Consider the following 432895-nt stretch of genomic DNA (forward strand, 5'->3'; position numbering starts at 1 on the left):
GAAGGACAATTCAGAATGAATCCAGTTTGCCAACCTCGTCCGCCCCAACATATCTCGCACGTCAAGGACCTGGGAGCAAAACTCCATTCGATTTAACCTTCTGTCAAGTTTGTCTAATACAATGTAGCTCCATATATCAGACACACAGCTGTGAATGTTGTGGATTAGCAGGACACGGAGCACTGAAAGCAAATGCGACATCAACAGCTGTAAATGTAATAATTGAACCGGCCTGTCATTTAGCTGGCAGGCAGTTATCAGACAAGCAAAATCACCGTTTGATGGCAGAATTGTGACACCACATTCTCCATTGATTTCCACTGACGTGCTGCGCAGGGCTGCGGTGCTAGGGAGAAAAAGCTGTCTGTCATGCGATTAAATCTATAGCAGCTCATCGATTCTCTCTCTACCAGCAGAGGGGCTGCCCAGGAATAACTGACTGTGCTTTCTTTTCTTTTTTCATGTAAAGCAGAATAACAAAAAACCTCAGCAGTACATTCAATATGCCAGACTCCTAATGTGAGCTGCTAGTGGTGCGTTCCTTCAGGCGCCTTGTAAGGGAAGGTTTGTTTGTGCGTTGACATGAGGTCGCACCTGCGTGTGTCCTTGTCTGCTTAAGGCTGCGACTGCGCACCTGTAACTCTGTTGAAGGATTCTGGACACATGTCGAGTCTTTTCATGTTTTATGAGGGTGCCGGCCGAGGGCTTGTTCACAGTGTGAGCTAAAGGCATAACAAGGGCACCTGTCACTCGATAACACACCTATTGTGCTCTCCTTTCTCCCAGCCATGTTTCAAAGAGAAGCCCTTAAGAGATGGAGGAGAAGGGAAGTGGGAGAGGAGGAGGAGGAGGAGGAGGAGGAGAAGCCAGGAGGATGGGGTGAGGGAAGAGAAGAGGCAAGGAGATAAAGGCTCTTCTTTTATCTCTTCCCTCCGCTCGCTACTACTTCCATAATGGCCGGAGCTAATAATTGACAGTTAAAGCTCAACAAAGTAAATGGTGGAATAATTCAGATCCACAGTGTCTCAGGCAAGCTGGGAAGAGATTTGATGTTCAATGTTAAGATCTCCTGATGAAAAACCTCCTGCTATATCATTGTTAAAGTGGATAAAGACACTTCATATTTTGACTGCTCAATTTGTTACAGTGAGCTATTATTTTAAATCAGAGAGTGTAAAATTGGATTTGAGAACCACAATCTGTGTGCACCGAGGAAAGCTTTCTTTCAGTAATATTTGCCTAATTCCTGCTGTTGATGCATAGCTGCATTTATATGTCTGGGTGTCTGGAGTAAAGGCTTCAACAGAGAATGTTGAATGATCCATGTTTATTTACTTTCCCAACGTGAGGATGTGTGAATCTCCCCTTTAATTTGACAGTGATAATTAGAAAAGCACATTCATATTTTCAGTTCATTAAGTGGGTGAGAATCATGCAGTTTTGATTGAGTGCCTTATTATCTTCACTCAGATGAAATGGCAGGTTACCAAACTTCAGCTGGTGAACTTGTGAAAGCTGCTGTTCTGATGCAAGTGAGCACTGTAGACGCTCAGTGATTTTGGGGAAACAAAATCAGTGTAGGATTGTTCAAGTTGAACACTGAGCTTTGCTAATGTACCTCAAGTCGGATCCTGTAACCTTGAGTTAATGGTGATGGACAATGGTAAAGGTGGAAACGTGTCATAATGCCAACAAACTGGAACAGTAATATAATATCAAGAGCAATATTTAGCTAATGTTTGTTAAAATGACTGAACATTTAGAGCCATAAGCCACTGATCATACATAAACAAATAATAAATAATGATGTAAGGAAACCCCCCAGTCTGTTCATGACACTGAAAGATGCATTGCACAGAGGGAAGACACAACACAATTTAAAACTAATTAAATCAGACATTAAAAGCAGGTATCATAGGGTCTATTAAGCAGGTATGATATCAACCATGTTCACCATCATAGTTTTTTGTGTTAGTATGTTGACATTTAGTAATTTGCACTAAACTAGCAGCTGGGGCTGATGAGCATTAGTTTGTAGGTATTCAGTCTTAAACCAAAGTATTTGACACATGAAAACTTTGACCTGATGATGGAGCTGGATGAAATTATATTGTATAGCCTAGTTGTTGAAACCCAGAAATGTGAACCGCTAGAGGAAACATCAGAGGATCATCAAAGCCAGTAGTTGTCAAAACATATTATTAAAGCCAAACATGTGAACCTGCTGTTTAATTTTTTGGGGGAATAAAAATCCATCCAATAGTTATTGAAAAAGATGTAATTCTGGGCCAAAGAGATGGACTGACTGGCATTACCATGACACTGGCATGGCTAAAGCTCTCTGTGACAGAGCCTGCCTGTGTCATGCAGTCCATCCTCACCAGCCTAATGAGGATGTGTCTTAGAGAAGCTCAGAAAGCCCTAAAATCACTATCAGACTAGTTAAAGTGTAATAAGTAAATGACATCTCATTCTGATATTGAAACAAAAAGACACGAGACAAGCGGGGGCTAGGAAAACCCTCTGAGTCTGACCTGAGGGCAGGGGTACAACATGCTGTACTCCTGTTTCGGCACATGCTTCCAGAGCCTGTGACAATGAACTGATCAACTCACTCTCCTCCAATTCTGTGGGAGAGTGAGAGCTCCTCAGGCAAAGACTGAACGCTCATTAGGAAATGAAGAAGATGACATTGATGGGACTTTTTTAAGAAGCACTCCAGGGAACCTTTAAAATCCCTTGACATGTGTTCTTGTTAGTGCATTAAAACACTAGCAGCTCTGTGTTATCTAGTTAGCCAGAGAGCAACTGTGATGGTGCGAGCTCATTTGCACGCTTTTCCAACCTAACAGCACATTACAGGCGCTGAAATATAATATGCAGGCGATCCAGCCGGCTCTTGTTTCTGCTGTGAATGCAGCTCTCTCCCGATTGTAATTTAATCCCGAGTGCTTTAAAGTCGTTATTGCAAATCATCCACTTTGCTATTAGGCCGGCCTGTAACTGTGGCGTTTATGGTTCATAAACAGTGTTTTGCTTTCATACATTAATGATCATTATACACTGTTAAAACAAAGTGTCAGAGCATGTCTTGGCACTGAATAAGTGCAACAATAAACAGTTTTTCAGGCTCCTTAGAGCAAAGTCGAATGACTGTTTTAGGACTAAACAAGATGATGCACAAGAGCCACTTTGTGTGTTATGTCTCCACATTATGATCTTCGATTGGTTTGTTGTTGTTCGTATGCTTGAGAGGTTTGTGCTGCTTCACATCCAAGCGTATCTTTTAATTCAGTTGCTCAAAAGCAAGGAATTTTCTGCCGATGAATAGACTGAACGGATTGAATAGATAGAAGGTATTTCACTTCGGTTGTTTTTCAAATATATTATTTCTTTCACATGAAAAAGAAGCATCCACAGACGTGCTTTAAATGATAAGCAGCTTTTTTTCCCCTCTAATCCTTTGTGATATAACAGCAGCACTTGAGTTTGCTCAGTTGTTGCGGTGTTGAAATGTGTTTTTCATCTTATAGTTACATAGACAATAGTTGTCTTTATGTGGAGTTTAAGACATCTGTTAAACACTTCACTCTCACAGACACCATCACTCACCTACTTCAAACTGTGGAGCTTAAATCATCCTAAACCCAGCTGTCTGTCAGTCTGACAGGCACAATGTACTTCTGTATTAGATGCATGACAGCTGTGACACTGACACATGGCTTAATGCCCAACACAATGGGTGAAATACGGCAGAAAGCATTGTTGGATGCTCTGCACGTCCCTGACACATGAGCACATGACGTCAAAACGCAACTTAGAGAAGGCAAATGGGCTCTTTGCCTCCTCTTTCAACCTGTGAAGACGAATTACCTACAGTGACAGCAGCATGTTTGTTTCCCTCTCTTTCTGTCTCGCTCTCTCATTTTCTCTCAGCTGTTCGTCAGCTCAGTGCTGCATTGTGGGGAAAGCCTGGCGGCTCTGTGAGGCTACACAGGCATCGACGGGGAGCTCTGAGTGATCTCCTGGAAGAAGATTTAAACTCTGAGCTCTTTAATGTGTTTCTGGGGAGGCAGGCAGGCAGGTGGGTACACAGGCCCTATCATCTCCCCTCGGAGATGGTGTGGATGGTGCCTGAAATGTGAATAAATTAGGAGGAGAGGCGCTGTGTTGATGCTCCAGGAGATAACCTGGGAAAGTGGTGAGAGATTCTTTTGCAAATAGTTCCCCAAGGTGGAAGCCATGCGAGGAAAGGCAAACTATTCATCTTTGCACATTTAAGCGAGGCATGCTTGTGGTCTCAGCCTAGGGGGGTGCGGTGGTGATTTATTTTCATCTTCTTTGCTTTGAGTTATTTCTCACTCACCCTTTTACTCTTTTTCTTCCAGGTAAATTACATCTGTCTTATTGGCGCCCCGACCATGTTCCGTGTCAATTACGGAGACTATGAAATTAACGAAATTAAATCAAAGTTCCCAGATGCTGAAAGAAAAGATTGACACATCATCCATCCACCAGGATAAAAGACCAAATGTCTCATTAAACAACAAGGGGGGATGCAAATGACCAGGAGGCATGAGACCATATCAATAATTCATGAGGTATTCCCATAAGCAACAACAAATCAATACTCTTCCCCAGCCACAGTTTGATCTCAGGGAGCTGTATGTTTTCTACAGGATGGTTAAACAAACACAACTTAATTTTAAAGTTACAATAAGTGCATGTGCACAAATAGACAATGAATCTTCCTCTTCTAATGAGAAAAGAAAAGGTGCCTAAAATAAAAAGTACAGAATACAGAATATGTTGTGTTTTTAAATGGTTTAGTTTAAAAATTCAAAACACCATCAGCATGAGCATCCAGGCATATCCCTCATAACCTTTCTGCACTGTAATTGTACTGTTCTTTCCAGTGTCATCATCACCCCCAGCGTCCTCTCCTCAAAGTCAGAAGTGTTTTGATTGGGATCAGCTCGCCCAGCAGTAACACTGCCGCCCTACATTAACAGGGCGATGCTGTCAGAACCATATGCTTCAGATGCCTCAACTCCAGCCGCGCAGATGTTTAGTATGCATGGGCTCGCGGTGGAAGAGTGATAGCCGTCTGCCTCAGGCCTTTTAGCTTTTACTGCCTCTTCCTCTTCAGTGTGTCCCTATCATCCCTAATGATTCACTCAGGACCTGATCTGAAAATCAAATCCCAATGCAAGGTTTGGAATATGTCGTTAAACAAGCAACAACACATTAGGCCCAGGGTCAGTCAAAGCCATTAGCAGAATTGGATCAGTTTTTGGGTTCATTACCTCTGTGTGGATCGGATGGCCTCACTGGAACATCGTGCTCTCCAGACTGCTCCTGTGTAGACCAGGCAGCACAGGTGCTTTAACCTAATAAATATATATATTACACTGCACAAATTATTTACTCCTAGCCAGATAATTAATTGTTGTAATGATGTTTGGCTTTACTTTTCCATGGCGTGAGAAGCCCTTCCATAATGAGAAGCCTTCTCACAACCACTGTACTAAAAATGTTATTGGGTATGGACATTAAGTCTAAAAAGCTGAAAAGCAAAACAATAAATTGCAATTATTTTTAATGACTAAGACCCTAACAAGGGATCTTCATCCCAGCTAGGCTGAGCTGTCTAGATTTTAGTAGATATCTATATATGTTCTTGTATTTTAATAATTACAATTAGTAAAATTACAGTAGGCAGACATGTTGAACAGACACATCTTTCAGAGACATAGTGTATCAGAAATTGGTGATGCAATTTGCTCAGGATTAAAATAAAAGTATTAAAAAAATCAATCGACATATTATTGTTTTTCTTCCATTTTCTTCTACCTCATCAAATCCTGTCGTTTACATAATCCAGTGCAACGAAGCATTACCCAATGCAACTCGACTGCCAACAGTTTGACTGGGTGGTTCGATTGTGTTCTGCTATTAGCAGTGTAGCTTTGGGCCGGTAGCCTCAAGCAGAGATGAGGTTTGGGCTTCAGATGTCTGGTAAACTGTCACTAGTGCTGTAAATGAAGTCACATTGGAAACATCCGTTCTGAGGAAAAGCTGCAGTGCAGGCAGAGGTCAAGCTTTTGTAATGGACGAGACTATAAAAACGTAGCTGTCGTTTCCATCAGTTATTGTGACCGCAGCAGAAGTTGCCCAAGTTTATTAAGCTGGCTTTGTAATGTTTCTTTATAAAAGCAAAGCAAATCATTACTGATACCAACAAAAATGTTATCATTAGTTAGGTAGAAAACCAAGGTTATGGAATGTGAGTGGACGCTGTGAATCCATGAATACAGCACACCTTAAATGTCAATACGACAAACCTGACCAATTCATGTGTTTTTATTTCTCTATAGCATGACATAATCATGACTGATGATTCTTTTTCTTAAAGTTAAAATGTGAATATGGATTTCAGTTCGAGTGCAGCACTACACCTACTCTTCAACCATTTCCCCTTCCGCCACAGAAGCCATTACAATATTCTCTGTGATTCTCTCACCAATAAAAGGTTATAACTATCAAGTCGATGAAGGCAATTTCACATTCTTCACAGTGGTTCATAAAGCAGCTGTCAAGAGTGTAACTCACACTGACAAAAACTGAAAATGGTATTGCCTGAAGAGAAGTACTAATGTTATGAGTGCGCGAGTCTGGAGGATTTAATATCCATCTTTTCCTGACAGCTTCTCGTGTTAACCTCGATCACAGTAGAGCTGGATTGTCGCTGTCCTGGGTTTTCCTGTTGTCCAAATCTATCGACATCTTCCTTGTCTATATCCACTGAAATTTATACAGCCCCATAAACAAAATGCATCATGCTGAGAATACCTGCTTAAGTCAGCATTCGTCAATGTCTCACCAAGTATTTTGCAAAACACATTTAATGATGATAAGATGTAATAGTTATATGCTCCAACAAAGCAATATCTCAAAAAATAATCATGTAACTGCAGGAAATATAAAAAAAACACTGAGAGTGCAAACCTTTCAGGGCCATATTCACACACATTGTTGCACCATTAGGTTTCTCAGTCTGCTTGTTTCTGGCACATTGCATCATATATGCTATATATCACCCAGATAGTGTTGTTTCCTTTGTGCGCACTGTGCCGTAGATCTGTGCAGCTAGAGGAAACTAGTGAGAAAGCTGTAAAGGCAGCCAAGAGTAAAACATCACACCGCTGAAGAAGAACGATTGGTTCCCAACTTTCAAACAAGATTAAGATGCTACTCTGCAGCAGTTTGCACTCAACAAACACCCTGATAAGATCCACTTAAATTGTATCTTGAGGAAGGTTTCGTTGTATTTTTGGAAATCCCAAAGGTCTTTCTGTCTTTTTTTGAATATTGAGAGTAGGAGTGGAGACTGGGCCCAGCGACACTGTATTACTGTTTCATCACAGCAAATATATGCAAAGCTATTCATGCACTGCAGCTCCACTGATCCACACAGATGCACAGGCACTTACAGACGCACCAGTCTGGAAATACCAAATCGACATGCGTGCATTGCATGAGATGTGCATCGATTGCACTTGAGGGGGGGGGGGGGGGGGGGGGGGGGGGGGGGGGGGGGGGGGGGGGGGGGGGGGGGGGGGGGGGGGGGGGGGGGGGGGGGGGGGGGGGGGGGGGGGGGGGGGGGGGCGGATGATTACTTTCCAAAGTGATAATTTTGTTAGATGTGCCATCGAGGGGGGAAACCAATGCATTCTGGGTTTATTTGGCGGTCTGAGAATGTTCACAGATTTGTCTGAACTCAAGTGGAAAAAATATTGATTTCGATGTTTGGAAAATGACATAAAAGAAGGTCTAGTGGATTGTGATCACAGCAGGAAATGTTCCAGACAGATTAGCAACGTGTGTACGGTTATGGTGTAGCTCGACATGGATAACAACTGATTCTGAGTCAATGTGACGAGATGTCTTTTGTAATTCTCCACACGGGAAGAATTCAATTTATCTTACTCAGAAAAAAAGATTACATTAGGCTTTGATTTTTTAATGAATCAATTTTAAGCATAGCAAACATGAGTTTCCTGGTGGGATTATCTTTATTGTTCCATCTGTTCTTTCAGCAGTGTGGTCGTCGGTTCTCTGACAGATTTTGCTGCGATGTTGCCCACTGTCCTTGTACCTCTTTTGTTGGACATATGTGGAAATGGAAGTATTCACAGGGTATTAATTACTTATGAATATGGTTGATGTTTTCACTTTTAGCAGTGTGGCTCCAGGGATGCAGCAGTTGGCATTGGGTGTACTAGCATGGAATTCAGTTCAGACATTCATGGTCCCCAGATGATGTATCCTAATGACTTGTGACTTTTGCTCTACCGCCCCCCCCCTATTGTTGACTTTTTGGGTTTCAAGTGTAATGTGTCAATATAAATTCTTAAAACTATGGTGTCCTCATAACTTTTCCGAGATTATTTCTCTCACAAATATATGTCAACCTGTTAGCATTGTCATTGTTGGTATGTTAGCATATTAGTTTCGATAGCCTTTGTGTAGATAGTGTGTTATCCATACATTCACTGTCCACTCTTTTGTCATGATTGGGTATGTTGAAGTGGTATCGGACACCAGGAGGTCTCATGGCCTGCATTTGACTGTGGCCACTGTAACGACAGAGGCACCCCCCCCCCCCCCCCCCCAGCACTTTATTAAAACTCAAATGTGATTAATGCCGGGAAATGCGCTGTGTCAACACATTTTCTTTACACTTCATTAAAGCAGTAATCGCTTTGAATGACATTACCAAAATGAATTGCCCACATTCATGCTAAATAAATAGCTGCATGAACACTGACACTTTGTCTGTATGAAGTAAATAAATATTAAGTGTCAAGACTGTTGAAATGTCCAGCAAATCAAAGCCATATTAAAATATAGTTGATTTGGTTGTTTTTACTCCACTTCTCTGTTCCCATCTCCTGTAACCAGTCTGTTGAACAGTGTGGTTACACTCTGACATTCTCCTGTGGTTTGCTGCTCTGCAGGAGGCCTGAAAGAATGCTTCCATAACACGATGTAATGAGTTATTGTGGGTGGGTGTGAGTGTTGCTCGGCTCCTATCATTTATTTAGCTTTCAGCTTATTAGATCTCTGACATTTTCATTTTTTTTTTCTTTAGTTCTCACAGCTTCATTCCCTTTCTTCACTGACTTCCTCAGGATTCTGCGACGATGGGCAAAAAGGTGTTGTCAGTTTCACCCTATCCATGAGAGGTCTCTACGCAGAATGGACGAGGGCAGCAGCTACATGGACATCTTCATTCAGCTCCCAGCAGGCTGGAGACGTGAATCAGAACATGAGCTCAGCATGACTGGACACATCGATAATTCAGCAGGAATGTACACAGTGGTGATTCTTTTCTTTTACTGCTCCAAAATGATGTCAGTGTTTTTCAATGAAACTTATTCCAGGCGTCGCTGCTTGAGGACCCAAACAAGGGGTTATATAAACACCTTTCCCTATCAAGTGTGTTTAAGTAATGGTAAAAGCTTGCTTGTGTGTTGTGTTGAAATCCTCTTATTGTCCTTTGCCGAGCTGATTTCTTAAGTAAAAGCCTTAACCTTAACAAAGCTCTGGTTTTGACAGCTGTAAAGATACTGTTACTCTTCTCCTGTTCCAACGTGATGCAACATCTATCAACAACAGGCACGAGCTTTGTTGTGCTGACAGACCTGGCCTCCTTCCTGCTGCTTTGTTTCCACCTCTGTCACTCCTCCCACCATTTTCTCTCTGCCGCTATCTTTCCCTGACAAAGCTCATTACATTAGCAGGGCTGGGTTGTTAACATGCACACACACACACGCGCACACACCTGACTCGTTGGACTATAGCTGGGGCGCCGTCACGCACAACAGGCGGGTGGGTGGGTGAGGTGAGGTGAGGTGGGCAAAGGTTTGACAGGAGACAGCGGGCTGGAGCTTAACAGACAAGCAGTAAAATGCACGGCAGTGTAATTGCAATGGAGGAATAATTTGACAGCCGCTTGGTTATGAAAGCTTGCGATTCTCTCATTCTCCCTGACACACACACACGAACACGCACATATTGAAGAGAAGAGGCAGAAGCCAAACCTGTAACAGCATTCCCCATGCTCTTACAGACTTACTTTCTGGTAAAGGCCAGTCATCTTTCTATGTTCGCCCTGTTTATTTTATGATCCTTCGTGTTTAGATGTACCGTACACAATCAGCATCATGACATTTCAATACACTTATTTCCACTGTGCTATATTGTTTTTCAGAGAAGTTTCAGTTTCAGTTCCCATTCCGTCGCCGCCGACAACGCAATTCATCACTCGTAGGTCTGCGTGAATGCCTTCTTTAAACAATGCCAGTGCATCATTGCTCAAAGACTAAAGGAATGAGCACTGCATACCAACCAAAACTATCTCCATTTCATCTTGTCCTTCTCTTTCTCTCTCGCTCTCGCTCAAGCAAAATGAAGCTGTCTCGCTTGTGTTTCTGTCTGCCCATGCCCCTGCTCTGCTCAAGGACATGAATGAAACTGAATAAAACATGACTGGCATCTTGTCATCTCAGAGAGGACGGGCTGAGAATGGGAAGGGAAATATAAAATCGCACCTCTGTTTATTTGTCTGTATAGATATAAAGGGGGGGGGGGATGTGTATCCACACATGGAAGATGTCTGAACCTCTTCTTTAGGCTATGTGAAAGGATTTGGAAGCGCTTGATGTAACATCCGGTAAAAAGAGTTCATTACACATGTTTGCCAGCGACCGCCCTTCTTTTATCGCACCGATCAGTGGTTACTTAAGCTTTTACATCAAATCTGGGGATCCTTTGATTGCTCAGCCAATTGCTCTGCCTTGTCAGGGCTCTGTTAATAGTAATGCTTGATGTCTTGGTAATCACACGCTAATCTTCTGATCTTAATTCAACACTGATCTTTTCCCTCGTTGATCATTCTCTCCCTTCTATCCCCAACTCCTCCATCACTAATTTCTGCAGGCTCTTTGCTCTAACTCTTCACTCACTGTTTTTTTTCTTTCTTCCAGATACATCAGACAGAAAAGTGCTCATACACTCCATCCCTGCAACCACCCTCTGAGCTGTGGGGCATGATCTATGGTTTTACACCAGGTCTTGTGGCCCCATTCCCATCACTGCAGTCACTATAGTCAGGACGATGCTGGCAAGCTGCACACACATGTGCTGGGGTGAGTGGATACACACACACACACACACATGTACATGCATGTGAAACTTATTTGGACTGAAATGATTCACCCTTTGTGAATAGTTTAATTAGACCATCTGTGTTTCAAAGGACATTTTCAAAAAGCTTTTGCCTGTTAAATCACATTTGCCTGTAAAATCGAGTTATATGTCGCTCCTGCTTTCATGATGATAATCAGCAATCATCAAGCAGCAACTGATTTTGAATTTGAAATTCACATACACAGAAAGAACAATTTCCTACAGCCATTATCAAGCGCTGTCTAATTCAATTGGATAATGATACATTTAATAATCATTCTACATGTATTTATCATTGCCTTGATCCATGTAGACTGCATTTAACATAATTACACAGTGAAAGCAACTCCTGCTTAATCATTTCAGGAAACTTGTTATCATTGGATCTAGTCTAATATCCCCAATCTCCAGTCTCCGTCAGTTTTGATGGAACATTTGCATGTGAGGAGGTGATCAGTGTTATAAAATGTCCAAAAGCTGGAAGAGAGAATGCCCCACATGCTGAGCCCTGAGTCCTGCAGCGGCAACAAGGTCACAAGCCTGTTTCCGACCCGTTCCTTTGCTGCATGTCCTTCATCACTCTCTCTCTCTCTCTCTCTCTCTCTCTCTCTCTCTCTCTCTCTCTCTCTCTCTCTCTCTCCCTCTATTTCAAGCTTACACTGTCCTATCAATACAGGCTAAATGCCCCCAAATATCTTAAAATCAGCTAATAGAAAATTACAGAAAAACAGAAAAACATCATAAGGTGTCACAAAGGTTAAAGGGATAGTTTACCGAAAAATGTAAAGTCACTCATTATCTACTCACCACTGTGCCGATGGAGGGGTGGGTGAGTTTGAGTCCACAAAACCCTTCTGGAGTCTCAGGGGTAAACAGCGTTGCAGCCAAATCCAATACAACTGAAGTCAATCGTGACCGCCTCGTCAGACGTAATAAAACCACAGAAAACTCATAACATGCCTTCATCCTGCTCGTGTGTCATTTACACCATGCTTTCAGCCTGAACTATCCCTTTAAGAACAACAGTGGAACAGATCAGTATATTGTTCAAGTCAACGTCAGACTAATTAGATGTGGCAAATATACGTTGATTAATGTTTTTATATGCTTTAATCAACGTAATCAACGTACACAATTTATATCTCTTTAGCAACCAATGGCTGCGTTTCCCACGTTGTTCAACAAGTATATGAACACCAACAAATATCTTCACAGCAAAGAAAAGGCACTTATTGCTTCAATCAGTCCAAACAAGATGAAAGGGAAACAAATCATTCCTCCGCTCGTTCAATTCTTGTCTGATTTAAAGAAATTTCCACACAACGTTCCAGCCATGAGTCAATGTTGCTTTTCCCTTGAAGCAGGACAATGATAGTTCCATTACGTTAACTTGAGTGTTTATCATTGTAACCGTGACGATGGAGGTCCCCTAACTTTGTAGTTCTTTTGACTCAATCCACATGTTCCCTTTAACCTAATCAAAGTTCACCACGGCTCTGTTACTCCATGAATCACTTTCCAGCAGTGTAGTGGATTTGGAAGACACAGATAGATCAGGTGATGGGGCAACAGATCAGAAAACCAGTTTGTGTCATTCTAAAGTTGCGTTTTTGACATTTAATATCGAGGACGTGGTGTGTATATCATGCATTTATTATGAGTGGAGAATAGACAATTCATTTTGGTCAGAACTTCACCTTCAGTGTGCATCATGGCTTAAAGCAAAACAAACTTGTGATCATGTGTAATCATTCCTCTTAATCTTATGTGATATTTGTGGCTTTATATTGTATCGGAGTGTTGCATTTTGTTGTTTGACTTTTATAATGTATTTTAATCATTGTTTATTTACTTGTGTTTATAGTGTAGTGTTTAATCATGGGTTTGTTGTAGGTCATTCTATTTCAAGTTGCCTTGTAAAAATTGGCTCTGGACAATGGATGAAAATTAGTTAAAAAAGCTTACTGTGGCTCATTTAAAGTATTTTGTCTGTTGATTAATGAGCACTGCCCCTATCAAATGAATAAACAAATAAAACTAAAAACACAGGTAGCTTCTTAGCATAAACCACCCTCGTCAATATTGTTCTTTTCACTTCCGGATGTAGTGGCTGCCGTGTAAAAATGTTCCTGTTTCTGCACATGCTCAGTGGAGCCTCAGTGCTAATGCTGCTCTAAGAATAAACAAAATTTCCCGCTCATATTTCTATCTTCCCGATTCCCGACACTTGGTGTGTTGTTATTAAATTACATACATCTTGAAGTAAATTACAAAATCCTCCGCTCCCCTGACTGCTTGCCTCTGAAATGGGATTTGCTCAAGTCACTTAAACTCTCTGCAGCAGCTGTGCCGCTGATCTTACAAGTGAGTTGGAGGGGTGTCTTCGACCAGAGCAATTAAAAGGACAGCGGGATATAGATTTCCGTTGGCTCCGATAAATGTGGTCGGGAGAATTATAATCTGTGTGACTAATGGTATGCTCACGGTATTTAAGCATTGGCTCTCATTAATATGCTAAGCAACTTGCGCCGGCTTTGTCTTCAACCCTCCTCCTGAGATCCACTGTTCAATGGTGAGCTCAAATGATTTGCCCTCCCTTTTGTACATATGGGTGGACATACCCTTTGAGACTTTGCACAGTTCAAATGACTTTTACATGGTGTTACAGGATATCAAATGGATCCAGAACAGCCTCTTGGGCTGCAGGGTTTTATACATTTTGCTGGCTGATACTCACTCCAGTCACAGAGGCGAGACAGCTACATGTGGAACTGTAGGCTGAAAGAGATGGAATACAATTATCCCAAACATCATTCCTCAAAATATATAAAGAGCTATAGATAGATGACTCATTGCTAATGTTACACAGGGTCATTCGTTCTCATCAGGGCAGAGCTCTGCGCTGCTTAAAGACCTAAACTGCACCTTGAGTCTGGCAGCCAAAAGACAACCTGCAGTATATCTGGTCTATTTGCCAGATTGGACCACTTTGTTATCCATCTGTCACAAGCAGTCTATCAGTTTGTTTTGTGGGCTGCCATTCAGAGCGCTGTGCCGTTTCCAGCACTCCCGTCAAATAGATCGTGTATAGTGGGCCCGCAATCAATGCTCCCGTCCTCCTCAATGTATTCATTACGCCATACGAGCCCACGGAAGCCCTGTGATCTGTACCATTACCTCTGGGCCTGAGATGCCTGCATGTCTTTACAGGCTGTGTGTGATCACATCCTGCAACCTCAGAGATAAAGAGCACTGAATGTTTTACATAACATCGGAGGCTGATCGCCATGGCAATCCTCAATATGTGTTTAAGGAGGCAAAGCTACCTAATAGAGCTTCATTTGCTTCGGCAACATAATATCCTAATTTTACCCTGTGCCGTTTTGGAGAGCCAGAGCTTCTGCTGAATGGTAATAAAATGAATTAGAATCACTAATAAAATGATTTCAGCGCAGGTTTTCATGTGGAACTCACTTCTTCTTCAATGATGCTTCATAGGCACAAATATTTTCTACCATAATACACCGCGGAAATGATTTTCTTCCATAACTGATTTTAATCGAGAGATGTCAAACACTTCATATCACAACAATTTAATTAATCACGTCAAGATAACATTAGCTTTGTTTTTATCACAGCTTTATTGTACCTGTGACTGGCAATTCTCAAATTAAATCCTTTAATTACAACTCACTGTTTGTACACTTCTCTCACAGTGTCTTGAGGCAAGGTCCTACATGTTACAGGGCTTCTGCATTACAATGAGTATTTTCAAAATCATCTTAATCATTTCATCTCACCTGTTAGGGCACAAGACCAGCTTTATCAGAACTAATAATGATGATGATTTAATCAGGTCCACAAATATTGGATTGTCTGATAAAGAGGCACAAAAACCTGCATCGATGTCACAATAAAGTACATCACAGGTAATGGACAAATTTATTTTAAAAATAAATAAATGGGTGGGTGTTTCCATTTTAATTCTATATATTGTGTATCTACATCCACTCAAACACTGCCTCCCAAACACATGTTCCAGGTTGTAAAAGAGCTCTGTTCATTCTGCAGCCAAAGAATAAATGAACCAGAACAACAAACAGTGCAAGTTGACTCACGGTTTACTCACTGCAACGAAGCATCAGTAAGTTTTACGCATTTAGCAGCAGATGCCTGAAGGACCTGTCTTTTTGTCCGGCAGTTTCTCAGCACCCCTCTTGTATTTGTCTTGTCCATTTGGCACGGTTCTTTTGTGCTGTTTAGTGAAGGTACTGAGCCCAAAGGATTTCAAGATGTGATTGGGTCAGTTCTGTGTCAAATAGCAAAACAGGACTACTGGCCATCACATTAAATTACATGTCATGTCATTTAGCTGACACTTTTATCCAAAGCGACTTCCAATTAGTGCATTCAACATCTATGAGGGGCCATTCAGGGTTCAGCATCTTGCCCAAGGACACTTTGGCATGGGCTGGGGTTTGACTTCTGGTTGGATGACGACCGCTCTACCACTCAGCCACAGCTGCCCAAAACCTAGTAAATGCCTGGACTGGGTATGGCTAATGGGAGATATTGAGGATGTAGTTGAAACCTGTCATGGAACCATTGTAAGCAGTCACTTACAGTGAAAAGTTGATTTATCATTGAGTCATGTTTGCAGTTACACTAGTGTCAGCTGGTTTCAGCCCTTTAATCTATTTTCCTCTTTCCTGCTTCATGTGCTTACATATAGAGTATTTAAATACAGACACCCCCCATAAAGCTGTTCTCATTTAAGTGTTTTTCCTAGTCTGAAATAGTACCTGAATTGTGGCCCATTAACACAACATGTTAACCGTCACTTCCAAGCCGTTTACAAGCTGCTGCTCCGTACATATATATTTACATGTAAAATGATCACTCAGAAAGAAAGAGAGAGAGAGAGAAAAGAGGCAGCTGCTGCTCCTCTCTGCCACTCAGGGAACGGAGAGAGTAGCTGAGATTTGTCTGAAAGTTCTAATTATGTCTCTATGTGCCGGGGACTGGAAAAGTTGATAAACCTACTGACAAGTGTATAAAGAACATTGCCTGTGAATGCCCCCTGATGATGTTGTGGAAAACAGTCAATCAGGGACATTTGCATTTATAGGGTTTGCCCCTCTGTTGCAATAGCATAAGTCCGATCTACTTGTTTTATGGGCCAGTTACTGTAATAAAAGAAAATGCTCAGATTGCCAGTGTGCCCTGGCTGTTGTGTTCATGCAGACATGAACACTCTTAATTTCTTAGGGTTTCGTCTTCTGATTGCACGGGAGGAGGGAGGGAGGGCGGGAGGGATCCACCCAAAACTGCTTTCTAAATAATTTATGTCATCCACCCATTCATTCATTAGCTATACCGCTTATCTTTTGCAAGCAGGTTGGCCGTGTGTGACAAGCTGGCATATAGAGACAAACAACCATTCATGCTCACAATCCCTCCTGTGGGCAATTTGTAGTCACCAGTTAAGCTAACATGCGAGTGACAATGCTAATCGCTGCACCACCGCGCAGCATAATTCATGTCATGTGCCATGTTATTTGGATCTTTTGCCAGCGACAGTCTGCATGTCACCAGGAGTTGTCAGATCATGATGTCTTTAATTGTTCATAATGTACTATTAACATAAAAATGTGTAAAAATAGAACTTCTTCATATAACATTCAGAGTGGTGTCAGAAACAGGTCGTCTCTATTCCTGGTCGTGTGCAGAATTGCTTTGCTCAAATGTCCTGTCCTTCAGTTTGAGACCTTCTCCTCCTGCTCTCTCTCTGGGACTTTTGTGAAATGGTTTAATTTGTGGAGTCATATATTACATTACATTTCATTTAGCTGACGCTTTTATCCAAAGCGACTTACAATAAGTTCAGGCATCTGCTGCTAAATTAGTACATGTGGCATGGGAGCCCATGTACTGTATGTACCGCTACTTATTGCTGGTGTTCCACTTGACGACCAGGCTGCACAGTTCTCAAAGGACATTTATTCTCAAACTCCATCTCCTCTGCCAGCGAATCTATCAGGATTAATTCACGAGTGTTCATGAAGTGAGCTGAACACATATTACATGTTCTGCCATTAGGGTATAGTACATAGTCTCCATGCACAGATCATGTATTCTTGTTTTGGTTGTGTGGTTTGTCACTGACTTGCTTTGTTTTGTCAGGCTAAAGCCATTCTTAATAGTGACCACTTATTGTAAAAACTGTGTACGGTGAAGATATACATATATACACATATATAAATAAATAAATAAATCCTGAGCCTGCAGCTGCCTTGTCTGCTGTTCTACCTGGTGTTGTGCATTTGAGCAGATGGCGTTATAAGAGTAATTTTTCATCTGATTTGAGAATTCCACGCTTGGCTCGGTGCAGTGAGGCTTGTGAAGCATGGCAATGTCCAGCTAGCCAGCAGAAACAGAACCTGCGAACCGTGCACTACATCACTCAGACAGTCAGCAAGGTCAAAGACACTTGACTCTCCTACAGTGAAACTCAGGGGTGCCACACTTTCAGAATAAACAACTCCTTTCTGCCGTGATGGATACAAAAACAGGTGTTCTTTTCCAACTCTTTTCAGTCCGTTCACATAGTTGATTTTGATTTAACATGAATGTTACAATTCAATGACAGCTCATTTAACATTTGAAAAAGTGACTGAATTCATCTGATTATATAGTCGAACTCCAGCGATTTATCCCTAGCAGTTCATATTTGTCACTTCTTGATTTTGATCTAATCATGATCACTTCTTGTTTTTCCCACACAGCATGCTGTGGATGTCACCTACTCACCATGGATGTTATAGGATTTACAACAACAGCCAATGTCCAGGAAGCTCAGGAGTGGGAGAGTAGATTTTTGCGTGTGTGCTATGTTTCTTACATGTTCTGTATGCCTGTGCCATTTAATCTATGCACAACAATACAATCGTTGTGTTGTCCTCTTTCTTTATTATTTCTTTTTCATATGATCATCATTATTCTGTATCTTAATTATATGATGAGCTTAGAGTATGTCTTGAAAACAACAGCCTTCCTCTCAACACTCTCCTCTTGAAATGGTGGATGGAACCTTTTCACTCTCATGTGACCTCCATCCTACGCAACCCAAATGTAATTTGAGTTGAAAACACGTCACGTCAGATATTTTAATGACATTAAAAAAACGTAATTCAAATTAATTTGCCCTGCAGACAACCACAAATTAAACCGTGTCTCCTGGCTGACAGCCGCTGGCATCCTGCAGCATCAGGAGGGAGCTGAAGTTGTAAATACATCACAGAGTTGTCATTTATCTCAATAAAAAAAAGAACATGTGCCTTGAGAGCAGCTCATCTAAACTGCAACACAGCAAACTGGCTCTGTGGAGACGGAGATATTTTCAGCAGCTGGCATATGGGCGAGATCAGGCTGAGACAGGCTGAGCCAGGATACATGGAGCTTCTTGTTGTTCACCGACAGTATGTGCAATCTGCACAGCCCCATGGGAATCTGAGGGGAGATGGATGGCGTGGTGTGTAATAAAAGTTTCAGTGGAACCGAAGAACAAACCAGACACCCTCTGTAATCCGCTTTTAATTGTGGAAGCTGTAGTTACAGTGCTCGGTTGTTAAATTGATTTTTATTTTTTTTTCATTCATTTTGATGAGTCATTAGAGGCAAGGAGTGATGTCATTTTGTTGTCAAATTGTCAGAATGCCACTATGGAGAGAGAGAGAGAGAGACAAAGAAGGAATACTGTGTCCACTTTAATGCGCTCTAGGGCTGCAGGGGGATGGTTGGCACTGTCGCCTTAAAGCAAGAAGGTTTGCATGTTCTCCCTGTGTCTGGGTTTTCTCTGCTAGGTTACTCTATAATAACCGTAGTCTGTATGTCGGCCCTGTGATGCGCTGGTGACCTGTCCAGGGTGTACCCCACCTCTCGCCCAATGTCAGGTGGGACTAGCTCCAGCATCCCCTGCGAACATCAAAGGATAAGTGGCTCAAGTTATCCTCCTGTGACCTGACACAACATGGCCGTGTGTTAACAGATAAGCTCATTGAACAGTGTCCACTCATACTGTACTGCAGTGGTTCCATCTCTTGTTGTCTCACGTACCTTCGCAGTTACATACATTCAATTAAAGTTTCCAACTTCATCATTCTAACAATGTTAACCATTTAACATTTACCTTTTGGCTCAGGTTGACGGACTTCTGTAAATTTACTCCAGAGATTAACCCAATTTGTAATCCACTTAGGCTGTTTATTTTCCTTCTTAAGAGAGAGGCAGGACATTGTTATGTGGCATCTGCCCCGACTTCCCCTGTGACACACATATTAAGATTTATTTATTCAAATCAGTTTCTGTTTTCTGGTTGAATTTGTTGAGATGAAGGTAATTGGTTGAGTTTATCTACTACAATTTACATTGTGCAGAAAATGAATTCACTCGATATTCTCTATTTAAAGTTATGTATGTTATGTAAGCATCATCTCTCAGGTCTGAAATATGTGTCTTGGGAAATGCATACATACCCTCAACTTTGGTACTTTTTATAAAGGGAATGAAAGATTGTTCTTAGCAAATATGTTGTACAAGATACAATATAAAAGATTCAGTGAACATGTGCTGATGGATGCTGATCAGATTGCACTGTCCCCAATAGCACGCTGTTTTATCACTGTTTCATATTTTTTCTGTTGAGTTCACAATATGAAAATGTGTGTATTAATTTGTTTTTATGATTGTTTTTCTGTGTTTCTGTGATTTCTTTTCGTTCTTGTTTCTTCTTTTTGACACTTGGTGTCCTCTTTGACAACATACTTTATTATTCTGGCACCAAATAAAATCCTCTGAAGGAGAGTATACTGAAAACAGATCATCCTTCAGATCCTCATAATCTGTCCATTTCCAAATCCTCAGGAAGAATGCTTCTCCATAATGGAAAATATAAAACACAAGCATTACAAGTTTTATCTTCAGCAGCTCACTGCTACTCCACATTATTCATGGAACCAGTTGTTGCATACACCACTTTTATATTAGTGTTTATTTATTTTATTACTGCTAACAGTTTCCATATTTATACAACATTGTGTGTTTATTGCCACCTCATCAAACACATGTTGTAAAAGCACAGTCGCCCCTGAGGTTTCATTGTGATGACGCCGGCTCCCTTCATAATGGACTTCCTCAGTAGGTGGGCCTGTAAATTAATGACTGTAAAACGACTCATCTCCAATAATGCAAGCAAGCAACCCATTGCAGTGGGAGAGAGATGAGAACCAAATGGAGACATGGTATATCCGCCTCCCTCCCACTCCTTCCTTCGCTGTCACTTCACCACCTTTGCTCATCAATTGCTCCCCACGGGAACCCCCACCTCAAAATAATAAAAAAAAAAGTCTCTCATGTCATTTTGTCTTTTACAATCCACTTCATTTGGAGGCTTACAAATTCTATTAGGATGAACCTGTGTGCATTGCACGGCTGCTGCAGGGGAGCTAGAGGAGGAGGCTGCCTTGGTGGGGGGGGGGGGGGGGGGGGGGGGGACAAGCCCCTAATACTAATAAAGCAGCTCGACTTTGCCTCCCGCCCCGGAAAGATGGGAGGGAGAGGGGGCAGAGTAATTGGAAAATATCTCCCCCTCCTCCCACACACACACACACACACACACACACACACACACACACACACACACCTCATTCCCTTCTCCACTGCAGCCCAGCCACTCTTGCTCCTTCACCATGAAATACACTGCTCCCATTTTTGTTAAAAAATGAGAAAACAACACAATTTGTCTAATTTCCCAAATCCGCCTCTGACTGCAGAGGAGGGGGGGAGGCGACTCCAAGGTTGACAAAAGGACAGGACATACAATATGAGGCTCTCTCATGCAATCTGCAAAGTGGGATTGGGGAAGAAGCTTAAAAGCCCAGGAGTACTTTAATGAAATATCAGTGAGAGCCCAACACAAATCGAATATTAGGTGGAAATGAAGGAACAAGGGAGTTATCACCTTCCTGCTATTGATGATGTAAATTGAAATAAATGAGCGTGTAGTTCATATTTTAGACATGAGCCATGTCCGAGGAATAAGTTATGCACCAGACTCCAGCTTTAAGTTGAAGCCTTCATTATTCATGAATTTGACTTTGTAATAGCAGAAACCCTACAACACTGCCCCTGACCTCAGAGTCCCCCTGAAGAGCCTCCATGACTTTATTATGTCCAAGTTGAAACCACATGTGTCTGTCAGGCCTTGGTCGTATAAGCAGGCTGGAATCATTCTCTTTTAGCTCTAGTGTCTGAACTTGATGTTGAACGTGTCGTCGTCTCATGAATTAGTTACAGTGGCTTCCTCTGCGATTTCAGTCTTGGTCAGGATGGTGACGCCCGCAGTCCCTGGATATAACAGCAAATGTGGTTTCACACAACAGGTCAACTGAGATTTCTGGAATTAGTTGATGAATCAGTAGATACTTGGTACATTTTTGAGACACTTTAAAGGAAAAAGGATTCTGGAATTGAGCTTTTCTCTTCAAATGAAAATTAGATTTGTTTGCGGTGTGAACATATCTGACAAATTGATAGTTTAAGATACACTTTTCCTTGCTGTCATTCAAGGAACCTATCAGCAGCATTTTATTTCGGTTCCACCGTGCACAGGTAAACATAGCAGCAAGTCAGCCTCGTGTGTGTTTCTGTTTCCCATCTTCTGTTTGTATCTTTTCCATGATGTTCTATTTGGAAGTGATTCTGGTTTAGATGACAGATATGTAAAATTGCAGTACTTGTCTGAGCCGAAGGGACAAAAAGAAAAAAATAACTCAACACAAAAAAAAACAGCTGAAGTGCTTCAAGTCATCTACTGAAGTAAAAATACATCAGCAAATGATCTGCACTCAGGGCTGAAACATGCAGGGAAAGGTCATCCCTGGCATTTCAAATGAGGGGGAGATAATAGAGAGACCTTCAGAACGGCTGACATCAAACCCTGGCTTGTGTTTAAAACTGAACAATTCAGACAATTCAGCTGTTGAACCGAGTACATTAAACATCTTGTTCATTCCGAAACTCAGGAGACCTCGTGAGAGCTGACTGGGAGATGTGTGTTTGTTTACTTCTCCAACAGACCTTTTTTTTACAGCAGATATTCAGCAGATATTTCCTATGTGTGACTAATTTGAAAGTGTCCCAGTAAGCTGTGACACTGAGCCAGCATGAACAAAACCAGGACCCTCATGCCCAGGCAGCTAAATAATAACTGATTTGATTATTTACTCCTGTGCTTTTTCTAGAGGTATTAATGCAACCAAACGTACTTACAAGAAAATGACTTGTTCTGCAGAAAACTAGCTGGTTGTAGTTCATTTAAAAGACTTTATATGCAGTAAGGGATTCAGTTAATTAGTTTAACAACATGGGGCCAGACCCCCCTCTAGTGGGTCCGAAGATGCATCTGAGGTTTCATGGGTTGATTAATGTGATCAGAGCTTAGAAAAAACCTATTAACTACACCACGACAGCCACAAACACACAACCATCTACATTTACTCATGCACACAGGAATCCAAATTAAACAAGAGCTTACTCTAACTTACACAAAGATCTCTTCAAAGCGAACCAAACTTAATTAAACATAAACATCAAATATGATCTGTAAATGTGTTGAGGTCAATGTCCTTCCCTCGTTTCTCTGATGGCGAGAGTTGATCTTATCTAGTGCACAAAAACTCAACAGTGATTGATCGTGTGTGCCGCCTGAACAACCATGAGCAAGACAATTTTGACAGGCCCCATATATTAAGGCCAGAGAGGGTTTTTTTCAGTCCATGCTGTCATTATTACAGGTTCAAGCCTCAGCCATATTGATCCTGTATAATCAATCACTCTAATTCTCATTTCTGCTTTACGGGCAGTTTCATCATTCTCCTGAAATCTATCCCCACATTATTCTGTTGTTGCTGTCTTTGCCGCTTCCTTCTTAATATTGACAGCGGCCATACGTTGGCACCGTTCATAATTTAGGTCAGCTTTTGAACACAGGGTCATGTGCCTCAATTCAGCGGTAGCTATGCCACGCACTTGTCACGTATTAACATACAAGTCCTTAATGATGAATATGAAACCTCCCACACGTGTTTGCTAGAGCCACTGGAGAACCCAGTATATCCTTTGATGAATAGCGTCAACAAATTTGCAGAGAGAATATAAGAGGAGAGAACAAAGTGGGACGGCTAGATAGCACCGTATCTAACTCTGTACAGATACAGAGGGGAATATCCAAGTAAGGAGTATTGTTCTGCGCTCACAGTGCAAGTAATAAGGGCTATTAAAGGGCTTGCAGTCAGACTTGTGGGGGGAGGAAAACGAGCTCATTGTTGTATTGGGATTCTCTTTGTTGCTTTGAGTACGCAGCAATTCAGCTTGCATTACGCTCATAGTATCATTACATTCCACTCGAGTGTCCTCCCTGACAAGCGGAGATAATAACGATGAAGATGAACACAAATGAGATAAATGTAAAAGAAAGTAAGAGGCAGGTGTGAGATAATATGGGCATGTCTACAATTCTATTTTGTGAATCGGATTCTCTAATTACCACCATCTGCGGCCTGAGTGAAACGCTGAAGAGGCGATTAAAGACAAATAAGTATTGTAACAGGACACGCACGTTGTATTTCTTTCCAGTGACTGTAGCTGTTTGGAAAGGTTACATTTGGAAGGGACCGACCAGTTTGTTTTGTTCAGAGCTTTGGGAGCTGGAAACCATGACCAATGGCCCTGTTACTCTGTCCACTTATGGACATAATGACCTGCTTAATGCAGCCAAAAACATGTTTGAAATCATATATTTCTCCTGGCGCCGACAAATACCGTTTGTTCCCCTTTTCCCAGAAATCCCCAGATGCAGAGGGCTGTGTGACAATGACTGAAGGTGTGGAGGCAGAGAAAGTTAGGGCGAAGGTGTAATTAAAGCTGATTATGGCAAGGCAGAGGGGAGGGGAGCGCAGCACATTTGTCTTCCCGGCGTAATGAGCGGAGGCCGGGAGAGCAGAATTAGCTGCCTCGCTGTCGTCTCTCCCCCACCATGCCACTTTGTCACAAGGACACTCCTCCTGGAAGACGAGACAGGGTCAAGTGCGTGTGTGTCCCCTGGCATTATTCTTAAAGGCCGCTGGGGTCCCTGGTCCACCGGGCACTGGGAATTGAGGCACTTTAGCTCAGAGCCGCACCACTCAGCCTCTGCATCATTAAACCAGTCTAAAAATACACAGTCCGCCCATGGTCCCCTGTTCTCAGCGGACCAGCTGGTTGCCACCCTGGAACAATCACTGAGTCCTGTTCATGAGAGGTGTGACACCATCATTTTTCACTTTCTCTTTAGGTGTGATCCGTGTTGTGAGGTTACGGCTATACAGTAACACTGTGCCCCTTAGCTTTATTAAGTGCTCTTATCCCTTATCTACTTATTATATGATCGTTATTAAAACCACGACCACCATTCGATTTAACACTGTTGTGTGTCACACTGCTATTAATGCTCATCCCATGAACATAGAAATCAATACATGTTGGTGCAAGACGGAGTGATATCTGCTTCAAGGCATCCACTCGCTCACAATGTATACACTGTGACATGCTGTTTTTAGTATTGTTATCTTATATCAATTAGTCTTGTTTATTTTTCATAAATTGTGTTCTTTATAAAATATCAGGACACAATCGGATTCAAAAGAATCTGAATTGGCTTTATTTGCCAAGTATGTGTACACTGACAAGGGGTTTTACATTGTCAGTGTACTTACATATAAAAAGACACACAGCCAAATAAGTAAAAGATATGGCTTAAAAATACTTGAATTATAGTGGTGGATTGTCCAGATTGTACAGTGCAATAGCAACAGCAATGTCCAGAAGCCAGAGCGGACACCCTCAAACACACACAACCTAAAACCCGATTAATCAAACATGAAAAGTGTTGGTAATTTTCTTTTGATTAAGTAATTAATGTTGTAACGGCTCATCAAAGAAAGTGAGTCACTCAATCAAAGTTAGTACTCGAAGTCCTTTTCATGAACACACACTCAACACACTCTCTGCAGTCACTATTTACTCAAGCTTGTTTTGATTCTCACTCTGCTGTCGGACTGATTTCCCTTTAGCTCCACAGCAAGGTGTGAATGTTTTCCTGGCACATGATGCATGTTATGGATTTTTGATAACTGCACTCTTACGTAAATGTGTCTCCTCTCAAGGGCAGTGCGATATCAATACGATAAAGCGTGCAGCAGACAGTGGTGGAGTACCGCATTAACCTTTCTACTTGGGTAAAAGTAAGGACTTGCTTTTAAATATAGTGAAAGAATAAAAAGTAAAAGTACTTGCTAAGTGTAGCATGTTTCCTAATACAGTCGACTACATCATTAACTGTGTCTACTGTATATTTTGTGACATCATGCTGCTGCAGGAGGCGGGTCTAATGTTACCTCAAATTCATTATTTAAAAATAATTTATTGATTATAACTAGAAATACAGATATTTATGATATGACGTGGAGTAAAAGTGAAAGGTACCTGAATAAATTTCTTAAGTTAAGTAAAGAAACATTCAAGTGTACCTCCGTACATCCGACCACTGGCAGCAGAACTATTACTTTATGGTTTAATTAATTTAATTCTATTTTATTTGTATAGCGCCAAACATACATTATCTCAAGGCACTTTACATATTGAACCCAACAGTTCCCACAATGATCAAGCACTTTGGTGACTGTGGAATGAAAAACTCCCTCATTAGCAGGAACAAACCTCTGGGCAGAACCAGACTGAATCTGGGCAGACATCTGTTTCGACCGGTTGAGCTGAGCGGAGAAAAGATGGGGAAGAGAGAGACCAGGACCACTGTCACATTTAAGCTCTGTCACACTGATTGCTATAATGAAAATGATAAAAAATTATATTTAGAGATGTAATGATGTTATTAATGATAGCAGCACACAATCTATACTAGCATAATAACTTTATGATAATGGGTGAGAGAGAGAGAGAGAGAGAGAGAGAGAGAGAGAGAGAGAGAGAGAGAGAGAGAGAGAGAGAGAGAGAGACTATGGTAGGGAGAAAAAACTAAGTTAGTGACATGTAGTAAAATAAATTGAGGACAGAGAGATGATGGGTGTTCTCCCAGCAGTCACTGAGCAGCTCCTATGTTAAACACTGTTAAATAAATCTCTGTAAGCTGCAGGAACATCTTGTATTCTTATGATTTCTCTACAGTTCCTTAATAAAAGGTGCAGTGTAAGAGTGACAGGTGGGACTGTGGCTCCACAGGTGATCCTCTGACATCAGGGACTGAGAGTGAATGACTCTGTGCAGACAAGCAGACGTTCAGGGTAAATAAAGCTCTGTCTTCTAATGTAGTATAGATATATATATACGCTGTGAGTAACACTGTTTAATTTAGTGTTTTATTAATCAGTCACTGTAAAGCTAAGGCGTCTGTGTTTGTTGAATGGAGAGATGACTTATTTGGCCCCGGGTGTCCCTGAGGACACTAGCTTATCGCTGCTGTCATTAGTCAGTGATTTAGTGACACCTGATTTAGCTCCTATATATACACACACAATATATATATATATAACCTGTGCAGCAGTCATATAAGCTAATAAACGATTTTAGATAATATCAGGCTATCGTGATGACCTGAGGCAACGAGGCTCGTCCTCTTTAGTTAAAATGAATATGAGAGCAGGAGGTAAATCTTCGTTATTAGAATTAACTTTATCCCTTCATATTCACTGTGAGCTTGAGGGAGGCTATGTGAGACCACCAACTACCTGCACGTGTTTTTATACACACAACCATCACTTCATATACTTGTATTTAGAGTTTTGCCATACATTGAATATGAGAGCAGGAGGTTAAGCTTGGTTATTTGCATTAAATGTATAAATTCACTGTTTGCAGTAAAGCTGAATGACCACCAACTACCTCCAAGTACTTTTATACACAATTATTTATTTTTTATACACACAACTGTCACTTCATATACTTGTATTCAGAGTTGTTTTTCTGCCATAAGATGAATGAGAGCAGGAGGTAAAGCTTGGTTATTAGCATTAACTTGATCAATTCACTGGTAGTGTCAGTGGTGAAGATGAATGTATTCTCACGTTGTGACCTCCAACTACCTCCGAGTACTTTCATGATCACATTAACCCTTTTTATATACTGATCACTTCATGTACTTGTATTCAGAGTGTTTTCAGCCATAAACACATCACAAAGAGAATAGGAGCGGGGAGGTTTATCCGGAGGAGAATATGTGTAATATGTGCTATGTGTATAAGGCTATAGAGTCTGAATGAACTGTCTCCGAATACCGAGACGCAGCACTATTTGCGCCGAGGAGGAAGCGTGCAGCGCGTAAAGCGGCACTGCGGCATCGCTCGTATCCCTGCGCCCCGGTCCCCCCCCCCCCCCCCCCCCCCCCCCCCCCCCCCCACACACACACACACACACACCAACCCCCCCCTCCCCCCTCCCCCCTCCCACCCCCCTGTTCTCCGGGATCCTGAAGCTCGGATCTGGGCAGAGGAGGAGCAGGAGGAGAAAAACCCTCTGCTGTGTGTGTTTTTTTTTTACCTTTGCGGGATTTTTATTTCGTCAGCTCCAGACCTGCTTGAGCTTGATCTGTTTTCTGAATAGTGACCGAAGGCCTGCAACTTGTCCGGACGGTCCTCTCCCCACTCGCAAGGGTTTGCATTTCTTGGTTTTGCATGACGTGTCTTGGAGCACAAAAAAAAAAAAAAAAAAAAAAAAAAAAAAGAGAGAGAGAAAGAGGAAACAGGCTTGCTTTGCTTTTGTTGCGTGTGTTGTGGTGGGGAGTGAAGCTTGGGAAGCAGGAGGCAGTGTCAGTCCGCTGCTGCCGCCGCCGCCGCCGCTGCTGGAGCTGCTGTGGGCTGGACTGGATTACAGAGCTGAGATCTCCACTGACAGCACAGGCAGACAGAAAGAGACTGTGAGCGAAGACAAGGGAAAGAGTCTTTCCACACAGCTTCACAGGAGCCAGGGCGAGTACAACTCAGTTTCTCTCTCCAGATGAGCGGCGTTGTGGAAGCGATCCGTGCAGTGCGTGTGTGCCATTAGAGGAGTGCTGGCACGGGGCATCAGGTTCAAGGCATAGGTACTGGAGGGTGGGGGGAGGAAACAACCTTTAGGACGTTTACAGTAGAGCTGGCTTTTCCTCTTTTTTTGGGGGGAACATCTGCATGGAAGGAGTATTTGTCAATGGTTGCTGCATACTTGGATGTGCCTTTGTTATGTGTCCATTTGATTTACCAGCACATGGTTCTGATTGGACACGTTTAAGACATGTGTCACTTCGCATGGTGTGGCAGAGCGTGTGGGGACTGCGTGTCTGCCTCAGAATCCAGATGAGCTCCATTGCACGACAACCTGTGTCCAAGCAGACAATGTAAAGTTGAAGATGGTGGTGTACTGTGTTTTTTTTTTTTTTTTGAGTTTGTGTGGTTGATGCAGACAAGGTGTGATTTATGTTGTGTTGAGGAATGTCCACTTACAGAGAGGCTTTATGAAAGGGCTGCAGTTTGTTCATTCAGTTTTTCCTCCACCCAGAAAGCCCCCCTTTTTTTTTACTGTGATGTAATGGATGACAATTGATATTCTGGACACACGGAGAAGCTATATATGTTTTTAGACTACACTGCCGGAGCGACTTTCCGTGGCTTTAGGCCTACACTGTAAGCCATGCCTGGAGAATGATCCAGAAAAAGACTGCAAGCTGTTGAATGTTGCATCCTAATATAAAGCAGACACATGCCTTCACTGTCAGACGGTAAAAGGCATGGCCCCCTGAGCACCACAGTTAAGGGCAGGACAGCGGTATCACAGGCTCTTGGCATTTGTCATTTTCTTTCTATTCAATGAGAACCGCTTTTAATCTAGAGAGAGAAATAATCTCATTTCAGGTGCATGGTGATATTTGTTGGACGGGAAATTACCTGTTAATTGAAAGGGACTGTCGCGGTTTGTATTAAGTCATTTGGACTGGAATGAATGTTTATCAATGGACGGCTCTAAGTCAGAATAGTTTTATTTCTATAATAGCTTTAAAATCACTTATTATCATCAACTACTGTATGTAGACAAATTGATAGTGGAGGCTGTACCCAATGTATAATCATTTAAACTTAGGTCATTATGGATTTCGAATGTGTGTGTCACTGAATTCAATAGAAGGTTATGCAAATTACTGTAATTACCCATCACATAAGAGCAGCAGCAGAAGTGGGAGAGTAGATTGTGTGACAGCTTACTATTAATACAGCATTTGATTTAAGGAAGGCTTTATTTTGGACTCAAGACCAGTCAGTGTGGTAATGGTCGTGGGCCAAGTGTACTGAATGTTACTGACACTGTCACACTATCACAGGTCAGACACATTCCCTGTACCTATGTTACCTAAAATCAGCTGCGGCCTTGACCAAAATAACAGCAGTGATCATATTGACGTGCTCAAGACAGCAAGTAGCAAAGTGAAAAAAAAATGTCTGCTACGTAATTAATTGAAGGAATGTAATCATTAGAAACACAGTTTAGGTTACAAGCTTGGCAAAAGCTTTAGATGCCAGTAAAAGAGCACTTACAACACATAATCATCCCATCTTGGGGCTTAATGGCCTGGCGGTGTAAGGAAACACAGTATACTCGGCAGATGAGACCTAATAAAACACTCATCTTGCTTTGTGTGGAATGGCAGGAGCCTTCTGTGTAGTTTGCAGTCCCCTTTTGGAAAATGGCCCATTGACTAAATGCACAGTTGAACTTGCTGAGTGAACATGTTGCAAATGCGTGCTCTCTCTCTCCCTCTCCCTCTCCGTCTTTGTCTTGCAGGAGGCCGAGTTTGCTGACCTTGGGTAAGAGGAGCAGGTTCCCGGAGAAGAAAGATGTGGCGTCACCTGCCTCACTCTCCATGGAGGGACGTGTTCATCGAGCAGACATTTGCTTTAACTTGAAAAGCTTTTCCTCTGCCGGAATCGACCACTTGGTGATATCGTGTTTAATAGATCATTTTACACCTCCGTCGTAGGATTTGATGGACTGCCTTTGGGGATCTGTGCTCGGAACCTAGCTTGGTTCAGTGACTCGCTGCAGTTTTGCATTACCTGTAAAAGGCTTTATCTGGTGGATATTACATGGTTACCCTGGATCTAACACACTGATAACATTCGCTTGGATATTGCGGAGCTAGTCTTGTAGGGGTTTTTCACACGAGTGGAGGTCAAGCAGTGCCATCGTTTGGCCCTCGACGAGTTTGATTCTCTGCAAGAGGAGCGTTTGTTTGGAGGTTTCCTATGAAGGACATGGATGGCCCTCGATCTAGTGGCCTACGCAAGAAGAGGAAGTCAAGGTCAGAGCGGGGTCTGGGGAGGAGACCAAATGGGATAAGGAGCAACCATGTTAAGGGTTCGGTCTTTCCCTTCTCCTCCGACTCGGAGCGGGAGGGCGAGCGGAAGCCCAACTCATCCCGCCCTCGACCCCCGCGGAGAAAGCGCAAGGAGTCTACTTCGGATGAAGAGGACATCATCGATGGCTTCTGCATTACCGGGTTCGTGACCCTGGAGGCGCTGGAGGTAAGTGCTGAACCAGAGGGGGTGGCCTTTTCTGTGTATGAGTGTTGCCTTTCGCATGAGGATTCCAGTTGGAAATGACCGAACGCTGTGAAAGATGTATTTATTGTGTGCAGCTTCGTGCCTCTCTGGCTGGGCCGGCCAAGTGTTTTGGCTCCCGCCTGCATACTTGGCTGTTCTGTGAGCTGGAGTTCAACAGATGTAGCTTTAAATGTGGTACTGCGGCCAGAGATTACTATCTGTGTCAGTGAGAGACTGTTGTTGTTGTTGTGTGCACTGCTCTGGATTTGTTTCCACAAGAGTTTTTCAGCAAAGCTTTAGACCAGATGAGAGATGTTCAGCTGCGGCTGCAGTGGCTGTTGTGTCTTTTGTACGCTCAGGAGTAGGAGTGAAAAAGCAATTTGATCCATGTTACACCAGTTTATTCAGAGTGGGAGTAATTTATTGCACACTGGCTATCCATTTTCCTTGGAATGCAAAGCGGGCACAGGCTGCTTTCCAACTATATGGTTCTGAATTATGACTTACATGAGCATAAGCATTTTTTCACACACAGACCAACTGCTTCATTTCTCGATGATAATAATTTACAGGGGGCGACAGAGGAAAATCTAAGTAAAACAGCTTCAGGCCATTTTTTCTTGATTTGTTGTTTTAATGATGTGATGGTGCAGATAACACCTCCCTCCAAAATCTCCTCTAGGATTAGATAAGATAAGATTCATATTATTTCAGTGACCCCTGCACCTTGTATGGAAGCGTCTATTATGTTTCCCCACTCATTAGTCTAAATGTTTCTTTTCATTTTATAGCTCTCTCTGTCAGCTTTAGCAATTCATACATTTTACAGGAAACATTACTTGTTCATCGCTGTTTGTTTTGCATGACATATTCCAGCATAAATTTTACAGCTTGTTTATTTTAGCATAGACTTTGCTCTAATCGTGTTTGAGGGTTATGTGAAAATGGTTTCACAAGGTCAGAGTGGGAGATGTCCTGGGATAAAAGAGTGTGACTTGCACTTTCTGATTTATGCGGCGTGATACCAATCTCTTGTTTCACTGCTGTGACCCATCTCAAGGATACGCACAGTAGCACTTGTTCTCACTGTATCCCTTTGTTTGTCAGATCAATGCTTTTCACAGCTCAAGAGTGTCTTACCCTCGTGTTCTTTTTTATTTCTATTCAGAATGACTCTATTCGGTGATGGACTCTTCTTGTGGCTGCATATCATTTCATTTCCCTCCTTGTTTTCTTTGACCTTATCTCCGTTCTTACCAGTGTTGTTATCAGCCTGTTAAAGCAGTACTATACTGTCTATTGCTGCTAGATGCCCGTTTTTCAAGTTAAATTCTGATACCGATCGGTCAATATTTATATATTTTTACACCAACACACTCACGTGTGTATATATATGTATTAGATAATTGTATTGCAAAGGGAAAATTATGGGGTCACTGTTTATTAGTTTTCCTGCAAGTTTTAAAAATTGTTCATATTGGACATAACAAACCCTTTTTCATACCTGGCGTTAACGTGTGTCTTGGTGATCTGAGTACGTGTGTAACGGACACATTGAGATCTGATCCTTCAGACTACATTCGCAGGTGGTCTGGGCCACGTTCAGCCACATTTCTTTAGCTGTGAGAAGTTAGTCCTGAGCCACATTGACCATCAACTCAAATGATATCCTCTGCATTAAAGTATGTGCTCATTTTTACTCAGTTAAAGGGGACATAGCATGCCCATTTTACCACAAGTTGATATGGTTCCTTGGGGTCTTAATGAAATGTCTGTAACATACTTTGGTCAAAATACCACAAGGATCATATAAAACAGCTCCTTTTTACCCTGTATAAAACAGCCCTCCACAGAGTGACCTGTTTTGAGTGCCTGTTCCTTTAAATGCTAATGAGCCAGCTCCCCCCTCCCCCCTCTCCCCCCATGATTTTAAACGATATAAATTACATATTTTATATGATATAAATTATCAAATATGCATCCCATATTTTGTATTCCCCTTCTGTTGTCCTGGAGTTTTAATTTTCCCAATCACATAATTAAATGTCCCCCTCTGCCCATCCACTACAAGCACACAAGCAGACAGACAGAGAGAGAAAGAGAGGGGTGGGGGGGGGGGGGCTATGAAGACCATCATTTACCCCCGAACCCCGACATTCAACGGGTACAACAAGCGGAGAAAGGAGAATCGCGGGCTGACCTTATATATACAGTCTATGGGGCTGACCAGCGGAGAAATGCTCGTCCCGTGTGAACAGCCAGGCGGCTGCGCGCTTGAGAACGGCGCTGCGCTGCCTCGCAGGACATTTCAAAAGGCCTCAGTGATATCTCATCAGTACTTCAAACAAGTTGGTTGTTGTAGTTTGTGGAGGACAGACAGTACCAGTCTGTTTAGATTTTTTTCCCAACAATTTCTGGTAGACTAAGCACAGGAAGTGCATTACAGCCTCCTGATGGTAGAAAAACATCAGCAATGTAATTGGTCTTTACAGACATTAATGATGTATGCGTTTGTAGCAGGGAAGTAAGATCTGATCACAAGTGGTCTCTCGAGACGTATGTGGAGATGCATTCTAATGTCTTGTGTCAACTGAAGTACTTTGAGGTATCCACTTGGGATCATATCACCCACTCAGATGATTGGCAGCTATGAATATATGTATGTAATGGCAGGTATAAACGTAGGCCATATACACTTATGCTGATATCTGTAATATACTACTACTGGTCGATAAAATTGCACTACTGATAACTCCGATTCCCAGAAAATGTGTCAGTACTAGAATTAGGATGGCCCATAATCAAAAGACTGGGCAATGAAACAATTTCAGTAATTATCCCTAATAATAATTTCATAACAATATATCTGTGGGTCACCCCTCATCTGCACAATCACCCTAATAGACTGCAGCAACAGGCTCATGTAGCTGACATGTCTCAGGCCAAATCCTGAACCTAAACGTGAGTGACAATGTGGAGAGTCAAACATCTGCACATAACAAAAACTATAGCTAAGGGAGGTCACACAAAATTTGAGATTTTGAAAGGCTTTGTATTTTCAAAACTGGAATAAAAGCATAACATTGTCCATTGCAAGATATGCAGGATATCTGTGCTGACAAAGAGGGAAACACAGCAAACGTTTTCCTCCATTTGAAAATGTACCATCCCACTGAGTATACAGAAATCCAAAGTCTATGTTCGTAAGCTGCAGCACTAGAACTTGTAAACACCCCCCCCCCCCCCCCCACCCCCCCCCCCCCCCCCCCCACCCCTTGGTAGTTACACAGTCAAACCTCAGCAGCAGTTACTTGTGTCTTTTTTAGTCATTACTTCATATAAGAGCTCTTATTTTTATAGTGAAAGACATGATACCAGTTAAAATTGAGTAGAAAAATGTGTTTCAACAGGCAAATGAAAGTGATTCACTCCAGGTATAAAATCCCCAGACAATAACAGTGCTGCTGCAGATATAGGCATAATTAAATGTAGAAGGAGCAGCTTTACACACTTTCCACCCCTCCTGTCATATCTCTGCAGAGCCTTCCATGAGCCCAGTAAGTGTAAACATCCCAGCGTGTTGGTGGTGGAGAGTATCAAGCTGTTAAGAACCATAAGTAACCTTATGATTCACTTAGGATTCATTCTCAAACTGAATTATTACCCCTTGAAGGCGCCCCGTGGAGTTAATTTATAAACAAACAAGTCATGTTCACATTCAATGTTACTCTGCAAAATGGTGCGCATCCTTGTGGTTTAACAAACACAAGGAACAGTCTGGTAAACTGTGTAAATTGGGATAATGGGCATATCCTGGCCAGTCATGTTAAATCACATTACAAATGCTGCTTTAGAAGGCGTGGTTGTACCAGATATGCATTTCAGTGTATATTAGTACACATTATCTTGACATTTTATTACATTTTACTGCATTCAAGTAAAGTGAAAAACAGACCAATAAATCAAATTACATTGCAGAATCAAATTAGATTAATATCAAATCACCAGTGATTTAGAAAGTAAAGCTTTATGGTGACTATTGTCTATGGAGTAATGAAAACAGAGTTCAAGTAAAGGCAGGAGGAAAAACAAATTAGACTTGAGTTTGTGTGTCAGTGTAAGTATGCACACCGACCTGACATTTGTTTTTGTGAGAATGTGAATGGCCTATTAATACATCATATTAACACATCATCATCACCGGGAGATGAAAGGTGTTGGCAATATTGATTTACAGTAGCTTACATCTTTCAGTTCTTTGGGAGCTTTAAATTAAAGTTTGTTGCACAGATGTGATGACACTGTTAAAAACACGAGGTGTGTAATTATCAATATTTCTGTTTACACAGTCTCCAAATATAAGATCTGGCCTATTGCCCGGATTGTTGTTTAGTCCAGTGCCCTGCATTTCAATACATATTTTAACATTTTGTTCAATCTGATTGGCTTATTGATTCTTAATTCTTTCATATCCCTTATCAAATCTTAGTAGTAATTTGTGTGCTTTGGAGTGAAGACATATGTTAGTTAAACAATGTATTGTATTTCCATCTTTGCTTCTTTTTTGGGTATTTTTGTTACATAAAATAAAGAATCTAGGTTCTTCTAATAACATAATAAACCAATTGTGCTTTATAAAGCACATTAGCAGACAGTCATCACCCTTAACACTAACTTAACCTTTCTAAACCCGATAACCTGAGATTCTACAGTTCCGAAGGCTTTCACCACGTCCAGTGTTCATCATTGGTCTGTGACACTCAGTCACAGAATCTAAAGTATAAACAAGACAGTGAAAATAATAAATGAATAAAATAATATTCATTATAATATGAATACACAATGCACTTACAGAATACAGTGCAACAAAGTTATCAGAAATAAACTTGCCTCAGTGCAGGGAAATGACACCAGTGAATGCTAAATGTTAAATCAGGTTTAAGTGGATCAAACATCAGGATCAGTCTTTTAAACTTACTCCTGCAATGAGAATGAGACCATAACTACCTCTGCAGTCACTTTTATTATAGCTGTTCAAAGGCCAGTGATGGAACACATGTTTTATTTGAATGTGATAACATTGTGACTGAGGTTGAATTGGGGAGTTTCTTTAACAGATACAAATCTGTAAAGTTGAAATGAACTCAAAGATTGTCTTGTTCTTTGCTTCCCTCTAATGACTCAGGATATTGAATTGCATTTTTAAACAGATAAGTAATGTATCAGAAAGACTTCAAAATTACATCAGTCAGATTTCTAATTATTTTAAGGGAGATACTTTTCTTCTTTTTAATCGTCAATTATGAACAGACTTGTTTTTCTTCCATTACACTGCATCCGTAGCTTAAATCATTTGATCTGTGTTTATTCAGCATTGACAATATCACTTCAGTTTCCTCACTCTTGTGTGCGCTGTTGTAATTTTCTCTTGCTTCATTCATTCTAATAAGTTTGTGTCCAATGCTTCAACATTTCTTTGCAATTATGTGATATTCATTTATTAGTTTCAACCACACCATGTTTGAAGATATGTAGATGTAACTGTGCACAAGCGTACCACTGCACCATTGGCTGAGTCTTTTTCTGTCTGGGTATAAAGTTAAATTCTGATGAGGTCAGAACCCTGGAGGTATAGTGCTAGTGCTCTCCATCTGTCACCACAGTGCGGGAGCAACACTGCTCCCAGGCATGCTTTTCATGTGCATCCTGATATCTTAGCATTTCTCTTCTGCAGGCGCGGGGCTGAAGCCTCCGTGATGAGGCTCTTGAGATAGTTGCTTTCGGTAGATATTGCACAACTGGGCTTTGTGATGTGGATCATTTCATATTATGCTATTGTGTATTTCATTGTTCAAACCACACTCTTACTCTTACTCCTGCTGTTGGTGTAAAAATTCTCCAAATGAATGGTTTCGTTCAGAGCTTGGCTATTGAGCCAGGGTTCGTTTATTGGGGGAGGGGATCCACAATCTTCTGTTATTATCCATCTAGCTTAGTAAACTAAACTTCAACCTCAGGAGAGATCACGCAGGTGTAATGTGTAAAATATACAGCTAATACTTCCTAACTTTGAATAGAATAATTATTTTAAATATATATTTATATAAAAGTGTGATATATAAAATACATAAAATTATCAGAAACCAGAAATGAAAGCACAATTGGCTACATCTGCAGAGATTGCAGCAGAGTATCATCCTCCATCTTCCTGTATCACGATATGAGAATTTTGGATCACTGTACAGATTTCCGTTTCAGAATCGTTACTTGCCTGCTAGCTGCTGCAATATTTTCCATCATGTGGACGACGCTTTGCATTCCTCCTCATGGCGTGAACAATCAAACCTGGAGGAGAGTGAGCATGACACAGAAGGTGGTACTTCCAACCAACCAACCAAGACAGGACAAGGGGCTCCTGTTGTTCAGGAGTAGCAGATTTAATGTGTTGAAACAGAGCAGATGGTTATTATTTACGAGCTTATTTAGTGTAATAACCACTGACCCTTAGTTCACTGTTGTTTCTCTTTAATGTCAGACATATTGAGTATTCAGTCACTGCACAGAGATTAAAGTACACGGCAGCAGTTTTGTTGTCTTTTTGCAGGAGGTGGTTTGGAGTCAGATTTGTCTTTTTATTGAGAGGTCTGAGAAGCAACTGTTACAGCACCTGATGAAATCACTAAATTATTGAGAAGATTCTCCTCTAAAACCTTGTGCTGTGTTTTACCCATTTTACTCACTTTACTCCGAGGGCTGTATCTTTGCACCACTCACACACACACAGACAACATGTGAGCCGGATCAAGCTTCTGTCTAATCACACACTGTGCTTTTCCAGCCTTCCTTTTACCGAGGTTTAACGACAAGTCATGTTTTTTCAACTGCGATAACAACATCTCATCTTCTTGCTCAGCGGGTTAACAGCAGTCTATTACATGATTGACTGCCCGTGTTAATACGATGAACAGCACAAAAGCGCTACTGTGTAAATTAGTACATTTGCAGTGTCTATTTGACTCTGATTTCACATTTTAAAGGTCTTGGAAAGACTTCTTAATTTACAATGCCCCACAGAGTTCCTGCAGGTTTTGTTGTTCCCTCTAAATAATTCCCCCACCCTAACTGCGTTTGTTACACACCATAAAAAACAGAAGACAATACATTCACCTCACAGTGTACAGAATGGAATTGGGAACATAGCTGCATAACACCGCATATGGGTAACACTGGGAGAGTAGCCTAGTGTTTGGATGGACAAGCAGAGCGGACTCCAGCAGCTTGCAGCCTGCAGTGTAAAGTGATGCTTTTTCATCACTTAGTAAACAATTGAAACCAACGAACTTTTAATATTTAAATCTTATTTTAGATGTTTTTGATTCTTGCAAATGCTCAGTGATGTGTTTGGGTGTCTGTAGTTTGGATTTACTCCCTAATATATTTTTCATTATTACCATGATGTGATTGGCTGTAGTTCAGTTCGCTGTGTAAGTTATGTTTTGCCATTTTGTCATTTGGTGACTCTGTTGTTCAACTGCTTGTTTACTCGGTTGGTCTTTGCTTGGTGTCTCGGGATGTTCGTTGATTTCACATATACTATAAGTGATGATATACATTTGGCTATATAGCTTTTACCTTTGGAAGCTGTCCATTTGTCTGTATTTTGATTAAATTATTGCCTAGATTTTACACGTTTGTGATGCAATGTTTTTATTTAAGCGAGAGATGTAGTTACTAAGATGAGCAGTTTCTCCTTGAGCAGTGTCCAGTGAAATTCCTTTTTTTTTTTTTTGCAGTGTACAGCGTCTTGAGGGTAAAAAAGAACAAGCATGTGCTAAACCAGTTTTGGGCTCTTGTAATGCTTATTACATCAGGTTGTGCAGCAGCAGTGGATTTGTCACATCATGGCTAACTGCACCAAACAGCAGACCTCCCACTGCTGGCCAGCACAGAGCAGGCGGATAGTCAATCGATTACAATCAGCTTTAAAACCTTTCACTTCGGGCTTCACATCACACTGGCAAAAAGTCCATGAGAGGGATATGTATAAACCATGTGTCCGCTGGAGGAGAAATGTTTTCATAAGAGCTGTAAAAATCCAGCCTGTGCTTCTCCTGCCCTTTACATTTACTTTCAGCACCACTGACGCACCACCAGGACCTTGTTGGTTCCAATTAAGTGCCAGTTTCTATTTATGATTTCTGCTGCTCCCATCGGTTATTTAATTTAAGGCACCAGCTTCACACCCATCTGTCACACCCACACTGGCTGCAGAGATGTGACATAATGAAACTGGGCCACGGTGGAGCATCGTGGCTCATGGATTTAGTTGAGTCAGAGCACGTGGGTGGAAGGTGGAGGTGGTACAGAGTAAGTAGTTCAAAAGAACTATTATAGGTTCATTGCTGAGTTGCCAGACCTTCGAATAACAAATAGTGGCTAACTAATTAATGGCTATTGACATTTAAAGTGGAGCTAGAGTTACAGGACAGGTCTCAGCCTTAGCTGACAGGATCAACTGTGCTAATTAAGTCAACAAAGGATGTTCCTCTCATACGGCCAAATGAGGACAATGGATTGCAGTTCAACACATGGCATTTTTCTCTCGCATGCTGCTCGTGGGAGGATGCTGTCGCCTTTCCAGCATTTAAAAAAAACAATTGATTTTCTTCGGCACAGCCCTCAGAGGTCTGCCTGAAAGAGGAATTCTAAGTGCAGGCAGAGAAGAACACATTGATTGGTGCTTGATTGTAGGAAAGAGGCTAATGTGAAATCAAACATATTGACAGCTTGTTTCCAAAAGAATGTAATAAAGTGGCATTTCAAACAGATAAGACTCATAAGGATCAAGCCAGGTTTTCTGAAAGCTTTGTTCCTGAGAGAGCGCAGGTTGATGAACAAGGATGTCTTCCCCTTGTGCCAAGTTTCCTTGATGGATATTCTTGTTTACCAGTTTTTTAAGCCTTATCAACGAATTTTCCACCCTCCACACATGTATCTATTCCAGTCTGGCAGATATTAATTTGGCTGCATTTTGGAAGTGTCAGAGTGATGCATTGTGTGTTTTTATATGACAGCCCAGTGACTGACACATTAATGAAGTAAGCTGTCTCTGGGTGTTTTGGGGGGTAAAGGTTTTCTGGATAGTGGATTCTAACAACATCCTCTGTGTGCGAGCGGCTATTTGAGCTGTGGAGCTCTTTATTGGGATTTGAACTAAGCCAGGAATCTGTTTAAAACCTCATTGAACTTCCACCAGTGTTCATTCAGTATCTTAGTCTCATTGACAACTCAAGCACCTATTTAACAAGCACTGACACTGAGCAATTATGCCAGAGATGCAGAATAATTTGTTAAACTTTGTCTGCTGTTATCTCTCGCTGCAGATTTATGACTTTCATGCCTCAATACTTTAAAAACCTTTCCATCTGTCCTGGGTGACTCCACTGTAACTCCCAGAAAATCCAGGTGTAAATCCACCTTTAACATCGGACAACAGTCCACAGGTTAATTTAGGAGTTTAACACAGGAATTAATATTCACGTTGAATGTTTCATCTGAAGAAGACAAATTAAGTAAGATAGTTTATTTGGGAAATAAGAAGTCAAATGTCAACATGATATCGTAAACAGAGTTTATTTTTCCAAATGTCACCCATATCACATTGTATCTGGATCCAACTTGCATGTGAAATGCGCAGCACAAGCGCTCTGATTGATGTCCTGATGTGAGGTTGATAAGTGCTCGACTCACTTGCTGGAGCGGAAACTGAAACTGACACTGACACATTTGTATGAACTCAGGCAAAACAAATGGCACGGCAGCAGAGAACATGTTCTACAAGCAGCATCAGTGTTTGGAGCTGGCGCACAGGTGGAAGGAATGGGACTCTGGGATGTTGGAGCAGGGCGGATCAGTTTGTACAAACTCATCCAAACTCTACACGGACGCTTATCGTACAACGCTCTCTGTTGCTGTATCCAAGCTTGTGAGGCTGCAGAGATCTGTGTTGCATTGTGGGATGTGTTGAGAGTCTAGAATATGTTTTTATAATATTGAATTAAAAAAAAGCCTGACCCTAAGGTTGTGCATATATTTTTGTTGAATTTTTAAAATCTCAAGAATGCTACATAATAATGCTGTTCCCATCTTAACACACAGTTTCTATTTAGTGTTTGTATTTCCAACGGGATGCTTCAGTGAACATTTCCCCCCCGACATGATCACCAGTGTTACCGATTGCACCGGACATTTTACAAGTAAAGTGTCGGCTCAGTATCTGCAGAGCGTTTACTTTGATCTTTATCAGCCTCACTCTTGTGTAGCGGCCTTGAAGCTGTGTGTAAATGAAAAGTGTCACGTCCAGATGCTGCCACCGTCATCAAACAAAGTGGGATTGCTCCATTAATGTTATCAGGTTCCCTTTTGGCATCAGAAGTACTACCACATGCCCAGCCCCACTCCAGTATTTTACAAATTGGAGTTTTATTATTTGATGAATGTTGCCACTGATTTTGAAAAATAAATCAAATGTTTTTTTATGTATGTAAGAACAATGAAATAAAGGGCGGGGCCGGTGGGCAAGTTCTGTAATCGTGTTTGATTGATCCCCGTATAAAACCAGCAACACTGACGACTGATATGAACATGAACGAGCAGTTAAATGGACAATGTTTGGTTTGTTCTTCAACAGACAAAGTGGCCGGGGTCAGAAAGGAGGAATGCATTTGTTTACATTGCAAAGACTGAGTGCTGTTGTGGCTGAGATTTATGAATGTCAACCGATTTACACACACACGTCTTCCATCAGCTTTTGACTTCATTAACGGCTGATCTGTGGCTAATGGTACACAGAGAGTGGCTGAAGAACATTGGATTAACGGTTCCACCTCCTTAAGATCTAACATCCTCCCCGACACTTGTTAACGCAGCATTCAGCTCTGAAACCACATCACTGTGTAGCTTTATCCAACTTTTAGCGCAGAGGCAAATCACATCCCCAACCTTAATATAATTGACTTAGCTCAGTTGAGAAAAATAAATGTCCCTGTTCTGCGTGCAGCTTCCTTGCTGAGCCCAGGCCATTTTCTTTTCCATTTCAAGCTCGTCTTTATTCTGTCAGGTTCCAGTGACAGATGTGAAGGGAGAAAAGATAAATGTTTGTAGTGGCTGATTGTAAAATGTCATCTCTGAAGTAGAGCCGTGGCCGTAGTCCCTCTCTCTCTTGTGTGTAATGGCCCCCATGATGATGCATTTTTTTCGACTTGAGAGGAAGCCCTTTTCATGCTTAACAGCACAGTGCATACTAATGGAATGCAGTTCGGAAAGCGTTAATGTGTGTGAGTGTGTGTCTTTGCAGCACAGGGCCTGTGGACTTGCAGACAGAGCCCTGTTGAGATCTCTACCTGCAGCTTTGAACCTTTGATCCCCCCCCCCTCTCTCTGATCCTTCTTTCAAACCGAGCCAGCCCGCCACTGCTTCCATTTCCATCTGCTTCCATTCCTGCACTCTCAGATAAGCTCTGCTCAGAAAATACACGGCTTCCCTTCTTTTTTTAAATAATTGTTTACACTAACCTGGATTCAAAACTATAATCCATAACCACATGCTTTTTTCCCCCAATATTTAGAAAATTGGTATAAATCACAGCAGCTAACACAGACTGTTTTTTTTTCTTGCTCACAGCACTTATCCCCATGCGTGGCTCTGTAGCACAGGATGCCGTCACATTTTTCCAGGTCAAATGATATTGAAATACTGATTAATGGCCTCATGGCTGTGTCTCAGTATGAAGTCACCCCCCCCCCTGCCCTCGCCTGTGGAACTAACTGCTTTAGATGCTCAGTGGGTGGGTTTATATGGACTGAAATGGCTTAAGCTGAGAGTTGGATCCATTTGATCCAAAGATTCAGATAGCCGTGTCATGTCCACTTTCAGCATCCACTGTGAAAATCGTTGTAGGCTAATTATTTAGTTTGATCCCTATTGAAGCAGACAGAAACGTTGTTGTTTGGAGGTGGCATTAGATAGTTTGCCCAGTGGAAGTCTAGGAAAACAACTTACATACAGCAACTACAACCTGTTTAATATGGTGTTAGCTGTTTCCTCTGCGGTTCCCAACCTGTTTGGTCTCTCGTGCCCTCACATCCCTGTCATATGTACTCAGCACCCCTTCGACACCTCCTATCATGTGACAACTGTCTTCACTACCCTGTGCGCCATATGTCTGGTACAGCTAGCTACATTTGAACTATTTCACTTTTCATTATTTTGGTTGCTTATTTTGATATTCCAGTCACACTGTGGTCTGTAACGTTTTTATCTTCCACACAGACAGTCAGACCTCATAGTTTCAGCTGGAGTTGGAGCATGCAATGCAGTTTTCTCTCTCTCTCTCTCTCTCTTGCCAGAACTTATCTTTCCCTCTTTAGTCTGTGTACCTGTCACTCAGAATCTGCCCCCCCCCGCCCCCCTTCCCGCTTGCTACTTTATTTTTCACTCACTCTCAGTTACAAAATGTAGTGTATGAAATTGAATATGTGTTGTGTAATGTCTAAATTCCCCTTGTCAGGAATCATTGTTTTCCGCAAAGTTGGTTCTTTCATAAAACAATTGACACTTGAAAGGATTCCATAGTAAATACTTGGATATATTTTGAAAATATCAATTTGAAAAAAAATATGTAGATGTCCATTACAAGTCTATAAGATCCATATTCCTGTAAGGATATTAGGTATTAGGTAGGAAAGAGGTGATTTGATCTAAAGGGATATTCAATGCACTGATGTAGAAATACATGTTCAGTCCTACAACAGCTTCAGTTACTGCTGGTAATAACTAGTTTTAATGTTTACATGGCTGGAATATTAAGCATGAAAGTCCGGGCTCAGGAGGAAGACGTGAGGATGACAGTAATACTGTATTTGAAAGATGAATCCTGTGACAAATACCTCTTACTGGAAATTACGGACTGGGTTTGGTGGGATAGTGCAGGGCTGTCTGGAGCTGTGTGTTCATGCTGTGTATGTGAGTGGGGAAATTCTTTTAGCTAATGGTTCAGGCCTGCCATCCATCACCTTGTTACTCGGCATATGTGATTGTTGCTATTTATGTCATCACTAAGGACGAATCCATAAATGCTGCCAGAGTGAATAATACATTAACATTTCGTTTTTATTACCCTGACTATTCTTTTAATTGATGCCTGGAGACAAAGCAAAGTGTGTGTTTGTGTGTGTGTGTGTGTTGTAAACATTTTCAAGAATTAGATTCAACCTCTGCCAGTATTCTAGCAAGATATATTTTTCACATTTGCCAAACGTGTACAGTTTTTAACAGAAAGAGGCTCTCAGTCTCATTTTGTAAGTAAAGCGTTTGGACAATGAAGTGTGCCAAGTGTGTACAGCAAACTTTGTTAACTTATATATTCTGTTAAGTATAGGCACTGATTATCTCCATCATCCAAATCAACTTTAAACTGTTGGATGTTAGTAATTAATCAATTATAATTATTTTTAATTGAATTGATACAAATAATTAAAGAAGAACATGAGGATATTATTTGGTAGTGTTGCATATGTCTGTAAAATGTAATAGATTTACAGGTGCGTGTGTGTGCGTGTGTGCGTGTGTGCGTGCACTGATCATTAGGATTTGCGGCTGTAGTTGGTGTTACTGGTGTAAGATAGTGTTCAGGATGATGCCACAGTCAGACCACAGTAATTAATTGGAAACACTGTACCCTTTTTCAAGTGTACGTCAAGAGTCTTGGCAGTAAGTAAACACTCGAATCCTCTGTTGTTCAAACAGGGATCGTGTGTTGCTGCGGAGCCGCTTCTGCCAGCCCTGTAGCCCTATGCTTTTATTCTCCTGCTAGTGTAGTAGTGTCAGCCTCCGCAGATCCAGCTAACCTCTGATCAAACAGGCTGAGGAGCTGTGTTTTAGCTGTGGAGAGCACTGCTTGTCCTGAACATTATCATAGCAGCATTATCATAGCAGCAGTGCTAAAAAAAGATAGATATGTGAACTTTCTAAGCCACAGTCCTTGGTCTTTGGGCATAGATCTAGATCTACCAGTGGAAGTGAAATATTTAAATATATCCTTTGCTGGTATACATAAAGGGAGTCGATTGTTCTCTCCACAGTGACCAAGTGCTTGCTCCTGGTGGGAACTGTTGGGTTTCTCTGTAATATTGTGAGGTCTCGACCTCACTATGTAAAGTACCTTGAGATAGTGTATGCTGTGATTTGGCGCTATACAAATAAAATTGAATAGTTGGCTCATCTGTATTCAAGAAACATCTGTCTCACCTGAACAGCTGTTTACAGCAGCTGGGCGACTCAATGTTACACTGAACAAACAGAGCAAACATTTTTACAATTTACAAAAATCATGTAGCTAAGATATGATTATTGTCTTAAATGAAATCAGTAAGGGTAAAGTCTGGGATTTGCTTTGGACCTATTTGCTTTGTTGATACAGTCAAGCCTGGAAGTTGTCACATTGTTACATTTATGTGTAGAATTTTTCTGGCCATGTTTAGAAATGGTGACAACTGCAATTTTAGATAAAGACATTATTGCGTTAGGAATAATTTAAATTGTTTGTAAGACTGACTTTGTTGGGGTTTCGACAATTCTGACACTTCCAATAATACATTAAGATATTTCTTTGAAATTGACGTCCATAATATGCCTGGTTAGTTTAGTATGGTTATGTTTGAGAATATGTTAACGAGGGGATGTCATAAAATGAGAATGAGAGAGGAACCTATAGTTTTGTGTTTGTGTTTAAGTGTGTCCTACAGAGACGACTATTCTTCAGAAAGCCACTAGGATCCTGAGCTCTCGACCCCAAATGAATACATGGGCTTGTGTTGTTTTCAGTCAAGTGCTATTCAGCTCATGTGCCTTCTGCTGTAGGGAGAAGAGAACAGAGAACCACATCCCATCGCAGCCACACACAGCAGATCTTTATGGAGAAAGCCACAACGTGTACACAGCCATGAGAAAGACTTTCCTCATGATATACACAGACTAGTGATGTGGTCTCCCACCTTTGTTGTTAACTCAACTAACTTTGATTCTTCTCTATGCTTGATGTACTTTGTGATTGTGTGAATAGTGTGTGGTATTATCTTACTTATTTGAATCATATTTTAGTGCTGTGCTGTTTATTCCAACCTTGTCTACATTAAATTTTTATTCGTATTTTATATTAACAAAAACTTTATTCTCTATTATTTGATCATAATAGTTATTTTGTAGGGTCATCAAAGTTAGCTCATTGTGCTGACATCATTATTTGCTGATTACTTTAATATTTTTTAATTGCAACATACTTACTCATTAATTTGTGATGCTTTGTTTCTTTCCCCCAGTGATCACAAAACGGTTTTAATTCAAAAAATATGTTCTGATGATCATAGAATGATTACACTGTGCCCAAAGAAATTAAGCAAAATCTGTTCAGTCTTCTATTTGAGTAAGAACGTTTGAATTCTAACTAAATCCTGTCATCCAGTTAATCAGCACTACATTTATTCAAAAACTGAGCCAGAGTGGACTCATGAACACATTTTTGCATTTCTGTGAATTATCATCGTTATGTACAGCGTGCTACTGGCAAAAAGGAAATGTATATCCTCAAATAAATAATCCAGGGCTAATTAGTAAACATGAAAAAGCAGTCTGCCAATTCACTGATATTTCCCTGATTGTGTGGGTCTTTGATTAAATTAACATTTTAGCAGATTGTCTGGTGAAACTTGTGTGTGAGTGTGCGTGCGTTTGTGTAGCAGGGAGTTCCCTCTGGTCTTTCTGCTGCACTGCTTTGGAAACACCACTGAGCCTTGCCTGTGCCTCCTGACATTTCTCATTACAGCCGAGGCAGGTCAGGGTAGCCGGGCTATTGATGGACTGTCTGTGTGACCCCTCAGGGCTCTGCTGTATCGCTCACCTGAACCAACACACACTTCCTCCCTGATGGCTCCGGTCCCCTTCATACTGTGTTTTCATTCAATTTGTGCTGGAGTTTTGTTCAAAGAGGAGGTTTACACTGAAACAAAAACGTGCTCTTATGTAAAAGCCAGTATGGTCATTGTCAATTTAGCACAACCCCATGTGAAACACGCTGGCACACATTACCAAACACACATGCAGTCTCTTTTTGCAAGGCAGGATTTTAGGTTGGGTTTAGTTTTGCCAGTTAATAGCAGGGCATCAGCTGTACAGTGCACACAGTGAGTGGAAGCAACCTGAAGGCTATCCACACAGGCCTTATCACTCAGCAAGCAGACCCCATGATAAGGTATTGTGTTTTTTAACAATGGTCTGCTCTGCTGTGTTTTCTCCTGTTTGTGTGTCGTTTCCCCCGCAGTGCATTCTGTAATAACCAAAGGCTGCCAATTACACAGACTGAGTGTGTTAGTGCTGCTTAAGCCTCTTCTGTCATATCCACTGGGTTTGAAATGCCGGGGATGATTCAGGCGCCTGAGTGACAGTGAGTGACTTCCAGAAGCCGGGATGTCTGAGGCCTCTGCTGTTCCATTTACAAGATTTCCACCCTCTGTGATTTTTAGGAGCAGTTATCCTGCACCGTCATTTATCTGCAGGATCATTCCACGTTCAGCTCTTTGATCCGCTCTGTGTATTTGAAGGTAGATGTCTTCTCAGTCATATCGATTTATTTCATTCAGAGGTGTGGCTTCACCAGTATCTCGAGAAAATGTATATCGTAATTCTTTTATCTCGCTTCTGTATTTACTGGCACTACTGGAGTCCTTCTTAAGAGTGTTTCTACTGTATTAGATCATGTGTATAGTCACTGAACAAAATAAATAGTCCTGACTAAGTAAAATTGAAGATTAATGGCCAGTGTTACACAAACACAGGTACGGAACACATCTAAAAACCTCAATTTACAGTTTTGCTGTATACTGTGGCAAAATTCCCCCTCATGATATAACATATTCACTCTGTTTCATCTCTACCAGTGTCATAAAGTAAACCCTTGCGCTTCAGAGCAGTGTTTTTCCTGCTTAGCTTCCATCTCAGCATTGAGATGAAACAGCCTTCTGGATGGCAGCTACCACCGTTAACGATTAGCTTCCAGAAATATGTTGTCAGTTTTGTTGCGGGAGGCAGCAAATCAATCAAAAATAAACACAGATCAGTCCGTGTGTTTCGTGTCATTTACATACTGTAGCTTATTTGAGCGATAAAATATATTCATGTTTTTTTTTTTTTTTTTTTTACAAAAACATTATTTACAGCATTTGTAGCCTTTGATTTAGGGGGGAAATAACAAAGTAGAGAAAACCTTTGATCTGATTGTAAGTAAACTGATGAAGTGAGGTAAATTACTTCTTCTCTGGCAAGTAACCTGATTGTAATGTGACTCAGCCTAATGTCAGTGTCTTCACAAAGAAAGGAACATGTTGTTCATCAAGCTCTTTACAATCTCCTGTCAAGTGGAAACTAGAAATGTCTGCTTTGCTGCCATTTCCAAACTTTGACTCATGTCTGTACATAATTCACATCGTATGTCAGTATTTATTATTCAACCATGAATATTTCAACCATAAGCTTCCTTTCAGTTTCACGGCAGACTTGCGTTATGTTAAATATTTGACATCTTTAACAAAAATGTAATCTGTGTCCATGTTAGATTATGTTCCCCACCAAGTGGAGAGGGTTTGGTTCCGTGCCCTCGAGGCACTTGACATTAGATAAGGCAGCTGGCACAGCTCCACATGCAGTGAAAGTAATTTACTGCTGGCTCTGCAGCCTGTTTAAAAAGAATCACTGTTGTGCACATATAGAGTACAGTGTCTGCATAAATGCACTGTCGCTCATCACATCTCCCGCGGTCAGTACATTGGACTACAGTGTATATCGGGGGTTGTCTCTGTGGTGGCGCTGTTGTTAGAGCTGCTCAAACGGCCGTCCAACCGCAGCACTGGGAACAGGGCTATGGTGGAGAAGGGCGTCGGTGGTGGGAGCTCCCGGTTGCCAACAGCCCGTCTGTGTTTGCGGAGCTGTCGTCATTCCGATTCTCCCACAGGGCTCAGGCTTCACTTCGACACTGGAGACTCGTGCTGTCTCTCTTCGCGGCTGTCGATCTCGCTGCCACTCAACCATCTCTCTTCCTCCTCCTCTGAGGCACCTCTCTCCCAGAAGGACTCCTGTGAAATGAAGCATTGATTGCCCCTGTGCAGACGGAGGATAAAACCTAATGCTATTGCTCTGCACAAACCCCCACACTCTTTCAAAGGTTAGACAAACCAAATTAGGTTATTTGGCCAATATTAGGCTCTTAGATTACTTTTGAAAATAACATTTGGATTCCTTGATTATATACAATCTGAGGTCTGTTCTCAAACTTTTCCCCAGCTGGCTACCTGGCAACCTGCCCGATCATGAGCCAGTCGAAGCAAAACAATAGCTGTGGATCAGGACTGCTTGTGATTGGCTGGCTGCAACTGCGGTGCCCCCTTTCCACTGGCCCCAGTAAAGTGTTGCATGCTTTGTTTGCACATGTGGTGTGTTGAACTATGGTGGTACTGTGGTACTAACAGCAGGGGATAATCATACTGACCCAGAATATTATGCATTGGAAAATATACAAACTGTGTGGCGATGCACTGGCTCTTGGCAGATTAACCAAAATACACTTTTCTGACAGTGGGTAGTGAGGATCTGGAGGAAGAAAGGAATCCCAACACATTTAGTCGTGTTGGACTGTCTCCATTCGGCTCTGCTCTAATAGTTCCGTCACTGATTAGAAAACTCCTGCCACTGCTAATAAATTATTGAACGTCTCTGTGTCCTGGTGTAGTTTTAACCCCAGGCAAGCACTGACAGATATTAAACCTGTGTGAGGTTTGTGAAGGGGAAACTGAGCATCATTATTACTGGAACTAGTGTAATTTTCCTAGGTTTTTCATTAGTTATTTTTTTATTTATTTAGTTTCCTGTTTCATACTCTCATTTTAGGCAATTACAAATTTCCTGGGCTTAATTTCTTCCACATATTTGGTAGATAGCTCAGTCTGATATAAAAAGCATCAAAGGGGAGAAATTATGGAATGCATTGATTAAAAATTAATTTTAAAAACGTTGTGGGACCAGAAGTATTCTATACCGGGATTAATTGGTGGTTAAATTTTTTATAACAGTTGCTTTTTTTAGCCTGTAATGAACTGTGAACAGTTGTGTCATTTGTGTTGTTGTAATTAATCAGATTAAGACTGGGGGATAGTACCATCCAACAAGATAATGAACCTAATTATTGTATTTGCATCAAATTGTTATTATGGTTCCATTTACTTTTCTGTTCATTAGAGGTGATAGACAGCATGCTGCTGAACACCAGCCAGCACTTTGGCTGCATAGCCCCATCTAGAGTGGTCCAGTGAGAGAGGATATAGCTCCCCAGGGATGTCTGGGAAATTTGTTAATGATATGCAGAGTGGAAAGTAACACACATACACCAACACGTACTCACACAGTGTTCATTGCACTGCAAGCTAACAGTCTAGATATGAAAATTTAATTATAACAATACAAATGTGTTTCTTTTCAGACCCACTGAGCATAGCACAACAAGATAAGAAATTGAAGTACAACATTATTCGACAGCACCAATTAAAGGAACTAGTGATTAATGTTGTTCTCATTCCGTCCTGGTTTGGGAGAACACGAGCTTCCTTTTACATCTCGGCTGCATTGATTAAACTCAGGTCAATATGTTGTATATGCATACTGTACATGATTATATGTGCATACACTCTGTTTCAAATTATTTGGAAAGCCATGGCCAAATCCAGTTGTGCACTGATGTAATCTGGATTTGAGATCCAAAGATGAATATGGGACAAGAGTTCAGAATTTCATCTTTTATTTCCTGGTATTTTAGTTGTGTCCAAACAAAATACTGACACATGCCTGACAAGTGTTAATTGTTGCCCTGGTGTCGTCTTTTAGTCGAAAAGATAGTACATAAGAGCCAAACACTGTGCATAGCCAATACCAATTTAAAATGTCAGGTATGTATGTGATGTTTGGTTGTTTTAGTGGGGAGAGATACAATGTCCTGCCTTGGAAACCATCTCCCATACTGTCATGCACATGGTAGCCAACAGAACAGAGACTCTAAACAGCTCCACTGATTATATTTTGCCTTTAGTTGTTAATCCGTACTGAATTTTTCCCTCAGTGATCATTTTGTGTTTTGTCTTTTTAGCAGGACGCCCATTTTTTAGGTAGAGAACAACATTGTCTCCATTTCTGGACAGTTTGTGAAGTGATGAAATCCCATTGTAACCACTTACAGCTTCCTGTAAATCAACAGTTCTTGATCATAAGTCCATTGAGATTTCTTTTGCGAGGCATGTTTCACATCAGCAGATGCTTCTCGTGAACAGCAACCTCAGGCTGAGTGTTCTTTGACTCCAGCTTTGCCAACGCCTTATTTTAATTAGCTTTTGTTGATGTCATTCCTTTTAGCGTTTTAGCGACACATATTGTCCAGGAACACTTCAAAGGTATAGTGTGTTTGTCCATTATTGTAACTGTAGATAAAGATCCGACTATGTTTGGAGACACATTTACACAGAACGGCAGTAATCTCAAAGGTTTCACTTACCTTTACTCACCACTGTGAGTCTGTGTGATGGTGGGAAGAGCAGGTTTAGAGCTTTGGCTACAGTGGTGGAGGGATAACGGCAATGAAAGTCAACCGTGCTTGTCCAGGGGCTGTGTAGCAGGAGCGTGCTGATTTGGAGCATTATATCAAAGTTTAATAACTCTCAGCCAAAGAAGTCGCAGCCTGACTTGAGTAGCTGTTGAGCAAGGAGTTCTTTTCCTTTTGAGCTTTTTGCTGTGACCACATTATACTTCTGGTTTGTGAGTGTATGAAAGTGCTGGCAGAATGGTAAAGAGAAGTAGGCCTACTATGAAAACATAGTCTAACATGGGTAACAGCCATAACCACTGTGGCATTACTCTCTTTCCTTGCCATCTGTAAAGCAAATCCAGTGATAATAATAATAATCTTTTTTGGGGCGGTTAGTAACAAACATCAATCAAGGAAAGCACTCAGCAGGGTTCTCTTCGCTATTTGTAAACTCCAGAATAGAAAGATAACAAAAGGTGCAGATATTTTTCCTCCCTGGTATTTTGAAGTGTTAGAACCCCTCAAAAACAGTATGGAAATACATGGAATGCATGTATTACTGTTGGGACATAGACCACTGGGTTCAAACCAATGTGGCTTTTGGAGCATCTTAGTGTGTTGGCAGGATTAGATTCACTGTGAGCTGCCATAATACTCTTGCCAAGGTAATGTCATCTGCTCTCCCGTCATCTCTCTTTCCATTACGTGATGTCTGGTAAAGCACAATTGCCTTTAAAGCACAATTTAACAAAAGCACTTTTTGACACCAACCCTCCTCTGTGAGTTTATCACAGAAAAAACCTGCTGAGAGAAACTTTAGGACTTCCTGTCTGCTTGGCAAGCTCCTTAACTATCACACTACACGAACCACCAAGCATTAGCTCACCCTCGCCTTTGTCTGAAACTTAAGCCTGTAGTCCTGCTGTCTGCTGAGACCATGGTTTTTACATTTGCATTCTGATTAGAACTGGAAGCGACTGAGACTGACGGTGGTGCACGTGTCTGTGTGTGTGTGTGTGTGTGTGTGTGTGTGTGTGTGTGTGTGTGTGTGTGTGTGTGTGTGTGTGTGTGTGTGTGTGTGTGTGTGTGTGTGTGTGTGTGTGTGTGTGTGTGTGTGTGTGTGTGTGTGTGTGTGTAGGGGCATTGTAACTGGGTTGCAAGTGTTGGCCAGATTGAAAGCCCCACTGAGCAATTAGTTCAGCAGTGAGTGGTACTGGTAGACAGTTTGTATTAGCAGTCAGTGGAGGAGTGCTATCAAAGTGTTTTTTCTATGTGACTGACAGTCAGTTATGAACTACAGAGCACACAGTTTATTTGAAGTTGAAAAAAATATACCGGTGAAATTCAAAGAACAGGAAATTCAAGTGTCAAAATGTGTTGATCCAATACAAGAGATGAGATCTCATGAAGTCAACAGAGCGTTTGGATGCACAGTGACACAGAAACCAACAACCACCTCCAAATAAAAAACTGAAAGGGCAAACTGCCACCCACATGCTCACCCTAAATTTTTAACAAACGACAAATGGACGCAAATAAAGCACATTTCATCTTTCAATGCAGCAACAGTCAGAGGCTTACTCACCATAGATATCTATGACTTTCATTGATGGTGAATGGTCACTGCAAGTCTCCTGCATAGCTGGTTTCTACTAGGGATGTCACAATACAAAAACATGTAATAGTCGATACCGATACTATGACATTTCCATGATTCTCCGTAACCAATTGGATACCACGGCAAAAAACTACGAATATATTTACTTCAACACACACTCCTTTATTAAAAAATGTTTTAACTATACAATCTAAAATCTACAGTGGCTAGGAAGCCTTCAAGTAATATATAAAAAGAAAAGACTATTTTAACATTATAAAACAGAACTCAATGACAAAGAAAACAGCAGAGGCTGCACACGCAATGTACTCAAACACACACACACACACACACACACACACACACACACACACACACACACACACACACACACACCTACATACTCAAGTGCAAGCTACAGTTTACAATAATTAAGGCATTAACTGCAAATACTGTATATATTTAAATACTCATAAATCACTTAACAGGAATTTGTGTGACGACATCTTAAAGTCGTTGTAGGAAGAAAAAGTTAAAGGAAGTGTAGTTTCCGAGACATTAAAGTTGTAAATGTTAGTTGTAAAAACATGCCATAGTCGCCCCTGGTCTCCATCTTCACTCAATCCACTGCCTTGTCAGTCTGCTCCCCGGCTCTTTCTCATTGCGGTAAAGCCTTCCTCCAAAGTCGAGCTATTCCTTGCTGGCTTCAGTGCGTTTCCCAAAGTGGAGGCTGGCTTTACCTCAGTCCATTCTGCTGCCTGCTGGCCATCCACCCGCGCTCAACACTCATCATTCCTTTTCCAGCTCCATCCTGCAAACTGCCACTTTTCCCTGAGCCTTCGCCTGCTAGAACCTCCCCCCCAATTAATTTTTCACTTGTAGCTTTGTTCTGCAATTTAGATTCACCCAGTCAAGCAGAATTGATTCTGGGCTAAAACCACAAATCTTTTTTTATTGCTAAATTCCATTGCAAAGTACAGTAATTTGATTTGGTCGTCCACTGCAGGTGGTCATATGACAAAAAGTGATTATGACAATTAAAAATGTCGTTTTCTACATAGTACAGATTAAATTACAGATTCAGTTTTTTGTGCCCATGTCTTTACTTTAACATTAATGTAATTCAAGTATATTTGAGCATTGTCATTTCTATAGGATATTCCTATTTTTGTATTCACCAAAATCAAGATCATACTTGTGGCAGGTGAAGGGAGAAAATTGCCTGTGTGACTATCTGAAATGTTGCTACAAATAACTGTCTCCCGAATCTCACACTTTATAGCTGCCCGTCAGTTTACACTGACATCAACAACAGTGCAGCAGCTCTCACTGTAGCTTAAAGCCGAGAGCAAAGTGGTGCTGAGTGACATGAGCAGAGTGTTTCATATTTGAAGAGTCCTACTGAGTGATAAGTCTTGAATGATTATGCTCAGCACAGCTTTGCGTGAGAGGGGGAACTGTACACACTTGACACTCCACAGGCAAGCTGAGAGGATCAATGCATTGCAAAGCTTCCCCCCCCCCCCCCCAAACCTATATATTCATTTACGGGACACATTGTGAACCATTGTGAGACATTTATTTATAAAGACATATCTTTTTGTAAGTTGTGTGTGTCAGTGTCTCTCCTGCTGCTTGCAAATTGGTCTGCATAGTGAAGAGCTCTATATGTATGTACACACTTTTAGTTGACGCTGTGCGAATGTCAAATCCAGCAAAGCTGCAGCCTGAAAGCGCGTGTTGTCGAGTGTGTCTCTTGTCATTGCCTTGTCTTTCATCTCTGGGTGGCAGGAAAAAGCTGCTTTTCAGGGGAAGTTGGGTTTTGGCAGACGGATCTGTAAAATATAATCAGAGCAGCCAGAGTTGGAACTAGTTAGCTTGCCTACATTCTGCCAGCTCACATTCAGCATGCTGTCACCATCATAAATATTTTGTACACCTCGCACAATAGTAAAGAAAGCAGTGGAAATATGCTGTTGTCATTTGCAGTGGCGAGTGTAATGTCACAGTAAAGGACAAATAATGGCACATGGTTTACCCAATATTACTTTGTAATAATATAAATAATATTAATGAAAATTGTGCTGAGGTTTATTGAAGTGCAATGATGTATGTATGTATATATATATATATATATATATATATATATACACTCACAGACTGAAAAACAACATTTTAGGTCTTATTATATCTGGTGCTACAAGAGGCTCAGATCTAGTTTCTTGGATTCACTCTATCTTTAAACAATCTGCTGCAGAGAGCTTTGCTGCTGCTTTAGCCTCTATTACTGCTTCTTAGGAAGGCTAATGCTAGTTCATCACGGTTAATGCCTTCATTCATCAAACCTCCAGAGACCCTACCACTGTTATGATGTAGAGGACTGTGGAGCCTGAGCCTAAATTAGTCTGATGGTCTGCGGTATAGTGAAAAATGCTTCTATGCATGCCCTAGATAAGTTCACCCATTACAAAGGGAATGTACTACAACCATCTCAGCTGTCATATTGCCAGCCTCTTATTGTGGCACTATCTGTTTCAATGTTAGTTGTTTGTAAACATAAGGCGATTCCATAATTTGAGCTGATCACTCTGAGGAACGTCCGGCCTTCATCCCCGATACAAGGGAACTGAACAAGGGTTGGTGTGGGCCACATATGTAAAGTAATGATATCTCAGCAATGACTCAAAAGCCAAAGACCAAACCTTCTGGAGGTCTCGATGACATAATAAGCTAAGTTTGGCAAAAAGAATCTGAAATCTGAATTCAACTTAAACTGTCACAATCACTCGTAATGCTGTTATTCATATTGCGGATGGAATAGTGTCCAGATAAGTATGGGGCCCAAAAACTGAAATCTTTGTTAATTGTGACACAATCAGTCTGTGCAGCCCGACAGTGAGATGATTTGGCACTGACTAACCTCCGGTTCAGAGACAATGTGCCGTGTTGCAGATTTAATGCAAATACTATGCAGTCTGAAATTTGCCCTAAAGGCACTACTTTCTGTTATTCTTGCCCTCATGTGTTGGAACATTTTTAGAAAATGTTTGAGTATTTCCTTTTAATACTACTCTGTTTTGTCTTTAGTTTTTTAGTGAGCTCATGAGACTTTTCTTCCTCTAAAAATGTAGTAATCCTGTCCTCATCAAATTAACTTCAAGTGTTTTTTAGTTTCAGTGGAACATTCGTTTATTATCGGCTCTGAGTAAAAATAGAGACACTGTGTGGTTTACATGTCTCTGAAACCTTGTTGTCTTTTATTAAGTCTTTAATATTTCTTAATAGGATAGATATGTGTTTGTTACTATTATTCCTCCTTTATACTGCAATACCAATTAGTTTTAGCTGTTTGCACTTACTGAACCTGACATTTTCTTACTTGTGGCTCTCTCTGAGGTTTCTATGTTTTTTTCCCGGTAGTGTTTCCTCACTCTTGCTGAGGGTTAAGGGCCAGAGGATGTTGCACCTTTTTACCTTGTTAAGCCCTATGAGACAAATTGTGATATGCAAATACAATTTGATTGACTGCTTTTAGCTAACGCACTATTGGAATTCTTCATTGAATTCACATCCCAGCCACTTTGTCTGAGCTTTTTTAAATTTGAGTCTCTTTCTATTTTCCGTCTAAATCCTGAAATGAATTTTCACTTAGGTGTATATCCGTTCTTTCATCAGTCATATAAGACCGGACAGCATATTTTCACCAGCCATCATCCCATTTTGACTGGAGGCAACCATTCATGACTGTTGTTGTGTAATTAGATTGCTTAGAGACCACGGTTGTAAGCTGTCTGGCAGATCTTTTCTTCCCTTCCCTAAATACATCTTTTAGCAACAGTAATTGATATTGATGCCTGCTGCAGGAAGTGCTTGTAAATCACAGCCAGACTTGGGGGACGGCTGTGGGTTTAGCAGTTCCAAATAGTGTGAGTTATGTGTGAATAAGAACCCGCCGTCTTTAATGATGTGTTGTTGCCTCATGCTCCTACTGGGGAGCTCTGACTGGCCTGATGGATGAAGTGGTCTTGATGTGCCGTTCTGCAATCAGCTCTGTGTGGTTTCAATCTATAGTTCATTAGAAATTCTGATCACTCTCCAGCAGTGGAGGAATTTCATTTATTTATTTGAGACAGTTTTGTATAGCTAAAAGCGCGTGTTTGTTAAGCAGTGAATACACAATCGGTCAGTCTAACAATTATTTAAACACGTTTTCTGTTTAATCACCTTAAACGTTGGCTCAGTTGGCATTGGTTCTTTGTCCAAGAAAGTATTGGTGTTATAAATCTCCTGTGTCCCTGAGCATTTAATGTACGCTGCTGTCAGTGCTTATGCTAAGAGGGTTCTCTACATTACCGTATCGCTCACAGTGAAGCATAGTGTTATGATTTAGCTATTTTGTAAACATGGATTTGAAAGTACAGTTTGTGTTAATCAGTCTGCTCAGCGCCTGTACTCAACAACACCTCCCCTTTCAATTTGCCCTCCATTTGAGTGAAAAGGCTAATTAATCCTTGCTCTCTGTAGCTTACCGTATTGACTTGTTTCCAGTTCAGCCCGCTGATCATTGGAGTTGGTTGGGTGGGGGGGGGTTAGGAACCAGGGCTCAGGCTTCCCCGCCAGATCCATCGTGTCTGGAAAGGTGATCAACAGGAGGATGAGTGAAGAACGTTCACTGTAGTTTTGAGGGTAAAGAGTTCACATATCTGTTTGCAGTTCAGAAAAGGTTATTTAAGGCAAATCGCCTTTCCATGTTATGTTGTTTAACCAATGGGAACCAACAAGGAATCCGTTTATACAGTGGTCTGTGGTTGGAGTATCCATTTTATCCCTAACTTGCCAGAAATATTTTGTTATCCCAACTGTCCTGCTGTAATATACATCTAACAGTAGCCAGGAAAGAGCAAATACGATTGTGGCTGCATTTTGAATAAGTGCAAGGGGTATGGAAAAATGTGCGTGCGTGTGTGTGTGCGTGCGTGCGTGCACAGCCTCAACTGTTTTCTTACAGTCATTAGGCTATACCTGATAACTGAAGTCTTCCCAATTTCCTACATGTTTTATAATGTGAATAGTCCTTTCTTTTTATTTATTAGTTGAAGGCTACATAGCCACTGTTGTTTTATGTATGTTCAAATATTTGTATCCTTTTTTATAAAGGAGGTTGTGTGTTGAAGATTTATCGTTTAGTTTTTTGCCGTCGTATCGATTTGGGCATCGAGAATCGTGGAAATTTCAACAGTCTTCTTTAAGACTTGTTGTCTCACTTTTAACAGCTTGTCTCCGCTGTATCATTAGAGGCGTTTGTCTCTGCCATTTTTCAAACGTTTACTCATGAGAGGAGACGGCGTCGTCACGTGAGCTACCCAAGGCACAGGATTGGCTGGTTTACTGCCCCCACCTCAGGAGACGCTGCCACAGTGTGTGTGTTATAACAGACCAGAATAATCCCTGACTTAATTAGTTGCCAACTATTTTTATCTATTATAATTGATTAATTCGATTAATTGTTGCAGCCCTAAAGTACAGCCCCTTAAAGCTTCTAGCATGGCTGTAATCACCTAGTCCTGCTTCTTGTCTGTTTCTGCACAGCCTAACAGAACTTCACCTACTGAGTAAATAGGTCAGTCCGTCGCCTGTTTTATTGAAAAAAATAAACTTAGACCCATATAGTGTTTTGGATAATAATAATTCCTCTTGTTAGTGCTGCAGCACAGAGGGTGTTCTCCATCGTTGGAGACGTTAATAACATTAGTAACAGCATGGTGGGGCACTTACATTTTTTTCTTACTGGAGAAGATGGAGAGTTTGGAGACCAACTTCTATTTCTACCAGGTGGTCAGGAAATTACACGTTCATTCCATTCTTTATCGGGATAGGATCCTGTAAATGGTGCACTAATTTCTATTCATTGACTCGAGAATGGAAATTGAGCTTAATTGTGAATATCAGGCAAGAATCAGGATCAAATTGTGATTGAGTGTGAGCACCGCTTTTAACTCCAGCTTGAATCGCAAGCTACTGAATATGGGTTGTTTTGTACATGTGGCAAAAGTGTGCAACATGTTCCTATGGTATTTTATAGTGTTCAATCGAGGGTATATAGGGTTAGTATATTATATAGAGACATTATTATGCATTCTTTTATATGTAAAATGAAATACATCCTATGTGATGAAATTGCAATAATTAAGGTTGAAAAATATTTCCAGATCCACTTTGTACCTGCGTTTACAGTAACAGCATCATCAATCATTTGAGATGTAAGTTTATTGTGGCTAGCAGTTGCTCAGAAACCAAAGCAGTGTTCTCACACTAATAGGCTGAGGTTAATTAAATCACCTCTTTGTCTGCCCGCAGCTGCTAATCTGCTCTTAACTCGACGGATTGTGGTAAATCAGGGGAAACGTGCCCCTTGAGCTCTGAATTACACAATCCTTCCTAATTGTGATTGGGCTTAACAGAGTCATTGAACTCCCCGTAGCCTGCCCAGCAACAGTGCACAGAGAAAAAAAAACGCTTGATGAGATATGAAGATAAAATACAGTGTATGAAATGCTCCGGTTCCTCTTTAGGTCTACGGTTTGCTAGTTGTCATGCTGACTTAAAGTGTGTTGTGGTTAGAGCAGATTGTGGGGCGGTGTTTGACATGATACAGGGGGAGGAGAGGAAGGAAGGGATGGAGGAGGAGGGGTGTTGCTGCAGTAGCTCATGACATTATTTGCTTTGTGGAAGGAGGCTCCCAGGGACACTCAGAGAGAGGAGGAAAAAACAATGTTTGTTTTCCTAAGAGGCTCCACTCCGTGTGTGGCAGAGAAGGCCCAGTCAGCAGGGAGGAGGAGATGGCAGAGTGGGTGGCCGACAGACACACACACACACACACACACACACACACACACACACACACACACACACACACACACACACACATACACACACACACACACACACACTCACATATACAGACTGACTGACTGACTGACTGACTGAAGCACTGGTGAATGGACAAGAGGAGATAGCAGGAGATTGCAGCGGTTGATTGACAAGCAGACATACAGAGAGAGAAAGGCAGACAAACTAACCGACACTCCTGACAGTGAGTGGAGCTGCGGGTGCATCTCAGCGTGCTCAGCCTCTGTTGGTGAAGACGGACAGATCCTTCCGATCCACACTGTGACAAACCACCAACATATCTGGGTCGAGAGAAACCCGGTCGCTTATTTGCAGACAAATCAAGGAAGCATGTAGGCACACAACAAAATATCCTTTCACAGTTACACGATACATTTTCTTCTGGCTGAGATGCAACTAACACTTGCTGCTTAGTTTAGCTGCCAAACATTAGCGTCGCTGTCAGTTTAGATATCTGCCATTTCTCTTATAGTAACATTACAAGTGTTTGATTGGGGCGAAGTGTCATGTGCCATGGTAATTCCTGATTTAAATTAGAAACCCCAGTTACACTCAGCTAGAAATTCAGTCATTAACATAAGTTATCCTTTACACACAACCTTACACCCCAGCCCGCCCATTCCGCCCAGTCGGCTTGATTCTTGCTGTTCTGGGTTCGTACCCTCATGGTTGAATGCACTTTTTGTAAGTCGCTTTGGATAAAATCGTCAGCTAGATGAAATGTAATCTAAAGTGAAATGAAGAGGATTTAAACTACAGGAATTCTAACTTTTATTCTCATTATTCCTCATAGAATTTGTAACTACTAGTCCACAAACTTCTTACTGTTATTGAACCAGATACCAAGAGCTGTAATTGAGCATATATGATATACAGCAAGCATATATCTATACTGAGCTAAATTTATGAAATTGTGCTTAATTTCAGTTAGGATAAAAGCAATCTAACATCAATCGCATAAATGTATGATATCTAAAGAGGCAATACGTTTTTTATCACGCCTCTGCAGCAGCAGCAGTCAATACAGTGCTTTGGTTTTTCATTGGAGTTTTTCTATTTTCTATTCAAGGAGTTTAAAAGTAATGTAATGTGTTTTCTTTCTGAGTTTCTGAGTTTCTTTTTTCTTTTGAACATATACGCTGTTTGACTGTTTTCAAAATGTATGAATCATTTATCAGACTGGCTGAATAACAAATTTCTAAAACCGCCTACACTTGCTTAATTGAGGATTTTTTTAAAACATCAAATTACAACATGTTTGGAAAGACCCAGTCCCCATTGTGGAGGCATACATGTATGATTATGCACACACACACACACACACACACACACACACACACAGAGTACATGCATTGCTTTTATAGGTAGAGAGGAAACAGTCCTCTGCAGTGGAGTCTCCCATGCCTTTCTGGGTAATTGCAGTATCCGTTTCAAGTGAGGGGTAGGGATTTCCGAGAGATGTGAATTATGTGTGTGTGTGTGTGTGTGGGTGTGGGTGTGTGTGTGTGTGTGTGTGTGTGTGGGTGTGTGTGTGTGGGTCCGTGCGTAGGCCCAAGTGCAGTTTATCTCGTAAGGTTGACAGGAACCAAGCAGCACGGCGAGTGTTACTGTCTCTGTCCCACCGAGCATAGTGATTAGCATTTCAGATGTGTGATTCGTTGCGTTCATCACCCGGTGTCCTACCATCCATCGGAGAGGCGTCCCTTCTCTCCCACCTCCTGCCCCCCCCCCATGAGACAATCTCCATCATATGGCTCCTGTCATCACTGGGGGAGGAGAGGAGGAGAGGGAGGAGGAGAGCAGAGGGACAACTTTGGCGTACAAGTTGTTGTTGGTGATAAACCTGTATAATAAACTGCACATTTTGTTGTGATTACACAGGAATTAGGCCACATATGGTTTTACTGTAATGATGTCTCATACAGTAACAGATGGTTTATAACATTCTTAATGCCAGCATATGTGTGTAGTCAGGCCCTCCCATTTTAAATGGGTGTTTTTTTTCTGTCCTAGACCTCCATAGGGAATAGGACAGAAATTAGCTCGACATATTTCCCTGTTTGATTCCTTTTATGAAAATAGGTCAGAAAAGTTTTAAAGTCATTAGATAAGCCAGGTTTCATTCATACTAAGTATCTTCCTGTTTCTTCTATCAGGAGAGAATCCTTCAAGGAAAAGAGCTGAAGCTCATTCATGTGTGAACATAATAGCACTGCTTTGCTTTGCTGACCTCCCGTCTTTATATCATTAAATTAATCATTGCCTATTCTAAACATGAACATTTGAAATGGGCTGTTTTCTTGGCCTGTGTTAATGTTGGTTTCAGTTTTCTTTCTGAAATTATTAAAAATGCCCTGCAGTAATTGAGCTGCAGCAAGTAGAGACTGCCTGCAGGACTCAGTCCACAGAGCCCTGAAGCCTCTGCTGCCTTTTATTCAAGGTTCAGAGAAACCGGACTCAGGACGCACGACCATGAACTACAGAATCCTCTGCCGTTGCCATTTGTCACGACAACGTCACTTACATTGATGAGCCGCCACTGCTGCAGAGCGCTGGTCACAGGTTTATATACGCTGAGACAAGGGATATCAAGAGTGGTTGTTGCAGTGTTTCCTCATAGTGGAGGTTGCATGTCAGTTGGGACACTTATGACTTCGTGGAGCCCCACTGAGCTTCAGCAACATCTATCTCACTCGAACACACATCCACTATCTCATTTGTTTTGTCCTGTTTTTTTCACTAAATGGAAATTTTCCCTCATTTGTTAGATAATAAATGGTGCCCCGACAAAACTAATAAGTCTACCAATTTAGAGCGAGTTGGCAGCAATGGCTTTACATGATTTACATAATCTGTGGTTTTCCTGGAAAAAAGCCACTGCACAACAAACAACACAGCACTGTCAGTGGCACATGAACACAAGTGGCTGGAAGTGAGGCGGCCTAACTGCTCCTGACATGGTCTGTCTTTGTCTCCGTCTAACCTTCATCCTCAATGATGGAAAAATAAAATGTTAAACAAAGTAGGACTGGTCTGAGTTTAACTGCCATGGTTTTCTTTACTTGAGGTTCTGTGGGGTGCTGCTGGGACTGTCAACTTCTTAGAGGAAAAGAAATGAACATATTCTATTCCGCTTGTCTTCATATTACCCCATGGAACCACAGGGAAGAATGAGCAATACAGCAGGGGACACATCCCATCTGATGCTTTTCTGTCAAGAACTTGAATATTTTGCTCCAGTTGTATAATCTCATGACATTCTCTTCCATGCCGTCAGCCCTACAGTTGGGGCTAGTTTGTGTGAAGGATATTGGGCTTTAATATCGGACACTGTAGCAGGTATCTATGTGTCTTGGTCATCTTTTAGTTCTGACCCCATGACACCTTTTCAGATTTAATAGCTTTATCTAAAGCTTAAGTAAAAGATACTTTCTTGTCAGTATTGTGAAATACTTCGAGATTTCTTTGCTTTCCTATATGTTATAATGGAATCTATGATTCCCTTCTTATCAAATTATTCTTATTGTTGTATCTGTCATCTGTGATTTTTCATGGTCAGACAAGTAGCTCAGATCAAACCCAATGTAATTTAAGTCTAGACATTCAAAGCATATTGAGGAGAGAAGCTTGTGAGCTCTTTCAAAGATACAAAACAATATTGAACTGCAGAGAATAGTTTTCTGTTGCACAGATTTATGGTATCAGCAATATGTCGAATATTCCGTGGCCAAACTACAGTGGCAAAACACTCTTCATGAAGCCAAGCTCACCAAGGATAACCTTATGAATGGGTTTTCGCTTAACTCCACAAAAATGATGTCCTTAAAAGTTACATCAATGGGAAAAGAGTTCACTCTAGTTTGTTTGCATTTTGTAAATATTTGCAACATTCTGTGACCTAAACGTGCACAACTGGGTCTGACCTTCAATGAGTGGTCAGTGTAAGTCATTGATGGTATTAAATTATTTGCAGATCTGTCTTATAATACTTGAATCTTGGGCCGAGCTATGCTTCTTGTAAGCCTTATAGTGGAGAACACAGTACAGGCATTTTGACTGATCTCGGACTGGAACCACATTCATGGCCTCCTTCAGTGTCAATCATGTTCTCCACCTCAGAGATCCCTCCAGGGGGACACACACCACATCACTTGTGATGTGAATTACACAGTTGGACACAGAGCAATAGCCATATAAGCAGACAGTGATTTTTATTCCAAACACTGTGAGAATGCAACATTCCCCTGTCACAGTAAGCTCACCCATGAGTTAAACACAGACAGAGACTCTGCAGACCCAATACGCACTAGCTACTCTGGGTAAATTAAGCTTTGATCTTTAATGTAATGTTGCAACCATGTATTGCTGTAGTTGAGTCAACATCTACTGTCACTTATCAATGTGCTGTTTTATCCGTCTCCCAATAATCATTTTTACAGATTGTCTCACACAGTGATTCCCACAAGCTCCTGTATAAGAACATAATGCATGACTTTGTTTTAGGTGAGAGAGGTCTGGATAGCCTAATAAATACAAAGAGCAACTCAGACATACACGACAGCTATTCTTTTTCTGCTATAAAAGAAAATAACAAAATGTAGTTGAATAACAACAGAGACGTCCCTTCTGGCTGTTTGACTGTCAGGTCACGGCCAGGGTGAAGGAAACACACATGTAGCTGTTATGTGTCATCTGTAACAAACATCGTTGCGACAAGAGGACATGAAAAGAGAAGTAGATGTGAAATCTCCCGCTCTCCAGGAAAGATGGACAAAAGATGCAGACAATTCATGGTGACTAGTTTGTGGGGGGACACGCTCACAGTGAAGAAAAAGGACAACCTCAAGTGTCACTACTGCTGGAAGCATACAGCTTATCTGGATGAGTTATGAGGACAAATGGTCTCAGACAAAGTTATTGCTCATCAGAGGTGGAGTTTGGTGACAAACATGCAGCTTTCACAAGACCCCATTCCTCCAGAAAGAATGTCACACAAGTTTTGTGGTGAGTGAGGTGATAGGAAACTGAAGGGGAATAAGCGAAGGAGCCTTGTTGCCGCTGTGGAGCTGCTAGAAACAGACATGGTAATATTTTCCAAGCTGTCAGTTTATCATATAGAACTGTCGCCGAGCTGATTCCTGATATGATCCGATATTGAACACAAGAAATCTCCAGTTTTTGCCTTCGACTTGAAATGAAACAACAAACGGGATAGATACCTTGCAACAAGCCTTTTTTTGTGTGGAATTATTGCAGACTTTGATATGAGGGAGGGATTGCAGCATGCACATGTTACTATCAAAGGTATTGATTAGTTTGAGCATGTTGTTATGACCTGCTGTGTATCATCATCTTCATTAGACACCAGATAGCAGTTCCAGGTTAGAGCGATATGGGTTTAATAATTTAGTATGGCTCTCCAAGGTTGTTATAAAAATTCGAATGGCTCTTGATGAGCAGAGGGTTCCCTACTCCTGGTGTATATAAGAAAAAAAACACACACGTGGCAAATACTGGCTAAAGATATATTGTAAATATCCACATTTCCCAAGATACGTCAGAGTCTGCTGCTTCAATGGTGTCATTCTTAGTGAGTTATAGGATAAAGACTGAAGCAGGGTTCAAGAAAATCATCTTCTTGTGAGATTCAGTGTGTTTACCTCTAAAATCAAGTAAATATGACAGTTGAAAATGTTATTGCAGCAGTAGTTCAAGTAGAGGAAGAATAAATTCTCCATTTAGAAGTTGCAGGGGCTAAAAAGGTCAGTTTCCTAAAAACATTTCCATCCTCTGTGGCATGAGGCTAAATATTCTGTGCGCACCAGTGTTTATCAGACAAATTGGCTTTTGTTACTGTTGTTTCTTACTCATATTCCTTTCAGAATATGAGATAAACCATTTGTGTATTTTAACTTTCAGGATCATAGTAGTTATTATATGGTAATCTTTGTGAAGCAGGGGCGGGTCCAGGGAGGCACTGGCCCAGCTGCAATCTGATTGGCCCCTGAAGTGCCAGGTAAATGACAATTTGTCAAGAGTTTTCACTTTTCAAGCTTTTTTTAAACTACACTATGTGCTTGAACGAGGAACTTTTTTCAATGATGTTTGGCTTTGCTCAAATCTATGGAGCTAACAATTAACAAGCAATGACTTACATATGACATATAGTTGGCCCCTCTGTATAAGCTGTGGTGCCTTTATGGCCCCTGATTTAGAAACATCCTCCACCGTCGTGAAAGGATTAGCCACCCTGTCTTATATCCTGAATTCCTTGTGGGCCAAGGATATTTTTGCCATCTTTTGGTACATTGCTATATTTATGTTGGATCAAGATGAGTGAACTCATCAAAGTTGACATGTAGCAGCAGTGCCAGTGTCTAACGTTACTCTGCTTCTCTGCACTAATTATCTCTCCCTCTCTCTCTCTCTCTCTCTCTCTCTCTCTCTCTCTCTCTCTCTCTCTCTCTCTCTCTCCAAGCTGTGTCCCCATCAGAAATGGTACACTGCGACTCCACTCAGTGTTGTCAACACGAAACGGTCTTGTGACCTGAAGCGTTGACGCATCTGTAATTGCAGATGAATAATAATTAATAGCTGGATTAAGAGTCCATTCACTTTGACAGTGGTAATTGTTATATTTACATCTTATATTTAATCAATTGTCAGACCAACACGCTCGAATATTTCATCACCCTGTCCCTAAAGTTGGAATTTCTTTTTTAACAGATTTGCTTTAGTAGGGAAACATGTGTCTGTTAATGTAACTTAAAACCTAATTGCACCTATGCCAACACAGACACACTCAGAAACTCTCTCCAGTCATTTTCGAATCTCTCGGCTGTTGCAGGTCCATTCGGATGAAGAAAGGCTTTGACTTCACTGTTTGTGGCTGCTGTGCTCGGCCAGAGGGCGACTGTTAGTGCCAGCCAGTCAGCAGCTCACCACACTGTCCTTACTCTGCATTCAGTTCACATGCTCTCAAGGACAGTGCTGCCTTGCCACCAGTACTAAGCTACCACTCTTTCTCTTTCTACTCTTTTCGGACTTATCTCCCTCTCTCTGCCTCTCACTGTGCCCCCTCTCTCTTCCTGTTTCAGGCAGGTATCACTCTGCCAGCATCGGTATTGTTCTGGCAGTGCAAACGGGCCACTAAGATTATATTGCATTAATTGGCGGAACTGTGATCATTAAAAGCTCATAATCTTTGAGTAGGTATTGCTTTTTATGATTAGCATTCGGTCGGCTTCATTACATTGCTGCTGTGTTTTCTCGCCATTCTGCACTGATGTTAAGGTTTGTGTGTGTTTCTGTGTGTGTGTGTGTGTGTGTGTGTGTGTGTGTGTGTGTGTGTGTGTGTGTGTGAGTGTGTGAGTGTGTGTGTGTCTGTCTGTGGTCGCCAAGTGGTGATTCTCAGTGTTTAATGACTACGCCTGCAAAGAGCAGAGCACTTGATGGGGCCATCTTAACTCGCCTCTAATGTTGAAAAGATGACTGCATTCATACTGCAGCAGCATACATTTTGCATTCACTGTTATTTAGAAGAGCTAAGAAGCTGTAACTGTGTTGAAGTGGTTCCCAAACTGCTGTGACCACAGTCGGAAGTTAGTGACAGAACTGCAGATGCTGAGGAATCTTTCCAAATACACACAGAGCACAATCCCATTGTCCACTTGCTCTTCTTCTCTTCCCCCCAATGAAGAAGACATTTTCCTCTCTCTAAGTTGGATTATATTCAGTGTTTGAGTCTAATTAAGTACATTTACTCACTGATTATGTGTTGTACTCTGTATCAGAGGGAATGTACTGTACCTTTTACAGCACTTCAGATTTTGCTGTATAAGACAAATGGCAAGATTATAAATGAATTGCAGTGTTAAAGATCAAACCAGTGAATTCACCTTTCATCTAAACCTCTCACACATTTTCACAAGTTTAAATTATTCAATATTTCATGAAAAACAGTAAAGGTCAGAGAAAAGTCCAATAAATGACAGAGCAGAACACTTTTTCTTTCCTCTCACATTAATCATCTCACGGCCCTCTCACTATATGTTAGTCACAGGAGCGAATGCAGAGGCAGAGACTGCATCTGTAAACAACACCAGTGACTATACAGAACACACTGCATCTTACATTTATATGGATACGATCAGAAATACTTTATTGATCCACGGGGGGATTTGTGTAAAGATGCATGTGATGGTGTTTCTGAGATGAACCTATCAGGTTGTGGAGAACAAATTTAATACTATCATCCCATAAACTGGCCAACAGAAATAAAATGAACAGGCACAAGCCTAAAAAGACTGATGGTATATGAACGCCTCCACATTTATTTAGGTTTTACCTGATAATAAAAATTGTATTCACACAAGAATGATCCCAATGGGTTCTGTGTTTAGGCAAATAAATGTAAGTCTTGCCTTCTTAGAGAGCACTAACATTAACCACATTCATTTAAAGAAATGCATTTAATTGGAGTTAAAAATGTAGTTCTACCGAGGCCTATCATGATAAACGTTAGGGACAGTATTTAATAAAGCTTGATCTTGTAGTTCTCAGCATGTAGTGGAAAACCAAATTCTGTTCCCACACTGACTCAGCCCGTGTATTCTGTTTTAATGACTATGTTTTTGGATAAGGGCCTTCCAGCTGAAGTAGCCATCAAGCTGCTGTACCTTTCTTTTTCCTTCATGTGCTGGATGTATTCCTCATGGCAGCTGTGTTCCCTCTTATCTGTGACAAAGGGTCATCCTGTTATGATGAAAACAGCTCAGCGGCGTGAGTCTCCTGTTTCTGTCTCACCCCGGGCTCTGTAACTCTTCTAAAGACACAAACAGCTCTTTTGCCTCATGGGGACATTTTAATGGCTGCAAACCCCACATCCATCTCCTCCTACATGTCACCTTCAAATAGGCTCGGAGATGGCAGGGGATGGGGGAGATATGAAGGGGGGAGCTCTCATGCTGCCGTGCACATGCGTGTGAGTGTGTGTGTGTGTGTGTGTGTGTGTGTGTGGAGTGTGTGCATGTGCGTGTGCTTATGAGGGAAAACGGGGGCAGCCGGGGTGGATTTTTCATTCCTGAGCCCTTCACCCCTGGCAGTCACAACAGAGCGTTTCATCTTCCTCTTCATTCATCTTGGATACATAGAGCCACAAAGAGCAGGAAAGCATAAATAATGCACTTTATACCACTGGGCCCCCAGCCACTAACAATGCACATGGGCTATACAACACATTCAGTTGATGATGCATTGCTGTGGGTTATGTCTGACCAGTAACACGTTGCTATATCATATAAGGATCCAAGATAAAGCCCACAGAGTGCAGTGATGGCTGTTTTCAGAAGTGGGCTACTGTGTAGAAGCAGCGATGTGATGTGCAATGTTCGGCTTTGTAGGACAAGCAAAGAGCTCTTTATTGGAACATGAGGCTGTACTGACCTGGGTTCAAATTTCCTCACAATCGGTTAAATTGCATTCAAGCTAATGTGCCTGTGTTTCTTTTTTACTTTTTTTACTTAGAGTCCACACTGTTAACATGAAATGAAAACCTCTCTGTGTCAAATATGAGAGTCTGGATGTAAGCACAGCTGGAGTGAATCCAGAGATGAGAGAGGGATCAGTCGATGACGGCTTTTGCTGAGTGGGAATCAATCAAGGTCCTCGTTGCTCATCTGACGGCTTTATTTAGCAAAGTTGAGATCTGGTCAGATTACGGTGATAGAGACAGACAAAGACAAGTCAGAACATATGGCATGATAATGAGTGAGGGGGTGAAGGAGACCCCATATTTGTGCTCATTCATGTATATATTTCATGATTTCTTTAATCCATTACAATTTCAGGCGCCGAATAAAAATGGCCCCCCTATAACCTGAGCTGACAGAATAACCAATGTTCACAAAAAGTTAAATTTTTCAGCCTGAAGCAGATAGACATTAAATAAATACAAACATTTAATAGGCTTAACATTTGTATTTCACTATAAATCATTGCTGTTCTCTTGAACTTTGTGAACATTGTTAAAAATTCCAACAAATCTGGCAAACCGGGCCCCCTTTTTTTCCTCCTCCTCCTCCTCCTCCTCGTCCTCGTCCTCCTCCTCCTGCCCTCCTCCTCCTCCTTCTCCTCCTCCTCCTCCTCCTCCTCCTCCTCCTGCCCTTCTCCTCCTCCTCCTCAAACATGTCTCTGAATGACAGAGCCTTGCCCAGCAGGTCAGCAAAAACATCATCTGCTTCTGAATCTTCTTCATTGTTGTTTTTATGGTTATTCCCATCATTTAAACTCTGCGAAAATCTACTTCAATTTCCCTTCCCTTGCTTGGATTGTCAGCCATTGTCTGAAATGCTACTCTAAAAAGGTTTTGCAGGCCAAGAGCGCTAACAAACACACTACATTTCCCATAATGCATTTAGCCTTTCTTGCAAGTATTTCAGCAAATTATGATGCATTTCATCCGTCACATGTCTTGTGATGATGGCATCGTTTTCGTCTCATTTGGCTCTAAAGGGAGAAGCACTCTTAATGGGTTAAATAATAATCTTGTGCTCAAGTTAAGAACATTAGTCAACAAAGTATAGGACATACATAGTTTACATTTAATCTACATTCAGTTTCACCTCTGAGCTGTTTGGCCAAAAAAGAGTTTGAAATGTTGATCAATATCTAGTATTTTTCTTAAAAAATTCTGACCAAATCATTTGACACTAAATGATCATTAGAGTTGATCTATCGGCCTTCAATGGTACGACACAGAAGTTGCTGTACCATCTGTATTCATCCATCACATTATTTTGTCAAAACTGGGAACTAAATCTTTATCTGAATTTCATTTCAACATGTTCCCAAGCCAGTTTGAAAGTGTTAAGTGTTAAGTGTTAAGTGCGTCATGTCAACCTGACCATGTGTTCATACTGTTGGCTGTGATCAACTCATAAGCAGGAATGTGTTACTTTTCTTAACAGCGTGTCGGTGGAGAAAAAATTACCAAAGCTCGACAGAGTCTGATTCTGCCGCTTTATTTCTCCTGTATGTCTGGTTTCTTTGATAGTAACTCTGCCTGTCAGGCAACATTTAATGAGTTTAGAACAACATGTTTCTTTACAGCTATTGCTTAGACGAACACAGCCTGAGATGTATATGTATGATGATGATGTAGAACGTACGATGTACATAATCACAGCACTGACACCGTTTTCACTTACAGCTGCGTTGCTCTAAACAGGCTGTCTGTGAACAATGCCTGGTGTAAAATCGACATCGTCGCTCAGGCTTTGTTACAGTTTCTTGGGTTTGTGTGTTGTGTCAAAGGTAGCGAGCTAGCTCCGACCTGCTGGATGGCGGACATTGTTCTGTGATGGCAAGTGTTTGTGTTTACCTTGGCAGACATCTCTCCGCTGCAGGCTGATGGGACCTGACTTCCTGGATTTGGAGGGGGGGGGGGGGGCTCCATTTGTCTTCATCAGGGGCTGAGCTCAGATAATGAGAAGGGATTGCTGCTGCAGAAGTGATTAGTTGAATTAAAAGGGCAATATTGTTTAATTAGAGAATTCACATCTGGCTAATGGACAGTCCAATATTTGTTTGAACACAACAAGTAACCATATAAAGCTAGAAAATCCAAATCCAGTTATTAAATGTTTTATACAAAGATAAGTTTACATAATTAGTATTGACAGTAATAAGCCACGCCCACTGATTCCCATGGAGAAGTGTTTTCATCCCATTTTCTTCCTTCATTAATTCATGTCACCATTTAATCTATTTTCATCACCTCTGGATTCATAACTGTATAATTTCCTCTCCGCACCTGTGGAAATGCAAACCTGCCATTGTGGGATTATGTTAAAATGAAATGACTGTTCAAACCTGGAGCATTATCACGTTGATTAGCAGATTGGGTGTTGTCTTTTTTATGTCCCTTGCGAGGGAGTCATATTCTATCCATTCTAATCAAATCTCTGTGGAGTGGTTCATTAGTGTGGCATCTCAGAACACAGATCCCACTCTCATTAGTGCTCAGAGCTTTGGTAAACAGCTGGTGAAACAAGAGAGTCCGGGGGAACGGAATGAGGACATTTCAAAATCTAATTCTGTGGCAACTTTCTTAAGAAAAGAAAGACAACAGCAAGAAAAGAAAACAATAGGACAGCAGACGGAACAACACGCTGAATGTTAAGCTTATTGCTACCTCAAACACTATGAAGGGGATTTCTTACCTCTATATTCAGGATGGTTGTTTGTTTTTAAACCAAGGCATCCAACCAAGATAAGAGTTTCTTATCATAAATGTCTTCACAGGCAGTTTGACTTTGAATCAGTCTGAAGAAAAAAATTAATTCACCTTAAAGATGGCAAATCCTGCTGCAGTGTCTAAATTAGGAGTATATCTGGACTAGAGCTACAACTAGCCAGCCCCGACATTCAAGCCTAAAAGTCCACTACTGGAAGTAGTTATGCTAGCAGACATAGTGAGCGAACTTGCTCCCTGCACGTGCCCTTGGGCGGTTGGGGCGGTGAGTCATCTCTCTCTTTGTACATGTTTTTGCAGTAGTGTGGTGTTTCCTTGTGGGAGCATTAGCACAAATGCTTGCGAGCCCATCAGCATACCCAATGCCATCGTCCTGACGCTAAGGTCAAGACCCGCAGACAACATGGAGACTCAAAAGAAAATCCCAGGCTGCTGAAAGTGTGCATTTGCTCTCCTGCTTTATCCGTCTGAGCGCTGCTGCCGATGTTACTCCTCGCCAGTTAAAATGTCCTCCATTGTGTTTGTTTCTGCCGGCTCTGGCTGGTGAACACTCCCCTGTTCAGGTTCAAGTGATTTTACAGGCCTGGCTGGATGTAAATTGCGCTCCGTTCCAAGACAAACACAAGTAATGAGATAGATCCCGCTGAAAGTAGAGACACGGTCTGCGTCGCCGTTCCCACCCACTGCTCCATGTGAGAGCTTTCTGTGGCTGCCATAGTGTTTGAATGGGCTCAGCTGATGGGAGATTCTCCAGTTAATCCACCCTTAAGCCATCAATGAGTCCATCACACAAATTATTACAGATGAAAATGGCTGGTGGCTACATCTCTCCCCATTCTCTCTTCTTCATCATTCCCTGTTTCCTCTGGAAAGTTTTTTTTTTTCCAGTAGAATCAGTGATGCATTGTTGAGCCAGCACATTCACTGATTGATTTCTCCCTCTGTCTTCAATCAGTCTGTCTGTCAGCCAGGCTTAGCGTTGGCTGCTCCCCAATCCATAAACTTGTTAAATTCCCAGTCTTTGCCAGCTTATATGGCCATTTCCTTTTTGTGCAGGAAATACGCTTGTGGCAATGGAGCAATATTCAAATGCTTCAAAACTTTGTATCAACATTAGCTCTACGAAAAGAACAAGAGACTTTGAAAGACTGAACAGTTTGGTTTGTGGCAACCTGTTCACGGTCTCACTTGAAGCTTATTATTTTTGCATTTTATGTAAAGTAAAATGTTGAGTAGAAAACTGTTGAAAATCGAATGTTGAAAGAAATCAATAATGCAAAAACATCATGGTTTAACGTTTAAATTTACAGCTGTCATATTATAATAAACAATGTTTTTTCCTTATAAATAAAGGGCTATTAGGAGACAGTTAGGCAAAAAATATTTAATGTATTTGAAGTACACCAGGTTTAAAACCATATATAAGGTGCTCCTCTGCAAATATAAAACCTCAGTACTTTGTGAAAATAACTGAACAATAAACACCTCTGTCAGTCTCACCTGTTAGTTCTGCCCTCGCTGGCTTTTTTCTCCTCCTCCACATCTCCCACATCTCTCTCCTCATTAGCGACAGATAGTTCTTCCCGACTCCCTCTTGCTGCCGCAGAAAATATTTCAAACAAATTAATTGGATAATGCAATCACTCAATGTTTAGACTGTTCAGTGTTTTGTTAAGTTTTGTACCGACTCTGTTTTACTTCTGGTCCAGACTGTCCTTGTGTCTCCTCAGGACGAGCACTTTTCAGCCGTTGTAAATATTTTTCAATATTCATGTGGATTGAGTGAGAGAACATCCAGAGTGAACATCAATGTTATCCACTTGCAAAAGCAGTCGATGTTGACTAGCAGCTACGCCAGCTGTCTTCTCTGCAGGGGAAAATTAACTACAATCTTTCATCCCGCACATGATCGTGTTCTGATTTAGTGATTTAGGAGTGTGCACAGAGAGGGACGGCTGTTCAGACAGTCTGTTGTTAATGTTTTCGTGAGAGAAAGAGAGGATGACAGAGAGGGGCTGAGTGGATCAATGCGCTGTGTGCCATGAAATAATTCTACCTATTAAAAATTTGTCAAATAAAAAATAAAATCAATATGTGGCTGTCAATGTTGATATTGTGGCGCCACAAATAAATAAATTTACCGGAAACACAAGAGGGGCCGTTATCCTTTGACAAGCTGTTCATGTTATTTGTCAGATAATATTCGTTTGCCACAGACAGCGTGTCATCATTGTGTTTGCCAAACTTTTTGTTGAAAATCAAATAACAGAGGCTGCTTGGGCTGAATTCTCTACTTCTCTGTCTCCTATTTGTTCTCCTAAATACATTTTACAGTTAGCACACATCTATTTTTAGCCACAGACGCCAGTGAAATGCTTTCTGCTGTCAAGGCCCTTCAGAAAATAAAAGTACCACTTGAACTGCAAAGCTTTTGTAGTTTCAGTATTGATTGTTGTTGTTTTAATCACTTCAAGTGGTGTTCTGCTCTGCAGCAGTTCTTTATAGTTTTCTCTGACAAGTATATTTTGAGCTGTCCTCTCCTCGCCACAGAAGAACCCTGTGTTCTGTCAGCGGCTGTGAACTGTATCTTCTAGCCTCCTTTGTGGAGTCTGCCTGTTCTCCCTGCTTCTGTAGGTTTCCTCTGGATGCGGTGGTTTCTTAATAATCCCAACACAGGGTTAGGATAGGATCAGGACAATCTGGATTTGCCATAAGTTTAATGTGTTAGTACATAAAAGGTTGAGTTTTTCATCGAAAACTCAATAAATTGAAGTGTTTTTGTTGATACGCATATATTCACATAACCATATAATCAGTTATTTCTGATAAATTTCTCATCATCATATTCTGCTTTTGAATTTGCTTTTTTTCAATAACTGATCTAAAAAGGTGTGCAGCCTCAGTTCAAAGTATCACTAAATGTTTATAAGTGGTATTATTATTTGCATTCATTTAATTGTGCGTGGAACACAAGATCTTGTAATAGAATGAGGTGTACAGTATTAAACTCCACAAGTGTTGTCAGCAGCAATAGTTTAGCAGGGATCAGTGGGGAGGGCGTCATGTTTAAATGGAGCGCCTTGATGTGAGAGTGGCTGAATGATTATCAGTTGATTACAGCCGGGGCATGTTGCTTTTGTACAAACACAAACCTTCATAAATGTCAAAAAATATATATTTGCCTGTAAATATCCTTGTAAAAGAAAGGTCAATGGAAAATACTAACCACCCAGAAGTTTGAATGTTTTTGAAATGTGTTTAGGTTGAAGCTCAAGTCAAAAACCAACCACACATCATCTTCCACCAGAACAACAAACTGCACTCGAGAATCTATAAGATCTCCTCTCTGTTCATTGACACAAATTTCCACATTTTATATTACTTGAGTCAAGACTGGTGGGGAAGGGTTATTGTTGGGGTCTTGTCTTATATCCACTTACTGAGACATAGGTGACTCTGAAGTCTTTAAGGGCAGTCAAGGACACATTTGTACTCTGACTATGCTGCAGTGTAAGTGTTCCTCTGTCCTGGACCACTGATCAATGTGATTTGACCAAGTGAATTGGATGGTTTTGTGTCTGTCTCGCATTTGTATTTCCTTCCTGAGGCCTCTGTGGTGTGTGGACAGATTAGGTTTGTTTTTTTATCCTGGTGGAGACTTTAACACACAGAAGAGAGCTTAATATACAGGGTCAGAGAAAGAGGGTGGATCTGAAACTTAAAACTGATGCCAACACACACAGCTGGAGGGGGACAGAGAAAGGTAGAGTCTGCAAGGAGGTGCTGTAATTGTGCAGATGACAAAACACATGAAACTATCGGGACAAAAAAGTGTGTCCCAGCGGGTAGACGTTACTTTTGAGGGTTAAGGGTTAGAATTAGGTTTAGATAAATGTTGATGGTTAAGGTTAGGGTTAGAGGCTAGGGAATGGATTATGCCTATGAGTGTCTCCCATTGGGATAGCGTGCGTTTGTGTGTGTGTGTGTGTGTTTTGTCAGACCCATTGTTCCACTTTATCTTACTGTGCAATACAGATGTGTGCACAAAAACACACACAAGAAGGGAACTCAATGTGCCAGGCGCTGTGAAACTGCAGAGCCTTAGTTGGGACAGAGATGACAGAGTATATGTGTTTTTCCACCTACTAGTGTGCATCCTGCTAAGTCTGACATATAGGGACAATGTTTCTTTTTTTTTTTTTTCCTTCATGAAACACCGAGCGACTCGGCTTTTAAGTTTTTCCGTGTTCCAGGAACGAGCTTCATCCTGTTTGTCTCCTTTCCAGTGTTCTCTGCCTTCATAGTCCCTTCACTGGCTTTGATCTTCACATGACAGCGTTGTGCTGCGTGGGTGTGCTGCTTGAAAGGCTCCATCATTCATCTGTCGACGAAAACTATGGCAGCAAACATCTGGCTATGTTCAAAACAGTCACTGTAAATCCCCTGGCCTGCTTACTTACAAATGAATTTCGTGTTCTGCCATCGAAGTGATGGTGTTGAGAAATGCTGGCTGACTACTTACTCATTTGAATTACTACCCTGGTGATGTTCGGTGTTGTTTCCTCAATCCTCACCGTGGGTGGAGAATTGTATTTGCAGTTGTGACTCGTGCGGCCATTTTAATGTCTGTGCTGCAGGAGGTGATTCATACATCTCATAACAGTGTCGCTGTGTCCTTGACAGAGGCTATAATTCATCCTGTTGGAAGTTATTTACCAAACTTTGTGGCCTCGCACTCCAATAGTTGTCAAGATATTTCACTCACGGTGGCGCCCATGAAAAAATCATGGAATCAATAATGCATGTTTTTAGTATTTAGTTCTACTTAATGCAGTTGATGATGAGATTTTTATTAGCACTGATTAATTGGGCACCATGGATAGCTGCACCACATTTTATAGCAATTCCTCAGTAGTTGTTGAGGTAATGAAAACGCAATAATGTCAGCCTATTTGCAGCACTAGAAAAAAGTCAGGTGATCACCATAGTTAGTAGGTGTAATCCTCAGGGGATCATGAATCTTGAAATTCTTGTAATTCTTTCTTACAGTTGTTCTGCTTTTGAGCTGGCAACAGCTGTAACTGTACGCATTTTAATTCCAGGTTGTGCATCTGTCCCACTCTCGTGAACACCTTCAGGGAAACGTTTGCTTGGACTTAAGGATGAACTTAAGGTTACTCTGAATTCACTTAACAGGTTTTCGGTCATAACTCATGTGTACATGCCAAAAGTTATTTTGCTAGTTTAACAGCATTAAATTAGGCTACTGCACCAGTTGAATGATTCTAGAGGGTTGCACTTAGTCTGTTAATTAATCATGGGTTTGTTTTGGGCATCATGCAAAAACAAACAAAACAGCTACCGTCTCCCATCCCTTTAAGAACCAGGTGCACTTGCACCTCGGCACATTGCATTATAATGATGCACTTGCCAACGGTTCTGTGCCGAGGTAAGGGATCTGCACAGCGTGAGAGCACGCTAACATACCATCTGTGAGTAACAAGCAGGGTGCAGATGTTCTGTGCACTAAACTGCAGTTTGCATTGCTCTCCTGATAATGGGCCCCTAAAATAATAGAGAAATACTGTTCCATTGACTTCAGACTTGGTTTTTGCATTTTGCCTTCCACTGCCTCAGGATAAAGTAATGTGCCAAAACTGCACCTGATCACACTTTATTTTAAGTCAAACACCCATGGGCACTCAGATGGGTGCAAGGGGTTTTGCTATTTAATCACATGGAGCAGGATGAGGAAATGACATCTGTGTCCGTCTGAAACCGGTAAAGATACTTGCTCTTGACCCTTTTGTGCTGCTTTGATATTTGCATATTTTTTGACAGAAAATACGCACTTGCCAAGCAGTTGATGTGATCCAGACACGCTTTGCACTTTCATCTGTTGCTTATCTCATTCCTTTGTCCATGAAATGTCAAGTGTCTGTAGAAGCACTGTTTACTTCTCAGACATATATTCTGTTCACCCTACATCCTTACTCTTTCTCTTACATAATTTATTTCCCTCATCTATTATATTTCTTAGTCTGTTTTTTGCTACAAACAATGTTCATTGTCTTTAGAGCTGTGTTCTTGTAGTCTAAAAAAACAAACAGTTGGCCAACATTATTTCCTTACTTCCTTCATGCTGTCTTAATCTATCGCTATTAAAGTGCTGCTTCGTGAAACAAGAGGAAGCAGCATGTGCTTGGTTCCACACCGAAGACCTTCGTTGAACTGCAATAGTGCAGTGATTATCACTTGCCTCCACGGCTCCGCTTCTCCGTCTTCCTCTCACACAGCCTCCTAGGCCTGTCTTCTAGCTCTTACTTATCTCTCACCTTTCCTTGACAGTTTCCTCCTCTCCCTGCATCCTCTCCTCTCACACTTACTCAACACACAAACTATCCGTGACTTCTCTGTGCAATGGGCGTCTGACAGGTGACAGGTGGCACGGATTTCACCATGACACGGTGTCAGTGCTGGAAAGGGCTGTGTCTTCTGGCTGACGTATGGGGGGAAATCAGCGCCCTGACAAGCCATTAGTTATGCTCAGATACGAAACCCTGACATCATCAGCTGCATGCAATTGCTTTGATAATTTGATAACCTAACTGTAGTGGAGGCGAGTTTATCCCAAGGCTGACACATTGTGGCTCACTGATGGTGAAAGCTGTCATCTCTGTTTAGCAGTCACCCCGGGGAAGCTTGACAGATAGGTGGAGGGGCAGAGAGGGCTGTCATCGAGGTCACAGAGCCCTTTGGCTGCACTGCCGATCCTCCCACAGGACATCCCACCACAGAGAGAGGCTGCAGGACAGTCTCCGATGAGCAAACGGCACGGAGTGACAGCTCCTTAAAATGTCCCTGATTCCACTTCCCTGCAGACGCAGAGGAAAATCCCACAGGATATTGCTTGTAAAAAAAAATTGCAAAACCCATATTTTCTGCCAGTGTCCCTTCTCTCAGGCCTGTCGTGCATTTCCCAGCAGTTTCTTGCAAGCTGTAAATGCTGTCATTTCATTGGCCCCCTGCTCAGCTCGCTTTATCCTGTGAGCTCACTCTCATGAACATTAGTGCTCTGAGCTAAATCAAGCACGCAGACATGCATGGTGGAGCCAGAGGGAGCACGCAGCACTTTGAGTGGTTTGTGAGTACTGGTCTCCCCCCACAATAATTCTCAGTGGTCTACTCGAGATAAAGATAAAGCCAATCTGAGACCACTGAAGATAAAAGCATGTGTGTTGCTTTTTTCTTTTAATTTCTGCTGTTTGCTCCAGACAGTCACTAAGCGGATGTTTCATGTTCCCTTTGAGACTTTTGTGTGGTCCGCTCCGCGATGTACTGAAACATTTGAAATGACAGTACGGTTAAGGAATGTGATTTCTTCCACAGTACGACCATGAGGGTATGAGAAGTCGCCACTAAGGCAATTACCAATCCAATAAACGCTCACACTGTGTGTATAGGTCTGTGGGAGATAAGCTGAAGTGCATTTTTAATCCTCACTGATCCTTATTGTCACTTTATTTCAAAATGAATTTGAAAACTGGAGTTTTTTATTTAGTTGTGATACTATATGCTATGTTAAGCTTCAAATCGCCTTGAGAGAAAAAAAAGGATATTATTCCTCTTAGTCTAACGTAGCCGGGCTGTCTCACTCTTTGTTCTTTTTGTCATCTTTTCATCTCTCTCCCACAAACACTCTCTCTCACTGTATTTCTAGATATTTTCAGACTGTCAGTGGAGATATAAATACACCACACATTCCTGACTCTGCAAACCTTGTCAAAATAACTGATTAAGCTCATTAATGGTAGAGGAAAGTGGGGGGGGGGGGGGTTACGTACCTCCGTTTTAAGGTCACAGTTTGGTACGTTTTCGGTACAGTAGAAACAAGGAACGGAAAACATTAAACTGAGTTGTGATTTCTTTTTATTCAACCCTGGTTAACTATGGCTGTGTCTTTCTTACCTAAGTAAATTTGACAAAAGTAAAATAACAAAATAAACATTCTCTTAAATAAATAAAAATAGTAAAAAAAAATGTCCAGTAAGCTGCAACATGTACATAATTAACTGTATTTAAACTGCACTGTTATGTAATTTATAATTATTATTATTATAAAAAATATGCATTTTCCTTTTTGTTATCACAAAAAAAAAGTACTTTGATGCCCTGTAAGTCTCCGCTGTGGAGAACTCTCTCACTCTAGGGACAGAGGTTTATAAAGGGCTGGTGTGACTCGCTGGCTGAAATGCGGACGCAAGGGAACTTCGTAACGGGGGTCGATTACTTTCAGTGTGTGTTTGAACCCTGTGTTCTCAACAACAGAGAACTGCTGCACCTATGATGCTCGTTATTGCTTTGGCATGGTCTGAATTATTTGCAAGGGACAGCCTTAATGCCGCGGGGAGCTGGGTTTGCACTGAACTCGTTTTTTCCTTGTCCCACTTATTGTTACTGGGACATCAATCTGGTGATGCAGCTCCAAACAAGTCGGCATGTTGGATGTGCTACCAGCTCCGATTGTAGTTGCGCAATGTCTGCTTTTGTACAATCCACTTGTCCTTGTCCCTCGTCATTACAGTTGACTGTTCCCACACAGCAGACCTAAATGACGAGGGAGGGTCTTCACACTCCTGTTTGTCTGCGGTCGCTATGACCACGAGCCGACGACACATCCCGTCCTTCGCTAAAGTTGTCCCTCGGAATTTGAGACCCACGTGCACACAAATAAGTTCCGCACGTGGACTCGCTTCATTCGTCCGGTACACGTGCTTACCGAACCAAAAGGCCTGTACCGAAAATGTTCGGTTCAGAGTCATGTACCATTACACCACTAGTCATGACAATATTTTTCTCATGCTAATTAAAAGAAACTTTGGTAACTGTTGTCTGTGAATATTAACACACATGCACTTCAGCAGTTGCTCAGTTTTTCTCCTTTTATTAAATCAGTGCTGAGTGTTTTGATTTCCGTTTAATGAATGCTAATATGGAATTGATTAAGCAGTAATTTGCCGCATATGTCTATTTTTACTAAGAAAGACACATGACATGTCAATCCATTAGTAGATTTTCAGCAGATGCATCTTGTGCTTTGGTGGTTGCACTCTGTTGGATTGTCATGCTGCCGGAAAAAAAGGCTCAGCCTGAACGCAGTCCCCAGGGCCTAGGGCACAATGGCTGCGGAGATAACATAATTATACAGACTATTGACTAATGTTCACATCTGCTAACCTTAGGAGGGCTTAAGTCAGCGTGAGGGGGCAAACCGAGCTGTAAGGAAGACTTGACAGCAGCTTTATGTGAGCTTTAAAGGCACAATGGGTTTTTAAATATTACCTCAAGGACTGAAAAACTGATTTTATGCTTCATTTCATGTTGTGTAAAACCATATACATCACATTCGGGATGTCTTACCAGCAGGATTTATTTGCATTTGACTGAATATACATGCTTTATGGTTGGCCCATATCTCTCAAAACACTTCATGACGATTCTCATGCTTGGCATCATATGGAGAATAAGCTTATCTTGCTTTTAGGGTTAGAATGTTGTCACACGTAGGCCTTTCCTAAATGAGTCAGGAAGTGGAAAGTGAGCAAACAGACTGTCCAGCTGTGCAGCTTTTCTCCAAAAGAGGAAATCCATGTCCCGTCCAGGCTCCCTTCAGGGATACAGTCCCTTTATGGGTACTATTCATTTAGCCACATTCACGTCATAATGTTAAAAGGTAGGGCTGGTAATTTGTTTCTCAAACACTTTTGTATCTTATTTGTTGAAATTCTCTGTGAAAAAACACCACCAATCATTGGCTCGCTTACCTGTCCGTCCAAACACTGTGCATGACCAGAGTCTTCAGCCGGGGAGACACACACCACTGAAGCAGAGGCGATAGTCAGTCAGGTGTTGGGGAGCGAGTCACTGAAGTTTCAGCATTTAGAAGCTGTCAGGCAGTGAATGTTCTTGTGTTTTGGGGACGTTGCTTTGATGAGAGGGCCGATGGGAGGGGGTGGGATGTATCAGTTGCATTTCTCTTGCTAGATTTTCCAGAATTACCAACCCTGGCCTTAAACAGTGGTAAGGTGTTCATATCAGCCAGTTGTAACTTCAAATTGATAAAGATATCAGGAATTTCTGACAGCGACGACATCTCCCAACTACAAACAGGCCAACAAACTGTTGTCAGAATGGCGGAAGACATCTGCTGGCAGCTGCTTTCAGAGCCACTGAAGACAACGTTGAACAGTTTACACAGGTTGAGTTGTAATTCTCATCACAAGTAAGCAGATTGCTTTATGTAAAACCAGAAGTTCCTCTTTAACAAACAATGCTGAAGTGATTACAGTGCACAGCTGCTGCTGTCAGGTCAGTTCAAAGTGAGTGAGTTAGAAATGTGTTTGCAGATGTGGACGGATGCTGAACACCCCTGGATGAATCTTTTGTCAGTTGCACACTAAGGTTGGGACAATCTTATTGTGACCTGCCTTTTGATATGCAACTTTAATTTCCGCCTATTCTCACAAAAAAAGTATCTTAAACCTCCAAGAGAAGGGAATTAGGCGGACAGACCTTTATGTTCTTAACTCTAATCATATGTTCTGATGACAGTGGGATGAATCAAGAGCAGTATTAAACTCAACGGATGAATGTGCATTTAGAGTTTACTGATTAAATACTCAAACGATGTTGCCTTACATGAACAACCTCAATTTGTTTCTGATGTCCTCTTTATAATCGCTTTCGTTACCTTGGGAAGTAAAATTTATTTGTATTAATTTTGGAGGGAGTAGGGCTGCATGAGAAAGTGTAGGTGGTGAATACCAAGCAGTTAGGCTTGATCACCATTGTAATTTGCAAGCATAGTGTGAATGCATTTTATATTCATATCCCTCTTGTAAGCCTTGGTGAACAGCTGCTGTGCAGTGATCCTGCTGAACTATTTTCAAACACCTTATGGTCATCGATTAAACTTTATTTAAACAATAAAATGCTGGTAATTGTGTAATTGAATGTTGTGGGCCAGTGGGTTTTTCTTTTCACTTTGCTTTTTGTAGGGAAACTGCAGCTGTGTTCCAGATTTCCGGATTCAGATGGCTTTCACACACCTCTGGTTTTTGCTTAATGCTCTCATGCAAATGAAAAACAAACAAACAACCTAAATCACAGGGGCACAGTGGACTCGAAACGGCTGCGACGCTGTTCTGCTGAGTGCCGTACGGTGTGTACGCGGTTCAGCAGCGTAGCGTCTACTGCCAGCTCTGCTGCTCTGCTGCTCTGCCGTGTTTTTTTATAGGGTTTGCCTTGAAAATGGCCATAGATAACAGAAATATTACTATGATGTCACTATATATCAACATTTAGTTTCTATCCTTGAAGAGTGGTCCGACATGGGAAGGTGTTTTTTACCTGTTGCGCATCATTCATGTGTGTGTGTGTGTGTGTGTGTGTGTGTGTGTGTGTGTGTGTGTGTGTGTGTGTGTGTGTGTGTGTGTGTGTGTGTGTGTGTGTGTGTGTGTGTGAGAGAGAGACAGAGAGAGCCTACTGCCCATCAACTGAAGTTCTTTACATTAACATTAACATTAACATTAACTACAGCCCTTGTGAGGTTTCTGGTATAATCACTGTATTTTTAATAAAACTTATTTTTAAATAAACTTCTTTAATTTTAATGTGGGTTTTTTGTGTGACCTAAAAGTGTATAGTCTATTACTATCATGAGGGGAAAAAAGTTAACTTGACTTTTGGCCTTTTGGGTTTTCAATGATAATACAGAGCTGAATTGACCTTGAGCCAAGAGACTGGTAGAAGAGATGGAGATGCTATTTTGTGCCAGTGTGGCTTTGGTCTAATTGTGAAGTGTCCTGTCACAGTTTCTTCATGCACCATCTACGCTTCTCATGATAACATAACAGATCTCTAACATTGTGTTTTGCATGTTGTTTCACTGTAGAGCTGTCACCAGGCCACTCAGCCCCTCCTTACTCTGCTGTCGCCCAGTCTTTCTCACTCACACATATTGATAACGGGGCCGTTCTCAGCCATCAGGAGCACCAGGAGAAATCATGCTGGGTTTCCCAGCAGACTATGCTCAGCAGGCAGGCAGAACTTGGCATAACTCCCGCATTTTCCAATTAAACTCTGGGAATGCTACTCCATTAAAAAGAACTTGGATAGGCTATACTAAAAACTGTCACGCTGTTTTAGCATAGTAAATAATTTGAACTGTGTCAGAAACAATCTCCATCTTTTCTAACTAACTAAAACGAAGTCACATGCCCTCTCACACATACACACTTTGTATCTTGCATCACGAACACCAACTAGTCATCCCAGTATCATCTTCTTCTCTTTGGTTATATTGGCGCTTGGCAAACAGTCTTTGGGAGCATAGCTACAACCCACTGATCTTCTGGACATCATACTCTACTACTCATACACATAGTTAGATTCATGATGTGTTGCAGGATTATATTTCATATAGTTGATTAAGTAAAGATGGAGGAAACCTTAAGGAATTCAGCAGGATGATCATGTAAAAGACTTTAAAGCAGCCAGTCTAGTATAGAGTTTATTTAAAGTAACTGAAAGGTTAATCGAGGGAATAGAAAAGTACTTCTGGCAAATGTCACTGAGTTCAAGTGCACTTAATGTGTACCCTCCGTTGTTTTATTGCCAGACATGAGCTATAGTCTGGTGTCTGTGGATCCCAAAACCAGACATAAACAATTGTCAAGCAGTTTTATTTTGAAAAATAGTCCCTAAGCCTTGGATGAGCACCCTGTTGTCCCTTTGGCTGGAGAGCTCTGTAGAATCAGCTGACCTCCTGCATGCAGCACACATGCTGATGTGTCATTATAATCTCATTCACCCACTGAAGACAGACCTGATAATCTCCCAATTCTCATTGCCCCAAACAAATTCTCCTCATTCAGGATAGAAATCGTTATATCCTTTGTTCAGCTCATCCATTGTGTGCTCCTCTATCTATATTGAAGGCATGTTGTGTGATGGAATAAACCGTGATTGTGTGTTTTCTGTCATGAAATTGGGGATTGATTGGGGAGAGAGGGATCACAGACCAGATTATCTAAAATCACACTTTGAATTTTAAACAAGGCTGAAATGATATATAAATCTTTTTAAACCCAGCATCTTGATCTTAACACCCTATTTGGCCTCAGCTCACCCCGTTTACAAATTTATAAAATGCATCTGAAATCCCAGCCCTATAGTTATCTCACGGCCACTGACACCATAGCTCTGTCAGATTGCCAACACATAGCAACCATTTTGATTTTAATGCTAATTTATACATCCTCAAGCCTATACTGTCATTTGAACTGCTAGCTTTGAGGTTGCCTAGTAGTTAAGGGGCTTGTTGGTCAAGTCAGGACTAATTTGTAAGAAAATGTCAGAGTTTTCCTAGATTTAGGAGGTCAAGTGGACAGATTTGCTGAATTTCTTTTTCTAGAAAAGAAAGATGAATTATTTTGTAATTTAGATGGGGCCTAAATGTGTCTGTACACATCATTTACCAAATGAAAAATGGGAATTTGTTGCTCCTGAAAAAGAAGTCCTGAGCCCTTACAGGCTCCAGCATCACCTCTGCTGACAAGTCTTTCACCCGACCTGTGTCCAAATAGTAGCTGTTATCAGCAATGTACTTTGTCAACTCCATCTATATGGTCTTAATTTGTTTTCCTTTTGTTTTGTAAGCTATCATAGTAAAGCGTATTGCTATTATTGCCTTTTCTTGATGCATGGCTTACAGTACCTGGTAGACCGTTGAGAACTGGAATGAATTTCTGCATGGAGACAGAGAACAGGACACAAGCTTCGCATGGCAACAGTTCTAGAGCCAAAAAGTGCCTTGGATTTCACTTGAATCATAAGAGATGCGTGATGTGAAACTCTAGCTGAGGAGTCCTGGAAGGGTTTTCTGGCTCATTCTCTCTCTCGCACTGTCTTTGTCTAGCTGTGGAGCTGGTGAGCGTTTCACTGGGCTTCTCATTACCAGTGGAGGGTCAGGTCTGTGGTCTCTTGTTACACTGTTAACTTCAATGTCCGTGTGCTATAAATAGTCCAGGTGTGGACTCTCTGGTGAGTAGCAGTCTGGACTCAGTCTGTATACAGGTGGAATTGTAGCTCAGTTGCACAAACACATCATGCTCCATTGATTTGACTTGATGTCAACTGGGATGAGGTTAACTGTTTTCCATCGTAACCTTTATACATACACTACCGTTCAAAAGTTTGGGGTCACTTAGAAATTTCCTTCTTTTTCAAAGAAAAGCACTGTTTTTTTCAATGAAGATAACATTAAATTAATCAGAAATACACTCTATACATTGTTAATGTGGTATATGACTATTCTAGGTGGAAACGTCTGGTTTTTAATGAAATATCTACATAGGTGTATAGAGGCCCATTTCCAGCTACTATCACTCCAGTGTTCTAATGGTACATTGTGTTTGCTAATCGCCTTAGAAGACTAATGGATGATTAGAAAACCCTTGAAAACCCTTGTGCAATTATGTTAGCACAGCTGAAAACTGTTTTGCTGGTGAGAGAAGCTATAAAACTGGCCTTCCTTTGAGCTACTTGAGTATCTGGAGCATCACATTTGTGGGTTCGATTATACTCTCAAAATGGCCAGAAAAAGAGAACTTTCATGTGAAACTCGCCAGTCTATTCTTGTTCTTAGAAATGAAGGCTATTCCATGCGAGAAATTGCGAAGAAACTGAAAATTTCCTACAACGGTGTGTACTACTCCCTTCAGAGAACAGCACAAACGGGCTCTAACCAGAGTAGAAAGAGAAGTGGGAGACCCCGGTGCACAACTCAGCAAGAAGACAAGTATATTAGAGTCTCTAGTTTGAGAAATAGACGCCTCACAGGTCCTCAACTGGCAGCTTCTTTAAATGGTACCCGCAAAACGCCAGTGTCAACGTCTACAGTGAAGAGGCGACTCCGGGATGCTGGCCTTCTAGGCAGAGTGGCAAAGAAAAAGCCATATCTGAGACTGGCCAATAAAAAGAAAAGATTGATATGGGCAAAAGAGCACAGACATTGGACAGAGGAAGATTGGAAAAAAGTGTTATGGACAGACAAATCAAAGTTTGAGGTGTTTGGATCACACAGAAGAACATTTGTGAGACGCAGAACAGGTGAAAAGATGCTGGAAGAGTGCCTGACGCCATCTGTCAAGCATGGTGGAGGTAATGTGATGGTCTGGGGCTGCTTTGGTGCTGGTAAAGTGGGAGATTTGTACAAGGTAAAAGGGATTTTAAATAAGGAAGGCTATCACTCCATTTTGCAACGCCATGCCATACCCTGTGGACAGCGCTTGATTGGAGCCAATTTCCTCCTACAACAGGACAATGACCCAAAGCACACCTCCAAATTATGCAAGAACTATTTAGGGAAGAAGCAGGCAGCTGGTATGCTGTCTGTAATGGAGTGGCCAGCGCAGTCACCAGATCTCAACCCCATTGAGCTGTTGTGGGAGCAGCTTGACCGTATGGTACGCAAGAAGTGCCCATCAAGCCAATCCAACTTGTGGGAGGGGCTTCAGGAAGCGTGGGGTGACATTTCTACAGATTACCTCAACAAATTAACAGCCAGAATGCCAAAGGTCTGCAATGCTGTAATTGCTGCAAATGGAGCATTCTTTGACGAAAGCAAAGTTTGAAGAACAAAATTAATATTTCCAATAAAAATCATTATTTCTAACCTTGTCAATGTCTTGACTATATTTTCTATTCATTTTGCAACTCATTTGATAAATAAAAGTGTGAGTTTTCATGGAAAACACGAAATTGTCTGGGTGACCCCAAACTTTTGAACGGTAGTGTATATCTCCATTTTCACCTCAGATGGCCTCAACTGTAAACGTGGCATGTGCTCTACAGTTAATTGCAGGAAGTAAAATAAAATGTTTGAACTGCTGTGAAATGAAAGATTCATCAAATTTGTTACATTAGTTTGAGTTCTGAATAACAGGCACTATTTGGTTTGGTGTTTTGCTTCCCCTCTCATTGCCTCAAATCCTTGACATTTTATTTATTATTGTTGCTGCAACAAGGTACCATCACTACGTTCTGCGCTGCACTTTTGAGACACCCGAGTTCATCTGAGGAAAGATTTGTATTCACTGCAGGTTGGAGCAACAAGTTCTCCGATACATAACGCAGGACTGAGTGAACATCAGAGAAATTTAATGATCTTCTTTCTGTACCCAGTTGCTAAGCAACCTGCACCGTTCTGTCTGAAGCCCCGGTGTCCCAAAAGGAACATCACGTCATTGGTCTGGAGAGCAGAGGAATGATCGCACGGAATGCGGAGCCATAGGATTTAACCATAGTCGTTTTTCAGCATGTTGACTCTCTCGGGGTTCCCACATGCTCAGTTTTCAATGGCAGCTCTCTATGGATTACAGCAAATGTTTGAATGTAACCTAAGGTGTGATCATGTGTAGAGTTAATCGTCTGAGCATGAAGACCCGAGTGTTACGGTAGTTAAGACCGGTGCCTATTGTGTAAGCCTGCTGGACTAATCTAACAACCCTTTCCTGGATGGAGAGCACATGAAGGGGGGCTCTTTGTTCAGAGGTTATTAACTGAGCACCAGTGTAGTGCAGGGATAAAAAAAAGTATAAAATTAAACCAACTGCTATAAGTTTCTATTTCTAAGAAGCATTGCTTGAGTGCCCGACAGCGCTCTGGTTTTGGCAGCGAGCAGGAGAGAAGCTCATTGAGGACAGGAAGACTTGAGCATCGCCTGCTATTCACTCCCTCCCTCAGTCAATTTTCTGCTATGAATCATAGAGGTGGAGGGGAGAAGAGAGAAATAAGAGGGAGTGAGAGCTGCTGCTGCAAGGCCACAGCCTGAGCGAAATCAAGCATTTCTGTTTCCCTTCTCCCCAAGTCCCAGGAGAGGCCTGTTTTTCAGACTGCTGTGGTTATTCTGACTCCAGTGCTCACAAAAACAGAAAAAAAACAGTTGTTTTTTTAAAGAGCAATGGACAGCAAACAGTCTGGGTAAACACCAGAGAGGATAGAAATGAAAATCACCCTTTTTACCCACCTTTATGAGACTGTTTTCTACTCTGTATATGACATTAGTCTTTATATGTTAGCAGGTAAAGTGGTTGTTTCTGAAACCATTTAGTTTTTCTTATTATTATTATTATTACTAGGTGTACACTTAATTAATATTAGGTACATCCAACTAAAAGAGTCTTAGCAGTCTTATCTAAAGGTCCTGTAATAGATTGTTAATTCATCATGGTTACACTGTGTTATGTCGTCTTTAGAGAGATGTCAGCACAACTTTAGGTTCATCTTGCAGGTACAATTTGTGGTGTTTTGAATTGGATCATTTATAACCCACTTGTTTCTTTTATTTTGTCTTTTTTTTTTAGAGATGCTAAAACGAAAAAAGTTTGGAAATGCTGTTGGCCCGGTTTAGTTTGACAACTCCGGGGTTGCGTTTTAGAGACTGACATTTTTGGGTCTCTTCGGTAATGACGTAAGAACAACTGACATCAGCCTCGACTACCAGTGTAGAACCTAATATAGATAATGAATTACAAGCATTGCTGACCCTGTTGTCTTTGTTAACAGCTGTTGGGATGTTAAATTCAAAATTTTACAATTACACAACTGATGACATGTTTAGGACACCAGATGTTATTCGTCGGTAGCCTCGCTCTTTCTTCGACTGTGGTCACATCATATGCATTTTCAGGTGTGTTAGTATGGACAGGGATGGAAACTGATTCAGAGCCAGAATGCTCGTGTGCACATTGGTCGTTTTAGTTTTCAAACTAAATGTCGGAGTATGGATGCAGCCTCAGACTGCATTGTTTTAAGTCAGGTGTACCTAGTGCAATGCTTACTGAAAGGTCTGCTCTGTCCAGTGTTGATTAAATGACACCATACTGTTCTTTTCAACAGGCAGAATAATTCAACATTGTTTATTTGCTGCAATAAATCTTCATGGTGCATTCTTTGTTTACTATCATACCACTGCTGCTGTCTGCTTTTTATTTCAGCCTGAGCCGTCACAGTGAGCCCTGTCGTGGTTGTGCTCCGTCTGCCAGTGTAAACGCTTTCCTTTGAGCCAGCTACACAAACACCGATGACCACCTCTAGTCCAACCCCGGTCATTGCCCCCTTCTGGCAATAAAACCTTTGCAGTATGCTTCAACAAGGCTGTCACCTGGGTCTGAGTCCATGGCAATGAAGAACGCTTTGTGCCCCACCTGGATTTTTGTTATGATTCCCCAGCACTCAAGAAAATAAATCTTTCTTACATTTTTTTATAGATTGATCAAATGGCTCTAGTGGCTCAGACATTAAAATGGAATAGTTCGGTGGAGAAACTCAGCCGCTGTGTAATTTGTCATTATCTTGACAAAAAGTTTGTCTTGTGTTTCAGAAAATTGTGAGTAATGTCTGTATGTAAGTGGACCTTTAGTTAAGAGTTTCTTTTCAGTTCAATGTTATCAAGCTTTTTGAAAGTCCCATGTAGATTTAATCATTCAAAAGTGCAGTTCATAGTATGAATTCTACTTTTACTGACGAGCATGATGACTCTGACCCGACATCTCGACCCTTGTTTAAAGCATAATCAATCCAGGTAACAGAAGTACCATTTCTCTGAGTATACTACTACTATAGCTTTCATTACATGCCCCCCTCACTGGGTCATGAATGCTTGATTCATACTTGTTTCCTGCTATCAGCTCTTTGTTATCTTCCTTCCCGCTCTTAAGACCTTTGGCTTCCCCCTTTAAAGCCTTTGCCGGAGTTTTCAAGAGAATCACTCTCCACTGCTTCACTTCTCACCGACTGTCACTGTGTGGAGAGCTTGTCGATTGGTAGTGAGCTGAAAACAAGCAGTGTAGTGAGTTGTATTTCCTCTCTGCTGTGTGCATTTGGCATACATGTGAGGGAGCCAGTGCTCCTGGCTGTCTTCTAAATCTGGTTGCAAACCTGGCACGGCAGGCTTATTTCTTGAACATGGTTAGTTGGACACAGCACATTGTAGGAAGAAAATTGGCCGTTTGGGATTTGTTGTACTCTTTTATATATTTTCATTGGTGATGCATCAGACATGGCGCTCTCACTGAGAGATGTGTGTTTATAATGGTGCCAGCCACGGCTGAGTGCATTAGTAAGACATATAAACCACTACAGGTGGCTGATAAAGTTTCATTTGAAGTTAGTTATGTAAAAATTGATGTGTTGCCATCACCAAAACTAAAATTGGCAATGATTCCTAAGATGTCGTTATCAAACCTTTATGACAGATTCATTTAATTGATATTTCACAGTTTAATCATAAATTTATTATAAATGGGGAAAAAAAGAACACAAATAGAACCAAATATATAGAACCGGAATTAAGAAATACATTTTAATTCTTTACATAAAACTTAAAAGATGCACATATTTTCTGCATTGTTTATTCTGTAAAATAAAAATTGTCATACCAGCATATCTACCGGCAAACATGAACACAGATATTGATATGTCTGTGAAAGGCTCATATCAGCTGATTTATTTTTAATCAGCCGGCCGAAATGGTTGGTAATAATTGAAATGTTTATATATTGAGGTGCATTGTTTTGCTTATCATTATTAACTCAATATGCCCAGTCATAAAATATTTTTTTTATGATGATTGATTTGTTGGTTAGACCACTAAATCAATAGGCTCATTCTGCAGAGAGTGCATTTTCTTCAAAAATACTGAATTCAATTCAATAACAGCTCTGACCCGTCACTGTAAACAATCCCTCTGCCTGGTAAAGCTAATGGTTAATTTGCCTTTACATCTGTCAGCAATTAAGTGTAATTTATTTAAGGCAGCTTCAAAGGTTGAAATCCATCCCACAATGCCGCTTTGGTTGGGATCATTTTCAGCCCATTGTTTTCTTCCGTGTTGTTTTCATCATTTGATCGGGACCGTCTGCACTTTATCTAGTTTCACAGTATGATTTGCTTATTCAGGTTGTCACCACATGGCCAGTGTGCATGCTATCAGGCTTTTGTGTGCTTTCCACTGAAACCCTTTTATTCCTATTCTTCTCAACACAACAGATGACCTGCCAGCTGTTGCCTGTGTATGAAGTTTCACATAAATACGGTGCTCTAATTTAGCAACAGAGCAACTCAAACTCTGTTGGTTTACTTCTTTCTGCAGCCATAAAGGGCCACTCCGCCTGCTCTGCTTACTCTGTGATTACCATGAAAAAAGCCAGGCTGACAGGCTGTATCTCTGTTCCTCATGTTTATTTGATCAGGGTAAATGTTTTGGTTTCTTGTGGCTCATGCTGAATATGTTTGCTTTTCATTAAATCTTGTATTCTGCTGGCGTCTCTGCAGAACGCCTGATTCCCCTCCTGTTAGGATGCATACTAGAGACACATGTGTGCACACAAACATGTGCATGTGTGCAGTGTCACAAATACAAACACATGATAAATGAAAGTTTGGTGCTTAGTAAGATGTTATTAGATATTTTCAGCAACAGTTTTTTTAGGAGTAATTCCGCCCTTCCTCACTATGATGTCACTCTGGACATGTTTCATTTTCCAAGCCTGATTTTTGTGGCCACAATGCAGCCATTTGATTGGTGTCTTTTATACAATATGTGTGGGCCACACTGCTTTGTTTTATTTGGGCAAATCAGTTGCTATGTCTCTCCCAGGATGCCTGATAAGAATAAAAGATACAAAGGGAACCCAGGCGCTGAGATCTCCCATTACCCACGCTCTCTTCGGGCCCATCTGCTATTCCCAGGAAGAAAATCGGTGTTTGTTGAATAGCCAGACACAACCAGGACATCGGATCGTCATACACAGGATGTCCCCTTGTCTGTTTTCATGCACCTGACTGACTCGAATGGGGGAGAAAACTCTGCCCTCATGAGATTATTGTCTAGTGGTCTTTGTCTGTCTTTATGTGAGGTGTCTGTGTGTGTGTGTCTGTGTGTGTGTGCGTGCTTACGTTTTTAAGTGGAAAATACTTTGTCAGGCCCCACTACGGTTGGAAAAGACACTAAAACACATCTTGTAGTTGGTTATATCTGTCAGGGGAATAATTTACTACCTCCCTGAAAAGCTTTATTACCCCCATCTCTCCACTGTGAAATTGACGAAACTCAAATCCACACCTGAAAATGCTCAGCAGGTGTTTTTATGTGTTTGTATTTTTGTGTGAACTCTGGCATCTATTCTGAAACACAGCAGGAGGTCGACTGAATGTTGGAGTACAGTTGTAGGAAGGAAGAACTGATCTGAAAATAGTTTCCTGCTTCATGTTTACAGTCTGTCTCGTCATGTATAGTTTAGAATTGTTTTTAGACATTATGAGATCAATCTGTCTTCTCCACATGACGCTGCAGTCCTCTCACTTTCTCACCCTCCATTAGTTTAATGGTTTTATGGTTGAGGGGATTTTGGGAATTCTCTGCAAGCCATTCCTAGTGGCTTGGCCAAAGCGAGACACTATTATCTCTGAGTAAAGCCCCTTATTTAGAGACCGTGTTGTAAAGTACATCCTTTGTTATGCCGGCTTAGCTTGTATAAAAACAATTGGGCATAATGCCGCCCTGTGTAACACAGCAGTATCTGGGTGATGGTGGAGTATGGCTGTGGTGCCAACGTTCCGCTGATACAATCACTCGACCAATCACGAGTGTGTTTCAGTCTTCAATCATGACGTATATACCTAACTTGTCAGAAACATGAACATCAGTGTGATGATTACTTGATATGACAGGAACCATAAGTTGAAACAATTTGATTTGATTTGAGCTTTAACATTTTTTGTTTGGTCCATGTATGGTTCATGATGACCCATCGGCAGCCAGCCACCAAGAGGTGAACTGCTCGTTTTGGCTTCACTTTTGGGAGCTGTCATGTCAACCATCTTTATACAGTCTGTGGCTCACAATGACAATATAATGATTTATAACCTTCTTACTTGAAGTTTTTTTACACTAGCGTTGCTAATAGTACAGCTGAAAGAATAATTATTTTATTTTGTCATAAAAAGCCCCAAAAGTATTTATTTTATACTCAGCCCATGAACACTGCCATTTCTCATGCCAGCAGAGAACAGCTGTTGTCGGGTTGATGTTGTATTTTTAAATCACTGTTCTTTACATGATTATAAAATAATGGGGGTTTTTGTAGGGTATGTGAACTTCATAAGGACTCGGGTAAAGTGATGATGGTTTTTGTGTGACACACATTATTTGTGGCTGTTATTGCTTCAGCTATATTGTGTTTGTGCAGCACAAGCAAAGACACTTCCTAAGAGTTAACCTCCCTAAACTCACAATTTAACATTTATACATTTACAATAGCTGCAAACAAGCTGGAATTAACTTCAATCAATTCAAATTTACCAGCATGAAGTCATTTCCTCAAACGCTCGTTCACCGACTTAGAAAATCTGGTTGGAAATGCAGCTGGAGTGATTTGTTAGTTCTCAGCTGGTTTCGATTTGTGTGGTAACCTTTAATTCTTCATGAACTGTACCGTTTAAAATTTACCATTAATATATTATCCCAATTTTATTTTTTACCAACTCAAAGTAATACAACAGTTCTGTTTTGTGAGATTCTAACTTCTGCCTTTTTAAAATTTCTGTTCCTTTGTGTCTATATTCAAGAGCTGGTGTTTCTGTCTTTTGCTCTTGCTTGCTTGAGGAGGAAACACTTAACTTGAGTTCTATAAACAAAAGACCAGTGCTGAAGTGCACATGTATATTCATGTGTTTGAGGGACTGTTAAATTCCTGACATGGACTGAATTCAAGAGTGTTTTTGTGTTTTTTCAACATTGTTTTCCACAGTCACATCAGGCAGCTTGTTTTCCAGGTTGGTTTGTTGTATTGTGGAGGCCAACACTAATGCTTCGAAGCTTGAGCCACTTCAACACAGCTCTGTAGGCAGATCAAAGTTGCTCTTGCTGTTGCATCGTCTGTTCTACAAAGAAAAAGAGAAAGAAAGTTGTGTGTCAGAATTGCTCGGTTTTGCTACAAGTTGAAGTTGGATTTATATTGGATTTTAGTTGTTAAATCCATAAAGTGGTGCTACAGTTCAGTAATTCTTCACAAGTCTCTGCTACGGTTGGTCAAACAGTACTTTTCCATATCTGACCTCAGTGCTGAGTTTTTATTCCAGCCTAATCTTGAAAAAGTATTAGTAGAAAGCCATCTGGAACATAAGCTGACAGTGATTTGTTTATCATAACACACAAATGTAATTCATCTTTGTAATATATTTGTAATAATGGGGTTAGCCTATTATATCAAATCCCATACAGAGACTTTACACTGTCTGCAATAGTGTCCAGCATGGGAATTATGTCCATAAAGAATGATAGTAGGACTGTTATAACATTGGTGTGTCCCTCAATACCATCTAACTTGGGTAAAGGTGACTAGAGCAGCAACCACAATATGAACAAAATATGAGTTTCAGACTAAATGGATTTTTTAAATCCTCTGTGCCGCTGACAGCCAGTGGCCGGAGGCATTATGTTTTTGGGTTGTCCGTCCATCCGTCCATTTTCGTGAACGCGATATCCCAACAATGCCTTGAAAGGATTTCCTCAAATTTGGTACAAATATTTACTTGGACTCAAGGGTTATTTGATGATCAAGGTTACAGTGAACTCACAAAGCACAATTTTTGCCTTGTGAAGGTCATATCTTTAGAACACCGTCGAGGAATGCTTTCACATTTTGGAGGCCTAGGTCGAAGGTCAAGGTCACAGATGCATCACAAAGTATGTGTATGCTTTTCATGAACGTGATATCTTAAGATCAAGAATTTCTTCAAATTTGGTCCAAACATGAATTTAGACTCAAAAATGAACTGATTTGATTTTGGTGGTTGAAAGTCAAGGTCACAGTCACCTCACTTTCCTGTGAATGTGATATATTAGGACTGCCCATTTTTCATTAAATCTGGTACAGTTCACTGATTAACTGATTAGATTTCTGTGGTCAAAGGTCAAGGTCGCAGTGGCCTCAAAAAACATGCTTTTGTCCTCTTGACTGTGATATCTCAAGACTGCTTTAGGGAATTTCTGTGGTCAGAATATATGTACACGGAAACTGCACTGGTCGGTTGACGCATTAAACCGAAATGCGCCAATTGTAGTTTTCTTATTAAGAGATTTTAAATGCTCACTTTATTTGTTTCCACTGTCATCAACATCCCTAAGTGTTCTCTTCCCTGAGTTACATGCACAATATTTTGTCCATGTAATTTACAGTCCTCTACAGTCACCATTTCTAATTAAAATAAAGACTCAGTGTTTTCCCCAAAGGCACATTTGCTTGTACAAACAAAAGAGCTCTGAGGATAATCACAATAATAGATGTTTCTGGTGTTGTCTATTAAAAGAAGAATGATGAAGAAATTGGTGTTCAGACATTTACAGGGAACATACAGTATGAAATACCACATACAAATTTACAGAAGGTTCAGAAGTTTTAATTCGATTTTTGTTAAATGCAAAGTGTATAGCTCTAATTGTAATACTAAAATGTTAATATAAAGTAATGTACATAAACGGTATCTTATGATCACCCTAATAATATCCCCTACATGGTCCTAAGGTTTGCAGAAAGGAACCGGCTGAGTGACTGTCAGGTGTTTGTATTAGTCTCACCTTGGTTTGAAATTTCAACTGTAATTGGTTACATCACCACAAACAGCAGCAGTGGAATTACCTGCAATTTGTCACAGCAGACACTTAATGCTTTTTCACACCTACCGAAAAAGTGATAATCAGGTCGAGGACTCTCTAAAGAATGACAATTCACTGTTCAACCTAACTAAGTGGATGAAGCTAATATAGGCTGTTGTCCTAGAGTACCCCGCAAGGAGAGATTGTACCGTCTTTATTAGCATCCATTAGATCTCCAATTATTGTTCAGTCTGTCTGAACACTGTAGAGATTTGTGTGTGTGTGTGTGTGTGTGTGTGTGTGTGTTGTGTGTGTGTGTGTGTGTGTGTGTGTGTGTGTGTGTGTGTGTGTGTGTGTGTGTGTGTGTGTGTGTGTGAGAGAGAGAGAGAGAGAGTGCAGCTGTACTTTGAGCCTGGTGCTGAATGCAGTAATATCACGTAGAACCATATTCATGAAACCCCTGGTATGATGGAGTGTTCCTCCCTCTTCTTTTAGGTCTGTCATCATTGCTCTTTTCCTGTTTTCTGCTCTCATCCATCCTTCTCTCTTTTTTCTTCTTCTGAAAGTTCAGTTTTTGTCAATTCAACTTTTTCAGTAAGACAGCCTTTCTCTGGCTCACCTGTTTGGTGCAGAGAAGGTTCTGCTTGGTAAATCTACTGCAGTAGACGCAGGAATATTGTTCTGTTATTCTCTGTTCTGATTAAAGTTATGAACACAAATTGGGTGGCATTGCTGTTCCAGGATTAAGCTGCCAGCGTATATGTACTCACAGAGCCGGATCAACATCTGTTTATATAGGGGAGCTGTCATGGCGGAGTAGGCACCACTGATGTCGTGTTACATCACGCCTCTGATTCTTGAACATCGGCATTCTATCTGAAATCCCACACAGGGGTGGCTTTATGATATCTTTTGTTTGGTTGAGTGTAGACAATCACAGCGAGCATAACAAGGTCCCCTTAACAGCGCTAGAGCAGGATCTCTGTTAAAGACTGAGGCTTATAAGTGCAGAGTGCAGGAACAGGAACAGGAACTGGGGGGTAAGGGAGATTTTCCAGGGTGGTATTCAAACACAAGACAAAGCAGAATGATTAGAAAATGAGCTACCAACAGAGCCATGCAGGATAAAATGTGTCAGATAAAATTAACTCTCTATAAAGAATGAAAACAAGGTGATTGTTGTCTAAAGGACTCAGCCAAAAGCAACATCAAATATATCCCAAGAAAGAACTAAATTAAGTTATTGTGCAATCGTTCTGATTAATTCACTCAAAGTTATTTTACCACTCGAAGAGCATAAAAACACAGAAGACAGATGTTGGATAAGATGTATCCCATTACCTCAACTGGTGCAGTGGTTATCTAACCCCTCCTGGAATCATCCATTGGCTCTGTCTCTTCAAGTCACCATCTTTATGTTTTGACTTATTTTATATTATATTTTTTGATGAGCATTTATGTTTTTGGCAAGCAGAGTTTCCCATTGTTTCATTCAGTCTCTCCCTCATTGGGAAAGTAGCAGCACAGACTTTGTGTTTTACATTTACTGCCAACAAAGCTCGGTGGATGGTGGATTTCTACGAGGAGCTGCTGCAAATTTCTCCTGTAAATGAATTGTTAATAAACAGAATATTTTGGAATATTCAACAGGAAGTTGCTACATAAAAGTATATATTTTTATTAATATAGTGTCAGCATTAAATAGTTTACAACTTGCAGATCCAGTTCACAAGCACATCTGCATGTTTATTGTCTGACTAACAGTGAAACCATCAAGACGTGTTTCAAGACATACCCTGATCAAACACAACATCAAAACAAAACAATCATTTGTCTCATGTGGAGTGCAAGATCCTTAAAGCAAGATCAACTTCTCCCTCATTAGAAAATCCAGATTCTGTGAGTATGCAAATCATTTTCATGATATATTCATGATATAGTTTTAAGGTGAGTACAGAGAAACTTGACACCCTCCACAGATGAAAATGAAAAGAACCTTGTAGTGTGAAACTCTTGCACAAACACCATGCTGCACAGTGAAGATCAAACATCCAAGTGAAGTAACAATAACCTAAACATGTTTTGGTGAAGTGGGACTTTAAGTTAAGACCACACTTTACACTTAAATGTGTTTTTGAGCTGGAAACTAAATAATGATTATTCTTTGAGGAAATACATTAAAGCTGGTTTTAATATCACATTTATTAACAAATATAAAAAAAATGTACCTGGGTGAATATTTCAGGACCAGTGCTTATGTAGAGTCACCTTTTAGGACTTTATTACATCATGACATTTATTTATATTTTTTAAAAAGCGATCACCCTCTACTCAAAGGTGGGCAGCCCCCGCAACCAGTGACCCCTCATGAGTGGGAATCTGGAAAGATGTGCTAATTTTCTAAACTATGTTGAAACTAAACCCCTAAACCAGCACATCATCATAGCCCTGCCTCCCAACACTGCGTTCTGAAGGAGAGCTACTTCAGCCCAAGCTAATGTGTGAAGTTACACTTAAGTCAGTAAATCAGTTTTGTCTGAAACATAACATTTATGATGATTTCAAACTAGCTGAATGTTTGAAAGTATCATGGTTTTACCTCACATTGGATGTGACACATTGTACAATCTTTGTGAAAATGAAACGAGTTAAAAAACAAGTATGCCAGATAATACCTGTCATAGGGACCACAGACAGGCATTTCTACTAAATGCCAAGGTAATGAAAGCCAGCAGAGAGAGTGAGCCATATTGATAAATGTCTCCTGCCTTTCAGTATCGTAAGGGGCTAAAATGAGGAATTTTTCCTGCTATTGTTCAGTGAGCAGACAAAATATATTGTGCATGATTTATTCCGGGCAATCAGTTGGTTTGGAGGCTTAGAAGCACGTGGGAAGGCAGACACAATGGAACCTCTCTCAGCCCCATCACAACTTTGTCACTTATTCTGTGCACTGACAATGCACGTCATGTTGCATTATTTGCCTTGGATGAGTGTGTGCGGAAAAGGCAAATGAGATTAGTTGATGCATGCACTTGTTTTTTCCCTGTGTGAATGGGGACCTTTAGAAATGGTTTGGTGAGTCAGTGTCAGTTGCACACTCATTAAACTCATCCTCCTGACAGCAGCGCATATCTGTAACACTGGTAAAGTCATTCTCGACAGGCACACTAAGGTTGCTTCAAGGTGGTCCATCAACGACGAACCTTCTGGTGCTTGAGATATGGTGGATTTTCTTCTCTGTTATTATTATTGCTACTATTATTATGGAAAACTGTGTAGACTTTATTCCTATCATGTACTGCACACCAACTCTGAGGCACACAGTAGTTTCTGTGGGCTCTGGGCTGTGGGATGAATTTGACTGAGACACAATTTGTGCTTAGTCTAACTCAACTACTGCGGAACACTCGGGCTGTAACAGTTCTCCATATCCACGGTTCGGTTCGTACCTCGTTTTTATTTTTTTTATTTTTTTTGTTTTGGAAGTTTGGAAGTGTGTATCGCGTCTGGATGGCGATTGCTGTTTTGGTTCGAGGATCGTTACAGCCCTACTGAACACATATACACCACTCCTGAAGGTTTTCCCTCACACTGAAGTGAAAGAGTAGATGTGTACTTTCTTGATTCTTGTTGCTCTGGGTTTGTACCCTCATGGTTGAATGCACTTATTGTAAGTCGCTTTGGATAAAAGCGTCAGCTAAATGTAATGTAATGTAATGTAATGTAGATAGAAATGTCGAAAATGTGGCTGGATGCAGAAGGCGTGATCAGGTATTTTACTTAGGTAAAAGTATCAATACCATGAGGTAAATTTGCTCCACTACAAGTAAAAGTCCTGCATTCAGCCCTGGACAACAGTTTGTGTGAGGAAGCTCTGAGCAAATCACAAATTGGAGAGTCAGGTTAAAGAGGATGCAATATACTGATTTCCTGTTCCCAGGGCTAAGGACATAACCTGTAGAATTAATTATACAAGATCACTGGGACTTGGAGGAGATCATTCTTTATGTGGGGACCAATGATATCCCTATGGCTTTATTATTCAGTTTAAAGTCCAGTAGGAAGAGTATATCTTTACTGTTGCTGGCGGTTTGGGTCACTTCAGCTATCTGCTGAGTTAACACACCTCAGAGCCCTGGTGACCCCAATTTTCCATATTACATTCAACTACCCTGAACCCAGTCTTGTAGGTCTCTCTGCCATTTCTTCACATTTCTCCAATTCTTGCTTGAATTCTTTACTGATCAATTCTGACACTGGAGACTTTGTCATCAGGTGTCATTTATACCAGCACATTATACAGTTAGGCTGCCTGAAACAAAGGCTGGTAAACCTTGAGGATCACCAAGGTTCTTTCCATGCTTACTGATGTCAGTGATTACTCTAGTGTGAGTGTCAGAGCTTGATCAATCTCAAATAAGTTAATTATTGTCAATAATCTGTAAATTTCTTTATGAATGTATGTCTCCAATGGGTGTTATTTGTAATGTTCCATGTCGGGTACTATCTTTTTTTAAATCAATTTGATCAACCTCCCCGACAGCTGAGAATGTCTCTTACCTGTATCAGACTTCTTAGTCACTTGACCCTCTCGACCCCCAAATCCATTACATGAACTTGCCTTGGGATTTATGCAGCAGTGCGCTGCAACACTTGACACTAAAGCTTCTCTCCAAATTGCCCGGGGGTTGCTTGGATAAAACTTTGCCCCTGATTACTGACCAAATACATACATTTCGAAAAGAGTGGAGGTGTATAGGCCGTAAAGGATGAATTACTAAATTGAGAGTTCATTCTGAGCATTTGAAAGATGTATTATAAACTGCTTAATAGCACTGTAAAAGACAAGACTGAATACTTGACTCTGCTCATCCTCAGGAACCCTTTTAGAACCATAAGATCTGTTCTCATTCAGCAGCCTCCTCATTCAGGTGAGGACTGTTATCCAGACAAGATATGAGATTTATAAGAGATTTTTCCAAAGTTCCATTTTGGTCGTTTCTGTTTATTTTATTGTGCAGTAAAGGACATCAGGTTATTTATTCAGTGAATACAATTTTCTCTCAATGACCTTTTGTAGACAGCTGATCAAATTAAATCTTCTGCTTTTCATTTCCAAAAGATATTTCAAATTTTTTAGTATCTACCAGCGTTCATTCAATAATTCCAACTGGTTTGTGGCATTCTGATGCCCTACTGATCAAAGACTGGTTAATTGCATCCTCACTGTTTTGAAATCCTGTTGTGGTCTCATTTCACTCTCATTTTTGACGAAGAATATCTTGTGATACCAGTCTGTATCTTGCTAGTCTATTTGCAATTCTTTTTCTAACCCCTGAGCTTGTTCATGGTCAGCCTTTCTCAGGTATTGACACTTATTGAAACAATTATTTGATTATCGATTGTATGGTTGCAGAGTCCTCGAATGTCTCCAAGTGTTTGTTTTGGTTCTAATCAAAGCTTTCTCATGTGCTTTTCCCTCTTTAGAAAAACATGACACTGAAGCCCCAGGAGTGTAGTGACAACCAGGCAGGGCCCCTGCGTAAGAAAAAGCCTGCCAGGGTCCCCAACGGCCTGAGCCTGCAGACCTGCAAGAACAATCGCCATCACCACCAGCTTTCAGACCAGGAGAACAACCCCCGCCTGGCACACACACAAGGCAAGAAGAAGAAGAAACACCCGAACAAGAAGCAGTCAGTGGTGAGTTCGAGATATCTTATCCTTTCTATTGCATATTGAGAAATGAAGCGAACCCCGCGAGCTGGTTCAGGCAGCCAACTCGATCTGCGCTGCTCCAATCATGTGACGTACATCATGTGACATACCTCACTCTCCACAACCATCTATAATACACACCCACCTGATTAGGGGGTATGGTTAAGCAGAGAGAAATTTCCCATCATCCTCTTTGCTCGCACTGCTCGCTGCAGTATTGCTACCATTTGCTTCAGCCCCTCCACCCCAGCATCCACCTGTAGGCTCCTATGGGGGGGTCACAAGTATTTGCTCATCACTCCCATCATTCCTGTGTAATCATATGGGGGAGTGATTAAGTTGGAGCCTAGACGCCAAACACTAAACAGTTTACAGGCACTGGATGTGAGCTGCCTGCAGATGTTTGGTAATAAAAATGTAGCAGCTAGTTCTTAGTCCCTCTGTAAAATAGGCATCTCGGAATTTAAATATTTGGAGCCTTTTCATTGCTCCATATGCTGCTGTTTCTTTCCCATTTACTTGAATGAGAAATTGTCTCAGAGTTTCATTACATTTACATACGCGTTATATGATGTGTTAAGTTTGCATTTTGTCTCTGTTCTGGCATTTGCAGTAAGTAACATGATAACTAACATAATGGTTGATAGCTTTTATGTTGGTGGGATGACAGCTATTGGTCCCACTTTGGGCATTTGGGAGTGAGTCACTCTAACATTTTCAAGTATTCTCTAAAGTTTTGGTACATGGTCACACTTGATGTAGACGCTGTATTATTGTAATAACAAACAGGCATAAAGGGAAAGCATAGTACAGAAACAGAAAACAGAGAAATATTCATCTGGATGGCATTTCTGTATTTCATTAAGTAGGAATTTAAGCATCTGAGAAGATGACATCATGATTTGTGATCTTCGCTTAAGAGATAATGTCATGGAATTTTTCTACAGATGGTTTATGTCAAAACATAGTTGGAATCAAAGTTCTATCAACTAAAAATAACCAGATCACATCTTTCCACATCCTGCTCTCTGGTTGTTAAAGCACCAGTTTGAGGGCATTGAAATGACCTCACAAATTAAAAAAAAAAAGTTTTGGGGCGTTACAAACTGAAACAAACAGTGTGGCTACAGTCAAGTTCAAATGCTCTTGTCAGTGTGAAATACAGCTTCAAGGGTATGTGAGTGTATATCAGCGTATGTCTGCATATATTTTTGTCTGTCGCAAGGTGACAAGGCCACTAATGAATATTTATGGTACACTGATGCAGTGGTGTATCTCCACCAGCAAGGACTATTTGTGACAGCAGCACCTAGAGTTTTTACAACCACGCACACAGCTCTGAGGTTCTGCGTAGCCTTTCCTCTGATAGAGGGCCGGTCTTCTTGAGCTGCATACTGAAGGACATATTTGTGTGGGTCACGGCACGGGCAGTAGGGAAACACAAAGGCACAGGCACACCATTCGCTTAAATATTCACTGTTGAATCCACAGGGGTTTTATCTGAGCAGTATGTGTGGTGGTATTTCTTGATTTTAGTTTGGCCTTTGTGATGTTAGTCAAAGATGTGTAGGTTGTAGCACAACAACTACCCAATTAGATTACTTTGTTACTTTCTTTTTCTAAATTTGGCTTAATATATGATTGTTGTTTAGAGATCTATGGATCATACTCAAATAAATTATTTCAAAAAGTTTTAAAACCTGTACATTATATGTAGGGAAGGCAATATTTATCAAGTCATGCATTTTAGCAGTTGTGTCTTTGTTCTTGTTGTGGCTGTTCACGGCTGCTGAATAGAAGATCCCTCAGCCCGTGGTCATTAGTTATGTGGACTGATGTCCCAACTGCTTTGAAAGATTCCTATTTTTAATAAGTCACTTGACAGAGAATGTACAGTGGTCGTGTGAATGCAGCGAACAGTAGCCTGAAGCCTTTGCAGCAGACCTCTGTCGAGAGGGTCATCCACTACTGCCTGCATGTTATGTCTGTCCCTGCACTGACTAATGGACAGATGGTGCTACCTGCCAGTTTCAAGGTTATCTCCTACTGGTGCGATGGCTACAATTACAGGCCAGCTTGCAAAGAGGCATGTACTTCATACTTGAGATTAATAATGCATCAATAATAACAAAAGCATCCGCACCTTTTATTCATATGTATGTGTGTGTGTGTGTGTGTGTGTGTGTGTGTGTGTGTGTGTGTGTGTGTGTGTGTGTGTGTGTGTGTGTGTGTGTGTGTGTGTGTGCTGGATACTTTGGCAGGTAGTTGTGGTTGGCTGTGGTTGCATGTTGGTCAGGAACAGGGTTTAGGTTGTTGGCAAAGGGAGTACAACCCTGATCCCCTGAGTGGGGGTGAGCACGCAAACATCACCAACACATTCTCACTTACCCTCTTTGTCACCTCCCTCACCTACTCACCCACATCAGGTGGTGACACACAAACAATATCTCATCATAAACCTCCACACACATCAGGTGGTGTTGACATGATAGCAACAACACCCATGGCTTTAGCTTAGTCACTAGTGAGAGCTTAACTACCATGACTACCTTTACTCCCTGTCCTCACTAATGTGGATATTTTGCAAATCAAACTTTTCCTCTGCTTTGGGCCTGAAACAGAGATTTTTGGCATATGTCTTGCAAAGTGCAGACTTTCAAAAACTCTGTACATATAAAATGGAGTGTTTGAGAAACAATGACATCACAACTTACTAAGCAGATGCCCACTGTTGTTTTGTGTAATGACAATGTGCCAGAAACAACAACCACAATGGCGGCTATACACCGGTTTCTCTCAGTTCGGTTTCTCTACATTTGCTGCTAAATTTAGCATCACTGCACCATATTAGCAGAAATCATCAGCCTCTGCCGGATGCTTGTTTGAGCATTTGCAGTTGTTTTTGTGTTCTTGTTTGAAGATATTTTATTAAACGAAGGTCACATGGGCAGAGGTTTTTTTTAAAGGGAGGGGAAAATATCGGTTAAAAAATAAATAAACGTAGTAGTGCAGACATGGCCTTACTCTTGGTAATTATGAAACATTTTTAAAGCGTATATTACTGATGATCATGATAATCTATTATTGTTGTCTTGTAGTGCAACTGATGCTCAGACTGTTATGGTTACCTAAGTAAAAATATTTGTCTGTTCCCTACAAGATGCCGATAGACCTTGGTGCTCTATAATGCCCCAATCTGTCATGCTTCATGACATATGCATAATTGAAAAGATAATCATCTGTGCCCTACACCGCCCCTTTTTGTCCTCTCTGACGAGAAACAAGTGGCAGAGTTATGTAAGACAACTATTATCTTTTCTTTGGCTTTACTATAAATTAACGTGACGCACTGTCCTCCCACAAGGTTACGGTTAAAATGTCAGAGGTCTCGTCTTAAGGTTTAATTCTCCATTCAGAAATGCTGCAGTCTGGAGCGAGTATTCTGTTATCAGCACTTTTTTTTTAGCTTAGTCTTTATCTGAATGAGGGAGGAAGAGGGAAAGAGCATTTGGTCGTAAAAAAAAGCAAGAGGTTATTTTTCTTCCCCCCCGTCTTTTTCCTCCTCCTCCAGCCAAGCTAGCAAATGTTTTCGATCCCTGGCACTGACCCAATGTACTGAACTATGAGATATTGTAAGCTTAAGGGGGAAAATAGAGAAATGTTTATGACATATCGCCTAACAGTGAAAAAAGGGCTTAGATAGAGAGAGCGTCAATGGAGATGGATGAGAGTATAGTAGCAAGCCTTAAGTTATATGACTCTATGACTCCCATCATTTTCAAGTTTTTTTACATTGGTGTGTTTTAAATTACTGAACCCGATTGATTTATTCCATCTGTTGTTTATTTCCCCATAGTGGGACTAACAAAGGACTGTCTACAGTTACCTGTCTTATCTTATTTATTGGCATACAGTAGGTGTGAAGGAAAATCATTTAGTGTTATATTTTGTGTATTCGATTTCTTGTGTGCATGGTTGTAAAAGTCAACAGGGACTAAAAACAGATGGCATTTAATACAGGATTGTTGTGTGTTTATTTGAACCTATGTCAAACAGACATAGAATAGAATATCAGATAATATATTGCATTTCCTTGCAAAAGACACAAAGCGTTACTTTAGGTCTCTTATATAGCAGAGCGTATGACTACTCACACAATCATTGCTTAAAGTTGTTTTCAGAAGCTTAAAAGGAATGTAAAAACTACACACTCCACCAAGTAAAGTAAACATCAACTAAACCTGATGGAAAAGCATTTGATGTCTTTCGCCTATTCATGAGTTTCAAGTGAGATATCTGTGAACAGATTTGAAACATAGGGAAATCATCAGATCATTTAGATATTAATACGGTGTTATTGACCTGGATTCAATATGACACTTACAGTGTGGAGGTTCACATGTCTGCTGTCTGGCAGTACTGCAGATAACATGGAGGTTTCCAGCACCGGTGTGTGTTTTGTGGTAAGGCTCTGGTCTGCTCACTGATGTTGGAGGGGTGGCCTGTGGTGTGTGTGTGGCTTTGTACGATGGCTCTGGTGAACAGAGGGGCGTGCTGCGAGGCCCATCTGCTCTCTGGCACTGGGGGAGTTGGGAGACGAGGAGCGTGTGGGGACAAGCGAGGAGGGCTCAGGTCGGCCCCACCCTTGAATCCAAGTCCAACCACCTGGCTTTCTGTCTGTTGGTCCGTCTGGCTGCTGGCTGGCTGTCAGTCAGACCCTGTCTGTTTCTCAGATATGTGGGTGCAGTGGTGTTTTTGGTCTGGAGTCACTTTATAAGGTATTGTAGTTTGTCTGTGTGGAAAAACTGCCACTGAGAGAAAGAGCTTAATCTAAAGCGAAAAGGCCATTATTACTTTTGTAATTGTTAGAGCTGCACATTCAAATTTAGTACGATTTCAACCTCAACTCATGAGTCAATACAATCTTCCTTTTTTGACTATGTTTGCATCAGTGGGGGGGGGTCGGTCCTCTTGGAAAGATCACCAGCGAAGATACCAAATTGTCTGTGGGTCAAAGACTTGAGGAAGGAAAGAGTGCAGCTGTGGAAAGGATTGTTCACAGAATCATAAATAAGATTTTGTTTGATTTCATTTTATCTGTCCATTTATTTTTGAACCCCTTAAACTCTGGTCACTATGTGTTAAAATGTCTATATTTATCACATGTAGTTAAAGCTGAGACTTGGCACTCAAGAATCGAATGTGTTAAAGTCCAGGGCCTGAAGAACAAAACTCCATACAGAGAAGTACAGTTCATATTTATATGGAGCGAATGAAGACTGTAAACATCTCATAGGAAATAAGAGCTTTCATAGGAAAAGGTTTACAAGTGAAGAGGAAAATATTAGACATGCACAGCGCAGATTTTTTTTTTTTTGCTGGTAAGAATTAGGAATTGTAATTCTTAGCCTTTGTACTCTCTGTGTCTCTGTCGGTAACATTGACTTTTAAATGGTCTCACAAATGTTACCAATAAAAGAATGTGTATTTAGTCTATTGTAAGTACTTTGCATGGTGATATCTTTGTTTAAACCTCTCCAGTTTATTAAATGAACATTTCACCAAGTGGGATCTTGGCATCACAACACAGCCCATGTGAATGCGCACAGTTTGGTTTCAGTCTTGTTGAATATCTGCTGCACTGACATGACAGTATTCTTTACAGATCATCCATGTGAAAACAAGTAAAAGCCTGCCACCAGCTCACGGCTGTCCCCCTTCATCAGTCACACATAAAACATGGGAGGGAAAAGCAGTGGTGTTTGGTCTTAGTCCTGGTGCTGAGGAGTAATTGCTGTGGAGACTACTGAGTGGTGTCTAGCCCCCGGGTTTAAAGACACTTCCTTGAAAAGCTCTAACCAGGCCAGCCTGTCAACCGCAGGGCTCTGGCCTGTGGCTCTCTGAATCCTCTCACCGGGTAGATCCTCACTCCACCTGCCCCGGTGGAAAATCCTGCCTCAGGCCGTCCAGAGGCTCTATTATCATTCAGCATCAGTCGCCTACCTAAACTGAACTCTTTATGTCAACCTGCGGACGGCCACATGTAATGAGATTAACCTAAAAGCACTAACACCAGATCTCCATGGCTGGTTATGTTGTGTGTGTGTGTAAATATTTGGTATGAAGCCCTGTTTTGTCAGAGTGGAGGCAAACTTACATGCTTTTCAATCTGCAGTGAAAACGTAATATAATGTTCAGCTCTTTCAGCTCTGCGGGTCACCCTTAATAGGCTTATCCACTAAGCCAATAAGAGATTCGAAGAAAAGCAATGTCCTGATTGTCAGATAAGATGCTAAACCCATTCTGGTGGGGGCCTCAGCTGTGGGGACGATAATTGTCGCTGTCACAGTGGTGGGTTTATAGCTCTGGATCAAATCCAATCCAATCGTGATGGCTTGTTCTGTGGTCTTTGTGTTGGTTAACATTGTTTATGTATGTGGGGGCATGACAAGGCTGTGTGTAATTAGCGTGTATATGTGTTTTAAAAGCACTGTTCAGTATATTCATGTTAACAGTAAAACTGATTTCTACAGCAACACACAGGGGTCAGCTGCGTTGCAGTCTCCTACATCTCTGCATAGCTTCACTAGGCTATTTATACTTCTGTGTCCGTGCGCGCCGTGTGTGTGTGTGTGTGTGTGTGTGTGTGTGTGTGTGTGTGTGTGTGTGTGTGTGTGTGTGTGTGTGTGTGTGTGTGTGTGTGTGTGTGAGAGAGAGAGAGAGAGAGAGAGAGAGAGAGAGAGAGAGAGAGAGAGAGAGAGAAAAGGACAGGGCCGTCTTGACAACATGTCAAATCAAATCTCAAATTGTATTTATAAAGCCCATGTTTTCAAATGACCTGTTGAAGTTCCCTCTGACAACTCTCTCACCCCTGCAATTCCAACCACACGCATCCACCCGCCCCTGTCTTCATCTACTTCTCACGACTTGTGTGTTTACCATGTTCCCTCCTACGACTGCTCGTCTTAAGCACACGTCCCTGATGCTGTATAACAAGCCTAGGCCAACGTGTCTTTGAAAACACACTCTCTGCTTCCTCTGCTCCCCTACACTGAGAAACCCTTTCTTTTGAGGTGTCATTTTTCTCCAAGGGAGGACAGGAGGAGGGCAGGGGGTTGGACGACCCGCCTGCATGGCAGTTAAACTCATTCCTCTGCAGTCTCTGCTTGAGGGAGGCCGAGCGGGGCAAATGACAGACAGACAGCATCCTCTCTGTCGAACCTGATGCTGGCTCTCACTCTTGACAACACTCACAGTCAATTTGTGAAAAAATTAAGCGGCTGCACTTAAAACCCCAGCGTCGTCACTTAAAGCCGGGGCCCACCTCAGCTGTCAGTCAGGGCTGGGCAGGGGGCCGAAGGTGTTTGAAGAAGCTTTTTATCGTAGCTGTACAGCCCCTGTCACAGGCAGACCACTCCAGTCAGACTAGTCTAATCCAATCTGCCACAGTTTACAACACACAGACCCACAGATGAACGCGTGATAGTTCAAGTCCATCTGGATTTAGAAATTGTTTTTTCTATCCCTCTCACCCGAAATACCATAGCACAGTGTGGCTGTGTGTAATTCCTGGAGTGTTGTCTCCTCCACCTCCCCTTCTTCAGTCTTTCCTTTTTTTACAGTTTCCACAGGATGAATGAAACCTGGTTTTCTTCAGTTTTGATGCATGTGTGTGGTGTGGGGGTGTGAAAGAGTCAAAAATCACAATTTATGGGTACTGTGGTACATGCACAATCAACTTCAAAACTAATCGTGATGTAAATCGAGTGAAGGGTGATTAACTGAGAAAAGCCATATGCCGAATAGTGTGACTTCACTCTAACCTTCTCAGGTCCAGTGCTGAACGGTAGTGAAGGCTTGAATCAGATCTTTACTTCTGCTGCCATTCAGCGTTTTCCAAAAAGACAGAAGTCAGTCCAAACTGACTCAGACTCATTATTTAGTACAGTTCTGATTTGTATACTTGCATTAATATTCTAGATTTCAAGCAAGTGTGGTTGTTGTTGTTTTTTTTACCACAGATATTTTACCTGGAATGTGTGGAAGATAAATTATTGACTCCTAAATGCCTTTAACTTTAACATTCTCTGTAGTTCTAAAATATGAGAGGCACTGAACACTCTCTTGGTCACCTGAGGATAAATCTACTTTGATTTAAAGAGCAATATGTGACCTTTTCCCTGACGCCTTCATCTACTGTGACATTTACAGTTTTGTACTTCCAGTTGTTAAAATGTTAGAATTGCAAAGCTTGCTGTGATTTCTTTTTCTAGCACAGACACTAACAGTTGTTTTCACTATTTATAAATCATTTAGACCCTAGGATGTCGAAGTGAAACGGTGAAACAAGCCCCCGCTCAGTTTCCCAGACCCCAGAGTGATGTTTTCACATGTCTTATTTTGACCAACCAGCAGTTCAAACCCCAGAGACATTTGTTTACTATCCTCACATTTTAGCGGCTGGAAGCAGCAAATGTTTTGCATTTGGGCAAAAAAAAACTAAAACAAATAATGGTTGCAGATTTTAAAACTAAATCTTGCAGCTATAGAGTTATGCTATAAAAAGCATTTTCTGCTGTTTGTTGAGATTTTTTCTGATTGCCTTTGATCTCATCGGCTGAAGTCGATGTGTAAATTCATGACGTATTGGACCACCAGGGAAAAAATATACAAATACATAAACTAACTTATTTAGACGTACTCTCCCATCCTCTACATTACAGCACACTAATGGGATTTAATGTCATGTATAATTGTCCTAACATGCTTCTCCTGCTGCTCCTGATGCAACTTGCACACTGTAAATATTAATAAGACACATCCTGGATTTCATGTAGGCCTACATGTAGTTTATCACACATTTGTCTGTACTTTGTGGGGGCCAGGAAGAGGCTCTGCAGATATGCATGCTGGAGTCCTCCCTATCGTGCCTTTGTTATACTGTGTTACTCCCTGTAAAGGAGGAGGTCAGGGAGCAGGTGCTGGCTGTGAAAGTGGAGTACTTACGGGAGCACCAAAGGTTCATGGAGTGAAATATTCCCATGTGGGGGTAACCTTGACCGCTAAAGTACATCCAGCTTAAGAAAAGGACATAGTGAGGGCTGGTATTTACCTCGCATGTTGCCCACACAACCACAATGTTCCAGCACAGCTTCCTCCTTCCTCGCCTGTCGACCCTCACCCCCCCCCACTATCTTTGCCTGAGTGTTGACAGATGTGTGACTCAGGCTAACACAGCGAGCTTTTTTCTAGCCTTTTTGAGTGTTTCAATAAATCCAGAGGGAGTTCTTCAGTCATTTTTTTTCATCTAAACACACTCTCAGGTGGGATTTTGTCGAGTTGGGGTGATATTTTGTAGGTGGGGGTAGTCTCCTCCACTGCTTGACCCCACCGGCATCGCAGTCAGTAAACACGTGTTTTTGATTAGTAGCTTGTGTTCTACCAGTTTCCCAAAAAAGTACTCATGTTTTCTTGACTTCTGTCAAGTAAGGGTGTCAAGAAAAATAAACAGTAGAAGTAAAAGAAAACTTGTGTTCCTGCTGCTTTCGACTCCAAATCACTCAACACTGAACAGAGTAAGAGCGACAAGCAGTTTAATCATCCTAAAATAGTTAATGTTAAGAGTAATTAAAACCAGCAGACGGTTCAAAATTAATATTATGCCACTTGGATCATACCCAGATATTATTAGTGGCAATTTAATGAGCACTTTTTGGGGTAAGATACAGTCTAAAGCATACGAACAATCTAGTCTGCTATTATTTTCCCATTATTTTCTGGGAACCTATTATATGTATTCTGTCCCAGTTTTGCTCACTGCGGATGCTTGTGCCTTTTAAATGAACTCATAGTGGGCTGAGTCTTGCTTTTGTTGTTCTCTGCAGATACAAACCACAGTTATCAATTACTAATTGCCCTATCTACCTGAAGGAGACCATAATGCGCCTCGTGGTAGTAATATAATACCTACTTAGTTTTTTTTCTGGTTGGAGATAAGGTTTTAAAATGCACTATTTTTGGAACGTTACGTAGTGCACATTTGGAAGCCCTGTTGGTTCTGAAGGAGTTGTGGGAAACCTTTATGATGTCAGAGGTATGACAGTGTGACAGGTCGATATCTGTTTTTTAGAAAACACCAGCAGATCTGCTTAGTTTTCAGCAAACTGATTACTAATCCTCATCTTCACATCATCATTACACGTATACCTCAAGGCCAGGACAAGGACAGTTGTTTGGCTGATATAGGATGACAAGACGATCAATGATTCATCATCGTGTCATGATTGAGGAAGCATTGATCTAATGCCTGAGTAAAAAAACATTTTTTGACATGTCCCTGCATTGAATCAGCATGGCCTCTGTGATAAACTGAATGAAACAAACTTGAAGTTACTGCAGTACATACATCCGTACATACAGTGGAGATATGAACTCTGGTTTATATTTTGGTCTTTAATTAGTGAAGACTTGTTGCTATCTTTCACACAACTGCAGGACGTGGTGCTCTCTGCTCTCCGCATTTCATTTCAAGGAAAAGAAAGCATTGCAGCTGTGCTAACAGCTCTGACTAGATGTAATTAAGTCATAAAATCATCAGTAATTAACTTTGTCTAACCTGTCCCCTTTTGTTCAAGAAGTAATTTATTTTCATTTTCATCATAGAATAACAGAATGATAACATATTTTAAAATATATTGTTCTTCTCCTGCTGCTGCTGCTCTACCAATTACTACTATAAAAACACAAATCTGTCAATTTTCTTTATTAAATGTGTGACAAGTGCTATTTGTGTCTCCCGTACTTGTACATGTAGACCCTAGGTGTCAGAAATAGTTTTCTTTATATCGCTGGAAATGAGAGGAAGGCTTAACTGATAATGGCAGCAGGGGGGAGAAAACCTGAAAGCTCAAATTTGCATGTGTTTAGTCATTGCTGGAGAGTCCTTATCTCTTCCTGCTTTTCATCAGATCATCATTCCCTGATGGGGCGAAAAAGAAAATCAATTTTGCTCCTTTCCCTTCCGCCTCATTTCCCTGCTTTTGATAACACGGTCATCCTTATTCTCTCAGTAATTTGTCCGTACTGGAGTTCCGCTCTTTCCACTGAATTGTCTCAGTTCAGCGCTGATGTAACTCAACGTAGTTCCATGAAATTGAGTGTAATAATGCAGGATAACGTTTGTAGGATATCTTCCGTGCTGCGCCAGATAAGGGCGCGATGATTATTGTATAATTGCTACATGCCATCTCCCAGCTAATTGTCTGTAATGTCATCCTTTGTTACCCTATCATCTGACAAGAGTTCATGTAGCAACGCAAAACCATATGGCAGAGAGCAACAATGAGACATTTTGCACTCAGAGAATTGCACAGACTACAATCACATCAGTCTTTTTTGGTTTTTCATAGGTGAGGGGTTTATCTTTTAGCCTCACAACAAATGCTTAAGATCTGCAGAGACCTGGGTGATTCAGCTGCTTTCATCTAGGTACCAGTATTTATCATCGCACATTGTGCCTAAAATTAGGGTATTTCTGATTTGACAAGTCTAATCAGATTTCAGGCTATTGTTTATCATATAACCTCAGTTAATATAACTCTCAGACACATACATACGTTAACCCTGCACAATATGAGGAAAATCTGTCTCTGACTGTCGATAAATACGTTTTGAATTCTCCGTGTTCAGTTCACATTGTGCGAGCTAACCTCACAGTGACCACCTAATGGACATCAGTTAATCGAAGGGGAGCTGATGGTTGGCTGTGGCTTCATCTGATTGGACGAAGGGTTTTGATGCATCTAATCGGTCAAATGCCAAGATGTATGTATGAGTGCTGGGCTTTCCCAAGTTTCTGGAGGATTTATGTTGAGGAAGGTGTGAAGAGGCAGTGGAGGTTCTTTAATCAGCGTATAGTCATGTAATGTGTATCTTATCTTATCAATACAATGCAGTTTATCCATTCTTTATTGATACTCTAATGGACTCTTATCCTATTTTTAGAGAATACAGTTTAGAACAGGAGTAAATTGGTTGAGCAACAACAACAATATGTACATCAGCAAACATTTTACAGTGTATAAACTCAATATATCTCAAAATAAATGTTTGGATGTCAATATACTTAAATTATATTTCTTACATGGAGACATTGAGTGAAGCTCAATGATGAAAATAGACATCCGTGACTATATTGGTCATCTTCTCTGCCCTCCTCCCTCTGCTGCTGATGTGGATCCATTGCCTGCAGGTTAGAGCTGATAGAGAGATGCTAAAAAATACTAACATCTTGAGAAATATGTGGCAAATGAAGCCAGAAGTCAACCATCAGAAAGCTTTCATTTTAGCTTGTTCCTAAAATTGTACTATCATCTTAGCAAGTGTGTTTGTGTAAAGCAAGTTGTTTTCGGATGGGAACAGTTTAAAATATCCCTTTTTATCCCTCCAGTTTCTCATTGACATAACTAGATCTCATAAGGGAAACGCACACTCACACATGTGTGCACAAACACAGCCCTTATAAATAGATAAATAGGGGTGAAGAGAAAGCAAACATCCGTGCAAGAGAGATGTCTGGTTCACTCTGCAGCCGATGCTTCAAATTTAGATATCAACTCTGGAACAGCAGCTGCAAATAGCAAACAGCGAGAGAATTGTTATGCATAAAGTTTGTATGAGAAAACAGAAGTGCGAGTGATACACATCTTGTACTCAGGCTCAGAAAAAGTAAAATACCAGACATTACACCTGATAAAATAAATAATACAATGCGATAAGGAGTCACAGGCTATGCAAGAAGCAGCAGCAGTTCTCGGAAAGATCTGCTTGAGCAACAATCACTGTTGTATGCAACATAGAGGCCTAATTTAGTCCAGACGGCAGCAAAGCTAAGATGAGAACATTGTAGAACCAACAGTTTTCCTCCGGTTGAAAATGTGGTATTTTCATTAGGAAACTTAGAGTTGGTAATTTCGGTAAATCTTATTTGTTGAAATCCTCTTTACCTCCCAATAGCCATCAATAAATAATGTCGTCAGGAAAAAAAGGACTGTAATAAACACAATCAATCATTTCACTCAGAGCGAATGTGGGAGGCTTCAGCTTAACCTGTCTATACACTGCCAAACCAACGTGTTATCTTCACAACAGTTCTGTATAACCAAGCTTGTTGTAGTGGTAGATACTCAGTGTTGCTTCATGAGGACTGGTCTGGAATAAGATCATATGTCCTCCTCATGTAAGATTGGATTGATATCTCTATGAATGTGATAGTTTTGGATTCAGGACAGCCTGAGTTTATTTTAAACTTGGTGTGTAAATCTACTTGTAATCGGAGAACTGGTGGATTTGAGAATAATCTGTAGTTGTAGCTATGGAAGATGTGGAGATGAAGCTAATTCCAGCCTGAGACTCACAGTAAACCACTCTGCTCGTTCCTCCCCTTCCTCTCTCTGCTCCGTTCGGCCCCACTCAGCCCTTCACTAACGTCCCTGATGTGAACACTGACTCAGTAATGCAGGAATCAGGATTTAGCTTGCCTGTGAGTCAGCCATAATAACTTCTGCCAGCAGGTAATCTAGCCTGAAGCCTCTGTGTGGGAGGAGTTTGATCATGGATTGACAGACAGACAGACGTGAGCTCCCACTCCTGAATTTGACTTCTCGGATTGACAGCACCTCTTTGCATTTTGAACTAAAAGCATCAGAAACGTGCTCTTGTTACTAACATTTTTAGAGCATGAAGATGAGTTTGTGAAATGAGGGGAGTTTACATATCTGCAGGGGAACATAAATGTACCCAGACACATTGACTGACTGTCCTGTATTCCCTTCCTGAGCGAACACCATGACACCATGGCAACAGCAGCTGGAAAAAGAGAAGATGGACAAAGAACCGGATCCGGTTGTTTTCTCTGTCTGCTGCTCAGTTTTCTTGGAGGGGTGGAACAAACCGTTAGTATGCAGAGAGTTATGAGAGCCCGACATCTGCCAGATGAAGTCACAGGGCATTCTTTTCATTTCGGTGCATTACATCTAGCCCAAATGCAAACTCCCTGCAGCAAGTTACAACCTTGTTTTTCCCCCCACCTCATCACATGTACACCAGCATCTCTGTGAATTCAGCACAACACCTTCCACTTGAACTCAGACAGATCTGAAGTGGGAATGTGATAAAGAGTTACTGTCCCCTGACCTTGAGCTCAGCCTCGCCTGCCTCTGCTGCTCTTTCATCAGACGGAGCCTTTGTCTTAACCAGATCTGTTTGGAAACTCCTCTTAACCTGGAACATGGGCAGGGATCCAGGGCATAAAAGGTGTATTGATCCTCTAATCGTACAGGCCACTGGATACGAAGCAGGAGAACTGCAGAAGAAGGTTATGATGTACTGTCAGAAAAACTAGATGTACTTTAGAAAAGGGGGAAAAAAACACCTCTGGGTCTCACACTGCCAAACACAATCAATTTCGGATGTTCAGCGAATTGGATGAGTTGGCGGTAAAGTGTTGTACAAACACTGAATGCAAATGCGAAGATATCCTGTTTTCCAAAAAAAAAACACAGGCCATATCCCTGATGCATACTCACATTCACATATAGTGGAGCACAAAAGGAAATTGGGAAATCTGTTTACTGTCAGATTTGCCCCAGATGAGCAGATGGAGATGGTCTCTCTGAGGAACCCGCAGGGAAGGCCAGACTTCATCCTCTTCTTTCCTCTCCCTGTCGTCTTGACAGTGCCAGGTCTTTGCCTCCGTGGGCTGAGAAGGTGGCAGTCTCTGCCTGGTTTTCCTGTCGCCCCAGGGCACGAAGAGAGAAATGGCCATCTGTGATTTTACCCAGACTTCACAATTCATCTGCCACTGGCAGAGGGAGGGAACATAAATGTTAAATGTTCCTGAAGAAATCAATACATCCACACAAGTGCATTCCACATGTCTGCAAAAACAAAACTTTCACAAATGCATCTATTTGATCCTCTAATACTCAGATGTATGAAGGACAAAGCCAGTCCGACTTTCTTTTTTTTTCAGCTGAACATAAAGTTCCAACTAAACTAGAAACCCCTGCTAGCAGAATTAAAATATTAAGTCACTATGTGAAATGTCATTATAGGGTTTCCTGGAATAAACACAACATGTCTAGACCATGCTGTCTCCCAGCCACGGCCGTCAGTGGTTGCCAGGAAAGCTGGAATAATTGAAACCTGAGCAGAAATGGAAAATGCACAGTGACAGCACACCAACAATGGTCCAGTCTCTGTCTGTCTTTCTTTGTCTGGTATTTTCAGAGGAGTAAACTTGACTTGGAGTTGTGTAGAATATGTCTCATGCTGGAGCATTTCTGTGATGTGCTGGCACCCTCTGCTGCTTGCATAAGAGAATGTCTGAAACTCAGTTTCTTCAGGAATCTTGCTTAGGGTGCGCTGGTTTTAACCACTAGAGCTCTCCTCTTACCAGCACTGTTCACAGTGGCATTGTTAAATCTTGTGTAATTTTCTTTTCCTGCTCCTTGGCTGCAGTGCAGCCTTGCAAGGATGATGTTTTGCCATTTTCTAGTTCTGCAGGGCAAAGGCAGCGAGGGCAGTGTGACTGATTAGTTGGTGAGTAGCTATTATATAGAAAGGGAAAATTGCCATGCACAGTAATTTACCACTAGTACCTACAACCCTCCACTTTTAAAGGCCATGCTCAGAACAGAGCCACATTTTCATTAAAACACACACCTCTGGGTTTTACCCCACAAGCTAATGTTAGTTTTCTTTGTGCTTCACTTAATATAGGCACAGTGGCACAAACAAGCTGATGCACACACCTACACACATTCTGTGTCTCGTGCTCTTTTATTACTGTGTGTCTGAGAGCCAATTTGCTGTGATGCAGGTGAACTGGTCGACCATAATGAAGTTAGAATAAGTAGAGCTTATTATTCAGTGGAACATTGGAACTATGCAGGGATCTCTACACAAACCTATAACAAGGCATTATTCCAACGAAAATATGCCACTCTGCAGAGATCGACTTGTGGGGACACAGCCTTGTTAGTGCGGAAGGCGTGTGTGTTGCCGAGGCTGTCTCAAGCATATATCTCATGTCTGTGAATGTCACACTTCAGAACTAACTGTGTATAATGAGCAAAAAAAAAGTTTTGGGGTTGTCAGTTGCTGAGGTCTTGGAGTTGACACAGTGTAGTGCAGTGTGCAGTCTGAATAGATGCTTTACATCAAATGAAATATGCAGATTCTTCATTGCTGAGCCCTCACCTGCATTCGGCACGTTATATCTGAGCAGTAGCTCTTCATTTGTGAAGAGAACCTTATCTTTTGATTTCCAATAACAATTAGTGTTCAGTGACGGAAATGCCTCTGGATGCAATTGGATAGACCTAATCACCAATTAGAGCAACAAAATGTGTGCTTAAGGTGGGCAGGCACGTCTATGAGTGGATATAAACATGAGCCCACTGATTTCCTGTCTGATGGCCATAATGATGTACATGTCAGTGTTTGTTTTCTGTACTTCCTGCAGGAGGTAATGACAAGATAAATACTCCGATGCAAACAAACAATTGCTACAGGTTTTGTTGACGACTATAAACTCTGTCTGTATAAAGCGGTACTGTACCAAACTGCTTTACTACACCTTCAGATGCATTACTAGGAAAAAGTTGCACAGTGTCCTGATTTAAACTCCTGCTAAAGTGTTGGGATGAATAATTTCCACTGTAGAAAGAACAAGAAAGGTGTGTCCAGCTGCTAAATGAGTCAAAACTTTAGATTTAATTTAGTTTCATTAAAATGTCATGATAAATAATAATAATTTATCTGTTCAAGAACAAAATATTTTAAGTTATTAAGTTATTTGTCAAATTGTTTAGACAAATGTTATTTTAAGTAATTGAATAAAGATACTCCTTGTTCAATGGCAGAAACACTTATTTATACTATGTTGTATGTTGACATTTTCTGAAACTTTCCCCCTAAGTTCAGTTGGTTGCACAGCAGTGGAACTTGAAAGACAAAAGATTAAATCACAAAGCACATTAACACATCATGTTAAGACCAAATGGGGAAAGAATAGTGGAGTGAAACTTTTTGACCTGTTGAAAAAGTACAATTATGAGTAAATATATAAAATCTTAAAACATTTAGAATAAGGGTCCTAAATGGTTAATATACAGCTATTTGGTCAGTGTCAATGTGATTTAATTAATTACATAACATAAAGTGAATGTTTTTTTCTTTGCAACAGCAAGTAGCATCTGATGATGAACTGAACTTGAAAACATAGTGCGTCATTATATTTTGTTAAGAAAATAGATTTTACAAAACCACCTCCATTATAATGCTGCAGCTTGCAGTCTTACCTCTGATATTTGAGCCAGAGAACCACTTCATGCAGTCCATGTTTGAACACAGTGTTCGACTTCCAGCAGGTCTCCAGCTCCACTTTGTGCCTGAACCATGATACAATGTGATGCAATAAAATTGCACACTGTTCTCATATTCTGAAGGGTTAAGAGCAACCATCATTATTTTTGAAATACAGATTCGCCTTTGCACAAAGGCTAAGGTTCACACCGATCAATATGGCAGTTCTAATAGGATCTACCTTTATTCCTTTTAACTGTGCTTTAGATCACTTTGATAGCCCTCCCCTCCAAGCTGCCGTTGACCTTGATTGAAGTGTCTTTGGCTCTCTGCTCTCTCTTTGACTTGACCCGCTAAGAGCTGGGGTGGAGATGGCTGCTTTGATGCCTTTATACTGTATCGGCTGCTTCACCGACTTGCCTGCAGCTATACAATACACTTACACACAACACTCAGAAGAAATGGTGGAGAGAAACAAGCCAAGCAGCAGGGAGGGTTTAATGTGTGTCAGGGAGCGTGCAGAGTGCACATAGATGCGTTAGTGTGTGCATGTTGTGATGTTTTGTGGAAGTAAGTGATGCAACAACGATCTGAGTCAGAGGCCACATATGACTTATCTCTCTCTTGCTCTCCCTGTACACCCTCATCCCCTGATGTATTTCCCCTGTCAACTCTACACATGTAGTTCATAGGTTAATCAATACTTTTTACTCTCCACCCATCTCAAAGAGATGTGGCCCAACATCCACCAGTCCACAGTAATGGCTGCTGCAACGGAGCATGGATAATGGGATGCAGTCTATTTTTCAGGCATGTTTCGAAGGTTTTTGATGGGGCCGCTCCCACCCAAGAGTCCCTGTGAGGATTGTGGTTGGTGGAATGAGCAGGTGTCTTCTCCATACTCTGGAATCATGAGTGTAACAGCTTAAAGGTCGTTATCCCATGCTGTCTTATCCTGTGCCAGGAAAAAAAGACAAAGAGGTCCACAAAATCGACTTTATTGCCTGTACTTACAAAAGCAAGAGAGCGAGATGACATGCTCAAGCAATTACTACCCTGTGCACCGACATAGACGCATACGTGTGTGTGTGTGTGTGTGTGTGTGTGTGTGTGTGTGTGTGTGTGTGTGTGTGTGTGTGTGTGTGTGTGTGTGTGTGTGTGTGTGTGTGTGTGTGTGTGTGTGTGTGTGTGTGTGTGTGTGTGTGTGTGTGTGTGTGTGTGTGTGTGTGTGTGTGTGCGCGCGCGCATACAAATAACCTGAAAATGATTCACTGTGACATCATGAAGAAATTTAAATGAAATCACAAAATAACGTCATTCATAGTTCAAAAAAAATTATCTGAAACCTATGGGACTATAGACACAACCTAATGCTTATACATTAAAAAATATTTATGGTCATATGGTAGGAATGACCTCCTCATGACATCGGACTCGGACAAAAAGACGTCATAGTGTAGTAATGCTCTAACTTTGCAACCTTAACAATTCTGGATCAACAGTTTTTTACCTGTTTCATATGCCAGTGTACAAATATTTAATTCTTTAGGCTAAAAAAATCATTACAGTAGATGTAAAACCTGTATGGAGCGACGCCGGCGAGCTAGTTCAGGCAGCCAACTCGAGCTGCGCTGCTCCAATCATGTGACATACATCATGTGACATACCTCACTCTACACAACCATCTATAATACACATCCACCTTTTGAGGCAGTCAAGTTAAGCAGAGAGACATTTCCCATCATCCCCTTTGCTCGCACTGCTGCTGCAGTATTGCTACCAGTTGCTTCAGCCCCTCCACCACCCCAGCATCCACCTGTAGGCTCCTACGGGGGGGGGCAAGTATTTGCTCACCACTCCCATCATATCTGTGTAATCATATCGGGGGGAGTGACTAAGTCGGAGCCTGGACGCCAAACACTAACATGTTCTACTGTTGCAATAAACATTTGAACGGGAGTTGTCTGGCTGAACTTTAAGTGAAGGCAATGAACATGCCTTTCTTTCAGAGAAAATTATTTGTCACTGTGTTTTTTTTTTATACATGAAATTCAAGATGCTTGTTGCACAGCATAATTCAGTATTGAATTCTATTAGATGCACATTTTTAACTTAGGTCTGTTTGCTGAGGATGGGGACTGAAATTGCAAAAACAGTTCCATATAATCAGTGTGTAAGCAGTAGTTAAAATTGACAACAATTATCAAGTTGACAGACAAATGAAAAATAATCATTTGTTATGTTTTGACAGACTTGAGCGGTCATGATGGTTGTTGACTATAGTGGAGCAGCCAGCTCATGTTATGAGTCTAAACATGATAACGTGAGGCTTTGTTAAATACAAAGTACATTTTTAGTCGTCTGATAAAAGTCCAGTGGATTCTTGATCCTCACTGATGTTAACGGGTGTTTCATGTGGACATGTGTAGTGGTTGAGCTGCAGCTCACCCAGGTCCACACTCTCCATGTCCTGTCTCCACTCAGCTTGTCACAACTGGCTAAACACACCAGACAACACACATGTGGCTTAGTTTATGTTGTCCTCCCACCAGAGATCATTGTGGAGGATTTTAGCTGGAAAAGGTATCTGTCCGTGTGTGTGTGTGTGTATAGACCTGAACTGTATTTGTGTTCTCTGGAATGCACATTGCTGAAGGAATACCTCATGGGCCCTTGAAAGTTTGCTCCACATGATCCAAGACCAGTAAAATCAGTAATGTCATGGCGGAGCGTGTTGTTGCTAGGCCTGTTACAGTTTTTACATAATTGCCTGATTACCATTATTTGAGTGGACTGCAATACTTTTGCATCTCTATAACAAACTGAGGGAATGTAACCAAATTGTTCCATCACAATTTCCATGTTGTTTCCCTTCTTCTGCTGTGGTCTATGGCAAACGAGTGGATCATTAGCATCACCAACTGTTAATAAGATAAGATCTCTTACATTCATGTATTTAACTAACCTCATTTCAATTATGAATCTGTTTATATCAAAATCACAGATTTAGCTGCAAAGCCAAACAGAAAATACACATTTAAAAATGCATTCATTTGTAGCACAATTTCACTTGTTGTGTTTACCTCTAATATCACCACTTAAATAATTGTTGAGAACACAGAAGCACACTGTCAAAATTAATAGTTAGCTGTAAACAATTCATGCATTATCAATACAGTTGTCAAACAGGACCTCATCCAGTTGCAGCATTTGCCTTGAATAGTGCCATTCTGACACAGGGAAACCTTTAAACCCTAAGGTCAGTTTAAGAAGGCCCATGTCACTGCCTACCAACAGATCAACTTCTGGGTCTGCACCCATCCACTTGAACTCAGTCACACAGGTGTGTGCTCCTTCTTGGCCTGTCTATTCCTCTCAGGAACATCATCTGGTGTTGTCATCCCTGCACACAAGGCGGTCACAGTCCAAACTGTTCTCATTGCTGGTTCTCTGACGGTAGAACAAGCTGCCAAACACTTTCAGAGCAGGGGCAGCACTTTATTTTTTATTAGATCTGGAGGACTACAATGGAAATAGGGCTTTAAGCTTTTTTTGCGTGAAGTATGCTTCATTTTCTGTTAATGAGATAGACAAACTGTCATGTATGTAATAATTCCTCCCATAAATTGGTTTAGTATCTGTACTGTGGCATTCAGTATTCTGTATCCGTCCTGATTAGAGCTCTTTTGCTATCTTGTGAGGGTTCTGAAGTCTACAGAGGAAGGAGAATATTAACTTGAAATCCATGTTGTGATTAAACAACTTTGTGTGCTGTTTCTCTGGCTGCCAGAAGGTTCTATACTCTCTTTCTCGTAACTCTTGATTTTCATCTGTTCCTCATCCTTTTAATCTCCTCGTTAAATCATCGGGGGTTTTTTTCTGGTAATGATTTGGAAGTGTTGTCGTCCAGTTGTCTGTGCACATGCAAAAGATTTCTGGGCCCTGGCTCGGATCAGTCGACCCAGCAGCAGACAAGCTCCAAGTGTACTCCCAGCCATCCTGTTTCTGAACCTTTGCTTAACAAGTAACAGCCCCCCACCACAACCACCACCACTCACCCATCCAAAGTCTCTGTGAGCAATTAGTCTCTGTTTATCTCTGTTTCCTGCTTTCATCTCATCTGTCTACCAACCAATGCTGGGACAGCTGGGTCTGTGGCCTGCATGCCTCGTAGAAGGGAGGAGAGGGCGAATGCGTGCGAAGGCATTCAGACAGGAGGAGGTGAACTCAGACATCATGGAGTTGGCATTGGTTCATGCATCTGAAAGTCATTGGAACATGGAATCATTTCCCCTCCTGTTTCTCTTGCCTGTTCCCTCTGGAGCTTATTTGTCTCCTGCTCAACCCGATCCCTGTCCAAACCGCCTGCTGACTTATGTAGAGGGGGGCAACCCACCTTTTACAATTCCACAAAGAGGTGGGCTTGAATTGACTCCTGCAAGAAAAAAAATATATAGTGGCATGCATGGTTTTTAGTTCTTTCTTGGCACACTGTAATAAAACTACAAAAGACCAACATGTAACCGATAACTACAAACACCCCAGTCAGAAGTTAGTGCATTCAACTTGGATTGGCTGTGGGAAAGACTATGGATACCTACTGTCTCTGCCTGTAGTTTGCAGGATAAGTTGTATATTGATGGGTGTTCGCGACTTGGCTACTTCCCGTTATCTTGAATAATGGGTATATAATTATTCCCGAAAATGTCTTCATATCGATCATATTTTACATAGTTCTCAAATCAAATTTGTTATATTCCTATAAAGTCTTGAATTTAACTTGTTGCGACCTGCAGGAACCCTGTGTTATTCCTCCTAAGCCGTTTTCAGACATGACCTACGGATGAACTTTGGAGAATTTGGTCTGGACATTTCCTTTCACACATTTACAATTCTCCACTAAGACGCGTTCACAACTGCAACAAATCCTCCCGGAGGACTCAGGTGGAGGGTGGTGCAGCAGGCAGAGGCAGGAAGTAACGTGTTTTTGTTTACATCACACCGACACGGGCCTCAGCTCTTATTGCCATAAATCTCTCTTGACATCTTCGTTGTCCTCTATGTGTATGGCTCCGCTTTTGTTTTCTCTTTGTTTTATTCAATTTTTACATCCGTTGTGTGTTAGAAGCGTCATCGACCCCCCACTCACTCGTGATAAAACCTGTGGAGGATCTCCTGCTGGGTTCTCACATTGGCCCCCTGGAGTTTCTGTGGACTGTATATTGGGGGGGGGGGGGGGGGGGCCGATGGAGAAATAAATAAATCGGAACCACATATTGTCTACCTATTTTTTATAATTTCACTTGCGCTTAACTAGGCGCATGATGCTGACCTCTTAGGTTTGAGATCATAATGCCTCATTTACTCAATTACATTTAGACATTTAGCTATAAATAAGTTGAAGTAAATTCCTATGTATTGACAAGTTGTAGTGTTTTTATACATAAATGCTTCCACATGTAATTATCTGCTGGCTAGTGTAGTGTCATGGTTACATGTAAACACACTTAGTTTATGCAAAACAGCTTTCTCAAGTTGCAAAGAGAGAACAAAATATATTCTGTCATCTCTTATGTTATTGAGTTCAGTGACATTACAAGAAAGTGAAGAATTAAATTCTCAAAATGTTGTTGATTACGTAACCTCAAACCTATTTTATAACCATTTACTGAGGCAATTTCAGACATGTGTTGCAAATTATGTAACTTCACCAAAATTCCACCTAATCATTTTCACACAGTTCTGCTCAACGACTTTACATGGGTATTAAAATATTTTCCTCTCTCCAGCTGAGTGCTTTTTAACACTTGCAGTGAGTCATATAGACGTATATACATGTAGACATTGAGGGCCTGATCTACTAAGATCCCAAATAAAGAGTGCTAAATTGCATGAGCATTATAACACATTGCACGTTTGGTTGGTGGGCGTTTAGCAGGTGATCTACTAAAAATATTTTTTTGCGTGCGTTACTGGTTTCCGCCATGGAGCATTACTGAGAGCAGAGTGACCTAAAGCGCAACGGGAAATGTAATGCCATGGAATCGAAGGTGTTAGTGGAAGAGGCAAACAAACGTGTTGCTGAGCTACAGCAAACAAATATAAGTATAACTCAAAGAAACGCGATCTGGGAGAGTATCTGCGAGAAAGCAAATGCTGTGGGTAAAACAAAAAGAACAACCGATGGAATTAAGAGAAGATGGCAGGACATAAGAAGAAGAACAAAAGAAAAAATAGCTCATAATGAAACCAAATAAAACAGGTGGGGGGGGGGGCCAGTGGAAGAGATGCCTCTGACCAATATTGAGCAGCAGGTGCAGTTCACTTTCTGAAAAGACCCGTTCCGTCCGTCTTCTTCCTGCCGTCTCCTCCTCACCACAACAACTGCAGCCATCTGCGCGTAACGCTGTGGCGATTAGCACCAACCTTTCAAACGTACTAAATATAGACGCAGTCACAACCACCACAATTATTTTTTAAGGCTTTGTTAATCACATTGCGTGTGCTAAATTAAAGTGTTTGCATCTACTCCTCACAATATTTTATGCACTCGGGTAGAAACACCCGATAATGCATATTCATTAAGGCAAACGTACTAAATGGAGAGCGCTTGTTATTCTGCACGCAATCCTCAGTGCGCACCTTTAGTAAATCAGCTTGCACGTTTTTTTGCGGGTGGAATCAATTTTGCACACGTTTTTTTACACGAGCAAACCATTAGCAGAGCAGGCCCATAGACTGCTCCCACATGCACCCTTACATTCATACTGACTACAGACACACAGACATACTGCTGCTACATTTAGTAGATTGTATTACATTAGTCAGATTGTGTGTATTTTCCCTACTTGTGGTATCATCTTAAGATGGTGTTTTCAGAAAGAGCGCCAGATATTCACTTGTCGATAATGATGACAAACATGGGAAACATTGCAGTGTTCTCTCGCAACTTTGATATTTCCTTTGGTCGGTTGCAGAGAGCATATAATGTGATGCTTGTTTCTGCTGCATTTGTTACAGAATAGCAGGCTTTTTTTAGCTGTGCTAGCGCTATGACTCTAGGGATAATACTGTCAGCTGGTCGACCACTTTGGTCCAGACTGACATTTTTCTACAGCTATCAGTTTGACACGAGACTTTGTACAGACAAGCATATAGTTCCCAAACTGACACAACTGACTCAGGTGATCCTCTGACTTTCCCTGCAGCGCCACTTAAAAGCTGGCATCTGTCAGTCACAGTGAAATATCTCATTAGCTATTCTGGAAGAATAACTTTGATATTATAAGCTTGTATATTTTTTTTAAATTGTTAAAAGCAACCGATACAATTATCGATTTTTCCATGTAAGCAACTGTGGAAGAAGTGGATTATTTCATTAAGCTGTTATTAAATCACACTACATATGTTTTTGTTTAAAATATTAAATGTCTTTTACATTTCCTCTGCTGCCAGTCGGTGCACAGCCCTCCCAAAAGAAGGAGTTGAGGTTATTGCTGCACCTCATGGACCTTAATACCAGTTCCCTCACTGCGTTACAGCTGAAGTCATTTGGGCCAAAACAGTCTTGTGCCATAATCCCCGGTATTAGCAGGAGGAGGGAGCAGACTAACGTGGTTTCCTGGCTGTGGCCTATATGGGACTTGGGCCTGTATTATCTTCCCATCAGAGAGACTAGGCTTCAACTCTAATATCTGTGTGTAGGGAACAGGAAATGGTCTTTGTGTTGCTGGCCAATACAGCCTGCGGAGAGGAAGAGAGGAAACATGCACTCTGTCATGCCATGCCGGGCCACTGCCTCTCAGAGGAGGAGAAGGAGTTTCTAAGACCATCTGCCAGGTGGTTGTCGTAACTCCTTCCCTTACTCACTCGTCCTAGAGGACACCTAGGTGAGATAAACTCAGAAATGATACTCTCGACTCTTTCCTCTTGTCTTTCCTTTTGTTTCTTCTCATACATTTGATTATATAAGGAGTCTGTATTGCACATAACAGTACAGAGCTGTGTTAACCCCCAAGAGCTTAATAGATTAAAGTAACTTCCAAGAGCGTTTAAGGAAGTAGAGAGGTAGTTTTTTGCAGGAGGGTTTTGTGTTTTTCTCTCGCTCCTTATTTCGTGCCAGTGGGTTTCATGGAAAATTGGTGCAGGGCTGAGGTGTTGTAGCTCCGAGGGATTGAACATCTGGGCAGCTGTAGCTGGAAGAGAGAGGGGTGGGGTGGGGAGAGGAGTCTGCTGCTTGCGAGCTCCCAGACAAACAAATACAAACAGAAATTTACTAGGTTTCACATTCCCTCGTGTCATGCACAAGGATACACCTGGATGAGCATGTGCAGCCACAGATGTCAAGTGCGCAGACACAGACATGTCCGTACTGCACACACTCTCTCACACACTCATACTCATGTCTGTGTAAACCCCCAGGAGAAACAGTGCCTCCGGCAGGAGGATGAGTGTGCGGGCAGGCAGCTCCAGGGCCTCTGTAGGCTTTCCAAGCTGCTTCTCTATTTGGCCCCTGTGGGAAGGAGGCATACACCGGGGGAGAAATCAAAAGGAAACATATAATCAAACCACATGCACCTATAAGACATATCATTGCATTCGATAGTTGCCCAGGAACTGGAGCATGAAAAACAATTTCTTCCTCCTCTGAACCCACTGCCTGCTGATAAAGCCATGTGGAAACAATGCTCCTTAACCTTGCATTATTCCACTCTGCTGCCCCTGAAGTTAATTGTTTTGATATAATCTCACGCTATGTTTAATTGTCTAACTAGACATTCAAAAGGATTTCATGCTAACCTTATAATCTCCAGCAAGTTGTGAAATGAGACCCTGAGCTACTAGTTTCTGTTTTGTTGGATCTCGGCCCCCCGAGCTCCTGCAGCTCTGTTATCCAGGCGCTGCGATGGCCATGGGGGACATGGCCAAGCGTAGGCATGTGTGTGGGAGGTGAGCAGGCAGGCAGGCTGTCACTTAGCATTATAGCACTGCAGGCTCCCTGTGGGTGACATGAGGAGAGTGGAAAGTGAGAAGACGAGAGAAAGAGAAGAGTTAGGAGGAGAAAGAGTGGAGCAAACAACATACAGCAGCCCACACACCAAAACACAAGCAGCCTGAAGCTACCCCCAACAAGGAAACCTGCTGTTTGTTTTTCTTTTGATTAGACTAACTGCTGAAGATAAGCCCTCCTGACAAAACTTCACTGTTGGCCTCTGAGAAGAGAATCCAAAGTGAAGGATGCTAAAAGGTAGAGGGAAGAGTTTAAGACTCATGGGGGGAGAAGACAAAAATAATCAGTACATGACTTTTATCTGGTGGGTTGTAGATCTGAAAATGAGGAATTTTATTGAAGCAGAAGTTGCATCTTTTATGTTTATAAGATACTAACAAGGTGTCTCTTTCTTCATAAATGATCTTGGTGATCACTTTGTGTCAATCTCTTAAGTAGTTGGCAGGAAACTGACAGGCAGTTGGTGGACAGAGATGTTTAAATCTCCCACACTTTAAAACACATTACATCATCGCTTTAGCCTCATCCCCTTTAAAACTCTGAATTGAGGCCTTCAGTATTCAGAGATGCCAGGAACTGTTGGATGTGAAGCTAAAGTTTGCCCCTGTCACTACACAGGAGAGCTGCTTCAATGACATCATAGTCAGACGTGACTCATCTGCAATTTGTAGCTATTATAACTAATTCTGTAGTGGTTAGAAATACAACACAAGTTTTGATTACTTTGAGTTAGTCATCAATGATATTTATGCCACGGATTAAATATTTTAATAAATGAAAGCTAAATTGGTCAATTCTTCTGAACATTATAGGCAAGCTTACTTTGTGATTTTTCTGTAACTGCTCCAAAACTGCAGCTACCTTAACAGAAATCAACTTCCATTATTTTATCGAGATCTCTCTATCCAATGCTGACAGCCGATAAGCTTGTGATATCACAAAGACAAAAAGCAAAAAATATCAGATAAAACTGTTTTACTTAAAAGCCAAGGTGTTTACACCAGAGATCACTTCATACAGATCCTAAACAATTGCATGGATCATTAAAAAAGATGCAGTCAACCAAGAACACACATCTTTCATGTTCTGAAAGCATCGAAGGTGCTTGACATTGTCTGGCTTTTTCTTTTCTTCTATTGGAACATAACTATGTCCCAGAGTAAAGGCCTGGCTATGTTTCCATGGATGCTAATACAGTTATTGGCACTAGTGAGTCTGATTGCTTTGTTTATAATCCTCTGCTGTCCTATGATAGAGAGGTTCCCTTAGTTATATTCAGGAGCTGCCAAATTAGGCTAAATCCTGTGGGATACAGGAGCCCATTCTAGCTGGCAGACATCTCAAGCCATAGTCAAAGGTGACAGGATTATATACACAGCAGTGTTGTGTGTATGGGATCTGGGCCCTGTGCACCGAGGGGAGGGGCAGAATGTAAACATTGGCTGGGTGGCCCAGTCTCTGCTCTGGCTGATGTGGCCTTTTTAGTCCTTAAGCCTCCACAGTAGGTGACTGGCTTTTTAAGGTTCCAGTTCATAAGAACATTATTTGATAAGATAAGATTTGATCAGAACAAGTTTGCTGCACCCGACTGGGACCCTGTGTTCGTACTGATAGATTTTGTTTATATTTTTGATTTAATTGATGAACATGTTGTACTAACCTCACATTTTCTATTCTATTAAACTACCCTGTATGTTAATGCCAGAGGCAGAGCTAAAGTTATATTTTAAATGCACAATAAAGGTGATTTTTGGGGATATATTTCAAGTGACAAGTCACAGTTGCATCATATAATATCACAAGATTCACAAATGAAACACAACCACCATGTCCTGAGTAAGATACCAGGGAATGTTCTTAGGTGATGTTCAAATGCTGAACTAATGGCTTTGACAGCTCTGACTGTTAAACTCTGCATCTTTAATAATGCTCTGAGTGTGATAATGCTTTGTATGTTTTTTTAAATATAGCTTTATTACGCAAGCTTTGTCAATCAAAAATAGATTTTCACCATCTATAGCACTGGAGAACCATCATCAAGAAGCTCCTATCAGCCATGCAGCAATCACCTGTTTTCAACATCTACTCTTTACAATGAGGGACATGAATACAGTTTTAAGGCCAAACTCGACAAAGGTTTTTCACCAGAGATTACTTTGTTTTTGTCTGTGGTCATGTCCCTGGTTTGTATCCGTTAAGGCTTTGCTGAAAATACTTGATTTCCCTGCTCCTGTGCACTTGAATCAAAATCCGATGACATCTGTCAGTTGTGTATTGTTACCAGACCACAGTGAGTCATTTGTATGATACCACCACCTAGGACTGGGTCATATAACAATATGAACAATTACCGCAATGCAATGCCCTCAACTCATTTCACCTCACTTTGTATCGTTGCTTATTTAGTCATAAATATTCAAGGTTCTCAGGAAAGCAATTTTGGGTAAAGCTGCTCTGATTCATACTTTAATTGTAACAATGTAACTCATGTGTGTAGTGCCAAATCCACAGAGAATTGTTACCCAACTCTTGCATCATACACAACCAACTCAGCACCAAACGGAAAGATAAATTTGGCAACTAGTTGGTAAACACAGTGGAGCAGTTGGCAACTGAGGAGCCATGTCAGAGGCTGGTGGAGACCCAGACAGAGCTGAAAGAGAGTGAACACTGGACTTCAGAGACTATTAACACCTGCAAATGAATGCCTGTATTTCCCTATGACTGCTCAGTTTGTAGAAAAGTCACGGTTTGCCAACATTTTCACCACATCAACTTAGTCTTATAATAATGTTCCAGCTTGTTGCGCTGCCTACCATAGACAGGTGCAGGTACATGGGCGGTTGCAGGAAAATGTGTAAAAGTCCTTATAAAACAAAACTAACTTCGATCAAATTCATCTTTATTGGTAAACGGGCACCTTTTGTTTAAAAACACAAATAACGGACTTTGATAATAAGTTATAATTTTGGTTATTTTATAAGCACCAAGAATGCATCAAACAGATTCAAATTCATAATAATGCCAGTGGTTGGCATTTTTGAATATATAAAACTCATACACAAATATGTAGTATTTATAGTCCAGCCTTGAGTTCTATTCAATCTGAACTAGGTATGACTGCACTTGAGCATTTTGGAGGCACATTTGTCCAGCTGTCAGCGTTTATTTGGCTCATGAGAACGCTGTGCCTTCGGGGTCAGGCTCAGATCAGGGGCTGTTGTCTGTAGAAATAATAACACAGGCAATGTTACTTTACAGAGGGCACTGAGAGGCAAGATTGAAATAGATACAGAAGGAGGTTAAACAAGGTCTGACTCAAAGAGCTTAACGGAGCACAAAAAGAGCAATGGGCAGCACTGGGGGGAGACATCGAGTGAATAAAGGGCTAGAAAAGGGGGAAATGAAAGGAACAAGAGAAGGGAGCAAGGAGGACAGACAGGGGAAAGAAAGAGGTGGAGAGGGAGAGGGCAGTGAGGGAGGCTGGTACTTCAGGTTTTAGACTTTACCCACTCAGAAGGGAAACATTCTCTCTGCTGGCATCTGCCACCACCGCTGAACACAGCTGAAGCCCATCTGAGGAGCTCTTCTGTCAGCCTTCCAAACCGGCCAAGCCTCTCTCACACACACACACACACACACACACACACGCTGCACACATTCACACACACACACACGCTGCACACTGCAGACCACACTACACCACGAAGACGAGGGAGTGAAAGAAACGGTAGCGGGCTTAGAGGCTTGAAGTCACAGGCAGAAGGGGAAAGAACAGCCACAAAGAGCAGCAGGATAAAGTAGCAGAAGCATTCTAGTGTCACGGCGCTGCACAGTCAACAGCACTCTGCGGAGGAAACGTAGACGTTCTCTCAGCAAGCTGAATCAGTCAGGGAGAGAGGAGGGAAGGATGATCAAGTCCAGTTGGTTCTATGTCAAGTTCAAGTACAATGAGAAGGTAAGTCCATATGTAGATCTTTTTTTTTTCCCTCCATGGCATGACTCGTGTACTCAGTATCTTGCATTGCAAATATCTAACATATGATATTGATGGACCCTGAAAACATTTAATTGTTTAGCTGTGCATGGAAACTCTTTCCAGACGTTCTTTATCTGTCTTTCAGTGGTTGTTTCAAATTCATAGTGGGACTTGTGTCTGTAGGCCTGTGGTAAAGTAGAGTTTAAATTCGAATGTTCTCTGTGCAATTTAGCCCAGGGGAATATTGACTCCTGGCTGCTGACAGAGATTTTCTTGTAAACACAGAATATCATTGAAAGGCAGACTAGTACACATGCACACAGCCTATATCTCATGGTGTTTGACAGTTCTGTGTAAACGCTTACACTTCGCTTAAGTGTTTGCCTGTTACAGTGAGAACATGCTTGCGAATGTATCTTAAGCCATTAATCTACAAAACATGTAGACTCTGTAGTCTCCAAAACATTGTAGATATATATTTTTCTTATACACATTAATAAGACACTTTCTACCTGTAGAATACCAGTAAGACTTAAGCCCATGTCCAAATGCACTGGTTGGTTTTTGAGCTGTGCTTCGGTTCATATGGATTGGCTTGGACTTGCTTAGACACTGTTGACTGGACTCATCTTGAGTCAATTAAATAATGTCATGCAACACAGGAAGTTGAAAGCAAAGTAAAACGCCTAATGCCCTAACTTTTATAGAATGTCAAACAATTTAATGTAATTTAATTCAACAGAATTAAATAGTTTTGTGATTGACATGTGTTACAGTGTTGTTTTGAAATTAAAGTATTGTTTTGTTACATCAATAAAGTAATCAGATCAACAGGCTACACAGTATTGTGACACAAGAAGCTGGATGATTGTAATCTGCCTGGTTTGTATGTGAAGTCCTCAATTTAAATACAAATCTAGTGTAAAGATAATGTGAAAGAAGATACATTATATACATTATTTTGGCTTTGATTGGATAATATTTGGTACATTTACTAAAAGCTTGTCTTTTAATGTATGATGAGGGCAGGACCCTGTGCTGTGATGTAGCATGGTACTGAGGCTTTAATGCAGTTGGTGATGTCACTGTCTGTTAATGCGATTGAATCTGATAGGACATGCGTCCTCAGTGTCACTCCTCTGTGTGGATGGCACTCTACTGTGGAATCCAAGCTTTACGCCAGCCTGTGGCACCTTCCCAAAATGTCCACTACTGCGCTAACATCAACAGCTACAGTTGCAATTACCTTCAGTCAGTTAACCAGTCATTCAGCCAGTGAGACCAGTCAATAAGCCAGACGTCAGCCACCAGCGACCAGCTAGTCATTCAGCCGGCCGGCCGTTAAACAGGGCCGTTGTTCATGCCTCGTCTCTCTTTGTGTCGTGACTAACGGTTTGCTGGTGACCCCGCACACTGATCAAGTTCTTCTGTAAGCATCAGGTGTCGGCCCTGTAGGATCGATAAAGCTATCTCATTACATAAAACACAGCGAAGCAGAGCTCTGTTTACTGTTCATGCTTTACTTCACACTTTAGTCCAAACATTTGGCTCTACAAAAATATGGATTAACAGTGTGCATGTGTTTGATTGGCTTTGCCTTAATCAGGCTTTTAATGGTGGGTATGTGAGTGTGCGCCAAGTGGCCTCTTGGGAGCATCTGTTGGTGCCTGAGGTGCTCCGTTTCCATCTGGTCTTCCATTTTGTACTTGAGCCATCTTGAGGTTGAAAAGTGGGAAGATGGCTGCTCTCTTTGTCCTTTAGAATCATCTAGATTTTCTCTTAACAGATCAACAAATATTATTTCACAACCCATTTGTCTTCAGGTTGGCTGCATTAAGAGCTGACATAAAACGATAGACACAAATATACTACTGTTAACATTTGTATCATCTTTTAAAATAGCATGTGTCCATAAGAAGGACATGTATGTATGAAAAGCTCTAATTTGTTTGCATTGTTGGTGATAACTGGAACCAGGTAATGTTAGTCACCAGATGAGCCTTCAAAGGTTAAACTTAGACACAGCAGTTGAGACAAGTTAAAGCAACCATGACAACAGCACGGGTGTTCGCTAGCAGTGTCTGGTGTCAAAGTAGAAGAAGGAGTTCCATACCATGCTCCTTTCTCCTCGATTCACTTCTGGTCCCATTACGTTTGCTTAGAGTTAAGTGAGAACATTTCCTCTTCACATTACATCAAAAAACACGCAGGAGGATAAAAGTAGGAAGTCAAATGGAAAAAGACAGAAGATGTCTGGCTGATTTCATCTCAGTGATCTCTAAGAGAGGGGAGTGAAGAAATAAAGCCATATAGGTCAAGCTGAGTCGTTACAAGCCCCATTGAATCAGAAAATATCTCTGATTTCCACTACTTGGAACAGTTGCGGAGGCAGAGAGTATGTCTAGTTCAAAAATATGAAAGGTTCAACAGTGAGATCAGCTGGTGCTTCAAGTCTAGCTACACTGATCCTCACTCCAAGGTGGCTTGGGTTTTCTATTTTTTATTTTCCTCGTTGCCTGTCTGGTCAGTTCACAGACAGTGTACACACGAGCAGGATGTGTGTGTCAGTGCTCAAAGGGGTCCGGGGTGAAAGCTGAGTTTGTTTTGGAGGAGAAGAAGGGCTTATGCAGCCGTCTGCTTTTCCTGCTCCCAGCTGTCTCGCCTCAGGAGCAGCCAGCCTCTGTGTGATTACATGTGATTGACAGCCACGCTCTCAGCAGCATGCGGATAGAGAGTGACCTTAAACAAGCGCTGCCATCTTTGAGTGAGTGGCTGTCTTTCCTTTCTCCCCCCAACCTGCGACGATCTCTGAAGAGAGAGGGTGAGCAGGACATGAAACATGGTGGCTTCTGGGTCAACAACCCGGGGTCATTCCAGTCTGGAGAAATGGTAATTGCTACCCCTGTGTGTGGGCTCATGTCCTCAAGTGAGAGGGTATGAGAGGGAGGGAGGTCGAGACTAGAGGGGGAGGTTGGAGGTGGGTTACATTCCTCCGTGTGGAAAGAGAACACAACCCTGAAGTCCCGCTCAGTGTCTGCTCGCAGCTTTTTGTTCTCTAAGCCAGTGCCAGGACCCCCCAGTGGGCCAACTCTAGGGCACCGGACTAACAGAGGGCGAACGGCGACCTGACTCACACTGGACTAATTCAGCCCAACACGGACTAAGTGCCCTGTGATTGGTCCGGTGACTCTGGACTCGCTCTCTGTACTCAGAGAGATACAGTTACATTTTAGGCCATTTGACCTTTGCTTTTTATGAGGATACAATGAGGAAGCATTTCTGCAAAGTAACTAATTATTATTGCACAAATGTAAGATTGGGGTTACATTCTGTATTATTCTTAGTCTAATGTCCAATGTGCTCCATGCACTATACAATCAATTGACAGTTAAAATATTACCTGAATCCTTTACATGAGTAGCTTCCTGTTTGACAATGTAGAAATGCTCCCCTAAAAAAGTACTAAGTGACAAACAAAAATACAGAAACCATCAAAGATACAAGTATTAATTTTGCAGGAATACGCGTCTCAAAGTTCAAAGTATCTTTAGTGTCTCTTTCAGGGAAACTCTAAAAACACACACACACACACACACACACACACACACACACACACACACACACACACACACACACACACACACACACACACACACACTGGACATACAAATCAGGATATGTAGTTGACAGAGAGGTTCAGAGACTGTATAACATACAGTCAAAGCCCCAATAAAATGAATATCTCAACAATCTGTTCAAATGAGCACAGATAAGTCACTGATAAGTAATCATATGCAAGTGGCATTCTAATGTTGTAGCTGGTCGAGGTGGAGCTTATTTTAATTCTTTGTTTTTTCACGTTTCAAAAAAATAATGAGGCATGGTGAGATAACATAGGCAAAATATTTATATAACACAAATATGTATTTATATTTGTTTGGTTGGGTTGTATTACCTCTTTGGGCCTCAAACAGGTATAGAAATAAAATCCTCTGAGCGGTTTGGAGGAGAAATCAGTAACCCTTGGCCGTACTGATGCTGGTTGACATCTGTTTATTTATTGTGTTGGGTATGTGTACAGTAAATTGATGAAAGGCCTTCTATGGTGTAGACACAGTGTGTCCATGTGGTTGGTAGTTTTTGGTGATTTCTACACTTTCCTACACAAAGCACTATATTTATCTGTAAGTTGTTTAGTTTGGATCAAATTTCATAATTCAGACTGTGTTTTCTACAAAATGACACACTCGAGGCTTTCAAGACAATTCAATCCATCAAACAGATATTGGCTTTCCTTGTACAAATTTGTGCAATGACAATAATGCTTTGTAATTCTAATACAATATTGACATTCTAAATAGATATGTCTGTAATAATTTAGATTTTCATTGCAATTATAATGTATCATTTTCATATAATTGGCTAAATCCCAGATGTTACACTGTTGAGATTTGTTCAAACTAAGATTTAGCCCCTTTCTCCAACCCCCCACTTAGAGGGAAGGCTGTAGATGGACCCTGTATTTACTGTTCCTGTGAGCCAGCCTTGGTTTGTTGAATAGTAGGAGGTAATGACTATAATCACTGTAAAGACCAGAGAGTGGGGTTTGGGTTATCATTAAGGGATGCTCATTGAAGTCCCTGATGATACCACAGTATGTTACATGAGAGACACATGGTGTGGAAACCTCTCTTGGGTGGCATCGCTCGTTTCAAACATAAACTCCAGGAGACTCCAACGCTATACAATCTTGTGGACTGATCTGCTCTGGGAATTTCTTGAAGAATATAATGCTCTATTAGAAGTCTGTCGGCACACTGTTGCTGGCTGGTTTGCTTTTAGGTTTGTTGCTTGCGTCTAATTGTGTTCCCTGCTTCAGAAGATCCCTCTAGTGGAACCATCCCAATGGTAAAAGCGGTTCCCTTCTTGTCAAATAATGAACGAGTTGATCTGCATGAAACTTTTTTCCCTTTGCCCTCCCGTCCTCGCTTGGAGGACTTTAATGAGAGTTTATTGGAGCCATTTTAGCCAAGCCGGTTAAATTTATTTATGCTTTCAAGCTGGAGCGGTAAGAGGCTTACGGTACTTTTGACCCTGGCGATGCTTGTTGCAAAGCAGGTCCTGTCAGTTTTTTTTTTTTTTTCTCCTTTTCCAGAAAAGCTTGCTTACTTTACAGACACATTGAAATTCTAAGCGAGTGCTCCACAGCTTGCCGAGGGGATTACTGGTAAATCCCTGCAAACTCCAGATGTTTTCCCAGGCAGCACGCAGTGAGGAAACATCGCCCATCCCCTGTAAACATCTGTCAGACAAAAGCCTCCGTCACAGAGGAGACAACAGAAGCTTAGACGGAGTAAAGTAGCTTGACTAGTCAGATTTTCACTCTGTTGGATATGTTTGTTCATGAAGAGCTAAGTGGTTTTGCGGGGCGTCTTGTGCGCCTGCTTATGTTAAGCTTCAAAGTGGACGAGTGTACAATGTGACAAAAAATCTGGCAGCCAAAAAGAGGAAGCGGCCGTCAGAGCAGGATGATAATTTCCCCCATTTTATGTCCCAAGTATCTTTAAACCCAGAGCTTTCATCGAAGGGCCACCAACAGGGACATCCTCCTCCCACTGTTTTTAATGACTTCATTTAGTTTTTTTACTGTAGCATCTTTAAAGGACACATTCAAATGAATAGCTCCATGTAAATTATTGTAGCCATCCAGTATAATAAGTGTGGTGACAGGCTCCACTGCACTTATCTGAGAAGTAGAGCCATGATATTGCCGGTGAGGCACACGAGCTGTGTGTGTGTGTGTGTGTGTGTGTGTGTGTGTGTGTGTGTGTGTGTGTGTGTGTGTGTGTGTGTGTGTGTGTGTGTGTGTGTGTGTGTGTGTGTGTGTGTGTGTGTGTGTGTGTGTGTGTGTGTGTGTGTGTGTGTGTGTGTGTGTGTGTGATGTAAGTGACAGTTGCTGTTGGGTTCAGGCCCCAGGCAGGATCTCATATCCCCCTGCCATGTTTGTGTTAATTTGTTTGATGTAAACACGGTAAGTGAGCTGTAACAAGGCAGTGCCTGCCTCTGTGTCTCCGGTCTCCAGCCTCCTCCGTGGAAGACAGAACGGAGAGAGGGAGCGGCTGACCAGTGTCTGGATCACTGAGCAATTGCAGTCTATAGCGAGAGAGAGAGTGGGAGAGAGAGAGCAAGCCCTCAGTGTAGCCACTAGGGACAGGCCTGACAGATGGATGGAGCGAGTGACTGGATGCCCAGCCAACTGGAAAGACAACTTTCACCCACACAGGCTGTATGCTTTTGTCTGTCTCCCTTTATCTCCGTCTCTTATACAAAATCTTAAGGAAACAATGATCTGTGTATATCCATAACATCCATATACTGTTTCTGGAATGGTGGATGCTTTTATTTCAGTTTCTACATCATGGTTCTCAAACTGGAGGTTAATTGTGTCACTTGAGTAAAATCACAGTTTTCACTCACATAATACTTTTTTACATCACAATCAGTTTGGTTTTAAATCAGGAATTCTAAAAGATCAGATTACAGCTATTCAAGTTTTTCATTGTATCATTTCCATTTCCCCCCCCCTTTTTCTGTGTAATTGTTATGTTCAGAATGTTGTTTCTCATAGGCCATTTATTTTATTTGTATACTGTAATAGTCTCTATTTAATAGTGTGCAAGGCATTTTGTTGCTTCCAGCAGAGAACCCACTCAAAGCTTGTTCACTGCCTCTGTAGTCAATTCATGACACAGTTCTATTAAAGCATTTGCTGCTACCAAAATAAAAGGTGTCACCCACTCAGACAGCATTAAAATCAATAATTTGGACAATCACTTGAAAGAATAGTTTGACGATCTGGTAAATCCATGTATTTGCTTATGGTGGAGAGTAAGATGAGATAATTAATACCACTCCATCTTGATTTAAGTGCCAAATAGTCAGCAATATAAAAGCCCAATAAAATAGCAGAACTTGTGGTTAACGTATTGGTTTATCGATTAAACAGACCAGAAATAACATGTTAATCATGCAGCTATAGAAATGCTTCTGGCAGATTTTGTTACTGTTGGGTAGAGCCAGGCACCGGTGAGTGTTAGACACTCAACAAGTTTATCTCCCAAATCGACTAAACTTTTCTTGTAATGTTGCCAAAATCATATCCTTGTGCTCGGAGCTTAATGTGAATATATTCTGGGTAGTTCAGGCCTTGAAATATTTGAAAACTGTTGCTGTGAACTTGATAGCACTGATGTGTATGCGGAGCTGCACAGCAAATGTGTGCTTGATGTTCTCCTCAGAGGAGTCCTCCCAGAGTTCATTAGACTCAGTTAAATTCCCACTGGAATGCCGGGTCCTGCCTGCCGTCTGCTGCCCGCTCCGGAGCAGCTCTGGTTTCAGCCTGCTGGATGACTGGGCACAGGGATGGTTCCCATAGTTGAGCTACCTAAGCTGCATGGGCAGACCCTGGTACCCCGGCTCAAAGAGCCCTCTGTTGTCCCATGTGTGCGCTCACATGCAAGGAAGGGTCGCTTCACACAAATGCTCGCATACACAGAGAGACAGCCTGGCAGAGTGGGCTATGGGAATGTCACAGATTTATGGAAGGATGGATCACATGTTCGCAGATGGCTAGAGAGCAAAGCCCAACAATTGCTTCTTGTCTGAATATAAACTTGTGTAACTGTCTGGCAGTAGCGGTCCACACTGTTGTGGGCCAAAGAAACAATCCTATGCTTTTTTCAGCAGCCTCCCCCAGAGCGAGGCCTGGCTTAAAATCTGCCTAACTTGGCCAGCACTGTGAAACAGATCTACATACACACGTGGACCCGCTCCCACATTCAAATGCATAATGTCAGAAGATCAGAATTTGCCATCAGGACGTAGGGGAACACATTATACACAAATGGCCAACGGTTTCTCAGCGTGACTAATTGGCTTTCTCTCCATTTAGGAAATGTCACTGTGTTCCATACTCCAGGTTTGCTTTCCCCTAAAACTTTTACCCAGTGTGGGGGTGTGAGTGAGAGCAGGCCAGAGGAGAGTACATATCAAAGAGAAGCAGCCATCTGTCAGCACAGGCAGCAAACAGCTGGTGGAGGAGATGCAAGATGTCTGAACAAAGACTGACAAGATGGAAGATGACAGGAAACAGATTTCCCTCCTTTTTTTTACCCCTCCTGCAAGAGAAGAGGTTGACCATCGGTGCTGTGATGTCTCGCAGTCTCCAGATGCTCGCTCTCCTCTCCTCCTCACTTCTCTCATCTCCTCTCCTCTCATCTTCTCGCCTGCTTTCCCTTTCACTCTCTCCTCTTCTCTTCTCTCAGCAGAGTGATGGTTCGTCACCTCTCTGTTGGACTTGCGAAGGCTTTCATTTTTCACGACTCGTTACTGGACAGATTCTTCAGTCCGCTCCCTCACTGCTTACTTTGTTCGTTGGCGTAACACACAATGTCTCTCTGCCTCTCACGAGAAGGCAAATGCAGAATTAAACCGTTTCTACTGGAATTATCATGTAATAATTAATACATGATGTGCTTTAATTATACTAATTATGATAGCATTTACTTAGTGCTGGAGTTGTGTTTTAAAATAGGATTTTGTGGGACCTAAATATTACGTTCCGTGAATTATTTAGCTTTGGTAATTGACCTGCTGCAGCTTAAGTAGATGCACATCTCTCTGCTCGTTTGCTTAGATAAATGAAGCAGTGTGAGTTGTGTTAAGTACATTTTTAGGAAATGAGCACAGGGCCTTGTGTTAATTAGTTTTGCAGCATAAGCCTTGTTACATCAGGTCTTCTCCTCTCTCTACTTAGCATGGTCTATTCCCCTTTGTGCCTTTTCCCCCCCGCACTGTTAATTTGAACAGAAAATGCAGTCTATTTCTAAATAGGGCAGTGGTGCACACTAGCCGCAATCATTAAGCCCATTTTCTGCCAGCTTAGAGCTGTTGAAATGCCTGTAATTGAGGAAAAGCGAGAGAGTTTTTTTGTCTACTCTCACAGTGTAATGTGTGACGTGTGACATTGGGCAGTGTAATACTGTAATGGCTCTAATTGTCTAATCACTCTAATATGTGGCCGCTGCTCTTGGACTTGACAAGGGCAAAGTGAGCTAATAAACAGTGATTACTGTCACTTGAAATCAGCACATGGAAGAGGGGGAAATGTTAGCTGCAGGGGGAAGAGTGTTGCTTTTTTCTCTCCTTTTCTCTGCTCGTGCGTGTTTTGGGCTTGACAGACAGGGGAAGGGTGGCGGTGGTGAAAGGTCAGCTTATGGTTACACACAAGTGATGGAATGACAGAGAGAGGGACGGAGAGAGATGAGGAGAAAGAGCTGTCATCTCTAGATCTTGTCCCTTCGGTCGGTTGGATTGACAAGCTGTCAGCCCGGCCAGCTCGTACTCAGTGGAACAAAGAGGAGACGAGGCAGAGCTTTCACTTTCCCCAGCCATCTGGCTCTCTCCTCCTCTCTCTCTCTGCCTCTGTCTGGCTCTCTTCAGTACACTCAGATACAATTCAACATATAAGCAGAGAGGCCGTTGAAAACTGTTACAGTGGGTGCAAATGCAGGCAGTGTATACTCACTGCTACTGGAGTTTCATCTGTCAGCACCATGAGGGTGGAGGTCAGTCACGACACAATGTGAGATTCTTTTCAGACCAAAGACGTTTGAGGTGTTGCTGCTTTAGTTTACAAGAGAGAGAAGATGATTTGGATACAGCACTGGCATCTTTTCTACCGTCTAACAAAACAAAACAAAAATTCATAAGGTTAACAAATGAAATGTCGCTGTTTTCTAGTAACAGAATATTATTTTGAATGTGTTGTTATTCACCACATGTCCACCATGTTCAACGAGAATCATTAGTCCCAAAACTACAGCTTCTTCTTTTTCGTATTTAGGTGTTTTCTGTACTTAATAGATTATTTTGCCTTAAGAATGTGATAGTTTCTGAATTTCTGTTCATGGGCTTTTTGATTATATTTGTGCCCCCACTAATCTGCGTCAGAGGTTCTTTAGAAAAAGAGTGTGCATGAATTAAGAAGATTATCTGTGATTAGATCTTTATGTACAGAAAACTATAGTTACCACATTGCTGCATGTTAATGGGGCATTGTGAATGAACCTGTAGCTGCACCGAGTAGAAACAACACTAGGTTTGGTGGGTTCTTGTGTATTAATTCAACAAGTTGCCTCGAATATGTTCATCTCTTAAAAGTCAAAATTATTCCATTCGTGAAAGATGGAAAAAACTAAAACCCTGAATCCCCATAAAAACTAAGACTCGATATTACATATTGAGATGGTGAAAGTGCAAAATTGGGATTGGTTGGGTAAAGACTTTCACATCAGAGTTCTTGTTTTAGTGGAGGAGAAGCTAGTTAAAATGTTCAATTCCACCAGCTTTGGACATGAGGTCTAAGGCAGGAGTGAGCCAGCAACATTCACAAAAAAATCTCTGTGCACTGTTTGTGCATCGTGATGTGAACGTGTTTGTGTCTGCGTGTGAGGAGCTGATATTTTATGCACTGTCTCCAGGCTATGAAACACTAATTTCACAGCTCCCCAGAGACCAGTTAACCCCTCATTTCCTCCCCAGAGCATCCAGTGGACCACAGCCGTAGTTTGTGTGTGTGTGTGTGTGTGTGTGTGTGTGTGTGTGTGTGTGTGTGTGTGTGTGTGTGTGTGTGTGTGTGTGTGTGTGTGTGTGTGTGTGTGTGTGTGTGTGTGTGTGTGTGTGTGTGTGTGTGTGTGTGTGTGCATACAAATTATCTATCCTTGCTGGACTAGACTTTCTCTACAGTAGTTGGGTGCTCTGATAGCCTCCATTCATTATTCAGTTCTACTCCAGCTGCACTACACCCCCAAGCAGCACAGAAATGAAACAAGGTTAAGAATTGGCATGAAATGTGCCTCAGCGGATCAAGTGGTGGGGGAGGGTGGGGTGGAGGTTTCGGAGACGGGGGAGGTACGGGCCTTTATCTGCGCGCCATATTTTATTAATTGCCCCGGTGCTTGGATTGCGAGTTTCTCCATAATCATTAATGCATGCACGGAATAACGTATTTACATGTTCTCATGCATTATGCATGGGCAGGGAGGAGGCTACAGTGTTGTGAAGGACCCTCTGCCCACAGGTCCTGTATGTTCTTTGTGTGTGTGTGTGTGTGTGTGTGTGTGTGTGTGTGTGTGTGTGTGTGTGTGTGTGTGTGTGTGTGTGTGTGTGTGTGTGTGTGTGTGTGTGTGTGTGTGTGTGTGTGTGTGTGTGTGTGTGTGTGTGTGTGAGCTGATTTTGCATTCAGCCAGGCTGTAAAATCCACTCGCTACCAGAACCCTGTGAGCTTACAGAAAGGCAATGGAGTATCAGACAACAAACAACGTTTCCAGTGCTTTCACACAGGCCGCTGAGGGTTTTGACTGTCTGACACAGCCTGACAGAGCCTGACAGGTCTGGGTGTCGCCAAGAAGCTGTAACCAGAATGGTTAGCTGAAGGAGCGTGGGCTGTAAGTGTAGTGACGCGTTTAGTTGCCCTCCTTACTAATTTCCTCATCCGTATTGCTGCCCTAGTCACATGAGCTCCGTGGATGTCTGTCCTGTGCTGATGGACAGTCACTGGAAAGTCAAAATCCAATTGGTGGTCTGCAAAAAGAAGAAGTCTGAGTAAAGCTTCTGTGTTTGTGTTGCTTAATACGTGGGCATGATCCCCTCTCCTGCAGGTTGCTGATTGATCAAGTCGAAGCACACAGGTCCGCACTGGCCTACTCACCTCCATGATCGATCGATTACTGGCTCAGTCACACCCGCAGTTCTTGTATTTCCAGAGCACTTTTTTATGTATTTCCTTGTTCTTCCCCTCTTACCTCTATTATCATAAGCACAAACTCAGCAGAAGGCCCTGATATCGATCAGCGGCTGGCCCCGGTGCTCTATTCCAGTGGCTGTAACTGAGCACCGGGTGTGTCATTTTTTTGTGCTGATTGCTGTGAGTTGTAATTGTATGAGATAAATGCTGGTGTGGTTATAGTCACTGTGCTGCCCACTGCCGTACATCAGAACCGAGCCTGCTGGATAATTAGAATTGATTAAGTTACAAATTAATTAATCACACTCTTGAATCTCTGCTTCTTACTGCAGACTTACACTGTTAGCTGTCTCTGTGCTTAAGAGAGAGAGTGTGTGTGTGTGTGTGTGTGTGTGTGTGTGTGTGTGTGTGTGTGTGTGTGTGTGTGTGTGTGTGTGTGTGTGTGTGTGTGTGTGTGTGTGTGTGTGTGTGTGTGTGTGTGTGTGTGTGTGTGTGGGTATGCGTGTGCGTGTGCGCGCGTGTCTTCAGGGTTTTTAGAGGGCAGAAAAAAGGAAACATTTAGTGAAATGAACAGAGCTGCATCAAACAACCAACATCTATCTAATCAATTTCTAAATGAACTCTTATCAACACAAATTTGTTCCACTGAACAAATGAAAATAGCAGAACAGAAACCTGATATGAGAAACAATATCTAATTGTTCAGAACAATTAAGTCTGATTTCCTTTAGATAAAGAAACTGATTTTTCTCGAGGGATTCTCACAACAGAATGATCAGAAGCATGCGTTGTAACTGGAACAAATGGAGTTAGCATTTGCAAGGTTTTACAGATACTATGTTTCCTGTTGAACTAAATTAATTCGAAATGGAAATGATCAGAGTGATGGATCCTTGTTTTGTGTTAAGCTTTAAAGGTCCCTTAGGTAAGAATGTGTCTGTTCCATGTTGAAAGTGCTACATGTACATACAGTTCAATTTGTAGAACCAGTACTTCCACTGTCAGGACACTGTGACTCTGAGCTTTGCAATAGTTGACATTTGTCTCAAATAGCACAATACAAATACAAAAATATTCAAAATGATGTTACCAGTGTCGACAGCAGAGGAATTTCAAATTCAGCTTTTTGCGCTTAATGACGCCTCTTGACATGTTTGCCTTTAATGTAAATAAAACATGGTGTATTTGTGTATGTGTGAGTTGTAGCAGTTGTTGCTGTGTTGTGACTGTGCGGGTGCCTCCTTGAATAGCCACTCAGCCGTGTGTGCACTGCTGCGGGAAGCTCAGACAAGGAGAAAACCGCCGCTGTTGTTGTTCTCTTCAGGTTTATTTATCCTGAAGAGCGTTGTGCTGTGTTGTTGCACGTGCGTTCTCCTCTCCTCCTTCACAGCGCTGGAGAAAACAAAGGCATCATCGCTCTTGCAAGCCATGATTGCAGTCATTAGGATGCACGGGCGCTCCCGGTGTGACGGGGCCTCTCCTCGAGGGGATTCAGCTTGCAAAGTGCCGCCGCTTGCCTGTTTTTAATAACAATCATCTAAAATCGCAGCAATTAGCCTGCAGCTACAAGGAGATGGAGAGCAGGAAGATGTGGAGAGGGAGGGGGGGGGGGGCTACAAGCTCAGATTCAGTGAACCTTTCGAATGTCAGCTCCTCTTTCACATGGAAAATTCAAGAGGGCCTTTGTGCTCATCAATTATTAGCCATGAAAGTTAAAAAGATCCATTGTGTATTTTTAATCAGAGTTATATGGGGAATCTTTGAACTGATTCCCAGTCTTGCCCGGGGCTACGAGCAGAGGTAGTCTCGGCCCCCCCACACATCCCCTCAGCACAGTGTGTGCAGCTCAGTGCTGTGTTGCTGCTGCGGAGGCCAGACAAACAATTCCAACCAGAGGAGCTGCTGCAGTTACAGATGAGTGGTTGGGCGAGAGCTGACTCCTCTCTTAAATGTAGGTGTGAACAAAAAGAGGGTTCTATAGTTTCTGCAATCACAGGATATGAGTTGAGTCGTCAAACAAGATGTGGAGTAATAAACCGTTTAATTTAGAGTGTGTTGTTTGGAGTGATGTCCTTGATGCACTATGACTTTGCCAGAAGCTAAACTGCATGCACCATGTGGCAGAGCTTAATTTACTGCCAACCAAATTCAACTCTAAAAATGCATCATTTAGTATTTCTCCTTAATTCTTATTTTTATAGTTTCATATCCAGATAAAATATATATATATAAATTGATTCTTTATAATAATTATTTTAAAGTTATTATTAATATAAATTATTATAATAATTCTGCTACTGTATGTGTTTCTTTCCAGTCCTCGCTGCTGTCCTTAGCCCACTCCTCCTCCTGATGTGTTGTCATGTAGCACCACCCACAGGTCAACAGGAGGTTGACATGCTGGTGTGCTGCAGGTTTCAGTGAAGAAAGTCTGACTGAGCAGCGGCAGCTCTGGTCGTGGTTTGAGAATAAACTCTGAAAGCTCCAAACAAAGCAGAGGAATTCTCAGTCATGAACAGAGAGAGAAGTGCCCGACTCATTGTTCCCTCTTGTGGGACGGGGAAAGAAAGTGCAGCATACGCGGGAGAACCAAGCGCTCTCTCTCTCTCAGATTCAGTCTTTGTTCAGGCGGTGCTAAATTATTTACCCGTGTGTTTAAAAGACAGCTCGGGGGAATTTCGACATTAGCTGCTTGGAGCTTGCACACAAAGTCTCCTCTTCCTTTCATGAAGTGTAGTGCACACTACTTTTTTACAATCATAAATGAAAAGTTATCAGGACAAAAAACGAAGAAAAAAAGGCTCGATAAAAAGCATTGTTGAAGCAGTGCTTCAGTGGCTGCTTGTTTTAGTATTGTTCTTTGGCTCACGTTGTGCTCTCCTGTGAGCCTGCAGGCAAGTAAAAGCACTTCTCACCCAAGCCTTCTCTGCTTCTCTTCTCTGTCTTCAAAATAAGCCTGGTATAATTCTCATTTGCATCCGCCGAGCTTCTCCATCATTTACAATACAAGCACCTGTACACTGTTTGAAACGGTGATGCTCCCAGAGGTTAGAGACAAACCTAGCTGCTTATTTTCTCAACGCAATTAATTCTATTGAAACTGAACTTTTTGTACTCAACGCTGTTTCAGGAATGAGATGTTTGGAGGTGCACAAATCCATCAGGAATAATTTATTATGGCTAAATAGTTCACAGCCTTGCCCGAGTGTTATTTTGTGCTCCGCAGAAAATACCATTCGGATTATGTGGAGAACTCACTGATGTGCCGACTCTGAGAGAATTTTCAGGGTTTTGTTTTGGGTAATTGTTTCATTGTTTGGTCTTTCTCAGAGTCTGACAGACGTTTATGTGAGAAAACGGTGGATTACCTTACAATGTTACGTCACTGGTATCACGGAGGCAGGTCAGCAGCTAGGTCGCCCTGACCAAAATATTAGTTGACCCCAACTAAATTCCAAACTCTTATCAGTGGAACGCTGCAGCACTCCTGCTCACATCCCTATCCAAACAGCACGTAACTTTGCTCTGAATTCATACTGAATTTGATCAGCTGCCATGATAGACAAGGACTTGTGATGCAGGTTATCCCCCTTTTTATTGCTCATGAACCACAATTATGCGAGAGCCGCCGCTTTGGCCTGTTCTTTTGGCAGGATAATTGATTGTGGCTGAGGAATATGTGTGCAGCAGCCAGCAACAGCAAATCTCCACTGATGAGTCTATGATCCCTTGTTCTCCTGTTTTGTTTATGCAGTTCTCATGCCTCTGTAGTTCAAAGCCATTTGACACAAAAGCTGTCACAGTGGAAAGCCACAGAAATGCAAAGTATTACTCGCGCATTAGTTCCTTCGGTATTTCTTTGATTAGACCTCACTGTATTCCTCTGCTGTTTATATAAGGTCATTATCTCTTACTGGCCTGTTTGAAATGATTACGGCAGTTTTGTTCCAGAAAATGCCTGAAGTTTAAAGTAATAAACCTCAGGCTGAGAACCCAATTTCCCCCCAAAACCTCAGAAATCCACAGGCACACTCCCACTCCTGCAGAGCCTGCCTTTTAAATTGTGTTTTATTCACTTTTTTTGTGTCCTTTCCACTCAAATTGATACACTTGAGGGTTACAGAAATAATTTTCGGTGTTTCCTCAGGGGGTGAGGGGAAAGCTGCACTCTCTATGTTTTTTATGCTGCAGCATGACCGGGGTGAACACAAAAGGGAGACAAACGGCTCAGTATCAGCCGTGATTTCCTGAATAGCCCAGTGGGAGCGCGGGAAGTCGGGGTGCGTGCAGCAGATCGGCATTGCCCTGAAACAGCAGCCATGCTGTGAGGGAGATGGCTTTTCTCTGCGACAGTCAGACTGTAAGCCACGGGTCTGCAAATGAAACAGGCAGAGGAGGGACGCCGCCTTTACAGATTGAGGGCCCCTGTTTCCTTACTGGGCATGTCTGCTGCTGTGGCCAGGCGGAGGGGGAAAAGGCAGAAATGGATAAACAGACAAAGAGCTGCAGATAATTCTGTTGAAAATACAAGGGGGAGTATTTCCCGCTGTTTGTGAATTCATCAAGCCTCATGCTGTGGCACTAGTGATTTCTAAATATATGCAGCTCATCTGATGTAGATGTATAAACTGTGTGTAGGGTTATGGATGGCTGTGCAGACAGATTGTTTGCTCTGGGTTCTCTCTGGTCCTGGTGGGTGGGATCTGCCAGCTCCATCTTACGTTGTTTTCCACATGTCCTTTATTGAGTTCCCAATTACAATGCTGGGCCTCCTCTCCTGGTCTCACTGCTGCTGCTGAATTGACCTTGCGTTTTTGCAAGAGAGCGCTGTTGTGTATTCAGGCCAGCAGGCCTGTTAGGCAGGGAGACAGTGAGGCAGCCTTCTCTCAGGCCCTGCTCCTGCAAGACCCTGCTTAACAGGCATCAGACTTTCACACTTAATGCTTAGGAGGGGAGAGGGGGCTTAGCTCTTAGCTCTCATTGCAGCTGACATTGTATCAGGCAGCCAGACAAGGCCAGACTGCTGCAGCCTTATTAGCCGCGTCTGGATCGGCCTTCCCTCAGTCTGACACTAATGTTCAATGAGAGAGGTTACTTTGGAATTTAATGGAATGATTAGAAATGAGCTGCACAGTGTATGTGGACAGCAGTCTCCTGCTGCTATTTTCCCAGAGCTGTCTGTCTGAGCGGCGGAGGAAGGGGCACAGAGGAAGCACTTGCAGTAGGTGGAGCTCTTGTGTTGGATTCTGATGTTGGAGCTTGATTCACATGCTCATGAAGGACGTGGCAGCTGCCTGTGTGTGTGTGTGTGTGTGTGCGTGTTCGTGCATGAATGTGTGTGTGTGTGTGTGTGTGCGCATCTCTCTGTATGTGCCCACATCCCTTTCACATGGCATTTATGCAAAAACCAAAGATAGCGCATAACTAGAGATTTACAAGTCCTGTGAATACACACGTAGGCCCTGTCACATAAACACGTAAAGCGGATTTTCACTGTAGAGCTAATTGACACCTTTTGATGGGTGGTTCAACGCTGCCAACTGTTTGTGTTTACATTACATCTGATTAGAAATTGTAATGGGGCTTAGTTTTCCACTGGTAATAGTTTATGTGAACGCACTATGTTTTCTGTCCGCTACCGCACGCTACCTTTCTCCCGCCGCTCTCTATCACCTGCGTGCACTGGAACAAATGTGAACGTCTCCTCACAACTCCCCCCTGCTCTATCTGTTTTCCCTCCCTCTCTCCCCCCCCCCTCCCACTCTCCCTATCTCTCTCTCTTTCTTTCTCTCCCTTGCGCCACCTCCTCCCCGCAATCTACCGCAGGCCCTCCATCTCTCCGGCCTGTCAGCGTGCTTTTTCATTTGGCTTGTTGCTACAGGGGGCTCGATGCTGGCAGATTACAACTCGGCAGCCAGTCATTTTCGATTTATCAGAGCCCCCCTCCCTCTGTGCCCCCACCCCCGACTGCCACACTCACTACCCTCGCCAGTATCAATCCAGAGACATAGCAATTCCTCATCGCCTCACCACCCAACACACCTCCCCTGTTCCCTCCCGCCTTCCATATCTTCCTCTTTCCATCAGCGCAGAAAATTTAGCTCACAAGCCCCGAGACAAAAAAAAAAGAAATATTGTTGCAATGGAAGCATTTCAGTTAGAGAGGCAGCTAGAGCTGTATTATTACTTAGGCCTCTGTCACTGGTGATGACCCAGGAGAGTGGAGAATATCGATCGCGTGTCACTCAAGGCATTCAGCGGATTGCATTGACAAAGCTTGTCGGGGCCTTTAATAGCAAGGTTAGCAGCCTTGGCTGGGACCCAGGAGAAAACTCTAACTGTGCCCTATTTCATGGTGGCTTTTAACCATTCCCTGGGTCCAGAGAGTGGATTGATAACAGTAAGGAAGTCATTTTACTCTCATAATTGCCTTCCTGTGGTTGACATTTGTCGCCCTACGCGCCTGTAAAAGTGCCTCTCCAAGAACTGGAGAAAGAGGGCCGGCATTGTCTGGCTGCTTTTTGTCACAGAAAATGGGTTTACTCCAACAAAGATGTGATAAACTAAACAAACATGGTGCAGGAAAAATGAGGGGGGAAAAGGAAGGGAAAAAATCAGAAGGAGTGTGCAAGTGTGATTTATTGGTTAAAGGAAGTCCATTACTCAGTAGAGGAAACCCAGACCAAAACACAAACAGAGTGAGGGCATGGTTCGCAAAGAGGGTCATGGAGTAATTCTTTTGCCCTGCCAAGATTGCTGATAGCTGCTGAAAACTCTACTTGTCAAAGGAGGAAAACACTGACAGGATTTCGATCTCACTGTAATTCTCAACATGAATAAGAGCACGAAACCACCTAAACAGTCTCTCTTTAAGCCAAGTGAAGTGGAACTAGGCTGAAATATAACAGGTCCCCTGTGTGTTGTAATTTGCCTTACGCGCGTGGGGAAACTGTTTCTACAAGAAACGCAGTGATCGCTGTGCGCTGTGAGGTCTTGTGTGGCAGTTAGCTACTCTCAGTGCTGCGTAGGCCTCAATCATAAAGCTAGAACATTTGACTTCTTTAGTTTCCACAGTCAAATATGTGTTTATTTTCCATGGCCCTACATTATGACATGTTTATCACTGAGCTCAGGCTTGTGTTAAACCACTGGGCTACCAGTACATGCCACTTTTGTACAGACACTTTTCAAAGAACAACCTAAATTTCCAAAGTTGTTCCAACTTTTTAACTGGCACTGCCTGGTTGAGGCAAATAGATAGTTGTTATCTAATTGTGAAATGTCGAGTAAGTAAGTGTGGCAAGTACTTTGCTATATATTACTCTATGCACCTCGAGGCACACATCAGCATATGAATGTTAAAGTAGTTTAGTAAAGGTTATATTTAATACTGTATTCCCTCCAAATTCAAAATAAAATGTTCTCCTTTCTCTTCCCCAAAGAGTGACACTGATCAATCAGAGGGGGAATTGTAAATGTTGTTGTTGTTGCTTGCTTCCTTTTTAGAAAACCTATAATGAATGTTGAGACATTAAAATTGTTTTTCATTGAATTGCCAGCGCTGATGGCACCATTTAAGTGCATGTGTCACCTTTACAGATGTGACTTCTGGCCAGCTTTGTTGTTTTAATGGGGAGGAAATCCATTACAGCACCTGTGCTACTCAAGAATCCATCTCAGTGCTGTACAATAATGACAAAGTACATGGAAAGAACAAACAGTATGGTAACAGTATGGGCCCACCAGCCCATTATGGGCACATTCACGCTGCCTTTTTACGACCAGTCAGATGAAAAGGAATCAGGTATACAGCAGTGCAGTTCCACTATAATGTTAATGGCCAATGTTCTGTTATCATCATGGCTTGATGCACCATCTTGCATCAGAAAGGTACAGTGTGTTGTGCATTACACTTGAGTTATTTCCTGTTTCTGTAGTTGTGATTATTTCAATTACAATCATGTTGTTTGGCTGCATTTCTGTTGCCATTGGCCTTTTGTTGTGTCCCATTACCAGTCTGTTAAAGCAGCCACAGCAGATTTGCTGACCTGCCTGTCACGGTGCGGGCAAACTCAGGCTGCCATTAATACAGTGGGACCATAGCACTGCCTTGTTTTATGACTTGATAACGACAGATATGAATTTCAAAAGGGTGGCTAAATGAGGACATTTACTGCAGGGATTAGTGATAACAGCGCTACCCCGCAGGCAGGCACCCTGGGTCAGCCAAATAGGAAATGTATATCCTGCCATCAGATTTTATAGCCCCCTCTAATCCCCCCAACAGCAGTGCAGATGGAGCCAAATGCAGGTAAGGTGAGACGCTATCATTCTTGTTGGTTTATACCGGCATGTAAGCCCCAGAATGGAGCTTGATAGGCAGGGCTGCTTACTCAGTGAGCGGCAATATCCACCTGCTGACCAGACATCAGCTCATGACCCCGTGACCTTCATTTTAACAGCTGCTGGGTTATTGGATACTTTAATTGGATGAGAACTTGCTGCAGATGTGCAAACAGTTGATCACAGAGGGCCTGAATTCATGAGCATTGACATTAACTGGTAAGGTCATTTATATATGAGTGAATGATTTGTTTTTCAAAATAAAATGAAAGGATTTTAGCTCATCTCACATTTATATGTTAAAGGGGACATAGCATGCAAATTCCACTTTGTTAGTGCTTCTACAGGTTAATGTGGGTATCTGGCATGTCTACCAACCCAAAAACTCTGGGGAAAAAACACTCGCGCGTTTTGTTATAGTTCCTCTAAGTCAGAAACGTCATGCTTGAGCGACTCGATTGCGCTTCCTGGGTATTGTGTCGTAACAAGGAACTGGAAGTCTCCCTACATGGTCTTGGCCCACCCCCCCCTCCCGTCCCCCCACACTCGTTACTTCCGGGTTTACACCGGAGGCAGCGAGGCTGCGAGGCAGCGCAGCGCCGTTCCCAAGCACGCAGCCGGGCTGTTCACACGGGACGAGCATTTCTCCGCTGGTCAGCCCGCGATTCACTCACATGTGGCATTTGTCTGGATCGTTGGGACTGGGAGGCTGCAGCAGCTGCTCGGGAGCGACCGCTCGCTCTCCCGTGCGTGAGCTGGAATTTGTGTCAGCGCCACACAGCCAGCAGTGTGGAAGACTTCCGCAGTGTTCAGCGCTACTGTAACCCCCGAACCCCGACATTCAACGGGTACAACAACAAGCGGAGAAAGCAGAATCGCGGGCTGACCTTATATATACAGTCTATGGGGCTGACCAGCGCGGAGAAATGCTCGTCCCGTGTGAACAGCCAGGCGGCTGCGCGCTTGAGAACGGCGCTGCGCTGCCTCGCAGCGGTCTTCCACACTGCCAGCTGTGTGGAAGACTTCCGCAGTGTTCAGCTCTACTGTACGCCGGGTTACAGTAGTTACGCCGGGTTACAGTAGTTACGCCGGGGTACAGTAGTTACGCCGGGGTACACCGGACGCGGAAGCGCAGCTGCGAGGCAGCGCAGCGCCGTTCTCCAGCACGCAGCCGCCTGGCTGTTCACACGGGACGTGCATTTCTCCGCGCTGGTCAGCCCCATAGACTGTATATATAAGGTCAGCCCGCGATTCTGCTTTCTCCGCTTGTTGTTGTACCCGTTGAATGTCGGGGTTCGGGGGTAAATGATGGTCTTCATAGCCCCCCCCACCTCTCTTTCTCTCTCTGTCTGTCTGCTTGTGTGCTTGTAGTGGATGGGCAGAGGGGGACATTTAATTATGTGATTGGGAAAATTAAAACTCCAGGACAACAAGGGGAATACAAAGTATGGGATGCATATTTGATAATTTATATCATATAAAATATGTAATTTATATCGTTTAAAATCATGGGGGGAGAGGGGGAGGGGGGAGCTGGCTCATTAGCATTTAAAGGAACAGGCACTCAAAACAGGTCACTCTGTGGAGGGCTGTTTTATACAGGGTAAAAAGGGTGCTGTTTTATATGATCCTTGTGGTATTTTGACCAAAGTATGTTACAGACATTTCATTAAGACCCCAAGGAACCATATCAACTTGTGGTAAAATGGGCATGCTATGTCCCCTTTAATGTTTGTAGGCTTTGTGATTCAGTAAGTGCAGCCTGTGTCCTTTGCACTAATGCATGTAAACTCACAGTCATAAGTGTTGTTAGTGTAGGTGTAAATTAATTAAATTCACATGTTTATTGAGTGGCCATGTGTCAAGGATTTGAATGGAATATCTTGTAATTAATGTCAATTAGCTGAGATATTTTCTCCCCGTTTATTCCACACATTCCAGTCAGGAGTTCTTCCACACTTCAAGGTTCGGCTTAATGACACAGTTTTGACCTACTTAGGTTGTGTCTCTTGTGTCTTGGCCACAGCGCTCTACCATTTTAAGTGTTTGTATCTTCTCCATCCTTCCAAAAGGCTCTGGTTGTGCCAGGGCTGGACTGGCCACTTTCCAGGTGGGCCAACGTGCCTTTTGTGCCGATGCATTTTTTGCTGCCTGAGCGGCCCATAAAACAGGTAAATGGGCCCATTGTTTTTTTTTCTTAATTGACCCTGGGCTGATCTAATCACATCTTTAAACACCTCCCCCTTGGGCCCTGTGCCGGCGTCATTCACGGCACAGAGGGGAGGAGAGGGAGCGAGATGAGGGAGGGCATGTAGAGCAGTAAGAAGAAGTTAGGGACTGGCTGCCTGGCTCAACAATATGTCATGAGAGATCATGGTGAGTTTACAGTTTATACAGTGCTACTATTATCTGGAAGACACTGATCACCTGATCAATACTTTATCATATAGATTCTCTCACACACATAGGATGCCCTCACTAGGTTTTTGAGGATTCATTCATTCAAGACAGGGGATTTCGCTGGATGGACAGGAGGGGGGGGTCATAGTGAAATAATAGGCATTGAAAGCACTAATTATAGATGCAAAATAAAGTGTTTTTGAGTTTTGAAAGACCGAACCCCCCCTGTCATTTGCCTCACAGTGGTTTGGTAATGGTTGTTATTCTCTCTCTCTCTCTCTCTCTCTCTCTCTCTCTCTCTCTCTCTCTCGCTCTCTCACTCTCTCTCTCTCTCTCTCTCAGAGCAATGCAAGCTCAGTGGTGTCTGACCTTCGCAGCTTTACGACAGTTAACTCAGAGGATGTGTCAGACATGTTGCATTAATTCTATCACTCAATAGAATAAAACAAATTCACATTCAATCCGACCGCATCCTGTTTGTTTCACCTCACAGTTGAATCCTGAATCTAACCCGGTCCACCTCGGTATGTGCAGCTGCGTCTTCTACAGCTCATGTAAGGCAGGACGTGTAATCACACTAATGTTCATAACTCACTGAATTCCCAACTGATTCCCAATCCTTTTGGTTTGTTGCAAATGTCAGATGCTTACATAATAAATGCAGCTTTTCGTACCAAAATACTTGATCATTTGTAGATGATAATGTAGTTACATTTCTATAATATTGGATTAATTTAACAAAAGTAAGTAGGTTCTAAGTGCTTTATTTTTTCTGACTATACTTGTAAAATGGTGATAAGACTTAACTCATAAAAAAAAATCATATTATTAGCTTTATTTCGCTTTATGGGTGTTGCTTCCCCACTATTGGGAATATATAGGCTACTAGACTTACAAGGAACACTTTCATTGTCATTACTTAAATAATATATTCAAACATGCTGGTAACCATCATGCAACCCATCATTTATTGGCACCATTGGTTTGTGGCGGGGCTGTTTGGATAGATGGGGTCTGGGCCAAAATGCCAGGGCCGATTTGTTGTCCCAGTCCAGCCCTGGGTTGTACATATTGCAGCAACGTGTGTCACAGCCGGCACTGCGCTACTATTCCTGTAACATAAAAAAAAGCCCTCTTTCCCTAAACTCTAAGCGTTTGTCTATCATATTACCACCACACGTGAGCCGCACACAAGGCTTGACCCAGTGTTAAGTGTCTGCGCTAAATTTCATTGCCTCCATCTACTGGAAGGCCTGCCAATATACTGGCAGTGAATTCCTGGAGGAAAATAAATGGCAATAAAAAAGAGAAATGATAGCCTCTGCAAGCCGATAGGAGAGGGCTTTTTCTCTGCTGTCTTTTTTCCATTCCACTCTTTATTGAAGTTGTCTAGCTCGGGGAGCTGTGATTTGGCACACAGGTGGTAGCTTTAGTTGGATGGGTCTCAGAAAGCCAATACTAAAGTAACGACTCAGTAGCACAGATTGAAGGGATTGGGAAATCATATAATTAATTGCACACCGATGTGTTTGATGAGAAGGTATGAGGTGATGAGTGCTCAACTGGGCAGTTAGAAGTCGTACCCCCCCACCACCACCACCACCACAGTATCCTCTTGGTCGGAGCTCAGCCTGCTGTACAAGGAGAGTCCTGGAGATCAGGGAATTGTTCGTAAAGTGGGTAGGAAGGTTATTTTACTGCCACACAGGGCTACTACTACAAGATGTTCTGATATGATCTGAGAGGGTAGAGGTCTCCCACTGCTCTTATGAGGTAGATAGCTCATTGCACCCCCCACCCCCAACCCACCCACACACACACACACACTTTTTCTCCACTTGCTCAGTTCATTATTAAATCTGGGAATTGTCCCCATAACTCAATCCTCCAGACTAAAGCATTATATGACCATTTGTGAGCAGGGAGAAGGGTGATTGCGACGTAGGGCAGTGGATGGATGTTAAAAGCATATTGATTCGTCTGTAATGTCGTCATAGATCTGAGATTTATGGCAATATATAAATGCAGTCACAAGCGCTAGTAGCCTCCAGCCTGTGGTAGAGGAAATGGAGTCTTTAGTATGACTGATGAGATCAAGACAGTGCTCTCAACCACGTTTACCCCCACCCACCCACCCACCTCGAGCCTCCATTTCCCACTCCTCCTCCTCCTCCTCCTCTAAGGATACTCTCAGCCTGTGGCTGCTATGACTACTCCTCAGTGGCTCCATATCTTTGCTTTGGCTGCACATTCCAGCACAGAGGCTAGAAAAGCCTTCCTCTGTGGCCTGAGACTGCCCAAAGTGGCCAAATCTGGCCTCACTGATCTCTCCCCTGCAAGAAAAATGATGTCTGACAAGTTCGCCAGAGATCACTGCCACACAGTGATGCTGGCAAATTGAAAGGAAATGGAACTTCACCATGGTTACATACCTATGTAATAATAAAAAACGCCTCACTGGCTGACACTGACATCTTAACCAGAGGCAAACACTAGGCTTTGGGATAAACATGCCAAGAATTTTCATTATGTCATTTAGTCACAGTGATGAAAGAACAGACGACATCCAGGCTACAGAGATACAAAGAGGTATTAAGGTTTATTTTCAGAATACACGCCTGTGACCTCTTTGCCCCAACAGTAAACAAATTTGGGGCAATGGAAGCCTAGCGCTGATGTTCAGTGACAGGCTGTGAGCGAGGGTGGCAGAGGGGGTTATGGGTGACGAGAAGGCCAGGCGGGCTGCTGTCTGTGGCAGTTAAAGCAGCTGGGCCTCAGAGCCAAGCACAGGGTCAGAGCCAGGCCACACTGGTGGGCTCTCCCACATAGCCACTGTCAGATAGATGACGTAGGGTCTGTCCAAAGCCCTCTCGCTCAGGCCCTGAGGAACCCCCAGACCTTCTTTTTTTTACTTGACAGTCTCTTCAGATAAAGCTGGCTGCACGCTAAACAGGCCCAGCAGTTTCCAACTGCTGTTGTCGACCAGCCCAGGGTGGTTTCACTTGATAGGCTCACTGTGAGGCTTTTGGGATGTATAAATTGGCAGTGACATAATTAGCGATGCTTAATGTGGTCTAATGTTTGGTAATGGAGTCACCGAAGGCTATTCAAGAGTGTCTGTATTAAGTTGACAGAAATTCTTCAAGTTGTTCATTTTAACTGCTGAGTCTTGAAACTCTCCAGCACTTTAATAGCCCTGGTATATATAGACCTCTGAAGGTAGAATAAAGAACATATTCAAAGTGTAGTCAGTGGAAACCAAGGGCATTTGACAGTGCCGCAGGAAATAGACAATTTATTATCAGTAACACAGCCTAGGTAGTGGATTATCTATAAAACTTTCATGGTTCTCCCTCAGTGGCAAGCAGCCATAAAACTTCCCAAATGAGGGACTTGTTAATTTACTTGTTAAAGCAAATTAAAAATTTATAAGCGCTTTTAGGTAAATGAGATCCTCTTTCATTGCTGCCCTGGTGGGATTCTCTCTGCCAGATCCTGAGAGGACAGGTTAGCTGTTCTGAAAGCCACAGACGAACAATAAAAGCTGTTAAATTGTTCCAGGTTTTATTACCGCCGCGCTCCGCAGCTGCTGTTGTGCGTAACTAAGGGAAACCGGGAGCTGATGGCTACAGAATCCTACTGAGGCTAGTACAGAGAACTGAGGCCAGTTCTCTCTCCATCTTTTTTCTCTTTTTTTGTAGGATGAGGAATGGGTGTTGGGAGTGGAGTTGCTGGGCCAGGCTGCTTGTGTATGGCTCTGTTTAAAAAGGCCTCTGTGGTTAGAAATGTTAGCAGGCCTACTTTTGTGCTTGATTGCATTGAGTCTGTCGAGCAGCCCTTGAGAATAGGTCAGTGCACTTGTAAAATTCCACTATGGCGTTGGTGAGCATTTTTCAGTAAGTGAGAAAATAATTGACTTCGCATGTAGAAGACAGTGTTGTAATAGCTGTTTTAATGGAGGGGAACAGTGTTAGATTAGATGCATTATCATTTAGACTCCGATCGAGGAATGTAGTCACAATTTTGTCAAATGCTATTACTTCCACTAACGCTGAAAGGACAACATTCTATATTGATTTTTTTCCCTTGTTTAATTAAATCTTCTCTATTGTAAAAACAAGCATCTTGTGCCTCAGTAGAAACCTGAAGACAAGAATTTATGAAGCATGCGAGACATTCGACAGCATTTCTTGTGTTGTAACTCCAATAATGCTGCTGTGAGCCTGTAAAGATGCATATTTGACCTTGGACAGAGATGTTGAAAGGCAAGGTTCAAGAGCTATTCCTCGCGTACTGTATGTTACAATTAAACGAATCAGAGTGTGGACAGTGTATACAGTGAATAGGTTCACACAAACAGATCATTTGCTTGGATATTATCAGTTAAGAGAGAGTTAGCCATCTTCTCTGTTTATCAATAAATTAATTTGTATACCATCTGTCATATTCTTCGCAGATTACTGATGTAAGCCAGTAATAAGACTGAACAAGAGTACACTGTTGTAGAGTAAAAAAAGTAGATTCAAATAACTAAATTGGGAAGACCAAAAACGACTTTTGTACAGATTTGCAGATGTCTTTGATTAGCCACTGCCCTTATACTGGTCTGTTTGTGAACCCTTAGCTTGGGCTATCTGCTCATACATTTGTAAACTAAAAATAATGTGATTTATGACTGATTATTTCGAAATTTAGTGCTTATTAGACCAAAGCGTATGTCTGAATTTTGAAAAAGACGTGAAGCCGATCAGTGATAGTACGAGTGCAATCATAATTGAACTACTGAGTATTGCAGAGATAGCATTACGATCAAGTGAAAACAGATTAAAGCTGCTCTCAGACCTCCGGCCAGCCCACTAGTAATTACTCAGGATAATGTAAGAATTAGCTCATGTGAGAACACAGCAGGAGATTCACCTCAGGGTTTAACGCAATCCTCGGTGAAACACGACAAACGCAAAATGGCAAAAAAACAAAAAAGCATAGAGGACATCGACAAACATGTTAATAGAGTTTTTGGTTATAAAGGCCGACGCTAGTGTCAATGTTCTGTAAATAAAAACACATGATCTCAACAGTGGAGGTAATACGTTACGTCCTGCCTCTGCCTGCAGCCCCACCCCTCAACTGAATGCTCCAAAGATTCCTGTGTGTTTCCAACAGTAATCTGATCAGTTGTCGCGACGGAACTGTCCAAATAAACAGTTACAGTTTGAACCGTTGCTGGTAACTTAAGCACCAGTGTCTTTTTTGTTTTTTAAAAGAATGATTTATAGCAAATGTTGAATGTTTTCTCATTCTCACAGGCTGAACCGTTTCAGCTGCCCTCTTCCACAGCATCCCTCTGACTGCAGATTGAAAACAGGTTGTTGGTTCAGTAAATTCAGACTTGTAAGAGAGACGAGGAAGAAGAGAAAAAAAATCCCCTAACACAGAACAGATTGCAGGAAAACAAGACCTCACTGTGTGGAAATGAATGTCAGATGCACTTACTGCTAGTTTAAATGTTTCATTAGATGCTAATGTCTCGCTGTGTCTTTAAATGTTGTGAAATTAGCCTCTGGAATATTAAAAGCATGTGGTTGTTATCTTCCTACAGGGCCAGTTCTTACCCAGACTGTGCAGATACAGTGAGGTCATTAAGTGAATGCATCTGTATGCCTCAACCTGCATCTTAATTAATGTCTGTATGTTATTGCATCAGTACAAAACACTGCGCACACGTGTCATTTGCCCTCTCAGATTCCAATGCACTGGTGTTCATTACAGCAAATAAAACTGAAGCTTTTTTGTTTAAAAGGCTATAAAAACGCAGAGAATGACTCACGACCGGAACAAATGGGAGTGATCAGATCAGCACCATTATAGAGGAGGTCACAGCGGCACCCACAAACATGGGCTTCCCATTTGGATTTATCTTCAGACGGCAGGACATTCAATTTCAACCTCACTTTTTGGTGGCTCTGACTACCGGCATTCCCTCCATTTGCTTAAGAAATACATTAATCACATCATAAAAAGAAATGAATCCGTCATCTGAGCCTCAGAAAGGGAGAGCGGATGAAGAAAAAAAAAAAAGGCAATTCTCTGAAGTAATTTAAAGGAGCTCAGGGGGAAATTAAAGGGAACAAGCTGAGGGATACATTTTCAAATAGCTGTGTAATCAGGTCCCAAGCTATGTAATAGCCCTGAAAGATGAACCGCTCTTTATTGCAATGTCTTTATTAGACATGTTCTTCAGACATTACACCCAGTTAAATGTGAGCAAGAATTCGGATTTCATGGAGTATGTTATCCACTGATAAGCCAGAATACAGACGGTGTGATTATGTGGTTTCACCGCAGCAGAATCAGTTTGATATCACGTAGATTAATAACAGACAAATCTCTATATCTGTCCCACACTTGCATGGTGATAATCTTTGTAAGCTCACCATATATTAGTTTGGTTCTGGGCGGTGAAGATTTGGTGCAGTGAAGTCTGCGTGCACATTCATACATGCATGAGTGTGCTGGCGTGCACTGACCGGTGTTGTCAGCAGGGGCACTGGCTGGTTGATAAATATTATAGGTCAACATGTTTTGATGCAGGCGCCACAGAGCAGGGCGTAAATAGCATCCCTTGCCCTTTCTTCAAGGATCAGTTCACAGGCCACTGTGGATGAGATACTATTCCCCCTTTTCTCTCTAAAGATATGTAAACTCCCTTCAGACAAACTGGCATTTACAAGAGAAAGAGAGAAAATACGCTCTGGTTTTTGTGGGAATAAAATGTGTTGGAGGTAATTAGTGCTATCACAGTGCAGGGCATTGGTGTGCATGTGTTGGTGCATGTGCCACATTTGTCTGGTGTGTCTTCTCCCCCTACCTGGTCTCAGCGCCGCGTGACTACATAGACATACAGTCACGCACATACACACGCACACACACAAATACAGGCACGTGCATGGACTCAGTCAAAAGGGCCCATCAGGCATTCCCAGAGCTCATACTCTCTTATCACGTTCAGCACTCTGGCGACTCCGTCCGCCTTCCACCCATCATGCAATTCTCCCAAGGAATAGGATTCCTTTCACACCGCTAATGGCTACAGAAGAGGAACATTTTAATTTTAATTATCTGCTCAACTCAAGGGTTCATCTGGTATTCCCCCACCTTGTGCCCTTTCATCGCTCTAAATGATGGCCGATACCTGAAAGGAGAATACTGAAGGGGAGGTTTAAAAAAAAAAAAAAAAAAACACTTTAGTTTTGTGCCCTCCCTTTAGAATAGGAGAGCGGGGGAAAGGAAAGGGCCATCATCTTAGTCCAAGTTCTTTGTATGTGCAGCACCACGCTCGGCTTTTCCTATTAGGTGGCAGAGCCGCCGTTTACTGCACTGTCCCATAAAGGCAGCTTTTTATGTGCTTTGAAATGAAACCTGCAGCGTTCGTCTGGTCTGGAAGGAGCACCATGGGAGCTTCCGAGGACATCAATTACACACGCGGACGGGGAGGATAGACCCCATCTCCTTCCACTCAGCGCTGCACTCTTTTTATTGTTCTCCAGATTTTGACGGGACTGAGATGCTCACGGATTGGCACGTCCCACTCTTTATACGTGTCTTTTAGCTGCATCTCGAACAAAGAGTCTAGGGGATGACATTTGCTGAGCTCCTGCTGCCTCAGCATGTGGTGTCTGCTTGGAGAGGATAGTGGCTCCATTTGAAGGTTCTGGTGGGGTCTTTGTCCCTGTTCTCTGTTTCATGGGCTGTGAGGAGTTTCATACTGCGAGATCAGATGGCGTCTGTCATTGGCAAGCAGAGTCATTGGCGCTGAGTAGACTCAGAAACATGACAGATTTACAGAGACAGCGCTGAAGCTCCTGCCAATTCTCACGTATTCGTGAACTGATATCTCTGGGATGCCTTTCCAAGGCAGCTCTATCCGAGCGGAGCTCCAAACTGCTGTGTTAACAGTTTTATCTACACGTTATTGACTGTTTGTCTCCTTGTGTGTTGTTTTCTGCAGCTGAAGCCGGGGCCGAACAACTGTAAAGGCAGCGACAGTGAGAGTGTGAGCGGAGAATCCAAGCCTTCGTTCAGGAGCAGCTCCAGAGACAGGCTGACGGATGTGAGTACATTTACAAACAGGCTCCCAGCTTCAGGGGTACCTCACTCAACACCTGATCATAGTCTGTCATCCCCTACAAATAATTTCTAATAATCAGGACTTGAGGTCATCAGATTATGAGTCATAGATTCCTCTTTCAGCATTTCATAGATAGACCCCAAAAAAACAACCTCCCATGCTGATTTTTTGTTATGAGGTGAATCCTATACAAAGTTGAATTCACAACCAAGTAACTTACAAACATTTGTGATGTGTCAAGACTCAGAGAGGAGGTATTAATATTAATGATAAAAGTTCTATAGTCTGCAGGAAATATAATAAATTCATAAGATAATGAATCTGCTTAAATAATTCGTTGGATCGCTTCTGAGCACAAATGTTTTAATTCTGCTGTTGTTCCTTAATTCGGGAGTCATTTTGTGTGAAGGGCCTTGCACCTACATTATGACGCATCGACAAAAGGTAAGTTTTTAATGTGAGCAAATGAATTTGGTCAAGACCTCCTTCGGTCTTAAACATATAAAAATCATCCTAAGCAGAGCACTTAGTGGTAAATCTTTAACATCCTAAGTGGCTCTTGGAGTTCTTCACGTGAAGAGCGCTATTTGCATCCTACGCACACTCTCTCTCTCTCTGTCTCTGTCTCTCTCCATGTCTCTCAATGTTTTTTTTCTTTTTTAATGAATGATACAAAAAGGGCTCGACTTGCCCCGCTCCTCATTCCTTGTGGAGCTGAAGGCGAGCATTAACTGACAGAAGAAAGAGCGGCTGTGTGTCCCTGCGCCCTTTGACAATATTTCAAGATGTAAAGCGATCAGGCTCTAGGGACCCCGCTGCCAGACACCCACCCCTGCTCTTTGATTTGTGTGGAGAATCCACGGCGAAGCGATCAGATATCTGGCCATAATTAAAGCTGTCAGCTGGGAGGCGAGCTAGTCTTTGAGAAAGACATGGCCGAACAACTGAAGCAAAACTGATTCTGCGTGTAGCTTTACGATGCTTGACCGGGCATGAAATGAAATAAGTAATTTGATGTTGACAACAGAAACCGAAATGATACTCGCTGATTTCTGTCAGACTGCACTCTGGTGACTGTGCAGCGGCTCACCAGGGCAAATTTGGCTCAGAAAATGGGAAACCTATGGATGACTTATAAGCTTAACTGTGATTCATTGTGATTCACAATAAAGGCATTTAATATTTAATAAATAGTCCTACTACAACACAATAAGCAACAACCTATAATTAAAAAATGATTCATGCTTGATGACAGATTTATAGTTTTGAAGTATACATTTTTCCCTCTGTTATTCAGTTTGTTTTTTTCCATATGCATCCATATCAAACTTATTCTTAATAACTGCATTGATTGCCATGAGGTGATTGGCACAGCGAACTTTGACTGTGATTTCAATAAAGCAAATGCATGTGGGTGCTACATTTAACCAATCGTCATTATTAAAGGGACCAGCAAGAATCCATTTCAAATACTGTGTGTTACTATTGTAATGTGTTGGAGGAGCCGGTGCCTTATATCATTCAGATAATCAGCGTTTGAAATTTTATTGGCAACAATATAATCTGACTTGGCCTCGTTGGACAACCACTTACCTCCATTTAGACCACATGGGTGTGCTGATGTGTACTTTGACTCATAACACACTAATGAAATATGTCTCAACAGTTACATCATCTTCGTCTGCCCTCATTACTGAGTCACTTCCATGTTCCTAACACGGACACTCTCACCATAGCTTCACCTTCAGCTTATTTAATGTGAATACTGTGGGAAGTCATGCTATAAAATAATTCAGCAACTGTCTGTGTTGACTTCATTTCATTTCATCTTATATCTATAATTGCTTTTGAAAATGTCAGTATTTGCAAGCAGAATCCACTCCCCCCCCCCCCCCCCCTCCTGACTTCTTCTCAGGAAGCATCTATGTCCCTGCCTGTAATAACTTCCACCTGAGCTGTCATTTCAGCCACTCAGTACACTCTGGAGAAGAGGGAGCCACAGCCCCGGTTACCCCTGCTATGTCTGGTCAAGACACCCCACAGGAGACTCAGCGTGTCTTCTGGAAGATGGGCAGCACGAAGACAGACTTTTAGACCCCCATGTCAGTTAAGATGGTCAAACTGTGTGAGGCTTCATCTTCAGTCCCCACAGGCTTCTGAACAAGTCCCCTCCAGTCATGCTGTAAAAACCCGCTTCACAAGCTGCAAGAGGTACAAGCCAAAGCTCTTGTAGCACGCTCTGCTCCCCAGACTGAAAGACAGAGGAAAAGGAAAATGACGGGGAACATATTCTATTTTACATAGTTTAGTTTGCCGAAGAGATTCTTTGGGTTTTGTTTATTTTTTTCTGGTTATACAGGAAATCACAGCATACTGTATATTCAGTAAAATAGTATTTTTTATAGTTGAAGGCAGATGGCAGAGTATGTCCAGGTGCCTGTGGTGTATTCTATATCCACGGCAGTCCATGTTCTTGTTTTACTGAAATGTTAAAACTATGTTGGTTGCAACACTGCACAATGCAACTCGACTCCTAATGGGGTTCAGCTACACAGAGACGCTCCCTCGCAGTGCGAAAACAAAGAGGAGGCATCTAAGTCACTCGTTAGTTCCAGGGAGCAGTGTGAGACAGGAGCTAGCTTTGACCCGAGCTGTTCATTAGACCAACAGTTGGCTAATGGTATTTGCTGTAGCACTACCTTCCCCTCATAGAGCGACTACGGCCCAATGAAGCAGATGAACTGTGTTTGCCGACCTGGCACTGGCTGGCAGCGAGATGGAGGCCAGAGGAGGTCAGGCCTGGCAGCCTTCTTTTCTCCCGCTCTCCTTCCCTCCTCACTCCATCCTGCCAGCTCATTAAGGCCTACAAATGGCACATCAGCTCGCCTGTGTCTGCCTCAACCCCAAACCCTCGCTAAATTGGCAGGCTTAGCTGTATTTGCTCTGAAGCACCGGGTTCCCTTTTGGGTTTGTTTGAAGCTGACATGGCAGCCACCCCCCCCCCCCCCCCACACATCCCCCCACCACACCCCACCCCTTCAGTCTGGGTGGCAGGCAGTCGTGAGTCTGCTGGATCAGGGAGGGCAGGGAGCTTGGGATGATTCACTCCCGTTTAGTCTCTGCGGCAAGGGGTGAAATGCCATCATTACCCGGCTGCCTATCAAATAAATTGGCAATTACGGGCCTGGGATTGCGAGTAAACAGCATGTTCCTCCTTTTTTCCATCCAAGGCTCTTGATGAGAAGCGGGTGCAATAGAGAGAAGCTCCGAAGTAGTGGGTCAGAGCCGGCCAGTTGGTGTAAGCCAGCCTGATGAGAGGCACAAGAGGAAGACGTAATGAATGCACCCCTATATTTCAGTTGCCATTTTTTGGGGGGTCAGCAAAAGGTTCCTGTTGTGTCCTGCTTCTAACTGTAACACTGACAAAATTCTGCCTGTAAAATCAAAACACATATAATGCTAGATCATGTTTTTGATATCAACTTTATATAGTACGTGGTGTGGAATCCCTGCTGTAACATGGACTAATGATTTGTGTCTTGGCCAGGGCTGGGCTGTAACACTATTATTTATACTAGCGCGTTATTGGTGTTACTCCAGACAATTTTTCATGCTGGTTTTTCCGACTGAAATAAAAATGTGAAAAATTGCGGGTTCCTGAAATCCATACTCGTGTGTCCTGGCTCCTCGCACGAGAAGGTTTTCTTGCGGTGAAAGTCTTTGAAAGTTGTTTTGTAATGAAACATCTGGAAGTGATACTGTTTAAAGTCAAGCACATCGTCTACCCGTGCTTTTGAAGCGGTTTCAGCCCAAACACAGCTAAAGTCTCTCTAATGGCTAGTAAGACTGAACTCAGTTATTACTGGCTTTCCGATGAAAACATGACAGCCCGGCTCAGAATCCTGTGTGCATGCGGTGAAACCATTTCAAATACTCAAATTACTGCTTTTGGAAACTGATTAATGTCATGAGGAATATTTGTTGTGGTACAGATCTCTATTATGATTAGATCTGCTGGAGCATACCAAGACTGCACATAATGTTTTGTCCTTGACCTTGGAGTACAATCTTTTCCGTAAGCTTCTTGTCTGAACTGAATCACGCTGTCCAAGCAAACTGCTTATGTAATGTGACCAGAGCTGGTCTGCATTACACTATGCCCATCCCACCTCCTCAGTACATTCTCCAATTATTTCCTGACACTCTGATGTAAATGAGGTCGCAGTCCCCCTACATGTCCAGATATGCTGGCCAATTTGCTTCGACACAGAACTTGTAATTGCTTGCATCAATTATCTGTCTCTTTCTCTCTCTGCTTCTCAATAATTTGAAATGTTTCCTATTAGAGACAAGCATTTAGATATGGAAGTAGGAATGTTGTACCTATAATTAGCTCATTATCACGGGATCGTACTCTTTGCTGAGGCCCCAGTGTGTGCATAGTGACAGTGGGAAATAAGCAGCCGATGCAGTGCAGGGATTACCTGACAGTCTTTTAGGCCGTGTTCTGGCTTCTCAGCAGTGATGTAAATAAGTCACTGGTCAGGGCAGATTACAGACATATATACAATATAAATAATATACAGACGTACTGTTTTGTATTCTGTCCTATTATTCAGACAGATGAGATAAGTCTCGAGAGATAAAAGTCGTTTTCATACATGAACTCCGGAAAATGTCCGCTCAACTGGATCAGGACATTTGCCTTTTCCTTTTACATATAAAGATCGCAACAAGAGATTCTCCGATCAGACAAGTACGTGAAACATCGTCATTTACACCAAGGTTTGAGCCTAAAAGTCCACTAGCGAAAGTGGCGATGCTAGCGGACGTAGCCGCATGAACAGACGCACCCCGCGCATGCCCTTGGGCGAGGGTTTGTGCGATGTTCCGTGTGCCCGAGGGTACGTGAACGTGTCTCTGAGGAGGCTATCAGAGGACATTTAGGCTCAAAACATGGTGTAAATGACGCCGTTTGAGTCGAATATGAATGTCGTGGCTTACGTACACTTGGAAGACACCACACGAGCAGTATGGAGGCATGTTATGTTTTTGTTGTTGTTTTATTACGTCTGAAGAAGAGGATTCGGCTGCAACGCTGTTTACCCCTGAGACTACTAAAGTGTTTTGTGGACTCAGACACTTCACCCACCCCTCCATCTGCATAGTGTTGAGTAGATAATGAGTGAATATTCATTTTTAGGTGAACTATCCCTTTAATATCTCAGGATCGTCCAATGCTGTGATAAAATATGAAATTACTTAATGCACAGGGTTTTGACAGACTGACTCATTTTTTGATTGATGCCATCTGGGGTTTCTGTTTATTCATATTGAACACCTGCAACAGATTGTGGAAAATTTTTGCCCCACTGTATTTCTTTCTTTCTAAAAACCTGTGTGCTGGTGAATGGATCTAGTCCACAATCAGACCTTTCCACCTTATTTTCCTCATTCTTTATGCCAGCTCTTGTCGCTGACTCCACAGCCTACTTGCCAGACGATCAAGACACAAGATCACTTGAACTGCCTTACACCTTTGACTCTAAATCAACCTGATGAATAGGCTGTGTCCCAGGAAGTATCCAGACATTCTTATTACCACCCCTGGCACTCAAAATCAAGCCTCCTTTTCTCTCCTCTCCCTCTCTTTTATTTCTCTTCCCTATTTTCTCTCTCATCGCCTGCAGTCAAATTGTCAGAAACAGACTGTGACACTTTGTGACATGGCAGTCGGGCAAAATTATGCAGCGCCTCCATCACCCTGCCAGTGCCCCAACAGCCGAATGTCCGTCAGGGGCCTGCGAGAGGTCCCGCTGCATGGCGTGTCTCTGCAAGTGCTAGGGGCACGCCTGCATCCCTACCTACGTTCACAAGTGTTTAACTCAGACTTGGCTGCATCTACTGTGCATGTCTATATAATTAGAATTAGAGGAGCACAGTGTGATCGTGTGTGGTAACCTTAGTACAACCCTCACGTTGATAAAACATTGCTCTAATTTATTGCTGCTAATTATTTACCGCAGCTTGAGGCCTTCAACACAAAAAAAACACGCAGAATCAGAAGAACGTGACCTTTACTGTTGTTACCAGATACCCAACAAAATAAGGCTCTTTAATTGCTGAAATTGATACAGAGTGAGGGTGGTGTGATAAATATTGTTCAGGCTGATGCTGACTGAGCGCTGTGGATGATAAATCTATTCTCATGGAAGATTAATGGACTGGAGGAGTGGTGTTGAATGTCATTGTTGAAGGTTGAAAGTATTGAGTGCCTGAATCCTATCCATATGTTTTCAGGAATGACATAAATAGGCTCAGCCGGAATCCATTTTGACTTATCAAGCTTAAACCAGTGCCAGAGCCGCGTTGCACTTGCCAAGTATTCAGGCTCTGAGGCTTCCACTGAAATTGGCCATGGCCATGCGCTACCACCCTATTTTTGCGTTTGCCATGCGTCCCACAGCTCTTGGCTACATATTACTTCCGCATTCCCTGTAACCCGACCCTGTTGCCCCAATATTTGATGTCATACCAGGCCCTGGCGAGGGAGTCTCTCCTCTCTTTGTTCCAGCCTTTTCAGTGTGGAAGCTGTTCCGGTGGGGTAAGTTGAATAAGTGGAGCCCGGAGGAATCTCTACAAAGGTCTCACTCTGATTGGATGCATGCAGAGCCCAAGGAGAGAATGCCGGTTGCCATAGCAATGAGAGCAATGTGGGAACTGGCTGCATGAAGTAGAAAGGGGAAGTGGTGCTTTCTTTTGCGATGGGAGGTCTTCATCGACTGACATCCCTCTTTTATGAGTACACACTGGCCAACATACACGTAAACACGAGTACTTAAAGGCACACAAACAGTATTACATGCACCTTTTTACCCCCCAAGGAGAAGCCGAGCTAGAGTGCATACTTCAATCACAATGGCCTGGTAGGGGTGTACTCTGCCCAAGCTGGAAGCCAGAGAAAACACAATCAGACACACTAGGAGTCCAGAACCATCTCCCCCTCATAAACATGATTACTGGCCATTCAGTGCTACATATTGCTTACATCTCCTGAGCCAACAAATCATCCTCACCCCCTCTCCTGGCTCAACACAGCCACTATAAATGAAGAAATGATAAAAACATCTCTCCACCATCCTCTACATTGCTTTTTTTGTTGCTTGCATCCCCCATCTGACTCAGAGTAGATTTTTTTTAATTCCTTAACCCATAATATTCAGGTTACATGAATATCCAAGGAGTGATGCAGAGCTCCCTATGGAGCATATGTTTGTGTTCACGTGTATGTTTTATATATGTGAATCCCTGGTGTTTGTATGTTTGTGTCAGAGACTTTAGCTGCGGGGTATAGGAGTTGTGTGGGAGGATTAAGTTTTATGTGTGTGTTGTTGTTTGTTTGAGGGGCACAAGGGGCCGAGAATCCTGTATGGGGATTACAATGGAAGGCCTGCTGGGTCATGAACCCACAATCTTCACTCATGCATGTGATCCTGCTGCACTTGAGGGCTGAATTGAAATCAAAAGGAATCATAAGGTACCTCGAGCATCCCACAAACCCGCTGCTCCTACAATATCCGCTCTTGTAAATCCTAACATGTGTGTCATAAAGCAACATGACATGCAACATGAGTCATCTACAGACAATTTCCAAAAATATTATCCTCCATTTTGCAAATTGCATTAATAAACAATCAATGTGATATTATACAGATATTTGAAATGACCAATAATACAACAAAGAGAGGTGTACATAATTGGGAAATTTGCTATATATATATATATCTATCTGTATATGGACGTTACCAGTTTAAACCTTTGCCATGTGCTCACTACAATGTGATTTTCATCTGGTTTAAATGCTAAAATACTTACATCACTGGTTTTACTTTTGTGTTCAGCTTTGTGCACAATAAAAAAATGTGGAAGAAATAAAGTACACTGCACGTGATGGTAATCATAGTGTTCAATCTTACCGCTGTTACACTTGCTAATGTATGTTTTGCATGTACTTTGACTTGAGCCCATGTTTTTCTTTTTGACCAGCACACTGTACAGTCGTGCTTAATAAAACACATTTTACTTTAGTTGGAGAAGGGCATGCTTGTGCATGAGGCAGGATTGCTGGGAGGTACTGGGTGTCACATCACTTCTATTTCAGAAGCCAGTGCAATTTCCCTTAAACCACAAAGCCACGGTGCCAACAATAAATAAATAAATAGATAGATACTGTAGATAAAAAGACAGACAGACATATAGATATACCAAAAAAGAAAGAGATAGTGCCCCTGGAATTACAGTTGCAGAAGATTATTCCAGAGACATTATTTCCCTCAAGTCATGGGCTTAAGTCAAATTTGGAAGAGAAATGAAATGGCCAGCAGTGAAAACCCAGACTAGGTAGGAGTTCATGAGTAGAGAAATAAGATTTTCATTTGTTTCTGCCCCAGCGGGAGACCAGCAGCCTTTCAGTAAATAGAGACAGCTATGAGAAATGATTTTTTTCTGGTCGGCGGGATATTGTTTTAACGTGCACTTATCCATCTGCAATCTAGATGTCAGGCCCCAGGAATCCACAGGATGGCCATTCTACGTTTGTCTTTATGACACACAAGTGTTGGCCTCATCTCGCCTCCAATTGTCTCTGTTAGTCTCCCATTTCCACCAGATTTTCAGTCTTATGTGGCCTTTTTTTCAAATTCCCTTTGTTAAGAGCAACCAGCTGATGCTCCTCTTTGGAATTCAGGCTTTTTATATTCAGCTTCGCTGTGAACTGAAATGAAAAATTCAATCCTGGCTTCTGAGATTGTCCTCTCCCCATGCGCAACCTGGAGACTGTGAGTAGAGGCAAACCATACAGTATTATTTGTTCCACTGCAATAATAATAAATCAAGTATGGTGCATTTTAGCAGAGATTGGCAGCAGGTATCAGCTTTAGTGGATGATATTTTGCCAGTGTTGTTTTTGTGTTTCTTTGTTTGTGTCTTGTGTCTCTGGTTTGTTGCCCAGTTTTCCCAAGGTAACAATGTGTCATAATCCACTCTTGGTTTGTTTGTGCATGTGAATGCATGTGACAAGTTTTTCCTAAATTGCCACATGCATTGCACAGCTTGTCTTAATCGTGACAATGATTTTAAATGTTGCACTGCACCGTTCATCTCCAACAACATTGAACTCGCCTTAGATGAAGGCCATTCTGTATCGTCTAAGTTAAATGTTCTGGTGTCAAAGAGATATTCAAGGGATTATTTTGGGTTAACTTCCTCTTCCAGAAAACCGCAGCTGTTGACTTCTGTGAGAAATCTTTTCAATGAACGTGTTGACTCTGTATTGAAGTTATTTATATGGCGCATTAGAATTCATGATTAATCTTCAGGAGCAAAGCTTTAAGTTAGGAGCTGTCAGTGGTGATGTACTCCCAGGTGATTACTTCTCCTTCCTGTCATCCGCTATCAGACAACAGACAAAACACTTGTCACGTGGCCCATTCTGATTGTGTTTGATATTGACACCAGAATTGAATAAATGTACACAATAAGAAGATTAGTGTTTCCCAAGAGGCCTGCATCCCCCTGCTGCATTCAGCCCCGATGACGCACGCTGAGCCTTTTGACAGACATTCATACACTCAAATCCCGTCTTAGACTTCCACATGTGCTAGTAGAAAAGACAGATGAAATTGAATCAGCTGACCATCTTAAATGGAATTGGTGTGAGGTCACAGTGAAACTGGGATACAATTGCAACTGGGCATTTGTTGGAAAATGTTGTATATGCTTTATAACCCCAATTCAGTCCGCTTTGCATTGCATATGTATATAAATAGACCCAGGCATGGCAGTAAAGAGCAGGATTTCTGCTGGAATAAAGTGACATGCCTTCCACATCATCTGCCATTGGTAGTTGAAATGCAGGAAATAGTGAGTAGAGATGGAACTTTATGAAGTATGAGTATGAGTAATTTTACAGTGCTGCAATAGTTCATTGTTCAATATAATTTTTTTCAGTTTTGCTTGTACTACTTTCCGTCATTCCTCCTTCGTCTTCATAATCACACCTGTATATTTGACAGTAGAATCTGTTTTAGTGCGTGTAAAATGTCCGTTAAACTAATTAGACGATTGATCCTGACCTGTTCTAAGGGAATCGCATCAGCTGTGTTTGGGGAGCTGTGAGAGGTCAGAGGTCGGGGCCACATAGAACAGGGGATCGGATGAGATTAACCTTGGCCTGCTCCTTTGGCCCCGAGCCTAGACGGCCCAGGAAGTGCAGGCAGAGCCATCTGATTCCAAGCGCTCATCCAATTACTGCCTTATCTCCTGGCAAAATGAGATCAATGCATGGAGGGCAGGGGAACCTGGCAGGCTGGCCAAGGTGCGATAATCAGCAGTAGGGAGCACGGCACTTAACTCCCCCGTGTCCCCTGATAGAGCCAGAGCATGTGTTAGGAGCACCACTCACTGCCATTAGCTCTCGGTGCCTGCTGGAGCCTGACCCGCACTTTGCATGAGGACTAGCTGGCATAGTGCATTTAGGCATCTTAGTGTGTTGTGTTCAAGTGCTGCACTTAGGAAGGTGAATAATGTGCATAATTACAGTTTTACCTCTTATCCTCTACCCAGCAGAGAACAGGTAGAAAGGGAGGAAAAAAAAACTTTGTAATTGCTTTTTATATGTATTGCATATGAAAAGCACTTTTGAGCATTTTACAGTGGTTAAGAACAACCCTGCAGAGCTAATATAGTCCACTGTTAATTCTCCTGTCAATTAGGGGGAAAAACAAATGTTTGACGTTTGGAGCTGTAATTATGAAAATAATTAACCTCTGAGTGAGCCATTAAAGCAGACAATTTTGCTCTCTACCTGCACTTCTTGAAATGGAGTCGCATTTGCCTTAATTAGATTCTGATGTTAAAAGGACCTCGGTTAAATGGAATATTTTTTCTTAATGTACAATTATGTTTTATCCTGTTCTTATTCGTCCTCCCTCATTTAACAGACGTTATTAACTAAAACTACAGTGCAATAAGAAGCGGTTAAACCTGGAAGGAGGGGATTCATTTTTGCATCATCAAAATGGAAGTTTTGAGAGAAAAGTCTTAACTGGCTGAGGCTTTATATGATATAAAGTTGTTCATATTTATTCCTGATACTTCTGCCATGCCAGTGATTGTATTGCACCACTGGTGTGTCCCTTAGCCATCTGGAGGACCGTTCTGTGCCCACAATATGGCTGGAGAGGGACCCATTCTGGAGAATTTATGTTTGGCTATTTCTTCTCATGCTTGTGTTCTGGGCACAAGTATCCATTGGAGAGCAATAGGTAGCCTTGAAAGAGTGGCTGTCCTCAGCTGTGGCCTTGCGATTGTACATCCACTACTACCCCACAGTCCTCCTCCTTCCACCTGTCCCTGGCTGCTGCTCTTCTCCACAGCCCATTTAGATTAAAGTCCTCTTAAATTCACCACAGCAGGCCGGCCGCACAGGGAGAGCTGGCATCACAGGGGCCCTCTGACAATCAGCACCGGGCTAGAAAGCACTAATGAGCGCTGGGAGGGGAGGAGAGGGTGTTGGCGGCTTGCACACAGACAGCAGCAGTGGTGGATAGGATTGGAGGGGGTTGTTAGGAAGGCAGTACAGCCAGACCGACATATTAGTCAGCCAGATTCATTGGCCAAATTACAAGTATTGGCATATATGCTTTCTAATATGCACTGATGAGCCTTTTTCTTTTATAGAACAGAATGCAGAAAAAAGATGCAAGGGGTAATGTACAAATAAATTAATCTCAAACAAAGAGAACAGATGCTTTGTACCAAACTTAGCTCCAAGCTGTTTTCCATTTATCCCCTGCACAGGTGAAACTACAGAGCTATAAAACACTGAGCAAAAACTATCATCTCTATTACAAATGACCACCAAACTCTGCACCCACAATACACATACAAAGAATATGAATAATACCAACCAATGTGTAAATATCTGCTTTTTATATCTATAATATATTAATATATATCTCATATAATCCAAGATCGTTATCGGCATCCGCTTCAGAGATCCAGTCTCAGAAGGGAAGCAGTGGGCTGGCATGTTGCTGGGCTGGGTCCAGTGCAGCACTGACTAGATTAGCTTCCAGGGGCAGGGCTGCAGTCAGTTTGGGAAAATATCACAGCCCATTAGTTAGGAGCAATGAAATGGAGTCAACTTCTGGGACTCCATTAGGCACGCTGCGCTTAGGCAGACAGCGTCCCTCGGTGTGATGTTGCTATTCTGGAAGGATTGAGCACAGAGATATAATTGGACTGGGGAAATCAAGCAAGTTCCAGTGGTCCTGGTGGGGCTCTCAGACAGAAAATGAGAACAGAGGCCTTTGTATTTTCTCTCCCTCTCCCTGTTAGCTTTACAGCTTTTTGAAAAACAGCAGTGAAAAAGCAGCCAGTGTGCTCGGGTTTTTCTTTTCATTTTTATTCCTCCACTCTCTCTCTCACTCTGTAGCTCTGTCTCTCGGTCTGCCCCCCTCCCTCTGTTTTTCTTATTGGATTTTGCCATCTGCTTTAAATTCTTTTTTTTTTTCATTTGCGGCTCCAGCTCTGGCTAACCCTAAGCAAAACAATATGCATTTATTCATCCGTGCCTTTCTCTAAGCATTGATGAGACTGAGGATTGTGCTTGATAATAAACATGGCTTAGTATAACACAGGCTGCTTGCTAAGCCTCGCAAAGCTCTTTACTGCCTTACTGTTAGTGCCAGCTAACTCCCCTAGTTTGAAATATACAACCATCCATGACGGCAACGCCCAAGTCAAGTATAAAGTAGAGTATCATTGTCTGTATACGTATAAGTATTTGTATTCATGGATGAATATGTTACTATTCTTTATATTCTACATTATTTTAGTTGTCACTGGGTGTCTATTCAATCAATTATCAATCAGATTTTATTGGTATAGCCCATATTCACAAATCACAATTTGGCTCATTGGGCTTAACAAGGTGCGACTTCCTCTTTCCTTAACCCTCAACAAGAAGAAGGAAAAACTACCCCAAAAACGAACATTAATATAATATTATTATTTTTAATAATATAAATAATTGTAAGGATATGAAAGTATGTAAATGTTTGGTAGCATACTGATTTATGAATCAAATAAAAACAAAAGTAAGGTATACTATATAGTTCATCTTCGCCTGAAATGCCCTTTCTCCAACCACGATGTCTGGATAGCCAGCTGACGTTTATGTCCTTATAGGCGGAACTGTAGATGTAGATAGAGCGGACAGGCCTCAGTGCTTCAGGTAATTGATGTGCAGTTTTTAGCACCATCATGGGACGTCTCTATCCCTCCAATTTCCAGCCGGCATGCCTCACTTGGTTTGCCTAAAACGCTTCATGGGCTCCGTCCTAAATAAAGGACATTTTGCCAGTTCTCTGAGTTAATATACTTCACAGCAGCAGTCCATCATGTTCTTATCGTGCCTTCAGTTTAATGGCTGGTGAGTAATTAGATTGAGTCTCGGATTGTTTATTGCCAGTGGTGTCTTCACCGCTGCCTTACCAAGCAAGGAGTCGCTGACATCCCACCATATTATAGCTGTAGTGGTTGAGAAATCTGTTGTGGCACAAATATAGAATATCACTGGCCGTTAAGCCATTTATCAGGTATTTACTTACCATCGCTTTTTCAAGGGATTGGTAAGAGATCAGTCAGGATCTACCCATTTAGAGTAATTGGCTTTGTTGGGGATTGATGAGAATAAGTAGATTAGAAGGTCAAAGAGGTTATTCATTGAGACGAGGAGACCGACAGTCAGCTCACTCCAAATACCTGTGTTTTTCTGCTCAATAGGTTGAAGAGAAATCATGGTTGAAGTGTCAGGGACCTGAAAGCCGCTAAAATATGATTCACTGTTTAACAAAAGGAGAGTACTGCATCTCTCTTGCTTGAGCTCTTTGTCCTTTTCTATTAATAGAATGATATGCTCATAGCAAAAGAGTGTTGACATTTGTGCACCTCCTGGGAACACGTCCACATGAATGCTATCAGCACCTTAAAGACAGCCCCGGTAGGTGTTCTCAGCCCCTGACTCAAAGGGCACGCTGCACCCTCAACCTTCCACCCCTGACCTGTCTGCCAGCCTAAGAAAGAGCCCCTGACAGCTGCTTTGATGGCAGGACGAGGGGGTGGCTTGTGAAGAAATTGGTGAAATGGAGGGTAAAAAGGGGGCCAGCCATTTGAAATGCCTGCACCGAGATCTAATCAGGGTGCAGTGGCTCTGTGCCCCTTTTTAAAGTAGCACCACGGCATAACAGCCATCAGCCTCTCCCGGGTCCGGGCCTCACAGGGCGTTTCATGTCAGTCCCCCACTCCCTCCTTCCCCGAGTAACCCTCTGAAACACATCATCCACCTCAGTCCCCAGCTCTGGATTTATTCCCCCCCTAAAGCCGCCTTGACAGGTTTGTTATCTATTCACCCGGTCAGCGAGCCCTGGAGAGTCGCAGCACTGGCAGTTAGGAAGGGGAATGCTACAGGAGAAGCGGGGCAAGTAAATGTCAAGTGAACCGCCAAGGATGGATATTATAGCTTCTGGGGACCACAGACAGAGGGGTGGGGGGGGGAGGTCGGTCTCTCCAGTCTGTTTTACAGCCCACAACTCAAGATGGCAGTCTTTGCTGAATTCTATCAAATACATCTCCAGAGCATCAAGGCTTCTTTTATGTGCAGGTTACAATTATATGGTTTTTCAAAACGGACTGTCACAGCCTCTAGGTAACTGCCAGTAACAAGTAATGATTATCACAAAAAAGTTAGAGACGAAGGCTTTTTTATAATCCATTGTCTGCCATTTATAGTTGTATCTAGTAAACAAAAAAAAGCTAAATAATGTTCAACTATCTTTGTTGTTTTACTCATGCATCTCCATGGATGTTCGTATGACTAATATCTTCTTCAAATACCTCAAAAAGAGTTCATAATAAAAAACAGAACCCATTATCTTATGTGGATCTTCTGGAAAATAGTCTCACTGTGCCAGACTACATTTATACTTTGCTTCGCTCCAAGCATGTGATGAACAGACAGCCGACTTATTTCATGAGCTGCTTTTAATGTGAACTCCAGCCAGGCCTTTCTGTTTCTCAGGTTTCACAGGGCTTTGCATCTGGTTCTGTATCCTCATGAAGTCTTTACTTGACCGTTGATGAAGAAACATGTCCAGCTACATGTAGGGCTGTGTATTTTTTCAAAAGCAAAGTTTGAATGAATCTGGCCCATCATTAGTAGCTAAGTTCTATGTTGTGTTTATCCCATTAGCACGACTTTGCTCACTAATGTCCTCCTCCATTTTTACTAATAAGCTTACTGTGCTGACCGGTCAATAGGACATGCAACAGGTCAAGCTTATAGTGAACTTAAAGAGTGGACTCTGCTGGGCCATGAGGCAAAAGACTTGGGACACTGATGCATTTTTAGATTGCTGTCCACACTACTCCGGAGTTTTAGAGCCACTAAAACGGAGAAGTTTGGAAACGCTGCTGTCACCGTTTTAGTTCGAAACATTGTTGAGATCTTAAATAAACCAATGCTATTTCTTGCAGTTACTAAAGTGACAAACCTAATATATCCTAATAACACCCATGCTAATGCAAGTGAATCAATGACATTTGCCATTCATCTAATGGAAATTGCAAAGCTTGGATGCTCGGCATTATTTCACGTATATCACACTGCTTCAGGCTGCTAGCAGTGGTCTGTAGACAACCCTGTCAGGATGCACTGTTATCAGAGGAGCAGTTAGGTTCAGTAACATCGCTGCTATATGATGGTTTAATCAAGTAAATCATGTATATTCAAAGAGGCGGGGATGCGACATGATTATCATGAAAAAATGGAAGCATGCTAACTCAAGGATCTTTTTTAAGGTTGTTGTGGAAAAAATTACCATAATACATTGAAACAGTGATATTAAACTAAGATATTTCAATCATTATCCTCATTGTTAAATCCTTGTTAATGGAGAAAATACTACTTTTGTGGGTCTCTCTCCCATCTTGCCAGTGATTCGCAAGGCATTCTGGGAAATTATCAGGATCAGGACACACTACACGCGAATGCGCAAAACGGAGGAGAAGGGGTAAAATGGGATTGGGTCTTGGTCTACGGTGTCTCACATGACCCCCCTCCACAAGAAAAAAAAAGTCATTAGCCCTGGTTACCAGTGTAGAACGCAACATTGATCATCAATTACAAGCATTGCTGACCAAATGCTTTCTGTGTACCCCGTGCATGCCCAGTGTACTTGAGCGATCACTTGAAATGCGATTTCAGGTCTGCTACTATGGTATTAAAACTGATGCAGAGCCAACACTGTTTTCAAATGAAAACATGTTTGTATGCACGTAGCCTCAGTCCACTCTGAGTCCCATGTTAGCTCTTTTGTGCTGAACTAATGTTGAAACAACACAAATCTGTCCTTTTAACATTTAGTGTCCTAGCGTTAAATTACATCAGAACTCCGAAACTTTTTGCCCTATGCGATAAAAGGACTATACCCACCATACAGTTCTTTCAGTGTTGATGTAAACCTGCTCGAATTAAAGCTGATACTTGACAAATAGCTGTAACAGGGAGCCTGAAGAAAAGATATGTGCGACTGTCCAAATATAGTCTGGACTTCATTTGTAAAAATGATTGGGACAAACCACATGAATTATTTTACAGTTGTGTTATCTAGTGTATCATTGCCGTGGCATACCCTCTTTCTTTTACTCTCAATGTTTTCCCCAAGATTCATCATGTTTGAGTATGCTCAGTAGTTCATCTACAGTATAGCACTCGGCTGTAATTTTATTCTTCCCAAATGCTGTGCCATTCAGTAAGCTGAAGTGAGTATTGCCATTTAGTGAAGTTTTAAGTCACGCCATATAACAGCGCTCACAGCAGTGTTATTTAACCTGTCTGTCTCATTCCTTCACATCCTCATTCTGACCATGTAATCTTGTAGAGAGGAATTCTCAGTTGTATTTTGGGAATTAGTTTTCTGTGCAACAGGGAATGTGTGTGTGCTTTTTTTCTATTGATGAACTGTCTCACAAATCAGGTTTGTCACAACAGTTATCACCCTCTGGCCTTTTGTTCCCTTATTGCAGCAGCATATTACCTCAGCCAATTTAAAGCCTTAACCTTGTATATTTGCTACTTGCATGTATATGATAAGTTTGTTTGTTTTCACATATTTCCACAGTAAATCTTTCACCTGTTAGTCCCCTGATCCTCTTCCCATGCTCTCGGTGGAGAATAGGATCTAAATTGTGTGATAATTTCTCTGGCCCTAATTGCATGGCTCCAGTGAAAGCTTTGCTGCTCTCTCTCAATCCTTTTTGGAACTACTTAAACGTTCCGCTTGGGTGTGGATTAGCGGATAATGGCCCCAGCAGCAGGCCAGGTACAAGCTATTGAAGTGTTCCTGAGATAGCCTTGGCGGACCCTAGGGGTAGGGGGAGGGTTCATTGTCGGTGTGACAGTTTGGCTGAGTGGATTACATGCAGTTTAGGGGACTGGATTGGATTGGGGCTGTGCCCAATTATCCTCTTGGATTGGATTGCAAGTGAGCTACCTCCTATCCCAATTTCCAGTGCACCAGGTGAAGCCTATGGATCCTGCTGCTAGGCGTTACAATAAACTATTAAGCCACTGAGCCCAAAGATGAAGAGTCAAATACACAGCATGGTGTGTTAGCAAACATTTTTATTTCTCTACTTTATTTTCACCCCAACTGCAAACTACTTTACATGGCATTTTTTGTGAGCTACAGTATCTCAACAGGTCAACGTGTCTAAAACCCTGCAATGACTACATAACATCACTAGTCAAGTTAACAGTTGTATGATGTCTTCTGTGGTTGTTGAGTTAGTTTTCTATAGTCTTGGTTAGTAACTCCGGGTGATATCATCTGGGAAATCACACGTCGGGTTATAAAATGTACTTGCTGTGATAATTCCTCCTGACCATACTGGCCTGATGGAATTCCTTTCCAATACACTTTCAAAGTATGTAATGGGGGATAAAATCCACAGAGATTTGCTGTCTTAGTTAGTCAGAACTAATGAAAGCTTCCATAGTTTGTAGTATAATTCTAAAATGAGTACGTTCTTACTGACAGAGGTGGATGGATCGTAACAAAATCGGAAGTTATAGCATAAATACTTTAAATCTGAAAGACTCATATTAGCACCAGATCAGCATTTATAGGAATGATTAATGTAAGCAGAGGGTCCCACTCTAAAACAATGTTTTAGAGTGGGACCGAATCGAATAAGCGGACAGTTGGTGAGTGTCAATGTCACACATGCAAAGGCAAAAGAAAAAACATGGGAGTGGCTCTTATCAAGCTAATGAGTATGGAAAGGTAATACTGGAGTATTTATTTGAATTGTTTGAATAAACCCAATGTCTGCCCACATGTGTCTTCAAAACTTTCTAAATGTTTTGATGCACCCAATGTGTCTATTACAATTATATGGACCAGTGATGCTTTAACCATCACCCACTTAGAAAAACAATGAAATGAAAAATGAAATTGAACTCCATTCTGCCCAGTCTCCCTGTTTGTGGAGCCTTGCTGGGATTTCATCCAGTTATCATGATTTAGAGAATCTAAAATGCTGTTCTTGAAGAAGTACACTCCCTCCCCTTCTGCAGAAATCTCTGCTTGGGTAATGGGTGTCTCATTTTTTACAATCAAGTCATGAGTTATGCAGTAATTTGAACCACTCCATGTGTCGCTGCTTTCGTGTATGAATGCATTCAAGAATATTTGCCATTTGTTCATTATCCTTCTCTGCAACATAGGCTCACAGGGACTCGCTCTTTATTGTTCCTTCTCTTTCCAGATTTGGCTTAAAATATGTGAAAAGGCTACTTAGCGCTTAGCTAAAATAAGGGTTTACATATGTGTGATTCAATAAATGTTTCTCATTTATTAAATTGTTCTTTACCTAAAATGGAGTTCAGGTTTATTTGAATTTATATCATGTTGCAGTAGAAACTTTCTTTGTGGATTGTGCACTCTATGCACAGCTACATTTGACTTCTACTGCAGTTTTAATTTTAATTAATGTAACCAATTATTCTTGACAACAAAGTAGAAGTGTCCAAGTTAAGCCCCCCCTTCCCCATCCCCACCTGACGTTGATTCTCATATGGGGAGCTGTCAGAGTCTGCTGTCACATTTTTCCCCCGCTTCTTTTTTACTTTTTTTGCTGGAGACTTGCAAGTGGATAACAATGAGTCCCCTGGCTGTGCTCATCTGATTCCATCAGGAAGAGGAGAAAAGCACCACGGTGCCTTGGGAATATTGTGCCTGAAAATGGTAATTTGCCAGCTTGAGCAAATCCTAGGAGAGCCTGCAAGATGAAGAGTAGACAGATTTCACTTGCTTTATTTATTAAATTTGATAACCGGTACAGGCCTCCAGAGGGGCAAAAACATTCTGCTACGTGTCATTTGGAAGGAGGTAGTGAATATGGTAGAGATCCATCAAAGACATCCTCCCAGTCATTCAGTCAGTCTGATGTTAGGCGTCCCTATAGGTCCACAACCACTGTCATTTATGTTTTTGACTCCCTGTTATACTGCCTCCTTTATTTAAATAGTGCAGAGATGTTACTGCTGAACTCTTAGCTTGACCTTTCATTGCAGGATTTGATTTGAACCCAGTTCAAGCAGATGTGTCTAAATGGCTGAAACATGTAGAAGCAAGTCAATAATCTGAACTGATATGTGTAGATCCAAAACACCTTTCCCATATCTGATGGCTGTGAGGGACAGTACGTGGTTACTGGGCCTCCCCTGGGCTGGCCTTATGGTCAAGGGTAAGTAAGCTAATTGATTAGCTGACAGGCACAGTTTGGTGTCAGGCAAGCAAAGAGGCTACCTCAAGTCTCAGCTCCCCCAGGCTATTATTTAATACAACTGTGTTGTTCTCAGTTTCCTCCCTTTGTCCAGGAAAGGCTCCCTGCCCTCTCAGTCCTCTGAGGGCTCCTCAGGGACACTTCACACAACTCAGAAAGAAGGGGGAAGAGAGAAACATCGCCACAAAGCCATACTTGAGAGGTATCACTTTGCAATCTGCCCGTCTCCCAGCTCCGGCGTCTCATTTGTTCTGTGTGCTGATGTGCGTCAAGGCTTCAGGGCAAGGTGATAGTCTCCAGGGACGAGTTGCAAAGGAAAGTTACCTGAGGAGATAAAATGGGATATGGGGGGGGGGGGGGATCCCTTTTTTGTGTGGTGGATCTTTGTGTTTCTGCAAAACCCAGCAGCAGCAGTTCAGCAGTACCACTGCAGAAACTTGACTGCAGAGCCAGAGGTCCTTGAATGGGTTGCCTTTGAATGTCTGGGGTCTTTTGAATGTGCTCCGCTTGAATAGGAGGTCTTTGACAATTGAGGGCTTTGTGATTCTCCTGTGCACCTGCGGTGTTATCAGCGCGGCTGGAGGAGTAACAGCTCCCATTGCTAGTATTCTCTGATGGCACTCATCTTAATGGAACAGTACCCCTCATGTATATAATGCTCATTAGGTAGTTATGTACCTGAAGACCATTTGGTATCCCAGTCAAAATTACCTTATAAAATGTAAAAATTTAAAAATCTCTAACATTAACTAACGTAAAATTGTGAACTGCACATAAAGGAGAGGACTGGCATATTTGTTAGCAGTGTACGTGATTTGTTAGCAGAGTAGTTGACTGACATTCACGCACCTACAGACAGTTGTAATAGTTAAGCCCTCCTGCTGAATCCCTGAGCCTCCTAATTCCTCAGAATATAGGAGCTCATATAGTTTTTGTAATTAACAAATCACAATTTAATCGACAGTGCATGACAATTCAATTTGTTGATTGCCCCCCCTCCCCTCCACCCTCCGCTCTTCATCTATTTAGGAGCAAAAGGGAAAGAAAAATAATCTCGTTGAATATATTAATTCAACATGATGAATCCTGTATTCAAGTCAGTGGAGTGAATAATTAAAATTAGCTGATAAAACTTTCAGCAGAATTACTTTGCCGAAATTGCTGAACAGATGTGTCATTTTAATGAAAATCCACAGCCAAGCCCTTTTCCCCTTCCCCTCTGTCGGATAAAAATATTATTCCCACGGCACATTCTTAATTTGGTGGTAAATACACTCGCAGCCATCTCCGGAAGGGTGGGTGGGAGCGGGTGGAGAGAGAGGAAGAGCAACTTGTCACAGTTAGTAACTTGATTTCTCCCCCTGCATGCAGTAACAGCTATCTACAGTAATTCACAGCACTCCATTGTTGCAGCAAGTCCCAAGGAGGACTTATTAAAATGCAATAATCCCTGTTTAAACAGAAACAATAACCATTAGAATTCCCGCAGATCTAAAACAGAGCGTAAGCCCCCATCTGCTGTGAATGATTAGAGTCTTGACGAGGGAATTTAATTTGCAACATTCAAAGATGGGAATCTGAGCAGATCTTTCCTCCGAGGCTCTCACCCTCATACTCATTTGCCTCTCACTTTATTTGTCTTTTTAATTATTTATCTAGCTGCCACTAACATTGCTCTAAAGAAAGGCCATTGGACGCGTTTAGACTAGACAACAGCATGCTCCCAGAGCCGCAGCCCTTTGGAAAGCCACCAGTCATTGTTTTGGTATAACATGTTGTGAATGTGACGCTACATTGTCATACAGTCTGATGTAAATATGCCACATGGAGCATTCAGAGCACCAGAAACTCACGAGTTATTAGATTGTAGTTTAATATTGTATTTGCAAATTTTCACTTATACATTATACATTATACACTTTACCACAGCAAAGTGCTCAATCATCTTGGATTCCAATGTGTTCAAGCTATTGGTTGAAAATCACATCATCCCACCTGTCTTTTCTTCTGTGCAGCACACTGGGCAAAAGCAAGATATCTTGGCAACTGCGGGTCAGATTGACATTTGGGAGAAAAATGTCTTGGTCCCCAAGTGGAACCCATAATGGTGTGTCCTTTGTTGTCACTTGCTTAAGTTTATACTTAAATGTGTGGGTTTTTATGAACACTGCAGTGGACTTTCAAGTGTTTCCAGCTCAGTTTAGTGTTGAGTATTAAGGTTGTGTTAGTCCACTAGGAAACTTGGTTCCTCTAAAAGGAATAGGAAGAAAAGACTTTGGTTTCTAAAGTCTAAGCTCTGTGAGGCTGGTGATACATACAGCAATGCTACCTGCAGCCTAAAATCAACATGTTCACACTGACAATGCTTGCATGCTAATATTTGCTAATTGGCCGCCGACATTTAGTCACATCAGTTTTGGACAAATTCAAAATGTTGATGAACCATCTGAGTATCACAGTCGAATGAGCCATTAGTAGAAGAGTGAAAACATATTTTCCATCAAGAAATGCAATGAAGAAATGCTCTCCAGTTTTTATATGCACCTTCAGTGTCTTCCCTCGCATCTATAGGAGCTGCCAATGTTGTGATCAAGCTGTTAATATACTGTTGTTATACCTGTACGTGACTATGATTGGTTTGAATCACTGTAGTTCAATTAAATTCAGTTTTATTTGTATAGCGCCAAATCATAACATACATTATCTCAAAGCACTTTACATGTTAAGTTAGAGACCTTCAAATTGTAGAGAAACCCAGTTCCCATAATGAGCAAGCATTTTGGCAACTGTGGAGAGAAAAATCTCCCTCATTAACATATAGTTCAACCATAAATGTATATTTTGGAGCCTGGCAGGATGGATTCTCGCTTGTGAGAAATGCAGCTGCTTTGCAAGGGTACTTGATGATGGTACTTAATGAAAATTTATTTCTAAAGTGATTAGGATTAATCATCTGGGAACCATGAATAACTGTAACTAATGTTCTGCCAATCCATCTTGTAGATGTTGAGATATTTAACCTGATGAAATTAAAAGTTAGGGGGTCAGCAAATTTAGCAGGATTCATCCTCTGGGCACCATGAATGTCTGTGGCGGCCTGAGTAACAGGCTGGTTTGGATAAAAATAGCAAATGCACATGACAGCACCTAAGCACTAAAAGTATAATAACTGCAGTAATAGTGAAAATTAGTTTGACCCAAGTCCCGTAAGAGCAAGGATGAAGAGCCATTAATGCCCAGTTAGTAATGTCAGATGTTTCTACCCTTCAAAGTTGAGTCTGCTTTGTTTTTATTAACCAGTTTTTACCTGTACATTCAAACAAGGAGATGTTGTATGAACCTGAACATGTTTCCTTTAGAAACCGTTCTGAATGGTTTTGTTTGTAAGAATGTTCAGAGTATGCAAGGTGAAGTTCTGCACACTTGATTAGCTTTCATTTCTGTTCATTACTGCTCTGTAATATTGGTGTTTGTTAGGATCCATCAAGACAGCGGAAAAGGGAAAGAAAGTAATGCCATCGCAAGATGAATTAAACAACTGATGTTGTAATAATGGCAGACTGGATTGTCACCCTGTTTGAGGTCTTTACCGCCAATTCCCTGTGGTGGAAGGGTTTTATATTGTTAATTTAGTAGTCAGGCTCTGGCTATAGGAGATAATGTATCACTTCACTCAGCGACTTCAACCCCTCACCTCCATCATCCTTAAGCAAATTCTTGCCTTGGCTGTACTGTGAGGAGCAGGCGAAACCCCGAGAGGAGAATCACAACAGTGACTTTTGGCTATTTAAGAGTGAAATTTGTTCTGTACTACTCTTTAGTTATATTGTAGCTTATAATTATTTTGTAAGAAGCAACTCCATAATATTGAGTCACTGCATAAGGCACCTGAGCAGCGATAGTCTCCAACCATAGCGTGATCACCTTTTTAAAACATTACAATTCATATATCTCTCTATACGCAATTTGCAGAGTGCGAGCACCCAATCTTTGTGCGAATTGGAACGTAACTCTCCAATCTTGATGAATCTTACACAGGTGCACAGCTTCCTGGAGGTACCGTGCTTTATCAGTTCATTTCTGGATAGCGATAGCATCAACCCCACAGAGGCACAGCGGTTCTTCATCATTTCGAATTACGACCAAAAAGCAGAGCTGCACCCTCGTTACAGCACCTCAGCAGGCTAAAGCGTAGCAGGTGCATTGCTAAATATATATTAAAAAGTGTCTTACTCTGCAAGTTGCTATATTCCCGTGGGCGCTTCACGCCACTGATCCTCTCTGCCTGGAATCATCCATTTCTGGTTGTGAGTGTTCACAGCGAATCCTAATTCCTGTCTCTGGTTAGCAGTGCGCCCCAGAGACTCCTAGTAATGAGCTCGGAGGTTAAAAAAATGGAGTGCCAGTCCCAGAAGGTGTTGTTGAGTTATGGATGGGGGGAAAGATCCATGGAGCCTCCAGAGACCCAGTTAGGGCCAAACCTTTGGCGGAAGGCATATTATTCCCCAATTTGAAAGGAAAGCTGGGCCATTTTGAATCGCAACTAATTGGCACTCAGTGGAGGAGGACTTCAGAGGGAACCTTTATTTTCATGTATTAGCTCCAGCAAAGTTCCTATAATGTGATGTAAGATGTAAAATATGGCCTTAACTTGGTTTATGTTGTCAACTCACATTAATATAAAAAATCTTTATAAATGTGTTATTGATGATATTTAACCGGCACTGATCTATAGGCTTACCCCACATGTTTTCGTTATTAAACATATATGCAGTTACTTTTAAATGCTCCATGTTAAATCTATTTCATTAATATGTATGTGAAATCAGGTTCACTTTCAATGATTGTGTTGAACTGTAGAAGTATCGAACAAACACTTTTATTAATATAAAACAAGGCACCTTTCTTTCACTGAGGTCTTTTATTCAGCAGTAAATGCCCAACTACATGATTTCTATGCAGTGTGTTTACAGTATACCGTTGTGCATTGTCTTTCTCCACCAGCCCAGGTGATGGAAGGTCAGTGTGCACAACTAGTTCTATCTTAAACAAATAAATTAGAAAGTACCAAAACTTTTTACCAAAGGCTACAAACGTGAAATAAGTACATTGACCCAGTGAGTTAATTGATGATAAAATGTCAGTTCACATATATATTGTAGAGTTTTAGCTGCAGTTTCCTTGAACTGATAAGTTATCTTGGGTCCATTCAGTTTAATACACATAATTGGATTACTATAATCTAATATATTGAAAATGTGTAAAAGTATGTTCTATTGTGGCATGAATACTTCCCCAAAATCCTGTTATCTCGTTTACCAATTTACCCTTTAGTTAAGCTGCAGATGGTGATTTAATTTAGAAGAGCTGAGTAGCTATTTTGTCAACATTAGTTGTCTCACTACATGTTGGTCTAAGGCGTGACACAACCGTGAATCCACTGTGTCACAGTCCAACCCTCTGATTCTGTTGGACTTCCAGTGTGTGTCAAAATAATGGAAAATAGAAGGGAGGAAGGCCTTGGAACAGAAAACCACACATTAAGCACGGTGGAAACTATACATCAGGGTTACTGATACTATTTGTGTGATGACCAGTGTCAAGGTTAAAGCTGTAATGTCTCATAGGTGAGTTATTGTGCGACAGTGAAGTAAATTAGTTAAAACTTGCAGTAAGGACAGTTTTATCAGCAACTTGCAGCAACTATGGATTGAGCTTGTGAGCATTTTGCCAATCTGGTATTCTTCTTTATTGTCAAGTGCAGTATTTTGTACTCCCAATGCACATGGATATATTTGCATATTTATACTATAAAATAGGTTTTTCGAATTGACAGATAAACTGTATGTATACACGATCACCAAATACTGTTTAAATTCTGGAAAACAAATGTATACCCAAATGCAAACAGTGTTTTTGGATTTATCTGCTGTATCTTGTGTTAATTACATTTAATGTCTTTAAGCCCCCATCAGCTGTATCAACTTTTTGGTTTCATGTAACATGACGTATATGAATATGATATGTTGTCATGCAAGTTTATTAGTTACCTTTGGACAGTCAGGTTTTACTTTAAGGGAAGCTAAATGTTTAGATGGGGATTTGTTCTACCCTGCTGCATTTTTCAGTGCACTGTCTGTGTAAACGTTTTAGAAAATGTGGTTTCCTAAATATTACACAGAATTCTTTGATGAATAATTCCTCTTGAATACCATCTTGTCCTTTAATGTTGCCTTTTCATATTTTACTCATCCTTTCTCTTTCAAGATGAGCAAGAACAACAGCCTCCAACTCAAATAGTTGCCATTATAGATAAAGTGACTGCAGCGAGTGCACCTCACACCTTTCACTCCTCAGCTACTAAACAGTTTCACTCTGTTGACTTACCTCAGGTTTTGATATGGTTAATGAATGAAGGAAGAGAATTGGTTACGATTTCTGTAAAGGTAATGTAGTGAAGCCCTGTGTTAGCTCGGCTTAATGAGGCTAATTATCCATTGTGGATGTCCAATCTCGACAGGACTTTTTGGATTGCTTTGATTAATTACAACACACTGAGTGCTGCTCCTACAGCCTATTAGAATGGCAGGAAATGTAAAGCACTGCAGCTAACTAGTGAAGTGGCAAAGGACTTGCAACCAGGAGACTACTGACGGACTACAGCAGAATACTCTGCTTCAGCTCCTCTGTCTCAAGTAAAGTACCATGAAGTAGAGCTAGATAATAAATTAGGTGCTTAGCAAAACCTCAGAGATGATGTTTGCATTTACGGTTTGTGCTTTTACATATGGCTGACAAAAAATGGGACAACTTCATTTGGGGTAGAAAAAAACTTTTTCTATTATAATATTTGGAAATATTTCCAGTGGCCGTGGCATAGTTTGTATTAACACCACTTGACTTGATTGTGTCTTGATGGGCTGCCATGCATGTTCATGTTGTGTGTATGTTTGAGTTGCACGATGAGATGAAATATGTCATAGTTTTTCCACCTCACCCAGAAGGTCTTACTAGATGCCTGTGTCATTGGTTCTGTTGGTGCTACTCTCATCACTTGCAGCAAGCGAACATATTTCAGCTTGACTCTTATTGATCTGTGCTTTCTTAAACCATTCTTCCGACGTGAACTCCGAAGAATGTCCTCACAAATAGGTCCGGACTTTGGAGGTTGTGTTTCGCACATGAACAACTCAGCAGGAGATTCCGCACTCAGATGCGTTCACAGTAACACGGGAATCTCTGGGGCGTTCAGGTGAGGGATGGTGCAGAGGCAGGATGTAACTTATTATTTCAGAGATCACATGTTTTAATTCACAGCCCATCGACATCTGTGTTGGCGCTTTTCACCCAAGGCTATTTTGGCATCTTCGTAGGTGACTTCTACGTGTGTGTCACCGGTTTTTCATACTCAGATATTTTTATTTATTTATTTTGTTTTCATTTGTGCAGCTGTCTCGTGTTATCAATGTCATCAATCGCCCGCTCGCTTGTGGTAAATCCTTTGGAGGATCTCCTGCTGTGTTCTTACACCGGCTCATTTGGACATTATCCAGAGTTTATTCTGGGGGGCTGGCTGGAGAAACTCCGGGGCCTCTCGCTCAGACACTTGCATTCTCATATACAGCCCCTCCGGAGAATGTCAGGGGATATAGTGCTTGGGCTCTTTTTTGAGTTTTAGAAAAAGCTGTTTAGAGCACCCCTTACAACTATCCAGCTCTTAAATATAATTTGTTAATGTAGTTTTCTATATGCTGTTTTGGTCTTTTCTTTTAATAACTACCTTTTATTTCATTGAGATAATGGATGCAAGTCAGCATCAGATTTTCACTCATTAATTACAGCTGCATTGTAAATATGTAAAGCCTAACTTCCCATCACTGGTACTGAAAGAAATGATTGAGGACAGTGTTATTGCAAATCATCGAATAGATTATCAATCGTTTACATATTTTCCTTATAGCCAGCTACTCGAATGGCTTTAAAGGGACCTGTGCGTGTGCGTAAAGCATAAATGTATCAGAACGTAGTGGAAAATATGTCAAGATTTATGCTCTTCAGCAGTGTCTCCAAAAGCCATTTGGCTGCAGCACAGTATGGAAAAACTTAATGAGGAGAGGCAAGAGAGGGGAAAGATTCTGGACCTGAATTCTGTTGGTTTGGTGACAGTGAGAAAGATAAGTGCTTGTGACAGTTGTGAATGATGTTCTGCTTACGGGCCTGGGAGCTCTCCTGTGGCTAAATTGTCACCGTTGTCAAACACGCTGTTCCCGTTGCCCAAACCTCCCCTGAACCATCTAATGCAGTAAATGGGAACCCTAATTCTTCATTAATTCAAGGGAAAAAGTTGATTTGGTCATGTAATCTTCTCTTCACTGGCTGTTTTAAAGATTCCAATAACCAAGCATTTACAGTTCACTGAGCGAGAATGGCTCGTCCCCTCCCGCGCTAACCCGCCCGTCCTCTGCCCCCTCTTCTCCACTTTTTACTACATCGACACGCCAGCTGTGAAACCTAGTGATGCTTATAGCCAGACTTATTGCCATGGTTATCTTTAATGACTTTGAAATGTATTGGCCTCATTAATAAGCGGTGAGGTTATCAATTCTTCTAATTAGGCTGCATACTCCCCGAAGAAATTTCACATTAAAGAGGCAAAAGATGAGTCGGAGGCGAGGCACGCTCTCTGGCGAGAGGTGGGGGGTTACACAGTGGGGTGGGAGGTGGTGTTGTTTGGAGCTAAAATTCAAAGTCTTACCCCGTCTGGGAGGATTAGCATTAAATCACTGTACCCCCACCACCACCCCTCAGCTCCCATTCTAATACAACACTCCCACCCCAGCCCTCGCCACCATCGCCGCGGCTTCTTCCTCTCCCCTTGAAAATGACTGTTTCACTTACACATTATAGCTATCAGCGGATGTGTGTGTATGCACGGGGGGGTAATCACAGCCGGGCAGGGCTGGGTGGCGGTAATGGGACATGAGCACTGCTGAGGTGTGTAATACGATCAGGAGTTACTGTCACAGAGCACTGATGTGCATATCTCAGGCTGACATGTTGAGGCCGCAGCGAGGCCATTTGGGTAAGCTTTATGTGGCGTTCCAGGGGAGCTTCAGTCAGCTGCCAGAAAGGAATATTGGCTTTTTAGATGAAATGGATGCCTGCCTTCTGTCTTTGTCACTTCTCTGAGTCTGTGTGCTTGGCAGCTCTGAAACAGTCAGATGTACAGCGTATATGCACGGCTTGGATTCTCAGAGCCAGTTATTTATGTAAGAAGTATGCAAAACAAAGCACAATGTGTCATTAGTAAGCATTTTTCAAGTAAACCAAATGCAAGTATTTACAATGCAAATATGTACAGTTTCACATCCATCTGGCAATGACTTACTATTTATGTCCAAACGTATGACAGAATTCTACATCCTGCAATTACAATTAGAGTATTAAAATAAAGCCAACGTATTACTAATTTACAGGCTGCAACATTATTTGGAGAATGTCAACAGTTTCATTCTGAACTACTGCACATTATGTATTCAAGTGCATTTACACTATATGCCTTCTGTGGCACATGTGTGTCACTGTCTGCATGCATGTGAAAATAGAGATTAGCTATAAATGGCTCTGATTTATTTGTGCCCCGGCCCCAGCAGCCAGACAGAGCCTCCTGCAAATTTATAGCCAGACGTCACTTTTACATGATGGGTTTGTAACAAATATCTGCTGCATATTGTTAAATTAATCTTCCATTTAAAATTGATGGAGTTAGACTCCCCAGGTTCAATGTAATTTGGTGTTCACGGGCAGCAAGTAACGCAGTGTGAATACAGAATGAGTTGAGGCCAAACGGCCTAATCTTCCATCACCTTGAACCTGAGAGGAGAGGACGCCTCATCCAGCAGTGGCTAATGAGATTGTGCTCACCTCCCGGGAGAAAGAGAGACAGGGAGGGAGGAAGGGTTCGGTGGGAGGGATGGAGGGCGAGTAAGAAAGATGGAGGAAAAGAGAATGGATGTGTTGAGGCACGCCACAGCGGAAAAAGGCGAACGGGATATGAGGTGAGAGAATGATGGTCAGAGTCCTGGAAAATGGATGTAAAAAAGGAGGTTGGGAGATTAACAGAGCGGGCGCCTGATAGCAGCTTGTTGTTTTCCAACATGTCTCGTGACTTTTTTTTCCTCAACTCTTGCTGCATGGCGTGTCTGATGTATGTATGAGACAGCCGGGGCATGTTGAGATGAAATGAATTCTATATCATTATTTCACAATCCTCACCCGGCCATGACAAAGACGGAGGACATATTTCACAGTTAAGGATGCACCACTCAGCAGGAGTGTCTGTCTCTCCATAATTCATAAAATGAGAAAAGGTTCCCCCCGTGCAAGCCAGGCCATATTATTGTCAAAGAAACCACAGGGAATAGATCTGCTACTGCACACAGTGTTCTTACATGTCTTCTGTTACCTTCAGGTTCACATTCCTGTTACTGTAGTGTAGGGCCCGCTTTGATGTCTGTGCTAGTGATATTTAAGGAAATATGAATTTGATAACATATTATATTCAGCAGGATAACACCAGAATCATTCACACACATACTGGAGCTTTTCTAATTCCTATATCTGCTGTGGATTCTGCGTTATTGACTGTCTTTGCAACGCATTTCCCTCCAGCAGATGGTGGCAGCAGTGTAAGCCAGCCTCGAACTGAGCTCTGCCAGCATTTAGGGCTCATATGGTTGGTTTTGGATGGGGATGTCACTATCCTGGCCAACTAGGTGGATTAGCAGCTCTGTCCTGTACAGTGCAGCGCTCCATCCCAAGATTGTCCCACTGTAAACACCATGACATTCATAACAGAGGCATCACTTCCACCTGCACTACTCAGGGTGGAGAGTGAAGTCTAGAAATCTTTACTCACTGTATAGATCAAACAAAGACGTGTTTTTAAACCTCCACATATGTGGCATAAATACTTACATACATATGTAATGTTGAAATTAGTAAATAATGTGACCCACACATTGTTACTTTTAATCTCTACTTTGTACCTATTGCTTGGGCCACACTGGATGCATGTGTGAGCGTGTGCATTCTGGAATGGTGCCCATGTTATGGTTAGAGCACCCACACACTGTGAGACACACCTGAGATGGGCAGCTCTTAAAGAGAGTCGGGTGTTCCTTGTTTTTCCTGTGGGCACAGTGCATGGTTCACAGCAAAGTACACACAACAACTTCACTATCTATAAACACAGAATATGTCGCACCCATAAATATTTGCAACCCTTCCTGAACCTGTTTCAAAGTAAAAGCACTTAGTCAGCGTCTCTGCTGACTGAATCCATTCATTCATTTTAATGAGGTTTTTAATTGTAATTGTAGGACCAGAAGATGCACGCCTTCATAACTGGCACTTAGTTCAGTACATAGGCTAATTTTGTTTAAGGAAATATAGTTGTCATACCAGGAACCTCATGTAGCAGCTCTGCAGCACACGCACAGCAGACATTCTCCCTGTCTGAACAATAGACATGGAGATGCAGCAGATGTGGCCCAGTGTGGCCCATTTGAACTCTGCCAGCAGAGAGAAAGAACTGGACTCAAATCTCATCCATTAACCCCACCCCCCCCCCCTGTGACAGTAAGATCCTAACATGCCTTTTTAGAATACAAAAAATATCTCATCCACTGATCAAAAATAGAAGAAATCAAACAAAGAGTACAAATATACAGTAAAACCAAGTTTGTATTATATTTAGGGGTATTACTGGTTATGTGAAAACATTTATGTTGTATTTCTGCATTTTACTGTTTACAATTAATGGTGACACTGATCTGCTCAACCTTTCATACATCGATTGACATGAGATTCTGTCAATTCAATTTGTTCTGGACCAATGCCTTTGCTGTCTACCTGCTTCTGCCCCCGTCTCGGTTAATGATATACTAATAATATTATTAATCTCTGTTCAGCTCTACATGCCTTCCCTCACTTATCCCCCATACATTTTCATGAGATCATTGATTAACTCTTTCTCTTAATCACCTACTCATTTCATCACACCCTCAGCACTTTGTCCTTTCATTCCCTTGGCTTGTTTCTAATTTCTTCTTGTCTCGCGCGTACTAATTTACACCTCACACACTCCTTTGTTTGTCCATTCGTTCATTGATTCAATTGATCCGCTCCATTGATCCTGTGCTCTCATTCCTCTAATGCCTATGTATAATCAATGCACCTCTGTGTTTAGCACATGCCTTTATTATGTCGGGTTCCCTCGGTTAGTATTCCTGCACAGTCCTTTTTTATTGTCACGGCAGCTAATGAAACACAAGATGGCTATTACTGGTTACCGTCTCTCGTCAGTGTGTTGTGATGATCCTTTCAGCCTCTGAGCAGCCACTTGGCTCGGATTCATACCTGTTCTAGTTCTCGCTGCCTCCTCTGAGCTAACATCTCGATGGCAGCTTTCTGCCGGTGAGGATTGATCAGCAAATAAGTTGCTGTCGGCCAGCTTTAAAAAAAGGTTGACGATTTGCACTTGTCTGTATAAATGGATCCACCCGCCTCACTCTGATAATCACAGCCCCCATGCCCACTTTTGCTCTTGGTTTCCTGGGCCAAAATGTATTGAGTGGGCTGTGGGGCTATAAAGTTCCAGCTGGCAACATTTATTTAATTACTTAAATCCATTCGATTAAAGCTTTTCAAGCAATTATGTCAGTGCTTTCAAGGCCCTAACACAGCGTTAAATGGATTAATTCAGCTGGACTCACACAGAGCAAACAGTCCCCTTTGCAGGGTCAGACGGGGGTCAGTAACAAGTGAGCTTTGTGCGGGGGTGGTGTATTGAATTTACTAGTAAAAGTGCATCGTGAACAAAGGCCGTGCAAGAGTCCCAAGTATTAAAACGAGATGGAAGTGTCTATTACTGATTGGCTAGTGACTATGGCTATGACTAAGTTATGTTACATATTTTAAATAGTAAAGATTTACTATATTTAGTGGAATACGTTGTTTTTGAACCTCCTGTAGGGATTGTATATTGTATTTTATCTTGTTCTGTTTATGGCACTGAAACAACACCATGTGCCTATATATGTGCTCTTTATTTGACCACCTAGTTAGGAAGATGTATATCATATGGCATATAATGTTTTTGTTTCATTTATTGTAATATTATTTTCATTATATTATTTTAACAGCATGTATTTTGGCATTCACCTAGTTGAAAATGTCACTTTATTAGTTACAATCAATTTGCACTTTATATTGCTATTACCTCTTAATACATTCTAATAAAGTTACTCATTACTGAGTAGTTTTTTATGAGATACTTTTTTTATTCTGACTCAAGTACTTATTTTTATGTGTACTTTTTCTACTTGAGTCATTATAATTGGGGCTGCATTGTGTTTTAAGGCCCAACAGCCACAGAGGCAACTGTGAGAAGTTCTTGTTGATGGCTGCTAGAAATACATTTGGTAGCATCTGAGCCCTGGCTACAATCCCCGTCTCTTCAGCCAAAGTGTACTGGAAGTTTCATCAAAGGATCAAATGAATCATAATTCAGTTTAATCAGTTTAGCAAGGTGGTCTTATCACAGAATAACATGCTAAAAGCCTTCAGTCCTGGGGTTTTTCTCATCATATCTGGCTTGTCATCTCTCAGCTTCTGGTTTTTGTAATGAATGCTTTAATTATCTCGAAACTTTCAGTCGATGTGTTGTGACTCTCCTTGTAAGTCTACCCAGATTATTCAAGTTCTTTCATTCAGGTTCATAAAAAATCTCTTTGGATGGGTAGATCCTCACTTAGCACGTAGCAGTGTGAGTTGGCAAGTTGTGTCCAAACTGTGACTTTGATTAATGTTTAATATAACATTACAACTTATTATTCACTAACATGTCCACATTTCTCACCTTTCTCATGAAAAACTGTCCACAGTCAACTACTTTGCCATAAAATGTTCTCAGTGCTGTTGTTTTAATTTGAAGAGTAAAATTTTACAGCGGAGCATCATGAGGCAGCTGTAAACACGGCCCTGCTGCCATAGCACAGAGAATTAATTTTCAGCTGTTTTTCAAGAGACAGATGTTTGCTTTAAATTTTACAGTTAAAAACATCTGACTTGGGATGGAACCAAAACAAGTTGTGCTGTAATTCTTTTTAACAACTATTATGTCTACACAATTGCTTCCAATCATTCAATATATACAGTTAGTGAGGCTTGATGCTGTGTTACAGCATACAGTAAACTAAACTATGTATAGATATTGTATACAGTTTAAAATGTGTACCTTTGTATACAGGATGTGTACATTGTTTTATCTTATTATAGTTCAGTAGTACTGCACTAACACCCCAGATGTCATAATAATCTTGACAATTGTTGTGCCATAATCGTGACATGGTAATGTGGTGAGATCATAGGGCATGAATGAAACAAAACACAAGGTGAACAGTCAAATCATGGGACTATGAAGCACATATTTAACATGAACCTGGCGCTGGGGAGAGTACCACAGCTCTGGAAGACCTCCTGCCTGGTACCGGTGCCAAAGACCTAACACCCGAAAGACCTCAGCAGCTACAGGCCAGTGGCACTAACTTCCCACCTGACGAAGACCCTGGAGCAGCTTGTCCTCAACTATCTCCACCCCCTGGTGAGACCATCGATGGACCTGCTTGAGTTCGCCCATCAGCCTGGCATCTCACCTGGAGAAGCCTGGGAGCACTGTGAGGATCATGTTCTTTGATTTCTCCTGTGCTTTCAACACCATTCGACCGGCACTGAGGGACAAACTGGAGCATTCTTGGAGTGGACCTCTACCTTACCTCGTGATTATTGGACTACCTGACCAACCGACCCTAGTATGTGAGGATCTGGGACTGTGTGTCGGACCCGGCTGTCTGCAGTACGGGCCTTACAGAGAACAGTTCTGTCTCCATTCCTCTTCACCCTCTACATTGCAGACTTCATCTATAACTCACCCTCCTGTCAACTGCAGAAGTTCGGACGACTGTGCGATTGTTGTCCTCATCACAGATGAGGTTGACAGAGAATACAGAGGACTGACGCAGGACTTTGTGGACTGGTGCCAGCGGAACTGCCTCCAGATCAACACAGGGAAAACCAAAGAACTGGTGGTAGATTTCCACAGACACCCAGTTGAACTACACGCACCCATTGTGTACTGCACTTTAACTCTGGTTTAACCCTCTTAACTGTGCGATATTAATTCTGTCTGTGCAATGCATTGGTTCATGTACAATCCATTAACTTTACATATTCTCACACTGCACATATTTTTCTTGTTTTTTTCCATTCATATTTTCTATATTTTTATATTTCCTTACACTTATGTATTATTATCCTAAGTATTGCATGTGACTTATTATTACTTACTGATGCCTATTTTTGACTCTTGCTGCTGCAAACTTCCCCATGGTGGGACAAATAAAAGATTATCGTATCTTAAAATACAACATTCAGCATACATAGCGATCAACCAAGTACGGACAAGTGTGCACTTGTTTGACTGGTGAACACAGCACCCTGCTACCGTACAGCAACTGATTACTCCATTGTCCCTTTCAAAAGAAGGAGGGGGCTGTGTCCCTCTCTAAGGCTGTGTTTCAGTATAAAAATGGTATATTGGGTCAAATACATGGTGTATTGCTGTGTTGTATGGTGGTAGGTGTTGTTCCTTGTTTGACTGGCAAAACTTTGAAATATGAGTGTGTCAGGTTATTCTTTACATATTTTTTTAAGTGCCCTTTGAAATATTCAAAGACCGCTTCAGAGTTCGAGCTCAAAGCTGCTAAATAGCTCAGAGAAGCTTAGTTCACACAGCGCCCTTGATTCTGTTGAGAATAAAGTCCACATAAGGTATTGTTTTCAGGTTTCTCATGAATACTGTCGGCAGGGAATAGGCCACGTATTTTAGAGGATTCTTGCTGGAGGCTTTTAGAATTTAAAAGTCATTCAAAAAATGGTGGCCTTGCTGTCTTTTTGCTAACCTCTTCCATGGAGACATAACTTTTTGTCATCTCCTATACAATTTTGGAAACCTTTGTGTGTGATGTGATCAGATGGAGCTATTACCCACAAGCCCTCAGTCTTTCGCCAACAAAATCCAGAGCTTCACCTTTGACTTCTTGCCTGTGTCTCATCTCCAAAGCCCGAGGCTCCTTTCAAAAGCCATGAAAGCAGCGTGGAGCCCAATTCAAGACTCTTCAATATGTCGTTGCCAGGACTGTCTTGCACATTTTTTGTCATAGTTAAGTGACAAGTGTGTTTTTTTCAATCTTAACTAGATACCAAGCAATTGTATATTCACTTACTAAATTTACCTCGTTCATTTTTCTCATTTACTTACTTCATCTCTTTCTTTTTCTCTTGCAAGCCTCACGAGTTTTGATTTAATGACAAGCTTAATGATCGGCTCTTGAGGGAGTTTTCAAAGACTAAGTGCAGATTCTCTTTTTAAAATGCAGGCTTAGCAGTGGAAATCTCCGCTGCCAAGAATGGATTTTCCCTGGTGCCCTGATGGTGAAGTAGTTAAGCTCCTCGTTGTAGACCGTCCAAGTCTATATGCTCTGTTTTCTATTTCTCTTTCTCATTCTGTCTTTTACTCTGTAATAAATATGCCAAGAGAGGAATAACCAAGCTTTGTATCCAGCCCTGTCATAGATTAAGCCATGATTACTCTGATTATCATCATTTCTATCTTTCCTTTAAGTTTATGGGATTGGGGAAGACTTTAAATTGTATTGATCAAAAGAATAATCGCTATCGAATGTATTTGCCTTATTAAAACCAGCAGCTCCCCTGGAGAAGGGATGAGAAAGTGTAAATGAGCAGGGTCTTGTTTCTCACTCTCCTCATAGACAAACTATGGATTGCATTGCATAGTATGAGGATTTCTCCTCAACACTGGGATCAAAAGGAGAGGGAGGAAGGGGTCTTGAAACATTCATGACTTGTGACGGATCTGACCTTGGGGAAAACATCCTTGATCTGATCGTAGTAGTTTGAATGGATCTGCTTGGTCCCGAGATACTGCGAAAGGCTATGATTAGACCCGAAGCCTCAATGTTTTTCTTAATTTATACCCCTTGTTGCTGACGCATACTCCTGTCCAGTGGAAAATACTGCAGCCTCCCCCAGTAAATAGCTTGCGGGTGACAAATAGCTCCTGCTTTACACTCCATTTGGTCTCAGGCAGCTCACACCCTCCTCCCTGTCCTCCCCGCTTCCATACTTGAGCCTCCGTCATACCCTGCCCCTCCTGTTGCCTCTCCAGGCACTGACCTTTCAGATGATGCCTTTCCCGGCCTCCCTGGCCAGTAGCTCCCCTGGGAGCTATAATGGACTCTGTGTTAATTGCCTGTTGAAGGACAGAGGCAGTTCTGCACAGCCTGATTGCAGACTCCCTTGAGAGTACAGCTGTCTGTTTGTGTGATTGTTGCTCTAATGCAGCACGGCTGGAAAATTTGGTTAGCATGTGCCTACACATATGTACACAGACACACATAACACATAATACACAGAGATTACTTGCAATTAGTCTTGGTTGGCGGGGGGGGGGGGGTTAAGGATATCAATTCTAAATTGTCTTGAGGTTTCTATATATGAGAACAGACATCAAACTGTTCTAGTGTAGCAACAGAGTGTTACAAGAACAACGTTGCTCTTTGGATATTTCTTTTCATTTCATTTGGGTTGGATATTAAGACACTGTTTTTTGCTGCATCCCACACATGCCCACAGAAGTTGACACTGGATGTGGTTCCCTTCAATATGGCCTTCTCTTGTGGCCTAGGTGTCAGCATAATTCATAGCAACAGACAAGAGCCAAAAAGAGGAGATTTATCACCCAGTCCCTGGATTTTTCTTTTTTTATCTTTTGTTCTGGGGAATTGAGCTGGATGTAAAGTTACCCTCTGATTCATGAGTGTCATTGAATAATACTTGTCTACTGTACAACCATTTCCATGGATATATGCCCTTGTGTACTGCAGCCCTCACAGTAGAATAGGTAAAAGACGATGTTCGAGAAATGAGTGAGAACTATGACAGTTTTAAGACATTGAAGGATTTAATTTCCAAATTTCTTTGTTTATTAACATACCTGTAAATATCCCCAATTTGTGCGGCATGACCTTTGACTTGAGTACTGCCGTCAGCCTTCAAAAGGAGATTGCAGGCTCTGTGCTGAGCCTGTCGCAAGGAAAACGTCAGGAGGAGCAACCAGGTGAAAACTCACCACTTCTCACCCCAACACCTAAACATCAGCCTCAGTGTGCATGGCCCATGGCTGGACCTTGATCTCTGTGGTTTGAAGTTGAAAGTAGGTCCCATGGCCCTGGCGGCCAGAGAGTGATTCCTGCTAGATAAGAACACCCTTTCATCCCCTGTTCATCTCCGAGCTGTGCTGTCACGGTGAAGCTGATTCGCATGAGCAGCCTGCCTTCTGGGCAGAGCGGGCCAGGAGACGTCCATGTTGGGGATTTATTTTGACATGCTGCAGAATTCCTGTTAGCCATCAAGGTGGACTCTCTCAAGAATTCTGAAAACTGAATATTAACCATGTCAGCCATAAACGGTTTGTTACAGCTGTGAACCAAATGCTTTGGCTTTGATACATTACATAGTTCTAATAATTTTGACAGATATCCCTAAGAGCTGGAGACATATTAGTTAGTATGTATTTCTGTGTGTAGTGCCTATGTAACATACACTAACATCTACTTGGGTTTGGGTAGTGAAATGCCTTGAACACCCAACGAGAGGAGCTGACAGCTTTATTGCCTTATGTAATAACCTAACACAAACATTCCTGCAAAAAAAAGAAATTCAAATAAACATGTTTAAAATACATTGAATAGAAGACACGGCTCCCTTTTAAGTTTAAACCTTCAAATTAAAAAGTTCCTTTAATTAAGGAGTTTGAGATCCAAAGCATTCAGTTCCTTGTCCTTGTGAGTGAGTGTGGTGAATATTATATACTATAATAGTATATATATATACTATATTATATACTGCTCCAGTGGAGCTGACAGTATCTACGTGTTCTTTTCTGCTGTCTGAAAGAATGATTGAGCTATATTCAGATATATTCTCACACAAGACGTTTCTTCATTAAGAATACCTTATAATAATATATAATAAATAACTAGTTTTTTCGGAAGTGAAAGTGTCGTAAAGACCACCCTCTGTACCACTTTAATTGTGCAGACAGAGAATTGCGCCCCCTTTTGGGAATATATAAGATAAACTGTGTGTGTGTGTGTGGGGAGAGAGAAAGCATCTTCCTTGCAACACATCAATTAATCCATTCATTTACATCAATCAAATTATGCATTGAATAGGAAGAAAAAATGTATTTTGATGGAATATCCGGTGATCTTATGTTTATGTTTAATTCTTCTAATTTACCATATTTCTCGATTTGATTGTTGTTTTTGTGTTGAGTCGTACTAAGTGTTTAAAAACAAGCTCGAGTCAACTGAAGATACTTAATGTTTTCAAAATCCGTTATGGTTAAGTGGAAATGATAAATCATTTCCATTACACACATGACTAATTTTTTTTAATTTAGCCGGGGATTCAATTAGCTGTTGTCTGATGGGAGGACTGAGGGAGGACGAAAAGTCCACCATGCTACATACAGCAGCATAATCATGTTAAAAGGCCATGAAGGGGGCTCTTGTTGAGGCCAAGAAATTGCCTTTAGTTAGGAAAAGAATAATTGGTAACATTATAGACCTCATGGATAGACTCAGCCACAAGGCCGAAGCCCTGCATAGACTTGAAGCTTGAGGATTCATAATGTTTTATCGTAAATTATTTTCTTAAGAATACTCTTGTTTTTTAAGGGATTGAGGAATACTGTTTTCCACATGACCATCTGCAAGTGTCCTTGGGCAAGATACTGAACCCTGGATGGCCCCTCATAGAAGAAAAGTGCTGCCCATAGATGCACTGTATGAATGTGTGTGTGAATGGCAAACACTTTTACAAGCAACCAGAGGGAGAGTAGGAGCATCAAGGAAAGACAAAGAGGAAAGAGTGGAGAAATGTCACAAAGAGAGGACGGCTGCCTCACAGGGTTATGACCTACTCACAGTCACTAATACTTAATCCTGTCATGCAGGATGAAGGACAGACACCACAGTGACTCTCCATCACCTCTTGAGGTACAAAGTAGTATTTCAAGATGGATCAGGGCTTTCTGGTTCGCATGCTTGTACATCAATAGTTATTTCTATACATAGGCTTTGGCTCAGGAGATATAGCAGGTCGTCCACTAAACAAAAGGTCAGTAGTTTAATCCCCGGCTCCTCGTGCCAAAGTGTCCTTGGGCAAGACACCAAATCTCCAATTGCCCCTGACGGCTGTGCTGGCACTGTACAAGTGATGTGTGATAGAGAAAGTGCTGCACATAGATGCACTATTTATATCTTTGACACTACATACAAAAATATGTTTATCATTCTGTTGATGATTTTAGTGTTTGATAGTGTCAAGTAAAATAATACATATTGCCTCTTTAAATGTATTATCCACTTGCCTTTGAAGAACATCCTTTGTGCGAGATGACTATCTAGGAATTAACATTGTGGTGCTAGCAAAAGACAGATTTGAAAGGAAAATGTGATTTGCTCCATAGTGACTGCATGCTTTGGGCTCTTGCATTTCTCTCCCTCCTGCTCTCAAGGCAAATTGTGGTAACGGTTGTCGATCAGGCGAAAGCGGACCAGAGGTTGGGGAGGGTGACGGGTATTTGTCTTCAATCAGCATTACCACGCCTGTTTAGTTTTTTGTTAAAGCGATGGAATCCATCAGCAGCCTCTCATACGAACTGTAAGAAAGCTAATAGCAGGTGGCGGTAGGTGTGAAATGGGCCTTTAGATGGGGCAGCCAAGGAGGGGATAATGCAGCCATTCAGGCTTTCTCTAGCAGGGGCCCCCTTTGTGCCCTGAGCTGACATGCTACTTCACTGGGGCTCCTGAAAGGGTCCATTTTGTTCAATTTGTCTAAAAGCCGCTGACTTATGTGACAATTCAAAGACTTTGGATGTTAAAGTTTCCTTAACCCACCAACTGCTGAATGGCTTTTTTGTCCTACCCTGTGATCTGTCTGTCATTCCCACATGATCATACGGGAAAGAAGAGGACGGAGAAAAAGAGTTGAGAGCTGCAGAGAGGGCACCCTGGTGTGAGCTCCTCACAGATGACCAGGGCACTCTGAAGAGGCCCAGAAAACTTGAGAGTCTGTAGAAAGCGTGAGAACTAGGGGTGGACAGAAGGTTGGATTAGGTTCCCATTTAGTGCCGGCAAAATGTGTCCATTTCCACATAAGGTATGCATTATTCAGCACTGTTCGGCCAGACTGACTTCATGAGCAAGCCAAAAGTGACTCTTGGCGTCTGTGGTGTTTTTATAGTTTACTGGAAAGCATGGTCCGTTCCCTGACAAGGCTGAAAAATGTCTCAGGGCCCTAGATTACATGTGTGTACTTGTGGCTTTGCATAACAGATGGATATGTAAAGATTATGCTATGGAGGACAAACACATTGTGACCTTACTCTAATAGTTATTCATTTCAAACTGAATATAAACATGGACAGAGGTCCCACAGGTGGCATGGTTCTATTATTCTGTGCCAAAGCATTAACATTGATATTATTCCTCTCTCCCTCCTCCTCCAGAGTTAACAATCGTCAGCATCACTTTTTGAGGAGCATTGATGTGCAGTCATGCATCTTGACACCTATACAGGAGCCAGACACTTGAAATGTGGATCGTCTCCACAGAGCCTTGTCCCTCTCTGTGGCTCTTGATTAATTATTGCTGGCTGACCATAGAACTGTCCCTGATGCACATGCAGAGCAACAGCCGCACAACAGAGGTGCAGTGAACTCTGAAAAGCTATTATGTCGTTGTAATCAAATGGACATGGAGTCAAGGTGAGGGACAATACTAAGAGGAGTTCAAGGTTTAAAGAGTGCCCAGAAAAGGGCAAGTAAAGAACACACTGTTCACAACAATGAGGGATCCTTAGAAGGAACAGTTTTTCATTCAAGGATTGCTTTTATTATTTATTTATCTTATAGGGCACATTGTTAAAGGTACTTTGTAAAGGTTGCATCTTCAATGAGTAATATAAATAACTGTATGAAAAAAATATTTATCTTTATCATTTGGGTAACTTTTGAACAGTAACAGATTTATTCAGCAAGTCGGTCAAGTGGAGTCAGATCAATTTAAGATGTGATCACAAAATATTCGAAGTGATCTGTGCAACCTGTATACTATTTCTAAGTTGGAAATCACTGTGAAATGCATTTTATCCAAAATAAACGATACTGGGTCCATACAGTGGAAATACATTTTAGGTGTCAACCAATGTGATGTGGGTAAACATCCTGAAAAGATTGTGTCTTTGTTGTCTACCTAATCTCACTCATCATGCTGCTTATTTAAACCTTAAACTAGTGTATTTTACACAGTATCATGATGCAAAAGGTTATTTCATTTTGAATGACATGATTTTGCATCAATTACCGCCTCTTGTTTACATAATAGTGCAGTTCCATTCTTTAGTCAAGAGATCATTCACATCTCTAGCTAACTGTCATCGGAGGAACAAACCAGTACATTGAGAAGGAAAAAGTAAAATTGCCCCGATTGAAATGCAATAATGTCAAGGAAACATTACTACAGCTGTTTCATTTGAGGTCAGGCAAACTTGCAATAAGACTTTACAGCAGTAAATTCACACTAGGCAGTAATATACCCTGAAAGAGAATACAGTACATAACAAACTCAATGAAGGAAGCATGTGATGTGTCAGTAAGTAATTTAAATACATCTGCTGAAACAAGTAAAAAGCTTTCCTCCAAATTTTTAAGCACAAACTATTAGTGCAAATTAAAAAGAGCATGAAGCGAGTGTTATTTCAGATTGTAGCGTCTGACTCAAGGAGACATCAACATGGACCCATAACAATAAATGTGGTATAGGCCAGAGATTAAGTTATCAACTAATAACAATAAACTTTGTACATATACTCTACACTGTCTACTATGTTGACAATAGTACATTACAACAATAGTCTGTGTACCCGTAACTTGTGATCTTTTGCATGTAACAGTGACCTATGTGTGCATGCACGTGCACTCCCATTACCACCATAGATTTAATTAATTATGTGGGAAACACTGTGATGTGCAGTGCCGGTTAGCGTCACTTATAATTACTTAAAGCTTTTTGGTCCATTCCTTTGTTAATTTGAGGAAACTAATATCTGTGTGTGTGGAGTTGGACCTGAAAGGGTTAATTGGCAGACACAGACCTTGCTTGCTCTCTGAATGTCGCGATTCATCTCAGTGGCTGAATATTTCATGTGGTAAGTAAAATGTGTAGGTCAAGTCTCCTATGACACGGGGAGAAAGCAGCGTTGAGTCTCACCCAGCCAAGATTTAAAGGATGAAGGGTGACATTTTACCCCGTTTTGTAATTTAATGCAATTGATCTGTCTAACGAGTACAAAGTTAGATTTCCAAATACTGCATGATAAAGAGATTAAGCCTTTAAATGGCTTTCCAAAGGCAATTTTTATTGCGAGCCCTAAAGTAAGGGCATTGAACTTTCAATTAGAATTTCTAATGGGCTATTGACTGGAATGTATTAAATGTTGCTACACAGCTATAGATCCTGAGAGAGGATTTTTCTCGATCCAGGGTACATGGCCCCAGAATCCCTTAGAAATGAGATACACAAACATTCACCACAGTCACCTGATGTGTGGTGGCTGAGTCCAGCATGTTTTTCTCTCTGTAAATTCACATCGCATACTGTAATAATTAGATGTGAAGGTGTTTACTTTAAATGGCATTACATTGGCCCACTTGTAATGTCTGGTGATTTAATTTGCGGTCAGCTTAGGTCATTATTTTTAATCAAGCTTTGAAGTAAAACCAAGACCTTTTTGTTAGTTTTAATTCCTGGGGTTCTTTGTGTCCAAGCACATGAGCTGTTTCTAATTTTCTGTGATTGATCTACCGGACTAAATCTGATTTAATTGCCTTTAATGCCATATTAAGTGTTGTCAAAATATTTGTACATGTCATCCTAATTCGACTTGCTACTCTTAGAACAGCATGGTCAAGGAATGTTACATCTGTTTTTCATTGTCTCTGCATCCTGCTCCTCTGTGCCTCGCACGTTTTCCGTCTCCATCATTTGTATCTGTCTTTGTTACTCCTAGCCTCTCTTTTTCTCTGTCGTGCACACATTGTAGCTGTAGGTGATTATAAGCTTCGAGAAAGCTACATCAGGATACAATTTGTCAGGGCCTCAAAGCCCACTCCGTTCTGAGGGGTTAACATTTTGTTTGTGTTACAGTGCATTCAAACTCTAATTAAAACAACATTACATTCCCCATCTGCCAATCTCCCATAATCTTCTTTAATTGCTGTAATTAAACTATATTTACATGTGCAAAATACTTGTAATTTAGCAAATTGCACTCCACACTCTGCACATTTAATCAGTGGCGCTGCAGTGGAATGGAGTGATTTCAGTGTTTTGATTTCAGCAGTGGGCTGGTTCTGATGGGGTAAGTGGACCTTTGCCTCAGGTCTTGCTGAGGTTAGGAAAACAAGCCATTGGAGAAGTATTGTCATTGGGCTCTGATTGCAGCTCGTGTGGCTAATTACAGTATAAGCCTGGGTTTCTTTGCCGTGCAGGCAGAGTTTAGGCACAGGTGTGTGTGTGTGAAGGGGGGGGGGGGGGGGGGGGGGGGGGGTCCACCAAGCCTCTGTGGCCTAGTGTGCTGCATTCTTAGCTCACTGCCTCCTCATGATTGACATCAACAATCCCCTTTCATTTATTCAGAATGCAAAGTGAATTTGCCGATGTGTGTTTGCCACCCAAATGGAGACAACCGAGATGAGGCGGTTAATACCTGGGAATTAAACCTGCAGCTGGCTAAGCAACTGCTGTTGTAATGAAAACGTCAAGGACTGGCTCTGGCTGAAGAGGAACAGCCTGCTTGTTTTCAGATTAATGGTATTAGATAAGGATTAATCTCGGAGAGGGAATTTGTCAAGCTGTAGCTTTATATTAGCATCGCTAATAAGCTAGCTTCATGATGGCACCATATTTCAAAGACTTCCTATGCACTCGTGGTTTATTCAGTCATTACCACTAAAGACTGAGACCACAAGCTGTCACTTGGAATTTCCTCTCATGGTGAATTGTTTACAGTCTTGTCATTCAGGTTAGTTGAGCCATTTTCACATATGAACATACATACAATTACATCCAGAGTATAAATTAATTCTGCTGCAGGGTTAACTTGTTTTGGTTTTAAGCCCATTAACACAACTGTCAGCCCTTATCACCAAAAGCTCCCCTGACATCTTCATCGGTGTCTTCTATGTGTATGGCGCACTGAGATATTTGTATTCTTTATGTTTTTTTCAGTTTTGCATCTGTTGCCTGCTAGAAACATTGTTTGCATTCTCACATCCAACCTCTCAGGAGGCTGTGAGGAGATCATCTGGAGTTCAGCGCATCTCGAAGTTGCCTGGCTTTCCATCTTGACTGATGATGAGTAGCTAGCATTAGCTCTGTCCTCTTGGCCTAATTATATTCCTCTCTACCTGCATGAGAAAAAGCCCCATGCTAGCCAGATGGAACCAGATGTAACAGCTCAGCAGTGTAGAGTCAGGGGTCCTGCCTGAGACGACCCCCCCCCCCCCCCCCTTCCCATCTCCATACCTTGTCAGGTGAAGGCAAACCTGGCAGGAAGAACTGCTGCTACTGCCGCGGCTGAGGTAATTGGTTTGGTTTCTGCAAGAATTTCCTTATCCTGCGAGTGCTGCTTATTAGCGTCATGCCAGCAGTATGCACATCATTAGGACAGACCACAGAGAAAAGCAGTGGAACTAAAAGGAGCTTCTGCAGAAGGGAACTATCTGTCCCCCAACACAGTGCTTAGATTCAATTCTCTCTTGATTTCAGTAAAAGCTCTTCTCTGGGTAGTTGTCATAATAGACGTTCCCCTGACGTTCCTCTGTTCTTCAAACTGAAGTTTTAATTGCTCATCCTATTATTGCTCGTTTGAGACCGATGCTCAAATGCTGGTATCATCTGCTTGGTTTTGAATATAAAAGGCGTCTGTCGCTCTGTGAGTTAGAGAAGATGTTTTAAAGGAGAGTAGAAGTTGCTGGCTGGGAGTGCAGTGCAAATGATGTTATAAGATGGACACAGCCCCAAATCCTCATTAGCTGACACGTAGTTCCTCTTAATTAGTTTCCATTCACTGTAATTAGCATGGATGAGGCTAATCATCCGATGTGAAAGCAATCTAACGCTTGGGATACAACGTCCTTGGCTTCACTTTCATGTCAGGTTCACAGTCATTTATTTCTTCAGGTACACTTGCTATTTTATAAGCTTTTTCTGAATAAAAGGCGGCATTTGTCTACTTTTAATAAAAGTGCCATTTTTCATCTCTACCAATACAATACTATTTAAGGCTAATTAAAACAGGAAGCAGGCCGCAGTTTCCCGTAATCGTGAATCCATTCCACAACCAGTAATTCCATTTTAAAACAAATTACCTTTGTAACAGGATTGAAAGAATGCCAATCTATTTTTGATGGAGCTCTTTTTGGCTATGACATTTTCGGGGCCTTGCATGAATAAGAGAAGAAATGGGGGATATTGCGCTGACAGTGTTGTGATATTTGAGTCTGTTGTCCCAGATCAAAACAAATGTCTGTTGTGTAACACAATGGAGCAAGAACACAAGTAGAACAAAAAGGAGTGATTGAGGCCTGCATTGTTGGGAGCACCTTCTGTAGCCGAATGATTGATAATCTCTCTCTGCCTGTCAAACCCATGAGACAGAGATTCCTCCCACTAACGCTGCGTCTGCTGCCAATCATCCTTTGTCTTCCACTGGCTGCTGAGTTCCAAGTGTTCACTTCTAACATTGTCTCCCAACGTGTCTCTGTTTTAAAAAGAAACATGACTTCTTTTTTTAATTATACAAACTCTATAGACAACTGAATTGAGGATCATGCAGTTGATGCCTAACTGTTATACTTGGTGGGGTGACACAGGATATGAGCTTTTTATTTGATTTTCTGCTTTGTGGATTCTAGTCTTCTGCTATCTGTGTCTTTATTGAGACCAAATCCCGCCAGTGATCTCCTCAGATCTTAAATGTGTATCTTAACCACAAAATGTTCTTGCACCTAATCTCTTGGCCGCAGACAAAAGGATGTGAGCCATGGCCAATCCAGAGTAGTCTGATTTATCCAGAGTGCCAAGGGTATGTTCTTCCTCTCCCGGCCCCTTGCAGCTGTAGATTCTGCCCTGATCTACAGCAGAACCCTGTTTATCCCTTTCACTCAGTGTTATTGTGACTGTGAATATTTAGGACTGAGAATGGTTGGTGGGGCCCACAGTAAATTAGATCTGTATAGACCAAAACAGTATCACATTTCTGGCATTTTGACATCTTTCTGTCATTCTATAATTTCTCTGTCTTATTATTTCTTTCCTAATATGCTTTTGCTTTTCTGCAGGCTGGACTGTTTTTGTGAAATGGAGTGTTTGGCATGAACTTTTGCCATATGCCTGTAGATTTGCCAAAAAGTATTCAGAGCAGCTTTTTTCTTGCGCCAAGTATTTGGCCATCTGCTTAAGTCTTTAACCAGCAGCATCCAGGGACTTCATCAAGCTCGAACTGTGAAGTCAAATGGTTTTCTTCAGCTCCCAAATCAAGATAGGCACTGCTGTGCAGATTTACTGCACTGGCAATTCCAAGCAATCACACGTATATTTTATTATGCAGTACATAGTCACATTTATGGGATTTGCACTTAATGACAGCCAGGTTTTCCCAGAGCTGTTTTTATGTCGTTAAAATTACAATATAGTTAAATTAGACAAAGTAGTCTCTTTTCAGTCCTCATAAATCACTTTAAGAACTAATAGTTTGCGGACAGAAAATCTATTTGTGTTAGTTTGATGGTAAGTGTTAAGTATCTGCAAATGAGGGCACACACAAATAGCGGAAACAGCTGCTCTAGTCATTTCCCAAGGATGTCTTCACTGGCCATGAGTCTACCTCCTGAGTTTATACAGGCCACACTGCTACTTGCAGACTAAGGATTTTAAAGCAGGACACTGCTGAAGAATGTGATGCTCGTCAAAGCGGCAGAGAAGAGTAGATAGCCTTTATATGGGGGTGGGGTTCATTATGTGGTGCACAGGACACCATTATTAGCCCCATTACACACACTGACAGCCGCACATTCATTCTCCTATACCTGCTTTTTAAAGCCACCCATAAATAATGAGAGCTGCAGCTAGCCTCGTCTTGGAGGAAGGGAAAAAGGTCATTATAGAGCAGGCCTCCATTTGTCAGAATTATTTCATAATCTCAGGTCACAAGGAGGGTTTTTACTTAAGTTAATTGTAGTGTGGACCACTGAACATAAATTTAAATTAGCAATCAATTTGTTACTCTCTGCAGATTATAACCCTGTCTGCTCTTTATTGGGACCACCAGTGACAGATGTAAACAGCCAGAGACACAATTCAATGGTGATAAAGACTAAAGACTTTGTTTTTTGACTTCACTTGATAAAATAGTGTGAATTACATGTTAATTACAAAGATACATAGCTTTATGAAACATTTTACATCTAGCTAAAGTCATATAGATTTTCCATATACATTGATTTTTATATTGATGCTCTAAGACTGAGGCTATGTTGCGTATTTTCTGCCACTACATTGTGCGGTAGAGGTCACAGTGGTTAAATGTTAAATGTGCTCTGACTGGTAATCGGTTGTGCTGTGCAGTATAATTACCCCAGCTTTTATCACAATGACCTCTCTGACGAACTTCCCTGGTGGAAGGAGACACCTGAGAGCTTCCACACTTCCTATCTGCCCTTGTTTTATCGAAAAGGGCCCGTCTGAATGGATAATAAAGCCCCTGTTCTCCCAACAGACGCATAATGGAGGGTGGAGTGGTCCTCTCTGGCAGACTACTGTGCTTCTCTGCACTAGAGAAACCAATACCAGGCCTATCGGCTGATATATGACACTAATGCACAGGCTGACTGGGGCTCTAAACAGAAAAGAGGGATTGTTCCGACTTTCGACTGGCTGTAGGATCCATGACTCACAGGTACCACACTGTCTGGCCCCTGAGACCGCTCTAATTGCTTTACATCTGTACAAAGGTTTCTTGTAATCGGGCCTTCTGCCTCCATTTGTCTTCCTTTCAGTCTCCTAGTGAAGGCCTTAATTGGTCTTAGTGGGGCTTTTTTTTCCAGTTAGCTCCCGGGCCTGAGCTAGTGGAAGACTTTACCTTCGGGGGCAGTGGGCTTTGCTGGCTGCTAGTGGTTGGGGAGGTTGCAGAGGAGAGGAAGTCAATACTTCTTGTACCTTTAACACTTTAATTAATGTTCTCCTGACAAGCAGTTTTTTTTTCTCCCATAGCTTCACATAGGGGGTTTGAGCTCGTGGGATCCACACAAGAATCAAGACTTGTACAGCTTTGTGAGAAAACCTCCCATGTAGTCTCCAGTGGACAATCGACATTTTCAGTCAGATTCTTTTATTACTGCACATTTCCACGCCGGTGTCTCTGACTGATAGCATGTGCCTGCAAATCCCTCTGTGTTGTCTTTTACAAGTAAACACTGTAGGTTGAACTGCACGTTTTTCATCAGTACTGTTTAAATGCTCAAACATATAGTTTGATGAGTGCGAATATTCAGATTAGGGCAATGTTGTGAAATAACCATTTTTCCCAGTAAAGCTTAAATGTATTACTGAATCTGTACACGGTGCAGAAAACAGATGTTACTGGTGTCAGTAAATAAGATAACACAAACTACCCATAGAAAAATGAAAATTCTGAAGAAACCCAAAGAAATACTCACAGAAATCTATATGAGCTTTAAGCATTCCACAATGATAGAAATGACTGCAATCCAGGACTTTTTCCATCAAAGCATGCGCCTAAATGGCTCTGAAATAACATGGTCAAGGTGATTACAGCTGCTGTAAAGAACAGCATTGCCTTACGCTGAGAGTGAGGGAATTATTAGATTTTGTTTCGAGGAAGTCTTGTCAGTCATCAAGCTCCACTGGTCTATATTTGCTTTCATTAAACTACTTGAGAGTGTTTACATTTAGCAAAGTGCTGCCGTAAGCTGAGGCAGATTCCCAGAGCGTAATGTGACCTACCTCACTTATCTGACTAGACCCTGTTCACACTTGTCTTGCCCAGTGATAACATATCATGTACACAGTGCCACAAACCACATTTCACAACTTTAATTTAAGATAACATGACATGTTCCTGGCTCTGCACTTGTTTTCTCCTCTTCCCACAAGTTTAAGTACAATATATATCCCTTAAGATATATAACCTCCAGATGTTAATGAACTATACAAAACTGCCACATTTGAATGCCAATTTCTGTAAACATTCAGTTTTTTCCACTATAAACTTTAAAAGTTTCTGTAAATTTAATTGGAAATATTTGTATAATATACAAAAGCAATTTTTGCTAACAAATCTTCCTATCTAACGTGATTTATAGCTGATATTCCCACTGCTTTTTTCTGCGGCTTTTTTCTGCATTTTACCACTCTTAGTGAATAAAGGACAGAACAAACTCTGTTCTGAAATGTGGAGCAGGACCTCTCCTTCACTAGGTTCTGCACTGCTGTGCTCCCTGCATTTCCTGCTGACTGACTGATATGGAGCTCTACTGCCAGGGCTTAAATAGCAGCTGTAAGCGTCCAGCTGCTCCCTGCCACGCTCCACTTCTCCCCAGATGGCTCCGAGACGTTCCAGCAGCCCTCCGGAGGAGCGCTCATGAGGAAAGTGTTATGGAGTGGCTCTCTGAAACACCAGGGAGCATCCCTCACTGCACCACAGCCACCCTCCTCCCTCTCCAACCCCCGGGCGGAATGCCCAAATCAGGGGAGGGCTGCTTGTGCAGCGTCGCTTGCCAACTTACCAATAGGAGGCAGCACAGATGGTCGTGTCCGCAGCGTAGGCCAGCATGCAGCAGGGCCTAAGGGGGTGGTCCTGGAGAGAGCACATGCCATGCCTGGCCTGGGATGCCACTGATATCCCCCAGGAGAAGAACGCGCTGGCCCTCAGCAGATGACCAGCAGAAGTCTGGCAAGCTCTGGTCAGCTCAGACATGGTGTGTAGTGAAATGTTTTTCTTTACCCACATGGGTGTCTTTGATAAGTGGGTTGTTTCAGAGCATTGCTAACCCAAGAGAGAATGTGTTTGGTGAAAACGAGCACATTCAAAGTCATAGTAAATTTCCTTGAACAGTAATATATTATGCCAGCTATAATGCTTCAGGGCAAGTCTTTGACCTTGGCTGTGTGTTAAAGTGATGAATGGTCCATCAACCTCACACCACGGAATGAAACCACAGGGTCGACTTCAACCATGACGCTTCCCACAGAGATAGTATCATGTTCAACATCCTGCACTATCACTGTTCGGAAAATATACGTTGTTGTTATTTGATTTTGATGACCAGTGGAATTGGATTAAAGAGAAGGGTAAAACTAAAGCAGTCTTCGAACAATAGAGGAGAAGACCACCACAGTATTTATAACCGATTTTAAAATATAAACAAAGCTGGTTTGGGAACGCCTTCAACATATGTTACATCCTTAAAGGTACAAGCAAATACATTATATTAATTTGCAAAAGAAATGTCACCGGATACCTCTAAACTTCTGAGTTGGTGATAAGTGGAAAAAGGCAGTCGCACTAAGTAGAACTGAGTGGAACATATTTTACCTTTTCAGTGAAACTAATGACTCCCCTGTTACATAGTGATAGGTTTTGCTTTAATTGCACTTAATTTGTCAGTCAAAATGTCTCTTATAAGTTGTAATACAAAAGGGAACTGACAGTTGTGACCTATAGTAAAAAGTAGAGTGTATGCCCCTTCTAAGATCTTTCTTGGTATTTATATCACAACTACTTTTGTCAACAATAAATCCAATTTTGTGTGAGTCACAGCAATTTTCTTCCCTGCTCCTCTCGTTTTTTTTACTTTGTTTGTGAGAGAGGAGGGAAGCATGCTCTAGGGATGTGTGCTATTGCTCCTGGGTGGAGGCGGGGGGCTTGGTCTGGTGACCTCACTGTTATCCTTGTCGTGACAGGAAACATAGATCATAGAGGGGCCTCTAATGCGAAACACATTCTGCCACAACTTGATCAAAGCCAGGCTGCCTGGACAACAAAGTGCCCTGTAATGTCATATTTTGACCATATAATTGGAGAGTAATTATGGCTGACAAAACACTCTTTCTCCCTCCCTCTCCCTCCCAGTGTCTGTGGACTGTAAGAAAGCCCAGAGAAGGCTTGTCATAAAATATAGGATATCGTGTGCTGAGTTGGCTGGAAAGCTCTTGAGTGGAGCAGAGCGTAGGTCCGTTTTTATTGGAGCACGATCGCTTATTCAGAGACACTATAACAACACACAAGGGTAATAGTAACCAGGGGCCTAGAAAAACACTGGTGCACCACATGACAGCTGATCCTAACTCACTAACAAGACACCAGTCTCCCAACTAACTGTGACCGAACTCTTTGGCTTTTAGATGGACTGAGTATTTTATCGTGTCTGTAATAAACACAGTCCACATTATGGAAGAAAGCCGAGTTTTCTGGCTCCATTGCAGCTTTACCAGTAATTCACTAATCGCAGCTGTTTGTGAAACTGACCCTGAAATCTTCACAACAGAGCAAAGTTTAAAAAAAAAAGAAACAAAGACAAAAACCTTGGCAAAGACTGCTTAACAGTCAGATATATTTGTGCGTGTTGGCAGTGTTGTACACAAGTTGGAAATTGTTTCAGCGAAATAATAGAAGAAGAACCTTTGACAGAGTCAGAGTTGAGAATTTGATGCAGATGTGTGGTGTTTTGTTGTGCTCACATTGCAGCGGTTGTCCCAGATTGCTGGGCAAACATTTTTAACCATGGGTAGCCTTTCATTCTGATGTTCTCCCTCCTGCTGGGCCAGTCAACATGAACATAGAGCCGAGGGGCCTGAGCTCTGTGGTATTCTGCTGTATAGCAGTCAAACAGAAAACACATGAAACACTGCGAAACATTACAGTTTGACAAGTTGTGAAAAGTTTGGAAACTCTGTTCCAGCCCAGCTCCGAAATCAAAGTCCCACATCACCTCTCTCAGTTTGACCTAATGTTTGTATACTGTTAATAGTTTCAAGGAGCAAAACAAGTCATCACACGTTAAAAACCCTCAACATCACAGTCGGTTAATGGCTCCACTGTCCAAAAGCTATGCTTCATTTGGTGAGCTGGGCCACAAGTCGAGCTGTTAATCGGTGATAATGTGGTGTGAGCATGTTGACAGAATTTTTGCCACTGAAAAGTGATAAAACCTGGAATTATTTCTAAAAAGTAGAACTAAGATTAGCCATTTTATTTGTAATTGTCTCAATAAAAGATGTTCGGATATGTAATGTTTTATGAGCGCTAAAGTAAACCTCCGGTTTCAGTTAGCGCCTCTGTGCCTTTGTCAAGAAGGTTAAATTAGGCTTTGTGGGACAGAAGGGGGCTTGAACCTTAACTGTAAAACTCGTATAGTGGGAGGTGGTCGATGTCAGATGGCTGGTCTGTGGCTTTCAGCCTGCTATCACGCTGTACCACTTAGCATGCTAATTAATCCCAACCAAAGGGCCGTGTCAGTCACCCCACGCTCCACCAGGGACGCTCCCACTGGGCTCATCCTGCTTTAATTGAGCACGTTTTTCAGGAGCCTGCTGTCCCTGGGATTACATTAGATCCCTCTAATTCACCCAGCCTGCCACAAAGTGAACGAGAGAGGGAGGGAGCTAGATGAGATGAAGAACTGGGAGATGTATAAATAAACCAAACAAACAAACAAAAAACCAGACTGAGTGTTTATTAACACCCCTGGGATGAAAAAGGAGGTGAGAGCAGGAAATCATTAGCGCAGGAGAGTCAAACTAGGCTCGTTTGATCTCACTGATGGAAGAGCAAATGTAATTTAGCGCGCTGCGAGTAATTTGTTTTAGCAGTTAGCATGGGTTCCTTTTAATTTCATTTTGCCTTGCATCAGTCTTTCAAATTAAATATTTTTATTTTGTACAAAGTGGATCTTTGTGAGCCTCGCGGCTCCAAGACCAGCCCTCAACAACAACTAATGTTTATTCATCTTTGCTTGTTTGCATGTGCGGTAGACAGAATCTTGACAGGATTGTGCAGTGTCGGTTTTTATTTGACTACTTACTGTATAATGAGGCAACTCAGATGTACACTGTGACAGCTAGCAAATCATGGGAGGAAAATAACAAAGTGTTTTTGTCACCGCTGCTCTAATTATTTGGAAGACGATGCTGAAGTGGCTGCATCTGTTTTGGTGTCTCACCTTGTGTCCTCATTCTCCTGAAAGCATGCAATCTGTTTTTGGAAAACATGACAACATTTTGAAACCCAGGTAACTTAACAGTTCCTACATTAGAACATAAAAACATATCGTTTATAGGGTAACTTGCCAGAGTAAATTGTATGAATAATTCACAAATGGCTGCAGGGTGAACGCGGTATAAGACCTAAAGGGGGGAGTTTATCTCAGCCTGTCAGAGTGCTGCCACTTAATTTCGACCACCACCCATGACACCAAGGCGGCCTTCAACTGCTTTGGGACCAGCTAGTCTCAGCTCAGGTGAGACGGGAAGAGGGAGAGGACTCTTATCTGTGGGAGATGCAGGGGACACTGTTTCTGTGAAGCACCTTATCAGGCCTGTGTTCACACCGCGTGGAGCCTCAGCACCTGCTATCCCTGGCAGCAGAGATGTGAGATACCCTCCTCTGGTGATGAAGAAGCAGAGACATGAACAGGGTGAACCGCTTTGAGGCTCAGCAGCAATCTGTGGAAACATAGGTAGCCATTTTGGATGCGAGGAGAGCGATTACTCCTGATACTTAACTCTAATGTCTCTGATTTTGCAGATTTACGAGAATCTGCTGGAAAATACCTTCAAAACATTGCAATTTATTACTTAATATGTTGTGCTGAGTTAAAGTATCTGATATTCACATTATATAGTATTTATTTGAAAATGAATAAATGTGTGTCTCACATTTAAGATATGCAATCATTTTGTGCAAGATTTCCGACCATTTGTATTCCTAGCTGCCACTGCAGACTGATAAACAGCATGTGCTCTAATGTGAGAACACTGTAGGAGCTGCGTATCTCAGTTGTGTCCCTGGCAGAGCCTGCAGGGGTTGTTAGCGTTGACAGTGCCGGTCTTCATGCATGAGACTTCCAAGCAGATTGTTGGCAGAGCCGGGCAGCCTCTCTCAGATGAGTGTCAGCTGGCTGCAAGCCTCAAAATCCTCTCCTCCTCCCACTCCTCGTCCATGTCTCCCCATCAAGGCAGACCCAGAGAAAGCGCTTTATGGAGCCCCATAATGATATGTGGCGAATATGCGGCACCGGGCTGATTGTTAACAGTGGCAGCTGTGCAGATAGCCTGGATGATGGAAAATCAGTGGGACCTCATTTTGGTTTGCCAGTATGAATATTAATGGCTCGTTTCCAGGCCATGGCTAATGATGAGGAAAATTCCCTAATAAAAACTTGATGTGATGGGCAACGACCCGCGGGGTCACTGGAGACAGTCAAAGTTAATAGTGTGCCATCAGGTGTGAGGAGTTAAGTGATTAGAGGCACGGAACCTAATCCTGATGTTTTTCTCCCCCTCAGCGATGAGTCAGTGTGGAGGGAGGGGGGGGGGAGTGGGAGGGGAGGGGAGCAGAGGAGGGTTGCAACATACGTCCAACTGCATGTAATCCATGAACGTTGCAATTATAGGTGGCAGGCAAAGATTATTTTCAAGATAACTGCTCCATTATGTATAATATCATCACATTTCACAAGGGATTTGTGTCACGCGGAGTCTTTTGATGCTGCGGCTGATAGGATTCAATGCAAGGTGACAGTGGCGGTACTGATTTAAACCGTTTTTGATGTCTCACTGTAATGCATATCAACTTTAAGAAAAAAAGACAGTCCTGTCTGAAATTAAAACGAAGCCGAAATGTATGGACTTAAATCAGTTACTGTTCAAAGAAGAAGAGCATGGATGTGAGCAAATAAACAGTCAGTGGCATTTTTGTTTTGTTTTCGATTGTCAGCTCTACAGACACATTTCAGGCTTAACTATAAAGAATTGTGAATTGATCCCAAATCGTAAGTGTCACTAGAGCTGCTTTCAGAAATGCATTGAAGTCTGATGATTTTCCTAAAAGAGATCAGACGAGAGCTTTTGGTGATAAGGGCCAACACCGGTGTTGCTGTGCTGTAAATAATAACATTGTGCTTTACTCAGGGGAATTTATGTTGTGTCCTAACTTCTACATGCTTTACCCAGACACTACGCCTCACTTGAACAGAAATGTTCCTGTTGTTGTGAATGTGTCTGACCCGGACAATCTCCCTCTGTGTTCTTCATAAGTGAGGAGAAAACTCTGCCAGACCCAATTTTCCGGACATTTTCCAGAGTTTATGTCTGAAAAATAGCTTATTTAGGCAAAGGAAGAACAGGGCAGAAGTATTTAATTCCATCTGCTCGTCTTCACAAAGCTCCCCCATCATTGCACTTGCCCACTTCCCTCTTCACAGAGACCCTGCTTCTTTGGGAGCAGTCCACAAATAGTGTAAAATTGATTGTTTGTGTGTGGCCAGATTGCGGTAATGAAGATGCCAAATCACATCATTGTTAATGTCTAGCATGTGGGGTAATTAAAATACATACAAAGTGGACTCCTCTCAGGGGAGTCACCATAACGGCACAAACAATACAGTTTGATTTATGTAATTATCTCAAAATCCTTGATTAATCCAGCATCTGCTTTGGGCCTTGGTCCCCTCTAGGCTCATGGGGACAGTGCAGAGTTTGGGTGTGGCAAGTTGTGTTTTTGTTGGTGTGATGAACACTTGTGTGCCGCAATTGTGTCTCATATGTCTTTTCATTTCGGTGAGATAAGTAGTAAACGCTTCCCACCTCCAGGTGCCCTGGAGCCTCGCCTGTAGCCGCTAGAACCACGACTCTAGAGGGAGAGATACTGACCTTGGTGCTTGTGTAACAAATGGAGCAAAGTGGTGCACTTCTCAGTTCCTTCCTTCTTATACTGGTTGTCAGGTGTGCGTGTGTGTGCATACATGTGTGTGTGTGTGTGTGTGTGTGTGCATTCGGTGGGTGGATTGTGCTGATCAACAGAGAGGTTTACCCTACGGCAAAATCTGTTTTTGCCAAGCATCACTACATCTCCTTACAGTTGAGTCGACTGTCCTACCATTCTTTACACTCAAACACCAAGCAACATACACATACATCACTCATATCCCCCCTGAACCAACCTTTTCATCCCTGGCATCCACACTGTGTGAATGTGCCCGTGTGTCTGCAGTTCACACAGGGCTCCTTTTTACTTCTCTGGTCAGTCCAACTTTCTGAGCCAACTCTCACATTATTGGTGCTATTATAATGTAAATCACCGGGGATTTAACAATATGGGATTAATAATAATGTGGAATTAATATAAAAGAGTCAGGTTTAAAAGATTGTCTCAAACATTCTTTCAGTACGTTTGGGCACAGTCCAGTGAGATAAAACTTAAAAATAATGCACTCCAGAGTATTGAAACCAGAGGTCACAGAATATAAAGTTCTTATTATTTAATGGCGGGCTTCATTTTCTGCCCCTCTCCCCCATCGTTCTTCCTTGAGCTCCCCTGTCCCAGAGTTTGCGGTCCAGTTGGATATTTTCAGGATAAAGTTTTACATTTGAAGGGAAATTGCAGTCAGATGTTGCATTTGGCTGGTGCTGCACATCAGACCAGGTTAGATGAGTCCAGACAGAGGTCTGGTCCTCCCTGACGAAACATTCTTGGCTGCTGTAAGAGGTGTTTGCCTTATTTGACTATATAGACTGTCTCAAACACTTAAGCTGTGCTGTTTTCTTTTCCTTGTGATTTCGTCTGTGGTCTCCTCTTTCCTACCATATTTTTAAATGACAGTTCAACATCAAGCAGATGCTGTGGAAATTGAATGTTCAATGTCATCGCCACAGAACCCGCTTATTTTAATGATCTGTCCCAGTCAGGCATGACATGTCGAATTTCCTTCCACTCGCTGAACTTTTAAGGTGTATTTACAAAGCTGTCTTTTATGGAAACCCATTCATGGAATCTATGCCTGCTGGACCTATTTTTATAGTAAATAAATCCCAGAGTTTATTTCAGGTTCGCTCAAGTGTAAAGGCATAAGTACAGTCTAGATTCTGTTTTAATTTAATTATGATGAAACAAACATCCAATTAGTCTGTAGCATAGCCCTGTTTAACACTGACTTACTAAAGGAGGCTTTTAAACAGAAGGTCTATCCAGGGCAGATAATCATTAAAACCATAAGTCACAGCGGGTGACAGCGCCACATGAAGCTGATGATTGAGCATATTGAACTGGACCACATCTCCATCTCCAGTCAGCAAGATGTATCGACCTCTCCCTCCTGTTGCCAAGTTTAAAATTATCCCCATTTTTTATGAAGAATTCTAAATTTGATGTAGCTGAGTCAGTTTCTTTTTTTCATTTCTGCTATAAGAATCTAATTTGTGAGCGTATTGTGACTTGGCCTGCTGCTCCAGCTTTGTGTGCCAAAGCAGGTGCTGCGTTGCAAACCCTGAGCTCATCAGTCTCCTCCTGCCCGGCTCTATTTGTTGTTTCTCAATTCACAGTGGCAGGACTGGCAGACGTGTGTAATGGTGAGAAAGAGAGAGGGAGTTGGAGGAAGAGAGATGGATATGTGATGTGTGAGTTGGGGATTTAAGAATAAGCATGGCACAGATCCTCATTTCAACATCCTGGGCTTCCTTTATTCCCCAAGTATACTGTGGCACAGCCTCAACCCAGCAGTAGGCCAGGCATGCAGCCGTATCGTGCCGTCGTGGAGGGCGAGCTGTCCAGCTTGGCAAGTCTGGGCTCATCCACATTCTAGCCCCACAAACCCCCCTACCCCCATCCCCAACCTGCAGAGAGGAGCGCTGGGCTCCAAGATGGCAATCAAGGCTTGATTTGCCAACACATTTCCAATGATTAAAATGTAATTAGCACAAGCGAGCACCTCCTCCCCAGCTAATTTCCACACACGCTGTGACCGGCAGGCGGTCGGCGGCACCGAGGCCCCAGCAGCAGATGGAGGAGGATGCAGCGGGAGGGGAAAAAAACCATTTTGCCATGCGACTGTTTGCATCAGAAAACCATCAGGATGCGCAGCTATATCAGGAAGGAGCTGTTAGGAAAAGGGAATGAGGAGCCCTTGACGACAGCACATCAAATTGGCACTGTCAGAGCTGACCCTGGCAATGGCTGCCATCTTTCATGCTGTCTTTCCAGCTCCCGGGCATGGAGGCAAGTTGGCTTCTTTCCTGGGCTTTAACCCCTTCAGCCATCCTCCAGGACAACCTGGCGCAGACTGATAAACAGACACCATCCTCTGTGTAACGGGGCGCTTTAATGAAGCCCACATCAACCACTATTCATTTTAAGGTCATGGATAGCAACCAGCATAACCTGAGGCTAATGTTACTCATGGGAGCGGCAATATGAATCTATCATGGATCCAGATTTAAGAAGGTGCCATTTAAGAAAATACTAGATTAGAGACAAAACTGGAAACAGCCGATCAGAAATTATAATAAGCCTGTTAAACATACTCTGTTTGCCTTCAGAATTATCGTTTATGCGTGTAATCTTTTTCTTGATTGACTGAACATCTGTTAGTGTTTGTAGACCAGTGGATTTCCAGGAAGTTATGTTGGAAAAGGGAACATGACATACTTGCCTTGCACGCATCCTCGTGTGATGTGGTTACCTCTTTAGTACAGACGTTTTTCTGCGGGTAGCTCTGGCAGGAGACTTTGGTGATCCCTGCTGCTACAGAGGAAAGCATAGCCGTATCATTTAGCATTCAGCCCATGGCTTCTTATGTTACCCTTCTATTGGGCCAGTACAACACTCAGCTGGAGAGGATTTAGGACAAGAATAATTTACTCCTACTTTCAGACCAATATAAACAAAAGCCTCGTTGCTTGGACAGCGCGTAGGGAAATTTGTAAGAGCACTCAGCCAAAAGAGAGGCCCGGGTGAGAGCAGGGGGGCAATCAGAAGTGCTCCGGATACAAGCCAACATCAACAGCTCTTAGAGCTGAAGCTAATGTTTGACATTCCTGTGTTACTTAAACTAAACACTAGGGTCTAGCTGTACAGTATAATGCTGGCCCTGTGTAAAAAGCAGCAGCCTGTGTAAAGTATCACTTTTCTTTGTCAATCCCCTCCCAAGACTAATGGTTTCCTTACTGTACATGACTGTAAATAAGACCAATTTCCTACCTCCGCCTGTTGGAGACCTAACTCCACTAATCTCAATAGCTCCATTGTTGTTGTTTTTTCTCTCTTCAGTATAATATATTCATGTGTGTCAGTCATTTTAACTCTCTCATATACAGTTTTTATTTTCATTAGACATGTCCTCCCTGGATTGGTATAAAGTGTTTTTGATATTACAGTTAATCAAAGCTCTGCAGACTTATTTATTCCCACCTGACAGCCCGTATTCGTGTTATCCAGAATCATGGCAATAACGGATTTTTCTTAGCTCACGCTTACCTCCCAAAAACAATACCGTACCTCAGTTATTATTGATGAGGTCTAGCGATCGTTCATGACATTTCCAACTGCCAAGTACAAAGCTGAGACTTTCTAGCTTTCTGTCTGTTTCTAATGTAAGAGTAGAAATTCAAGGAGCAAAACAAAATCCAGATATGCAGGGATTCTTCTCCCCCTGCCTCAGGTTGCTTTATGCATGAGGCAACGCATTAGTTCACTATGATAACTTATCTGCGAGTGACAGCCCTGACTTGTTTGTATGCCTGAGATGTGTTTTCATGTCTTTCGAGATATTATTATTATTTGTTACTTTTTACTTTGTGCTTGAGCAGCGATTTTGATGGAGCTTTGGTGTCTGCGCTGTAAGGACAACCAGATTGCATGCCCTTGCCTGTCAGGCCTGATCTCAGGATTTTTTTACCTTGCTCATTATAAAGGTATTTCAATTTTATTAAGTTTTCCCTTTTTTCCATCCTTTGTCGCTCTGGGAAATTTGCATACCTCTATTCCTGGGGTAAAAAAAAAGTAATGACAGCAATTCCTTTTCTTTTCTCTCCCCCACCAGCCGTGTGAGTGCTTCGTTTAGTGGCACCTGTGAAAGCGACAGGCGCTCGGATGAGAAGTGAAAGAGAGCAGTTGATTAAATCATCATCAAGTCGTAGCACAGAAAGTCAATTCTGCTTGCCGTCTACAATGATATCCTTTTATCTTAAAGTAATGAGCTATGGCACTTTTGCATCGGGTAATACGATGAGTTCCATTAGCATGTTCCATTTGCTTCACAAGCAAGGGCAAGTCATTCCAGCCAGCTTCTATCTTGGCAATCAAAGCAATTGGCTGCACAGTCAGGGAAGAGGGGAAAGGAGAGAGAGCGGAACAAGGGAACATGAGAAAGAAAGGCTGGTAGTGGTTTATGGATCACAACACAGTGGAAAATCTAAAATGATGTCCATTATTTGAACCCCTTGCGTGCCTCTGTTCCTTGGTATGTAGTGTGCACATGCAGAGAAGCAGCTAATGAGCTCTTGGTTGCATTTCTGTTGTCACTTTCCGAGAGGCTGAATACATGGAAGCAGTTGAGACGGCTGGTACTGCTCATCAGATCCTGTCTGCCGCTACATTAGTCAGTCCTGTGTGGGAGGCCACAGGAGAGAGTGGTACATGGGTGACACGCCCATTTATTCACAAGCGAAAATAGATGCACACACTGTGTTGCTTTTTGTATAACACAGCCATTCACCTGTAATCCAAATCTGCACTTGTCTTTCATTTCCCTTATTTATTCTTCCAGCTCACAGTCTATATGGCTGCTGACTCTCTGCACACTGTATTAAAAATGGGGGGTGGAATGTTGTGGGCGGTGGAGAAAGAGAGTGAGAGAGAAATGGAGAGCGGGAGAACGTCTGAGGACTGTTTGCCCAGTGCGTTTATTGCCTCTGCATAATTTATGAGCTGCTGGAGCTGACCATCATGGCAGTGTGCCGCGGGCGGCCCCTGGGGCCATGTGGGACAGGCCTGTAAATTGGATGCTATGCTCCTGCTGAGCTCGCAAGGCCCCATTTACCATCCAACTTGAGAAGCAGACCAACAACGAGCTCAGTCAGGTACCTTTGAGCTCTGCAGGGCAGCAAAAAAAAAAAAGGTTAAAAATGAGATGGAGGCAAAATAAAAGAAGAGAGTAAGAAACAATGTCTGTGCCTTCTGTCGCTAACTCCCTGTGCTGTCAGTCATTGTACCACCTTCCTTCACCCCCTCCCTCCTTTAATCGACACCCACCAACCCCTCCCTGCACTCCAGATCCCCCCGCCTACACACACACACACACACACACACACACACACACACACACACACACCATGCCAACCTCTGCCCATATCCCCCCCAGTGCCTTCTTCATTACTGACTCCAGTGCTTCTCTGCACCTCAGCCATATGCACAACGTTGAGGGCCGCCAGTCACCCAGCATTACACTAATTAGTTGATAAAGAATTAAGTGGACCTTGAAATTGAAATTGGAAAGAAAAAATGAAATCTAACCACTTTTTCCTCCCTCCATTACAAAGTTCCCTTCCTCCTCTTGTCATTTCTCCATCCCCAGCCTCAAGCAGGAACACATATCATGGAATTATAATTCTGGTGGTGGTTAGTGTTTTGAGATCCCCGCTCCGTCTGAATTTCACATATAGGTTTCAACGAGGGCATGGCAATTTTCTTTGTTTCACACGCCAGAGCTTGTGGAGCAAGTTAATGACGTGATCTGATGATATTCACACACTGAATATGAGTATGTGATGAGTTTGTTATTAAAGATCTGATAAGATATCCTATTTGCAAAGGTAAATTGGATTATGGCAGTCCTTTGTGGTGGAATTGAATACAGTCCAAGCATGAACAGGTAGAAAACAGGGATGCAGACAAATTATTCCTAACTTCATTGTTGCCTTTCTTTTTTCTTGCAGGGTGACACAGAGAGTGACCAGGACGACAAGGTAAGCCTGACACTTTTCTAACGTACTATTGACAAGGACACGGTAAGTTCGTCATTCACTGTTGTTTTTCGCACTGTATCATTTCAGGCATTTTTATCAAATCAATCAGATCATAGGGGTTTAATTATTCAACTTTTTTAAGGCTGCAAATTTATGTAATTAGAATTCAACATCCTTTTAATAACTGAGAAATCCTTAATTAGCTGTGCATTAATTATAAATGACTTAATGATGTGCAAAATCTAAATCGAACTGTTCTGGGTTTTTAGGATTTGTATGACATTTAGATAAGAGTGCTGTGACAGCCGGGGCTGAGGGTGCAGGCTTTGTTTTATTTAAAGCCGAGCACTGACAATATATAGTACAGGGCTTATATCTGTATTATCATGTATAGCTGTCAATCGCTTTTTGTGAATTAGAAATAGCAGAATCTCTATATTTTTAATTTAAAGTTTACATCTTCCTGTAGTAAACTGTAATACTAAAAATTTACAGAACTCATTACCCAGTTATACAAGTACTGAGGAAGACAGTGTTCAATGGAAATAGTCAGAATAATTTTTCAAAATCCGCAGGGGTTTTAGCCTGATGGTGCAGGTGCTGAAAATCTCATGGAATCACTAAATTTAGAGGTTTCTCTCTGGAGCAGAGTCTGTGCACAATGTACTGTGTCTGTAACAATTGGCTAGGAGGTGAAATATGGATATCTATTTTAAAGGTGGACCGATGGTTGGCTCTTGAATAAATGTCCCAGTATCACCAATGTTGCTGTGTCTTTTCCTGGGAATGTAAGATTATATACCCGTCATTTCTCATAAGCAAAAAAAACCCAAATGCTAGAATCTGTGCAGATGATTGGCAGGTTAATAATCTAAAGAACATGTGGAAGACATGTTGGTTAATGTACTAGAAAGGGAAAGATCTCTGTCTGTTCATCTGGGCAAATTCAGCACATCAGTGACTGAGGTCTGGAGATGGTTTGGAGAATCCAACTCTTGCCTGCTCCATAATTTGACCTCTCTCCTAAAGATGCCAGTAAGTCGGGTCAAATTCATTCCAGATTCTTTGCTCAGTTATGATGGTAAAATAATTGCAGACATTTTTTTCTGTTGGAAAGCTCAAGTTCTCAAACTAAACAGCAATGGAGATGTATTTTCTTTTCTCAAAACAAACACATAAAACATAATTGCATACTGTGTACCTACGTTTTGCATTGGTCTTAGAAATAGAAGCTGTCAAATTGTGGTCTTATCTATTGCAATATCCTAATGCATGTATCTGCAAGTGTGTCTTAAGCCTTCTGTGCAGTACTCAGTGCAGCTCCAGTTATAATGTCCAGGTATTCTGAGCGTAACTCATAGATTCTAAGAGCAGCCATATTACCCAGTGGCTTCTAACTAGAGATCTAGATCCACTCTAATGATTTAGTAATGCCATTTGCTTGTGGTGTTTAGACTGTGCAGCAAATTGAGTCATTACTCAGTGTTGTCGATTTAAATTGCTCCTGTCTCGGTGGCAATTCCTTTTTGTTTCAGGAAGAGAGAGCGAGAGAGAGCATGGTGAGCTGTAATCCCCCCAGTGACTGTATTAATTCACCCTGGCTCATGTTATGCTCCTGATGAACAGCACTGACTACACCTTCCTGTCATTGATTAATTGTGTGTTAAAGTAACAGAGGAGTGAATTAGTAAATAGGTTACCCCTTTGACGGCTGACTTACGTATTCTTCCTTGATGTGAGGGACTAATTGAAGCTCCCGCTCAACACTTTTACCCCCCCTCCTCAGTCCAGATCACCTCTGCTACTATCTGCTCCTGCCAGGCGCCGGGCATGCTACGCCCACTGCCACTGTTGTCATTTGTATTCCGCGGGCGCCGCAGTCTACTTTACAACGCCGCAGCAGAGAAGGACGCAGGAGAGCACAGTCGTTTTAATGGGTCAAATGTATTCAGATGAGGACAAACGTGACTTATTTCGTTTCCCTTCAAAAGCAGGAAATGGAAAAAGTGTTCCCAGGAGAAATCATGTTCTGCCTGGTGTAGAAGACCTCTGCCGTGTCGGCGGGAGCTGCCAGGCTCTGATAAGAGACAGCTATTCGCATCTCAGAGAATGTGTGCACACAATCCTGCCCATGTGTTTGTGTGGTTGTGCCTGTAAAACTGTCAGAGCATTAGCTCATTACAAAGTGACCTGTAGGAAGACCCAGCTCCAACATTGGGTACATGCTAATGGCATGCTGGGAGACAGGTAGGAGGCTCAGTCACTGTTGTTACAACACTGGTATCATTAGCACCATATATGTTATCTTTAGCATCTCAGCCAAGGCCCCCAGAACCACCAGTCTTACCCTTTCTCTGGCAGGTGGCCTATAACACATTCAGAGCTCAGATAATTAGAAGGGCAAGGTGAATACCTTAAAGCTTTATTTTGTATATGAGAAATGTGACCGAAACAAATCCTCAGAAACTGCAGTAAACATTTATAGCTCATTTCATTCATACTGTAAAACAGGATGGTTTGCCTTCTTTTCAACCTATACAGCACAGTGGGTCACTTGAGTGCTGGTCCTAGCGAATCTCTTCACCTTTGTCTCTCAATATCATGGAGTTCCCGAAACTCTCGTCCTCTCCACAGTCTACCCTTTTAAAGGATCCAAGCAGGATCAGGGAAGTAATTTCCTTAGGTCAAACTGGCCTGCTCATTTGGAGCCAGTTACAATGTTCTGCTTCACTGGGGTTTTTCATGTGAATCCAACAAAGCCCCAGTAACAGGACCTTGTGTCATGGTGAAGTTAACACCAACAGGTTGTCCACCATCCGAGACCTTTTTGAGGGGGCAGTGAAAGCCTCACTGTGTACGATCCAGAGCTTTGGAAATCCTCTCTAAATCCTTTGGGAAAATTAGAACACATGAAAACCTTGCAAAATGTATGCACCATAGAAATGCACTCGATGTGAATTTTTTTGATTAGAATCTGACAGCTTCAAATTTCTGCTGTCTTTGTAATATTGTCAAGAGCGCTCAGGCACTTACTCGGTCTGGACTTACTAATGCTTAAGTGATTTCTGCGAGTAAGTGGCACCTTGAAACTGCCACTCACACTTTTTAGTGTGAATGTCAGCTCATGGGGTCCCCAGCTTAACTGTTGTCCTGTTGTGTTACTTTTGTGCAAGACTTTATCACTCTGCAGCTTTTGTATTTCTCTCTCCCATGCCTCTGGGCTTTTTTATAGAGACCACACCTTTACTAAGTGTTGTTTACTTGCTTTATCAGCAGCCGCAAGCTGTAAATGCCATTTTAAAAAAAATATGCTTTGTGTCTTATTAATGACTATGCAACAGAGTGCTGTAATTTGCTGTGCTTTGCTCTTATTGGAGACAAGGGATCTAAGTGGGTGCTTAAGAGCAGCTGAGAGAACCTGTTTGTCCTTGACATAAAATAAAGATCTGAACAGGTAATATATTTGCTGTTTCTGCTCCTTTATTGTTTTGCTGTGTTTGCCCTCAGGCAATTACAGCACAAGAGTCGTGTTTCTCAATCACTCGACAGCACTGTACATAAAAACATTTTACACCCCCCCAACCCTTCCTCTTTCCACTGCAGTGGGAAGGATGAGTAATAAAAGGAGAGAGCAACTTGTCAGCGTTAAAAGATTATGTGTTTTGCCCCCTCCAAAGGAAGAGAGTAGTGTTTACAGGCTTGAGTGGGTGCTCGCTAGGCCGAGGCTGAGGCTGATTGCACTAGAGTACCCTGTCAGCCAGTGATTTGTCATGTACTTTATCATCCTTGTCACTCTGCTGAGCGTTGTCATAGGTAACGTTTCCGCCTGCCCCTTCCCCCTTCTGTGCTTTGTACCCAGTCAGTGTAGGAAATTTGTATTTACTTTGGGGGAGTGTAATTTGTTCCTCATGGATAATATGACCCTTAGCGGAGCCGGATCACGGGTTAGTTGAAGTGATATTTTCCGGTAATGGTAGTCGTACATCATGGCTGTCAGGCCGGGTTAGGAGGCGAGCACATTACAGCTCCATTTTAGCACTGCAGGCATCTGGGATTATTTTCCATAACCAAGTATGACATGACCGCTCTGCGGAGTGCATTAAATTTTTACTAGCTTTTTTCCCTCCCCTGGCAACTTCTGTGGCTTTTCCCCCGGTCTGGGTCTCGGGGCTGCCACTGTGATAGATACCCACGTAGTCCCAGCAGCCCTGGCTAAGGTTAGCTGGTGTCGCAGACCTACACCACTCCCCTCCATCCAATAACCGGCAAATCCCTGCTTTCCTCTGAGGCGCATGCACACAAGCCCACAGCTCACCAGAAAACACAGTGGCACTACCTTTTCTATCCTTTCCTACTCTTCTCCTATTTCCCCCCATTTTTATACTCTTCTTTCCTTGGTAGCAAGGTCAGCAGTGTCAATGCCACCTCTTGCCATTGACAAATGGTCGTCCCCTGTCTGATAATCAGTTGGGTCTCAGAGGTGGATGAGCAGGCGGAGCTCATTAGGGCGCCACAGATGAGAAATTAATGTGGAGATTCCAGGCCTGGCAGAGAGCCGTGTGTGTGCGTGTGTGTGTGCGTGTGTGTGTGTGTGTGTGTGTGTGTGTGTGTGGGTGTGTGTGGGTGTGTGTGTGTGTGTGTGTTGGTGGGGGGGCTGCCTGATGGATGACCAGGTCAGCAGGCAGCAGCACTCCCCAGATAGACGCACACATACTCAAATACACACCCACTGTGTCCTCCCCCTGTAACCTCCCCTTTCCCTTAGTGTCTCCCAACCACCGTCGTAGTCCAGCCCATCTGCCCAGCAGTACAGTAATGACACTGCGGAGCATAAGGCCATGGGACAGAAGGACAGAGTAGAGACATTTCACCACTCGACTGCCACGCTGGTGATTAAATGGAAGTAGCCTAACTGACACAAATTTCCACATCCTTTTGTTTGGTCTGAAATAAGATGGTGACCCAAGGTTTTCTATAATGCTTTTTCTGTTGTACATTCCCATGCCAACAGATTGCATATTGTTTCCCTTAAATTCACACTCACCACATCATTACTGGCAACATGTAGCTGTTCTTCCTTACTTACTTTTCTTGAATATCCATCACCATAACTATCTTGAATTTACCATCGCTCTAAATGTTTTGAAGCATAAAGCACAGACAAAAAACATTATGCATGCACCGATCTCCAGATAATCTCCTGACATTCTCCAGAGAGGCTGTATGTGAGAACACAAATGTCTGAGTGAGAAGCTCTGGACTTTATCCGGAGTGCATCATGCCAGCCCCCTTATAAAAGCTCTGGATTCACTGCGAGCAAGTGGGCGCTTGATAATACAAATATATCAGAATGAAAAACAGGTGTCATACAAGTACAAGGCCCAATCCCATTTCACCCCTTGGCCCTACCCCTACCCGACCCCTACCCCTTGTTTTCAAGGGTTATCTTGCCTCTTGAAACGGAGTCACAAGGGGTAGTGGTTACAATCTTCCCCTACGGATTGGGACAGCCCTTCAGGAAGCCGTCACATCATCAGTAGTCACCGATGTAAACAGACGAGACAGTTTTGCCGGGGATGTCATTGTAATAACATTGTTGAGATCTTAAATAAACCAATGCTATTGTTTGCAGTTGCTAAAGTGACAAACAAATAATATCCACATAACATCTATGCTAATGCAGGTGAATCAATCACATTTGAAATTGAAAAGCTTGGCTGCTCTGCATTATTTCACGAATGAATCAAAAGCTCACAGCTTCAGGCTGCTAGCAGGGGTCTGTATGCAACCCTGCCAGGATGCTTTGTTATTAGAGGAGCAGTTAAGTTCAGTAACATAAGGTTGTTGTGAAAAAAGTGACCATAATACATTGAAATTATGTTAAACTAAGAAATTATAATCATAATCGTAATTTTTAAATACTTAATAATGGAGGGGGGGGGGGGGGGCGGGGAGATCAGGAACATCCCACTTGAACTCTATGAGACTGATTGTTGTAATGGAAATAATTACAAGTCGCATGTTAGAAATGCTTTCCTGTAAAAAATATGTTTTGAGCAGTGATTTAAAGGTCGGTAGTTGGTTGGCGAGCCTAATCTCATCAGGCAGGGAGTTCCAGAGCCTCGGGGCCCTGACAGAGAAAGCCCGGTCACCTTGAGTAGCCAGCCTTGACCTAGGGACAGCCAACAGGGACAGGCTGGCCGATCTCAGGTTATGACCGGGATTATAGGGAGTCAAGAGGTGTGAAATGTGTGTGTGGGCCAGCCCATGTTGAGCTTTAAAAGTCAATAAAATAATCTTAAAATCAATCTTGAATTTAACTGTTTACCAATGAAGGGACGCAAAAATTGGCGTGATATGAGCCCTACGGTTAAAGCCCTACCCCTTGGCCTTACCCCTCTGTCCCAACAGGTATTGGAAACAGCCTGCCACTACACGTGAACGCACAAAACGAAGGGGAAGGGCTAAGGGGTAGGGCCAAACGGTGAAATGGGATTGGGGCGAAGACACCGACAAAGATCTCAGTTTAGAAAGATAAGGGCAGACGCCGGGGTAGATGTACTGTAACAAAAACATGTGGACCCCACAGCCGAATCCAGCCAGCTCCAGAACTTTCACACCTGATTGTTCCAGCAGATTAATTCTCATTCTGTCACAGCACATCTCTACCTGCAAACACTCAAATCTCAGATGTGGGCAATTATCAACATGTCTTAAATAATCCATCTCAGTTTGAGCCTTTATAGTTTACAACATTTCAAAATGAAGAATGGAACCTTCCATATGCCTAGCCATAGACTGATAAGCCAACAAATAATGAAAGGTTTTTAAGGGTTTCCGTTGTTGTTCAAAATTCGGCCTTGAAAGCTTTTTTTTAGTAGCCATTGGAATTGGAATAGATGGCCGGAGTCATTATGTTTTCAGGTTGTCCGTCCGTCCTATTCTCTTGAATGCGATATCTCAAAAATGCCCTGTGGGAATTTTCCTCAAATTTGGTAAAAATATTCACTTGGACTCAAGGATGAACTGATTGGAATTGGTGGCCAAAGGTCAGAGGCAAAAGGTCATGGTGGGCTAGCAAAGTATGTTTTAATTGAATGTGATACCATAAAGATCAAGTTGAGGGAATGTCATCCAATTTTGTACAAACATCCCTTTCTACTCAAAGATGAACTGATTTCTCACTCATTTTGGTGGTTAAATGTGAAAAGGTCATAGTCACGTGGCCCTGGTTGATTTTAACTCAATAAATCAGGAATCCCTTAAGGGAATTTCATCACACATGGCACAAACATTCACTCTTACTCAAGGATGACCTGAATAGAATTTCGTGGCCAAAGGTAAAAGGTTAAGGTCAGTGGGGCTGTTTTTGGCCTCTTGAATGTGATATTTCAACACTTCTTGAGGGAATTTCTTCAACTTTTGATCAGTTGTCACTTGCACTCAAAGATGAAGTAATTATGTTTCAGTTGTCAAAGTTAAAGGTTACAGTGACCTTTATATGAATCTGGAATAAAGTATGTAGAAATATATACACAGAAACTGCACTTGTTGGTGGAGGCAGACATCCGCAGTGCGGTAATTCCAGTTCAGTATGTCTGCAGAAAATGTTAAAGTCTCAAACTGTGTCTACAGTTTAAAAAGGCATCTTGTTGCTGTTTTTATACGACTTTGAATTCATTTGAAACCAGGTGCTTCAGAAATATGAGCTCTAACTCTGGTATGCAGCAATTAAATATTTGTCGAAAGAAATATATTTTGAGCACAAAAGTGTTTTGACCACTTCGGGTAACACAATACCATGATTATTTTTTGCAAAGGTGCAGACCCTCAAATGCACCTGTATTCAAGTAGAATGCAATCAACTTGCTTTGTATTCCATAAAATCCATTGCCAATGCTTTTTTATAATACCTCCTGATGTTATTCAATAGATCTGGGCAGTTGTGGGCAGAAGGTTTGATTTTTACATTGAGACATGATATTATACAAGGCCTAATGCTTTATACCTGCCTCTATAGTGCTTAACCTCGGCATTCATACAAAGCCAACAATAAAAGGTAATAATGCACACGTTTGAATAGAACACGGTTTGCCAAGTCCTTGAAATAGAATGGGGGGGCAGTTGCAGCAGTGAATCGTGTTTCAAAGGCAATGATTCATTTCCCAGCACAAGCTGAGAACATGGGGAATACAAAATAAATCAATCAGCAACAAAAATCCTAAATATGTTGTTTGACTGAGATGTTCACCTGCAAATAGAAAAAGCCATTTCCATCCTTCCTGACCTGAAAAAGAAAAATGTCTCAGTCAAATTGTGTACATATATCACAGTCTAGTATATAGTATAATATAATTAATTTAATTATTCAATAATTCAATTATTTTCATAGCCATCTGTTAAGCATATAATTAAATCTCCTTATATTTCTAATCATATCACTATTGTTGTTTTAGCAGCACTCCTAAAAATGCCCGAAGCCAAAAATAACATCCATCCATGCTGCCGAACATGTTGAGTTAGACTAAACTTTTAACATCACTGACCTGCACAGTAATGTACTTACCGCCATATGCCGCCATTTGTCAGGAGCAATGACAGTAACAAAACAGAGGGCCTCTGGGTAAAAGAGTGCTGCGGCGCACTGTGTTTGTAGAACCTTCTGGGTCATGTTAGGCTGGTGGATTTGTGGCTGATCAAGAGTGAGCAGCGCCCTGGCTCCTCAGGTGTCTGTCCTCATCTCTATTTATGAGGCAGTGTTGCCAGTTACCGGTCTTTAATAATGCATGGAGTAAGACCTTGGGTTCAAACCAGAGTCTCTGGAAACAGGCCGCTTATGGAAAAAAGAATTGGTTGTTGTTATGCAGGAAGCCCTTTGCAGAGCCGATCTCTTTTCTCTCTCACACTTTCTCTTCATCCCTCACTGTCTCACTGTCTGCCCTCTCTCCCTGCTGAGAGTGAGTTCTCTGACACGCCAAGGTTAAACTTTCTCGCTGCGCTCTGCGAATGTCAGTCAAGGCCTGGCTCACCTGCCCATAATCCCCCCCAGCAACTGGGCCAGTGACTCTCACACAAACCCCGTGCCCCCTCATTGCCCTTTTGTCAAGCCAATGATTTCTGCAGGCATCCTGCTTCAGAATTGACTGGCTGCTGGCTCTCTGTCTCTCCACTATCCACAGCAACCTCTGCTCACCCACAGAAAATGGCTTTATCCCTGCAGCTGAGGTAGGATTTATCTGGCTGCTATTTGGCAATTGACAAAAGCAAACTCAGTGCACTCAACACGAAGAGTGTGAATTATACCAAATTAACAGGGTTTACAGACTGTTAGTCAATCTATGGCAGAGATAATGTTGATATAAATGATTAGAACAAATCTCTCCCTCAAAAGTTTTGTGAACGTGGTTTTCTAAACAGGCCCTTGCAGTGCTCTCACAGAGCTTCACTGTGTTATTTACCTTTACCTTTTGCTTGATAAGTCAGTAACAAGTCAGTAATAGTCATCATATCTGAACTATGTGGCTAACATGTTGTAGTTGTGCATCAGGTATTTCCAGGGAATCATGAACTGAACGATATCTGAAAATAATGTGTGAAATAATCATCTGACTGACTGTGGACAAACTGTCAAATGGTCTGTCCAGTATCGTTTGGCTTGTAGTATGTGTGATCATTGACATATGAATGATTATAACACACTGCAGAAATCTCAGGCAGAAGTCTCACAAGCAAATAACAGCTGTAAAGGACCATGTCCCTGACCTCCTGCTGTGTAAGCCACCAGAGGCAGTCAGTAACTTCAGAGGAGGTTTCCTAAATGAGGGGAATGGAGAGCAGGCCTGTCAGAATGACGACGCTGTCCCAGCATGCATGGCAGCAGCCACAAACAGTCCTAATGACATCAGGGGCTCTGAGGAGGAGCGGCACGCCGTTCGTTTCTTGGGCTCAGTCCGGTCCCCTACCCCCCCCCCCCCCCCCCCCCCCCCCCCCCCCCCACACACACACACACGTGCTTCTCTTACAACCGCCATCACCATCACACTGCTTGTTAGAGGCGGTGTAATTAGGTGGCTGAGCTTGTTGCAAGTAGCCCAGGTCACAGAGGCATGTCCAACCCTTGTCCTGATTGCTCCTTGGGGAATTATTGACAAAACACAAGGATCATTGCATGTTGGGCTCTAATTATGTGTACAAGACATAGATGGCCCTGGGGAAATTAAATGAAATTCCCCAGCTTGATGGGTCCTCTGCACTCATGGGATCCATTCTGTTTCTTATTAAGCTCAGCCATTGTCTGCCTTTATGAGGCTGCTGTGTGGAGCTAGGCACCAGCTAAATGCTTTTAAGTGTCCCTCTTTTCACAGTGGCAATACATCAGTGACTCATGGTGGAAAATTGCCTGTCGATTGTCATCTGTACTAAAACGAGTGCGAGCAATAAAGCAGCAAATATATTTAACTAATGCCTGCTAATATTGTAAATATAGGGTGTGAAATGGAACACCTGCATGGCGTTTCAATGTGTAATCAGTTTCTTGTCGCTGCAGCTCGGTGTGGACACATCCAAACACCTCTGCTCTAATTTGCCTGGCCCAGATACAAGACAGGAATTGATAGTCTCCTGCTTGTGCAAATGAAGTGATAAGGGGTCTCACCCAGATTACACAAAGACTAAGTGGCGCTGAGAAAGCTTATGGAGATGAATGAATTCATGAGGCTGCCTGACCAATTCTTAAGAAGCAATGTAATAAGGGATAGATCAAACAGCTACCATTTTGCTTCTGAATGATTTCAAATTAAAGCCGCAGGAGATGGCAGACCTCTCCGAAGAAGGTGAACTTCAGTATAGAATGTGGCTGACCCTTATGTATATTTCTCTATCATTAGAACTAATGGCCACAAAAAAAAGCTGCATAAGCAGTAAATAGTCCATTCCTTTTGATTTAGCACAGTGGGATGTTAGCTGGCTTTGAATTACCAGACTGTGGGGGCAGACCCAGTCCCTAAGCTCTCCCCCTGATCATTCTTACCTCCGTTAATAATTGAACATGTGTTGTGTGTGAGATGGCGAATTATCCACGACTACTTTTGGTAAAACCTATAATCTGTAGGTTTCATAACTGTAGCTGTTCCTCACTCTTATGCAGTGGCGTAAAGTGTAGGGAGCTTGTTACTCAACATTAAATGAACCTTCACTACATTGAACCTCCCCCCAGATAAAGGTAGTAACCCTAAGCTACACCACCATTGTAAAAGTAGTGCTACATCATACATATGCAGGCCCAAAAAAACTGATCAATTATCCATAAGAATTGAACTACTAAAAAAATATTTCATGCAGAAAACCGCATTACTTAGAAGTGTAGTTAAAATAATAACACTGCCACTTACTACCCAGTTCTGCTCTTTCATAGAAAATGACTCATGACTTCTACAGTTTGGAAGCCAGTTACAAAATAACATTGACGAGAAAAAAGGTGGATACCGTACAGGATACCAATACCCAAGCATCATTATATGGCTCTATACATGGCTTCAGCAGACACAATTAGGGCAGATGTTCTTCTACAATACTCTGGAGACCAGTGTTGCCCACAGTGATTATCCTCCATTGATTGTTCACATAAAAGTTTCTCCAAGCAGACACCGAAGCCTCAGACAAACACAGGCTTTTTATGAAATCTGAATCATACATGAAAATGTCAGGTCACCTCCTTGATATGACCCACATCACAACAGCACACAGCTCTCTGCTCAATTAAGCATGGGATGAGGGAGCACTGTTCCAGCCCATTCCTTAGCAGCCCCACATGCCCCATGGCGATGCACACAGCCAGCTCACTAGCACAGCGAGCGCAGACACACTCTCTGAAAATGATACCGAGACCAGCATTCAGAGAATAATTGGCAAAAGATGCAGATGTGCTGGCTGTTGCGCTGCGATGCCAGAGAAAGGAATGTAATGTGTTTTGAATGGCAAGTGGAGGTGAGTCATACTGACACTACTGGCTGTAATGATATTTCTGCTTGGCAAAGTTACACAACCCGGGGAGGGAGATGGGAGAAACTAATGTGGGGATGGAATTCGGTGTTAGCTGTCATACGCCGGCTTGATTTATGTGATTTAACATCCACAATCACAGCCATGGCATCAATTTCATAATGTTAATAATTGCCAGGCATTATCTCACCCATCTCTATTCCCGCTTCCGTAAATCCGCCCCCTCATCTTCATACATTGAAACATGAGATTGCATATAAACACGCGATCGCAGGCGTGTGTCAGCTCACAAAGTCGTAGGCATACAGTTCTAAATAACAAACCAAAAGACATGTGCCCTTTGGGTGGGGAGATAGCTCATTACCTATGAGCGACCTTCCATCTGCACTCATGGCTGCTCTGGGAGCCATTATGATTATGATGGAAATCTCACAAGCCATTACTGGGAGACAGCACAGAGCTCATCGCAGACACACTAATGGACTCATTTGTAATTGGGAGAGAGGGAAATGACTGTGAGCTAGCAGTGGCTTTGTTTGATGGAGTATGGAGGAGCGTGTACTAGATTTGACAAATGAAACCGACTTGGTTTGCTCTGTGAACTCAACTCCTGCGCTTCTGTGATCACTGCACACATGCACACACACGCACATAAACACACCATCCTCCCTCTCGTGTGTCCAGCAGTGACTTAACTCCCTGGAGCCATGTTCTTTTTTTGACGGGGAGGATTGAGATGTAGGGATTGATGGCATCTCTTTGGGTCCCACAGGAGGTGTAGGAAGAGTTATTAAAGCGCATGCATTTCTCCAAGGCGATAATAGTGTGGAAATTGACTGGTTGGGGTTGGGTGGGGGAAATGTCACCTCCTAAATCTTGGGATTAATGGTAAAACCTGTGCTGATCCCTCATCAAGATGTTCAGTCATGACCACAAGTGGTGGCCTCGGAAAGATTTAAGTGTAAGGCTTCATTGGTGTCTTGTTGGTTGTGCTTGTTTCGGTAATTCATCTGCGACTGTACATGAAATCTATATTGATCCACTCTCACTGTTTACAGAGCCAGAGCATCCTTCACTCCATAACTTATCTCCTTCCCCCTGAGTTTATTTTAGCAACATCTGGGATGTAAGCTGCCGAGGTTTATTTCCTATTTCTCATTATTTTTAATTAGCCGAGATTCCTTGTTTTCTATTTGCATTGTCCCCACAGTGTAGCTCCACACGTTGGTTTTGATTTGCTTGTTATGCCCCAATTCCAGGAGGATTAGAATAACCAAGTGCCATTGTGGTAAAACATAGGCTCAGCATGTGTTTACAGCGAGAATAATAAATGCTTTAAAAACTGAGCAAATGTCTTTCTTTGCAGATTATACCAAGAAAGCATAATTTTAGCCCAACATTTACAAATCATAAAACACCATCCCCTCATTTATTTTTCTGGGAGAGGACACTTTGCGTGGAACTTTCTCTGAGTTGTTAGTCCACAACCTATTAAACCAACAGGACATTTAATTACATGTTTATATAAGGAAGCTCCCTCAGCATGAACCTGACTGGGAGGAATCAGACAAAGGGATGGGGAGGAGGATGTCATGTGTGTGTGTGTGTGTGTGGGGGGGGGGGGGCTGCCTGATGGATGACCAGGTCAGCAGGCAGCAGCACTCCCCAGATAGACGCACACATACTCAAATACACACCCACTGTGTCCTCCCCCTGTAACCTCCCCTTTCCCTTAGTGTCTCCCAACCACCGTCGTAGTCCAGCCCATCTGCCCAGCAGTACAGTAATGACACTGCGGAGCATAAGGCCATGGGACAGAAGGACAGAGTAGAGACATTTCACCACTCGACTGCCACGCTGGTGATTAAATGGAAGTAGCCTAACTGACACAAATTTCCACATCCTTTTGTGGGGGGGGGGGGGGGGGGGGGGGGGGGGGGTCTAATAAGACTCCCCTGACCTGTGTGATTTATAGATTCATTTGTGTGCCTGTTTAGGAACCTGATCTGCATTATTCATGTCCACAGAGGAGCAGCACTGTGGACATTAGCTGGTTAACCCCTGCTCAGGTTAGCCCACATTATTTTAATGCCCATTGCGAGGGCAGCCCTCTCAGCCCCATTGTCAGGGGGAGAGAGGGAGAGGAGGCGGGAGGAAGAGGGAGAGAACGCATCATTTATTCCAACCAAAGACCTATCTCCCCCACACAGTGAACAGGTGGGACCAGGGCATTATTATTCAATTGCGTCTGCTAACAGTAAACAATGCACAGCGCTTTAATGCTCACAAGAGAAGGATAATTGGTAACCGAATGCCGGGGCGACTTTTGACTGCCACACGTTCCTTTTATTTATATGTCGCACGCCACCTGTCACGCATATGATGCGACCATAGTGTCCCATGTTTTCTGCGCATGTAATTACTATTCATCCCTGTAATGATCATGGCATGTAGCCATAAAATAAATAGCAGCAGCTTTGACACGAGGCCACTCACTACACACCAGCCTCCTCACACGAAGCTGCCACAGGGACACGAGCCTTGACTACAACATCCCAGCATCAGTTTAATGTTCGTGTTAAGTGCTTTTTTGCGTTTTCATTTCTTGGTTTCATGTCTTGAATAAAGTTTCTTATTTTTGAAGAATCATTATTCTAAAAAAGGAACACTTAGTTTGTGCCATTAAGATCACAACAATAGTGGGTTATTTTATCTGTGGTGACTTTATAATTAACTTATTGCCCTTAATGATGCTGCTGATTAAGTAACACAGCCATAAGGGACATATAGGTGCCTGTGCCGGGATATTTGTGAAAAATCCTTCTCCTATGAATCATAGGATCTCTTTACTGTGATGACTGACACACTCAACCCACCCCAGTTTAAGGAAGGAGGAGATGTGATAGTTTTTCTTCCATCTTCCTGGTGAGGATGATCCACCTCTTTCTGTGCTTTTTCTACCCTCTCTCTGGGGAGAATGCCATCGAGCATTAAAAAAGACACAGAGAGCAGCAGCAGCATATGTCTGCGGCGGCGGATGCGGCGCTGACAGGCCGGGCTTATCGTCTCTGCAGCTCTTCAGTACAAGCGTGATTACTGCTGACAGCTCCGACTGCTGATAAAAGTGGGAACATTAAAGAAAACAGAAGAGCCGCGCAGTCAACGCACCAGTGTTTCTTCTCATCAGGCCCCCACCCGCCCCTTCCCCGACCCAACCACCACCACCACCTCCTCCACCAGCTCTCCAGCAGCTCCTTCTATTCCTCATTTTCCCAGTACCCCACGCCAGGGTGTCGGAGCTGTCGAGAGCGGGAAGTGACATCACAAGAATTTGCCAGCAGTCTTGAGGCTCATCATGTCAGCGGCAGCCTGTCTTGTGTCAGGCTTCCCCCAGGCAAGCTGTGATCCAGCCCTCATCTCTGCACATCAAGACTTCTAGCCTAGGAGGGGAGGGAAGGAGGGAGAGAAAAAATTAACAGAATGTTTTTCCATCTTGTTAACTGACAGCATCGTTTGTTAGAGCGCTGTCTCAGCAAGCGAAGTGTGTGGAAGGGTTTCAGATTGGCAGAGAGGAGAATTGGCAAGGGAGAGCATGGTGAATTATTCCGTTTGGATGAGGTGTCAGAGCTACTGCGTTGCTCTGCGTGGGTTTACAGAAAGCATCTGAGGTGTGATGGGAGAACAAGCGTGGAGGAGTTCTTAATTAAAAAGCTGTGAAAATTGTGGCGCGTCGTTTTCTTGGGCTGGTCAGAATATTTGTGTTTGTATGCGCAAGTACTATATATAATTACTTTGAGCCTACATGTTCATGAAAAATAGTACAAATGCTGCGTCTTGTTTCTTCCAGAACTACTTTGTAGTCTGCCAGAGTGAGACAGTGCTTCAGGAGTCATGGAAAATCTGCTCTATCTCCTGGGTAAATCTCCATCTCACAGATCTGGCCCTCTGTCAGCTCATTTGGACAGAGAGCGGGGCTGCCTCTGCAAAGAATGCTTTTGATTCTCTTTTCATTTATTTGAACTGATCTGCTGTGATTAAGAGCTCCGTGTCTCATTATTCTCTTTTGGAGAGGAGCGGTCGCATTGCCTTTTGCCAAAATATTTGAATGATTAGGGCCCAGGCACGGGCCATGCCAAAGCAACGGGAAGCATTCACTCTGCTTATTAGATTCACTTAAATGCTGTTGTAAATCATCGCTGCCAGTGCACGCTGCCAGGCCCAGGCTCTAGTTCGAGAAGCTTCCACTGCTAATGCCAGAGAGCGGTGTAGAGCCATTAGAGGCAGCTGAGGCTGTTGGTTTGTGCTGCTGTTTGTTTTAGCTCGGCCTCTTAATACAGGAAAACAGTTGTTGGACCAGTTTTGGATTTGTTTCCCAACATGAATGAATAAATGTAATTTGTAAAAGGGGAGGGGGGGGGGTGAGTTTGACAAAGCTGATCCTGTTGAATAAAGGTTGAAACCACAAGACAGCAGCTGGTGATGATTTCTGTCTCCAAGCTGTAATGTCTTCAGACACGAGTTACGATGACTTCAACTTCAAGGCACGGAAACATTTATTTATACCAGGACGCTGTTGTTTAGCCAATCCGGATCTGTCACTTAAGAACAATTGAAGTTTCCAACATGAATGTGGCAGATCATCACCGGCATGATTGTGGCCCTGAGACTGAACGAGTGTGATTAGCACTAGAGCACTAGAAAAGTGTTATTCTATTGTTCTGTCAACTTTAAGATTGCAGAATGAAAGAAAAGAGGGAGAAGGCAGCACGCCGAGCACTCAAGAAAAAATACTAGCTTCGTTCTTTCAAAATATCCCTGGAAGCTCAATCAGGCCTTCAATTCTGGCACATTTTCAAGAGGTGCATCAAACAAATCAGAACATATTGTTCCTCAGGGAACGTAATAAGAGCCTTTGAACCATGAGCTCCACTGCTCTGCACATACCCTCTTGATGACAAACTGACTCCATCATTTTCTTATTCATATTACCCCAGTCAGCATTTTGTCACGATGAGCCATCTGTGGTCATATGGCAGCCTTGTTTGTCATTTGATGGCTTCCTTCACAAAGAGCATGAGCAATCTGTCTGCTGAGGTGAAGGACAGTGTTTTGGGATGGGAGAAACATGGGAGAGGGATTTCCTCAGTCCTCAGTCACGTATAAACACTCACGACTGGCTTTGGCTTCAGCACAGCGTCTTGCTTCTCAACAAATGCTGTGGTGCAAAAGAGGACAGATGAGGATCATGAGGTGTGACTGGGGCTGAGGAGGTGGGGGTAGAGGAGAAGGCAGAGGAGGAAACGGGACAGGCAATTTAACAGCGGCTGTGACTCGGGTGGAGTGGGGAGATGTATGGCACCCAGCCAGCAGAGCAGTGGAAAACAGTGGTCCGAACTAATGATCCACAGCCTGATCGTTATGGCCCTCACAGAAAGGATGGGCACAAGGCACAGTTCCCTGGAAATCAATTCCCAGGAAGCGCATGAGTACTAGTTGTAAATCATGGTGCCATGGAAGGATGGATGGAAGGCAGGAAGGAGAAGGTGGTTGCGGAAGAGGTGAATGGGTAGAGGGGGAGCTTTCTGGGGTTTAATAGATAGAGCATGAAGGGGTAACTCTTTCGATCATAAACCCTGAAGGCAAAATTACTTGTGCGCCCCCCACCCCACCCTCGCCCAGCAAAAGCAAACCAATGATGTGGCTGTTCCAGCCTTTTGCCCCTTAGCCACCCCTCTGCTTGATGGCTCCATTGCAGGTTGAGGCTTAGGTTAAGAAAATTGTTCTCAAATTGATTTATGTCCCTCAGAAGAGCTCCATTAATCCTAATATGAAACTAATGAAATCATTGGGTGTTGAGGGGAGAAGTGTAGGCATGCGTGCAGGCATTTGTGCTCGTGTGGGTGTATGTGTATCGCTGTGGTGGAGGGGGTAGAAGTCACTTGAGAAACATATCATGACAAAGAAGGCACTGATCAAGGAGAGTGATATGATGATAAATGTAACAGTCTGAAGCAACAGTAATGTAATTCAGCGTTATCAGACAGCATGTCCTCAAGGCTGCCTTGAAAAAGACTTGACATCTCGCGTGGCTTTGTCGTTAACAGTAGAAAGGTTTCTGTTTAATTTGTCGTCATAATTTTGTAACATTTCTGTCATTTCATCATATTCATATATGTTCAAGGACCATACAATTGCTTTTGCATCTTTTGTGTCCATAAGCCATAACTTGTATGTTTTATAAATAATCCTCCTCACTGGAGGTAGCTGGAGTGCTTGATATTGTGCCAGATGTTGCTTTACCCGCAACTGCACACATAAAGTAGCTACTTAAAGGTAGGGTTACACTTTGTATCTTTGTTGAAATCCGCGTCCAGATAGCCATCAATAATAATTTGTCTGAAAAAAAGGAGAAAAGTTGGTGTCTGTGGCTCTCACAGGACTGTAATAAACACGTATAATCATTTAATTTGGTCCGAATGAAATGATTGGCTGGTGTACCTGTCTGTCACTATCCGACCTAGGTCCCTGCCTGTGCTCTTACTGCACTCGACCGGAGTCCTCACCCGTGTGCAAGTCACAGAAACATCTGCTTCGAGCAGTTTCCAGGCAGTGCACGTTCATATGTGCGAAGCTTGGACGAAAAGGCTGATGGGGGGTGGGATGTATTGGTTGCACTTTTTTAATGTGTAGCTACCTTTTCTAAGACTACTAACCCTAACTTAATTTCAGAACACTTTGTCATGATTTACCCATTTATTCCACAAATGGGGGATACAGTTGTGCTTGGCGCGGATGGCTCCATTCTTTGGATGTTCCCTGGATTAGCCAAGCAGCATGCTAAGATAAAACAGGGAACACGTGAAAAATCCCCCCAGGTGGGGTCGCAGGCAAGATACATTTGTTCAAGATGAATACCACTCACCACAACCATGTTTGGACTCAGTAAGGTGGAGGCTGGGGTGGTGGAGGCTAGTTGCCGGCAGCAGGGTGTGGGTGGCAGTGTAGCTGAGCAGGGATCCATGAGGAGGGGGTCGTTTTTAAAGGGAGCGCTTTGGTGAAAGAATGGGATGTGACTGGTGAGTGACTGAGGAGCAGACCTATCATGGTTGACAGCTCATGACAGCTGAGCACATGACTCCTTGTCCTGCATGAACTAACACAATGCTTCATATATTCACTATTACAGGAATATTTTATTCATCCATCAAGGATCAACTTTTAGGCAAGCGAGCCCACAAACTTATGTTTAAACTTCAAAAGCGATCTAGAAGGGGTTAAAATACACATGACCATTCCAACAGCACAAGGACACCATGGTGAATGTGGTCGTCAGTAGGCACCAAATTACTGATGCGAGTCTCTGTTACATCAAGTCAAGACCCATAACTCGTATACACATTACAGGAAGAAAAAACGGGTTATATATGTTGATCTGATAATTAATCCATCTGAAACTTAATGTTTCATCTCCTCCTGCCTACGAGCTGAGGCCCCCGCTGCTTCTCAGACTGTGCAGGAGCCGTATCGGTTTCAGCAATAACAAATGAAACCACCCCCCTTTCCTATTTTTTCCCTCTCTCACCGTCATTCTCCTCACTTCATTATGCAGGCAGCCTGACGCTATTTGACAGAATGTGCTATCTGCAACCCCCAGCTGCAGTCCCCCTCTCGCTATCGTCGAATCGCTGGCAGCTTAACCCCACTGCTGCCTGCCACAGTGAAGCAGGGAGGAAATGATGATGCTGCTGAGAGAGTGAGAGGGAAAGAGCAGGCCCTGAAGCACCTATGTGGTTGTCAGTGTTTTTTGCATCACAAGCATTATGCTATGTGGCAGGACTTTGCCACAGCAGCCTTACAGTCTTTAGAGTGAACCTTTACCATTTTACTATTAGGTGTAAATGAGTCAAAATTAATTGATTAAGCTTAGTGCTAGGTGTGATCATTTTACATGTAAACACACTGAATGTGAGAAAGAAAATGTCTGCGTCAGATCCTGCGGACATTCTCTGGTGTTTCTCCTGCCAGCCCCCTATAGCCCCCATCTGAGAAAACAGCAGGATATTATCAGGAGGATTCACCGCGAGCGAGCGGGGGTGTGGATGATATTTCTAACACGGGAGGGACGCAAAAGAGAAAAAGCTCAAATGTACAGCTTAGTGTGTGACTCCCATTAATCAAGCCATGGGTCACAGTGTGTATCTGAACCAAGATTAACAACACACAAATACAGGCCAGCGTTCAGTGGCCAACGAGGATCAGAGGCAAAGCCCAGGTATTAAAATCAAAGGCCTTACACGCCTTTACTTCACTCTAATCTCCTTGCCCTCTCTTTTCACGACTCTGCATTAACCTCCTACTACTTCCTGCATTGGCAATACACATTAACTTGGACATAAAACATTCACCGCAGAACCCTCTAACATAAATATAATTCCATGTGAGTTAGGGCTGTGGTTTGCTCAGACTATACAGTATGCACAGCTGAGTATATGTAGGCTAAGTGCATCAGCACTTTTTCTCCCTCACAAACAAACACTGGCAACAAGACAGCACTGCGATCAGCCTCCAGAGAGCTGTAAATGAGCTTAATGAAGAAACAAACAAATCTTTCGAAGGCTGAGCCTCAGAAAGCTGCAGGTCTGAGGAGCGTACCATATCTAATAGGTTAACGTGGGTACAGGCTTACTTATCTGGGTTATCCTCCGCTCCAGATAATTAGGTGTGCACGTGTAGCTTTCAGGACAATGTCAACAAAGGTCTTGCTTATGTCTGGAATCTGTAGCTTTTATCGTCTCTCTGTCTTTTAATGTCATGGGAGAATATTTCAGAGTTGCTTTCAGTCTTTTAACACTGGGCTAAGGGTTAGATAGAGATTGCCATTATCGTTAATTATAATTTCATTTGTTGACATTGCTGTTGAATGTTATAACTGATAAGACGAGAATCTAACAAAGGGGGGTTTGTGCTGCAAATCCTCAAAATGTAGCCACTGTATTTCCTTATCATTTGGTCGCTGCTACGACTAATGATGCACGATGTTGTATCACAGGAATTGGGCTAGGTAGAGGCATAATGAGTATGGTGTGAGATTTGCCAGTGACAGGTCCTCATTCCCTGGACTTGGTTCTGGTCTGTCTCTCCCAATGTGTGTTAACTGTCAGGTGTTGAGAGCCAGACGGCCGTTGAAGCTTTTTTTTTTTTTTTTTTCTATGCCGTCTGCTTTTGATTTTCTTTTCCCAGAGGTGTTTAAAAAAGCAGCTCAATTGTTAGTGACAATCAGCCGCTCTGGCCCTTTTGAACAGAAGGTTTGATTTAATCGTGAGGCTGTCATTTATTATTCTGCAGCGGCAGCCGCCCCTGTGAGGCCTGGGCCTGATCAAGCGCCTCAGAGCTGTCCCCAAGATTTCACTCCGTTCCCTTTTCCCCCGTTATGTCTAAATCCTCAATACAAATCGCAGTGTTTCAGCTCTCCCAGTGGGGCCTATTACTGCCTGTGGGGCATTAAAGATCATTAATAGTGCTGTCAGAGAAAGAGAGCGAGGAAGGGAGCGACGAGCGGGGAGAACAGGGAGCGGCAGTGAGTTGCTTAGCTGCTCATAAATGGGAAATTAATACATCTGCTTCATTAATGCTGCCTCGTGTTTGATGTTTGTTAGCTGGCAACTTTAATGATGTAGGTTTGAGCCGACAGGGCGCTTGACTAAATTTGATTCCTCCAATTAAGTAGTCAGGCTTCTTCCCTTTTGGGAAAATGGTTAGAAAGGAAAACCTGCTGCCTAATTATGGAATCCAAACCTTCAGTTTTTTGGCTTCTGCTCCTTTTTTTTCTTCCCTCCCTCTGTTTTTTTTTCTCCACTTCTCTCACTCCTCCTCTGTCAGCAAGTGATTGCAGTGACACATTCATCAGCAGTGGTCTGCACTAAGTTGTTTACCGTTCACTCATCAACGGGGAATATTTTAATCAGCACCTACAACTTTCTTAATCATTAACATGAGCAAATGTTGTATGCTAATTGATGTATAGTGCAAGGTTATGATAGTCAGTCTGAGGAGCAAATGATGAAATTACCACGATCAAGGTTCTTGACAGGAGCAACAGCATCTTAATCGCAGCCTTGGTAATCAAACATGCAGGAAACATAAAAGCCGATGAAATCCTTTTTTCTTATGCATGAATTCCATGCCACTGTACATAAAACTAAAAAACACTTAGAGCCCATGAAAAAAAAGACAGTTTAAAGCAGAAGGAAGTGAGATGAGATGATTCTCTCATGTATTTGTACAATACTCAAAAAGGAGTTCGGAGAAAGAACGCAGCCCCGTTTTATAAAAATGAGAATGAAAAACATATTTCTGTGCATTGCTCACAAATTGCCATTTAAAACATGCTTTATATGAAGGAGATTACCAAACCATTAAATTGCATGATGAACAGGCCATGATTCAGATGATGAGAAAATTAATTGTCCAGTTGTTGTTCATTAGCTGTGGTATCACCCACAGACAAAACAACACACTATCCTTCCTCACAGCCAATGAATAGATTATATTTCCATGTGATTTAAACATGGCTTCTATCTGCTCAGTCATTAGTGGATAACACTGGATTTTACCTAACAAATTCCCTTGATGCAGTCAGTCCCCTCTGTTTTATGTCTGGTCAATACTTAGGAGAAATGAATTGGTTAATCTTCACTTCTGCCACTAAGCACAGATGAAACGATATGTGTAAACATGCACTGTGTTCATCAGCATCACTTAAATGGAATCAGAAATCACCTCAGTTCACTTGTCCTCAAGAAAATTACCTTCAAAAGAGCCTTATTTCATGCATGCTTGAGCCCAAAATTGAAAATCATGCAGAGGCAAAAGATGAGGAGTTCTGTGGTTGGTCCCACTTTCATCTGCCTTAGATGATAGTTAAGCCCTAAAGATGATTTAAAAAAAAATAATGATGTAAACATTTATTATATGAGGGAATATACGCTTTAATTGTCATAGTATTTATAATATTCTTTATTCATAGTTTTTGCAATACTGTATTCCCAGGTAACGGTTAACTTGGATATACCAATAATATATGTATATATTAATGATCGTACACTTCAGAACATTTCACTCTGTGTCTTTCCATCCCTATCTCCAAAGTCCTCTAAGTAAATAGATAATATAATTAACATTTATAAACAAGAAGAAACAAGATACAGATATGTTAACGTGTAACTTCCAAACATTTATCTACACACAAGCATGCATGCATGCCGACATGCATAGTAACGTACACATGTGCAAATACATCTGTATATTAACAGTTTTGTGAATATATATGATAATACGATACATGAATAAAGCTTGGACAAAGTGTAGCAGTTACTGCAACAAAGACAGTGACTAAATGCCTTAAGACATTAAGACAGATGTAATCATCTGAAGAAAAATAAATTAAAACAATAGTACAAAGAGTCGAAAGTAGCAGTGTTTGTCACAGCAGTTTGACGTGTAAATCTTCATACTAACACGATCCAACAGATCCATCATTCAAAATATGTCCATTGCTGCAGCAGAGGTGAAAAAAACAGTTTCATCATCATCATGAATCCATACTCCAGAATGAATCATGAGGATGGTTCTGAAAAAGGGAAGCATGAGAAAAAGTTGTGATGTCATGCATCATATCACTGTTGGAGTAGTACAGTGTTTTTAAAAAATGCTTAAATTCTATAAGTTATCAACTATGTTCAAACATTGTGTAAGTAGGCATAGCTCTTGTCTTTTTTTATCTACTGCTATTTCATCTTCTGGATGTGCTGTTACAAGTTCAACTGCAGAGTTATGATGAACTCATGTTAAGATTACGGTCTGTGCATTTCAACATCTGATTCCTTCTCTGAATAATTTGAGTGCAAAAGTACTCGTACCCTGTGCTCTATAGGATTGTGTTGGCTCGGGGCAAGGTATACTATGCAGGCTGACAAGCAGGGGAGAGCATTAGAGGACTGGGCCTCAGGTTCTGCAGACCAGGGACTAATGATAATAGTCACCCTTGAACAACCGGCCAACTAAGCACTTTACTCTCTCTTCCCCCCTTTTCCCTCTGATCATTTTACGTACCTGGCCTAGCCTCTGCTTTGGATAACAAAGGTGAAATGTAGTTGAATGAAAATATATGCAAATGAACTCGAGCTCTAAGCCTTGAGTCCTATTATAGAAATGTAATCTGCTCTAGGGTTAATGAAACTGCAAGGAATGTAAAATATGTGGTATTTTTATGAGTCCTGTTTTGGTTCTTCAAAAAATTCACCATCATGAACCAATGATGGTCAGTAAATGTATTAGTGAGCTTCAAAGAAAACTGCCACAGGGACCATTAACATGCATTGACTGAGATTATAACCTGATGACAAATTCATCATCCCTTCATTTAACATATATCTTGTCCCTTGCATGCTCATTACATATAATATGTGTATTAGTAGTTTTGGCGGTTCCCCGTCTGACACTGAATGAGAAATGGTTGGTGATACTGTAGTTTAAACTGTTATTTCTTGCTGGTGGATAACCAACATTTATTATCAATGTAAATGAGCTGCCAACTTTCCTATTTAAATGGGAACAAAGTTGTAAGTGCGCTCGCAGGCATGCTGAGGGAAGAGGAAGGGAGCAAAGAGGGAAATGAGAGCTGCGCACAAACAAGCCATTATTAAACACATTTCTTCTTTAAGCTGCTTTCCGAAGAGCATCGAGCCTAGAGCACTTTAACTTGCCAAAAACAAGCTCTTTTTTTGTGCTTTGAAATCAGGAGGTAAGATCAACGTGGGATAAAAAGCTCAGCGCAGAAGAAAGCAGAAGGATGCTTTATTTGTTTACCGTGCGGCAGGCCGAGGGCGATAGTCAGTCTTCTTTTCATCCAGAGCTCCTGCATGGCGGCGGCGCCGATGCAGCACATTGCCTCCCACCAGCATCGCGAACAGTGCCATCTGCTAGGACCTGTTGGCTTGTTTGTTTTCCAGAGCAAACAGCAAATCACTTCTTTCCTGTTCCTGGTTTTTACCATATGCCACCGCATGTGTATCAGAGCGAGGCATGTATATTAATGAAGTTAATCAAAGACGTGCACACAACCACATCTGCCAGGGGAATTTTCAAATGATCGCACCCGCAGGTTGATTCATCACGCCGCTTCCTGCGCCTGTCATTGTGGCTACCTTTCGACGTAGGTGACACAGTCATTATATCATCTTTGGAAAATGCTCAGACTGAATCAAACATTATCAATATTTTCACTGTATTAATTCTTCATGCACAAATAATCTAAAATGTAGTTTATATGCTATAAATCCATCCACGTACTCTCTGTTATGTCTTCAGCATCAGCCACTTCACATACTGTGGGTAGAGGCAGAACCAATACGCATGCTGTATTTACACTGAAAATGCAGCTGCATATCTAACACATGGTCACACCTTGAACTGATGAGTCAAATCCACTTATCTGGCAACCGATGTAATGACGTCGGGCGTGACGTCTCTCCGCAGCCTAATGACATTACAGCTCCGCTATCTGAAATCGTTGTAGCAGCTGTGAACTCGCCTCTGATAGTATTATAACACGGCGGCGGCGAAATGGAAGGTCGTGGTCAGAAGAAAAGGAAAGGTGGAGCAGAGAGGGAGAGAATTAAGAAGAGAAAAGCTCTGGGCTCAGATGGAGCTTAATACTGCAAAATAAGTGACATGTTCGCCAGGAAGGGACCAGGTCAGACAAGGGACACTGTTCAGCAGGACTTCAGTCAAACCAGCCTCCACTCCCAAACACAGGGTCAAACCATAGAGGGTCACACCAGCCTCCACTCCCAAACACAGGGTCAAACCATAGAGGGTCACACCAGCCTCCACTCCCAAACACAGGGTCAAACCATAGAGGGTCACACCAGCCTCCACTCCCAAACACAGGGTCAAACCATAGAGGGTCACACCAGCCTCCACTCCCAAACACAGGGTCAAACTAGCACCCACTCATTTCACTCTGCACATTGTTTCTGAGCGATTTCAAAATATAAGCAACCTTCCTGAAAATGGGAGGTCACATTTGTTCAGTCTGTTAATGCATGAATAAATAAATGAGATAACAAATTAATTAATTAATTTAATTAAATACACAAAATGAATTGAACTGAATGAATTATTGATAAATAATAAATTAAATAAATGATACAAAATAATGCCTGCGTTTTAAGAGAAAATTGACACTTAAAACTAAATGACTTTTCATTACCACTGTATGAATAATTAGTCAAACTTTATAATAAAAAAAAAAAAATTCAAGCATCAAAATAACAGACTTCACAATGACAGTTCACCACCTCAGAGTCTCACTCTATGTCAGGACAATCTGATGTAGAATTTCAAAGTAAAAGCACTTGGTTTTGGTTGTGGCAACAGAGAAGGAGATTGTTATGGCACTTGACTTGAGTTACCGCCCATTGCTTACTAGTCTGATAACGGTTACAACAACAACTATAGGGTTAGCCTACAGAATTACAGGTCAGGTGCTTTGCGTGAAAAGGGGTGGCCTGGAAAAGCCTGAGTTATTGTCCCAGTCTGCCCCTCTCCTGATGTATAGTAAAACCTGTAGATCCCAGTGTCACTGCAATTAGTGGCTGTGTTAAACAGCAGGAGTAACACAGCTCAACATTAGCATCCCTGTGCAGATGGCACATTATCCCGCTGACTAGCCTCTGAAACCCCCTGAGTCTGTGGTGTATACACTGTGGGCTGTTGTTTCAAAAGCAATGACCTAAACATTTTGTAAAGTGAGAGATTACCTTCACCTCTCTTGAGGTTGTTATAGCCCATTCATTGACATAAAAACTTCCGATGGGGTGCGTTCTACTAAATGCCATACAGTATAGTTTCTTCCCTGTTCTTGAATCGCTGTCTCTAAATTTAAAATAAATTTATATATAACATTACATAGTCAAGTGCTTCATCAAACTGTGTTTGCCTGTGGTTGGGGCCAGACAAGGTGGATGTCATAAAGACCCACTTCCTGTGCAGGGTTAACACTCCCACCCACCGCTGCAGAGTCCTAAGGTTTTGCCTGCTTTTGAGTTTAAGGTTACACAACTCAAAGAATATGTGTTGATGATGTGATTATCTTAATCTGTCAAATCAAGACATTTTTCATGTTCACACTAAAGAGCCACAAATACAGATGAGATGTGACAAAATTAGAATCAAAGCGCCCTTAAAATGGAAATGTCACTCTCCAGTCACAATAGAAGCCAGAGCCGTGTTCTTTTCATATTACATTTTGAAGTGTTTTTAATAATCATTCTTATTCATGAAAAGACACTCACTAAATTACTAGTTGAAAATGACAGTGGAAGACAACTGCTCCTATCACAGTCTATTAAGTTCTATTCACTTTCACTTCAGAAAGTATGTCAGATTGACTGTACGACCGCACTGCATGTGTTGATTTGTTCCTACTTAATGCATAATTATGCATGTGGTTGTGCTGAGAGGAATCTGATTGTTCGACCTGTCACTCAGTGAGAAGAAAAAAAGGCAAATATAAAATGACGTGTTCAAGGTTTTTGATTGTTGGCTTGGTTGGACATAAGTGAGGACATATTTTCCAAAATTCCTCATTGTGGCTTTCGGTTTCTTACCTTTCCAGCTTCCCAGCCACAATCTCACTGTGATTTATCTTTGATACATATCTGTGTGAGTGGTACACTTTGTTTTGGACTGTTTTTGTGTTCATACGCAATCTGTTTTTCCCTTATGTGTCTGACAAGGCTTTCCTGTTTTGTCCTGTCTAGAAAGTCTGCTCAAATACAGACTTGGATTGCAAGGGGCTTATGGGCCAGTGCTGGACCCTCATGTCTGTACCTCAGGCTGTGTCATGCATGGTTGCTTTCATGATGCTTACAGGATTTTGGAAAGAGAGGGCATCAAAACACACTACGCCGATCTGGAAAGGCTTAACCCCATGCCTAGTTAGATCTGAAGCATGAGGGGGAGAATGCTGTCTGTCTGTCTGTTTTGAGGTCTCCTCCTGGGTCCTGGCTGATGAGTCAGTCGAAGGGTTGGCAGGTTTTCAAGAGACAATTTTACCACCCCTAAAGCCCCCCAAAACACAAACTGATCTCCTCCCACTGCCAAGGTTGGCTCTGGGCGGCAGTCTAGCTGAAGGTAATACCCCATTATGAAACCTGGTAGTGCGATACTATACCCTGGTTATACAGATATACTGTAGACTGTACTCTGCAGACTGGGAGCCACTGACTGACTGTTGACTTGACTGAGGCTTATATTTTCCTGACACAGTATGCTTGCTGACAGCTCCATCAAAAGTAATCAGAAATGTGGCACAATTGTTTATCCCTGCTTTGAGTTACCTATAATTACAGACTGTTTATAATAAATTATAATTACTGTTTCACAGTGACAGTAACACATACGTTCAGACCTGGTAGTAACATCTATATTCTATATATACCCACTAAGCTTATGTTTGTGACCTGCTCCAGTTTAAAATAGATTTTTACGCTTCTCTGTGTTCATACGTTGATTTGTTTGTAGCCACCACCACAATATTAACACCGATCCCCACATAATTATTAGTTTCTTAAATTGGTAAAAAATCTCTATTCATAGCTGCACATATTCATTCATTCAGTCCCTCCTTTGACATTCAGTCCCGCCTTCTATTTACACCTGGCCTTTTAATGGAATCGGACATCCCAGATCTGATATAAAATGGAAAAGTGATATAGGCAATTTGTAAGGACAAGCTGATTCACAACATCCACTCACAGTTATACACACAGTGTGCAGGGCAGCTTTGGTTAAATCACACTCCCCTGCAGTCTGACCTGACACTTGATAGAAAGCCCGTAGGCTGTCAGAGGGAGATAGATAACACCCCCCCCTCACCCTTGACCTTGTGTCATCACCCCAGTGCTGACCTCCGCCTCCACGGCCAGCGTCTCAGCCTGCCTGCCTGCTGCTGCTGCTGCACACTGCTGCAGGCAAGGCCACTTAAAACCTGAGGCCTCGGGTCACTATGAGCCGGTCCAGTAGACATTTATGATCCCCCCCCCCAACACACACACACACACACACTGTCAAGACCCTGTAGCTTTGGGTTTGCACCACACTACCAGCTCTGGCCGCAGGTGAAGGAGTCATACTGCAGCAGAAAAAGAAGGGCCTGTGTTGCTAGTGTCAAGATGACATTGCTGGCTGTTAGTGTTTGTTTAGGTAATTAGCATTTTCAAACTTTGTTGCTCTGACATAATGGAAGCAAGCACACATATAGTGTTTAAGTCATGACACGATGTAGCGGTTTAGCTATGTTATAATTATAAAGAAAAGCTGAATGCTCTATTGTTTTCCTCCTTTCATTCAGCCAGTCCTGCAAACACACACAATATATGTGTCATATTTAATTGTAATTGATTTCAGCAGCTTCTGTCGTTTTCATAAAGTGAGAAGCAGATGTCAATCTAACTCCTTAGAGTGAGTTCCAGTTAAAATGTAATTTGCACAGTGGTCCTCCTTGCTGACTGATGTTGATGTAATCTATGTGTTATTATATTGTGAAATTTTGACTGATGCTCAGTGCTGTTGGTTTATAACCTGCTCTAGTCTTTTATAAGCATATTGTTTCAGGAAATTAACTCGAGGCTCTTTTAAGCACTGTGGTGAAGGCTCATTAAACAACCCAGATGGTGCTTTCTAGTGTCATTCTAATAATAACACAGTGTTTTACTTATGATCACCCCCGAAGGCCTCTGCCTCCTCTCCACATCGTCCCTCTGTCACACACACTGATGCTCACACCCTCTGCTCCTGCTTTGACAGGCTTAGCGGAACAATAACCACGCGCCAGCTGATGCATGATCCATGGGTTTGACCTGCTGACCCCAAGACACATTGTTGCAGCCTGTTTACATTGTGCCAATTGACAAATGTTTTCATGAGGCCTTTTAACTGGCTCCCAGCGTGTTTCTGACATGCCCGCTTCATCATTTTCCTCTCTGTCTCTCACTTCCCCTGTGACTAGTATATCCTTTCTTAAGATATGATGTTAGCTGAAGATTGTGCGGAAGAGCAGCAGATGAGGACAAGGAGAAAATGTAGGCGGTAGAAAAGAGTACATTGGTATTCTGCCCATGTTCTTAGACATTAGGAGGGCATCAAGGTGCAAATATGAGTCAGACAGCTCTCATAATGAAAGAATCGAGACACATTATGAAATAAGTGGAAGTGACCAATGAAGAGAGACGCGGCACTAGCTGCTTTGAATTCCAATTACAGAGAGCGATAGAGAGCTAGGTGCCTTTTAAATGTCTCTTGAGGTGTTATGGGGCTCGGATATGGAGACCGAACCTCACATAAAGGTCAGTGTGGCAGAGGCTGGCAGGTCACAGAAAATAGACTCAAGGCTCTTCACTACATAAAAATGGGTAGATAAACCTGCCACTCCTCAAATAGATGAATACATATCTATTCAACTATCCCCCTTTCCTTCTCAGGCCTGAGATACCCACAGTATCCCCACAGAGGGTGGCAGGGGTGAAAGGGAGTGGCGAGGACCACTATTGAGAAGAGTGGATTATCTCATGAAGGGAAATCAATTAGAACGTTACGGTGGACTGTGAACATTTATCCATTTAGCTTGACCACTATTGAATTTCCATGATGGGCTTTGACTGTTCAGAGGGAGAGATCAGAGTTAATGGCGATTGTTCTGCACTCCTCCAAATGTATTATCTGCCTTATTCAATGAGAGACACTTCATCAAACCAGAGAGCCCTGCGGCCTATTGATAGATGGGCTTTGTGTGGGGTTTAAAGAAAAAAGATGAGGCATTGGGGGCCTGAAGGCTGAGGGGAGAAATGGGAGGGAGCATGGGGTTGGGGGTTGTGTGGTCGGTGGCGGGGGGGGGTTGTCACAGATGTCCAGCCCTTTGAAAGAAAATTAAACAAGTACCTCATTAGCCAATGCTCCAGTGCTCCCTGGAGGTGGCCACTGAGCCGGGCTTTTTAATGAGCTGGGAACTTAAACGCTGCCAAAGTTTACCCCGGCCTTGCCTTTCTCTGTTAGGCCACAGGGAAGAGCCGTGCCCCGCCCTCCCCCCCTCGGCCCTGGTCTCCTCTACCCCCCACCTCACCCTGGCCCTCCTCTCCCATTGAGGGCCGCTCATGCAGAGGAGAGAGAGGCACCACGCTGATTCCCTGCCTTTCAGCTCCGGAGAGAGGGATAATGCTGTTTTTGTACCACGCATCCAGAGGAATTATGTGCGCTAATTTGATTAGGGGAAGATTTGATTAACTGGAAAATGAGGGCTTTGCTTAGACTTTCACACGCTTAATTTATCCCCTGCAAAGCAGACGCAACATTGTGTCATGAAACTCAGAAGGCATATGAGAAGACCATTCACCAGCTAGATGGCCCTTTCAGACTCAACAATATCTAGGACTGCCACGGTTCAAATTGGGATAATCAGTTTAGAGCTTTTTGCCTGGACTCAGAATACAAATTGCATTTGGCATGAACAGTGAAAAGGTTCAAAGGATAATGAGATTAATGTAGCAGGGAATTGAGCTAAGGCAGAACAATTTCAGAAGAAAATGCAAAACTAGGGCCATTGTTGCATAAGGAATTTTTTCCTTGTATGATTTATGTTTGTGTGATTGCTTCCGTGGTTGTTTGGAGATTATGATAATAAGCAGCAAATGTCAATCAAAGAGACAGCGTGTCACACATTGTGTAAAAATTCTATAAATTGTAGTTGCATTTGCCAAACAGTATATGCTGCATGTACATTTCTGTTCAAAGTGAAACAGACATTATTCTACGATGTTGTGAATTCATTTAGTGGTTTTCACTTGTCTCTCTGATCCCTTTGTATACTCTGGAATGGCCACAGGGACAGAAAGAGCTGAATGCTTTGCTTTAGCTCCTTTAAACATGCAGCCATGAAGGTCATATTACTGCATGGTGATGATTACATTTGAATGAAAAGCGACTTCTTCTGGGAGAGAGAAGAAAAAAGAGCCACAGGCAGGCTTGATCTTTTTTCTCATCTAAAACCCTACACTGAGTGACCTTCCCTTCTGTGTGGCTAGATCTGCAGAGCGCGGCTCTCTATTTTAAACAAATAGCTCTTTTATTTTACTCAGGGATTGCTTAGATTACCTTTTAATAAGGGCTTAGCCACTCTCCAGCACAACATCCCAGGCCCAGCGCGGGGCTGGCCGGCAGTAGCCCAGCCCGTAATTATCTACAGCAAACTAAAGGCCCGTGTTCCTTCAAGAGCCCATAGTGAGTGTGTGCCTGATTTTTCATCCCCTTGTTTTTGTCGTCTGTCACACCGCCATTGTGGAAGCTTTGATTTGGGAGGCTCCTGTGGCCAAGAATTTATCTTTTAAAAAAGAGTTTTAAAAAAGAGTTGAGAGATGGAGGGAGGTGGATGGGGGACAAATGGAGGGATGGAGAGTGAAATGTGGAAACCCAGACAGATGAGCTGTTTCCTGTTGGACTTCGCTCCATCTTCCCCATCTGTTCAGCCCAGTTTTAATTAAATCTACAGAGATCAGGATTTTTCCCTCTCGTGCCACCTATCTCAGGCTTTTTCCCTTATCCCTGCCTTGCTCCCATGCTGTACTTGAGTGCAGGTGGGATGATGCCAACATCCACTCATCTCTCCACCTCGCTGCCAGCTGCTAATGAGAGTGAGCCAGGGTGGCGCGAGGACGTTGCCAGCCATTATGAGCTGTTAATGAGGAGCATTTGAGAAAGGCCCTGGCCTAGGCCATCAGCTTCTGCAGCCTTTATCTCCTGTACACAGGCACACATACTGTACATACACAAACATGCAGACAAACTTTATTACAGATGCATACTTTCCATCTACTTAAAATGAAATCTTTTATTGACTCCTCTGGCGACACTATTTACACACCTCACAACATCACACTAGGCAGCGTATTTTATTTCCCAGGTGATGTGCTCATGTTCGGTTGGCTAACCTCACACAACCTCATGCAGGAGTCTTCTCTTCTTTGCTATTGACACATCCCTGGCAGAATACTCACCTATTACCATAACGGCCTTCATCTCTAGTTCACTTCTCTGGGCCAACCCTCTGTCAGCCATCGCTGTGCGCTTCACCTGCTCTTGGCCAGCAAAGAGGTTTCTGCTGAACCTGTTGTTGGCCAAGTGACAGACAGGGCAGGTTGCAGCAATGCTGTAAGCACATTCTCTCTTTCACAGTTGGCACCGACGCCTGAAGCATCCGTCCGCCCCCGTGGCAAAATGGAAAGTGAAACCATTACTTCCAGGGGCTACTTCTTATTGAGAGACAATGTTGTAAGGGGGCTAAGGGACACCGTGAGAGTGCCCTTCTTCTTATATGACTTAGTTCTTTCTGCACACAGTAATCTCACCAAGGCAAATCTCACTTTTAGACTACAAGGTTGTACCTCGACATTTTGTTCCTGATGATATCATAAAGCATTGCTTTAATTCAATAAAGGGTGTGTCCCCTTCAACCACTCCCAAAGTCCACTTCTTGCTTTCCTCTTGATATTATTTTTCTTTGTGTCTGTTGCCTCACCGTTTACTGAATACTTCTGAAATGCAATCTACTGTGGAGAGGCTAATGCTCATTCAGTACTGGAGTTGCTATCGCTTCATTTGCATCATGCAAAGTGTGGCAGTAATTAAGGATCCAAAATGATCTAACAGCTTGAAGTTTGCAATGCAGATAAGAGAGGGGCCAGAGTTTTAGCAGCACCTTGGGTTAAGAACAGTCAGGTCAAACAGGACGATCTGAGGCCACACTCAGTGTAATACACTGGTTGCGAAAGCAAACCCTTTTACATTATGCAGTGGAGCGTCCTCTGATGAAATGTTGCATACTTCATGACTGACTTTGTTTACAAACTGATGCATCGAATTTGTCATACAGTGTGACATCTCCTAAACCGGTTGTTTAAGAGATCTTTAACGATTTTTAACTTTTTTAAATTGTTAGAAAAGATCCTCATTATTGGGGCACCCCCGGTCACATCCAGTTGCAGAACGTTGCTGTCATTTCTCTCTCTCCCCTCATTTTCTGTCATGTCTCTACAGTCTGCCATCTGACAAAGGCATACAATCCTCCCAAATATAAAAATAAATATCAGCATATCGATATCTTAACCTTCTAACATACTGAATGTAAATATATCCCCCATTGTTAAATCAGTAGAATTAATCATAGAGCGTTTTATAATAGACCTTGTGAATTATTTTCATGTGTTCCACGATATTAGCATGACAAACAAAATTGGTATCTTTAGATCCATTTAGATATGTGGCTGAAATTCAAGCAATGTTCCTCCATGTTTCGAAGACTTCTCAGTGGCACCATATGAGTTTTTTTCTCAATGAAACTGCTGAAAGTGTCTGTGTTATTAAAATAAAATGGATTTTAAAAGGAGGAGGATTCAAAACAGATGATGAAGTAATGAATGCCTGTCTGTGCGTATCTTGTACAGGCTGCATGCAGAATTCTGACACAGATGTTCTTTCAGTTGGTGGCAAAGCTGATTTTACCATGGTGGTGATTAATATACATTTCGACACAGCGAGGGGTTGACAGTAAAACAAGTGTTTGCATCATTCCACAGACAGACACCCAGAGCCAGACAGCTTGCACATCACATGATCACAACAGCCACAGCTCTCTCAGTAAACTTCACACTTGAGCAAAGTGTTGTAGCTTGTAGCATATAATTAAGACATTACAGAATAAGTACTTGTCTTGTTAGTTTCAGTCATGAACTGAAAGAGAGGGCAACAAAAACATGAAGGTAACACTTAATCGTCACAGTATAACATATAATGAAGAAGTCAGTTAAACTTCGTGGACATCAATCTGTCCATTTAGGAAGCACAAGTGATTGTGAATCAGTTCCACCTGCTTTGGTGCAAATGAAAGTGACAACAGGTGCAATGGAGAAGCAAAATCCAGACAACCCCCAAAAAGGCAATGGTTTTACATGTGATGGCCACAGACAGCTGCTCTCTCTTTATCCTTCCTTGTGTTCTGCTAGTGTCCTTGTCACTATCCATACATGTGGTCTCAGGAAGGTTTGCTGTGTCTCAGAGCACAATCTCAAGAGCAAGGAGGAGATACCAGGAGACCGGCAGTTACACAAGGAGAGCTGGACAGGGCCGTAGAAGGGCATCAACCCAGCAGCAGGACCGATATCTGCTCCTTTGTGCGAGGAGGAACAGGAGGAGCACTGCCAGAGTGCTATAAAATGACCTCCTGCAGGCTACTGGTGTGCATGTGTATGACCAAACTGTCAGAAACAGACTCCATGAGGGCGGCATGAGGGCCTGACGTCCTCTAGTGAGACCTGTGCTCACAGCCCAGCACGGTGCAGCTCGGTTAGTATTCACCAGAGAACACTAGAATTGGCAAGTCTGCCACTGGCACACCGTTCTCTTCACAGACGAGAGAGGGTTCACACTGAGCACTGAGTGTCAGGCGTGAAAGCGTCTGGAGATGCTGTGGTGAACGTTATGCTGCCTGTAACATCATCCAGCATAACCGGTTTGGTGGTGAGTCAGTGATGGTCTGGGGAGGGATATCCTTGGAGGGTCGCACAGACCTCCATGCCATAGCCAACGGTACCTTGACTGCTGTTAGGTACCGGGATGAAATCCTGAGCGATCATCAGACCTTACGCTGGGGCAGTGGTTCCTGGGTTCCTCCTGGTGCAGGACAATGGCCGGATGACCAAGGCATTGATGCCATTGACTGGCCCTCACGTTCCCCTGACCTAAATCCAATTGAGCACCAATGGGACGTTATGTATCGCTGTATACAGCGCCACCAAGTACCGCCACAGACTGTCCAGGAGCTCACTGATGATCTGATCCAGGTCTGGGAGGAAATCCCCCAGGACACCATCAGCCAACTCATCAGGAGCATGCCCAGACGTTGTCAGGAGTGCATACAGGCACGCGGGGGCCATACACACTACTGAGTCACATTATGAGTTGCTGAGATGAAATTCAAGTTGGATCAGCCTGTGATTAAATTTTTTACTTGATTTTCATTGTGGTTTTGAATCCAGCCCTCAATGGGTGGATGATTTTGTTTTCCATTGACTGTTGTTACGTAATTTTATAAGACAATGTACATCAGTAAAGATGTTCAACTTGGATAATTCCTGTTCCCTTAATTTTTGTGAGCAGTGTATATTCTCAATTTTTTTTATTTCAGCTCACTTTTTTTGCAGGGTGTTGGAAATGGAGGAATGTTAAGAAGATGAAATTGGCAATAATGCAGTGTTTGGAATTATTGGGAAAAAAAAGACAAGTGCACTAGTGTGGCAATATTATCACGGCGCACTTATCACTGGCTCTTTGATTCATCTGGAGGGCAGGGTCTGCAGTATTTATACTGAGGATGTGTTCAAACACTGAGCTGCGCAGGCACTTTGCTTTGGCTGAAAAGAAAGTTAAGGCCAACTGTGTTTTTCATATCAAGAGAAAAGCTGCATGTTTGCAGTTACTGGACTGCCAAGGCCTTTCCACTTTACTTTCTCGTGGACATTGTTAAGAGCTTTTTCTGAGAATAAAGGCAACAACATTCGTGAATATAAATATCAGTCGGCTTTTGTTGAATGATTTTCTTTTCCTCAGGAGGATTTTCTTTTTTACCTCTGGGGTATGTTCATGTGGTAAAGAGAAAGTGAGAGAATGCAAATACACTGCTGTAATAGTGTGCAATTAATCAGCAAGGGTGGAAATTAAAATAATGTAAACAGTATTTGTCAGTGTGAAAACATCCGTCTGTCCAAACATTGTGAAGGACACATTCTGTAAAAACTCAGCACATATGACTTGATGTGTTTGGTTTCAATACAGCTAAAGATGGTTTAGATTCTGACATTATATAACTCCACTGTTCATACTTCCCATAAGTCTTCTTCTCACTTTGGGGTAGCTTCTAGTTTTTTCTCTGGGGTCCTTTTGATAGTGGATCATTGACAATAGCAGTAGCATGAATCCAAACCAAGGCCTGTTCCAGCTTCAAAGCTTCCTCACGTCCAAAAGAGCTCAGACTGAAAGCCCTTGCGCTGCGTCTAGGCAGCCTCAATTCCTTTCACACACGTTGGGAATCATTGATACTTTAGTCAATTGTTCTAGCCTAGTCATTGGGAAAAGCCCTGCCTGTTCCATCAGTGGTGTGTGCAGCTGTGCGCGTATGTGTGTGTTCCTCTGTGTAAATGAGTTCCAGCTAGATTTAGTGGAGGGTTTTATTTCTAGGCAAGGCTGAGCCATGGCACAGCCAGAGCAGGTTGAGTTTCAAAGGGGCTTATCAGGGGAATTAGGCAAGCCTTTGGAGTTTGAGCAGAGCCTAATTCCTGGTGACCTTTCCCTGGCTCTGGTTTGACTTTTTGTGGTGATCAGCAAGTGTTCTAACAAGCTTTTCCGTCTGTGTGGCTGGGGATTACTGTGGAACAGCCGTGCCCTCCCCTGCACTCACAAGAAGCCATCTGTGGTGGAGAGAGAGTAGGTGAGTGAGAGAGAGAGACAGAGAGAGAGAGAGAGAGAGAGAGAGAGAAAGAGAGAGAGAGAGAGAGAGAGAAGAAGTGCGCAATAGCCTGAAGGGGCATTGTCATGCCTGTCTGTCTGTGTGTTGGTGAGGATTCTGCACTTGTCAGAGTCTCCTTTTGTGACAAATTGGTGTGTTTTGTTCTGCCATTTTAAACTGCCAAGCACTGGCAACCCTTTCAGCCCATTAGTCAAGCTTTCATGGACATTTGAATTATTTTCCTTTTTTTTTTTCAAACGGGAGTCTCTTACCTTTTTTGTTGTTTTGTATTGTTTTCCTCTGGAATATCGACATTATGTTCATGCCTCCCTCTCTGCAGCACAGAGGCTGGGATTATTCCTTCTTGAAAGGGCTTAGTGGTGTCTGAGGTAAGTCTTCAGTTTCTTTCATCACTGTTTAGAATCATCTTTCACTGGAACCGATGGAAACACTGTGGCTCATATGAGGCGAGCATCAGGTGCAGAAACTTCCCTGATGGATTTGTAAATCCAGTGTTTATGAACACTCAGCTCCATATGCAGCAACATTTTGATGTCTATTTTTACCAAGCACAGGACTAAACGCACAGAAGAATATGGTTTAATCAGGCTTTTTATTTTCCTCGTTTTTCAATGCAACAATATGCAAATGATACGTTATGTCATCTGATTGCAGTCATTATACTTCCACAGATGATCTTTGTTCAGAACCCCCCGCTGTGTTAACAATTGAATTGATTGCATTTAATCAGAGCACTTCTGAATTAATTATGGAAGCAGAGAATGTCACATCACTTGTAATTAAACAGTAGATAGCTTGTTGACTAAATGAAAAAGATAGCGATGGTTGTTTTACTCATTATACTAGTATGTGAAATAATCAAGTAGTTCAGTACTTGTCTATAGACTGTGTGTTGTGGTGATTATAGAGAAGACAGCTCATTCTTCTCGGAAAACAGTGACTGCTTTAATTAACCTTTTTAAAGACGCATTGCATTTAATCATGTACTATACTCACAAAACATATACTACATATACTACTAAATACTATATACACACATTTATTTTCAAGCTGATTTAAGTTTTATACTTATCAACATGGAAATAACATATGCATACACACATTTCACTGAAAAAAGTAGCAAGATATTAGAAAAAGTCTTATCATTCTGAGTTTATGGAATTTATTATCTACTCACCACTATGCCGATAGAGGGGTGGGTGAAGTGTTTGAGTCCACAAAACACTTTTGGAATTTCAGGGGTAAACAGCGTTGCAGCCAAATCCAATACAATTGAAGTAAATGGAGGCCGCTTCAACAACAACAAAAAACAATTTGTACAATAAAATGCCTCCATACTGATCCCGTGGTTTCATCCAAGTGTCCGTAAGCCCAGACATTCAAAATCGACTTGTAACAGCATCATTTACACCAAGTTTTTAGCCTAATTGTCTTAAGTTATGCTCCTCCGGAGCTGCGTTCACGAGTGGATCACAGCGGACATTGAGGCTAAAAACATGGCGTAAATGACCTTGTTTCAAGTGCCAAGTCGAAGCTTTAATTTGAGCAGGTTTCTGCAAGAGGCTTAATAGTTAGAATCTATCAGAGAAAATATCAGTGGTACTTTGTTTCCTCAAATCAAAGTTGGGTATCATTCTTAAAAATCAGGTGTGTGCAGTGAAATAAAGGAGAAATATGGAGGAGCATAAGTATTGTGGATGATGGGAAATCATTTGCTTAGTGTAAAAACCCTTTATGGCTGTCAGTGGAACTGTAACACTGGTATTTATTGATGATATCACTACTCACGGGAACAACAGGATGAATGCAGATGTTTACAGGAAGATTCTGTGTCCAGATTCATTAAAATGTAAAAAAAAACTAATTGGATGAGATTTCATCATACAGCAGGGCAATGGATTAATGTAGAGATACAATGTCATATTTACCCTTTAGTTGTGGCAGAGTTTTAAACATAAATCAGGAATCAAAGCTCGAAGAGACACTTCTAGATTGATTTGGACCTCTCGAGCAGCTGTCTTGCCTAAACAGCAAGGTCACAGCCTAAAGTTTTGATCATACTCAAGAAGGAATGTAAACACTGGCAACTTGCACATTGACAGTGGGCACGCACATGCCTATGTACATATGAGTGTGAATACACAGTTATATTCCACACATCAGTAATAGGGAACATAATGGGGAACTCCTGACTGAATGAAGAGCTGTTTGTTGTTTTTGGCTCAACAACAAGAAAACTTAAAAAGAGAAAACAGCATTTTACATTTTGGGCTGCATGTTCAAATCCATACAGTGGTCTGCACAGACCCTTGTGAGTTGATGCCAATTTGTGTCACATGAAGGGCAGCCTAGGAGGAACAAATGCATTTAATTAATATTTATTGCATCTTTAAAAAGTGTTTTTTCTAAATATAGGTTCTTGTGTTTTTTGTGGGTTCATTACATCTTAATGGATCAACATTTAGACAGGGTGGCTCATTCACCGGTGTACTATATGCAAGTAGCACCTAAGTCAAACCAGGACACACAGCTGAAGCAGTCTTGGGTCATTGTAATATCCCTTTAAGAAACCTCCATGGGTACAATAGTGGGTAGAGAAGAGTCTCATCATCATCATCATGCAGGAGTCATCTGTGTAGCCTCTCCTCCCTCTCTACTGCATTATCATAAAAAGTGATTTAGGACTGATTGATGCAAATGGCCCTCTGTTCTTTTCTATCATTAACGGGCCCTTCGCTGTGGCCACAGGCGGTGATTAAAGCTGTCATTTCCAGCTACTCATTAAAGGAGAGCGCCGGGCCATGGGAGGGATTCAGAGAGGGCTGAAGAGTAAAAGATGGAGGGAGGGAAAGAGGGAGACACATAAGAAACATGGAGGAGGAATGCAGCTATTTCCTTCTTGAGCAAAGTGCTGTCTGGTGAAACTACCTTTCTAATAAAAAAAAAAGAAAGAAAAAATAGGGCCATGAAATGTTTTCATAATTGTTCTATTCCCCCCAGTCTGGCTTAGACAGAGGGAAAAAAGATCTGTGGCCAAAATCCATTATAATAGCATCTTTTATGATTCCCCAAATGCTTTTTTGGTTTAGGCTGCCAGTGGGGTTGCTTATGAAAAAAACAGCAAGCAATAACAAGCGACAGTAGGGTTCAAATCGAAGTCACTTTACAGTTTGTATTAATTTTCACATTTTGTGTGGAACTAGGAAAAAGTCATGACGCACATAGACAGTAAAAAAAATCAATACAACTGTGTTTTATATTTCTGTTTTGCTGCCGGCTATAAATCACAAACAGTGCTCTCAAAGAAAGTGAAATTGTTGACAAAACAACCACAACAAGCCCAGACACTGAAGTGTGTCTGCAGCCGCCCCGTGACTCCTGGCATTACTTTGGGTGGCTTGTACATACACTTGAAAGTGAATGTGAGTGTGTGTGTCCTACTTGCCGATGGGAACCTTATCTACTCTCAAATGGGGGGGTTGAGGGGTGGGTGGCTGTAAGGCAGTGAGATGTGAAGCTCCAGCTGAGCTCTCCTCTGCAGGGGCCTACAATACCACTGTGCCCAGCAGGCGTACCCCCCGTGCACATACACATTATACACAACCCCAGGCGCCCTCCCCTCCCCAGCCCACGTCTCCTTAATCTTTTAGTATGACTCAGTCTCCCTCAGATAACATGCTGGGATTCTGGTCAGGGATGTGCATGGTTTATAAAAGAGGGTGGGAGGAGGGGGTGTTGTGGATAGAGAGGATTGGGGAAGACAATAGGAGGAGTAAGACAAGTTGTCTTTGTGGCAAGGCACCAACATTCTGAGCTCCAATCAGAGAGATCCGTTGATTAATATAATTCTGGGTTTCCTGGCCCAAGATGCAAAACTCTCAGGCTACATCCATACAACTAATTTTTCATTAGAAAACTCTACATATACGCCTGGCGTCCACACTACTCCAGAGTCGTAGAGCTGCTTCAACGTAGCGTTTTAGCTTGAGAAGTCTGGGGACATGTTTCTGTCTGGACGGAGGGAAATGGAGATGTTTGGAAGCAATGAGGTGGACACTTACAACGGCTTGCTGATTGGGTCTTTTTGGTCACGACGTAGATTTCACTGATTGGTCAGGTTCTTATCACATGACCTCCTTTATGTAAAAACAACCAGCATCAGCCTCGGCTATCAGTTTAAGAAGTTTAGCCCCTCTTTCTTGCTGCTGGCTGATCTCCACGTAATTGCCCTGCTCTGTTACTCCAGTGCCAACATATGCCAGTGTTCTTAATGCACTGTATCCAAAATGGCCGTATGCACAAGAGAAAACAGCAAGGAATTATTAATGTGAAGTCCTCTTAAAAAAGCACAAGCTAGTGGTGGCTGGGTGGGTGGTTGGGGGGTATAACATTGTATCACGCTGTCTTCTTACCTTTGACCTGCTCAATTATCTTTCCGTCAGGGCAGAGCAGATTCAGTATTGTGCAGGGGGCCTTGCAGACCTTCGGCTCCCATGTGTAGATCTCTTGTGAGATACATTAGTAGTAATTAGTCATCAGATGAAAGCCAATTAATTACTTGCCAAAGGCAAACAAGTACAATTACGTGAGGTGAAATTACAGGCTACGTAAAGTCTTTCACAAGCCAATCTGCTGACTCCCTTGTCAGGCACATGTTGGCTTCTCTTTACATGACATCTTATTCATGAACAATTGGTTTAAAAGCACATAATGCAGCTCCTTTCTTTTTCTTCCCCTGTAGAGTTTTTCCTCAGTACTGCTCTCAGACAACACCACGATCAAAGAGACAAAAGCCCACACAATGCTTAACTGGGAAAAGAAAATCAGTTTATTGCCCATTAAATCAATCTTTATTTTTATGAAAATTGTGCCATAATTGCTTTTTTAAGAGCAATGTGTAGGCACACATGCATCTGTGAAGGAAAACCACACCAGTATTGTCTATTGGGGGCCTAATGGTGCAATTAATTTTGTTCCGTCTGTTCTGGAGACTTTCAAGGAAAATTGATTTTTTTTTTTACTCCCCACTTCCTCTCTAAACTGGTTTTAATGAAGAAGATAAAGTGGTTGCTGGGTGTCTCATAGGCTCCCAGCAGTCAGTTTATTTGACATTATTCTAGTGCAGCTGAATGAAGGTAGCAGCCTGCCTCCTCCTTGGCTCGATGTTGACAAGCCTGCAGCTCCCTCCTAGGGCTGCTGTAATGAGGAACTATCTCCCTCCCAGGTTGAGGACCTAGGACCATGTTGGTGCCATTACACAGCCAGCAATGGTACAAGAGGAAATGGAATGGCAGAGCCAGGCATCCATCTTCCATTTGCAGCTTTAACCCCACCTTAGCATGGATTATGTCATGTGTCAAGTCATGCCACACCACTGTTCCTACCCTATCTGCAGCGGGCTTAAGCCCTTAAGGTGCCCAGACAGCTGACAGAGGCATTATTACTCTCTAGAATATGCCTGCAGGGCTCACCTCTCCAGGGAGGCTCTGCCTGCAGACTGCTGTGCCCACTGATGGGAGGGGCTGACAGGGTCTTTATGACTAGACAATGTCCCTAAGGACCACTCAGGAATAAATTAGCATGGCCACAACCCTTCTGGCATAATGTGATTGGACATTAGGGAGGTGGCCCCACCCCTCATGTCTCCCACAGGACAAGTATACTCAGCGCGCAACCTCATCTTTGCTGAGCATTAAAATACATGATTGTACCTCCGGGGCATGCACAAAATCTCTCCTTTGTGTGCTTTCATCTCGCTATCCACCCGGTAATCATAGATCATAAACTCTGCAGCTGAACCATTCCAAAGCAAGATATTGTTTGTAAGTTAATAAACATACTAGTTGATCTTGTAAAAGCTGTTTTATTATCCCCAGAGCAATTTTTCCCCCATTTGTTTGGTGGCTGAATGTTATCCAAGGGAGAAAGGGAGGAATGGAACATGAGAGCAAGATGGAGAGTGGCTTAGTGTAAGACTTTCAATCCCAGCTAAAATACTTTGCCCTCAGGTGATGCAGCTTCTCAACCTCAGCCTGCTTGGTCTGATAAGAATATGTCTTTGTTATTGGGTGGAGAGAAATGCAGACCAGCTAAAGGCTATTAAACTGAGCTTTGCCTAAGTATTGTTAATCAGGAGATTTCATAACCCTTGTTCTGCAGAACAGAAACAAAGTCTCTTAGGGCTTCAATACTTGTATTATGTTCAGCAATAAAACTGACCAATGACAAATGTTCTGGTTGTGTACCCATTACAAGATAACATCCCACTGTAGCTACCTAAAGGTATATACTTCAATGCAAATCCCCTCCCAGGATGACACTGTCTGTGACCTCCACCCAGTATTAAAGGAATTGTTTCACAGGAATTGCCATGGCGCATTCCAGCTGTTTTTATGTAAGTCCAACTCCCAGCTGCCAATGATTACTGCTGTGGACCGTGCTCTGAGCTTTGCCGACGGTCCCCTTTTGATTAGCAATTATCCAGAAAAAAAGGCGAGGGGAAACTCAGACACTCAGAAGAACATGGTTCCAACCTGTTTTTCCATTGAGTAAAGTTCTTTGAGGGCAGGCAAAGGTTGCTGTGGTTCACTGGGGTCCACAGCACCACTTGGCTTTGATTCTCCCATGCTGCCCAGATGTTGGGATCTGGCTCCGCACTGCCCCATATGGTTCCACTTACTCTCCAGGGGAGGAAGATAAATGGTTTGTTTTTCTATTGTGGTCTCACCCATTATACACTTATAAAACAGGCTTTTGAAGATTAGAAACTTGTGCCTGCGTTGAGCCAGATATAAGCTGGCATGTTATCATGGAATGTGTGGCTTTTCCTTTTAAGCTCATAGTGTTTTCCTGGTTTCGCTGTTATACAAACAGGAACGCGGATTATTATTGGTCTAGTCCATCATCCATTCCTTTTGAGTGTAGTTTTAGCTGGGTCTGGCTTGCTCTGAGTGTGCCCATTATTTGGACACTGATTCACTAAACCTAAGAATATTTCAAAGCCTGCAGCCTGTATGCTGAGGTGACACCAACAAGGGTGAATCATGGCAGACCAGATACTGCTGAGGGATGTGATTATCTAACCTAGCTTCAGGAGCTAATGTAGGTCAACAAGCTACCAGTTCATAAGAAATACATGTTTTGGCTGCATTCATTTATGAAGTTCTACATTAACATAGGAGCTTCAAAAATGTTTGCCTTCCCACTTTTCCCCTCTAACATAAATATTCACTGCACGATAAGATTGGAAAAGCTGCTGGAAGCACACCAGACCATGGCCTGCTCAGTTAACCCCCATGACCCCACACAATGTTATCTCCTGCTGGCTTCGTGAAGGAATTTCCATCTCTTTGCTTTCCTTCCAAACTGCTGCTTTCAACTTCTTTTGATTGACAACAACTTTGTTTTGCTCACCGGTGTCCCTACCCATCCACAATAACTTGATCCATGCTCCCAGGCTTCTTCTGAGTATTTGGGGAAGTATTAGTTCTGTTGGGTAGCAGGTGTTCCCTGTCTCGCCTGCCCTGACCTTTCAAGGGTTAGTCGTCTATCAGTGGGTGTCAGGCCTGTAAGTAAGACTCAGGTCGCTCTTCTTACCGAGAGGTCACACACCATACACACTATGAAAGGAAGAGAGGGGCTAAAGATGAGAGAGAGAGGCTGACTTGAAAAGCCGTCTCCGCAGATAGAGACCCTCTTCAGATTTTTTTACCTAGGACTTTTTTCAGCTCTTGAACAATGAGAGCACATCTGGACACCCTTCTCTTTGGTCTTGTCACAGTTGTCCTTCACTCTTGAAAGATATCGCCTGGGAGAAAATAGGGGAAAGACAGCCAGTGTTATCCTTCACTTACTTTGGCTGCTCTCAAAAGAGAAGTCTTTGGAATGTGGATATTTCCTTGAGTACAGCTGGAGGCAAAGTTGTGTAGATCAATAAAAGCTTCCATCAGCACAAACATAAGGATGTTTAAATCGATAACTTTCTCACGACTTTGCCATTGGACACGAATGACAAGACAAAAGCAGGGTGTCAAGAACATAACATCATTTTAACTGTATAAAATATAATATTTTAAGACACCAGTTCTGTTTGTTAGACTTCTTTCAGCCAACTTGCCAACTCCCTTTTCAAATTAGAGCACCTTGTCAAACGCACAGAGAGGCAGACAGCGGTAGCCTATCTTCATTAAACTTTATTTAATTGGCTTTGTACGAAGTCATCTTTCCCGTCTCTCTGAGCTCCTTGGCTGGCAGACAGGCTCCATACCAGCAGTGCTCATCTGTCAAAACGACAGCTGGATCTCAGGAATGAAAGCGACACATGCCAGCAAGTTGTTCCACACTGTGTACAAACACTCTGGATCACACTCCAGTAGAAAGACCTGTCAGAATCCTGTTTCAAGGAAATTAGAGTTTAGGTAAACACAACTGTCATGTGCAGTGTTCCTTGGAAGTTTTTTTTCTTCCCTGGCTTGTTATCTTTAAGGACCCTGAGCTCTGAATATAGCCACTTTTCCATTCATCACATGGTTTATCGCCTTTTGTTGGTGAAATACTGACAGTATTCACAAAGTTTGAAGGCCCTGGAGCGCTCGCGTTGTCAAATTGAAATGGGGGAGGCAAAATTGCTGCCCACCTGCATAGCTCAAACAGTGCTCCAGGGTCTTACCTTGATGTGTGATAGAAGCGAGGTACCGTCGAAGCAAACAAAACCTGCAGTGTTCCCTCTTCTGATGAGCAGACAGCAGTGTGATCTTCCATGTCCTAACTGAGGCTTTTTGCAGTGACAAGCACACTCTGAGGCCCCAGTAAAATAACAAGGAGCGACTTGCCAGCTTGTCCGTCTATTTGCTCCATTTCCTGTCTGACAGCATTCTCCTCCTCTCTAGGCCACACTGTATCCTGGAGCTTAATAGACTGTAGAGGACTCAATTGAAAATGCGAATGTGCCCATCAGAATGTGTAACCTTGTTTGCCCTAGGTATTTAACACAGGACATCTGGAGGTGATGGCTTGACCAAGGCATGTCAGGGACAAATGAAATGCTATTACTGGAGACATGCCTTTGTGTGTATGTGTGCATATGTGTGTTTTTGTGCCTCGCAGCCATCCCTCCAACTCCCTCAATTTCCAGCCAGTGCATCAGTCCAAGCAGGAGTGACATGCGATGGCATTCTTTGTTTATCTACTCCCAGGGCCACGCTCCCCTTGTCTCTTTGTGTCGCTGTCACCAGAGCAGTAAGCACTGGAGGAGGGAAGGAAACACAGTAATAACAGCGGAGCCGTGTTTGTTTGTCAAGACAGCGCTGGATAGGCGAGGGCATTGCTGGGTTCATGAAACATGACAGCTGTTTAGATATGGAGAGAATCAGCCGTCAACAACATCACTTAAGAACTTGACACTTACTAGTCCATACACTCTAAAATGCCATTTAAATGTAATATGTGTATATCATTATATCTGATTGCTCCACACCGGCCTCACAATGGTCAGCAATGGGTGAAATAAGATAAAAGATACAGGGCCTTTTGTTTTTTTCATTTTTGTGTCCAGCCCGTGATAAAAGCCTCATCAACACACCCACTTGCTGGTATTCACACGAGCTGACTTGGACATTCTCCAATGTTTTTACTAGGGGGCCTGCAGGAAAAACTCCGGAGAAAGTCTGCAGCAACTGACTCTCTCACGCACAGCCCCTATGGATAACCTCCGGAAATTATACAGAGTTCAATACATGATTTAAAAGCAGCTACAGCGTGCTGTGAAGCTGAAGAGTTCGTACTTCATCCCACAACTGTTGCAATAACAGACATTTCTGCTGCAAGTAGGGATAAGAGAGTACTCGTTCTCCTTATTACAAGTCAGTGGACCATCAAAATGATTTTGTCTCATTTCTTCTTTGGTAGAATGGTTGCATACTGTTGTTTTAAAAAAAACACGTAAAACATGAATCAAATATTTAGTGTCAGTCAGTAGAAGGGAATGAGTCCGGATAAAACTGTGTCTACCAGTGAAGACATAGTTGGAGTCCAGACCAGCTTGCTGGCATACTACCATCATCCAGTATTGCAGACATCATGAGCAGTGAATGTCAACAAATGTGATGATTTGTGTTATTGCATCCACTGAAGAAGGATCTCATAAGTTCTCAGACTCACAAGGCCCCTGGATATGGTTATCATTAATCACTATGAATATGTACTGACTTTCAAAATGACATGACACAATGGCTGTGCATGTCGGTGTTGTTCCTGGGGGTGGATGTCTCCGAAGCTCTCTACCTGTACAGTCACGCAGGGGGAGAGAGGCCGCACCAGGCACTTTGCTTTTAATGAGGATAGCACTGAACACATGCGTTCCCTTGTCATTGTACTAAAGAGCTTGATTGCAGATGCTGATGCTTCCGATGACAAAAACAACATCTGTGAACATCTGCTATGGAAATTGAAGCTGGCCTTGGAACGGAACATTGACTTTGTTTTCCATCTTCATGGACCAATTAGGGCTAACAGATTTACACAGCCGGATCAATCTGAAAACAATAACGGCATCACTGTTATTTCTCGTGCTTGATAGCAGCGTGGCTCCACTGTGCACATTAGCACTACAGAACAGCAAGCACCCCGACCTTCACAACATCTTTGCTCCATCTCACATACATCCCTCGAGATGCTTTTTCCTTTTAATCTTGAGAACACGCAAGGCCGTGTGTGTCTCAGTGAGTATGTGTGCTTTCCCCCCCCTACTTCCTCTTCTCCGGCATCCTCGCTATAGTTAATTAACAGTTATTAGTGTAAGCAGAGAGCACCGGATAAGATGTCACAAATCATCAAGTCTCTAGGTGCAGTTGCAGCAATTAAGAGCTCTGTCGCACCTTCTCTCTCCACAGTCATCTGGTACGCATCCAGCTTCCTTCTTAGACCTGAAAGCACTAATCAAATCATTTCTTTTCAGATTTTGAGATCATTATTTAAAGTCCTAACGATGTGAGACTCCCAGCTCGGCACCTCCCCAGGCCCCAACTTCTGATTACAAAACAATGCACAGCTACACTTTTTAATGGGGAACAGTAGTTGGAACTTTTTTGAAAGCCAAGGTTCTATTTATACCCTTGAGGCTTTACTATACCCAGACATACACATGTGCAGCTACAGTAATAGAGCTGGTTAGCTGTGTTTAGTTGCAGATTTTAATGCAGACTTTGACTTTTCTGTTCCAATTTGTTGACCCTCTAAATGGAACCTTAATTACTTCCATCTGCAAGTAAAAGGACCTAACGCTTTGCTTCTTAGTCCTCTTTTGTTTGTTTTTTATTTGCTGTTGCTCTTGTGGCTCTGGCCTCTTGATGGTTTTGGCCAAGAAGTGTAGTGCAGTGAAGTGGTACTCAGCGGTGGTACAGGACAATCCTGTTGAATCCACAGTAGTTGCTTTTCCGGACTTCTGTGAAGACTGATGCTATTAAAATAATGGTGTCACACAGTTACTCTGTTTTATGGGATGGAGCTGCATAGACTGACACCCTTGTTTAAACCCCCCTAAGCCTTACTTTTTAGTCTTATTTTGGTCTGAATCAAGAGGATTTTGAGCAGACTGTCTAAGGTCTGAACAGAGTTGTAGAATTCACCTAACTCATCACTTGAGACAGGGCGTGCCTGGACTAATTTTAAACATTGAACACAATAGTTGCAGTAGTATAGCCTGAGAACATGTACGTGCAGTATAGAGTTTATATAGCTACTTTCAGACATGCACTGAACTCTGGAGATCCTCTGGACTTTCTTGCAGGGGCTGTAGGTGTGAAGGCAAATGTAATCCCGCTGTATTCACACGTGAGCTCACTTGGAGATTCTCCACAGTTTTTACTAGGGGGCTGACAGGAGAAACTTCGGCAACTGACTGTCTCACATTCAGCCCCTGTGAAAAATCTCCGGAAATTACTCTGAGTTCAATGCATGTGTGAAAGCAACAGTGTGCTGTGATGCAGATCGTACTTAATCACACTTACTGTTGCGAGTCTGCGGACTCTCTCAGGCCAGCCCCCTAGTATTTAGTCCGCAGAAAATCCAGAGGAGCCGATGTGAGAACAAAGCAGGAGATTCTCCGCAGGATTCACGAGTCGGCGCAGTGATGACATGCAAATTCACTTCAGTCCTGAAACACTGTTAAAAAGAGATATTATTTCCGAATAATTTCCATTGTCATACTGGTTTATTTATTAATCCCTTTAAAGTACCAAATCCTTACACAATTTGTCATTGTAGTACATGTATAATTTAAATTTGTTTAGTTGTAAAGTGGTAAAATATAGAATCTGATTAAAAAAGGCGTGACAAAATACTTACCGAAAGGGAATTAATATAATTTCATCCCAAAACAAAACACACAAAGATGGCAATAGAAATAAAGATTGCAAGCTAAGAAAAAACTGATTTAAAATCTAAAATCACCGCAGCCAGTGGTAGTGATAAAACGTTATATTGTGTTGTGTTATATTGTGGCGGCATACTGTCTTTGTTTTCGTCCTCTCATGTTGGAGGCAGCAGGCCTCCTCCATGCTCTTCTATGTCCAAATTCCTCGTCCATGCAGCTGCCTCGTGTCAATAAACTGGCATACTAGCAATGACAAATGAAACACACTGACTGAGTCCATACACAACAGCAGGAACAATTAAGAATATAATGCAGTCTGGAAGTCTCTGTGATGGCTGTTACACTGCTGAATGAAATGTGTTTTAAAGAATGATTGTTCAGTGATGTCACATGACTGAGAAACAAAAGGCTGATTTATTGCTTTTCCTTTCTGCCACACTTAGATCTGCACTGTCCCTTTTTCAGTGTGACAGCAGGTTCAATATTTCTACTCAAAGTTTGCATGCTCCTAGTAAGCCCCTCTGCAAGCACACCAACAAACACTGATACATATATAATACCATATGAGGATAAATACAAAATAGTATATAAACAATTTCTGCATAAGTATATTATACAGTATAAATCATCAGTGTGTCAAAAGAATGCTCCCTAAATCAATATTGAAATTGTATTTATGATACTCACATGAACACAATTAACAAATTCTGAGTCTTGAGTATGTAGCTCTTAATACTCATTCTGAAACTAACAAATTACCACATGTCCCACCTGCACTTATAAAGTACTTTAATGTGTTTGATAAAGACTGTGCACAAACACCCATAGGTGGTGCCACAAGTCCAAAAAAAGCTGTTTGGGCTCATGGCTGAAGATGGATGAGTTCATTTGAACTGCTCTTTCTCCGTCTGTCTGTCGTTCTCCCTCTCCGTGATAAAGGTCTCATCAGAGGGTTAGTCAGACACTGAGGGAATGGTTTCATTTCCCCCTCATTACAGCAGACGCTGGAGAATCACTGAGCTTCAAAGCTGCCTGATTGCATTATCAGGCATTTGGTGTAACACAGGCGTAATCTATGCCATGTGACAGGGGAGCCGGGCCAACATTACAGCACTGGGCTAGATGGAGGGAACGTGGACCTGGGCATCAAGACTAGTGTCAATTCATTTTCTGTTCACATTCTAAGGAAAGTCACTAAACTTTGGCTCAGGGGGAACAGCAGGATGTCCTCTTAAAAGAGGTTTGGTGGGTTGACTCCAGTCTCCCCCATTCTGTATAGTTCGGGATTATGCTGCATATAGATGCACTGTATGAATGTGTGGGTGAATGGGTGAATGGCAAGAAACTGTTCTGTAACGTGCTTTGTGGTCATCAAGACCTATAGATACAGACCATTTACTACCTCAGATACTGTAGTTCTAACTCAGTTTTTTTTACCTATTGACAGTTTATTTCCTCTATTGAAATATTTATTGGATCAAAACATGATGTACTTGAAAAAAATAACAAAACTTCAGAGACTCATCAACTGACTCTGTAGTTCCCCTTAGCTTTATGGGGCCTTTTAACATCTTCCAGCTTACTGTTTGGGTATTTCGGCCCACAGCTGCAGCCTCACTGCTCTCATAACATTGTTTCCAGCAGCAGGCAGGTATTTTGAGTGAAGAAGCTCTAATAAACCCAGTGTACACTCCATGGGCAGTAGCACGTAGCAGACAAGCACAGTTAGCATCTAATTGGATAATATTTTAATAGACTATTTAACAGCTAAAAAGAGAGATAATTCCTTTGGGAGGTGATGGAGACCAAAACTGAACTATAGGGAGATTAATTATTGGACATTGATTTATTAGGTTGCCAAAAATGCAGGATGAAGTACAGTATGTCTAATCTTCTTTAATTGTGTCTTGCTCCATACAACAAATTTATGGACATACATCAGTAAATAACCTTTCTCACGGTTAAGGATAATGGTTAGAAGTAATCTAAAGATGCTTGTCTCACCCTGGAGTGCTTTATTTGTTATGTTGGTGCTTCCAAAGGTCAAACACTGACTGATTGAAGTGTTTGACCTCCAACAATCGTTATCGAGATCAGCTGTGGATAAAGAGCTATAAAAGAATTGTAATTATCACCATTTTAGAAACGGTAATTATGGGCATCATTAGCATCCATCATTACGTTTAAGTGGGGCCACGGTCCAGGAAATGAGTGTTCATCCTGCTCTTTTTATCTGCTCGCTTCCATCGCTTTCTCAGTGTAGTGAGAGGAAACAGTAGAGGACATTTTGGAATCAGTGCCAACTGAAACAGGGTTGTCTAGTCTGCTTTTTCCCACAAGCCCACAGCTCCCTTATTCATTTTTAACCAGATCTCACAAAAGGTTTTACCCTGCTGTGGTTCAAAACAGTCTGGAAAGAGATCACTGATGTTCCCATTAGAATGAGTGGTTTTCTTCTTCTGTCAGCAGAGCATAAAAGTATGGACAGTATGTAAATTTGTAGAATGAGGGTTGAAGGACAGTTCACAGCTTGTCTGAGGGAAGAGAGGGAGCTAGGCTTAACTGAAATGAGAGAGAACTGATGGAAGTAGGTTAGATTTAACAATCCCTGCTGATAGACATCCACCTGCTATTCAGACCTTTTACAAGACAAAGCACGGCTTCAGCTGCAAAACAGCTAAAGTTTATTTTCAACAGTGTAACAGTGGAGTTGTGCACAACCACAGCTTTCCCCTGGATGAATTAGTAATGCTAAAAGATTCCATTTCGTCTATCTAAATGTTGTGTGCAGCGTTCCGTCTGGTTAATATAAGGAGCCACTCAATTTTTCATGCCCACGCCAAGTGTAGCCTTCAATTTAACATGCGCTTTTAATCCTGGGAGTGCTAAATTGCTTTTTAATGTCGAGGAACATGGTGTTTTCGGAGTAACTCGTGAAAAATGCATCAGCAATATGCAGAGCAAATCAGGTCTAATGTTTTGTTGTTGTTTTTTTTTAGGCTAAACTGAACAAAGCAACACCACAGCAAAGAGGAGTGAAACCAATATGTTGTTTTGACACATCTGTCACCTCAGGGGTCTCAGGAGGACACCTCCCGCAGGCAGTGACGGTGTGTGTGTGTGTTTGTGTGCAGCCAATGGTGTGATTAATTGCATGTCTCCTTTCACACATGCTTGTTGTGTATACTCTCAGTGCGGCACACATGCAGATCATTATTGTATGGCTCTACATAGGACATGCTGGTTGGTATGATGCAAGTTAGAACAAAAATTAGTGCACCCATGATCCATGGATGATACCATTCTTGTACAGATTTGTGGACAGAGGATTCTATTGGGCTTCTACTTTCTGGACAAGTTGTTGTTGTTCTACCTTCTGCTTTAAAATAGTGTTAGGTTCTATTGAATTCCAGTCAGGGGACACAGTTGGCCAGTTCCTTATTTTCTTTTTTGTCTCCTTTAAACCTGTTTCTGTCATTTTTTTCACATTATTCTCCTGCTTTATTTAGACTGGGTGTCATCTTTTCATTCAGTATTTGAGTTTACACACTTGCATTCACAGTGCTATCAATAAATATCACCCCCCTACGTGTGCACTCTCCTACCTCAATGTTTAATGGTCAGTACGGTGCAGTTACTGTCCAGGCCAGGTCCATGATCAACAGACCTGCTGGACCTCCATCTCATCCAAACTCATTTATTTTCATTTCATCTGAACAAAGACAGTGCTGCATAGAGTCATCTGGCTTCTTTTCATGCTCTTTGCTAAATGTAATCTTACAGTTTTGTCCTGATTTATGAGGAATGGTGTTCTTTGTCCATAGAGTTTGACTTTCGCACGCATCAGTCACTGTAACACCAATTTCCACGGATAATACTTGTGCCAAGTCAGAAGCTCTGAAATGTCTGTTTTTAAATGCAAGGTTGTGTAAGTAATGGATTGAGCAAAGCTTCATCTTTTAAGGATGGCAACTGTGCCTCGGTATTGCCTCTTCCAATACCTCATGAATGAGGTCTCCCAGGTTAGTTGCTTTCAGACGTGCACTGAGCTCCTGATAATCTCCTGACATTCTCCGGAGGGGCCAATTGTGACAACACAAATGTCTTAAAGAGACAATGTGAGAAAACCGCAGGAGATCCAGCTCATTGATGAGGCGCCCACTTAAAGCTCCCCTGAGATTTCAGTGTTGTTGTGAATGCATCTGACCGGGGGATCAACCACCGCATTGTTGCATTGAATAGAAAACTACGGAGAAAGTACCGACCCAATTGTGTGGACATCCTTTGCAGTTCATGTCTGAAAACGGTTAATGGTTTCTTACCTCAGGCAGTTCCACACCATGTGAAGCCATGTTGGATCAGACACAATCCAGGCCACAAGTTCACAGGATATTTGTTATTTTATAACTTTATTTATTCAATAATTCAAAGGTGAAGGCACCTCTGTTACAGTGATCACAGCTAAACTGACTTTTGTTGCCGTACTCATACCTACTTTGGTTACAGCTGTACTTTGGGACACATATTTTTAATTCTATTTAATTGCTTTTGATTATACATGGGATCAAATATGCCACACTTTACCTTAAGAATACTACAGTTTAAAATATTGGACGTTGACATAGTTTGGAATTATTTGATATTTTAGAGTTTTTGCACAGGGTTGTACTCACTCACTGTATGTGTGCCCCTCCTCCCTCAGGTGTTATTGTGCCTGGAGCGTTAGTGGATGGCAGGTGTTTGCAGGCGTCCCTGGCTCTGTTTGATTCCCCTACACACGCTTTAATGGACTCAGAGTCTGGACTCCATTGAACATGACTGAAATATGTTCCTGTAATATCCCTGGTCAGAGAATTTGTGAACCCAATCCAAATGACTTCCTCAGGGCCGGCCAACCAACCACCCTCTATTATCACGTTACAATGTGGCCATCGGAGCAGACTAATCAGTAGACAGTGGCAGTGGAACACATAGCCAATGCTGCCTCTACCAATTCCATATTGAGCTATATTTTCTCAGCTTTCAAACTAGCTTTAAAAGCAAGACACAAGAAAAACACTTACAAAATTTGGGATATTTCAAATTGAAGCTTTTCAAATCATCTAAGACTAGACTGAGTTAGTATAGCTTCATATAGTTTAGTGACGTTTGTATACATACACAATAATATTCTCCATTTATTCACGAGTGTGATTACAAGTGAGAAAGGTCCTGTGTTTTATTGTATTGTTTAGCGTCTGTGTTAAAATTATTAGCACAGAGCCCTAAAGTGTGTTTGAGTTCAACTGTGTGATCACAGTTTTGTTCATTCAGCCTTTCACCAAACTGAATTATAAACGTTATCTATACGACAAATCATTTATCCCCGTGTCAGTGGCCCCAGCAAATCCAGAGGTGTGTGTGTGTGTGTGTGTGTGTGTGTGTGTGTGTGTGTGTGTGTGTGTGTGTGTGTGTGTGTGTGTGTGTGTGTGTGTGTGTGTGTGTGTGTGTGTGTGTGTGTGTGTGTGTGTGTGTGTGTGTTACCTGTGCATCCAGGCATGTGAGTTGGGGTCAAGCTGTGTGTGGTGGTGCAGCTTTCCCTGTGGATAAGCAACGCAGCCCGTCCCTGTTGACAGTGCAAATCCTCTTATGTGTGTGTGTGTGTGTGTGTGTGTGTCAGAGAGAGAGTGAGCAGGCTGTCCCAGATCATCCTGTTGAAGCCTGGTGTTGGTAAACACAGTTCATGGTAAGCTCAGCTGACACAGGCACTGATGATTGGGCTTAGCGCTGGCTGTTGCCTGGGTGGCCCTTGGCACTGACTGGTCCCGTGTGGCCCCCTCTGACACCAGGCTCCAAACACTGACAGAAAACGGAATATCCAAGTTACAAACACTGGCACATACTTTGCTTTTTCCCGGTATCACTTTAATAGCAAAACCAAACTCTAAGGTGAATCGTTTAACACAATTACCTAAACACAAACAACACACTTGTTGACAAAGTATCACAAACACTTTCAGAGGCAGAACACACTATATTTGTGCCCTGGGAGCCTGGGCCCACTCAAATAACCCCTCGGTGAATGTGCTGCTGTCAGGCCAGCAGGGCAGCCTCACAATGTGCACATTTAGGACCCTGAGCCTGACGGCGGTCCAGAGTTTGTGGAGGAAAGCGTGGAATGTGTCCCACAGGCAGATGCAGGCGCTCTCAAAGGCATCTCTATTACAAGCAGACAAGCAAGGCCTTATGTCATGGTCACCAGCCTCAGAGACATTTCCAGACTAGTGCCCTGCGCCATGACAGCACGCGCCCTCGTGGAAATCTACTAGCCCACGATGTGCTCCACTTCTCTGCTGCAAACACACAACGTTCATGTGTGCAAATCTGATAACCAGGATTGTTTACTGCAAGTGCAGTGTAATAAGAGCTTCAGTGAGATCCTCAAAGTGATTCCGTTTGATGCGTTTGACGATTACGAACAGAAATGGCGAGTGTGGCGAGTTCTGAAGTTCTTTCCTTTGAAGTCATTGTACAGTTCTTGTGACATTTCTGTAAAGGCTACTGTCAAACCTAGTTTGCTTTAACTGAAGCTAAGTACCAGCAGCATGAGCTGGTGTCAGACATGACAGCAACGCTCAGGTCTGTCTGCAGCCGGTGGCCTTTTATCAATGATGACAGATTAAGAGCCCTGTGATCTTGTGAAGCACCAGGCACCAGCGTTGATTACCATCACTGCTGATAATGCTGCATGCTAATCATTGTAAACATCATGTTGTGGCTTTGACACACTTAGGCTTATCTGTAATTGGTGTAATTGTTACTAGCGTTTAACGAGATCTTCTTCCAGATACGCTCAGTGCCAAAAGGACTCGGGTTTGGGAGAGGCTCCCTCACATATGCCTCGCTGATGGGGGCATTAGATCAACACTAACTCGTCCCACTGTGCTATTAATGAAAAGCAGCCACAAGCCAGCGCGTAAATCCGATAAAAGGGGCTGTAGATGAGGGGGTCATGAAATATTTAAATATACAGGGCTTCAAAGCGGAAGAGGCCTCCCGTTCCTATCAACAGACAGACCCCCTGCAGTCCAGTCATGGCCCCAGTCTGTGGCCCGCAACCAGCTCCACATGTAGGTCACAAACCACCAGCTCACTTTTCCTCTGTAGGGACGGCACCAGGGAGAGGAGCCGATTCACAGATGAAACTGCTCCCGTCTCCAAACACACACTCTCACATAGACACTCACACAAACAGTCTTCCTCTTGTTCAGCCGGTCTCCGGTGTTCTAGTGTTACACAGAGCGGGAGATGACGACGGGGTCAGGGAGGATATCCAAGCGCTGTCTCAGTGGACTCTGACATGTTAAAACACCCTGTCACATGATAGAGGCTCAGATCCTCGCACACTCACACACATAGAGCCGTCTAAACCACAGCCAAAAGGCCCCTTTCATACACACAAACTGTGTTTTCAAACTGAAACGACCTCTGTCCTCACAAGCATTTTGGCTCCGTATTAGTTTTATTCCCTATCCATAGTAACGCACCTGAAAATGCATATCATGTGACCACTCACATACACTTTGCATACGTGGCCCGGTCCTCAAACGAAGCATTTGTTTGTTAGTATCAGAAAGAGCTAGATTGCTTGAATATTATCTCCTCTCCTACACAAGCAGTTGTTTCATTGTAAAATGCCGAATTTAACTGCACAACAGCTGTTAGCAAAGACAACAAGGACAGCAGCGCTTGTAATTGATTATCCATGTTGTGTTATACTGATAGCCGCGGGTAATGTCGGTTGTGTTCTTCAGAAAGGGAGTCATGTGTTAGGAGTCTGACGAATCAGTGAAGGCTACGTCTCGAACTAAAAGACCCAATCAGAAAGCTGTTGTAAGTGTTTACATCTTCGTTTCCAAACCTCTACGTTTCTGGCCGTCTAGACTAAAGCACAGCCCTGGAGTTTGCGAACTAAAACGGAGCCAGCGGGGATTCCAGACTCCCCCGTTTTGGCGGCTCTAAAACTCAGGAGTAGAGTGGAAGCCAGATTTACCCGTAGCAGAGTTGATGCATTTTCAAAGGGAAACGTAGGAGAGTGGATTTAGCCTGTGATTCTTCTTTTGAGTGAACACAACATGGAGCAACTGTCAACTACTGAAAGACAAGAACTATAAAAGAAACAATCAGCATTCTGGCCACATTTTCATTTTGACAGGTCACAGCTCATCTCTCCCGTCAGGTATCTTGTTCCATCTGTTTTTTGTATCTCAAAGGGGCCTGAACTTCCCATGTCTCTCCTTCCCATCATTCAGCCCCTGTGCAGGGCGGCTACTGTGGACAGAACAATGACCTTATTTAGCTCTGGACTTGCAAAATGCAATTAGAAACCTCTCAATGGCTAGTGGGGGCCTGGGATAAGATGGAGGGAGCGAGAAAGACTATTACAGAAAGAGAAAAGGGTTGGGGGTGGGTTGGCAGAGACCTCCCTGCTGTCCGTCACCCTGCTGGCTTTTGATGTCCGTGGCCCATCTTGTGTCCCCAAAGAGAGTCTATCATCAGGCCCCCACTCCGGAGCTGCTGAGCATCGAGAGAGCCTTGGAGAGGCTTGTTGAAGTGGAGCGCGGGGGTGTGTTTGTGTGTGTTTGGTTGGGGTTGGGGGGGGGGGGGGGGGTGACTGGGGCTGTCTCTGTTGGTGCCTGACAGAATGGTCTTGACGGAGCGTGTCAGAGGTCTAATCCCTCAGACCATACTCCTCCAGCTGGGTGGATCGCTCGGGGGGTCTGCTAAGGGTCAGACAGGTTTTAATACAAGGCCTTAGTAGTGATTTCCTCAGTGCTTCCCTGTAGTCGTTCCTTTTTAAGACACAGCAGGCTCTCTCCCCTCCTCCTTCACCCGGCTACCTCCCCGTTCTTTCTCTCTCGTCCCCTCCTCCTTTACCCAGCTACCTCCCCGTTCTTTCTCTCTCGTCCCCTCCATCTTTTCTGTCTCGCCCCATCTCATCCTGTTTCATTTTCTACTCTGCTCTCTTCCTCTCTAGTTCCTCCTCCTTAATCTCTCTGCCTCCCCTTGTTTCCTCGCTCCCACTGCGACGCTGAGAAGAAAGAAAGAAACAAAAAAGGGAAAATAATATCCCTGCCAGCGCAGTTGCTCTTGGTTAGTATTAAGTTGAGGCCTTGTGGGGGGCTCCAGCATCACAGCTCTTTGGTTTTAGACGTCTGCTGGGTCTCCACAAATATAAAGACATGCAGATTAGGGAGAAAAATGAAAGCTGGGGGTTCACCATGCAGCGGGTTATCTGTCAGTGGTAGTTCTGACTGCGATGTATTTCCACTGTAGCGCTTCAAAACAGGGGTGAAATTAAAAGGGGCTTATAGTTCTCCTTTTATTGCCATTCAGATCAAATGACTCTACAGCTTCTTGATGTTATTCTGCGTTAATCAATGAATTTGACAAGCTGCACAGAATTGTGTTTACGGCGGTGCTTCTAAGTAGCCATTACAATGCAGCGCTGCAGAAAATGAATTCAAAGAAATGTACATGTTCTAGAGATGAAAGTAAAAATATTCAACTTGCAGTACAGAATTTTTGTTTCCCCCTCTGGCAGAGACAGTAATTACACAAACACATGTCAAATACATATCCACAGTTCCAAGACAATAATTTGTTAGTACGGTGAAGTAAATGTAATTGCTGTTTTCTTCAAATATTTTACAAACCAGTCTGAGAGCAGTAAGACCTAAGGGTGACAACCCTTCTCTTCCTTCAGCGCACTCTGAGGAGAAGCCACGGCGGGTTGTCCTAGCTATCGATCACTTTCCATTTTGTATTTCTGCATCTTAACACTAAGTTTCCTTTTTTGTCTGGAGTGTCATAAACTTTTCTTTACTTCCAACATTTATCAGCAATAGTTGCTGTAGACTACTTCCTTTCCCGAGCTATAGTTGCTCCCATGAAGTAAAACGCATTGCTCTGGGTGTGCATTGCAAAAAAAAGTCACCACAGACACCAGATTTAAAATTGTGGTATACTGCGAAATGCAGAGATTTACCTGACACTGATGGGCTTGATCAGCAATATGTGATCTTGTTTGGTGAGGGCTTGAATGTAGCAGGCTCATTTATATGTTAAAGTCCTGCACTTCAGCTGTAAAATACAGCACATTAAAATTCAGATTTCACTCGTACATGCCTAATCTTTGTTCTCAAAGCTTTGACGATTCAATTTTTCCGGTTCATTAAATCTCCACATAAACAGTTAGTGACAGCTCTATAAATATGGATGCAGATTTGGCCTTTAAAATCATTTGGCTTGGATTTGAGAATTAGTACACTGACATTACATGAAAATGTGAAAGGTAAATCAAGCTTATATGTATGATGGTCTGCTCAGTATACTCTGTGTGTGTGTGTGTGTGTGTGTGTGCGTGCGTGCGTGCGTGCGTGTTTTGAAGTGGGCAGCACGTATGTTTCTTTCTGTTAGAAAGGGAGGCAGTGATTGACTGGTCTGAAATTATCCACAGCATCGCGGCCCACAGCCCACATTCCACGGCAATGTCTGTAATTTAGGCAAAAGGGGCTCTTATTTCTCTTGTGACTGAGCAGCGGCATGGTAAGCGTGTGTGTGTGTGTGTTGGGGAGGGGCTGCATTAGGGATGTAACTAAGGCTTTTGAAGCCGGGAAGGTTAAACCAATTTTCTTTTCTGCATTGTTTTCCAAAGTGCGTCCCACGGCAGTGACATTACACTGATGGCCAGTGGAGTAGGTTTTTTTTTCCTGCTGACAGGCCCGCTCTTTCTGCGCCCACAATGTCAACTGGATCTGATTATTGCCTACCAGATGCAGATAATGTCTGCCATTGATCAGGCCATTTATCTTGAACTCTTCTGGCCCTGGCCTGCTTTCAGAGACCGCGGGGAGATAAGCGGATACAGATAAGCAGATAATGTAGTCTCTACAGGCTTTTAACAACCAGAAGAAATACTTTTTCTCCGCTGCTTCCCCAGCTGACATATGACGTAAGCTTCATATCTCTCTAGGCTCAGGAAGTTTTATTGTATCACAACGATCTGCAAAGGTATCGTTCATCGGATCAGATAGACTCTTTCATCCCTGCGTCCATAAATCTTCCTAAGTGTTCCCTGAATGCCAATCACACTGTTTGTATATACACTGTCATAAGCACTGGTTGAATAAGTGTGGAAAAACAATACAACGCTGAGATTCATTTTTGTCATTGTTATTTACAGGTTTAATACTGAAAAGCGTGGCTGTGCCAATGCAGATGGAATGTCTGAGGTCCTTAAATCTTTCGTTCCCTCTGTCAGGATGTGTGATTGATGCAGTTCAAAAGAGAAGACTGTCAGCTTTTCCAAAGGCTTTTTCCACTTTTGGCGTGCTATAGTGTCCCAGTTTGTGTAACGGCTCTTAATGCTGGGCACATTTGTCTTTGTCTGTGAGTGTGTGTTTGCATGCGTAGTCGTGTGTCATCCCCACATTAATGTTAGCAATGAGTGACAGATTAATTTATGTCTGGCTACATGTCTGAGGAATTGGGAAGAAAGGGCCTGTCAGTGCTTCTTGTCGAGGGGGGGTGTACAGATTAGAGCCAGTTGTCATTGACAACCCAGTGCAGGGTGCTGGGAGATATGGCCGGATGTAATGTCTGTAGGAAAAAAATTAATAAAACTTAAAAAAAAGACAAAACATCATCACGTTGCTCTCGAAAGGCTTTTACTTAGGTACAATTTTACTTAAATGTATAACGTACATACTTTCTAGTGTTGGGGCAATGTGGGTTTGTCCAGACTGAAAAATATCATGAACTACCATGAAACACACACCTTCATATCCTCCAGTTTCATATGGCAGTAGACTCATCATATTCTTTTTATTTATCCTGTACTCCTTTGTCTGTCTCAGGAATTACTGTATCTCTCTCTGACGGAGCTTTCAATATGAGGTGAATCTGTTTCCACAACACCCCCCACCTGAGATGACTGCTGTTCCGAGGTGGTGACAATTGTGTTGAGGATCATGAAGAAAATTCTTCACATCCAGTCCTAGTTTGAATACATGAAACTGTTTTAGCCCCTGTAAGGCAAAGACAGAGGCTGGAGTCAGTCTACAAGCATAATAAGAGCTTCTAACATATTCCATTTCCAGCACTCATGTTACACTTATCAGTAATATTTTAAACGAGGGTAGATTTGGTGTAATGGCAGGAAGGCTCATAAAGGCGAGCCGGTCCCCTGGGATTGTAATCTAGAAGAGAGTTCCTGTAAAATTAAACCACGGCTGTGTTGGGGGGAGACAAACATGCCTCTGGTTTCTTTGAAGTGGAGAATCAGTGTCCAAAAAAAAGAATAAAAGATGACAAAATGTCAGTGTGAAGCTGATGGTCTATAGACAGACCTTACATGCCCAGACAGCAATTACTGAGATACATAGCATACACCCAGACATTGTGTTTGATCTCAGTGCTTCGTTCTCTAGCAAGGATGATGTTTTTCCGCAGTGAAACTGTGCAGGGTTCTCATTTTGTATGTGCATGTTAATCTCTGTCAGCATTTCATTTGAATTAAAAATAATGTGTGGTGAGAGATCCGGACGCTGATTTATTTGGCAGCGTGACTGTAATCACAGACTTGTGGTCGCTCTCAAATCTGATAATGGCCATTTAAAAGAGAGAACAGCGACTCGCTCACTGCTGCTGCTGCTGCAGCTGCACAGGCCCGTGAAAAGGACTGGTAGCCATTTTCTGACGGTGGGAGTTGTATAAATACATATCTCGAAGCCCGCCATGTCATGCGTTTGAAGCCAAACCACGATTCGCTCTTGATGTTTCATCACTATCACCACTTCAAACATAAGACTCCTTGTGATCTAATTAGTAACCACAGTTAGTACATTTGCAACTAATTTTAGACATGATGTACTGTTTGTGCATTACTCATGAACAAAAACTGTAAAGCTAAATCATTTCACAGTTGTTATCAAAGATGTTTTCCCACAGCCGATGAGCTACGGTAAGGCAGAGGTTAATTATTTCATTGGTTGAAGAGGTTCCGTGCACAATGCATACATCTGTGAAACACGTAAGGATGCAGAGCAGGAGCCTCCGACTTGACGAGCACATGGGCATGTAGGCTGCTCTTTCTCCCAGGCCCTTTGTGACCACAGCCTTTATCCTCTGCAGCTCAACCAAGTGGCTGGACTTCAACCAGCCATCAGAGGCCAATCCTTCCCACCCCCTGATGGTACTTCACATTCTTAGTTCTGTATGCCATCAGTGCATCTATGGACAGCCTTACAACGTATATATAGGGACAATAATGTTTTTAATGTTAAAAGTGAACTTCTCACTGCAGTTTGGGGAAAGTGCTCTTGTGTCAACTCTCATGTGTGAGGGTTTGATTTGCCACTCTTAACAGTATATCCCATTTTCCATGACTCCATTTCTGCACGGCCGGTCCCAGGCAGCCAACTGAGCCTCGGTCTCTTCGTTACCGAGGGACGGATTAGCATCGCAGCTATGAGCTAAGTCTGTTTTCTGCTCCGTGGTTGCTTGGGCTGAGCTGGCAAGGAAATACTTTGCAATGTGACTCCATTGTAGATCTATTGACCTCCCAGCCAGTGGGTTAATGCTCATTAGACAAGCTGTAGAATGCAAGGGTTTGCAGCTTTAGGAGGATTCTCCAGCAATGTCCAGCGTTATACCTCTTTTACACCAGCATTAGTGAGTTAATGTGTTTTTTTAAAACATGGCTGAACCCATTTAACAAAGTCAATTGACTCCTTTACCATTGCCAGGAGTTTGTTTCTCTGTTTTTTCCCCAGTTCTATCTATGTTCGATGTCGTGAACGCACCAAAATTGCTCTCTCATCTCAATCTTGCCAAATTAGCAGGTTTATCCAAATGTCTCGTTTTCCATCAATGCGGATCGGAGCCAGAGCAGATTCAAACGTGTGTCTACTGCAAAGTCAGTTGCAATATTCCCATTGCAGACAAAAGCCAAATGTTCGAAGGCGTTAGTGGGTAGTTGGACCAGTGGAAAATTCGCTTTAGATGAGGGACACAAGCAGGGAATGATAAGTGCTGTTGCCTCTCAGGTAAATAGTACATTCAGGCCCGCAGTGTGAATCATAACAGGATAGTGTCCCACCTTAATAAATCTGTGTGATCCCCTCACTTTGGCCCCAAACACTGGAGGGTTGCCCTTTGGAGCAAGAAACGGACAGTTTCAGCCGGGCTCTTGTGTTGCCTGGGCAGACATGCAAGAGGGAAAATCATTCTAGGTCTTGGAAAAGTTATCACATAATAATAAGCTTGGTCGTTGTGATTTATGTCTGTGGTGTGGGGCCGGAAGCTCGTTAAGTTTTAGGTCCGTCAGGGTGGGCCATGGAGCGCTCCCAGCTCACACTGAAGGCTGAATGACTGTAAGTGCTTTTTATATGACTAGCTGACCTCCCTTCAGGCCAGTGCAGCGGGAGTTGATCCAACAGGAAGACAGGAGGGGGTGCATGCTGTTTATAAAGGAGCGTTTTGTTTTTCCTCCCTTCACGGTAGCGGCACCCTACTGGGAAATTCATTAGCGGCTGACATCACCTCACTCAGTACAGAGTGAAAGAAAGAATATCTTTCTGCCTCAGCTCCCCCCTCCCTCCTCCCTCCCTCTCTCTCTCCGTGGCTCCGTATCCTGCTCTGGTGCGCTGCTCTCTTCCCTTTTGCGCGCCTTTTACGCACAAGGTAAGCGCGCCGATGTGCGCACCTGTGACCTCAGAGCTTTTCAGGGGGCCGAAAGCGCGAGTGTTGGTCTTGTGAAGGAGCAACCGAGGTTGAATCCAAGTCCGCCTGTAAATCAGGAAGTGGGAGGACCCAGGCGTGGAGGCAGCAGCAGCAGCGCTCAGTCAGTCAGTCGCTGGATGAATGGGAGCTTGTCTGCTGCCCAGGAGCGGATGGGGAGAGGCTCTCGAGTGCCAACGACCGGGATCCGTCTCAGAGAGAACGGCAGACTGGCTCTGCAGCTGAACTCACAGCGGGCTCTTACCTTGTGAATCTCCGCTCACTGCCCCTGTCTCCACTGGGGAAACTGGCCGTGCGCTTTGGTGGATTGGTTCCCTCCGTCGGACGCAGCCCCTCTCTGCGCACCGACACACACACACACACCCTCCCGGATCCTGCTTGTTTCCACTCACGGATATTTCCGACAGGAGAATATATACGTGTCAAAACAGCACTGGGTTCCGAACCAGGAGAGGAAGGTGCACCAGGGGGTTTGGCTCTCGTCGCCTCGCTGCGGTCACAGAAGCTCTCCGTGGCCAGACACATGGTTCCCTTTGTCCAGAAGGCGCAGTAGCTTTGTGAGCGGCTTTGGATTTTTTTTTTTTTTCTTGGAAAGGCTTCTTGTCTCTCCGCATGGCTGTCCTCGATTTAAAAGGAGTTGACTTCGCCGCCTCTTATGTGGATTACATGATTTGAAAAGCAGAATGTGAAACGAGGCCACATTTACCAGACCGAGAAAGTAATATCCTGACTTATTTGCCTTCTCGCTTACCGTGCCACATCTGAGGTATGCGCGCTGGTTCTGATCCGTCCTATAATCTAACATGTATTTAACAGTGTGCGTGCGTGTGCTCGTGTGTATGTGTGTGGCACAACGCTCTGAATGGGATTTTTAGAACAGAAACCACTGGACCACCTCTCCTGCTGTCATTTATTCTGCTGCTTTCATTGTTTACATACTGTCAGCGCCGTGTTGATACCCGATCAATTACAATATTTCAACGATAAATCAGCCCTGATGTAGAATAGGTGTTTAACTGCACTCTCCTGTTCTGATTTCTTTCTCCTGCAGCCCAAACAACAGCCAGGCGACTATATACAAACATGAGTGTGCAGATAGCCAGGCTGTCAGTGCACGCAGATTTTGAATATCCCTGTCATTAAGCTTTTATAAATCGCAAGAAAATGTGTGAAAGCATAATGCCTTCGCGTCATCTGCGGCCCACAATTTAAAATTATGGAAATCCGAGACCAGTGAATCCACAAAGCCACTTATCAGAAATTCATTTTATTCAGAGAAACCTGTATCTGTCTCCCTCCCAGCTTTACGGGTGTTGTCCTGTCTCAGCAACTTGCACTTATTTGTTATTTCATTATAATTCTCCTAAATTTGGTGATTGAGGTAAAGTTTATTTTTTGACATTTTTCTATTATTTTCACCCGCGTGTGTGCTTTTATTATTTGTCAAATTCAGGCTTTATTCCCATCCCTGCACGTTATTTCTAACACGGTGCTGCTGTCCGTGCTCCAGGAGAACGGATGGGACTGATTTGTCACGGAGCAACAGTGCCATCAAGTGGCCTGAATATTAAGAGACACTTGTTTTTGCTCGAGTCTTCGTGCCCAGTGTTGGTTTAGTTGATGATGCTCAGGTGCCCCGAATAATTGTAGCCATAATGTGGATGTGACAGGATGCAGACAGTGGATATGTCTTGGCCCTAAAGGAGATTAAATCTGATCTTGTCTTAGTAAAAAAACGGAGACCCTCTGTTAAATACACACGATGTCAGAGATAATCACATCTAATAAACCTTATCGGGGTGAGTTCAGGCGTTTACTTTACAATGACAGCTTGGTGATTAAGGCATAATAATCATTTAACATAACCCAGTAATGCCTGCTCAGTCGGCAGTCTGAGATATCCCTAGAAATGTTATCTAGGGGTCGGTGTGGACATTTTGGAGGGAAATTGGATTATATTCAGCTGTTGCAATTTGTGTGATATTTGTGCTCATTCCATTTTCCTCTCTTCCAGGTCTCCAATGCCGGCTCCGAGAAGTTTTTCAGCACAGCCGCAGTTAAAGGTACAGATATTATTTTATATTCACCATTTACTGTGCTGCAGTGATGACAGTATGATTCCAATTGCTATGCATCGTCCAAGTTCACTTATTGTAATGTACGCCCATGCAATGCATCACCTCCACATATCTGATCAAATTCATTCAAGGCGCACACATATGAAACACTGCTCTGTTGTTTTCCCACATCTACTCATAAAACAGAAAAATGTCTTTGTGCCAGCAGTCATCAGATGGAATCATAGAAACATGCTCAGTGCAGGCTTCTACATGTATGTGACATGTAATGGTTTGGAAACAATGTGGCATTTGTTAGAAATGTGCTGTAATGCGCTGCAGCCAGAGGAGGAGGATGCACTGAGGCTGTAGAGGAATGAAGTGCGGACAGGACAGGCATCTGCTTACGGCCTGTGTGTGCCAACACCACATGTGACCTCATTATTAAGTCACTAATTTGCTGTTAAAAGCAGCCCCATTTTCTCTGGCTCAGGGATAATGGAGGTGCCCCGTGTGAATGGACATTCCTCCGTAATGGTGTGGGGGGGGATGAGTATGCAGGGCCAGTAGGCTCGGAGATGAGGGTTATGACCCCTTCGGGACTGTGGCAGAAACAAGGCCGACTGCTGATGACAGGTCCCTGAACCTCCCCTCGGCGCGGACCTCCAAACACATTTCCCACATTCTGGCCTTTGATTCCCTCCAGGGCTTGATTTGTGGCGTCCATTGGGAAGGCTCAATGGCCGCGCTTGACAGGAAGGTTTCCTTTTGAACGTGCTCCTCTGTGGACTTATTTGGTTCCCTTGAAAGGATTAAGGCCCCCTTTGTGTGGCCTAAATCAACACAAGGCCGCCCTCTCTCCCCCTCTATGAAAGGACCCGACTGGGGAAACAGTACACAAAATACGCTTTCTCTCCGCTGCATGATAGTCCACTCTCTTGGCCCCTATTTCCATTTAAATATCCCCTCTTTTCTTCCCTTTTACCATCTCTGTCCCCTCCCCTTCTCCTGCCATATGCTAATGCTAAATCCTGCTGCTATTGCAAAAGGCGAGTAAAAGAATCCAGGTGCAGGGAGAGCAAGGACCACTGGTATTTTTTATGGAGGGTGGTGTTGAGATTAAAGAGTCAGGTGGGTTTTTGTTGGAGGGGATTACCAGCGCTGTAATTCAACCAAACCTCTGGACGGGCAACAGCTCCAACAAAAACAGCGGAACAGGCTCGTATGAATGTCAATATTTGCCCAAAGGGCAGGTGCAAAAAGTCTCTATTTGTGTGACGGTTTGTGCACTTTCCTGTTGGTACACATAAAATGCTTATTTGGCTCTAGGTAACAAATTCATAACACGGCATGCAAAAACAACTGCCAAACAAAGCAAAGCTGAAAACCTTATTCCTGATGCTGCTACACGAGTCATTAGTTTGCAAGTGTGGAAATCTACAGTTGCCTTAAGAACCTATCTTTACTTACGATTGGGAAGCAGGTCAGGGGAAGATGTAAACATTTCACACATCATGTGCTGAAAAAAGTGTCTGTGGTGAATACACCAGGCTTCAAAAGATGCATAGTATCAGAAAATATTTAACCAGTGTGTATTATTCAAAGCTGGGTGCTATTACTACTGATCATATTGTGACGGATTGGAACAAAGGTAAGATGCACTGAATATATGAGGAGTAAATTGTAATTCAGCAGCTGACGTGCAGCGTTGCTAATGACTGACTGTCGGCCGTTTCCACTGCAGCAGGACTAGAAATCAGCCCAGGGCAACGTCAGATCTCTTTGAAGACTTAGCGCTGGTCCCTCATCTTTTAATCTCGTTGCTTTCTCACCTGCTCAATAATTACTGTATTACTGTGTATTTTTCATGCTCCCTCAAAAGCCTTAGAGTTTTTTCACCCGGGGCCTACGCTGCATTTTAAAAAAGGGAAATCCAACTGATGTGAATGCGGCTTTCTTGTTTTCTGACGTCTGCCAGCGTCACCTCGGGGCCGTCGGTGTCAACAGTTCGTGTGTGATGTGGAGCTTAGAGTCACCAGCACTATCTCTCCTGCTTCCCCTCTCTGTTTTTCTCCCTCAGTCCTGCTCACTCTGGGCTCAGTTTGCTCAGGAATGGATTTCATTAACTTGGACTCATTAAATGTTCGCTCCAATTACCGTGGTTGTTGATGTGCCTGCAGGTGTCAGCCACCTATCCCAATTCATTTGCTCTGCAGGAGGGCGGGAGCCATTCGAAAAGACGCGGCGTAGTCCACTGGCCGCCAGTGAAATACACAACTTCGCCGAAGTCTCAGCTGCTTTCAAGGCGCTGTAGGTGGAAATCAGTAACCGAGCCTTATTAACGCTGCGACTGTTGTCTGGGGAGTCCATTGAAGTGCTGGGTTGATACAGATATCTGTAATGACAAACCCGCGCAGTGTGTCATCACAGAGTCCTGCAGACAGATCTATCAAATGATTAAAGCTGTGCCCAAGGCCAGTAATATCTTGTCACCCAGATACAATCCAATCCTTCATGATATTGTCATGACGACTGTCCTGAAGACTCGCATACCTAAGTCACTGCGCAGCACAGACTAGGCTCAACGTGCATTGTTTGTCGAGCCGAGCATCAGCAGCAAGATTAAGATAATGCCGGATGACATTTAAAAAGCTCTGCAGTGCCATTTATCAAGAGTAGACGTAAAAATGTTCTCATCAGTGAACTGCTGAGTCTGGTGTGTGCCCTATAGATGGAATCTATTTAAAATGGAATGGATGCTTTTAGTGACCATTTTACATCAGGTACTTTCACAAACTGTCACTGGAGACAACTGGGATTCACAGACAATCTCATTTTAATAATCTGATCTTCTACATCTGTCCTTCATCTGTTGTCTGTACATGTTTCCTTGTGCGCTCATCATTTTATTTGTGTGTGATGACAAACATGGACTGAGGGGGATTTTTCTTGCTTCGGAATGTAATGTTACAATTACTGAACCCCCCCCAGCCCCTATTGATAGGTTGTTTTTAATAGGGTTGTTAGTGCACGCTGTGATTTCAGACTTAACCTGTTTGGTTCAATTAAAACGAACTCAGGTCTGTTTTGCTGCTTGGTTCGGTTTATTAGCGCTGATGTGAAAGCTGTCAATCAAACCCGGGTGCAGAGCAAACAGCTGAAGTGAGTTAAAGGGGAAATGCGTGGTGTCTGTGTCCTCAACAGAGACGCCCCTAGCATTTCATAATAAAGAATAATACGTTTTCTTTCGTGATACCGAAACTTAATGTTATACACATGCTTTACACAGACTTGAATTACCTTTTACCTGTGTATACATTATCATAAGTCATATTTAAACTGTGGTCATTATTAGAAATATCCTCATCTTGTGATTTTCTATTCAAGGGAGTCGGGATAATGCACATGAGAGTTCATCTGGTAGATGTATTATAGCAGCCAGTCCCCGGTGAGACACTAGCAGCTGTGTCTGCGATGTGAGAGCGAGTTCAGTGTGGGGGTGAATTGAAGTGCACAGTGTAGTGATTCTCAGTTTCCCCCCTCAGCACAACGCTGATTTCACCATGCTTTACTGGAGTTAATGTGAAAATGAAGCGGTGCTACAGCGAGACCCGGGGCTGACGCCAGCGTGAAGAGCGCCGCTGGTGAAGTGTGTCGGGCTTGAGTGCGTCTGTCACCGAGGGAGGGAGAACACTATGCGATGTGAGAGGTGTAATTTGCAGCGCTGATGACATTGTTTAAAAAATTGTGGAAAAGGGAAAAGCGGAGGTGAACTTTTGTGGCAGATATCAGAGCTGAAGAGCTCCCTGGATTGTCATAGAGAGCTCCGCCGGCAGCAAAATTGCCTGTGAGCGTATTACTGTGTGGGAGGGAGCTGAGAACTTGTTTTTCTCTCCCTGTCTCATTCTCTCTGGGCTTCCTGAGAGGAGGACTGGTGTTGGAGCTGTGTGCACTTGCAGGCTGTGGGCCGCCACCTGCTGTAATCTCAAGTGATATAGAGAGCAACATTCACGCCACAAATCACCCAGGCAGCTCCTTAACTCATTCAGTGGACTGGAAAGAGAAGGTTGGCCTTTCACAGCACCAGTGTTGGTTTACTGCCCCGGGCTCCCTGCTCTGCCCTCTCGCTGACCTCTGCCGTCTGTGTGGGTTGGTATGTCAAGAAATCAGGGCTGCCCATGAAACTTGACCTGATGCGCAGTGGAAAGATGACCTGACTACCATTGGCCTTTTGTGCGTCCTGAGGAACGGCTGCAGTCAAGGACGGTCTCTTTTTTTCCCCTCCCCAGGGCTGTGAGGTCACAGAGAGGCTGCTGCACCCTCCCTCCAGACATTACTGCTGGAACAAAGCATTGTTGTTGTTTTGGCTGAACCGCAAGCTTAATACGAATCATACCCCTCTTTTGATATTTAATAAATGTGAATGTTTTGAGAAATAAGACGGGGATCTGGAGGACTTAACTCTGAATGATACATCACTGAAGCAGATTCCAAGCGTTTCCCGAGTGGTCTTTGCTTCTATTGGTTATTTATCCCCCACAAGGAGCATTTAATGTATCTCTAAAGGGTAAAGGAAGCTCAATATCCTGTACTGCACAGTGGGAAGCCCCCCCCTTCCTCTTCATGCTTGCCACCACAGACGGAGAGGCTGTATTTCATGAGCATGAAAGGGGCCGCTCCAGCCATGCCTCTTCTGCTGACACAGCCAAACAAAGGTTAACAAATCAAGGGGAGCGCTGGCTGATTTACTGCCTCGCTCTTGCAAACAATGGCCCAGACGCCATGTCTACATCTCACATTACCTTGTCTACCTGACAGACGGACAAATATGGCTACTGTATTTCACAAAATCACGATGTAAATATTTGGGTTGCTCAGAGCTCATTAGTTCTGATCTCAGTTGAAGGGAATGCTCTTCCAGTGAGCCTTATTGTGTATTTAACATTGGTTTACTGTATGCAATCAGTCAGCATAGAAGATGAATAATACGATATTGAAGACTGAGACTGGTTTGCAACAAAATGGTGCACAAACAGACCACTATGTATCCCATCATTATCAGTATCAATATTGTGTTTTCCTTATATCTGACCTGCTAAAGTCACAGCATATTCAGATTTTCTGGCAGGTAACTCAATATGTATAAAATACCGTATGTGTTGATTGAGGATCAGTTTAAGGATGTTGTGAATGGGTCTGTTGGTGCTGGGGAAGCATACACACAGCAGCAGTGTGGGGCGCTCTCCCTCCATCCCCTCCGGCAGCACAAAGAGGTCATTCAGAGTTTGTTCCCCAAATCCCAAGGTTAAAGACTAAGTAAATCCATCCATCTTAATGCACTTATTTCAGCACCAGGAGAGCTGGAGGGAGACTGTGTAAACACTCCTATATCCGACATACCACGCTAAACCCAAAGAGCCTGGAACCCATCAGGCCAAAATTAAAGGTCTACATCTCAAACACAAACATTTAAATGGGCTGCAGTCCAGAGATCAAAGTGAAAAGGCCTTAGTTTCCCTGCTGGCCCCTCTGTGTCTGCCCCACTCAGATATGTGGTGCTTTAGCAGCCAGTCAGGGCTGAATGGGGAGCAACTGTACATGTCTGTTAATGCTCTGAGGCATTTTTGTGTTGGTCTAGGTGAAGCTGAAGTACTTAACCGATTAGCTGTTCTTATGGCGGTGGTTGTGGTTACTTCACTTTTCACATCTCTTAAATCTATTTTTATTTTTAAATGAAGGGTTTAGGCCAAAGCTGCCGCTACCTTACGTGAACTATCCTTCAGAGTGGATATCCTTTTTTATAGTTAGAATTTTTTTTGTTGCTGTCTGTGTCTTGATGTTTTTTGACGGCGGATATGCCACAGGATAGTGGTGATGGATGGAGGTGTTGAAAGCACCGATCTGGTGTTCCCAGGAGAAGGCATCCCCCCATCATCATCATCAGCATCCACTGATCCAATGTGACATCAGCCACTCTCCTGCCAACTGTGCAGCATTAACAGGGTCAAAGTAACTCTCTCACACACACACATACACACACAACCACACACACAACCACTTATCAAGACCCAGCTATTCCCAGTGCACTGTTGGTTGTGTTCAGGCCAATTATGCCTGTGTCCGTCTTTGGTCCCTGCAGCAGAGGTGACTTTGCCAAAGATGGACAGAGAGGATACAGCGTTAATGAGGCCTCGTGGTGGCTTCGAGGTGTGAGTGTATGTGTGTGTGAGCGCATGTGTGCATGCATAACGGCCGGAGTGCTGATCTGGAATGATCCGGCCCTTCTATCGTCATCTACCACGTGTCTGACAGTTTGTGCTCCTCTCTAGCTCCTCTCCCTTCAGCCACTTTCCCCCCACTGCCTCTCTAAATCAGTGTTTTAAGCAGCAGCCGCATCATGATGTCATTCTATCAAATAGATTTTGATTCTGGTGAATGGCCTGAGGGCTCTGTAACAGACACACGCAGCTTTGCAGACACATGTATTAAAAAGAAGATGGGATTAACAGCATGGATAAGACGATACTGTTCACTCCAACAGTGTTGGTGTTGCTTTGAGCAGCATGAAGTCGGATTTGGTCTCACTTATTTAAAAAAACATCCCGCTGATGAAAAGGATGGATAACAACACACAGTTAATGGAACCACCCTTTTGAATTACATATTCATGGAGAGTTAGTTAGATAAAACAATGCCAGGGGGCCCCCCATAGTAAAATAGTGTGAACTGTTTAGGATTGGATTCCTCAGACACCACAGGGTGTTGACATCGTGTTCAAGCTTTTTTCTTGCATCAAATAAATGACCATTGCTTTAATCTCTCTAATCCTCAACTGTCACTGCAGGAATCCAGGAAATAGACACCTAAAGTCAGACTTTGAGGTCCAATGCTGTCTACTGCCATCTTGCAGCTTTGGGATTTTTTAATTTTTTTCTAAAAAAGAGAAGATGTTTAGGATTTTCTTCTGTTTCCCAGGACCACAGTAGGGTCAGTTCTGTGGAAGTGAAAGTGTAAATACAGCCTTGTAAGAGGCACAAAAGCCTGTGAGAGAGCAAGAGGACTCTGATCAGGATTGATGAAAGAAAGGCTTTAATTTCTCCCACAAGAGAGGAGGTTATCTTATTTTCCTTTCTCACCCTCTCTGATTCTCATAAATATGCAGAGCAGAAATAAAGCCCTGATGAGCCGCGGGGCAGATTAGAGAGGACTACAGAGCAGGATCCTGGTTTGTTAGCAGCGGTCCATAGATCCCTTGCATGTGTTTCTGCCTTACACACACACTCCCTGGCTTTCATTGTCTCCAACTGCATTTCATTATAATTCCACAGGCTACTGACTGCATAACGTCAGGTACAAGCAGTGTTAGGAAACTGAGATGGGGCTATGTCACTTTTAGGACAATATCGCCCCCTTGTGTTTGGTGTCATCTCAATACCCACTGTGTCTGAGTGGGTGGAGAGGACATGGTTAATTTGTGCTTGGTGGTGTGTGTGGGGGGGTATTCTCGAAAGGCAACTTTTAAAGCATGTGCATTTGATATAAACAAAGTGTAATGAGCTGCACAGTGTTCCATTTTATCACCATCGTGTGGTTCATCATCTCTGGCTTTTGGCCACTGTTCTTAGAGGCCTGCCCAAACCCATCAACGTCCATCAGACTGTCACCATCTGTTGCAGATTAAGCTGCTCCAGGGGGGAGCTATTTGATTTCGGGGTTCCAACATTCCCTCTTTATTCCATGTGTCAGGTTTTACTGTAAATACTGTTGTACAAAAACCAAAATCCCAGAAGGGATTACTTTTTCAGGCCCTTCAAGCCAAGAGCAAACGGGCCATTGCACCGGTACGGGCTGCACGTCTGGTTTAGCTCTTAGAGCGCTGAGACAGGGGCTCTGCTGGGCCATTTACAGGCAAAGCTGGGAAGCTGTGTTTGGAAGCTTTTCCCCCTAAACCCTGCGCTCAGTCTGTGTGCAGTGTGGTGTTGTGATGTATGAATCCCCTGGCCATGCCTGACACTAGCGAGCCTGTCTGAGCCCATGTCTTCACATAGTAGGAGGCCGTGGACAGAGGCCGCATTGTTCCCATAAAGTAACCCAAGCTCAGGGCAGCCGCTGCCAGAAGGGGGGTATCAAGTTGTACTCTCCCCACTAACACCACAATCCTAGCTTAAGCTCTGAAGCTTGACGAGGGAGCAGAGGTGCAGCTGACTGTTTGGATGAGAGTGTAGTTCAAATAAACAGCTTAAATCCCAAACAGCCTCCCCGACTCTAACCCTCCCTCGCCAAGTATCACAGTCCCCCAGCCATAGCTCACCACTGTGAAGTTTGCCAGCAGCCCTCAGCTAATTTGTGGTGTTATTTTGGAAAAGCATGTTGATGTGAGAAAGAGGGGAAGCCAGAAGAGAGTAAGAACTTGGGCCTGGTTACACCTCCCAGCTTCCCCTTTTGTGAGCGACGGGTAGGTTCACCACCTCATCAGCGGACCACACAGCATTTCCTGGCCAGAGGGAAGGAGGGATAGTCCGAGTGGACAGGAGAGGAGAGATGGCCATTAACGGCTCTGACTCTGCCTCGGGTGTTCCGCTAATCCAACTGCAGTGAAACCTGAGCAAGGGCATAATGAGACAGCACTTGAATCGCTTGCATGCATGTAGACACATAGGCAGCTTCTGTAATGCCGACGAAGACTTAAACTAGAAACAGCTACATGGAAATTGACACTTTTCCAGGTTTTCAGACATTTGATCTATGCATTCAAGCTGTAACCCCTGTGGAATGAGTTTTAACACACGGCACAGGCTGCATTTAATCTGATCTTTGCGAGCAGTCGGAATGTGCAGTGTGGATGTGTGTAAAACCAGTTGGCCCCATTTGAAAAAGAGTGAAAGAGGCCCAGACTGATGACTCTCTGGGGACAGATTTCTCTTTCCAGCCCTCCATGTCTATCTCCCTGGTGAAATCACAGTGGTGTCAGTGTGTCAGCTCGAGCTGTCACTCTCCTTATTGCTGCGAGCCAGTTACTCTACTACTCAGCCTCCTAGCTGAATAGAGGGAGGGGGAAAGGAAAGAGCAGGAACAACAGAGAATGAAAGAGAGCTTTTTCCACTTGACACAATGGATGAGCAGAGTGTCAACACCCCTTGATGCAGTTGGAGAGTCTTGAAAGAGGGAGAGAGCCAAGGCTGTCCATCACCTCAGAGGAGCCAACTGTACAATGAACTGACAACCCCCATGGGCTGGCTTGGTACAGTCCACTTGGCTTCGCTGACAGACTGAAAGGGCTTCATGGAGAACAGGCCAACACAGAACAGATCCAACCAGCGGACATAGAGCCGCAGTACTGATCTCAACCAGGGTGGCATTGGACCTGTTGACTGGTAGAGGTGTGTGTGTGTGTGTGTGTGTGTGTGTGTGTGTGTGTGTGTGTGTGTGTGTGTGTGTGTGTGTGTGTGTGTGTGTGTGTGTGTGTGTGTGTGTGTGTGTGTGTGTGTGTGTGTGTGTGTGTGAGAGTCAGAGAGAAAGTTGAAGGTGTTTATGAGCGGGTGTGGGTTTTTTATGACCATGTGACTGTAATTGAGATTTAAGCATGTCTGCATTTGTACTCTGTTGGTTCAAGAGGCGATTGTCTATTGTTTCCTTAAGCTGCCACAGTGACTGACAAGAAACACATGCTGCAGTGCCAGTCAGTGTGGTTTGAAAGGCTTGAGTTTCGCTGACACTCCTTTTTCTGAGATGTTGCTGCTGTTTTTAGGCGTATTTGTCTTTGCTATGACCTAAACTCTTCCCCACCTGTAATTTGTCACTTTAGTGTAGTTTACAGTCTTCAGACGCTGCTTTGGAAAGGATCTGACAGCCGCGGGGGTTGTAAATGTTTTATGATGACAGAAATACATTTGACTGAAGATACACACCTTTTATTTGACAAACACTAAATTTAAACATAACTTGTGTTTTTCACAAGGGAACCCTTGAAAGCCACTTTTATGTTTTACATGTGTGTAAAAAGTCTCATGATGTGCTGCTGACATTCCGTAGGCCAGAGTGACAAACTGTAACTGTAGCTCTCACAGCATAGTGATAAAAGCTGCTATCAGTCATAGACTGAACTCCAGATAATCTTCTGACATTCTCTGGAGTTTCTCCTGCCAGCCACCTGGTAAAAAGTCTGGATAATGTCCGAGTGAGCCCGTGTGAGAACACAGCAGGAAATTATCTAAGGAGGATTGGCAACGAGGTGGCATGTTGATGATGTTTCTAAGATGCCACCGACAAAACAAAGCAAGACAAAACCAAATCAATACAAATGTCTCAAGATGAAAAAGCAGTGCCAACAAAGATATCAAGAGAGCTCTGGTGATAAGAGAGCTTTTGGTGATCTACGCAGCGGAATTCATACACTTACATACATCCTGCCTCCTGTTGTGGCCCCACCCCTCACCTGAACGCTCCCGAAAATTCTGTGTTGCTGTGAACGCACCTGAGCGGGAATCATCCTGCTGTGTTGTTAACTCCCATATCTGAAAATGGCTTATGTATAACACTGTAATGACTCAGTCTGCATAGTGTTTTCCCCCCAGTCCTCAAAATATTGTCTAAATCAATAGTGGTATGTGCACATATGCTTACTGCTGCGAGGCTGAACTGGCAGAGAAGGTTCATGGCTGGGTGAGGAGGAGAGATGGTGAGATGTACCGTGCTGTGGGCCTCTCAGAAGCCCTGTCACTGCTCTCCAGGGAACAACATGAACACAAAACATCTACATTGGCCACCGACCATTTCTCACTCCTCACTAGTAGAGATATCAAGGCCTGTGAGGAGTCACATCAGCTGGCTTATGTACATGTGACATGTTTGAGGTCAAACGGTTTGGCTCATTCCACAGCTGCCTTGTCTCTGAGTTTAGTTTTACACCACTGTGACGGTGTGTGCTGACCAATGCTGTGGACTGGACGGCTCCTCATTACACGCTGCTGTTATTTCAAAGCCTCAGTGAGCCTTGGCATGACAGCCAAACCTGCAGAGGATCTGTCAGCCGCGGGCAACAAGTGTCCCCCTGAGGGCTGCCCTGCACAGGCCCCTAGCTGTAAAAGTCTGGCCCTTTAGCCGGCTTTCTACCGAGCCCTTCTCGCGGTCACCTGTGCCAGCATGCCTGTCGTCAAGTCCCTGAACCAGCTCTTCTCCCGTTACGGACCCTCCAGCCTGACCTCACACCCTCAGGGATATATAAAGATTTGTTCTCTAAAGGAGAGCTGGAAGTGAGACTCTCTGCTACCACTGACCCCACTGCTACATCCTCATGTGCACATAAAGATGGTGATGGTGTACTGGGGAGTGGCGAGGGGGGGGCTGTCCAAACGTTGAGGCCTTGGGAGCTGTCTAAGCAGCAAGGCAGCAGCTTTTCCACATGCTGGTGGAGTGAGAAGGGAGCAGTAGGACTGAGATGCAGAAGCAGTTAAGAGCAATTATAGGAGCACCTGTAATCAGAGCTACTGTGGGTGGAAGTGTGTTGTCGCTGCAGCTCTCTGATAGTAAATGGCTTCGTTATGACATGAGAGAGAGAAGACAGAAGACTTTGGCCCTACCAGACAGAGTATGAAAGGAGCACGAATGGATACTAAGAAAGGTAGGACAGACAGGACAGAGCAAGTTTCTTTCCCTTTGTGCTCTAATTCTGTCACTCTTGTTTGTCCTTCGTTTCTCGCTTGCACTCATACTGTAAACATGTGTAAGTGCTTGTGATCTGTGGTCTGACAGCCGCACTTCATGGCCTTGCATCTGTCAATAGAGCTCAGAACATTCAGTGGCTCACTCAGCTCAATTACCCAAGATTGCTACCATTTCACAGAAGATCACAGCAACAGACAGTCCTATCGTATAATAGGAGTCAGGGGTTTATGTGGGCTGTGTGTGCGTGGATAGCTGCACACACCGTGCAGCATGACATCACTGCACACACACACACACACTATATTTACATACGCACTAACTTTGGCTTTACAAGTTGTAATGCAAAATTCATAAACCAAACGAGACAGGCATGAAATATAGATGTTAAGAGAGGCGGCTTAACAACTCTCCCCCTGCCGCCCGCCTGCTTTTGGCCTCTTGCTCGATCTGTGCTTGTTAAAGCAGCGGTTTGTGTTACTGTGAGGTGATATCAGCACACTGTGGTATTCTCACTGAAAGACTACACATGTCATGCTCTCACAGCCAGAATAGTTGGCCTGCTCACCCGAACCCCCTCCTTTAATTGTGTTTAGCTTCCCACTCCCCTTCCCCAGCCACCCCTGGGAGTCTAGCACTAATAAAACAGCTCCAGTCCAAGACCCTCCACACAGTAGGATGTCCATGCTGTGTAACCCAACACCCCTCCTGGCTATAGCTTTAGAGAGTTGCTGACATGACGGAGAGTCTGGGAGGACCAGCAGGGAGGCGTCAATCATTGTCAGGCCCCCTGAGCCTTGAGCTCCCATCTGGGGCACGTCCAACATGCATGCCTGTGTGCTGTGAACTCATTGCTGCGAGGTGCTCCGACACTCCGGAGACGTAAAGGGGTATCACAGTGTTACTGATCTGAGAGCAGCTAATGCTGTTAAATTCTTCAGAGCTGAAGAAGGGAGTGATGAGGAGCTAATGGACTGGAGATTCTCTGGAGCCTTTGGCTATGAGATCAGGGTGAAATCTCCCTGGAAGGTTTCTGAGCTAATATCACAAGTCCTAGCTTTTCAATTCAATGTTACATTTGTAAACGTTTGGAGACCCTGTAGCTTTTAGTATAGCAGGAAAAAGATGGATCACGTAAAGCCTCTGTTGAGGTGCATTGTGGGGTTGTGTGTCTGCAGATGAAGAAATGAATCCCTTGGTTAATGTGCAGACTTAGGCTTCATGGACTGTTGCCACTGTGGGCACTTGTATTCGAACATTAGGGATCTGAAAACCTTCCAGTCCTGCAGACATGGGAGTTAAGCTCAGATGTCATCCACTAATATGAACCCCAGGGTATTTCACTGAGGAAGACAGACTCTCCTGAGTGTGAGAACATTGTAAGTTTCACACGCATTTTATTCACTGGAGGGCTGCTGTTCTGGACTGCATTATCATGTATATCTGTACCTAATAAAATTGCCAGTTTTTTGTAAAGGCACAAAAACATGGAGAGAAAAGGGAAAGATGCTGCTGTACATCGGCTTGATGGGTCTCAGAGTTCAGACTGTGGCTTTCATGAACATGCAAAACTGATGATACCACAGAGAGGAAGCTGACAGAAACTAGCAGTCTGCTGTTTATTGTTCTCCTCTCTGTGGGAAGGAGATCTTTTAAAGATGTGCACCATTAATGTGACGGCAGTCTTCATTAAGAACAAATAAACAGCCCGGTCCCTCTCCAAAGAGCTCTTTGGGGAACACATGGTGCTTAAACCACTCCTGAGGTCAGACCACTGTCATCACTTGCTATTCAATTACTACTCAAATTTTGTTGTCAAACTAAATATGTAGAGTATGAAGTGTTTATCTTTATTTATTTATCTTTTTCAGGGACTAAATGGTTTCCAGGCTGACGCCCTAGGCAAAAAAATCTCTTAAAACATTCTCCACAACGGGGGACTTGCCATTTTCAGAATGCACAGTCCACAAGAAAGAGAGACCCTGATTGTTATTAATGTTTACTGAGTCATACCAATGATAGAAATAGAAATTCCAATGAGGGCAACAAGTCCTTGTTCAGCACACTAAGTATTTTAAAAGGAGCTATATGTTGCTTTAGCTACAGGCATTGTTAGCAATAATAGATGTGTAGTGGAGACATTCAGCATTAATTCCACTAAGAGCTGTCTCCAGCAGCGGAGAATAACTTGTTTTGCCTCTATTGCCATCACTTCTACTTCTATTGACTTTAGCATGCTATGCTGCTAGCCCCAGTCTCACCTGGTGAGTATAGTGATATGTCAACACAACCATTAGATGGATTACCAAGAAATCCGATACAGATATCAACGGTACCCATAGGATGAATATTAATGACTTCTTTCAGCAGTACTACGTGCTGACATTTGATGAATTCTCATGACATCTGTTACAATTATGTTCCCACACAAGATGAATTGCATTAACTGTTAAAAATCACGTTTCATCATCAGGTACATTTTTTGGGCCAGTTCTTTATGACCAAATAGCTGCAAAGTGAATGGTCAGCCTCAGCTGTACTTTGTTATTCGTGCTAGTTAACAAATGTGAGCAAGCAATCGTGATCAAATCAAATGGTGAACACGGTTAACAAATACACCTGCTAAACATCTAGATGATGGTAGTCGTAGGTCTTACTGCTGCATGACACTGGCACCCACAGGTTGCTGATCATTGCATCAACGCATGCCCCCAAGTACACAGGCAGACTGCCCTCCCTCCAGACCTGCCCCTCCCTTGCTCCCTACCTCCCTGACCATTAGCACCTGTTTCCTAGAAGCTCTCAACAGTTACACAGCTGTCGCAGCCTCACAGCCTCCAGTCCAGTGACTCTGAACCTGCTCGGGTTCGTCTGGTTGCTGTAAATAGAGATGTTGACTGTCGATGTAGGAATTATCTCTTACTTACTTTGGTACTGTTTTGTCTTCAGGCGAAGGTCACAGGCGCTGATGTGTTGCTATAAAAAGATTGGTGGACATCACCTTAAGTTGGCCACCGTCCAGTAATGATTATAGGAATCCATGTATTATTGTTGACCTTTTGCTTTTGAGTCAGTTTGGAAACCCACCTGTTGTATTGCTTCTTTCCAAAATGTCGCATGCAGTGTTTCACATTAATTATCTCATCGGTGGCGGCCCTCCATATTCTAGTTATTTACGCCACAGTTTCATAATGAACCAAAAATACTTTTACACTTCTCATAATAACAGAAGATATCTCTAACTTGGTGTGTGCAGCGCTATTTGCGGCACTATCTACCGCTTGCTCACGCTACCGTACTGCATACACAACACTTTTACCATCCACGCAGACAGTCAGCATGAAACATGAGTGAATTAACAGGAAATAAAGGATCTGTACGTTGGCCAAACAGCAGCCTCATCTCTTCAGAACTATAATCAGCATGACAGGTTCAACTCTCCCTGCATTTCACCTCTGCTCAGTACATAACTGTGACGGACACACTGTGGCCATAGCTCAGCTGTCAGTCTCATGGCTGCTGCTATGTGTTAGCTTGTTGGTTTTGTGTGATTGGAGCTATGTGACCCCTGCCTGGATGAAATCCCATAAATGAGTGTGAGGGTTTAGAATGTGTTGAGGTGCTATTTTGAGGAGGACAGGACAGAAGGGTTGACAGCAAGGGCCAGAAGCCCGGGATGTCAGAGAGGCCTGTTGACCCAATAGCAATTTGTCTCCAAGCCCAGATGTAGTCATAACCACCCACTCACATGACGGAGGAGGAAAAATAGAGAGATTAGCTAAATAGTTTGGCTGGACTTGGGCACTAATGTATTTTGAAAAGGACAGGTGCTGAGCTGCCAGTTGTGCTTTTTAAAGATTGTGATTGTGTTGTTGCTCAGTTGTTAATCATTTATATTGCCCAGGTCGTATCTAGCGATGTTAATGAAACACAATATGCTAAATTAATCCCCCAACGTGCTGCAGTAATGATCAAACACCATATTAAACCGAATGACACACGTCTCCTGTCACTTTCTCATCAGAGCGCAGTAAAAAGATTGTTTCAAAGATCTCAACATGGGTCCCTCAAGTGACATTGCAACTAACCTGTTTCATAACTGATTTTATTGTAGTTTTTAATACAATTTTTATGTTCGAGATTTCATCATGTGCAGTCAGGTCAGAGTTGGAGTCTATCTAATGATTACATGCTGCAGTGTAGCTATAACCATGAGTGTGGAGTGTGCAGCTAATACACTGAACTGTAGGAGATGGCTCACCATGGGATAATGAGTGATCCCCCTAAGCCTCCACTGGGTCCCCTGACAACCAGCCTTAATAATTGGCTTTCCAGCACTCACACAAACAGACACACACACTCACACACACACACACACACACACACACACACACACACACACACACACACACACACACACACACACACACACACACACACACATGGCTGACCCTCAAAAAACCCTCCCATACCCCATTTACCTCTAAAATCTGGCCTCTCGCTTTTGCCTCAGCTAACCCACACACCCACAGGCCTCATTCTCCACTGTAACGCTTCACCGAGCAGTGTGTGCTAGTTAGAAACCACACAATGCTCCTGAAACAGCAGGGCTCCACATTTTAAGCAAACCAAGAGGGAATTGCGCTTATTTGTTTCCAGGGATGAAGAAGACTGACAAATGAACCCTCACGGGAGGGAAACTGGTGTATACTCCTCTTCTCTTCTTCCCCGCTCCGCCTGGCCCTGGAGTCTTCATTATGACCAGAATAGACACTTTCTTTTTAGCGCGTTAGCACATTCTCAAAACAAGCCGTGGACCTCAGAGACTCAGAGGTGCAGCGGAAGACTTGAGAATTGGGATTTCTTCTCTCCTGTCTGCTGCGGTGAAGTTGTTTGCCATCAGCAGTCTCTCTTGACCGGTAATAGCATTTGTAAGTGGAGAAGACTGACATGGAGGAGGCAGATGGATTCGAGGGCTGCTGGGCTTTCTTGTTCATTGATGCACGAGAGAGCTGGACAGGGACGTGTCTCGTGTGCAGGCGGCCAGAGAAGAGATTATAGTTTTTATGTAAGGGTAAGTTAGCTCTGAAGGCTGATGCCTATTTGCATGATACTGCGACTTCTCATCATTGTTCTCGGCCAAAGGCGGAAAAGAGACTGTTACAAAAACACTTCAACCTGGTAAAGCGAATCTTTTTTCCTCTCCTGACGGGCTGGCAAATGTCCCAGTGAGCTCACCCACACAGAGCAGAAGTCAATGGCTGATGATTGTTGATATTGATTGTGATCTTGCATCAGGAATTACCTCCTCTGACCCCTTATGTACAATATCACAATTACCTGCGGCTGCTAATACCTCACTTAGCATTTTAATGCTAATGGGCGGAGGTTGTCCTTGGGCCCTGTTAGTTCAGCCTGCTCTCACAGGAGTTGGTCTAGAGGGAGTACGTGTGTCAGTGAGATGGAAGTCAGTGTGACAGGCTGCAGCTCTGCAGAGCAGGCTGCTGTCTAAGCCCATGGGAACTGGGCCCCATCTACACCTCTCTGGCAGGTGAAGGATTTAGCCGGCTTCGCTGAGGGTAGGAGGAGCCCTCGCTCTTTCCCCTGAACCCCCCTGCGGCCAATGGGAGAGTTAATTACAGTCTATGTATGCACTGTCATCCCCCATGAGCCTCTCTGCCTCTGGAGCGGGTGGGCCTATTAGCTATTGTTCTGTGTGACTTCAACATTGTACAGCAACCGTTTTTCATTCTTTTGGTTAATTTACACTTTGGACGTAATGGAGTCCACCAAGGGCTTCTAATGGCAGGTCATTTCTTATTTGGTAATTATTCAAACTCCATAAAATTAATACTCACCTTATCAGACAGCTAGCTAAATCTGCAGCCGTCCTTCACGCTACATGCAAAAGTGACTTAATGAGTCCTGTAATATGTGCTAACATTCATCAATCTGAAGCTAGTTAGCATGAGGTATAGAAACACCAGTGGTGAGCATCAAAGGTTCACAGCAAATGCATAGTCTCATGGGTGGCAGTCATCACGATGCTGAGCCCAACATTGTAAACACAATGTCTCATTAAACATCTGACCAGAATGCATTGAATTTGTGTAGAAAGTGAAGGTTCTGTCATCCAAAGAAAAACACACTTAACCTTGAGAATCTACCTTGAGTACGATACAAACTGATTTAGACTGAACAAGAAAAACACATTTCAGTTTCTCCCGGGGGACGGTGCTAAAGGCTCGGGAAGGGACTGATGCTCGTGCCAGCAACTCGGCAAACCCCAGCACGGTTTGTCAGTGTGGGAAGGAAGAGTAAGAAAATAATGTGTGTGTGCCAGTTTGCAGAGGAGGAGGTAGAGAGAAAGACAAGAGTCCACAACAGACCGGCAGCTCACGTACATCATCTGTGTTGAAGCGGATTTCATCTGCTGTTTATTTACTGATCCCGGTGGACATTGTGCTTATTCACAGCTGTAGAGCTGAGCCTCTGATGTATGAATGTCTATAGAAAGCCATGATCGTGACTGGTGTTCTCACCAAACTGTAAAATGTGTTTATCTTTGTGTTAATTTTAACATTGAGCTTGAAAACTAAGAATTGTTACTGGAGATGCTGTTTTTGTTGACACTGTTTTTCTCTTTGTTTCACACAGTTCCAGATTTTGGCATTGATGTGCCCTCCACCAATGGCAGCCAGGAGCCTAACGGCCCAGGCCTCCTCAAGGTGTCAGGCCTAGAGCGCAGTCAAGAGCGGAGCCAGGAGAACTGCAGGGACCCCCAACCCCCTGCAGCCAGCACCCCCAATCAGCCTTTGCCCCCCCAAGACATCCCCCTGACTCAGCCCCAGCCGTCCATCCCCCAGCCCCTGTCCCCCAACTGGAGCCAGGCGAAAAGCCCAACCAAGGCACCGGCCGCAGCCCACCCGCCCCCACGTTCAGAGGCTCTCCCCAAGCCTCAGACGCCCGCAGCCCTGCCTCTCGCACAGGGCCAAGAGCCCTCGCTGCCCCCCCCTCCCCGGCCCCAGCATCAGCCTGAACTGCTGTCTCACCCCCGGCCATCACCAACGCCCAGCCTTCACCCACATCCACCATCGCCTGCCCTCCCAACTCACCACCCTCACCAACAGCATCCCAGTCAGGCAGGGCCCCACCGGCCCCCATCCCGCTGCCACTCCCGGCCCCTGTCTGTCTACAACAGCCTTAACCTCAACGGCCACAGGTAAGACTCAAATCCCACAGGCTCACACAGTTCTGGGATAATGATCTGTTCATTACTAACAATTGTCTTGTTTCATTATACATTGCGATGCAGTACAGACAAAACTTCCACATGCATACACATGAAAAACACTAGAAAATCTCTTGAGCTGGATTTCCGCACGGTGCCCATTAGCATGTAAATTGCTATCAGGCAGAGCTGGAAGTCCCTGAGCCAAACAGTAGCACTGTTTAATAACAGTGAAATAAAAGGACCACACTGCTCCCTGAGTGCCACTGATTTATTAGCCACCCACATTGTCATCAGTGCAGTTTCCAGCCCCCATCGGTTATACTGGAATCATATGCAATAGTTTAGTATAACCTTGAATCAGTAGCATACTCATACACATATTTTATTTGTGCAGAACAGGAGGAAAATGGGCTCAGAGCCGTGTTCATTTGACTAGATAGAGTTCAGTTCTTCAGAGGGATGGTCATTTTGTCACCTTATAAAGAATCTGCAGCAGAACTCCCCTTGATACATTCAACTACATTCACTACAACTACATCTCGGTTATTTTTCATTTGATTAAAAAATTTAAAATAACAAGAGCTAATTCAAGGCCAATTTTAATCTGTTGTGTTCCATATCTGTGGAAAAGCACTGAGACCTATGAGATGCTTCATTAATTAAAGACTCCAGGACTCCAACATGGCTCCTTCAGAACCCACTCAGTCCCAACAACAGCTCTTCACAGGCTCTCAGGACTTGGCTTTGCCTCCCACTCTCTGTGCCAGCGCTGCCAGTCTGGCAGAGCCCCAACAGGCCCTGGCACCCACTGAGAGTAATCGCGGGTGCCGGGGCCCACAGCAAAGAGCGAGCGCTGCAAATGAGCTTTCAGGCTTAGTACGGAGAGCTGTGGAGACGCAGGCTCTGTGGCTGCCCCTAGGGAAAACCCCCACACACACTACAAAAGACTGTTTGCTTACACATGCATACACGCCCTCTCTCCCTCGATTCCCATTTCCGATGCACATGTTCGCTACCTGGCTCTGGAGGAAGTGCCTTAACAGAAGCTGCTCAAAGACAGATGCTCCTTCTGTTGTGCTTGCCAGTGGTGTTTTATTTGCATCTGAGGGTGCTGCGAATGTGGTGTTTTCACAAATCATGTTTGTCCTGAATTCTGTGAAGCACAAGCGAGAAGACAGTTGAGGTGTGAAAACACTGTGCAGGGAATTGAACGTCGGAGCAGATGGAGATTAGGGGGCGTGGAGGAACAAGTGTTAATTTTGACATATCGCGCCTCACTTAACATGGCTTCTTTCTCCCGATCTCTCCCATTTCTTTTCACACTCTCTTTACAGCAGCAGCAGAAGCAGCACCCCAGGCTCCAAGCCCCACGGGCCCCCTGGTCCCTCCTTTCACCTCCCCCACCACCCGCCCCCTCCCGCGGCGGCAGCAGCAGCCTCTACCTTTCCCCTGCCCTTGGCTGCTAACCAGAGTACCCCCCACGGCTTCCCCCCTGCCTTGCAGTCCTCGCCACACCCACATCACCCCAATATGTTCGCTCCTCCAGCAGCCTTACCTCCACCACCACCATTGACGTCTAGCGCCCTGCCAGCACCTGGACATCCTGCAGCTGGGAGTGCCTATTCAGGTAAACACCACAGGCTGCAAGCAAATGTCTCCACACCGCCCCCAAGTGGTGTAGCAGAGGACTGTACATTGACTGACACTTATTTTAGTCAGTTGCTGCAATAGGACTGTTGCTGGGGACAGTCGAGACACAGGCAGCATTTGATTATAAAGCGTTTGAGATGAGGAGACAGGTGGACAGACAGAGTGTTACTGTGGTCATTATTTAGAGAATCAAGCCACTGAGTCCACAATGATCTGCATGTGCTCCATGCCTGGCGTTTTGTGTGTTAATAGTGGTGTGGACAGTTCAAGTTCAGTCTGTCATGCTCTGATTGACCGATTCTCACACACCAGTAATATCCAGCAGCAAGTCAGGCCACATAGCAAAAGTGATTCCAGACCCCGTGCACATTTCCATGCAGCGCTGCTACGCTAAATGTCAGGGTCAGTGTGGGAGGAGGAGGGGGCGACATTCCAAGAACTTCCATTTGAACCTCGAACGGTGCTCATGTGTGAGAAATCAATTTGGTCAATACGGAACAGAGCGAGCTGGATTTTATTCAAAAGATACTAATGAAATTTTTATGAAGAGAAAATTCCACCTCCACTCCCAGACCAATAAAGGTTCAAAATGAATGCAGAAAATATTGTAGTGAGTCACTGTGGAATAGGAAGGATAAGGTTACACTGGAGGAGACATAATCTCTCAAGCCCGGCTCTGTTGAATTTAGAAGAAAAGCCAGCGATTACTTGAAATCCATTCTTTCTCCACAGGCTGCGCAGAGGTTATTAGAACAACAGATGTCGTTCTCTCAGAGGGGCTGAAGCGTATCAAATCACAACATTTGACAGTTCCAGCAGTCAGTCAGTTTTAATCATGTCGAGCCGCGTTTAGATTTAAAATGACATGCTAATAATCACACTCATTTACTGCTTGTCTCTCCTTTTATATATATATATATATATATATATATCATAACTGCTCCCTCATCTCTATCAGACAGTTTCTTATGTGTACATATTTTAAGCATTGACAGGCCTTTCCATTGTGATATTGCACTTCTGTCCGTCCTGGGATCCCTCACATGTGCCTCTCTCTAGTTTTCCCCTGTTAAAAAGATTTTTTTCCTTCCACTTGTTGAGGGTTAAGGACGGAGGATGTCGCACCTTGTTAAGCCCTATGAAACAAACTTTTATATTCACCATAAACAAAGATCCAATAGAAAAACAATCCACAACAACACAATCCTTACCACATTGAGGTCCCTGGGATAAAACCTTACATCATCGGTTCTGAGGTCACTGAGTGTATATTCAGAGTCTGTTGTGTAAAAATGTGTGAACTCTCCCCTCATTAACAAATCTGGTTCTAATCCCGTCCTCTTATTTCTACTTCAGAGCAAGAACTTCTGCGCCAGGAGCTCAACACCCGTTTCCTGGCCTCCCAAAACTCCGACCGCGGCGCCTCGCTGGGCCCTCCCCCCTACCTGCGCACCGAGTTCCACCAGCACCAGCATCAGCACCAGCATCAGCACCAACACACCCACCAGCACACCCACCAGCACACCTTCACGCCCTTCCCCCACGCCATCATGCCCACCCCGGCACCACCTATGGTGCGTACCCCTGGCAGAAATGTGAGGATAAGTAGAACACTACTGTATTGGGGTGGAGGGGGGGGTGACGTCATACTACCACAACCAAAGAGTTTCTTCTGATAATGACTTACACGTGTCGAGGAGTTGGCGGGCATGGCCCTGAAAGTGTTTTCTCTCTGTGGGAGGGAGAGTGAAGATTTCACAGTTTGACATGTGTGTGAGCGGCACACTGTGAGTTTCTGTGGCGGCCTTTCAATGATGACCATGTGTGTCCGTCCACACCACAATGATGCCTTTATTCTCCCAGAAAGCCTTTCTAGTGTTTTCTCTGGCATCGTCTCTAGATTCGAACGCAGTTATTTTCTAAATTGGCAATAACTCGCCCAAAGCATGTTAACTTCAGAGCCAGCTTTCAGAACATAATACACTTAATTCATTCTGAATTTAATGACATCATTTGGGCCCATTTGGGGGTTTTATTACTGGCAAATACCTTGTGTTAAGAGCCCTGCTGTTTGTTGGGGGAGACCACAGGCAATGGGTGGCTGGTCCTAAAGCTCACACAAACACACACACACACACACACACTGACACACACTGACACACACACTCTCTCTGCCTGGCTGCTTGGCTCTGATGATACCTCAAAGGCAGCATGGTGAGGCCTCTGACAGCTAATGAGGCCATAAAAAGCCTCTTTATGGCTGCAGTGTTTAGTCTTGACTGGGGAAATATTCACTCCGAGCCTGTGCTGCACTAAAACGAGAGCAAATGAGACACAGAGCCCACGCTAGTTTACAAGGTCTTGAGATGATCACGGAAAGAGGAGGATGAAAACGGTCTGGCTTAGGAAGTGTTTGAACTTTGATCTCGGAGATCTTGGACCTTTAATCATAATCTCAATCTGTAAGCATGTTCTAAGATATAAAACACAGTTAGTGATGTAGTATGTGTTGGCCTGAAATGACCCTGAACAACCCCGTTGACAGTAAACATGTGGAGGTTTTCATGTCTTCTCTACACGTTTGTTTCATTTCTCCTACAGTTTGAAAAATACCCAACAAAAGTTGACCCCTTCTACAGACACAGCGTGAGTTTTCCTGCTGCGTTCTGCCCGTCTGCAGACATGTCTGTTGCTGGACCACCCCAGCCCGTTGTTGTTATAGCTGTGTGTGTATGTGTGTTAGATTCCATGAAACTGTTGTTCTGCATCTTAATAGACTCTGTAAGCATCCGAGCTGCATCATTTCCCCCCTCAGCCTCAGCCTTAGCAAATGTTGTGATTAATGAAACTTTGCTGTTTTCTTAGGCCTCGTAGCACAAGATTTATTGTGCATGCATCTAACGATGAAATGATTGTGCATAGAGATGAGTACAGACGGAGACTCTGGCTGCTTAACAGAGCAGACTGCGTTATTGCCAGAGGAATACTACATCTTTGTCCTGCTTACTACTCTTCATTTGCATTTGTCTACCAACAACAGTGGCTGGCTCATTATTATTTACTAAAGGCGACTTCCATCGGTCCCCACTCTCCTACCATGTTTGAAGCTTCCACACACCTGCTGTGTTTCTGCATAAGAAAGCTTTTTCCTCAAACTGTCCTTCAGGGCTGAGATAAATGTATATGCATCTCAACCCTGGGTCACACAGATGTTACACAGCGCTGCTAGTTTGTTTTTAAGCGGTTCATTTGTGATTCCCTGTATTTCCTCGCTCTTATTATGGCAGCAGCAAATACCCTGAAGCTTTTTCCTCTCTATGAACATAGTGATGTCTTAAAACATGATGCTCAGGGAATGTTGTATTTTAAACCTTCCACCGCGGCCTCCAGAGATTCTTACAACTCCTCCTGGCTTTAGATCATTTTACTGCAGCATCCATGATTAAAGACACGCAAGTTAAGAATGAAAAACATTCTCTATTCCCACTAAGGTTAATGTGACAGACAAGAGCAATTATACCGAGGAGTTTATTACATTTCTGTTTTTCCTCTGGATGAAATTATGGAAGCCTTGAGCACTTGTTTGGTTTACATGCATTTTGCTTGTATTACAACATTCTAGTTTTCATATCAAAGGATGGTTTCCCTTGGTTCAATCCACTGGGAATGAACTGGAAATATTTTATTAATCGCAGTTTGTGAAACATGTAGGCAATCATTTGTAACTCTAACCCATTACAGCAGTCTTAGAAAAGTCGGATTGAATGTTGCTCATCCGTCATTAGAACTTGTTTGTTGATGCATTTCCTCCTCATGAAGCTGGTGCATGAAATTCACTGTCAGACTGAACCATCCTCACGCCTCCTCTCCCTCTTGTCTCCCTCAGCTCTTTCACTCATACCCACCGGCCATGTCTGGCCTTCCCCCCGTCATCCCTCCGACCGGGCCCTTCGGCTCACTGCAGGGCGCCTTTCAGCCCAAGGTAAAGCACACGCCCACATCCTCTCAACTCCACATAGACAAACCGAAAATAGAAGCTATTTACTGACAATCTTGTTTCCATCTGTGTCTGGTGATCTGTAGACCTCTAATCCACTGGATGTGTCCACAAGACCAGGAGGCGTCCCACACACATTCTTACAGAAGGACCCCAGGGTAAGAGCACATGCACACAACACTCACAACGCAGAGGTAGCCCCGACTCTGTATGTGTTGCATAAGTGTTGGAGTCATCAGGCGAAGGTTGTCAACATCAAATTATGTTACTACAAAGAACTCATCTGCACTTAGTCTGTAGTCAACACAGACTGTTTGTGTTCCTGCCTCCTCAGCTGCTATGTTTGTTATTTGGATTCAGAAAAAAACATGTTTTACACTGTTTGTTCATTAAAATGAAGTTTTTCAGGAATAAAAGAAAATGTACCGTTTTGTTCATAACAAATACTAAACAGAGACTAAAATAACTCAACCTCTTTTTCTCCCCCTCTCTCCTGTAGCTAACGGATCCATTTCGGCCCATCCTCAGGGTGAGTGCTCACTCCCTCCACCCAACAAACACAATATATCCATGGTGCCCTAAAGGGTTTTTACTAATGCGGTAAATAGTGTCTTTAATGAAATGAGCGCTGCACTTGGAGGCTGAGTACTAGTTTATTTATCGTCTGCAACAGTCAGGCCTTATTCACAGCAGACATTTTGACATTGTGCACTGAACAGAGCCATCACTCATGTCATCAGATAACACCTATGCTGCTATGACATGTCAAAAAAGGCTGATTGTTACATTTAAACAGTGCTTGACTGTCTCTCCACAGCTACAGGTTCTACACCACTGTCACATATCACATCAGGCTCACAGACCATATGTCTAAATAATGTGATCAAGGTGCCACATGGTGCTGTACCATCAGTATCAGTGTATTTTCAGATAACTTTACTGTGAAATGAGGGTTATGTTGTGTTTATATCATCCGGCCATTCAAGATGATTGTATGAGGGTTAAAAAGTAAAGTGCATTGACAATATTTCCATTAATTGTTGATTTAAAATACTTTGAACATCAGGAACTCATCTGCCTGAGTACTCTAAGGAAAAGATATTTCATGACGCCATGTTTTTTGTCTTGTGTTTACAGAAACCAGGGAAGTGGTGCGCCATGCATGTCCACACTGCCTGGCAGATATACCACCACCAGCAGAAAGTGAAGGTGAGGACTCATCTGACGCCTCTTTCTTTGCATTGTACTTAATCTAAACTTAGATGTGTTGCATTATTATTCTACACACTAACTGTTGCAGCTTCAGACAAACTAAAAATCATAGAGAGGCTATTTGAGGCCTGGTTTGAAACTTCAGGGGAAATTTTAAAAAAAACTTCAGGGATCCAAATTATTTCCAAAAACCTTTATTAATCAAAATCAGTTTACACAATTAGCACAAAATCATAATCAAAATAATCACAGCAATTAAAAAATAAGTGGTGACTCACTCACCCTGTACATGTTCTTAGTGTGCACACTGACTTTCCGTTTGTACACAATACACACTAAAACTGTCTGAGTTGGTGAAGTATGGATTTTAAACACAGCTCGACCTCATCAACTGGAAAAGTCTTGAGAGTTTGGCTGCATCAGTACATAAACTATAATTCTGAATAATTGCTTCATACTGTGAAGACAGAAGCTGACCTACTCTCTGATAGTAACCCTACTGTTTCACAGTCACTTCTTTGAATAATTAAAATTAGAACTAATTTAATGTCTGGTTTCTGTAGTCGTAACCATAATCATAATGAGGTTATAATGATGGGTCTATTAAGGAACCTGGCAGCCAGACGACTCCTGTATGTGTCCTTGAGCCCAGCTTCTTCAGTAGTCACTTACTGTAATGTGCTTCACATTAGATTAACATTTCTTTGCACTGTTAATAACTAATAATACGTTTCCAGCAGTGTTTGACGTTTTTCTCTGTGTTGCTCTGGCGTCTTCCAGCAGCAGATGCAGGTCGACCCTCACAAGCTTGACTTTGGCCTCAAACATGAGTTCCTGAGTCGACCTCCAGGCCCTGGCCTGTTCGGTGCCATCCATCACCCCAACGACCTGGCACGCCCAGCTACGCTTTTCTCCGCTGCAGGTGAGTGTGTCTGATCTCCGGGTAGAAAGATTGATTGATGCTTTACAACAGTGGCTGTCCATCATTTCATGGTGTTCAGACTGAAGATGTTGTCTGTTCACATGATCGTCTGTCAACAATCCAACAGAATTTATCCACAACATCAAAACAATAGTGACAATGTCTGTTTAATGCATCTCCCTTCAGTCATTGTGGCCAAAACAATTTTAACTTTAAACTTAAGTAGTAGCTTGCAGGTGTTTCTGGAGCTTTCAACTGTATCTTGTGGTCATCCTCAAACGAGGTAGTATTTCACATGTGTCTGATAGAATAGCCAATATTCTTAATTTAGAATACTAGCATTTGCTTTGCAATTAGGCACAGACAAATACAAGATTTGACCTGCTGGTGGCACTAGATTAAAAGTCAGGGAATTACAAAAAGTCAGTGGACTTCACCCCCTTTGGACCTTGAATGCACTTCAGTAGACATGGACTGTCACAGTCAGACAGGTCATCAGCTGCACTGGGATCAGTTACTTCCTCTGCAGACAGACAGACAGACCTCAGCATCACATTGTGTTTTAGTTGTGGACTTTCCCATGATGGGCATACGGTCAGTCCAGTGCACATCAGTGTTGACTGTGTGTATGTTTGATGGGCAATCACAATAATCAATTCTATAAAAGGTCTATATCAGTCCTCAGCATAGTGGACAGTGTGTCTGCTGGTTTTTGTTGAGAAATAACAACATGTTGACGAGCTCTGAGGCAAGTCTGTGGAAAGACTGTGAGACTAGAATATCCACATAGTTGGCCAGGGAAGTGAATCTGATTAAATCAGTATTAATTGTTGGTTAATGGTTGAACAGATAATTATATACATCCCTAATAAGAATAACCTGAAATGACAGTGTCTTTCATCCCATCTGCTAATATGGAGAGGGTGTGACTTATGACATTTACTGCAGTCAGCCACCAGAGGGCACTCAAGATGTTTTGGATTTAGTGTTGGGGAGCCGTCATGTCTTCCATCTTTATACAGTCATTGGTTGTTTATTAGGAAAAAGGCTCACGAATAAACTTTAATGGCAAATCAACAAATATCTATGTTAATATCACAGTCAGTAGGTCATGGATGTTCTCATGATACCTTCTCTCTGCCTCCTCAGGTCCCACACACCCATCTGCAGGTCCCTTCGGCCATCCAGCCCACCATCCTGGAAACTTCCTCACCCCGGCATCTCACTTAGGTAAGACGACTCAGTTCAGTTCTTCTGTCTCATTCTGAAAGATGAAAATGGAGATACTGATTGTATGAGTTGTGTCTCCCACTAGAACCTTTCCCCAGACCACCATCCTTTGGAGGACTGGGAACTCTCAGTTCATCTGCCTTTGGAGGACTGGGAAATCCAGCACTAAGTGAGTTTGGGCTTCATGAACTATTGTTGTTAATCATACTTTTTACCTAAGCTGCTTGCAGACATGCACTGAACTCTGCAGATCCTCTGCAGTTTCTACCGACTTTATTCACCTGACCTAGTATAAAGTCTGTAGGGTTTGATGACGCTTCTAACGTGACGGACGCAATAATAATAAAAAAAATACACGTAGAAGACGCCGACAAAGATGTCAAGAGAGATTGTGGTGATACGAGCTGTTGACGGTGTAGGGGGGCTGTCTCTCGGTAAACTCTGGGTAAACTCTGGGTAAACTCCGTAGCCAATTCTCAGGATTTCACCCAGAGGTCATGTCTGAAAACAGCTTTACTGTTAGTGTAATGGTTGTTTCTAAAATGATTTAAGTTTCAGTAAATGTTATTCAAAACACCAGAAGAATAGAATTACAATGCAGACACACCAGAATAAGATGTGGTGATACGCATTTAACTTGTGTCCTTGTTTTTCCACGTGTTGAATCCCTAACAGCGGCCAACTCAGTATTCGGCCATAAAGATGGCCCAAACGCACAGCAGCACTTCAACAGCAGCAGTAACAGTAGCCACCAGGAGCCGTGGAACCGTCTCCACCGTACCCCACCCTCCTTCCCAACACCGCCACCCTGGCTGAAACCCGGAGACTCGGAGAGGAGCGCCTCGGTCAGCTCCCACGAGAGAGACCGAGACTCTGACAAGAGAGACTCAGTCAGTAAGGATGACAAGGACAGGTGAGTCAAGTACAGTAGAACGTAGCTGTCAAAAGTGATCATACCACCATTACTCCTGTTTATTTCACTCCAAAAACACTGGAAGATACAATGGACTATACTTTTGGATTTGTTTGCTTCTCATTTCTCTGATGTAATGCAATGATTTGTAGTTTTTATTTGGAATAAAAATTTAAAGAGTTGATTTGTTTTTTCTGAACAAAAGCTACAGGTACTGATAGTGGAACTTTGTTTATATTTCTAGGGACTCTGCAGAGAAGCGTCAGCTGAGCCATCCGTCACCAGTCCCTGTCAACTCCATTAGCCTCCTTGGCCACAATCGGCCTCCTGAGCACCACAGGAACCATCTGCCCCCTGCTTCTGGAGAACCTCAGAGGGAAAAAGAGAACAAGGCAAAAGACAGGGAGAGGGACCACTCAGAGTCCTGGAAAGACAATGGCACAGATGACCACAAGCTCAAAGACAGCCAGCACAGTGACAAGGACACACCTGTCATCCTTGACAGCCGAGTGTCAGAGGACAAAGTGCCCAACAGGGGGACAACATCACCCTACATCCGGCAGACCAGCCTAGAACGTCCCAACAGCGGCCTGAGCAGAGAGGTCCTTGAGAAGAAGATAGAGCTGCCGTATGAGCACCAGAAGAAAAACATTGACGTGAAAGTGAAGGAGGAGAGGAAAGAGGAACAGGATGGAGCGGCAGAGAGGCCAAGTGAGCACCCGGTACAGGCACCCAACACACAAAACCTCCACCCTCCCTCCTCCATGCCCATGCATATGGGCATGGCTGGTGTCCATCCCATGAACAGCATCAGCAGTCTGGACAGAACTCGAGTGGTGGCACCCTTCATGGGTATTAGTCCCATCCCAGGAGCAGACAGGTTCCCCTACCCTGCCTTCCACTGGGACCCAATGCGGGACCCCTACAGGGGCCTGGACATTCACAGACGGGACCCTTTGGCCAGAGAACTGCTGCTAAGAAATGACCCTCTGCACCGCCTAGCAGGGCCACGTCTCTACGAGGCTGAGCGCTCCTACAGGGACCGTGAGCCCCATGACTTTAATCGTGACCACATCCACCCTCTGGCCCTGGAGCAGAGGAGGGAGCATGAGCGCGCACATCTGGAGGAGCGCGAGCGCCTCAACATGCTCAGAGAGGACTATGAGCATGGTCGCCTCCACCACGCAATGCACCATCCTGCCCTTGAGGGTCACCTCCCCCACCCAGCCCAAGGCCTCATGGCCCCTGGACTTCCAGGCATGCACTTCTCCAGAGTCAGCCCCTCGGCTGCAGCAGCAGCAGCAGCGACCGCCCATCAGAATGGTATCCTCAACAAAACACCACCCACGGCCTCGCTGAGTGCCCCGCCCCCACTCATCCCCACATTGGGTGCCCGGCCTGGCTCACCCAGACGGACTACTCCCCTGGCCACAGATATCAGAGACAGGCCGCCTCACAAAGACATTGAGGCACGGTGAGCTGAGCTTCAGCAGACTCAGACCCCTTCAGCCCTGTGCCTCATTAACACTGAACTCACACCAAGCACTTAGCTTTGGGCAAAGCAAGACTGTAATATAGCTGTGAATAACTTATGTGGGCAGAGACACGCCCACACGATGAATTGTTTTTGTATAAAACTACAAAGAGACAATATTCATGGAACAAAAAAATACATTTTTAAGATTTTTCCTCAGTTTGCTCCAGCTTTTTGTGTCACTTCTTGTGCTGCGGAGTAAGAATGAACAAATTTGGAATGTACAGGTACTTTAGCACTGACAGCAAAGTGTGTAGATAATATGTACAGTCGCTGTGCTCACTCTGTATGGATTAAAAATCATGGTACAAATATGCAAAAGGGTGTTTTGAAAGCTTTACTTTGATCAAATGTAAACAGAGGAGTATTAAGGCAGTGATTCAGAATGTGCTTTTTGCCATGTCTTTAGTTTTTTTTGGTTGACGCAGCTGATTAGCATTGTACCAGAGACCCCATATTCAACTATGCAACTAATGTCTGGGCTCCCTTCCTGAAAGCCGGCCTTCTCACCACTACAGACTGTGCACCAATGACTGACCAAGAGCTGTATTCTCTCAACAACTCAGACTCAAACACTGGGTCCCTGCAGCCAGAGATGAGCTTTAACTGATCCACACAATTTGGAAAAGGTTATGTTTCGAAAAAAATACTGTCACGACTATGATTAATTGTGTTGACAATCCTAGAAACAGGTAGGGGAAGAATTGCATTTCAAATGATTTACAACGTTAAAAGCCAGCAGCACAAATGTTAAGGTACTTTTTTATCCTACTCTTCTCTACGTCAGTTACCACCAGTCTTGTTCTGGGGAGAATGCAGCACATTAAACACCATGACAGCACATGAGCCCTATTGACGGAGTGTAAAGTACATGTTTTGGAAATAGGTTCTGTTGGTCAAACAGTGTATTAAAGTGCTTTCCTAAGTTGTTGTACCTACAAAATCAAAAGACAAAAAAGCAAGTCTGACAAAGGACAGTTTGTTTCTAATGAGCAGAGATCTATTTTAGTAGTCCACTGAAGGTTTAGTTGTGCGCTTCAAACTCTGTGATATCATGTTGTGCAGTGTTTTTTAATCCAACATAAAAATGTCCACCGGAGCCATAGTGGTTAGTTGATGCGTATTTCAAAAAGATTGTTAAATGAGAATTTTTTTTTTGCTGTTTACCATGTACAGGGGGAAAAAATGAAGTCTTTCTAGATCATGTACAAAAAATGAGAAAAAATGAAGCGACTGAATCTTCAGCATGCTCCTCATTTAAACTTGTGTTATGTAAATTGTGCCATGTTATTAAAAAATGTGTACTTATCCTGTCTGTGCTTTTATTGCTCCACCTACATGCACTGAACTGAGTAAACAGGCTATATTTCTTTCTGACTCTACACGATTACACACTTAATGACTTTCAGCATTACTCTCCCATGGAGGATAAACTACCTCGAGTACAACTCACACCAGCCTCATAAATATTTTAAGTGCTATTGATTGTGCAGTTATAAAGTAGCTTTAAAGATTTTGCCACTTGATACAGTCTGAGCAGGTCATCAATCGCCCAAAGATGACAAATCTCTGCTGTAGCAGCAGGTGCTGACTTACAACAAGATTGCTTTGTAACAGTAAAAACTGCAGAAACATCACATCAGCTGGATACTGACACACGTGAGGGCTGCTCCTTGGTTTACCAACAGTGCTTTACACAGCAGCCCCTCGCTGCTAAATCACAGTATGGTACTTGTGTATTCATCAGAGGATGCAAGAGTATTGACATTTCCATTAAACTGAATAGCCACAGCATTCAGACACCCCTCTCTGATTGATGTTAACACTGAAGCGCCCAGGTCACACATCAATCAGACGTTGACTCAATATGTTGCTAGTGGGAAATGTGGGTTGCCCGTGTTGCCTCATGCTCCTGACACAAACACTAATTCTCCCAGACCTGCGTACATGAAGCGCTATGAATGTGGTTGTTTGGGCTTTAGACCAACAGAGGGCGCCAAACTAATTGAAACAAATGACAAAGACCCTAGTATCTAAAGTTGAAGAGCTCAATCCAACCAACCCCTGCAAACACTTATTTTCAATGCAGCTGGAACAATAAGCCAATTCATCAATAAGATCAAATAAAAATAATTAGGATACAATTTTCTCCAGCTCCTCAAACATGAATCGTTTCTGGTATTTCTAGTCTTCTGTGATAATACATTTTCTTTTTTAGCTTATTTCATGTCTTATATCACTAAATGTAATCTTTGGATTCTGGACTGTTGATTAGACAAAACTAGACAACTAATCCAGTCTATCAATTGAAAAATGATTCAGTACATTAAATCATTTTTTAAATTAATTTAACTGTTGATAATGTATTTACTGAATTAGTCAATAAAATCTCAAAATAGTGACAAGTCTAAATTTCCTTATGTCCAACTAACAACTTGTGCTTTCAGTTCTTATCTCACATCTCTGACCAGGTTCAAAGTCCAGCCCGGTCAGCAGTTGAGATCAAAACATAAGGAGATAAAAATATAAGGATGCATGTCGTCTCACTGAGTCATGAAATCTACTTCCACTGACTCGTGTTCCCTCTTCATCCCGAGCTCCTGAGTGCGTCCATCAGCTATTTCTGAAACAGCCCATTCTAAGCACTGACCCAACAAAATCCTAAACTCCCTGAGTAAACTGCTTTAAGATATTGGGACAAATCCTTCCTCAACCTGGCATTCAGCTTCCACTGCAGGTTTGATGTATCTAAGCTTCTTCCCTCGATTTGCCTCATCTGCCACATCCTGCTAGAGACACTGCCTAAGTTTACACGGACACCAATATTCAGATATGAACCTGTTTAAGACAATAGTCTGAATGAGACACTTCCATGTCAACAGTATATTCGGATTACCTTAACCTAAATAAGCACATACTCGGAATAACAACTGAGTTAAGACAAGTGGAATATTGTGACCCTAGAGTTATGCTATCAATCAGAGGAAGGTCCTACTGCCTGAAAGGAGCAGATAAACTATTAGTCTGTAAATAGGGACACAATCCGCTGTGTTGATGGACAGAGGATTTAAATAAAAGAGGTCTGACACTGTGGTGTCTAATGGGTCTTCAGTGAAAATGGGATCCTGTAAATGCAACTTCTTTATCAAACAACACAGAAACAAGTGACCACATTGACAGAGAGGAATGATGAGACAAAAACAGGACCACACCTGTCAGCAGCTCTGGTGTTCAACAGATCAGTGAGTGATGGATGTTTTCACTCTCTGCTTTACATTGTGAAATCCTACTGATCCCATTTTACTATTAACTTGTAAAACTGAATCATTGTTATTATTGATTTACCTGCCAGTTACTTTCTCAATAGATCAGCCCTCCTCTCCCTGGAACCTAATGCAGTTATATAAAGATAGAGATTACAATAATGGAGCTCAGTGAATTCAGGTCACAGCCGCAGAGAGGTGTGTGTCTCTCTCCTGACAGCTGAAGTCATTTTTTGGATTGCTTGTATTCCTATGGTTTGAGAGTGTAGGTTGTTTTTGGGTGAAGTGTCTTGTATCACAGATTCATTCAGGAGTCCTACTGAACATAGTGCTGATTTGTGGTGTATCCAGGGGTGTTGGACGGACGATTAACCATCAGGCGGAGCACAGATTCTTCTCTATCAATAAAACAAATCAGTCACTGACACTAACCTACAATGATGTGTGTGTGTGTGAGTGTATGTGAGAGAAAGAGAGTCAGTGTTCCCAGTTTAATCCGTCAGGTCTTGACTGATATTATCAACTGAGCAGGTAGCCTAAATATTTTTTAAATAGAAACCGTAATTATAATACAGTATTAGAAAAGACTTGGTAGTAAAACCTTCCTTTTTAGCTCTTCCACACGAGGACAAGTGGAGGCTTACTAAGCTCTGATTGCTCACAGTTTAACTGGATACAGTGCTGAGTGTGTTAGCTGTGCAAAGGTTAAGCTCCGCTCATGTAATGTTCACATAACTTGGAACTGAAGTTTGACATCAGAAATTTATACTTGTTTTCCTGGCTCAGCATGAGAGGATGTTTAGGATACAACACTTCATTCAGTGAAGATACAAAATTACAACACTGCAGTCTTGACCTGCCTTGTCATTTTAATCTCATGGAGGTTTTGCAGGCTTAAATTTAATTGTTTGGTCTTTAAAATTTCAGAAAATAGTAAAAACTGCAAGAGCATTTACAGTAATAATCAATATTAAATGATATATTTTGTATACAACCCAATAAGTATTTACAATTATAGAAGTCTAAGAAAAGTAAAAATAAAACAAAACTGAAAAGTTGCAAACATTTAACCAGCTAATCTTTGATCATTCTTATAAAACTGTTTTAGATAGTCAATTGAAACATTTCAGCACTGTGATGTTTACTAACAGTTTGATGCAGGTTTAATAAGACGTGTCATTTTTAATGTACACACATTCTAAATAGCTTGAGGGGGATCCTTAAGTCAACAAGACTTATTTGTTTGGATAAATAATTTCAACATTATCTTTTTAAACATGAACCAACTAAACCCTGCAACCCTTCCCTCGAGTCATGTAGTTTAGCTTTGTGTACACAAGGTGGCACTAGTGTACACTCCAACAGTGCAAGGTGAGGGAAAAGAGGTAACAAAGAGTTTCAGAGGAGGATGCTGAGCCTGTATAAAGGGGAGTACACAGTGACAACATACAGTCATCTCTTCCAACCTGACAGAGTAGAACCTGTTTGGCAGGTTGACCTCCACTGAGCAGCAGCATGTGCTTGGTATTTGCCTGTAATTAAATGAACAGCATCATCAAACATGCTGTCAAACTGGACGAGTGGCATCGCACGCTAAGACGCTCCTTGTGTGTCTAGTTTTGTTTGAGCTCAGCTTAAAAGCAAACAAAGCCACGGTGTTCGCCTGTCAGTGGTCTGAAATATGAAGCCTGGAATTTATCCCAATACTGAAAGTCATCTGTCTCATAACTGGTGGCACACCTCTCTCTGCCTCGGAGCTCACATGATGTCGACAAACAAGAACATCTAAAGCCTCAGTGCTATTGTAAACAAACCCTGTCTGTTGGAGATGACTCGTCTCTGGGTTATGCAGAAGACAGGATCATATCCTGTGAGAGGAATCAAACTATCCGGGTTAAACCTGCAGATAGTCAATATCCCCTCCTAATCTTATGTTCTGTACCTGTCTTCCATCACCTTAATGTCATGTAGCAGTGCATTGGCTCTAGCTAATGAACCGCCCTTTTTTACAAGAAAAAAAAACAGCTATTACACAGGAATGCTTATATTCTTTTCTCCCTGCTGACAACAGTTCTAATCACAACCTAACAAACGCACTTGGGCGCCACTAAAAATACTTTCCTGTTTATAAATGGGAAGGTATCCCATTCTCAGAGGTAACATTCCCCTGGCGTGGCCATTCTCCGGCGTAAAAGCCAACAAACACAGGTCTACCAGTACTGTTGTTGGTTCTGCTACCGTTTTAAGACGATGCTCAGGCCAAACTGAGTTCATTCACTCATCATTACCCGAATCGTTTAAAAGAGGGTAACACATCCAAGTGGCGGATGGAGGCTTATGTTACATTTCTGCAAAGGAGGAGATCAAAAGGGTAAAAGTCAGCCTCAAATATGAAACGGTGTATTAGTGCACGGCGGATCCAGCCCTCCAGTGAACCTAAGGACATTAGCATAATACTTTAGATGTATGTATCATATATAATTTCACACCGTCTGCTCACAGTGGTCAGAATAAGAGGAGCTGGTGTGGCTAAGGCTTTAGCTATCCTATGGATTTGAACACAACGTAAACATATTCTGACACTAGGTTCTGTACGCCCTTACAAAAATAAAAAATTGTTTTCTTGACTTTAATAGATTCTTTTGATCCTCCCACACCACTGTTCAAACTGCATGTGTTTTATTTGAGGTAATTGAGAGGATGACTGAAGCTTTTGGCCTAGTGAACGGTGGCAGACTGAGGTATCTGTAGATATCATGACACTTGCTATAGTAACCAGCTGAAAATAAGTTAAAGAAGCTGTGCGTCAACATGCTTTCAGCCGATGGGAGAAAAACACTTGAGCGCTGCCTTTCATGCAGGAGTGATGACAAGAATGTTCTCACACAGCAATGACCTTCAAAGATAAACACATGATACAAAAGAGCTGAACATTGAATCAAAATATTATCAAAATTACTATAAGGCCAAGTGCAATAACCTAATCACAGAAACTGTAACTGAAATGTCATGTCTTGGATCCTAACTAAGTGAGATATGGACTAATGAAGTTTAAACTGTTTGGGGGAACTCTGTGACTTACACTCTTCTTCCCACAATGACAATATCTGTCAAAATTACAGCAGTCTCATCTTTTGCAAACCTTTCAACCCTACAGGGCCATTTAATAAAGCAAAAGAACAACTGCAGTTTATCACAATGAAACCAATAGTCCTCCTACATCACTATGTCCTTCAGACATGTTGCATTACTGCTGCTACTTGTTATGCATTCTTTCTTCTCAAATAAGATACTGAAGGTTCATCAGGCTGACCCAAATATTAACAGACCATGAAAACAATGCACCTTAATCCTACAAGTCTTTTCATTAATTTCCAGCACAGTGCTTTCAGACGACCTTTATACACCTTGTGCAGCAGGGCCTCATTAGCTGTGAGATTTAGCTCCAGCAGTGCAGACGGATGAACTTTAATTATTCCAGGAGGTGCTTCCTGCACCCGAACATTTCAGTCTGCCAGCTCACATGGAACGCAATATTAGTACATTCAGGAAGTATTCTGGCCCCTTCTATTTCCCCTAATTTTCTTATCATGCAGCCTTGCACCAACACTTAAAATCCTTCATCGGTCTACACTCAACGTCCCCTAATGAGAGCAAAAACAGAATTTATTAAAAACTATTTTTATTGAAAGTGAAAAATGTAAATGTCAGAAAATTGTAAGTATTCAGACAAATTGCTATGATATGAAATTTAGCTCATGTTCATTATTCTTCATTGTCTTTAAGATGTGTCTTGATTAAGATTGACATGTGGTGAACTCACTGATTGGACATCATTTGAAAGGCACACTCCACCTGTCTGTAAGGGCTCACAGCACTTTACATCAGAGAAAAAAACAAGGCTGCATCGTAACAAATTGAAGAGGTCGGACTTCTTTCTGAATGTACTGTATGTACAGACTTGTCATTTCGGATTCTAGAATGCGACCTTCTCAGTACCGTATCCCCTAAGGACAAAACACATACAGAAGAGAAAGCACAAACATTAGGGGTAAGGTGTGTATCTCAGTCCTTGGAAGCACACACCACCAAGTCAAACAGAGCAGAGTTTGGGAAGTGACAGTTGATGATTTCCCCACAAACAACACGATGAATTAAGCACACAACACCCTCCATTGTGTGGAATCTATAATGTTTAAGCCAATGGAATAGGCCAGCAAGTAGCCAGTGCTTAGTAACCCTGTATCTATCTGATGTGACCTGCCCAGAGATCACCTGTGGTATGGCTACAGAAACAAGCTAGAATCTAAAATCATCAGAGGGTATAACAGTTTGAATGTAATAAACCAGCAGATGTATTCATCTCTAACTTTCCCTCAACCATATTATCAACCGTATGATCACGTTGAAGAAGTAAAGTCAACATATAAAAACAAAGCAAATTTACTGGATGAAATTATATTACTACTTTTATACAATTGTACAATAATGCAAATAATCTCACAAGAGATTGAGAAAATTTGTCATGTTTATTTTGCGTGGATTGGTATGTGGGGGTGAGGTAAGCTGTGACCATGGTAACACAACCAAAGCGCTTCAGCTTACATTAACTGCATCAGGTTGCACGGTTGGACTCAATTACTACTCTCTCTGACTGAGGTTGAGAAGCACTCTATTAGAGGTAAGAGCCAGTTCAACGGCAAACTATGCACTTGCTCAGGGTTCACCAAAGGGCCCCAAAGAGGGCTTGAAATGTCCAAAAGGACATGCGCCTAATCATGTTGTGTAAGGCCCCTGCAAATAACACAAAGGCAACTCCTTCCCCTGATTTTAAATCAGATGTCATAACTTCAATGAGTGGATGCGCAGAACTGTCATTCTTGTTAGGTAAAAAAAACACAAAATGAGTTAATTGTGTGAACAGCTCTCAAGTAAACTTACTCTCATTTATTATTATTCTTATAACTTATTATGTCAGCAAATAACAGTAATGTAAGGTTGATGAGCATATCTCTCTGTTGTCTGTCTGTCTCACTAACTGAGCTAAACTGCAATCACAACTGCATGCCTTTAACTGTGCATGCACAAATTTAAACTCACGTTTTCCAGCAGTCTCTGTGGGGACCAGTCCATACAGTCTCCTCCTCACAGTCACATCATCTCAAAACAAGACCATGATTATCGAGTCCCTCACTCAAGGTTTAGTTACAACTCTGGACAAACGTAAGATCGAAAGGAATCGATTGAAAGTGACTATTGATTGAATGTTGGATTTAAAATGGGGATTAGCTGGGCAAAGCCATAGTGAATGTCATTATATATTTGAAAATGGATACAAAGCTCAGAGGTCAGGTAGCAGGGTCCCTTCGCAGCATTTTGCTTAGGGCCCCAGGGAGGACAGGACCGGCCATACATACACAATACTAGAGACCTGGACATAGCTTGGTTAAATATTGGATGCAGATATTTTACTTGTTATTGATAACATTAATGTTTTTCCTGCTGTGATAAAGCCCTGTTCTACTCATGTGCAGTCCACTTGACTCATGCTGCATCCATAAAGCAGACAGACGTTGTTGGTCTCTAGCAGATACCAGGCTAACAGCGGGTCGACAAGCACCTTGTGAACAAAGTCACAACGTTTTACCCATAAATCTCCTCATCATGAGAACATGTATTAAACCAGTTATCAGCAGCAAGACAGCATCGAGATGTTGTCCAACATCAGAGAAAACAAGCTCAAACACTTCATTCACAGGGGACACAATTAGGCTAGTGACAGTAGGTAGCATATTATAGCATCAGAAGCTAACAGCATGGCATGGCATAGCAGTCGAAGCCAACAGCCTAGCATAGCATCAGAAGCTAACAGCATGGCATAGCATAGCAGTAGAAGCCAACAGCCTAGCATAGCATCAGAAGCTAAAATCATAGTGGCATAGTAAATTAGAAAAAGCAAACATCAGAAGCTAACGGGATGGCATAGCATAGTATGATAAACTAACAGCCTAGCATAGCAGCAGAAGCTAAAAGCATGACATAGTATAGTAGAAGAAGCTAACAGCTTAGCATAGCAGCAGAAGCTAACATCATGGTGGCATAGTATAGTAGAAGAAGCTAACAGCTTAGCATAGCAGCAGAAGCTAACATCATGGCGGCATAGTATAGTAGAAGAAACTAATAGCTTAGCATAGCAGCAGAAGCTAACAGGCAGCAGTTATGACCTCGTCCACCGACGGACAGTGAAAAACTTCACACAGCAACTCAAGCACAGACAAAACACTGACCTGACTCTGCTTCATAAAGTTAGCACAGGCAGCAATAAGGACTGACCTCTGTGAGGCGGTGAGCAGGGACACTGAGCGGAGGACAGCGGCTAACACAGCCGGTCCGGGGGGCCTCCACATCACCAGGGACAGGTGCGTGTTAGGGCCCCAGCTGAAGCCCCTGGAGGAACAGAGCCCTCACCTTGACCTCACAGTGACGTCACATAGGCTAACTGTTAGCTTAGCATCCTGGTTCGTAATAAATTACAGGAATATTTGCAGCAAATTAAGAGTTTTTTTACTTAACCCGTGTGCCACTCGAAATATGAGTGTTTAACTACACAGAACTAACGAAGCTCCTCATGCTGACCTGTTTGGTAAGAATTATGCCACTGAGATAAGGTTATTAATATTTGCATTATAGTTATTATAAATTAAAAATAGTAGACGTATATTTCAAATCTGGTTTAATGTACACTATTTAGTCAAATGAACAGGAAAGTCTCATAGTCCTATAAGCAAATTGTTATGCTTATAATTCATATTACAGATATAATTATGGTCCTTTGTAGGACTGTGGGTTCTGGTGTAGTTGTATTGAATTACATTGTATTGTAAGGTATTGCTGTTATTTGGTGCATCTCTCACAGTAAACCCCATCAACACCATTCCAGATACCTCATAGGCTGATGTGGGGATCTATATTATATCTGAAACTGCAAATTGGCACAATTTAATTTATTCTATTTATCCCACCACACTGATATTCTCTTCTGTAAGACTTTTGCTCCCTGAAGACATTTCCCACAGAAATCCAGATTGATGATTTGCTATGGGGAATGCACAGCCATTTACAATGGGTGCTCCACCCCTTCCAGCGCCTCAGTCTCATTTAGCACCTGTGACGGCTGGAGTTGCTGCACGGAGAGGAGGCTGCAGTCTGTGAAGGTGGCCTGAAGTACGTGTCCAGCATGGAGAAGAGACATTGTCTAATTGCTTGGCTGGAAATAGCCTGCAGTGGGGAGGGTTTGCTCCGCTGGTGCAGAAGGAAAGGGGATCGCCCCATCCTGTTAAATCATCACCCTGACCTCTGCCCCCACTGTGGCCACCCTGGCTGATGCAACTGCACATGGATACACATGTCCAGGACTAATAGGTATGAACATACACATGAACAGACAATGAGAGGCGCACACACTCACACACAATACATCACTGACATTGCTGTGGTAATAACAGAGATGACCCCAATCAGAAAAAAGGGAAACTGAGCCCTATTCCCTCACCAAGGCTACATTTTATTGCTAGCCTCCGTTGTGCCCTCCTGATGACATGGCATTGGAGGTTGATCACCTATAATAGAGTCCAGCTGAGGTGCAGATTAAAAGTACAAATCACATTGCAAACGACTGAGCTGAGCTGCACTTTGTAACCCCCATCTAGGTCTGGGGGGGTGTAAACCACTGTGCTCCCCTGGTTCCAATCTCGCAGCTCGACTCGAGGAAGATAAGAGATAACAAAGCACAGTGTTGGGACAAAGCGTCAAAGGAAACTGTGCAAGAGTGAATCTGCAGTATGACAGTAAGAGAGGATATTAAACCAGGTGTCCTGCCCCTGAGCGCAGGCTGCTGGATCTAAACCTTCTTTTATTGTCTCCCTTCATTTTTCAGCCATTACCATATGGAAGCAGGTTTAGGAGCAACTCCAATGATGTTAATTTCCACGCACGCGGGGGTCTCAGGGGATGAGAAGCAAAGTGCTGCTGCCTTTTTTTTTTTGCCACACGCAATGCTCCCACCAGTGAATAAAATGTCACGTCTGCTGATGAGCATCTCCTCACTGATCCATGAAGCTCACCAGACAAAGTCCCCCCCAGAGAGACGGGGATCTTGAAATAACATGATGTTGTTGGACTGAGTATAATCTCAGCATGCATCCACCGCTGCTTCCCACTTCTCCCTGGAGCACAGAGGGGAAGGTCATTCATCAAAAGTCACATATTAGTCATCGGAATGTGAGCGGCATGGGGTCAAAATAGGGACCTAAGATGATGCTGAGATGCAACGGGCTTAGAGGTCGGCCCTTAACAGATGACTCCTTATCGACCGAATTGGAAGGTTGAAGGAAGGGGGGTGGCTGTCAGATGGTGTACCACTGCTCTCCTCCTCCCAGACTGGAAGATGAGGAAGACTGACAAATGAGTGCACAGCAGCTGGGTAAGCCTCATGAGAAATCTGGGCTGTCTGCAGGCGTAGCAGACAGAGTGGGATGATTGGCTCAGGTTTGGACTCAACTCCCTCTCCACAGAATATCTGCCGTCTCCAGCCATAACGTGCAGGTTGTTCAAGGCGACATACGGTTGAGTGCCGTGAGTGTTTGCATGGTGACACACTGATGTTGCGGCGTTTTTTCCCCAATTCCTTTTCATTTGACATGGCACAATGACTGTGCATTTAAAGTTCAAACTGTCAGATTTAATTTGAGGGTAGCCCCAGATGGACCAGTTGCGTCGACGAGGTACAGTCATATATTTACTTACCCTCAAAATCCCATGTTTGATATTAATATTATGACCTTTTAAGTATGAATGAAGGATGCTGAATTGAAAACATGAAGCAACTAAAATGACTGTCTCGTGGTTGTAAGCCTCTGTCAATGAGTCAAGTTGCAAGAAACGTGACAACAATTTGAAGAGTTATGGAGTTGATTAATGGCCAGAGAAGTGTTTGTGCTCTACAATGTCATAATGAAACTGAACGTCATCACTTCATCCTATCACACATTTGTGTTGTATTTTGTTACAACTAGCAGATTGATTCCCAAATTATGATCACAGTGACCTTTAACCACAAAAATCCAAACACTTGAGTCTCGGTGACACTGTGTTCCAAATTTGAAGAAATTCCCTGACAGTGTTCCTGTGATACTGCATTTACGAGAGTGGGACGGACAACCCCAAAACATACCGCCTCAGGCAAAAGGCTGTCATCGGCTCGGAGGCATAAAAAGGCTCCAAGGAAAATGTAACACCCAAATGTAGAACTTCAAATGTCTTTTTATAGATATCTGGAAATTACTTTGCAGAGTAGAATCCTGATTGTACACTTGAATATATTCTGTATCCATCTGAATCCTACAGAGACCAAAATCTCAAGAGGGGCCATGTCTGAAATGGATGTAGCTCCTCAGTCATTCATCCGTCATGGCAGTAAAAGCTTACGTTCACATCATAATCTCCGCCATTTTACATCCAAAGTGCTACGAGCACTGAGCCAAAAATGTTAATGTACTAATGTGCCATTGGAGCTGATGGGGCTCCTCTTTATACATATGCATATTCCACTGTCTTACCTAGAATTCTCTCTGCCAGCCTCTCCCAACCTGACTCAGATTTCTAAAAACGGTAAGAGCTTAACGTGTGTGACAGCAGGCGTCCGACTGGAGGAGAGCGACATTGATGAGACCTGTGCTTTTAGAGGCCTCTTTTGTGAGGAGGGAGCAATTCATACTTTACAAGATAAATCATCCCGCTAGCAGCCAGCTTAGACTGTGTACAACCAGATATGGTTGCCAAGGAAACCCTCCTGGAAAACCTGTGAGTTTTTTTTTGCCATACCAGCCTCCTTGATCTGTGCAAACAATTGATACCTTACCCAGGCAGGAGGGAGGGAGCAGAGGGAAGTGGGAGGAATAAGGCACAAATCCCCACGTGCTTAGCACAGCACCACTCTCCCCCCTCAGCTATGTGAATGAGGACATGAGGTATAAAAAAAATATATCACAAATGGATATTCTGGAGGACACTGAGGGATGATGTATGACTCATTGTACATTAATTCAATGAGAGAACAGCGTTTAGTCCATAAATCTAATCTGCACACGTGCAGTAGCACACATCACTAATGTCCTTTTAATGAATGTTTTGAATGCACTGCCATAAACGTGCCATTATATCTCTCCACATCCATTTGCGGGATGGCTGTGATTGCATTGGTACCACTACAGCTGAACAAACCCACAGAGGCCCTGACATGCAGAGCTGCTGGGGAGCCATTAGGATCCATGAGTGACTTCGACGAGCCACAGATCAATGCTTCAGGGACCTATCTATTACTGACATCCAATTATAGCAATGGCCGTCCGCTTAGCGCTGCTACTAAGTGCTTTAGTCTTTTTATTGACTAGCTGTCAACAGCCTGAACACAGCGGAGGTATTGGCTAATAATCAGCTATTGATCTATCCACATGTCAAGATCACCAGCATGTTGCTCAGTGTATAAAGAGAGTGAGGAGGGCCAGTGGTAACAACAGAAAGAGAGACAACACTAACACGTGTCCCTAAACCATTAAAAAGGCATTTCACATCATTCAGCAAAGTTAATTAAACAGCTAGTTTTGTACCATTTTGATTAGCACTGGCTTGCAATATAAAGTCATTACCCACCACATTAAGTAAATGAGGAAACTGTCTGTAATCAAAAATATGCTGAAAAAAGTCAACTCGTTGCCAGGGACAATACAGCGGAGAGGGGGGGAATGATAAGCACATCAGGCCTACAGGATGATGAGGGTGGCTTAACCGTGCTGGGAGGCGTGCCAGGTCACAAACCCCTGCATGTTTATACTGGAGCCCAACGGCAACTATTGGCGGTGGCAGGGGGTGATTGTGCCTGCCTGCGTCATTGATTTATTACAGTCATTAAGTGGTTAGAAAGTCACCTCACCTGGTGTAAGGGGTGGAATTCAGTGGCTGATTAAAATTAATCACAGTCAAAAAGCTGCAGGAGGCCGTGTCCCCAGGGAGCACGCTCCACCACAGAGGAGGGAAATGAGGCTTTATTCAACCTCAAGTCACTGGCTGCTCCTGCTTCTGTAAACAAACAAATAAACAAACACTATGGCCTATTCTTTTTTTTTCATGAACTTTTATTATTCAAAAATACAGCACAAAAAAAACACACAGAAAGAAAAAAATGGTTTTCACACCGTGTGCAAACCTCAAAGGAGATCTTCATACAATATTAGTACGCAAATTTAAACGCTACAGTCATTTTTGTTATTAGTAGTTGTCATTAATGTTCTGAGCACATAAAGTGACAGTAACTGGATTACCTCCCTAAGAGCTCTGTACAGCCTGTCAGCAGGTGAAAGTCTCACTAGAAATCTACAGGGGCCCATTCTGACAGTAAACTCCCTTCACGTACTACTCACTCGCTCATCACACCCACACAGTAGTGTTTAAAATTGAACCGCGAGATGTAATCTATTACTCTAAGCAGGCTCAGGTCTCACTTTCCTTGGTGACAGAAAACTGGTTAAACATAAAACCTGCCAAATCTGTTTCTATAACAGTCATGTCCCCAATGATGCTAGAACACACACACACACACACACACACACACACACACACACACACACACACACACACACACACACACACACACACACACACACACACACACACACACACACACACACACACACACACACACACACACACACACACACACACACACACACACACACACACACGCACCAGGGAGCATCTACATTGTACTGACAAGCCCCTCCTCTTCTGTTTCAGCACGGCAGAGCATCACATATACATACAAACATCATCTGTGTATCATTGGACTGTGTTGCGATTAGATAGGGTTACTTCGACAGGAAATTTATACATACAGCCAGAAGCATTTATGTTATTTTTTAAAAAGTATATCAATTACAGAAGTTAAAATAAAGTTTAAAAAAGGAACATGAAGTCATGTTTTGAATATAAAATAAAAGCTTTTACGACAAGTATTTTGGGGTTGTGGGTGAATTTGCAGGAGTTGAGCAGGTGTGGGGAAATCCTAGACTTGACCTGAATGAGGCAACAGGACCCAATAGGCTCACTGATCGATGTTCTTCTAGTGGCTGTGGGCTACGTCGTCGATTCAGGATGATGCTACTGCACATAACACAGTGCACACTGATGTGCTACGGCCAAACTCAACTGGGGACAACAAGGCACAATTGAAGTCAGTAGAATCCAGCTGTGAGGCTGTGCAGAGGTGAGCTGATGGGAGGTGTGTAAGGCAAAAATAAGGAATATAATAAGGCGTCGAAGCAAAAAGAAAATTTGCCCATTCCAGGTATTCTTAGTGCTTTTTTTTAAGTAGCAGACAGGATGAGATGTTGATTTCTAAACGTTTTTCCAAACAGCAAGAACTTGCATGAACTGGCCTATGGCTACTTACACTGGCCGCCTGAATGAACATTATCCAGCTCTGACAGACTACAAAACGAGTCCACACAGAGAAACAGTACTCAGCTTTCTGAGCCTTATCACATTTGTTCCTCTTTGTGGGAACTTTCTTACTTTACATCCTTCATGAAAATGCCAATTAGCACTACAGGAGCAATGACAGGCTTCATATTGACCACAGAGAGAAGGTTAAATCAAGATATCGGCTCCTTGTACTGCCACTGCAAAAAAAAAAAAAAAGGAGCATTACATATGCAGCACCTCGGAGGGGGGTGACTGCTACTACATATGATAAATCAAAGAGCTGGTGCTCTTGTCCAGCTAATAAGGTGTGTGCGTCTGCCTGTCTTTCTATTTTTGTGTTTTGGTGGTCGTTGAGGTTAGGGGCCTATTGACAGTCAAACACGATTAAAGCAGATTGCTCAGTGAACCTTGTTGTGCAGCTGCCCCTGTTACTTCCATATGCACCACCTCCTCTAAGATCTCTGGGGGAGGGCTGGACACTGGTCTTTTATTGTTTTTTAAGCTTGTCAAGGAGCAATAATCCAGCCAATCACAAGATGTGGTGGCTTCAACCCCCTCTTCCCCATCAGCCAATCTTGTCCGTGTAACCCCCCCAACTAAACCCTGACTGGACGATTCAAACAGTTCAAACGCTTCAAGAGGAAACGGCTGACCTACATAGACTGTTTTCAAATCAGAAGGAAGATTAATTCAAATGAGTGAATTTTTTTCAAATTGGTCTTCGAATTTTTCCAAGTGCTGGTCCATCTCAATTTACATTAATGTATGGAATTAAAAACTAGTAAAGACTGGGTCACCTGACAAATTATACTGTTATGTAGGCATTTTTAAAACAATAAATGAGTTATATATTTCCCTAACTCCCATTCACATACATAAACTTATTTTCACGCACACATACTGCTGCAATTTTACACATACTTGCATGCATACAGCTGTACAGCTGGCCAATTAGGGGCCTGTATCTGAATTCTACAGAAAGGGCCATCTATATATATATATAAAAAAAGACATGCATTCACTTATGTACAATATAATTTGTATATTGACCATTCAGCTTTATACCCACACTAATTATTTTTTTCTTTGAGAAAGCCCAGGAAGTAAATTTCTGATTTTTTTTTTTGTATTTATATTTGATAAAAAGTAAATGTGCTCTGTCGTGATTCCAGTACAACTCCATTTCTCTTCTCAGCACCACAGCAGAGCCAGGTCTTCATACGAGGAGTATACTCCCATGTGTGTTAATGAAGAGCTACAAGTCAGGCGAGTCAGCCCATCCCAGCTCTTGCTCCATCTTCATTGTCTTGTGTCCTACTACGATCCTCTGTTCCCTCCCCTTGTTACACGGCCCCTTCATCTGAAGAGGACATGCTAGACAATTGAGCCGTCCCTGTTCTGGGCAGGGATCATGACAGCAATGCCTCCCATGCGACTGAGGTTGGGGCCGGCCATCTTGGCACCGGTGGGCGGGGGCAGAGGGACCTGGCTCGGTGGCCTGTCGAACTCTTCTGATGAGGGAATCTTGTCGTACTGGGGCTTCAGGGCGTACTCGTGCAGGTTGGAAGGCGACATGGAGCCCAGGGAGGAGCGCTGGCTGCCCACGGTGAAGCTGCGTGCTGTTGAAACACGGCTCTTAGGAGGAGGCACGTCCTCTCTGAGATGAAACACAGACAGCAGCACATTTAGACAATAAAGGAAGACAGTTACCTCACTTATGAGTGTCAACTCAAATATATTGCATATGGAAAAATCTTTTCTGAGGTGCAATGAAGCATAATGAAGTTTGATGGCATGCAAGCGTAAAAATGTGGAATGTCTGGCACTTGCTGCCCACAGTGAGGAAAACAATGAATACTTAAAGAGTCTGTATGAATCATTTCAAAGGTGAAACATGATTTGACTCAATAAAAAAGGGACAACTAATTGGAGTTGGCCCGTTTGATTGGTTGGGGCTTTGTCTGCGCTGCTCAGCCACTCTTACACACTTACAGCCTATAGACATGGAGCTGAGCATCCGAATATAGCTATGCCCCGTTCTCCCTCTGCCACCACATTAACAACTAATAAGCAGCAATAATCCAGTTAAATGCTCAATCAAACTGAGCCTGGGGGGGCCAGAGCTTGTTCAGTCCGCAGCATCATGCTGTGGTGTTTCAGCAAATGTGTGTCTCTGTGTATACGAGACAGTGGTCTAATCCTCTTTGTCCTACAGCATGAGCAGTGTCACATTGTGGTCTTTAGACCGATTCAGCCAGCAGCACAGTGATAGTAAGCCCGGGGGTTGTATAGAGCCGGTGGGCCGGATGCAGAGTTAGATGGCGAGGGAGCTGGGTGTTTAGGGTAGGTGGCTGTGGAGGGGGTGCGGCGGGGCAGCCAGCAGCAGACATGACAGAGCAAACAAAGCTTTCAAACTGATTACCACAGCTGTTTATTTGAGTAGGGGAAAAAAAGAAAAAGAAAACCGCTGATGGAGAAAAAAACACTTTCATGGTTGTTGGGACTGTGGGTGATGTGTTTGTGTGTGCATGTGTGTCTCAGATGACCACAGGTCGAATTGAGTGCTCAGATTAATGGTCACATGTACCCTCTTGCATTTACTACGCTTACCTTTAATCCAGCATTATACAACCTGAGACCTGTTTCTCATTATACTGTATGGCAGAGTCAACACAGTATTACAGAAGAGGGAGCTTTGCGTATCTGTGAGCCAAATCTCACTGATGTTTTAGTGAGTGTACCTTATCTCGTTGCAGATCTCCTTCTCGTACTTCTTCCTGTGACGAGCACGGCAACAGCAGAAGAGGATGATGGCAATAATGATGAGGATCAGGAGTACAGCAATTATGGCTCCTGCAATGATGCCTGCGGTGTTGGGGGCTAGACAACAACAGAGAGAAAAGGGTTGGAAAGGTTGGTGAAGGTGGCAATGATTCAACTGTAACTACCTGTCTGTTTTCAACAAAGACTTCAAATTATACTGCTGGGTTATTTCCTGAACAACAGTGGTGCTCTTAGCGGTGCACCTGTTCTCATATAATCAAAGCTGGAAGGAGCTAAGCATTTCTCAAGTGCAACAGTCACCAATGCCACTCTAGCAACTGTCCAACCACTAAAGTGTAAATTATATTTTTGGTCCCTGAGACTGAAACAGAGGTGGGATCACAGAGTCTGGGCAGGATTGGCATATAGCAGTATATGAAGCGCATTCTGCAGTACTCTAGCTTTATAGCACAACAACAAAACTGTGGTCCTGAGCTGCAAAAACAATACTCTGTGACAAAAACCAAAACAATGACATGTGTAAGAAAAGTGCAACAACACCAAAATGTCCATGTTATGATGATCGCAGCATCATGTTCCAGCACTCAGCTACGGCGGCCCCATGCTGCAGCGCATGAGGTTGACAGCGCTGTCACAGCATGTGGTACCGGAGCTTCCATTAGCCAAGAAGCTAAACAGTAGACATGTGGCCTAAATCTCCGAAACACGTCCATGAGACCCTTTAATCCAAATTTTATATGCAATGGAATCTTCAGAAGCTTTTTCACTTCAGTTGTGGTAGAACTGAGAAACAGACTCTTTTAGGATGTAACCGCTCAGCTTGTCCATTCATTTTCTATGTTTAGCTGTGATAAACTGGAAGATATTTACTGCAATCATCTACATCTTCTATTGCTTGGTAAGTAAATAATAAAAACTGAGCATTTGCTGTATGCATGCATGCAAGCATTCATAAATATACTATTCCTATGTCTGCACTGGTAATACATTTCTATCTTAATAGAAATAAGACATGACTACATCATGTTCGCTTAAGATATTGTGATGTCCATTTAACATAGGTTTCTGTTGTTTTACAAACCAATTAACTAATTTAGATGTGGCACATTGATAAATTATGGAAATAATCTTTAGTTGCACCCCTTACTTTATGTCGTAATTTGGCAACACATTCATTTCCCTTCAAGATGAACTGTGATCCCTCCACCAAGGAGGTTACGTTTTGATCTGTGTTTGTTTGTCAGTCTGTTAGTTACTAGGATTACACAAAATACTACTAGACAGATTAACACAAAACTTGGAAGGATGTGGTTTCTGTTTTGGAAAAACGCATACATTTTTGGTGTGGATGGGATCAGGGGATGGATGCAGGAATTCACTTTCTTTAACATTGTAAGATGAAAGGGCGTTTATCAACATTTCCATTGATTTCTGAGAAAAATAAATGGATCTTGATGAAGTAAAAATCTGGCGTGTTTAGGGGACTAATATTTATGTGTGTGTGCAAATTGGTGCAGATTTGAATTAAAATGCAGATCTGTTGAATTTAAATGTGGTTTCATAAGAGGACTGTTGGGCCTTGGTGGAGGTATGTGCTCTCCAAGTGCCATTGAAATTAAAAAGAAATGCCCACAAACTAAGACATTCACATCAGCATCCGGTTTTTAGCGAGGTGAATATTATACCTTGCATGTTGGCATGCTGACTTTTAGCATTTAGCACTGCTGTGCTGGAGTAAAGCCTCACAGGGCTGTTAGCATGACTATTTGTTCTAAGTATTACTACACTGTTATGCCTTTGTATATATGCATATTCTAATCTCATGTGATGAAAAACTGTACTGTTGAATACAGAAAATGTATGACAACAGACAAACTATATCTGTATGGGGGTACCGCTCTAATCTTTTTTCATCCCAATAGTAGAATTCTGATCTATCATTTTTGAAGTGCAGAAAATACATTAGCCAGCTGACCATTTGACGGCAGAGCAACAATTCTAAATATGAAATAGGCTGATTACAGGTTCATCAACATATAGTCAGTTGGGTACTCACGAGGTGTTATATTGAGATGTAGTATACATTCCTCGGTGCCAACAGGATTGGTGGCAGTGCAGCGGTAGGTGCCTGATGCGCTGGCAGATGCGTTCCTCACATTAATGGTACCTCCCACAGGGTCTGTAGTGAGGACGAAGCACACATCATTACAGAGACGTCCGTGTTAAACAGAAAGCAGACCTGTGTGAAGCACTTCATCACCATTTTGTATTTGTATGGGAGTGATTGTGAACAGGTCTATTACCCAGCACAGAGGCAGCAGGCAGCAGCTTGCCATCACTGATCTTTTCCCAGCTGTATTGCAGGGGGTTGGTGCCCTCGCTGGATTTGCACCTCAGCGTAATGTCTTTGCCTTCCTGTGTGGGGCCTTCGCAGTAGCACCTGGGCTTGGACGGCTTTACTGTGAAGTAGAGGGAAGTGATTCAGCAAGGTGTAAAACAGCAGACACATCCAGGTGGTCACATAAGCCAATGACACGGACCTCCTGTCAACAAGCCTGTTATTTTTCAGTATTGTATGTTGTGTGTCTGTGTATATTGTGTATTCTGAAAGTTTATTTCCTCCCCTGCTCAAAGCAGCAGTCATCGGTGTAATGAGAGCTGTAATCAGAGTAATTGATCCAGCTGCTGTCGTTATGGGGGCTGCCACTCAGGATAATCACAAGGAAGATGGGAGTCGTATGCCGTTGGACACACAAACACAAATATACGAAGAGTTAAGGATGGAGACAACGCCTTCTGTCTTAAAGCAAAATGTGTGCAGAGTAAAACAGTCCGCAGTCAGAGTGTTAACAACAAATATGATGAGAAAACAAACAGAGCTTCAAATTAAAAGCAGATAGACTCCACACAGTCAACCAGGTGATGAGATCTAGGAGATCAATTTTAGATCGCGGAAATCTGAGGTGACTGACAGAGAGCTGACATCATGGTGCGGTAATGGGCTTCTTTTTTTTTTTTTTAAACCTGGAGCTGGGGTCCCCAGATCTGAAATAGGTGTCAGGTAGGAGGGGGAGCTTAGCAGGCATAACCATAGGTATTAACAGTAGCCTCTACTAATCTAATAAAACACACATGGTGTTAGAATGGAGGGGGGACAGAGAGCGTGAGAGAAAAAATTAAGCGAGTGGTGATGGACAGATGAGAGTGTGATGGGGTCAAGGCTGTGCAACTCCTAACTCACTGGTCTGCTCTTTGAGTGTGTTACACCTACACACACATCCATGCGCCACACAGTAAATGTCAGAGAGCTATGACATTTTGAATGCATCTTTTAGAGGTGAAAGTCAACTCGAAATGTCTGTTGGCTGTAACACACTGCTCCTCGTATTAGCACGGCTGTCCGATGAGCAGATTTACTTGTTTGAAAGATGAGGTCAGAGAAGAAGGTGACAGAGGCTGGAGGAGCACAGACAGATAGAGGGCAGAGTAATGCAGCCAACCTGGTTCTGTTAAATGAACAATGTATGGAGATTAGTTGCACAAGGCTATCTTGTGGAAGAGATAAGCAGAACGGTAGTGCTACATTGTGGTATTTAGTACAGTCAGAAGGCGCACAACTTCAAACAGTGACAACTGATTGCTGAACGGTAACCTGAAATATATGTGTCTAGCAGTCACTGAAACAGGGAAGAGAGACTTTACAGTGAGATCCTGAATGTGATGGGGATTGTCTAAACTTGAAGCAGGCAGAGCTGAGTGACTGGCGGCTCAGAGTGAAGGTGGGGTCTCGTCAGAAACAGTTGTGAGAGCTTCTGACATGCACTGCTGTACTAAAAGTCGCTACTCTCCTTCTGTTATCTTCAATGTCCTGATGCAACCAGAGGCAGATGCAAAACATGGGATGTTACGCCCTGTCCAGCACCTGGACACCATGTACAGTCGCTGCAGGGGTCAGCATGTGTGTATACCAGCATGTTGCAGTGTTTGTGCCAAGCTACAGTTATAACCTGTGTAAAAAATGAGGTATGTTGTGTTTGTGTACACATATGCATGTGTGTTGTCCCCTGTCCTGAGGACCATCCACCATGTAACAAGATCAACCTGCAGGTAAAATGCAGAGCAGGCAAGATGTCCTCACCTCTTCTTGTCAGTGTGTCTCTGCTCAGAACACCACTGCCCCTGGGGTCAACAGCTAGCAGCCTGTCAGCTCCTGTAGCCTCCAGCCCTTTCTCTCCCTCTACTGAAAGAGACTCAGCAATAGCTGATGCTCTTATAGTAGAGAAAGAGAAACCACTACCATCCCGACAGTCGATACAACAAAGTAGCAACAGCAACGTTACAGTAGCATTAACCAGCCTGGCATGATCATATATGATACAAATGTTTTTTTAAATACTCTTTAGTAGAGAGACTCAAGGGCGCCTGAACAACATCAACGAGAGGAATTTAAATAGAATAGATCCTTATTAGGACAATGCACATAATTGGTATTTGAACTTGCAAATCCTTCGATTGTTACTGCGCAGTGATCCCAAAAATGAAATACCACTCTTTATCTACTCACCACTATGCCAATGGAGGGGTGTTGCAGGCAAATCCAATACAATTCAAGAAAATGGCGACCACTTCTTTAAACGTAAAAAAACTACAGAAAAAAAACCTAATGCCTTTATACTGGTCCTGTGGTGTCATCCAAGTGTCCGTAAGCACCCACATTCAAATTCATGTTTTAAGTCTGTTAATGTCTGCTGTTATCCTCCTCCTGGTTACTGTTGCAGTTCGCAAGAACTCGCGAGTATCGTGAGAACTGCAGTAACTACGATGCTTGGATGACACCACAGGAGCAGTATGGAGGCATTTCATGTTTTTTACGTTTGAAGAAGTGGTCGCCATTTACTTCAAGTATTGGATTTGGCTGCAATGCTGTTTACTACTGAAACTCCAAAAGTGTTTTGTGGACTCAAGCACTTCAACCACCCCTCTATCGGCATAGTGGTGAGTATAATGAGTGAATTTTTGGGTGAACTATCCCTTTAAGCAGTGATTTATTTTTCTGGTTGCTTCTGATCAGATCAATATTTTATGTAAACTAGCCTCCCCTAAGGCCTTAGTCAGCGGTTATTGGCTCAGCTGTAGTTACAGTCTATAGTTAATGATTATCTGTGGCCATTCATTGCTTTTATTATGTTGCTGCTTGGTGGTATCGTAACTCTACATCAGAGAAACCTGCTCGTTTTCAAATGGCTCATATATTTCTGGTTGAACCAGTTGGTGCAGTGCAGTCACTTTTGTACACACGATAACATGTAAACAAGTACAGCAGCCATTTTCTGAGGCCCGTCCTATCTTTAGAAAGGAGAAAGTATTCTGATAACAGGGCTGGGATAGCAGCACAATGTGGAGCTTATACCGCAACACACACTGGTGTATGTGGGTTGTTTTTCCCATATGCAAATACCAGGCGGGTTTCGGGAGGCGATTTACTTTCGAGTCAGTTGTCTGATCAGCAAGGCCAATCTGTGAGTGTGTTTGCCTAGGGAGTGAATCATCTGACTTATACAACTCTGATGTGTCACCCATTTCACCCTGTGCAATAAGAAGCCATCTGAGTGCATAGACTCCATTTATAATGTTTTTTCACGTTGGTGAAAAGATAAGAATTTTTTTTTGCTTTGATGGTGATCTGTCATATACCTGTTTTTTAATGGTTACCTAGGTCTATAGTGTACTAATGAGTAGATTAAGATTTTAAAATTAATATGTAATTATATTTTATAATTAATTAGACACTTCATTTAGAATTGACACTAATTAAAAAAAGACATTAAGGAGCAAAAACCTATTCTTTTTTTCAAGACTAATAGTGAAAACTAATAAATCATGACCACTATAAATAAAAAATAAAAATCAGGATTATGAATTCAGACATGATCAGAGAGCATCTAGGGTGAATATAAAATTGCATCAAGGGGGCAATGCTCTACAGCCACTGGGAAGGTTATGCACTCGATTTTAGAAGGGATTACATCAAAACCGCCAAGGAGGGCAAAGGGCGTGTGATCTAATGCATTTCCACTGTGTGGAGAGAAAGAATTTACCCTGTGAGGGGAAAAAGGACTGCTACCCTAACGCCAGTTGTTTGTCCTGCTGTAGTGACTGTTCCACTCACCCATGACGGTCAGCAACATTTTCCTGCTGCGGATACCGGGAGCCTTCTTCACCTTACACTGGTAGGTGCCCGAGTCCGTTGATTTCAGCCCCGTCAGGTTGATGGAGGCGTCACCGTTTTTGGGGTCGGCTGAGTTGAAGTGGACTCTGCCTTTCATGGGTGGAAAGTAGTCCTCGTAGGACCTGTCGCCTGAGTACAGGATAACCTGGTGGAGAAAAGGGAGTGCAGGGAAGAGTTAGGAACTCAAACCTACTTAGAATAATTTCCTGTATCTGACTGATCGGTTTATGGAAATTGAAATCCTTCCATAAAACAAATAAGGCCAAGGCCTTGAAATATCTGAAAGAAAAGGCCTTGCTCACTGAACCAACCAAAAAATATAGAAGACAGAAAGCGCCCTTTCTTTTATCTCTGTAATGCCCTTCAGCCTGTGCTGCTCTGCCCTTTCGATGCTGTGGAAGAACGAAGGTGGAACAAACAAAGCCACCACTGTGGAGTCAAATCAACACCTGCTGTGTCAACAAAGAGCAGTAACCCCTAATTCTGTCCAAGTGCCCCCCCCCCCCCCCCCCAAAAAAAACCACACACAGAGTCTGGGTCTTGAAAGCAGCAAGGAAATGCCTAGAAATAATAGCAGGGTGGAGCAAACACGTCTCATAACAAGTAGCAGGGGTGATAGGGATGGGGGAAAAAACTAAACACAAGGACACAAAAAGAGAACAAGGAGAAAAATAGAAATGCAAACATTGAAAAAAATCCTCATTCTCCTTTATAGACACTGGCATACTCTTCCACATTTCCATGGAGACAGTCATCAACAGGCTTTTCTGTGCCACGATCAACACCAGGCATACGCACAGCAATACCCCTGGGTGGAGAAGAGGAGGGAAGAAAAACTAAACATGGCAGGAGGAGAGGAAGAATAATGAACCCATCAGAGGAGGCAGAGCACTCAAAGGAAGCATGAGAGAAGCAAAACAAAGGGAAGCAGACTCAGTGAGGTTCTAGTGCATCTACACCAAGTTGCTCCACTTCCAACTGGAAGACTAGTTTCTGGAGCTGTAAAAGGAGGGCGTTCACATTGAGTGCTGTGTTCATCTTGTACATATTATCCATATAAACAGGTAACCCTGTTAACATTCCACTTGGATCTCATGGGAGGGAAACTTATCTCTCCAACCTCGCTGGGGATCAGAAAATCAGCAGTAATAACAGTGATATGTGAGATGAGACCACGGCGGAGAGGAAATTAAATTGCCTCAAGCTAAACCAGACAAAAACGTGGGCTCATATGTTTGTTTACACACATGCACACCTTTAGCAGCAAAAAATCTTAAACTCACAATAACCTTGAGTATCACGATCCAATGTAAAAACAAAAAATCCCATAAAGAGCCCAGGGAATGAAAATGAAAAGGGCAAATGACTAGACAAGCTGGCAGGGGCCGCAAAGGACAGAAGAGCACCACAGTGTGTGCTGCGTTTTATTAGAGATCAGGTCATTCAATGATACAACCGCCACCTGGCCGGGCCCTTCTCAGTGGAAGGATCATGCTGCAGAGGTAAAAGATCTCTACTGGCCAGGCTTAGTTTCATCAGACACATGTAAAGATGAGGTCATTGTCACGTGATGCCGTTGCTCCGGGAGGGAAGAGGAAGAGGTGCAGATCATTTGAGAGGCAAAGCAGAGGGCTGTGATACCTGTGTACACTAAATCTGCAGACTTGAGTGTGTTGTGTCTTTATGCTCCCACAGAGCCTTTTAATGCAAGGAACTCCAAACACTGCTGCCACATGCTTTTACTGCAACGGTTCTGCCCCAAGCTGTTTGCAAGGTTAAAGCAGAGTCACTACCTGAACATGGAATTAGCATCCTTCATTATTCAGGCTACACAGAATCTAACAAACCGTGGCCACTAGCATGCGCATTCCTCACTGATACACAAACATTCCTATTTTTTTAACAAATCATGTCATGCCTTTAAATCCAAATCCTTGGGAACAAACACACATTCCTGGCACAATAACTTGAATAAATAAAAAGCTTTGCTGCTGCTGTGCTCAAGGACAAAAGAGGCAGTTTGTATGACATGGGGATTTTGATGTATTTTTCTAAATACTCCTATTCACACTGTTCAGATTTGATTTCATAATGGTTCTCACAGTTGTGGTAAAGACACAGGGCACAACCTCCTTTCAGCTAATCTGTAGCCAGGGAATGAGGGACACATGCAAATGACTGTTACTATAGGCATGCCTGGCATCTCTCATTCAAGCCCAACAAAGCAACATGCATTAGCAATGCTTCACCACCCACTAAAAGAGCCTGATGATATGCAGGATATTCCAGATGAAGGGGGGCATCGTTACCCACCAGATACCGGACTGAATATATAATAATGTGGCATTACTTCAGATTGCATCAATGTAAAAAATACGGCTTTGAATCCTCTGTATGGTTTATTAATATGAATTTAATTAAGGGTTACTTACACATGCCAGACACACCACATAACAGCTTTGACTCCCCAATTCATGAGATCCCACGGACTGATCCAGTTCTCTACTTTCAAGTTTTATCTGATGGTTCCTTTAAGAACATCCTGGATTTTCTCATCTCAAACCAGTGAGCAAAGGTTTTCCATGGTTCCTGAGCATCCGAGAGCCTCTGGCTATAAAGTTTAGCCTTCATTCATGTCTCCTTGTCTGACCGGGTATAGCTTTTGAGCAAGCAGATCGGCCTAATTCCATTGAACACTGTCACATATATTAAAAGCAGCCCCTTGGAATTAATATGCTGTTAATTACAAAGAACCTACTCTGTGCATGTCTTCATGTTGGTTAAAGGCTATATGAATGTGAGAGTGTGTATGTAGTGAGCAAAATCGGATAAGTCAAGGAGAACAAATACGCTCGGAGAGAGATGTCTAGCCCGTTCAAATTCCAACAAAGGTTTGGCGCTAATGGTTGCTAAGCAAAATGGCACGTAATAAAGAAAATAACACATGCTATTAGGGAACATTTCTGGGAACATATTTCTACAATTACATTCAGAAAAAAATTATATGGTGCAACTCCAGACAGTGCGGAAAGCAGTGACCAGTAGCAGGGGGACATACTCCTTCCTGGGTGAGAGCAGAACGGTTGGTCAGTGGAAAGATGGACACTGGGTGGGTGACGGAGAGAGAAATCTACTGGTGAGCCTGTGACCTATTTGTAACATTCTGGGATAAAACCCAAAACAAAAGCAACAAAAACTAAAGCCAAAGGACACAGGTGAAAAAAAGAGGAGAGGGATGGGAAAGCTTTGTGACAGGTGGGAGATAGGCGGAGCAGCGAGCCAAGGGGGGAGGGCCACACCACTGGACTGATCTGTACAAAGAATCTGTCTCAATGGCTGTGAAAGCCCAAGGGTCTTTGGAGTCCATGCAGAGTTGTGTAGTCTTCCCTTTTCATGGCTAAGGGCCATGCTGGAAAGGAAAGACAGCCTGGGATAAAGCAGGCTCCCATCGCTCCCACTATGTGTCTGTGAGAGAACTGCAGAGAACAAACGCCCAACAGAAATACACCAGGCTCAAATTACATTTGTATTACATACTGTATGCTTCCTGTGTTACACTGCAGCACTCCGAGAAAATACACACCTAGCGTGGAAAATGTTTTGTATTTCACCGCTTGCACAACACACAAAGCCTCCTCAGTGCAAAACACAAACACTGAAGAAATGTAGCCTTCCATAGGAGAAAATAAAACAAATTCTAAAGCTTCATACAGGAGATCAGTTTGCAAGAAAACATAGCAGCAACAAACCAGCAACAGAACAAAGCTTGACGTCACTCTACTGTGTTAAATAAAAGCCAGTCAGAGAACAGATAACTGCCATTTGCAGCAACACTGTTTGTAGGGAACATCTACACGTACCACTTTGTCCTCTTTCTGGTTGTCGGAAGACACTAAGCTCCATTCAATATCCAGTGGTCCAGAGTCTTCAGGGGCCAGAGTAAACTGACAGTCAAGCTTCACAGTCTGACCACTGGCCTTCTCTATGGGCGTGGACTGTGTCGACGTGATGTCTAGACCCGAGATCAAACCTGGACAGAGACACAAAGAGTGGAAATTAATGTCAACATGTATGATAATGAAAATAACTAGACTTGTTTGTATGTATAATGGAGTCCAAGCATCACGATGCAATTCAGGCTTCCTGCAGTGTTTTACTTTGAGGCGTTCAAAGACCTTCTTCACTCTGCATCTGTTTCATGGTCATACCAATAAAACAATGCAGGAAACCAAGGAGTAATTATACATTCATTTATGAACATTGATATTTATGTCAACACTTCCCAGCTGGATATAATTGCATGTAATATAATTCAATCAATCAATTAACCTGGACCCAGATAGGTGACAGGAAATCGATTGATGGAATAGACAATTAAAAGTGATAGTTCTATTAAGTTCATTAAATTTGTTTGCTAAAAGCCACACTGAATTATGATCTGATGAATGTCCAATTTAATGTGGTGACAGTGTGTACTAAAAGTCTGATGAAGATTGAAATTACACAGGATTGAACAGTGTTAAGGTTAAGTGTGCATTCCACCAGAGCTCCAGATACAGGGAAATGAAAGAGAAAAGCACAGGTGACTGATTTTCTTAAGAAACTGTTGGGAGGTGATGAGTAAATGTTCCACATTATGTAATTTGGAAGCTGTTAAAGTCTTACAGAGGATTGAACATTTAGTTGCTTAGAGACTGCACATCGTTTGTGAAGAAACATTGAACTGCTGGTTTAAGTATGTCACGCCGCTCATTGTTGCACATGTGTGACAAATCGATAATGCTCTGTAGTTTAGTGCAGGCCTGAAGCAGTGCTGCCTTAATGTAGAACTGTTAGACCCTGCCATTAACACTTGTGGCTTCATAGCAAAGGATTTTCACTTTCCACTGGTAATAACCTTGCTATGAAATAGACCAGCTGTAGTACTTGTGAATGGTAAAATAGTACCAACCAATAGAAACAGGGCTTTACGGACACTTGGCCTACGGTTCTAAGCAGTGCCCAGATTGACACTTGCATTCAATTTTTATATCCACCAGAACCAGTTAACAACAGCCTCTTAAATCCACTACTGAAATGTCTCACTTGTTTATAAGTGTGTAAGATCTTCCATTAGTCCACAATCAATACAATACAAGAGACAGACAAACATCTAAAAACAAAGAGAACTGAGAGCATTGCTGCTGACTAAGGCTATAACAGGTGGTGGGGAACATGTACTTTTTAGCAGATGTGGACTACTTCAGACAATGCACACTTTTAGAATCTATACAACCTTTATTTAGTCAGTTAATTTAGTTCATTTATTGGCCGAAATTAAATATAAACTAATCCAAGTCATGTTTTCACTAGCGCGTTTCATCTAAATTGTACGAATTGTTGTTTTCTTTACCCTAGAATGAGTCCTTTATATTTAAATACTTTATATTAACATCTGGAGTGAGCCACCATATATTTTACAGTAGTCCAAACTGGACAAACTAAACACGTTTTACAGAACATAGAAAAGATATAACAATACGGCATCAAAGACTATGACAGACATCAGTAATAGACAGTGGACTGACGTTACGAGCTTTACACCCTGAACTGTCAAGTCGGCATGAACAAAAACCTCTCTCAATAGAATTGTTTTTATCTCAGTAGTTTTTCATCTACGTAAATTAGGATAGCATGAGGTGACATTCACAATATGAACATCAAAGTACTCTACTCAGCATAATGACCCACTTTACTCCTTTTATACTGATAATTAATCGACAGTGTTTTATATTTACTGCAACATTTCAGCCAGAAGGATTTTAACAGGCAGAATTTGTGATCTATTTTTCAAATGGTTTTCCTCTCCAGCTTTGGCAGCAGTCTTTCTTTAAATTGTTATTACGTGTATTGTTTATAAAGTTTTGTTCATCTGGAGACCAAATGAGGTGCACTGACGGACACGACCAGATCACAGCCCTAACATTCTGTCTTGTAACACCTCAGATTAATAATTGCTCACATGGTTTTTAACCTGCTTTGATGCATGACCATGTTCATTTTAAACAGTGTAGAAAATAACTTGCAGAGACCAAAGGCTGTAAATTCAAAAGGAGTGTTGGTGATGAAAAGTTCTTTAGCCTGCAACTAATTGTGCCGTTTGGATGCAAAACAGACAAATAGTTTGAAGCATTTTCTGTCAGCTGTTTAGAGTTCTTATTCTGGGAATGTGTCAGTGATAAAGTCAACATGGCTCCATCTTGTCTGAGAAGCAAATTTTTCTCGTAAAATATGCATAATGTAAATCACACAGTGGGTAAAAGGGACTAGCATAGCTTAGCAAAAGGAATGGGGGTGATAATAAAGAAAATCTGTGGCCTGTCACCAAACTGGAACGGACTCTTAAGCGTTTTATTCTTAGAACGACTAAACATAATTTCCTGGTGACATCAACTGGGTTAAGATTCTCCATTCAATAAGAGATTTAAGCCCCAGCGAGGAACACAGTCCATAGAGAATGGAGTTGTCACATGCTGCCTCAACACATTAAAACCCTTTCGACAGCCTGCCACCTTCCAGTCAGTGGGGGAGGGGGGAGAACAGCTTTAACACACACACAAAAAATTACCACAACATGTTGCTGCTAAAAGACAAGCATTTAACACATCGCACAGATGACACCCAACACGTGTAAATAAAATTCTATGCTGATAAAAGGAGAATTTCTACCTTTTCAAAAACTACAGCATTTTCTTTGTCTGCCTCTGGATCTCATTTAGTTGCATTTACACTGACAGAAAGAGCTGCCTCAAATGTGAAAATGAAACAGGAGTAAACCCTGGCATCTGTACTCACTTTGTCAACAGGAAAATTAACCTCTTAACTCTCTATGGAAAGGTTGGCTGACAAGGTTTCCTTGAAAGACAAACAAATGAGAGCATGTGCATCTATTCAAACACAAAAGGGATCTACGCAAATGTTCAAAGTGCAGTTTGTATTGTAGAATGTTTGCACTGGAGATACAGTATGTTTTAACTTTGTATGTGCAAAGGAAACCTCTGACCACTAGGGTTGGGCATCTTTTGTTTTGTTTTTTCCCGCCTATATTTTTTATTCCGGTGCTAAATCAATACTTTTAAAACGGTTCCAGTGCATAGATGGTGCCACAACCGATACTTTTTTCTTTAACAAGGCACAAAATAACAGTCGACAATACGAGCACCTTTTTATCGCCACGGCAAATTGGAAATTGAAGTTTTACATGTAACAGTTACAAACATAAGTGCAAAACTCATTTACAGAATAAAATCACATTCTAAATCAAAACTAACCTATCTACAATAATTTAACACTAAATAGCAGTTTCCATGTTTAATACAGCAAAAAACTCCTGCTCCAAACTTGTAATCAATTGTCTCCCCACCGCCAGGGTCAGGGACGCTCACACATTTGATGCACGTCCCGGTGTCAGAATCCTTTCACATGAAATACAGCCACACTTTCTAAGGCTAATGATCCATGCTGCCAGAGCCGTGTAGAGAATGTGTTGGCACCAGAGTAAAGCACGTGTTGTGATGTTTATGTTGCCTGTAAGGCCTGGTGCACACTAGAGGATTTTCAACTCTTAACCAATTGTAAAACTCCCACAGACATAATGACAGATTAGACCCATTTGTTTATATTATAAATCATCAGAAGGCACACGCTAAACAATTTGGCCAGTACGCAAGACCACATTCTTGCCGTTTGTATGAAACCATTTCACAGTGGCGATTCCTTGGGATCTCACAGAAACAACATTGATGTTTTTAGTTGCAGCTATACAAGTACGCAACATCCGGTAATCTCATTGGTTATTGCGGGTTTATGCTCAGTATTCCATCAGAGCCGGGGCCAATCAGGTCTAAAATCTCCCAGGCCTAGGATGGACAACTATTTCAGTATATAGCTTACACACCGAAATCTGCGCTGTGACTTGGTCAGGTAGGTGCAGGCTATGTAGGAATCGATGCCGGACTATGGACAGATTTCAGAACTTTGTTTTACCAATCTCACAATGTTGGCTGCACTGCTTCTCTTTCAAATCTATGTAGAGTCTGAGCAAGGTCAAGGTGAAAAGCAGGATGTCGACGTAACCCAAAAATAAAATAATCCCTCTAGTAGTGGTTGTGATTTTGTGTGATTGTGCTTAAGTCTTTAGATCCTGGCCCTCAGGGTGTGGAGGATGTAAGCTACATGTTGAGGTCCCTGCCTCATTTCATGTCCGTTTCAGCCTCCAACCACACTCTGAGCCCTGAGCGATGGCAGACAACTGAATGAAAATACACCACACAAGTGTATACACAGAGACATGACAGTCTCAGTCACACACCGACTACTGTTGAAGCTCAGAGGCTGGCATTTGGTATGGTTGCAAAAGCATAGTTTCATTGCCTGGCCACCTCCCCCGGTGCTGCAGCTGGTCGTTTCGGCCCACAGATTATGACAGATGCCCTTGATGGGAGCGATCCATTCCCTTCAGCAGGAGCAAGAGAAACGCGGCGCAATATAGAGAAAAATGAGATATGTCTATCACTGTCAAAACGGATACACAGCTTGGCATCTGCATGACAGAGAGCTGTGTCGATTCATCGAGCACTTAAAGAAGCTGGAGTATTTTTCAAAGTTGCATAGAAAGAGGGGGAAATTGCATTCAGGGGGGGAAAAGGAAGGTACTGTGTTCTGTGACAGGTAATAAGGGACACTGTGTGATGTACCTCTCAAATCAATGACAGACCTGTCAGGCTTTAGGCAGCAATCGTTTAAATTACAGTTCAGCTAGAGGCTTGTTTCCTTGAGTTCCAGACTAATGCAAAAAAAAGTGTCTTTTCAGAAAATCATCCCCTCACTAGCAAACAGATTTATGTGCTTACGCTTATGAACGTGTCTGGCTGAGGGCTCAGGTGACAGCAGTGTCAGATAAGAAGTATATAAACCGCACAAGTGTACTGTAAGGTTAAAACCGCATTTAATAAACAGACAGGAATATATAATTCTGCTTAATACAGCTACTGGAAGTATAAACTCTAGTAGAGGAACTGTGGTAAATGCAAATCAGATCATTTGAGTAGTTTATTATAAGCCTAAGTAAATCTGCATCTATAGCAATACAGGCTAACAATGTTAAAGGCCATGTGTTCTCAGACTTCCTCTTAATATGGGCAGCTGGATCTGACAGGAAAACACATTTTCTGCCTAATATTGGCAGTTTTTTATATTTCTGTTTTAATTCTTGTTTTCCTCACTGGTTTAATAGGGTGGGGTTCATTTGGAACATTTGGGTTAAAACATTTTTAAGTGTTCAACTCATAATAAATACTAACTAAGCAAAAAGAATGTTGCTTATAGTCATGGATATTTATATTATAGAGAGACGTGTAAAAGGTTTTGAGTTGCTTTAAAAGTCCAGACTATTGTACACCATTCTACCAATGTCATATAAGACATTTCCTGGCCCTCGTCATCCTCACCAATAAAATAATTGCGTCACGTTTTATATGCTTCATGCACAAGCACCCAGATGGCCATCCTATCAGTGAAATGCAAATCACTATAATGGAGATCAGTAAAAAAAAGAATCTCTTTAATCATTTTAATAAAAAGTCCATTACATGGGGCCTGTAAACAGTGCAGCAAAAGGGAAACAAGTCCTCAAAGATTATTTGACCACTTAAGCTGCTTTCAGACATGCACTGAACTCCACAGATCCTGAGTATTTTCTCCTGAGTAGGTGCAATTCTCCGGACTTTACCCGCAGGTCATGTCTGAAAACGGCTATGTACCGATGTAGAACTTTAGTCATTTAATCGCTAAACAGATAAACAAAAAATATATATGCAAGTAATGTATTATTACTTATTGATTATTAAGTGTTTAATAGTTCAAAACTCACCAACATCAAATATCTATATTTTCAAAGATGAAAAGATCCTGATTAAATGGAAGTACATGAATCTGCCTACTTTACATCAGTGAATAAAAATACAGGATCATACTGTTTAAACTTTGTCTGGTATGTGTACATTCATGAATGACTCCATTAGTCCAGCAGGAGCAGTAAAAATTATAATCACTTAGAAAACAAGAGCGGTTGGATGACTGTTGCTTGGAGCAAACACTCTGATGGAGGATTTTAACGCAACTGGCTGGGAAAAAATCATTCCCTTCCACTAACTGCTCGTAGTGGAATAACACAAACAACTCTGTTAGCATGCTCAAAAAGGCAGCTCACAGTGTTAATCAGTAACTATCAGCACATATTGTACATGAAGTGTGTGAACAATGGAGCATGTGACACCGAGCAGAAATGATCTCACCGGGCTCCACGGTGAGAGAGCACTCTGTATGATCACTGGCTTAGATTGGGTGAGCATCAGTCTGTATTTTGAGTAATGGCACCAGAACAAAAGTAAACTGTCTCTATTCCTCAAAGGTAATAATCATTGGCTGAAAAGAGAGACCACCATTCCAGTCCAAAGAAAACTATGAAAAAATGACTGCTGGAAATTGCAGCCATACATGTACAGCAGAAATAATGTGTCTTCTGGTGTAGTAAGAACATGTGTGCCACTGTGTAAGAGTGTATGTTCACGTAGTAGTCACACGTGGACACACATATACACAGTGGGGGAGGGCACGATGGCTAATTAGAAAGTGTGTCTTAATAACTATTCATGACTGCCAGTGTCTCTCGGAGTGTCTCATCCCTGCTGGTCTCCCTCATACTGTCTGACACAGCACATCCCAGTGGGGTTACTGGGAGACCAGGAATTAGCATGAGGAATTTCAGGTGTCAGCGCCCTCTATCCTATAGCCCCACTGCTATTCACTCACCCCAACCTCCATGCCCCTCTCTGTCTGTCCTCCTCCTCCTCTCTAACACACCCATGATTGTGGAGTGCCAGCCCCCCCAGGCCTCCAATTCTCTCCGGTCCTGCTGATTGTAACCCCACCACCCATCCCCTCCACCTTTGTTGCATACAATGGGGAGCGAATCCTGTCTCCTGGCAACCAATCCCTTCGGAGGTTGCCGTGGTGCTTAAGAGACAACATGAGCGAGAGAGAGGTTTGTGGAAGTGAACAAACTCAAGCCTGAATCAGTTATGATTAGGCATCTTTACAACAGTCGACGGCACATTTTGTCTGCAACAAAAATAAAACAAGGTAGAAATGTATTTATTTTTTGGGGATTTTATATGCAAGATATTAAAGTGTTATTAGTTATCTCACACAGCTATGGCTTGTCAGAACCAGATAATTCACTGCGGTAGAATCCGCACACTGAATCAACTGTTGTGGCTTCACCTCTTAACCGGAGGAGATGCCTCAAGCACAAACCAAGAGATTAGCTCAGCGTTCAGTCTTTTTTCACCCTGTTCTCAGGTGAGACCATTAAATTCCTTGTGAGTTGAGCCAGCTAGCCACTTGTAGTGAGGCAGAGACGCCTGGAGTCACGGCCGTCCAGTGAATTGCGGCAGGTGTCCAAATAGTGCAACTTATCTCACTTTACGAGACTGTCATGCCTCAGCTTATATCCCCTGCTGTCATCTACATTACTTTCAGACTGAAAATAAACAATGTGTTTATATATATATGTTTGTGTTTAAACACAAACATAAAGAGATTGAAAAACTTGTCGCTTATCAATTTACCTCAAACCTAGTGTTCTGAAATGAGCAGATTAGCCGACATGTACACTAACCAGTATATCTACGATGAGCATCAACTGATTACCTGTGGCTATATTCTGCAAACCGAAAAGATTAGATTTTAAATGACACATACGTAGATTCCTAAGCATGGACACCATTCCCACAGAAGCAATTTGTCATGTCTTAAAGATAGACCAGACATGAGGTTAAGCTGTGGTGTAAGGAGCAGCGTCACAATAAACCCTGAAACCAGGAGACAGACTGACAAGCTCCTGACCCTTGTGCTAGCCAAGTTAAAGACCCTGAGAGATTGGCAGTGGTCATAGTGGATCATAAGCTTCTTTCTCCACCATTTGACCTTAAAGAGAATCATTGGAGTAAAGTCTGAGAAGCCAAGTCTTTCCATGGGGAGATAAAGGCAGGAGCTATTTCAAGCTCACAAGGCAACAACAGTGACAGGAAAAAGCTTGGCTAGGTGAAAGACATTGCACTGGGATTTACCTCCATTACATTCTTTAAAAGGTTTGTGTGTCTGTAACACTTGGTTTGTTATTGGCCTGATGTTTGCCTCAGTGGCAGTGGAAGCATTGCTTCAGTCTAGTTTTAGGTAAATTCAGACGAATACATATGATCAAAGAAAATTACGAGTGTTTGTGGCACGGAAAATGGATGTGAAAAACACAAGGTATACATTTGCACGTTTTTCTCATCAACATCGGTGCAAGTACAAATAATTTCAGTTAAGTGCTCCTAAAATAAACATACACACCCAATATGATAATTAGGAGAGAAAAAATGATTATCAACCAAGTAGAAAGAAAACACTTTTCTCATGAGAGCAAAAACTGACAGAGCTTGTGAAGACTGCACATTTTCTTGGATGTGCAATGATGGTGCGATTCATTATAGTAAAAATGCAGTCGGAGGGCTTTGGAATGAGCAAATTAAAAAGCACAGACACTCTACTCTCCCCATTATAAACAGGCATGCAAAACCCCTGTGACCACGCTGAGGAACATCAATTATTTCAGGCACAGCAGAGGATAACTTCATAACTTGGTTGCTGCTAAAAAAGGAGGCTCTGGATGCTCGCCCCAGTGCCCCTGCTGAAACTATTCAATTTGAAGCAATGTGGGTGCCCTGAGAGTGAGCTTGGCGTGGTTTATTTAGTGTTGGGGAGGGATGGCGACTGTTGAACCATACTGATTGTGCTGTAACGCAGCATGAAAGCTCCACTTGCCACACAGCGCAGCCATCAATTCCCAGTGCAGATGACCTAAAGGCTGTTTTGACATAATTGAACATTAAATGATGAAGGGGTGACGAATGACAGGCACTTTACTCGGCCGCCTGAGCATTTGACAGCCTAGACGAGCCTGTGGGGGATGTAGTTACTGCCATAGCTGTGAATGTCTACAGAAAACAATTCGCTGCACGAACCATAGACATCAACAGTTACAGTGACAATAACTCTGATGTAATTACTTAATTATGAAAGCCTGGTCTTACCAGTAATCTTGGTATTTTTCGATATAAAACAATCATTGCCTCCCTGCTGCTGCTGCTACAATATGGTATAATAATTATTAATCATGTTTTCTATCAACTCAAATTGGATTATTAATTCCACCATCAGTTAAAAACTAGTAAAAACTCATGTCTCAAGGGAATAAACCACAGAAAGGACAGGGGGGAGAGAAGAGAAGGAGATAGGAAGGACAAAATCATACTGGCTTGATCGTTAATCAAAAAGGTTGAGTCCTCATCACAAAAACTCTCAAATCATGGCCCAGGGGTTTTGTACTTCTTATTTGCATTATGCATTACCATTTTACAAGGTTGTAGTTAAGAATCAACCGGCTGTTTGTCTAACCTCTCTGCTACCATGAACGGTTTGAAAGCGAGACAGAAACTACTAAAAATAACCCTGGCCAACCATCCTGCATCCCTTTCTCCCTCTGTCCCCTCGTCCCTGTGAGAAGAGGCAGATTTATCTAGAGCACGCTGAGGAGTCAGATAAGAATGCCCGGTGTCTCCGAGACCTGTGGACACACACACACACACACACACACACACACACACACACACACACACACACACACACACACACACACACACACACACACACACACACACACACACACACACACACACACACACACACACACACACACACACACACACACACACACACACACACAATATACATATAAAAGGCTTGTGTCCTTGAGGATTCATTGAAGCCCAGGGACAGTGAGCTGGAAACAACAATAAGGGAACTGGTTGTGCTGTAAAGCTGATAGGAAGAATGCCAGGCCAGCGAGCAGCGAACAGATAACCAGCTGATAAACACTCTCATGGGAAACAACATCAAATTTTCCAATACAGTCATGTGATAAAGGAGTATGAAGGTGCTGAAATTGAGATGTGTCCGAGATACACGGGTGTGTCTTGTTTGAAAAGATGCCTGTCTTTGGGAGTAGGTGCAATTCAGAGGACTATTTACTTCCGTGAGAGACGGCAGTAATTACAAAACCATGTCCTTCTCACTTTGCAGGAGAAACAAAAAATCCAGTAATCCCTGCAAGCAATTCCTGAACACGTGAAAGCAATTTGCAGGATTTGAGAAACAGGGCATCGTAGGAATATGCTTCACAAACACAAACACACACACACACACACACAGTTTGTGTCTTTGTTGTCCCTTAATTCTCATTGTAGGAGGAGGTGTGGTGGTGGAGAAGGTAGAGGTTTTAAATCAATCATCAGACACAGTTAGAGATAGTGTGACACAGCAGTTAAGTATTTGTTGGCCAAACATTATCCCCGGTAACATTTGCTATCAGCACATATCATATGTGCACATTGGATCGAAATATGACTCCGTTTTTTGATTTTAACTTCACTTTTGAACTTACAATTTAAACTTGTTAATCTAACTGACCTAGCAGAATATTTTGCTTGACGCTGCCCACAAAAAGTGTTTATTTGCATTATCTGCATAGGAAACTGGGATGGACATGTTGACAGGCATCTCGGACAAAGATGGGTTGGGAAATGAAAGTACTGTGGCTGTCTAATTTTCTTTGTATATTACCTCTATTTAGCTTCCAGTTACTACATGATCCAGAGAACACACGCGAAAACATAGTAGGGCTGTTGAAAGAAATACTGTTTATTAAAGGTAGGTATTTGTGTTCTACGCTTCCAGCAGGTTACTATGAACCAAACAAATTAAAGCCAGATGTCTCAGTGGGGTGCAGTCATGGGGCGACACAGGGGTTTTTGTGCACTGAGGGGGAGGCAGCCGTGCGGCAGCCTATCCTATTCCCCATCCCCCCAAACAAATAAAGTGTCTGATACAGACCAGGCCCCTGCCGGCTCCCCAGCCCAGCCTTTGTCCGGGCCCCAGGGCACCATGCCAACTGTGATCAGGAGGCAGCATCGCTGATCAAACACTGAGACACAAGTGCAGCAGAGTGCAGCTACTTCATTCAGACTGTTGATGGACTCTCACAGACTGGTTTTCATTTGGGTTTTACAGAACATACACTCTCACATGCATGTTTGTGATACAGAAGTATAGTATACAGGAGAAAATAAAGGTTTCTTACAACTGGGCTTAATCATGTCAGAGGGTGAACAAACAATAAATCAGCTTAAAGTGTATACCCCTTGAAACACAGGGCTAAATTAAGGATTATAGGTCCTTTCTGGAGCTCTGAACATGCATTAGTGAAGGAATTGTATAAAAATTCACAAGGGGAGACAATTTTACATTTCCAAAGCTCAGAAATCGTATCTGCTCAGTCTGAGGTGGGGCTGGATGTTTCACGTTAGCACATTTACTGAAATAACTGGGAGCCGTGAGAATGAACAATCCAACTTTAGTCAGATTTGCTTTTCTCAGCAAAAAGAAACTACTTCCTCATACCATCTGAAACAAATCACTGACACTTAGAACTCAGGCAAGTTGTGCTCAGTCAACTGTTAAATATATACTTTAAAAAGTGCTGAGGTAAATCTGATCACATATACACAAAATGTATGTATTAAGTAAACACCTATGAAGAGGTAAAGACTCGTATGGCTCTCAGCCAAACCACCAAAAGGATTAAGGTGTGAGGCCAGACTGCAGACACAGGCATGTATAAAATATCAGGAATTCAAACACAGATGCCTCCCAATGAATTCCTGAGTTCCTCCCTTCTTTTTTCAGACAGAATGTTATAAACCTTAAAGCCTGACCACTGTTGAAATAACTAGCAGTCTGTTTGCTGGTAAAAACTAGGCAAAGAGGAGATTTAGTTACCTCTGATACAGATGATTTTCTCAGGCTTTGTGTGGGTTGCAGAGGACCAACTCCTGCAGATTAAGGTATTACCTCTGCCTATGTTAGGTTTACACAGTATTTTCCACATAGTACAGAGGGGTGTAATGCTGTCGGCTGGACTGGGAGGCAGTCAATTAGTCTGCCTTGCTAATGCCGTTTTCTCTAGATTCTCATCTAAAATTAGCTCCCCTGCCTCAAGGATAATGCATGATGGTGGTCTTCTTGACATCGCTAGAAAATACATAGACCTATATGTGTTGAGTGATCTGTGAAAGGCCACAGGACTAACACAGTTCATTTCACTGAAAACATTGGTGCTGAAAGCTGCCTGAGGCAGAAATGGTGCATTGACAAAGTACTCTGTAATAACTGCTAATACGTCAATTTCTTTTCAAATGCATTTATAACATCCCTTCTAGCTAAACCCTCTCATCCTGTCCAAAGGACTCTCCAACAGCCAGAATGCAGTCTTTGTGAAAGTGTAACAACACAGACAGTCCCTTCCTGTCCTCTGTGTGGGGGAGTCACTACAGCAGGACATCAAGATAAGGCTGCTGTTAAAAGATAACAAGATGGATAATCCTTTTTCTTCTCCTCTTTTTTCTCTGTACAGGCAGTGAAACAGGTCTGATGTTTCAAGGCTGGAGTCTCTTCTTCACTCAGAGGTTCTTTGAGGCAGGTGTAGTAAAAGCACCTGAGTGCTGAGCCCTGTAGGAAGCTGCAGGCAAAGACTGTCAGTTGTTGTTACAGCTTAACCGAGACCGCTGGGTTTGTTCATGCCTCTAGCTCACATTCGCAGCCTAGACATGAGGAGAGAGCTCAAAACGACCACTCTAGTCTACATACACCGTTAAGTGACAGGACACGTTTGGGAATGTTAAAAATAACTCCACTGCACTAGTTTAGCTATCCTGCAGTGCTACAATTTTGCTCCTGACATATTATGATAGTATTTATTCTTCATGTTGTGTTCTTAAACTGTGCATGAGATGAAGCTTGTCATACTCACAAAGAGGAGCATAGCGTCTGGACAGTGGAGATAAATGCACCATTAAAAGGGGCAGATTTGAAGGGATTCCAGATTCTCGCAAATGTGGACCGCAGCGAGTGAGCAGTTTTAACCCTGATAGTCTCAAAGGCTAATTAGATCCATCTCCACAACATAAATAAAAAGAATCTTAGAGACCTGATTACTGCAAACTCCTCAAGAAAACATTAAACACAGTGCACATCGACATATAAGTTATCCCCACATTAATTTTAACTCCAAAGCGTGAAATTGCCACAGAATCAAAGAGCAGCTACTGTACTACTTTGTACCACATAGCAGAGTAAAGCCGTTAGTGGAGATGCAATAAGGAGCCCATCCACTCCAGTTAAAAGCAGTTGCACACGCAACATCTTTCATCATTTATTTCAGTTTCTAATGATAATGGCTTCAAGAAACAAGTAAACATGAAGCTTATTTTCAACTGAGGTTGTACTACGTTTGTAATAGCCTGTAATATTTTCCACTTGGTAAAGTTGAATCAGAACACATTCAAGATGTGCTTACATTTTTCTGTTATGCTTACGGTGACACTTGTGGTTGATCTGGTGTATGTTCTTATGCTACAGTCAACACTTGAGCTCCATTCTCACAAATTTTTTCAGTTATAAAAACACATCACTACTACATTTATGCCTGGAATGCACATTACTCCAGAGTTTGAGAGCCCTAAAACTGAGACTTCTGCAAATGATCGAGCAGACACCTAGTCTGGCTTCCTGATTGGGCCTGATCAGTCTTAACATATTCTTCCCTGATCTGTCACTCTCCTATCACACAACCAATTTCTGAAGAAAACAAATGGCATCAGCCCCGACTACCAGCGATGACTGCAACAAAATAACAGGTTATAAGCGTTGCTAACACTATTTTCAGACATGAACTCCAGAGGATGACTTCAGAATTGTGTCTGGACTTTCTCTGGAGGTTGCCTTTAACACATGAACAACGCAGCAGGAGTTTATCCATCCAAATGCATTCACCACAACACAGAACTCAGTTTTGCATCTGTTGTGTGTTAGAATCGTCATCACCACCCCCACTCGCTCGCAGTGAATCCTCCAGAGGATCTGCTTTGTACTCACATGAGCTTATTTGGACGTCCTCCAGAGATTTTACCAGTAGGCTGGCAGGAGAAACTCCAGAGAAAGTCTGGAGCCACTCACTTTGACAAATCGGGCTTGTGTTGAAGTAGCTGCAATGAGCAGATACTTTGTCAGAAATCGACACAAGAGCAGCTGCTGCTTCCATTACCAGGTCAAACTCACTTAAACAAAGAAATCAGTTAATAATTGGACTTCTGCCATCTGATGTCATGCTGCTCTAGAAGAAAAGTTGTTCATCTTGGAGGGTAAGTGTGCGAAGCCTGTCACCTACATCTCTTCATCTAACAGTTCACGGTGGCTGCTCCTGATTGTCCCATTATTCAACCACTGATGGAAAAAAAAATGCAGCACAATAAACAATCCCAAACAATATTAACTTTACTGACAACAACAATGCACTTCCTGTGGCTGTAAGTATAGTACTTGCACTACTGCAGGTTAAATGCTTTTATTGTGAAGCACCGGCAGTAGTATGTTCTGTTTGCATTGGCAGTAAATTAGCACACACAGCACACAATGGGAAAGACGGTCAGCAATAAACAGTAAGGCTGATAACAATGACTCACAATCCTTGTGAGTCCCTCATGCTAAGGTAGGGAGTCTGAATACTACTCAGCCATTACCAATAAAAACTATAATTATAATCATTGTGATTACTGAACGGCAGATTCACCTAAGATTTTATTAAAATAAAATGGTAAAATTTTCCTCAGAAATGGAAATATTTTTATATCAGGATGAACAAAAAAAGGAACATTCAACCTGTTTTGTCACAACAAACTTTAAATCAGTCAAGAAATATTCCTTTAATTATCAGGAGTATGACTACACCTTCTACATGTGAAGCTTTGACTTTATTCCATCCTGACAATATCTTGTTAAAACATATGTGGCTAAATAATAAAACATTGCAACATACTAACAATCCAACACCAAAAGAAGATTCTGCAAGGTCGTCTGGTTGTTGAGTGTAGGGTGAATGTAGCAAAGTGCTTCTGCCTGAGACTTTCCATACAAGCCAACTCCCTAATGGCTCTTATGACATCTAAAATGGTCCGAACCCTGAGTTGTCTTGACAGGCAGCCAAACCCTGCTTATTGGTCAACCTGGATCAGGCTGACAGTACATAATCTCAGTGAAAGTGAATAGGGCAAAACGGTGACTGTTCACTGTATCGCCTGGACATGAAAATATGAAGCAACAAATACAAAATGTTGAATCAGACAACCTGATAGTAAATGTGTTGTGATGAGGTTTATGGTTTGTCAAACAAATATATTTCACACATATTTTACAGCAGATGGATTGTCACAGACTTGTGATGTCCACACAAGTCACATCTTTTTCACAAAGTCTTTAAAGCTCTCAGTGTGTTACAGCTCTGTTTATGGCCCCTTAATAAGAGTTGGAGGTAAGAGACTTTTTAGGAGATAAAATGCCAGGTGACATTGCAGGCAGCCACAGGCTCTTTTTATGTGTCCATGGGTCATTAATCTACTAACTCTAGCCACTGAGTTGTGTTACAGCACTAACTGTCTGATAAATCATCTCCCTGCTCATATCAGATAGATATCCTGTCCCAGAGGGATTAAATGTAGAGCTGATGTTCCTCCACGTTGTGAGCAGAGCTGCCGGTACGACTGAGATGGAATGGTGTTACTTTTCTCCTCCCAATTATCAGCCACCAGAGAAAGTCAGCCAGCCAGCCAGCCACGCAGCTGTATGTGTGCCCATGAATTATACATGTGCTCCATTAAGACACTTAACAGCTGGTTCTTTTGGAACTTACCAGCAACAACTGCAGCTTGGTGGCCCCTGTGCGCCGCTTATTAAAACAGCAGCACTAGTGATTAAGGTTGTGCAGTAATGTGCGCTCTGACCATCATAAACCAGCCAGTCACTGAGCTATTTTCAGTTCAATCTCATCTCTCTGGAGGGCGACTGGGCCAGCTGCCGATTCCCTCACATGGTGGCGAGATGCACTACAGTAATTAAATGTGTGTTGTGGCTTGCTGACCTTGCCGTGGTTCAGGCGATGAGCCTTTTCTATGCCCAACTGTGACAGATGTGCTGATCATCATACATATACATCTAGCACTGGAGCAGCAGTGTTTCTGTTGCATTTGTGTTCTGGGGTTTTTTGGTGTCAAAATCGAATGATTTTTTTAATTTTCAGCACTTTTCAATTGTTGTATTTGTTGTATATTTTCATGTTTTTTAAGTGGCATCGCTTCTTAATTAGCTTTTCATGTTTCTCCTAATGGAAATGTTTTGGGCCATTGCAGTGCGCTTGATGGCCGTCGTATGTTTACACTGCTCTCTTGGAATACACTGACTTTTGGTTTGTCTGGCTGACTAGTTTGAAAATTAGAACAATGTATGTACAATATCACAGATCATTTAGGTATAATAATAATTCTATAATAATATTCATATACAAATGGTTCATTTTTACAATTTTGCATATTCAAGAAACTAAGAATGGAGTGGTGTGTTTTCCTTTCTCTCTCACTGCGATCAGGTGTGTCTCTATCATTATTTTTTCACAGTACCATAGCCAAATGAGAAGAAAGAAAACACCACTTTGACAGTTCTCTATCATGTTTTGTTGGCAATTAATGGGCATGCTAGGTTCTGTGTCCTCTCCTCTGCCTGTAAAATGAGAGCTATCTGAATACCTAAAGCCTGTTTATTAATTCGCCACGGATCTTAGAAGTAGAAAACGTATCAAGTGTCTGAGACAAACTGAACCGGTCAGTGAATCACAGCAGCGGGAGGAGGATGGACTGATACTGACTAATGTCTCTTCCTCAGTCTTTCTAAACGTCATTCTGTATTTTGATGTCAGGAGTAGTGCTTCTTTAAATGATATTTTAGATTTGTCACCAGGACATACTGTGTAAAAAGTACCTTTGCTGATCTTAATTTTTCTACTCTGGAAACATTATTTAATTATATTTTAATTATAATTCAATTTTAATCCTGTTTTGAATCTATTTGTTTTAGTGATCATTTAAAAATGTGCATGCATCAAGTTGCATCAATAATCTTTTTTAAATCACATCAAAGATTCCTGAACTGGAATCAAATCATAAGTTGCTTCACAAATGAATAAATAAATAAAATTTTCTTTGAATTATTTCCAACCTCACAAACCACCACCCCCCAGACAACATCTACACCCAGTGAAAACCCAGTGAAAACCATGACTGCAATGACCTGATTCCCTGTGGGGAAAGGTTTCATCTAATCTCATGTAATGCCTTTTTCATGAAAATAAGTGTTTACTTGCATTAATTTTTTCAAAGGAGATTAGGGCCACTTTGTAAATATGCTACAGCCGGCATGTGCAGCAGCCTCTTTCTTTCACATCTTACCGCACCTAAAAACACACTTGATGATTATATGATTCAACACTGTAATTCATCCAGATAATTCTGAGATTCACTATACAACCCCACTTGATATACAGTGGGGTCTACATTTGTACAGAGTCACAGACTCAAACCTGTGAGTAGGTGCACTGCAGACCCTTCAATTTAGCTTCAGCTTGATTATGACGCAAAAAAAAAAAAAAAAGGTACAAAAAACAGGATTTTATGGTTCTAATTCTATGTTGCATTGTATTAGTATTCTTAACACTCGTAACAAAATTCTGCCTGCATCTTGAAATTTTGCTGCCCAACTGCATTCCTATAATTCTTAAAACTACAAAACAAGCAATCCCACTCTCAAAATCCAACTCCAAAAAAATCAAAGTTGGATTTTGTGCATGGCAACAGGCTTTTTAAAAAAAAATAACAAATCCCTTTTTTCTTATAGGGACAGGCGTTATTAGCATAAACATACTTTGACATGATGATTAAACATCAGACTAAGACAGAAAGAGACTGACTTCGATATCAGTTAGACGGGGAGAAAATTCAAGTGGGACTGAATCAAGAGAGGAGCTTTTTTACAGACATTTGTTTGCCTTTCGCACCATACCCGCACTCGACAATGTGTAATGTTTTTCAATGAGATAGGTGCTAAAAATGGCTCGTTCAACAGCTGCTTTACCCCCTCCTCCTCCCAAAAATTCACCCCACCTTCTGCTTATGTCGCTCATTTTCTAAGCCATAATATTTTTCAAGATTAGACACACAATTAACTCTAATGTTCTTAGCGGAGAGAGTGGGGGCTTACTGCTGGGGGACAAAATATAATCATCTTCCCACAACTCAGCTCTGTGTAAGACAACGCCTGGACATAAGCTGATAATAATGTGACATGCACAATACAATATAAAGTGGTTATCACCAAAATGATGCATCCGCTGGAGGTCGGACCTGGCAACAAAGGATTAATTATCAGAGTAAATTGACAGGTGTGTTTTACACGATCTAGTAATTCTTGTCCTCATATATATTTATATATAGGCTCCTACTAAGCTACATTCTTTAACAATGCACAATGTATGATCTTTCAGTGGTTAAAGCATGTGTAGAGCTGAGCTGACACCTAGCTAGCAGGTACACAGAAACAGACTGCACACAGGCACCTGCAGGTGCAGCACCCTGGGGACCTGCCTGCCACAATGGGTATCATCACAGTTCGAGGGCCAGCTCTAATGCCGTGAGAATATTATGAAAAATAACCAGAATACATTAAGTGCAGGAAAAAAAACATGCCAAGTTCAGAGAAGTGGAAGAACCAGACGTAGAAGAGCACTTTAAAGACCTGAATGCTAGATGTGTAATATTTTGTAATTCCATTCAACAATCAAAACACATAGTATTCTCCTGTATAAAGTATACATCTCAGAATGGAGATATTGTAGCAAAATATATGAATAGATTTCCTTCTTTGTTTTGGTGTTTTGTGCCACTACAACTGAGTAAATAAATGCCCCATTATTAAAACGGTGACAATTACCTTTAAAAAGGGAATACCAAATCAAAACTGCATGCAGCTTTTATCATTGAGTCTGAGCCTTCATTAAAACCATGTCTACAAAATAGAAATGCTTATAATATGGCACAGACTTCCTTTTAAACATTTAATGATTTCCAGTCACAGTTTTCCAAAAATATTCATACAGCAGTTTGTAACAAAATCCTTCACATCTCCTTACCTGGTGTGTGCGTATTCTCTGCTTTTTATCTACAGAAAAATCGAATTCTGCCGATGATCATTTGAGATTTGTGAAATCCTTATCCTCAGTATCATCACAATGAACAGCTTATTTCATAGAGCACATAATTCCTCATTAGGAGCAGAGGTCGTTATGGGTGCTGCAGAGCTGGGCATCAAGTGGCTAAATGATAAATGCACTTTGGGCTGTTTATTGCCCTGCCACTGAGATACAATGATGATGACCGATTGGACTCTAGAGAGCGGGGGGGGGGAAGATCAGTGAGTGCAGTGACCTTGTTTTAAATAATAGGTTACACAGGTAGCAGAGGGAAAACCTCTCCTTCAGTACAATCCCTGATGTCATCTTGTATTTCAAGCATTTCGGAGATGCCATCAGAGACGTATAGTCCATTCTGTACTGTGTCTCCAAAGGACATGAAAATATTGTATGTTTAAATAATGGATGATGAAACAAGACCAAAAAAGGTCTGTCGTTCCTAAAGGCTCCAATATTGATAACATTATGTTTTCATAGTCAATTAGAGATAGTGTGATGTTATGATATGCTATAAAAATAGCCTGTGCTGTTGTAGGCTACAAGCCAGATGGATAATGACACAATTCTAATTGTTTCTAAATGTGAGTCCTAATGTTTAACTGCCACATATTGTATCCAAATCCCCAAAATTTGCAACACAGATTTTTAAACGAAGGCAAAAGGCAATTGACTCCTTTCCCATCGCCAGAGTTGGCCTCAATTCTTTTACTTGGTTGATCATATTCAACTTCACCACCTCGCTGTCTTGCCAAATTGTGTCACTTTCCCTCACTGCAGATCGAAGCTACAGCCGATAAAACTCAAGTCTACTGAAGATTCATCTGACCCAGGAATGAATGCAGATTGTATCCATTCCCATTGCAAATAAAAGCCATTTATGTGTTAGTGTGTTTTTTTTAACCAGTTGAAAAGGGACTTTATAGTTCCTCTAATGTCCTTTATAGTTCCTCATTGTGTATTTGTTGTTCCTCTTCTCATCAAGTGATTATTTATGTATTTCAACACTGGATTTTGGGGATTTGTTTGCCTTGAAAAATATTTGAATTTTACAGTAGAACGCAAGTAGGGTAGAGTAATCGTCTGTAGTCTGTCATTGTATTGCGAATATGATATTGTCATTGTCAGAGATTACCAATAAATGATCTGACTGTCAAAAGTCTTCATTTGTTTCTGTCATTACTGATTTTAAATGTGACTATAGAGGTTCTCACAGCACTGTTCTTCTGTTGATTTTGTCAATGGTGTGATATAAAATGACTTTACCAGCAGCTTCATAAGGGCTGCTGGTTAAGGAAGTATTTTTCATCCAACTGTTTGACAATGGAAACAGGAAAAAAAAACTAAATGAGAATATCTATTTGAGGATTTGGCTGCATAATAAGGGAGCAGGGAAAAGGACTTAATGAAGGTTCTCCCTCAGTCTGTTGCCCTTTCTCTAATCATTAACACAAAAAAAATAGTTTTGCTGAATGTGTTAAGACAAAGTCAGTGTTGATGAAATGCTAAATGAAAATTTAACTTTAAATCACATGCTTACGGGTGTTATACAATAAATTTTACACATCAGACATTTGCCTTTCCAGCAAAAAAAGACCTGTCGTACAAAGCTTAAGAGGCAGAGAAAAGAGCAGTGGGTCATTTGCGGCTCAAAGACCCAGTGGAAGGATGGACAAACGGATGGACGGATATCACAGATACACACAGAAATAAAAGCAGTTAAGATAAAACTAATACTGGTTTCATGGTAAACAGGGTAAATTCCAGAGGGTTAGTAATACTTTTAAAAAATCCAAACAAGTATTTGATTACCACACTTTAAAAAGCTCACGGTAAATGCTGTCAAGCATCAATCAAAGTTTGCAGCAGTCTCCCAGATGCAGATTCCCAGGCACAACTTACAATATGGGTTTGTTTTGCATCAGTGGAAACATGGAGGAAAGCAGTGACAGTGCTCCAGAGATTTTATCATCACCATTCCTTAATATCAGCAGAGAAAAGACAATCTGGGATCATCTTTGCATTGTCCATTACTAGGCCTTTCCCCTTAGTAACTGTTGCTCCCTGTGTCTAGGGATGTCGGGATTATTTACCGAAACCGCAGTTTCATAACGTCACAGTTTCATAACCGTAAGAATTGTAAAAACTGCGATATCTAACTATAGTGTCCTGCCTCTCGCGAGTCACGTAATTTGTGTGCGCACCGTACGGTGTAATCTGCTGCTAGTCACGTAATTTGTATGTGCTCTGTGCATTGAAATCTCCTCCCGTGAGTCACGTTTTGTGTGTGTGCGGTGCGATTGTTTGTGTGTGCAAGCCACTTAACTGAAACCTCAGTTGAGAAGAGGGAACTGATGTTACAGCCTTAATTCCACCAACGCTGGCCAAAAAACTCCATCGGAGGAGAAATCAGCTCTGACCAGCTCTGAAGGAGCGGCTGACATCAAGACACACACCAAGACACACACTCACCACCACTCTCTCTCTCTCTTCCTATTAACCATGATAAATTACTTTAAATAGCCAAACGTTACACTAAAAACTAAATGCATATAGTTGTAAATATATATATATATTTCATTAGCTATATATTGCGTGTTGTGTGTCTTTTTCCTTCTATAGTATCGATAATCGTGAAAACCATGATATTTCCTCTGACAATAATTGTGGCACCAAAATTTCATATTGTGACATCCCTACCTGTGTCCAGGTTGCCCTCCTCTAAAGCTACGTTACACTGCAAGCCTTAGTGCTCAATTGTTTATGTAGCTGTTCCATTATCTTTTCAAATGTGGCCAGTATCAGACTCCAATGTGAACTGGTCATGGCCCTGATGTGACCCACATGCGCAGAAGAACAACAAGACGTCACACACAGCACACTGTGTAAGGAAGTAAACAAGGAGAAGTCGGTAATAAACATGGACGTCACTGATGTGAGCGTTTATGCTTTATTATTCTCTTGATCTGCCTTCAAACACAGAGCGGTTACGATACGACCCCTCAAGTTTTGCTTGTACAGATATGTCACTTCCAACCACTTGTGAGGTCTAAAACCTCACTGTCCCTCCACTGAGTACCTCCGTCGCAGCTTTTCGCCGGGTGCCTCCCACCCGCCCCTTCGCCTGCACAAAATTATGAGGAATGTTGATCTAGAGTGACGTAAAAGTCGCATTGAATTCCGATACGGGTCACATGGCTGTTCAGACTGAGGTCGCATTTCAAAAAATCTGACCTGTATCTGATTTAATACCATGTATAAAAGTGGACAAAATCTGATTTGAATCAGATTCCATGTGATTTGTGCGGTTCACAATGTCATTAAACAATCAGATCTGGGTCATTTCGGCCCGCTGTTTGAACAGAGTGTAACAGGACTTTGCAGTGATAACAGTGGAAACTTTACCACTTAAACTTGTAGTTATTAGGTTTGAAACTGTGGGTCATGTGAACACTAAAATAAAAACTGGCAACTGTAAACTCTCTGAACTAAATATGCTAGTATTAGCTCTCTGAGCTGGTTTGACGAGCTGTCTCCATCTCCCTTATTAAATTTGTCTGACTAACATGTTTTGAAATGAAAACCTTTTGAAAAAGGGTTCACTTGATGGTTACATACATGATGTTGTGCTGAAACTGAGGTAAAAGCTGTATGTCCCAGACAAAGAGTCGATGTCTTCACCGGCTCGTGATCCATGTAGTCGACATGGAAGCAGCAATGTAGAGCTAGTCTGGTATTTCAAATAAGATAAGTAAAATTTACAATCAAACTGTAGCACTTTAGGCACAACAGCTCTTGAGCTAAACATATTGGGCAATGTATCACATAACTAGGCTGCCTCTAGGAAGCCTGGTGCTGTCAGCAGGACAATAATGTGGCCAAAGTATTATTAGTTTATTAACAAGTTAGAAGACATTCAAACTTGAGATATCTGTCAATATAATATTGACCTTACGAATGAAAGGCTCAAGCAGTTCTTCCCACAAGAATGTCTGGCAGCTGACCAGGAGGCAGTTTTATTCCCTATCTGTGAAAAGGAATGAGCTCTGAATACAGAGAAGCTGCACAGCCATTAAAAGCACTACAAGCACCACTATTAATCATCTTCACTGATTCTTCAGCAGGCAGCAACTTGTTCATTCAGTAATTCAGACATGAAATGGACGAGGGGAAAGCTAGGGTAATGTGGCGAGGTAAAGGCATGATCAGCGTTTCACACTCCTATAAAAAGGTGAACAAGAGTTGGCACAGGGCTTGTACAGGGCCAGCATGTTAAAATATTAACGTCCAGGGCTGTGAATATTCAAGCACAGTTGTCCCCATCATGAGATTGTGGAGGACAACGCAGTGTCCCTGGAGGGTAATCCGATTCTACGTGTTCCTCCTTCATTTCCAAGGACAGGAGGCTCGAGGCAGGGCGGATACCTGCTTGGTTAGAGGTGAAGCTGCGGCCGCAACATGTTGCAGCCAAAAGGAGCCAAGTAGTGACATCGGACTGCTGGGTCATGACAAGTTAACGTGACCTCATGTCCTTATTATGGACTTAAATTAAGATCAAATGATTTTAAGCTTGTAACGTGGCGTTCAAAAAAAAAAAAAAAAAATGTTAACATGTACAAATAGGAATTACTCCTTCAGATTTATTTTAGATTTTATAAGTGTCGATTTACAACTACAAACCTGTTATTTGTGAACACCACTTTATAAGCTCATCTTTTTTACCCTTATTTGAGCCCATACTTTACTGACACTATGGGACCATGTTCATGACTCTAAACATCTCTGTGGTTTTAACTATTTCGTCATGGTCCCGATCACTTTACAAGGCACACAGAGCTGTAAAAGTGAGAATAGTTGTTCTACCAATAACAGCTTCCCATAAAATCCCTGTTGTATCGAGATATTCAATACATCTGCAACAGCTATTGTGTGGTAAAACGGCACCTAATACATACATGAAAGCAAGGGGGAGGGTAGCTATCTAGAACAACCCACGCATGCACGCACACACACACACACACAAACAAACCCTGGATATGCGTGTCTGTTTTCAAAAGGTAACCAAGCAACCAGTTCCTGCCAGGACCTTTGGTTGTAGGCTTATCAGGTAACTGCTTTCTGCGCCTGCTCACTGTTTCACCAGGTTTCTGTTTATCTTAGGTTAGTGGCTTCACTCTTGGGGGGGGGGGAGAGATGACAGTAGCAGGGAACATGACAGTTCAGGTCCCATGCAAGAAATCAAACAGGCATAAAGCTCAGGCTGCTGAATGGAAATCAAGACGAGTCAGATGAGATAGGGAAGAGGTGAACAGACATGACACACAGTGCTAACCACAATCGCTTATGATGGACAACTAATGATGATAGAGTGAATGAGATGCACGTGATCAGTCAACATACAGCCTTTAGAACCAGTGCTACAGACTAAATATTTGATTATTTATCTATTTTTGACATCTCACGTGACTTCATGATGACCTGGTAAAACAATCCCCTTTCAAATAATGACTGCTTGAAAAACCAAATGACCAAATTTAATTCAATTTCATAAAGTGAAGGCTGAAGTAATGTCATCTGCAGTTTTATAGACCCTAAATCCTCAGCACTGGTCATATTTCAAGGACTTTACTTCTCCCACTTGTAATTTTATTACTTTTACCAATATTTCACATTGAATGCAGAGCCACGTGGACAAATGGAGCAGAAGGACGCGACTTGTTATGTTGCCATTTAAGAGAGGTTAGCACATCACTGTGCATTTCTAAGCCATGCTAAAAGAATGCTACGAGTCTGGCAGATAGTGTTCCTGTCTGCTGAAGTGGAACAGCGCCCAAATGACGAGGCCGCGATGCCATTAGGATGGTAATGAGTCCCAACTAGTGTACATAACAATGTGAGTCATGAGACAAAAGAGGACTAACAACACACTATCTAACCTTAGATTACACTGCGTGCCCCAACATTTACATGGAGAGATGGAGAGCCTAAACAAAGCTCTTCTTCATTACATGCGGTTTCTCAAAAATCAGTAGACTGGAACCTCATTGGCCTGAACATAGCTCGGTGGCTTCCCATGAAAATCTCAGAAAACATTTCAGTAACTATACGACAGAATTTCACTGACTGAAGCCAAGACACAATCCTGAAGCAAAAGTTTCACAAACTATTGTTTCTAGTGGGAGGAGTGATCTGTTGGTTTCAGTCTAAATTCCAGGACATTGAACAGCCACGCCCAAATGAGGTAGAACATTTAAATCAGGCCTCTGACTCAATTAACAAAAAAAGGTTGAGTTAAGGCTAATACACAATTAGAAGGAAGACTCAATATAAACATTATTATTGTAGTTTTGATCAATGATGTTGCTACATGACAGAAAATGGATGGAAAAAAGCCCCTGAAAATTCGAATGAGCCCTATTTATCACAAATTAATACATGTTGCAGCAGCATTTCTTTTTTAACAATGCTTCAGACGAATATGCCAAACAAAAGAATTAGTGGTTCAATTCCACTTTCAAACTGCTCTGATCGAAGTTTACACCACCATTTACACACCTGTAGTATCAACAACCAGCCTCTGAGGTCACTGGGTCTACACTTCCATCATATGTTGTCATGTAGAAACGTTTGAATAAGTAAATGACACCAGCATGTAACCTCTATGTGGTTAAGTCAGATGTGATAACCTGGGATTTCGCACCGGGGGTGTGGGGCGGGGGTCAGCAGCACTGCTGGCAGATGGCAGACAAAAAAAAGCCTGTACTTTGAAGTCCTGTCGCCACAGGTTTAAATGCGGATCAGACCATTGTGTTAACCAGCAGATTCTAAACCAAGTACACACCACAGTGGAAAACCCCCGAATATAAACACATACACATCATCTACCTAGTTCTTCAATCCGACTAGAAGATCCAGCATCACGACTGGTATGAGGGCAAATAAACCAGTCTCTTAATGGGGTTGAGATAAATGTGTCCAAAAGCACATGCGACACTAGCAAACTTTGCCTTATCGCACATGCTAACCCCCTTTTCTTTATTCTTTACGTTCCTCGCTCTTTCTCGTTATACAGAAACAACTGCTAAAAAAAAAACACATCGATAAATACATACTCTGAAACACTTGACCTGTTTTAGTTGTAGTTTAACTGTTACAGTTTAAATTCGCTTTAGCCGGAGTGTGTTCTGGCGCTAGCTCACCAAACTGACCTTGGGTCAGTTTCTCCCTGTTGGCTAATCCCAGTAAAGTGTGTTCAGCTGCGGTTTGTAACTTCTGTTCACGTCACATTGACGCACCGGCGGTTCAAGTTAAAGTATTTATCACGGAAGAAAAAGGTCAGTTTCGCCGGAGTGGACGCTGCTGACCACTCGCTGCCGTTTCACAGACAAAAAGAATCCTGTGAAAACGTGTCGGTGGTTTGCGGGAGAAATGAAACTTACCTGCGGACAGACTCAGCAGGACGAAGCACAACCGGGCCACACGCAGCTCCATCACTGTTCCGGCTAATCCACGACTTCTTCACTGAAACTTCGTCAAACTACTTGGAGCTCGAGTGAAACGCGGCAGCTCAGCTCGATCGAGGTATCCACTATCCACACTCCTCCTCCTCCTCTTCCTCTTTCCTCTTCCCGCTCCTCCTCCTCCTCCTCCTCTCTGCAGGTGCACAGCGGAGAGCGCCCCAGGCTGTCACGTGACACCCGCCTTGCCCAAACAGCATCACTCTGACGCCCCCTGCTGGTGAGAACAGGACGCTGATCGGTACACCGTGTTTATCCATGGAGGGAGAAGTGAGGTCTGATCATCCACGACAGGAAACAACCCCCGTTTTGAGCTTCTCAAATGTTCCCCTCTCACAGTTTATACCCCAAACTGTCACAACAACATAGTTATTTATGTTTGTATACTTTTTTAGATAAGCCATTAAAAGGAATAAGTAAACATGCAAGACAACATATATAGAATATATACAGTATAATGGATTCCAGGAGGAGTTGGATTGCACAGTTAAATGAGTTTAACCCGAGTTTTATAATGCAGTCCCAGAATTGGTGTCTGTGGTCTAAAGGGAGCAGGCCTGGTTGTTCAGTTAATAATTTAAATTGTACGTTATCTGCTCACAGTCTATATTATTTCTATTCTATTAATATTGTCATACTTCGTTGTGTTTATTGCATGTTTATTTTTTGTCCTCTTTGCTGCAGCAACAACAAAGTTCCCCATTGTGGGACAAATAAGATTTTCTTCATATCTTATCAATTAAGTTGTCATCTATGTACTGTTAATTTAATCAAGATATTATTTTCAGAAACAATGACAATGGAGCAAAACTAGATATTCAGCACTGTGCAAAAGTTTTAGGCACTTCACATCACACCATGGGCAAGGTGATCTATTCTGTCCTAAATTCATTCTGCAACATGAAAAGTAATTTCATAGACAGGAACAAAGAGTCCTGCACTACATGGCATGGTCCCCAAAATTCACCAAACTCAACATCAGGGACTGATGATAAAGCCCCTTTCATATTTTGTGATTTATCATTAAATGAACCCTCTAAACTTCCATTTACCTGATTTGTTATCACAAAAAAAACATTCCAAAACCAATATTACACATAACCATCATACTTGGAGGATACTTTAGAAACCAGGAAAAAAATAAACAAGATCATGCTTGGAACGTGTGTTTAATAAAACATCATAAATTTAGGCCTATACATCTGAGAATTCTACACTATGAATAAATAAAACTCATCACAAAAGGACCGCAGTAAGTGGCATACATGAACGTCTCCCTTTGTAAAAATAGAGTACTTCAAGATAACATGTGTAGTATTCCCATTTCAATATCCAATTGAATACAAGTGATTTATTCAAACTTTAACAAATGGTCTAAAGTGCAAAAAAAGTCAAAACGATCAACATTTACGCTATAAAAATTATTGTTGTTTTTTTTTTTTTTAAAAGTGTTCAGTCGTCTTAAGGTCACATTGCCTTCAGATTTTTTTGTCCAGTGTGAACAATATGCACCATTATTCCTACATGTAAGGGTGTGCCAGGTTTGTGTCCCAGTAACCAGGTCCTGTTCTGTAGCTTGGGGGAACCCACAGTTTCTGCCTTGAAGTGTGGGGGGCTGTGCTGCGAGGTATGAAACCATGGTGAGGAAGGATGACACTTTGGCCAGTTACCATTTTTTTCGGATGCCATGGAGGAGCATTTGGGTTTATTCCCTTGAAAAAGAGAAAACACATTAGAAAAAAAACACTTCATCTTGCCACAATTGTACAACCAGTGGGCATCAAACAAAATAAAGCAGTGTTATAAGTCACAAGCATGAGAAACGGATATTAGGATGACAAAATGTTATACAATACCTGGTAAGAACAGCGGCTGTAGTCAAGAGTAAGGGGGGAAGTGCGTGTGCTCTCCTCGTCGGAAGATGAACCTGAGTGATAGTCTGATGTCACCCTCTCCAAAGCGCTGGTCACCTTCTTTGCAACATCTTTGTCCTCTTCCTCATCACTAGGGAAAGTGGCCACTGAGAAGAAAGGATTTTGTTCCGCATACCTAATAATGGGAGATGAGGAGGAAAACATTTTTAATAGAACATACAGTACAGTAAGCTGTTTAAATGGAAACTCTTCTAGTCTTCAATAGTTTGGTTGAAGAAAATGTAATAATTAAATTTAATTAATTAAACATAAAAAAACATTGAGTGCAATTTGGTTTAGGGCAAGTAAAAGAAGAAAACCAAGATACAGACATGCACCAACAAACAAAAGAGCTGCTCAGCTGTGTCTAGCTAAAAGTGAATATTTCTTCCATTTTTTTTTTTTTTATTACAAAAAATATTAATTAATCCACATGGCAGAAGGGAATTTAAAAGTAAGTGTGTAAATGGTAATGCCCATTTAAGCAATCAATGCAGATATAAGTACAAGTCAAACAACAAAAACATATGGAAACAATATACCTGTTAAGTGTCTCAGATCTGAACACTACATTATAAATGACAGATGAACTCTCAAACCCACCTGCAGCAGACCTCTCCAGGGTCCACCCACAATGTGAGCTCGCCGGGCAGTCCCAGGTCACTGTATTGAAGCCCACTCTCCCGGCAGGCCCGAAGGAGCTCTGGCTCCTGCCTGTGGAGCCTGTTGATCCGGATGCACCTGCAAAGCAAACAAAGCATTACAATAAAATCCAAAGTCTGAGGACATTCATTAAGAAAATGTTATACTGTGGAAAGTTTGCTATTCCATTGGGGTTCTCTAAAGATGGCTGAGATTACATTTTCATAAGCATTAATTAAAAATGTCAACATATGGAGAGCAGCACCTGTATGCATGTCCTTTGCTGGGGTTTGCCGGGTACCAGTGCCCCTTGAACTTCTCCTGCAGTGCCACAGCCAGCCTCTCAACAAAGAGCTCGACTTTGTGAGACTCCAGCTGAGCTCCCGTTTTCATGAGCCTCTTCAGGAAGAACACCACAGCTGCAATTTCCCTCCTCATGTTTCACCAATGTCTCATTACACGTGGACAGACTCTGCAAGGGGAAATAATTGGAGATGAGCAACATTCAAATCACAACAGTTTGTAACGAAAACAGGATATGAACCTTTCTACCTTTTTGTTCAAATTTGAAAACCTACTGCTCGATGGCAGAATAAGAAACGTTCTCTCATCTTCACAACACTGTGCTCCACATAGCAGTATTTGCCCTTTCCTGATTTGTAATAACCAGTCACGAGTCATCAATCACTACACAATTTCACTTAGGAAAAGTGCAGACAGGGGTTTCCCAATGGCTTCTCCCTCCTTTACACTGAGACCATTGAAAACCTGTAAGGCATCAGAAAGCATCCAGCACCTTAACAACTCTGGGGCCAAACGGCTGCTACTTCAAAAGGAGAAGTGCAGAATGCTGACACGTAGAAACCGTTACTTTCAAACACTTCATTTGACACATATCCGTGTAGTTTTCCGTCAGATCCGTTGACTTTACGACACACACATCCCAGAAAGGCGGGCTCTGACGCACGAATTCCGGCAATCCACGCCTCCCCTCACTCAATAACATGGAGTTCACTCCACGTAGCGGGGGAGCGAACTGCTAGCGACACGAACACCATGTTGTGTTGACCGCGCCGAAATGCAACGGTAACTTACTATTGATATAGCAGTTATGGTTTCACATCAACAAATACATCACACATAAAAGTATATAGGGATAATGTTAGATTATCAGCACTAGCTCCACAGCCAAAGCGCCCCGTTGGAGCTAACAGCATCTCGTTGCCAACCATCACGTCAACTGTGCACAAAGTATCGTTTGAACTTGTCACGCAAAGCGGGGATACATCGAGGTAGCGGATCATTTATCTCAAACCCTGAGAGACGAGGACATGAACAGCTCCACTTACGGTCTCCTGCAGCATGTGGTCGAGGGACGAGTGGAGGAAGTGATGGAGACACACCAGAAGACGTGAAGCTGCTTATTAACCCCGCCCCTGCGTCGTTCTCATTGGCTGCACGCAGAGCAAAGTAGTGCAGTGATTGGTGGAGCACATGCTCGTCAGTTAGTCATTATCATTATGACTCATATTGTTCGGTATGTGGCTTTTGTTTGTTGCCCCCTGGTTACATTGTTTACATTCGGATCTGGAATAATACATATATTTTCATTTACAGAATTTAAACAGAAAGTATTGAATTCCATTTATTCTAAAGCATTAGCACTTCACTAATAAGGCCATTCCCTCTGGTCTACTGAGAGAAATGCAAGGAAAAGGCCTGACTGGCAGTTTAAATGTAACCCTATGAGAAATGTAAATGTACTTTCAATGTATCCATGAAACCAGATTCTTTTTCTAGATTCAGACACAATGTTGATGGTAATTGAGTTTCCCAGTAACAAAGCTCAGCGCATCTGTCATCTATTTTATGAATGACTATGGATTAAATTGTGTTCAGATACATGTGGAATGTTTCTTAAAAGCGATCACTGGTTTGATGATGCTTTTTGAAAAGAGGCATTATATTGTTATGATACGAATGACACTGATTCTGAAAGTGCCTTTATTCACAACATCTTTATTCATATGGAAAATACTACATTCCTTAATGCAAATGGCATAAAAAGAAACCACACATGCAACAATTTAAATAGAATTCAATATCTTCAATAATTTTAAGAAAATGTAAGTAAAGAATATAACAAGTAAGGTAACATCTACCTGTGTATGTCTTTCTGAATATAGATACAGGATTCATGGCTCTGATCAATTAACACAGTGTTGGAGTTAAACACATCAGTGTGAATGGTTTAGTGTGCTACTGTTCACAACAACACAACACAGCAACACAAGACAAACAATGTTTCTTACATTTTTTACAATTGGTTTTATTTATATATTAATTATGACAATAATACAATAATAATAACAATAAATTACCTCGTCATCAGTTAGTTTTCATATTTATTTTAACTGTTTGCTGATGATAAATGTAAGAACACGACATTAGGCAACCATCTGTTTTGAAAATCTTGAAGATTTCAGAGCATCTTTTATAACAACAATAATAATAATAATAACTTTATTTGTATCGCACTTATCTATACAAGGTTACAAAGTGCTTCACACAAAAGTCCATGGCAAAAATGAAGAATCGATTCTAACAATGTGAATTTTAAGTTTTTCGCTTTTTACTAATTATACAAAGATTTGGTGCAACCCTTTTGAAACAAATGGATAAGTGCAGCTACAATCACTACGATGGAATGACAAGAGGTAATAGAATCAAACTGCTCATCTTTCTGGATGGACTTCAATCTGACCAACAACTGGAAACAGCTGCAGGTGTCAGGAGGGAAATCTGTGGCAGTGGTTTCAGGAAAATCTGTGCGTGTGTCATGTTTTCACACACCACTAGGCAATGCATTACACATATTATTATTCCTCTTTTATATTTTGATTATTATCTGTGCCTAGTGGTGCATCACACATATTATTATTCTGCAAGATTATTATTGTGTGCATTATATTGCACACACCACTAGGCAATTACATAATATTATTTTTCCCGCTACCTGTAAGAAAGTATACTATTTAAAAATGTTTTCATTTTTGTGTATATGGCGTGACTGTAGGAAAAGTCATCAAATGTCAGGCAAAAAAAAAGACCTTTAGGGTATTTTTACTGCTGTCAAATGTCACAAAGGGTCATATTTGACCCAAACACTATGTGAGGGGTTAACTGGCAAATTGTGGTACTGAGGACTAAAAAGGATTATTTTACACACACAGAAAAAAGCAACTTCAAGTGTTTTAAAGAGTTTTAAACATATAATTTAAGTAGTATTAAATGACATTATTCAAAAAATATGATTATTATTTTAAATGTAAATAAAATGTACTCATATAAATATCTTCATGAGTTAGAGTAAAACAAAAAGTATTTACTAAAATAAATGATTGTGAAAACTTCCTTCATCAGTTGGTGTTTTCATCACCATAGCAACCAGATGCTAACATTTGACTTTGAAGCTGATTTTGATTGACAGTGTAATTCCATCATAATTCCACTGGGGCTGTTACAACAGCACGAATCTGATTGGACACCTTCAACAGGAGACCTCTGATTGGCTGTTGTCTTTTTGACTCTGCCTTAAATACAGTTAAAGTTGAAGACAGTTTGTTATTGCACTCTGACCTTGTGTGAGGTCATGTCTCCCACTCTTGAACTCTGTATTTACCCAGCATGCTAACCTCTACAATTCAGGCTCATAATTCAAGTTTGAAATGATGCTACTGTAAAATATGAAGCTGCTGCTGTTACCTGCTGCTGTTAAATGTTGATAATGTGCTGGTTTCTGTGCTGGTTGTTGTGAAATGTATTTATTCAAATGAGACAAACCCCTTGAGTTGCACCAATTGGTTTTCAAGAGGGTGGTTGCTTTCATGACAAATGTGGAAATATTGTTGACGGCTTGTCTTGTGTTTTCTGCTGCTTATATTGATTCCTGTGGTATTCTTGTCATTTAATGTTGCTATTTAAATGAATGAGTGATACGTGATAGCGTGATGCTAACTCTAACTACAGTATTTAAGGCAAAGTCAAAAAGTCAACAGCTGTCACTGCCAATCAAATTCAGATTCAAATTCAAATGTTCGCATCTGGTTGCTATGGTGACTGATGATGCTCATGCTTCTGTGTTTTCATCACCATAGCAACCAGATGCGAACATTTGACTTTGAAGCTGATTTTGATTGACAGTGTAATTCCATCATAATTCCACTGGGGCTGTGACAACAGCACGAATCTGATTGGACACCTTCAACAGGAGACCTCTGATTGGCTGTTGTCTTTTTGACTCTGCCTTAAATACAGTTAAAGTTGAAGACAGTTTGTTATTGCACTCTGACCTTGTGTGAGGTCATGTCTCCCACTCTTGAACTCTGTATTTATCCAGCATGCTAACCTCTACAATTCAGGCTCATAATTCAAGTTTGAAATGATGCTACTGTAAAATATGAAGCTGCTGCTTTTACCTGCTGCTGTTAAATGTTGATAATGTGCTGGTTTCTGTGCTGGTTGTTGTGAAATGTATTTATTCAAATGGGATAAACCCCTTGAGTTGCACCAACTGGTTTTCAAGAGGGTGGTTGCTTTCATGACAAATGTGGGAATATTGTTGACGGCTTGTCTTGTGTTTTCTGCTGCTTATATTGATTCCTGTGGTATTCTTGTCATTTAATGTTGCTATTTAAATGAATGAGTGATACGTGATAGCGTGATGCTAACTCTAACTACAGTATTTAAGGCAAAGTCAAAAAGACAAAAGCTGTCACTGCCAATCAAATTCAGATTCAAATTCAAATGGAAGCATCTGGTTGCTATGGTGACTGATGATGCACATGCTTCTGTGTTTTCATCACCATAGCAACCAGATGCGAACATTTGACTTTGAAGCTGATTTTGATTGATAGTGTAATTCCATCATAATTCCACTGGGGCTGTGACAACAGGACGAATCTGATTGGACACCTTCAACAGGAGACCTCTGATTGGCTGTTGTCTTTTTGGCTCTGCCTTAAAGACAGTTAAAGTTGAAGACAGTTGGTTATTGCACTCTGACCTTGTGTGAGGTCATGTCTCCCACTCTTGAACTCTGTAATTATCCAGCATGCTAACCTCTACAATTCAGGCTCATAATTCAAGTTTGAAATGATGCTACTGTAAAATATGAAGCTGCTGCTGTTACCTGCTGCTGTTAAATGTTGATAATGTGCTGGTTTCTGTGCTGGTTGTTGTGAAATGTATTTATTCAAATGAGACAAACCCCTTGAGTTGCACCAACTGGTTTTCAAGAGGGTGGTTGCTTTCATGACAAATGTGGGAATATTGTTGACGGCTTGTCTTGTGTTTTCTGCTGCTTATATTGATTCCTGTGGTATTCTTGTCATTTAATGTTGCTATTTAAATGAATGAGTGATACGTGATAGCGTGATGCTAACTCTAACTACAGTATTTAAGGCAAAGTCAAAAAGTCAACAGCTGTCACTGCCAATCAAATTCAGATTCAAATTCAAATGTTCGCATCTGGTTGCTATGGTGACTGATGATGCTCATGCTTCTGTGTTTTCATCACCATAGCAACCAGATGCGAACATTTGACTTTGAAGCTGATTTTGATTGACAGTGTAATTCCATCATAATTCCACTGGGGCTGTGACAACAGCACGAATCTGATTGGACACCTTCAACAGGAGACCTCTGATTGGCTGTTGTCTTTTTGACTCTGCCTTAAATACAGTTAAAGTTGAAGACAGTTTGTTATTGCACTCTGACCTTGTGTGAGGTCATGTCTCCCACTCTTGAACTCTGTATTTATCCAGCATGCTAACCTCTACAATTCAGGCTCATAATTCAAGTTTGAAATGATGCTACTGTAAAATATGAAGCTGCTGCTTTTACCTGCTGCTGTTAAATGTTGATAATGTGCTGGTTTCTGTGCTGGTTGTTGTGAAATGTATTTATTCAAATGGGATAAACCCCTTGAGTTGCACCAACTGGTTTTCAAGAGGGTGGTTGCTTTCATGACAAATGTGGGAATATTGTTGACGGCTTGTCTTGTGTTTTCTGCTGCTTATATTGATTCCTGTGGTATTCTTGTCATTTAATGTTGCTATTTAAATGAATGAGTGATACGTGATAGCGTGATGCTAACTCTAACTACAGTATTTAAGGCAAAGTCAAAAAGTCAACAGCTGTCACTGCCAATCAAATTCAGATTCAAATTCAAATGTTCGCATCTGGTTGCTATGGTGACTGATGATGCACATGCTTCTGAGTTTTCATCACCATAGCAACCAGATGTGAACATTTGACTTTGAAGCTGATTTTGATGGACAGTGTAATTCCATCATAATTCCACTGGGGCTGTGACAACAGCACGAATCTGATTGGACACCTTCAACAGGAGACCTCTGATTGGCTGTTGTCTTTTTGACTCTGCCTTAAATACAGTTAGGGTTGAAGACAGTTTGTTATTGCACTCTGACCTTGTGTGAGGTCATGTCTCCCACTCTTGAACTCTGTATTTATCCAGCATGCTAACCTCTACAATTCAGGCTCATAATTCAAATTTGAAATGATGCTACTGTAAAATATGAAGCTGCTGCTGTTACCTGCTGCTGTTAAATGTTGATAATGTGCTGGTTTCTGTGCTGGTTGTTGTGAAATGTATTTATTCAAATGAGACAAACCCCTTGAGTTGCACCAACTGGTTTTCAAGAGGGTGGTTGCTTTCATGACAAATGTGGGAATATTGTTGACGGCTTGTCTTGTGTTTTCTGCTGCTTATATTGATTCCTGTGGTATTCTTGTCATTTAATGTTGCTATTTAAATGAATGAGTGATACGTGATAGCGTGATGCTAACTCTAACTACAGTATTTAAGGCAAAGTCAAAAAGACAACAGCTGTCACTGCCAATCAAATTCAGATTCAAATTCAAATGGAAGCATCTGGTTGCTATGGTGACTGATGATGCACATGCTTCTGTGTTTTCATCACCATAGCAACCAGATGCGAACATTTGACTTTGAAGCTGATTTTGATTGACAGTGTAATTCCATCATAATTCCACTGGGGCTGTGACAACAGCACGAATCTGATTGCACACCTTCAACAGGAGACCTCTGATTGGCTGTTGTCTTTTTGACTCTGCCTTAAATACAGTTAAAGTTGAAGACAGTTTGTTATTGCACTCTGACCTTGTGTGAGGTCATGTCTCCCACTCTTGAACTCTGTATTTATCCAGCATGCTAACCTCTACAATTCAGGCTCATAATTCAAGTTTGAAATGATGCTACTGTAAAATATGAAGCTGCTGCTGTTACCTGCTGCTGTTAAATGTTGATAATGTGCTGGTTTCTGTGCTGGTTGTTGTGAAATGTATTTATTCAAATGAGACAAACCCCTTGAGTTGCACCAACTGGTTTTCAAGAGGGTGGTTGCTTTCATGACAAATGTGGGAATATTGTTGACGGCTTGTCTTGTGTTTTCTGCTGCTTATATTGATTCCTGTGGTATTCTTGCCATTTAATGTTGCTATTTAAATGAATGAGTGATACGTGATAGCGTGATGCTAACTCTAACTACAGTTTTTAAGGCAAAGTCAAAAAGTCAACAGCTGTCACTGCCAATCAAATTCAGATTCAAATTCAAATGGAAGCATCTGGTTGCCATGTTGACTGATGAGGGAAGTTTTGCCTCTGTGTCTCTCTCTCTCTCTGGTTTGAGCCATCTCTCTGAGAGATGGCTCAAACCATCTCTGAGAGATGGCTCAAACCAGAGAGAGAGAGAGAGAGAGACACAGAGAGACAGAGAGATGGCTGGTTTGAGCCATCTCTCAGAGAGATGGCTCAAACCAGCCATCTCTCTGTCTCTCTGTGTCTCTCTCTCTCTCTCTCTGTCTCTGTCTCTCAAACCAGCCATCTCTCCGTGTCTCTCTCTCTTTCTCTCTCTCTCTCTCTCTCTCTCTCTCTCTCTCTCTCTCAAACCAGCCATCTCTAACAGGAGCTGAAGAAGAGTCTGACAGAGGTGGGTGAGATTATGGCTCTCAAAGATGGAACCTCGTCTCTGAAGGAGCAGGTGGAGCAGCTGCAGGAGCAGCTGAGAGAAAAGGATGGTCTCGTGAAAAAAGAGACCAGGAAACAACGTAATCGTTTCAGAGCCTACATGGTCTGCCTGGTCGAGCTCACTGAGTGTCAGGCCAAGTGTGGGAGACTGGAGGCAAGTCTGCACCAGGAGCCACCTCAGCCCGAGACGAGCTGGAGCAGAGAGGTGGAGGTGGAGAAGGAGAACCAGGTTCTGAAGGAGGAGGTCGACCTGCTGAAGGTCGGACAGAGGAGGCTGGAGGATGAGCTGATACACAAGAACCAGCTCATCGTGAGTGCTACTAAGGAAAAAAGAGCTCAAACCAACGCTTACATAGACTGCCTGGCCGTGCTCACGGCTAAAGAAAAGGAGCTGAAGAAGAGTCGGGCAGAGACCCTCGAAGTGAAGCTGCAGCAGACTCAATCTGAGAGACTGAACTGCAGAGAGGTGGAGGCAGAGATGAGCTGGAGTAGAGAGAAGGAGGTGGACAAGGAGAACCAGGCTCTGAAGGAGCAGGTCAACCTGCTGAAGGTCGGACAGAGGAGGCAGGAGGTGAAGCTGCAGCAGACTCGATCTGAGAGACTGAGCTGCAGAAAGGTGGAGGCAGAGACGAGCTGGAGTAGAGAGGAGGTAGACAAGGAGAACCAGGCTCTGAAGGAGCAGGTCAACCTGCTGAAGGTCGGACAGAGGAGGCTGGAGGTGAAGCTGCAGCAGACTCGATCTTTAAAAAGCTCAGTGAGAGAGAGAACGAGCTGAAGTTTGTTGAGGATGTGGAGGAGAGAGGAGCAGCAGCTGGGGACAGTGAAGGTCTAGAACAAAGACAAACTCCTGAACCAGCAGACAATCATTGTACAAAGAAGAGAGGGATGTGTATATAAAAGTTTGTCCAAAATATTATAATGATGTAAATATTGTAAATATGTTTAATTTTGTAAATAAGTATAACAAGTAAGGTAACATCTACCTGTGTATGTCTTTCTGAATATAGATACAGGATTCATGGCTCTGATCAATTAACACAGTGTTGGAGTTAAACACATCAGTGTGAATGGTTTAGTGTGCTACTGTTCACAACAACACAACACAGCAACACAAGACAAACCATGTTTCTTACATTTTTTACAATTGGTTTTATTTATATATTAATTATGACAATGATACAATAATAATAACAAAGATACACCTTTTACACTGATGATGATTTTCTCATATCGTATTTACCAGCCATTTAATACCAACCTTCATTAAAAACAAATTCAATTAAAGCCCTCAAAAAGCCATTTAATTTGCCTGGAAAAAAAAAAAAAAAATTAATAATAATAATAATAATAATTAAAGTTTCTGTGTGTAAGATTTAGATGTTAGGAATTTATTTGCTGAAATTTAATATAAAAATAAAAACACAAAACATAATTAAAGCCCTCAAAAAGCCAATTCATTTGCCTGAAAAAAATAAAATAATAATAATAACAAAATATTATTATAATAATAACAATAATAATGGGCCCGAGCACATGCTTTGGTGAGAATTTGAGTATGGCTAGGCCCTGAAAAAGCCCCAAAAGGGAAATACAAATCCTTCGAAATACAATAGGGCCAAGCATATGGCACCAGTAAAGCCATCATCATCATATATCACAACATCACATATCACAACATCATATATCACAGCCTTCTCAGCAGCTGCCACTGCTCTGAGACAGGTTTGAAGTCCAGCTTCCTTTGTTTTTGGTTGTAGCCTTTGATGCTCAGCCGTCAACAAACAACTCCACTCCTGCATTATCAGCATCAAAGGATTCATGGTCCATGTATGTCCGAGATACAGAACCTTGTGTTTTGATGGCGTGTAATCAAACCTTGATGCCACGCCATGCGCCACGGTCACACCGTGTGACGAAAAATCGATCTTTGAGGTAGTTTTTATCTCCATCTTGTTTAAATGACACTCATCTCAATTTGAAATTGATCTGATGAAAGCCCTGGGACAAGTTCGTCAAAGTAAAAATGTGAAAAATGGCCAAAATGGCCACTAAATGCAAAATGGCGGGCTTCCTGTTGCGTTTTTCAAATTGCACCTCAGACCTTTTTGTTTGTTTGTCATGATACACCTGTGTATCAATTTTTGTGAAGATCGGTCAATGTGAACGCGTTCCAGGGGGCGCGGGGGGTTGAGCTGTTGAGCCATTTTGCCATGCCCATTTAAAATTACTCCAGAATACGTACATTTTCACCACTTTCTAATTTTCTGCAAACTTTGGTAACGATTTGAGCATGTTAAAGCCCTCCAAAAGCCAATTAATTTGCCTGAAAAAAAAAAAAAAAAAAAAAAATAATCCTTACAATTTCAATAGAGCCTCCCACTGTCTCCTACTGTTCGGTGCTCGGGCCCTAAATAGGTACAAACATGTTAAGTTTTTGTATTCTTCTTTATTGCCTTTATAGCTTGTTGCATGTATTTAGTTTGTCTTGTCATTTTGTCAATGATGTATTTTGAAAAGGATTGTTGGACTCGAACATGTAATAAAGATTAAAGAAATGGTTGCACCCGTTGATTCATTTTATCACAAACTCATCTCAATATAGTAATTGTTGTTATGCATTAGTGTAACGGTTGTGGGATGGTTATATCGAAGGCTATGCCATTCACGTAATAAATTAACTAGTTTAACTTTTGGTTACTGTGGGAAATTGTCAGCTGGGTGCTGCCTTTCTAACTATAATTCATCGAAAACAAACATTATAATATCTTGTTGCTGTTGTACTCATATCTACACCATTCTATAAAATTTCTAATTTTTTAAAATCATAATGCTGCTATTTAATTTTCTCAGGAGATTATGTCAAAAGCTGTTTAATCCATGTGAAGTTTAGCCTTGTATTGTTCTTAAAACCCTTACCACATCCATTAGTTTACCACACAACATAACCACAGGATCATTTGCTGTTAAACTTGTAAACCCTTTTTGACCACAGGGAGGCACTCAACCTCTATGTACAGCAAGCAAACGCCATCATCAATGAAATTTCTATTGTTAAAAAAACCCTTTGAGGTCAACCTTGGAGTCATTATCAGAAGAAATGATAGTGAAACCTAAACTTTCCTGAATGTCTGCAGTCATTTTATGTTGAAACTGTTGTCAGTAATTATAGTAATAATTTCACTTAGATCCTTAAGTATACATGGCTGTGTGGGGCCAATACCACACAATGTGGCTGATCTGTGTACATTATATTCCATCTTAGTGAACATTGGATCTTAAATACTGTGTATTAAATTACATTACATACATAAAATTAGCATCCATTAGGGGACGTTTTTGGGGTTCGGCATCTTGCCCAAGGACACTTCGGCATGGGTTGGGATTCGCATTTTTTGCCAGGAATCCGTGTGCGGAAGTAGCAATCTTTCTTTTTCCATTCCACTATTTGGAAAATACCATCATATCTGAGCATGTCGTAAAAATAATTTCATTTTATTGGAATATCTTTACAAAAAATACAAAGTCGCTTAAGCACAAATCACACAGCCTGTGTAATGTCCAAGAACACGCACACAATAAATAGAATATAAAACATCACACAACACAAATTAAAAAAGCCTTGTTCAACATTAGAAAAACAAAAGATCAAAAAAAGTCAAGTGAGTCCAAAAAGAAGGAGGTGAAAGTCAGACAGGTATTTTTACATTTCCAGTAAAAGATCATGAAAAAACAGAGGCACAGGCCAAGGCATGTTTCCACAGTAAAAAAGAAAACACACAGCATTCATATTCAAAGCACAAACCGAAAACACACAACTGAAGACTTCTCAAACACACCAATTACAACAGTTATCAAAGTAAAACCAAAACTGAAATTTAAAATGGAGCAAAAATGTTTAACTTGAAACCCTAAAGGGCTCAAATACATTTAATCTCTTACAAAGAGAGCGCAAAGAGATATACTGACATAGCTGAGTTCTTCTAATTATCAACCTGTTTAAAATCTTGTTTTACCTCCAGCTTATTATACACCGGTAGCTCTGACCTCCTCTGAGGAAAACTCAGATAACCAATAGTCTTTATCATAGTTTCTACTTAATAAGGCTTCTGATTTAATTGTGTCTGTCTTGCATAGGATTCCTGAATAATAAACTACTGTAAGCAGAACTTCAGGTTGTTAAAACCATCCCTACGTCCTTTTGTGTCCCCTTTTGTTAAAAAATAATAGACTTGCGGAGGCACAGGAGACCAAACTGTCCTTTCTGTATTGCTGTGACCTCAGCTGGGATTCCTTCAATGTAGGAGAGAGGGCAACAAATGAGAACACTGAATATGAAAATACTCAACAAGATTAATAAATCAAATCATAAAATGCACACATTGTGTACGTGAGAACAAATCGGTTCCACATCCACACCTTTTAGACTAAAACCTACAGTTCATTATCACACAGTTTGGTATTGCATCTTTCTCTTATAATATGATCAATTATTCAAAGCTTAAAATTCACACGCGAAACACCACAAATACAGACTTTGGTTTGTCAGCTGGGTTTCTCTCTCTCAATAGCTTCCTCTTTCACTAGTGCTTTTTCAGTGTAAAGCCAGACATGACTTGTGCTTAACAGCTATACCACAGACAACAAGCAGCTCTGCACTAAATGTCAAGTAAATATCACCAGCAATAATAGGTTTGATAAAATAAAAAAATACCTCCTATCTTTGAGATGTGGGGAGGGTATGTTAACTGATATTTCTATGTGCTGCTTGACATTATTAGTTCATGGACACTCCCAAAATATTGAAAACCCCACAGTCAGAAACCTGCTCAGCTAGTCAAGTTAATATGACTCTGATGTGTTTTTGTTGCACTGATGCTTTAGGGTACTTTTGGGTGTTGTCTTATTCCTGCTCTTTTCCAATGTTACTTGATTTGAGTTGCTGACATTTCTGTGTTGCATTTTTTTTTAGAATACTTCTATAATTCAAAAGAAAGACATTTCATCTTTCTTATGTATAATCATGAGCATTTTCTCCAGCAGATGAAGTTCTCTACCAACCTACCTGATCTATATAACATTTCAGAGGACCACTTTTAATAAACTATCATGACAACTTTGGCAGTTGGAAGAGAACTCATGTTTTCAGCCATGATATTGCTAAATTTTGCTTTACAAAAGACTAGGAATTAAACACTACAGCTGGCAGTAGCTGATGGTTAATGTGATGGAAACCATCAACCTAATGTGCTTCAAGTATTCACCCACGCCTCGTTACAAAATACTGTAGCTCACTTCTGACCGGCTACTTCTGCAGAAAGCCACCAGATAACATTTGAAGGAGTGTTTCACAGTGCTGACATTAAATGAAAACTGAAATGGTTGACATCCAACTTATCAAAAGAAAGTAAAACCAACATAAAATGTCAATGTAAAATTATGTAGACAAACCTTTTTTTTGTTTGAAAAGATAAAATCCTTGAAAGTTATTCTTTAAAGACCATGTAAGGACATTTTCTGATCATGTGCTGTAGCCAGGACTCTGAGCCCCACCTGGTGTCAACATACATCAAAGGTACTCTTAGTTAGGTGATGTTCAGCTGCAAGTCCAGCAACAAACTGCACCCCACCATTAATCCTTGTATCATCACTGCAACCATGAAAACATAGGCCTTGTCAACCCATCCCTTAATGTTGCTCGAATGCAGAGCTCACAGCTCAGTGTCACCAAAGTGTCATAGCAGTCACTCAGTATACATAAAGGAATTTCCAGCCTCACTGCAACCAGCATGCTGACGCGTCTGTCAGCTTCCTCCCAGCAGCAGAAATACAAGTATCATGTTTTCCACCTCACTCCACGGGGCCGCTGCTGCTGCTGGCCTTGACACCGGCTCTGCTAATTTGCAGCCAGGGCAGTTTGGCACAGTTCTTAAAGAGCTGCTCGATGGCAATGTGCCGCACATGCAGCTCTGACGCCAGCGAGTCTTTCTGTTGCACGGCCACAGTCAGCTCCTCGAAGACCTCTGTGGGGAGACAGAGAGGCAGAAAATGGGATTCAGCATTTTCCTTCTCACATAAGGTCAACTTATACACAGCCAAACAAATGGTACGAACTGGAGACACACATAAGAGAAACAAACATGACAAAGAAAAATCAATACTAGTGATTACTGAAGGAGCAGAGGGCAAAGACAACACGACAGGAACAGAGCGCTCATACACAAAAAAGAAAAAAATAAATCTGACAGCTTTACTCAAGGTCTAATTTATACAAGGTTATGGTCATGGAAAAACTACCAGTATAACAAGTACAATCTTGGGCTTGTCTGGCCCACACTAAATTATGTTTAATGAGAAACAACCTCCCCATATGTTCTGACTAAAGTAATAAAAATATGTGAGACTGACATCTCCTGAAGGCTGAATAAGAATGTTGCAGACCAGGCACCCAGTAGACACTGATCTGATGTCTCTCTTGATACTGGCCAGAATGACCATTTGACTCATCTGATCACTCACACTGAAAGACTCAAATGACTGGGACGTCGTGTGCCAACCCTCTCAGAACGACATTCCATGATGGAAATAGTACATGAGCTACCCAGGACCTTAGTGAGATAAAAATAAAACTTCTGTTGATAAAATAAAATGTTTCTAGCATAGCTGTTGTATGTTGTTGTATAGGGCAGCACCTATCAATTATTCTTTTATCGTTTAATCTAACAATTGCTTTTTCGTTTAATCGACCAACATAACAATACATTTTTTTCAATTAATCTAACGATTATTTTTATTACTCGATTAATATAATTTTTTTTAATTTAGAACTTTTTTCATTTATATTTATTTAATCATCTTCTCTTAAATACAAATATGACGATAACAAAGTATGCACTGCAAGTCCTTATTCCACAACAAAAAATAGCCCAGTCAGAACGGCTATTCTGCCTTTTACAGTCCCATACAAATCTCTCCAAAATAAAATTAGTTCCATTAAAGTAGAATGAATATATCAATCTACATTAAGCAGTCAAACAAACAAACAAACAAAAATGAAAACCAAAGTAAAATTCAAGTTACTTTCTGGAGGAATATCAACACTGTGTAAATTCAAGTTTAGCAGTCTATCAAAAAATCTTCTTAGGGTAAAATTAGTGCAATTTCGCTGAAACTTTGAACTGAAGTTACACTGAACTTTTTAACAGGAACAGGAATTTCTTCTTTTCCTTAATATATAACTACATTACACATATAAACAATCTAAACAAATATTAAGAACTCAACAGCTTTAACTTTTATCTTTCTTCCCACTTTCTCTCAGTGAGAGAAGTAAACTCTACCGTCAGCTGCCAGGATTTTCTACCGTAAAGACGTGAAAAGCAGCACAGGTTAAAATAAGACTACTGTAAATGTGATAAAAGTTGCGCAGGTTAAAAATAGAAACGCTCCGTCAAAATCTAAAATTAGATCTGAGTCCGTATAGAATGGCGTCTGGGTCCAGCTCCAGACCGCGGTACGCATATTGGTGACCTACGCTTTAGATGATCATGGGCGATTTGTTCTGCTTCAGCTTGCTCTTCAGATGGATCCATGCTTGATCAGGCGCAGCCGCCTTCCCTACGACGCGTCGACTAACGTTGCGCAAATCACGTATATACCTAATAGATGATGTTGATTACGTTTTTCCAGCCCTAGTAGCAAACAATGGGCTTGCCTGATGAATAATAGAGTCAGCAGGCAGGTAGGGTGTGCATGAGCAAGCAGAGTGCACGATTCAACACAGCTGATCACATGGAAGGACATAATGTGTTGACCAGAAGACTTCCAGTGTGAATTTGTCCCTGCATTATGGAGTCTGATGTTCTGAATCTGTGAGCTCACACTCAGACTGTGTGCGGTGAGTCAAAACACTCTTCACTAATGCAGCTTTCATTTGGAGATTTAATAGAGATGAGACTTACAGAACACGGCAATTACATTTTTTTTAATTGAGAATATTGATATTTGAACGTGTTGGACTCGTTAAGACTGTGTGATGAATGCCAGTATACTTCACTTACTTTGAATCTGCATCAGTAGCTGGGAATTCAGCTGATGGAGCTCGTCTACACTCATTTTGATCACTAGAAGAAGGGGAGAAAAAAATGTATTTGTATGAGAGGTAAAAAAAATGATTTCTATGAGAGGTAAAGACTGTATAGTGACGATTTAGCCACAAGTTACTTTATTATTGTTACTTTATATTTTAAGCAATGTCAAGAAATGTGTTATTACACGGAGGAGCTGCAAGAGCATTTCAAGCTGTTTACGAGCAGAACAGCATCATCACAGACTGGCACTGACTCTAACCAGCTATTAACAAAGCAATAGGAAACCTGATGATTACATAATCATCAAACATCTAAAATGATTTACTCATGTATATGTGCAGGTTTAAGATATTCAGAGCAGTGAGCGCTGTTGGTTTATGACAAGCTAAAGTAGATTTACACACAAATGAATGCAAACTGCATACCTGTGAGATGCCTGTCATCTTTTATTTTGAAAGCAAAGAATTTACAAGTATAGTTTGGAAGGCTCTCTCACATTCCTGCAGGATCTGTAGTCCTAAGCAGCTTTAGTAGTGATGAGACATGAGACAGCCAACGACATATCTCAAGGTTATAGGAAAATTTGCTTCTCTCTGGAGATACCGCAAAAGGAAGATAAAGGATAGACCAGGTAAAATGTATCTCCTGGTGTTGTGTAACTGTTTTGTCTGCTGCCTTTTAATGAGCAACTGCTCTCAGGCTTTAGAAATCTCAGGAGAGATCAGACAGAGTATTTATCCATTTCTGTGCTTGTATTGTGCATACCAGGGATTTCCAATTAAAATTCAGAGAGGTTCAGATAGAGAAAATTTGCTCAAGCAAAGGTCCAGAACATCATAATGTTCAACTACTGTTATGATCCAGGGTCAATATATATTGAAATATTAGGGGCATGTTAAAAGTTTGTGAATAGTTTGTAATGTGTTTAAAGTTTCCTTTTTTCTTAACTAATTTTCACTTAACAGTCTCAACCCATCTTAACAACCAAACAGCTTTAGCACCTGCTTTAGCTTCTTCCTATATCCAACCACTGGTTTCTGTCCGTCTTCACTGTCCCTATCAAGCGAAAAGACAATTCATCTTAAATGTGCTCACGTTCAGCTCTGCGCGGGCCCTGGTGGCCCCCTCCTGATGGCGGGTTGCGCCCATGCTGGCCTCTCCTGCCGTCGCTGGTCCAAACCTTAGGTTGTGACTCCTGTAGGAGCCCAAGCTCCTCCACTGTGTGGCACTCCAACATCCCCATGGTGTAATCAGGCAGCCCCGTTGCTTTGCCCATGTCCCAGCAAGGCGTGTAGCGGGGGACCTGGGCATCTGACTGTGGCAGCAGCTTACAGTCACTCTGCTGGCTGTAACAAAGAAGCTTGGTCCCTCGTCTGCTGAGGCCGTTGGAGGAGACAGAGTCTTTGTTCTGGGCGTACTGGATGATGCGGTTCAGTTTCTGGCTGAGGGCCAGCTTCATGCCCTCGTAGGCACTTCGGGAGACCTTGGAACGTGACAGCTTCTGGTTGGCGATGAGATGACATTTCTCAAAGCAGTCTCTGTGGCCACGCAGGGACTTTGAATGTAACAAGGTGGCAGAGCAGACACCTGCATTCACACAGACAAAAAGCAGTACGTCAATACTGTCAAAGGCATAAGAGCAAACATACAGTGGACACAAAGATCCAGGATTCCTAATCCACATAAAAGTACCTAAAATAGATGACAGAAAATTAAGCAGTGATCTCAACAGCTGACCAATTGACCTTGCCACAGCAAATAAATGTAAATTAGAATGAAAGCTCAATAAAACTGGCAGATTGATTTATCGCAATCTCTCTGTGAAAGCTGCTTAGTGTGGAGTGGATTAGCCAGTAGTGTTGAGACAGTGGGTGGATAATACATCATCCCAGTCTCAACACAAACACATAAATCATATTTTTACTGAGCAACAAGGGGAGAAGGTGCACAGAGTTGTCTCTGTTCACATTTATTTCAATTACAATCATTTCTAACTAACCTGTACAACTCAAACAACATAATATATAATTAACACAGTTTGTAAAAAAGTGGCCACTTTGTCTTTTGTTTATCTACTGTAAGCACAGACACAGGGTACAAGTATTCCCAATTCAACAGAGGATGAACCTTGGTCCCAAAAACAAAACAACCCTTCTCATTTAAAAGGGGAAACTGAAAAAGCATCTTCAGTACTTGGGCTGATGTTATATAATTATGATGACATTCCTTGGAAGTGGAGATGCTTCCTGGATCCAGTCAAAACTGGTCACACTGTTACCAATTTAGCCTGGACAGACAAAATGAACACAGAGCAAGTGGACCAAAATTAAAACAAGCTAAAGTGGGTCAGAGCTTGATAAACAAAAGGGAAACTGAAGGTGAAAAGAGGATGAGAGTAAAAAGTGTGTATGACAGACAGCCAATGGGACTGAAGTGAGAGTGTGCTGAACAGGGGTTTAGGTTTCACAGCAGACATTTCTCATCAGACGGACGTACATGTTGGAACCTGAGGTGAGGAGATTAGTCACCGTTGTTCATCTAGATATAAGAGCTCACTTAGGTAGGTTTACCTCAAACGCCTCTTTCAGCACATTGACAACATGGTCTGGTCCTAACGTCATCCACCCAACACCACCTGACCACAGTACATACACAAAGCCTAACAATTAGTGTGGTCTACAGGATATACTTAAGCTTACCGACACACATACACACCACACAAAGTGGAGTTCTGCTGATTTCTTTGAAGGGCTGTAACAGCTGATTTGACAAACTGTGGCCGACAGGTCCTGAAAAATACAGGAAACACACAAATGCTAGACTATTTTCTTTGTTGCAGTTTCAAAGATTCAACAATCGGTTAAAGTGTAAACAGTAATTTACTGGAAAAAAATGATGATTATTATTATAGACTTAATTTCTGACAAAATATTAATAAAATCGAAACATAATTTTGAATGTAAATGCCGCATTAATAGGACAAGAGGAAAGGAAAGTTTAACCATTAATCTGTAAAGATTTTCTGTTTCTGCTGTGTACCGCAGCTCTCTTCTTTACTGTGCAGGAAGTATATTAAAACACTGGCTTTGCTCCTGCAAGCATCACTAAAACAAAATTGCTCATGGGAGAGTTAAAGAGTTATTTCCTTTATCTAATTGGGGGTGTTAGAAAAGAGGATGCTGTATGTTGATTGTAAAGCCTGTTCGTGCAAACTCATTATTTTTAGCTAAATAATAAAAATTGCCTTGGCATGTCATGTCTGTTCTCAGTTCAACTTTGCTGTACGACTTCTGTGTGTGCATACTGCCTAATGAATAGCCAATGAAATGCCTTACTAGTAGCTGCAGGAGCTTCCTGCTTATCAAACAGTCGTTTTATAATCCGATCAGTCTCCGTCTTTAGACCACCACAAAAAACACACTGGCTACCACTTGCCTAGCAGGAAAATCATTGGCCCACAACCAGGGCAGTGCACCGCCAGCCAAAGACCTCACTCACAGCTAAGCAGCTTAGCACTACTGCCTTTCATGGCTGCACACATACGTAAGTGCAGGCACACACACCATTCACTGGTGGTGAATCCACATTGTTCAGCAGTCTCAACGAGAGACATTGAGCACAGCAACGCTGACAACCAGTGAGCGTGTTCTCTCCTGCCCTTTCTAAGGAGGGAGACTAGGAGTAGGATCCTGCCATTCAGTGATACAACTTACAAAGACACAGGATAGACACAAGTGGAGGTCTGACAGAAACATTTTTAATATATTCCTGAGAGCAAATATGAATAATTATACACCAATAGAAACAGGAGCCCCAGATCCTCAGTCAAACCAGAGAAAAGTAGCCTGAATGAACTGAAACAAGAAATAATACTCCTGATGCTATGTTCAAACTATGCTTCTAAAAATCTGAAATCTAACCAGGATCAGTAAAATCTCTTATTTGAGGTGAAATGAAATATTTTAAAGGTGTGGAACAGCCAACAAAAAAGTTTTAGTCCCAAGGGAAATCTGAGAATTCAGGCTCAGAAATCTTCAGAACTAGAGGAGCAACATAACTCAGAGACACATTCATGACTTTTAGGTTGGATAATTATTTATGGTAACACAATACAGAGAACTCTCCCAATAGGACGCCATACAAATCCACAGGGTGAGACAAGACATCTCTCTGTTCCAACTAGTCCTGCTCTCTATTTAGTGGTCACAGTTTTCCAGGTTTTACTCAAACATCCTCTTTGCCAACTTGGTTTTGCCATCACGGAAAAAGCTCTGCCTAAAGTTTAAAATTTGATTTATGTACCAGATCATAATACACACACACACTGCTGTGCTTTACTATAAAGTGTGGTGAACAAAGTAACATGCTTTTATCATCCCTTGTGCGGCTATCTGCAGACTTGTGGTTTTGCTCTGAACAGCATGCGAGTGTCAGGACTGTTTGTTGCACACTTTTGAGCTGACAGTTGAGAAATGGTACCAGTGTCAAGTGGGACAGAGGTCAACGCTGGTAAGGTGTCCAACAGATCAGCATGATAAAGCTTAGAGCAATATGTTGTTGGCAGCTGCACGGGCCAAGTTGGACACTAACATAAAGCTCACATGATCAACTCAGCAAGAAGTGAATTCAAAACCAGCTGTTGAACTCCGCAGACCCTCCACAACCTTCAGATTAGCTGCCTTTTTATAGAGTTGAAAAGTACAACACACCAGTCACTATCTGCTACAGCCTGGAAGAATTACACTATTCAGTTTTCCTTTGTTAAAGTAAAAGAACCTGACGGCACTGGCACAGTAGAGACACAGCCAACACAGATTAAAAACTCCTGAGATTCATTTAGTAAATTCTCACATCTGTAACGTCGATGGACCCATGCAGTTGCAGGCAATTCTGAAACATGTTTAGAATAATAAAAGGAGGAATGAGCAACTGGATCAGAAAAAGAGAATCGTACACCACACACAGGAGAAAAATACTGTCAAAAAAAGGCAACGATCTTTGATAGCCATGTAGAGTCTGCTTGTTATAAAAATATCATTCTCTTATTTGCTTTCTCTAAATCATTCCAAAAAGAATAACAAGTCAGTCATTTTATAATGACAGACAGCATAGGATAACTACTGTGTTTGTTCTTAATTATTGTGAAAAACATAATGAATAATTCTAATTACAATGATAATAATCTTTTATGGAGTTCAAGCATAACTACCCAGCCATTTATGAATAACTCTGTTGTGAACAAAAACAATTTATTCTGCAATTTAGAACTGACAAATATACAGTATGTGCTTGTTTTAGTGCGCTTACTTTGAAAATAATTGATATTCTGCAAAGCATTTCATGAGCTTGAGTGTTTGGACAAAATACTATTTTATAAATACAGCTATGTTATCATTCCTTTTCCAGGTAGAACAACTTTATTTTAACATTATTGAAAGCAAACATTCATGTATAAGTCACACTTTTCTTCCCTGGTGTGTCCTCCAGGGCAGGTATGTGTGGTATGGTAAACTGAACTGTAACAGAGATATACTCCTCTCCTCTGCAGTGGCTGCTGTCTGACATTACCACCCTGCATGTCACTCTGGTAAGAAAACTAGTGGCTAACATTGGCCAGATATCACATTCAGTTGTTCAGACTGTGTAGTTGAGTTAGTGTAGAACTTTACAAAACTGTAGTGAAAAAGTAAATTATTTTAAGGCTGAATACAATAATGAATAAACTCCATGAGGCTACTTATTTATATATACTGGGCTAATGACGACTGACAACTGTGAAAAAGAGGCTGTTCAAGTTGCACATAAAAAGCAGGGGGGGTTCAGCAGTGTGGACCATACAGTAGGTACAGAAAATCTCAGGGATTTGACTGTGTTCAATTGAACAGCTACCGAGCCTTCCACACGCAGCAGCATGATTGGGCCTCTCTATACATCCCAGGGTGGAGAGTTCACTCACAATGAATGAGCTGTTTACAATAGTCTCTGTAGAGCAACCACAATCAGCTGCAACTGCATCATTCCAGTCTCTGGCTGTAGGAACTTTCTGTTTTTTTCCCTCCAAACACAGCTGAGTACATCATCAAGCCTCAGCAAATATTCAGTCTGCATTACGTAACAGATAAAGGAGGTTTTACTGAACCGTGCCGCTCAGCACACGTCTTGTCTGACAAGGAGACGGCCAAAAGACCAATGGAGGAACGTGTGAGAGGCTAAAGGTCACAGTACTTTCTCACTATAGCTCCACATCACTTATTCGTTTAACAAAGCACAACTCATCACATCCAATGAGGCCAGCTCACTAACAGTTACAGTCCTGATATTAAATTATTCTTCACTGAGTAGCAACATCCAAACATTTAAGTCTGATGAAATTAGACACTTAATATTGATAAATAATAAAATAAAATGTTGGTGCTTTGAATACTTCAAAGAGACCAGGACCTAAACCTAACTGTACCAGCTAGTTTACTATATGGTTCTGTAAACACACTGACTTCATTGGTGTTTTGACTGACATGAGTATATATAGATAATAACCTAATTTTAAAGGGGGGGGGGGGGGGGGGGGGGGGGGGGGTGTCAATAATTCCTTAATAAGACTTTTGCACATCAGGTGTAGTATGTGTGACCAACTCTAATTTGAATCATATATCCAACAAAAGAAAGTATAGAGCATATAAATGTGCATACACACACACACACACATTTTTGTCAGTGATACAATTTCTGGACTCCCAAGCCTTGTTTGGAAAGGAGGTCAAGTTCTCTTAGCTACTTTACAGACTTATCTGTAGTTGTGGGACTGCAGTAGCCCTCTTTTTATCTGCTGAACTGTTTTGACGCTCAAGGCTGTATAACCAGCACAAAGCTCAGATGGTGTGGGAAGAAAAAGAAACGAAAAGCAAGCTCTGAATGTGAGAAATCCCCTGTTAGGCAGATGTTGAGCAATATATAAACAGGCACATTTCTACAGTATTTAATGCTTTGTGAAGAAACCAGCACATACACAGGCCAAAGCCGTTTCCTCAGGAAACAACCACTTGGAAGGACAACAAAGGCTGCACATCCTGAATGTTTATCCGGTTTCAAAAAGCCTTCTCTTCTACTTCTGTTGGTACTGTGGGCTGAAACTACAACTCTGCACACAGTCAACATGTATATCTGGCTCCAAGCACATACATAAGTATAATCTATGATATATGAAGGATATTTTATATTATTAGTGGAGCTTGTTGGTGTTTCAGTTGAGATATGTACAATAACTGCCTAACTCTACACAGTGTGCGTAAGCAGTCAACACAAAAATGGACAAGTTAGAACATCCCCACTTCATGTAGACCTACAAACAGAGGTTCGAAAAAAGAAAGACACTTTAAAGAGGCACTCCACTAATTCAAAATATGAACTATAGTTTACTCGTCATGATTATTACCTAAAAACATTTGTTCAATTATCACACCTCGTCCTGGCATTAAAATTTGTTTTGGGGGATCAGATTGCAGTCTTATAGAGCAATAGAGCTACATATAAGTAAAGGCATGAATGCCCCCAAGATGCATTGAGGACAGATGGTGACTCAATCTACCAAAGTACATTTGTGGTCACACTGTGATAACACTGAACACAAGTGTCAATGCAAATGCATTGTCAATCCACCAGACCTCCTGTTATTCAGGACACCTGTGGGTGCAGCGAAGATGAGCCCAACCGAAAAGCAAGAAAACACAATAACAAAGCTTCGCAAATGGCGACCATCTTGTTCTATTCTCTTTCTTTATGTCTGCTGTTTTGTGGAGCTGCACAAACAAGATGAAGATGTAATATGAGCAGGGCAGAATGATCAATGTGGAAACTGGAGAAACATTAATACCAGGTATGAATGTAATCAATTGAAAATCACATCTAGATACAATCTGGATATGAAACATGTGTTAATGCCAGGTGTAAAATGAGTCTATGAAGCAAGATTTGGACAAACACCCTGATGTCATGAGGGTTGAGCTAAGGTTGCGTTTGCAGGTGTGCAGACTGGAAGAGTGGAGTTTGAAAGAAGACTGCAATTAGTGGTGAGCTAGTCAAATAAAAGCAACTATCGAGTTGCATTCGACTATAGCAACTTGATAACCTTGAGCTTGTTCCACACTCTAGATTAAAAACAGGCTAATTCAGCCATGTGTCTAAAACAGTAGAGAACCATTTTAATGCAAAGGCATACAAGGTCACACATGAAAATTCAGAATCAGTGATGACAGTTTTAACCTATTTACTTGATAATTTAGTTTAAATTCAAATCATGCAGACAGAAATAAAGACAAAGGGCCATTATGCAAGACGCAGCCATAATATGTGCATTGCAATATATTCTCCTTGTTTAAAAAACAAGAAGCAATTCTACCACAATTGCATCTGATAAATATTCAAAACCAGCATAGCGCAAAGGCCATGAATATTCAGTGGCAGGAGTTTACCTTTGAGAGAGCATGACATGGTTTAGAACAGAAAGACACTGGGAGGTTATGTGTGTCTGTGTTGTGTGCAACAGGAGATCATCCTTCCACTTTATATTTGTTGTATTCTGCCTGTGTGGTGATTGGACTGCTTCTCTCTTCTCATTTAATGGAGGATGGCAAAGATTGAATGAGTGTTGCAGCAATAAAGTCTGCATGAGCAGTCAGCCGCCACACGGCTTGGCCCGAGGTTCATCAAGCCTAATGTAGGCACATGCAGCTTAGCAGGCTCCCCTCCCACAAATGAAACGCTCAGCCGCATCAGCTACACATGCTCGTCTGCGACCACCCCCGCACCCTCTTTCCCCCCCCAGACCCCACAGTTACATAACCTCCACTTTATTGCCACATAGGATATGTCAACCCCGAGAAGCACATGACTCTACTGATGCAGTATGAAGGCTTGTCTGAGAAAAGCTTTGGGGACACTTACGTAAATGCCCAACGAGCTGATTGTGTCCTACCTGAACATAGCATCATGGCGGAAGCATTAAATGGAGCAACCGCCGCCTTTGTGGCATGTCAATATTTTCCTCAAAATTTTGACTGAATATATAAATACTATAGGAAGATATAGCAAAGGGAAAATTATACATGGACCCAGAAAACTGTATGTGCAGCATCCGGCTGCTGGGGGAAGCAATGTGTAAACAAGTCAAACTAAGTCGTACTACATGATACATTATTATACAGATCAATGCTTTACTGAGGCTGTTAGTTTTTAATGAGCAGGATGAGGGTATATTTAGGTTTCTTATATACTCTATGTACAACTCAGCAAACCAAGGCTGCAGCTTTCTAACATTTACATGATAGTTTTTCAGCTGAATAAGGATTAATGAGCCTGCATGCACTTACGTATACAACTTATTAGTAAGCACTGTTCTAACAATGCTTGTCTGACTGAGAGTAGGGCTCAAAACTCTTAACAAAGTTGTAAAAAAATATCCACCCACTCAGTTCCTTTAAACCATTATAGAATAAGACCTGAGTTTTCATGCACGTGCTTTTATTTCCTGCTGTCAACCGAACGAGATACTCCTCTTGGAGATCTCACACAATCATACGCCAATAACATGTGCACACTCACAGAAAATAGCCTTTATATCTATGAGACAAGTGGTGAATAAGAGGCATATCCAGCCCCTTCTGATTTCCCATTCTTCTTCAAATAGGCCACCCATTAATTAAGAGATGAAAAACTTCAAACACACGCTCTTGAGTTGGAGTGGAACATCAAACAGTCGAATCACAGTGGCCTGCTGCAGCGAGGGCTTTGGTCCGACAGGCCCATTACCCCTGCACATACATGTTTTACGTTGTACAGGAGAGGATAAAAGATGTGTTTGTAGGCAGCAGTCGATTGAGACATCCACAATTCTAAACGGCTCCTGGGCTCTGTTACAGCTCCCAGTGAGAGCGCACATTTGCCATGATGGGAAGTGATGATCAAAAAGGAATGGATGTTTTTGCAGATGTGATTTACTCTGTGATCCAGATACCAGTACTGATCTATCCACTGAATATTGCTTCAATGTGAAGGTAATGAACTGCTGGGGGTGAAGACAGATATTAACTCTGAATCCCAACAGACAGACATCAGTGAATATGTGGAATGTGTGTGTGTGTGTGCATATTCAGGAGTTAAAAGCATGGCACGTTCATACAGTAGTTAAAAAGAGCAAGTTTTTTTCCTCCTCACCACTTTTATCTTCACTCAAGTGAGCAAACGAACAACATGTACCCCAGACGCTGTTTCATACCTTCAATGCTGAGTTCAAAGCAGACATGGCAGAAAGATAAGGTCCCCGTCTCTGTCTCTATCTTGCAGACGCTGCAGATATTGTCATCGTTCAGATCGATGTTCACAAACTGCTGCTCTTCATCCATGGTGCTTCAGGGGAAAAAAACAACCAGTGAAAAAGAGAACACGGCTAAATAACATGAGCATACACAACCACCAAGATCTGCTTTGCTAATTAGGTCATACTTTCAAATACACTTATTAAAAATGCAGCTTTGCTGGTGCCAGTTGGGGGTAGGGGTTCATACTGTCTTTGGTACATAAAACAGTAAATGAGACATGGCAGTGTCCCATCTTTAGAGATTTATTTAAATTTTTGACATTTTCTCCTTAACTGGAGGGAGAGACAGAGAAGAGGCAGACAGGAAACAAGGTGGGAGAGAGGTCCCTGGCTCAAATTAAGATTTGGATGTTGTGGGTATCAATTGTGACCATTCAGTTGTCAGTGTCCTCTCTATGTTTTCAGTCAGTGATGTTATGGATACATTACCCCATGAGCAGCTAAATGTAGATTGAACAGGATAGACTGCTTCTGATCATTGTGGCAACAAGCCTATCAAGATTTTAAACAAGATCTGACATCATCTGAGTTTATAAGCAATAATTGAAAAATCTGCAGTCATATCTTAAAACAGTTAGAATATATTTCAAGACTGGACTCACATTTAAAATTGGTGTATGAATTGTGTAAAATGACATGAACACGCAGAAGGGATTCACATTTAAAATGTCCATATTGTCATGCTGCCTCAACAACACATCAGCAGTTAAACCCTGAGTATCCCAGTGCATTACATTTTATGACAAATTTCGTACTCATCGTCGTTCTCTGTATCATTCAATTAGATGAACATCCTTACAGTCAAGACGAAACTGTCATCTTGCGTTATTCTTTCATAAAAGTCTTCAAGCTTCCAAACCACCTTACTTCTTCTCACTAATTTAAAACTAGTCACTACAGTACACGATCCAGTAACTACATGACCTTAGATTTCCCCTATGTTCACACTAATGTTTGCAGAACTGGGTTCAGGTATTCGGCCCCTTTTAAATGGAATGAGCTGCAAAATTACAACTGCAGTCTTACTTAAATCCCTTGGTGATTTTAAATCTTTGTTATCTGATATTTTCCATGATTATTGTAATTAGTTCCCTATTGTGTTGCTTTTTTTTTTTATTAACTCTTTGATTTTTTGCATTTATTTGCTCATTTTGAATGTCTGCGGGTCTCTTTTGAAAATGAGATTGAAAATCCCAATGAGACGGCCTGATTAGATGACGATTTAAAAAACCAGCTGTAGGAAAAGCATTTGATCAACTGTTTAACATCCACACCTGACAGAGACTGCTCAGATGTAGCTTCCCCCAGTAAACACTTATATTAGTGTCAGTATGACAATGTCCAGTCTGAATCATTCATCTTTTTCTATCACGAATCAGAATATGCAACACTGCATCTACAATGCTGTCAATTGCATTTGTGAAACTAGGGATCCTAAGGCCTCACTGTTTCCATCGGAAATTTAAGGTCGACAATTTCTGTCCTCCAACTTTAAGAGGTCAAAGTTAGTTGAAGAAGAAAAAAGGGTTTTTAAGTGCAACTAGGTTTCACAAACATAACACCTTGACACGCTCCGCTGTGGCACCGACAACAAAGGAAGGTTTCCTACTGCTCATGTTTTTGAGAACATGAAACCACAACAATGGAGGGAGTTCTTTAACTGTACGTAACTGGGTGTTATTGTCCGTACAGGATATCTAAGAGATCAGAGTAAAGACACTATGACACGGGGCTGGGTATACTATCAACAACTAGACGGTGGCTCAGGGGAATAACCAGTGGTAATGAACACAGGGTGGAAAACGTCCCTCTGTTGGATTCACAAGTGTAGTTAACCTTCGCCACTGCGTATATTTCTCATTGTCCGCAGTTCAAATGCCTTCAGGCCTGTTGAATGCTGCTTCGCCTGTGAGCACTTTGAAGTACACCTACATCCATATACTTAATGCTAACTAACGAGTTCGCGTGCAGCCTTTAATATAGAAACTACTCAACTGTATTCCGGTCAACAAACGCCTGCTAACAAGAAGTTAAGCTAGCAGGAGAGTGGCATCCTCCTCCGACTGCTCTGGCGGATTCGTGACCGTTATTTGACGCCGATAAACCCCGAGGTGTGTAACAGGAGGACGGCGCAACACCATGTTTGAGGACAGCACTTCTGACGGAGCTCACCTTTGTGGTGGAGAGTTCCGTGGAACAGCTTCTCGTTCAGCGCGGACTCCTCGGGTCTCCTTCGCCTCGGTGGGCGCACACACAGCTCACAGCGCTGCGCGTCCCCGTGAGTCCGGAGAGAAGCTACAGGAGGCTGTGAGCCGCTCAGCCGACTGAACCACTGCCGCATCTGAGGGGTGCGCACAACCAGCCGCGGTCCAAATGTTCAACACCCCGCCCCCGATCAGACACAGAAAACAGTACAAGTTATTTATTATATTTAAATACACTAAATTATTTCGTTTTAATTAGTTAATTTCGTTAAAAAATCCACTTGTGATGTTAGTAGCCGCGTGACCACCCCTACATTAAACCGAAGTAAGTCCTCCTGGCGTCATCAAAACATTTCCACATCAGAAGCAAAGGGAAGTTAATTGGGTTTAACTAAATTAATTTATAGCTACACAACAAGCAGCGGTAACAGTTTGTCTTTGGTTTACATAACACATGAAGCCACCGGCTGTCATTGTTGTACTTGGAACCACACGTGGGGGATTCCCGGGAAAGCCCGAGAGGAACCGCCATTAATGGGTTTAGGAGAAATAGAGGAAATCAACATTCAAAGTAAGTTCTCTACTTTGTCTCTCCAATACATAACTGAGCTCATTTTAGGATCGTTGTGAGATTTGCTCATACTTCTTAGATTAAGCTCCTGAGAAATAGCCGTGGTCTTGTCTTATTTAAGATCATACAATGCTCCCTTGTCTGTCTCCCTCCACTCATCTTTATTTGTGTCAACTGATTAGATTCTTTAGATAAATGATCCAAAACAAAACTTGATTGGCTCAAAATGAGTCTATGCAATATCTGAAATGCGTCTCTATGATCAAATTCTATACTCTGAAGAAAACACTGAGAGGACAATGAGCCCAGCAGAAGATCTTCTTGTCTTCTAGGAGTTTATTGCTCCCTTTTCCCCAACGGGTAAGGTGGTGTTTGGAGAAACTGTACAAATCTTCAAAAAAGAAATTGATTTATAACTTAAGCCAAAGATAATTGTGAGCAGCAAAATGTCCTCAGGGGGGGTCAAGAGTTTTGAAATGATTAACAGAAATTCTTAAAATAACTACATTTATTTAAACAACTAGTCTTGCAAGTTCAGTTTACTTTTACCAGTAGTGGTATTTGTAGGAGTGGGGTCGCAGCTCCCCATCCCCACTCACCAGCCCCATCATCGCACACCATTCTATTCATTAACAAAACACAATCTATAATATTTGTAACGGTAATGACGGCTGATGTCTGTGATCTTTTTGTACAATATTTCTGAATCAAACAGCGATCTCATCACTTGTGGCCCTGATGCAGGCCTATCTGTGCCTTCTGGGATCTGTTACTCTGTCAAATACTGGCCATCAAAGGTCTGTTATGCTAACACAGATAAACGTCAAAGCGGTTCATACACTTCACAAAGGCAGTACTACATGTGGGACATTGTCAGAGGTTGTCATCCATCCAATAAGGATTTATGCTGACTCTCCTGGCTCAAGTGACAACACATAGGGAACACAGGTTTTACATTTTTATTTTTACATGTCATATTTCCTGTATTATAAACTAAAAATGACATATTCTAATGATAAGCGAGAGGCAGTCTAATTCGGGCATCAATATTATTTGAAAGTAAAAGCATCTGTATGCACTCATATCACACAAGCTCCATTCAGGAATCTGTCAGTATTTAACAGTGAGGCCATTTTTGTCAGGCACTGTGGAACTTATGCAAACCACTGAGCAACTGTCATGTAAATTGCACAGCCATAAGCTCTGGTATGGCTGTGGGCGTCATTACTCACAAGTCAGGTACAGTTTTATACAGTTGTGTTTATTCCGTGAATATTGTTTATGTTCTGTGTCATGTGCTGTTGTGTATTAGGGCAGTCTAACAGACAATAAGACCATTCTGCAACTGTGCTTTTTCAGTTTTTCGTGAATGTTTGGACATGCAAAGAGAAATGGCTCCTCTCATGATTTTACATATTTTAATAACGTTTTTTGTTGTTAATTTACCCAAAAAAGAAAAAAAATGCAACTGATGATTGTTTTTTAAATCTGGTCTGTCATCATAATACTCAGAGCTGTATGTAACTTGGTAACAACAATCCCCTGGACAAACACTCAGCACTTACAAAGACTTTGCGCCACCTCCTGGCCAAAGAGCAGTAGTACAACTGCTACCAAAACTGCTGTAATGTTTCATAAACATAAGGACTCATAACAATGATTATAGACCTAAAATAAACCTGTTTGTTTAAAGGTTTGTCACAAAGATAATTAATTATCTCTTTCTCTGTGCATTGGATCCACCTCAACATGCTAACAACAGTACAGCCTTCTATGAAAATAAACTACACAATACTGCGATGCCCCACAGGCTACACACTCTAAATGTTGTGCACTCCATCTGCCTGCTGTACGTCCTGGAGCAGTGAGCACAAACCGAGATGCTTGTCAGGCCTCCTGTCCACAATATGCCAGACAGGCCCTTTGCCTTGGCAGCTGTACAGCCTCTTTCATTGTGTGTTTTAATTGCTCAGTTACACAGAGGCCTTGTGTGTGCGGGCTGCCAGAATTAAGATGCTATCAAAAGAATTTGCAGCTATGTACTAACTAATAAATACGCTAATGGGAGTCTGGACGTCTGAGCAGTAAAACGACATTCAGAAGTCATACTGCCAACAGAACTCACAAACAAATCACACCTCGGTTCGAGTGCTAGTGCTTACTTGTGGCTATAAACCTGGACAACATCATATTACACAATGTTGCGTCTACAGATCAACCTTCATTTGTAATCGCGATCACGTCAATTGATTTCAAAGGAATGGAATCAAGTTTTCCAAGAGTGATGTCACCTGAAAACAAATCCAGACATGTCCCCAAGCTGCTCCATTAACAAACAGCAGGGACACATGTTGACACAGTGGCTCTACACACTGGTTATTGTCTGGTGACAGAGGCTTGTTTCTGCTGTACAGATTCTTTTCTCTCACTGTGGATTTTAACCTCAACACGTCCAGTTTTAGTTGTCAGACTTAACACGGAGACTACTGTCAGGAAACTACTTTTCCCTCTTCATGAACTTCGACCAAAGGGCAATTAGAAAAAAAAATGCGATGAGTAATCGGTTATGGGCTGGGTAAACTCGTCTCTAAATCTACAGTATAATAATAATATCAAATGTTTTCCTCTACTTAATGAACTTAATCTAGCTGCCCTTCATTTCTGTTCAATCATCTACTTTCTGTGACATGTCAAATGGTATGTTCACCTTCAGTTAACCGTAAATCTTACAGGCTACTTCGTCAATGTTGAGTGTGCCCACATACATATTTTAACCCCGAGGCCGTGCACATGTTGCTGCTTGCCTAACATCTTGAGAGACACAGGCTCAGATCTTGTCCAGCAAGTTCTGCGAGGTTAACAACAGGGGAGAGGGAGGAAAGAGTGGGTAGAAAAACAGCACTCATGAGCATGAGCTCGATTCTCTCGACATCCAGTCACAGAGTGGAGAACAGATGTTACTGTGTGGCAGTTCGTTTTGCTTTCAGATCATCTGCAAATGAAACCGAGATGAGTAAAGGGGGTTAGGGAACGAAAAAGACACATTTGCTCTGAAATATATACTTTGATTTTTCATTTTAGAGCTCAGAGCCATTAACAGTGTATTTAATACTATACTCATAATCTTGATAAGGGCCTTGTATCACCTCTGTAAATGTTCGGTGGTTGTTCTATGTCATTTGCCTGACGGAGCAGTGAGCTATGACTCAGCCAAACTGAAAAGGCCCTATCATAATCAAACAAAGGGGAAACCAGACACCTTGTCTGACAAGAAGGAAGGAAGAAATCTTTGAGACACTCATCGATCACTGATCTGGTCTAGCAATGGACTGTGTTGGTAATGTATAAAAACTGAGGGTTTTTTCCAATATAGATATTTTTTATAACATGTTTGATGCTGCAACATTGAGAAGAAAGCTCTAATGGTTATTAGGTCAGTTAAATTATTGCTTTTTTTAGATTAAGATAATCTTACAGTTTAGACCTCATCACTGCTCAACCCTTGTAAGAGATTGTAGGAGAGAATGATGGAGAGTACTCAACAATTATCAACAACTCCATCTTATGAACTTCCATGTACCCATTCATCCTTCCATACATCTACTCATCCATCCATACATCCATCCATCCATATCTGTATCGCTTTGAGGGTCACAGAAGGAGCCATAGCCCAAATCCCAGCTGACAGTGGACTTGAGGCTGGCTACACCCTGGACAGGTTGCCAGTGTCTTGCAACCTATTTTTAATCTTATATATTAAAGTAGTTTTTTTTACTACATTGTCATTTATTGTCTGTTTGTACACCAACATCCACTTATGGCTGCTAAAATTATACGATGGGTTACAGTTACAAAATACACTTAAGTCTGCTTACAACTGCAATATGTGTATGTTATAATGCTAAAAACAAGATTTAATGTAATCATACCAATGTTTTTTTTAACTACTTTTTACTAGAACTGGAATAATGTGTATACAATTATGTAGATACTCCTTAAAAATGTATCCCATAAGAACTGCAATATTTCTGAAATGTAGTTGAGCATAAAATGGAAAAACTCAAGTGAAATACAAGGAACCTCAGAACTGTTCTGAAGTGCAGTGCCTCAGTGAACTTATTTACTTCCCTCCTCAGTGTGTAGATGTTACTGGAACAGAGAAGCCAGAAAACAAGAATTCCTAGTTTGAGATTGATTTAGAAAACATATTATTTCTCGTTGTCAAACTAGCTGACTTAGTTTGAGGTTAAAATTAACAACACTTATAGTCAGTGAGTTCATAGCCATCCCCTATTACAAAAGATATTACCTTACTGGACTGTGATGGATATTTGAATCTTTGAATGTCAAATATGCCCCCAGAAAACTGACAGACCTATATTTTCTATTACTGACTGAAATAAACTAATATACATTTTTTAAGGAATGAAAATGATCCTAACTACTACTACTACAATCAGAGCTTCATCTCAGAGCTGGAGGGGATGCCATGTTGGGCTCCTCCTCAGCATAAAGGAGTCAGGGCCCCCCCGGCTGGTTTCCTTCTCCTGAGCGCCTATGACTCATGTGATGGTAGGGACTGACTTCATCCATCATTTTACAGTGTGAGGTGCCAGCTGAACTCTGATTCAAGAGAACTGGAGAGGGGAGTAGAGGAAATGACTCATGTCTGTACATTGCAGTGGTTAACTCTAGAGATACATGTACACCACAGGTTTACAGTGGGCTGAGATATCATGGATATTTCTCAAAAAGAGCCATAGATTCAGTCAAAAAGAGGACTCATTCCCATATTTCTGAAAATGACACGATGTTACACAGCCACAAGACTTATGAGAGGAACAGATGACAAAACTAGTGTTGTCCAAAACTTTAAGAAGTGATGCAGACTGGAAAGCAGTTGACCGACTCGTCACAAAAGATTACAAATATTAACGAGTGCATGGTGAAACAAATTTGAAGCCAGTCTCTGCAAGTTGGCACATAAAATGAAAATAAGTTGTCCCCATTAATGAAGCTAGACATTGATTTCACAAGTTTAAACAAAGACACTGATACATTATACAAGATACTGATGAAAACACTTCTGAACTTCCTGGCACTGATGGAGGAATCATTAACTGCAATAGTAAATAATGCACAAACAATAAGAGTATGTATTGATCTAAACACTGACCAACAACTCACTACCTAAAATATTAGAAAGGTGTGTTAAAAGAGGGCTCACATACTCTTGGTTAGGTAGCTACCTGTAAAGTAGATGTCAGTATTTTTAGATTTATAAAATGAAATCAGAGTTTTTTTAACAGTACTTTTGAGGTTCCCCAAGACTTAGTCTTTGGCCCATTTGTCATAAATTTAGCTTCGTTTGTGTCATTTTTGTCCTGCCAACCGAACATGAAATAACCTGTAGGAAAATCTTGTTTTTTTTTTGTTTCTACTGTAGGTACAGATCATCTTATGTGTTTCTTGTGTCAGAGTAAAAAAACAGAAAATCTGATTGACTGAAATCTGGTGGTTTAAATGACTCAGGAATAAAGACAGCTGTAGTCCAGAGAAGAAAAACTCACACACAATACTCAGAGTAACTGTAGAACATGAAGCTAACACAACAGTCTTTCAAAGACATCAGCAGTCTTGACAGGGACATAGAAGCTGTGATTGGGCAACAAGCGCACATTATCTTCCCCATCGCCAGAGCTGAGACAGATCACCAGGAAACAGGCGTGGATAGAGGCCTGTGTACACAAAACAGAGGCCTCAGATTACACACTTTTCACCACTCATTTTCTGGGTCTCAGCAAACACTGGCTATAAAAACAGGACAATTACAACAGCAGCCACCCGCACTCCGTTTCTCAGGTTACGAGAAGCCGAGCCCTTGAGGCGTCAGGGGTGGCACGTTGGCTTTAGAAAGTGATGAAAACCTTAAGTGGTCTGAGGAATTAGCCAACAGGCTGGAATTGTAGGTAGAACTTCAGCGCCCCTTCTCACTCATCCATCATCTCAGAGCCTGCGATCCCCCTTGGGGGCAGTTCCCATGGTCTGTGCCAACCTGAGCACGCTCTGTGGGATCTGGAGTAGAGACATAAAGATAATAACAGAACAGGTGAAGCTGCAGATGCAGACATGCCAAGTCTGGTCGACATCAAGGCCGATAAATCCTGCACACATGCAGGTGGAGCAGAGACACTGACGACAAGAAAACACTCTCCCACAAGCCTGCTGCAACATGAGGTGGTGGAAGAAAAGTTGTGCTTACTTTGGACAAGTGAAACTTTAGAAATTAAAGGAAGAAGAAAAAAATAACAGTTCAGGATTGTGGAGAGGTGGCTCTCAGTATCAGGCTTGAACTCAAAGTATAAAACTATAAAACCTGGTGATAAAAGTTGCAAAGCAAATTTTCTGTATAGCATTTTGAGTTTTTTTTTATCTGAGAGCAGTGAAGTTTGCTCATGTATTTGCTCTGTGATAAAAGGATCTTTTCTGAACATTACCTTGGAAAGGGCGTGTACTGTGAACAAACTTTTCAAAGCTTTAAAACTTCTGGGTGTGAGGTTTTATCTCACAAAACCCTTTTCTACATATTTGGGCCTTAAACAACATTTTGTTATCATGGTTATATTTTGAGATTTCTAGCTCAAACTTCCTCGCTTGATGTTACTCTTCTACTCAAATGTCTGGAAAGAAAACAACTTAAGTTCATTAAGTTTTAATTTACGTTGCGAAAAAATCAACAAGGTCAAACAAAATATAAGGTTTTATATGTTTTAATGGATGATGAAGCACCGATATGTAACAGGTACAGAACAATGAAGTCCAAAGTTGTTTTTTTTAATGCAAACACTGATGATCTCCAGCTTTTGTGACCAAAGCTTGTGTTCTGATAAACGGAGGTCACAGGGATAACCATCTGCAGAGCAGTGTAGAAAAAGCTTTCCTGATCATATCTCTGATACACATGCTTGTTACATCAAATAGGCTTGTTATGTAAAAAAGTATACAAAAAACTAAAGTCAAAACAAAGTATTTAATGTCTATTTACAGTGTACATATTTACATTTTAGTTTTTCAGACTTGATGAAATACCTACAGTGCTCAAAGGGCCTCTAAATCCAAAAATCGCCCTTAAAATTGGAATAACAATCCCTCCCTCACTCTGAGGCATCAGTGGAGAACAGAAATGACACATGAGACAGATGTGAGCGCAGATGTGACAGTGTCTTTGCTCCGGTTAGCAGGATGCTGACGCACACTGTGAGCTGGTGGATTGTGGACAGTCTTTATCTCTGTGTTCAGTCAGTTTGAGAATGACAACCTTTCTCTGGAGCAGCTTAGCATCCAGTGGGACGGGCTGTTCAGCTACTGGCAGCACTGTGCTCTCAGTAACTAAGTCCCGACAGTCCTGGGGTAACAGCATAGTAATGATATCCGAGTATCCGCCCTGCACTGCCAGGTGTAGCGGGCTGAGCCCCTGTTCGTCTGACAGAGCGCCACCATCAGGACAGTGAAGGAGCAGCTCTCTCAGGACTTCACAGTGTCCGTTCTCTGCTGCCAGGTGGCAAGGTGTGCGTAGGGCATTGGTGGAGCTGTAGGGGTCTGCCCCCTCTTCTATCAACATCTTGACAGTGGCCAGGTGGCCCTGCTGGGAGGCGAGATGGAGGGGAGTGTGTCCGTGGGCGTTCTGGCCGTGGATATCTGCCTGGTGTTTGATCAGGAGGCGAGAGGTGCTGGTGTGACCCGTCTCTGCTGCCACATGTAGCGGCGTGTTTAACCCATCGGCAAGAATGTGAACGTTTGCTCCTAATTCAATCAGGATCCGTGCCACTCGGTACTGCCCCCTTTTGGATGCCAGATGCAGCGGTGTGCGGCCGTCTGTTGTCTGCCCATCCACCTCAGCAACGGCCTGCTTGACCAGCAGCTTGACGATACCCAGATGTCCTTGCCATGCAGCCAAGTGTAGCGATGTCCAGTTGTCCTTGCCCTTGATTTGAACATCAGCACCTCGGCTCAGCAGCACTCGGATAACATTCTCCTGACCATGTTGGCAAGCAACATGAGCCGGGGTGCGTCCCTGGCCATCAGTCTCGTTGATGGCCGCCCCCCGGTCCAGCAGCAGGCGTGTGATTGCCTCGTCCCCATTCTGGGCAGCCCAATGCAAAGCTGTGTACTGGTCTTCATCTTTGGCATTGATGTTGGTGCTGCGGCGTCCGAGCAGAAGCTCTGCCAGGGGCTTCAGGTGCTTCTCAGTGGCCAGGTGGAGGGGTGTGGAGCCACGGTCATTGGCGAGGTTGGGATTGGCATTGTTCATTAGGAGGAACTTGAGGGCCTCTTCATTGTTCATGGTGATGGAGTGGTGGAGTAGACTGCCTCCTCCATCGAGGAGAAGGTCGACATCCTGAGGCTGGAGGATCTTCATCAGCTTGGCAGTGTCTTTTGTCCTGATGGCCTCACACAGCTTCCGCTTCTGGACCTCAGCAGAATCTGAACAGCAAGGAGGAAAGAAATTAGAACCATACTCATTATCAGCTGTGGTTCTTTCTTGCGTGTATTCAAGCTATCAGGATTGCACAGCACTTTTATTGTTTACTAATATAATATTTCCAGTTGTAGGTCTGTAATCAGCTCTTACCATATGTGCTTTCTTTCTCAAATGACAGCGTGATAGAGTCTTGAGAGGAGAAGGCTGAATCTGCAGAGGAGATACCAGACAGTCTCTTGCAGGTGTTCTCTTTGCTGTGGCAGCCATCTTCCTTCACTCGATCAAAGCTCCTGGAGATCCCAGAATCCACCTGGCTCAGAAGCTCTGACAGGCTGTAATCTTTTTCCGGCAACATGGCAGACTTTGGACGCACTGGCTTGTTGTCTTTAACCTGTGGAGCAAAGAACCTGATTAGTATATTTGAACAAGCTGTTCTTTGACACACATCACATTCCATGACATTCACACTCAGGTATGTGACCGCCTCTCACATCCAAAGCCACTTACTGTGCGGTGGATAGTGAATGTTGACAATGTGATAATTTGCTACCTAAATTTGATCGAGCCAAGATGAACACATACAGAAGTTGAAAACAGCCGTGGCAGCTATCACCTCTCATAAGAGATTTGTTCCAAGTCACGTACGCAACAACGAACGCCATGGAAATGACCAAGCAGAACACAAGTAAAACAATCCCATCAGTCCACATTCCTCATCTGTGGTGCAATTGTTGTTCAGGATCAAACATTTACACAACATATGACTTATAAAGTCATGTCTAGAGATAAGCCTCTCATTGTCTGGGTTGGTAATTATACGTTAATGAGTAATGTGGCATTGTCATCGTACCTGATCACTAGTGAGTGCATTGTGGGACTCAGGCTCTGGCTCGGATGTAGACAGGGTTGGGGTCCTCGGCTCCTCTTGAGGTTTGGAGCAGAGCTCCTCGGCTTCAGATGTGATTTCTGTAAGGACGACAGCTCTAGGTCAGGTTTCAGTAATGGCAGGGATGGGATAAGTGAATACAAAAGGGAAGAACAAGCAGCATTAAAAGTAGGAGGGTAGGAGAAAACTTCAATTTAACAGACGGCTGCACGTGTGTGTTATCCAAGAGTGTGCGGTTAAAGGAATAGGGTCACTTGTGTAACATAGGGATTTACTTGATGTGATCATGATAGTAGAAAGTTTAAGAGGCATATCTTACAAAAGAGAAATCCAACAGTTTCTCTCTTTAACAAAATTAATGTAAACGTGTGCATGTACTCTTTTTCGGTGTGTGTGTGTGTGTGTGTGTGTGTGTGTGTGTGTGTGTGTGTGTGTGTGATTAGCAAGCCTATATATTACTTTTGATTAAATGTGTTCCTTATGAAAAAAGATAGAGAAGTAAATTAGCTTTTTTGTCATTTGATTAATTTATTTACTTTTGTGAGCACAGAACAACAACTCACCCTGGAAGCTGGGTCTGGACGCAGGGTTTATGGCCCAGCAGCGCTGCATGAGGCTCAGGAAACCTGCACAGGCCGTAGGTCGACAGCGTGGCACCGCAGCAAGGTCTGGACGCACCCCCTTAACCACCTTCACCATGATCTGCAGGATATTATTGTCTCCTAGGGTAAAGAAATATAGTTCCACACTTCAGTTTCATCAATAACAAGCCAGATTTAATATTTAATCAACTCTGATCTGATGTTCTAAAAATAATATGTTTGAAGGCAAATACAACTAAATTAAATCATAACCTAAGTTGTTGCAGAACATGACGACATAACCTATGGTGCTAGTAGGCGCCAGTACTTATACAGATAGTCATGCATGGTTTTATCGTCATCTTCCTGTGTGCTCAGATAAGGAAGCTGTTTCCCATGGGAGCAGAAAGGTAAAAACTCTCTGAGCTCCTGCTCTGACCTCTTTGTATCTGACTGTGGGATCAGCAGAGTCAATGAGTCAGAACAAACAGATAGAGGCTTTAATCACAAACACTTCCCCTGCTTTTGAAGCCATAATACCCAGGTGGAGGAGGAGAATGGGAAGGGACGGCAACCAGGCTATTTGTCACTTTTTAATTATGCCCGGATCAACATGGGCAGAGCAAACCTGGCAGACACTGGTCTTCAAAAGAGCCAAACTCCTTGAAGCAAACTACTACCTGATATGCCTGGGAATAAAAATACACTGTGGCCCAGTCCACCTGACTGCTCTGGAATTGACTGAGTAAACACACAGTGCAGCTCTTGTAAACACACATATACACACACAACTTGTGCAGATGGAGTGTTAGTCACCTTAGTCTACTGGAAATTAGGAAAGCTGATTCCAGTAATTTATTGTTTCCAGTAACTTATTTGGTTTATAGTCAAGTAGCAGAGAGGTCCGTTTATTACTATTGGATGGACTGTCATTATGTACTGTACATACTCAAGTGAAAGAATTCAGTGGTCAAACCATGAGACATTCATCAATGATAATATTGCTAATATGGACTTACAGTTATCATTTTGAAAGAGCATCTGTATTTTCACATTAAGCATTTGTTCCAAACATTTTACAATTTTATTTTGTATATTCCTGTGAGCACACAGGTCTTACCTTGGTAGGGTTTCTTCTGTGTGAGGACTCCCCAGATCACGATGGAGAAACTGGAATGGGGGCAAAATAAAATTGAAAGCTGTCAGTAAAAGGAAAATATCAAAGATAAGAGTTGGTGCAAATATGGCACCTGAGGCAGTGCTGTTAGTCAGAAGAATTCAATGGAAGTGAGCGGGTAAATCGATTCAACAGAAAATATTGAAATAACTCATATGCTAATTTGTTCAATACACAGTTATCATTTATAATTCACCGCTGAGATTTGATGGATTACAGTGAATGGTATGAGTCAGAGCTTAACTGATCATAACAGGAGGAGGAGGAGGACAAATCCAGCCAGACAGCAAACACCGATCCCAAACTAATACCTACATTCAAACAAAAAGGTTAAATGCAAAGTGCTGAAGAGTCCAACCTGTACACGTCGTGCTTGGTGTCTGACACCCTGTCCTTCTCGATGATGCTCTCGGGTGGCAGGTAGGCGATGGTGCCGCAGAAGCCATCTCTGCTGATGTCATCAGCCCGTGACAGGCCGTTCCAGCGGGCCAGGCCAAAATCTGAAATCTGAGACAGAAAGTGATCAGATAAGAACCTCAAACAGAACAACCCCGCTGCCTTTCTCATGAAGCTCCGTGACTTTGATGACTAAGTTTACCCGCTGAATGTGACAGGCAGCTAAGCTCTTATTATGTGCACTCAGAGGTATGATGGGAGCAACATGGCCATGTCCTGGCCTGTAGGAGAGGAGAGGCCTGTCACGTTTGTGTTGAAGGAGTGCACACCCACACACTCACCGAGCACGCAGTTACAGAGGGAGGTTTTAAAAAGGAGCAGAATTAATCCTGTACGGACAGGCCCGGGTGAGGTGTTTACATCCAGGCATTAGACTCAGATATGACAGTTCTCACCCATTGCTCTCAGTACTGTTGAGCTGCTCAGAGGTTGGACAGTGGCTGAGAGACAGCTGTCTGCCCAGAGCGTGTGCAGAGCTGTCATTTCAACATGAATGAAAAGCAGAGGCAAAGCACCTCACGGCTGAAATGCCTTTGAAACCCCTAGAACCGAGACGTTCAATAAAATGCAGCTGTGATCTGACTTGATTTGAAACGACATCAGTACACTTGATATGTGATCTCAATGAGATAATTGTTGATCATTTTTCCTCTATCTTTATTTTTTCTTAAATATTGTTACTGCCATAGAAAAACCTGCTGTTCTCATGAAATCATGTCCTGCAGCAGTAGAATCACTGGTGAAGAAGAAACACCTGACATGGATTCTGCCACCACCAGGACCAGTGCATTGGGGAATAGGCTACATTTGAACACTTTAAGTTCATTGTAAAGCAAGTACTTACTTACTGTTACTCAATATAAGTTAATGTACTTTTACCTGATACATGTTTGCATATATTTATTAATTATATATATATATATATTTGTACTTTTACTTAAGTGGAATGTTTGAGTACTTCCTCCACCACTGGTGTTCACACTATGAATTCTACAAAATAGACCCTCTACCTTGACGTGATAGTGGGCGTCCAGCAGGATGTTGGCGGGCTTCAGGTCCAGGTGGAGCAGTGGTGGATTCATGCAGTGGAGGAAGTTCATTCCCACTGCAGTCTCATGGATGATGCGGAAGCGGAGCTCCCAAGGCAGCGGCTCAGTGGCCAGCAGGGTCTCCAGGGAGCCGGTCTCCATGTACTCCATGACGAGGCCTTGAGGGTCCTCACAGATCCCATAGACAGGAAGGATGTATCGGAACTTGGCCGCCTCCATCTTCTTCGCCTCCTCCAGTAGCTCTGAGCGCTCCCTATGTAAAATGTGAAATTATTTATTATGTTATATCGTGACGCATCATTGCATTTATGGCTGAAACAAAACATCTTTAAAAAAGTCATTCAGGTCATTATGTTTTAAGCAACCATCCCACATTCCATAGCGAGCAGATAATTATCAAAACTCTCCTCTCATTAAAGATTTACCAAATGCTTCTGAGGACACGCTCTGCTCAGTGGGCTGTTACACTTGGCACAGCGTTTGTCCTAACCCAAATTCCTGAACATTGCACATCGTCCTTACTGAGCTGCCAGCTATGCAGAACGTTCACTATTAACTGTGGCCGCTGAGAAAATGTGACCTCTGTGGACGTCTATAATTAATTTACAAATCCAAGCATGTGGATCGCGCTCCGCCACTGCCCGGCGGCTCATTCAGGGCCTTGAGGACATTCTGGTCGAGCCTGGAATGCTTATGGAGAGCTCTCGTCCTCTGTTGCTCAACCTTTGCACAGCTCCCTTTATCAGTGTGCCGGCCCTGCTGACATACCTCAAACACAACTGAGCAGGTCATTCATGACCTCAGTGCACACGTCTCCTGCTTAAAAAAATGCGAACTCTATAATGAGGGCAAATGAGAGCAAGATGAATCACTAATGATTCTCATAAGGAATGTGCCTCAAAGGCAGCGTTAGGTGGGCACGACTGGGGATTCAGTGTTATCCACCATCAGTAAAATGAAATTAGATGCACCTAAAGAGACTTCATGTGGCTCAGAGGACACTATTATGTGCTCAGTGTATCAGGTTACTAAGAGAGCCATGTTCTGTTGGAAGGAGCCTGGCTATAATTATCCTTTATCATCTGTATAGGCAAAGGAGGTACAAGCCCCCGAATCCACCAGGAGAGAATAATCAAATATGACGCAAGCACTTGTTTGCTAAATCCATCATCTAATCCAAAGTGCTCCTCGTCAGCTCCTCCGGACAAAACAATGTCCCTGCTTCAACAGAGGCCCGGTAAGACCGGTTTTACAGCTTCTCTTATTGTCTGTGCCACAGCACAGCGGCAGCCTGCAACCCGGCAGACAAAGGTGTCTTTGAGTTGCTGCTGTGGATGCTATGCGTGGGTCAATGCAGACTTCAGACAAATGACTGTTTATGCACTTTGCAGATGTTTGGAGGTGATAACATCTTTAGGTTCAGGTTCAGCGGATGCATTTTAGTTGCACCACGAGTTTGGGGGGAGGGTGTCATTCCTCTTTTTCTTGGGCAATGCTGAAGGGAAGTTAGTGTTTGTCATGTTTTGGTGACGGTGACTGGGCGAGTTGTCATAATGTGATGTTAATCAAAGGCTGAAAGGAGAAGTCATGAATTACAAATTCAGAGAAGCTGTCTCAATCTCTGGTAAGGCAGGTGCAGCTCTGCTGGTTACTTCATGTCATTTCGTGGTTCTCAGGGTTATTGTGAGGTAACATTTACAATGCCTCACTGATGAACCCCAGTGTTTGTTTGTGTGTGTGTGTGTGTGTGTGTGTATAGACACAGACTCTACATGAGTGGAAACTTCCACTGACAGACAAGTGTTGGCAGGTAAAGCTTCCTCAGATGTTGGCACCAGTCACTCAAACCGCAGGGCACCACACAGAGCATAAATAAGATTCACTGATACACAACAGAACTGTAGGGGTGTCTGATCTAACACCTTTGCTGTCCTCACTGAAATGGACATTTATTCACATCAGCCCCTCCCTGAGGCTTCTGCATTATAATGTCTCTGTTGGTTGGGGAAAGCAGCTGAGAACCTTTCATGTTTGGCCTGGTTGGAATATGTAAACAATTGGGTCCCTGAGCAATGTGGCTTTACTTTTGCCCCCAGGGATGAATCAGCATGTCAGGGCTCCCTGCAGCTCAACTTAACAGTGTTTAACAATCTAAATGTGGCCGGCTGTGTGCTGCCCGGGCTCCTTTACAGCTGCTGTGTGAGCCCTGACTGGCAGCCAGTGAGTCACACTTCTCCCCTGGTGCTCACCTTTTAAAAAGGACTCTGAAGCACTGAGGGACTTTTTTTATAAGACACAATCTAACGTCTCACTATCTACTGTTTAGTCATTAACACAGTCATCACGATGATCGGGCTGAAAGGCAAGAACTTAGATTGTAAAGGAAGCCAACACAGAAGTGAAGCAGCCCGTGAACTCAATTCCCTCACACTACTTGAAGTCATTCTGGCTCCACATCTGTACAAAGATAATCCACGAGGCTTAACAGCTGTTACTTACTTTTCATCCATATGAAGGCAGGGAGGGCACTTGATAGCCAGACATGTTTTCCACTGTACGTGCCGGACTTTGTATACTTGTCCAAATCCACCTGAGCCAATCTTCTCCCAGCTGCCAAACTCAGAGGAGTCAAAGGTCCTCAACAGTCCCATATTCCAGTTTGGAGACTCCGGGATGTCCATATACGTGCTGAGAAACCCACCACCTGGGTAAACTCCTCTTTTATTCGTCTCCAAGGCTCAGTGTGGGGAAGTGAACACACACAGCGACCTGCCTGCTTGTGAGCTCTTCCTTGTTTTTCCCCTGGTCTAGCTCAGTGTGGCCTCTCCCTCTCTTCAGGTGAAAAGAGGGGCTGGGCCTGGTGCAGTGACATCACTTCCTGGTTTGGAAACTCAGGGAAGAGATGCAAGAAGGTGGTGACATTATGCTTTTAGACAATCGTTTTGCAGATGCCCTGAAGTTGCAAGCTTTCTCATATTTCTGCCACAAAGAGCAGAGGATAATCTTCATCACGAGCCGGAGACCATGAGCCCAGGAATGTGTCGCTTCATAAACACATCTTTGTCCTACTGTAGACCATTATCCAAGCAAGCCCCCTGAGGTAAGAAGAGGGAAGATGTTCTAACAATAGGTGGGTTATGTGATATTGACTAAATGGTTTAGAAAACCGTGGACTCATGTTGACAGTACAAATCTATTCAGGAGAGGAGGACATCGGGCTCTCACATAGCTGAGAGCTGTCGTAACCTCAATTAACCCAGTGACACATCTGTTTCCTCGAATTTTTGTGTGTGTGGTTTAGTTGAAATTAGCCCAGTTGTTTACTTTACTTGGAAGATTTTATCAGTGCAATCGCCGTTGTAACTTTTAAATAGATAAATAAAATACAATCACTAACCCATCACAGTACATTCCACTGGGGGTTTCTCCAAAATACACAGCTTTTGTCAAAATATGTGTTTGTGATTAGCCTGATATTTGCCTTCACCAATTTGAGCCTTAGTCATGGCAAATGCTTTTAAGCTATAACTTTTATTTAATACTGGCAAATATGTAACACTAAAATAGAAATCTGAAGCCCCTCCACTAGTAAATATTTACATACTTACTTGATAAACAAGAGTAAAACCTTGAGACACAAGCTTTTCATTTCTGCTTGACTGTGCCTTACCTGTGGAAAAAATATAATTTGACTATGTTCAATCAAGCCTTTTTACCATGAAAGAAATACCAAACTTCACATATATTAAAAATTACCATGTTTTATGGAAAACATTTTTATTTCTACGTTTTACCTTTTAGACTCTTTACTTTCCTCGTGTCGTTGTATAAGGTGTAAATGTTCCACATTGAATGAGCAAACTGATTGTTACAAAATCCAAATAAATACAGTTTAAATAGCTTGAAGCCTTTTGTAGCTAAATTGTTTTAAAGTAAAATATGTTTTCAGAGTCAGTTGCAGTTTCTTACCGATGATGAAGGTTTATATCATGAACGTACCACAGTTCAAAGTCAGGAGCAGAGTTACAGCCCTGCAGCAGATAAAGATTCGGCTCAAGGACACGTCTCTTACACAATGAGCCTGGTAGCTGCTGTTAATGATTCATTTTTCACTTATCATAAAACAGCAGATTTATGTAGGTTAAACCAATCATTGTGTTATTGTCTCAGACATAAACAGTATGAGGCCGGTCCCTCGAATGCATCATTCACATAGTTCATACAGCACTATACCTCAATCTGATATGAAATATGAAATGATGCAATACTACATTAGCCCCTATGTGTCAGACATCATCCTGTATTCATAACACATCAAATATGCTCCATAACTGTATGGCCCCTAACCCCAAATTTGCTGACATAGTAATTTTTGTAATTTTGTTTTTTTGTAAGTAAATGTTTTTCGTAATTGGTTAATTTATTTTTCATTCAATCATTATTTTTAATCATTTATTTATTTTCTCATTGTTTGATTTGGATGTATATGGTGTGTATTTGTGTGTACATGTGTGTTGTTTTTTTTTTACTGCATGGCGTAAGTTCCTCTCTGTGTTTTTACAGTTTCCCTTTGTGGCTGTTAGAGTTTAATAACCAAATAAAAACCAAATCATAAAAAAGGAAATACCATCAACACAGTTCACTTCCTTTACGTATTCTCCCTGACTCACAAAAGAGACACAACACTGATGGCACACAAACCAAATAGGGGAATATTTCAGCCACTCTATTGATCTTACCTGAGCACTGCACCCCCCGCCCCCCACTCACTTAATAAAAAGTGAAGAAGATCATATGATTCCTGATATTTACATTTGTGACTTCTTGGTACCCTCCTGCTTTAGGGCATCTCCTCCACGGAGCAAAAGGCACAAGTCTCAGCACAGCACAACAAACATAATTCTTTTTTTTCTCTTTTTCTTTCTGGAGAAACGCACCTGACAACCCTCTATTTATCTCTGCTTCAACAGCATAACAAATGATCTCATAACATTGCCCTGCTCCACCCTGCTCCCCAGATTTAATTAGGAAACTGGAAGGACGAGGTATAGAGTCAAAGTATAAATAGTTTGTCACCGGGGACGCTGTGGAGACAACGCAGAGATCTTATTGGATGGCGTGGCACCTGGCTCCATGTCAGCCTGCAGGATTTTGTCGGGATGAGTGTTTGTGCCCCGAGGGCTGCAGCTCTGAGGTGGAAGCTGACAAACAGTGTGGAACCCATTGAGGTGACAGTCCTCCCCTCATGTAAAGTGTAAATGTATTCTCTGGGGTAGCATCACGCCCGCTCTTCATTAGAATGAAAAAAGGAGCTTTTATCAGTGTGTTAGTAACATCAGCTTCTTTTGATCTGCTTCACTGCTCTGATTAAAAACAAGAAAATAAATCAGGACCGTCCACTTTCCTCCGCTGTGTGAAAAATGGCTTTTTTTGGTTTGAAATTCAAATGAGCTTTAGAGGCCTGAGATACTTTGTAATGCATCAGTGAGCACAAGGTATTGACCAAGCTCTGACAACAATGACAGTGAATAATTAATAATAATAATAATAATAATAAAAATGATGATAATAATAAATAATCTTATAAACTATCAGTCCATTTATCATGAGATGTTTAATTACGACCATATCTTGGTTTTCAGAGTGTTCTTCAGTGAGTCTCAGCTTGTGACAGTTTGTTATCTGCCAGTAACTCAGGTACATGATGCCTTATATTTCATACTGGATCCAGTGCAAAGGCTTCACAGTGTATTCAGTTCTCTCCATCATTCAGGTTAATATAGAATGTGATAGTTTGTCTGAGTGTTCAAATTACTATTGCTATGACCTCATGTAGTTCTCATACTGTGTCCATATCAGGTGTAAGGAATTCTGAGTGAACAGTTTTTAAAACAAATCTTGTTTTGATGAACTGGGCTTATGAGGAAATACATATCAATTAGTTTACTAAATCAATTGTGAATATTCAGAAGTACTTATAGCACTAAAGTGCGTGATGATGCCAGACTATATCGCCATCTGTTGGTAGTTTCATGTTAATGCGTCCAGCTCTGTGAAATTGATAAAACTTGATGACTGTTTGACAGCATTTATAAAAATATGTGCATAAATATGCACTAAATAAACATTTATTATACTTTTACCAGCACAATAAATGTTTATTTAGTGTGTTTAACATGTCATTAAGATTGTAAAATTGTAAAATTGTAAACCTGGAAGATTTCACAGCATCTTTTGTGTAACAATGTCAATTTTAAGTTGTTCGCTTGTTTACAAATGATACAAAGATTTGTTGGAACCATTTTGAAACAAATGGATAAGTGGAGCTACAATCACTACAATGGAATGACCAGAGGTAATAGAATCAAACTGCTCATCTTTCTGAGTGGACTTCAATCCGACCAACAACTGGAAACAGCTGCAGGTGTCAGGAGAGAAATCCGTGGCAGTGGTTTTCTTCGTCCTGGTCCTGAGTAGGAATGTTAAAGGCTCATGCATCTTTCAGAGAGTTGATGTGGGCACAGAGTTTGAGTGCAGGTCCCAGTTTCAGGTTCATGGTGCTGACCAGGTGATCCTCGGTGAGAAGCAGCAGAGCCTGACCGTCGATTTCCTGCGAGTGAAACTCTTCCGCTACGACTCGACCGCCTGGAGAAAGGAGAAGAATAAATACAATCATGTTCATTTATTTTCTAATTTATATATTTTTCTTGAAAATAAAACAAAAAACGAGAGAGAGACCAGGAACACTTGTGCACCATCAAGTATCAGCTCTGACCAGTTATAATGAAAACAATAAGAGTGTAAAGATGTTATTGATTATTAATGATAGAAGCAACAATTTATATAATAATAAAATTAATAATAAGTTTAATTATTATTATTATTAAGAATAATAAGAATATTGAAATTGCTATTAATATGAATAATATTAGTTGTTATCCTACAGTTCTGGAGTCAGAGATACCTGCAAAGAGAGAGAGAAAGAGACTATACGAGTAAAAAGACACATAGTTAGTGACATGTAGTAAAATGAATAAATGAATGTGGGGGCAGAGAGACAGAGAGAAGGGGAGAAGTGCTCAGTGCATGATGGGAGTTCCCCAAGCTGTCAGGCCCTAAAGGAACATAACTAAGGGATTAGGACTCACCTGATCCAGAACTAACTAGGCTTTATCAAAAAGGAACGTTTTAAGTTTAACCTTAAATGTAGAGATGGTGTCTGACTCCCGAACCAAGAGTGGGAGCTGGTTCCACAGGAGAGGAGCCTGGTAGCTGAAGGCTCGACCTCGACTCTTACAGATCCACAAGAGAGCCTGTGTTTTGGGAGCGAAGTGATCTATTTGCCTAATATGGGGATATATGAGCTCTTTGATATATGAAGGGGCTTGATTGTTAAGGGTTTTTCGTAAAAATTGTGTATAGGTACATTTTTCTACATAAATGATACTATACTTTACAAAAGCCTTGAAACCTCAACGCACTGCAGTCGAATGAAGTGCATGCAAAATAGACAAAACACAAGAAAATGTTAACCACCAGCCATTTTCAATATCCTCAGTGACAAAGTAGTGCTGAAGCCACATCAGTACCTGGCAGAGAGTTGATATAAGAAAACACTTGTTGCACGTTTCACTGGGACGGACGGCCGACGTCTTCCTCTCCGTCAGAAACACTGATCGTTTCTGGCATCCTTTGCTCTCTCTCCCTCTCTCGCTCCCTCTCAACTTGCTTCCTGAGCCTGGTCTTCATGGGGATGGGAGGATCGTGTTCCTCTTCCTCTTCCTCCTGAGCATCGTCTTCCTCCTCTCTCGGTGAGCACTGCTGAGTCTCTCGGAGGAGGAGACTCAGCAGTAGTAAAAGCGCTTCGAAATATCATATTTTCACTGTTTTGGTTGTAGCAACAGAAATGGAGATACTGAAAAGATGGCAGAGGGCAGTGATATAACCCAAACAGGGTTAGTCTACAAAATCAGAGGTCTGGTCCTGTGCGTGATGTGTGGCCTGGAAACGAGTCGAATTCCCGGCCTGAATTATTGTCCCAGTCTGCCACTGCTTTCAAAGCCTCACCTGCGACCCTGCCTCTCCTCCTCTGTCGGAACCTGCACCTCATACAATTCATAGAATAAGACTCATTTGGTTTGGACTTTTCCTCTTATTTTCTGTTTTACTTTTACGTTTGTTGCCTTGTGTGTTTCTTCTCTCTTTACTTCCTGTCTTTGTCTGGTTTCCCACTTTAATGATTGCCCCTGCTCAATGCCTTTCACCTGTGCCCAGTTATCTCTGCCTTTCCTTGTGGATTCAGACTCCACAGTCTGCTGCTTGTTCCTGTTCCCTGGTGTATCCCTATACAGTTCTTTTATTTGTTCCTGTTCTTAAGTTCTCTTCACTGCCCACACGCCCACAGAGACTGTGAGTCTGTCTATGTGATCAAATAGCATATTATTTTCTGCAGCCTGCATTTTGGGTTCTCTAAACTACTTCCACCCAACAGTGTCACTA

At 42.2% G+C, this 432895-nt stretch overlaps 5 protein-coding genes across 14 annotated transcripts; 1 reads left to right on the top strand and 4 right to left on the bottom strand.

Annotated features, from left to right (window-relative positions):
* The first annotated feature begins 27840 nt into the window (after nt 1-27840).
* Nucleotides 27841-325557, top strand: auts2a (activator of transcription and developmental regulator AUTS2 a). 10 transcript variants are annotated; one of them, XM_034605861.1, is made up of 19 exons: nt 27841-28013; nt 30172-30911; nt 102574-102786; nt 163715-163816; nt 227026-227055; nt 293854-293902; nt 312215-312779; nt 314126-314418; nt 315798-316036; nt 317043-317087; nt 318328-318423; nt 318525-318596; nt 318938-318967; nt 319576-319647; nt 320431-320572; nt 321722-321802; nt 321888-321971; nt 322466-322715; nt 322960-325557. In XM_034605861.1, the coding sequence occupies exons 2-19, from the start codon at nt 30633-30635 to the stop codon at nt 324191-324193; spliced, it is 3876 nt and encodes a 1291-aa protein (XP_034461752.1). In that variant the 5' UTR covers nt 27841-28013; nt 30172-30632; the 3' UTR covers nt 324194-325557. The 10 variants fall into 10 exon arrangements, with proteins under 10 accessions (XP_034461752.1, XP_034461755.1, XP_034461750.1 ...); XM_034605864.1 differs by lacking the exon at nt 27841-28013 and adding an exon at nt 28039-28441 and having other exon boundaries at nt 314129-314418; nt 320434-320572; XM_034605859.1 differs by lacking the exon at nt 27841-28013 and adding an exon at nt 28040-28441.
* A 13929-nt stretch (nt 325558-339486) lies between these two features.
* Nucleotides 339487-380063, bottom strand: cxadr (CXADR Ig-like cell adhesion molecule). Its single transcript, XM_034605870.1, has 7 exons — nt 379828-380063; nt 352923-353092; nt 349003-349207; nt 345137-345292; nt 344890-345012; nt 342791-342929; nt 339487-341706 (listed from the first exon to the last, which is right to left on the bottom strand). Exons 1-7 carry the CDS (start codon nt 379877-379879, stop codon nt 341424-341426), a joined length of 1128 nt encoding a protein of 375 aa, XP_034461761.1. The 5' UTR covers nt 379880-380063; the 3' UTR covers nt 339487-341423.
* Nucleotides 380064-381055: 992 nt separating this feature from the next.
* btg3 (B-cell translocation gene 3) lies at nt 381056-383893 on the bottom strand. Its single transcript, XM_034607150.1, has 5 exons — nt 383810-383893; nt 382726-382932; nt 382422-382559; nt 381762-381954; nt 381056-381617 (listed from the first exon to the last, which is right to left on the bottom strand). The coding sequence occupies exons 2-5, from the start codon at nt 382896-382898 to the stop codon at nt 381426-381428; spliced, it is 696 nt and encodes a 231-aa protein (XP_034463041.1). The 5' UTR covers nt 382899-382932; nt 383810-383893; the 3' UTR covers nt 381056-381425.
* A 10113-nt stretch (nt 383894-394006) lies between these two features.
* Nucleotides 394007-411314, bottom strand: c14h21orf91 (chromosome 14 C21orf91 homolog). The gene is made up of 5 exons (XM_034606909.1): nt 411163-411314; nt 408889-409019; nt 399714-400205; nt 398589-398651; nt 394007-396551 (listed from the first exon to the last, which is right to left on the bottom strand). The coding sequence occupies exons 2-5, from the start codon at nt 409013-409015 to the stop codon at nt 396379-396381; spliced, it is 855 nt and encodes a 284-aa protein (XP_034462800.1). The 5' UTR covers nt 409016-409019; nt 411163-411314; the 3' UTR covers nt 394007-396378.
* A 7205-nt stretch (nt 411315-418519) lies between these two features.
* Nucleotides 418520-427212, bottom strand: ripk4 (receptor-interacting serine-threonine kinase 4). Its single transcript, XM_034607050.1, has 8 exons — nt 426896-427212; nt 424358-424649; nt 423250-423398; nt 422835-422884; nt 421697-421855; nt 421098-421213; nt 420398-420638; nt 418520-420249 (listed from the first exon to the last, which is right to left on the bottom strand). The coding sequence occupies exons 1-8, from the start codon at nt 427075-427077 to the stop codon at nt 419000-419002; spliced, it is 2439 nt and encodes an 812-aa protein (XP_034462941.1). The 5' UTR covers nt 427078-427212; the 3' UTR covers nt 418520-418999.
* Nucleotides 427213-432895: the final 5683 nt, after the last annotated feature.

This window comes from Hippoglossus hippoglossus, chromosome 14 (genome assembly GCF_009819705.1).
Source record: "Hippoglossus hippoglossus isolate fHipHip1 chromosome 14, fHipHip1.pri, whole genome shotgun sequence".
In the NCBI taxonomy this organism is placed as follows: domain Eukaryota; kingdom Metazoa; phylum Chordata; class Actinopteri; order Pleuronectiformes; family Pleuronectidae; genus Hippoglossus; species Hippoglossus hippoglossus.

What these genes read in the sequence shown, in the direction of transcription:
- ripk4 (XM_034607050.1), bottom strand. Translation starts at nt 427,077, where the DNA reads ATGGACATCCCGGAGTCTCCAAACTGGAATATGGGACTGTTGAGGACC. An exon ending in TGCCTTCATATGGATGAAAA is followed by an intron (nt 424,650 to 426,895) that starts GTAAGTAACAGC and finishes CATTTTACATAG; the next exon opens with GGAGCGCTCAGAGCTACTGG. An exon ending in ATGCACTCACTAGTGATCAG is followed by an intron (nt 420,639 to 421,097) that starts GTACGATGACAA and finishes TTTGCTCCACAG; the next exon opens with GTTAAAGACAACAAGCCAGT.
- auts2a (XM_034605861.1), top strand. Translation starts at nt 30,633, where the DNA reads ATGAAGGACATGGATGGCCCTCGATCTAGTGGCCTACGCAAGAAGAGG. An exon ending in CCAGAGACAGGCTGACGGAT is followed by an intron (nt 163,817 to 227,025) that starts GTGAGTACATTT and finishes TTTTTCTTGCAG; the next exon opens with GGTGACACAGAGAGTGACCA. An exon ending in CAGCACAGCCGCAGTTAAAG is followed by an intron (nt 293,903 to 312,214) that starts GTACAGATATTA and finishes TGTTTCACACAG; the next exon opens with TTCCAGATTTTGGCATTGAT.
- btg3 (XM_034607150.1), bottom strand. Translation starts at nt 382,898, where the DNA reads ATGAGGAGGGAAATTGCAGCTGTGGTGTTCTTCCTGAAGAGGCTCATG. An exon ending in CCTGGAGAGGTCTGCTGCAG is followed by an intron (nt 381,955 to 382,421) that starts GTGGGTTTGAGA and finishes TCCCATTATTAG; the next exon opens with GTATGCGGAACAAAATCCTT. An exon ending in ACAGCCGCTGTTCTTACCAG is followed by an intron (nt 381,618 to 381,761) that starts GTATTGTATAAC and finishes CTCTTTTTCAAG; the next exon opens with GGAATAAACCCAAATGCTCC.
- c14h21orf91 (XM_034606909.1), bottom strand. Translation starts at nt 409,015, where the DNA reads ATGGATGAAGAGCAGCAGTTTGTGAACATCGATCTGAACGATGACAAT. An exon ending in CTTTGAACTCAGCATTGAAG is followed by an intron (nt 400,206 to 408,888) that starts GTATGAAACAGC and finishes GTGTGAATGCAG; the next exon opens with GTGTCTGCTCTGCCACCTTG. An exon ending in GGGCCCGCGCAGAGCTGAAC is followed by an intron (nt 398,652 to 399,713) that starts GTGAGCACATTT and finishes CCCTTCTTCTAG; the next exon opens with TGATCAAAATGAGTGTAGAC.
- cxadr (XM_034605870.1), bottom strand. Translation starts at nt 379,879, where the DNA reads ATGGAGCTGCGTGTGGCCCGGTTGTGCTTCGTCCTGCTGAGTCTGTCC. An exon ending in AATGTTGCTGACCGTCATGG is followed by an intron (nt 345,293 to 349,002) that starts GTGAGTGGAACA and finishes TCTACTTCACAG; the next exon opens with TAAAGCCGTCCAAGCCCAGG. An exon ending in GAGATCTGCAACGAGATAAG is followed by an intron (nt 341,707 to 342,790) that starts GTACACTCACTA and finishes GTTTCATCTCAG; the next exon opens with AGAGGACGTGCCTCCTCCTA.